Source organism: Pelmatolapia mariae, linkage group LG8, assembly GCF_036321145.2.
Source record: "Pelmatolapia mariae isolate MD_Pm_ZW linkage group LG8, Pm_UMD_F_2, whole genome shotgun sequence".
Lineage (NCBI taxonomy): Eukaryota > Metazoa > Chordata > Actinopteri > Cichliformes > Cichlidae > Pelmatolapia > Pelmatolapia mariae.
Window position 1 is genome coordinate 16,132,518 of NC_086234.1, and position 562,483 is coordinate 16,695,000.

General features: G+C 41.2%; 37 protein-coding genes and 2 long non-coding RNA genes across 57 annotated transcripts in view; 14 read left to right on the forward strand and 25 right to left on the reverse strand.

Moving 5' to 3' along the window:
* Window positions 1-1,627: 1,627 nt before the first annotated feature.
* LOC134632588 (uncharacterized) lies at window positions 1,628-2,075 on the reverse strand. Its single transcript, XR_010094543.1, has 2 exons — window positions 1,880-2,075; window positions 1,628-1,796 (listed from the first exon to the last, which is right to left on the reverse strand). It is a non-coding gene; the product is annotated as an uncharacterized LOC134632588 (long non-coding RNA).
* Window positions 2,076-19,750: 17,675 nt separating this feature from the next.
* Window positions 19,751-65,785, reverse strand: LOC134633516 (alpha-tectorin-like). Its single transcript, XM_065471578.1, has 27 exons — window positions 65,743-65,785; window positions 62,184-62,422; window positions 61,667-61,739; window positions 60,782-60,805; window positions 60,476-60,591; window positions 57,872-58,150; window positions 57,484-57,579; window positions 57,218-57,383; window positions 46,242-46,642; window positions 45,580-46,156; window positions 44,902-45,485; window positions 44,230-44,782; window positions 43,537-44,135; window positions 43,208-43,365; window positions 42,702-43,057; window positions 42,349-42,545; window positions 40,790-41,185; window positions 40,409-40,692; window positions 40,059-40,333; window positions 39,852-39,971; window positions 37,779-37,963; window positions 37,515-37,690; window positions 36,926-37,076; window positions 34,255-34,355; window positions 33,970-34,129; window positions 19,964-20,057; window positions 19,751-19,782 (listed from the first exon to the last, which is right to left on the reverse strand). Exons 1-27 carry the CDS (start codon window positions 65,783-65,785, stop codon window positions 19,751-19,753), a joined length of 6,435 nt encoding a protein of 2,144 aa, XP_065327650.1.
* Window positions 65,786-89,639: 23,854 nt separating this feature from the next.
* LOC134633517 (IgGFc-binding protein) lies at window positions 89,640-129,522 on the reverse strand. Its single transcript, XM_065471579.1, has 45 exons — window positions 129,429-129,522; window positions 122,893-123,008; window positions 121,400-121,678; window positions 121,198-121,293; window positions 120,721-120,886; window positions 120,091-120,491; window positions 119,425-120,001; window positions 118,748-119,331; window positions 117,329-117,881; window positions 116,636-117,234; window positions 116,032-116,189; window positions 115,410-115,810; window positions 115,056-115,252; window positions 114,453-114,848; window positions 114,074-114,357; window positions 113,637-113,911; window positions 113,396-113,515; window positions 113,073-113,257; window positions 112,809-112,969; window positions 111,415-111,666; window positions 111,092-111,251; window positions 110,869-110,989; window positions 102,327-102,350; window positions 102,021-102,136; window positions 101,447-101,725; window positions 100,921-101,016; window positions 100,656-100,821; window positions 98,291-98,691; window positions 97,629-98,205; window positions 96,953-97,536; window positions 96,282-96,834; window positions 95,590-96,188; window positions 95,261-95,418; window positions 94,708-95,108; window positions 94,355-94,551; window positions 92,651-93,046; window positions 92,270-92,553; window positions 91,920-92,194; window positions 91,713-91,832; window positions 91,356-91,540; window positions 91,107-91,267; window positions 90,332-90,583; window positions 90,047-90,206; window positions 89,825-89,946; window positions 89,640-89,724 (listed from the first exon to the last, which is right to left on the reverse strand). The coding sequence occupies exons 1-45, from the start codon at window positions 129,520-129,522 to the stop codon at window positions 89,640-89,642; spliced, it is 12,366 nt and encodes a 4,121-aa protein (XP_065327651.1).
* A 10,976-nt stretch (window positions 129,523-140,498) lies between these two features.
* Window positions 140,499-142,661, forward strand: LOC134633154 (neurexophilin-1-like). The gene is made up of 2 exons (XM_063482018.1): window positions 140,499-141,224; window positions 141,603-142,661. The coding sequence occupies exons 1-2, from the start codon at window positions 141,165-141,167 to the stop codon at window positions 142,347-142,349; spliced, it is 807 nt and encodes a 268-aa protein (XP_063338088.1). The 5' UTR covers window positions 140,499-141,164; the 3' UTR covers window positions 142,350-142,661.
* A 2,782-nt stretch (window positions 142,662-145,443) lies between these two features.
* LOC134632579 (speckle-type POZ protein) lies at window positions 145,444-163,458 on the reverse strand. The gene is made up of 10 exons (XM_063481260.1): window positions 163,353-163,458; window positions 153,983-154,183; window positions 153,770-153,891; window positions 153,113-153,264; window positions 152,845-152,972; window positions 152,582-152,759; window positions 152,430-152,485; window positions 150,371-150,493; window positions 149,006-149,148; window positions 145,444-147,173 (listed from the first exon to the last, which is right to left on the reverse strand). The coding sequence occupies exons 2-10, from the start codon at window positions 154,058-154,060 to the stop codon at window positions 147,029-147,031; spliced, it is 1,125 nt and encodes a 374-aa protein (XP_063337330.1). The 5' UTR covers window positions 154,061-154,183; window positions 163,353-163,458; the 3' UTR covers window positions 145,444-147,028.
* Window positions 163,459-166,201: 2,743 nt separating this feature from the next.
* On the reverse strand, window positions 166,202-172,201 carry cenpt (centromere protein T). Its single transcript, XM_063482019.1, has 13 exons — window positions 171,905-172,201; window positions 171,621-171,741; window positions 171,402-171,546; window positions 171,231-171,324; window positions 170,972-171,108; window positions 170,793-170,850; window positions 170,528-170,664; window positions 168,488-169,552; window positions 168,079-168,396; window positions 167,894-167,999; window positions 167,468-167,641; window positions 167,258-167,362; window positions 166,202-166,562 (listed from the first exon to the last, which is right to left on the reverse strand). Exons 1-13 carry the CDS (start codon window positions 171,988-171,990, stop codon window positions 166,433-166,435), a joined length of 2,676 nt encoding a protein of 891 aa, XP_063338089.1. The 5' UTR covers window positions 171,991-172,201; the 3' UTR covers window positions 166,202-166,432.
* A 1,753-nt stretch (window positions 172,202-173,954) lies between these two features.
* LOC134633296 (cytochrome c oxidase subunit NDUFA4-like) lies at window positions 173,955-176,403 on the reverse strand. The gene is made up of 4 exons (XM_063482175.1): window positions 176,211-176,403; window positions 174,528-174,616; window positions 174,361-174,421; window positions 173,955-174,202 (listed from the first exon to the last, which is right to left on the reverse strand). Exons 1-4 carry the CDS (start codon window positions 176,259-176,261, stop codon window positions 174,146-174,148), a joined length of 258 nt encoding a protein of 85 aa, XP_063338245.1. The 5' UTR covers window positions 176,262-176,403; the 3' UTR covers window positions 173,955-174,145.
* Window positions 176,404-179,657: 3,254 nt separating this feature from the next.
* Window positions 179,658-190,569, reverse strand: LOC134633156 (protein FAM117A-like). The gene is made up of 8 exons (XM_063482020.1): window positions 189,876-190,569; window positions 188,805-188,950; window positions 186,845-186,940; window positions 186,389-186,505; window positions 185,577-185,705; window positions 185,192-185,378; window positions 183,108-183,267; window positions 179,658-182,193 (listed from the first exon to the last, which is right to left on the reverse strand). Exons 1-8 carry the CDS (start codon window positions 190,192-190,194, stop codon window positions 181,905-181,907), a joined length of 1,443 nt encoding a protein of 480 aa, XP_063338090.1. The 5' UTR covers window positions 190,195-190,569; the 3' UTR covers window positions 179,658-181,904.
* A 5,313-nt stretch (window positions 190,570-195,882) lies between these two features.
* Window positions 195,883-210,098, reverse strand: rundc3ab (RUN domain containing 3Ab). Its single transcript, XM_063481261.1, has 11 exons — window positions 209,717-210,098; window positions 202,546-202,661; window positions 202,209-202,336; window positions 201,996-202,081; window positions 201,822-201,911; window positions 201,644-201,724; window positions 201,368-201,533; window positions 200,967-201,124; window positions 198,562-198,681; window positions 197,112-197,212; window positions 195,883-197,027 (listed from the first exon to the last, which is right to left on the reverse strand). Exons 1-11 carry the CDS (start codon window positions 209,809-209,811, stop codon window positions 196,885-196,887), a joined length of 1,284 nt encoding a protein of 427 aa, XP_063337331.1. The 5' UTR covers window positions 209,812-210,098; the 3' UTR covers window positions 195,883-196,884.
* Window positions 210,099-212,706: 2,608 nt separating this feature from the next.
* On the reverse strand, window positions 212,707-222,359 carry pth3r (parathyroid hormone 3 receptor). Of its 2 annotated transcripts, none has more exons than XM_063482022.1 (13): window positions 222,270-222,359; window positions 219,005-219,110; window positions 217,434-217,544; window positions 217,136-217,260; window positions 216,785-216,876; window positions 216,538-216,691; window positions 214,676-214,829; window positions 214,542-214,602; window positions 214,390-214,456; window positions 214,204-214,298; window positions 213,961-214,102; window positions 213,810-213,851; window positions 212,707-213,713 (listed from the first exon to the last, which is right to left on the reverse strand). In XM_063482022.1, the coding sequence occupies exons 1-13, from the start codon at window positions 222,333-222,335 to the stop codon at window positions 213,243-213,245; spliced, it is 1,686 nt and encodes a 561-aa protein (XP_063338092.1). In that variant the 5' UTR covers window positions 222,336-222,359; the 3' UTR covers window positions 212,707-213,242. The 2 variants fall into 2 exon arrangements, with proteins under 2 accessions (XP_063338092.1, XP_063338091.1); XM_063482021.1 differs by having other exon boundaries at window positions 216,785-216,879.
* Window positions 222,360-225,492: 3,133 nt separating this feature from the next.
* Window positions 225,493-228,721, forward strand: LOC134633158 (translational activator of cytochrome c oxidase 1). Its single transcript, XM_063482023.1, has 6 exons — window positions 225,493-225,561; window positions 225,729-226,008; window positions 226,120-226,226; window positions 226,986-227,119; window positions 227,740-227,902; window positions 228,217-228,721. Exons 2-6 carry the CDS (start codon window positions 225,732-225,734, stop codon window positions 228,424-228,426), a joined length of 891 nt encoding a protein of 296 aa, XP_063338093.1. The 5' UTR covers window positions 225,493-225,561; window positions 225,729-225,731; the 3' UTR covers window positions 228,427-228,721.
* A 3,009-nt stretch (window positions 228,722-231,730) lies between these two features.
* Window positions 231,731-241,955, forward strand: kcnh6b (potassium voltage-gated channel, subfamily H (eag-related), member 6b). Of its 4 annotated transcripts, none has more exons than XM_063481262.1 (12): window positions 231,731-231,923; window positions 232,341-232,498; window positions 233,599-234,024; window positions 234,187-234,580; window positions 234,708-234,907; window positions 234,993-235,245; window positions 235,335-235,528; window positions 235,633-235,741; window positions 236,047-236,310; window positions 236,467-236,626; window positions 238,353-238,557; window positions 238,660-241,955. In XM_063481262.1, exons 2-12 carry the CDS (start codon window positions 232,355-232,357, stop codon window positions 238,954-238,956), a joined length of 2,646 nt encoding a protein of 881 aa, XP_063337332.1. In that variant the 5' UTR covers window positions 231,731-231,923; window positions 232,341-232,354; the 3' UTR covers window positions 238,957-241,955. The 4 variants fall into 4 exon arrangements, with proteins under 4 accessions (XP_063337332.1, XP_063337333.1, XP_063337336.1 ...); XM_063481263.1 differs by having other exon boundaries at window positions 232,341-232,456; XM_063481266.1 differs by having other exon boundaries at window positions 238,396-238,557; window positions 238,660-238,766.
* Window positions 241,956-242,270: 315 nt separating this feature from the next.
* On the reverse strand, window positions 242,271-248,059 carry LOC134633273 (DDB1- and CUL4-associated factor 7-like). Its single transcript, XM_063482150.1, has 7 exons — window positions 247,646-248,059; window positions 246,062-246,220; window positions 244,671-244,782; window positions 244,438-244,556; window positions 244,124-244,333; window positions 243,857-243,974; window positions 242,271-242,580 (listed from the first exon to the last, which is right to left on the reverse strand). Exons 1-7 carry the CDS (start codon window positions 247,781-247,783, stop codon window positions 242,408-242,410), a joined length of 1,029 nt encoding a protein of 342 aa, XP_063338220.1. The 5' UTR covers window positions 247,784-248,059; the 3' UTR covers window positions 242,271-242,407.
* A 9,942-nt stretch (window positions 248,060-258,001) lies between these two features.
* Window positions 258,002-258,853, reverse strand: LOC134633518 (proteinase-activated receptor 3-like). The gene has a single exon (XM_063482347.1). The coding sequence runs from the start codon at window positions 258,851-258,853 to the stop codon at window positions 258,002-258,004; it is 852 nt and encodes a 283-aa protein (XP_063338417.1).
* A 2,615-nt stretch (window positions 258,854-261,468) lies between these two features.
* On the reverse strand, window positions 261,469-290,384 carry erbb2 (erb-b2 receptor tyrosine kinase 2). 2 transcript variants are annotated; one of them, XM_063481268.1, is made up of 27 exons: window positions 290,166-290,384; window positions 279,623-279,774; window positions 279,339-279,519; window positions 278,999-279,139; window positions 278,144-278,209; window positions 277,911-278,026; window positions 277,668-277,809; window positions 277,421-277,549; window positions 275,976-276,123; window positions 275,178-275,251; window positions 274,963-275,053; window positions 272,958-273,160; window positions 272,704-272,833; window positions 271,321-271,411; window positions 270,667-270,821; window positions 270,530-270,577; window positions 270,283-270,421; window positions 270,077-270,199; window positions 269,885-269,983; window positions 269,608-269,793; window positions 269,244-269,399; window positions 269,076-269,151; window positions 267,458-267,604; window positions 267,162-267,259; window positions 266,735-266,908; window positions 265,053-265,434; window positions 261,469-264,970 (listed from the first exon to the last, which is right to left on the reverse strand). In XM_063481268.1, exons 1-27 carry the CDS (start codon window positions 290,299-290,301, stop codon window positions 264,621-264,623), a joined length of 3,933 nt encoding a protein of 1,310 aa, XP_063337338.1. In that variant the 5' UTR covers window positions 290,302-290,384; the 3' UTR covers window positions 261,469-264,620. The 2 variants fall into 2 exon arrangements, with proteins under 2 accessions (XP_063337338.1, XP_063337337.1); XM_063481267.1 differs by having other exon boundaries at window positions 265,053-265,437.
* Window positions 290,385-296,318: 5,934 nt separating this feature from the next.
* Window positions 296,319-303,141, reverse strand: pgap3 (post-GPI attachment to proteins phospholipase 3). The gene is made up of 8 exons (XM_063481269.1): window positions 302,718-303,141; window positions 301,271-301,368; window positions 300,979-301,131; window positions 300,150-300,212; window positions 299,653-299,714; window positions 299,341-299,477; window positions 298,647-298,851; window positions 296,319-298,513 (listed from the first exon to the last, which is right to left on the reverse strand). The coding sequence occupies exons 1-8, from the start codon at window positions 303,007-303,009 to the stop codon at window positions 298,450-298,452; spliced, it is 1,074 nt and encodes a 357-aa protein (XP_063337339.1). The 5' UTR covers window positions 303,010-303,141; the 3' UTR covers window positions 296,319-298,449.
* A 3,513-nt stretch (window positions 303,142-306,654) lies between these two features.
* mylpfb (myosin light chain, phosphorylatable, fast skeletal muscle b) lies at window positions 306,655-308,430 on the reverse strand. Its single transcript, XM_063482024.1, has 5 exons — window positions 308,329-308,430; window positions 307,231-307,411; window positions 307,001-307,079; window positions 306,855-306,903; window positions 306,655-306,756 (listed from the first exon to the last, which is right to left on the reverse strand). The coding sequence occupies exons 1-5, from the start codon at window positions 308,362-308,364 to the stop codon at window positions 306,655-306,657; spliced, it is 447 nt and encodes a 148-aa protein (XP_063338094.1). The 5' UTR covers window positions 308,365-308,430.
* Window positions 308,431-311,097: 2,667 nt separating this feature from the next.
* On the reverse strand, window positions 311,098-316,192 carry LOC134633161 (sesquipedalian-1-like). Of its 2 annotated transcripts, none has more exons than XM_063482026.1 (4): window positions 316,135-316,192; window positions 315,583-315,693; window positions 315,016-315,319; window positions 311,098-311,923 (listed from the first exon to the last, which is right to left on the reverse strand). In XM_063482026.1, the coding sequence occupies exons 2-4, from the start codon at window positions 315,661-315,663 to the stop codon at window positions 311,541-311,543; spliced, it is 768 nt and encodes a 255-aa protein (XP_063338096.1). In that variant the 5' UTR covers window positions 315,664-315,693; window positions 316,135-316,192; the 3' UTR covers window positions 311,098-311,540. The 2 variants fall into 2 exon arrangements, with proteins under 2 accessions (XP_063338096.1, XP_063338095.1); XM_063482025.1 differs by lacking the exon at window positions 316,135-316,192 and adding an exon at window positions 316,043-316,128.
* A 1,566-nt stretch (window positions 316,193-317,758) lies between these two features.
* LOC134632585 (zinc finger and SCAN domain-containing protein 2-like) lies at window positions 317,759-322,979 on the reverse strand. Its single transcript, XM_063481270.1, has 3 exons — window positions 322,790-322,979; window positions 321,958-322,169; window positions 317,759-321,878 (listed from the first exon to the last, which is right to left on the reverse strand). The coding sequence occupies exons 2-3, from the start codon at window positions 322,166-322,168 to the stop codon at window positions 320,983-320,985; spliced, it is 1,107 nt and encodes a 368-aa protein (XP_063337340.1). The 5' UTR covers window position 322,169; window positions 322,790-322,979; the 3' UTR covers window positions 317,759-320,982.
* A 734-nt stretch (window positions 322,980-323,713) lies between these two features.
* LOC134632586 (zinc finger and SCAN domain-containing protein 21-like) lies at window positions 323,714-325,398 on the reverse strand. The gene is made up of 3 exons (XM_063481271.1): window positions 325,138-325,398; window positions 324,719-324,917; window positions 323,714-324,620 (listed from the first exon to the last, which is right to left on the reverse strand). The coding sequence occupies exons 2-3, from the start codon at window positions 324,906-324,908 to the stop codon at window positions 323,899-323,901; spliced, it is 912 nt and encodes a 303-aa protein (XP_063337341.1). The 5' UTR covers window positions 324,909-324,917; window positions 325,138-325,398; the 3' UTR covers window positions 323,714-323,898.
* A 1,969-nt stretch (window positions 325,399-327,367) lies between these two features.
* pkmyt1 (protein kinase, membrane associated tyrosine/threonine 1) lies at window positions 327,368-332,555 on the reverse strand. The gene is made up of 8 exons (XM_063482151.1): window positions 332,453-332,555; window positions 330,729-331,137; window positions 330,325-330,562; window positions 329,959-330,232; window positions 329,767-329,873; window positions 329,509-329,681; window positions 328,151-328,368; window positions 327,368-328,048 (listed from the first exon to the last, which is right to left on the reverse strand). The coding sequence occupies exons 2-8, from the start codon at window positions 331,095-331,097 to the stop codon at window positions 327,676-327,678; spliced, it is 1,752 nt and encodes a 583-aa protein (XP_063338221.1). The 5' UTR covers window positions 331,098-331,137; window positions 332,453-332,555; the 3' UTR covers window positions 327,368-327,675.
* Window positions 332,556-332,627: 72 nt separating this feature from the next.
* Window positions 332,628-339,410, forward strand: LOC134633162 (elongin-B). Its single transcript, XM_063482027.1, has 4 exons — window positions 332,628-332,716; window positions 333,493-333,627; window positions 335,018-335,126; window positions 338,369-339,410. The coding sequence occupies exons 1-4, from the start codon at window positions 332,714-332,716 to the stop codon at window positions 338,479-338,481; spliced, it is 360 nt and encodes a 119-aa protein (XP_063338097.1). The 5' UTR covers window positions 332,628-332,713; the 3' UTR covers window positions 338,482-339,410.
* A 2,517-nt stretch (window positions 339,411-341,927) lies between these two features.
* On the forward strand, window positions 341,928-352,855 carry LOC134632587 (transforming growth factor beta-1-induced transcript 1 protein-like). 2 transcript variants are annotated; one of them, XM_063481272.1, is made up of 12 exons: window positions 341,928-342,177; window positions 345,442-345,492; window positions 345,739-345,887; window positions 345,988-346,043; window positions 347,194-347,330; window positions 347,407-347,488; window positions 347,763-347,847; window positions 348,523-348,717; window positions 348,794-348,967; window positions 349,081-349,162; window positions 350,867-351,015; window positions 352,037-352,855. In XM_063481272.1, the coding sequence occupies exons 1-12, from the start codon at window positions 342,165-342,167 to the stop codon at window positions 352,301-352,303; spliced, it is 1,440 nt and encodes a 479-aa protein (XP_063337342.1). In that variant the 5' UTR covers window positions 341,928-342,164; the 3' UTR covers window positions 352,304-352,855. The 2 variants fall into 2 exon arrangements, with proteins under 2 accessions (XP_063337342.1, XP_063337344.1); XM_063481274.1 differs by lacking the exon at window positions 345,442-345,492 and having other exon boundaries at window positions 341,930-342,177.
* A 1,421-nt stretch (window positions 352,856-354,276) lies between these two features.
* patl2 (PAT1 homolog 2) lies at window positions 354,277-360,804 on the forward strand. Of its 4 annotated transcripts, none has more exons than XM_063482028.1 (19): window positions 354,277-354,544; window positions 354,746-354,899; window positions 355,577-355,866; window positions 355,963-356,025; window positions 356,116-356,169; window positions 356,244-356,408; window positions 356,556-356,630; window positions 356,714-356,859; window positions 357,356-357,433; window positions 357,510-357,633; window positions 357,733-357,850; window positions 358,176-358,282; window positions 358,369-358,422; window positions 358,525-358,667; window positions 358,748-358,904; window positions 359,258-359,398; window positions 359,714-359,811; window positions 359,891-360,031; window positions 360,127-360,804. In XM_063482028.1, the coding sequence occupies exons 1-19, from the start codon at window positions 354,521-354,523 to the stop codon at window positions 360,158-360,160; spliced, it is 2,166 nt and encodes a 721-aa protein (XP_063338098.1). In that variant the 5' UTR covers window positions 354,277-354,520; the 3' UTR covers window positions 360,161-360,804. The 4 variants fall into 4 exon arrangements, with proteins under 4 accessions (XP_063338098.1, XP_063338100.1, XP_063338099.1 ...); XM_063482030.1 differs by having other exon boundaries at window positions 357,359-357,433; XM_063482029.1 differs by having other exon boundaries at window positions 356,717-356,859.
* Window positions 360,805-381,496: 20,692 nt separating this feature from the next.
* LOC134633121 (uncharacterized) lies at window positions 381,497-382,084 on the forward strand. The gene is made up of 3 exons (XR_010094673.1): window positions 381,497-381,603; window positions 381,860-381,916; window positions 382,009-382,084. It is a non-coding gene; the product is annotated as an uncharacterized LOC134633121 (long non-coding RNA).
* Window positions 382,085-382,685: 601 nt separating this feature from the next.
* LOC134632590 (progestin and adipoQ receptor family member 4-like) lies at window positions 382,686-387,483 on the forward strand. The gene is made up of 3 exons (XM_063481276.1): window positions 382,686-383,005; window positions 383,959-384,177; window positions 385,314-387,483. The coding sequence occupies exons 1-3, from the start codon at window positions 382,837-382,839 to the stop codon at window positions 385,745-385,747; spliced, it is 822 nt and encodes a 273-aa protein (XP_063337346.1). The 5' UTR covers window positions 382,686-382,836; the 3' UTR covers window positions 385,748-387,483.
* Window positions 386,356-394,339, reverse strand: pelo (pelota mRNA surveillance and ribosome rescue factor). Its single transcript, XM_063481275.1, has 13 exons — window positions 394,131-394,339; window positions 393,606-393,698; window positions 392,626-392,776; window positions 391,818-391,908; window positions 390,659-390,822; window positions 390,136-390,196; window positions 389,606-389,767; window positions 389,478-389,524; window positions 389,207-389,280; window positions 389,049-389,120; window positions 388,595-388,669; window positions 388,385-388,416; window positions 386,356-387,326 (listed from the first exon to the last, which is right to left on the reverse strand). The coding sequence occupies exons 1-13, from the start codon at window positions 394,169-394,171 to the stop codon at window positions 387,232-387,234; spliced, it is 1,158 nt and encodes a 385-aa protein (XP_063337345.1). The 5' UTR covers window positions 394,172-394,339; the 3' UTR covers window positions 386,356-387,231.
* Window positions 394,340-394,693: 354 nt separating this feature from the next.
* Window positions 394,694-402,662, forward strand: ppp1cab (protein phosphatase 1, catalytic subunit, alpha isozyme b). The gene is made up of 7 exons (XM_063481277.1): window positions 394,694-395,106; window positions 396,085-396,216; window positions 396,860-397,090; window positions 397,940-398,044; window positions 400,131-400,354; window positions 401,129-401,263; window positions 401,363-402,662. The coding sequence occupies exons 1-7, from the start codon at window positions 395,052-395,054 to the stop codon at window positions 401,456-401,458; spliced, it is 978 nt and encodes a 325-aa protein (XP_063337347.1). The 5' UTR covers window positions 394,694-395,051; the 3' UTR covers window positions 401,459-402,662.
* A 12,335-nt stretch (window positions 402,663-414,997) lies between these two features.
* On the forward strand, window positions 414,998-426,585 carry atp2a1l (ATPase sarcoplasmic/endoplasmic reticulum Ca2+ transporting 1, like). Its single transcript, XM_063482032.1, has 23 exons — window positions 414,998-415,115; window positions 416,057-416,074; window positions 416,396-416,478; window positions 417,660-417,764; window positions 418,612-418,750; window positions 419,600-419,680; window positions 419,770-419,855; window positions 419,953-420,250; window positions 420,338-420,504; window positions 420,599-420,687; window positions 420,785-420,887; window positions 420,982-421,113; window positions 421,254-421,370; window positions 421,992-422,210; window positions 422,299-422,410; window positions 422,525-422,748; window positions 422,865-423,085; window positions 423,180-423,382; window positions 423,472-423,557; window positions 423,640-423,773; window positions 423,886-424,003; window positions 424,114-424,224; window positions 426,473-426,585. The coding sequence occupies exons 1-23, from the start codon at window positions 414,998-415,000 to the stop codon at window positions 426,518-426,520; spliced, it is 3,012 nt and encodes a 1,003-aa protein (XP_063338102.1). The 3' UTR covers window positions 426,521-426,585.
* A 552-nt stretch (window positions 426,586-427,137) lies between these two features.
* On the reverse strand, window positions 427,138-442,146 carry sult1st6 (sulfotransferase family 1, cytosolic sulfotransferase 6). Its single transcript, XM_063481278.1, has 7 exons — window positions 441,398-442,146; window positions 440,632-440,760; window positions 435,028-435,125; window positions 434,683-434,809; window positions 430,042-430,136; window positions 428,537-428,717; window positions 427,138-427,500 (listed from the first exon to the last, which is right to left on the reverse strand). Exons 1-7 carry the CDS (start codon window positions 441,582-441,584, stop codon window positions 427,388-427,390), a joined length of 930 nt encoding a protein of 309 aa, XP_063337348.1. The 5' UTR covers window positions 441,585-442,146; the 3' UTR covers window positions 427,138-427,387.
* Window positions 442,147-449,000: 6,854 nt separating this feature from the next.
* On the forward strand, window positions 449,001-453,949 carry LOC134632595 (tectonic-3-like). 2 transcript variants are annotated; one of them, XM_063481280.1, is made up of 14 exons: window positions 449,001-449,497; window positions 449,667-449,781; window positions 449,859-449,956; window positions 450,042-450,154; window positions 450,232-450,343; window positions 451,561-451,673; window positions 451,769-451,807; window positions 451,988-452,062; window positions 452,156-452,275; window positions 452,351-452,446; window positions 452,531-452,634; window positions 452,777-452,924; window positions 453,362-453,496; window positions 453,600-453,949. In XM_063481280.1, exons 1-14 carry the CDS (start codon window positions 449,182-449,184, stop codon window positions 453,843-453,845), a joined length of 1,830 nt encoding a protein of 609 aa, XP_063337350.1. In that variant the 5' UTR covers window positions 449,001-449,181; the 3' UTR covers window positions 453,846-453,949. The 2 variants fall into 2 exon arrangements, with proteins under 2 accessions (XP_063337350.1, XP_063337351.1); XM_063481281.1 differs by having other exon boundaries at window positions 453,635-453,756.
* Window positions 453,883-458,660, reverse strand: mto1 (mitochondrial tRNA translation optimization 1). Its single transcript, XM_063481279.1, has 13 exons — window positions 458,523-458,660; window positions 457,306-457,508; window positions 457,023-457,222; window positions 456,795-456,912; window positions 456,293-456,591; window positions 456,091-456,203; window positions 455,536-455,726; window positions 455,252-455,382; window positions 454,935-455,139; window positions 454,670-454,841; window positions 454,472-454,581; window positions 454,234-454,391; window positions 453,883-454,142 (listed from the first exon to the last, which is right to left on the reverse strand). Exons 2-13 carry the CDS (start codon window positions 457,493-457,495, stop codon window positions 453,975-453,977), a joined length of 2,055 nt encoding a protein of 684 aa, XP_063337349.1. The 5' UTR covers window positions 457,496-457,508; window positions 458,523-458,660; the 3' UTR covers window positions 453,883-453,974.
* A 411-nt stretch (window positions 458,661-459,071) lies between these two features.
* On the forward strand, window positions 459,072-470,005 carry LOC134632596 (ataxin-2-like protein). 2 transcript variants are annotated; one of them, XM_063481283.1, is made up of 24 exons: window positions 459,072-459,279; window positions 459,680-459,789; window positions 461,124-461,163; window positions 462,284-462,340; window positions 462,626-462,697; window positions 462,841-463,000; window positions 463,176-463,297; window positions 463,415-463,506; window positions 463,662-463,910; window positions 464,075-464,520; window positions 464,606-464,692; window positions 464,771-464,884; window positions 465,019-465,099; window positions 465,207-465,268; window positions 466,004-466,359; window positions 466,473-466,542; window positions 466,661-466,801; window positions 467,018-467,081; window positions 467,370-467,548; window positions 467,652-467,793; window positions 467,898-468,007; window positions 468,813-468,992; window positions 469,088-469,247; window positions 469,356-470,005. In XM_063481283.1, exons 2-24 carry the CDS (start codon window positions 459,737-459,739, stop codon window positions 469,403-469,405), a joined length of 3,087 nt encoding a protein of 1,028 aa, XP_063337353.1. In that variant the 5' UTR covers window positions 459,072-459,279; window positions 459,680-459,736; the 3' UTR covers window positions 469,406-470,005. The 2 variants fall into 2 exon arrangements, with proteins under 2 accessions (XP_063337353.1, XP_063337352.1); XM_063481282.1 differs by having other exon boundaries at window positions 459,072-459,789.
* A 24-nt stretch (window positions 470,006-470,029) lies between these two features.
* On the reverse strand, window positions 470,030-478,876 carry adprh (ADP-ribosylarginine hydrolase). Of its 3 annotated transcripts, none has more exons than XM_063481286.1 (8): window positions 478,569-478,876; window positions 477,091-477,214; window positions 476,806-476,914; window positions 476,390-476,488; window positions 476,211-476,316; window positions 473,638-473,904; window positions 472,143-472,357; window positions 470,030-470,763 (listed from the first exon to the last, which is right to left on the reverse strand). In XM_063481286.1, the coding sequence occupies exons 1-8, from the start codon at window positions 478,574-478,576 to the stop codon at window positions 470,615-470,617; spliced, it is 1,077 nt and encodes a 358-aa protein (XP_063337356.1). In that variant the 5' UTR covers window positions 478,577-478,876; the 3' UTR covers window positions 470,030-470,614. The 3 variants fall into 3 exon arrangements, with proteins under 3 accessions (XP_063337356.1, XP_063337358.1, XP_063337357.1); XM_063481288.1 differs by having other exon boundaries at window positions 478,514-478,876; XM_063481287.1 differs by having other exon boundaries at window positions 478,506-478,876.
* A 20,976-nt stretch (window positions 478,877-499,852) lies between these two features.
* LOC134632599 (double C2-like domain-containing protein alpha) lies at window positions 499,853-528,938 on the forward strand. The gene is made up of 11 exons (XM_063481289.1): window positions 499,853-500,093; window positions 504,770-505,122; window positions 506,311-506,390; window positions 506,594-506,668; window positions 506,953-507,062; window positions 513,018-513,144; window positions 515,885-515,944; window positions 520,035-520,234; window positions 523,093-523,174; window positions 523,318-523,414; window positions 525,044-528,938. Exons 1-11 carry the CDS (start codon window positions 500,062-500,064, stop codon window positions 525,178-525,180), a joined length of 1,353 nt encoding a protein of 450 aa, XP_063337359.1. The 5' UTR covers window positions 499,853-500,061; the 3' UTR covers window positions 525,181-528,938.
* Window positions 528,939-536,949: 8,011 nt separating this feature from the next.
* On the reverse strand, window positions 536,950-542,387 carry prrt2 (proline-rich transmembrane protein 2). Of its 2 annotated transcripts, XM_063481291.1 has the most exons (5): window positions 542,051-542,386; window positions 540,667-540,955; window positions 540,182-540,480; window positions 539,962-540,091; window positions 536,950-538,919 (listed from the first exon to the last, which is right to left on the reverse strand). In XM_063481291.1, the coding sequence occupies exons 2-5, from the start codon at window positions 540,896-540,898 to the stop codon at window positions 538,903-538,905; spliced, it is 678 nt and encodes a 225-aa protein (XP_063337361.1). In that variant the 5' UTR covers window positions 540,899-540,955; window positions 542,051-542,386; the 3' UTR covers window positions 536,950-538,902. The 2 variants fall into 2 exon arrangements, with proteins under 2 accessions (XP_063337361.1, XP_063337360.1); XM_063481290.1 differs by lacking the exon at window positions 536,950-538,919 and having other exon boundaries at window positions 538,999-540,091; window positions 542,051-542,387.
* A 312-nt stretch (window positions 542,388-542,699) lies between these two features.
* Window positions 542,700-550,413, reverse strand: kif22 (kinesin family member 22). 2 transcript variants are annotated; one of them, XM_063482034.1, is made up of 13 exons: window positions 550,148-550,413; window positions 549,640-549,834; window positions 549,402-549,529; window positions 549,066-549,217; window positions 547,710-547,919; window positions 546,933-547,329; window positions 546,356-546,476; window positions 546,039-546,138; window positions 545,385-545,565; window positions 544,804-544,886; window positions 544,322-544,522; window positions 544,185-544,244; window positions 542,700-542,898 (listed from the first exon to the last, which is right to left on the reverse strand). In XM_063482034.1, the coding sequence occupies exons 2-13, from the start codon at window positions 549,825-549,827 to the stop codon at window positions 542,869-542,871; spliced, it is 1,851 nt and encodes a 616-aa protein (XP_063338104.1). In that variant the 5' UTR covers window positions 549,828-549,834; window positions 550,148-550,413; the 3' UTR covers window positions 542,700-542,868. The 2 variants fall into 2 exon arrangements, with proteins under 2 accessions (XP_063338104.1, XP_063338103.1); XM_063482033.1 differs by having other exon boundaries at window positions 550,113-550,413.
* Window positions 550,414-550,652: 239 nt separating this feature from the next.
* pagr1 (PAXIP1 associated glutamate-rich protein 1) lies at window positions 550,653-553,890 on the forward strand. Its single transcript, XM_063482035.1, has 5 exons — window positions 550,653-550,817; window positions 551,063-551,266; window positions 552,893-553,229; window positions 553,328-553,416; window positions 553,507-553,890. Exons 2-5 carry the CDS (start codon window positions 551,095-551,097, stop codon window positions 553,740-553,742), a joined length of 834 nt encoding a protein of 277 aa, XP_063338105.1. The 5' UTR covers window positions 550,653-550,817; window positions 551,063-551,094; the 3' UTR covers window positions 553,743-553,890.
* A 2,601-nt stretch (window positions 553,891-556,491) lies between these two features.
* tlcd3bb (TLC domain containing 3Bb) overlaps window positions 556,492-562,483 on the reverse strand; it is a 7,639-nt gene continuing 1,647 nt past the window's right edge. For all 3 annotated transcript variants that reach the window (XM_063481293.1, XM_063481292.1, XM_063481295.1), the window contains exons 2-7: window positions 562,303-562,483; window positions 561,886-561,969; window positions 560,370-560,595; window positions 559,653-559,748; window positions 558,624-558,733; window positions 556,492-558,482 (exon numbers count right to left, since the gene is read on the reverse strand). The exon at window positions 562,303-562,483 is cut by the window's right edge and continues 22 nt beyond it. In XM_063481293.1, the coding sequence (XP_063337363.1) occupies window positions 558,215-558,482; window positions 558,624-558,733; window positions 559,653-559,748; window positions 560,370-560,595; window positions 561,886-561,969; window positions 562,303-562,427 (909 nt within the window). In that variant the 5' untranslated portion in view covers window positions 562,428-562,483 and the 3' untranslated portion in view covers window positions 556,492-558,214. The remainder of the gene's footprint in view (window positions 558,483-558,623; window positions 558,734-559,652; window positions 559,749-560,369; window positions 560,596-561,885; window positions 561,970-562,302) is intronic.

Consider the following 562,483-nt stretch of genomic DNA (forward strand, 5'->3'; position numbering starts at 1 on the left):
GGGTTTTTTCACAGCTGACATAGTGGCAGATCAATTCATATTTGGCCAGTCAGGTAGCCAGTGGTTAGATGGGAAACACACACTCAAAATCTCCTTCAGTTATGACGTTATCCATGTACAGTGTTGGGAAGGTTACTTTTAAAATGTATTCCACTACAGATTACAGAATACATGCCCCAAAATGTATTTTGTAACGTATTCCGTTACGTTACTCAATGAGAGTAACGTATTCTGAATACTTTGGATTACTTAATATATTATCATGCTTTTTACAACTACATGAATGTACTATTGCTGTGATTTATTGCTGTTACTGAAGGTTATTTACCATACCAATACCAACTAGATTTTAAATCTTAATATAAAATGAGTAACAGTAGGTTGGCATTAGGCAAGGCTGCACTTTTTGCAGCGATCTCCCGTAGAAAACTATTCCGCACCTGTAAAACAGGTTCGCGGCTCCGAACCATAAAGGCGTGAAACTGTAAAGGGACCTCTGGCTAATACTTCGGGGTTCATGTCGGGCTCGTAGCTGAAAACTAGCTTTATTTTGCTGTCTTGGTCAACTTTGCTAGCGAGAGACAGAGAGAGGCGTTGAAAGGCTGCTCCAACGGAACTTAATGTTTCGGAGGAAAACACGAACACAGCGTACAGTTGAGTCTTAATAGCTTACTTACAACTTGGCTCGTCAGGCACTCTTTTTGGCTGCAGTGGTTATTATTATATTTACATGCTTCCATCTCCCGTTTCTGCTCGGTGACAGTTCGTACTTTTCTACTCTTTTTCTCCCTCCCTGGTGCTCACAGACGCATAACGGGTATGGCAGTCCATTCTCCCTGCAGCATGGACTACACTGCCCATGAGGCTACATTATTTAAGGCAATGCCTGTAACACTCTGCCTATTGCCTTCATATTAAATAATTTTTGTGAATAATTTTTAAAAATATTTCTTCACGTCATTATGCCGCAAGTAGAGGTGACGTGGGCCGCGAGATTGAGACACAGACATTAGAGCCTCTTAATGCATGTTTTGTTTGGGTTTCCACCGGCATGGAAACTAAAAATAGAGAGGGCATTGTCAAGTGTTTTCTGTCTGTGAGGTGCCCACACTTGAAAAAGACCAGACTTTGAATTTCACTCAAATTTATTTCTGACCAATTTCAGGATCATGCAGTCAATAAGGTAGTTAGATAGCTAGGTAGATAGTTAAATAGGTGAAAAACCTTTGAACACAAAGATAAAGAACATTTCATTAATCATCCAGTTAAATTAAATGCATTATACAGAATACAAATAAAATAACATAAATATATACACTTCAGTAAAGCCATTTAACATTGGTTTTTTAATCACAGAACTGAGTAATTTCAAACAACGAAGATGAAATAAACTGTGGTTTTCAAATATACAAAGTGTGTCTACCTTGCAATGTACACTTTACATAAACAATTACATTTTTAAAGTATACATTTTAGAGTTTGCAAATATTTTTAATAGAAACTTTTAACTAAGGATTTTCTTTTACAAAGAATTATTTTCCTTAAATTAAACCAAACATATTTACTGTCAGGGTCTGTGTAGGCAGACCGTGGGGAGATGGGGAAATAGGACCCAAACGCCGGACTCTACAGTGCAGCAGTGTTTATTTACAAGGTGGTGAAGTAAACAACAGTAAATCCCCAGTTTCCCAGACTCCCGTGTAGTGTCTTCTTCCCAAAAGTCTCCGTGTAGTGCTCTCTGCCCCAGTGTCCCTGCACTCCTCGTGCTCACTGCTCCTTCTCGTCCCACACTCCTCCTGAGGGGACAACAATAGAGACAGCCATTACACACTTATTCCAGCAGGCATACACTCACACTTGACTGTGCTTGAAGACTGACGTGTAGTCAAACGCAATAATCCAGCGTCGGTGGAAGCTCCATCGCTCATCTAAATAGCTTCCCCGACGAGCCCAGATGAGGAGCAGGTGTGCGGCAAGGACCTCGGGTGTGGCCAGCCCTCAAGTCAGGCCACGCCCCCAGGGCTGAAGGTGCCTGTAACTTGGCCACAGAAGAAAGGCAACACACACACACATACCTGCCTACACACAGATGCGCACAGGGGCAGTGCAGAGAACACACCAAATAATAATAGTAATGACAAAAATAATAACAATAATAATAATAATAATAATAATAATGATAATACTAATAACAAAAATAGTCATAGTCCCCACTGCCCACGGACCCCGAGTCCCCAGAGCCGGATCCGTGACATTTACACTAGTTTTAAGATTTAACCAAGGATTTGGGATAGCTATTTTTAGTATTAATTAACATAAATATGTGGGAAACACTATCGACATAAACAATTTGTTCAAACTTAAACATTCCTTAATATCAATATAATTTTTTAAACTTAAATGCAGTAACTATTTCCCAATGCATAAATACACACAATTGAGCTTCCATAGGTCCCAAACATATAAGCAGAAAATATGAGTCCAAGAGCTTACCGATAGCCCGTCTAGCTCAAAGTCTTCCTCACAGTGCAAAGTGAATTGTGCCTTGTTTGCTGTCCTCTCAGTATGTCGCACACGGGTCAAATGACTGCTGCATGCATTTTAAGGCTTACTAGGCACGCCCGCCCTTGATTGCTCTAATTCAGCTCACCTGGCGGAGCGGTGCACACCAGGCCGTGCTTAGTTGTAGATTGCACACAAGGTCCAATCAGCAGCAGCACAGAGCAGGTAGTGGGCAGGAGGAGGAAGAGAAGAGCAACAGCCACACCTACTAGGTCAGCGCAACACCTCCCACTCGATCTTTGCTCAGCACTGCCTGGAAAGATCGCACTTAGGTGGGCTGGTCCCTGGCTTGTTCTTCCACCGGTAAAAGGACCACAAGACCCCGGATGTCCCGATGCAAAATGGTACTCAGCTCAGGACTTCTGGTAGCGGATTTTGGACTCTGGACTGCAATGCTGGAACTTGGAGAGACCCTCACATGCACATCTCGAACGATCCCTCTGGAATCAGGATTCACGCTGATGACTTTTGAGAGTCTGAACTGCCCTCTCAGGGCATTTTGGTCGCAGAGCCAAACTATGTCTCCAACAGCAATGTTTCTCTCTGCAGTATGCCACTTACTGCGGATGAACAGGTTTGGTCCAGCGAGTTGGCTCCAAGACTTCCAGAAGTTGCTGACTATGGTTTGTACTTCTTTAAGCCTTTTGAAAGGATAATTTGTGAAGTCAATGGTTTTGAAGTCACCACTTTGTGAGGCTCGACCAAGCAACAGATTATTCGGCGTGATGTAGTCAATGCGATCTTCTTGGCTCTGAATTCTGGCATCAATGGGTCTCTCATTTGCAAGGTTGGCAGCTAGCTGGAGTGCTGTCAGAAACTCACTGAAGGTAAGAGCCTCCACATTGCCAAGTGTATGAAGAGCTCTCTTTGTAACTCTGACAGCGGCTTCGGCGGCCCCGTTTCGGTGAGGCGAGTCAGCGGGAAGAATCTTCCATGCCCAGGTGGTCTCATTTTTGGCAGAGTATTCTTCAAGCGACTCCTTGTTTTGTTGTCTCAGGTAAGCATACATTTCTTTTAATACAGGTTTGGCGCCGACAAAGTTTGTGCCAGGATCTGACCAGATTTTTCGGGGATGGCCTCGGACAGAAGTGAACCTCTGGTAGGCAAGCAGAAAGCTCTCTGTTGATAGTGTGCTTGCTAGTTCGACATGAATGGCTCGGCTTGCCATACAGCAAAACACAACTCCCCAAACTTTCATGGTCACTCTTCTCTTGACATCATCCCTCACGTGATAGGGTCCAAACAGGTCGACAGATGTGAATTCGAATGGTGCAGCAGGATTTGACCTCTCTTCAGGTAAGTCTCCCATTACTTGCTTACAGGTTCTTGCCTTTGCCTTCTTGCAGATGATGCACTGGTCCACGACCTTTTGGGCAATAATTCTTCCTCTGACAACCCAAGCCTTCTTTCTCATCCGCAGTAAGGTTCCTGCCACTCCGTCATGTCCCTCGCTGTGTGCTTCTCTGGCAAGGAGGGTGGATAACCAGGCTTGGAATGGTAGAAGGGGAACGGCTTTGCGGTCTTCTTTGAAGGTCTGGATTCTGCCACCACAAACTATAAGTCCACTTGTTTGGTCTCTGTAAACGACTAGTCTGTCTGTTGTGGTGCTTGGGAAGCTGACGCCCTCTTGTGCTGCTAGGCAAAGGTCTCGAAAAGCATCTCGTCTCTCGTTGACTGTGAGGATACCCGAAGATGGTACTACCTCCCACTTTTCTTGGTCTCTGGTCTTTGATCTCATGAACTTTTTGGCAACCCTCCAGACCCACGCCACGGTCCCAATCAGCCTTCTCAGGTTGCTGAATCGCCTTTCGTCGATTAGCTGTTGGGTTGCTACTCCTGCCAGTGGTCTTCTCGACTCTACGTGTACTGAGTCCTGAGCTGCATTGGTGTGGATTCTGGTAAGGGCCGCAACAAAAGCCTTTTTCTGCAGCTTTGTGACCTTTTCTCGAGCTTGTGCAGCGACTTCTCCGGCAGATTTCTTCAGCCACTCATCTTCAGGAAGTTGGGGAAACTTTGGACCCGACTGCCACTCGGAGTCCTCGGTTAGGGCATTTGGACTGGCCCCTCTGGTGAGAATGTCTGCAATGTTTGCTGACCCGGGAATCCACCACCAATCTTGGACATCAGTGCTACTCTGGATTTCACCAACACGGTTTGCAAAGAAGGTCTGGAAACCGTAGCTCTCACGCTGGATTGCACCCAGGACAGTCTGGCTGTCGACGAGGTGGTACCATTTTTTGACCTGGATTCTGCAGTGCCTCTGGAAGTAGGTCTTCAGACGGGCAGCAAAGACGGCGCCACACATCTCTGCTTTAACAGGATCGCCTTTATGGTTGAGAGGCGTCAGTTTGGCTTTAGACTCTACTAGTCTCACGATGACACTATGGCTGCAACTCCAGCGAAGGTACATCACTGCGCCATATGCGTGTTCACTGCCATCAGAGAACGTGATGGCACTGGGCTCTGTACAGGGATCTGGTGGAGTCAGGGCTCTAGTGAAATGCAGTTTCTTCAGGTCAGCATACTCTTCCAGAAGCTTTATGGCGTCTTCTCGGAGACCTTCAGACAAGGCTGCGTCCCATGTGTCTTCGAAGCAGTATTTTACTTTTGCTTCTTGGAAAGCTCTCCTTACCAGGATGGCACCCTTCTGTTTGACAGGAGTCACAAGCCCAAGTGGGTCATATAGGCCGGAGACTTGGCTTAGCAGTTCTCGCCTGGTGAGTGGATCAGGTGTTTGCTCTCTGACTTCTTCCCTGAGCAGGTCTTGACCAAGGCTCATTTTCCTCCTTTTCTTTGAAAAGTTAACTGCAACCATGACATGAAGTTTGTCATCATTGATGGTGTAGCCAAGGCCAAGGGCTTTGTTGTCATCTTCCGTCAGCTGGTTTGGCAGGATCATAGTCTTTGGCTCTGATCGAGGCAACTCTTCCTTTGACTCCTCCCTCCCACTTTGACTGGAGTAGACCCAAGGCTTCATGTAGAATCCTCCAGCTCTCAGGATGTGCTCGATGTTGGCTGTTAGGTGTCTCAGATGGTCGAGGTCATTGTGTGATGTCAGGATGTCGTCGACATAAGCATCTTCTTCCAGCACACGTTTCTCTTCTGTGAAGCGACTGAATGAAGGTAGGTTTGCAGTTTCTCTCATGGCGACTTGGGCTATGCAACCAGCAGGTTTGTCTCCAATGTTGACTCTTGTTATGGCATAGTCTTCTATGTCTGCATCTTCTGTGTCACGCCACAAGAATCTGTGTAAGTGGACCTCTCGATCTTCCAGCCAGACAGAGTTGTACATCTTGCGGATGTCACCAAGGGCAGCGTAGACACCAGCTCGGAACCTCAGCAGGACAACTCTTATCGGGTTCAGGACATCAGGACCTTTGATGAGGATGTCATTCAGGCTGAGGCCTCTGTACTTTTGGCTGCTGTTCCACACCAACCTCACTGGGGTAGAGACTGAGTGTGGATTTGGCGCGATGAGGTGGCTTATATACCATACTGGCCCAGTCCAACTCTGCAGGACTTCTCTGGACAGCTTCACTGCAGCTCTGCGGTTTACCATCTCATGGACTTGTGCAGCATAGGCCGTCTTCCATTCAGGTTCTTTAGATAGCTTCATCTCGGTTCTGATGAATGTTGCTTCTACTGCTTTCCTGTTATTTGGCAAGGTTGCTGGATCTTCTACCCATGGGTACTTGGCATGCCAATGCGGTTCACTGCTGTGGTCATCTCCAGTTGAATAAGTCAGGCCATTCCTCACGATCTCCATCTCCCTCTCTTCAGCGAGCGTCATTTCTTTACCTCCTGGCTGGCAGTTCCCACAACGACACCCTCCACATCTCGGCTGGCAAGCGGCTCCGATGCTTTCCCACCTCCACCACTTCAGAAAGTCTCTGCTGCTGGTAGCTGTGGTGGATAGAGTCTCAGGGTAATCAGGATGCTGACAGGAAGCTAGGTCTTTAGTGAACTCTTGGTACTTGAATGCAGCAGCTCTCATTGATCTTGCGAAGTGAGTCTTGGAGGTGTGGGCCATCAAGGTGACTTCCTCAAAGAGGTCTGGATGCGTGCCCCCGATTGTCTTGCCAAGTGGACCGTCCCAGAGCACCAGGTCACCGATGGAGCGGATCCTTTGGGGCGCCAGCTGGCCTTCTTTATGGCTGATTAGAAGCTGGATCTCTCTGGGTCTGATGAGGTCTTGGAGAGGGACGTCAGGGAAGATCTTCTGTAGCTTCTGAGGTGGAACATGTCTTTCCACTTCAGCAATCTTGTCAAGACCATAGCAGACTAACTGGTGAGGCTTTAAAGTTCCTCTTGAGGTGTTGACACGGATCTTGAGAAGGTAGCGCTTGGTTGCCACAGACACCTTCATACCTCCGACACCCTGGATGACAAGCATGACGTCTTCACTGCGAAGGTTGAGCTTACTTGCAGCTTTATGGGTTATGTAGTTTGTGTCAGATGCTAGATCAATTAGTGTCCCAATTCTCTGCCCATCATTGGCGATGACGTCAAGGAGCATCAGAATCACAGGGTACTCTTTTAGACCAGTCTCCTCCAGTAGACCTCTCTCTGCTGCCATGGAGTTGAAGGCTCGTGATGAGACGTTGCAGAAAGCTTTCCGACACTGCTGTGCTAGCTCTGGCGATAGTTTAGAGATGAACTCTTCTTGAACCTCTGTGTACCTCCTCCCCTCAGCTCTCACCGACCAGACTTGGGCGTTTGTGATAAGGGTCGTGGCAAGGGACAAAGAAGGTAATGATGCTTGTCTTTGCACTCTGGATTTCCACACAGGTAAGTCGTCTTTCTGCAGGGTCCGTCGTGGATCTCGAGACACCTCTTGCAGGCTCCAAGTTGCTGCACTGCATCCTTTTTCTCCTGTAACTTTGTGTTGGTTCTAAACCGTCTGCAGATGTAGAGCTTTCTCTTGTGTTTCGGGTCCCCACAGATGATGCAGCCTGCTGGATCAGTACTGGATTTAACTGTCTTGGTACGGGCGTACTTTATTGGGAACTTTGTTCTCTCCTTGGCAGGGTCGATGTCTCTCAGCTGGTCTAACTGCTCGTAGATGGACTCTTGAGATTGGAGGTATGCGAGCAGCTTGTCAAACCGGTTCTGATGAGTCACAGCATTCTTTGGATCAGCAGCGTGGGTAAGCCAGTCTTTCTTTAGGGACTCAGGCAGCTTGCTCTCAATAGACTTTATTACTAATAGGTTCTTTATGGCGTTTGCTTTATCCAGCTCATTTAAATCATAGAGGGCCTTTTCAACTGCGTGGATAAGCTCTATTATTCTCCTAGGCTGGTTGCTACGGACAGGAGGGATAGCTTGAAGCTCCTCAATGATTTCAATGGCGATGGTGGCTTGATTTCCATAGCGGTTCTCAAGGACTCTGAAGATCTCATCTGCCGAGGTGTATGTGGACAGGCGCAGATCTTTGGCCACTTTATCATCGAGGCTATCAAGAAGTTGGAATTTCTTTACTTCCATGGACCCGGTTGGTTCACCTTGCTTTTGCAGAGCCTCCCATTCCTTCCGCCATCTGTAAAACTCACGCTGGCTGCCGGTGAACTTTGGTAAAGCTGTGGCTTTCAGTTTTATGGCTGCGACCGGGGCTGCGTTGCGGACTGTGACAACTGCTTGGTCGGAATCTCTTTTAATTCTCTCTGCTTTGATCAGGGCTGCCTTCCCTGACACCAGCTTTGGAAGGCAGGTTTCGAGCTCCACTAGTCGACGATCACAATCTCGCCTCTCAGCAAGTGGAGCCCAGCGGTTCCATGTCCGGTGTGCCTGCTTAGCTTTCTTCACCAGTTCTTCTAGATGGTGGAGCATAAAATCATATGCCTCCAAGGGTGTATCAGGCTGAGTAGATGAGACGTTCTCACACTCCATTTCTGCTGATTTTAGAGCAAGGGTCAGTTCTCTTTCACCATATGATGTCCACAGTGTCTCTCTGATCAGGTGCTTCGCCTCCTTCAACTTCTGCTCACATTCTTTCTCCGTTTTCTCGATGTCTGCTCTCTGTTGGCCCATCAACTCCGGTGTGCCCTCTGCTTCACACTGCGTGATGTAGGCGGCCTGAAGCTCCTCATTCACATCAATCACTTTGGAGCCCTCTGCTGTGAGTCTCTTGAAGGAATCCTGCAGCTCCTCTACAGACATATCCATGTGGGTCCTTCTTATATGGTTGGTGAGTCTGGAAAACAGTCTTTTTGCAGTGGTTCGCTCTATTTTCAGCTCTTCGATTGACTTGGACTCAGCCATGCTGCTTTCTTGATTATTGGTTGGACAAGCAAACGGCAAGTTGCGATTTCCTCCAGGCCCCCAGGTGGAGTCTTCTCCGTCTTTGTGGTGAGCTTTTGTGGAGTCTTCACTGGTCAAGGCCGGTTTCTTTACTGGCCAGGCCGGTTTTTCACTGTCAAGTGTTTTCTGTCTGTGAGGTGCCCACACTTGAAAAAGACCAGACTTTGAATTTCACTCAAATTTATTTCTGACCAATTTCAGGATCATGCAGTCAATAAGGTAGTTAGATAGCTAGGTAGATAGTTAAATAGGTGAAAAACCTTTGAACACAAAGATAAAGAACATTTCATTAATCATTCAGTTAAATTAAATGCATTATACAGAATACAAATAAAATAACATAAATATATACACTTCAGTAAAGCCATTTAACATTGGTTTTTTAATCACAGAACTGAGTAATTTCAAACAACGAAGATGAAATAAACTGTGGTTTTCAAATATACAAAGTGTGTCTACCTTGCAATGTACACTTTACATAAACAATTACATTTTTAAAGTATACATTTTAGAGTTTGCAAATATTTTTAATAGAAACTTTTAACTAAGGATTTTCTTTTACAAAGAATTATTTTCCTTAAATTAAACCAAACATATTTACACTAGTTTTAAGATTTAACCAAGGATTTGGGATAGCTATTTTTAGTATTAATTAACATAAATATGTGGGAAACACTATCGACATAAACAATTTGTTCAAACTTAAACATTCCTTAATATCAATATAATTTTTTAAACTTAAATGCAGTAACTATTTCCCAATGCATAAATACACACAATTGAGCTTCCATAGGTCCCAAACATATAAGCAGAAAATATGAGTCCAAGAGCTTACCGATAGCCCGTCTAGCTCAAAGTCTTCCTCACAGTGCAAAGTGAATTGTGCCTTGTTTGCTGTCCTCTCAGTATGTCGCACACGGGTCAAATGACTGCTGCATGCATTTTAAGGCTTACTAGGCACGCCCGCCCTTGATTGCTCTAATTCAGCTCACCTGGCGGAGCGGTGCACATCAGGCCGTGCTTAGTTGTAGATTGCACACAAGGTCCAATCAGCAGCAGCACAGAGCAGGTAGTGGGCAGGAGGAGGAAGAGAAGAGCAACAGCCACACCTACTAGGTCAGCGCGACAGGCATAGCCTAACATATGAAACAGGAAAATACTGCCGTGTAATCCATTCATTTCAACAAAGTAACTGTATTCTGAATACCACCTTTTTAAACGGTAACTGTAACGGAATACAGTTACTCATATTTTGTATTTTAAATACGTAACGGCGGTACATGTATTCCGTTACTCCCCAACACTGTCCACGTATGGCTCTGCGACACTTTCTAGAATTTATCAACGGTACACAATTTATTTGGGCTGATTGGGACCTGATGAATGTAAAAAAAAAAATTATATTTTTACCTGATTTTGCTCCACATATGAGGACATTCGTTTTAAATTTGGATAGAACAGTGGCAGTATAATGTCGTTGTAAGTGGATAGCAGGCCCATGTAGACTAAAATTTAGTATTGTGGTCTAGACAACCCAAAATGTGATGTCCACATATGTGGACGAAGAATTAACCACACATTCACAGGCAACGGGCCCTTTCAGAACAGAAAAATAAAGTGTTAAATGCTGAAAGTCCTGATTTAACACATGGACGGCCTGAGGATAGAAGCTCCCGTTGAGCCTCTCTGTTTTCGCCCGCATGGTGCGGAACTTTCTGCCTGATTGCAGAAGTTGGAACAGTTTATTGCTGGGATGGGTCCTTCAATATCTGAGCTGCTCTGGACCAGCATCTCCTGGTGTAAATGTCCTGTAGGGAGGGGAGATCAGTCCTGCAGCAGCGTTCTGCTGTATGGATCACTCTCTGAAGAGCGTTTTGGTCCTTAACATAGCTGTTCCCATACCGGGATGCGATGTTCTGTGAGGATGCTCTCCACAGCACCTGTATAGAAAGTCCTGAGGATCACTGGAGAGACCCCGAACTTCCTCAGTTGTCAGAGATGATACAGGCGCTGCCTAGCCTTTTTGGACTGGATGTGGACACCGAGATACTTGAAGGACTGCACCCTCTCCACTGGAGCTCCATTAATGACAATGGGCTTGTAGTCTCTGTGCTTACTCCTTCTGAAGTCCACCACCAGCTCCTTGGTCTTGCCGACGTTCAGCTGGAGGTGGTTATCCTGGCACCACGATGCCAGATTCTTCACTTCATCCACGTAGGCCGCCTCATCATGGTTGGAGATGGCGTCCAACAACACTGTGTCATCAGCAAACTTCACAATGGTATTGGAGCCATGCGTGGTCACGCAGTCTGAAGTATAGAAGCTGTAGAGCAGCGATGAGAGTACACACCCCTGTGACGCTCCCGTGTTGATGGTGATGCTGTCGGAGACGCACCTACCCACCCTCCCAACCTGAGTTCTGCCAGTGAGGAAGTCCAGCACCCATGCACACAGACTGCTGTTGAGTCCTAGATCCCTCAGCTTTGTGAACAGTCAGCCGGGCAGTATTGTGTTGAACTCTGAACTGTAATCAACAAACAGCAATCTCACATAGTTAGCCTGTTTCTTGTCCACATGGCTAAGGGTGGTGTGCAGGACATGGGCCATGGGGTCATCAGTGGATCTGTGGTGTTTGGGATGGAGGAGGTGATGATGTTTTTCAACAGCCTCTTGAACACCTTCATTACCACCGAAGTCAGTGCAACTGGTAATCATTCAGGCATGAGGACTTGTTGTTCTTGGGCACTGTGACGACCTACTGCACCCTGCCTTCCTTTTGGCTTATGTGTATCTTGTTTGCAGACGTTGGAGAGGCGGAGTTCCCATTTACAATCAGTGACACTGGTAACACCTGGGCCAGCGTGCCAGGGCTCCATAAAAAAGTCTTTAGGGCATAGTTGTTTTTTGGCTCATTTCCCTGAGACACCATGTTAGACTCTGGCTGCGTTTGGTTTGGCTTTTGCTTTTAACACGATTACATGCACCATTTTTCCACCCATGCACTCCCTCACACCACTGATGGTACTGACTACTTTTTTAACAGTAGGTTTTCTTTTTCTGTTTTATTTATTAAAAAATAAAGTAGCTTGGAAGACATTCCTATTCATGTCTGGGTTTTTTGAATTGTGTCTCAGGCAGGGCTGGACTGGGACAAAAAAATCAGCCCGGGCATTTTGACTAGTGACCGGCCCATCATGGTATTATAGGAAAAGCCATAAAGCTTTTATAATAAACTTAAACCTACACCATCCTCCCTATTCTGGTATTCTAAACAGTACTTAGCAAAAATATGAAACAACCTAATTAATAATTACATATACCTAACTAATAGGGTTGCCAACTCCCAGCAAAAAAAGAAAAGAAAAAAAAAAAGGGAACCACTCCCGTACCCTCTGCCTCAAGATGCTTAATTGACAAAACCGATTTTAATTTAATGCACGTATAAAACAAATGCACAGAAATCTATTATTTTTCTCCAGTAATTAAATAGATTCAACATCTTTCTTCAACAGAATTGCAGACTGCACAGATGGTAGCTTCGCAAAGGAAAGAATACTATAACTATATACTAGACTTAATCTTTACTGAATACATGGACTTCTATACATTTTACATCAGATGAAAACTTTGGTTGGAAGATTCAGATAATTATTTATTAAAAGCTAGACATTTTAAATAAGAATAAGAAAGAAAAGTATTTTTTTGTGCCCCCTTTCCCTGTTAATGCCCTACCTGCCCCCCTGGCAAAACTTTGCAAGACCTGCCCCTGCAGACGTAACCGTCAGCTACGTAGAAAAGGATCCTGGTGTTATTTGTCTCTCAGAAACAGTTCATAACTTCCCTTCAACTCATTCATGTCACCTAAAAGGTAAACCTGTTTCCCCATGACCTGTTCAGCTCTGAGTCAGTAAGGACATCTCCTGGTTTCATCTTCATGTTTCCCTCTCACCACACATCCAAACGGAAATCATGACCAGCAGCTTTTACAGCTGTGGCTCCAGCAAACATCAGCTGATACTAGAAAGTAATATTAAATAAATTCTAACAACAGCTGATCAAGCTTAAACGTGCTGCTGTTGTTTAGCGCGACATCGGCCTGTTTCCTCTTTCTGGCGCAGAGAGAAAAGCCGATCAGCTGATCATTGATCAGTTTCATGATTGAATTAGCAACTTTCTAGCTGAAGTAGTACAGGACAAATTGCGTTCCTTTTCACCTCAACTTTAACGTTCGACCTCCTCGGCTGTAATTGGTCCAGCCCAGAGTCGATCATGACCAACTGGCCAATCCACCACCATTCATTTACACCGTTAAAAAAAGAAAAGAAATAAAACCCCATCGGCCCATAAAAACTAAAAATCATGAGCGGCCCGATGACCAGTCCAGCCCTGGTCTCAGGTTAGTGTGACATCAAGCAGGTGTGACCTCTTAGCAGTGACTGCAAGTTTCTCTACTGTGGTAAGTGTTTGGTGGAGTCTCCCTTTGTAGGTATAGCAGCGTGTTCCATTTGGACTCGTTGGTTTGTTTTTTTAGTTTTTAGTTTAGTTTACACCCCTCCCCCGAAATCCCCTCTCTCCATCTCAGCACTTCAAGTGAGGAATGAGCTTTGCAAGATCAAGGTGTGGAAGGCTGCAGGTCCAGATGGCATCAGCTCCAGGCTCCTGAGGTGCTGCGCAGATGACCTGTGTGGCATTCTAGGATATCTGTTCAACCTGAGCCTGTCACTGGGGAAAGTTCCACAGCTGTGGAAGACCTCCTGTGTGGTACCAGTACCAAAGACCTCCCATCCCAAGGACCTCAGCAGCTACAGGCCAGTAGCCCTGACATCACATCTGATGAAGACCCTCGAGAGGTTGGTTCTAAACCATCTGCGCCCCCTGGTGAGGTCTTCATTGGATCTGCTGCAGTTTGCTTACCAGCCTGGCATCGGGGTGGAGGACGCCATCATCTACCTCCTGCAGCGAGCTCTGACTCACCTGGAGAAGCCTGGAAGCACTGTGAGGATCATGTTCTTTGATTTCTCCAGTGCTTTCAACACCATCCAGCCACGACTTCTGAGGGACAAGCTGGAGCTATCGGGAGTGGACCACCACATGTCCCAGTGGATACTGGACTACCTCACAGGATGCCCACAGTATGTGAGGACACAGGGCTGTGTCACTGATACGCTGGTCTGTAGTACGGGGGCCCCACAGGGAACTGTGCTGGAATCGTTCCTCTTCACCCTCTACACTGCAAACTTCTCCATCAACTCCCCACGCTGCCACCTACAGAAGTTCTCCGATGACTCTGCCATAGTCTGTGTCATCACAGGTGAGGACAACTCAGAGTACAGACAGTGGACTCTGGACTTTGTGGACTGGTGCCAGCAGAACCACCTGCTGATCAACGCCGGGAAAACCAAGGAGTTGGTGGTGGACTTCTGGAGACGCAGACCCACACTGACACCGGTGAACATCCAGGGAGTGGACATTGAGATAGGTGTTCACCTAAATAATAAACTGGACTGGAGCCACAACACTGATGCTCTTTACAGGAAGGATCAGAGCAGACTCCACCTGCTGAGGTGGTTGAGGTCATTTGGAGTTCAGAGAGCACTTTTAAAGACCTTCTATGACTCTGTGGTGGCATCTGTCATTTTTTACAGTGTTGTATGTTGGAGCAGCAGTTTATCAGTAGCTGAGAGGAAGAAGTTGGATAAACTCATCAGGAAGGCCAGCTCTGTTCTGGGATGCACCCTGGACCCAGTGCAGGTGGTGGGAGACAGAAGGACTCTGGCCTAAATAACATCTCTGATGGACAGAGTCTCCCACCCCATGCATGTAAATGCTGCTGAAATTCAGAGCTCCTTCAGTGACAGACTGCTGCATCCTAGATGCATGAAGGAGCATTTCCGCAAGTCTTTCCTCCGTGCAGCTATCAGACTGTACAATCAAAACTGCTCCCAACAAACCTAGATGCTCACATCAGCGCTGTAACTGCACTATTTTATCAACCGATTCACACTATAACCTGGGTTTGCCTCTTATCTGTATTTAATTGTATTTAATTTAATAACTGTACCATACTCTGTTTTTGGTAACCATTGTCCTTGATGTAAATATGTAAAAAATTGTGTATGTTTCTGTTCTGTCTCCTGTGTACTGTTTGTTTTTATATGTGTCGTTCTGGCTGCTGTTACAACCAAATTTCCCCTTGTGGGACAATTAAAGGATTATTCTATTCTATTCTATTCTATTCTATTCTAGTTTTTTGTGTTTTGTGTGGTGTGCAGTCAGAGCATTTGTCTCGGGGACACTTCCAGGGCTGTCAGGTGAGTACCCAGCTTGCTGGGGGCCTAACCAGGTTACTGGGTTGAGTGTTTAAAGAGCCCGCCACAAACCTGCATGAAGACTAGGGTTATAGTGTAGGTAAGCTGGGGTAGGCAGGTAAGTACTCGGAGATTTCCACTTTAGTGAGGAATATTTGTCTTGAAGGACACTATTTGACCTGGGGCAACACTGTTTTATTGACTGATTTTTTTCCTTTTCTCCCTGAATGAGCCTTGAAGAGTCATGGCAGGTATAGAGGAGTTTGTTGCTGCACCATGTGAAGATTTCCTGGATCACTGCACTAAGGACTGTTGCAAAATCAGTTTTTACCCCGGTTCTTTTATTCGTCGAGGCATCCAGAAACGGCACCGAAACTCAGTAGTCATTTTCACAAAACCTTTATTCATCTTTATTCATCTTCATTTAAGCATGCACTTCTAGAAGGGAAGACGAGGCCGGTGTCCCTCTACAAAGATCTTCACCCCTTTGTTAGTTACAGCCAGCTTTATAGAGGCGACCCCATCATAAATCCCCCATGGTGTGCTGTAAACTCTGTGTGTCTGTGTGTATGCATGAGCACGTGAGTGCCTGTGTGTGCGCGTTCCCGCGTGTATGCGTGAGTGCACGTGAGTGAGTGTGCATATAGGTGTGGGAGTATATCAGTTAAAACACTGTGGGTGTGTGTCTCTTCCTAGGGGTCATAAAAACCCATCTCCCTTCCAGACCACAGTTATCAAGTTACAAATGTTGAGACCCCCACCTAGGTATGCCCTGAGGAATTTCCACTTAACATTAACTCCTTTCTGTCTTAGTTTCACAGTTCAAACTGGGGGAGGGTCTCCTAAGATCTACTCCTAAGTTCATGACACAATCAGGCCTTTATTTATATCCAGGGCAGTGTCAGTGTCTCTACAATAATTCTACATTCTATCTAACACATTTCTAAACTCTAAAACAAGCTAAACATTTCTACAGGACCAGCTGTTGAAAGTTGCAGATGAGTACGATCTTGATTTAAGTGGGCTTGGGGATAACTGTGAAATTTGTGGTTAAGTTACAGTTAATTGAAAAGGGAATCTTGGTGGCTGGGCAACAGGGAAGTTGGTCCCTGAAGCTTATCATCAACGGTTTAGGACATGGGAGAAGTTTGCTCAGTTACATTTAGAGTTTTCGAGGGAGATAACAAACCATTTTAACTGCTGGTGTGTGGCTTCTGAGGTTAATGATTTTGAGGGGTTGTGTAATTTAATCATTCTGGAACAGTTTAAGAACACTCTGCCTGGGCAGGTGGCCACATATCTGGCTGAACGTAGGGTTAAAACTGTTTTGGAGGCTGCCTGTTTGGCTGATGAACATGTTCTTGTTCATAAGAACCATTTTGAGTGCTTTGGGAAGCCTGGGGGCTATAGAAGTGATGCTAAGTCACATGATGTTTCTGCTAGGTTTACAGTTCAGGGACCCAGAGCAGTTTCAAGCTCGGGCAGGGATGTGTGTAATTATTGTCAGGAGTCTGGTCATTGGAAGGTGAATTGTCCAGTACTCCTGGCGAGAGACCGCTCCGGTAAGGGTAAACGGGTGAATCCTGTTGTACTAGCTGCAAGCCTTCCTGTTCCCTTGGGTTTGGACATTGGGTGTGATGAGTACGTGGAATGTGGCATGGTTGACGGGCTTAAGAAGTCTTTGTTGCCTTTTGTCAGGGGTGGGTTCGTTACCCTGCCTGGGGGGAACGCAAAAGTCTCAGTCAGGATCTTGAGAGACACTGGTGCTGTCAACTCTTATGCTGTGGGGTCCATTCTCCCGTTTTCAGATGAGGGATGCCACTGGGGATAAGATCCTTATGCAAGGAATGGGGATGATGGTGGTTCCGGTTCCGGTGCATAGGTCGAATATTGAGTGCATGGTGAGGTTCTGGTGGGGGTTAGGCCTGCATTGCCAGTGGAAGGTGTGGATATCATTTTAGGTAATGATTTGGCCAGTGGTCGTGTTTGGGGAAAGGTGTAATCAGCCCCAGTAGTCACGGATTCGCCTTCCAGGTTAGATCAGTTGGATATTGCCAGCAGTTGTCATTTCTCTTACCCAGCCTGTGCTGTTACACGGGCAATGAGTAAAGGTGAGTCTAAATAAGCTGATGTTGAGGATGAACCTGTTTTACTGACTTTACCTGATTTGCCTTTGGATGTGTCCCGCAGTGAAATGATAAGTGCGCAGAGAGCTGATCCATCCTTGAAACAGCAGTTGGAGTCTGTGTTGTTAGCTCCAGAGGTGAACAGCGCAGCTAATGGCTATTTTTTGCCGGATGGTGTTTTGGTGAGGAAGTGGGTGCCCCATGGGGAGGACTTTGTGGCAGGATCCAGTGTTTCAGGTAGTAATTCCATCAAAGTATCGTAGTTAGCTGTTGAAGCTGGCTCATGATAGGTCAGGGCACTTAGGTGTGCGTAAAACATATGATAGAGTTTTGCGTCATTTTTTTTGGCCACGTTTGAGGAAGGATGTACAATTACAGCTAAGTCGGTGGTGAAGGCCTTGACACAGTTTATTTCTGTATTTGGCATCCCTAGGGTTATCCAGAGCAACCAGGGATCCAATTTCTCTTCCCGTTTGATGGCCCAAGTGTTGAAAATGTTGGGGGTCAGACATAATCAGTCGTTGGCCCATCATGCCCAGAGTCAAGGTGCTCTTGAGCGTTTTCACCAGACACTCAAGTCCCTTCTGCGTGCATATTGTGTTGAGCTGGGGGGTGACTGGGAAGAGGGGTTTGGCCCAAATGATTTAGTGTTTGGCCACACTGTAAGGGGCCCATTGTCTGTGTTTAGGGATGGGTGGATGAAAACTGACCCACCCACAAATTTGATTGACTATGTGAATGGCTTTAGACACAGGTTATATGTTGCAGGTGAGCTGGCAAGAGGCATATTGGAGGTGTTACAGGCGAAAATGAAAGAGAGGTACGATCGTTGCGCTAAAGTGCGTGAGTTCAGCCCTGGTGACAAAGTTTTGGCTCTCTATCCGTTGGTGAATTCTCCTTTTCAGGCTATGTTTTCCGGTCCTTTTACAATTGTCAACTGTGTTTAGGACCAGAACTATTTGATTTCAGCTCCTGGTCACCGGAAGTCAGTGAAGCTATTCCATGTTTTTTTTTTTTTTTATTTCTTATTATTTTCTTTTTTGCTTTTAAATTAAACACAACATGCTTATACAGATTCAACTGAGGACAATTACTACATTTAGCATTTGTGAACTTATAAGTATGAAAAAAAGGAGAAAAAAGAGGAAGAAAAAATTATAACAATATTAACTAAATTGTAAATATCTACAGCTAGCACAGCATTTGCAGCTAAATGTAAACACACTACATTGTAAGCTCGTAGTTTACATATGTAAAAATGGAAGTGAACTGGATTCACTGTTTAAAATGTAAAATTTTTATTTTTGGGAAGCTCTTGAGATAAAATTATAGATAAAACATATTTACAATCATTTGGTAATCAACTCATTTTTAGCATTATTATGTTTTTTATAGCATCATGGCCTCCATGGCCTTCTTCCTGACATCACAGCCCCCATAACTTACCCGCGCTACGTATCAATCCGCGCTGCAGCGAACACCAGGACCGCCACCTACAATGCCGGTCTCGCCACTGGCGATGTGAGCACCTACAAAGTGGCCTCATAAGGGTGCGGCGCGGTGAGGGATGCCAGATGCCGGTATCAGGAGCGCGTGGAGTCTTGCTTCCGCCAAGGCAACACACGGAGCATGTGGCATGGACTACACACAATCACGGATTATAAAGCCAGGGACACTGCGACGATCAACGCCGACTCTGCTTTCACCAACGAGCTGTACAAGTTCTATGCCCGCTTTGAGGTTAGCCAAGTGGCTAATGCTAACAACCACCTGACAACTGAGGACAGTGATGTCATCAGAGAGGGACCGGTGATCAGCATTGCAGAGCACGATGTCCGAGCGGCACTGAGAAGAGTGAGCACAAGGAAAGTGGCAGGACCAGACAGCATCACCGGCCGTCTGCTGCATTGCTGTGCTGACCAGCTAGCAGGTGTTTTCACTTTCATTTTCAACGAGTCCCTGGCTAAGTCTGTGGTCCCCACATGCTTCAAGAGATCCACCATCATCCCTGTGCCTTCACGAACCGGGCCACACGGCCATGAGAAAAAACCCAGACATGAATAGGAATGTCTTCCAAACTACTTTATTTTTAAATAAATAAAACAGAAAAAGAAAACCTACTGTCAAAAAACAAAATAAATCATGATGTAAACATTTTAAAATGAACCTGAATGACCTGAAGATAAAACTCATGAACTGGAAACAGAAGCATACAAGATAGGTTTTGTTGCAAAGAAAAAACTGGAAAGACAGCAAACAGGAGCACTCAGAGCAAATAAGAAGCATTTTCACAGATGTCAAATATTCAGCAACATCCACTTTTCAGACCATCAGTATTCCTCTATGTATATAAAAAAATCTTCTGATTCTACTTTTAGTTCTTTTACTTATTAAATTTATACTCAGTGATTATATGACTGCTGAGTTTGCTGTAATTTGTGCATTAACTTGATTTCTCTAGATCAGAATATTTGCAGTCAGCAAACAGACTATCAGGGTCACCAGAGATGTCAAGAGGTCTGGAGAGCTGTTTGCTTTCATTCTTCTTTCTGTTAGAAAACAACCAAAATCTACAGTAAATTCAAACTTGGCTCATGAATCCAGTTATCACGATCCGCTGATTATGAAGCTGTATCATCTACAAGATTGCCTATGTTGTACAAATGTTACCTGTGTTCAATACTAGCGGTTCCAATGAAATGCCTTCACTGTCATGGTAGGAAATATCCCTCACCACTCTTGCATGGTAAACTGGGTAGCAATGCTGTGGAAAGCAGAGTGATTTCAGCAGATGAAGAAATCCAATAAGTGGTATTGTAACACTTCTGGAGTCGTTACATTATACTAGGACCAGTTAGGTTCGACTACTGGAGTAGTAATGAGTGTAGCATGTAATAAAGACCACAGACCAGAAAATACGTTTAAATTGCCGGCTTGTTATTTTGTGAAGACAGAGAATACACAGTTAACATACATTACATAAAACATTCAAATTCACACATTTAAGGAAAACAAGATATTTTCTTTCCCTTTTTAGTTCAGTAATTTCTGTTAATTTATCCTATTTATTTCAAAACCTTTTATTGGGCTTTAGAAGGATGCTATTTTCAACCTAGGTTATTGTTTATTCATTTCAAGTTCTAAGTTCAAGTTTATCCTTTGATCTATTTGCGTTAACACGGTGTTATTTTAAATCAAGTTCAGTTCTTTTAGGCCCAAGATTTAATTTAATCTTGGTCTAGGTTCACCTTTACATTTCAACCATTCCTTATTTTGTTTTAACCAACAAAATTATTTACATTTCCATTAACACCATTACAGCATTAAAATGTAAGGTTGACCAAAATAAATTAGCAAAAGGCTGAACAAATCCCTTAAACAAACAAATAAACAAAAGAAACTTGTCTCTGTGTCCTTTAACTATAAATCCTGGAATTGCTCTGAATGATTATCCAGTGCTTTGAAAGTCCACTGTTCTTTTGCAGAGGTGTATGGATTAATCCTACCAGTTTTTTAGTGAAAGAGTTCAGCGTCCAGCAGGGGGCGGTTTCCTTTTTCCTGCTCGGTACAGTTCAATGGGTCCCTGGGTGGCTCGCCATCTTGTTTCTCGCTCAGCGGATCAAACTCCAATTCTAGCTCGGCATTTCCCGATCCAAACCTTAATGGCCTACCATAACAACAAAGCAATATACATAAACATTTGAAAATATCACACGGGTAGCCCTTAAATAACAGTAAAAGTCCGTTTTTCCCAGCTTATTTAGCCGTAAATGAGGTGACGCCAATATGGCGCGCTGAAACACCATCAAAGGCCTTTGAACTGCAGCCTGTGTGTCGGTTAAACACCAATCCACCGTTTTTTAACATAAAACAACATAAATCTGCTACCTTGGCTTTCCATTTGCATGAAATAAACAATATAATACAACAAAACATTTCTTGCATGAAATAAAATACAATTTCTAAACTCACCAAGTCCCGTTCAGTTACGTTCACAACGTCACTAAGGCAAAGACAGGTCGGAAAAACAAAAATATGTTCTCCAGAGTACAAAAATGGTTTTATGTAGACTTCTGGCTTGTTTTTACTATTTTTTCACTCGTTTAGCAGCAGCTCCGCAAGGACTGTCTGCATTTCTCCCTCTCCAGCATCAAAAAGAAGGAACAACCCGATTGGGTGTGGCTGATCACAGGAGTCACGCTGCAGCGTACCCTTTCACAATAAGAGTCTGAACACATATTTTAGTCATTTTACCTCAATTAACATAAAAACACCATGAATTTGCAAGTTTTTTAACCTTTTAACATGTTTTTAAACACAAATGAAATCTTATACCATGAATTATATCATTGCTGATGTTTTTAATGAATTTTCTTAACCATTATGATCTATTTATTGACCATTTATCACCTGTAATATATTTCTTATGACTGTTTTTACTAACAGGCTTTTATTTATTGACAGCTATGTTAACCAGGGTTACACCCTCCCCTCTTAAATGTATGCAAGTCCCTTTGCATAATGCATAGATCAGACTACCTGGATATCATGGATTTCAATAGAGCCTGTGACAGCTTCACTTAAGCTTTGGAACAAAGATTGAACTATGCCGACAAGAGGGTTGCCTAATTGAGGGTAAGTTAAGTGCTTGGGCTTTGTTCTCTCTCGGGATGATCTTCTGAGCGATTGCTCTGCTTCAGGGTCATTTCTTTCAGTTTCATTGTTTACAGGTTCAGTTCCATTCACCTGAGTTTGCGTTGCTTCCTCATCATTAGTTTTCGTTGTATCCGATGCATTGTCCATTTCATTTTGTGGAGTTATTTGAGCTCCTTCCTTTGCAGGTTCAGGCAAGTTTTCCATTTCAGGTGGTTTCTCCATTTCAGGTATTTTGTCATTTTCAGGTAAGTTTTCCATATCCAGTAGGTTTCCACAATCAGGTAAGTTTACAGTTTCCGTCATGTCCATGTGCTCTTGAGCAATATCAGGCACTGCCACATGTTCTGAGACTTGAGAATTGTCTGATTTGGGTTGCTCATTAGCATGGTTTGACTTAGCCTTGGGAGGAAAGACTACTTTGTATTCCTCAATCGACCTTGAGATCTCCTTGGGAGGAGGTGGAGGGTAATACAGAGGGTAGTTATCCTCCTCAGAGTGGTATTCAAGTTCAGGTTCATCAGGATCAGTTGTTGGGTGTTGACGTGTGCTTGGCCGATGAGGCTTTACTTGGACTGCTGGAGGATTTTCAGGGGCACTTGGCAAAAACCCACAAGGTAACAAAAGGTCTCTGTGGAGAGTTCTAGTGGGACCATGGTGATGCTCAGGTTTGACTGTGTATACTGGGAGGTTGTCTTTTTGACTTACAACCACGTGGACGATGGACTCCCACTTATCAGCCAATTTGTTTTTTCCCCTAATCCGAACATTCCTTACAAGCACGCGATCTCCAACACCTAGGACAGATTCGGTTACATGTTTGTCATATCTAGCTTTGTTACGTTCAGCAACTTTGCTAACATTTTTGGTAGCCAGTTGGTAGCTCTCCCGAAGGTGAGATTTGAGGGCTTTAACATACTGTGAGTGAGATTGCTGCTGGCGATGGCTCAGGGGGACATTGAAGGCAAGATCAATGGGTAACCTAGGCTGCCTGCCAAACATTAACTCGTACGGCGTAAACCCTGTACTTTCATGTTTGGTGCAGTTATACGCTAGGGCTGGGCGATATGGCCTAAAATTCATATCGCGATATAATTTGAAGCATGTGCGATAACGATATATATCACGATATATTCTTTTCTTCTGTATAACGTATTTTCCACACTATAAGGTAGTGCTGGGCGATATGACGATATATATCGTGTGGACGATAGAAAAGTGTCTATCGTGCCATTTGTCTTCTATCGTTTATATCGTACTAACTCAAATTTTATAAATTATTACATGAAATATATAATTAACCCTTTACAACCGGTCGGAGCAGGTACACTCCGTTTTACCTAACTATTTTTAAATCCCTGTAGAACTGGAACCACATAAGGTAGTGCAATAATTTTTTTTTGCATGTGAAACCGGAGTTGTACTTACATCTTATGCCATTAGCTTGTCCAAAGTCACGGTTTCCTTCCACATATAACTTTGCAAAAATTGCATAAGAAGCACTTGCAGCAACAAAAACACAATATTCCAAACTTGCAGCAACAAAAACACAATATTCCAGAAACAGGCTTTGCCGACGTTCATAAGACTTCCTACGTTGGCATATACGTCAGCGCGAACTATCGCACGTCCGGCATTACCTGCCCGAAACCGGAAGTGACGTCATTTTCGCGAAAGGGCCTTATAAGCCTATGTTGGTGTTTTTAAAAGACATGTTTGACTTTATGTTTTTCTGTATCGTTTCTGGGATGCTTAGAACTCAAATTACACTGTTGGAAATAGTTTATTTTGATGCATTATAATATTTATTTTCATTTTTCCTGTAGTATATAAAAATTAGTGTATCTCAAAAATAAAACTATGAAGACACTCAAAATAAATTTCTCGTGGTTGGAAACTTTTGTATTTACAGTTTTGAGGGATACACCGCTTAAATTTTTTTTAACTAGAAATATATGTAAAAAACAAAAAAACGATTTTCAATTTTTTTGTAGTTTATTGCACTACAAGTTTTTGCAATTTATGTAGTTACTATGGACTTAATGCATACATATTATTAAAATTTGGGCTATAACGGTTGTATTGATATATGGAAACTTGAAATACTCCCACAAATGGCACTACAGCATGTAAAAACATAAAGATAAGCTCTGGCGGACTTGGTTCTATGGTAGGTCTTAAAGGGTTAAATAGCCTGTGGCAAATATATTAGTGTTGTCTTCTCACTATACATGCTCTTAACTTTATGCAAGTAAATAATATGGTATAAAAAAATGATATTTTTCGCAAAGAAACTCCGTCTCGTGGTTTGCTGCTGTACGTGCACCCGGATTTGCAACATACTTTACGGTAACTCAAAACAAAGACTGCACCCTCGGCACTCGCTGTTTACAGACTGCGTACTTTCCAGATGACCACAGGTCAGGTCGTATATCGTGATATATATCGTTATCGTGATATAAAATAATTCATATCGTGATAAATATTTTTTCCATATCGCCCAGCACTACTATAAGGCACACTTAAAATCCTTTAATTTTCTCAAAAATCTAGAGTGTGCCTTATGTATGAATTCTGGTTGTGCTTACTGACCTTGAACCGATTTTGGCGTGTAGAAATCTGTTAAAAAATGTTTTAGTACAACTTTGGTAAGCCTGCTGATGGACTGCTTGATGGATTGTCAGAGCATTACGGCTGCCGTAGTGAGGAGTAATCTGGGTCCAAAACTCCGTCCCCTTCAGGTCCCAAAGTCAAACGAACACAGAGTTAAAAACAGTCTAAATTCTTTCATCTTTAATTAAATCATCAGCGTTGCTGCTTTATCGGGTGTAACAATTAAGTTTAACATCCATGCATCCGTGAAAACAGAATTTATTAAATTTAACGGAGTTAGAAGTTAACAGGAAGTTAGCTCGCTAGTTTATACCTAAACATTTCATACCATGTTCTGACTGAGAGATTTTTGAAACTAATTAAAACGTACAGCTCTGCTATCACTCCCAACATAAATGAAGACAGGAAACTAAACAGCAGTGGCGTTTGCAGGGTTACCGAAGTTAGACTACCTGGTATATAATGTTGTGCTACGCGATTGCTAGCGACACAGCTATGTTAGCATAACATTAGCACAGTGAAGCTGGAGGATGAACGGCAACTTTTTTTCCACTCAATAAAAGTTAACGTGAGGGATTCTGGTGGTTAGGGACAAATGCAATCGCATAGCAGGATGCTATACACGGGCCAAACTTCAGTCAGGAGAACATAATTTACTGATGATAATGGTTGTAGCCGCTGTGATACTTTCTACCAAAACAGGCGCAGCTTGATGACATCATCAACATGCGCTATCGCGATAGAGCGATATAGTCAAAATCTCTATCGTTGGCCAAATCTATATCGTTTCTATCGTATATCGTTTATATCGCCCACCCCTATTATACGCGTGAACGAGTGGCTTAACAAAGTCACGCCAATGTTTCTTGTCTTCATCTTTGAGTGTACCCAGCATGTTTAGCAGGGTTCTATTAAACCTCTCCACAGGGTTTCCCCTGGGATGGTAGGGTGAAGTTCTGACTTTTTGAATCCCAGCTAGGTCGCATAACTCTTTGATAGTTTTTGACTCAAAGTATGCTCCCTGATCGCTATGCAACTTCTCGGGAAAACCGTAGTGGATTATAAAGTTTTCCCACAGGGCCTTGGCTACAGTTTTAGCCTTTTGGTTGGGAGTTGTCATTGCTACAGCATACTTCGTAAAGAAATCTGTGATAACTAAGACATCTTTAGTGTTGCTGCGATCTGGTTCAATTGTCAAGAAATCAATACACACCAACTCTAGAGGTCTGGTGACTTGAATGTTTACTAGGGGCGCCGCCCTCTCTGCCAGGGTCTTTCTGCAAACACACCTGCTGCAGCTTTTGATCTTTTGCTCTATGTCTGAGGCCATTTTTGGCCAGAAAAATCTGGTTCTGGCTAAATCAAGGGTCCGGTCAAGACCAAAATGACCCATGTCATCGTGAAGGCTTTTGAACACCATAGGTCTTAGACTTTCAGGAAGGACCAGCTGGTACTGGGCCTCTTCATCTACTTTCCTTTTTCTGTACAAAATCCCATTCTGCAACTCAAGTTTGTTTAGCTCACGCAGAAGGATGCTAAGTTGTGGGATCTCGTTGCGTACAGTAGGAGGAGATGTTTCACCTGTTTTAAGCTGGTGTATGATTTCATTGATAGCAGGATCGTTTCTTTGACTTTGTCTTAACTCTTCTTCTGACAAGCTTGGAATGACAGGAAAAGCATCACACTGGTCGAAACTGTTGGGAACAGCATCAACGGACATAGACAGAGATGTCACAAGTGGGCAGGCGAGAGCATGGTCTGTGTCAAGAGACTGGAGGACTAGATGTTTCTCACAGATTGCACTGACAGCTTGAGTGGGAACGTGAGTGAAAGGATCGGTGCCAGGCAAGTGGTGTTGCACAAACTGACGGATCCGCTCCTGTTCCTTCAGGGAGACAAGGTCATTTAATGGCTCGAGATGCGGACGACGAGATAGGCCATCTGCGTCCATGTTTTGTTTGCCTGCTCTGTATCTAAGCTGGAACTCGAAAGAGGACAGGGCGGACAACCAGCGATAACTCGTCGCGTCTAACTTAGCGGTGGTCAAAATGTAAGTTAGAGGGTTACTGTCAGTTATTACTGTGAAAGGACTGCCATATAAGTAATCGCAAAACTTTTCCGTTACAGCCCATTTGAGGGCAAGAAACTCAAGCTTATGAGCAGGATAACGGCTTTCGCTTTTTGATAGTCCTCTACTTGTGTATGCAGTTGCTCGCAACTCTCCCTCCTGCTCTTGATAAAGCGCTGCCCCTAACCCAGTTGTGCTTGCATCTGTGTGTAATACGTAAGGCAACTTTGGGTTTGCAAAGCCTAAAATTGGGGCAGAAGTTAGTTTGTCTATAATCGCCTCAAACGCTTTCTGACAACTCTCTGTCCATCTCTCCCCAAAAGGAGCTTTTGGCTGAAAGTATTGGATGTAGTTGGACTTAGAGCTATTGCTTTTCCGCAGTGGGGGGTATCCGGCAGTTAGGTTGGTAAGGGGTTTTACGATCTTAGAAAAGTCCTTAATAAACCGCCTATAATACCCTGCAAACCCTAAGAAGGAGCGGAGTTCTTTCAAGTTCTTGGGACTTGGCCATGTTTTTAATGCTGCTACTTTTTCAGGGTCTGTTTCTACACCGTTTTGGGAGACAATGTGCCCTAAGTACCGAACTGACGTCTGGAAAAACATACATTTTTCAGGCGATAGCTTCAGACCGTATTCTTTGAGACGATTAAGCACATGGAGAAGGCGGGTCTCATGTTGTTCGAGGGTTTCGGAATAAACTATAAGGTCGTCTAGGTAGACCAGGACTTCCTTAAGGTTGATGTCGCCCATACATTTCTCCATCAGCCTTTGAAATGTGCTGGGAGCGTTTGTTATGCCTTGGGGCATCCGGTTGAACTCGAAGAACCCCATCGGAGAATACGAAGGCTGTTTTGTGCTTATCTGCCTCATCGACCTCGATCTGGTAGTACCCGCTTTTGAGGTCAAGGACCGAGAACCACTTCGATCCTGTCAAGGCGGAGAACGCTTCTTCCAAATTAGGAAGCGCGTAGGCGTCTTTGATGGTGTTCAGATTCAACTTGCGGTAATCTACACAAAGTCTTACGTCTCCGTTTTTCTTCCTTACCACCACTATCGGTGAGGAAAATGGCGACTCGGATTCGCGAATGACACCTGCATCGCTTAGCTCCTGCAAATGCCTCCGTACGGCGTCAAGATCTTGTGGTCGTACGGGACGGGCTCGGTGTTTAAAGGGGGTTTCATCGCTCAGTTTGATTTGGTGCTTTACTTTGTTAGTGCAACCAAAGTCTGTATCATGTAGTGCGAAAACCTCCGACATAGTACTTAACTTTTGTGTGATTCGTTCTTTCCATTCAGCAGGGACTGGAGAATCAGCAAAGTTAAGATGAAGCTCAGCAGGGTTTGAGCTGGGAGTCTGTTTGGACTGTTCTGTGATCTGACTGTTTGGTATGATCTCTTGAATAGCATGCATTTCAGCAATGACACTTTTCGCAGGGATAACTATGTCATGCTTACTTTCATTTCGCAGGACCACTGGAAGCTTTTGTGAGGGTTTCTCAGCAAGGGTAAGTAGACAGTTGGTGACCAAGACACCACCTGACAAGGAGGATGTAGAGGGGGTCGCGACTACTACCCACCTGCCTGAGTGTTCAGTTTTTCCCTCTAAGACTCGACTTTGGCCTGCAGGAATGACTTCAGGCTCTTTCCCTGACAGAGTGACAAGACCAAGGCTGTCGTCCTCTTTTTGCTTGTGTCTTTGTTGTAACACGCTCAGCACTACTCTATAACCATAGGGCAGGATACTGAGGTTTGTATCAGCCAAGGAGAGGCTTTCAAAGACAAGGTCAAGAGTGTTAGTGCCAATTAAGAGACAAGACTGAACACTAGAGCGTGTGTCTGGAACAACTAATGCAAGAGAAGACACAGTAAGTTCAGTACCAAAACAGTTCTTTGGAAAGGTAATGTCGACACAAATATAGCCCGAATATGGGACATTCTGACCATTTGCAGCTTCGACTTCTAGCAGGTCCTGTATTGGATGGATTTCAAGGTCTGCAAGATTATTTTCATAGAACGACCGGGACACTGTGGTCACTTGCGATCCGGTATCAAGAAGGCAGTTGCAAGCTTGATCATTGATTTTTACTTGAGCAGTGTACTTAGCTCCAATTAGACCTTTGGGTAGTTTCACAGTGGCTGATTTACTGTTTGACAATCGTTTTTTGGGTTTATGTGAAGGTTCGGTGGGACTGGTCTTATCCGTAGCACCCATTTGTCCCGCAATGAGGGCTCCCTTTAGTTTAAAGGCTGTGTTTGCTTGTTTTGTCTATCCCACAGTAACTGTTTTTCTTTCAACTGTTTCCTTTTGTCAGTGACTAAAGACAGGTTTGGGTCATTTGGGCACACAGAGGCAATATGGCCGTCTTCGCCGCACTGGAAACAGTATCCAGGCTTGGGCCTACTCTTTGCAGCTTGGGGTGTCAAGGGGGTTTGTTCTGGTACTTTAGAGTTGGTCTTGGCATTAACTTTTGGAGGGTTAGACTTTTTCTTAGGAGGATATGGGGTTAATGTTGCGAGATGGCTTTGGAGCTGACTGATTTGTGCCTTTAGTTCTGTGACCAGATCTTTTTGAGCATCTACTGGTGGGTCTACTTTCTGTTGATCATAATATCCTATTAGAGCGATTAGAACATGCTGTAGGTATTACAGGTACTGTGCTGCAGTGGTTTGTATCATATCTATTTAATAGACTCCAATTTGTTCAAGTAAATGGAGAGTCCTCTTCACACACTAAGGTCAATTATGGTGTTCCACAGGGTTCAGTGCTAGGACCAATTCTATTTACATTATACATGCTTCCCCTAGGCAGCATCATTAGAAGACATAGCATAAATTTTCACTGCTATGCAGATGACACGCAGCTCTATCTATCCATGAAGCCAGGTAACACACACCAATTAGTTAAACTGCAGGAATGTCTTAAAGACATAAAGACCTGGATGGCCGCTAACTTTCTGCTTCTTAATTCAGATAAAACTGAGGTTATTGTACTTGGCCCTGAAAATCTTAGAAATATGGTATCTAACCAGATTCTTACTCTGGATGGCATTACCTTGGCCTCCAGTAATGCTGTGAGGAACCTTGGAGTCATTTTTGACCAGGACATGTCCTTCAACGCACATATTAAACAAATATGTAAGACTGCTTTCTTCCATTTGCACAACATCTCTAAAATTAGAAATATCCTGTCTCAGAGTGACGCTGAAAAACTAGTTCATGCCTTCATTACTTCCAGGCTGGACTACTGTAATTCCTTATTATCAGGATGTCCTAAAAACTTGCTGAAAAGCCTTCAGCTGATCCAAAATGCTGCAGCAAGGGTACTGACAGGGACTAGAAAGAGAGAGCAGATTTCTCCTGTTTTGGCTTCCCTTCATTGGCTTCCTGTTAAATCCAGAATTGAATTCAAAATCCTGCTCCTCACATACAAGGTCTTAAATAATCAGGCCCCATCTTATCTTAATGACCTTGTAGTGCCATATCACCCTATTAGAGCACTTCGCTCTCGCTCTGCAGGCCTACTTGCTGTCCCTAGAGTATTTAAAAGTAGAATGGGAGGGAGAGCCTTCAGTTTTCAGGCCCCTCTTCTGTGGAACCAGCTTCCAGTTTGGATTCGGGAGACAGACACTATCTCTACTTTCAAGATTAGGCTTAAAACTTTCCTTTTTGCTAAAGCATATAGTTAGGGCTGGACCAGGTGACCCTGGATCCTCCCTTAGTTATGCTGCAATAGACGTAGGCTGCCAGGGATTCCCATGATGCATTGAGTTTTTCCTTTCCAGTCACCTTTCTCACTCAGTATGTGTTAATAGACCTCTCTGCATCGAATCATATCTGTTATTAATCTCTGTCTCTCTTCCACAGCATGTCTTTCATCCTGTTTTCCTTCTCTCACCCCAACCGGTCGCAGCAGATGGCCGCCCCTCCCTGATCCTGGTTCTGCCGGAGGGTTCTTCCTGTTAAAAGGGAGTTTTTCCTTCCCACTGTCGCCAAAGTGCTTGCTCATAGGGGGTCATATGATTGTTGGGTTTTTCTCTGTATTTATTATTGTGCTATCTACTGTACAATATAAAGCGCCTTGAGGCGACTTTTGTTGTGATTTGGCGCTATATAAATAAAATTGAATTGAATTGAATTGGGGTTTCAATCTTGTCAGTTCACTCTGCAGCTTGGTTATTTGTGTTCGCATTTCAGTGAGATCGTTTTGCATGGTGAGCGCAGGAAAGTCAGCATTTGCAGCAATAGAGTGAGAGGCTACTTTTGGTCTGGTGGCAGCAAAATGTTTCTTCATTCGGCTTTCTTTTGCAGTATGCTTGTCCTCTTCTACTCTTAACTGTAGCAGCAGCTCGGTGAATGAGGGGGGTTTATCTTTTTTCCTTTCGAGCTGAAGATCTGTTAACAAGGCATTATCCCAACACCCCCGACAGAATTGACGCAGAAGGTGTCGGTCTGCTTCACCAGCTACGACACCACCTCTTTTCAGAGCTTTTGAGAGAGCTGTTTGCAAGCGATGGAGGTAGTGTGAAGGCTTTTCACCTGCATCTTGCAATGTGTTGAGAAATTTGGCGAAAAGCTCATCGCCATCCTCCACAGTGCCAAAAGCTGAATGGAGTAGTTCAAGATAAGCTGAAGGCAAGGCTTCAGGCCCCAGAGGTTTCACCACGTTGGCAGCAGGCGGTACAAGACTGTCTAAGATTTTCCGCGAGCGTTGCAAGTCAGACAGATTGGGATCTTGAAGTAGGAGCTCTACGCTGTGGCGCCATGTATCAAAGTCCACCTCATGACTAGGACAGGGCAGTTTGCCTGAAAAATTTCTGAGGCGGAAGGAGGCGCTCACTGGTGAGACAAGAGCTTCACTTCGCACAATGTGCTCTACTACAACCTTTTGCACCTCAGGATGTGTTATAAAGCTCTGCGGAATGGTAGTTTGTAGATCTGGTTGTGTCTGGTCGACAGACTCGGAGTCGCTGATGCATTCGTTAGCTTGCATCAGCGACGGTTCTGTAGTTTCACTTTGGATAGGTTGATCATTTGCTTGTACTTGGGTTGTTGGTTCACTTTGTGTGTCTGGGGTAGGAGCCTCTATGCTGTGTGTGACTGACTGAGCACATTGGGAAAGGTGTTCATGCAGAACAGCTTCAAAAGATTTGCCACGAAGTCTAGCAATGTTTTGCAGTTCATTGAAAAAACTGTTGGTGGCGACGTTGGTAACAGCTGCGATGTACTCAGGTGACAGGGCTCGTATCTGATAAGTGACTTCATTCGGACATTCAAGTGTGTAAGGTAGTAAGGGTTCAAGTGTTGACAGAGCAGCTCCACTCTCGAACTCCACAATAACATTTTTGTGGTAAGAAGACTTGGGATCATCTATCTTAAGGGTTCTCGCTGTTCGACCATATCTGCTTAAAAAGTCTTTTAAAGCTTCATCAGCGTCTGTGCCTGTAATCCCACTAACAATAACTGAGTTTGGGATTTTAACATTCTCTCTGTCAACTATTTCCATTTTGCCGGACTTGGCCTATTTTTGAGGTCTGGGTCAGGAAAACAACCTTGAGGAATCAATTACTACTCCTGGCTGGCTCGCCACTTCTGTAACACTTCTGGAGTCGTTACAGTATACTAGGACCAGTTAGGTTCGACTACTGGAGTAGTAATGAGTGTAGCATGTAATAAAGACCACAGACCAGAAAATACGTTTAAATTGCCGGCTTGTTATTTTGTGAAGACAGAGAATACACAGTTAACACACATTACATAAAACATTCAAATTCACACATTTAAGGAAAACAAGATATTTTCTTTCCCTTTTTAGTTCAGTAATTTCTGTTAATTTATCCTATTTATTTCAAAACCTTTTATTGGGCTTTAAAAGGATGCTATTTTCAACCTAGGTTATTGTTTATTCATTTCAAGTTCTAAGTTCAAGTTTATCCTTTGATCTATTTGCGTTAACACGGTGTTATTTTAAATCAAGTTCAGTTCTTTTAGGCCCAAGATTTAATTTAATCTTGGTCCAGGTTCACCTTTACATTTCAACCATTCCTTATTTTGTTTTAACCAACAAAATTATTTACATTTCCATTAACACCATTACAGCATTAAAATGTAAGGTTGACCAAAATAAATTACAAAAAACATGTAAAAACTGAAAACAATTCAGCAAAAGGCTGAACAAATCCCTTAAACAAACAAATAAACAAAAGAAAATTGTCTCTGTGTCCTTTAACTATAAATCCTGGAATTGCTCTGAATGATTATCCAGTGCTTTGAAAGTCCACTGTTCTTTTGCAGAGGTGTATGGATTAATCCTACCAGTTTTTCAGTGAAAGAGTTCAGCGTCCAGCAGGGGGCGGTTTCCTTTTTCCTGCTCGGTACAGTTCAATGGGTCCCTGGGTGGCTCGCCATCTTGTTTCTCGCTCAGCGGATCAAACTCCGATTCTAGCTCGGCATTTCCCGATCCAAACCTTAATGGCCTACCATAACAACAAAGCAATATACATAAACATTTGAAAATATCACACGGGTAGCCCTTAAATAACAGTAAAAGTCCGTTTTTCCCAGCTTATTTAGCCGTAAATGAGGTGACGCCAATATGGCGCGCTGAAACACCATCAAAGGCCTTTGAACTGCAGCCTGTGTGTCGGTTAAACACCAATCCACCGTTTTTTAACATAAAACAACATAAATCTGCTACCTTGGCTTTCCATTTGCATGAAATAAACAATATAATACAACAAAACATTTCTTGCATGAAATAAAATACAATTTCTAAACTCACCAAGTCCCGTTCAGTTACGTTCACAACGTCACTAAGGCAAAGACAGGTCGGAAAAACAAAAATATGTTCTCCAGAGTACAAAAATGGTTTTATGTAGACTTCTGGCTTGTTTTTACTATTTTTTCACTCGTTTAGCAGCAGCTCCGCAAGGACTGTCTGCATTTCTCCCTCTCCAGCATCAAAAAGAAGGAACAACCCGATTGGGTGTGGCTGATCACAGGAGTCACGCTGCAGCGTACCCTTTCACAATAAGAGTCTGAACACATATTTTAGCCATTTTACCTCAATTAACATAAAAACACCATGAATTTGCAGTTTCTTAACCTTTTAACATGTTTTTAAACACAAATGAAATCTTATACCATGAATTATATCATTGCTGATGTTTTTAATGAATTTTCTTAACCATTATGATCTATTTATTGACCATTTATCACCTGTAATATATTTCTTATGACTGTTTTTACTAACAGGCTTTTATTTATTGACAGCTATGTTAACCAGGGTTACAGTATGAAAGATTTTTACCCAGTGTTAATACAAATAGTTATAAGTAGTACGTACAGCTGTGCAGTAATTGTGTCTCAAAAGACACAGGTGGACCTGGCAGTGCAGGTAGATACATGAAACGTTGGTAAAGGTGAACATCCTGAATGAGAAACGGGCTACGGTGGAGACGCCGTTCTGAAGCAGCTCTACTGTGCCATCTGCTGGATTAGGACACCTAGTTAACAGCATAATGTGAAAGTTACAGTGTTAATGTGCAAACAACTTAGTTATGATAAGAAGATTATTAAAGTTCACCCATCACAAAAGACAAGAAAAGAAAAGTTAAGGCAATTTCTTTACTGTGTGGTGATCAGATCCCAGCGCACAGGGTAGCTGGCATCATTAACAGGCGTTGCCCAGCAAGAGTCCAGAATAGTGGAGCTCTGCCGCTCATCGATTCCCTGCGTCTGAACTAGAGCAGGGGGATATGGCCAAAAATATATATCACGATATATATTTGAAAATTTGCGATAACGATATAACTGACGATATAATTTCTGCGAGACAAAATACAACTCCACAACTTTACTAGCGCAAAAAAACCCCATCTATTTATTTTCACTTAAACAAGCAGCTGTTTTTATGTGCATTAAAGCTATATAAACATTTAACAATGCAAATGCAAATTCCTTGCTGAAAGTGTAACCAAAAGGCATTTCCAGTAGAAATGGGCTGACATATCCTGAGCATAACCATGTATAATATCCACTGAAGTTAAAAAGAGGAGCTTTGCAACAGTAAACTGCAGTGTGCCAAATAAAAAGGTCAAATACGTATTTTTCGGACTATAAAGTGCACGGGATTATAAGGCACATTAAGTGAAACAAAGCAGTCAGATAAATCAAACTTTATTTAACTCATTCTTCTTGCTTCCTCCACTTCTGTACCATTGATTCATTAATGCTGTATTCTATCACAGCTGCTCTATTCCCATGTTGTTGCAGTATATTAATGACTAACTTCGTATTGTGGATGGATTATCTCAGTTGTTCTCCTGGCTGAAGTTTGGTCCGTTTACAGCATCCTACCATGCAACTGCATTTGTCTCTAACCATCAGGAACCTTCACGTTAACTTTTATCGAGTGGAAAAGTGTTAGCGTTAATCCTGTAGCTTCACTGTTTATGTTATGCTAACATAGCTGTGTCGCTAGCGATCACGTAGCACATCATTATATACAACCTAGCACAACTTCAGTAACCCTACAAACGTCACTGCTGTTTAGTTTCCTGTCTTCATTTATGTTGGAAGTGATAGCAGAGCTGTACGTTTGAATTTTTTCAGAAATCTCTCAGTCAGAACATGCTATATCATGCTTAGGTAACTAGCGAAACTAGCAAGCTAACTTCCGCTAACTTCCTGCTAACTTCTAACTCTGTTAAATGTAATAAATTCTGTTTTCATGGATGCCTGGATGTTAAACTTCATAGTTACACCTGATAAAGCAGCAATGATGATCGTTTTATTAAAGATTAAAGAACTCTCTGATGCTTAGGGTTGCCAACTCCCTGAAAAATAAGGGACACCTCATGGCCAGGGCCGGGCAACCCAGTTGTCTTCACCCTTCCCAGTGTGGTGAATTTTGTAGCTCTTTTTTGTGTGTGTGAAATTATTTTTTTTAACCATTTGACTTGAATTTGATTTAAGTAGGGGAAATAAATGATAATTTAGCCATTTATTTTTAGCTCAAAATGACAACATTAACACAATAAAACAGGTCTCTTTCTTAAACAGAAGCCTGTCATGCTTAACTTTTGAGAATATAAGTAAATCTTTCTTTAAAAGAACTCTGTCCTCTTAACTTAAAATTATATAAGTTAATAGAAAACAATAGAATGAAAAACATTCTTGTAACAGTGCACATATAGTGCATTTAGTACAATTGGCTTCAGTTGAGGTATTATTTCAGCTTTTCTAATGCTAATCAGCTGCTCCTGTTTGTAAACCCACTTGTTCCCATGATTACGCATCATAACTCATCATCATTATTCATCTATGTATTACTTTTATGTATTAGTCATCTATTTGTTGTAATCATCTATCCTTGCAGTTGTTTATTACACAAAATAAATTATATTATCACACTTCTGGCCACATAGCGCTGATATTCATTGCACATGCCCATATTAACCTTAACCAGAGGTTTTAAAAAAAAACAAACCAGTGTTTACATACCATATCTGCTTTTGCCGTGGCCTTTTTGTCACGGCGTTTGTTTCCCTGTTTCCCTGTTGGCCATGCTTCTTGATGTGGTCATCTGTTGTCTTCTGGTATTTTCTACGCAAGCGACCTTTCCTCAATGAGATAAGCGGTAATCTGAATTGTCATACTCGAATTGTCATAAGTGTGCTGTCAGCTCATTGGTCACAAAGAAGGAGAGGGGCTGGGAATTATGTTTTCAAACAAAGCGTTAATTCCATTAACATTTATAGACTACTTTTGATTCTCACTGTATCACGGGACAAAGTGCGTCCCTTATTAGCTCAATACGAGACGTGTACTTTTGTTTCTAAATACGGGACGATTCCGTTTTTTAAGGGACGGTTGGCAACCCTAGTGATGCTGCAGTGTTTGTTTGACTTTCGGACCTGAAGGGGACCTGAAGAGGACGGAGTTTAGGACCCAGATTACTCCCAGATTTACGAGCACCTTAGTCCGACAAATACGGCAATAACGACGGCCCCCTTGCATGTTCTACAAAAAATGTGCTTTGTTGTGTATCTGACGGACAAACACCAAACCAGTGAAGCTGCACCATTTTTAAAAACCATTTCTGGTTCATCCATTTCACTCAACAATACGCTTTTCCCCTTCTCATTCTCCGTTGTGGCCGTGCTTTTTCGGCCATGTGCGTATGAAAACAAAGGCACTGCGCATGCGCATTTTACCCATATTCTACTGCGATATTTCATTTCCTTCTCGTTGCCTAACATTGTACCGCTATTACCGTGAAAGGTATGATATGGCCCAGCCCTAGTCTGAACCTCAATGTATAACCTCTCATCTATTTCCATTTCTAAATTTCTGTTTCTGGTCAAAGGGAAGTGGAAGCCAGGGTCCCGGTAGGGTATCATCCTTAAATGATAATGGCCCAGACCAGATGGAAGTCTCTTCTTCACAATGCTATAGGAAAACATGATAAAACAAGATGTTTTCAGGATTTGGAATTCATAAAGTGGTCAGGTGTGTGTGCAGTCTGTAGCAAAATATATACAAAAATATGTAACACAAATGAGGGGAATACACAATTAATGCATTAATAGAAAAGCACTGTAACTCTTAAGTAAATTTATTATAAACAGCAGTACAAAGATAGGGTGATACAGCCTAGAAGAAATTACATATAAAAGGGTTCAACCACCAATTAGAACATATTGCAGATAGCAATTGGAAATGATCAAAACAAATTGAGGTGACAGAGTCGGTGTACAAAAAATGAGCACATTAGAACAATGTATTTATTAAACAAAGACAGGGTAAAATGATGATGATTCACATGGTCATTTAGTCATGAAGACAATCAAACACTGAGATTTCTATAAAGTTCAGCGAGTTATGTACCTTTGGAAAAGTAGCAACCACAATGTCATATAACCAACATCCATAGACAGTGCCTGGGTCAAAGGATAGTCACAGGAGAAGTGCAGGTGGATGCTCTTCTCACGACTTATGAGGCCATCATGAGAGTACACATCCCCGCTGATGGTGTTCTCATAACTGAAGTGGGTCCCGTTGCTCTTAAGAGTAAGAAGACAAAACATTTTAGGCATATTTTCAAAAATTAAAAATGCTGCCCAGAAGATTCCTTCAATGTACTAATTTTACCCTCAGCATTGTCCCACAAAGCTGGTCATCATTGTTGAAGTGGAAAACCAGTCGACCATCCTCAAGAGTCCCATTGCAGGATTCATCTTGAAGATGGAGGGCATCAGAGTGGAAGCCGGCCTCAAACAGCTGACAGCGGGACAGAGATATGGTGCCAGAACTACTGACACAAGTGATGGATGAGTCTAAGAAGGAGAGAGAAACACAATCTGACTCGTTATGGCCAGTGTTGGGACTAACGCGTTATTAAGTAACGCGTTACAGTAACTACGTTATTATTGTGGTAACGAGCACGGTAACTAGTTATTATGCCAAAACCAGGAACGCGTTACTCGTTACTGGGATTTAGATAGGCTCGTTATTCGTTACTTCGTGTGGTGGATATCGCGGAGCTTCCACAGATTCAGTAACATTAGCAAGTGGTGGAAGCCAGCAGGTGGATGAAGGAAAAGGGAGGCAAGAGCAGAGACCCGAAGCGGCCGCCGGTCCGCATGTCAGGTGAACTGAACTTCAGGTAAGAAGTTATGACCTGCAGTCTATCGGAGTCAGATATAAACCAAGTTTAGGTGCAGTTTATTTTCGTTATGCTGACATTTTCGTACTGCGTGCTAGCTAGCATGATGGAGTTTCTATACAGCTGGGTGGGTGCTTTGATGTTACTGATGTTGAACTTTATTTTGTTCATACGGTTAATTATTAGAGTTGCCAACCGTCCCCTAAAAGACAGAATCGTCTGGTATTCAGAGAAAATATTACGCGTTTCGTACTGAGGTGAAAAGAAACACGATTTGTCCCGGACTTCAGCTACAATGAAAAAGACACAAAGCTGGAGCTGCACAGCTGCCTCTTCTTCTCTCATTCTCTCCCGTTTCTACTTCAATCACGAAAATGATCAATGATCAGCTGATCGGCTTTTCTCTCTTGTTTATTTATCGCCCACTTTGCGCCAGAAAGAGGAAACCAGCGGATGTTGTGCTAAACAACAGCAGCACGTTTAAGCTTGATCAGCTGTTGTTAGAATTTATTTAATATTAATTTCTAGTATCAGCTGATGTTTGCTGGAGCCACAGCTGTAAAGCTGCTGGTCATGATATCAGTTTGGTTATCTGGTGAGAGGGGAACATGAAGATGAAACCAGGAGATGTCCTTACTGAGTCATCAGAGCTGAACAGGTGATGGAGAAACAGGTTTACCTTTTAGGTGACATGAATGAGTTGAAGGGAAGTTATGAGCTGTTTCTGAGAGACAAATAACACCAGGATCCTTTTCTAAGTAGCTGACAGCTGGTAACTGTGCAGGGGCGGGTCTAGCAAAGTTTTGCCAGGGGGCCAGGTAGGGCATTACATACATATATACCATCAGAACAGTGTACATCACTGTCACAACAGTGTTTGTTTTCATTCAAAGGCTTTATGATTTTTCCTATAATGGCGGGCCGGTCTCTAGTCAAAATGCCCGGGACAATTTTTTTGTCCCAGTCCAGCTCTGTATGCAGCTCATCTGCAGTCTGGTGTTTCCTACATCTTCCTATTCAGAAGGCAGAATTTCCAAGTTCTGAGTACAATCAAAAGCACCACGACTGCAGTTTTTGTGTTGGATGTAAAAAGCAGGCTAGAATCATGGCGGCGGTCAACGACGGTCCAGGCGTGGGATTTCTCTTGTGGAAATCTGCACATTATTTTTTCCTTTCTATTGGTAGGTGGCACAGTGCACTTGTGGCAAGTAAGCAAGTTAGAAGACTGGCAAACTTGCTGGGTATCCAGTTACGGAAGCAACACATTAACAAGAGAATTCTGAGTAAAACCAAAGTTACTTTCCCTAGTAACTAGTTACTTTGAAAGTAACGAGTAACTTGAAGTAACTGAGTTACTTTTTTAGAGAAGTAACTAGTAATGTAACTAAGTTACTAATTTAAAGTAACTTACCCAACACTGGTTATGGCATGATATTTTTTAAAGCTGAGTCATCAATACTGATTTGAAAGACATTTGTTGACTTGACTGCTTAATATAAAGGCTGACTAATGCAGTAAATGCACTGCAGTTATTACTGAAGGTTTTAGTTAGCCCGCACCGTAGCTCTCATTGTTTGGCCGATGGTGGTGCTCATTACATAAGCAGCCATAGACACCGTCCTTCTCACCACACCATTCGTGCTCTGTGCAGTCCAGCTTTTCACAGGGGTCTGACTCATCTGCAGACACAGAGAAAGGATCGTCAGTGATGAATGGCAATGATTTAAATTTGTATTAAATGTCTTGTTTGAGCAGTACAAACATACCACAATGCAAAGCAGAGCGCCAGTCAGGGATGTCTAGCCCCAGAACAGAGCAGGTTTTCTCATAGGCTGAGACAGCAGAACACAGCATGCCATTGGCTGGAGTGTAGAGGCAGAGGTCGTAGACACAGGAAGAGAAAAATGGCTCGGGGTCAGAGTGCAGGTGACAGGCTCTGAATGGACCGGTGGTGTTGGTGATGACACTGCAGAGTTGGGAGTATTTTTCTCTAAAGGTACAGTCATTCAGTCCATCATCATCTTCATCAGTGGAGCCACATCTGGAAAAGACAAATCATACTGCCATCAGCTACTGCCTTGTTGAAGCATCAATAGTGATTTCCACTGCAACTCACCCTGGTTGGCTGGTGGGTGACTTCCAGCTGTGTCCAAAATAATTATCGTTTTGTGCCAGTGTGCCATTGGGTAAGACTTTGTCATCTGAAGGATCATTGTTAGAGTTTCCACACATCCCTGTGACTCTGTCATGACGGTTTTGGCCCAGTCTGACCAGTAAAGTGCTCTGACCATCAAACTGGACTAGCAAGTCAGAGGCATCAACCACTATGTAGCTTCCCTGCCTTACCACCTGAGCTAAGATTCCCACTGTGGTGGGAAGAGACACATCATTTCCATTTACCTGAGAGGACAAGAGATGCAATAAGTGTGTGTTGTTACTTTTGTGCAGATTAGACTAAGTAGAATGCTGTTCATCTTAAAAGTGATAGATAGTTTACCGTTACTCTTTTATTGGGTCCGATCCTGATGTACACACTTTCTGGATGATTTAAGAGGTATATGTCCACTGCAGACACAAATGACACACGGTTGTTTCCACGGTGATTGTTGGTGGCTATCACCTGAAACTGTGTTTCATTGGTGCCATGGTTCGTGCTCTCAGCGATGATGTAGGAGCAAGTTCCCTGGAAATGAGCCACTGCTCCATCAAAGGTGATGTAGTGTGGATCCCCCCACACAGTGCAGGTGGACATGGCATCGTAACAGCCCAGCTGGCCGTCTCTGATGGAGCACTGTTGTGCAGGAGTGCAAGATGCAGCAGAACATCGCATGTCATTTGGAGCATGACATTCACATCTCTGGGAGCAACCGTCTGTCCAGAAGGACTCGCCAGCCTGTGAACCACACCACACCAAATCATAGCCAAATTGATACAACAAATATAGTTCTTAAAATACCATTTTGAAGTTTTTTTTTTCATTAATTGTAGGTGATTTAGTGCAATAATTGCTAGATCACTACAAAGTGCAACTAATAATATAATGAATATTTTGACAGAGCAACTAGTTGTAACTTCTGATCTTTCTCCCACAGAAAGGACAGATGCTAAATGCCACAATTTCAAGAAATATGTGGAACAGAGATGCATGAAAAAGGTATTTAATCACGCTGATGTAGGTGTATAATCTTCAACTGATTGTTTAATGCATTCATTTATTTAGCGATAGCATTTTATCTTATTTTTTTTAAAACTGCAGTTTAAAGAGTTAGAGCAGGGGTGCCCAATCCCAGTCCTCGAGAGCTACCGTCCTGCAGCTTTTAGATGGATCCTTGTTCCGACACACCTGAATCAAATGAATGGCTTGTTATCAGGCATTTGCCAAACTTGATGGCATGCTGAAGAGGCAATCAAACCATTTGATTCAGCTGTGTTGGAGTAGGGATGCATCTAAAAGCTGCAGGACAGTAGCTCTCGAGGACTGGGATTGGGCACCCCTGAGTTAGAGCATCATTCTGCCTGTATAGCTAAATATTAATTATTTTCTTTCTATCATTTTTTCGGCTTGACTCTTAATTATTGAACAGAAACCAACATTAATTCCAGGATAGATATCAGATTTAAACATAATATTTACGGTGAAACTGTTGTCAAACAAAGAAGAAGAATGCTGGTGGGTGAGGCAGGATTAATTCCAGCATTATGGCAATATGGTCATGGTATTCTAATACTTTAAAAACTAAAATCATATTAGTGGGTTATTACCCTATTATTATCAGGTTAGTATATATGAAATGTACTCAGTAGATCACAATTATTTGCTATGTCTCTATTTTTATCTTCTTATCTCCACCTTGTTACCTCAATATTACCACATTATTACTGAGCTATAATAGACTCTGTTGTTTGTTTAAAATATATTTCTGAATTTTAAGCTTTGTCACATTCCAAAACACTTCACGAAACTTTCTAAATGTAAGAGGGGCAAGTCTGCTGATTCTGCTGATTTGAAGGGAATTACTTCAAAGAGTATTTACTATTGACTTTAATATGTCTTACATCATAGTAGAATCCATCATATTGGCAGCCACAGCTTTCCACTGGGACACACCTGGTCCCACTCTTGATGAAGCCTTCATCACAGAAACATCCCTCAGAGCAGAACTGCTCACAGGTTTCATCAATGCTACTGGCACAGGTGTGGCCACAGTCAGTACCGCACAGCTCATAATGGCCGTTGGCGGGACAGTCCAATGCTTAATAATGAGAAAAGCGAAAAATGGCAATAGTCAGACATACCACTTTTAATGTAATACAATCTGGATATAATGAGTGTTCTCAAATTAGTTAAGTGGTTAGCAGATTTCTTATAAATTTAGATATAAATAAAATATAATGACATGTTGACTCACTGCAGGTGGTGTTCTCTCTCCAGGGATAGATACGAACATTAGCAGACTGACAGGCACTGACATATGATTCAATGGCACTGCACAAGAGATCGTGGCCTTGTATTCCTGACAAACATACATCAAACACACAGTCGTTGAAATATGGTGCCGGGTCCACCTCCTCGTGGCAGAAACTGAAGGGCCCATCAGCTGCTTGTATCAAATCACACTGATCTCTAGCAGGCTGTTCATTGGTACACTGTGGACAGGAGGAGCCACAGCCGTCATCTGGAGATGTGACTATCGTTCCAGATGGTGTGTGAAAGTCATCATTTGGATTTCCATTGAAATTTCCACAAAGTCCGCATATTTTTTCTCTGTTGATGACAACAGTTAACAATAGTCCTTGTGTTAGTTTCATAAGGATAAATTATTAGTAAATAAATTATTTATATAGCTGGGATTATCCTGTTTTTTAAGGCATGTCAAACAATAATTACTGCAGCTTTGATGGGTGGGAATTGTACCTGTAATTTGGTGGTATGGAGATAAACACTGCACTATATCCATTATAGGTGACACTCAAGCCGAAATTAGTGCTGGCAACTACACGAGGTCCTGTTGCATAGATAGACACATTACCTTCATTCAAGATAATAGGTAAATTTCTAGTTACTCCATTCACCTAGAAGAGATATGCAAAGAAAATCAGTGGGTAGTTTTTCTCCTTTTTATTGTTATTTTTTTCTTTCACAGTAGCAAAAATATCCCTAAAATATATGTAGCTGCCATTTACTTCATGAATCTGAAATTACTTATAACAATCAGCTAATGAGAACTATCATTAACTACTTACTTGTACCAAACCTCTTCTGTCCCTTGACATATGCACGTCGTAGCCCCACACATTCACAAAAACTTCAGCTACTATTGAAAGTGGACGCCCATTCAATGCCTCATTCTTAGCTTCCACGGAAAACTGATTGAGCTCATCAGTGGCATTACAGAGGGTCACCAGAACATAGCGACAGGTTCCTTGGAAGTCATAGGCCTTACGATCAAAGGTGATGTAGTGAGGGTCTCCAGAGGCAGAGCAGGTGCCATGGGGGTTGGGATGGCAGCCCAACTCACCCTCCACCACACGGCAGGACTCCTGGGGCCCACAGGAGTTGGGAGTACAGTGGACGTTCCCGGTATTTCCGTTACACGTACACAAGCTCTGACATTCTTCACCATCCCAGAACTGCTCACCACCTTGGTGATAGCGTCCTTGGTGATAACATCCACAAGATGTTGGTGAAACGCACTGGTCACCATTGAGAATGAAACCATTATTACACTGACAACCCTCCTGGCACACAGTATCACAGGTGAAGGGGAAAGAGAGGCTGGGGCAAGCAGAAGGACAAGAGGTTCCACAGAGTTCATAATGGCTGTTTGACGGGCAGGTTAGTGCTGGAGAAAAACAAACAGTTTAATATTAAAAAAAGAATTTTTTAATATTTGGAAATCATGGCTAGAATTAATTCAAAAACAGTTGAATGCTTACCACAGCCAGTTGCATTTCTCCATTGTCCTAAGGCAACACCCTTCTGTTGACACATTAGTGCATAATCTCGTAGGACGCCACACAGAGTTGATGCTGGATCGCTAGAACCCCTCATGATCTCCACACATACATCCACCTGCTGCCTTGGGTCAATCTCAGACCAACAGGGTACAAATGGCCCATCTGGTGAGCTGAGAATGCCACAGTACTCACTAGAATTGTAATTAGCTGTAGAATTTTGGTTCATGCTTTCGACACACTGAGCAGCCAGAGAGCCATCTCGCCAACTTTCTCCAAAGTCCTGAGAGCTGTTGACCAGAACACCATTGGGTGTGCGGAAGTCATCGTGTGGATGACCATTGTAGTCACCACAGAGTCCACCCAGTGAACCATTGTAGACACCAGGAGCAGTGACATGGACAAAGTGAGGCCAGACTGTCTGCACAGTTACACCAAAGGAGGTGCGAATGATAACACTGTAAATGCTGCTGTGGAAGATCTGGATGCGGTTGGATGGAGTGCTGAATGGCAGCCTGATCAGCTGACCATTAACCTGCAGGGTCATCCAGTTTTTTGCAGTTAACAAGACTTAAACAGTATTGTGTCTATGTACACATAAATAAAGAATTAAAGGAAGAACATATTTTTTAACCAAGTGTTCCATTAACTTACCTTCACTTTACTGTTCCTTGCCATCTCAATAGATATGTGTATCCCCTCTGCTTCAAAATGCAGAATTCGTGCAAAACCTTGCTGGCCTCTTGGCACTTTTTCTGCTGTCACCATGAAGTGTGGGTGACTGGACAGTCCCATAACTTTGGCAAGTGTCAGTCGACACGCTCCAGGATATTGGTATATCAGTCCATCAAATGTCTGATATGACCCTGGGCCTCTGATCCAGCATGCTGCATAGCTATTTGGTCTGCATCCTCTTTCTCCATCTTCCACTTTGCATGATTCAAGTGGGCCACAACCATAAGAGTGGCAAGTCATGGTGCCATAACTGCAGCTACAACGTCTCCCACAGTCTTCATCTAGTATTACAGTTTGTCCAGAGCGGTAGTAGCGGCCCTCAAAGCTGCAGCCACACTCAGCATGAGGTACGCAGACCCCACCACTGAGGATGTAGCCTGAATCACAGATGCAGCTTTCCTGGAGAGGTAGAGGGCAGTTATGGGTAGAGTTGGGATTAACACAGGTAGGTGGACATCCTGTGCCTTCAGACTCAAAGTGGCTGTTGGCTGGACATGGCATTTCTAGGAATAAGAGAAGAACATCGATCTTTACATCAGTGGAATTTTAATACAATAATATTTTGAAATAATGTAAAAAATAAAGTGATTAACATACCACAAAAGCCAGGTCTCCTCCAACTTGGTAGCTGAATACCACTTTGTTGACACTGACTTGCATACACACTTAGGGATTGACAGAGAATAGGTTGGTACCCTCCTCCTACACACAGATCATACAGACAACTGTCCACAAAGGACTGTGGAGGAAGTTGTTGATGGCAAGTAGCGAAAGGTCCAGAACTACTGCTGAGGATACCACAGTGGTCAGTGTTGCTGTACAATGCTGTCTCTTCTACAGTGCAAACAGCACAGTCCAGACCTCCGCACTGTGGCCCACAGCCAGGCTCATCATCCCCAGATGCTTGCCAGCTGTTAGCAAAAACCACATCAGAGCTCACAACTTCACCGTCACGAGTTTGAAAGTCATCTCTACGAATGCCATTGAAGTTTCCACAAAGACCGCATGTTGCATTCTGGTAATTGTAGGGCAAGCTGATCTGGACATAATGATTTGTGTCATAAGACACCACTAAACCAAAGTCAGTGCTGACAAAGACAGAAAAACCTGACTCATAAACCTGCACGGTGCCATTGCTAAGGAAGAATGGAGTGGATGCAAAGTTCCCGTTAACCTGTAAAAAACCAGCAAATATATCAAGTGAGAAAACTATATCTGGTCATAAAGTGAAGAATTTATCCAGAATCAAAATGACCAACCTTTGCCTGACCACGTCGTCCTTTGACAAGCTCAATTGTGTCATTGTAGACATGCACTTTCACCAGTCGTGTCAAAGAGACTCGAGTACTTCCTCTGTGCTCATTTTTGCCCTCTACTCTGTAGTAGGGCCGTCCACTATTACATTGCTCAGAGAGAACATACGTGCAAGTGCCTTGAAAGTGAAACACTGTGTTATCAAAGGTGTAGTAATGGGGATCACCGCTTACGGTGCAGGTTCCTCTTGGCACTGTCTGACAGGAGAACTGGAAGGAAGCTGGCTTGCAGATCTGTGAAAAGGAGCATGGCTCATTGCGACACTGCAGGCCTGTTGAGGTACACGTGCACTTCTGTGCACAGGTACTGTCACTCCAGAATGAAGCACCCAGCTGCACTAATTCACCTTAAAAAGAGTAAAAGGAAATGTCCCTTATGCCTTGTGTAAAATTTCCAGACATTTACATTCATAAAACCTTAGGAAAAAACTTTCACACCTTACATTTTTTTCATATTGTGTCAGATAACAACAGTAATTGCCTCAAGGCACTTTATATGAGTAAAGTTCCCAAAATAACAGAGATAAAATCCCAACTGTTTCACAACCACTACCAGCATTAAGAAAAGATGGGCCCTGATTATACACTAGGAGAAGGATTTTAAGTTTGATTCTGAGAATTCTGAGAGTTATGCTCTGTCTCTTTAGTCCCTGTCAGTACAGCAGCATTTTGGATCAACTTAAGGCATTTCAGTGAGTTTTGGGGACAACCTGATAATAACAAATCACAGTAGTCCATTCTTCAAGTAACAAATGCATGAACCAATTTTTTAGCATCACTCTGAAATAGAATGTTTCTAATTTTAGAGATACTGCATAAATGCAAAAAAAGCAATCCTGAATATGTGTTAAATATTAACAGTGAAGGACATAACCTGGTCAAAAACAACTTCAAAATTTCTGTTAGTGTTAAGGCCAAGGTAATCCCATCCAGAATATGCATCTGGTTAGACATCATGTTTGTAAGATTTTCATGGCTGAGTGCAATCAACTTAGTTTGATCTGAATTTAGAAGCAGGAAGTTGAAGGTTACTCGTGTCTTTATGTCTTTAAGACGTTCCCACAGTTTTGTCTTTTGGCTTCATTGACAGAGCTGGAGATCATCTGCATAGCAGGGAAAATATACGCAATGCCTTTGAAAGATACTGCCTAGGAGAACCATGTATAATGTACACAGAACTGGTCCTAGCACAGAACCCTGTGGAACTCCATAATTAACCTTAGTGTGAAGACAACTCCCCATTTACATGAGCCAACTGGAGTCTATTAGATAGACATGATTCAAACAAGAGCTTAATTGCTATGGCGTGCTCTAATCTCTGCAATAAAATACTGTTGTTATTAATCGCTCCGCTGAGGTCTAGCAGGACAAGTACAGAGATGAGTCCACTGTCAGAGGCCATCTGCAACTTTCACTAAAGCTGTTTCCATACTGTGATCAGCTGTAAATCCTCAATGAAATATATGACAATGCATTGTGATTAAGCAGACTAAACACATGCAATAACAGAGCCCGTTCTCACTCCCGAGGCGTAACATACCGACGTTTTGTCACGTCCTGCGGCGTTCCTGAGGAACGCGAAAGGTGACCTTCCACGTTGTTATGGTACGCGGCGGTTTCCAGCCCTGTACTGCAGCCCTAAACTTAACCTTATCACTAAGCCTAACCATAACCTTATGCCTAACCTTAACCATAACCTTATGCTTAACCATAACCTTATTCCTAACCTTAACCATAACCGTATCCCTACGCCTAAACCTAACCTTATCCCTAAACCTAACCATAACCTTATGCCTAAACCTAACCATAACCGTATACCTAAGCCTAAACCTAACCTTATCGCTAAACCTAACCATAACCTTATTCCTAACCTTAACCAGCACTTTAATGAGGTGAAATAGTGTTTTCTAAAGCGATTTTAAGGGAAAAAGCGAAGATGTGTAGATTGAGTCCAAACGGTTCTCATGTGTCCGCAGTTTTCCGATGTCGTGACGTAGGAACGCCTTGGGTGCCCGAAAACGTAATATGTTGACGATTTGTCACCTAGCGTAAAATGTTACGATTTAGGAGTGAGAACGGGTTGAATAACAATAATATGTGTAAAATGGGGATGGGCAATAAAAGTGTAAATTATTATTCTGTGAAATAACTATTCAAAAAATGTTCCAGGAGCAGTGGTGTGTGATGTGCATCACAATTGTGTCTCTTCTGTATATAGGTCAGCTCTCATTGCACAACATCAACCTACTTAGATAAAGAACAGGTATGTAGTTTACTGGTGTAGTGCCAAGGCACTCTTTATTACTTCAACAACATATTGACTTTCACCTAACTCAATGATTCCTGGCCACCAAAGTACAACTGGTGTAGGATTCATATTTACATATTCAAGGCTCCAGCTGTAATGTACTGAGAAACATCATCCACTTCATTTTTCATTGTCTGCTTTGCATACAATGCTTGTGTTGAAATATGGAACTTTTCAAACACCAGTGCAGACGCCACTAAATCAGATCTGTTATCAGTGGACATATCCTGAGCGAGGGAGATAGTTAATTATGTCATGGAACGGACATACTATAGTTGTTTAAGAAGAGTTACTACCACCTAGTGGTAAGTAAGCAGAATGTCTGTTTTGTAGAGGAAGTGGTCTACAGGAAGTAGTGTGCTCTTTAGCTGCTGCAGTGAAAAAATTTGTAATCTGATGGCAATCTCTGCAATCCTGGTGTTAAAGTCCACAATATCACCTTCATCCGTAAGTTCCTATATATTTAATGTGTATTAGTAAGTTTTGACACTATTTTGAGTTAAATCATATGGAAGCAGGTAGATGCTTGTATTTTTTCAGCAGATGCTTCATTTGTGGTCATGTATCTTTCATTAGAGCAATGTTATTCTCCCAGTGTAATAGAACATGTCTTCATTGTGTATTTTGCATTCCTTTTCTTTGTACAGTCTTACAAAAAAGAGAGAGAGAATTTATTTTCATCATTAAATCCTGCCAAACACAACAAGCGGCCTGTTTCTTGGAGGATGAAGTGCTGGGAATAAAGAATGTTAAGCTAGCCGTATAGCTGAAATTCCGTTGCCTGCAACAAACCTTAGTGAGGACAGCATAGTAAAAGGATGACCATTCAACGTGGAATTTAAGAAGAGTGAAGGATTGTCAGTCTGCATCACACTGCAATGGAGGCCACAAGTGCCTCAACACAAGCTTCAAAGGAAGACAGAGCTGAAGGCTCACGAGATGAAGTTGAATCGGGGTCTATTTATTCTCGCCACAGCTCAAAGAGGTCACACTCTTCACGCTCATCAACAAGCTCCAGAGTAAGCTATGAAGCAGCCAGGGCGCAAGCCAAAGCAGAGGCAGCGAAAACCAGACTAGCATTCACGGAAAAGGAAAGTGAACTGAGAGTCGAAAAGGCCAGACTAGAAGCCAAGATAGATTATATTAATCTACAGAAAGAAGCTGAGGTTGCCCAAGCTGAAGCTGAGGTGTTGGAGGCAGCTGCAGGAGATGTGAACGAATCCAACAACAAAGAATTTGACTTTCTGCCCTTGCCAGAGTGTGCATTGAAAAGGACTGATCACTATGTTACACAGCACACACAAGAACAATTCCCACAAGAACCCAAAGTAGAGAATGATTCAACTTTACCGCCAACATCCACTCCGTTTCCAAGCTACAATCAGAATGCACAGCCCCAGCTCGTCGACAACGGAGCCAGCTTCTCTCAAAATAATGCTCAGCCACTCCATATGAACTTTCCACAGCAAGAAGATGAGCGCTACCAGCGCAGGGTACTGACCGACAACCGACCACATCCAAACAGCTCCCACAATAATGACTCATCTACAGATCTTGCCAAGTACCTTGCTAAATCCCAGCTGGTTTCTTCACGCCTAACGAAGTTTGATGACTTACCCGAACATTATGAAGCCTGGAGAGAAGCGTTCATCAACACAATCAAAAGTCTGAGTCTATCAGCGAGTGAAGAAATGGATCTGCTTATCAAATGGCTGGGTAAAGAATCTGGTGAGCATGCAATCAGAATACGGTCTGTGAATATCAGACAGCCTAAGGTGGGACTTAGAATGATCTGGGAAAGACTAAATAAAAAATATGGTGCTCCAGAGGTGATAGAAAGAGCTCTCTTTTGTAAACTTGAGAGTTTTCCCAAGATCCACAACAGAGAGTGTCAAAAACTACAAGAACTGGCTGACTTGCTTACTGAACTTGACGTTGCTAAACGAGAGGGCTACCTGCCAGGTTTAGCCTATCTTGATACATCAAGAGGTGTGCAGCCAATTGTGGAAAAGCTCCCTTTATATCTCCAAGACAAGTGGCTGTCACACGGGTGCAAATACAAAAGAGATCATCATGTTGCCTTTCCTCCTTTCTGCTACTTCAAAAAATTCATCTGCAGAGAGGCTGAAGAGAAAAATGATCCCAGTTTTAACTATTCAGATCTTTTCACAAATTCTTACAGAAAAGAAAAGTCAAATCAAGTGAGATCTGTCTCCGTGCACAAGACGAACATATCTATGGCTTTGGAGCCCAAAATAGGAAATCCAGAGAAGCAATGCCCCATGCACCACAAGCCTCATTCTCTTCAAAAATGCAGAGGTTTTCGAAAAATGCTCCTGGAAGAGAGGAAAAGGTTCTTAAAGGAAAACAACATATGTTTTTGCTGCTGCGCCTCTACAACTCATCAAGCCAAATCTTGTGAGGCTACCGTTAAATGCGGAGAATGTGACAGTGATAAACACATTTCCACTCTGCACCCCAGACCAGCTTCACGCTCAGACAGAGTCCCTACTTCCTCGACAGAGAATGGCGGGGAGAGGTCGGACACAGAGGCACAGAGTGTCACATCCAGATGTACCCAGGTATGTGGGGATGGGTTTCAAGCCAAATCCTGCTCAAAGATCTGTCTGGTGAATGTGTACCCAAATGGCCACCAAGAGCAATGGCAGAAGATGTATGTCATTTTAGATGACCAAAGTAATGTTTCACTGGCAAGATCTGAGTTTTTTGAGATGTTTGGTCTCAAGGGAGCAGCCATGCCATACACACTGAAAACCTGTGCAGGCATCACAGAAGCATCTGGGAGAAGAGCCCACAGTTTTATGATAGAATCATTGGATGAGAAAGTTACCATTCCCTTGCCTGCACTTACAGAGTGTAATGATATCCCAAACAACAGGTCAGAGATACCCACACCCGAAGCTGCATGTCACCACCATCATCTTAAAAGAGTGGCAAATAAGATTCCAGCGCTTGACCCAGATGTAGACATTCTTCTTCTATTGGGAAGAGACATTATCAGAGCACATAAGGTTCGAGACCAGCATAATGGTCCACTAAATGCCCCATATGCCCAACGCTTAGACCTTGGGTGGGTCATTGTTGGAGAAGTGTGCATAGAAGGTGCTCACAACACGCCTACACAGGGCTCGCAAAATTTCAAAATCCCTGGTAGCCCTTCGGGCAGGCACTCGTCAGTTTTTGCTAGCCCAAAATAAATTTAAGTAGCCCGAATAAACAAAAGAGGACAATTTTTTGATTGATGTTTTGTTTCCTTTACAATATTATACTTTAATGTATAATATTGTAAAGGAAACAAAACATCAGTCTAAAAATATTTAAAACACAAATTACAACAACAAATTACAATCATCAACTCAAATATTTGGTTCTAATTGAACAGAAATTTCTATGAACTTGCAAGAACTGTGTAGAACATGAATCAGTCTGTGTCAGATCCTGAATTTGAAATTTCCACTGAAATCACGGGTAAGAGGCAAGTGGAACCAAGATCTAGGACATTTGCTTTTTGAAGTTTGCAAAGACTGCTAAATTTTGCCAATGGTAGTTCACTCTTTGCAACATAGCACGCTGTTCTAAACAGCTTTTTCAGGACTTCTTGTTATGCTTGGTTTATTTTTAGTATGTTTTTTGCAATTGGTGTTTGTTCTGGGAAAGATACTGCAGACTGAGCAATAATGCATTTCTTGCATTTCTCATGGGTTTTGATGGGGTCTTTCTTAAAATGACTGGTCCCAGTAACAAAGGCGCTTGTCGACTCAGAAATCGAGGGAAACTCACAACACACCCGGCAGAACATTATGTTATTTAGCTCGTCATATTCCAGCCACATAAATTCTTTTGTCCATGAAACCAAAAAAGCTGCGCTTTCCTTTTCCCTCATAGTCTGATTTGTCATAACTTTTCCGTTTTGTGGTAGGCTTTTCTTTAGCTGCCCCTTCTTCATCCTGACCTGTCTTATTTGGTTCTGCAGAATTAAAATACCTGCGTAAATCCATCTGCTTTTACACACGTACTTACATAATGATCAGCAATTCTCTGCGCAATCAACCTCTATCACATGTTTAAGCTTGCTGCAGGAGATTTCACTTGTCATGTTTGATAGTAAGCTAATGATTGATAAGACGATGCCAGAGGAATTGGTGCGCAATTAATCTGTGACTTACCAATCAGTGCTGCTGCTCTCTATACACAGTTCGCGCGATCGCAAAGTGAAAGTGAAAGCAAAAAACAAGTGCAAGTTCAAACGCGATTTCACTGTGTCACATATTGACAGTGGCTCATCGATGCCGATGACATAATTGCTCAGCTACATTTGCGAAAGAATGCAAAAGCATTGACATATCTTTCCTTCCTATGATAGCCCGACGGGCAGGGCTGAAATGGATTTTGGTAGCCCGACTGGAAAAATCGCTAGCCCCGGGACGTCGGGCTAGCGATTTTGTGAGCCCTGCTACAGTAAGTGCTATGAAAACCTGCATCCTGGAAAATGGCAGACCAAGTCACTTTGCCACGTGTGAGAATAAGATAAAGGTGAAAGAAAATCCTAATGGCAAAGATGAGGGAAAGAGAACCCCATTCAATAGAGACATCCAAAATGGATCGACAGTGACTAAACTTGGAGAAACAGTTTTCAATGCCACAGAAAATGACAACCAGCTAGCACACTCCATTGAGGATACAGTCTTCCTACAGATCATAGAAGATGAAGTCTTCCAGGATGAGACAAAAAGCTGGGTTGCCCCTCTTCCCTTTCGGCACCCACGTAAACGTCTACCAAATAACAGATGCTATGCTCATCACCGTCTGATGTCACTGCAGAAGACTTTAGATAAGAAGCCTGAAATGAAAATGCATTTCACAGACTTCATGCAAAATATTTTAGACAAGGGACATGCTGAACTTGCTCCACCACTCCAGGAGGGGGCAGAATGCTGGTATTTGCCCACGTTTGGCGTTTACCATCCCAAAAGATCAACCAAGATTCGTGTGGTATTTGATTCCAGTGCTCAGCATGATGGAATCTCGCTAAATGAGGTGCTGCTGTCTGGACCAGATCTTAACAACAGTCTCGTCGGTGTCCTCCTCAGATTCAGAAAAGAGCCTGTGGCCATAACTGCAGATATTCAGCAGATGTTTTACTGTTTCATTGTTCGTGAGGACTGCAGGGATTTCCTTAGATTCCTGTGGTACCAGGATAACGATCTGAGTAAGGATGTGGTGGATTATCGCATGCGTGTTCATGTTTTCGGAAAAAGCCCATCACCTGCAGTGGCAATCTTTGGTCTGAGGAAAGCAGCAGAGCACCAAGAAGTTGAATATGGCAGTGATGCGAGGCGCTGCGTAGAAAGAGACTTTTATGTAGATGACGGCCTCCGGTCTATTGCTACAGCAGCAGAGGCCATTGATGTTCTGCAATGAACACAGCAGATGTTGGCAGCATCTAACATCACTCTGCACAAAATAGCTTCAAATCGAGCAGAAGTAATGAACGCATTTCCTGCAGATCAAAGAGCAGACAATGTAAAAGACCTTAACCTCTTCGTGGATGACTTACCAGTCCAACGCAGTCTTGGAGTCAGCTGGAACATAATGACTGACACTTTCGGATTCAATATTCCTGAGAATCAAAAGCCATTTACATGCCGTGGTGTCCTGTCAACAGTAAACAGTCTGTTCGATCCTTTGGGGTATAGCAATATCTGCAGTTGCTTATCTTAAGACAACAAATGAACAAGGTCTTCAAGAGGTGGGCTTTGTTTATGGGAAATCCAAGCTCGCTCCCAACCCAGGCCTTACAATCCCAAGACTGGAGTTCTGTGCTGCTGTCATGGCCGTTGAGATAGCCGATCTTGTAATCAGGGAGCTTGATCTGGATCTCAAGACAGTGAAATTCTACACTGACAGCAGAGTTGTATTGGGATACATACACAACGAGACTAGGAGGTTCTATGTGTATGTAAACAATAGAGTGCAGCGCATCCGGCAGTCAACACGACCAGAGCAGTGGAACTACATTCCTTCAGAACTAAATCCAGCTGATCATGGGTCATGTTCTGTTCCAGCCGCCGAGCTTGCCGACACCACGTGGCTAACAGGACCAGCATTCCTAATGAAACAACCAAAGGTAGCTGCCAGTGGCGATAATGGATCAACATTTGACCTTGTGAACCCTGATGCTGATGCTGATGTACGTCCTGAGGTAACCTCGCTCGCCACACAAGTTAGTAGAGACAAGCTTGGTTCAAAACGCTTCCAGCGTTTTTCTAGCTGGACCACACTCAGTAAGACTGTGGCACGTCTGTGTCATATTGCTCACTCCTTAAAGAATCAAAGGTGTGTTGGATGGCATATGTGCAAAAGTGGCCTGTCAGTCGTTGACATTGTCAGAGCAGAACAGATCATCATAAAATGCGTGCAAGAAGAAATGTATTCAGAAGAACTGAAATGCATCAAAATGAAACATGACCTTCTGAAAACCAGCACTCTGTACAAACTCCGACCCAATCTTGACAACGAAGGTATGTTAAGAATAGGTGGACACATTGGCCGAGGACACCTTGAAAGTGGTGTTGAAAGGAAGAACCGAGCAGGAACAAATGTCAGACCTACCCACAGAGCGCCTTCAGGTTGACCCTCCATTTTCCTACGTTGGCTTTGATGTTTTTGGACCATGGGAAGTGGTGATAAGCCGTACCAGAGGCGGTCAAGCACAAGACAAAAAGTGGGCTGTCCTTTTCACATGTATGTCCACTCGAGCCATACATATTGAGGTTATTGAAACAATGACGTCCTCAAGCTTTATAAATGCGCTCTGAAGATTTTTCTACATCAGGGGTCATGCCAAACAGCTTCGCTCGGATTGTGGGACCAATTTCACTGGAGCGTTCAAAGAGCTGAAGATGGATCCTGGCAATAAGGGCGTAGAGGATTATCTTCTTCAACAAAAATGCACTTGGGTTTTCAACCCACCTCACTCCTCTCATATGGGCGGCGCTTGGGAGTGCATGATTGGAGTGGCAAGACGGATTTTAGATTCTATGCTTCTTCAGGTTGGACATGTAAAACTCACTCATGAGGTCTTAACCACTTTCATGGCTGAGGTGAGTGCCATTGTCAATGCAAGGCGGTTAATACCAGTTTCTACTGATCCTGAGGCGGTTTTCATTCTAACACCTTCCATATTGCTGACCCAGAAGGGGGGTGTTCCCTCTCCTACTGTAAGTGAGTTTTCAAAAGGGGATCTGCTCAAGAATCAGTGAAAAAGAGTTCAGGCCTTGGCAGATACCTTCTGGGCTAGGTGGCGCCGTGAATATTTGAGCACATTACAGAGTCGGCACAAATGGCAATCTCAGAAACCTAATCTCAAAGAAGGAGATATTGTTCTGCTCAAGGACGATCAAACCAAGAGGAATCAGTGGCCTATGGGAATTATTGTCAATGTTGTTCCCAGCAGAGATGGACTTGTCAGGAAAGTCGACGTTAAGGTGATGAACCAAACAGCGAAGGTCTTCTCTAGACCAGTTTCTCAAGTAATCTTGTTGTTTTCACCACAGGACAATGACTCATCAGCAAGCTAGGGGATTGAGACTGGCATAAAGTGGCATATCTTTAATATGCCAGGCAGGGAGTGTCATGGAACGGACATACTATAGTTGTTTAAGAAGTGTTACCACCACCTAGTGGTAACTAAGTAGAATGTCTTTTTTGTAGAGGAAGTGGTCTACAGGAAGTAGTGTGCTCTTTAGCTGCTGCAGTGAAAAAATTTGTAATCTGATGGCAATCTCTGCAATCCTGGTGTTAAAGTCCACAATATCGGCTTCATCTGTAAGTTCCTATATATTTAATGTGTATTAGTAAGTTTTGACACTATTTTGAGTTAAATCATATGGAAGCAGGAAGATGCTTGTATTTTTTCAGCAGATGCTTCATTTGTGGTCATGTATCTTTCATTAGAGCAATGTTATTCTCCCAGTGTAATGGAACGTGTCTTCATTGTGTATTTTGTATTCCTTTTCTTTGTACAGTTTTACAAAAGAGAGAGAGAGAGAATTTATTTTCATCATTAAATCCTGCCAAACACAACAAGCGGCCTGTTTCTTGGAGGATGAAGTGCTGGGAATAAAGAATGTTAAGCTAGCTGTATAGCTGAAATTCCGTTGCCTGCAACAAACTTTAGTGAGGACAGCATACCTTATGCAGTTAAGGACCAAAATGAAGAAGTGAATCCTGCCTTAGGATAAGTCACTTTGTTGGGAACAGCTTCTCTCTCTAGCATTTTTTATTCTTTGCATGCCATATGTTGCCATTCAAAATCATTCAAAACCTCTGAATTCATGGCTAAACATCCTTTAAGCAGGTAGGAAGAATGTTTTTAAGCCTCCAACTAATCATTTGAAATTCCTTCATTAGTTCTTGATTCCAACAACAGTCAGAGACTTTAACGTTAATAACCTCAACCTCATTGCTTTACTGTACTCTTAATGCACTGTGGTTAGAATTCTTGCCTTGCCTTTCACAGATGCACATCACTATAATGATATATAACATAAAGGTATCAGAAGCAGTTGCCTTCTGTATCCTGCAGTCTTACCATTAAAAGTGCAGCCTGTTGATCCATGGTCTGTCCAGAAGGCCCAGCGACCTGGTTCATTGACGTTGCTGCCAAGGCGAAAATTTGAGTTACTCCCTGATGCAGCACTGGTGAATGATCCAGGGAGGACATAATAGTGAGTGGAGTCGATTGTATCATAACCAGCCTGCAAATGTGAGTCACAAAAATATGATTATTGCATTTAGAAATAATGAATGTTTTTTTCATTAGTAAATATGCAGAGTATTGACTATAGTAGGTGTGACCTGAATGCTCAGTGTTGTTGAGGCTATTATACCGTAGTTCATCAGCACAAATGAATATTGGCCTCCAGAGATCAGCACAGCTTGGACAGTAGTGCGCTGGAAAATATGAATTCAGTTATTATATGTTCTGTTTGATCAGTGTTCTGCTGGATTTACACCTAATTTTGTTATGATACACTTTTCATGTATCACTTTTTTTTTAAAGCTCAATATTTAAAAATAATCTTTGTATGAAATATATCACAGGAATTTATGTCTTTATGTCTGGAAGGTGACACTAGATTATACTAATCTACTGTTCCTGAATTAGTAAAGTAGGCAACAGACTTTCACGTATACATCACACATAAGCACATAATTTGATTCCAAATTTTGGAAGCTGACTTACTGTTCCACTTGTGGGATAATAGGCCACCTCAAACCAAGTTGCAACAAAGACCCAGTTGGCATTAAAGTTCAGTCCTGGAAAGTATTGATTGATGTCTTGTGTAGCTTGCTGGAGAACACTGCCACTGGTGTATTGGTTGTAGTAGATCTGACCATTTCCTCTGTTGTCTAAATCTGTCCAGAATGGAGCGATGATGTCTCTGGATCCATACATTGGAAACAGTTGGGGGGTGTAGCTAGACCATGGTGCATCAAAGGTCAGATGCCCATTGTGGTTTACCTAGCAAATAAAAACATTCTTGTAAGCAAAAATCAGTATAAATCAGGTATCAGCGGAACCTCTGACTTGTATATTCACTTAGTGGACCAGTAAATGTTAGGTGTCCATTATGATTGACCTGAAAAAAATAGAAAAGAAAAATTTCCTCTCACAACATCTAGATGAACAGATTTGGATTTTGTTTTGCAAACCACGTTATCAAATTCCGGTTCTTTTTATTCTTTTAGCGAGAGAGAAAGACATCCGACTCAGAGTGGTCAAGCTCAAAAAATCATCTTTATTGTACATTTCCGGAAACGGAGACCTGTAGACACGAACATGCACCTCCAGGTCTAAAGCATTGCAAGCCAAAATGGGTATATATACAGGGTGGGCCATTTATAAGGATAAACCGTAATAACATGGGAATGGTTGGTGATATTAAAGTCCTGTTTGTGGCACATTAGTATATATGAGGGGGCAAACTCCTCAAGATGGGTGGTGACCGTGATGACCATTTAGAAGTCGGCCATCTTGGATACAACTTTTGTTTTTTCAATAGGAAGAGAGCCATGTGACACATCAAACTTATTGGTAATGTCACAAGAAAAACAATGGTGTGCTTGGTTTCAACGTAACTTTATTCTTTCATGAGTTATTTACAAGTTTCTCTTTGTTCACAGCCATTGACATGTCGAAGAGGTTAACATGTGAGGAGCGGATCGAAATCGTGCTGATATCTGGTGAACGAAGTAACCGAGTCATTGCAGCAGATTTCAATCCAAGACACCCTACGAGACCACCCATCTCCCATGCTACAGTCAGCAAACTGCTTGCTAAGTTTCATGAAACTGGTTCAGTGTTGGATTTGCCAAAATGTGGACGCAAGAAAATTGTCACTAATGAAGAAACATCAGTGGCTGTCCTAGCTTCATTCAGCAAGAGCCCACAGCGTAGCACTCGCCGTATGTCACTGGAGAGTGGCATTAGTTGGACATCCCTTCGGCGGATATTAGCTACTCACCCTTACAAACTCCAGCTACTGCAGCATCTCAACGAGGATGACCCAGATCGGCGCACAGAATTTGCAGAATGGGCAAAACAAAAATTGGAACAGGACCCGCAGTTCACGCAGAAGATTTTGTTCAGTGATGAGGCAAACTTTTATGTGAATGGTGAAGTTAACAAACAAAACCACCGCTATTGGTCTGACACTAACCCACATTGGACGGATCCCTCCAAGACTGTTGGAACAACAAAAGTGATGGTTTGGTGTGGTATATGGGGTACAACGATAGTGGGTCCATTCTTCATCAATGGAAACCTCAAGGCCACTGGATATTTGAAATTGCTACATGATGATGTGTTTCCCTCTTTATGCACTGAAGCTGGCACGTTCCCTGAGTTTTTCCAGCAAGATGGTGCACCACCACATTATGGTTACCAGGTCCGAGCATTCCTAGATGAACAGTTTCCTGGAAAGTGGATTGGTCGTCGTGGGTCAGTTGAATGGCCCCCAAGGTCTCCCGATCTGCCCCCTTAGACTTTTATCTTTGGGGTCATCTGAAGGCAATTGTCTATGGTGTGAAGATACGAGATGTGCAGCACCTGAAACTACGGATACTGGATGCCTGTGCTGGCATTTCTCCTGCGGTGTTGCTATCAGTGTGTGAAGAGTGGGAGAAGAGCGTTGCATTGACAATCCAACACAATGGGCAGCACAATGAACACGTGTTATAAGTGGTCAGAAACTTGTAAATAACTCATGAAAGAATAAAGTTATGTTGAAACCAAGGACACCATTGTTTTTCTTGTGACATTACCAATAAGTTTGATGTGTCACATGGCCCTCTTCCTATTGAAAAAACAAAAGTTGTATCCAAGATGGCTGACTTCTAATTGGTCACCATGGTCACCACCCATCTTGAGGAGTTTGCCCCCTCACATATACTAATGTGCCACAATCAGGACTTTAATATCACCAACCATTCCCATTTTATTATGGTGTATCCATATAAATGGCCCACCCTGTAGTTCTGCTATAAGTCACACACACAGTTCCGATCAAAAAAACTCTGCTTAGTTTCACTTTCTGTCTGCCACGCTTCCTGTTCTCTGCAAAGGCATGCAGTTTCCTGTAAGTACTCTGTGACATTGTACTCAAACTGGCGTTCTCCTACTCTGGCCTCTATAAAACAAAAAAAAACTGAAAATAAGCACTAAGAATATATATTTATCTTGTAACAACATTTTATATTGTAATTAGTGGCAGTAAGTTTAATTAGACAGCAAAATATTTTTATGGTACAAATGTCCAAATGAATTGTTAATGTTAATTTTACGTACATAAATGCTGTTATATGTCCTCCCAAAATAGAAAAAAGGTCTTAGCAGGGTAATCTGTGGAGAACTTCCATCATCGATCGCAGAGCTTACAGTTCCAGATGTTGGGTAAAGAGGTCCTAAGAAGCAATTAGGCAGATCATGAAAAAAGATAGAAAAGGCCTATATGGTTAATATTCTGCAAACATAAATATAAAACATATTTCTCACAGGCTTTCAGTCTTTACTCCTCTGTGAAATGTGAGGCTGATATAAACCAAGGATAAAGCAATAAAAGTCAAATCTTTAGAGTTTTGAAAAGATACTTACTGACAGCCTGAGCAGTCACTACACCTGTACATGAAACAAAACACGGATAAATAAAATTATGACAAGTTTTCTAAGATTGTAAGATTTTATTTCTGATCCAAAAAAATTGAGTCATCACTTGGGCAAAAATAAACACACCATAAAATGGATTAAAGGAACATAAGTACAATTACTAACCTGTCATTCCCAAAAGCAGCGCAAAAAACATGATTTGACCCACCATTCTGTCAAATCGGTTCTCTAGCATATCGAAACTATCTCTCACCGTTACATATTCCATACTTACGGGGAACGACCCCCCTTGGTCGTGGCGTGTGGATATTTCTTTAAGACACTCCGGAACGCCCGGCTACGCCCCACAGCTTACGTATAAAACAGTTGTGCGGACGTGACACCGGTGATCGTTTGATCTCCACTTCTGTTGTGTGTGTGCGCGAGTGCCTTGAGAGTGCAGTATGCATGTACGTCTGTCAGGAGCGTGCTGCCCCTCCCCTGGTATTCCCCCAATATGCCCTGGTGTTCCCCGGTATCCCCCTGGTATGCCCTGGTATCCCTTAGCTTGTTGCTTCTCCTTTGTTGGTTTCCCTTCCCCGGCTTATCGCCTCGAAAAATAGGCTTATGCGCCGGTCGGATCACGCCGTGCGGCTGCCGGCTAGCGAGTAGCTCGGCTACAGTGAGGAAACACAGCAGGGACACGGCTTCAAGGTTAGGCACACGCTATCGCCTGGGCACTGTGCAGCTCGGCTGCTATGTGTGTTCACACAGCGGGGATACGGCTTCAGCGTTCCAAGCGTTCGCTGTTGGCTTAACACGGTGGGGAATAAACATAATAAACACGCTACGGTTCGTGCCGGCTAATCGTTAGCCGGCTCGTAGCATTCCAACCGGTTAGCCTGTCTTGCGTGTCGCCCGCAGCTCGCGGGTTAACGCGACCAGCAGGACTCAGCTCGTAGCTCGGCTACATTGGGGAGATGTGTCAGAGTTCCAAGCATATGCTTTTACCTGTTAGCACTGTGACGCGGGAGCTTAAAAACAGTGAAGGGGGAATTCAGGTTGCGGCTAGTGCCAGCTACCTGTTAGCACTTCCTGGTTAGCGTGTGGCCCCGCCCCCTTGCTTGGTAGCAGAAGTATGGCAGCCCACACGTCCCAAACATGTCTGTGTATGGCATTTTTGCCTTTTTACGATAGGCACGAGCAGTGTGGCTGTGCCTGGGCGAAAAAGGAAAAATAAATAACTAAATGAAAGAAGCCTAGAGCATGCTGTGCTGGCTAAAGTAGCTGACGCTTTCATGCACTGTTTTGTTGCCAGCACGAACTAGCCAGATCGTGCTTGATTTCTGAAAGCATTAAATGGCCCGCCCCTCCCCCTTCTCCTGTTTCCAAAAATTAGAGAGCAGGCTACTATGGGGAACATGGCTGCCACTGCTATGACACCAGTTAGGCAGGCCATGGGCGGGGTCCCATCCCACACCTGTTCTGATTTACTGATGCCCATGGCTCTGCCCCTGTGAGGCCTGGGCTGGTGGGGGTTGACAATCAGGTGGCGGATGTCGAAGAAGCTTCCATTCTCTCCTCCGGTGTTGCCCACCTGTCCCTGGGCTGCCCCCTGCTGGTCCCCGGGCGAGATGGGTCCCTTCAGCTCTTGATTGGAGCATGCCGGGTGTGGGAATTAGCCCTTCCTGAGGTCCCATCTAGTAGAGTGGACCTCAAGGTTGTTGCTATCACGTGGCCTCAGCGCCTAAGGTGCCGCTGCTGCCTGGTTGGCAGTGAGTAAATGAGCCCTGCCTCCCAGCATTTATGATCCCCCTGCCCGCAGTTGGATGCTGCTGTGCATGGCGGGAGTAGTTGCCTTTGGCCCCTCCCTCGTTAGCTCCCCCCCCTCCCCGGTCCCTAGGTGCCCCTTCGGGCCTTCCCTGGGCAGGGCAGCGTGCCCTACAGGGCTGTGTGGGTTACTCATGCTCTGCTGGTGGCCATTTTGTCGCTCACTCTATGGGATGGAGCTTGACACGACAGCTGCAGGCGGGCTGGGCATGGAGAGCCCGCCCCAATCCTGTGCCTCTCAAGCTACATGAGGATGATGGCTGCACATCAGCTTCTGTTCTATGGTAAGCAGGGAAAGCTGTGATGAGAAGTAAAATAATTTCTTTCTCATCACAAAAAAAGAAAGAAGAAAACAAAAATATTCAGGAACTAGAAAAAACCATCAAAGCCTTCGCGTCCGACCAAGATCAAGAAATAATGAACAAAATACGCAAAACAAAACTAGAATTAAATGAAATTATTAATAAAAAAAAACACAATTCCTAGTACAAAGACTTCGCTTGCAGAATTTTGAACACAGTAAAAAATCCGGTCGATTTCTAGCTAACCAGTTAAAAATAAATAAAGAAAAAACAACTATATGTGCTGTTAAAGATTTATCTGGGAACACAATATATGACCCTGGAAGAATAAACAACATTTTTAGGGATTTCTATGAAATTTTATATTCACCACAAATAAACCTGTCTAAAAATGAAATTGATCAGTTTCTTGACAACGTAACTCTTCCAAAATTACTAGACAGTCAAGCAATGGCACTGGATTTGCCACTGACACCAGGTGAACTCCAGGAAGCGCTGATAAGTATGCCCAATAATAAGGCTCCAGGTCCAGACGGCTACCCTGCAGAATTCTACAAAGAATTCTGGACAATTTTGGCATCAGTATTCCACGGAATGTTGCAGGAAATCAAGGAAAATGGCAGACTACCACCAAATATGAATTCTGCCAACATTAGTCTCCTGCTAAAACCAGACAAAGACCCTTTATTTCCCTCAAGCTATCATCCAATATCCCTTATAAATGTAGACCTCAAAATAATCTGCAAAGCTCTCTCAAAAAGATTAGAGAAGATAACCCCCCTTTTAATTCATCCTGACCAAACGGGTTTCATAAAAGGCAAGCACTCATCAACGAACACATATAGATTACTTAATTTAATAGACTACTCATGCAGTAAAAACATTGAAACCACAATATTATCTCTAGATGCAGAAAAAGCGTTTGACAGAGTTAACTGGGAATTTTTCTTTGCAACTTTACACAAATTTGGTTTTGGAAACTCTTTCATAAACTGGCTAAGAATATTATATAACTCCCCAACAGCTTGTATCAGAACAAATGACCGGACATCCTCCAGCTTCTGTCTCCTGAGGGGCACCAGACAGGGATGCCCACTCTCCCCTTCACTTTTTGCAATTTTTATCGAACCACTAGCAGCAGCATTTAGACAGGCTACAACAATTAAGGGCATTAAGTGTAAGAACGTAGAACATAAAATCAGTCTCTATGCGGATGATGTGTTGCTTTTTCTCCAAAACTCACAAACCAACCTTTCTGAGGTAATTAATAAACTGGTTTTCAAGAGTTTCTGATTATTCAATTAACTGGTCAAAATCTACAGTTCAATTAACTGCTCCTTCCATAATTCCTCTTCTGCCCCACTACAATCTGGAAATATTAAATATTTAGGTATTAATGTCTCTCCTAAGCTTTCAGACTTAACTAAATTAAATCACGTCCCACTTCTAAAGAAAGTAGAAGGTGATCTGACTAGATGGAAATCTCTACCCATATAACTCATGGGAAGGGTCACCACTATAAAAATGATGATCTTGCCAAAAAAAAATTACTTATTTTCAATGATCCCTAACAAACCATCACAAGATTGGTTCAGATCTCTGGATTCATATATTTCTAAATTCCTTTGGAAAGATAAACCCCCGCGTATCAGCTTAAAAACGCTACAAAGAACCAAGGATAAAGGAGGATTAGATCTGCCTAATTTTCAACAATACTTCTTAGCCAACAGGCTTCAGTTCATCTCAGGATGGTTAAAACATACCTTCTTAGATGAGCCCTGGTTAGATGTTTAACAGGCACTATGCAATAATCTAGAGACCTACCATTTATCAGCTCAAACATCAAAAGACATGAATGCTTTAAAAGCATCAACATCCGCTCTTCTCTGACAGCATGGTGGGAGTTTCTGAAAATAACGGAGTCTTCATTAAACCCATGCAAACGTACACCTATCTGGAATAACCGTGACATATTACAAAACAATAATATGATTAATTTTCCAGATTGGAGTTGTAAAGGAATTAAATACTTAGAACATATATTAGAGGGAACAGACTTTATTCCATTTGACAGACTAGTTATACAATATGGGATCAACAAGAAAAGATTTTTAGAATATCAACAAATTAAATCCATAGTAAAAAAGAAATTTAACCTCAGTCAAGTTGAATTACAAACACCACCAAGTGCGGTACATTTTTTTACTCTTAAATCCCCCAAATTATTGTCTAAAATATACAGAACACTTTCTAAAACAGATGAATCAATATCCCTTCCTATTGCAAAGTGGGAAGCAGATTTATCAGTCAGCTTACACCAAAACTTCTGGTCTCAGATATGCTTAAAAACCTTTAAATTGATTAGAAATCCCAGTCTGCAATTAATACAATACAAAATACTACATAGAGTGCACTATACAGGTCATCGGATGTTCCAGATGGGCTTTACATCTTCCAACAACTGCTCACACTGTCAAGGCAATACACCAGACAATTACATCCATGCTCTTTGGTTCTGTCCACCAGTGCAGAAGTTTTGGAGCAGGATATGTGAAGACTTATCAAAGTGTCTGAAATGTAAAATTCCAACCTCCCCTTTAGGGTGGTTGTTGGGCAAATTGGATGATGTCACTACAGAAACTAATACAGTCCACGTGGTTTTTACTGCCCTATGCATTGCCAAGAAAACGGTCCTCATGAACTGGAAAAATAAAAATAATCTTAATTCTAGCCAATATAGAAACCATCTAATAGATCACATTAGTCTCGATACAGCCTTTGCCACCACATTAGATCATTAGATCAATCCCTCTGGGCTCCTTTAATCGGCTCTATCACCTAGCGGGGGTGGGGGGTCGTGGTTTGGTCCCGCCTTCGCCATTGTGGTTGATGTGGAGGTTGGGACGGGCTTAGGGCGTCTGGAGAATCCCTAGGGACGTTATCCCTGGAGGGCTTAATCCGGGGGTTGTGGTCATAACCTGGTTAGTGGCCCTGGTTGCTCTTAGAGGGTGTTTTCCTCATGGCTCCGTGCAGCAGGGCTGGGGGAGGGTCTGTGCTGGCGGACGTAGGTTACTGGCCTGGTAGCCTGGCTGCCCCTGAGTGGATCTGGGGCAGGCGTGGGGGCTTAGGGTTCGGGGTGCTTCGCCTCCGTGCTAGGGCTCTGGCTGGGCCTTGGGGGCTTCGGTCCTTGTTGGTGTGTCACCGAGGTTGTGGGCTGGTGGGTGCACGGGGGCTCAGCCCTGGCGCAGGGGGCCTCTGGTGCATCGGCCTAACTGGGGGGCTCTTCAACTGGCAGGGAGGTTGTTCCACCCTTGCAGGAGTCCACTCTGCAGGTGGGGGAGAGACATAGGAGAGGTGGAGAATAAACTCAACCTGGGAGTCTATTGTCTTGTGTAGTCTGGGAGATGATTGAATGTTGGGGTGGGTACAGTTTCCTCTGCGGTGGGGTCGGGTGGGCTGCCCCGGGTCCTGTGGGGCTTGGCAGTGGTGCTGCTGCTGTAGGCCCCGTCTCTGCTGGCCATCGGGGCGGGGGCCTGGGAGGAGGTGTTGGCCGTCCAATTGGGATCTGGTATGCGGGGCCTCCCTGCTGCTGCGGAGCCTGGGGCGGTCTGCTTGCCTCCACCCCGGGGGAAAGGGTAACCGCTCCTGGGTCTAGGTGCCGTTTCCCCCTCTGGGGGCGGGTGTACCTGGACCCGGGGTATAGAGTATGTTTGGGGAGTGTGATTGTGTGTACATGTCCATTTATGTCTATCCTATCCTTGTTGGGTGAGTGCTGAGTATTTGTATATGTGTGCATGAGGGTGGGAATGCATGTTTATGTCTGTGTGTGCCTGTTTGTCTGTGTCTATATGTCAGGTCGGGTCTTAGACTCCACCTCTCTGGGAACTCCCAGGCCCTCACCACTATCTCCCCTCACCACACTCCCTGCCGGTGTGAGGCAGGGAGTGGAGGCCTGCAAGAGGCCTGACCAAGCAACAGGTTCCAGGCCCCGCCAAGTAGCCACTGAGAGTGAGCTAGTACATACCTCAGCGCCCAGCCCCGCACACCAAGAACCACTAACGCACTGATGCCCTCAGGGGGCTGGGCGCTGAGGTATGTACCAGCTCACTCCCGGTGGCTACTTGGCGGGGCCTGGCACCTGTTGCTCGGTCAGGCCTCTTCCGGGGAATAAGGGGCCCTCGGGCCTCCAACCTCTGGGCCTGCGGCTCGGTTCACTCTGGCACAGCTGGCTGCCGGCAGAGCCAGTGGGCACGCCTGTCCAGCCCCCTCTGGCTTCTGCTCCGTGGCTACTGGGTGACCCCTCATCTGGGGCTCTCCTCAGCTCTTCTTGAGCATTCTCCAGCCTTTTTAGCTGGATTCTCTCTGGCATATCAGCTGCTGCAGCTCCTGGCAGTGTTCCCCTGGCAGTGTTCCCCTGGCATATTGCCCGCGCTTCGCCGGTTTACACGCCAGCCGGGCCTCGTTGCGGCTCCGTGGTTGGAGCTGTACATCTTGCAGCTGTACATCTTGCAGCTGTACTGCTGCTGCGGGCTGTGTTCCCCTGGCATACTGCCCATGCTTCGCCGGCTCACACGCCAGTCGGACCTCACTGTGTCTGATACGTCAGCCGGTGGGTGAGTGTTCTCCAGTGCGCAGCGCTGGCTCTCTGTCTAGTGTGTTGCCCCTGTGTCACAGGTCACATGGCCAGCAGGTGCCTGCAGGCCAGGCTCCCTGCAGGCGGTTCGCCCGTTGCATGTTAGCCGGGCCTCGCTGTGTCTGATCAGCCAGCCATCGGTTGTGTTGTGTTCCAGCCTGCGGTGCCGGCTGTACCCGAGCAGCGGCCGCTTGGCCCTGGGGCGTCCCTGGCTTGGAGCTCCTCTCCAGCGGCTGCACTGCAGCTGCTGACTGTGTTCCCTGGCGTGTTGCCCGCATTGCCCGGCCTACACGCCAGTCGGGCCTCGCTGTGTCTGCTACGTCAGCCAGCGAATGTGTGTTCTCCAGCCTCCTTAGCCAGTGTCTGTCTGGCGTATAGGTTGCTGCGCCTGCAGGCTGTGTTCCCTGGCCTGTTGCCCGCATTCTCCGACTTGCCCGCCAGTCTGTCCTCGCTGTGTTTGATGCCTCAGCCCGCGAGTGAGTGTTCCCCAGTCTACGGCGCTGGCTGACTGTCTGGCGTTGCCCGCTTCTTGCAGGCACCCAGCAGGGTCCCTCTCTTCTGTTGAACATATGATATGTTCAACAGAAGGGAATATTTTTTTATTCACAGAAGGTGATATTTTTTGTGTCTTTGTAAGTGGCTGCATACTAACTTTTCCTTGTCTTTTGTTTTGTTTTGTTTTATTTTGTTGTAAAGAACTTCAGGGTCTCTAGGATGGGAAACAAGTCACAAGATATCTGCTTCAGTTACTGCACTCATGCAGATGGATAACAATTTAAGGTAAAATAGCACAAAATCCTGATCCTGTTTCAAAACATAACCCATGAAACGTCCTGATGCATGCTCAATCATCCAGGTAAGTAAATGCCCAAAAGCTGATTCTGTTCATCTGGACGTAGTGTCTTCAGTGGGAGAAACGTTTTGACACTCATCCAAGTATTCAAGATACCATAAGTAAAAAACAAAAATGTGGGTGTTGTACAGGCTGCGCTGCTCCTTTTGGGTACATTCCTCCTTTCATTCTTTCATTTTAATTTACTGAGAAATGAAACTAATATTAATCACATAGTAATTATAATCATCACATAATCTTTGCAATTTATCAGAATAAACAATAGCTTTGATAGGAATAACATGAAATGTCCTGGCAGCAATGATGACAATGGGATGTGGATAATAATTGTTTCTCTTATGCATTTAGGTCAGCAATTATTGCACAGCATTAGCCTACTTAGAGTAAGAACAGGTTTAAAGCTGTGTGCAGGCTCAACCTATTCATTACTCCACCATCAAGTTGGCTTTCACCCAACACAATCATTCCTGGCTTCCGGTCAAAGTACACCCAGTGCAGTATTTACACATCTACAGTTCCAGCACTCATATAATTAAGATAAGATAAGATAAGATAAGATAAGATACCTTTACTGCCGACCTACTGCACGCAATGGCGGCGCCATCTTACCCTCCAACCATAAATACATTACACAAAAACATCACATGGGGAAGACAATTAGAAACTGAACGTGACATTGGTTGCTTCACTTGCAGTGCTTGTGTTGAAATCCTGAGAAAAGTTCAACTTTTCAAACACCAGTGCATGTGCTAGCCAGCCACGTGATCTTATCAGTGGAAATATCATGAGAGAGCGAGACAGATAACTGTTAAACGTAATCACCATGTTCTAAATGAACAAAGTAAGTAAAAGGAAATTTGTCAGGCACACACACTGCCCAATATTCACATGGATCCGTGGATTCACATAAATCATTGTGAATCTTGCTTTCCAATCACTGCCACTTTTCTGTTAAAGTGTTATGAATGCGACAATCAAAACCTCTTCATGAGCAAAGCATCATTTAAGCAGGTGGGTCTAATGTTTTTACTCCTGTAACTGTAATCCAAGCTGATTTTCCGAATATTTCCCTTTCCTTCATGAGTTCTTGATTCTAATAATTAAGCATAGTAAGAATTTGTGTCCTGAATTTGTGGTGACAAAACAATTTTTGTTGAGCAGGGAAGGAGGAAAAATGTCTTGTAATAAATGCTATCAAGCCAAGCCTCGTCTTGTTCTTAAATAGGTCATTATGTCAAACAAGCGCAGATGTGCTTAACAATCAATGAGCAACAATTAAAACTATGTTATTTGGGAGATCATTTCTATTCTCAGTTTAGAATCATAAGCACAAATGTTTTAACAGATGAGTCACTGATTTTTGGAATTGTGACAGCAAAGATTGCATATTGTGTACCAATAGCTTTACTCTAAAAATAAACATGCTTATCATAAAAATCCATAAAAGTATTGCGGGTTGCAGCTGGGTGCTAAAGATCAACTTGGCCTTCTACTTCAATAACAGAATGACTAAGTGAGACTTTATTTAACAACACATTTTACTGTATGATTTTACTGGAGATAAGAAATAGACATTGTTCATAATCAGATTTTTATTACATATTATGAATTACATTGATGATTTGTGATACATTTAGGCGATCATTCATTAACTTTTATTTCAACTGATAAAACGAAGCAAAAATAGTAATCATGTAATGATATTAAATTGTAACTCAAACAGTAGGTACTCAGTTTATTGTACTTCACTTTGTACTATCACTTTATTTTGTAAATCCAAAGTAGTGTTGGTTGAGTTTCTGAGAGACAAGTATATGTGCACTAAATACTTTATTTAATCCTTGATTTACCCTCGATTATACATCATTATTTTAATTATGACGTAGATTTAATTATAAAAATCTCACACAGAAACCAAGAACAAGTTAATCTTATCAACAAACAGTGAATGCAACAAGAAGGTTAAAACTTTAATATCCCACATATTTTATCCCATTTAGATTTAAAGCAAACTTACTGCACACCTTACCACAACTACAGAAACACTCCTCAAGAAAAGAAAAGAGAACACTCAGATGAAAAATACCATTGAGAAGTAACTGAATAATGAATGATTTTCAAAATATGGATCAATTTTGATCTCCAGAGTTTTGGCGGTTTCTAGACTGGAGTTTTGGGAGCAAACCGTTTGACCAGCAGGGTTACCAGCATGCTAGCTAGGATCAAACTGGCTAGCAGGGCCAGCAGAGGTGTCACCTGGCTTTGGCCACTGTTTAATTGCATCACTGGGTCTGCAAGAGAAGAACCAAAGTTTACATTTACTTTATCCGTAAACTTTATGTGATCTATAAGAGTACAAGGTGAAGAGACATGAGAGCTTCAATGTACCTCTGCTACCTGGCCTTGAAACAAGCGGTCCAAGTGAGATGGATGACGTGTCATGGAAGGATGCATCCCTCCGAACTCGCCTGTGGTAACCCGGGTAACAGCGCTGAGGGGAAAAAAATGTTTATAGGCTTCTGCAGATTTAACAGTTTTTAAATTTATAAGGTAAGAATGAAAACCAATAAGAATTTAAAACAGTGGTACGTACAGCTGTGCAATTGTTGTGTCTCAAAAGACACAGGTGGGTCCGTCAGTCAAGGTAAATGGATGAATAGTTGGTAAAAGTGAACATCCTGAAGGAAAATCAGGCCTCAGTGGAGATGCCGTTCTGAATCAGCTCTACTGTTCCATCAGCTTCACTGGGACACCTAGAAGACGTTTAAATATCCCAGATTATAAAGCAAAGCAGCAGAATTCATTATGAGGAAGAATTGGTGGAAAACCGAGGAGAGGTCTGTCTGGGTCTGATTCTTTCAAGTTTTTAATAAAGTATGCTAAGACAAGGTGAAGTTGCAAAAGTTATCTTACTCTGTAGTAATAAGATGGGCAGACGGGTAATTTGGCATGTTGACTGGCGTGGCCCAGCAGGAGTCCAGAGCAGTGGAGATCAGATGCTGATCCACTCTTCCTGTTCGCACCTTGACATATAACCTCTGATCTATTTCCATTTCTATGTTTGTGTCACTGCTGAAGGGGAAACAGAAGCCGGGGTCATGGAAGGGGATCATTCAAATGTGCTACTGCCCATGGCAGTTGCAAACTTCTTCCTAATGATGCTACAAAAAACAACAATAATAATAATACTACAAGTGAGTTGATTACCAAATGATTGTAAATAAGTTTCATCTCAAGAGCTTCTCAATAATAAAAATTTAACATTTTAACACTGAATCCAGTTCACTTCCGTTTCTACAGGTGTAAACTACGAGCTTACAATGTAGTGCGTTATCTCAGACGGAGCATGGCAAGTTGTACTTTTATCGAGGATGAGAACAGCAGCATTTAGCTGTGAATGCTGTGCTAGCTGCAGATATTTACAATTTAACATGCATGAACATCAAAATATGTAACACTGATGTCTGACAACCCCCAGTCCTCTCAGAAAACTGCAGCTTTGACAAATAGTAAATGGACTGGTAGTTATATTGCATCTTTTACTCAGTTAAGCACTCAAATCTGTTTCTGCCTCATTCACCCAATCACCCACATATTAATTCGTTCATACAGCACATTTTATCAATGCCTATGTGCTTTCAAACGTTCACAAGTTCACACAACAGTGGATGCATGAGGGGTAACTTGGGATTTAGTATCTTGCCCAAGGATACTTTGGGATGTGGAGTGGAGGAATCTGGGATTCAATAGCCTTCCAACTGTTGGAAAACCCATGCTAGAGCCACACCCTCCCCATAAATGTAAACTCCTTGCTGGTGGTCTCTACCCTTCTGCTATGTAGTCTAGACAGCAACCATACAGTGTTCCACACATTTTACCCACTTTGAGTTAACTACTCCCGTACTCATATAGTACTCCATGACACATTGACATTGTAAACAAAAATGTGCATTCAAACTAGAAAGAGCTAACCCTAAACAGTCTTTCAAAATAATGTATGTTTGAAGTAGTGTATGTGTAAGTCTAAAGAGATTCAAAGTGATGTGTCACTGTAATAATAAATGCAATTTTTAGTAATGCACTAATGTAAAGCGTTACTGTACAGTTACAATTATGCCACTGCTTGTGTTGCAGAGGTTTTGCAAATACAGTTCAATCAAAAGCTGAAGACCACTTGAAAATGGCAAAAAAAAAAAAAAAAAAATCATATTTGGCATGTTTGGATCTTAACAAGTCTTAACAAATGTTTTGTCTCATTCCCATTTCTTCTTGTTGCATGTTGAAGCTCAACCTGGAACCTTGTTAAGATCCAACCATGCAAAGTATGATTTTTGTTTTGTGCCATTTTTCAAGTGGTCTTAAGCTTTTGATTGGGACTGTATCTTCAAGCCAGACGGATAGAAACAAACAATTAAATCGTTGCTTTGTTTCTTGTTTTGTTTCTTTGTTTCTTTGCTCCAGTTTGATGATTTGTGTTTGTGTAGCAGAGGAAGAACATGTTGAAGTTATTTATGAAATTTCAAAAGACAATTAGTTTTATTTTTACTTTGTTTTTTTAGTTTTTTTGTAACAACCCCAACACTGGTACTAAAAAAGCCAACTTGACAAAATATTTTATATAATACACAGGAGATGTATTGTTACCTTTCTACAGAGTTGATGCCCACAGCCATAGACAGGGCCAGATTCAGGGGGTATTCACAGCTGAAACGCAGATTGATGCTCCTCTAGCGGCTGATTGTGAATATCCATAATATTTTTGTCTGAATGCTGTCCCACAAAGATAGTTGTCATTTTCAAAGTGGAACACCAGTCGTCCATCCTCAGGAGTAGTACACCACTCATACTCTGTACAGTCCAGCTGTTAACAGGGGTCGGACTCCTCTGCAGAAGCAGAGGAACAAGGATCAAATAAAAGAAAGCCAATCTTTCAAAGAAAACTGACAAGCTCTATGAAGACATCACTTAGTTGTCCAGCACTAATTTACCACACAGCAAACCAGAGCGCCATTCAGGGATGTCTAGTTCAAAAACAGAGCAGGTTCTCTCATAGGCTGAGACAGCAGAACACAACATGCCATTGGCTGGAGTGTAAAGGCAGAGGTCATAGATACAGGAAGTGAAAAATGGCTGGGGGTCAGAGTGCAGGTGGCAGGCACCAAATAGTGTAAGTGTTAGTGCTTGGTGTTTACCGTTACTCTTTTTTTTTTTTTTTTTTTTTTTGTCTGTCCCATTTGGTTCTTTAGCCGTCAGAATTATTGTCTGAAGACCAACAAGGATACCAAATGGATTTATTTTGCCAAATGGATCACCATGGCATTGCCGTATTGGTCCATTTGATCAACTTTTGTTGTTATTATTCATTTTATTTTCAGTAGTTACAGATGAGACAGACATGATTGGGGGATAGGAAAGGGAGAAAGAAAGAGAGGAAGGAAAAGAAAAACAGAAGGGAAAAGGGACAGTGAGAAAGGGCACTTACAAAGACAAAGAGAAAAAAAAAATCTCCTGGATCACCTGTTGAGAGAAAAAGAATAGAAAACAAGCAAAAAAAAAAACAAAGCAACATACTAAACACAACACCATCATGTTAATCTAGCTAAGTGTAAACAGCAATAAATACTAAATATTGAATGTTGTTGTGCAGCACAGACAGCGCACAATGTGCTTTGAAGTAGCAGCTAAGAAAGGTGTAGTTTATGTCTACGAACAGTGAACACCCGTGTGCACACCCGTGTGGATCAGCGCGCTTGTATACAGAAGGTTTCCCCATGTAACGGTCTGCTAGAGGGTGTGGAGGGCCATAGCCCCGTCCCCCAGGGCATGAAGCAGGCATGGAGGAGATCCAGGCTCCAGACATCCAGAGGCCCCAGAGTGCGAGAGCCCAAGGAGTACCACCGGAGGGGCATCCGTGCCACCCTCCTGGGAAGGGCTGAGGAGATCCCCAGACGAGGGGTCACCCAGTAGCCACGGAGCAGAAGCCAGAGGGGGCTGCACTGGCGCGCCCGCCGGCTCTGCCGGCAGCCAGCTGTGCCAGAGTGAACCGAGCTGCAGGCCCCGAGGCCGGAGGTTCGAGGGCCCCCTTTGCCCCGGAAGAGGCCTGACCGAGCGACAGGCACCAGGCCCCGCCAAGTAGCCACCGGGAGTGAGCTGGTGTATACCTGAGCGCCCAGCCCCGGACACCAAGAACCACCAATGCACCGACCCCTGAGTGCATCAGTTACCGGCAGGGAGTGTGGTGAGGGGAGATAGGCCTCCACACTTTGGAGGGCCTGGGTGTTCCCAGGGAGGTGGAGTCTAAGACCTGACCTGACATATAAACACAGACAAACAGGCACACACAGACACAAACATGCATTCCCACCCTCATGCACACATATACAAACACTCAGCACTCATCCAACGTAGGAATAGACATATATGCACATGTACACACAATCGCACTCCCCAAACATACTCTATACCCCGGGTCCAGGTACCCTCGCCCCCAGAGGGGGAAACGGCACCCAGACCCAAGAGATGTGACCCTTTCCCCCCGGGGTGGAGGCAAGCAGACCGCCCCAGGCCTCGCGGAAGCAGGGAGGCCAATCTGTCAGCCAACACCTCCTCCCAGCCCCCCGCCCCGATGGCTGGCAGAGAACGGGGGTGTGTGAAGACCCCATACCTCCCTCCTCCCGCTCATGTGTAGTGTTGCTGCGTGTTGTTCTAAAGTGCATTTAAAACAGGGGAGGGCATGGTGCTGCTGCCGGAGAGCAGCAGGTGTTAGCACGGCCCCTCCCGAGAACCCTCAATGTCTACATGGATTTAAAATTGAGAGGTGGGCACCGGCGCCAGAGGTAGGGTTGAATACTCAGACCATTCACTGGACGCCGTTGGCGTGGTCACCCTCAAGGCCCTATATATATGTGTGTGTTATGACAGTGTGAATAATGTGGATGTCTAAGTTGTGGAATAAAATTGAGGCACAGGTGGCCAGAAGGGGACAGAGGGGGGGGATGTCTCCCCTGCACCCTGGTGACACACCCACACCCCAAGGCCCTACCTGTGTGGGTGGGTGTGGTGGAGCGGGAAGAGGGAGGCAGCCGGGGATGGGGAGGAAAAGAAAGGAGGGGCAAGATGCTCCTCCCTAGGGCCAGCTCCCCCGCTGACCCCAGTAGGCACCCCCGTCCTCTGGCACCCACCAAGGCAAGGGAGTCCAGGCCCATCCAGACCGGGGCCTACGGCAGCAGCACCGCCAAGCCCCACAGGACCCAGGGAAGCCCACCCTACCCCACCGCAGAGGAAACTGTACCCACCCTAACATTCAATCATCTCCCAGACTACACAAGACAACAGACACCCAGGTTAGGTTTGTTCTCCACCTCTCCTATGTCTCTCCCCCACCTGCAGAGTGGACTTCTGCAAGGATGGAACAACCTCCCCGCCAGTTAAAGAGCCCCCCAGTTAGGCCGATGCACCAGAGGCCCCCTGCGCCAGGGCTGAGCCCCCGTGCACCCACCCGCCCACAACCTCGGTGACACACCGACTAGGACCGAAGCCGCAAGGCCCAGCCAGAGCCCCATCACGGAGACGAAGCACCCCCAAGCCCCCCCGCCTGCCCCGGATCCACTCAGGGGCAGCCAGGCCACCAGGCCAGTAACCTACGTCCGCCAGCACAGACCATCCCCCAACCCCCGCTGCACGCAGCCACGAGGAGAACACCCTCTAAGAGCGACCAGAGCCACTGACCAGGTTATGACCACAGCCCCCCCGGGTTGAGCCCTCCCGGGATAACGTCTCTAGGGGTCCTCCAGGCGCCCTAAGCCCGTCCCAACCTCCACATCAACCACAATAGCTAAGACGGGACCAAACCACGACCCCCCACCCCCGCTAGGTGATGGAGCCGATCAAAGGAGCCCAGAGGTAGAGGTCTGCGCGGGAATGTTTTTTTAGTCCCGCTCCCGCAAGGTTTTGTACCGCACCCGACCGCTCCCGCTGTATATTCAGTCTTTGTTCACCCGCTGCCCGCTTAGAATAATTTTCTACCCGACCCGACCGTTCCCGCTAAATTTAGATCTGGTTTCCAAAATCTCACATTTAAATGGGGTACCACCAAAAAATAGAGATAACAGATAAAACTGCAGGTTGTGCAATGATTGTATTTATTTTTCTTAAACAAGATGCATTTATCTGTCAAGATGCAACATTTATCTTTTAACATGGAAAACGTGTTGCAAAAATAAAATAAATAAAAACGAATACAGCATTGTGGCCTATTTGTTATTTTTATGTAAAATACAAACGTAACATTTTTCTGTCAACAAAGTAGGGAAAGTGTCGCGAAAAAAAAAAAAGTCACTTAAAATTGTAAACAAAAGAACAAAATAGTTGGCCACTGCGAAATTAAATGATTGTTTAAACTATCAGTTTAACGAAAAAATGTCCCAATGTCGAATTCAAGGTCTCTCCTACAAAAGAAAATATGCATATATAAATACAACAATAAACGACATCTCAAAATTATAAACTATTAATCAAATGAACGAAACTTACTTAAAAAATCCAAATTATTTTAAATTTCCATGCAGGAAAAGAATGTCACTGACTGATGAGGGTTTCCTTAAAGTAAACTGACCGTTGTCTAATCCCAGCTGAACGTCCTTCAAGGAAATTGCATCTTCAGTTTGCTCTGCCATGTTGGTAAAGCGCGCTCTGATGCAGGTGATGCGCGCACAGAGTCACAGACTGTGCAAGTAAAATGCACGTGCAAAAAGCACTGATCCATGCGCTCAGTGCGTGTAACAGGCGTGAGCACTGGCTGTACCAGTGCTCAATTAGAATGAGGAAATCACAGATATGCTGTTCCGAAAAAATGTCGGGCACGCTATATTTTCAGACCGCCCGCTCCCGTTCAAATTACACCAGAGTTACCAACCGCTACCGCATTTTATTTGGAAATTTATTCCCGCGCCGCAAGAAATCTGGTCGGGTCCCGCGGCTCCCGCGGGACAGCCGCGGGAATGCAGACCTCTACCCAGAGGGATTGATCTAATGTGGTGGCAGAGGCTGTATAAAGACTAATGTGATCTATTAGATGGTTTCTATATTGGCTAGAATTAAGATTATTTTTATTTTTCCAGTTCATGAGGATCGTTTTCTTGGCGATGCATAGGGCAGTAAAAACCATGTGGACTGTATTAGTTTCTGTAGTGACATCATCCAATTTTCCCAACAAGCACACTAAAGGGGAGGCTGGAGTTTTACATTTCAGACACTTTGATAAGTCTTCACATATCTCACGCCAAAACTTCTGAACTGGTGAACAGAACCAAAGAGCGTGGATGTAATTGTCTGGTGTATTGCCTTGACAGTGTGAGCAGTTGTTGGAAGATGTAAAGCCCATCTTGAACATCCGATGACCAGTATAGTGCACTCTATGTAGTATTTTGTATTGTATTAATTGCAGACTGGGATTTTTAATCAATTTAAAGGTTTTTAAGCATACCTGAGACCAGAAGTTTTGGTCTAAGCTTACTGATAAATCTGCTTCCCACTTTGCAATAGGAAGGGATACTGATTCATCTATTTTAGAAAGTGTTCTGTATATTTTAGATAATAAATTGGGGGATTTAAGAGTAAGAAAATGTACCACACTTGGTGGTGTTTGTAATTCAGCTTGACTGGGGTAAAATTTCTTTTTTACTATGGATTTAATTTGTTGATATTCTAAAAACCTTTTCTTGTTGATCCCATATTGTGCAACTAGTCTGTCAAATGGAATAAAGTCTGTTCCCTCTAATATATGTTCTAAGTATTTAATTCCTTTACAACTCCAATCTGGAAAATTAATCATATTATTGTTTTGTAATATGTCATGGTTATTCCAGATAGGTGTACGTTTGCATGGGATTAATGAAGACTCCGTTATTTTTAGAAACTCCCACCATGCTGTCAGAGAAGAGCGGATGTTGACACTTTTGAAGCATTCATATCTTTTGATGTTTGAGCTGATAAATGGTAGGTCTGAAATCTCTAGATCATTGCATAGTGCCTGTTCAACATCTAGCCAGGGCTCATCTAAGAGGGTATGTTTTAACCATTCTGAAATGAACTGAAGCCTGTTGGCTAAAAAGTATTGTTGAAAATTAGGCAGATCTAATCCTCCTTTATCCTTAGTTCTTTGTAGCGTTTTTAAGCTGATACGCGGGGGTTTATCTTTCCAAAGGAATTTAGAAATATATGAATCCAGAGATCTGAACCAATCTTGTGATGGTTTGTTAGGGATCATTAAAAATAAGTAATTTATTTTTGGCAAGATCATCATTTTTATAGTGGCGACCCTTCCCATGAGTGATATGGGTAAAGATTTCCATCTAGTCAGATCACCTTCTACTTTCTTAAGAAGTGGGATGTGGTTTAATTTAGTTAAGTCTGAAAGCTTAGGAGAAACATTAATACCCAAATATTTAATGTTTCCAGATTGTAGTGGGGCAGAAGAAGAGTTATGGAAGGAGCAGTTAATGGGAAGAACTGTAGATTTTGACCAGTTAATTGAATAATCTGAAACTCTTGAAAACCAGTTTATTAGAGTAATTACCTCAGAAAGGTTGGTTTGTGAGTTTTGCAGAAAAAGCAACACATCATCTGCATAGAGACTGATTTTATGTTCTACGTTCTTACATTTTATGCCCTTAATTGTTGTGGCCTGTCTAAATGCTGCCGCTAGTGGTTCGATAAAAATTGCAAAAAGTGAAGGGGAGAGTGGGCATCCCTGCCTGGTGCCCCTCAGGAGACAGAAGCTGGAGGATGTCTGGTCATTTGTCCTGATACAAGCTGTTGGAGAATTGTATAATATTCTTATCCAGTTTATGAAAGAGGTTCCAAAACCAAATTTGTGTAAAGTTGCAAATAGAAATTTCCAGTTTACTCTGTCAAATGCTTTTTCTGCATCTAGAGATAATATTATGGTTTCAATGTTTTTACTGCATGAGTAGTCTATTAAATTAAGTAATCTACGAGTGTTTGTTGATGAGTGTCTACCTTTTATGAAACCAGTTTGGTCAGGATGAATTAAAAGGGGGGTTATTTTCTCTAGTCTCTTTGAGAGAGCTTTGCAGATTATTTTGAGGTCTACATTTATAAGAGATATTGGACGATAGCTTGAGGGAAATAAAGGGTCCTTGCCTGGTTTTAGTAGGAGACTAATGTTGGCAGAATTCATATTTGATGGAAGTCTGCCATTTTCCTTGATTTCCTGCAACATTCCGCGGAATACTGGTGCCAAAATTGTCCAGAATTCTTTGTAGAATTCTGCAGGAAAGCCGTCGGGACCTGGAGCCTTATTATTGGGCATACTTATCAGGGCTTCCTGGAGTTCACCTGGCGTCAGTGGCGAATCCAGTGCCATTGCTTGACTGTCTAGTAATTTCGGAAGATTTACGTTGTCAAGAAACTGATCAATTTCATTATTAGATGGGTTTATTTGTGGTGAATATAAAGTTTCATAGAAATCCCTAAAAATGTTGTTTATTCTTCCAGGGTCATATATTGTGTTCCCCGATAGATCTTTAACAGCACATATAGTTGTTTTTTCTTTATTTATTTTTAACTGGTTAGCTAGAAATCGACCGGATTTGTTACTGTGTTCAAAATTCTGCAAGCGAAGTCTTTGTACTAGGAATTCTGTTTTTTTATTAATAATTTCATTTAATTCTAGTTTTGTTTTGCATATTTTGTTCATTATTTCTTGATCTTGGTGGGACGCGTAGGCTTCTTCTAAGGATTTGATGTTTTTTTCTAATTCCTGAATATTTTTGTTTTCTTCTTTCTTTTTATGTGATGAGAAAGAAATTATTTTACCTCTCATCACAGCTTTCCCTGCTTCCCATAGAACAGAAGCAGATGTTCCGGGAGTGTCGTTAAAGTCTAAATATGAAGTCCATTCTTTTTTAAAATATTTAATAAAGTCTTCATCTTTGAGCAGTGATGTGTTAAATCTCCAGTTTTTACTTGGTGTAGTATTATTCTTGTGCATCAATGTTAAAGATACAGGAGCATGATCGCTGACAGCTATAGAGTGAATCTCAGTGTCTGAAATGTCACTCAGCAGTGAGCTGCTGACCAAAAAATAATCCAGACGAGAATAGGAGTGATGAACATGTGAGAAGAAAGAATATTCCTTACTGTTGGGGTGGAGGGAGCGCCATGCATCGCAAAGGCCATAGTCGCTCATATACTGTTTGATTATATTTGTGGACTGCCAATTACCGTTACTCTTTTATTGGGTCCGATCCTGATGTACACGCTTTCTGGATGATTTGAGAGGTATATGTCCACTGCAGACACAAATGACACACGGTTGTTTCCACGGTGATTGTTGGCGGCTATCACCTGAAACTGTGTTTCATTGGTGCCATGGTTCGTGCTCTCAGCGATGATGTAGGAGCAAGTTCCCTGGAAATGAGCCACTGCTCCATCAAAGGTGATGTAGTGTGGATCCCCCCACACAGTGCAGGTGGACATGGCATTGTAACAACCCAGCTGGCCGTCTCTGATGGAGCACTGTTGTGCAGGAGTGCAAGATGCAGCAGAACATCGCAGAAGATTGGGAGCGTGACATTTACATCTCTGGGAGCAACCGTCTGTCTAGAAGGACTCGCCAGCCTGTGAACCACACCACACCAATTCATAGCCAAATTGATACAACAAATATAGATCTTAAAATACCATTTTGAAGGATTTTTTTTTCATTAATTGTAGGTGATTTAGTGCAGTAATTGCTAGATCACCACATACTGCAACTATTAGGACTCGCCAGCGTGTGTGAGAAAATGTAACAAAAGGAGAAAGAATGATCACAAAGTTAATAATAAAGTACACCATGTATTTACTGTTGCCAAGGTGTCATTGTTAATTCTCTGCTCAAATCCTTGAAATGAAGAAACATGTCCTTCTTTTATCCACCTCTATGGTCCTTTGTAGAACTTACATTATAGTAGAATTCAGCATATTGGCAGCCACAGCTTTCCACTGGGGCACACCTGGTTCCAGATGACATTAAATGATATTAAAGCCTTTTCACCTTATCAATCAATCAATCTTTATTTATAAAGCACTTTTCATACAAACTGTAGCACAAAGTGCTTTACATGGTTAAAAGCAGCCCACCTCACCCTCCCACTCATTCCCCGCACTGTCATTAACAGAAGCGGTCATGATACACACATCCCCCCACCCCCCCACCCCCACACACACACATACACACACACACACCTAAAGAGTAAAATTGGGCTGGGTACGTATTAGCCAAGTGAGGAAACACTATCACAGGGAGCTGTCTGCACCGGGAGCCGGTCACAGACCGCAGCCTCCAGGCTGGGCACACAGCAGGAGGGAGGCTAAGAAGCCCCCCAGCCAGGCTCAGAGGACCCACAGGGCCCCAGCAGCCACGGTCGATCACAGCCCCGGTGCAGAGAACCCCCTCCGAGGAGACACTGGAGATTTGACCTAATAAGAATATAAACAGGATAAAAAGATAAAATAAATAAGAGTGGGATATAATATAAATATAAGTATAAACAGAGTAAGAAGATAAAAAATGAATAAGAATAAAATCAGTAAATATTAGGTAAAACTAAATGAATAATATAAATAGAATAACAGGATAGAATAAATAAGCATTAAATAAATAAGCGTTAGTTAAAAGCTAAATTAAAAAGGTGGGTCTTGAGCCTGTTTTTAAAAACATGAACGTTCTCTGCGGCCCTGAGCTCCTCCGGCAGGCTGTTCCACAGTCGAGGACCATACGACTGAAAAGCTGCCTCTCCGTGAGTATGTGTCCTGACTTTAGGGACAATCTAAAGGCCAGTACCAGAGGACCTCAGGGTCCGCGAGGGTTCGTATGGTAAAAGCAGATCTGAAAGATAAGAAGGCCCAAGACCATTAAGACATTTAAAAACCAATAAAAGAACTTTAAAATCGATCCTGAAACACACGGGGAGCCAATGCAGCGATTGTAAAACCGGTGTAATGTGGGCCCGCCCTCTGGTCTTCGTCAGCACACGAGCTGCAGAGTTTTGCAAAAGTTGCAAAGGTGAAATATTCTTTTTGGGGAGACCAGAGAGCAGCGCATTACAATAATCAATGCGACTGGTAATAAAAGCATGCATCAGCATCTCCGTGTTGGCCCGAGAGAGAATAGGGCGGACTCTGGCTATATTTTTTAGATGATAAAATCCAATTTTGGGTACATGTTTAATATGTGGGATAAAACCAAGCTCAGAGTCAAAAATAACACCCAGGTTTTTCACTTGTAGTGAAGGGCATAGTGAAAATGCCTGTAATTTAGACAAGGGTTTCTCTCTCTGAGCCTCAGGACCGATGATTAAAACTTCAGTTTTGTCCTGGTTAAGCTGTAAAAAGTTTTCTGCCATCCAAGATTTTATATCTACAATACAGTTAAAAAGGGCATCCATTGGTCTGGTGTCATCAGGAGACACGGAGATATACAGCTGAGTATCATCAGCGTAACTGTGGAAGTTCACTCCATGCCTCCTGATGACGCCGCCAAGAGGGAGCATATATAAATTAAAAAGTACAGGGCCTAAAACCGACCCTTGAGGCACACCACATGTCATTTTATGGATCTTAGAGGAGCATGTATCCATACTCACCATAAAAGTTCTGTCTGAGAGATAGGAAGTGAACCAGTTGTGTACAGTACCAGAGAGGCCCACCATGTGTTTCAGTCTGTTTAAAAGTATAGCGTGGTCTACTGTATCAAAGGCTGCGCTTAGATCCAGTAGCACCAGGACTGAGAGCTTTTGGGAGTCCCAGTTACATCTAATATCATTTAAAACCTTTAGGAGAGCCGTCTCTTTGCTGTGGTTCACCCGAAATCCAGACTGAAATATTTCTAGGATCTGTTTATCATTCAGAAAATCATTAATCTGAATAAAAACAAGTTTTTCTAAAATTTTACTTAAAAATGGTAAGTTGGATACAGGTCTGTAGTTATTAAAATCATTACAATCCAAATTGCTCTTCTTCAGAAGGGGCCTCACCACCGCCGTTTTAAAGGCAGCAGGGAAGACACCCAACTGAAGAGAGCAATTCATCATGTATAAAAGCTCAGCTTCAAAAAATCCATAAAGTGTTTTAAAAAGTGGAGAGGGGATTGGATCTAAAAGACATGTGGTGGGTCTCACTGTGGAGAAAACTTTCTTAAGGTTCTCAGCATTAACCAGGACAAAGCTGTCCAGTGTCTCCTCAGGTACAGTCGAGCCCTCAGATGTGTTTAAAATCATATCACGAGAAGATAAAATATCACATCTGATGGTGTTGATTTTTCCCCTGAAGTGGTCTGCAAACTGCTCACAGAGTGAGTCTGTGGGGGTTCTTTGGGAGCTGTTAAAATCAGGGTTAAATAAGTGATCTATGGTGGAGAAGAGGACCTTGGGATTATTTTTGTTATTACTGATTATTTTGGCGAAGTATGAATTTCTTGAATTCCTTAGTGTATTATTGTAAATTTTAAGTTGCTCGCAAAGTATTTGATAGTTGATTTCATTTTTATTTTTCCTCCATCTCCTTTCTGCTGCCCTGCAATTTCTTTTGAGTTTTTTGACTTCTTCGTTTCTCCAGGGTGATACACGTTTTACGTTAATCTTTTTGGTGGTGAGTGGAGCAACGGAGTCAAGGCTTTTCTTCAGTTTTAGGTTAAAATGATTAAAAATAAAATCACAGGGTGCAGGTAAAATCACAGAGGGGCATTCATCTAAAACCCTGGTAAAATTTGCAGCCACTTCAGGGGTTAGATAGCGCCTCCTCACAGTTCGCACCGAGGTCTCCCGCTGAATAAAACCGGTGATGTTAAAAAACACACAGTAGTGGTCAGAGACAGCTAAGTCAACAACAGAGGACACACTGGTGGACAGCCCATGGGTGATGACCAGGTCCAGAGTGTGTCCTCTGTTGTGAGTCGGCTGCGTGACGTGCTGGGTAAAATCCATACAGTGAAGAATGTTTAAGAATTCTTTTGATGTAGGGTCAGAAGGATTATCTATGTGCAGATTAAAATCACCGGTTAGAATTATCATTTTATATTTTGAATGTATGTTTGTTAAAAATTCTGAGAATTCCTTGATAAAAGCAGCACTGTCTTTAGGTGGTCTATAAATTGTGACAGATAAAACTGGAGGGCTGCTGAAAACAATAGCGTGGAATTCGAAAGTGGTAAAATGATCAAATAAAATTTGTTTGGTGGTGAGTGTGTTATTGGTTAAAGATGCAGTCCCACCACCTCTCTTACCACTTCTAAAGGAAAAAGAGAAATTAAAATTTGGTGGGGAGGCCTCAGTGAGAACAACTGGTGCATCCGAACCCAGCCATGTTTCAGTTAAAAATAAACAATCAAGTTTATTATCTAAAATTAAATCATTAATAATAAAAGACTTGTTCAACAGAGAGCGGACATTTAAAAGTGCCATACTGATTGAGACTGGTGGATTTTTGACAGTAGAGTTCAATGAATGTTGACATTTTTGAAGAGGCCGGAGGTTATTAATGTTTTTGGAGTTACTGGATTTATGATAATTGTGTTGCTCTCTGTTTGTGATTATTACGGGTATTGTGTTGACTGTGGGAGAGAGAGGTCCGAGTCCAGAGTTTTGTGTATTACTGTTAAAAGTGGAACAAATATAGGAGCTGGGACCAGGGGGACATCAGTCAGTGGAGGACAGATCAGCGGGTAGTGTCGGTTTGGGGTAATGACAGGGCCGTGTGCGGGAGTGCTGTACGCCAAATACCAAATTGGCAAACGGCATCCCCAGGTGTTGAGGTGGAGTCCGTCTGCCCCAAAAAGATGTCTCCTCTCCCAGAAGGCATCAAAATTGTTAATAAAACCCACGCCGTGGGAGACACAGGTGGAGGAAAGCCAGGTGTTAAGGCTGAGCAGCCGGCTGAAACGGCCTATCCCTCTGCCGCAGGTGGGGGTGGGCCCGGAGATAAAAGCACTCACCTGCAACTGACCAAGGAGGCTGAAAAGTTGGAGGAAGTCCAGCTTCAGCAGCTCAGATTGCCGTTTGGGGATGTCATTGGTGCCGATGTGGATGATGAGCCGGTTGGCCTGTGGGTGGGACGCCAGGATGTTGGGAATTCTGTCCACTATGTCGACAACGGTGGCTCCCGGGAACGACAGCGTGAGCGCCCCCCTCATCCGCACGTTCCTGACGATGGAATCTCCGAGGACCAGCGTGGAGAGAGGAGATGCCACCGGGGACTGCTGGCCATCTGAGACGCCTGCGCCACGGCACCGGGGTTGTTCAGATGGAGATGCACCAGCCGGACCGCGTGCGTGACTCCCAGGTAGCTGCGCCGTGGGTCCTCTTCTCCGAGGAGCCGGGGTGAAGAACAGTTCTCCACGGCGAGTTTGCGCCACAGCGCCGGGCTGCCCGCCACGGCTCCGGGGACGTAGTGGTGGAGATGGTGCAGACTTCAGCGACACAGCGGGGTGGCGAGGGCTAGCGGCCAGAGGAGGAAAGTCCACAGGATCCAGGATACTGAATTTATTCTTCAGCACTACCGCACCGGAGGGGTGAGGGTGCGAGAGACGGATCCTCCTGGCCCCTCTGCAGCCACCGCGCGTCCCAATCATGGTCCATGGCGCTGGTTGGAGTGGAGTGGAGCTGACCAGAGCCTTGGGTCTGGCCCCTAGTTGAAACCAGCAGTTCTCGTCCGTGGCAGAAACACCAGCGACACAAGTTTGGAGCCTGGGTTCACCGTTGGCGGGATCTTGGGACACAACAGCTGAGTGGTGCACTGTGTCGGCTAGCTCAGCGCTAGTAGCGGTGGTTTGAGCTTTGCCAAGGAGGATCGTGTCAAGATCGCGTTCTGCCCCCTGGATTTGGTATAGCGTGGATATCCTTTGCTCCAGCTCGATCACTTTTTGGCTCAGGTTGACGCAGCTTTCACAACTGGATGTTGAGGTAAGTGGTGCCATTCCGAAATCTCGTAGCGGTGACAGCGTCAACAACGAAAAACTGCCACTTTAGCTTACGTTTAGCTAGTTGTGGCAGTTGCTAGTGATTAGCTAGTTTTTCTGCAGCTTTGTAATGTAAACTGTTGGCTAACCAGTGTCAAAAATATCGATATCAGGAAAAACACCCTTTTTTCCACTTTTTTCCACTTACTCGGTTCAGCGCGACTCGCAACAGTCACAAACAAAATCACAGCGTCAGACATTTTTATGACTACTAAAAAAATGTTTTTGTTTCTCTGTTATTGCTAAAAGGAGACAAAATCAATGCTTCTAATTGTTGTCACATTATTTTTATTATCATTATTATCATTATTATTATTATAGCTAGAAATGACAAAAATGAATATTTTCCTCTTATTGCTAAAAGATGTAACATTAATATTTTAAAGTTTGTAAATAAATAGACATTCCTCAATGAAATTAGGTTCTCATATTGTTTTTATTATAATTGTTATATAACATCAGCATCCACATTAGTATCCACAGTAGTAGTCCAAGAGTACTTGTCTCGCGTTTGAAATTTCAGTAACTGCATCAAAAACAAAGTAACATATGAGGTAGAGGATTTCTGAAATGGCTTTCCAGTCTTACATTTCCAGTTTTAAATAATGAGGCATTCCCTGAATACCCCACATCGGCTTCCAGATTGAAGCAGAATAACATGTACCGTGCACCATATATCAAGATGTATCTTTACAAAACGAACCCATGTTGAACTGTGTGTCCAGCATATTCTTGCTATAGTTTATCAAGCATTCATTTATTCCTCTGAAAACAATGCCCTTCTCTGAACACTTGTATCACAAGATAAGATAAGATAAGATAAGATAAGATAAGACAACCTTTATTCATCCCACACGTGGGAAACTTGTTTGGTTACAGCAGAAAGTGGACAGTGCAAAGTTACATACCAAAAATTAGAAAAACACAGGAATAGGATAAGAAAAAGAGACTCTACACAACTGTACACAATAGAATAGAATCAAATCAAATACTATATACAACAGAATAAAATAGAATGCAAGTACCATATACCACTGAGTACGATACAACGTAGTCAGAAAAATAGTATTGCACTTAGTGTTATTGCTATTGCACATGTGTGGATGTGTGTGTTTGGTCAGTTGCAAAGTCTTTGTTGTGGAGTCTGACAGCAATGGGGAGGAAAGACCTGCGAGATCTCTCCATCCCACACCTTGGGTGCCGCAGCCTGCCACTGAAGGAGCTGCTCAGTGCTGTCAGAGTCTCCTGCATGGGGTGGGAGATATTGTCCAAAAGGAATGACAGATTAGCCACCATTCTCCTGTCACTCACCACCTCCACTGGGTCCAGAGGGCATCCTAGAACAGAGCTGGCTCTCTGGATCAGCCTGTTCAGTCTCTTCCTGTCCCCAGCAGAGATGTTGCCACCCCAGCAGACCACACCGTAAAAGGCTGAGGCCACCACAGAGTCATATAAGGTCTTCAGGAGTGGGCCCTTCACTCCAAAAGACCTGAGTCTCCGCAGCAGGTACAGCCTGATCTGCCCTTTTCTGTAGAGGGCATCTGAATTATGAGTCCAGTCCAGTTTATTGTTCAGATAAACACCAAGGTACCTCCATACCACAGCCTCCATACCTGTCCATACCTTGAATGTTTAGAGGTTGCAGTGGAGGATGTTTGTGTCTGCGGAAGTCTACCACCAGCTCCTTGGTTTCACTAGTGTTGATCTGCAGGTAATTCTGCTGGCACCAGTCTGCAAAGTCATGGGTCAGTTCTCGATACTCCCTGTTGTCCCAATCAGTAATGAGGCCGACTATTACAGAGTCACCAGAGAACTTCTGCAGGAAGCACTGGGTGGAGTTGTGGGAGAAGTCTGCAGTGTAGATGGTGAAGAGGAACAGAGCCACAACAGTTCCCTGCATGCCCCCGTACTGCAGACGATCCTGTCCGACACACAGCCCTGAGTTCTCACATACTGTGGTCGGTCAGTGAGGTAGTCTAATATCCATGTAGTGAGGTGATGATCCACTCCTGCGTTCTCCAGCTTGTCCTTTAGGACTGTGGGAAGAACATGATTCTCACAGTACTCCCAGTGGTCCAATGCCAGGTTGATAGGCAAACTGAAGTGGGTCCAGTGATGAGCTCACCAGACGCCAAAGCTGAGCCAGGACCAGCCGCTCCAGGGTCTTCATCAGGTGGGATGTCAGAGCCACTGGCCTGTAGCTGTTGAGGTCCTTGGAGCGTGAAGTCTTCGGCACTGATACAACACAGGAAGTTTCCCAGAGCTGTGGGACTCTCCCCAGCCTCATGCTCAGGTTGAAGATGTGCTCCATCACCCCACACAGTTGGTCTGCGCAGGACCTGACAGCCCTTGAGCTGATGCCATCTGGACCCGCTGCCTTCTTGGCTTTAATCCTCCTCAGTTCCCTCCTAACCTTGGTGGCTGAGAGAGACAGGCTGGAGCCTTGTGCTGAGTGTGTATTGCATGTTTTTGTTGGGGGTGGGGAGTAGTGAGCATGGTGAGTAGAGGAGGTGTGAAGTGTCTGAGGTGTCAGAGGTGGAACAGCAGCAGTGGGAGTGGGTGAGTCTGCAGCCGATGTTGGAGACTGCCTCATGAATGAATCAAATCTAGAAATAGAAATGATTCAGTTTATTTATGTATTGTGATTCTAAAATGGAGTTTTCCTCCTTTGTTACAGTTACATGAAGAGCCCTCTTTGTAAATTGAAAAAGTGACTCAAAAGCAATGTAGTAACATTTTTATTTAAAAAAAGAAACAAAAAAAGAAAGCAAGACCATCAATCAACGCAGACTGTATTTTGACACAGTTTACAAGGCATTCATATTTCAAACATACATTTATTCTTCATTATTTTTATATTTGCTAATGAATGAATGAATACCACAAAATAAATCATGATGTAACGATGTTAAAACAATCCTGAATGACCTGAAGGTAAAACTCATGAACTGGAAACAGAAGCATACAAAATATGTTTTTGATCAGGTGCTGCCCTCCAGTGTTGCAAAGAAAAATGGCAGCAATTACAAGTAGGAGCGCTCAGAGCAAATAAGAAGTATTTTAATAGATGTCAAATATTCAGTAACATCCATTTTTCAGACCATCACTATTCCTCTGTGCATATAAAAAAGTCTTCTGATACTATTTTCAGTGCTTTTATTTATCAAATCTATACTAAGTTATTATATGATTGCTGAGTTTGCTGTAATTTGTGCATTAACTTGATTTCTCTAGATCAGAATATTTGCAGTCAGCAAGCAGACTATCAGGGTCACCAGAGATGTCAAGAGGCCTGGAGAGCTGCTTGCTTTCATTCTTCTTTCTGTTAGAAAACAAGCAAAATCTACAGTGAATTCAAACTTGGCTCATGAATCCAGTTATCACAATCCACTGATTATGAAGCTGTATTATCTACAAGACTGCCAATGTTGTACAAATGTTACCTGTGTTCAATACAAGCGGTCCCAATGAGATGCCTTCACTGTCATGGTAGGAAATATCCCTCGCCACTCTTGCATGGTAACCTGGGTAGCAATGCTGTGGAAAGCAGAGTGATTTCAGCAGATGAAGGAATCCAATAAGTGGTATGAAAGATTTTTACCCAGTGTTAATACAAATAGTTATAAGTAGTACTTACAGCTGTGCAGTTATTGTGCCTCAAAAGACACAGGTGGACCTGGCAGTGCAGGTAAATAGATGAAAAGTTGGTAAAGGTGAACATCCTGAATGAGAAACGGGCTACGGTGGAGACGCCATTCTGAAGCAGCTCTACTGTGCCATCTGCTGGATTAGGACACCTAGGTAACAGCATAATGTGAAAGTTGCAGTGTTAATGTGCAAACAACTTAGTTCTGATAAGAAGATGATTAAAGTTCACCCATCACAAAAGACAAGAAAAGAAAAGTTAAGGCAATGTCTTTACTGTGTGGTGATCAGATCCCAGCGCACAGGGTAGCTGGCATCATTAACAGGCGTTGCCCAGCAAGAGTCCAGAATAGTGGAGATCTGCCGCTCATCGATTCCCTGCGTCTGAACCTCAATGTATAACCTCTCATCTATTTCCATTTCTAAATTTCTGTTTCTGGTCAAAGGGAAGTGGAAGCCAGGGTCCCGGTAGGGTATCATCCTCAAATGATAATGGCCCAGACCAGATGGAAGTCTCTTGTTCACAATGCTATAGGAAAACATGATAAAACAAGATGTTTTCAGGATTTGGAATTCATAAAGTGGTCAGGTGTGTGTGAAGTCTGTAGCAAAATATATACAAAAATATGTAACATAAATGAGGGGAATACACAATTAATGCATTAATAGAAAAGCACTGTAACTCTTAAGTAAATTTATTATAAACAGCAGTACAAAGATAGGATCATACAGCCTAGAAGAAATTACATATAAAAGTGTTCAACCACCAGTTAGAACATATTGCAGATAGTAATTTGAAATGATCAAAAACAAATTAAGGTGACAGAGTCGGTGTACAAAAATTGAGCACATTAGAACAATGTTTTTATTAAACAAAAACAGGGTAAAATGATGGTGATTCACATGGTCATTTAGTCATGAAGACAATCAAACACTGAGATTTCTATAAAGCTCAGCGAGCTATGTACCTTTGAAAAAGTAGCAACTACAATGTCATATAACCAAAAAGAAAAAAACAAAAAATGTAAGCCAGATGGTGTTGTGGTTATCACCTCTCTACAGGGTTGATGCCAACATCCATAGACAGTGCCTGGGTCAAAGGATAGTCACAGGAGAAGTGCAGGTGGATGCTCTTCTCACGACTTATGAGGCCATCATGAGGGTCCACATTCCCACTGATGGTGTTCTCATAACTGAAATGGGTCCCGTTGCTCTTAAGAGTAAGAAGACATAAGATTTTAAGCATATTTTCAAAAATTAAAAATATTGCCCAGAAGATTCCTTCAATGTACTAATTTTACCCTCAGCATTGTCCCACAAAGCTGGTCATCATTGTTGAAGTGGAAAACCAGTCGACCATCCTCAAGGGTCCCATTGCAGGATTCATCTCGAAGATGTAGGGCATCAGAGTGGAAGCCGGCCTCAAACAGCTGACAGCGGGACAGAGATATGGTGCCAGAACTACTGACACAAGTGATGGACGAGTCTAAGAAGGAGAGAGAAACACAATCTGACTCGTTATGGCATGATATTTTTTTTAAAGCTGAGTCATCAATACTGATTTGAAAGACATTTGTTGACTTGGCTGCTTAATATAAAGGCTGACTAATGCAATAAATACACTACAGATAATGCTGAAGGTTTTAGTTAGCCCGCACCGTAGCTCTCATTGTTTGGCCGATGGTGGTGCTCATTACAGAAGCAGCCATAGACACCGTCCTTCTCACCACACCACTCGTGCTCTGTGCAGTCCAGCTTTTCACAGGGGTCTGACTCATCTGCAGACACAGAGAAAGGATCGTCAGTGATGAATGGCAATGATTTAAATTTGTATTAAATGTCTTATTTGAGCAGTACAAACATACCACAATGCAAAGCAGAGCGCCAGTCAGGGATGTCTAGCCCCAGAACAGAGCAGGTTTTCTCATAGGCGGAGACAGCAGAACACAGCATGCCATTGGCTGGAGTGTAGAGGCAGAGGTCGTAGACACAGGAAGAGAAAAATGGCTGGGGGTCAGAGTGCAGGTGACAGGCTCTGAATGGACCGGTGGTGTTGGTGATGACACTGCAGAGTTGGGAGTATTCTTCTCTAAAGGTACAGTCATTCAGTCCATCATCATCTTCATCAGTGGAGCCACATCTGGAAAAGACAAATCATACTGCCATCAGCTACTGCCTTGTTGAAGCATCAATAGTGATTTCCATTGCAACTCACCCTGGTTGGCTGGTGGGTGACTTCCAGCTGTGTCCAAAATAATTATCGTTTTGTGCCAGTGTGCCATTGGGTAAGACTTTGTCATCTGAAGGATCATTGTTAGAGTTTCCACACATCCCCGTGACTCTGTCATGACGGTTTTGGCCCAGTCTGACCAGTAAAGTGCTCTGACCATCAAACTGGATTAGCAAGTCAGAGACATCAACCACTATGTAGCTTCCCTGCCTTACCACCTGAGCTAAGATTCCCACTGTGGTGGGAAGAGACACATCATTTCCATTTACCTGAGAGGACAAGAGATGCAATAAGTGTGTGTTGTTACTTTTGTGCAGATTAGACAAAGTAGAATGCTGTTCATCTTAAAAGTGATAGATAGTTTACCGTTACTCTTTTATTGGGTCCGATCCTGATGTACACACTTTCTGGATGATTTGAGAGGTATATGTCCACTGCAGACACAAATGACACACGGTTGTTGCCACGGTGATTGTTGGTGGCTATCACCTGAAACTGGGTTTCATTGGTGCCATGGTTCGTGCTCTCAGCGATAATGTAGGAGCAAGTTCCCTGGAAATGAGCCACTGCTCCATCAAAGGTGATGTAGTGTGGATCCCCCCACACAGTGCAGGTGGACATGGCATCGTAACAGCCCAGCTGGCCGTCTCTGATGGAGCACTGTTGTGCAGGAGTGCAAGATGCAGCAGAACATCGCAGGTCATTTGGAGCATGACATTCACATCTCTGGGAGCAACCGTCTGTCCAGAAGGACTCGCCAGCCTGTGAACCACACCACACCAATTCATAGCCAAATTGATACAACAAATATAGTTCTTAAAATACCATTTTGAAGTTTTTTTTTCATTAATTGTAGGTGATTTAGTGCAGTAATTGCTAGATCACTACAAACTGCAACTATTAATATACTAAATATTGCGACAGAGCAACCAGTCGTATCTGTTGATCTTTCTCCCACAGAAAGGACAGATGCTAAATGCCACAATTTCAATAACTGTGTGGAACAGAGATGCATGAAAAAGGTATTTAATTATGCTGATGTAGCTGTATAATCTTCAACTAAATGTTTAATGCATTCATTTATTTAGCGACAGATTTTTATTTTATTGTTTATTTTTAATCTTCAGTTTAAAGAGTTACCACACCATATAAAGACATTGTGGTCCTAAGATTTCAGTTATATGAAACTATAAACTGTAGTTTTACATTTTGCAACCCCTATTATTTGCTATTTCACAGAAACTACGACAGTATTCATCTTCCTTCCTGAATTTTTTTATATGGTTTGGATTTTTTTGGTCATTAACATGGAACTAACATGTTTTACATTTTGCAACCCTGATTTCTGGTAATTAGACCTAAACTACCACGTGTTTCCAAGTAATCATTAATTTTCTTGAAGATTATTCATATGGAATTAAAAAGAAACAGACAGTTTGCATTTTTCAGCTTGATTCTTAATTATTGAACAGAAACCAACATTGATTCCAGGATAGATATCAGATTTAAACATAATATTTACGGTGAAACTGTTGTCAAACAAAGAAGAAGAATGCTGGTGGCTGAGGCAGGATTAATTCCAGCATTATGGCAATATGGTAATGGTATCCTAATACATTAAAACCTAAAATCATATTAGTATCTTGTTACCCTATTATTATGAGGTTAGTATATATGAAATGTGTTTTATTGCTAGTGATTGTGACTATACTATTACTAATTGTTTTTTAAGCTCATGTACATACATTTGTATCCATATTATCACTTATCATTTATTGTCTGTTATTAATTAGATTTAAACGTAATAATACTCAGTAGATCACAATTATTTGCTATGTCTCTATTTTTATCTTCCTGTTTCCACCTTGTTACCTCAATATTACCACATTATTACTGAGCTATAATAGACTCTGTTGTTTGTTTAAAATATATTTATGAATTTTAAGCTTTGTCACATTCCAAAACACTTCACGAAGCTTTCTAAATGTAAGAGGGGCAAGTCTGCTGATTCTGCTGATTTGAAGGGAATTACTTCAAAGAGTATTTACTATTGACTTTAATATGTCTTACATCATAGTAGAATCCATCATATTGGCAGCCACAGCTTTCCACTGGAACACACCTGGTCCCACTCTTGATGAAGCCTTCATCACAGAAACATCCCTCAGAGCAGAACTGCTCACAGGTTTCATCAATGCTACTGGCACAGGTGTGGCCACAGTCAGTACCGCACAGCTCATAATGGCTGTTGGCGGGACAGTCCAATGCTTAATAATGAGAAAAGCGAAAAATGGCAATAGTCAGACATACCACTTTTAATGTAATACAATCTGGATATAATGAGTGTTGTCAACTTAGTTAAGTGGTTAGCAAATTTCTTGTAAATTTAGATATAAATATAATAAAACGACATGTTGACTCACTGCAGGTGGTGTTCTCCCTCCACGGATAGATTCGAACATTAGCAGACTGACAGGCACTGACATATGATTCAGTGGCACTGCACAAGAGATCGTGGCCTTGATTTCCTGACAAACATACATCAAACACGCAGTCGTTGAAATATGGTGCCGGGTCCACCTCCTCGTGGCAGAAACTGAAGGGCCCATCAGATGCCTGTATCACCTCACACTGATCTCTAGCAGGCTGTTCATTGGTACACTGTGGACAGGAGGAGCCACAGCCGTCATTGCACGTGTAGTTGCCTGGCACCTTCCAGGCTCTCCCAAACTCATCTGGAGATGTGACTATCGTTCCAAATGGTGTGTGAAAGTCATCATTTGGATTTCCATTGAAATTTCCACAAAGTCCGCATATTTTTTCTCTGTGTTGATGACAACAGTTAACAATAGTCCTTGTGTTAGTTTCATAAGGATAAATTATTAGTAAATAAATTATTTATATAGCTGGGATTATCCTGTTTTTTAAAGCATGTCAAACAATAATTACTGCAGCTTTGATGGGTGGGAATTGTACCTGTAATTTGGTGGTACGGAGATAAACACTGCACTATATCCATTATAGGTAACACTCAAGCCGAAATTAGTGCTGACAAGTATACGAGGTCCTGTTGCATAGATAGACACATTACCTTCATTCAAGATAATAGGTAAATTTCTAGTTACTCCATTCACCTAGAAGAGATATGCAAAGAAAATCAGTGGTTATTTTTTCTACTTTTTAATTGTTATTTTTTCTTTCACAGTAGTAAAAATATCCCTAAAATATATGTAGCTGCCATTTACTTCATACACCTGAAATTGTTCATAACAATCATCGAATGAGAACTATCATTAACTACTTACTTGTACCAAGCCTCTTCTGTCCCTTGACATATGCACGTCGTAGCCCCAGACATTCACAAAAACTTCAGCTACTATTGAAAGTGGACGCCCATTCAATGCCTCATTCTTAGCTTCCACGGAAAACTGATTGAGCTCATCAGTGGCATTACAGAGGGTCACCAGAACATAGCGACAGGTTCCTTGGAAGTCATAGGCCTTGCGATCAAAGGTGATGTAGTGAGGGTCTCCAGAGGCAGAGCAGGTGCCATGAGGGTTGGGATGGCAGCCAAACTCACCCTCCACCACACGGCAGGACTCCTGGGGCCCACAGGAGTTGGGAGTACAGTGGACATTCCCTGTATTTCCGTTGCAGGTACACAAGCTCTGACATTCTTCACCATCCCAGAACTGCTCACCACCTTGGTGATAGCGTCCTTGGTGATAGCATCCACAAGATGTTGGTGGAACACACTGGTCACCATTGAGAATAAAACCATTATTACACTGACAGCCCTCCTGGCACAAAGTATCACAGGTGAAGGGGAAAGAGAGGCTGGGGCAAGCAGAAGGACAAGAGGTTCCACAGAGTTCATAATGGCTGTTTGACGGGCAGGTTAGTGCTGGAGAAAAACAAACAGGTTAACATAAAAAAGCATTTTTAAACATTTGGAGATCATGGCTAGAATTAATTCAAAAACAAGTTGAGTGCTTACCACAGCCAGTTGCATTTCTCCATTGTCCTAAGGCAACACCCTTCTGTTGACACATTAGTGCATAATCTCGTAGGACGCCACACAGAGTTGATGCTGGATTGTTAGAGCCCCTCATGATCTCCACACATACATCCACCTGCTGCCTTGGGTCAATCTCAGACCAACAGGGTACAAATGGCCCATCTGGTGAGCTGAGAATGCCACAGTACTCACTAGAATTGTAATTTGCTGTAGAATTTTGGTTCATGCTTTCCACACAGTGAGCAGCCAGAGAGCCATCTCGCCAACTGTCTCCAAAGTCCTGAGAGCTGTTGACCAGAACACCATTGGGTGTATTGAAGTCATCATGTGGATGACCATTGTAGTTACCACAGAGTCCACCCAGTGAACCATTGTAGACACCAGGAGCAGTGACACGGACAAAGTGAGGCCAGACTGTCTGCACAGTTACACCAAAGGAGGTGCGAATGATGACACTGTAAATGCTGCTGTGGAAGATCTGGATGCGGTTGGATGGAGTGCTGAATGGCAGCCTGATCAGCTGACCATTAACCTGCAGGATCATCCAGTTTTTTGCAGTTAACAAGACTTAAACAGTATTGTGTCTATGTACACATAAATAAATAATTAAAGGAAGAACATAATTTTAAGTAAGTGTTCCATTCACTTACCTTCACTTTACTGTTCCTTGCCATCTCAATAGATACGTGTATCCCCTCTGCTTCAAAATGCAGAATTCGTGCAAAACCTTGCTGGCCTCTTGGCAATTTTTCTCCTGTCACCATGAAGTGTGGGTGACTGGACAGTCCCATAACTTTGGCAAGTGTCAGTCGACACGCCCCAGGATATTGGTATGTCAGTCCATCAAATGTCTGATATGACCCTGGGCCTCTGATCCAGCATGTTTCATAGCTATTTGGTCTGCATCCTCTTTCTCCATCCTCCACTTTGCATGATTCAAATGGGCCACAACCATGAGAGTGGCAAGTCATGGTGCCATAACTGCAGCTACAACGTCTCCCACAGTCTTCATCTAGTATTACAGTTTGTCCAGAGCGGTAGTAACGGCCCTCAAAGCTGCAGCCACACTCAGCATGAGGTACGCAGACCCCACCACTGAGGATGTAGCCTGAATCACAGATGCAGCTTTCCTGGGGAGGTAGAGGGCAGTTATGGGTAGAGTTGGGATTAACACAGGTAGGTGGACATCCTGTGCCTTCAGACTCAAAGTGGCTGTTGGCTGGACATGGCATTTCTAGGCATAAGAGAAGAACATCGATCTTTACATCAGTGGAATTTTAATACAATGATATTTTGAAATAATTTGAAATAAAGTGATTAACACACCACAAAAGCCAGGTCTCCTCCAACTTGGTAGCTGAATACCATTTTGTTGACACTGACTTGCGTACACGGTTAAGGCTTGACAGAGAATAGGTTGGTACCCTCCTCCTACACACAGATCATACACACAACTGTCCACAAAGGACTGTGGAGGAAGTTGCTGATGGCAAGCAGCGAAAGGTCCAGAACTACTGCTGAGGATACCACAGTGGTCAGTGTTGCTGTACAATGCTGTCTCTTCTACAGTGCAAACAGCACAGTCCAGACCTCCGCACTGTGGCCCACAGCCAGGCTCATCATCCCCAGATGCTTGCCAGCTGTTAGCAAAAACCACATCAGAGCTCACAACTTCACCGTCACGAGTTTGAAAGTCATCTCTACGAATGCCATTGAAGTTTCCACAAAGACCGCATGTTGCATTCTGGTAAGTGTAGGGCAAGCTGATCTGGACATAATGATTTGTGTCATAAGACACCACTAAACCAAAGTCAGTGCTGACAAAGACAGAAAAACCTGACTCATAAACCTGCACGGTGCCATTGCTAAGGAAGAATGGAGTGGATGCAAAGTTCCCGTTAACCTGTAAAAAACCAGCAAATATATCAAGTGAGAAAACTATATCTGGTCATAAAGTGTAGAATTTATCCAGAATCAAAATGACCAACCTTTGCCTGACCACGTCGTCCTTTGACAAGCTCAATTGTGTCATTGTAGACATGCACTTTCACCAGTCGTGTCCAAGAGACTCGAGTACTGCCTCTGTGCTCATTTTTGCCCTCTACTCTGTAGTAGGGCAGTCCACTATTACATTGCTCAGAGAGAACATACGTGCAAGTGCCTTGAAAGTGAAACACTGTGTCATCAAAGGTGTAGTAATGGGGATCACCGCTTATGGTGCAGGTTCCTCTTGGCACTGTCTGACAGGAGAACTGGAAGGAAGCTGGCTTGCAGATCTGTGAAAAGGAGCATGGCTCATTGTGGCACTGCAGGCCTGTTGAGGTACACGTGCACTTCTGTGCACAGGTCCTGTCACTCCAGAATGAAGCACCCAGCTGCACTAATTCACCTTAAAAAGAGTAAAAGGAAATGTCCCTTATGCCTTGTGTTAAATGTTCAGACATTTACATTCATAAAACCTTAGGAAAAAAATTTCACACCTTACATTTTTTTTCATATTGTGTCAAATAACAACAGTAATTGCCTCAAGGCACTTTATATGAGTAAAGTTCCCAAAATAACAGAGAGAAAATCCCAACTGTTTTACAACCGCTACCAGCATTAAGAAAAGATGGGCCCTGATTATACACTAGGAGAAGGATTTTAAGTTTGATTCTGATAATAACAAATCACAGTAGTCCATTCTTCAAGTAACAAATGCATGAACTAATTTTTTAGCATCACTCTGAAATAGAATGTTTCTAATTTTAGAGATACTGCATAAATGCAAAAAAAGCAATCCTGAATATGTGTTAAATATAAGCAGTGAAGGACATAACCTGGTCAAAAACAACTTCAAAATTTCTGTTAGTGTTAAGGCCAAGGTAATCCCATCCAGAATATGCATCTGGTTAGACATCATGTTTGTAAGATTTTCATGGCTGAGTGCAATCAACTTAGTTTGATCTGAATTTAGAAGCAGGAAGTTGAAGGTTACTCGTGTCTTTATGTCTTTAAGACGTTCCCACAGTTTAGTCTTATGGCTTCATTGACAGAGCTGGAGATCATCTGCATAGCAGGGAAAATATACGCAATGCCTTTGAAAGATACTGCCTAGGAGAACCATGTATAATGTACACAGAACTGGTCCTAGCACAGAACCCTGTGGAACTCCATAATTACTCTTAGTGTGAAGACAACTCCCCATTTACATGAGCCAACTGGAGTCTATTAGATAGACATGATTCAAACAAGAGCTTAATTGCTATGGCGTGCGCTAATCTCTGCAATAAAATACTGTTGTTATTAATCGCTCCGCTGAGGTCTAGCAGGACAAGTACAGAGATGAGTCCACTGTCAGAGGCCATCTGCAACTTTCACTAAAGCTGTTTCCATACTGTGATCAGCTGTAAATCCTCAATGAAATATATGACAACGCATTGTGATTTAGCAGACTGAACACTTGCAATAACAATAATAAGTGTAAAATGGGGATGGGCAATAAAAGTGTAAATTATTATTCTGTGAAATAATTATTCAAAAAATGTTCCAGGAGCAGTGGTGTGTGATGTGCATCACAATTGTGTCTCTTCTGTATATAGGTCAGCTCTCATTGCACAACATCAACCTACTTAGATAAAGAACAGGTATGTAGCTTACTGGTGTAGTGCCAAGGCACTCTTTATTGCTTCAACAACAAGTTGACTTTCACCTAACTCAATGATTCCTGGCCACCAAAGTACAACTGGTGCAGGATTCATATTTACATATTTAAGGCTCCAGCTGTAATGTACTGAGAAACCTCATCCACTTCATTTTCCGTTGTCTGCTTTGCATGCAATGCTTGTGTTGAAATATGGAACTTTTCAAACACCAGTGCAGACGCCACTAAATCAGATCCGTTATCAGTGGACATATCCTGAGCGAGGGAGATAGTTCCTTATGCAGTTTAGTACCAAAATGAAGAAGTTAATAACTGTGATAAGTAATCTGTGTGTCCATGTGAATCTTGCCTTAGCATAAGTCACTTTGTTGGAAACAGCTTCTCTCTCTAGCATTTTTTATTCTTTGCATGCTATATGTTACCATTCAAAATCTTTCAAAACCTCTGAATTCATGGCTAAACATCCTTTAAGCAGGTAAGAAGAATGTATTTTAAGCCTCCAACTAATAATTTGAAATTCCTGCAATTGTTCTTGATTCCAACAACAGTCAGAGACTTTAACGTTAATAACCTCAACCTCATTGCTTTACTGTACTCTTAATGCATTGTGGTTAGAATTCTTGCCTTGCCTATTACAGTTGCACATGACTGTAATGATATATAACATAAAGGTAGCAGAAGCAGTTGCCTTCTGTATCCTGCAGTCTTACCATTAAAAGTGCAGCCTGTTGATCCATGGTCTGTCCGGAAGGCCCAGCGACCAGGTTCATTGACGTTGCTGCCAAGGCGAAAATTTGAGTTACTCCCTGATGCAGCACTGGTGAGTGATCCAGGGAGGACATAATAGTGAGTGGAGCCAATTGTATCATAACCAGCCTGCAAATGTGAGTCACAAAAATATGATTATTGCATTTAGAAATAATGAATGTTTTTTCATTAGTAAATATGCAGAGTATTGACTATAGTAGGTCTGACCTGAATGCTCAGTGTTGTTGAGGCTATTATACCGTAGTTCATCAGCACAAATGAATATTGGCCTCCAGAGATCAGCACAGCTTGGACAGTAGTGCGCTGGAAAATATGAATTCAGTTTACTATATGTTCTGTTTGATCAGTGTTCTGCTGGATTTACACCTAATTTTGTTATGATACACTTTTCATGTATTACTGTATCAAATGTATAAATTCATAAGACATTAAGTTGTGCTTCAGTTTGAATGGTCTAGATTTCAGATAAATACTATTAACCACCTTAGTTTGTTAGTATGAAATGCTTTATGTAATCTTCTGGTATCACTTTTTTTTTTTTTAAAAACAGCTCAATATTCAAAAAGAATCTTTGTATGAAATATATCACAGGAATTTATGTCTTTATGTCTGGAAGGTGACACTAGATTATACTAATCTACTGTTCCTGAATTAGTAAAGTAGGCAACAGACTTTCACGTATACATCACACATAAGCACATAATTTGATTCCAAATTTTGGAAGCTGACTTACTGTTCCACTTGTGGGATAATAGGCCACCTCAAACCAAGTTGCAACAAAGACCCAGTTGGCATTAAAGTTCAGTCCTGGAAAGTATTGATTGATGTCTTGTGTAGCTTGCTGGAGAACACTGCCACTGGTGTATTGGTTGTAGTAGATCTGACCATTTCCTCTGTTGTCTAAATCTGTCCAGAATGGAGCGATGATGTCTCTGGATCCATACATTGGAAACAGTTGGGGGGTGTAGCTAGACCATGGTGCAGCAAAGGTCAGATGCCCATTGTGGTTTACCTAGCAAATACAAACATTCTTGTAAGCAAATATCAGTATAAATCAGGTATCAGCGGAACCTCTGACTTCTAAATTCACTTAGTGGACCAGTAAATGTTAGGTGCCCACTATGATTGACCTGAAAAAAATAGAAAAGAAAAATATTTCCTGTCACAAAATCTAGATAAACAGATTCAGATCTTGTTTTGCAAACTATGTTTTATATTGTAATTAGTGGCATTAAGTTTAATTAAACAGCAAAATATTTTTATGGTACAAATGTAGTACATGAATTGTTAATGTTAATTTTACATACATAAATGCTGTTATATGTCCTCCCAAAATAGAAAAAAGGTCTTAGCAGGGTAATCTGTGGAGAACTTCCATCATCGATCGCAGAGCTTACAGTTCCAGATGTTGGGTAAAGAGGTCCTAAGAAGCAATTAGGCAGATCATGAAAAAAGATAGAAAAGGCTTATATGGTTAATATTCTGCAAACATAAATATAAAACATATTCATCACAGGCTTTCAGTCTTTACTCCTCTGTGAAATGTGAGGCTGATATAAATTGAGGATAAAGCAATAAAAGTCAAATCTTTAGAGTTTTGAAAAGATACTTACTGACAGCCTGAGCAGTCACTACACCTGTACATGAAACAAAACACGGATAAATAAAATTATGACAAGTTTTCTAAAATTGTAAGATTTTATTTCTGATCCAAAAAATTTGAGTCATCATCACTTAGGCAAAAATAAACACACCATAAAATGGATTAAAGGAACATAAATACAATTACTAACCTGTCATTCCCAAAAGCAGCACAAAAAACATGATTTGACCCACCATTCTGTCAAATCGGTTCTCTTCATTAAAGAAAGAAAATTCTGTTTTTTATGTAAAACCTAAGTGCAGAGCTAAATTTAGATGAATCTGTTGAATCTTTGTGTAATATTAGTTGTGAGTCTCTCACGCTCCTTTGAGACTGCAGGGGACACACAAGGCTTTATATAGTTGGGGATATTTACCTAGGAAATGTAATCTAATACTCCATCAAAGGATATTCAGAGAAGAATGACGTCAGTTACCGTTACCATGGTTAATAGTCAAGCAGTAACTTTAACAACCATAGATACAGATCTCAGACAAAGGGTTTACTGCTGACACAGTAAATCATTCTCAAAATACTAGTGATGGTAAACACTGTACTTACAGTCAGGAAGAGGGAGTGAAGGAAGATAAATTGTTTTTTCCTCATTAAATTTGGTGCATGAAGAAAATCGAGAAGCTCTGGCTTCTTCTTGTCCATGATGACTATACAAAACAGAAACTCCAGCTGTAGTGTTTGTAACTGCAGCTATTCTGTAATGTCAGATATTTCTCATTTTACTTGAGGAAAGCTTCATCCAAATAACAGCAGAGGCAAAAGCTGCTGCACCCAGGCAGTCAACACTTGCGGGTTACAAAAAATGAATGTTAACACTTATTAAATTCTTAGAATCAATTGAGGGTGGACTGATGTCTGATATCACCTCACATTTCTTCTTCTGCACCTCGCTGGACATCTCCTTATATAGAGATGACCCTTTGGCAGGCAAGACTCCCATTGCCATGACCTGCCCTGTCAAGGATCTGGTTCATCAACCCAGCATTTTATATTATTCTGTATTTGTTTCTTTCTTTGGTTTATTGTTATGTTTAATAACTTTATACAGTTTAGTCTTGAGTTTAGTTCTTTTTCATGTCTCTGAGGTCATTTGTATTTCTGGTTCATGTTTTCTTGTCTTTGTCTCCTATTTATGTGTCCATCATGTCCTCTGTGTATGTTTTCCGGTTTGTGTCTCTCGCCCTTCGTGTCATAGTGGTCCGTCTGTGTTTCATTTCCCTCTCTGTCGCTCTCCATGTCTTAGTCATGTCTTTGTGTTTTGTCTCTATCTGTTCCCATCTTCCCCTCCTTATGTTTTTTGTCTCTGCAGTCTGGCGTGCATTCTCGTTCTCCTTTCCTCGTGTAAAGTTCCTACGTCTTAGTCATGTTATCAGTGTTACTTCCTGTTTTGGTTTTTTTGACAGTCTCGTCCTGCGTTCAGTGTGTTCAGTTTTGCTTCCCCTGTCTCATCATGTCTAATTCATTCCTGCTGTGTTCCTCATGTGTTTCCACTGACCATGTGTTTCCCCCTTTTCCCTTGTCTATATGTCTCCATGTCTTAAGTGTTTGGGGATTTCCAGGTGTTCCAAGTTTAATGAATTTACTTTTCCCAGTTGAGGTTTTTTGTGTTTACTTTTTCTTTTGTTGGTTTTCTTGTTTATTTAATGTTTTTAAAAATCTAGTTTTGCCTCTTCTCATCTGCATTTTGGGTCCTCAGACACCGCAGATCGTGACATGCCCATGTTTTGGACTGCATTTGAGGGCCACATCCACATCAACATAATAGGTTTAGGTCCAGAGAGCATTGTTTAAACACCAGTGCTGATCATGTTCATCCCTGTATAACTACAGAATGATGCTTTCAGAAGGATAATGTGTTTTCATAATGGGGGTTTCCAGTGGTTTAATGTTTACATGACAGGGGTCAGAAACACAATGTACTTGGAGCAGAAAACATTTTTTATTGTCCAGGAAGGAGAATGAAAATACCCAGGATTGGTGGAAGCTGAACATTCGATCAAAATCCAAGTGTTATCAAGCCAAGCCTTTTTTTGTTCCTAGTAAACTTGTCATGTCTTAAACGTGCCACTGGATCCTCAGACAAAAGAGCACAGGCCTGGTTTATGATCAGTATGAATCAATATTTTACCAGATGAGTCACTGACATGTTCACTAATTGTGAAACGTGACAGCAGAGATGGCACACTGTGTGCAAAATTCCAACAGTGAAAATGCTTTCCTTATGAATTAATGCATGTGTAAAATAAATTTATATGTCATTTGATAAACAAAGAGATGTTTAGGAGGGTTATAGAGTTAGTTATCTACCCATTTGGTGATTACATGTTTTGATATTTGCATGTTTGCACATTTGAATGTTCACACCTGCACTTTCAAACCAGTAATAAGTATGTGTTGAATCTACCTCGTTTTTTTCCCTGCATTTATCCGAATATAGGATTTCCTGGCTTCTGAGTGGCCAGTGAAGTCTCATGAGAGCCGGATACAGGAAGCGTTTTTGTTGTTGAGGTGTGCGGTTTGGCCTGTCAGGTAGCCGGTGGTTGGATGGGAAACACACTCAAATCAAAACACTCTTGTTGTTTTGATTTGCTACATAAATAAATTTGAATTGAATTACATTAAATTACAAACTCTAACTCCTGGAAAACTGAAATTGCTATTTTAAAGGCTTTTGACATTTAAAGTATTTTATAATACAAAGAATGGTGGATTTTCCCTTCTGTTGAACAAGATGACATTTTTAGTGTCTTTGTAAGCTTTGTAAGTGGCTGCATACTAACTTTTACTTGTCTTTTGATTTGTTTGTTTTTTTCTTTTATTTTGTTGTAAAGAACGTCAGGGTCTCTAGGATGGGAAACAAGTCACAAGATATCTGCTTCAGTTACTGCACTCATGCAGATGGATAACAATTTAAGGTAAAATAGCACAAAATCCTGATCCTGTTTCAAAACATAACCCATGAAACGTCCTGATGCATGCTCAATCATCCAGGTAAGTAAATGCCCAAAAGCTGATTCTGTTCATCTGGACGTAGCGTTTTCAGTGGGAGAAACGTTTTGACACTCATCCAAGTATTCAAGACACCATAAGTAAAAAACAAAAATGTGGGCTTTGTGCAGGTTGCGCTGCTCCTTTTGGGTACATTCCTCCTTTCATTTTTTCATTTTCATTTACTGAGAAATGAAACTAATATTAATCACATAGTAATTATAATCATCACATAATCTTTGCAATTTATCAGAATAAACAATAGCTTTGATAGGAATAACATGAAATGTCCTGGCAGCAATGATGACAATGGGATGTGGATAATAATTGTTTCTCTTATGCATTTAGGTCAGCAATTATTGCACAGCATTAGCCTACTTAGAGTAAGAACAGGTTTAAAGCTGTGTGCAGGCTCAACCTATTCATTACTCCACCATCAAGTTGACTTTCACCCAACACAATCATTCCTGGCTTCTGGTCAAAGTACACCCAGTTCAGGATTTATACATCTACAGTTCCAGCACTCATATAATTAGAAACTGAACGTGACATTGGTTGCTTCACTTGCAGTGCTTGTGTTGAAATCCTGAGAAAAGTTCAACTTTTCAAACACCAGTGCATGTGCTAGCCAGCCACGTGATCTTATCAGTGGAAATATCATGAGAGAGCGAGACAGATAACTGTTAAACGTAATCACCATGTTCTAAATGAACAAAGTAAGTAAAAGGAAATTTGTCAGGCACACACACTGCCCAATATTCACATGGATCTGTGGATTCACATAAATCATTGTGAATCTTGCCTTCCAATCACTGCCACTTTGCTGTTAAAGTGTTATGAATGCCACAATCAAAACCTCTTCATGGGCAAAGCATCATTTAAGCAGGTGGGTCTAATGTTTTTACTCCTGTAACTGTAATCCAAGTTGATTTTCCCGATATTTTTCTTTCCTTCATGAGTTCTTGATTCTAATAATTAAGCATAGTAAGAATTTGTGGCCTGAATTTGTGGTGACAACCCAATTTTTGTTGAGCAGGGAAGGAGGAAAAATGTTATCAAGCCAAGCCTCGTCTTGTTCTTAAATAGGTCATTATGTCTTAAAGGTAACACTTGCAACAAACAAGCACAGATGCGCTTAACAATCAATGAGCAACAATTAAAACTATGTTATTTGGGAGATCATTTCTATTCTCAGTTTAGAATCATAAGCACAAATGTTTTAACAGATGAGTCACTGATTTTTGGAATTGTGACAGCAAAGATTGCATATTGTGTACCAATAGCTTTACTCCAAAAACAAACATGCTTATCATAAAAATCCATAAAAGTATTGCGGGTTGCAGCTGGGTGCTAAAGATCAACTTGGCCTTCTACTTCAATAACAGAATGACTAAGTGAGACTTTATTTAACAACACATTTTACTGTATGATCTTACTGGAGATAAGAAATAGACATTGTTCATAATCAGATTTTTATTCAATATTATGAATCGCTACCTTATCGTGGTGGAGGGGTTTGTGTGTCCCAGGGATCCCAGGGGCTATGTTGTCTGGGGGCTTTTGTCCCCTGGTAGGGTCTCCCATGGCAAATTGGTCCTGGGTGAGGGACCAGACAAAGAGCAATTCAGAAGACCCTTATGAAGAGAACATCGAGGGAACAGTTTACCCTGCCCGGGATAGGGTTACCGGGGCTCCGCCCTGGAGCCAGGCCCGGGGAGGGTGCCTGAGGGCGAGCGTCTGGTGGCCGGGCCTTAGTCCATGGGGCCCGGCCGGGCACAGCCCGAAGAGGAGACATGGGCCCATCCTCCCGCAGGCCCACCACCCGCAGGAGGCGCCATAGGGGTCGGGTGCATTGTGTGCCGGGCAGCGGCCAGGAGCGGAGGCCCTGGCGGAGGCCCTGGCGGACTGATCCCCGGCTGCCAAGACTGGCAATAGGGACATGGAATGTCACCTCTCTGGTGGGGAAGGAGCCTGAGTTAGTGCGTGAGGTTGAGAGGTACCGGCTAGATATAGTCGGGCTAACCTCTACGCATGGCCTGGGCTCTGGAACCAGTCTCCTGGAGAGGGGCTGGACTCTGTCTCAGTCTGGAGTTGCCCCTGGTGAGAGGCGGCGGGCTGGGGTGGGTATTTTAATATCCCCTCGGCTTGCTGCCAGTACGTTGGGGTTTTTCCCGGTGGATGAGAGGGTTTGTTCCCTGCGCCTCAGGGTCGGGGAACGGGTCCTGACTGTCATCTGCGCTTATGCACCGAGTGGCAGTTCAGAGTACCCAGCCTTCTTAGAGTCTCTGGGGGGGGGGTGCTGGAAGGTGCCCCACCTGGAGACTCTGTTGTCCTGCTGGGAGACTTCAATGCTCACGTGGGTAACGACAGCGAGACCTGGAGGGGCGTGATTGGGAGGAACGGCCTCCCTGATCTGAACCCGAGCGGTGTTTTGTTATTGGACTTCTGTGCAAATCACAGTTTGGCCATAACGAACACCTTGTTCGAACATAAGAGTGTCCATAAGTGCACGTGGCACCAGGACGCTCTAGGCCGCAGGTCAATGATCGATTTTGTAATCGTATCACCAGACCTGCGACCATATGTTCTGGACACTCGGGTAAAGAGAGGGGCTGAGCTGTCTGCTGATCACCACCTGGTGGTGAGTTGGATCAGGTGGCGGGGGAGGATGCTGGACAGACCCGGTGCACCTAAACGCGTAGTAAGGGTGTGCTGGGAACGTCTAGCAGAGGCCCCAGTCCGCGAGATCTTCAACGCACACCTCCGGCAGAGCTTCAACAGCATTCCGAGGGAGACTGGGGACATTGAGTCCGAATGGACCATGTTCAGCGTCTCCATCGCCGAAGCTGCTGCATTGAGCTGCGGCTGCAAGGTGGTTGGTGCCTGTCGTGGTGGTAATCCCCGAACCAAATGGTGGACACCAGAGGTGAAGGGAGCCACCAGGCTGAAGAAGGAGTCCTATAGGGCTTGGTTAGCCTGTGGGACTCCGGAGGCAGCCGACAGGTATCGACAGGCCAAGCGGGATGCGGCTCGGGCAGTGGCTGAAGCAAAAACTCGGGTGTGGGAGGAGTTCGGAGAGGCCATGGAAAAAGACTTTCGGACTGCCTCGAAGAGATTCTGGCAAACCGTCAGGCGTCTCAGGATGGGAAAGCGGTGCTCTACCTGCACTGTGTATAGTGCTGGCGGAGCGCTGCTGACGTCGACTGAGAAAATTGTCAGGCGGTGGAAGGGATACTTCGAGGACCTCCTTAATCCCACTGACACGTCTTCCGAGAGGGAAGCAGAGTCTGGGGATGAGGGGAATGACCCGCCAATTTCCGGGGGCGAGGTCACTGAGGCAGTTAAACAACTCCTTGGTGGCAGAGCCCCTGGTGTTGATGAGGTCCGCCCCGAGTTCCTGAAGGCTCTGGACGTTGTAGGGCTGTCCTGGTTGACACGCCTCTGCAATGTTGCGTGGAGATCAGGGGCAGTACCCCTGGACTGGCAGACCGGGGTGGTGGTCCCCATCTTTAAGAAGGGAGACCGGAGGGTGTGTTCCAACTACAGGGGGATCACACTCCTCAGACTCCCTGGGAAAGTCTATGCCAGGGTGCTGGAAAGGAGAGTTCGTCCGTTAGTCGAACCTCGGATACAGGAGGAACAATGCGGTTTTCGTCCTGGTCGAGGAACACTGGACCAGCTCTTTATCCTCTCAAGGATACTTGAGGGTGCATGGGAGTTTGCCCAAACAGTCTACATGTGTTTTGTGGACTTGGAGAAGGCATTCGACCGTGTCCCTCGGGGTGTCCTGTGGGAGGTGTTGCGGGAGTATGGGGTGTCTGGCCCATTGCTACGGGCCATTCGATCCCTATACAACCGTTGCAAGAGTTTGGTTCGCATTGCCGGCAATAAGTCGGACTCGTTTCCGGTGGGTGATGGGCTCCGCCAGGGCTGCCCTTTGTCACCGGTTCTGTTCATAATTTTTATGGACAGGATTTCTAGGCGCAGCCAAGTGGCGGAGGGCTTTCACTTCGGTGGCCTCAGAATCTCATCTCTGCTTTTTGCGGATGATGTGGTTCTGTTGGCTTCATCGGGTGAAGGCCTCCAGATCGCACTGGAACGGTTCGCAGCCGAGTGTGAAGCAGCGGGAATGAGGATCAGCACCTCCAAATCTGAGGCCATGGTTCTCAGCCGGAAAAGGGTGGAGTGCCCACTCCGGGTCGGGGATGAGTTCCTGCCCCAAGTGGAGGAGTTCAAGTATCTCGGGGTCTTGTTCGCGAGAGATGGGAGAAGGGAGCCGGAGATCGACAGACGGATTGGTGCTGCGGCTGCAGTGATGCGGACGCTGCACCGGTCCGTCGTGGTGAAGAGGGAGCTGAGTGTAAAAGCGAAGCTCTCAATTTACCGGTCAATCTACGTCCCTACCCTCACCTATGGCCACGAGCTGTGGGTAGTGACCGAAAGAACGAGATCGCGGATACAAGCGGCAGAAATGAGCTTCCTCCGAAGGGTGGCTGGCCTCTCCCTTAGAGATAGGGTGAGAAGTTCGGCCATCCGAGAGGGGCTCAGAGTAGAGCCGCTGCTCCTCCACATCGAAAGGAGCCAGTTGAGGTGGTTCGGGCATCTGACAAGGATGCCTCCTGGGCGCCTCCTGGGTGAGGTGTTCCGGGCATGTCCCACCGGGAGGAGGCCCCGGGGCAGACCCAGGACACGCTGGAGAGATTATATCTCCCGGCTGGCCTGGGAATGCCTTGGTGTTCCCCCGGATAAGCTGGAGGAGGTGGCTGGGGAGAGGGAGGTCTGGGCTTCTCTGCTTAGGCTGCTGCCCCCGCGACCCGGCCTCGGATAAGCGGATGAAGATGGATGGATGGATGGATGGATGGATTATGAATATGAATATTGTACTTCACTTTGTACTATCACTTTATTTTGTAAATCCAAAGTAGTGTTGGTTGAGTTTCTGAGAGACAAGTATATGTGTACTAAATACTTTATTTAGTCCTTGATTTACCCTCGATTATACATCATTATTTTAATTATGATGTAGATTTAATTATAAAAATCTCACACAGAAACCAAGAACAAGTTAATCTTATCAACAAACAGTGAATGCAACAAGAAGGTTAAAACTTTAATATCCCACATATTTTATCCCATTTAGATTTAAAGCAAACTTACTGCACACCTTACCACAACTACAGAAACACTCCTCAAGAAAAGAAAAGAGAACACTCAGATGAAAAATACCATTGAGAAGTAACTGAATAATGAATGATTTTCAAAATATGGATCAATTTTGATCTCCAGAGTTTTGGCGGTTTCTAGACTGGAGTTTTGGGAGCAAACCGTTTGACCAGCAGGGTTACCAGCATGCTAGCTAGCATCAAACTGGCTAGCAGGGCCAGCAGAGGTGTCACCTGGCTTTGGCCACTATTTAATTGCATCACTGGGTCTGCAAGAGAAGAACCAAAGTTTACATTTACTGTATCCATAAACTTTATATCATCTATAAGAGTGCAAGGTGAAGAGACATGAGAGCTTCAATGTACCTCTGCTACCTGGCCTTGAAACAAGCGGTCCAAGTGAGATGGATGACGTGTCATGGAAGGATGCATCCCTCCGAACTCGCCTGTGGTAACCCGGGTAACAGCGCTGAGGGGAAAAAAATATTTATAGGCTTCTGCAGATTTAACAGTTTTTAAATTTATAAGGTAAGAATGAAAACCAATAAGAATTTAAAACAGTGGTACGTACAGCTGTGCAATTGTTGTGTCTCAAAAGACACAGGTGGACCTGGCAGTGAAGGTAAATGGATGAATAGTTGGTAAAAGTGAACATCCTGAAGGAGAATCGGGCCTCAGTGGAGATGCCGTTCTGAATCAGCTCTACTGTTCCATCAGCTTCATTGGCACACCTGGAAGACATTTAAATATCCCAGATTATAAAGCAAAGCAGCAGAATTCATTATGAGGAAGAATTGGTGGAGAAAAACCGAGGAGAGGTCTGTCTCGGGCTAATTCTTTCAAGTTTTTAATAAAGTATGCTAAGACAAGGTGACACTGCTAACGTGCTCTTACTCTGCAGTAATAAGATCCCAGCGGACAGGGTAATTTGGCATGTTGACTGGTGTGGCCCAGCAGGAGTCCAGAACGGTGGAGATCTGGCTTTGATCCACTCCTTCTGTTCTCACCGCCACATATAACCTCTGATCTATTTCCATTTGTATGTTTGTGTCAGTCCTGAAGGGGAAGCGGAAGCCAGGGTCCTGGAAGGGGATCATTCTCATGCTGTACTGTCCTTGACCAGTTGCAATCTTCTTCCTAATGATGCTATAAAAAACATAATAATACTACAAATGAGTTCATTATTAAATGATGAACATCATTACCATGCATGAACATCAAAAAGTGTAATGTTAATGTGCAACAAAAATGACGTTCTCATTTTCATGTTTTTATTTGTCTCATTGTCAGTATCCGGTTTTTAAGTCTGACGTCACTAGTCGTGTCTGGGCCTAAACTCCGCTGCAGGTCCATATATTAAATGATCACTGTGGCATTACTGAGAGTTGAAAAACTGTCTAAAGTCTTTCATCTTTAATAAAAATGATCAGCGTTCTGCTCTACCAGGTGTAACAATTGAGTTTAACATCCAGGCATCCATGAAAACAGAATTTATGACATTTAACGGAGTTAGAAGTTAGCAGGAAGTTAGCTCGCTAGCTTCCATCTAAATACAATATAGCATGTCCTGACTGCGGGGTTTTGGAAACAAATTAAAACGTACAGCTCTGCTATCACTTCCAACATAAATGAAGACAGAAAACTAAACAGCAGTGAACTAAACAGCACCGTTTGTAGGGTTACTGAAGTTTGGCTAGCTGGTATATAATGATGTGCTACGTGACCGCTAGCGACACAGCTATGTTAGCATAATATAAACAAGCTAACTTTTTTTTCCACTCGATAAAAGTTAACGTGAGGGTTCTCAGTGGTCAGGAACAAATGTAATCGCATGGCAGGATGCTGTAAACGGACCAAACTTCAGCCAGGAGAACAACTGAGATAATCCATCCACAATACAAGGTTAGTCATTCATACACTGCTGCATGGGCTGTGCTGTAGTTACATCGTAAGGTTTTAAAAACTGAGCTTAAATAAATGATTAGCGGTAATAAAAGCCGAGGGAGGTCAACAGTGATCACTGACTGTTTTTAGGAGCTTTTTGAGATTAAATAGAAGAAAATACAAAACATTAAACATGTTAACAACACAAAAGCCATATTAAACGCAGACTACTTTAGGCCCGGAAGTAGGATTCGTCACGTCATCACTTAACGACCGGATTGTGATCGTAAAGCACTATCTTTCAAAATAAGTGCCTGAAGTGCACATTTAACTACATCTAATGCTGGAATATGTAAAAATCTGATCTAAGTATTGTATATAATGCATAGGACATGTTTTGTTACCTTTCTACAGGGTTGATGCCCACAGCCATAGACAGGGCCTGATTCAGGGGGTATTCACAGCTGAAACGCAGATTGATGCTCCTCTGGCGGCTGATTAGACCTTTATTAGGATTCACATTACCCTGGACGAAGTTCTCATACATGAAATGTGTTCCGTTGCTCTGAAATTAAAAAACCAAAACAGTACAGATTCAATATAATGTAATTTATAAACCCTTTATAATAACAATGACTATCCATAATATTTTGTTTTTGTAACTGTACCCTGAGTGCTGTCCCACACAGATGGTTGTCATTGTCAAAGTGGAACACCAGTCGACCATACTCAAGAGTCCCATTGCAAGATTCATCTTGGAGATGGAGGGCATCAGGGTAGAAGCCAGCCTCAAATAGCTGACAACGGGACACGGACATGGTGCCTGAACTACTGGCACAAGTGATGGTTGAGTCTGTTAATACAAGTTTAAAAGAAGAACAAGAAAACAAATAACCAACAAATCCCATTTTTCTTGTACAAACTCTACTGCTGTACCATTGTCAATGACCTTAAAATAAAACAATATAGCTTATATAGGAGCTTCCTTCACCATAGCTTTCATTGTTGCCTCGGTCATGGTGTTCATCACAGGAGCAGCCATAGACACCGTCCTTCTTACCACACCACTCGTACTCTGTGCAGTCCAGCTGTTCACATGGGTCTGACTCCTCTGTAGAAGTAGGGGGACAAGGATGAGATAACCAAATGTGATCAAATTAAAAGAGAACAAAGCATTCAAAGACAAATGACAAACCCTAAAAGATGTCACTTAATATCCAGCGCAAACTTACCACACAGCAAACCGGAGCGCCAGTCAGGGATGTCTAGCCCAAGAACAGAGCAGGTTCTCTCATAGGCTGAGACAGCAGAACACAACATGCCATTGGCTGGAGTGTAAAGGCAGAGGTCGTAAATACAGGAAGTGAAAAATGGCTGGGGGTCAGAGTGCAGGTGACAAGCTCTGAATGGGCCGGTGGTGTTGGTGATGACACTGCAGAGTTGGGAGTATTCTTCTCTAAAGGTACAGTCATTCAGTCCATTGTTATCTTCATCGGTCGAGCCACATCTGGAAAAGATATCCTATCTGTAATACTTTGGGAAAATGTGCTGTACATCTGAACCCCCAATTCACACAACAGTGCATTTATTATCGTCTAATACAAACAGGACATTTATGTTCAAATGTATGTGGTTTTGGAATATTCTAGGCAAGTTCCGAACAGCTCACCCTGGTTGGCTTGTTGGTGACTTCCAGCTGCGTCCAAAGTCATTGTCATTTCGTGCCAGTGTGCCATTAGGTGAGACTTTGTCATCGCTAGAGTCACGATTGAAGTTTCCACACATTCCAGTGACGGCGTTTCGATGTTTTTGGGCAATTCTTACCAACAAACTACTCTTGCCATCAAACTGGACTGTCAGGTCAAATGCATCAACGACTATGTAGCTGCCTTCCCTTAGCACTTCAGCTAAAGTTCCTGCAGTGGTGGGAAGAGACACGTCTCCTCCATTTACCTGGGAGAACAAGAGTTATGAAAGACACGTGAAGTGAGGAAGTGCCTGCTGTGAAGGTGTTCATATGAGAGAAACGTAGAAAGCTTAGTGCTTACCGTTACTCTTTTATTGGGTCCGATCCTGATGTGCACACTTTGTGGATGATTTGAGAGGTATATGTCCACTGCAGACACAAATGACACACGGTTGTTGCCACGGTGATTGTTGGTGGCTATCACCTGAAACTGTGTTTCATTGGTGCCATGGTTCGTGCTCTCAGCGATGATGTAGGAGCAAGTTCCCTGGAAATGAGCCACTGCTCCATCAAAGGTGATGTAGTGTGGATCCCCCCACACAGTGCAGGTGGACATGGCATCGTAACAGCCCAGCTGGCCGTCTCTGATGGAGCACTGCTGTGCAGGAGTGCAAGACTCAGCAGAACATCGCAGGAGATTGGGAGCGTGACATTCACATCTCTGGGAACAACCGTTTGTCCAGAAGGACTCGCCAGCCTGTGGGAGAAAAGGCATCCAAAAGAGGGAGAATGATCAGATTAAGTTATCTTACTTTACCAGAGTTACTGACAGGGAATGGGAATGAGATAATGAAACTGTTGCCAAGCTACCACTGTTAACTATCTACCCAAATCCTTTATGAAATTAAAACCTAAAAGCTAGGTCCTTCTTTTGTAGCCCATCATGGTTCTTTGTAAAACTTACATTATAGTAGAATCCATCATACTGGCAGCCACAGCTTTCCACTGGGACACAACTGGTTCCACTTCTGCGGTAGCCTTCATTGCAGAAGCATCCCTCAGAGCAAGCCTGCTCACAGGTGGCATTATTGCTGCTGACACAGGTGTGGCCACAGTCAGTACCACACAGCTCATAATGGCTGTTGGCTGGACAGTCCAATGCTGAACAAGCAAGAAGACAAAAGGTGGATTCCAGGTGGTTAAAAACAAATTCAGTCATGAAACTTAGACGCCGTATTTCAAGACACTTACAAAAACACATTTTATTGTTTGTCTATTCTTGATACTATATCAGCAACACAATGACAGGTTTACTCACTGCAGCTGGTATTTTGTCTCCAAGGGTAGATTCGAACATTAGCAGAATGACAGGCTCTAACATAAGTTTCAAGAGCCCTGCACAGAAGGTCATGGCCTCGATTTCCTGCCACACACATGTCAAACACACAGTCGTTGAAATATGGTGCTGGGTCCACCACCTCATGGCAGAAACTGAAGGGGCCATCAGCTGCCTGGATCACCTCACATTGATCTCTAGCGGGCTGTTCATTGGCGCATCTTGGACATGATGAGCCACAGCCATTACTGCAAGTGTAGTTGCCTGGCACCTTCCAGGCTTGCCCAAACTCATCTGGAGATGCGACTGTTACTCCAGATGGGGTGTAGAAGTCATCGTTTGAATTTCCATTGAAGTTTCCACAAAGTCCACATGTTTTTCCCCTTTTGATGAGAACAGTAAGATAAAATAGAGTCACTGGTTTTTTGTAAGGGGTGTTATCAATGTTATGGTACACCCCAAAAGACCCTTCTGAGCGAAGAAAAACCCTGTACACTGGAACCATGTCATAAATGTGTGGTGGTACACAACTCCTTTAAAGACGTGTGAGTGCGAGAGTCATTACAACACCAGTTGATTTTGAGCAGTGATAAATGGCAAATACCTGTAATTTGGAGGCACAGTGATAGAGACTGTACTCCATCCATCGTACATGACGCTTAAGCCAAAATCAGTGTTGACAACTGTTTGAAATCCACTGGCAAAGATAGATACTTGACTTCCATTCAAGAGAATTGGTAAATTTTGCGTTATTCCATTTACCTGGGACATTGGGAGAACAAATTAGGAAAAACAAGAACACTTAATTTTATTTATATAGCCTTTATCAATAATCATATGTAAACCAATGTGATAGCAACACAATAACCAATAACAAATTAACAATTATTTACCAAGAATCTCTCACATTTGGTTATTTGTTATTAGTCTCCCATAAAAGTATAAGTGATAGCTCATTGTTAAAATTAAACTCAGTGATGTTCTCTATTGAAGAAATTGTGTAATGGCATCACTGTTTTCAGGTACTTTGGAAATATCTTTAACATTCCCCACAGCCAATGGGCCAAAGTATTGTTGGCCCATTGGCCCATTGTAATTAAGGAGAGGTCTGTTTCATTTGGTAGGTACATCTGCAACTGTCTTTGGCTTTAAATGTTGCTTTTTAATATGTAAAGTATAAGCAATTGTTCAGAAACACTTCATCTCACCTCTACAATACCCCTGTTGTCTCTTGACATGTGCACATCGTAGCCCCACACATTCACGAAAACTTCAGCTGTGACTGAAACTGTCAACCCATTCCATGGCTCATTCTTAGCTTCCACAGAAAACTGATTGAGCTCACCAGTGGCATTACAAAGGGTCACCAGAACATAGCGGCAGGTCCCCTGGAAGTCAAAGGCCTTATGATCAAAGGTGAAATAGTGAGGGTCTCCAGAGGCATAGCAGGTGCCAGGAGGGTTGAGATGGCAGCCAAACTCGCCCTCCACCACACGGCAGGACTGCTGGGAGCCACAGGAGTTGGGAGTACACTGGACATTCCCTGTAGTGCCGTTACAGGTACACAAGCTCTGACATCCTTCACCATCCCAGAACTGCTCGCCACTTTCACGATAGCGTCCTTGGTGATAGCATCCACAAGATGTTGGTGGAACACACTGGTCACCATTGAGAATAAAACCATTGTTACACTGACAGCCCTCCTGGCACACAGTATCACAGGTGAAGGGGAAAGAGAGGCTGGGGCAAGCAGAAGGACAAGAGGTTCCACAGAGTTCATAATGGCTGTTTGACGGGCAGGTTAGTGCTGGAGAAAAACAAACAGTTTAATATAAAAAAGGCATTTTTAAACTTTTGGAAATCATGGCTAGAACTACTTCAAAAAACAAGTGAATGCTTACCACAGCCAGTTGCATTTCTCCATTGTCCTAAGGCAACACCCTTCTGTTGACACATTAGTGCATAATCTCGTAGGACATCACACAGAGTTGATGCTGGATCGTTAGAGCGCCTCATGATCTCTACACATGCATCCACCTGCTGCCTTGGGTCAACCTCAGACCAACAGGGTACAAATGGCCCATCTGGTGATCTGAGAATGCCACAGTACTGGCTAGAATTAAAATCGGTTCTAGAATCATGACTTTGGCTTTCCACACAGTGAGCAGCCAGAGAGCCATCTCGCCAGCTGTCTCCAAAGTCCTGAGAACTGTTGACCAGGACACCGCTGGGTGTGCGGAAGTCGTCATGTGGATGACCATTGTAGTCACCACAGAGTCCACCCAGTGAACCACTGTAGACACCAGGAGCAGTGACACGGACAAAGTGAGGCCAGACTGTCTGCACAGTTACACCAAAGGAGGTGCGAATGATGACACTGTAAATGCTGCTGTGGAAGATTTGCATTCCATTGGATCCAGTGCTGAAAGGTAGCCTGATCAGCTGACCGTTAACCTAAAAAGCATTTAAACAGTCATAATAATAATAATAATGATAGTAAGAGGAAGAACAACAATAATAATAATATTAATAACACTTTCAAGTAAGGACCATGTTAGGTACTACATAACAAATAAAGAATGCATCATGAGCTTCCTGATTGTTAATGAAGTGCTCATCTGTATTTCCCAGGTAAGTCCTGATCTTGGTATTTATTATAGATAATGGTTATTTACCAAAGAACCAGCTGGCAGCTACCATATTGATCTTTTTTATTACTTACAATATCCATATTGACTCTTAGAGCTAACTGGTCTTCCTTAATGGAGTTTCAAAACTGTAAATGCCTCCCTGTTCTCTTCTGTTTATCTTAGATATTGAGTGTTTTAATTTATTATGCTTTAAAGTACTATTTGTTCCAACTGCTTCATAATAAATTGAATTTAAAAGTAAAATAAAATTCCACTGATATTAATTTTAGTCCACTCTAAAACAAGGAATTCATCCTGAGAGGAAAAAACACAACTCAAAGCTAAATAAGAGTATTGAAAGGTAGCCTTTCATAGTTTATATTTTCTTGTGTAACATTCCAGTTACAATGAAAATGACGATGTAGAATAATGTTCAGAAAATTACAGACTGATCTCTACTTAATAATTCAGTGTTAAGGCACCCTATCTTCTAAATATTTTTAAGTAGATCATTATTGTCTACTTTACAGTCCATAAACCAGAGTTCTTAATGGTACTTAAATACGACTTTATCTTATCAGGTGACTCCTGATTTGTTTCCCACTAATTCTTTCTCTAAGCAAGTCTTTATGTTTTTCATTATGACACATTTATCTACAATGATTTTTCAGTTGTATTTCAGTCATTTACCTTAACTTTGCCATTTATTTCCATCTCAATGGCGACCTGTGTTTCCTCTACCTCAAACTTTAGCACATTGGAAAAGTCTTGCTGGCCTCTTGGCACTTTTTCTGCTGTCACCGTGAAGTTTGGATGACTGGACAGTCCCATAACTTTGGCAAGTATCAATCGACACGCTCCAGGATATTGGTATGTCAGTCCATCAAATGTCTGATATGACCCTGGGCCTCTGATCCAGCATGTTTCATAGCTATTTGGTCTGCATCCTCTTTCTCCATTCTCCACCCTGCATGATTCAAATGGCCCACAACCATGAGAGTGGCAAGTCATGGAGCCATAACTGCAGCTACAACGTCTCCCACAGTTTTCATCTAGTATTACAGTTTGTCCAGAGCGGTAGTAACGGCCCTCAAAGCTGCAGCCACACTCAGCATGAGGGACGCAGACCCCACCGCTGAGGATGTAGCCTGAATCACAGATGCAGCTTTCCTGGGGAGGTAGAGGGCAGTTGTAGGTAGAGTTGGGATTAACACAGGTAGGTGGACATCCTGTGCCTTGGGATTCAAAGTGGCTGTTGGCAGGACATGGGATTTCTAGACAGCAGAGAACATAATTAATCTGACATCAGTGGAATTTTAATAAAATGATATTTTGAAACAATGTAAAAAATAAAGTGATTAATATACCACAAAAGCCGGTTCTCCTCCAGCTTTGCAGCTGAATACCATTTTGTTGACACTGACTTGCGTACACGGTTAAGGCTTGACAGAGAATAGGTTGGTACCCTCCTCCTAGACACAGATCATACAGACAGCTGTCCACAAAGGATTGTGGAGGAAGTTGTTGATGGCAAGCAGCGAAAGGTCCAGAAGTGCTGCTGAGGATACCACAGTGGTCAGTGTTTCTGTACAATGCTGTCTGTTCTGCAGTGCAAACAGCACAGGCCAGACCACTACACTGTGGCCCACAGCCAGGGTCATCATCCCCAGATGCTTGCCAGCTGTTAGCAAAAATCACATCAGAGCTCACAAGCTCGCCCTGGCGTGTGCGAAAGTCATCTTGAGGTTGATTGTTGAAGTTTCCACAAAGACCACATGTTGCATTTTGGTAAGTGTAGGGCACACTGATTTGGACATAACTATATGCATCGTAAGACACCATTAAGCCAAAGTCAGTGCTGACGACCACAGAAAAACCTGACTGATAAACTTGCACGGTGCCATTGCTAAGGGAGAATGGAACAGCTGCAAAGTTCCCATTAACCTGCAAAAATACCAGCAAATAAAGGAAGTAAAACATACACGTCACAAACACATGTCACCGTAAGTAAAAACTTGGTCCTTGTTGCATACCTTCGCTTCACCATTATGTCCTTTGACAAGCTCAATTGTGTCATTATAGACATACACTTTCACCAGTCGTGTCCAAGCAACTCGAGTACTGCCTCTGTGCTCATTCTTGCCCTCTACTCTGTAGTAGGGCAGTCCACTATTACATTGCTCAGAGAGAACATAAGTGCAGGTACCCTGAAAGTGGAACAATGTGTTATCAAAGGTGTAGTAATGTGGATCACCACTTATGGTGCAGGTGCGCCTCTGCACTGTCTGGCATGAAAACTGAAAGGAGGTTGGCTGGCAGATCTGTGAAAAGGAGCACGGTTGTCTCTGGCACTGCAGGCCTGATGAGGTACAGGTGCACTTCTGGGCACAGGTACTGTCACTCCAGAAGGAATCACCAAGCTGCACAGGTAGACCTTTGAAAAAATAGAAAAACAAGTACTTTAAATGTTTTTACTTCAACTTGAAAATATTCCTACTACTCCAAGATTTTTATATTTTCTGTTATTATTTTCACAGAGTGGAGACCAAAAATAATCGGATAGAGAGGGTGATTGTCATTCACTATAATAATACTCTTCTCATAGAATTCTCATAAAATTTTAATCAGCTGGCTATGTGATTATGCTCTAGTTCAGGACTTGCCATTGAAAGTACAGCCTGTTGATCCATGGTCTGTCCTGAAGGCCCAGCGACCGGGCACACGGACATTGCTGCTGAGACGGAAATTTGAGAACTGTCCTGTTGCGTTCTCTGAGAATGATCCAGGGATGGAAAAATGGTGAGTAGAACGGATTGTATCATATCCAGCCTGAAAATGACATGTCACACGGTAAAAATAATTGTATGGTTATTTTTGCATTTATATATTTATATGCATGCATTTCACTTAAAGTAAGAAATGGCCACAAAAAATCTATTGTAAAAAAATATGTTTTTATTATATTATATTTTGAATTCAATTCAATTCAATTTTATTCAATTCAATTGTATTTATATAGCGCCAAATCACAACAAAAGTCGCCTCAAGGTGCTTTATATTGTACAGTATATCCTTTAATAATAGATACAGAGAAATAATAGATACAGAGAAAAACCCAACAAACAATAAATGGTGCCAACCTGTATAGAACGTGTTGTGTAGGCTATTTCCCCATAGTTCATCAGCACAAATGAGTACTGGCCACCAGATATCAGGACAGCTTGGACTGTTGTTTGCTGAAAAAAATGCAACTTCTTGTTTTTAAATAGTATATATAGTATATATAGGCATAATACTCATATACTTCATATTGATTGCCTAATTTAGTAAGAGTTGACTTACTGTTCCAGTCATTGGAAAATAGGCAACCTCAAACCAAGTTGCAACAAAGACCCAGTTTGCATTAAAGTTCAGTCCTGGAAAGTATTGATTGATGTCTCGTGTAGCTTGCTGGAGAACACTGCCGCTGGTGTATTGGTTGTAGTAGACCTGACCATTTCCTCTGTTGTCTAAATCTGTCCAGAATGGAGCGATAATGTCTCTGAATCCATACATTGGAAACGGTTGGGGGGTGTAGCTATACCATGGTCCATCAAAGGTCAGGTCTCCATTGGTGTTTACCTAGAAAATAAAAACATTATAAAAACAGCAAAAATCACATATCAACTTTAGGCAGGAATACACTTCAGACACAGGCGTTGATCTGTCTCCGGGTAAGGAAATCCTAAAAAGTTGATTCTGTTCATCTCAACCAATATTTTCAATAGGAGAAATGTTTGATCACTCATCCAAATGTCCACTGGCCTGTAGGTATAGATAGACTGCTGAATCCTAGCCTGGCGAGGTAGCTCTTCTGATGTTGTGCCATCCGCTTCGACAGAGGTTGTTTGGTTTCCCCAATGTATAAATCATGGCAATCCTCCTGGCACTTACCAGCATACACTACATTACTCTGTTTGTGCCAGGGGACCTAATTGTTGGGGTGGACCAATTTTTGACGCAGCGTGTTCTGGGGTTTAAAAGCCACAGAGACACAGTGTTTAGAGAAAATAAGTCTCAGCTGTCCCGATACTCCTGACACATGCTCAAGAGCGATCGTGGCTCAAGAGTTGGTAGTTCGCCTTGTAATCGGAAGATTGCCGGTTCGAGCCCCGGCTTGGACAGTCTCGGTTGTTGTGTCCTTGGGCAAGACACTTCACCCATTGCCTACTGGTGGTGGTCAGAGGGCCCGGTGGCGCCAGTGTCCGGCAGCCTCGCCTCTGTCAGTGCGCCCCAGGGCGGCTGTGGCTACAATGTAGCTTGCCATCACCAGTGTGTGAATGTGAGTGTGAATGGGTGGATGACTGGATATGTAAAGCGCTTTGGGGTCCTTAGGGACTAGTAAAGCGCTATATAAATACAGGCCATTTACCAGGCCATTTCACATGCAAGATCACTATGGGTTTTCGCTTAGGCAGCGGTTGTCCTCTCCTGGATCGGCTGGAGCTTTCTTTGGGTGTCTTCCCAGCTTTGACAAATGTCCAACTGGGATAACCACATTTACTCTTCTATTTATTTTGGTATTGGATGGAAGTCACAAGTAGGCAGCCTTAGTGTGTGGGACTTAAATGCACTCTACCTCATATCAGTATTTATCTTTTTTTTAATAGTAAACATATATTTAAGTAAAGTAGAAATTGAAGATAAATTGTTATTTTCATGACAGCAGATTTTTGTATTTTCTTTTTTACACATGTACAATTCAGTTCTGTTGTTGTAACTGGTTTGCCAACCAGAGAATGAACATTTTATACTTCTGCATTTTGTTTAAGTTTCCCCAAAAAAATTTTACTCACATAAATCTGATTATACGTCTGTCCAAAATACAGAAAGGGATGCTGTAGGACAATAAGAGGAGAACTTCCATCGTCTGACGGAGGGCTTGTTGTTCCAGATATTGGGTAGAGGGTACCTTAAAGAGTATAAAAGGATTTGCCTCATTATTTTGCAGTTTTAAAATTAAACACTGTATCCAAAACTCCCTTTCTTAATAAATACCGCCCTAATTCCCAAAAAGTTGGGACACTGTAAAAAATGTAAATAAAAAAACAATGAAGTTATTTGCAAATCTTAGAAACCCATAGCATATTTGAAATAAGACATAGATAACAGTTTCAACTTAGAACCATATCACTTTAAGAAAAATATTGGTTCGTTCCAAATTTGATGGTAGCAACACATCTCAGAGAAGTTGTGATATTGGTAACACAACACTTTGCAAATCATTACACATTTAGTTTTTGTTTAGATTTAATAGATTTTACACTTTTTGAAATTTTGGTTGCACAGCATGAACAACCAGAATAAACCCTTTTGAAAGTATTTTGGTCTGTCATAGCAGGAATAGTAAATCAAAACACCAAAACAGAACACGGTAGAGCTAAAAACTACAGCAAACAAGGAGGTGGTGGCCTCAAACTGAACTCAGATCAGATTATTCTAAAAAGCTACCTGATGAGGTAAGTCTTATATTAAAATGATCTGGAGTTAAAACAAGGTGGAAAAGTTTGCATTACTGTTAGTAAAGAAAGCTCTTACTGTTTTCTGTCTATGGAAAAGTGACTTTATTTCTCTCAGTACCAAGCATTGCTGTAGATTACTATAATTCTTGTATAATATTATGGTTGCTTGGTTTATAAGAACCGCACTTTTTTTTACATGCTTGTCTACTGGCAGCTGTAGAATATAAATATAATGTAATATAGTTGATACTAATGATAAATAAAGACACTATATGTGTCTAATACACAATATTGTCTTCAAAGTAATTCATTGTTGAGGCTTAAACTTAAGCTATAATTTTAAAAAGTATATTAACTCACCTGATGCCACAGGATCTGTGTCAACACACAGAATTAAATACAGAATTAAGTACATACATACATTTATACATACAAAAAAAGTTTAAAGCTACTCATTATTATTTTTATTATAGAGTTATAGGTTATAGAGAGGTAATCAAAACTTTCACTTACTTGTTGTCTGAAGACTCACATGGCCTATCACAATAAACATAAAACATATGTTTGAATACAAATCTGAGAATCCTCACATCATTAAACAGCAATCAGCTAATCAATACAACAACAATAAGTCATTAGGCTGATTTTAATTAATACTCACCTATAATCACCAAAAGCAGCAAAAACAATAGGGTTTGACCCGCCATAGCTCAAAAGTCAAACCTGCTGAATAATCACACAGAAATTACAATAAATAATAAAAAAAAAATTTTTAAAGCATTAAGTGGGCATACACCATGTATATTTACACAATTTGTTAAGCAGCTTGTAGAGCAGAATATGTTTTAAAGTTTAAATGTTGATAAGCACTTAAATACTCCCAGCTAGTAATATAGGCATCACTTTACAATATCAGTGAAATCCAAACATGACTTTATTAATTTAACTCTAGACATAATATTAAAAAAAAACCATATAATAATATAAAACACTCCCAGAAAAGTCTGAAAATGTTTTTTAGTTTAAACAAAATAACTTAATTACCTTGTCACGTCTTCTTTGGCACATATACATCTCATGTGAAGTTGCAGGATTCCCTGCAACAATGCTTTTGTACTGCCAGCACTGGCATAGTTCCAAATGCTCTTTGTTTTACCTCTAAGGTGCATTATATTCTCGCAAAGCACATTGTTTCCTCATAACAATGAATCATACTTTTGTGCATTCAGAATAATAATCTTGCCTGTGTTCATGTGCTCATTAATAGAAAAGGAGATGTAATGTAACAAAGGTCTGAGTAAGGAATTGTGGGATAGTATTTGTTTCAGATTAATCTTTGACAATTAAAATCTATATCGTCTAATTTGTCTAGTAACAAAAAAAAAAAAAAAAAAAAAAAACTGAAGGGTTTTTTTACTTTTTATTACTTTTTTATTGGTGTCAGCAACAAGTTGTGTTTCTAATCCCATCTGGATGTCTCAAAACTATTGCAGAGACTGGTCTACATAGTTTTGGTTTTGTTTTGCTGGGTTTTATCTTCTACGGGAAATCTGCTTTCAATACAATGTGTGAGAACAAAACAAACAAACAAAAAAAAGATCAGAACAGAAAACAAAACAGAAAGGTGTGTCTAAACATAACAAACTTGACCTATGTCTATGCCAAGGATGTTATTGTTAACTAAAACTAAACTAAAACTCCATATGAGCAAACATTATTTAACTAAAATGAAAACAAAAACTGGACTTAGAAAAAAAAATCTTTAAATAACTGAAATGATATGTGAACTTGAAAATGAACTAAAACAACTATAGATATAGGTATGTATATATATATATATATATATATAGAGAGAGAGAGAGAGAGAGAGAGAGAGAGAGAGAGAGAGAGAGAGATAGTTTTATTATTTGTGACTTTTGTGAAAATATTATCAAATCTTGCCTTATGAGGCTTTCATTGACATATTTATCAAGCCTCTGGATGTGTATGAGCTCTATAAGACCCTGTTATCAAAAGGTTCTGTATTTGAACTGTAACACTTTCCTAAATCTTGCCTCTGACATATGCCATACAGTAATCATTTGAAAGAATAAAACTAATGCTGAAAGTAATAAAAACTAAACTAAAACTCAACATTTTCATACACTAAAAACTAAACTAAAAACTAAGACCCCCATCCCCCCACCCCCATATGAAATACAGGGGAAAAAAATAAATTACTGAGTTTGTTTACAATCCTAAAGTGAGCTGTAACTCGACTTAATGCACGGAACCCTAATTTCTTGATACCACCCTACTGTATAATTGCCTTCATTGCACTTAAAGAACAGGGTGGGCAAGTAGTTACTTAGAAGTTTTTAACATTTGTTTCAAATGCTGTTCTGGCTTTGTGGATTGCAAAGAGCAGGTATTTACTAAGAGCCTCAAATGTGTGCATAACTACTTATGTCTGCATCAGGTCACTGAGGTGCCACTTTCAGGTTTTGCCGGTTGTAGAGACCAAACACTGCATTGTATCTCTGTTTTGCTAATCTGTGTTTTCTGGGTCACCTATTCACATCCAGCTGACAAAGCTGTGTGAGGTAGCAAGTTAATGCAGGGTGTGACTCATTTTCAGTAAAAGCTTACTTTATGAATCACAATGACTTACCATGTTGTTAGCGATCTTAGTCAATATTAAAGACGTGCTTTCAGATTTTGTCGTTGCTTACAGTTCATTGTACATGACTGCAGTCTCAGTCATTTTAGGCAAAATGATAGAGTTATGTATTTAAGCTTTTGCCTTGCTTACTTGCACTTCACTTTAAATATTATGTGCCTAAAAAAGAAAAAAAAAATCAGATGTGGATTTTTTCTTAACATAGTCAGCTGTCATGCTGAAAATATTTTAAGGACACATTGGAATTTCTGACTTGAACTGTGGTTTACTGGAAAAACAAAGGGTATTAAATGTAATGAGTTCAACAGTGCTTCAGTAAATAATATCTCTTAAAAGAAAATGTGACCTGACTACATCAAGTCGTGTGACAGATGAACAAGTGGTACAGCAATGTGACTTCTTTGTGTGATGGTTGCTTCTACGTGCACATAGTTCCTGTACTGACACAGAGTGCTCTCCTAAGTCTTTAATGAAGCTATTATGCAGGCAAACCAGTAATCATCATGGTGCCATCTTTGTTACATACCCCAATAAGGATTTTAGTAATGATAAACTCCTTCCTCACAAGCCAGACTTCGGGATACAGACATGTATCGTTATCTTCCAACATAAAAGACTGAATGGTAGAGTTTGTGTGATATATATATATATATACATACATATATATATTTATATATATATGTATGTATATATATATATATATATATATATACATACATATATATATTTATATATATATATATATATATATATATATATATATATATATATATATATATATATATATATATATATATATATATATGTATATATATATATATATATATATATATATGTATATATATATATATATATATATACATGTTTATATAAAAAAAAACACCCATCTCACCCCTGCGGGCGGTTTATCCTTCAAGCTCGGGTCCTCTACCAGAGGCCTGGGAGCTTGAGGGTCCTGCGCAGTATCTTAGCTGTTCCCAGGACTGCGCTCTTCTGGACAGAGATCTCCGATGTTGTTCCCGGGATCTGCTGGAGCCACTCGCCTAGCTTGGGAGTCACCGCACCAAGTGCTCCGATTACCACGGGGACCACCGTTACCTTCACCCTCCACATCCTCTCGAGCTCTTGTCTGAGCCCTTGGTATTTCTCCAGCTTCTCGTGTTCCTTCTTCCTGATGTTGCTGTCATTCGGAACCGCTACATCGATCACTACGGCCGTCTTCTTCTGTTTGTCTACCACCACTATGTCCGGTTGGTTAGCCACCACCATTTTGTCCGTCTGTATATGGAAGTCCCACAGGATCTTAGCTCGGTCATTCTCCATCACCCTTGGGGGCATCTCCCATTTTGACCTCGGGACTTCCAGGTTATACTCGGCACAGATGTTCCTGTACACTATGCCGGCCACTTGGTTATGGCGTTCCATGTATGCCTTGCCTGCTAGCATCTTGCACCCTGCTGTTATGTGCTGGATTGTCTCTGGGGCATCTTTACACAGCCTGCACCTGGGGTCTTGCCTGGTGTGATAGACCCCAGCCTCTATGGATCTTGTACTCAGAGCTTGTTCTTGTGCTGCCATGATTAGTGCCTCTGTGCTGTCTTTCAGTCCAGCTTTGTCCAGCCACTGGTAGGATTTCTGGATATCAGCCACCTCCTCTATCTGCCGGTGGTACATACCGTGCAGGGGCCTGTCCTTCCATGATGGTTCCTCCTCTTTCTTGGGCTTCTGCTGCCTGAGGTATTCACTGATATATATATATATATATATATATATATATATATATATATATATATATATATATATATATATATATATATATATATGTATGTATGTATGTATGTATGTGTATGTGTGTGTGTGTGTGTGTGTGTGTATGTGTGTGTGTGTGTGTGTGTGTGTGTGTGTGTGCAAATGCCCAAAACCCAACAAATTTAACTTTTGTACCACCAGATTTTTATATACCGTATTTTTCAGACCATAAGGCGTACTGTCGATGAACAGGTCTGTTTTCATACATGAGGTGCATTAAGCGAAACAAAACAGTGAGATAAGTCAAACTTTACTCAACTCATTCGTCTTGCATCCTCCACTTCCATACCATTGATTCATTAATGTTGAATTTTCTCGCAGCTGCTTTATTCCCGTGTTGTTGCCGTATATTTATGACCAACCTCGTATTGTGGATAGATTATCTCAGTTGTTCTTGACTGCATGCTGTGGTGGCAACCCCTAACCCTGCTCAAGTAAATTTAAATAAAAGTAGGTAAATGTAAGTGTTTGGAAAAGTGTGCTTCTAAAAAGTACTTTTATTGCACCATGTTCATTTATTCATGAGCTGCTGTAACACGAATCAAATAGCTGAATTGCCACCTCAGCATGCAGTCAAGTGCTATAGAGTCTTGCTAATGTCCTACTGATTGCATTCAGGTGTGTTGCAGCTGCGACAAATGGAAAAGTTTCTGGACACCGGCCCTCAAGTACTGGAGTTTGACACCTGTGATATAAATAAAAAGGAGTTGAATTGAAGTGTCAGTGTCAATGATTTATTTCAATAAAGATGTTTTGTGTAGTCCAAAAGCAGTTGTATACATGTAAGTGGTCCTTATGTGATATTATTTGTAATAGAAAAATTATAAGTAACATGTGAAGTAAACAATGCTAAGGAATGCTTCTGAATGATAATTCAGAATCAGAATCAAAATCAGAATCGCGTTTATTGGCCATATATGGCCATATACGTATATGTGCAGACAAATACAAGGAATTTGGTTCCGGGAGATGGCGAGGGGAAAGAAACTGTTCCTGTGTCGGGTGGTCCTGGTCTGCAGGCTTCTGTACCGTCTGCCAGAGGGCAGCAGATCAAAAAGTCTGTGTCCAGGGTGTGAGGGGTCTGTGATGATTTTCCCTGCCCGTTTCCTGGTTCTTGAGAGGTACAGATCCTGGATGAAGGGCAGCGGGGCGCCGATGATCCTTTCTGCTGCCCGTACAGTCCGCTGCAGTCTGCTCCTGTCCTGTTTAGTGGCTGCACCAAACCAGACTGTGATGGAGGAGCACAGGACAGACTCAATGACCGCAGTGTAGAACTGGATCAGCAGCTCCTGTGGAAGACTGTACTTCCCCAGTTGTCTCAGGAAGTACATCCTCTGCTGGGTCTTTTTGAGGATGGAGTTGATGTTGGTCTCCCACTTCAGGTCCTGGGAGATGGTGGTACCCAGGAACTTGAAGATCTTTACAGTCGACACAGGGCTGTCTGATATGGTGAGGGGGAGCAGTGTTGAGGGATGTCTCCTGAAGTCCACTGTCATCTCTACAGTTTTAAGAGTGTTCAGCTCCAGATTGTGCTGACTGCACCAGAGTACCAGCCGCTCAACTTCCTGCTGGTATGCAGACTCATCACTATCCTGAATGAGGCCAATGACAGTGGTGTCATCTGCAAACTTTAGGAGTTTAACAGCTGAGTTCTTGGAGGTGCAGTCATTAGTGTAGAGGGAGAACAGTAGTGCTGAGAGGACACATCCTTGAGGGGCACCAATACTGAAGGACCGAGTTTCAGAGGTGATCTCCCCCAGCCTCACTTGTTGCTTTCTGTCTGTCAGGAAGCTGGCGATCCACTGACAGGTAGCTGGTGACACGCTGAGCTGGGAGAGTTTGGAAGAGAGAAGTTCAGGCACGATGGTGTTAAAAGCCGAACTAAAGTCCACAAACAGGATCCTGGCATAAGTTCCCGGGCGGTCGAGGTGTTGCAGGATGTAGTGCAGCCCCATATTCACTGCATCATCCACTGACCTGTTTGCCCGGTAGGCAAACTGCAGCGGGTCCAGCTGGTGGCCTGTAATGTCCTTAATAAAATGAAGTGTTTAACTAAAAGTATTGCTCCACCTTCCATGTATGACATAAACTTGGCTTTGTAATTGACTTGCTAAAATTAAACATTGAAGATTGGATTAATAGATTTTGCTTTATGATTGCAAGGACACCTTATTTATGGAAAACTATATTTAATATTTGTCAATTCTAGATGGAATGCATTGTTTAAAAGGATAATCTCAGTAAAGACAACCAATAGTGAAAGTAAGATGATACATGAAAGAAGCTCAAAACCAAACACATGCCATGGTGTCAGCATGTTGGCATTTTTATTCATTGACTGTAAAGAGAGAAGTCAAACCTGTGTGGGGGGTTGTTGCTGGGTTTCCAGTCAACACTTTCTGCCAGTGGAAAAAAAATTGATATCAGTGAAGTTACAGGAAATCAAAAGGTCGACATAAAGTCATTCAAAAATTTCCATTATAAACTATTATTTAGATCTTCTGTCAAAACACAATCTTTGTAACAAAACACAAGCAGGTTATGTGTTGTAGTTGACCATACAATCATGGTAAAAAGAAAATACAATCTCTTTCTAAAATTTTATGCATGATCACATAATAATAATAATAAAGAAATCTAGGCCTTAACGTGTCTTAAATTTAAGTAAATACAGCCTGAACAACAACATATGACATATTATACTGTCTCATTATTCAATTTAAAAAACAAAAACAAATGCAAAATATCTAATAAAATGCACTTTTCCATGATTGATTAACAGCAAGTCTATGAAAATGTTTTCTGTGGCATGTTACAACAAACATAGTGATAAAATAGCAAGAGCTGCACTTCAGTTTGGGAAGAGTAATATGGCCATTAAAAAAAGATAAAAAATCTTAAGTCCAGTAGTCTGCCAGTGAAAGAAAAGAAATATTATTCACAGCTTAAAGACAGCTGCCAAACGTTGGCAGCTGTCTTTAAGCTTTAGTGTTCTGTGAAAATGCAAAAAGCTCAAGAGCAACATCTCAGACTCTACATTGCTGAAGATTTAGCATGTTCAATGTTAATGTTCATGACAGCAGACTTAGAAAAAGACTGAACGAGAATGGTTTATTTGGAAGGGTTGTCAGGAAATGCCCTCTTCTCTCTAAAAAGAACATGGCAACATGTACATTAAATTTGCAGTTGAATCTCAATAAACCACAAGACATGTGGATGTTAGAGACATGAGACCAAGATGAAGATATTTAGCTTTAATTCACAATGACACATGTGACTAAAACCAAACACAGCACGCTTCATATCAACTGTCAAGTATGGTGGCAGAGGAAAGATGATGTGGGTAGCTTGCAGTCACTGATTTAACCATAAAATCCTCTGTCTGTCAAAACAGTTCTAGAGTAGAGCTTATTTGTTTTCATGGATCAAGGTGATTTAACAACTGCCATGTGACAAGGTGTTGCATCTTACCTAAGTAGGCAGAATCTTTTTAAATTCTTAAAATTTAGTTTTACCTTAGTGTTTAGTACTTAAATGTTGTACCACAGCATGTTTAACCTGACACCACACACAGGAAAGAAGTGGCTTACCAAACTGGCACCTTCAGTTTTATACCACTACACACGCAGTCTCATAAATTCATTTTGCACAATTATGATTCCTTCATGTTGGCACAATTCTTCAATAGACAGAAACAATGGCTTGCCAGACACTGAAAACCACACCTTTTGTTGTTCCTGCTCCTGCTGCTGGTAAAAATCACTCCCTTCCAACCAGTCACACCAGATGGCTGCTCCTCTGCTAGTGTTGTTCTGAAAGAAGTTTCTTCCTGCTAAATATCTGTTTTTTCTTACCAGTATCATGAACTGTTTGTTGCCGAAATACTGTAGAGTCTTTACAATAAAGAGCTCGTTGAGGCAGCTGTTGTAGTGATTTGGTGCCATATACATAAACCTGAACTGAAATGAACATTGATAAGTCAATTAAACACATGTGTGGGATTTTTCTTCTGTTTGGGATTTTATTAAACTAAATGGACTTTCAGTCAACATTTGTAACACCACAAACTTTGTGATGTAAGTGTGTGTTTTGTTCAACATCAGTACTGCCTGCCAGAATTCAAGTACTCACTTTTTTCCCCATGCAGCTGGTTGGGGAATGCTGTCACTGATGTACTGGTTGCAGTAAACTGGACAAATCTGTGTTGTCTGTATTCATGGAGAAAAGAGGTCTCTGTATTCATGCAGGAGAAATAGATGAGAAAGACATGCTTTTTTTCCCAAAACTATACAAAATAGAATAAACAAACATCAAGAACAACTTTATCATCATAGGGTTCATAAAAAGAAATTTAAATAATGTGAGTATGATGCAAAGCGGATTCACATAAAAAATGTACAAAATCATCAAAATATTAAAACTAATCAGAGGGAGACATATTAGCCCAAAATAGATGGGCTGGAGTTATAAATATAGTATTTATTGTATTTTTTAGACGTAGATAAAAACATGTTTGATGTAAGAGCAGGAAATACATGAGTACATGCATTTTTAAAAAAAGTTTCTGTGGCTATATTTCAGGTGTGGGTTTTCTGTCTACAGCAGACATCAGATTTTTCCAGGAAATAATCTTGAAACATCATCTCTCAATTAAATGAATATGTGTTTACTCACTCTTCAAGAAGCAAATTCTGGCATTGTGCTGCATTTGATTCTGTGTAATGAAAACTTAGAGGTCATCCAGGTCTTTATGTCTTTAAGCCATCCCTGCAGTCTCAACAAGAAGGCACAAGTACATAAGGGATGAGAATATGGAACTGTTGGAATGTAAACACAGTGAAAGGGTCTCCATGTCTGGATTCTTCAACAAATAACATTTATACTAACATCAAGTGAACCAGTAGTTCCGTGTTCAATAATAAACTGCTATCAAAGCTGGAGATTAATGAGGTATAACACAAATGCTAGGGCAAGGGAGAGCAAGGACATCAGATCAGTGGGGAGCAGAGACTGTAATCCGATTACTTTTTTCAAGTAACGAGTAAGGTAAGGGATTACTATTGCAAAAAAGGTAATGTGATTACTGTTACTTTCCCGTAAGCACGCTGCGTTACTGCGTTACTAAAACTGTGATTTTTTTGTGAGTGTCTCATGACAATGACGTAAGCAAGTGCGACGTTCGTGGCAACAGCTGTGTGCAGATCAACAATGGATAATATATGGAGTGCGGGAGAGAGTATGACCGTGCAGCGTTTAAAGCGTGGAAGTACTGACCTTACTTTGAGTTTGATTCCGTAAAAAGTGACAAAAACATTAGCGTCCGCTGTTCACTGCGTGGGAAGAAAACTTCTTTTTACAGCGAAAAACCCCCTTAACATCCGAGCAAGCACCGAGTGCGCTACCACGGAATGGGAAATTCACAGACAAACTCGCAGATTCTTCCACTGACCGCTGCGGCTTACCTGCACCAGGGCAAACCTCCGCCTGCTATACAGGTGAAAATAGAGCAACAGGACCGCTGAGTCTTTGATTTTATTTATTTTCTGCTGTGTTTTACTTGCATCTATTTGAAAGAGTGAGTGTAAACACAAAAAATATTTTATTTTATGTGCTGGAATGTGCAGAAAATAGGTTTAAATATTAAACAAATTTCTTCCAGTCAGAGAATGTTGCATATAATTAAATTTTTTAAAAGATTAAAATGAAACAAGTTTTAAAAAGAGACTTTTCCATTTGATTACATTTTGTATGATGGATTATGCAGAAAAAGTAGAACTGGGCTGAAAGATCTTTTGCTTTATCACCTATTCAGGTTGTAAATCGTGTTTTTAAAAAGTAACTAAGTAAGTAATTAATTACTTTTGAAAATAAGTAATCAGTAAAGTAACGGGATTACTTTTTGGGGGAAGTAATCAGTAATTAGTTACTGATGACTTTTTTCAAATAACTTAACCAACACTGGTGGGGAGTTAATCATCCTCACACTCCAAGACTGAGATTCTAGAACAACTGGTGTGTTGCAGGCGTTGAATGCCAGAGCAGCTGACATGAAAGAGAAAATTGTGGCTAGACTGAAAACCTGCACTCCCTGTGGCCGATTACTAATAGTACACGAAGTATCCTCCAAAAGTCAATGCAACAAAGAAGATGTCAATGCAACACTGCAGACGATCTCTACTGCGATCATCAATGAAACCAACCAGCTGATCTACAGCACAATTACGGTGATCCTGGAGATGAACCAGGCATCTGGTGGCTCTCAAGATTACCTACTGGCTAAAGATTTCATCATCATGACAAAGATTTCATCTTTGCAATTAGTCTTGGATCTTTACTTTTGTTGTTGAATGTGAGCTGGAGCTTACAAAAATGTAATTAACTTTGTCAAGCAAAGGACTGGTTGTCGATGTCTTTTGTCAATAACAGGAATCAGTTTCTGCAGGAAATAATCTTGAAATGTCAGTAGTCTGTTTCCAAGGAGCAAACTCTGGCATTGTGCTGCATTTGATTCTGTGTAATTAAAAAATAACTTTTACACCACTTTCTGTTTACACACTAGTAGTGGATAAAGAAGTTTAAACCTAATGGGTGCCAGCTAATTATTGTCAAATAAAAAGTTGTGCAACATTTGAACAATGATAGCCCCTGCAGAAAGTACACCAACTGTTTGTAGTCTAATGTCTTAGTTAATAACACAAAGGTATTTCTCAAGCGTCTTTTGTTCCTTCTTCCTGATGTTGCTGTCACTTGGTATAGCTACATCTATCACTACGGTCTTCTTCCTCTGTTTGTCCATCACTACTATGTCCAGCTAGTTAGTGTCACTAGTTTCTCCATCTGTATTTAGAGATACCACAGGATCTTATTTTGGTCAAATATCAAATTAGACCACTGACAGTTGGTGTTTATGTTCTCTTTGGCTCTTGGCGAAGGCGGTCGCACTTTTCTCCTCTCCTCTCTCCCTTATCTTCCCTGCTTAGCTTCTTGTGTCCTTGTCTAGTCTCGTGTATTTTTGTATTACTTTTCCCTGGTACACTCTCTCACAGTCTGTTCTCTAAAACCTAAAAGAGGAATTATGGATTTGATCAACTGGTCCCTGAATGCAATTGACTTTCTCAACGAGAAGCCTGGGCTCGGGTGAGCCTGAGTGTCCTGGAGGTACTTTCCCTGCCGGATACACGATGGACGGGTGGCATAACTGGAGGGTCGTGTGCCTGGCGGGACTGTCGATCGAAGACGCTGAAGATATCTACCTATTCGGAACCATGATAACAGGGTTCTTGCTGATCGGAGCTGGCTTGGCCCTGGCGTATCGAAGATTAAAGAAAGCAGAATCGGCTGTTCAAAATCCCACAAGGCTGCCCGCTGGGATTGAAACGATGGGACGAGTCGTGAGTTCTCAAAATGGGCTCATTGAGTGCAGCACAGATAAGCTCTTGGAGAAGCTTGCGGCTGCTGTGAACACTCAGAATAAGACCTCTGAGCACAAATTGGATTGCATCTTGGAGAAGCACACTGCGGTCGTGAGTTCTCAGAATCTGCTCTTTGAGCACAAGAATGACAACATCACGGAGTGTAAGTTTGATAACATCATGGAGAAGCTCACGGCTCTCCAACGGGAGATTGAGAGACCAGTGTCGGACTGTTAGAACAGCTCTGAAATTCACATGAGTTGTTCGCACTAAAGTAAAAACCACCATCACTTCATGCGGCTACCACTTCGGCGCCAGCGGTGGTCTCAAGGCTGGAGCCGAACAAAAACACCCTGATAACAGACTGTACTTAGAGTGTTCTTCCTATTCTATGCAAGGTCTCCTGGGTTGGCTGGAAGACTGTTTACTTAGCCTGGCAGGGCGAAGGACACTGTCTCAGCTGAACTCTGGACACACACACACATACACATACACTGATACACACTCATCCCCCCTCCCTTTCCAAATGCCTTCGATGCTCATTAATCTCTAGTTATGATAGCAGTTGATTCTTAAACACTGAGATAGTGGTTCACTTGATGTTAGTATAAATGTTATTTGTTGAAGAATCCACACATGGAGACCTTTTCACTGTTTACATTCCAACAGTTCCATATTCTCATCCCTTATGTACCTGTGCCTTCTTGTTGAGACTGCAGGGATGGCTTAAAGACAAATTCCTGGACTATCTCTAAATTTTCTATTTCTATATTCCAATAAAACTGAAATTATTGTACTCAGCCCAAAAAATCTTAGAAATTTGGTATTTAGACAGATCTTTATTCTTGATGGTATTACCTTGGCATCCAGTAATGATGTGAGGAATTTTGGAGTTTCCGGCCAGGATATGTCCTTCAATACACATGTTAAACAAATATGTAGGATGACTGCTTTATTCCATTTGCATAGTATCTCCAAAATTAGATACTTCATGTCCCGGTCTGATGCTGAAAAACTAATTTATGCATTCATACTTTCTGTGCTATTTTATAAGATAGACTAAACAATATTGGTCTATCTAAATGGTGTAAGTTGGTTTTCAAATTACTTGTCAACAAGAAAACAGTGTGCCCATGCTGCTGGGTCTTCTTCCTCTTTTCTCCCAGTGTCCAAAGGAGTTCCACAGGGCTCCATATTAAGGCCATTGTTCTTTTCTCTTTACAGAAACAATGCCGCATTCCATCTTTATGCAGACGATACAATTATTTATTGTTCATCTCCTTCAGTAGCACAAACCCTGCAATTTCTGCAGTCTGCCTTTGATGTCGTTCAGTCCCATTTAACTCAACTTAAGTTGGTGTTAAATCCAGAGAAATCCAAGTTCATGTTATTCTCAAATGGCAAAGAGTTGTTAGCTACGTCTCCCAAGATTAAAACAATTCAAGGAACTGAAACTGAAATGGTCACACCATACAAGTATCTAGGGATCATTATAGATCAGAATTTGTCATTTAAAACTCACAGTCAAAGGCTTGTGTCGAAGTTAAATCTAAAACTAAGTTTTTAGAAATCTTTTTTTACCTTTATTGGATTATGGTGACCTGCTTTTTATGAATGCACCTGCCCACTACCTAAAGAGGTTGGATACTGTGTACCATTGTGCTTTACGTTTTATTACTGGTTATGGAAATCGTGAACATCATTGTTCTTTGTATGCTGCTGCTAAATGTCCATCTTTGCATATTCGCAGACTCTCCCATTGGTTGATCTTTATCTATAAATCTCTCCTTATTTATCCTCCATCTTATTTATGTGTTTATATGTGTAAAAACCACAACCAATACAGCCTTCGTTCTCACAATATCATACTATTGATTGTCTAAAAATCAGAACAGAATTGGGGAAAAAGGTTTTTAAATACGCTGCCCCTGCTTCCTGGATTAATCTGCAGAAGGAACTGAAATTATCAGAATTGGTTACTCTTTTACTCAGTGTGATTGTTTTTAATGTCACTCTTAATTTGATCTGTTATTGTATATTTTTCAAATGTTTGAACGGGATATTGTATTTGTTTTAAATGTTATATACTTATGTGGTACTTGTATTTTGACTTTTGTTGCCATGATGCCAGGTCTCTCTTCGAAATGAGATTTTTAATCTCAATGAGATTTTTTACCTGGATAAATAAAGGACTAATAATACTTCTAGGCTGGACTACTGTAATTCATTGTCATCAAGATGTCCTAAAACTCCCTTAAACCCCTAGTCGATCAAAAATTTTGCAGCAAATGCTCCAACACACATCATCCAAAATGCTTCAGTTCTTTTCAATTAGCCTACATACACATTGAGATGTTTTTGTTCTAACCATTTTAAAATAAAATATTTTTAAAAATCGCATAAATAATTAAAATTAAATGTTGTCTTCTGTGCAAACTAGACTAATATGATGACATTGATACATTTGACACACTTATTTTATACTGTGACTCGAGTGTGGTTCTCAATTCCTTTTTATTTGTTAACATGCTATCTGTATCAGTCTGAATATGTAGCATGCAGATTTAATGAAACAACCAGATAACCAGGTTTGGAAAGACAGATTCTTCTCATGGTTGAAATGCATATTTAAAAAGCAATAGATCTAATCTGTGTTGCATTCTAATGATTGTGCTGACAGACATCACACTTCCTTGTTGGCTCACTGCGATGTAACAATATGAATATGTTTAAACCTACGTACCTACACAAACAGTACAAACACTACTCAGTCAGTGACTGGCAGGAATGTAAAACAAACCGAAAGTACGTTCCATTACATTGGCCCCATTCCCACATTCATATTTTCATTTTCATTTTGTGAAAACCCACGTAGCGTGTGTAATGATGATTAGTATATTAATGTCTTTCAGACAAAATCCCTTAAAAAGACCGAAAACCTGCGACAAGGCAACACACTGTGTAGGCAGTATATACTTTTAAGGCAGTATTATTTTATTCTGTTAAATATTCATTTTCTTTTTTTTATTATTCTTTTGTAAAATATGTTTAAATGTTTAAGTGCAGTAAAAATTGGATAAGAGTATGTTTACTTTGACGACACAAACAGGACTAGATCTTTTGATTTCTAACTAACCGAACATGAATCACTTGAGCTTATTATTTGATATTTTTACTGACCGGTCAGCTGATTCATGATTTTGCCCATTTATTACTGGACTTGATTTTAAAGTTTCAGTATTTGGGCAAAGAATTATTCACAAACTCCTACTTCAGTCCATAATGAGTGGGGCCCTATAAGGAGACAACCCAAAAAAGATTTTGTTTTTTAGCAAAAATAATAATATGGTTCAATGAGATTCAAGTAAGACATTTTTCTGTAAGTATTAGGGACATCACAACAGCACACTCTGCCACCTCCTCGTGATGTCAGTTTTTATTATGATTTATCAAAGGTTCTACCATATGTTAAGCTACTGATTGGAAACGTGCCATAAAAGGAGTACAACATTTTGCATCTTTACTCCAGTTCAAACACAAGATCAATAAGGATACCTCTAAGGATCTAATTCTAGGATCTGATTTTATTGCCCACAGTCTGCGATCTCAACAGCGAGTGTTTAGACTCCAGGAGTCCTGTCTTGCTCCACTCTGCTTCCTCAGAGTCTAATTGCTAATAGTTTATTACTCAAACTACGTGCTTAATGAAATTATATCCAGTTTTTTCAGTGATGTCTCTACTAAAATTAAAATGTGAGGGTTTCTTTAGACTCTCCAGTCCCTCTTATTTACTGAGAACTATGTCAGAGGTGCGCACACTGCTACACACTTGCCTGAATTTCAGCCAGTTTCTGCACATTGTATAGGGAAGTGGCTCCAGTGGTTTGACTCTGGTTAGGGTTCTTTCTGCCACCATGTTGGATTTTTGGAGCCAGAAGTAGCTAAATTTGCACAAGAGAGATGAGTGCTAACATAAGGAAGCTTGATTAGCAAATCTCATTTATAAACTGTACATATGCAGCCCACAGATATATCTGCAGAAAGCTCAATGTGTGCTGCAGTCAAATTTAGATACCCATTAAAATTCTTTGGAAGGCACCGACATCATGATTAAGGTGGAGCGGCCACGGCCCACTGAATCCAAGTCAACTTAAGCTGTCAGAGGTGACGCCCAGCAATCATCTCTTGGCTACAGTTGCCGGTCTTGGCATTCACTTGTCAATCAAAGCAGCCGCTCCTTTACTGTGAAACCTTATAAGTATAAACAATTAAGAAAATAAAAAAAAATCATTAAAAATGTAAATGCTCTTTTTTATGCTGTAAAATTGGTCATTGTCACATGGGATTCAGTAGGAACTTGCCGCCAGCTCAAGGGAACAGCAGGAACTGCAGTTTTTGGCCCTTGTTTGACTGAAATCTATGCATTCACTTGTGCAGTTATTATGCACTTATTATGACCACTGGATTAAAACAAATGCTTATTATGTTTAAGTAAGTAACTTCAAATTAACTATTTCAAAAACTTTTCTCTTTTTTTTTTTACATTTCCTGATGATTTTAGGTTTAAGCATAGAAAAACAAAACAACTGGTGACAACTCAATGTTGCCTTCTGGTGGCATCTGGAGGCCACAGCAGGAAGTGCCCACTGATGAAGACGAGTATGGCAGAAATGGAGCAGATGGCTGTTCGCCTGCTGTTCACAGCTTGGGGCTATGAGCTTAAAGGCTTTTTTGACAAGCAGCAGATGGCTTTCAATATAGTGTAAATATATTAATAATATAATAAAAACCAAAATGAGCAGAAAAAATGTGTGGATGAGTTCCAGACAAATCCAGTTATATTTAAATGCTTCTAGTAGCACTTGAACAGTAGACTTAGGCTCTGATTATATTTATCTCATGGACATCTGCACTTTTCTTTCTTCTCTTAATTTTTATAACAGGCTGTACAAAGTTAAAGTTATTTTCTGGTTTTATTTTAAATTGAATTAAGATCTACAAGAGACAAACAGCAAACACTTTAAGTTTACTTTCCCAACAAAAATAGCACAAATTCAACTTTCACTCCATAGTTCTCCACCTGCAGCGTCTTCCTTTATGTTTAACTTGAAGGCCATGAAATTGCTGACGTGACTAATAGGATTGTGTGAACACGTGAGCTGATTTTGGTTATTCTACATGAGAGATTTCTGTGTTTAGATTTAGTTACAGAGCATGTTCCTGCACAAAGAAATAAATATGAATTTGTGGTTATTAACGTAGTTCTACTGCAAAGCATCATCCTTGCACTTTATCACACAGCCACAAGATGCCAGTATCACATTGTCTTGGATTAGGTTAGTACAAAAAATACATTTTATCAAAGTGTTGATTAATTATATTATTATTCCTCGCAACAAGATGCAAGAAGATTTTCAGTCAGAGAAAGAAGTGGAGGGGACCAGGGGCTGGCAGAAACAGTGTGATGCTGCACACAGTGCATATTCTCAAGCAAAAGGGTGTGTGTTTATGTGTGTGAAAGGGGGAGTGAGTGAGGGAGAGAGAGAGAGCAAAACTGGGTGTCAAAATCTTGAGCTCTGGGAAAGCCTCCCAGTCTGTGCGCTGTGAGGGGAAGCAGCATCACAGTGAAGGTTTCCAGTTGGGAGAGTGTTTAAGGAAAGAATTTCCAAAAGTTCACTTTGCCTGAATGAAACGCAGCAGTGGATGGCTCTGGAAGCTTATGCACAATGGAGATGTTCGCCTGTCAGTGCTTTGCTTGGATACTTTTGAAAGGAACCATATGTCTGGTGAGTGAAATGAATGGTAGCATTAAACACATTATACGGTTCACATTAAAAGTTGAGTTATGCTCCATTTTAAGAGGGTTTTGCCAATAGTTCTAGTTCTACATATTTTAGATTTAATACACTATCCTTAATGATGACTTTCTTTGCAGACTTAAGTTGCTTCAAACACACTGATGCATGAGGTTTAACAATATTTATGGAGTTAAGATTTTTACAATATTAAAAAAACTTCTTAAAAAGTTCTTTCGAATAAGATTCTCTTTAATTTTGAGACCATATTTCCAAAGTATTTGGGAGGGTTTTTGGTTGGTTTGTTGTCTTATTAGCTTGATATTTGTTAGTAAGTGTGTAACTTTCCCCTGTGCTTAATGTTTCTAGTTGGTTCTTGGACCACACCAGACAGACAGCAACTTTACCTTCACCAAGAAAGCACCGCCTCATGCCCGCAGAGCCCACGAGGTTTCTTCACAGCAGAAGAACTCTGTGTTTCAGTCCAGGAGTCTAACTCAGCACACCAAGCTGCCCCGTAACCCCTTCATCCCTCTTTCAAAGCAGGGATTTTGGGAAATACTTGGAGGAAACTCGCAGCCGCACTCCAACCCATCATTAAAGATAAAGCTTCAGCCCATCATGAAAGTTCATGGAACATCTAAATGGTCCGGGACCTTCATCTGGGGGGACTTTTATTCAAATATAAAGACAGTCAAACTGAATTTGCTGATATTGGGGAAGATTGTGGATCATGGGAACGGGTCTCTCGGCGTCTTCTTCCGCCACAACTCCACGGGGGTAGGCAACGTGTCCGTCAGCCTCGTGCCACCGACAAAAGAGGTGGAGTTCGACTTGGAGCGCCAAAGCGTGATCCACCCCAAGGATTCAAAGACGTTCAACTGCAGAGTGGACTCCGAGAAAACCGAACGCAACAAGAAGGTGATGCTGTGCAACTACGACCCATCAAAGACATGTGATCAGGAGCACACCCAGAGCCACGTCACCTGGATGTGCTCCAGACCTTTCCAGGTCATCTGCATCTACGTGTCTTTCTACAGCACAGACTACAGACTGGTTCAGAAAGTCTGCCCGGACTATAGCCTGCAGAGTCCAGCCTACCTGCCTGCAGGTTAAAGGACACTGGAGAGTGATGTCTCAGCAAGCCTCTATAGAGAAATCCAGTTAGTGCAGCTATGAGCCAGTCTGATGGATCATTTTGGAGGTTCTTGAAGAGATTCGGTTAAAAAGTGTTTTTAAGTTCACTTTAGTTTCTATGTTTTTAGTGCAAAAAATGTGCCTGCTTTAAGATTAAATTGTTTTAGATCATGTAACAAAAAAAAGGTTAGGGTGCAACTAAAAGTGAGTGATTTACCTGGCAATTGCTTTCTTAATTATTCCTTTGAATATATGGTTTTATGAAACCACAGGGTTATGAAAATACTCACAAAAATCTTTTTCTGAACTGTAGTTACCAACACAAAAGACAGTGGTAGTACTCAGCAGATTAATCAGCTATTCCCTTCATGTTTCTTTGTTTTTTCATGTTTCTTTGGTTAAAGCAGACAATGGTAAGTTTTTGGTTTAATAAAAGCCAAGATATAGTCATCCTCTAATGTTCTTGTATGCTGAAGCTGCAGGACCATAAATACTTGTGGTCCTGCAAATCAGTCCTTCAAAATTATTTTCATGCCACTGTAATTTTTTTGAAATAAAAAATTTCATTTCTTTTCGTGTAATAATTTGAATTTATCCGTCCTCACACTGTACTTACAAATGCATGGCGTCTATGATGGTTAACACTTACTTTGCTTTTCCCTTTTCATGTTTTTCTTGATATCTGCACTGTATTTTGCACAGTAAAATAAAAACAGCATTAAAAATAAGAGAGAACTCCAACGAGTGGAAGTAATGATCTTTGGGGAAACTGCTGAGTTCAGGCAGCACAGAGTGACCTGTGAAACCACCTGGGGCCGCTTTATAAGAAAGCTCGCAGCCTGATTTCTTGGTAGAAGGCTGAAGGGAGATGTTTATTCATGATTTTTGATATGAATTCACCCACTCAGAAGAGCTGCAGGCTATAAAAGACAAAGCACACAGGATTAAGCTTTGTGTTATTCTAATACATCTTGCTTTCCATTGTTAACAAAGTATGCTTGTCGTTGCCCACACGTTCAGGCTCACATTATCTTTGAATAGCTGGCGGGTTAAACAGGCATGTCAGACAGTCTTTGAATAAACCTCAGTATTGTATCCTTGTTAAACTGTGTCTGCAGTTTAAACCCAGAGTGGCTCCGAGTGAAACTAAGGTGCACGCGAGAGTGCAGGGGTATGGGTCAGGAAACGGTTCAGGAGGCGCAATTAAACACATCTGCTCGATCACTGCACTCGACGCACTGGCAAGTAACCTTTTCTGCCGGGTGGATGGATGTTTAATGACCCAGACACAGGCCACTAACTCGATTACGTAGGTGACACAGGTTAAAGACACCCCTCACCATCCACCGCTGTTTCCAGCTGCTCCTGGAGTGGCTGGAAACAGCAGGGAGAACGCTTCTGTCAACAGCTGCAAGTACAGTCAACCATATTACTGAGTCTCAGCATCCTATGCAGCATATTGCTTTTTCTAAATTAGCAAGGACAGAGTGGTGGAAGGACCATCCACTAATAAAAACACATTAAAGTTCTATGCAGACATTTGATTTCAGCTTCTCTGCAGGCCGGCACCAGGAAGTTTTCAGTTAAGTGAAAACAATATGTGGAAAAAATGTCCAATGTGAGTGTCGTGCTATTTGTACCATTGTTATAACTGATGTGCTAATGAAGGTACTATTGAAGGTACTTATAAGCAGTGCCTTATATTTCATTAGTAAATCATGCAAACTCTTCCTCTGCAGAGCATGCAGTAATCAAAGTTCTATATATTAGAGTAAAAAGTACTTTTGGGGGGTCAGAAATATAAAGGAAATGGTCACCCAAGCCTCGAGCTGAGTGTTTTTGTTCACGCCATCTGAGTAATTTGAAATCGCAAACTAACCCAGGTAATTCTCCTTGCTGACAATTACAGTGAACAACACTTCAAAAAAAATTTGACTAAATGTTCTTTATGCAATCACAACTACTGTCCCCTGTTGGTTTAAGGTATCTCCTGTTGGTTTCTCAGTTTTTTGAGATTTTCAGGAATTTGCTTATACACAGTTCTCTTAAGGTCCTGCAACAGCATTCCAGCACTTTTGAAAAAAAAAATTAAGTCATTCTGCTGTAGATTTGTTGCTGGGTTCAATATTATTGTGTTGTAGATGGTTTACTCAGAGACTGCAAGGTCCTTAAATTCTGTGGCTGCAAAAAACCCCCAAAGCATCACCCCTCAACCACTGTACTTGACAGTTTTTTGAGGTATTTTTGCTTATATGCTGTTATTTTCACCAAAAGTGGCGCTGTGCATTATGGCCAATCTACACCACTGTGGTCTCGTTCAAAAGACTTTTTGCCAAAGTCTCGTGGTTTAGTTAGATGAGATTGGCTGTGCTTCCATGTTCTTTTTAGAGAGAAGAGGTGTTCTCCTGCAAATTCTTTAAAACAAGCCACACTTTCTAATTGTAATGTCATGAAATTTGGGTGACACCTAACTCTTGGGTTTGTTTTTGAATTTTTATTTTTCCTTTCCACAGTTTCTCTGTGTTGCACGGTCTTCACATTCAATACATTTGCCAAATTGCCAGCACCTGGTTGCCTCTTACCCTGTAAATTCTTATGGAAGCAAGAGGTATACTTAGTTTTTGATTTTAAAAAATGACACGGTGTAATACGTCATGTGTTACGGTTCATCCAATCACAAGACCTATGGATCAGATTATTATTGTTACACAACATCTGTTATGTAAAACCTTAACACTTTTTTACCTTGACTGTACATATCTTTTATGCCGTCTATTGTTATGAACAATATCTATGATTTATTGTTATTCTCCTATGCTGCTATACAGTGAGTAATAATAGACTGCAACAACATCTGCCAGAATTTGGGTATTGGAGACAGAATATAGTCTATATATAATAATTAATAGCTAACGCTCTAAGACTTCAGGATAAAGTCTGTGCTCACGTCAAAATATTTTTCTGTTGCAAAACTCCATAAATTCTCTTTTCTTTGGAGATTTATGTGCTTTTATGCAAACGTTTGACTCCAACATACATAACTCAGAGAAAAATACCCAGACAAAGCTTGCACTGCATTCAATACAAAATAGTTGTGGTTTATTCTTTTGGGAACAAAAAATGGCAACAACTAAGTGTCACTTCTCATATTCAGCGATATCTACAGGAAAGAAACAACAATGGTTCCTTCTATCAATTACCATTTTTCACCAGGTTAAAATGATAACTTCAAAAATGTATTTCATATGGTTTTACCTTGGTGTGCATGTGTTTCACATTATGTCTATTCTGAACATTAAAACGTGTTCATTTCAATTTCATTTCCCTTCAGTCTTCATGCCTGCAAAGAATTTCTCTGTTGAAAATGCTTTTGTTTAAACACAGCTTCAAAAGCACTGGTGTCTGTACAAATTCCTATGGAAAAAAAATAGAAATAACATTTTTGAGGGAAAAAAAATACCTCTCATAAAATAACATCGACACGCCTTATCGGACTCTAATGTAACCATTTCTTAACAACCCTTTGTTGTCTTCTAGTAGGTTTGTCTGTCTACACCTTGGACATCATTTTCTCTCAAGGGCTACAAAGAGATCCAGACACAAAACAAATTTCCCCAAGAATGACATCCAGTTGTGCGTTGCTATTTTCTATATCCTTTTTAAATTGGTTTTCTCCACTAATTAAAAAAAGAAAAAAAAAGAAAACAGATGCAGATGAAGCCTGAAGAGTTCTACATGGGAGATCATGTGTTGTTGTTTTTTTGTCACTTGCTGATAAATCTTCTTAAAGGGTACTTGTTCTTGGTGGTCCAGCTGGGTCTCTAGTCCAAGAAGCTTGCGTCAATGTGTGCTTGCCTACAGTATTTCTACTTTACTGCTGGTAAGGGTTGACAAGAGGGTGACCTGTGAATTTAGTGCAATGTTTTCCCCACTTTCTTTGGGAAAATTTGATGATTTTAGTCCCATATCTGCTGTTGCTGCTTCTTTTTTGTTTTTTTGGCTAGCCCTTGGTTGTCTTTCTTGGGGTCTTCTAGTTTGAAAGGCCCATTTCATCTTCTTTAGTCCCTCACAGGCCCATGTGTCCTTTAGTTTTTGGGCTTCTCTCACGGCTCTACTCCAAACACTAAGAACAGAGCAAAAAAAGAAGCCATGTGATAAAATAGACACTTAAAAGACCTTATCTGCAATAGTCCTTCAAGCCTCCAAGTTTCAAAAACGGTTGGCTCTTGTTGGGTTCATGTGTCCAGTTCTTCCTCATGAACAGATTCCAAAGTAGGAACTACCAAGGATTTTGGATTTATTCACGGAAAAGAGACCTCACTAAACCAGAGCCGAGGAGAAAGGAGAGGGTGCTGTGGGGGTTTTTTTCCTTTGTAAACAACAAAACATCCACTTAACAATCCCACTTCTCCCTCTTGTCCATCTCTTCCTCCTCCTTCCCTCCATTTTTAGAAGAGACTAAATACAGCAGGTTCTGGATGGGGCAGAAGGGGGAGATTTGGGGAGAGGCTGTAGGTAGTGTAGTAGGTAACAGCGAGGGGGAAAGGTTGTCCCTGTGTGTTTGAGGGTTGGGGGGGATCTGTGTGTTTTTGTGAGTGCATGTATGTGCAAAGGTGTGCGTTTGTATGAGTGTGTGTGGACGCCTTCCTGTGGGACTGTTAGGACTGTTTGAGGCGTTTGCGTGGGGGTCCGAGGAAAGGGCACTGAGCAGAAGCCAGGGAGCGATACGCTTCAGCCACCAGGTGCGGATGAGACGCCACCATGGACTTCCAGCCTGCTGTCTCCATCACCTCTGCAGCATGGCTGGTGGATGAGATGAGAAAGGAAGAAAATAAAAAAAGATTACAAATCAAGTTTTCCTTAAGTAAACACATGCATAACAAATGTACAGACAGGCAATCTGGAAATCCTAAATAATGGCAGATTGTTTGGATCCAATTTTCCTGTGAATAGTACAGACTGCGTGAAACCATTTTACAGGTGTTATACTTCTGCTAAGGTCCGCTTGAGGCTGATTGACTGAAATTTCCCTGTCAAATGGTGAGCGTGTGGCTTTGCCAATTTTTAGTTATCATGCAGACTTTGTGGAAACTTTACACAACAATGCTCCAATTACTCCAATTACTGTGCCTTCAGACTTCAAAGAACGATAACAGGAATGACTGCTGGGCTGTGGTAACTCCAGCTGCTGGTTACAATAGTGCTCAAAAGATACAAAATCTCCATTTCCAGTTAAAAGTTTATCCTTAAAGTAGGAGCCAGAATCAGGAGTTCAACTAAAGCTTAAAGGAGAGTTGGAAGCCTAAACCGGTGTAATCCCACATCATGACTGAGATTATAGTGACAATTCTTTTTTTCTAATATACTTTTTATTCATTATTACCTGAAAGTAGTGAGAGCACAAAGTCATCAGTGAAGTGTTCACAGAGGTCACAGATCAAGGGAAGCGATGGGCATTTTCCCAACAGACTGTTACACTTTCAGTTTAAGGTAAACATAGTGTAAACATAATGGTAATTTTATGATTTTTAATGATTTCGTTCTCATCTTTTATGCCTAAAAAACAAAAGCTGGGTGCACAAATTTTAATTTTGGATTTTTCTAATCCACACAGGGTGAAAATAACACATACAGCCTCAAATATATACATACCTTGTACTAATATTTGGTTAAATGTCCCTTAGCAAGTTGCACCTTTTGGTAACCATCAACAAACGTCTGACATAATTCAGACTGAATCTTCTTGGCAGAGTAGTTTCATGGCATAAACCCAGCTCTTACGCTTAGCTCACAAATTTTCAACAGGGTTGAGGTCGGAGCTTTGGGAACACCATTACACAGGCTTGTGGAAACTTCTGACCACACCTGTACATACAGACTATAGCCCTGACTGTCACAGAACTAGCCGTTTGCTTCCATACACTTCATTCTGTTGTCTCCTATTCAAAAGCAGACTCAGTTTTTCTTTTGTACCACAAACTGAAACTCTTTCATTCTCCCATTTTGCCTGATAAATAAGAATTAAATGGACACATAGTAGCAGTTAAGCGGAATCACATGCTAATGCAGTTCCTCAATCATACAACATCCTCCCTTCATTTATGCTTCTATGGATACACAGCGAGTTCGAATCCTTCTGATGGAAATATGTTTTGGGGAAAAGATATAATTATATTATATTAGCAAAAAAATTTTTAAATCATGTTTTGTCGAGCCACATCGCCCGGCCCTACATTAACAAAAAAAAGAAAAATAATAGTAATATCTGAGCCCACCATCAGCACAGACGTGTGTTAATATCACACTTTCAGTCAACAGAGGAGGTGGCAACAGACTAGTGAGGAGTCAGGTTGCCCCGATCCCTCTGAAAGCCATGGCAGGGTTTAATAATATCAGGCAGACCACTCCATGGGGGCATATGTGAAATTAAAATCACTAACTGGCACAGAGCCATCAAGAGACGAGGCGAGTTCAGGTACTACCTGTAATGATGCCAAGATAAAGAAGAACGACAAGAACCAAACTGACATGACAGAGACAGGACGTACAGTGGATGTGGAGGACCTGCGAGTGCGTGAAAAAGGTGTTGGAAACCCTATTGCATGTGACGATGAGCTCTTTTATCTTCAACTTACTAGTTAATGAAGTCGACGGCCTGCGTTTTGAGCTGGTCGGCGCTGTGCAGGTCAGCGAGGATCAGGATCTCAGCAGCGTTTTCCACAGACAGGCTAGTGCACAGCGCGTCCTCACACATGACCTTCAGTCTCTCCAGAGCATACTGTAAGAGAGTGGATACAAGAAGATTGGCAGTTTCCTCTTCTCCATCAGTATCTATGTGGTCTCTGCTGTCACAGTTAACCATTTCAGTGTTCAAACACAAAGCTTTGTTTAGTCTTGTTGTCAGTGGGGTCTGATCTCGAAAATATATTATGTTTCAAAGAGATAAATAGGAGAGTAGGATATAAACATTTCAATGCTGGACCTCTGAGGGAAACTGTCTCAAAGCCAGCTCCACATTTGGTGTCACGGAGGAGTGAGATCAGCGTTAAATCATCCAACTGTTCATTGAAATCATAAAGTCTTACTGGGAAAAGGTTTACTGGGTACACTTGTATCATGCCATGCATTAATGCAACTCATTATCTTTACCTCAAGGGATTTCTGAAAGCTCGCTCTGCAAAATATACTTAGGACTAATTACAGTCTATAAGCTCTGTAGTTGTATATGGTTTTGTCTGCACTAGATTATCAAGAGGAGAAAGGAGGGGAAAAAAAACATGATGTTAGATGAAACATTTCATGTGTAGTTGTTCATTCTTGTCCAGAAAACTGAATTTAAAAAAATAAATAAATACACGGAGCCCTCAGAAACAGTGCTGAGCTGTGTGGTAGCATCCAAACCTCATTGCAGTAACTTCTGCACTGGTCATGTGACGCACACTGTGTAAAAAAGCCCTTTTGTTTTATAGCCACAGTCACTGCAGAAGCAGGTGGGGTGAATCGTTGAATGCAGTTTTTCTGAGGGTCACAACCCCCCCGAATGATTTTTTTTTTCTTAACAGAATTCGATCCAAGCTCTCTGTGGGCTTGATTGAAAAGGTCTCTCATACATGTGCTCAGTGGGCTCAAATTCCTCCATTGTCCACTAATTGCACCGGTTGACAGTTCAATCCCCACATGTTAAGGTGCCCTTGGGAAAGACACTGAACACCAGGTTACTCCCCAATGCCAGGTAAATTAAAAATTTTTCCAAGCCTTAAAAACCCCAGAAAATGACTCTTTGTGTTTGAGTTTTATCAATTCAGTCATTTGTCATTTTAATTTATCCCATTCATGTTCACAGAAAGCCAACAGCAACACTAGTCACACATCAGCTCTGTGGCCTCAACGTGCAGGTGCCTCAAACTGTAGAAATCCTGACTATGCGGCCATGTTACAAATAGGCAACAGGCTTCCCCACATCCACAGTGTCAGGTAGCAGCTTCCCACTCTTATATTACCTTATCAGCTGCTGCAAGCAAGTCATCGGCCATTTTGTCCAGGTTTGGAGCCTTGTCTGTGTAAATGAAGCACATCATCTCTTTGAAAACCTCGGGCTCCACATCGTTGATCTCCACACGATTCTGACAAGACACAAGGGATGGATACTGAATGAAGCATCGATGACATCAGCTTTAACTGCACTTCAACAGCACATTTGTGTCACACCAGAAAATTTTAAATCCAACCTGATTTTATTTATAAAGCACTTTTTAAAGACCAAAAGTTACACAAAGTGCTGTACAAAGCATGAAAGCACCACAGAACAATAAAACAATAAATGAGGGTAAGAACACACTTTCTCATTTTTTATTCCTTGAGTTAAAAGCCAAGGAATAAAAATGAGTTTTACGATGCGTTTTTAAAAAACAGGCAAAGATGTACAGGGAAATAATTCCATAATTTGGGGACGACAGCTGATAAAGCTCGACCCCTGGTTTTCAGACGGGTTTCTGGGACTTTCAACTGGTCCTCAGCGACCTCAAGACGTAAGGCGAAAGCTCAGACAGGACCACTCGAGCTACAACCCGAGGAGACTTGTTTATACCCCACAGACGGACAGCATTTGGGCAGAACGTCTGTCCAGGGTGGCCATCTGTGGAACAGTCTTCCTCAATCCATTAGAAAATGCTCTACATTCAACTTGTTTAAGGCACAGGTTAAAAACTGGTTATGGACAAATCAAGTGTGTGATCACGTATAAGTTGTATAGTTTTAATGTTTTATTTGGGAATAGAATGGTGTGTATGTGTGAGTTTGGTGATGGAGTTTTTATTATGAATGAATTATGAATTTTTTATGAATTATTATGTCTATTTTTTTATGTTTTATGGACAACAGATGGAAATTAGCCCTTGGCTATAATCTGGTATGTTTACATTCATGTAATTTTTTTACATTTATGTTCATTAACATGCACTGTCCTAAATAAAATTAAATTACATGTAGTTCAGCAGGTCACGTGTAAAAATATATATAGTGGTGCTGATCCATTAAAGAGGTTTTAAAAAGAAATAATAAAATCTTAAAATGAATCTTAAAAATGAACGTAGAGCCAGTGGAGGGAAACCAAGACGGGAAATGAGCCCGTGGTATTTTGAACTAACTGTGATCACAGGAAGCGTTGCTAAGGCCAACATAAAGCCCATTACAGTTCTCCAGACACATTATGTTAAGGGATGCTCAAAAACATTTAAAAATAAAGCAGATTTGATCTCATATAAAAGCCTCAAGTGGTAAAAAAACAAAACAAAACAAAAAAAGCATTTAATGGCATAATTTATCTGCTTATCTAGTTTAAACACAGTCACAGTCCACTGTGCGTCTAACATTTAGCTGCTCAGAGGGGCTAAGGTCCAGGAGAAGATCAGCACACTGGGTCAAAAACAATGACCTCATTCTTAATAAAAAAATTTATACTGCTGAAATGCAGAAATCAGTAATTAAGCAGCTTTACACGAGCAAGAGAACATTTTTTTATTGATATAGTTGGAGTGCACTTGCATATTCATCAAGTAAGTGTGAGACTGTCTTGTGTGTCAGCTTAGTGTGATCAAGATAGCCATTATTTATACCTACATTTGCAGTCACTTAATAATACCCATAGGTATTTGTGGTTAAATTACTGAAAGAGTTCAGTTTGGCTGAATTCAGTATTATCTGTAAATTAATAAATTCGTAAAGGCCATTTTATCCCAACCACTCCTGCAATTTCATTTCTTACAGTCACCTGTGCAAAAATGAAAAAAAAAAAAAAAAAAAGCAATTCTGTGCGTCTGCAGCTTTGTCAGTGAAGGATGAATCCTGACCCCCAAGATCGGCAGGACAATTGCATTTCAGCTGTGCTATCATTCAGTTTCACCAAACGGCTCTGTGCTGCAGCCATTTGACAGCATGCAATCCTTCACTCGTTTTAACCTCGCATCACGGCAGTGAAAATCTGAGCAGTCGGGCCACTGGGGAACAAAACAAATTTATTTGAGAGGATTTTTAAAAAAAGCTTTGGGACCTTGGGCTTACCTTTTTGCTCTCTTCCATCTCGTGCTCAAACATGGCGCTGAATACTGGGGAACGTGCTAGGAAACAGGAAGAGAACAACTTGCAGTCATGGCGCTAATTACCAAAAACTTGAATAAATTTCAATATTACAAACATGAAGAAGACGCTTGTACCTGCTAGGATGGCTTTATGTGCTTGAAACTCCTGGCCAGCCACACACAGGGAGCAGTCTGTGAAACGTGAGTTCTCCCACAGGCCGCCCAGCTCGTCTGCTAGCCGGCAGTCGGGTACCTTTACCATGTTCATGGTGTTCTGACCAGAAATGTTGACCGAGTCCTGCACCACACTCACCTGAGGGGGACAAATGTAATGAAATGCAATGCGCCAAAAATGCAAGGTCAGAAAGAAAAGGCAACAGCAAAATGTAGCCACGTACCTCACAGAAGAGCGTCAGCTTGTCATCAGGTAGAAGGCCGTTGGCCTCATCTAGGAGGAAATCTCTCCGGATGAACTTTTTAAAACCCCAATCCTTCCCCTGGACAAAACGATACGCCCTCTGGCTTTCTGCAGACAGAGACGACACAGAGAAGAAACGATGAGGAAAGTCTAAGAAGAAACTATTTTACAAAAGCTTGACGCAGAAATATTATTAACTCCAACAAAAACTGAAAATGTGTCTCTTTCACTGAATATTCTGTACTCACCCATGGCTTTGGTCTCCTCTCCCTTGGCGTTGAGGATAGAGAACTTGAACTTGGCACGCACCTCAGCTTTTGGACAGCTGACCAGCAGCAGGTAGAGGGACAGGTAATCTTTGCTCTCCTCATCCAGGCCCTTGGGATTCACCCGCAAACACCTGATGGGGACAGAAGATTCAATAACAAGGTTGATGTAAAAATGTATTATCCCCTTATTAGTGTATGTCATTCCTAACTAGACTATTATGCTGTGCAAGGAAAGTGCAGAAGTTGAACACCAGGAAAGCTTAATGATTTCTTTGTTTTGGTGTGTAAGGCTCTTTCATTGAAGTTGTACTAGAGGTCATTCATTAAGGCCAAATCAGGCTAAACTTGTGTTATAAACCTAATATGTTACATTTGTACAGATTTTGAGGGATTTTGACAGGAAAACTAGGATGCTACATAAGGAAATGTTGTCCACGCTTTTTTGGTTTTCCATGAGATCCACAGCCAGAGATTTCTGGGGTATGGCTCTAACTGAAATTATATTTGAGCAGTTTGCTTGACTGTTTGTAAACAGCTTAAAAGGACTTCCATCAGACAGATTATTACAGCTGCGTGTGTCAGTCTGAGCAGGATTATCCAAATGTTTGCAACAAAGCAGCCCTCATTCTGACGCACCATTTCAGCTTGTCATTGGCCCCAGAAGAGAAGGTGGAGCTCTTGATGACCTCCCCCATCTCCTCACGACAGAAGCTGAAGTTATTGATGGTCCACATGTAAGAGAACTTCACCACTTTGATCTGTTAAAAGGAAGAATACATTCAGAAAAGGCTTAGATTCATTAATCCGAGGTTCAATCAGACAGCGAGCCTGAAACCAGAGTCATTTCACCTGAGTGTAGCACCAGCTCTCGGCCACAGGCCCGCTGGACATTTCCGCAGGGGGAGGGGGACTCGGGACTCTTGACATTGCCAGTGTGACAGATGTTTGGGGCAAGAGGGTGAGGAAGAGGAATCTGTCACTTCCACTTGTCAGTGTTCAGCCCAGACGTCCATCTGCATCGGTGCGCGTCACATGGAAGCTGTTTGCCCCCTACAGACAGAGAATGTGATGAATTAGTCTGAATCATATCAATGTTTAAGTTTCAATCGCACACTGTACAAAAAAACCATTTTACTGTGATGCCTCCATCAGCCACTCGAGCTGCAGTTTATATCCAGACTGTAGAGACGAGTGCATGAATTCATGAGTTGTGGATAAAAAATGGGAGGTTGCAGGGACCTTGAATTTCTGCTCAATCCATCCTTGAGTTTAAGTAAAAGTTAGCAAGTGAGAAAAAAGGTGACCTCGACCTTAGCCTGAACATTTGAGCCAAATTTGAAGTTATTCCCTGGAACAGTTTAAGCCATACAGTGTTCACAGCGACAGGACACTGGCGCTGGATCTTTCATTAATCTAGGTGAGACCGAATATCATTTCATTCGTGTGGCCCCTGCTGCACAATACTGAGGTTTGTTGGCTTGGAGTTAGATGAATTGTCCCTGACCCACTGGAGGACAGCAGGAGATCGATGGCACCATGCCTGTTCTAAGATCAATAACTGCTGCAGCTGCAATTAAGTCTCAAAAATGAACTGTAAATAAACAAGCCGTCTCCTAGGACTGTGCTAGGAGTTTGGACCCACCGGCCACGCTCCCTAATTAACTTAAAGTCACACAGAAGCGCCATGCAGATCAGTACATGCACGCACACACACAGAGAACAGACTTCATTCCTTACACACAAATAAGCCACAACATTAAAACAGTTCATAAGTGTTTATATTGATTATCTTGTTTTAAACCAAGATCCTCCTGAGAGGCCTTTCTGTCCTGACATTCACACACTCCCAAAGCTGCCCGGGAACAGCTTGAGGAAGTTTGGAAAACAACAAAGAGTCCAAAGCTTAACTCCAAACTCCCCATTTCTCCTAGTAAAAAGGTGGTGTCAACCATAAGGCACAGAGGCCAGAACCAGCCCAAAGACTTCAATCTGCCCACTAGAAGGCTTTGGAAAATGTGACTTTTAACTGTATTTTCATTAACTAAACAGTTTTTTCTGCTGATAGAAATCTCTCCCATGAGCATTCCTGCTACACTAAAGTAATTAAGTAATAGGAAAACAGTTAAATACAGAAAAATGTTTTTTCACCATCTACTCTAAAATTTCTAGGTGGTTTTTAGGTTTGTATTTTTTGTTTGTTTTGTTTTATATTTCACTGTTCACAGTAAAAAATTAAAAAAAAATTTTTTTAATGTAATAAAATTTGTGAACAATAATGTTCTGTTTCATAATTACAGGACAGTCTGGGCAATCAGCTTCTAAAAATGTTTCTGTAATTTTACAGATTTATTTCTTACAATTTCAGTTCCTTTCATTTATTACAGCAGCACAGGTTTTAGCATACACAAAAAATGAGACATAATATGGAAATTGCACTTTTTTCTCCCTTGTCTAAAGGTATCACAGGCATCAATGTGTCGTTAAGATTCTTTATACTGACAAAAAGGAAAGTTTAATTGTTCTGGCCCACCTAAGACCAAAGTGGGCTGCATGTGGCCCGATGTAAAATGAGTGTGACATCCCTGCGTAGAGCCGCTGCCAGGCGAGCTGAAACAAGCACAGTTCAGTGAGGGCCCATCCCAAAACCCACCGGACCCACAGAGTCCACACACAGGACACAAATATAACTGACATCGCCTACAAATGTGGAATTCATACACAGGCAATGTGGTTACTGTGACCAAACTCAATGACTACACTATAACAAGATATGTGTAGCCAAAGACTATTACGACTGACTGCTTCATGTCTCTATTGTAATCTAAACATCAATAAAAACCTACAAGTAAAATATCAATCCACAACTGAAAAGACAAAGAACAAGTGCAATATTTTCCCTCTTTAAGGAAAGTTTAATACAGCCGTTCACCTCTTTTGTAGGTGCCCTTTAAAAGATTTAAATAAATATCTGTTTATTTTTTTTATTTTGTGGGAAATTAAGACAAACAGGGCTTTAAAAAGCTTGGAAATTTGATCTAACAATCTAGTTTTGTTGATGTTATATGGTATATAACACAAAAAAATAGTTCCCTACATCTAAATACAGAATTGTATAGTGGGTTTTCACGGTGCATCATCAAACCGGAAGTCGCCATATTGGAGATACTGGAGGTAAACAAAGCGCGCGCAATCAAACAGATTCTAAACGTCAAACGAAACGAAATGGTGAATTATTGCCGTGCTTTTGGCTGTACCAATCGGTCAGACCGTGAAAAACATTTGCAGTTTTATAGACTGCCAAAAGTTATTACAAATCAGGGAGAACAATGCCGAAAGTTATTAGAGGAAAGGAGGTGGTTGTGGTTAGTGAAGCTAAACCAGGATCTACAAGGCAAAAATCTGGACAACATCCGAATTTGTTCTGCTCATTTCTTTTCTTTAAGCATACTTAATAAAATATACTCGAAGTATGCTACTTTTTGGTAAGGGATGATATAATACAGTTAAGGTTTGGTTGATTAAAGATGTTATTGCATTACTTACTTTGGCATTCACAACACGTCTGTCGCTGATGACTTGATACTGCATCTCCGTCACCCATCCACACACCATCTGGTTATAGGCCTCCAAACCTTTATAAGATTTAAGGTCTTTTGTTGTGTATGGGCTTGGCGAGAAAACCAGGTAGTTGACGATATCAGGATACGCAATAGACGGAAGACTCTCCGGGTCGTCATTGATCCAAGATGAAGGAGCCAACTCGTTTGGATCTGCACCACCAATAAACCTTAACTTTTCCAAATATCGTGCCCTTTCCTGCGGACCAAGTCTTTCCCTGTATGCCTTTGCATCTATAACGCATTTTGATGAGATTTTTGTGGTTTCGGACATTGATCCATTGCAGTGTTTACCTCTGAGTGCCTCCAATATGGCGGCACATGCAGGTTACCGCCCAGAACGTGACGTAAGTGAAAACTCTCTATAATAGTTTCAGTTACAATACCTAGTGTGTGCTGGGGATACACAGAGAAATGACATGCCGAAAAAAAAAGGCACACATGTACTCTTACTCTATTTGTATTCTTTAGTAGCAGAAACCAAGTTCTAGTGCTGGTTTATTGGTGTTGTGTTAAACACAACACCAATCTCTGTTCTATCTATTACAAAACAATTACTATCAGAAGAAGAGTCCAGCAGCTAGACTTTTTTTCCCCCCCCTTTAAATCAAATAAATTTAGAAACAATCAAACTACTTCATATGTTTTTGACGGTGGCAACTGGCAAGATGGAGACACAGAAGAAAGTATAGAAAAAGAAAATTAAACTTAAAGTGATAGAGAGACCAAATAGAAAAAACAGGCAGCGAATGAAAGATGGAACACCCTCCAAGGAACTATTCACCAAGATAAATTGCCATGAAAACAGGCTGGATGGAGACAAAAGAAAATCAAACTGAGGTGTGAGAGAGCAATCAAATATAGATTTGTGGACTGAGGTGAAGATGCACACTGTATGGAAACTTTAGGTTCTGCACATTTCAAGAGCTGCAGGACCTCCTAATCAAGACACACAGATTTAGGGTAGTGCACTCATAGCGAAACAGCAGAACTCATCATCAGCCTATCAGGTCTTAGAGTTTATTTTCTTTAAAAACAATTATTGCTCAACCCAAAAACTGACATTCCTCATTTCTTCAGTCTACAGCGAGTCTATAAAGCTATATGTGCATGTAATTTATTTTTTTATTGGCCAACGTGGCAACAGAGTTACTGCTAATTTAAACAGGACGTTATCTGCTGCTGTAGCTTTGCACTAAAGCCACACAGCAGGTGAAACAGACAGTGCCTTTTACTATCACGAAGGCTATAGAAGCACACTATATGACAACATTTACTGCAGGAATTGTTCATCCAACACACCTAACAGTTAAGACATTTTTATAGATTTGTCACTGACAAGTAATAGAAGGAGGACCAGCAACAGTACGCTGCAACCCTATTTCAAAAAGGTTTGTTGGTTTGTTGCTCAAAACCACCATAACATTTTAAACAAGTCAAAAATGTATGAGTTTGGTTCAATTTGTTCTCTTTAGATGTGAAAGTTTGATCTAGGGTTTAAATTATTTACATCCACACTTGTGTGGAAACAGGGTGGTAAATGAGCTAAACTAACTTTACTAACTGATGGGTGCCAGGAAAGAGGAAAGGTAAGCTCCCCATGTCCCTGATATTGTTTGGAAAATTAAAATCAAGACACACTACATGAACAACTATAATATATATAATTATAACTGACTCTTTGTCTTATTTTAAATTGGCAGGTTTTCGTGTTGTTTTGGTGTACACTGCAAGTCGCATGCAGCAGCTGGTTTGCTGTATTTCAGATGAAGCTGTTTTATTAGGACTTGGTGGCAGTGTTAAAAAGCTCTTGATACCAACTTGCATCAGTCTCTTTGGTCTTTGTCAGTGTCCTGTCAAATATTTTTTGTGGTGTGTTCCCGTCTCTGAATGGAGGGCCTATGAACAGAGGGTGACATGTGCTGTGCAGATTGTAAAGTCCTTTGTTACAAATTTGTGATGTGTGATATTGCACTATATAAATGGAAATGATTCAGTAACTTTAAAATGTCATTCACAGAGGTCAAAGGGTTTGTGATAAATTCATACAGCTTAACTTACACCTGATAATCTAAACACTTATCACCAGTTAGGGGGAAGTACTAAAACTCATTCTGGCAGTCCACTGAGCGTGTGCAATTAATGTTTAAAGACAAATGCTACAACTGCTAACCTGGCTAATGTATGTTATTCCCTAATAACCATGTTAACATTTTTGACATATTTAAAAAAGTACAGCAGAGCTTTTAGATGTAAGGGCAGGGACAAAAACAATGTGTTAAACGCCTACTGGAGGAATGCAGTTTCCTTTAGCTTGCTGTAGCTTATCGTTCACATCGCTTTGGCTCAAGCATGCTGTTGTGCTTGACTGCAGCTTAGAGTCCACACATGGAGTTATCTTAACCATTTGCCTTCTGGTTGTTTAGTTATGGGTTCATAAATTCAAAGTGTTCATAAATTTCAAGTAAACTGTTGGAAAAGTTTTATTTTATGATGTTCCACCCATCTATCTTAACCGCTTATCCAACTCAGGTAGCCTCTCTCAGCTGTTACTGGGCATGAGGCAAGGTGCACCCTGGACAGCTTTCAAGGCTATCACAGGGCCCACACATAGAGATAGACAACCAGTCACACTCACATTTACACCTGGTTTTAGAATAAATTGAAAGACCTAACATGTATGTCTTTGTACTGTAGAAGGAGGCCGTTGCACCTGGAGAAAACCCATGCAGGTAAAGTGGGAACACGCAAAATCCATACAGACAAGCTACAGCTATCAAGCGGGTTCAAACCAGGAGCTCTCTTGCTGTGAGGAGACCATGCTAAGCACTCCATCACCATATTGTCCATTTATAATGGGGCATAAGCAAATTAAAAAGTATTATTCATGTCTTTTCTGAAACAAAAAAAAAGGTAAGCAGAAAAAGAGCAGTATTGTGTAAGACATAGCAACTATATTGATATTGGCAATACACAGTCCAATCATTTTAGCAAAAGCTAGGGCAAGGCTCTTACAATAATAACACCTGGAATCAAAACACAGCAGATTGCAAAAGTACATTCAAAGCCTGGGAGGTGTTACAGGAAATAAAACTCCATTAACCTGTCAATTGTCAAGCCTTTTCAATTTTCAACAACAAAAAAGGCCAAACTTCACAGAACTGCTGACATCATCCAACGTGACAGCTTTGGCTACAAAAACCCACCGAGTAACTACACAACATAAAAAAAATAATAGGAAAACAGAAATCTTGGCAAAGGGTGACATAGACTATAAAGTGGACCTGAGTTCAACACAAAACTCCGCGATTACTTTGCGAACACAAAAACCGATCCTGGTATATATGGGAGGACAGCTGAGACTGCGGTAAATTTGCTCAGCTCAGATGGGGTCCAGTATGTTTGGTTTGCGCCTGACCAGAATTATCACAATCAAAGCAAACCCCCAACACTGGGAGCTCTGGATGTGGGATTGTGAGGATGTGTGACTGCATGAGAGCAAAGGGTGCTAGAGAGACGGTGTTTATAGACGGCACAATGAATGACTCCTAGTCTGCAGAAGCCTGTCAGAAGAGGAACTACCCAAAGCGTAGTGCCAAAAATCACAGGTGTGGTGGGGGGCAAAAACTAAGACAAAAAGTATGTTGTCTAACTTGAATCCAAAAGAGCACCTTCAGGATATTTTACAGACAAAGGAAGAGCAACGCAACGAGTCAAGCAGAAACAAGCTCTCCGTATATCTGTGCAGCGCTATGCAAAGGAGGACTGAGTCCATCACCAAAAAATGAAGGTGGATATGCAATAAAAATAAATAAATGATTAAAATCATGGTAAGAAAAGTGTAACTGTTGCTGCATTTTCAATGGTAAGTAAACACTATTAGTAATATTTTGGCAAGTATTTTTCCTATTCAAGTAAGACCAAATGCAGTTAATGCAAGATGTGATAAACTCTGACATTTAAATGATCCTGCTGTATACTGGACATTTCTTATTTGTAGGTGATAAAAATAATAAATAAAAACCTGTGGAGATGCGGAATACACACTGTGGCAGTTATAAACGCAATGTGTTTCCTGACATTTTACTCACATGACTTTTAAAAAAAAAAAAGAAGATGAAAAAAAAAAAAAAAAGGACAAATCAATCTCTACTCTAAATTAAAGACTGGAGGTTTGGAGGCATTTCAGACAGCAATTTTCAACGGGGGGTGAAAAAAAATTGCAAGCCTTGTCGAAGTGTCAGTGAACACAATGTCTGTTTCCAAAGCTTTGGTCTTTGAGGACTGCAGTAAGCCACAGAAAACCTTAAAACTATAATTGGTACAGGGACCGGGGATCGATTGCAGGGCGCGTGTTCGGCCTCTGTGGGAGCGATTTCATATTCTGCCCTCGGTCACGGTGCTCCTCCTTTCGTAAAAACTCAATCTCGGAGAGGTATGAACTATTGATTTTGCTACAGCGATCAGCTTGCCTCGTTCTCATCCTCAACTTTGCGCAGACCCGCAATTACACTGAAGGGGATTTGACAGGGCGAAAAAGCATTAGCAGCCGGGCTTCAGCTCCTGTCTGTACTTCCCGAGCAAAACCCCGCTCGCTTCACCACGTACGTGAGGTTAAAGGGAGGACAGGCCTCAATGCATAGCTAATATCACTGGTCACCTGGTTCATATTGTTACCAACAGATACACTTGCTGTCTTGACCTCCAAACACACATGGGAGTATCAGAGTAGTATTACTGTTTTCAATTTGCTTAATTTTGTATCAAACATTGGTTTAGTTTTGGGGGGCTTTTGAAGCTCAAAAACTAAATGATCCTTTGGGGACATTTATCTATCCACCACAGAGATCGTACTCAACTGAAATGAAAGAAGTTGACATAGACCTGCATTTAGGTTCAGTGTGCTCATTATAATACATAATCCCCTATATCTTAATGAGCTAATAAACCCGGAGTGCATCCCTTTAGCGCAAATCCTGCAAGACATGTCAAACATGTCTATTATGTAAGAAGGGAAAATTAGGTAGCACAGATGCCATTCATTAACACAAAACAGTCAGTGGTCTGATTGAGTGGTCTGAATTTTCTAAATAAAAATCGCCCAAATATTAATTAAAATATTATTTTGATTGTAGTAATTTAAACCTATCACTGAGCCCCTCCTAGGGATGAAGCCAATGCTTGTGACTCAGAAATCGCAATCATATGCATTAAATTGAAAACCTATTTGAGATTTCAGCTGCAGCAGTCACTCTGCAACCTATGCGTTTTTAACAAAATAGCAATGAAAGCTCACAGGCAGTGGACTTTTCTTAGTGGGTCATCCCACTAAAGGTGAACTCAGCTCAACTGAGTTAAGTATGGGGGGGGGGGGGGGGGGGGGGGGGGGGGGTGAAAAAAAAAGATGAGCTCAGGGAAAAAACAGATTAAAGGCCACTTCAAGTCTGCTGCACGGCAGGTTTTTGATTTGGCAAAAGAAACGCATTGCTGTTATCAGTGCAACTGCTGCAAGACAGCCCTGCACTGCAAGTCATACTCAACATCACCAAAATATAGAGCTGCAAGTCTATGTTCTGATAAATTATTTGATTGGCGGGGGGAAAGGCTTCTTAAAAACAAAGTTTCTCAAAGCCACAGTTTAATAAAGAAAAAAAAAAAACCAAAAAAACCCACACAACTCAGTTTACCTGCCAGAAATACATGTAAGCTGCATCAGACATGTAGACGTCCTCCTTTAGATTTGAGATAAACACATAAATAAAATGTCTGGTTTAAGACTTTGTTTGTTTACACTGACCTGACTCACTCATTACTCTGTGCCTGAACCGAGAAGGTAATCAGTGTTCACAATGAACTTTGACTCACAATTTCCACCCAAACAATAATCCCTGACAGCTGGTCACCTCACCACTTTGTGAGCAGCATGGTTTATACACTTTATAGGAATACAAGTCATAACCGCATGAGCACTTCCACGGATAAACCTTCCGAGTTAAAACAGCCTGCACCGACTGAGCAGTGAGTGAATGACTCCAATAAAAAGTATGATGGAGGCCCAGCATATAAACCCTCTTGTTCCTGACATCAATTGTGAATTCCAAATCTAATTTAATGCAATACCACAAAGTTTAAACATGGCATTTTTCTGAGTATTTCTTTGAAGTTGAAGAGCCTGTACTTTAATTTTTAGTAGTTCATGCCGGGAAGTTAAACTCACTTAATGTAGGCGGTGACAGTAGCAGGTAGTTAACCTGCTAACAATGTGCACTAATCGACACTGGTATTTCATTTTGAAATGGCACCCCATTTTAAATACGAGTGCAGACCATTGTGGTCATAAAAAAGAAACGTGACAGTCTCTGGCACAGCTATTAATACATAAATCCTGCCGGTAATCCAGACAATGCACCAATAGCACCACAGCTAAGTGGGGCGAGCTAGTTAGCCCTTTGCCTTTAGCAGCTAACCTAAGCCAAACAAAAAGGTCGGGGAAATAACTGCGCAAACTGCAGCTAAAAATGCTACACGACTACCTTTGTCGTGTTTCTTTCATCCCTTAATCCCTATCTCACAGCTTTCTTTTTATTTTCCGCTAGACTCACCTTAATGTTGGATTTAATTACAACGCTAGTTGGCCGGAGTCTTGTGTTGTTGTTAGCTAGCTGTCTGTTGAACTGGACCGCTATAGCAGTGTCTCACAAATAGCACACCCTGCTGTCTGGGAGTAATTTCACAAACCACTGCTATATACCCATCTATAAATGTGGTCTGAAGTTCATAAACACTTATCATCATGTCCTGGTGATTTTCAGCTTTGAATTATTTGTTTGAACTATTTTTTTCCAGAGTGTAATGACTGTACAACAACAAAAGTATTCTGGGTGCACAAGTTTAATTCCATTTTCAAATTCAAATTTTATTTGAATTAACACACACAACCATACACAGTACAACATGTGGTGAAATGCTTATTGCTGTGCAATGCCCGACCATTAAATGACAGTAAGAATTGACAGTAAGGTTTACAGATTACTACAAAATTTATAGATTTTTACTTAGAAATTTACAGTAAAAATGTGCAAATAACAGTTTATGAAATAAATTATGAATAAAAAAGAAAGAAGAAAGAAAGAAGAAATTATTAATTATAAGAAGTGTGCAAAAAAACAGAGTGCGTGTGGTGATGTGATGTGTGGCAGAGTCCAGTCCTACGTGGGGGGGAAGACGCTCATCCTCATTCACTCTGTTTTGGCCTTAAGGGAGCGGAAGCGCTTCCCAGACCTCAACAGTGAGAAGAGTCCATTGTTGGGATGGGAGAGGTCCATCATAATCTTCCTGGCTTTAGTCTTTCACCGCTTGGTGTAAATGGACAGCAGGTCAGGAAGTTCTGATCGAATGATGCGTTCGGCTGAGCGCACTACTCTTTGCAGATCTCGTCTGTCCTGCTTGGTGCTGTTCCCAAAACAGGTGCAGATGTTTCCCATCAGAAAGCTCTCAATGGTGCAGGAGTAAAAGTTCTTCAGCACCCTCAGTGGCAGATGGAAGTCTCTAAGTCTTTTGAGTTTTCTCTAATCGACACAGGGTCAACATTGTACATACAGGCTCAAATATAAACATACACTCACTTAAATCTTTTTGTGTTGCTTAAGGTTTTACAGTGTCCAACACTCAGAGCAATAGGAAAGTCCAAGTAGCTCACTGAAGATTTAAGAATATGAATTGTAGATTTACACAAGCTAGCAAGGTATTCTGGAGCCATTTCTAAACAACGGCACTATCCAAGCTAATCAGTTCAAACTCTATTTAAGTACAACTTATTTTGATGTATCACTTTGCCAAGGTCTGGAAGAAGACCCTTGGATAAGAGAGGAAATTGGTTAGGATGTTCAGGAACAACAGCTCCGGCCAAGAATGCACATCTATTCCAAATCTGACACCTTCAAGCTCAATTTAGAAATAGATTTGCTATATGGACAAGCCAAATCCATTCTAGGGAAGAGTATTATGGTCAAATGAGAAAAAGATGAGCTATTTGGCCACAACAACAGAGGGATGTTTCAAGAAGTAAAGGTTAGGCTTTCAAACCTAAGAACACTGTACCAGCTGTCAAGCGTGGTGGTGGTAGCATCATGCTCTGGGACTGCTCCCAGTGGTGCTGGTACATTGCACACCTTAAATCAACAGTTAGATGTTTGAAACATAGACACAACTGAGTGTTTCAATAGGGAAATGATCCCAAACACATGTTACATTGGTTTTGGAATCAATAAAGCAGGCTAACATTAAGCTTCTAGAATGGCTGTCCCAAAACTCCAATGTCAACATTATTGAGAATTCTATCAATTCCTCCAAAAAGTGTGATTAAATATCCAGCTAGAATTGTGACAAAGGCATCTGTGACACAAGCAAGTTGTGTCTCAACCATAACCCTTTGGTTATGGTTGAGACACAACTTGCTAAGGGGCATTTAACCAAATATTAGTGGGGGAGTATGCATATTTCCAATGGTCACCAATGTGTTGCAAGAAAGACCAATAACCATGGGAAATTTTGAATCACCAGTTAAAATAACTCCACTAACTGCATGTCTTTGGACTGTGGGAGCAAGCGAGAACATGCAGACTCCACACAGAAAACCCCCTACCAGATGATGGATGCAAACCCGGGACCTTCTTGCTGTGAAGCAACAGTGCTAAACCCCATACGACCATGCTGCCCACTTGTATCCACTTAAAGTCTTTAAACATGTATGCTGTACAATCATTCCACCCTGGAAAAACAAGTTAAAAAAACCCATTAAAAGTCCCAAATCACCATGACATTCACATGTACATAATGTATGTATCCAAACAAAACTAATTGAGCCCATTTTAAAGAGAATAGTAAATAGCCCTGTAATCTCAAGCAGAGATAAATAGACATCAGCTGTTCAATGTAAAAATGAATTAAGAAGCATCACATGCTATTAGTGCCTGTTTGAGTGTGTATATAACAAAAGCTTAAGCTTTTATGGAAAACATTATTAGCAGCAGAGGAAGTCTACCACTACAGCATGTTTCTTGCTTATTATGTCCTCCTTATTAACCAGTCATTTGTGATGAAATATATCGATTGCCTCATTTAGTGAGCAAGGCTGAATCACTCTGGACCAGGCGGTGCTGTCCTCACATTCTTTCCATTTTTCAAGTACTCTCATAAAAACACAATTTTTAGGCCATCTAGTCTTTCTGAGCCTTTTAAAAGCAGTGTATATCTGCATAACTTTCTTACTAAGCAGCACAAAGCACAGCATGATGGGCTGAAATCCTAATTTATCAAGAAAAAACAAATAATTCAAATGCCCCTCACGATCCACAAACATAAGATATTTCTGAGTATTTCCTTAATAATACATGTGTGAAGCACAGATATATGAAACTTTATTTCAGCTTTCTTTATTATTATAAGTTTAGACACTGCTTTGTTTCATATTGTAGAGAATACAGTTGGCACGCATATTTGCACCCATGAAAACATACCTAACAGCAACAAAGTACAGTTGTCCACAGACTCGCAGTAAAATAAAGATAAGAGACATGTATATAATTTACACATTTACAGAAGCTTTTATGCTCCAATCAATAAAGGCATTGTTCGAACGCAGTGTACAGAAAAACAAGTAGCAGTCCAGGAGATGAAAGATTCACCTCCGCTTTGCAGGGATAACAACATTTCCACTGGTTGCGATGGGGATTAGAAGCCTTCGCTGGTCCAAGCGAAGATATTTTTCAATAAGCACTTCCACTGGCACCTTGTCATTCACATAACCCTGCCTGCAAGTTACAAACACATACTGGTTAAGGTCCATGTTAGAAAATTAATGTGAAATGTCAGAAAAATAGATCATGAATGAGGTGTGCTACCTACAGGCGGCATTCAAGATATTCTACAGGCTTATGCTCTTATTACAGTCGGATATAGCCTTCAAACTACACAGAGCTCAACATTGCCATCTAGAGGTCAGAATAATCCAAGCGTTGCAGAGTGGGTTCCCCGCCCCCCCCTACTGTAGTGTCAGTGCCTTACCTGTACAGACGGGTACTTCTGGCTTAAAATACATATTATTTTGGGGCCTTTTGCCTTTATTAGATAGTGGAGAGTGGACAGGAAAGACAGGCCTACACTCAATATGGGTTTCTTGATTTGCTTTGTTTTTTGGTTCATTTTATTCATTTATTGATAACACACAGCAGACAAACTAAACAGCTAGCTAGTTGACATGTACACTGAGCTGTGCAGAACAAGGTATTTAAATAAATCTGTACGTTTGCTCCATAAAGTTATATAGCAGTGTTGTATTGAGCCTCCTCAAACCCTCCTAAGAATACATAATGCAGTTGTGTATAATTTAGTTCGCTACATTTTTAAGTGGTATTTAAGTTTTGCTTTTTCCTCCTTAATTAAACAAAGGGGCTTTATGACATTAAAAACGTCTGATTGCAAAAAGTCTTGAATTCTGCCCTCATACCTTTTCAGCAGAAGTTCAACATCCTCGACCTCTATGGTTTTTCTCTTTGCATGGGCAGCATACGTCTCCAGGTCCTCAGCTAGCCGGTCAAAGAATTTATCCATTCTGTTAAAATTACAACAAATCTGTTATATTAAAGCGACACACAGTTCTAACAAAGACAAAGAGACACTGCATGTGATTAATGGCGAAACACAGTGTGTTACTTACATTTCATTTAGGACAGGGTGGACGTCTGCAGAGACTTTTGTTTTGGCAAAGTGCTTAAAGACGCCCATAAGATAGCTCTTAGGAAGGACTGTTTCCTTTTTAGAGATCCTCGTCTTCCTCACTCTCCTCTGCTTAGGTTTAGCTGCAGGTAAAGGTTCTCTTGTACCGCTGGTACTGGTAGAGATAAGAAGAGGGTGTCAGTTATAGGCATTGCCGAATAAAAACTTGATTCTGTACCTGTGCTACAATAGCAGTTTTTCTATTTAAAGTAGAGAGGCTTTTAGGGAGTTAAAAGAGCACTGTGTCAGCTGAAAGGTACATATCCCCAGCTGAGTAGGTACTTCTTTCTCCCTAAAAACAGTCCTGACTGAAACCCACAGGACACACAAACACACACACTTAAGTGTAATAGGACATGCAGCTTACCTGGCCTGATTGTTCTTTAGAACAGAAGGTGATGCTGAAGGATCAGGACGATTAAAGTTAATTTTCTCTCTGACAAACGCTGGAGTCTTGCAGGGGAAGTCTGAAGCTATCAGAAAACAGATTTCTTAGTCATTCTGAATGCTTAAATAGATATTTTACCAGTGCATGTTAAAAGAGAAACTAACCTTCATCCTCTTCATCATCATCTTCTTCTTCTTCCAGTTCTTCTTCTGGTTCAGCAGCATCCTCAGCTGGAGCTTCATCAGGCACAGTTTCACTCCTACCATCTTCAATGTCATATGTTCCCTCTGGCAGAGGAAATGAGTTCTCTTTGTCAGCCTCAGGCTCATTCGTTGTCCCAGTGGCCTCTGCCTGTCCTTGGGTTGAGGATTCGGCCACATCAGGGTCTCCGGTGTGAGTCTGACCACTCTCATGGCTTCCCATTTCAAAGCTGGTGCGCAAATCAAGAGTGCCATGTCCTTTGAATTTGGCATCAGGCCATCCTACAAACAAAACCACAAACAATATTTAATCTCAACCATACAGATTTTTAAATGCTAAATGACTGATTGATTAATTGATTTTTTTTTTTACCTGCAAACGTAGCATTAGGGAAATCCTCTGCTGCCTCTGTAACCGGCACAATGAGACCGCCCTCAGAGCGATAAGCCCTCCGGCTGATGTGTTCTGAGTCATGTTTCAGTTGAGCTGTTGCCTCCTCTTCATTTTCACTGCTGAAGATCTCAAAGTCATTTTCGTTCTCAGACTTGGTCACGTGCTCATTTCTCTCAGACTGACCACTAACATCCTCTTCAGGCAGGGCTGCTACAACTTCATCAGTGTGATATTCAGTGCCACCGTCCTCTTCATCCTTTTCAGTTTCAGAGTCTGGTACAACGTCCTCTTCCTCAGACTGAGTAGATGCTTCAGCTCCCTCTTCGGACTGGGAACCAGTTTGAGATTCTTCTACGCCTCTCTTGTCTTCTTCCTCTTCTTCGGTCTGATCCTCAGCCAAATTCTCGTCTTCAGACTGAGAACCTGCGTCATCACCCTTTTCAGTCTGCGAGTCGGCTGTACCTCCATCAATGTTAGAGTCAACTACATCTTCCTCATCTTCCTCCTCCTCCTCTTCAGTTTTAGAATCTGCTTCAGCTTCCTCTTCAGCCTGTGACCCTGCTTCAACACCCTGTTCAAGCTCGGAATTGAGAGCAACTTCTGCTCTGTCCTCAGCTTCTTCAAACTGAGCTGCATCATCGCTTACACCGGTCCGAGATTTAACTACATCTTCATCTCCGTCAGATTTTGCCAAGACATCTTCAGGTTTACTGTAAACTGTTCTCCTTGCTTCCTTCTTTTCAGATTCATCTTCAGTTGGAAACACATACACAAGTTGGTCAGTTTCCAGCTTGCTCTGCTCCTCCGGCTCCATCTCCCTCATGTCTTTCTGCAGCTGAGACGCCATGACTGTAGGTTTGTCCTGAGTAGCAATGATAGAAAAGTTGGAGGTCATGGCATCAGCCTGGGCGTAGAGAGCTGTGTTACAGTTCACGATATCGGCAGTGATATCTGGTTCGCTGAGTTTGCTTAGACCTAAAGTGAAGCCCTCAGAGTGAGTAGATTCACCAAGGCCCTGCTCCACAGGTCCAAAGCTGCTCATACCTGGATGACAGGAAGAAGGAAAATGTAAGGTGGAGGTAAAGAGCAGGTACAAATAACCTACAATTCTTTTCATGCTGTACTTCTATTCTTACTTCACTGGGCTGAAGTGTTAAATTTATACTCAGTCGTAGGTTTGCACTGAACCGCTGCAGAATTTAACTAAAACTTTCACCAGCAGGGGGCAGCACCTTACTTGTAGGTGGGTTGAATAGTTGTTGGAAGTGTGCTGGCAACTTAACCAAAGGTTACATGGCCTTGTTACACCATCTTGTGATAAAAACTGGCATTAAACAAAATTACAATCCAATCTAGTTCCACTTTTTTTTTTAATCTCCCTTCAGCACAATTCTTTTTGAGACACAGTCACTCATCTACAAAATGTATGAGAGGTGAAGAAGACGGTGGAGATATGCATCAGGGGTGGTTTGTGACAGAAAACCAAAATGTCTGAATAAAAGACCAGAGGCCAAGCTGGAGCTGAAGATGTTAAGATTTTCCATTTGGAGTGACAAGGAAGGACAGGATTAGAAATGAGTATAACTGAGTATAACTCAGGTTTAGTCAAAGTCTGGACTCGAAGTTAGAGAGGCAAAGCTAAGAGGGTTTGGACATGTGCAGAGGAGGGATAAAGGGATTAAGGATAAAGATGGATGCAAATCATTGACAAATTCACTGTGGTGACCCCCAAAGTGAGCAGCCAAAAGAAGGTGATATTTAAAGTGACTCAATAGCAGGTCAAAATACAGTGACAGTTCTCAAGGTGAAAAATCCTGATAGTGAGATTATTTAGCAATGAATCATTTATCAAATTGATTAGTTGGTAACAACAGTGTGTGAGATTATATTACATTTCTGGTTGATTTTCTGTGTTTTACACCATATGGTTGTATGGCTGCTGTGCCTCAGAAAGAAATCTTTGAAAAAAAACTGTCCCATTAGAAGAATGTAATAAAGGATTTTGATCGCAGTGTTCACCTCCCATCTGTCGTTTATCTACAGCAGCACCAAATTCTTCCTCAGAGATTTTCCGACGATTTGAAACTCTTCTCTGCAGACCTCTTTTCTCAGTCTTAGCGTCAACAAACGGGGTTTTTAAATTCAAGGAAGCGGAGCTGAAAAACAGATTGGACATAAACTAAAAAACATGGTGTGCATTCACACGCTGATCATTAATTCTAAATCTAATCATGGGTTCGATCCCTGATTAGAATTAATATTTTGCATTCTTTGTACACTTTACCTCAACACAGACAGTGATGAATTGTCATCTATTGATAGTTCAGTTTCCTCTTCAGCTTCTGGAAGCACAAACATCCAGCATACACGGTAAGTGTTCACATTGCTGCAGAAGCACAAAAAAAAAACCCCACAACCTCATTTTTGATCGCTGTACCTCCTCAATAGTCGTTTCAATCTTACCATCTCCATCTTTAAGTCGTTTTTCAAAAGCCGTCGTGTTAAAACTCCTGCGCGGTCTCTTTCGGCTCAGTCCCTTTGCAATGCTGGCTCCTGGGCCAATCGTTACATCAGGCAGGTCCAGCCCTGACAGCTCCATACTGAAAGTCAATTCAGCCCAAAAGTTTATTTTCCTTCGCAACCAGCACTAATTCAGTCACTTGAAAATACAGCTGTATTTACTTCCAAAATGCCATGAATCACCCTGTAACGCACAGCTCACCTGGGATGCGTTTTGGAGATGGTTGAATTGGCTGAAGGTGGCTCCGGCTCTTCGGATGTTTCTGTCTCATGAACCACGGGGGATTTCACCGGCTCTGAAAACCAAAACATATAAGCAAAAGCAAAACCAACCGAAACCAACCAGAAATAAAAAGAAGGCTAGTTCACGCACCTGTCCGCAGGATGTTCATGAGTATGTGTCTGGGAGTGTCTCCGTCATTAATCAGTACTGAAGATGTTGCAGGCATGTTTACCTTTTTGAACACAACTGAGGCAGTCCTCCTTTTAGTGGCGGGGAGGGATTTTCTGGTTATGCTCTAGAAAAAAGGGACAAAGTTAATAATTTTACCATGCCCACGAATAACAACTACCCTGCTCACCTCTATCTTACCTCATGGAGCTTATGTCTCATGCTGCGCCTAAGGATTTCCTGCGGGGTTTGGGGACCAGCATCTTTCTTGCTGAGCCTGCTACTCCGCCGGGTCCCGCTGCTACTCGGCTCCTGTGAATTACTGGAGACAAGTCATCTTACGATTAATAATACTGGATACAAAGCCGCTGAGACTAACGTGCGACAACCACAAGTTTGTCGTTAGCAATAGCTTAGCTAGCATTAATGCTGAAAACGCCAGTGAATATGACTTTCGTGGTTCTCTCCCAGAAAATGAACCGTACCTGCGTGTGACAGGGGTCCTGGGTGGCTCGGTGGTGAGAATATGTTTCAGCAGGACCCGAGCGGACAAATCCTCCGTGGGATCCATTTAGCCACCGAGGAGCAAAGCCAGCTGGTTAGCTGAACTCAGCTAGCAGACAATTGCGGGCAGTTAAACGTCAAAAATGTCAAACAAATGACTTTTTCCACAACGACGCTGTCCAAACAAGCGGTGCTGAGCTGAAGTTAGTGTCGTATAGCTCAGCTTTCACCTGAACGTCATTTATGCTCCGATCCTAGCCTTGTGTTTTCTGTTTCAACGGACTCAATTCTCATACGGTCCCGCGTTATTTTTAAGTGAAATCTCGCGAGAAGAGAGATTTGGCTTTGAACCTCGAGATCCCACCACTGACCAAACGCGACACAATTAAGATGTATTACATGGCAATAATTTATCAATTATTTTATCTAAAATTTGAATGAAATAAATTAATTTAATTAAAAATGAAATTTTAATATTGTTTTCAGAAAAAGCAATAATATAAATGAATAATTTACAAAATCAGAGGTATGGAATTTTTTTCAATACTGAAATTTTATTTTATTGTATTTTAGTTTAGTTTAGTTGTCATCCATACTTCAAAATTGTGGGTCATTATGCATTATTATTATCTTAATGCAAACTTTTGTGAAAATAACTTAAAACAAAACATAGGAAATAACTTGAAATTTCTGAAAATGAAGTCAAAAATTTGAGCTAATGACTCGACATTTTGAGATAATAATCTAAGGCAAAAAATTAAAAAAACAAAAAACAAAAACAAAAACAATACAGATATGGTACACACTTATAATCAGTCAACATGAAATTAACCATAATTTTTGTCCTTAGAAGATACAATAACAAGACCGAAGAAGAGGGAGTAAAAAGTGTTTCTTCTGCATTATGGTCCAGATATATTACAAGTCATACATTCCATACATACATTTTTTTTAGATAAATCTGTGTTATTACTAAAAACCTCACATCGAAAAGTAAATCACATAACCCTATACACATTTGTGAGTTGTCAGCTGCAGTGAGGTGTTTTGAATTTCTGTCAGGTGTGCACTAAGTTTTGACCAGTGGAGTGCACTGCGATAAACTGGAAAATAAACGTGAGAGCAACACAGTTCTCAAGAGAATTTATAATATCATAATTCCCTGCAAGACAACATGTTAGTTACCACAAGGGGTGAAAATGATAAAAATGTTAAAATATTGATCTAAAGAAAACAAATACAGATATTTCATTTTGAGAAACTTATCCTAGTTATCTCCCTTCATCATAAGGTTGGACACCACTACCACCACCAATTTCAAATTTGGATTCATTTGGCATACCTCAGGCTTTTCTCCCCATTTCCATTCCTGAAGAACGTCCTCTTGAAAGCAACCCTACCTGCACATCATGCCAAGATTTCAACTAATAGCTCTTTGAGAATCACTATGTTGGTGCAAAAATAAGATTTTATGTCTCTCACGCTCTGTTATCTTTGGCATTTTTCATAGATTCAGTTAAGGAAATTGGGGCAAAAGCTTTGAACCTTTCAAGAATTGCTCAAGACCACATTAAAAAGTTACAAGGAAGTCTGACTAGCTGGAAGCAAAATATAAAAATAAGCAACAAAAAAAACAAAAAACAAACAAACAAGGGATGGCTCAACAATGGATTTTAAAAATTCAAACTTACTTTAGACATTAAAATGTAAAATCTGTGTCAACAGAATAAGAAGAATTTCTTCTTTTGGGTTCAAATCTAAGACCAGGTGCAGATGATGTTTAAACCATTTAGAATTTGAGATATATGCATTAAATATAAGGCTATATATATATATATATATATATATAATATAAACAAACATCAGGTGGCACTTGTTCTCATTGCCTCAAATTCTAATATAGTTTCTTTGTGAACCACTAAAAGAGCACATTCTTGTTTCTCATATTTTCTGATGTGTTGTAATCTTTCCCCTCAGCTCGTGCCTGTAATAAGCATGCAAGGGAGGCGTTAAAGATTTAAATAGTCTTTAATAATTTATGGCACAGCAAACTGATAATTATATTCAACAATCAGTAAAACAGGTGGTTGTCTGTTTCATTCATAGTCATTTATAGATGAATGATCCCTTTGCCCAGCACACTGGAAATAAACTTTCATTTGCTGTCATCGGCTTGTTTGTATTTTAAAAAAAATAGTGCAAAGGCTCCTCGCACGGACGGCTTAGAAGTCTGGCCTGTCCTTCTTCAGTTTGGAGTAATCCATGTTCACTGCAAGAAGCTGGACACACACACACACATAAAAACAAATATGCATTATCATATGACTGCAGAGATATGGACTTTGACGCAAGATAACAGAAAAGATATGGCCTGTCCTTTGTAAAAACATGCCTGCTCTATAACTTGACGTAAAGGATTAAGAAAAACGGCTCGTACTTTGTACTGCTGATTGGGCTCCATTTTGTTCCAGGGTTCAGGGTTGTTGTTGTGATCCCATCTGAAGACAAGAGGAAAAGCCGTGATCGAAACAACACATCCCTGAGTAACCGAGGAAAGTGAAAACGCCGGCTTTTCTATAAGTTTAAATCGTCTCAGATACTTACGACACGTCTGGGTTTTTCAGAGCCGCCCTGGTCAGGGCCAACACACTCATGGTTGCCCCTCCACTTATGAAGATGAACAGGGGGATCAGCTTTGGAGACAGGACATCAATCAGTCAATAAATCTATTGCTTTATCAATGCCAGTGGAGCAAAACAAGAAGAGAACAATATACAGAGTTTAAGAAATGTTAGGCACATTTTCGTTCTTGAGTTTAGGATGGAGGAGAAGCTGCTATAAATCTGTGTAAATCTGCTGCTCTCTGACTGGAAGTGGTAGTCCTAGATTAGGTTACCAGATGTCAGAAACTAAAACTGAGGACATAAAAGATGGGAACAGACAAGACGGACTCTGCTTTCCTCTGCAGCTGCAGATCTTGCAGGATTTCCAGTGTGGAGCCTTAAAGAGTATGTTTCTATGTTTGATCTATAAAACGTTGATAAATCTTTGTTATCTGCGTCCTTTTGGATCTTATTCAGCATTTCATCTGTTACAAACCATGTGTAGGAGTCCAGTTTTTCCTACTGTGCATTGCCAAGACATAATGTGTCTTATTAAGTTTTAAGATAAGGGCAAATAGTTGTTGTCCCTGCTTATATCACCACACTTTGACCCCGTGGCCAGTTGCATGTGTCTAATAGCTATTAATACAACCAGGGTCACTTTCTCACCTTGCTGCTGTGGGTAAAAATGTGCAGTTGTCCTCAAAAAGCCTTGCTGAGGCGGTGCTACTTTTATAGTAACAGTCTATGATGTATAAAATGCACAGAATTTCCATGTTGGTATTGTTATTGTTATCTCATGACATAAGAGGATTGTTTAAACAATGAAGAGTTTTCACCAGCAGGGAGCTGACAGGCTGCACAGTCACAGAGCAGGAGGGGGACAAAGCATTTCCATCCAGAGGTCTATTAATATGAAGGCTGCCACAAACCAAACCCTTTCACACCATCATCCTTGGAGAAATAAACCCTCACATGCATTTCTCTGGCCTTCACTCAAGCTAATATGGAAACTACTCCACTGCTATACGTGCTGCCACCACCCTTTCACATGGCTGCAGACGCACGGTGAAGTGAAACAAGCGATCCCCCCGCGCGCACACATACACACAGATTTGAACCTTTAGATTATCATCATTATAACATTTCAGTAACAACAGTATCAGTGTATCACGCTCAGTCGGAGCAGGTGATGCGGTTGTCTGATTCTGCGGATGCCAGAGCGCAAAAACGAACTCTGTCATGAGGAGGTTGCGGGTGAAAAACCCAAGAAAAGCTTTCACGAGATTACACGAATATAGTGATTAAAACAATAAGAATGTAGTGACGTGAAAATGTTTCTACCATTTGTTTTTGGCTTTTTTTAACCGAAACCTGTGCGTCTGTCCAGGAATTTGAGATTTCCGCACTCAAGGCTGTATATGAAATTATTTTTGCTTTTATAAATAGTAAAATACTCTACGAATGCGTACTTTAGGGTGTCAGTGTGTGGATAAGTCACAAAAACTGTTTTCCTGAGCCTTCACAGCTGATCCCACATCAGGTAATTAAGGAGAGATCTTGGGGAAAAAACGGGAGCGCACGCAGCTTCAAGCTTCTGATAGGCACGTTTCAATGTCACCGTCTCCTTGGTTACAGGCTGGTAATAACGACCGTAAAAATAAAACGAGTGGCTGAGACTTACAGCTGGGTGGCTCTTAACCTGCTTGGCGACGACCCCAAAGAATGAAGACATGGTGGACAGTCCTCCCGCTGACCGACTCCGTTAACGTGAATATCTGCGGGCTGAAGGCGCGCCTCTGCGGAGCATCTCCTGCAGTTTCCTGCAGGCCTGAACGTACAATTGAACTGCACCACACCTCCACGCGCTACTGTCAGCCAATCCCACAATGCAACGACAACAGCTGTGCGAACCCCCTACCTGGGCTCATATCTCTGAGCGCTACTGGGGGTTTGCTCAAGTGGATTTTAAACCCTCCACCTCCATTTTTATTTATTTTGACCAGCTAAAGTTGGACCGTTCAGATCAATCTAAAGGCTCAAAACAGCACGCGCGAATATAAGAAAACGGAAATGACTAAGAGAAGTATCAGCACGTGATGCTGTTTTATCTAGCTGCGATGGGATTTGGAGGTGTTTACAGTTTGTCTGAGGTTATCTGGTTCAGATTAGATTTACAGTTACATTAAACATCCTTAAAAAGTTAAAATAAAAAGGTCCCAAACTGCTGAGAATGGTTTCACTTTCAGTTCTGTGACAGATGCAGAAACATCTGCAGCTTCTTCGTCAGTTTGCCTTTTGATTAGATTTTTGATTCCAAAGGCATGAAGAGCTGTTTAAAGTGAGTCACTCAGGCAAACTCTACACAGCTTCAAAGTTCATGAAAAGATCGGTTTACAAAGTGTATATTATCAGTGACTTCTTTAGGCACACCTGTTCAATTGTTTACTAATCAAATATGTAATGAGGAAATTACATGACAGCAACTCGGTGCATGTAGACATTCAGATACAGTGCTCAGCATAAATGAGTACACTCCCTTCAAAAAGTACAAATTAAATCAGTAGCTCAATGAACAAAAGAACAATTTCCAAAATTTTCACAAGGCAGAGTTTTATTGAACACTTGTTTAACTCCATAACATGAAATTAAGGTTAATAATATAAATTAGATCACAAAATCTTCACTTTTACTAAAATTGGTTGAAACAAAACTGAATACACCCCGCAACAAAAACTACTACATCTAGTATTTTGTATGATCACCGTGATTTTTAAGGACAGCACCAAGTCTTCTAGGCATGGAATGAACAAGTTGCGACATATTGCAACATCTATCTTTTTCCATTCTTCAAGAATAACCTCTTTTAGAGCCTGGATGCTAGATGGAGAGTGATGCTCAACTTGTCGCTTCAGAATTCCCCACAGGTGTTCAATTGGGTTCAGATCAGGAGAAATACTTGGCCATTCAATCACCTTCACCCTGTCCTTCCTCAGAAATGCAACAGTAGCTTTAGATGTGTGTTTTGGATCATTGTCGTGTTGGAAAAGTGCATGACGACCAAGTGCACGGAGTGATGGCAGCATCTTCTTCTTCAGCATAGAGCAGTACATTGTTGAGTTCATGATACCATCAATGAAATGCAGCTCCCCAACACCAGCAGCACTCATGCCGCCCCACATAAGGACACTGCCACCACCATGTTTCACTGTAGGCACCATGCATTTGTCTTTGAAATCCTCACCTTTATGACGCCATACAGTTTTGAAACCATTAGTTCCAAAAACAGTGATCTTTGTCTCATCACTCCAGAGTATAGAGTCCCAGTAGTCTTCATCTTTTTTAGCATGGGCCCTAGCAAATTCTAGGCGTGCTTTTTTGTACATGGGCTTTAGGAGCGGCTTCCTTCATGGACGTTACCTATGCATGCCATTCCTCTGCAGTGTACGCCGTATGGTGTCACGGGAAACGGTCACTCCAGTTTGGCTTTCTACTGCTTTAGCTAACTGCAGTGAACTTGCATGGTGATTTCTTCAACCCTTCTCATCAGGAGACGCTCCCATTGAGATGTTAACTTCCGTGGACGGCCTGGACGTCTCTGTAAGATGGTTGCGCTTCCATCTTTCTTACATTTTTGGATCACTTTTGCTACAGTATTTTGACTGATATGTAAAACTTTGCTGATCACGTAGCCCTCACCTTTTTTGTGTAAAGAAATGATTTCCTTTCTCAGATTTTGTGACATTTCTCTTCCATGTGGAGCCATTGCTGGCAGCATGAAATGGGAAGGGCTTTTCTTTGTTAAGTAATGCCCTTTTATCGTCACCTGTCTGCTGGACACCTCATAAATGAATCATTAGACTCACCTGTGGTTGAATGCCTGTTAATTCAAATTTTGTAGTCTTAAGTGTGGCTTTTCTATAATTAATAGAAAAGGTTTTCTATAATTAATCTACTATAATTGGGGTGTACTCATTTTTGCAACATGGGTTTGAATGAGTTTGCACACACAAAAAAAATGATTTTCCTAACAAATTAACAAATCTTGTTTGCAATCAATGGCCCACATCTGTGGGAGTATTTTGTATTATAGTATCTCATAGAAAATGTTGATTCTGAAAGGAAACTAAAGGTTTTCTGACAAATGTAGAGGGGTGTACTCATTTATGATGAGCACTGTATCTTGAGACAGTGAACCAAACTGCTGAGCCCCACCCCACACACACTCTAGGATTTACAGAGGATGGTCCGATAAAAACAAAATATGCAGTAAGCGTTAGTTTTTGGCGGGGGTGAAAATGCCCCGTTGATGTCAGAGGAGAATGGCCAGGCTACTTCGCGTTGACAGGAAGTCAACAATAACTCAAGCAACCAAAGTATGCAGAAGAGCATCTCTGAACACAAATGGGCTTCAGCAGCAGAAGATCACACTGGGTATGACTTCTGTCAGCTAAGAACAGGAAACCAAGGCTATGATTCACACAGGCTGACAAAAAAACTGAGCGATAGATCGGAAAAATGTCAGACGATTTTCCATTTCTGCTCCAGCATTCAGATGGTAATGTCAGGAATTCATCCTGCCTTGTATCAGCAGTATTTTCTTGATCTCTTCAGTATCAACTGAGAAATCCATCCATCCATCCATCCATACTTATTTATTTAAAAACCTTTATTACCACAGTGTACCGTTTTTCCTATGGTTGCTTGTAGTAGGATGAAGCGCCATGTTATTAAGCTCAAATCATGTGAAAACTGGTTTCTTCAACCTATCAGTGAGTTACTAATCTTACTCCAATAGAGTACTTTTGGTACATAGGGGAACTGAAGACTCACATAATGGATGCAGTCAAAAAATCTGCAGCAATTGCGATGGCCCATATCGAAGTACGGGTCAAAATCTTATGTTTCTGAATGTGTGCCATGAAAAATCCGCAGCTCTGAAGACAAAGCAGTTAGTGGTTACTAGCAAGGTGTCCCTAATGAGGTGGCCAGTGGCCTGTACATGTTCTATCAGGCCAAAAATGAAACTTTAATGTTTGTGCCATCAATAATCAGCTTTCTGGAAAACAAAACAAAAAACTGAGAAGCATTGTAGTGAGTCAAAGGTAACGACTGAAGAAATCAATGTGACTCAAGACAAGAGGAAATTACACATCTTAGTCAGGCAGTTCTCAATTCCCCTGCCCCAGAAAATAGTGAAGATTCCAGTGTATGGTGACATAATGACACACGGTACCATTATAAGATTTTCTAGTGTTTTCTTTTACCCAATTTAGAAACAAATATTCCAGTATGACTAGATGAATGCACAAGGTTTGAAAGTAGCTTCTTAACTGTAGGATAAATGAAAACTTGGCAGTATACGCACGGGACTTCACACCAATAGGTCTGCTCTTTAACACCATGGCTGCATAGATTGTGGGGTGAATTCAAAGCGAAGCACTAAGAGCTACAATGCTAAAATGAATGTAATAAACACAGAAGACATGCTAGCATCATGTATTTATGTAGACAAAACACAGAACCTGAGATAACACATTCCCAGTATCCACAACCGGGGAAAGAAAAAAAAATCTTTGAGGATTATTCGGAATAAGAAGATTTCAGTCCATCAGCATTTCATCAAGATGCTAAAACTAGGAGATGTTAGTCAAAAGATCAAAATAGTCAACTTTCAGTTCACATGCAAACAGAACTATCAGAGGCTAAATTATGGAGGAAACCTCTCCTCTGTAACACCCTCTGCTGGAAGTGCATAAAAATCCACCCGATACAATATCACATGTGACATCTGCCTGATAGAACAAAACTAAAAATGACAAAGGTCTTTTTTTTCTTTTTAGCTTATGTAGCAGGTATTTGGGAAAAAAGGGTAAAAAACAGACATCACTACACATACATATACAACGAAGTACAAAAGTGAGTATAAAAATAAGAATTGCGACTCAAAAGTAGTAGTTCAACTTGTGCAAACATGTCTGCGAGAAAATAAAACTATATGATCATTAACTTGTCAGCTTGGCAGAACAAAATGAACATCAGGGAAACTGAGGACGACAAGTCTATACCACTAAAATTGGTTAGGTAGTCAACTAGGCTGTGAAACCTCAAAACTAAAACGTACCATCGGGCACAGATCTAGAACGTCAATAAACAACATGCAACCCTTTTTTGCAAGTAAACAAGACATTTAAAAAAAGAAAGAAAGCACTACTCGTAAAGCAAGAATGCATGTGCTGAAGCCATTAGGTGCTGACGCTACCCGAACTTCTACATCTACAAAATTCCCTTTACAACAATCAAAATGTCATTTCATGTTGTCCTTTAAATCAGGTAAAAACAAAGTACCCACTGATTTGTCACGCTTCGTACACTAGTGACTGGTGCAAGGAAATAAGTGAACAGCAGATAAATATCTTTGATAAGATGAAAAAAAAAAATTAAACAGATGCAGTTTAAAAATAAGGAACAGTATCAACAAAGTTACTGTTGTGGCGTCTTTGAGGAAATAACTGTGCAGGAAGTGAGCAGTCAGTCAAACAAATCAAGTGAAAGTTTAGAGAAAAATAAGTGAGCAGTGCTGCTTTAAGACAGCACCGTGTCTCAATTATTTTTGGCTAAGACAAATGTAAATATCTTTGGGTAATAACAGAACTAAATTTGTTTAGTTTAGAAGTGTTGCAATTAAGGAAACTCAGAGAGCACTCTCCTTTGCATTGTGACTCATTTTCTCAATAACCTTCAACATCAAGCCCTTTTCAGACATCCAGTGGTTTCCTTTAATCTCGCTGCATCTGAAAGTCTCAGATTTGCTAACATTTATCCATCACTTTCAACATGACGAGTGAATACCTGATTACAATGGCTCGCATGCCTTTTTTTTTTTGCTGATCAGCTCACTACAGAGCATCCTAGATAACAACAAGCAGCACATAAACAGCACTTTATCTGTTACTAGTTTGTATAAACACTAAATTATTCCTCCCATAAGCATTTTTTGCTATGCCTAATTCAAAAGCAGCTCTCTGTAGCAGTGTTGTGTTGTAGGGGAAGCTCCAGCAGCACAAACAGATGACCCATTTGTGGTTGTGCAAGATTTAAGCCTTTAAAACTATGATTGCTCTCAACTAGAGTCGATGCTGGAAATATAAATTCAAGTCTTTTGCAGCGGTGCACAAGTCTCAATGAAGCTTTAATGAACATTAGTGATGCCATCGCATGGCTGAAAAGGGCAACAATGTTATTTGTTTGTACCTGTGTGGCAAAAGAATGAGCTAAGATTTAAAAAAAGAAAAAAGAAAAAAAAAAGAAAGAAATCATCTACACATCTGTCCCAGACCACTCTGTTCATTTCCAAATAAACGACCTGGAGCCGTTTTTATAAAGCTAGCCCCTCTCCAGAACTTTCTCCCATCACAGTGGTGGCTGCAGGAGGATCTGGACGAACAGCCCAGTTGTTAGAGGAGACCGTCTGACAGGAGCTTGTTCCCTGGTTCAAGCAGTTGCTTGCTGGAGAGCCAAAGCTTCTGAAAAACATGTCCATGGAGGGGAGCAGGGGCTTAGGGAGGCTGACTGGGCAAAAGGCTGAACCCCCATAGGGGGTGAAGTTTACCTTGTTGGGGTCGGGGCAGGAGGAGATGAGGGCCATCGTAGGTTTCTGTGGAGAGCTAAAGAAGAAAATGAGAAGAAAAACTTATGTCCATAAAAGTGATGCAAAAAGTTTGGTTACACTCAGTGCACACAGTCAGATTTCTTTCATTTAAGTTCAGCAGCATTTCTTTATCATGTGGAAAAACTGAGACATAATGTTGACTCTGCACTTCTTTTTTTAATGTTAAGATATCTCTGGGATTAAATGTGGTTAAACTTCTTTTCACTGACAGAAAGGGAAGTTTCACTGGTCCAGCAAACTTAAGATCAGAGTGACTTGTATGCAGCTCACAATGTAAAATGAGTTTGACATCCCTGATCTATGTAGTCGCTGCTTGTGCTTACATGTCAACATGCACGAGGCTTTACTCAAGCCAAAATTTTCCCCTAGAAGTCACGGACCCACTAGAAAAGAAAAACTAAAATACCAAGCAACAGAGTTTTGTAATTGTTGCTTCCTTTTAATGAGTAACGACTAGTAATTTCACACTGTAAGATTCAGACCAAGTTAAAAACAAGGAGGACTTTGAATGCTTTAGTGCTGACAACATGAAGTGTTGCAACATCATCAACTTGTCGGTTTGGCAGAACAAAACTCCCAAGCTGAACAAACAAACTGCTTTGAGGGGGGACTGTTCGTACATCTACAGTTAATGCCACTAACTCACTCTAACAGAGTACAAGGTAAACTCTGACTCAACTAAAAACTATCACATTCAACTCTGGGTAAAGACACTGAATTAGTTTGTTTTTCTAGTGTTTATTTGTTTATTTATTTTTTTAAATGTGACCACCAGAGGGCATCTACATGCTGACAGTGTTAAATGACAGGGAGTATACAGTATTTGTCTAATTATATTTCATTATCCAGAGGTGATTCATCTGTCTCCCTCTAGCATGCAAACACAAAACAAAATGAATAAAAACCTACCTGATCTCCTCCCACACTCTCACTCTTTCACAGCCCTCTGGAGGTTTTCTCTGGAAGCAGCAGCTTTTGTTGGGCCCTGGAGATGAGGCGTTCAGGAGAGGAGAAAGGTCAGCCTCATTCTGGGAGGAGAACGGAGACAGGAGCCCACTGTGTGTTGAGCCTGAAAAGAGGAGAGAAAACGTATATTAACACTATCTATTTTTTTATCTCTATCTCTCTCTCTCTCTCTCAACAGTTTACTCACTTCTTATCAACCTCGCCCCCTTAACATCGTCTTATCATTTTCTCTCAAACTCTGTTTCAAACCGTCTTAATTTTCTGAGAGCTTGGTTTCTGGCTATGACTGATCGACATTATGAAGTTTTCAGCTAGAGCCCATCCTTTCCAAGCCTAGATACACTGTGTTATGTCTGAAGTCATTTCTGGACTCAAAGGCTCGTGCAGACAATGTGGTGATGATCATCAAGTAATAATTTGCCGGCACGCAGTACATCAAAAAACAAATCCTGTGTTTGTATTTTTTTTTGGGGGGGGGGGGGGGGGGGGAATGGGACGGACTCCCTAATAATCACTTACGCATTTATTCATAGGGTTTCACTTCACCCATGTTCCCCAAATTGAAATTCAATTTGAAGAATAAACAAAGGAGTGAAAAGAAATTAAAACCTTAATAGCAGTTTGCATTCTTTTGACATTTAGAAATCAATTTCTAATCTTCCTGATGTACAACTAAAGGAAGTCAAATTTCAAGGTCTCAGCTAGAGATGCCACCTCATTCATACGTCCTTGCCAAGTCCATGATTAATGTCAGAAAGAACCTATAAAGAAATTATGAGTGAGAGGGAAACTGTTACTATAAACTAAGACAACTACGACTCTTCAGTCCAAGCCAACACCCAAAAAAACAAAACAAGAACTTCCATGGTGAATATAAAGAACACATGTCATGCCATATTTGCATTTTGCAGACATCATATTTTTGGCAGAGCTGAATTGCGTTACTGAAACCACCACAAAGTTATACATCAGTGCTGTAATTTTATGTCTACATGTGTCTGCTAGAAATACACTTACCAGACACTTTTTAAAAACACACAGTTTAACTGCTCATCAATGCAGTTATCTAATCAGCAAATCTCAAGGCAGCAGCTCAGTGCATTTAGGCAAGATGACCTGCTGACGTTCAAACAGAGCATCAGAATGAGAAACAAAGTTGAGTTTAAGTGACTTTAATGTGGCAGGGTTGTTCTAGCTGGACGGGTTGGTCTGAGTAATTTGAAAACTGCTGATTTATTGAAAAATTTCCTACAGAACCATCTGTAGAGTTTACAAAGAATGGTCTGAAAATGAGAAAACAACCAGTGATTAGAAGTTCTCTGGGGTAAAACACCTCAATATCAGGAGAACGGTCAAGACTGGTTTGAGAACATAGCAAGGCAAAAGTAACTCAAGCAACCAAGGTATGCAGAAGAACATTTCTGAATGCACAACATGTTAGAGTGGAGCTACAACAGCAGAAGACCACACCGGGTGCCACTCCTGGCAGCTAAGAACAGTAAAACTGAGGCTACACCTCACACAGCCTCACCAGAAATGGACAATAAATGATTTTTAAATTTTTTTTAAAAACCCAACAAAACCTTGCCAGGTCTGAAGAGTCTCGATTCAGATGGCAGGGTGTGGATCCATTGCATGTATGATGTAACAACATGCCAGTTGGTGTAGGGGGAATATTTCTGTGGCACACTTTGGACCCATGGTATCAACTGAGCATTGTTTAAATACCACAGACTACCCAAGTACTGCTCATGACCATTTTCAGCTCTTAAATACCAGTGTACCATCCCCTGATGTGTTTAACACGTCACGTCAATGTGGACCGAAATGTGAGGAATGTTTCCAGCACCTCACTGAATTTATGCCATGAACAATTAAGGTAATTAAGGTACTTCTGAAGGTAAAAGGGGCCCATCCCAGGACTAGCAAGGTGTACCTAATAAAGTGGTCAGCAAATCAAGACTTTCATGTTTGTTCTCACCATTTTAAAAATTAAAATTCTTATATAAAAAGTCTGACAAACTAACCTTGGTGCAGGTCTGGAGGAGCATCTGAGTTGGGCTGAGAGGTGCAGATGTAGTTGGGAGAGGAGCAGGGTGAGGAGGAGGTGGAGGATGACGATGGCGGGGGCGTGGTGGGGGGGTCGCTCTGAGATCCACTGCTGCAGCTCTGCAGAGGCACCGGAGCCCGATGACCATCTGGAACCTCGAGCAGCTGTCGAGACAGGAAACTGCACTTTTTAGAACGTTTAATTAAACGAAAATCGGCCAACGCAGAAGTTTTACTTCAGCAGAAAACTACATGTGCCACCTCTGAAACCCGCCTTTCTTTGCAAATAAAACAATGCCTAAACATCTTCACATGTGCATGTTGTGTAAACAAGCATGTGTGGGCTCTGTAGGTGATAATTACCCTCTGTAATGGATGTAGTGACTGGCTGATGAACATGCCTTCCAGCTCCTGGTTGAGGCCCTCCACGCTGCAGCGCAGGGGAGGGACCAGTGTAGACAGGGGAGCAGGGGGGATGGGAATAGGCTGAGTCTGAGCACATAAACAAGTGAACACAATTTTATTGCACTACTCCTAAGAGCCAAACAACAGGACATTTTTTTTTTTTTTTTTAAGAGTTCCCTTCAGCTTCTTTTATTTCCATATTTTCCAAAAACATCAGGCTAAATTTACTTTTTTTTTTATTGTTACCATTAAAAATACAACAACAAAAAAGGAACAAAGAAAACTGAAACTTTCTTACACACAGGCATCCAAAGAGCACACAGGCATCCAAAAAGTCATTTGCTTCATACATCTCTAAAATTCAGCAAGCTCAATGCTGATAATCAAACTAACAAGTGTTCTCATAAACTGCATGGGACTGTCTCATCACCACTTTGGTTTATTTGAGAGAAAAAAAAATCACCACAGCCCAGTGGAGTGTGGGACCACACACCAGCTGTGCTGAAAAGCAGAACCGTGCATTACAATCTGAAAAGCAGAAGCGAGCATGATGTAGTGATCTTCCTGTTTCCTCAGTGTTTTATTTCATTCACTTCCTGCAGAGACCTGCATAGCTTAGTAATGCGCTCTTGTGAATGTAAATCAGTGACAGGTGTCCATACATGGTACAGAAGAAAAAACAAAAACACCTAAATTTACTTCTAGAGACATCTGCACTAAAACCTCAAGTAACTCATTCAGTGTGCTTGTGTCTGCTGATGCTAAGGTACCTGAGCAGCTCCAAGGCTACGGCCCCCCTGAGGATAGCCCCGCTGACGATCTTTGTCATGTGCCCCCGAGACTGCAGTTTTGCTGCACTGCTGCAGTTGTTGTTTTAGTTTAGCGATCTGAAACAAACAAATGTTAATCAGCCTCTACGTGCAAACACACAAAGGAAGTCCTTTAATCCCACATGTCGAACCGCTTAGTATCAACAAACAAGGATTTTATTATTATGTTTTTTTTATGTTGGCTCAATGTTCAGTGAGATCATGAGAAGTGAGGCTTTGTTAAAAAGTATAAAAAGGGGAACGTTGCAGATGACCTCAGTCTCCTGTTGCTCAACAATGTCAATTAAAGTCAAGACTTTTTCAAGAACTTGCCCTTTTTAATTTATAAAAAAAGCATCAAGTTTAGCAAATCCGGGCATTACAAATGCATGTTGAGCAATCAAAAGTTGAACTGACCTCTCGCAGATGCTCAGCGCTGCCCCATGATGCTGATCGCTTGTGGCTGCTGCTCCCTCGCCGGCTGTGGGATCTATCGGACCATGAGTCTGGGGTCTGTGGTGGGAAGAAAGCAGCCATGAGAACTGATGTTCTTCATATGCAATCACATGTCTTTAATAAGTATTTTATTAAGTATTTTTAGGGTTTGATCTAAAGCTGTCATATGATCATATATGCAAAACGAAGGGAAAGCTATAGAGCCTTGTGTGTAGTTTCTTTATGTACTTAAAGCAATGATGACTCAATCTTTAATTACAGATTGAGGCCACTTTCAAAATTCGCATTTTTTTTATAATACTTCGTGGTTTCTTTGCCTTCAGTGCAAGCCAGACACAATTAGAGACCATTACATATGCCATTTGTTTCCAGATGCACGTCACAAGTGTGATAAAACATCTCATGAGAAAATATTTCACACAGTATTCACAGCACAAGATAATAAATTCCAGCAACCCAGAACTGTAAAAGCAGGCAGCGCAGACATCACACAGCTTCTGCTTCTTCAGTGGTAATTCGCTGTTATTTTTCCATCATTGCACAATGCATTTTAAATGGCATAGTGCTAGAGGGCGGACCAACTACGATCTGTGATACTGTGTACTTAGCTGGATGATAAGTTGCACCTCAAGCTGCAGACGTGCTTTCATGTTGTAACTGTGTGCTGACACCAGGGGGCAGTGTCAGAATTATACGGAATAACTTGTGGGAGTGGGGGGTGGGGGGGCTACTCTTCTGGGTTCTGCTGTTATTTAGCTTAGCCCCTGCGGCGGGGTAGATCGAAGTCGTAACACAGGAAGAAATGTTTTGTATTGAAGTGAAAACTGTCCACTGCAGCCACAGTTGGCTTTTTTGGTCACTGGTTAGTTTTTTTTTTCTCGACTCCTTCCCATCTGATAAACTTCACCGTCTGTCCCTTTCTGTCTAAGCTCACTTCTTAGGCAATTTACAGCATCATTCCTGGCAGTCTACAGGAGATTGCTTTTTTGTAGGACTGCAAGAGCACATCTGCATCAAGTGCATACCCATAATCCTTCTCTCTGTGTAGCAAATGACCTAAAACGCAGCAGATTCTGCTTTAAACAGCAGCCATGGTTGCACAATGGAAGTGCGCAGCTTCGCCAACCCAAGTCCACATATGGTCTGCTGTCACTTGAAGGCACCATCAAAAACATGTGGAATGGCTAGTAATGTGGAGCTCTCTTTCATGATTTTACTTCTCACATCTCCTCAGTAGAGCCAAAGCACCACACAAGCCAACCGCAATTGCATAAATCATGCTGTAATATTTCACGTTAAACGTGACCTGTTTAACGTGAAATATTACAGCAACACTTCACATATTTTAATCACTGGTTTCACACTTAGTACACATCAGCGTCTCATGCTTAAAAGGCCGACGTGCAGCCACATCGCACCATCCACACCCACAGACTTGTCAAACTTGCAGACGAGCTAAAGAGCAGGAGAAACTGAAAAACAAAGACGGAGGGAGGGAGGGAGGATGTGGGCAACCAAAGTGCAGTGGCGAGTGCCTGCACGGAGCAGAGAGGATGGGTGCAGCCAAAAAGGCCTCGTCAGCTGACTTCGGGGACTGTTGTCGCGGCTGTAGTTCTCACTCTGTAATCGCTGTGCAAGCACCGGACACCCCCCTACCCCCACCCTCCCTCAACCTCGGAGCAACTTAATTCTCTGCAAAAAGTGCAAGCTAATCTTGTGATGTGACCTAACCTCTATCCCCCCCACCCAAAAAAAACAAAAACAAAACTGAGAAACAAAAAAAAGAAAGAAAAAAAAGAAAAAAAAAAAGAAAAGAAGGAAAGCTCTAAATTGAGGATGCATCATTGATAAATGCATTCCATTCATTTTTCTGACACTCATAATTCCCACACTTGAAAGCATTATTCCCTGTGGCGCTGACCTGGGTGGATTTGTCCTGGCGGGGCACACAGCTCGGGCCTTCTGGTTCTTTGGGCCAGTGTCCTTGCAGGTAAGGCCCGATGATGGCGTCCAGAGACATCGTCCGCCTCATGCCCGGGCTCAGCTGGTGGGATCTGGCCTTTCTAGCTGTCAGTTTCGCAGAGATATTTTCTTATTATTTATAAAAAGCTTAAAAATAATCTACACTAATCGGTTTTTCCTCAGGAAACTTGCAGCATTATAGTGGCAGACACTTTTAAACGCATTGCATCATTTTCACCTTCACATCAGAAAGCCACACACGTAATGCTACTTTTCACACACACTAGCCTTTAAATCTATTTTAAAGGTTTTAATGTACTGACAGTAAGCATCAAGAGACTTCATGTCACAGCCAAATACACATGATACAAAAAAAACACTAGTGTCTCTTAACCCTGGAGAACCCATGGGGTCAAATTTGATCCCATGGTTTCCCTAGAAAACCAATGGGGTCGGCTCTGACCCCATGGGTTCTCCAGGGTTAAAAATGGACAAAAATGCTCTTTAAGACGCTAAAAATACTTGAAAATAGTTTTATATTTGGGGCTACCAATCTCTGGATACTATCCTATCCTATCAACACCAAATAGTCAGTTTGATTGACAAGGAGAAATTATAAAATATATTTTATCATTTTTTTAATTTCGGAATTATAACTACAGATTTTGAATACTTTAATATAGAAGTAGCAAAGTTTCCCTTAAAAAAAACAAAAAAAAACACACACACACAGATACACATTAACAATAAAAACATATTTTATAGCTCATGTTACAAATTAAGATGGTACAGTTTATTTTATGCTTGGATCCGGCTACCAACTTGCCCTCTTTTACTGAGAATTTGCTATCTCAAGTTTGAACTTATTATCTAAAGTCTGCAAATGCCCTACTGGGAAACTAACAGATAAAGCTGCTGTGCAACTGCGCAGGACTGCAGAAACTCGTACCCAGCTTTCTACACCTATCGTGACACTACGTGAGGTCTTAAACTTGGATGGATAAGGTGGAAAAAGGTGTTAAGCTCATACCTGGCTTCCCATCTATCCTGTTGGGTCTCGGTTTGCTGGCCAGCTGATAAGGGACAGTTGCCTTCAGCGGCTGTGGACCCAAAGCAGCACCCCTCGTGTGTCCAGCTCCACTTCGACCGGACATCTTTACAGTGTCAAATCTGGGTCCACTTAACTCTAAATGACTGTTATTAGCTGTGGCTGTCCTGCCTGGTAGAGATGTGGGGGCGCTCTGGTGATGGTGGTGGCTGGCTAAAGTTAACCAGCTGCGGCTCTTTCTCCTCTGGTGCTGGTGATGACTACTCGAAGAAAAACCGTTACAAAACTCAAGTCGAGTCATTCAGAGGCCATGTCCGAGCACATACCACTATAACTCGACAAGTAAAACGTCAATACGAGCTTGTGTTCTCGTTTTCGCCGCTGAGCATACTTTTTTTAGTCTCCTTGCTGCTGGCTTGTGTGGCGAGTTAGCAGCCTAGCAAGCAAAGTTTCTTTGTGAGGATGTTGAGATATTTCACCCCGTTGTCGAAGGAGGAAGCAGCTCCAGTTTCAAAAAGTCACTTTTACGTCAACTCCCACGGCTTCCGAGCAAACTTTAAAGTGTGTTTCATGACAACTTGTCGGGTCGGAGCGTGTTTGTTTTCTCTCTGTTTTTTAAAGGTGGCCGTGAAGGATGCGAGGCTGAGCACAGCTCCCTAGCCCTCCGCGTTCTTGTTTCAACGCAAACTCCAAACAGTTCCAGCACCACGCTGGTGTGGATTTAATTACGTGTGTGGGCGGACCCTGGTCCCAGATCTCACTTTTTGATTGGTCGGGAAGCCTCAGATTTCAATCCTATTTGTCAGTGCGCCATCAATCCCTTACATTTAGGCCCATGAAGTTTGGTGTCCCCGCCCCCAAATTCATATCTCAGGTTAGCTTATTTTTTAATGTTAAATTCGTGTTTTAAATACAAATTTAAACCTTTTTAAAGGAGAAAAACGACTATTGTAGCTATACGTTGACACATGAATCAGCATACTTTAAAGCTGCTGCAGTAGTTTACATGCATTAAAGGGCCATGCTAGTGACTTTTCTGGCCTAGCAAGTAAACACTACTTGTGTAGAAAGATCTACAGAGCACTCTCTTAATTAAGAGCAACATTCGTTTGTTATTACACCTGCTGTTGTAAAAATAAGGCCATTGATTCAAGTGGCCGGCATAAAAGCTGAAAAGAAAATGCATTGAAGTACTTAGAGTCATTGCAGCACTAATATATCTACAGCTCCCAAAAAATAAAAGTAGCTCATTAATGAAAGAAAATAATTGGCTCCAAGTGAAGCAGAAGTATAAAATAACACAAAATGGAAATAATCATGTAAAGTACGCCTATGGGAGGGCCACTGAAATGTACATGGTTGCTTCTCACTTCTCCAAATTATGTAAATTTTATTGTAGTTTTCATTATACCTTGAATAATGTCACTGCAGAGCAGCTCCACCTTCAGATGCAAAGAGAAATGAAGCGCAAACATGTAGTCATTTACACTGTAAATATAAAAAAGTAATATATATTAAAACTACTAAAGACAGAGCTGTAAGTGCTATTGGGTGGTAAGCACTGAGACAGTCAGTGGCTGATTTGTTTGGGTACAGGAAAGACTGTTGCAGACTTCACACAGGTTGGGATGAGGGGATGATGGCTGATCTGCACATGCTTGTTTGCACCTTCCCAGGAATCCAGTCAGGATCAGAGGCCTTCCTTGTGTTCACTGACCTGTGCACCAGCCTCACTTGATGTTGCTGTAAGGTGACTGCCTGGGTTCTGGAGTCTGGGGAGACTGAGAGGCTGACACTGAGTGCTGTGTGAGGCCCCTGTAGCTAGTGGATGAGGTGATCTTCCATCTTCCTCTTTTATCCCGCTCTCCAGCTCAGCTCTAGCAGGATTGTACAGAGCTCTGTAACCTGATCTAACAGTCAGAGCCGCGGTCTCTGAAGACCGTCCCGAGCTTCCCTGTCATCCAGGTTTTCTGGCAGTGGTATTATCAGCACAGTACTTGATGCAGAACAGAACCGTGTGTCTGTGTGTTCAGCTGATGTTCAAATATGTCCCAAACAGTGTGTTCAAAACAGTCCAGTAGTTATGAGAGGGCTTTCTGAGGTCAGGCTTGATAGTCTTCAATAGTCTTCAGTTGTGGCTTTGTTTTTTTTGGTTTTTTTGGGGGGGGAGGGGGGGGGGGGGGTTGTCTCCTGAGAGGGGTGCAAGCAGGAGTGAGGAGACGAGGGACGTGGTCTGACTGGTCTGACTGGGGGAGGGGTATGGCTTTATATGAATGCTTGATATTTGAGTAAACATGATCAAATGTATTTTCTGCCCTAATCAGGCAGTACACATGTAAATGAATCCAAGAAGTACTGAGTTGAGGTTTGTCTGATGCCATCAGGGTGAAGCTGCTGTCTGTTTCGCAGGAATTCCTGCTAAACCCTGGGATCAGGTGGAATGCAGACAGCAGCAACAATCACCACCGTTCGCTCTACTGGAAGAAAAAATGGCCGGTATTTAGCTGAGAGAAACTGTAGGTCAGGAGAGCTGAGGCTGTCTAAGATCATGCTGTTATTTGATCGGTCATTATGCACATACATTGTTTCTGTTCCCTGCAGCTCTGATTTTCATGTTATTTTGACATACCGGTATTTGTGTTCTCCTCCACTGGTTTGCTTCATTGCAGTACAACAATAAAATAATATTGCTGTAACATCCTTGATTTCCTTAATTTATCATACGTAAACATCATAAACCTCATGCGAATTTGCTAGTTTCTTTCTTACAGCAGCACTTCTGTGGGGTCTACGCTGCATTAGCCTTTACCAATAATGTTATTTGACAAGAAAAGCAAGACTTGGCTAATTAAAGAAAACTTTCAAGAGATTGTTTTTAAATACACACAGTGTAAAAAAAGAAATGCACCAACACCAATGGATGAATAAACGTAGGAGAAATATAAACAAATTCCAACAGTGTGACATGGTTTGCAGAGCTCTCTCTGGTATAAAGTCCATGTTATCTACACTAAATGAGCTAGAACATGCAAACTCCCCCCGGAGCGGTCATCTAAATATTTCATCATCAGCTTCATACATTTGTTTATTTGTAGACTAATTTCCCCTTCATGCAATCCTGAGGCCCAGCTGGGTGTGTGTGCACCATCTGGGTGGACTGTGAAGTGGTTATGGGTGGTGTGCGTGCGTATATGAGACAGTGTGCATTGTGGAAGATAAATATCCTGACTGTGTAAAAAGGGAGTGCCGATGGTGGGACAGAAGAAGAGGGCTGAGATAACAAAATGCCACTTTTAGAAGCCAGAGCAGTGTAAGACTCACCATCCGGCGCCCTCTGCAAAAGCTAACTGTCCTGAAACATGCGCGTCTTACACGGGACCCTGTCCCCGTGCTTAGATAACACATTTGCTTGCCGGGACACCAGAATGGGACTAAGAGGGCTTTATCACAGAAAGATGAAGCGTTAAACCATGTGTTTACAGCGTGCTCATCTGTCTAGTATAAATTGCAGCCAGCAATTAATGTCACTCTCACAAAACCACCAAAGACAAAGACAAATAACTAAACACAGCTTAGCACCACCCCACAGGCATCCATTCATTTACAGCCTGGGAGTTAATTGGACAGTATGTCGACCTGGAATGCATCTTCCACGTAATGCTTTTCCAACATTTACCAAAGGACTTCCAGCTCCTGTTTGCTCAGCTCTGTGTATTTGTCTGTGTTAATGAATAAATGAGCCTAACCTCTGACCTCATGTGAGCTATCTCAAACTCATTTAAAGAGAGGCGATGTCATGCTTCACAAAGTTAGGTCTCAAGGGGAAGACACGAGAACAAAGCATGACCCAGGCCAAAGGGGGATGAGGGTGATGGTAGGGAGGCTTCTTGGACCTATAGTAAAATAATCAGCTGTGATATCAGCTTATCATATGGAGGGAGTGTGAAAAAGAAAGTACACCAATTTTTCAAATTTTAAATCAAAACAAGCCCAAATCATCACCCTTCCACCCCTGTGTTTAACAGTTGGTATAAGGTGTTTGTCCTGATATGCTGTGTTTGGTTTTCACTAAACGTGCCAGTGTGCATTATGGCCAAACATCTCCACTTTGGTCTCATCTGTTAAAAGGAAATTGTTCTAGAGGCCTTGTGGTTTGTTCAACTCTGCAAACCAGGAGAAAATGACTATTCTCTGTCCTTTATAGAAAAAAGAAGCTTTCTCCCGGAAACCCTTCCAAACAAGCCATATTTGTTTAGTCCTTTTCTAATTTTACTGTCATGAACTTTAACATTTCTCATGCAAACTGAGGACAGTAGAGTGTATGTAGCTCTGTGGTTTTTTGCAGTTTCTCTGACCAAGAGGTGAATTTGTCGGCACGTCCACAGCCTGAAAGCTCGTGACCAGCAAACTGCAGTAGAGGTGCTCACACTTGCTGCTGATGAGTTAGTGAAGTGCAATTAATTAGCAGCCACCTACCCTCTTAATTCCTGTGGAAAGCAGGTAACTCATGAGGGTGTATTCAGTTTTTCACATTGCTTTTGCATTTCTGTTGTTTACCTGTATGTGACAGTTGGTATTGAAGGAAAACAGTGGAGCTGCCTTAATTAGAAGTTTTGTGCATATATACAAGCAACTACAGGGAGTTACAGGTGTGTTTTGTGAGTCGGGATCAGGTGTGCAGGTGGAGGAACACTAACCTGTGCACCTTTGGAAGTGAAGGTGCCAAGGGCGTAGATTGATTTACCAGAGCAGCAGTGATCCACTAGCTGTTCCAGCCATGGGGTATTGTTTTGATTTGTTGGGGGTTTATTCATGTGTGTGGTCCATCCTTAAGTAAGCCTGTATGGGTAATGGTTGCTTCCTTTGGGATGGACTGGGCATTTTTTGTTCTTTTTCTCTTTTTTGTCTGTCCATTTATTGAATATATGCTTGCTTCCCCGTTACAAATCCTACTGATTTTATTCAGCCTGGTCTCTGTTTTTGATGGGCTACAATAAAACTAATTAGGTGTGGAACTCATTAATGGTGTCTGATCACTTAGTGTGCTTTTGATTGGTTGCAGTGAAATGGTTATTGGTCTGTTGTTGAGATTGGGGAGTGACTGACTGTGAAATAAAGATTTGTTTTCCTTAATTTTCATTGAAAAAAGTTTTTTGTCATTGCTAGTAACCTGCTGTGGGTTTAACATGAGGTTGTATATACCCAATTTTAAGACCTGCTAAGGACCAGACTCTTTTTTTATGACCTGATATGTACTTTCTTTTTCCCCATTTGTGTCTGAGTATTAAAACAACCCATCCATCCATCTTCTTCCGCTTTATCCGGGGCCGGGTCACAGGGGCAGCAGCCTAAGCAGAGAAGCCCAGACCTCCCTCTCCCCAGCCACCTCCTCCAGCTTATCCAGGGGAACACCAAGGTGCTCCCAGGCCAGCTGAGAGATATAATCTCTCCAGCGTGTCCTGGGTCTGCCCCGGGGTCTCCTCCCGATTAAAACAACCCATTATGCCAAAATCATCATGTCACTGGATAGGTGTAGTCTAAATGTGGTCAGATCACGGAGAATATGTGCAGGAAAGTCTAGGTAACACGATATCATGATGTCCAAATTTTATCAGAGATCAGATTTGTCAACCTTATGTTGCTACAAAATATTTGGGAGAACTCAGAAGCTAAAAGAACAATTCATGCAAAAGTACTTAGTAATTATTTAAATATCAGGGGCTAATGTACAACAGTGTGGTAGATAATCCCAGTACGTTGATTAATGTCTGTACAAAATGCTATGACAGTCCATCTAATAGATTGTAGGATTCTTCACTCGACATTTAAAAATCTGACCTGCTGGTGGCGCAACAGAAAGGATCCCTGAGGATTACCTGTAGTCCTTAGAGGAACTATTCTCATAGGATAGGAACTGAGTGATTTCAGCCTGGATTGAAGCAGTAGATAGGCTGATGGTATATCCATTAAATACATAAGCACATTTAATGTTTCAAAAAAAGGCAGTTTTATTGCAGTTTTAAACGTTTCCCAACTCTCAAAAACGCCGCATTAAAAAGCAATTTACACATGTGTGACTGACACAGGTGAGTAGGTCATGGACGTAACTCTAACAGAAAAGGAAAGCTCACAGAAAGAAAAAAATGGCATACGCATGTTGCACATTCACTATTTCTCTCCTGCTCAAACTATTCTATCAAGCTAGGTTTGTAGAAAAAGACAAGGACAACACTCATTCTGCATAGTCACAATAAACTCTGCGTTTGTATGCAACAGATTTCTGTTTTATTTTTTAAATGTTCACACTGTGGCATCTCCACAATCCTCTGTAGCCTGTGTGTCTAACCTAGCGTATGATTGAATAAGGTCTAAACTGTCATTGATTTTAATATCATAAAGTAGCTTCTGTTATTTATTTTTTTAAATAATCTTCATCATAAACCATCTGACTCGCCACATTAAAAGCTTCTGTTCTAAAATCTTTTCATGCTCCTGTAACAGTATATAATAGGGCTGTTTCTCCATAAGGTTATAGCAGCTCACCCATCCTGTGAGTGTTATTCAACAGGCAGAGTAAGATAGGCTGACAGATCGATAAGACGCAGACAAAAGGACAGCGACACACAGAACGATCCTACAGCGAGCTTCGATGAAGGTGACCGGTTCAGATGGGTGACTGTAAGTGAAGGAGGGTCAGACCTAAACCGGCTGCTTTACAGTGCAGGAGGCTTAATGATGTCACGACAATGAAAGGCAATGACACTGTAGGAGGCCATGAGGCAGTGCGGCAGCTTGCTCCTGCATCTTTGCTGCACAGGCCCAGAGAGCGTGCAGGCTGCTCTTCCACAACAGGTGTAAGCTGAGAGAGTGCTGGGTTTTAAAAGTAAAGGGACTCAAGTCTGTCAAGCATCTGTCTGCCCACCGTGAACAGTCATTTTATTTTCACGCCGCAGCGTCTTAATGTTTCTTGGCAGTGTTTCTTTGGTGCCCCCTAGCTGGGAGAGAGGGCAGGACTGTTCTCTGTGCTGATGTTGACCAGGCACTCGCTGGACTTCAGGCTAGTCAGAGATTTGCAGCTTGGGAAGGACGCCAAGGACCCACACAGGCCCATCATGGAGGGGGTGTAGTCCTTTTCTGGGAGGGTGGGACAAACATAGAACGGGAGGGTCAGTTTAACTGTACACACATGTTTAATCGCTTGTGTGTTTGAGCTGTCACCTGTGCACCAGGCCCTCCCATTCTGTTTCTCATGAGTCCTCTGAGAGTCAGAATCCAGGCTGACCTCCACTGACAGCAGCTCTGTGCTCGGAAAGCTCCTCCTGAAAGAGAAAACAAGGCAAATGTTTATATATGGCTCAAATGTAGGTGCAAATTTTGAATTAAAAAATTAAAATGTTTTCTATACAGGTTTACATGGACATAACTACGCCATCTGATTTTTGCTTGTGATTTACACAAACTGCTAAGTGCTGTCTGATCTTTGATGGAATAATATTATACACCCACCAGCCACTTCATTAGGTGCACCTGTTCAACTGCTAATCAACACAATTATTTTATAAACCAGTCAAATGGCAGCAAGTGAGTGCAATTAAGCATGTACACATGATCAAAACAATGTGCTGAAGTTCAAACTGAGAACAAGAATGAGGAAGAAAGGTGATTTAAATTACTTTGATTCTGTTCATCTGGACGTAGCGTTTTCAGTGGGAGAAACGTTTCGTCACTCATCCAAGTGACTTCTTCAGTCTCAGCTGACTGCAGGTTTCCCCAGTCTTATAAACAGCACATTTGCATAATGACTAAAACCAGCCCACTATGGTAACAATGGACTGGGAGGTCAAACTTTGAACGTAGCACACCTGATGCCAGAGTATTTCATAAACTGCTGATCTGCTGGGATTTTCCCACACAACTGATGATATATACCACAAAATAGTGCATTTTCTGTAAATTTAGTGAATAGTTTATATAATCTGTCCATCAAAAGTACTATTTCTTTTTCACATTTAAATCAAATAATTAAAAATGAAATAAATATGGGCCTTACGCAGTGTTATCCAATAGCGATACTAACTAGATGACCTCACAGTAACGCAAGAGCTTCCCTGAGGCCACCGGGTATCACTCCTGTTCCTGTATGGAAACCAGCCTGTCTGCAAACATCTACTGCAGAGTGTCCAGTCTCGGAGGAAGCGCACCGTTAAGTGCATACAGGAATGTTGTTCGGCTCGTCCACATATCTGTTGTTGCAGCTACAGAAGTAGCTGCCTGTTTAGGAATGAGCTTCTCGATTTGTTTTGGTTAGTCCTTCTGTGTTGTCATGGTGACTATTGCAAACCGTCAATAAAACAAATAAACGATAGCCTATAACATGGAACGATAGACGTTTGAATATCGTCCTCTGATGTATTTCCTCATCTGTAGAGTTTAAGGAGAATGGTCTGAAAAAGAGAACAACATGTCTAACCTTGAAGCAGATGGACTTTTCGATTCCATGCTGTGAAGAACTGAAGCAGTTCTGAAGACAAAAGGGAGTCCCAGCCAGTACTAGCAAGGTGTAACTTAAAAATGCGACTGGCTGGTGTATATTATTGTTATTACAGAGTTTGTGTATATTGTCAAATTGCAACAACGAGACAAAGTAACCATGCTGCCTGTAGCAAACCTGCGAAACAGCTTCACGTCCTCTTGGCTGTCGAACAGCTCGAGTGTTGGCCACTGGTTGACGAGTGGGATTGAGAGGTTTTTCGCCAAGTGGTTGGAGTCACACGGAATCAAGCTTGTCCTGAGACATGTGAGGGTAAAGCATAAGTCCCAACAACAGAACCACTGAAAAGCACACACAGTCCACGGTACTCTGCAGTGAAGAGTGCTCATCAGTTAAGCTGGCATTGTGTTAAAGCTATTTGCTTAACCCTCTACAGCATAGCGTTGCCTTGAGGCAACAAACCACATTTTCATGCCTTACACTGGTCCTTCAAAAAAAACCAACTTTTTTTTTTCAAATAATGCTACCAGACACATCTCTTTCCAAAAAAATGATGAGTTGAAGGTGGTGTGACTTTCATTTTGGGGGGGGAGGACCCCTTTCTGCAAGTTGCACTACATGAGAGACATCTCGATTAGGAGGCAAGATAAAGATCACTATTTTACATGTTTATAGTGAAATAAACTTATTTAAAAAAATACTTGTATGTGCATGAATATGTTAAGAAGCATATTTGATTGTTTGTTCTACTTTTTTAAATTTATTTATACAGTAAAACTGTTAATTTTCATTCGTTGCCTCAAGGCAACACTGCGCAGTTAGCCCAATTTTTTTCAGGCAATATAATGCATTTGCATATGTATGTAGAGATGTGTTTGTGTGCATTTATATGATCATAGTCAATGTTTTTTTACTTTACAATCTACTCATAATTACAGGACATGGATGTAAATACCTTTTATGGAAGGAAACCAAGGGAATGTGCACTTTCTGTCCTCAGAAAGTGAGGACAGTGAGCTTTCAGGGAGTGACATTGAAGTAGAGGAGTGGATCCCTGAATGAGGTTTGGGGAATACTTAGGAGCTCAGGGGTCAGGGGTCAGTTAGTAAAGTAACTTTGTCTGTGTGTGTTAGTGCCCACATAGCAAGCAGGTCTGGCCAGGATCTGGTATCAAGTCGACACTGCTGGCTGACTTCTGGCATGATAAGACGTATGTCATCCAGATGTGGGCCAGGCCTGGCATAGATGGCACTGTCTATGTGATGGCATGCCATATCTGGCTTGATTGTGGCTTGGTTTATGTGGCCCAGGCCTACAGAAAACAGGTCCGGCCCAGACCTGGCATCAAGCTGGCACTTCTGACTGACTGATGTTTTGGCAGAATGTATGTCAACCAGATGTGTGCCAGGTCTGTCAATGACCCCACTGTTTATGCGATGGCATGCCATATCTCAGGTGGTAGAGCAGGTTACAAACTGATCGGAAGGCTAGTGGTTCGATCCCTGGCCCCTCCAGTCTGCATGTCAAGAGTGTGAGTGTGTATGAATGTAGTTAGGAAGCACTCAGTTTGGCGAAAGTGGGTGAATGTGGCATGTTATATAGAGCACTTTGAGTGATCTGGGAGAGTAGAAAAGCATTATATAAGAATCAGTCTGTTCACTGTCTGAACAGAGTTTCGGCATGTTACTTTTGCACTGTTTTGCATGTTCTGGCACATGTTGTTATTACATGGCTTGATTAAGGTACACATTAGGCTGACATCTGGGGCCAGAACTGAAACTGTTCTGGGCCAGCACAGGGCCAGCAGTGTGCCTATAACTGGCCTTGTGCTGGCCCATGTGTGGGCCACCTCTGGCAAACCAGGTCTAGGCCACTAAAGGGCCGTCATTCTTTGCGGTATGTGGGCCATGTGTAAGCACATTGTGTGGGCCAGATCCGGGCCATACCAATTTTGCTGTGTGGGTGTGTGGTCGTGTATTACTTATTGTTGTAGGGACACAAATGTTTTTACACACTCACATTGTGAGGTCTCGCCTACTTTATGGGGACAAATTGCAAGGTAAATCATTCAATTTTAGGGTGAAGGCTTGAGTCAGGGTTAGGGTAAGGTTCAGGCAGGGAATAGTGATGGGTAGAGTCAGGATAAGTCTCCAGGAAATGAATGTAAGTTAATGTAATGTCCCCAAAAGTGATGGAAACACAACGTGTGTGTGTGGGTGTCTGTGTGTGTGTGTGTGCACGCGCGTGCATGGGGTTAGGGTCAAATGTTTGATATTTTGGTGTTTTATTGTTCTGTGAAATGTTTACATTGTTTTTTGTTGTGTATTTATTTGTTCATCCTTGTACTAATACAACTTATTATAGAATAACTTGGCATTTTACTACCCTTGTCGCACAGTGTTACCTTGAAGCAACAAACCAATATCTGTTTGGGGGGGGGCAGGGTGTCAAATTTTTTGATTGATATATTATTAGGGACCCTAAAGCTCCCCCAAAATAGGTAGAAATATTTTTTTCCCCCAAAATTGAAAAGTCATGCAGTAGAGGGTTAAACATCCTAACCATCTATCTATTTCACTCACAGTTGCTCCTGAAGCTCCAAGACAATGGCCTCCAGTTCCCTTTTCTCCTGTTGGCTCTGGGTCTGCAGCTCCTCCAGCCGGGCCTTTAGCCTCTTGTTCTCTATCTCTGTGTTCTTCAGCTGCGACTCACGCAGACGCACAAGCTCCTCCAGGTAACCCTGACAACACACATTCAGACTGAGCGAAAATTTAAAAAACACATCCACCCTCGGATACTCATATTAGACATCAACCATCTGTGAACGGTCATAGTATTGTAGAAATGATTCCGCAGTATAATCTTTGTTATTAACTGACAGATTAATAGAGTCATGAAACGATGAACGCGTTTATCTGCATTTATTAACCTTAGATTTAGATCAAACAACAGCGATAGAAACACATCATGTTTGTCCGCCCACCTTTTGTGCATTGACAATCTTGAACCTCTGCTCCATCTTGCGACACTTTGTGCTCCAGCTCTCCTCGTCTGTGACCAGGGGGATGTAAGGATGTTCAGGGACGCTGTCGTCACTCGCGCTGCTGTCAACACTCTGCCGATCATCGTCATCGCTCAGGTAATCATAGCTGTGACACAAGCAGTCAGTATCAGTATCTTATTGACTTTGAATGGGGTGTGTGAAGTGGGGTTTCTGTAACTTTCAAAGTGTCTCCGAAATACGTTAAGGTTGGTGTACCTTTGTGTAAATTTCAAGTATGGAGTATAGTCAATCACTGCAGGAGATTTCCCATCCAGGGCCTCCCCTTTTAAACAGAAGCTGAGGGAGACAAACCATTCAGAAATTAGAAACTTTATACATGCATAAAGGATTTTAAAAGTATCAGTCTGATACCTAAAAAGTCAGGACGCCCCACCTAAAGTCTATAGCTCCAAGACCTATTAGCATCCCTGTTAGCACTGTAGCTTCTTCTCTTAACATGATGGCTCCCTCTGCATAGAACCTCCTAAAGCACAATGACAAGTGCAGTTAGGTGGGAGCATGTTTGTACGAGGATTGAGTGATTTTTATTATATAGAGAGGTGCTGACTTGGTTGTCCTGCTGTCCCTCAGAGCAGTGGCAATGTATTCAGATAGCCTCTTCTCCATCAGAGCTACTCTCATCCAGGCTCGGCCCTGAAAGGAACACCAAAGCTAAAGAAATTAGTTTGGAGAGTCACAAAAATGACTTCTAAATTAGTCCCAATGAAACTACATATTCTTATTTATTTGTAATTTTTTTGTCATCGTATGCTGGTCTTGCCTTGGCTCGTGAGGTGCTGATGTTTTCCATGCTCTCAATGCTGCTAATGCAGCTGTTGGGGACTTTAGCACACGCCAGGCGGATGTAGTCCCAGTAACTCCTCTGACCATCGAACCAGCTACTAGAGCCTGACACAACAAGCATGTGAAGTGCATTAGTTTTAGTAAGCACTGAAAAACACATTGTTGCACTACACATATATTACTGCGAATAATAAAACAACATGGTTCTGCTTGCCGAAGCTGCTAAACAGGACAGAAAAGTTTCAGTAAACACTGTAAGAGCCTTGATTCAACAGGACGTTAAGCCCCGGTATGTTATCTCCTCAGTTTAGTACCTTTGAAACGGTGGCTGAGGATGTGTTCAAGGATGGCGGCGAAATTGACGAACTCTTCTGATGAATCATCGATGGGCTCGGCCGTGTATTTCTCCAGCAGGGTCTTAACTGAAAACCTGTGTGTGGTGGAGAGGAGCGAGGAGAGCACTTATTCAAGCACTTATTCGAGCACTTATTCGAGCACTTCATGTGCTTTCCAGCACATGAAGTCATAGTGGGAAAAGATTAGTCAGGAAAAACGTTGATGGGTTACCGCTGTCTTTGTTTCAGTTTACAGTAGGCAGAACATGTCGTACATCAAACTATTGCTAAACGTTTGTGAATCACATTTGATAAACCACACAAGTCTGTTTAAGGATGCAGTCACGAAAGAACACAATGTTCTGCCACTGTTATACATTTAGTTAACTCTTAGGTTTAACCCTAAAAAACAGACTGAACATTTTTTAATGAGTACAATTAGAATGACTATTCATTTTCTTACATGATTTCTAATATCATAAAAACACAAATTACAGGGATATGCACAGATTTAAAGAATGTACATTAGCAGATTATGTATAGTATTGTGCTCTACGTTTATTTTTCTGTGTTAAAATATTAGTGATGGCTGTTCCAGATGACACGGGATCGATCCTTGGATCAGTGTAGAGAAAACAGGAGATGATAAGACTGTGGAATCGCTCTATCTTCTGCCAAATTGCTTGCTTAATTTGGCAAAATATAGAGTAAATAGTAAGCACTGAAAAATCACACAATTCTCCCCAGACTACAGAGCTCTGTGCTGTTTTTATAGGAAGCTGAACTCTTGTCTCTGTATGATAACAATTTAATATGTAAGAAAGTTGCTTTCTATATTTGAAGAAAAATATATATGTTGTTATGTGAATTTTTGGGTCCGGTGTCATAAATGTGATGTACTTGTGTGATCAGTGAATGGTAAAATGGGAACAATGGGAACATTTTAAGACTCTGATCTCGGTGTCAGACTGACCTTACTGAACAAAATACTCCACGTTGTCCTATTCTGTCAACACGTAATCTTTCAGATATACCACATGTTAATGTAAAAGTTCGGTTTTGTACACAAGGGTCTAAATGTATTCTGTGACCATGGCAGATAAGAGAGATAACTTGTCTCCATAAATATCCTAGGTTTCCTTGTTCAAAATTCATGCTGTAATCTGTACTGTACAATTAACAAAGGTCAATGAAATTCATAAAAGCAACCTAAAAATATCCGGGTGGTGTTAGCTTGTTAGGGCAGGGCATAAAGTAATTATGTATGATACAGTTTAATAATAGTTTATTTTTACAGCACTTATCAAAACTAGAGTTACAGAGTACTTCCCAGAAACACAGAATAACAGAACAAACAAGGAGGAGATTATACAAAACAATGAACATATCAGTGGACACTGTACTGGTCCGTAGTGGTGAAAAGAGAGCTGAGCGTAAAAAAGAAGCTCTTGATTTACTGGTCGACTTACGTCCCCACCCTCACCTGGTCATGACCTCTGGGTAGTGACCGAAAGAATGAGATCACAGATAAAAGTTGTGGAAATGAGCTTTCACTGAAGGGTGGTTGCCCTCTTCCTTAGAGATAGGGTGAGAAGTTTAGTCATCCGGGAGGGGTAAAGCTGCTCCTCTTCCACATTAAAAGGAGCCAGTGTAGGTGTAGGCATCTGACAAGGATGCTTCCTGGGTGCCTCCAAGGTGAGGTGTTCTGGGCATGTCCCACCAGGAGGAGACCCTGGGGTAGACCCAGGATATGCTAGAGAGATTACATCTCTTGACTGGCCTGGGAACGCCTTGGTGTTCTCCTGGACAAGCTAGAGGAGGTGGCCGGAAAGAGGGAGGTCCAGGCTTCTCTGCTTAGTTTGCTGCCCCTGCGACCCGGCCCCGGATAAGTGGAAGAAAATGGATAGATCGATGGATGGAATTTACATATCAATTAAAACACAAGACTTAAATGTAACATCAAAATAAAATAAGGTGAATCTTAAAAGAAGACACTGATGAGGTGAGCTGAATTTTCTCAGGCAGGTCATTCCACAATCGAGGAGCCCCAACAGCAAACATTCAAACACTCAATCGATTCAAACACTCAATTGTGTCTTTACATGTGAGGTGGGAACTGTTAATGGGTTTCAGACCAAGGATCTCAGCTCAGCACTGGTTGGTAGAAGAACTGCAGTTTGAGTGTATATTTTGATGCCGGGCAATGAAGGACTTTAAATGTAATAAGTAAAATCTTAAAATCAATTACTAGAGAAATGCACAGCCAGTGTAGAGTCATTAACACTGGGGTAAGATGTGTTCAGTTTTCAAGGTTCTGGTAACAATCTGGCAGCTGATTTTGCATAGTCTGAAGTCTATTTCATGCTTTCTGATTGATATCTGTTAAAAGACCATTACAGCAAAGAGGAAATAAAAGCATGAAAAACAAAATAGTCTGAGTGTCACTAAAATATTATATATTTTATAAAATATTATAGTATCAGGACTGCGTCATCAATCAATCAATCAAGCATTACTAATCTGATTGCCCGGAATTATAATCAGGGTTAGAGCTCAGAGGGTTAAACTATTTGAAATTGTACAAGCGTATCTCTATCCCATTTAAGTGTGGATGTAATTATGTGATCTCTGACAATGTACCTTCCATTTCCTGAGTCTCATTTCTACACTTCACTCTGATGTCATCCTTTTACTGTGAGGATTATGTTCATCGAGCACTTTCAGGAAACTCCAACAACTTCCTTTGTACTAGATAATTTGAGCTGATGACATAAGTCTCCCATAATACATTCCTGACTTCCAGGATCTTCCTGTGAAAATCCTTTAACTTTTGTGTGTGTTAAAGATTTGGAACAAATAAAATTAGTTCAGAGAGACATAACTCAATAATGATAATAATCATAACTCAACTGGCAAGATTTTATCCATAATTTCATAAATATCCTACTTGCATGTAAATTTTGGCTGTAAATCTTGATAACTGTGGTGATGGATAGGGAAAACTTTTAGCTGAGTCACTGGTCACTTATCCGCGTCATCTAGTCTCCATGGCATGCAACTACTTTAATCCACTTTACCCTATTATCCTGTTTTAATTTTGATTCTTGTACATTGAGCCTGTTTCTTATTTCATTAAACTGTAAAAAGAAAGACTTTGGCGAAAATAGAGGGTTATTAAAACTCAAGGGAACAAGATATTGGAGATATTAGCTAGCTGCTTTTTGTTGCTAATGCTAATTAGCATTAACAATATTAACGTCAACTAGCATTAGCATAACAGTAGCTGTGTCCCAATTCCTAGGCCACATGGTCATCATGGTCTACGTGGGCTGGGTCCTTCGAAGTCCGAGAAGGCTGGAACTGCAAGGCTGTGAAATGGGACGGTCTAGCCTTCAGATTTGCGTCACCAGCTGTCTCGGTGGAGTTGAATAAACTCAGCTGTCTGCTCCTTGCTCCCTCAAAAATAACAGGACATTGGAGTAAACTCTCGACCATCTCACGTTTCTGTTTAATCAGTTTTCTGTTTGACGTTCATTCAGCTGCATGAAAAGTATAACTTTAATCTCAGCCAAACCGATTTAATAAGGAACAAGTAAAACACTGAAAAAAGCCAAACAATAGTATTTTTACATTATCTAAGTGACTTATATGTTTAACCTGAGTAGCGAAAGACCACGCGGGGTCTGAAAATGTGGCGGGAGTTTGGTGTTCTCGACGGCTCTAGTGGGTAACTGACATCTGTGAAAACGTCAGAGCCCTTTTGCAAATATGTGATGTCTTGATAAACCGAGCAGATATTTGAAGTTTACACAGCTACATTCTTGCCTGAAAATATCTTAAAAGTTTATTTTGTGACCCAGAAAGAGTAATATTAAAACCAACCCGCCATTGTTGGAAACTGGAATTGGCTGGGCTGCGCTATGAATTCTGGGATAGGTTGGGCCACGAAGGATACACCTGACCCATCCTTGATATCCAGGAAAATGAAGGACGCATTTGGGGGCCTCATTTGGAGCAGCCTTTGAATTGGGACAGCCCTCATCGCCTGGCTGTGATGTAATCGGCCTTCAAATGCGGCCTCTGAAGGATGCGGCCTAGGAACTGGGACACAGCTAGTGACATAACAAGCTAATGCTTTGTAGCTGTAACGTTTACAGTTCAACGTTTCAATAATGTGGTGTAGCCTTCTAAACCTAATAACTGGTTGTTCCACACTTGGTAGCAAAAACTGCAAACTGTCACAGCTAGCGGGGAAAGCCGTGTTGACCTAAATGCTGGCAGCTGAGATGCAGGTGAGTTTTATTGAGAAGGTGGTGACAAACCTGAAACCTTAACTGGAGACCCGGGGAGATACACAGACAATCCAGCAACGCACACGAGAAAACATGGGGCTTAAATACACACAGGGCAATCAGGGAATGGGAGACAGGAGGGAGACATGGCTGGGATTAATTGGACATAACAAGACAAGGGGAAGCGAAACTAGAAACACTGACAAGAGACATGGACCTTCACAATAAAACAGGAAACACACCGATAAATCTCTAAACAGGCAAACTTAACAGACTGGGAGACAGAACACAGGAACTTGAAACGTGGAACTGGAGAGCACAGAGGACACACAACACTAGGGATAATCACAGACAACCCAAGATAAACAAAACCACAGAATATTAATACATTTAAACATAAACAAGGAGTCCACAGACTCCGGACCATGACACAAACAGCATAAGTTTGTGATATCGGGAAATGAGTATTTCACATCGCTGTGGACGGATTTCCAGCATCAAAGGTCTGTTTAAGGTCATGCCAAAGCATCTCAAATTTAAGTCTGGATTATTTTAAGCCACTCCAAAACCTCCTTTTTTTTCTTCTTTTTTTGTTTTGTTTTGTTTTTGAGCCATTCAGACATTCTCCTTCAAGATTTTCTGGTAAAAAGCAGAATTCATGGTTCCATTAATTACAGCAAGTCGTCCAAGTCCTGAAGCAGCAAAGCAGCCCCAGACCATCACGCTACCACCACCATGCTTAGCTCTTGTTACGATGTACTCTTTTCATGAAATGCTATGTTAGTTTTACAGCAGATGTAACAGGACCCAAACCTTCCAAAAAGTTAAACTTTTATCTCACAGAATATTTCCACAGAAGTCTTGGGGATCATCAAGATGTTTTGTGAGACGGGCCTTAGTTTTGGTCAACTCTCCCATGGATGCCATGTCTGCCCTGTCGCTCTTTTATTGTTGAATTATAAACTCTGACCTAAACTGGAGCAAGTGAGACCTGAAGTTCTTTAGCTGTTGTTCTGGGTTCTTTTGTGACCTGACATTGACTTTGTTTCTGATCTGTTCATGAGTTTCTTTAGATTGTGGCAAGATGTTTTGCTTTTTGAGGTCTTTTGGCCTGCTTCCATTTGTCAGATAGGTTTATGTTTATATTTAGGTTATTTCTTGATTCACCATGTCATGCAGTAATCAGACCTGGCAATGGTGAGCGAAACTGAACTCAGCTTTCCAAAAAATGTGGATAATCACAGTAAATGCATGATTTAACCAGGTTCACAATTACACTTTCACATAGGGCTAAGCTATGTCCTGAAAACTGACAGCATTTTTTCCTTTAATAAAAGGAAATCATCATTCAGAATTTCAATTTGTATTTTTTAAGTTATCTTTGTCTAATATGCAAAAAATAAGAAATCAGGAAGTAGTGAAATATTTTTCCCAGTAATGTGCATTTGTGGGTGTATATTTTCAGCAATATACACCCACAAATGATATAAAAGTTCACAGGCAAAGAATTTTCCGTTTATTTTAAGCACCATTATTTCTTCAGCAGTGACCACTAAATGTTTTCCTGGACACTAAATAATTCAGCGGGACTATTTTCTACAAGAACACCTGTAAATGCTATTTGTCCAGTGGCGGTAAGATATGCAGTGAGCTGTGAGAAGGAAATTAACCATCTCCTGTAAACAGAGAGAAAATATTATGGCTAAATACTGGTCATGTTTTGCAGAGTCACCATCTTTATGTTTTACTGGCCACGTTCACATCTATAAACAATGCTTATCTTATCACAAGCCACTGAGGCAAGTGATTTCACTCCCCATTGTTCCAAAGGCAACAATGCCTCATTCAGCTGCTTCAACTGGATAATAAATGGCTGACTATCCTCAAAACGAGCACAATCCCTGCATTTCCTGTGTATTACAAACAGCAGGGCGGGGACCTGACCTAGATCCACCTGTCATTGGCTCACAGAGGTCCTGCTTACTTTTTTTTTTTTTTTTAAGCATTTTTACTGACTTTAATGCTCTCAATTTACATATAAGAAGCTACAATATGCAGTGGAGCTGAAGTGAGCTAACACTCCTATGTCCACCTTGGCAACTGACCCCTTTTAGATTATATAAAATATTTTAAGCATTGGGAAAATCCAAATTTAAGTCACAGCAGCTTTAAATGTGCTGTGGGCTATGGATGTCTATCTGCGTTGAAGCTGATGCATGACTGAGCTGAATGATAACACAACTACTGCTGGATGAAGTGGAAGCATGCCTGCTGACTTACAGGCTAAATGCTCTGTCCCTTTACATAACCATAATCGTTAGAGATCATTATGTGCCTGCACTGTCAGGTCAGTGTTTGTGTGTTTAAGCCTACTGAAGAACAAATCTCTATCCAAAATCACAAAATCCAAGCAGGACTTTATGTAAAGATCTTATACTGCCATCCTGCCTTAAGTCCCTAGGGTGCCAGCTAGTCCTTGCTCCAGGAAGGGTGTCGTCATAGCGACCACACCATCAGCACTGGGATAAAAATTGCACTGACAAAGATAAAAGTCACACAGAGAGGCCACTGTCTGTGTGATCTCTGATTGTATTTAAATATATATGTGTGATACAAGGTCGTAGGTCACAGAGGCACACGATCAGTACACAGGCTGGAGAAGCTAACCTAAATGTGCACGTGAAAATAAGGACATTTATTATCTATGGCAAGGATGGAAACATCTCCACCAATCTGCTGCCGTAAAACAGACCAGCTACAAACCACATGACCACTTAGATGCACTTAATGCAGCATTGAGGGCATTAAAAATGTCCATTACCATATACAACATAAGGCGTGTTGGATAATGCGCTCACCTGCAGACCGTGAGGAGGTTTTTCCTCTCCACCGCCAGGTTCCGAGTCGATGCTTTTTTCGAGACATCTCCCATGGCCATCGCTGCCTGCTCCATCCAGGAGGAGGCAGCCCTGGAAGCAAACGACCCCTCCCTGTGGGCCACCGGCCCTCCTCATTCACTTGTGGATGCCGGAGAGGATGCTGGCGGCCCGCGTCAAAGCCGCTGACAGACAGCGGCGGCACTTTGTGAGACGACGGAGGAAACGGCTCGACACATTAGACACACCAGAGCGCGTGGAGCGTGGGCTTTGTTTTTATGTTTACTTCTGTGACCTGCTCACGGGACTGAATTGTGTCTGCTCGAGCCCCCTCTTTCTGTCTCCGCCCACTTTTCTGACTTCATCATGCCGTCATTGGATCGTATCGTGTCGTGCGGACCGAATTACGTCACCGGCTCCAGCAACACGCACGGTTTCTTTGCGAGCTTAATATGCTATATAAAGACTAACCACCACTAACCAGGGATTATTTATTTATTTGTTTGTTTGGTTTTGTGCTTACAAATTTATATTTTACAAAAAAACCCTAAAATAGATATTTAATATTTATATTTGCAATATGTATTTATTGTTCAAAAACCTCATCATTTTATCTCTTTAAGATAGCAAACGCTCTATTATCTCAATTTTGGAATTTTCATTTGCTATAGTGATTGAAATGCACATTTTTGTTATTATTAATAATATTATAATTATTTGTTAAGACTGTGTATGGAAAGTAATACAATCATTAAATTTATTTATTTTTATTTTGAACATATAACACATTTTGAACATATAACACATTGAAGGTTTATTTCGTTTTTTCTGTATGTTTAATTCATGCATCAATAATAAATGATAATTTTTTATATTATTATAAATAGATATAGAATAAGAGATGTGCTAGGACCTTTTATATATTGCATTATTTAAAGATTCTGTTGGATGTATTTGAGACTGAAATTTCTTTCTTTTCTTGTTTAATAACTGTTCCTGGTAAAAGCTTTGTAGCACAATAAACCTGATATCATCACCACCACTGCAGTCACCATGCTGGCTCACTTCCTCCTCTCGTAATTTCCAATCAACATCCTCCCGTCATTTCCCTGCTCTTGCTATTCGAGGAAAGTGCTCTTGTTTTCAGCTGATTTAGTGTCAGCACAGCAGTGGTGCAGACACGCTGGCCCCAAACCTTTTCTGCTCGAATGAAACGACAGCTGGTAGCAACCACAGGTTGGTGGGTGGGGGTTGGGAGGTTTTGGTCCTGGACTAAGACACAGATCTGTGTCTGCTCCACATGTCTGACAACACAAAATGTGTGATAAGTTCATTTAAAATTCATTAGTTATGAATAAAACCATAAGCATAGCCTAAATGAATGATCCAGCATGTATATAATGATTCTAAAAATGCCGTTCTACATCATGAGAAAATTTTCTCTTACTCTGAATATATTTTTGATTATACAACTTGTGCAGAATAAATCTATGTGACTTTATAACTTTTACTGAAGTAAAAAGTCTAAATACATAAAATTGTATGGCTGAGGGATAAAAATCTTGGACATGCCACTGACTGGGATTATATATATTTATGACACAATAGAGCTTTATAATATTGGAAATAATGTAGTTGAAGGCTATGGCAGACTATGTTTCACTGTAAACAATAAGCACATTTCTTATGTCTTAAATGAGTCGGATGTTCTTTTCATGCTATCCACTCCCCCGACCTTTGTGCTTATAGAGTTTGGATGGTATTAAAGTAAACAATGGACACACACAAATCCTTGTAAGATAATACCTCAGTGTCCCAAAATCACCTTTTCAGCAGAGACTTTATTCTAGTATCCTCCATAATTGCTTTATTATCATATCAGATATTTCAACCACAGCTTGTCTTTTGTCTTGTCTCCCTCCCCTCAACCCCAATTGCTCGTGGCAGATAGCTTCCTCTCCCTCAGCATTTTTGTGCTGGAAGTTTCTTCCTGTTAAAAGGGAGCTTTTCCTTCCCTCTGTTGCCAAGTGCTTGGTGAAACTGAGTTATCTCATTGTAGGGGGTCTTAACCCTACAATGTAAAGCATCTTGAGGCAACATTTGTGATTTGGCATTATGTAAATGAACTAGACCATGTTTCAACTATTTATTTCTTGAATTCAATTAAATATTTCTTGTTTTTCTCTGTGTTTGGTCATTTTTTTCTTTATGCAGCTATTCCTTAGCTTCCAGTTGTGTTTCACTGCCACTGCCAGATAATTAAAATCCATAAGTCACTTCCATTACTGCTGTACAGTTTATTTAAAATACTCCCCAAAACATTTCTTAAAATACAAGTGTTAAATTTACACATCATAAACACAGAACATGATTCTCTTTTAATGGGCATCTAAAATATGTACAGGTATAGTTTTCTGTTTGTTTCTCTGCGAATGCCGGTGGATTGTGGCTTAGAGGTTTGTCACTCCCGCTCCAGGTCTCCAAACGGCTCAGGTGCCTCTGTCTCTGAGTCAAAGCTTGAGGGGAGTGTGTGAAATTCTGGACAGTGTTGTGAGGGCGTTCAGGGCAGAGGTTACACGAAAGAAGGAGTTGGAGTTTTGCCTGCATGGGGCGAGAGGTTCACGCATCAGCCTTCAGGGTCCTGTCAGACTGATAAATAGGTCTGCAAACCTGGACAGCAACAAACATGAAAATAAGTCCAGACAAGCTGTCTAGGTGCCCTTAAATCTAATCTCATTGTGACATTTGGATTGTTAAATGCGTTCACACCCTCATTAATGTGTGGCTGATACGTGGAGGTGTACATTTAGGCGGGGAAGGGTTGTAGGAAGTGCAGTTTGAACAAGGAGGTCAGTGTGGCCAGAAAAATGCAACACAGGAAAGACGAGAAGAGGGAGAAAAAATTCTCCCTATTTATACATCCAGGTCTGTCCTTTGACTTCACTGAATTCTTTAGCTTAGGATCTCTCCATTCACATCAGCTTGAAAAATCCATGACACATCCACACACAAAAAACATCTGTCTTTATGACATGAGAATTTAGATTTAGAGTTCTTAAATTGTGGTCCAGTTACTAATGGTAGCCTATGAAAGGATGTTGGACTGTACTATGACAGCTTATGTCATACTATGATGTTGCAACCCTGAAATCGAGACCAGTATTGTATTATTATCATTATTTTTATCACACAACCATGACACTTACCACTATAAATATAACAGGCAAACTCTGATTAGCCATATTACAAGCCAGAATTGGATTGGAAGCATGCATTTCTTTTCTATGTAGCTCTGAGCCATTAAAACATTGGGAAATCCCCCAGCCTTAGTCCCCAGATTTGCTTTTCTATAGTAACTAAAGTCTTTCAGAACCCTTTCACCAAATTAAGATGCCTTTGGATTCCCTTATTTCTCAAAATCCTCATCTAAACACACACAAAAAAACATAGAGCAGTACTCTTAATGAGAAAACATCTAGCTTGCCGTGATATTTCAAAGTAGCAGCAATCACAAGATGGTCTCCAGCTCTTTGGGAGATAAGGAGCTGATTAGATCTTCTTCTCTGTGGCTTTTGCGGTCATCATCTCCTTTGTTGGCTTTGGCTTCTCTGGCAAAACCTCCTGACTCAGCACCTTCTGGTTTCCACACACCCAGCTCCTGCTGGAGGCCTGAGGCCTCGCTGTCAGTCGAAGTGTAAATACGTAGGTTGGTATGATGGTGGGGGGGAGTCGTGGAAACTTGACGTGGCAGCGGGGGTCTGACCCCAGAACCAGAGGCTCCACCTGAGCCAACCACCCCTCCAGCAAAGGACAGAGCTCTGGGATTGGCAGCAGACAGGCACACGCTGTGGGTGGTGGTATGTGACATCATGCCGCCGTAGTAACAGCTGCCTCCGCCGCTGCTAGTGATCCTCGCTTTCTGCTTGAGGTCCAGCACCAGGCTACGTCTTAACCAAGCCTTCTTTACCTCGGCTTGCACCTGGGAAGAAGATTTATTTAATTTTAGTTCCTTTTTTTTGTTTACCAAATAAAAAAATATATAAATATGAGTCGATTTGTATTGTAGCTTTATTACCTCACCATTGCAGAAACAGTAGATAAACGCCACAAAAAACCCCTGCAAAGATATGAGATTTTATTCAAAAGAATCAGCTTTCATTATCATTGCAGTAGAGCTTACAGCACATAATTGCATGCAGTGCTTGTTTTTATAAGTGTGTCCTGACCTGGGAAGAGTTGAAGAACATCTCGTAATGCATCTGCACCTGCCACAGCAGCCCAGTGACCTCAGTGTAGGGAAGAGCCATGAACACCATGTAGTGAACTCCAAACAAAGGCATGAGGACTAATGTGGACTTGAGTAGCTTCCTGCAGAACAAAGAGTTTATTTCATTAATATTTCTTGTTAAACAGATGGCAGCTTATAGTCCAGAGATTAAAAACATCCACCATTTTCCTTGGAGGGTTACCTGTACTGCTGTCGGGGGTCCAGTTTGCCCGTGTTGGTTTCCCACAGTTTAGAGGCCAGTACACGAATGATGTTAATGAACAAGAGAAAATTCACCTGCAGGGAAAGAAAAAGATATCCATATTTAAAATAATCTCTCAGAATATCAGTCTTTAATGCTCTTCTGATTTAAATCCCCTTTTCTTACAACAATCGCAGCCAGAATAGGGACTTGATAGATCCATTTCAAGTTTCCGGCACTGAGATCCCAGCATCTGGAAAGACCAATGAATCTATTACTGGGAGCACTTGTTGTAGGAGTGTAACGTAAACATAAGATAAATGGATCACATGACTCACTGAGTGTCTGCCAGTGAAGCTCGTGCGCTGACCCAAATGGACACAAACACAGCTGGAACACCTACGATGAGCACATGGGACTATTAGACAAACTGGCATTAGTCCAAAGTGTCACCTGCCCCAGTGTCACTTACCCCAGCCAGTGATGGTGAGGGCCCACAGGTAGTTCTTGTCAGACAGGAAGGCCATGAAGATGAGACTATGGAGGTACAACCCCTCCACCAGGATCCAGTAATGATTAGTTGCCAGGAAGTACAGGAAGAGAGTAACAGCTGCTTTACAGCCAGCCTAATGACAAAAACAGAAAATATGAGTAAAACTCATGATCATACATTCACTGATCACTTTGTTAGGTATACCTGTTCACCTGCTTGTTAATGCGAAAATCTAATCAGACAATCTCACGAGAGAACTCAGTGCACTATGCAGACATGGTCAAGGCGACCTGCTGAAGTTCAAATTGAGCAGCTGAATGTGGCATGGTTGTTGGTCCCAGACAGGCTGGTTTGAGTTTTTCAGAAACTGCTGTTCTACTGGGAATTTCCCACACTACCATCTCTGAGTTTCTACTGAGGGCCAGTTCTCTGGGAACTAAAGTATGCAGAAGAGCATCTTTTAAGGCACGTGTTGAACCTTGGGCTACGGCACCAGAAAAGATCACCGCACTTCTGTCAGCTAAGAACATGAAACTGAGGCTGAAACGTTGTGTGGTCTGATTAGTCTCGGTTTCTGCTGCTACAAAAGTAGGGCAGGTGATGGTAGGGTCAGAATTTGGCACAAATCACCAGATCTCAGTCCATTACAGCAGGTGTGGGTGGTGGATTCCTGTTGTGGATGAACAAATGAGAAATGTGCTGTAACTGTCATGTAATGAGTGTGTGGCGAACAGGGAGTGGACCCAGATGCAGGACTGATCAGATGGATTTAAACTCAAAATGTCAACTTTATTAAGGTGGAGGAAACAAAAGATAAACAATGACTAGGCAGAGTAGAAACTGATAAAAATGACTGATTGAGATCACACATAAAGTGAAGGAGAACATGATGAAGAACAGAAGAAGATGCAGACAAAAAATACACAGGAGCGTGATTAAGGGATGTGGAGACGCATGGGAACAGAATCATAACTAACAAGACAAGGAAGTCAACATAACACATATGAGACAGAGGACTATCAAAATAAAACAGGAAGTAACACACACACACACACACACACACACACACACACACACACACACACACACACACACACACACACACACACACACGCACACTGAGACTCAGACTAAGGCCTGTGAACTTGACACTGGGACTCGGGATAAACTCAAAAGGAGACATGACAGGCTGGGGAGACAAATGGAGAGCACACAGGGACAGGAATACAAAGTTATTAAATAGACAAGACAAAAACTGTAGACAGCCATGAAGACAAAACACAGAGAGACCAGACGAACATGGTGACATAACCGGAAAGAAAGAGTAAGAGTAAGAAAACATAGAGATCAGACTGGGACAGACTGGACACGAAAGAGGCATTCACATGATAAAAACAAGAAACTGGAAGTATAAATACTAAAAACTCAGAGGCACTAGGAAAACTGAGCTCAAAAGTAACTAATGCAGAAAACTAATGAAAATCTCTTCATTCCAAAAGAAAGAATCCCCAAACCAAAACAAACTCAAAACACTCTGTCAGAGACCCAGTATCCTTAGGCAAGATACTAAGCCCATGTTGCTCTCTCATGCATCCATCAGAGTATGAATGTTAGCTAGAAAGCACTTAAGTGTAGAAAAAAAGTTCTTATATGAATGAGGTGTTTTGAGTGCTTATATGCAAATATGGTTTGCTTAGCTTTGCAAACAGGCCATGCCATTATGAACTACCGTTACTGTGCTGACTGCCATACAGCCGATAGTCTTGATCACAATGAAGTATTTAAAAAACGAACAAAACTGAATAACTGGTGATAAGAAATAATGCGACGTTACAATTTACCATATGGGGCTTCTGTCCTGTAAAGTTGGGCTCAGCTTCACTGCCATCAGATATGGAGTAAAGCACAGCGTCCTTCACAAAGATGCTGACCGCTCGACAGATGAAGGAGGCGAAGAGGTGAACGTGGATGTAATTGCGTGTGCAGTGGAGACGCCTGAAAGAGAGGAAGGCATCTTTGGATGAAGTCCGGAGATGCTGTTTGGTTACAGGTTTATGGATCAAAGCTCGTAAGCTGTTTTCTTCTTACTTGAAGTAGCAGAGAATGAAGACTGCCACCAGCAGGGATGTGAGAGAAATGGAGTAGCCGATGGTGTACATGAGATGGAGTCGCTCAAACACCTTCTGAAACACAGCAAAGCATCTTTTCATATCTGGAAACAGAAGTGACTGAACAGATTTGAACACATTGGTAATTTTGTATCTTCAGCACAATTAGCACACTGGAGGGAAAAGGTCTTTTGAAGACAGGCCCCGAGTATTTTGTAAGAATATGGCCGTTGTTGTACTGTCTTCTAAAGAAGTTCTGTCTCTTTTCTGCTGTTAGATAAACATGCACAAACAGATTCATTCAACCCAGCACTGGATCAAATGCACACACCTCCTCGTGACTTCTGTGGTTGAAGGTCAGGTATCTGGTGCACTCGCTGTAGTTTGCCCAAGTGCGGTTGATGCTTGCCACCTGCTCCCAGTTGCCTGACACATCACACTGACGGTAGGCTCGCCCTGTCCACGGGAGGGCAGGACATAATGATTAATTTTTTGAATAAGGAAATCTTTGATTTTATACTTTTCAGTTGCATTTTTCTCAAAACTACTGCTTCCTGGTTATTGAGGTTGAAGGATGCTTTTTATATTGTGTAGATGATCAGATGCTAGTATCTCTGGAGCTCTGCTACCTCTGTGGTTGAAGTCATAGATGTACTCCGGGCACTGAACTGAGACCAGCTGACCTGCTGTGCTCTGCGGCCAGCAGATGATCCCATCCCACTCTGGGGTGCAGTCGCCATCTTCAACAATGGTGTGAAAAAAGTGTTAGCAAGCTGATAGATCTGTGTATAGCTCAGGCATTGTGCCACCTAACGCTGTACTTTTATTCGTAGACTGCTCTTGAGTAGCTTTGCATGATTCAAAACTTAAAATAATCCTCAGTGATCTAAACTTCAGTTCATATTTTATCTGAAACAGGCCCCTCCTTGACTCACAAGGATAACTTATACATAAGCTGCCCTCATTATCTAAAACCTCTCCATGTTTAATATCAGAGGTGAAAATCACAGAACAGCCCACAACATGAGTGTATTGCAATTTGTAACTTTTTGCAATATACTGAGTACTGCAATATATTATATTCCAATTCATCACCTTTTTTTTTAAAAAACTGTGAATTATTTCCTCAAAGTTAGTCACCTCAAGGTGCTTTATATTGTAAGGTAAAGCCCCCCCCCCCCCCCCCCCAAACAAACAGAGAAAACCCCAACAATCACATGACTTCTACAAGCAAGCACTTGGCGACAGTGGGAAGGAAAGCTCCCTTTTATGTGAAACAATTCAATACAGTTCTGCAGTATTGCCACACAACAGATTACAATACTATACTGTGTCGATTTTTCACCCCACCCCTATTTAATACCACTGTAAGGGTATATATGTGATACACAGTTAAGGGGAATATAACTGGTGCATTTGAAATAAACATAAACAGAAAAAATACATATAAACACAAAAGAGTACCCATATGCCTATTAATCTTTTTTACATGACCATAATGTTACATCATTAAGTTACCGAAATACTAAATAGGATTTTAATGCTGCTACCAGGCAAAGTTTAGCTAATTTAAACTTCTTTAAATCACATTTGGCTGGTTTTACCTGTAATAATACATCATATAAGACCATTATTGTCTTTTTATGGCAATTTTAGCACTCCATATATAGATTTCCTTCAGTATTGGAGGTAAAATTGTAAATGAGCTGATGCATAAACATATTTGCTTCCAATGCTTCCTCCAGATTGGTAAATCAATAAAAAATGTAACACTTAAAGCTTGAGTCACATTTCATGAGAAGATTTGTAATATTTAATAATACCGCATTGAATCAGCTTATCAAACATCAGCTTCTCCATCGCGTTTCCAAATTAAAAATGCCTTGCTGTCTAATAAAAGAGATATTGGAAAGCAGGATATTGGACTGGGTGTTGCATCTGATCCTAAATAAACAAGTGATGCAATAAATAGTTGATCTAATTGTGTGTTTGGACGTGCACTCACTGACCGCCTGTTAAAAAAAGGCTCTTATTTGACAGGACCTTCTTTGAAATATTAAAAGTCAGACATACTTCCAGTGTTGACTGCTTTTTATTTCTAACTATAGGCTCACAAAGTCGTAGAAAGTATTCAAAACCGGGGGGGAAGCAGTTCCATAAAGAGGCACTCTGTATAGTGTTTAAAAAGAAGTCCCCAAACCTTTAATGAGGGGCATTTGTGCCTTGATGCTCCTTTCACACCTGGCATGAGCACCAATCAGAAGGTAGATCTGCTCATCCCGTGTGATGACATCATCAGAGTCAATCTGTAAAAAAAGGAACAAAAAAGCAACAGATGAATTATGAAGACACGCCCACCAAGTTGTCAGTAATACTACGTATAGATACATTATTGCATATACGTCATTTCAATGGTAAACGATAGAAAACAAGATTAATACATAATGATCAGCATAAATCATGTCATTTATTTATACTGAAAGGCCATATAACCCATCTATGCATCATTTTGAGATGATCCTCATGAAACTCTCTCTGAAGTGATTCATCAACCACAACCTCTCCCAAAGATCTGATGTGCTGCCTCCAGGTGTTGTGAAATAGTTGTGTGAGAGTGCGGTATGTGATGATGGCCCGCCAGGCCCTTTATTCACAGCAGCTGGGCTGCTGCTGGCCACACGGGGATCTCATCCTCAGGGGCCATGCTGGTGTGAGCCGGTCAGCACAAGCAGCTTTGTGTTCCCGGGTGCATTTCACGACTGAGCATCAAAACTAGCAGAGCATGAGAACGGTTTGGCAGAGGGGAGCAGCGGAGCAGATGGAAGATTTGCAAAGGAAGAGAAACAAACAAAGCAAACTGCCACCTCTTCAAATTTATGGAAAGTCCTTTTTCCCCCTTTAAAATTCAGTTTTTTAAATTGATGCTTTAAGGGCCTTGTAGTGAATCAAATGGCCTGGAAGTCATATAGACGGACAGACTGTATTAATCCCGTAGTTACAGCAGCACAGGGGTCAGCAAGAAGTACAAAATAATAAAATAAAACATTGAAAAACAAAATAAATAAGAAAAAAAATCTAGTATAGAAATTAAAAAACAAAAAACAAAAAAAACTATATAAGTAATTTCTACTGTGATTCGGTGGACTTTGGCTTGAATAAAAGAGGTGAGTACTGACTCTCACATGCTAAAGAAAATGATTTAGTTGATTTATTAATTTCCATGTAGGTAAATGAATACAACGTTACAGTGAAATAAACTGCAGCTGGCTAAATGTTTGTTTCTAGTAACGGTGGACGCTGAGCAGCGATCATTCGCTGTAGAGGTTTGATTAATGTTTACTGTCAAGCAACCCTTTGAGTAAATATAGAAAATCAGCGGTTTATTTATTCAGATAAAGAATCATTTAAACATTGTGCTTATGTAACAAGATTAATTACTTAAAGTTACCATTTTGGGCATAAATATTTTTTGAGTGTATAAAGATGCAAAACATATGTCTGCTTTATAATAAAGGTGAGAAATCCTGTTATCAACATTGCTAATAGATAATAATTGGTAAATAGAAGTAATACTAATGGTAAATAATTAAAATCTTTAACAATGTGTAACTCTGTTGTGGGCTTTTATGAGGATTTGATACTTTAACTTGTTTTTTTTTATTTTATTTTATTGCATTTAGGAAATGATAGATCTGAAAAAAAGAAAAATTGATTTATAAAACTTTATTAGATGTTACTTTTGCTATATAATAACTAAGCAGAACAATGTAAAGTGGAGGAAAAATGGTCTATCATATCATGCATGGACCAACTTTGAAACACAGACTATAAAGTTGTGCAAATGAATTTCAAAGGTTCAGCTACACAAGTCAATCAACCCTCAGACCTGTAAATGCAACAACATCCGGCTTCTTCTAGAAATATCTTTCCACAATTTCACTTTCATTTCTTGCCTTTTTGCTCCTGATCGAGCGCACAGGTGAGCCGGTAGCACTGACATGCTGTGAATCGCTCTATTTTCAAGATTATGTTTAATTTTTTGCATTGGAGAACTCAAGACTAGCTGCTTATGTGTCTTCATCAGTGCTTGGTTCTGAACCACATAACTGAAATTAAGAAACAGCAACATTAAGAAGCTAAGGCACCAGGTGGCAACACAGAATATAGGGGGCTTTTAAAATGTGTTAATCTTATAAGCAACACATTTTTAAAACTGGGAATGGGAAGAAACTTGATAAATAAATAATTAAAATGTTTAAAATACACATTATATGTTTAAATATTCATATTCATTTAGTTTTTATGTCACAGGGAGCCACTGGAGATTGATAAAAGGGCCACGTGTGGCTCTGGGAGCTGTAGGTTTGAGACCCCTGGTTTAGCATATCCAGGCATCCTGTGTAGTTCAAACCCTTCACTGTTGAGTGGATTGGATCTCACAGAGAAGTTATCTGGGCCTCTTAATACAGAAGGGGAGCTTTTTTGTTTTTCTCCCGACACAAACTGTTTTTTAGCCTTAGCCTCCCACCTCCATGATCCTGTTATCCTGTCCGAGATCAACACTCAGGATGGACACGGGGGAGATCCAGAGATGAAGAAGCGCACTTACGGTCACTGTTAGCATGCTTCAGTCAGCGAAAGGTTAAAAGGGTCAAAGCTGATTATGGTTTGTGAGGTAAAGCAGACCACAGGTGACTTCTGATAAAGGAGAGGGGTGGTTCTTGTGCTGCTGTGATGTGAAGTTTTTTTCTCAGCCTCAAGAACAACTATATTAATAGATCCACTTTTTATATGAAAAGAAGCATTTTTCTACTCAATGAAATTTTTTATAAGCTTTTTTATAATTTGTCTCAGTTGTCTCATGGTTTGACGCGAGATTCACTCAAAATAGAGGAAAGGAGGTGGGTTAGAATACTTTTTATTTTCCTCAGCAGGACTGCTGGAAAACTTATTCCTTATCACCTCATCAGTTAACTAAGAAGACACTGTCATCTCAGTCTTGCTGCTGAATGTCTGGCATGTTTCCTGAAGCATTAGATAAATCTAATTCAAAGCATCAAAGTGGGTCACAGATACATGAAATTTTCTATCTTTGGCCCAAACTGCAGCAGTGTGGATGTGTCATGTCTGACTCAGGGTCATAATAAAGTGTAAGATATGCTGCTGCTGTGTGAAAAGTTTAAATTTAGGACACAAGATGCAAGTGAGACTAAGAATTTATCTACTGCTCCAATCCATTTAAGATCATTATTAGCCCTTTTAAGTAAAGTCTGCTTTGAAAAAGCTTACATTAGTAGAAATCATCAAGAAAATTCAATATCCGGGTTTAAATTGCACTTATTTGACCTCATTTATGTTAACAGTAAAGCAAACCAGGAGTAAAATATTTTCCCCTAACAAACCCCATCAGTGAATAACTGTTCAATAATTAAATAATTTAAATATTATGAATGTAGTCAACTTACCAGCGCTGAGGCTGTTATTACACCATGGAAAAAGTAAAAAACAATAATTCCTTGTGCAGACAACATGACGTCTCTCCAGCTGAAACAGAACAGCACACCTTTCACTCTCAGATCATTTTATCCTCTTCAGGTTGTGCTGAAGGAACTTTGTCCTAAAGTTAATGTTCTTCTCTCGTGTCCCATCTGTGCTCCTTTATTAGTCAACAGGAACTGTGTTTTGGAGTCTTTTGAGGTCCAGAGTTTTCTGCATGAAGCTCAGCTGACATTTGAGGGGCTGTCTGTGGTTGGATGATCTCTCTTTGGGGAAGAGAGGAGCACTGAGGAGGAAACCTCCTCCTTTCACGGCTCTTAGGACTGTTGGGATGAGATGGGTTGGCCTTGATATGCTGTGGCTTCCATTCACTTAACTCTTTGCTCTCCTCTGCTGTCATTATCTCTCTGTGCTTCACATTTGGCTTGTTTGTCTGCCTTAACCTGCTCTTTTCTATTCCCACTAATAGGACTCTTAGTTTTTACTAGTAACACGATTTAATTTAATACTTGGTCTAGAGCATGAGTATCCCGCACTGGGAGACTTTAGAGAGCAGTGATACAGACCAGATTCATAGAACTACTTACCACACCAGTTAAAGTAATATATATTACATAATATATATTCTGATATGCATGAATGACAAATGCACAAATTATATGACAAACATTGTTTTGACAGGCATTTTGAAGAACTTTGAATGCATGCTGATAGTCTGCTGTACTCAGTGGTCCTCAGCCACAATCAGAAAACCCAGAGGCACTTGAGATTCCCATGGTTTTACTATATGACACGTTTTCCTGGTTCCATGCATTTAAAAAGCAATAAAGCAACAGATAAATAAATAAATAGGAGAGTGAAGATGAGTCTGCATTAGATAAACAATACCTCTGAGTTATCAATAAAGGTGTCTCTGTCATCTTTTATTTTCTACTTTTTTTACTGGTTTGAAGTTGTTCTAGTGAGGTAGTGCCATCTTGTTTTGGGGGTGCTACTGGTTTGTGACCTCCTGATGATGTCAGATGTTCACTTTGTGATGTCAGACTTTACCATATGTGCTGCACTTGAGTTGTTTATGTGATGAGAAGCTCGCCCACATTTTCCAACTGTCTGAACTAGTGAATGATGAAGTTTGTTCAGTTTATTTCTTATTTTTATTTCTTATTTATTCTCATCCCAAACCAGTTGCTGCAGGTGCCTGCTCCTCCCTGAGCCTAGTTCTACCAGAGGTTTCTTCCTGTTGCCAACTTCTTGCTTAAAGTGCGTCATGTTATTCTAGGATCTTAACTCCATAATATAAAGTACTTTGAGACAACATTTGTGATTGGCATTATATAAATAAAACTGAATGGAAATGAATATTTCCTGTGTTTGTTGTGTGTGTTGTGTAATCCTTTCTTTTTGTTTTCCTGACTATTGTTGATTGTTCGGGTTTTTCTTTGTATTATTGTAGGATCTTTACCTTAAAACATAAAGCGCCTTGAGACGACTGTTGTTGTCATCTGGCGCTTAATAAATAAAAATCTTTTTTTAATTCATTTTACAACTACTAAAGACAAAATTGGTAAGTCGGAATGTAGTTATTAATTCATTAAATGGTCTATTAACATTTCCGTAACTCCTGTGGTCAGTTATTTAAAAATATATGTATAGTAATCAGTGATGGGAATAACGGCATTACAAGTAACGGCGTTACTTTTTTCAGTAACGAGTAATCTAACTAATTACTATTCCTATCGTTACAACGCCGTTACAGTTACTAACAAGGAAACGCGGTCCGTTACTATTTTTCAACAAACAGACGGTTGAAGCTGTGTTCAGCTTACCGCATCTTATATCAGTAGCATGGAAGTAGCTGTAAGTAATCTGGACGCTACAGCTTTAAGCAGCTGCGCGTGCTCCTGCGGACGCGAAAATCACGATCACTTTTTGCACAACACCTGGAGCTAAGGGGGCAAAACAATCGCATGAGTGCTGCTGTTTGACTGAGGAAGAATAAAGTAGTCGTGGTAAGCTAATCACATGACCACTTAAAGACAAAGCAACAAGGTGACATATACCAGTTTATAAATTATGTTGATAGGCCACGTAAAACCAGAGTCATGATAAACAATATATACCCGGCGTTTTTTCATCAATAGTTTCGCCACGTTTACTGAAGGACAGCACTAGCAAGCACTCTCTGCTTATGACCAAAACAAACAAAAAAAACAAACAGCGGAAGTTTTAGGAGTGACGGCGAGAGAGAGAGAGAGAGAGAGAGAGCAGAAAAAGAGAGAGAGCGAGTTTTGAGATGTGAGAGATTTGTGACGTTTAGCGAGTTTGGAGTGTGTAGTTAATGTGTTGTCTTGTGTAGTTAGTGTGTAGTGTTGTGGATAGTTTTGTGTTGTGTGTCAGAACAATGAGGTGACTGCTGTCTCCAGGTAGAAAAAGGAGTGATACACCTGCTGCTGTCAGACCTGCAGGTATCAGGCTGTGATGTTCTCCTTTATAGTGGACAGAAATTATGTTTTTGGAGTGGCACAAATAATTTGTGTGGCATCTTATTGAATGCAGAACAGCTGATTGTTCTGTAAATAGTTTGAAATGGTTATTTAAAAAAAGGGTAAAAGTAAACTTGTGCATAGGATTTTAAAATTGACAATTTATAGTTGCATTTAAAGTTATGAAATATGATTCATTAAAGATGTTTGTGGTTGTTACAGTAAAAAATATAACTTTTTCTACTCTGATTTTATGGTTTTTGTCTGATTTTAGATCAATTGTGTTAATACAGTATATCAAAATGAAAACATGACTGTAAATTCAGACACGTGAGGTTGTGCTGAAAAGGATGATACCAAACAAGGCAAAGTAAATAGTTTTTAAAGGTAAAATGTGGAGGGAAAATCAAAAGTAGTTTATATGGCCAATTATACCCTGGACCCCAGAGGGTTAAACTTTTTTTTTTTAAAGTAACGCAATAGTTACTTTTCAAGTAATTAATTACTTTTAGGATATTGTAACTCAGTTACTAACTCAGTTACTTTTTTGAAGAAGTAACTAGTAACTATAATTGAATTACTTTTTCAAAGTAACTTGCCCAACACTGATAGTAATGCACACTATTACGAATTTACCGTATCACAAATGTCATGATTTAAAATACATTTTATACGGCCTTTATTTTGACAGGTCCGATTCCGACGTCATCTCAACCCGGAAGTACCCGTCTGACAACAAGGGCAGAAGCAGCTGCGTGCTATCCTGACTTGTCAGCTCGTAAGTTGGAAAACTTCAGACAGCTTTTATTATTTACTGTGGTTACAGCAAAGTTTGGAGCTCTGTCCCTCAGACGGAGACTTTCAGCTCACTCATTAAACGTAGTCTTTGCTCCACATGTGCAGCAGGAGCATTCATTGTAGTTGTGTGTCTGTGTGTGTGTGAAGGGCATGGCGGCTCCGGTGCTGCTGCTGTTGAGGGCTCTCCGCCCCCCTGTGTACGCGGCTTCCAGCAGGTTCCCGTCTCTGGAGCCAGTTCTCCCGCCGTCTTCATGTGTGGTGTCCTCGGGGTGGAGGACTCCTCCTGCCCGGACATTGCAGCTGTGTCCCGCTTTGTGTGCCGGACATAACAAGTGGTCAAAGGTGAAGCACGTCAAGGGACCAAAAGATGAGGCGAGGGGGAGAATGTTTATGAAGTTTGGTATGATGATAAGAATAGCTGTCAAAGGTACGTGACACAAAGTTGTTGTTTTTTTGTTTTGTTTTTTTGTTTAATTGGAGTTTCACTGCTTTACGGTTTCTGATTGGATAAAATTTCACTTCTGGTTTTCATCCTCAGAAGGTGGATCTAACCCAGAGCTGAATCTAAATTTGGCCCACATACTGGAGCAGTGCAGGAGCAAGAACATGCCCAAAGCATCCATAGATGTTGCAATCAAGAGTGCGGTAGGTTGATAACCTTACTGGCACAGAGATACAGAAAGCATCTGTGGTGCCACTTCCAACAGATCCTCCCCAGTGTGAGCACAGAGCATGTTTGCAGGTTACCTGCATCCAATAGTTTTTATGCATTGTTTAGCTGGGTAGCAGTCTTAGGTGAGGGTCATTAAAAATCTATAAATATATCAGTAAAATGTGACACAGTTAAAAACAAGTCAGTGGAGAGCACACGGTCCCCGTTTTAGCCACTCTTTTAGATTTAATTTTTAAGATTTTATTGCTTGTTTTTAAGTGTTTGAATTGGCCTGCCCCCTTATTTATCTAAGGTTTTAACCATCCACACTCCATTACAGCACTAAGGTCTTCTAATCAGATGATTCTGGATGCTCCTATCACAGGGCTAAAAAATAGAGGGCATCTGACATTTTCAGTTTTAGGCTCTGTCCTGTGGAACCACCTACCCCAGAATATCATTAGAGACCTTTGAATTCTTACTCAAAACTCACCTGTTTTCCCTGGTTTTTAGTTTGATTCCAGTAACAGTTGTTTTAAATGTGCTGTACTATTAATTCGCAGTTTGCCCAGCACAGAAATCTTAAAGCCTGCTGTAAATACAAGAGTCAGTGAAAATCTAATGTGGTGGTGTACAAAGTCAAAAATATCAAAAAGTGTAATTGCCCAAATACTTAAGAACATAACTGTATATGTTAGTTTTTGTGATACTGTGCTGCAGTCATCTTCTCGTCTTGTGTCCTGTCTCTGCAGGAAAAGGCCAAACCAGCATCTCAGCACATGTTTGAGGCTCGGGGACCCGGCGGGTGTCTGCTGCTTGTCGAAGTCCTAACCGACAACAACTCGCGCACCCACCAGGAAATCAAACGCCTGCTTAACAAGAATGGGTCAGGCCCGGCTTCCTGTAGTCTCACCTTTCTGTAACTGTGTCAGGTTTACGAGCGTTTTCACACCATCGCCGATGGTTTTAGTGTTAACCTGCTCGACATGTACTTAAGGTTAACAGATGCATCAGTTTTCTCTCACACAAAACAAATCCCAGCTGCATGCAAAAATCTTAAGAGATTACCTGAGAATACCTTGATAAAATATTCAAAACTTGCCAGAGGAGCAGTGTTTTAATTTTTAATAATTAGAAAAAAAACAAAACAAAGAACATGGACAGAGAATATCAGATTGTTATAGGAAATTTCAGGTTTCTACACACACTATACAAAAGATTTGTTGTAAAGTAGCCAGTAGATGTCCCTCTAGTTGCAGGAAACAGCAGTAATGAAAGCTTAATAGTATGTTGTAATGTATGTCTTTATTAAAGATTGTATTGCTGGTATAAGTGATGAAAAAACAGCAGGGAGATGTATTTAAGCTTGCTTGTTTACTAGACAAGGCACATGTTCTTACTGTTTTTATTCTTTTATTGATGAAGTAAACTTATCTGTTTGTAAGCCTTCAGAATAAAAATAATAACCTTAGAAGTGAAAAATTGTAATTCTGCTTCCATCCTCAGGGGGATGCTGTCAGACGGAGCCCGGCATAACTTCCAGAGGAGGGGAGTGGTGGTCGTGCCAGGTCAGAACATCACCACGGAGAGAGCACTGGAGCTGGCAATCGAGGCCGGAGCCGAAGACGTCCAAGAGACGGAGGATGAGGAGGAGAAGCCCCTGCTGCAGGTCGGACATCAACCTCCAGGAAAATGATTTAAGTTTTGATATGTGGCTTTAAATAACTGAATGGAATGATTTAATTCTTCGAGATACCGACAAACAGATGTTTTTTCAGTTTTCCATACAGTACAGTAGAACACACAACCTTCAGCTCTGTTCTCAGGTTAAATACAGTTCAGTTTGTGCATTCAATACAAAATGAAAAAAGAAATACTCAAGGTCTCTGAAATGTAGAAATCTAAAAAAATAATAATAATTACAATATTAAAATAATAGGTACAAATTTAATTTAACAGCTTGATCTACCTCTTTGTCTTTAGTTTCTCTGTGATGTGGCTGACCTGAATAAGGTGAGGGCCTCGTTAAAGGAGCTAGGAATGGAGGTTTTATCCGCTGGGTTGGAATTTGTTCCCCGCACACACGCACCCCTGGACGAGGATCACCTCGATGCTGCTTCGATTCTAATAGAAGCCCTCAATGACTGCCCAGATGTAGTCAGAGTGTGGGACAACATCCAGGCTCACAGCTGAGGACAGTCTCTGGACACTAGGTGGACACTAACTGTGGAATATTGGAGACAAAGGATTTACCAGCTGATACCTCATGGATTAGTGGGTGCCGATACTGCATGTTAGTAAGAACAGAGTCTTGAAATTAAAATTGAGAGTCTGAAAGTGTGACTGTATTAGCCTTATGGATGTGGTCTCTATGTGGGGGGAAAGCCATCCTGAAATACACTCTGCTGTGGGAAGTGAACTGCATCTCCATACTGACGAAAGAATTCATCATGTAAGTTTGTAAAAGTTATTAAAAGAGGTGTTTTAATGAGTCCTTTTTTATTGAAAACGGATATGAACATGACCTCGAAGTGAACCTTTGAACTCATAGAAGGAACAAGTGTTTGTGGATTACCAGGGATCAGTTTAAAATAAAACTTCAGCCCTCATCCAGACATGAGAGACAGTTTTGAGTAATGCTGTTGCCTAATATGTTTTCTATAATAGTCACAGTAGAAGCATGCACAATAGACATGCTGAAAAAAGTGAAAAAAATGCAAACAACAGGACATAACATGTTTTTATCCTCTGGGCCTCCAGGTCAGAAGGTCACACTTTAACTGGCCCACAAAAAAATCTAATTGATTGGCTTCCTATAGTCCCTGCTTCATCCATAATACCTCGTCATTAAGAGAAATGTGTTTGTAAAGCACCTTTCAAGGACAAAGTCAGAAAGTGCCTGGCAACAAATGAAAAAAATTAAATACAGTATATCAGATACATGAACAACACAAAGTCTTACATATAATTACTCAAATGCCTGTCTGAGTAGGAATGTCTAGCCTTTTTTAAAAGCCTCTTCTGGATCAGTAAAACAAAGAGATGAGTGTAACTTATGCCACCCCACCCCAAAGGCCCAGTTTCCACTCATTTTAAAATGAGACACCACCAGCAGTCTGTTCCAAAGTCCTAAGGGTTGAAAGAGTGGGTCAGTAAAAGTTTTAACATGTGCCGGGGTGCATTACCATTTAAATTTGAGAACTGACTCGAAAGTCAACAGGGAGTCAATGAAGAGATATGCGATCTCTTTCTGGAAATATTAAAAGACATGCAGCTGCATTTAGGACAGATCACAACCAATTATTAGTCCAAATCTGCAAAATAACTAGTAACTAAAGATTTAAAATAAATTTAGACTCAGCTCAGCTCTAGGTATCACTGCGAAAAACAAAGGCTGTGTTGAACATAACAGCAGGGCTGGTAATGACGGCGTCTCTTTCCTTTAAAGTGTCCAAAACAGGCAGTTGGATAAAGAGCGTTCAGCCGTATGATATAGAGTATGTTTATTTTTTTTAAGACTTAACGTGTGAGGATGTAAAAACGCATTAATTCCTTAGCAGGTACTAAAATAACCTCAGATGAACAACTAATATTGATATTACATCATTTGATAGTTTTTTGTTGTTTTTGTTTTAAACCCAGAATTCAGGAGCAGTGTGTGAAAAACTAAGTACACTCATAATGCCATAGGACGTATCAGCGAGATGCTGCTAATCAAATGCAATTAAGTAAAGTGTGGCAAAATGTTTGGCAGTTTGCTGGCACTGCCAAGGAAAAAAGACATGCATTGATCTTAGAGAAGCAAAACCATTTGGAAACTATCTGATTCTATCAATGTACAGGGAGAAAGATTATTCACAAGTTGAAAACATTCAGGGGAGTTGGCAGTCTTCCCATTAGTGGACGTCCCACCCAGCAAAATAACCCTGAGGTCAGATTTAGCAACACTCAGAGAAACTGCAAAAGATCTCAAGATCTACATCCCAGACTCTACCATCCTCACCATAAAATGTTAAAGTTTATGACAATACAATCAGATAAAGACTGAACAAGTATGTCTTGTTTCGAAGGGTTTCCAGGAAAAAACCTCTTTCTTCAAAAGTACAGGGCAGCACGGCTTAGGTTTATGAAGTTTAATTTGAACAAACTACAAGACGTCAGGAACAATGATCGTTAGACATACAAGACCAAAGTGGAGATGTTTGGCCAAAGTGCCACATGTGGGGAAAACTAAACAGCACAAACACCTCATGCCAACTGTGGTGGAGAGGTGATGATTTGGGCTTGTTTTGTGGCTACAGGTCACTGAGTTGACCATGAACACCTCTGTATACCAAAGAATTCTAGAGTCAAATGTAAGGCTATCTACTTGACAGCTAAAGTAGGTCAATGATCTAAAGCACATCAGCAAATCTACAACAGAATGGTTGAAAAATAAAAGAATGAAGGTGCTGCAATGGTCCAGTCAAAGCCCAGACCTCAATCTAAGTGAAATGTTGTGGAGGATCTTTAAGAGAGCTGTGCAAAACAAGTACTTGCAAAACTCAATGAACTGAAGCAATTTTGTAAAGAAGAGTTGGACAAAATTTCTCAAAAATGATGTGACAGACTGATAAAGTCAAAAAAGAAAATGAATAACTAGTATTTCTGCTAAAGTTGGTTCTGCAAGCTATTGTATCTGGGGGTGTCTGGTCAGGACCAGATGTTTTTAATTTTGTTGTGAAAGAAGGCGTACTTTCATTTTCACATTGTGAATATGCTGAGTAAAAACCTCATCAGTGAGGTTCATTTCATCTGTTTGCATCATAAGGGACCTCAAAGGACAGAAACCCCACCACTGGCCAAAACAGACCCTCATCTGACCAATGAACTTTCCTGATGTACTTTTTTCTTGGCCCTGGGCCATCGGGTCATCGATTAGGTTGACCTCTGAAAACATTTGGCAGTTTTTCAGTTAGGGCATGTAAAGTATAGGCGTGATACATCGCTTGTCTACTGTTAAATATTTTCCTTTGTCATCAAAAATGTTTTAAAAGAGGAAAATATTATATAAGAACCAAATAAAAGAAATACAGATGTTAAAGGTTACAGCTGAAGGACATTTAGAGGCAATGTCATGATGGGTCATTACTCCCTCGTATTAACTGTAGTGTCAACATTTTAATCAATAAGCTTGCACTTCAGCAGTTTGCATGGAACATATGGAGTGGACACCATTCCCAACTTTGTTTTGAATTTTTCAACTTGACATCATGCAGCCTGAACTATACTCAAAATATAATCTAATTTTAATTTAAACCAAATTAGAAAGCTGAAATGATAATTTGAAGTCAACAGGGAGGTCTAGTGTAATGGCTCTGAGCCCATTTGTTCTGTTATCAATGCTCATCATCGATTTTCCGGTCGGTTCTTCTCAGCTATAGCGTGGCATTGATTGGTTTCCAGTGTCGGGGAAAGTTGCACAGTCGCATGCGAGCAGCAGGACAGTCCTCCGCTGCGTGCCAGAGTGAAGGCTTCAATACTGACATCTGCAGCCACAACAGAAACACCAAGTACTTTTGTTTTACTCAAATATGAAAGAGGAGACTGAATGTTTTTGAAGACACTTGTCCAAAAAGTGTTCGAAATGATGGATATTTTGGATGCGTATATGTGGTAAAGGAACATCTTACTTTGGAGTTTCAAATCAGGTATGTCCTGTTCACTTTTAGTGATGTTTGACTGAAGATTTGATCGACTATTGAAAGATTGTTCAGCTATGTAAATCCTGCCTTTGCCATGCAGGGATTAAAGTATTGACTCCTTGCACTATGTGAGGGCATAGTATTTTGGGAGGGGCACAGCTAGACTTGCAGTACAGAGGAGTTTGTATTAGGAAACAGAGGTGTATCAAGACGTTTTCAATAAGTGTCTTCATATAAACAAAAGCAAAATAAAGTAAATTACATCAGGTTTACAATAATGGTAATCTTAATACACTAACTATTGTAATATTATGAAAAAGTCAAAATTCTTTATAGAAAATGATCAAAAAAATATTTTGAAACCAGCTTGGATGTGATCTCTTTATTCTAAATATAAAGGAGTGTTTCTCTAATCATATACAGGACAGCAAAGCTCAATGTCTGACTCAGACCTCATGAAGGGTGGGGGACCGGCCATCAGGAGCCCCGAATGCCGTTCGTCTCCGACTCCTCGAATGGAGTTCCACGGCTCCTTCAAGGTGGGGGAGCGCTCGCCCAATGTCACAGAGAAGGTCACACAGGTATGGCAGCTGAGAGCCTCACATGGGCTCTGCAGGTCCCATTTATGAGATCCAAATGACTGAAATGTATTGCCATTAATGATCACATTCACTGCTGACCTGGTTCAGTCCATCACTGGATCTGAAAGTAATCATGTTTTTAAATACTAAGAACAAGACGGGCTCTAGAAAGTTTCCACGCTGGAAGACTTCTGTTAATTAACCTTTTAGTGGAAACATCAGTTGGTGATCAGGTGACTGGTTGTATTCATCATTGGGTGTGAAGTAGAACCTAAAACTGAGCCACAGTTAAATTAACACCTACTGTTAATACTGCTGGACCCCTAAAGCTCAGTGACCTGCATCACTGCTCTGTGGGATCATGTGAGATGGATTCAAAACAAATGAAAGGGGCATGTGAACTTGCATGGGGGTACCAGGGGTTCCCTGTTTCTCTGACTGTCAATAATCTAATTTATCTGTCTTTTTCATAGAGTTATTTGCAAAGTTGGTGAGATTAAATAATACGATATTGAGGGTATAGGCAGAACTCAGTGACAGTGAAAGCACATGACCAACTCATCATTATTGCCTTCCAGCAAACCAACATCCTGCGTTCAGTCAGTTCTTACACTGTTGATAACAGGATGTTGTTATTTTATCTATCTTTAAGGTTTTGTGAAATTTTGGATATGGTTCCCTTATCTGGATCTAACTTTTCTGCAAGTCTTGTGTCTGCTGAAAGTCACTAATGACAGGATGGTCAAGGATTTGTTAGACCTACAAGGTTGCAAAACTAAAGCACGCAGCCTCCAACGAGAAACTGGTCAAAACAGTACATGCTCTAACAAGGTCTGTTAGTTAGTTTATGAGAGAGATTTAATAGAAACACTAATATTTGTTTTGTAGAAATCTAGGTTTACTGTTTTCCTTTGCATGCAAAAGATTAGGTGTTCTTTTCATCAAAGAAAGAAGGGATTTGGGTACATGATGGATATTTATTCACCTTCTGGGAGAAGAAGTATATTCCTCAAAATCAATTAAAACAGCACTCGTTAAATATTTTGATTTCCCTGTGAAATAGGTAAAGAAGCATACTGATGAATTCTTTATATGCTTAGGTTCTCTCTTTGGAGTCTGATGTGCTGCCTGAATACAAACTCCAGGTACCAGAAACGACATGGTGGATCATGCTTCACTACAGCCCCTTTAAGGCATTTTGGGACTGGATTATTCTCCTTCTGGTCCTCTACACAGCTGTTATTACTCCTTACTCAGCTGCCTTCCTGTTGGATGAACATGGGGATTTACGCCAAAGGAGTTGTGGCTACACATGTAACCCTCTAAATGTGGCAGATCTTATGGTGGACGTGCTGTTTATTGTGGATATAATCATCAACCTTCGGACGACCTATGTGGACCAAAATGACGAGGTAGTCACGCAGCCGAGCCAGATAGCAAAGCATTACATCAAAGGCTGGTTCCCTATTGATTTGTTTGCAGCAATCCCGTTTGACCTTCTCATTTTCAGATCAAGCTCGGACGAGGTAAGAATTTTGGTTCTTTGTAAAGCTTCAAAGGTTTTTATCCTTAAGTGTCTAAACTTTAAAAGTTGTTCCCTATTGAGATTCAAAAGTTATTGAAGCTGTTTGACCTTTTATCTGCCCATCCCTGTCTTACATGTTCCCTCTTGTTCATGGATACCAAAGATGGCAACCTTAACAAGCCTCCTGAAAACAGCTCGGCTATTGCGATTGGTCCGTGTGGCAAGAAAGCTTGACCGATATTCTGAATATGGTGCTGCTGTCCTCTTCTTGCTCATGTGCACCTTTGTACTCATCGCCCACTGGCTAGCGTGCATGTGGTATGCCATTGGCTTTGTGGAGAGGCCGTACACTGAGACTGGTTGGCTGGACAACCTGGCTGAGCAACTTGGAAAGGCGTACAATGAAACCGACTCCAGCTCTGGTCCTTCAGTCAAAGACAAGTACGTCACAGCTCTGTACTTCACCCTGAGCAGTTTGACGAGTGTGGGGTTCGGTAATGTGTCTCCAAACACGAACTCAGAGAAGATCTTCTCCATCTGTGTCATGGTCATTGGATGTAAGTTGAATAACCCATGGTCATTGTATGTAAGTCTTTAGTTGGGTACTGGTACAACTTTACCATTATTACATCTGAAATGACCCAATCCTGTTTGTCTTCTTGTCCTCTTTCTCTTCTGTATCAGCTCTCATGTACGCCAGCATATTTGGCAATGTATCTGCCATAATCCAGCGGCTGTACACTGGTACAACCCGGTACCACACCCAGATGCTGAGAGTCAAAGAGTTTATCCGCTTCCATCAGATTCCAGGTAGTCTGCGCCAACGACTAGAGGAGTATTTCCAGCATGCATGGAGATACACAAACGGAATAGACATGAATGCTGTAAGTAAACAAAATGGTAACGCTCCTTTGATGTTCTTTATCTCTCTTATTGTTACGTATCTTCTGACCTTATTTCTTTGTTCAGGTGTTAAAGGGATTTCCAGAGTCTCTGCAGGCAGACATCTGTTTGCACTTGCACCGCTCTCTGCTACAGAACTGCAAGGCTTTCCGAGGAGGCAGCCAAGCATGTCTCCGTGTCTTATCTGTGAGATTCAAGACAGTCCATGCACCTCCTGGAGATACTCTGATTCACTATGGAGACATCCTCGACTCTCTCTTTTTCATCTCACATGGTTCCATCCAGGTCACCAGAGATGATGTAGTGGTGGCCATATTAGGTAAAGCTATGTAACCATACATTATTTTACTCCTTAAGTCCTCTCAAAAATGACCTTCTCAAATCAAATAAATCTTTGTCCTCTTACAGAGAAGAATGACATCTTTGGTGAGCATATCCACCTTTATGATGAGCCAGGGAAATCAAGTTCAGACCTACACACCATCACCTACTGTGAACTGCACCGCATCCTTAGGGATGACCTTCTTGAGGTCCTGGATATGTACCCAAGCTTTGCAGACAACTTCTGGAGGAACCTGGAGATAACCTTTGACCTGAGAGATGTACATTGACAGTTTATTGTAACACACTTCGCCTAATGCTAAAAACAGATATTTTATACTGTCACTTTGGTGAGATAATAAATATTTTTTTCCGTCGTCTTTAGGCTGATCAAGAGCCACCAGTAATAATAGCTGATGATTCTGGTGATGACTGTGAATACCACCACAAACCAAGATGCAAAATACACTCACTGGACTGCAGAAATAGGCCAGGTGAGATATGAAATGCATAGAAAGTCGTGCAAACAAAGCAAACAATGTGAAAAGCCATTTCAAATCCTGACTTAAATGGATGGACATGGAATCATACTGAGATTGTCCATGCAATCCAAAGATGCTTTAGACATGCCTGTAAAACAGGCCTTACAGATTTGAAAAGTATTACACCACCACCATCACCACCTGTGTTTCAACTTGACTTGTAATTGAGCCATCTCTGGCTGCCTGACACCCCAAACCCTGGGTGTCATGCGTGGGAAAACTGTAACTGAAGGACTGAAATGCTTTTCTTTGAACAGATGGAATTGATCACGAAGACTCGTATCCCCTTCAGGCCTGCCATCAGTCATTTTCTCATGCCTGCTGGGAAGACCGTTGTAGCTGTGGATCGCCATGTTCGCAGGCAAGTGAGGACTTTGAAAAACCTCTTGCCCATGGTGCCAAAACAGAGCATTACTCTGCAGAAGCTGTCAGGCAGGATTACTCTTCGTCTGCACTACAACTGCACCCCCAAAGTGGCACCTCAGTGGGGAAGGATGCAGTGTTTGACCGGGGTCCCCAAGGTAGATGGCAGTCTTGATTTTGTCATGCAATTGCAAGATATAAATTTAATTGCAGTCTTGATTGTTACCCTGTTTGAAAGGGTTTGGTTGTTTTAAACGTGTCACTTTGAAGCACTGTCTTGATATTTACCTCAGTCTCATCTCTGAATGTGCCAGGGATGTATCAATACTGGTCAGACAGACAATCACAGCAGTTTTCCAGTCATGCCTGGCGATCATCTTCTGTCCGCAACTCATGCCACCCACCACCATTCACAGAAGAAAGGCCCAGTGAACTTGAGACACGCCTTGAAATTTTGCATTCACAGCTCAACAGGTGCATTTGCTACCATTCACCTTTTGATCTTTGCTACTTCTGAGAAAAAGACACGAGGAGTGACAGTGACTTTGGCTCAAATGTTGCATTGCCTAAATTCCCTCAGTCAATGAATTTTCTGTCTTATCTTAAAATAAGTGATGAGTTAACATTTACATCACCCAAGAATCTTGAAAATTTGTAAAAATTCATTTTGCATGTATACATCAGCAACGTGACGAGCCTTGCTGTAAGTAATAGAACCAATGGCTTAGCGAAGGAATCCTGACGTAACCCTGAGCATTACATTTCTACACCTGAACAATTAACATATCTGTAGAGGGTTTCTTTAACAAGCAAAAAATTCAAAAACTATCTATACTATATTTATTTCCATATGAGCATCACTCCAAGCCATACCTTTTTTAGTTCCATCTAAGACTTTGAGCACTTTTTGAATTTTTCTTTGTCAAAATCTGACTTTATGCAAAAAGTTAAATTAAATTACAGTTTTCATGTCTTGGGTTCAGCACAGAACTCAATTGAAATCAACAGCAGAGGGGAAAATATTCATGGCTCTCCAATGACTTCGTATTATGTAGAAGTCCCTTCTTACTCTTTGTTTGTTACCCCCAAAAATCAAACAACTGGTTAATGGGTATACATTTTACCCTTGTGACAGGTGGTTACCAGATGGTTGTGGACTGGTCTGTGAGCCCATATGACTAGGCCATTAGCAATCGATTTCCCAGCAACTGCTACCAGCCTCCAGCAACCAATTGCCAACCAGTGGAGGATTACATATTTTCTCTCACAACTGGTGGTTACTAAATGGTTGCAGACCAGTTTCTAGTCCTAGGTGTAATTGAAATCTTAATCACTTGATTCTACTCTATTATCATGACCACTGGACGTCCAAAATGGTAAAAAGTTAATGTCACATGTTTAGTGGTTACATGTCTCCAAAACCTCAGTACTAGCTTGCTATATGTAGTTAACTTTTCTACAGCTAACTGAAAATAAGATGCTAAAATCTTCCTGAAACATAGCCAGCATAGCATAGCAACATAGCATTTCGGACAGATAACATCATTTTGTTAGCTTTTCTGTTACATATTGCACAGGCAATAATTTTTCCCTGCAGTGAGGGTAGTTTTCATAGTACGATAAGTTACATTACATTACGTTGGAGTCAAAATTGATCATATTTGGACAAACATTTTCAGCCCTAAGTTATCAGTTTATGCTAGCAAGCTCTACTAAATTGCAGTTTTGAGACTATATGTTAAATTAATGCTAAGTAAAATATAGAGAAAATAATCAAATTGAACTCACCAAAACTAGAATCAGACATCATGGATCTGTTAAGTTATTAATTACATTAACTATCTACACAGCTAGCCATATTACATGCTCCAAAAGGCATCAGCCCTACGAACACATTCAACGGGGGCAGATTGTAACTTGGGTATATTCATATTTTAAGAATAGCCAGCAGGCTATTGCAGCCTGCATTGGCAACCACCTGTCAGTCTATGGCATGCCTCTAATTATGCAAACTTTCGCTTGGAATAAAATTTAAAACCAACACGTCAAAAAGCAAAATCAGCAGGACGTAAACATGACATTATTTCTGGTGTAAATTTAAGCATGTAACATTTGGGTCTGGACATGCAATTTATTATCACTTTGCTTCATTCTTCTCATACTTCCACCATCTTTTAATTAGTACCTCTTATTTCCTCAGACTGGAGACTCGCATGACAACTGACATCAGTGTTATTCTGCAGCTTCTCCAGAGGCAGATGGCCCCTGTACCTCCAGCTTACAGCACTGTATCATCTAGTACTCTCCATGCTGATTCCCCTGGTCTGTATGGGGCTGGAACTCCAGTGCTGCATAACATGTATCCCATTTCCCCCATACAAATGGACAGCCTAGCACCAACACAGGTATGGTATCAAACCAAATAAAAGATACATATATAACACTGTTATATATCTGAAACGCATTTCATCTTCTTTCATCTCAACATTTTGTGCTTATTTACTAAGACCTCGGCTGAGACAGACCTTAAGCAGACCAGCAAATCCCAGGATTCACTGTCCAGTGGGATCCACGTGACTGCGGCATCTGATGACACCATGTTCATGGCTATCACCCCTGAAACTGACACACATACTGGGCTAACTCCTCAGCTACCCCAGCCATCAGTCAAATCCTCCCTCATGGACAGTTCCAGGCTGTGTGGTAACCTCCGCTACCCCTCACTACCAGAGAGCCTGGACATACAATCACGATTGGCAGAGATCCAGAAACACCTCTCGGATCCTGTCCTCCCCATCGTCTGACAGTCAGTGTCACCTACTTCTTAAAGACATTTAGAAGGAGCTCTGTGACCAGTCCATCCATTTGTCATTGAAGAATTATTTATAATTACACTTTTTACTTTACTATTACTTTGGACATTGGACAGTGTTGAACACAGACAGTGCTTGCAAACAAGGATTTTACACACTGCCCAGCCAAAAAACAGCAGTCACCATGTGGATTTACCTAATCAAATATGAAAGACCCTCCCACTGGATTCGGGGTCTAGGTTCACCAATGTTATGTGCCCAAAAAACGAGGTCAGCTGACTACCTGAATATACAGAATGATTTTTTTTCTCTGATGATGGCACGGGAATATACCAAGATGACAATGCCAGGATTCACCAGGCTCAAAATGAGCGGTTCAGGGAACATGGAGGATAGATTGGCTACCACAGAGGCAAGACCTTAACCCCAGTGGGAATCTTTGGGTGTGCTGGAGAAGACTTTAGCAGTCTGACTCCCCCATTGCCCATCATCAATACAATTTGTTGGTGAAAGATTAATGCAATTCTGGATGGAAATAAATAATAATTATCACTTCTTAAAACCATGGGGAAAGTGTGCCATCATCAAAGCTAAAGCCAGCCCAATGAAATATTAGCATGTGACTTGTTCTTTGGCTGGGCGGTGTACTTCACACTTGCCTAAAGAAATAAACTTGAAAACACTTAATTCTTTTGAATGAACAACTAACAGAAAAGTTGTTATATTTTATATAGATAACTGCTAATCCAGAAATGTCACCTCAGCAACCTTAGTGAGTGGCGTCCCTGTTCATGTAAAGATCCTGATCTTTTTAAATTCTAAAGAATTCCCCTGCAGACCCATTTACTCTAGCCTGACCCAATACTGACACTTTGAGTCCACTATGTTTAGTGTAAACATTTAGAGAATTATGTTGGCCAAAATTAATCAGGTTAGGCTTGGTTTTATACACCTGTAGCAATCAGACTAAAAAAAATATCCAAATTCAAAGATCAAGAGGTGTGGCTGATAATTTAGTTCACATAAAGTATCTCTAATATAATGCACTGCATTGCATAAACCCACAAAGTTATGTTAAGTAATTTTAATTTTATGTCAGAAACAATAGAAAATAATGAAGAGGGAATAGAGATAAGCTGAATTAAACAGTAGTTACTGACATAGCTAGCATCTTTGATCTTGTACCAGTAACTTCCCTGTAAGAAAGACTAGGTGTTGTCTCTGTGTCCAGACTTTGCGCTAAGCTTATTTCCTGCCAGTTGTACAGACATGAGAACAGTATAAATCTTTTACAAAATTACATTTTTAAATTTTGGTTATTGCAGAACTATTATGAAGACATGTGCTGTGGCACTTGGGAATTGCGTTCTCGTGGATATTCTGGTGGAGTAGTGCAGGCATTAAAGTAACCATTTATAATCCCAATTTCAAAACAGTTGGGACGATATGTAAAATGTAAATAAAAACAGAATATGAAGGTTTGCAAATCCCATAAAATCTTATTTTACTCACAATGGACTTAGAAAACACAAAACTGAGAACTTTTTATGGACAAAAATGAGGTCATTTGGACTTTGATGGCAGCAACACATCTTAAAAAAAAAAAAAAGGAAAGGAATATGGTTACCACTGTGGAGCATCCCCTCGCCCAATGCTTTCAGGTTTTGAAAGGTCTGGACTGAAAGCAGGTCAGTTCAGTGCCCAGTATGCAGTTTAGTATTGATTTTGCTGAAATATGCTAGGGCTTCCTTTGAAAATGATATCTTGATGGGAGCGCATGTTGCTGTAAAACCTGCATATATGCAGTGATGATGCCTTTCCAGATGTCCTAGCTCCCAGCTTCTTAGGCACTGATGCACCCCCATACCATCGGGATACAGACTTCTGAACTTAGTGTTGAAAACAAGCCACATATTTTAATTTGATCTGACCATCTATTATTAGTCTCTGGCTCTCTTCCCCTCAACCAATTGCAGCAAATGGCTGCCTCTCCCTGACCCTGGTTCTGCCAGAGGGTTCTTCCTGTTAAAGGGGGGTTTATCCTTCCCACTGTTGTCAAGTCCTTTCTCAAAAGTGGTTATGTGATTGTTGAGATTTTCTCGGTATTATTGTAGGGTCTTGGATGGCACCAGCGGTGATTACTGGAAGTGTTCCTGAGCCCTGTTTTTACCCGTTTTTAATGCAGTGTCTTTTAGAGATATATTGTACTGTAGATGATGTGATTTGAAAGTGGGAATTTTACATAGAGGAAACTGTTCCAAAATGTATACAGTTTTTGCAGATTGCTGAAACTCTGCCTCTCCATTTTCCTCTTGTTACCTGTTGCCAAAAGCAAACGGGATTACACACAGTAGTAAACATGGCCTTGTCCCAGCTGTTTTCAGATGTGTTGCTGGCACTTAATTCAAAATTAACTAATATTTTTCACTAACTAGTAAAATATCTGGTTAAAAATGTGATATATTTTCTATGTTCTACTGTGAAGAAATTTTGGTCATATGGGATTTGTAAATCCTTGCATTCTATATTTGTTCACATATTGTGGAACTGAGGTAGTATTTTCTCTATTTGTGATGCCTTCCCAAGCCGAAACAGTTGCACCAAGACTGACTTCCATTAATCTTTGAGTGCTGTATTTTTTGTCCCTATCACAACATGACGGCTTTCATGAGCTTCATCCAGAGATCCTGGATGGTGTTCTTCAGGCAGGGTTTTCTCTGTATGTTACAGTAACCTATCATTTCTAACCACGGATCTGCACGGCAGATTTCTTATCAAGGTTTTAACAAGTCACTTCTTGCTGAAATATTTTTTTAAACTGTTGTCTCAACATGAAACATCTGTATCGTACTTTAAACTGTGAGGGACTATTTATTTCTGTATAAAATCAATGAATATTGCCATGAATAAAATTACTGGTGCAATCTGTATTACGGTCAGTTAATACTGCGCACTTATTGTTACTGCACAGACTTGTATCACAACAGAGGTTTTCAGTTCACAAATAATTAAATAATATATAAGTTAAAGAAAAACAGTTTGAGCACATTAACCACATTCAGTCCACTTTTCAATATGGTTAAAAATAGTTTGCGTCATCAGAAAAAAGTTATTAGAAAATTACATAACGGACTTAAGTGCAAAACGAAATGCACTATTAAGCATTTTAAAACAAGGATTTAACTGACTAGCTTATTAGTTCAACAGCAACCTAATAGTTTGAGGCTTTTTGAGCCTTTGTAACAGTCTTTCCAAACTTCAGACTTATAAAAAAATCCCCCCACATTTAAAAAAAAAATGCCAGTGTTATCCTGTATGTTGTCACTAAAAGCTTTACAAACATAAGCAAAAAAAAATGCAAAAGAATCATTTAACAAAGTCCCGTCAGCTCATAGATACGCTGAGAATGTTTTTGAGTTGTTTTACGTCTGCCCACTACAGCTCAGACTCTGAGGATTTCCAGGCAGTTGTTGTAGCAGATAGCGATCCAGTCAGGCTGGGTGGAAGCCCACTGGACATTATTGATCTCTCCCTCGGCTGTGTAGGCCAGTATGGGGTCCTCAATGGCACGCGGCATCTGCTGGATGTCCCAGATTAGCGCTTGGTGGTCATCCGCTACACAGAGGACGAGGAGATGAGATTTCAATCAATTTATCTTATTTAGTCTGGGAGAAAATAATGTGAGTAAACACAACATATTCCTGTTGGTAATATCTGCAACCAGGCTTTCCTTTTTGGCAGGAGGAAAGATGGTTCTTCCCAAAGTATCACACACTCTGCAAATCCATTATCTCAAATCCAACCTCTGATTGAGAAGATGTTTTCGCATAAAATACAAAATCTGAGACTTTTGCTGCTCAGCTCGCTCTTAAAGGGCTCCCTCTTGTGTTGAATCTCAGTTACTGCAGTGACGTTCACATTTCAGATCAGGGGCAGGCAATTAATTTTTTCAAGGGGCCAAGGGGAAACTAGGGCCATTGTGGAGGGGCGCGCCAATAAGCTGAACTACTGGTCAAAGTAAATGAAAATGTGAAACGGGCCAACACAGTATCACTATTTAATCAATATGTCTGTGTAGGTTCTCAGTCATCTGGGTCATGGAAAGCTTGAAAAGAAGACAACTGGACATCTTTAAGTTTTCTGAAGACAAAGGATAGTGGACTGTTTGAAAGAAGAAAAAAAATCCAGCAGTGATACTGACTGAAGTGCTCTGCAAGTCGAAGTCCAACAAACTCTGATTCAGTGCTCTTGCCCTGATGAAGTTAACTATTTTAGTTACAACATCAGCAACATTGTTAATTTTTAGCACTCACTTACACAACACCTGAGTTGTAATACAATGCAAAAGTACCAATTTCAGAGTTCATTTTAGTCATTTTATCTTGCTTTCATTTCAAAAGTCAGACATTTTCCCGTCAGATCTGAACAGTGCAGTTACTCTAGTCCCTTTCACTGAGTGCATTGTTGCCAGCTCCTCTGTAATCTCGAACTCTTTTGTTACCCCCCTACAAAGGTGAGTAACTGGGCTGTGTTGCAGATATTAAAACGCATTTACAGTGAAGCTGCATAATAAATAACACAAGTTTAACAATTACATTTTTATAAAAGAAGAACCCCCTTCAAAATAAAAAGCAACACAGTTGTATTGTGGTTTTCAAAAAACTGTAAAGCATTAGAGTGTTTGGTGGCTAAAGTAGGACAAACTGCATGTTTTATAATTATTTACATCTAAATCTTAATTTCCCATTGACCTTAGGAGGGCCAATCAAATGTACCAGAGGCCTAGGTCTGCTTTAAATAACGCCTTCCCCTACAAGGCTACAACAGCTGCCTTATTTTTTTTATGCAGTGCTCTCAAACTACAATCAAGCTTTTTGCTACAGCTGCCTACCTGCAGTACAGATGTGACAGGAGGAATGTGGCGCCCAGGCGATTCCGTTCACACAGGCCCTGTGGTTGTTGAGTCTGGCTACTGGAGTACAGGGTACACGCACGTCTAAAATCACCACCTGAGGATACACAGCGACGCTTTACATTTTAAAGCTTCTCTTAAATTGACTTTTCAATACAAAAGAAAAGGAAAAAATGGTTAGATTGACATTTCCACTGTGCAGTTTCATGATCTGAGCATGAGCCCTTTAGATGGAGCAGCACTAACCTCCAAGCTGTCCATCGCCATGGTAGCTAAGTAGTTGGGGTCCTGCTTGTTCCAGCAGAGTCGGAGCAATGGGTGATGCTGTGGATCCTCGTAGATGATTGTGCTGTGTTCAAGGTGTCGGAGGTCAAACATGCGGACCGAGCCATCCGCACCCACAGAGGCAAACATATCCCTGCCCCCGCCTGCTCGGCTAAACGAGATGTCATACACCTGCGATTCAAGCAGACAGTGGCCCATGAGTCCGTCACTCCAACATGTTTGTTTTAAAGGACAGCGGTTCAATAAAGTTTGATGGATCATCTCATAACTTTTACCTCTTTGTCATGTGCTATGAGCTGTGTCTTGACGTGACCCGTCACCAAGTTGACCCTCCCCAGCACCTGTCCAGTCTCCAGCCCCCAGATTGTACAGGTGGTGTCTATACTGGAAGTACCTGCACAGAAAAAAAACAACAACATACATTCACAACATTTTTTATTTTCAGTTTCAAACATTGTAATTCGGGTTTATCGATTAAATGTGACAATTTCTGCCCTGAGGTTTTTACCTAACAAGTTTGGGTCAGCCTCGTTCCAGTCAAAGGATGTGAGCGGTGCACAGAAATCTGAATTCTTGTTGTTGTTGAGCAAACACTCCAGACGGGTCTCTGTATCACTCACCTGCAAATCGACAAAACATCATTGTCTGAATTTAACTTCATCATGTGACCTAATACCATAGACAGTATAAAAGATGAACGTAGCTTCCGGGTCTGAAAAGTCTAGCCAAAGCGAAAGGGCTTAAACTTGCATTGCTTTTTTATGGCCAGCAGGGGGCAATACCTGTGGGTGTGCAAACAAACTTCTGGTCGTATTCAGATCTGTCATTTTGGATGTGTGACAATGTATGGTCAAGTGAATAAGGGTCACAATAAGTCACACACCCCTAGAGACTGGTCTAGAACTAACTTGCAACCATTGGTTGTGAGTAAAAATATCTATTTCCCAACCAGTTGGCAAGTGGTTGTTGGCAGTCAATGGAAAATCAATCCCTAGGTAAAATGTGTATTTCCCAACTGGTTGATAAAAACCTCCTTGCAGTTGCTTTTGTCACAGCAGACTGCCATGGTAATTTGCATGTAAGATGCTGACTTCTCTGCAAACACTCGCCAACTACTTTCCTAGTAGTCTCAAGAGCTTGATAAAAAGGCAACTGGACTTCTTCTTAAGCACTTAAGACTAGGTGTAGGTTCTCAAGTCATCCTATAACCTGGATGACTGAAAACCTACACACTCTCCCAGCTGTAGTGGAAAGTGCGACACAAATCGGAAACCTACAAAGTAACAACTATGCCTTTTAAACCAAGTTGGCCGCAGCGCCAAGGAATAACTTTCCTCGGCTTCATGTTAGCGTTGCAGTTTTTCCAGCTTTACTATCGCTAGGTTAGTAGCTTGTAGACAAGTTAGCATCTTCCATGCAGACTGTTAATACCACAACAATCTGCTAGTGACTAAAGCAATTGGAAGGAGGTTCATGGTGCAGCACCTTCTTTCCAATCAGTTTCATTTAAAAACAGCCAACAACCTCAAGAACAACTCAGCAAGGTGGGGAATACACACTGATTAGATCACATCCAATATGGCTGGCAAGACTTGAGCAACGTCCATATGACGTCTCACAAGACACCTCAGTAGAAGTGTATGGGAAAACAAGTCCACTGCCAGGACCTCTGTAAACCCTTTCCTGACAAGTTTATGGTCTCAGTGTCTCATTTCAGGTCATGCTGAATAAAATAATAGATTGAGTTTTTAAATACACTTATACACTAATACACTAAATACAATAATAATGAAATAACACTAATAATCATTCGCTGGAATTTCTTAGTTATGATTACTGAATAGATTATAAGATACATAATGCCTCTGTAGTAGTTCAGCCACCGAGCACTGATCTCACCCTCCAGAGTCTCAGGTAGTCTCTAGTGGTGGCCATCAGGTCTGGGTAGGCTCCTTTGGTGTCAGGTATCCACATGATCTTCGTGGTTGGGTATGGGTGGTCAAATGTGTTTCGGCACACAAATTCTGAGTTGTCCTCCTCCAGACCAACTATTTGAACCTGAGGAGACACAATAACAACTCACCTTGAGTGAGCCAGTGTAGTGTTACTCATCTGAACCAGAAACCTTACAGTACAATAAGTCAGTCAGTGATGTGACGGGTGGTGATGATTCCAGGGTGCAGAGCTGGGGGAAACTCAGTCCGGGATACATTTTTTAGTTTTTTTCTCTTTATTCAGTTAAACGATATTTAAATATTTTTAAACTTTACCATTTGATCATTTTCATTAGCACTGATTACAACTGAATCGGGAACAGTTCTACAGAATTCTTAAGGGACACTCTTTTGATGTTTCCTGCCTTTTTTTCCATTCTCAAGATGATCCCACACTGCTTTAACAATGTTGATAGGTCTCGGGAGGCCAATCCATGACTGATAGTTCTCCACTCTATGTTTTTTTTCTATTCAGGTATGCTTCATAAGACCTGTTACACTTATTTTCAGTCCAGTTCTTGTGTAATCTGTCATATCTCAGCCTGTTTCCCTGTTTCCTTTACTTCTTGACAGCCACCCTTCCATTGAAGTATCATCAGAAATGATCTCAAACAATAGACCGAACAGCTGAAAGGCCAGATGCTTCTCTCCGGTCCTGTGGCAGGTCTTTGCTGATTTTTTTTTTGCTGTATTTCTTAGGCACATTACTTTCAGACACTCTTCATCTGCTCTAGATAGTTTTTTCTTAGTAATACCACTTCTTTTTTTGTTACCCACTTGTCCGGTGTCCTCACATTTTTTAAGGAAACACTGCAAACAATGCTAAATTATGCCAGGCTTTTAGCTAACAGCTCTTTAGGAATCACCTTGTTGGTGCAGAAATGCCATTTAATGCCTGTCAAACTGTTTCTTTGGAATTTTACAGAAATTCAAATTCAGAAAAGGGAACAAAAGTGATAATAACGGTCTAAAGATACCATTTAAAATTGGTTCTTTGCTAAGTTACCTGTTATGTGCTGACAGAACTCTGGTTCATCCCATGAGTCGTGCGTTAGGCGTTTTTTATTGCTTAATTTATTTAGAGTTCAGTGCTAATTGGTTTAAACTAAAACATAAATAAATAAAACATGGAGGAGGAAACACAGGAGTGGAAAAAGCAGCCAATTCCCAAAGAAACACTTTAAATGGCCTCAAGAGAGCTATCGCTAAAGATCAATTAAAAGATTCCCCCCCCAAAGCAAAATATAAAGAAATAAACGTGGATAAAGTTTTTGTTTTTTTTTACTCAGCACTAAATAATAAAAATAAACAATCGATGCGAACTTGTTTGCGATCGATTTCTATATTAAGCTGGGCTATTATAACAATTATGATATAAACAGCTAGTTTCAGGTGATAAATGCCTGAAAAACCTACAAATGATTGAGTGTAAGAACAACATCACCATCACTGCCAGCATCATGGGACAGGACGTCTTCCTTGAAGTTACCTTGTTATTGTACTCCTCCACAAAGCTACCAAGCGCCAGGCGGAAGCGTTTATCCGGCCGGACAGTCCAGTTCATAGCGTAAACCGTCCACGGCGCCTCGTATTTGTAGATTTCTTTACGCTTTCCATGTAGCGACATATTTTTAAATCTACTTCAATAACCTCCGCTTAAGAAAACTAATTACCAACAGGAAAAGAGGACCTTGAACGCGTCGCACCAACCGCCTACTTTAGAAATCTAACTTGCTGTTTCTGCTAATATTAGCTGATTTCTACAGAAGTAAAGCAACTATTGAGTCCGTATTATCGGACTATTGTCCCGGCGGTAGAAACTACACGTTATGTACAAAAAAATCGGTTAAATGTGTCAAATTTAAAGTGCAGGTCTCCTGGAAGATGTTCATAATATGACAGCAATGGCGGCAACCGGAGGACAAAAATAGTATAATGATGAGCGTCCTGAAGGCTGCTAGTGCTGCTTTCAAGGACCAACAAGAGTATTTGCAATTACTATAGGAAAGAACAAAACGACTCAAGAGTAGAAAAAAAAATAAATAAGATAAACAAAAGTGGCACCTAAACACAAACACCGAGAAAAAACAAAGCAAGGAAGTGAGATTGACGTCATTTACATTTTATTACCAACTCGAACACGACTATATTTTAATGTGATCAACTTGCTTATTTTTCAGTAATGTAAGAGTACAAAAAATGAAAAGACAACATATAGTTAACAGCACTATCTGCTTGCCCCCTTAAATGGCCCGAAAATCAAAGCTCTCTTTTCTCCTTTCTAACTTACTGCGTGTTGTATAGAAGGCGTTTATTTGACGCTAGAGTGGTAAGTTTACGAGAGGCAATGGAAGGCAGCACTGCAGAGGGAGTGCTGCACACCTGAGCAGCTGCATTATTAAGCTCAAATAAAAGAACTTCCTTAACAGAGCAGTTCCTTGAATGAACCTGGGGAAGCTATCTCCCATTTGCTGTTGTGATACCGACTCTACTAAAAGATCCAGATGTTTCTACGCCTCCACGAACACATTAGTAATTTGAAAGTGAACTTGGAGGACCCTTAAAAGTATCCGTAGGATTATTTGTCAGCACTGACAGCATTGCTATTTTTTCCACCTGCTAACACCTGAAACATTTGTTTGCCCAGTCCTCATGCATGCTTCTGTGAGAGTTTACAAAACACTGTGTGCAAATTCGTATTATATTTGCATCACTTCCAAATACATTTGACATTTAGTATTTACTCAGCTCGTGGCTGGGATTTGTGATAGATCTGTGGTAGACCTATAGTTTTGATTAAAACCTTCAGTCGGCATCTGTTATAGAAAATGGCTTTTAAAAAATTGTTATTAGCCATGTCATTAGATGGGTTGCAATGAAAGAGAACATACAGTTCTATGACTTTTCACATTCACTACACAACAGAAACTAGTATATTAAATACACATTTGTACTACTCGAAAAACTCAGTGTGATTTGGACAAGGGAGCTGCATGAAAAAAGGTATTCTTACAATGTAAATATAAATATAAATATCAGGATTAGGGGTTGTGTTATAGGTTATCCTAACCTACGCTTCTTCCATTGTAATTATACATTATTTGGAGTTAATACAATTATTTGTATTATGTGTTTTACATAGTAAAAACAGGAAGTGTTGTTCTCCCTTTATTACACGGGGACATAATTACAGTATAAAGAACACAATACAAACATTACAGTACATGCCATTTTACTTATAGGTTACCACATTTGTTTTGGTTACTTAAAAAAACATAACATGCTAAATCAACTTTTAATAAATTAAATGCTAATCAGATCATTCAGTCATTCATTAATTTTCTCAACCACTTTACCAATTCAGGCATGTGGGGAAAGGTTTGGGCACATTCTAGTTATTACTGGACAAATTAAATGAAGAATTATATTAGTGATTAGTCTGTCACAGGCCATGCCTTGAGGGTTATTCATACAAAGTGAGAAGCCAGACCAAGCCTCCTCCCTTTTGGGCATTTACCTGTAAACACAAAAAACAAGCATATTACACCCTATACACCAAAGTAATATGTAATTATGACGTAGAAGGGGAAGGTAGAATGCTCCACAATATGGCAACAGCCCTCCTATAATACTCTGTAAATACAGTATAATATGAGAATATTAAGATACTCTGCAAAAAACCCAAATCCTCTTATGTGTGTAATTACAATGTAGGAAATATAGATTATGCTGCTCTATAATATAGCTAGTGCCCCCAAAATAATGTGTGGTTACAATGTAAGAAAGGGACTTTAAGACGCTCCATAATATAGCCAAACCCTTTATAATACTTAAAATATTCTTTAATTATCCGATCCGGCCATCCATTTCCATAACTGCTTATCCAGCTCAGGGTAAAGGTTGTGTTGGAATCATTGGCTGTCAGAGGGTGAAAAGTGAGGTAAGCTCTTTATAGGTCACCAGTTCCTCACAGTCTAAATCAGGGGTGGGAAACTCCAGGCCTCAAGGGCCAGTGCCCTGCAGGTTTTAGATGTGCCCTTGCTCCAACACAGCTGATTTAAATAGCTAAATTACCTACTTAACATGTATTGAAGTTGTCCAGAGGCCTGGTAATGAACTAATCATTTGATTCAGGTGTGTTGACCCAGGGTGATATCTAAAACCTTTAGGACACCGGCCCTTGAGGCCTGGAGTTGCCCACCCTGGTCTAAATGTACTCACTAGTTAAAAACACTTGTATATTGTTCTTCATATCCTTTAAGACAACCAATTACAACATTACTCAGCTGTTCTGGTATGTATTTTAAGATCCTGAAAATCTGATTTTGAATTCAAAAGAACAACATAGTGAATATATATAAAATCAACAAAAAACACCATAAATCACTGTATCATGAATTTCTACCAGGAAGGTATAATATGTTAGCATGCTGTACTAAACGAACATGGTGAACTTTGGTGCCAAAGAGGCCAACAAATTCACAAAACCACAAGCAATTATTCACTTTATTGTTGTTATTCTTTTTAAATCATTATGCCAGTCCAACTATGTCTTTTGTCTTTCTGCCTATATCACCTGGGTGGTGTAGCTTTGCTTTTTTTCCCAAGATGATTTGCAAAACCTCCACTAACACCACATCATTAATTTGATGGATGCTTGGCCACATTTATGTGCAGGAGTTCCAAAACGTTTGATGCATTTGTCCAGGCAGCACATAACACTAGAACCTCAGTGCAAGTACTTCTCAGAGCTCTATCTCACTGATCTTTTGTCCACTGCTCTGCTCAGTAATGTTGCTAGAGATATATCCTCGATACAAGCGTGTGTCCAACAGCTCTGCTCCATCTGAATTTGGGTGGGAAAAGTTAGACTTTTCCCGGTGTGATGGTGTTGAATCAAACGTGTATGCTTGGGCTGTTTGTTCAATGCTGTGCTTTCTTTCTGGTTTTCCTGCCACTGTTGCCATCCTCTGGGAGATGTTTAAAATATGCAGGAGAAGTACATCGTTATCACCTAATGACTTTTTCATACTTAACCTCTCGACCATGGATGGTGTCTTCTTGGTTTTCATTCCACCTGGAATAATGAATCATTTCATTTGGATGTATCGGGACTTTGAAGCAGTTTGGAACAGTGTTTATGCCTTAAATTCATCTGGAAGACCGCTCCTGATGGCTTGTACCTGTCTCGACTGTTACCTGGCTGTGGTTCATCCAGTCGTTTACCATAGGAGGAAAGGTCTGGCTCCCAGGGTTGCGATGGCTGGCATGGTTTGGACTCTCACAATCGCATCTGGGATTGCATACTTTCTTGTCTACAAGTTGTACTACAGCATGTTTCCAATTGTGGTATTTTTAATTGCCTTTGTAATAATTGTTATCTGCGATGGTTTCATCATCCATACACTGAAAAAGTCTGGCCCTGGCAGAAACAACATCCACCCCCAGAAGCAAAGAGCCATTCAAACTGTCATCTTCAGCCTAGTCATGGTAGTCATCTCTTACCTTCCTCCAATACTTCTTTTTTTAATCGGGGGACCTCTGATGCCCAGTGACAAGATGTTCATATGTACTATTGGTATTCCTATTACAGTTACCTCCACTTTGGGATCTGTTGTTATGCCCCTACTCTACCTTTATAATGCTGGAAAATTGGATTTTTTAAAAGTTGGATGCTGCAAGTTGTAATTTAAGCATCGGTATTTATTTCCACCCGTTCCTTTTGAAATTAGTCACACAGAAGAAGAAAAAACAGTCAAAACTACTAGCTGTATTTCTGTATATCTGTCTCCTGTTGTCGAATGTTTATAAGATTCTCTAACTTCATATTTACAGATCTTCTCTTTTATATAATTCTCTACGTGTGTTACATGTTTGATCTAATATTTTATTTGGGCCTATGGGAAAAAAAGTTGGAATAACAAAACCATGGGAAAACAAACGTATACATTTAAATATGTACAGTTAAGACCCGTGTTTGGCACCTGTGTGTTTTATCAGATGTTAATAATAAAATGAGAATGGTTGTATTATGAATTTAAACTTAGAATAAAGTTGTAGAAGTGAGCTGATATATTCTTGATGACTGAGTTCCTCCACAGTAGAGAATAGGTGGGCAATAATGACTCTGATTGAGCAATTCAGGAGGTTTTTCTCTCATTAGACCAACAAGATAGAATAACAAGGCATGTTCTTCTGTTATTATGCAGAGGGAAGGTGTTTTGAAATTTAATTTTGGTTATTATTTCTTTGCAAACAGCAGTTTTTAAATCAAGTGTGTCTGTCTATGCTGCTGTGTGTTTTAATATCTTGCTCAGCCACAGAGAATAAGAAAGCATACGTTTCTTTAACTGACAAATATTAGCATGCTAATGTAATAATAATAATAATAATAATAATAATAATAATAATAATAATAATTATTATTATTATTATTATTATTATTATTATTATTATTATTATTATTATTATTACTACAGCTCTTGCTCCAGCACTGATCTGCTGGGCACACTGTGTCTCTCTCTGTGGTCTTTAAAGCTCATGACCTCTGTCGTCACGCTTTTTTTTAATATGATTTGCAAAATTTCCACTGTCAGGAAATCATGACCCATGTTTAGACAGCAGTTTAAAGATGAGTTTGACACGTCCAGGCAGCCCATTACAGTAAGTCTTCAGCACAAACACCTTCATAAAACCTCAAAACAAGGTACAGTACTCATTTGTTTGCGTTTTTGTTTAATAATGATTATTTTCATGTATATTTTCCGTTGTTTGCCAACCAAAGCGTAACCAAAGATGCTGAGTCTCAGCATCTTTTGCACATTTGTTTGATTATACAAAGACTTCACATCACATTTTAGTTTTTTAGAATCCAAGTTGCTTGCTTACAGCATTTTTATGTGTTTTTGAGATTATCTAAGTATAAACTTGAAAAGAGATGCAGTGGTTTATTGAAATGCGCAAACATAAATGGAAATACAGTAGATAACGCATAAACAGAGTTTGTACATTTCAAACAAGCTTGAAAGTCCATATTTGGTATCACCAGCATTATCTTCAACACAGCATGTACTCTATTAGGCAAACTTTCTTGTCATTTCTTGAAGTAGTCTCCAGGAATAGTTCTCCAGGCTTCTTGGAGGACATCCAGAGCTCTTCTTTGGATGTTGGTCAAAGAAGGGCAACATCTGTTCTCTGTCAAGATGATCCCACACTACTTCAAAAATGTGGAGTTGGGGGCTCTGTGGAGGCCAGTCCATGACTGATAGTGGTGCCCTGTCTTTTACTATCCAGCTATGCTTTTACTGCATTAGCAGTGTGTTTGGGATCCTTGTTTATGCTGACAAATGAAGCTGCTGCCAAGCATATGATTCCCAGACGACACTGCATAGTGAATCTAAGTCTGATGGCACTTTTCTGTGATCATAATCCCATACTGATGATGATTTGAACCACAAATGTCAAATTTTATAGACCTATTGCCACTGATCTTCAGTACAGTTCTTGTGTAATTTGGCAGACCTCAGGGTTTTCTCCCTCTTTCCCTTCGTGAAGAAAGGCTTCATGACAGCCACCTGAGACCATTTCTTGGACAAAGAGTAGATTGATTAACTGAAGGGCCTGACAACTTTGGGGCATGCTCCTAATCAAACAACAGATGGTGCCCTGGGGGATCTCCTCCCGGAACAACTTGCAATATCGAACGACCCGAAACATGTTCCAGAAGTGTTGTGTTGGATTTAGATCAGGTGTGGGGCAGTCAATGGTATCAGTTCCTTTATCCTTTAGGAACTGCATGCATACTCTCACACCATGAGGCCAAGCATTGTTGTGCCACTGCACCAGTATAGGATCTGACAGTAGGTCCAAGGATTTCATCCATCCATACCCAGTGGCTATCAGGGTCTGCGTGTCCCTCCATGAGTATGACTTCCCAGACTGTCACTGACTCACCAGTAGACCGGTCATGCTGAACGATGTTACTGGCAAGTATAATGTTGTCACATGCGCTCAGGGAGAACCTCCTCTCATCTGTGAAAAGCACAAGGAACCAGTGGTGGACCAACCAATTCTGGTATTCTTGGGCAAATGCCAATTGGGCTCCACAGTGCTGGGCAGTGAGAATAGGATCCACAAGAGGATGTTGGGCCCTCAGACCAACCTCATGAAATCTGTTTCTGATTGTTTGGTCAGAGACATTGACACCAGTGGCCTGCTGGAGGTTATTTTGTGGGGCTCTGGCAGTGCTCCGTACAAAGCAGCTCTGTACCCGGTCCTGCTGATGGGTTAAGGACCGTCTACATCCCTGTTCAGCTTTCCTAGGGTAACTGTCTGTCTCCTGGAATCTCCTCCATGCTCTTGAGACTATGCTGGGAGACACAGAAAACCTTCTGCAGGGAGGGGTTGGACTACCTGAGCAACCTCTGTAGGGTCCATGTATCTCCTCACACTACTAGTAGTGACACCGACACTAACACTCTGCTACTTATCTGAGGTCAATAAACGAGAAGTTTAACTTTAAGCTATACCCTGATTAAAAAGTGTTCCTTTATTTTATTTATTTATTTATTTGAACTGTGTCTATATAGTAAATAATTGCTGTACTGTATATTTCAGGTCTTTTAGCCACTGTTCAGTAATGCTGCTTGGACTTCATCTTCGATACAAGCCTCCCTCCAACAGCTCTGCCCTGGCTGGAGTTGAAACGTCTAACTTATCCTGTGATGGCACTGAACCGGCCTTTTATGCTTGGGATGTTGTTTCAGCACTGTGCTTTGTTTTTGGTTTTCCTTCCACTGTTGCCATCCTCTGGGAGATGTTTAAAATACACAGGAGAAAAATTCCATTCTCACCAAATGAGTTGTTCATACTTAACCTCTCGATCATGGATGTTATCTTCTTTGTCTTCCTTCCACCTGGAATACTAAATAACTTCATTTGGCTGGGGCGGGACTTCATGTCAGTTTGGCTCTGTGTTTATGCCTTAAATATGTGTGGGAGACCTCTCCTGATGGCTTGTACCTGTCTCGACTGTTACCTGGCTGTGGTTCATCCAGTTGCTTACCACAAGAGGAAAGGTCTGGCTCCCAGGGTTGTGATGGCTGGCATTGCTTGGACTCTCACAATTGCCTCTGGGATTGCATACTCGCTTTATTCAGATTTATATAACAGCTTGCTTCCTGTTGTGACATATCTAATTGCTATTATCATAATTGTTATCTGTGATGGTTTTATTTTCTATACATTAATAAAGTCTGACTTTGGCAGAAACAGCATCAATCCCCAGAAAAAAAGGGCCATTCAAACTGTCATCTTCAGCCTGACCATGGTCATCATCTCTTACCTCCCTCCAGTAGTTCTTATTTCAGTTGAGGGGTACCTGATCAACAAGCTGTCGATTCGTCAATGTATCTTAGACTATCTAGTTACCCTTTCGTCCTCTTGGGGATCTGCTGTCATGCCTCTGCTTTACCTGTATAATATTGGGAAATTCGATTTTTTAAGGCTTGGATGGTGCAAATTCTAATTGAAGCCACTTTTAATCATTTCTGCACTTTTCTCTTGTCAAATAAGTCCTGTAGAACAAAAGGTTTTCAAACAGTCAAAACAGCTCAGTTTACTGACAAGCCCTATTTTAGACTGGGGGTTTTTTTTGTTTTGTTTTTTTGTCATGTGGACATTTAGATTATTGAAAGTGTCCAAGCCACCTCTATTGGGTGGGTTTCTGTGATTCTCCGTACTTTTCTTCTCTTCTATGTGGAAAAAAATGAAATAAAACAACAATGGAAACCAAATGAAGAAAGCTTTCATCTTCTTATACAACCCATTTTTGGAAAAGTTGGTACACTGTGTAAAATGTAAATAAGAACGATTTGCAAAGCTTACAAACCCACACTTAATTCACAGTAGAACACAGAAACCATATCAAACCATATTAAACTTAGAAAATTAAGTCTTTTTAGGACAGGAGGCATCATTTTTAGCATCAACTCATGTAACACATGGCCCTGTCATGTAAAAATGAAAGGTTTGCTTTTAAATCTTTTGATTCATTGAAAGCACTAAAAGCAAGACAGACACTCTTCGTGTGAGCACAGAAGAGTTTTCCACTTTGTGTCAATCCATTTTAAACGAGCTTTGTCTCAGAGACGACAGCTGGGTTTTTGGATCGAGTTCACATGTGGCTTCTGCTTTGCATGACAGAGCTTCATCTTCCATTTGCTGATAACACAGTGAACTGTATTCACAGCCAATGATTTCTGGAAGTGTTGCTGAGCCCATGCTGTGATTTCAATGACAGAATCAAGCCTGTTTTTAATGCAGCTGCAGTGGTCAAAGATCTAATATAGAATTTTGGCTTTGTCCCTTGCGCACAGAGATTTCTCCAGATTCTCAGATTCTTTTGATGATATTACCTAATGTCACTAATAAGACATTAAAGTTTCATAATTTTACATTCAGTAACATTATTCCAAATTTGTTCCACAATGTGTAGAGATAGTTTTAAGTAGACTAGCAAACCACTACTCATGTTTGCTTTAAGAAGCTCTGCCTCGCTAAGATGCTCTTTTTTAAACCCAGTCATGTTACCAACCTGTTACCAGTTAACCAAATAATTTCAAAAATGTTTCTCCAGCTTTTTTAAAAAGATATTTTAACAATTTATTTTCTCAGTTAAACATTTGAAATGTTTCATATGTTCCATTGTGGATACAATTGAGTTTAATGAGATTTGCAAATGATTGCATTCTGATCTTAAACAACATTTTACATAGTGACATTTCGGGAACCTGAACTTTTAACTGAATGTCGTTTTCATTAATACACTGCACATATACTCTATTCATTGTTAATTAGAATAATAATAATAACAACAACCCAAGACTTTAGAACAAAGTTGTAGATGGTAAAACGGCAGAGAATCTAGGTAAAAACGGTCTGTAGTCTCTGCAGTCTTTGGTGACATAAAACCTTTATTAGCTTTTAGATACAGATACTATCAGAGAAAAACAAACTCTAGAATCTCAGACTGAGATTTTAATCTGATAAACTGAATGAAAAAGTCCAATAAAGAGGTATGAAAAAAGGTCCTGCTGCCACTTACAAGCCTATAGACCGGAAAACTTTGGGAAATCAAGAACTTATTTTCCATGATTGATTTACATGGGCTTCATTGGGTGAATGATCACGTTACAAATGTAAATGTTGAAGGCAGGCAGGTCATCTTTCATGACACTCATCTTCACACAGGTGTGCAGGTATAAGCAAACATCGTTTTCATAACTCAGTGCAAAAGTCGTAGGAAACAATAACATGTTAAGTAATGTGAAAATTGTGGGGAAAATTGTATATATTTGCATTATTCAAATATACGAGCGAAAACAAAGGTGCATTTCTCCAGTTCACAACAAAGTACATCCATAGATATATATTTAAAAAATGGAATATAGTTGTAACAATGTGAAAAGTAATAATGTAAAATTAACAAGAGGCATCAAAAGCCATATGTGATATATGTGTTTTACGTCTGTGAGCAGTGGAGAGGAGTAACTTTTCTCGTTCTTTGAAACAGTCTGGATGATACATGCATTGAGTGCACTAAGATGGAACAACTCAAGTTATTTTTTCTGTCTGTGCAATCAACTACAAATGCATAAAATGATATTTTATATTATATATTATCTGCTGAATTACTACTTCATTCTTCTGCCATTTTTGCAGCAACTTCTATTTTTAATCCATTATTTTCTGCTTTAATAATTTTAAAATGATTAAATATAAAATAAATCTGTTCTGCTTTTATCGCGCCAGACCTGTACTACACCTTTATATATGCAAATCCTTCCTAACAGCAAAGATTATTCAACCTCCCCAGATTGCCCAAATACAGCAAAGGCATGATAGCACTTCCTGCTGTCGGGATGATCAAGATAGGTAATGCTAAGACGCACTCGTATTCATTGTCATCTCTGACTATTAGATGCCCAAAGACGTACAGCAGCACTGGGGGGAAATATGAGGTGATGGTCATGACCATGCTGTTGGTGATGATCTGGAGAGCCTTCTTCTTCCTGGGGTGGAGGTGTCCCCCCCTGCGGTAGGACTTCTTCAGGGTCCAGAGGACAGAAGCATCACAGATTACAATTATGGGGAGCGCAATGACGTACACAAACGTGGCCCATGCACTGTGGTTTAGATCTTTATCAACTATGGACATGGACCCTTGAACCATGGTAGCAGTCCACGCAGCAGCAGCCATAAGGACCCGGGGAGTCAGACTCTTCTTTGTGCTGTAGGCGATGGGATGGAACACAGCCATGTAGCAGTCCAGACAGATGCATGCTGTTAGAAGAGGTCGTCCAGCCAGGTTTAGAGCATAGAGAAAACTGATGAAGCTCTGGAAAGACATGATGCGCCAGAGGAGGAAGTTAGTCAGGCCAAGTGGGACAAAAAATAGGAAGACCAGGTCCATGACGGTGAGGTTGATCATGAAAACATCATTGGGGGTGATCGAGGTTCCAGCTCTGTGTCTCTGAAACAGCTCCCAGAGAACAGCAGCACATGCAGGAAATCCAACCAGAGAGAAGAGAGCGCTGAAAAACACCCAGACTATAATACCTGGTGTTACGTGTCCGCAGTGTCCCCACTTGTTCTCCAAAGGCTCGCTGGAGTCGAAGGTTAGATTCTGAGAGAGCATTTTGAAGCAGTAAGAGGGCTCACTGATCGTCTGCGCCTGAAATGAAACAGAAATGAATGAGATTCTCCCGAGGAAACAAAAGTCTGAAGACGCTTGCTTTTCCAGTTTCAAAGTCATCTTACCTTCACGATGCGTTCTTATTTTTGGGAATGATTTTGTGTGGATGCACACAATTTGTTTCTCCTATGAAAATGCTTATTTGAATATGCAAGTGACAGCAAGGATCATTTTTCAAGCTTGGCATGGACTGATTTATTATTTTTTTAATTGACTAATCATCTGATCTTAGGTCCTGCAGATTTAACAGTTATTAGAGGAACTAGTTTTCTATTTATTAACCAACAACAAGAGTAAATGCTCTGGCTACCTTTAAAAAAAAAAGCTTTCTTTCACATGGTATAGTTAAAGGTCAGAAGTCAGGGGGTGTGACCTACCTAGGAGACTACTTTAAATAACTATTCTTCATTATTCGTCCATGGATACAGTGGCTTTTGCCAGTGTCACAGCTCATGTCGGTCAAACTTAATCAACTTTTCTCGAGTGATCAAAGTTGGATAAGATGTAGCAGATTAAAACATAATTTTGTGAACGAGTCAAAGCTGATGCACAATAAAAGCATTAAAAGCATTTTCACAAAGAACAAATGTACAACTTAAGCAGGCAATCTAACAAGAAATAATATATTATTTTTAAAAAGCAGTAAAGCGGGCCTACCTGAAGCTACAGTGAGGTTTTTATATGTTTACATCTCTCTTTAAAAGACTGTACTTTCTCCATGTTTAATGATTCCTGTTGGTAGAAGACCTGCAGAAAGTGGTTGGACCATGAAGCCGTTTAACTTTCTACCTCAATGGTACATTTTAGGTAGAACTTCCTGATTATACTTATAAGGTTAAATTATTTTTATGTATTTAACAATGAGAATAAAACTACTGCCATTAAACCCTTTTATCTTTGAGCCAAAGAAATGCTTCTAGCATGTTTTCTCTTAAGGGTTTATATATTACTTGACCGTCTTCCCAGTTTCTTTGTGCTGAGAAATGATTAACTTCTTGGATTATGTTCACAGGTAATATAGTACTGTATTAATATAACAGTACAGAGTAGAAGCAAAGTTACAAGAGGGTAAATTATAGACTGAATTATAACAACAACTAAAGATTGCTCAAGAAATTTGAAGATCAACAAAAAACTATGAATGTCAAGTCCAAAAAAAATATAGTCAGATCTGGGATTAGGACACGCCTGATCCACACCTAACTATAGGTGTATGAAAAAGGACAAATTTTAAGCCTAATCTTAAAAGTAGAGAAGGTGTCTGTCTCCTGAATCCAAAATGGGAGCTGGAGAATAAACTAAAGAAAACGGGTGATCCGATCTATTACTATGGAGCAGAAAGATCTGGAACAAAACAGCTGAGAAAGAAGGTTAGGGTTAGGAAACACTGATGCTACTCGAGTCCAGAAGACATGAGAAATTGAACATATTATGAGGAAAAGATGGTAGCTGAGAAAACAATGGAAGAAATCTTAAGTGGAGAAGAGAGAAGCCATTGTCCTCCTCTATGCAGATCTTAAGGGTTCCCTAGTAGCAAGTCAGAGGACTAGAGGACTTGCTACTAGGGAACCCTCAGAACCTAATGCAAGAGGAAGGAGAAGGCAAGAATCTCCATCTACAGTGCCCACTCGGGTTTGCCTTTTCACAAAAGAAAAGAGCAGTGAGGTACCTTCTGACATACCACCGATAACATCTGATGGATGATAGTCCCCCGTGGTGCAGCAAGGTTAAGAGGGCTGTAAGCTTCAGCTCCATCAAAGAATCGATCCATCTCCAGGTCAAAGGTCAAACCCTACTTAGCACACTGTGATGCACGAGAACCAAAAACTAGCTTACAGTCAGTATCATCAGTGTGCCAAATGAGCTTCCACCAATTTCCCAGATTGCTGATTTATTTATTTAAAAAGTTTCTTGATACTAATAAAAATGGAAGAATTACATATGTATAAACCAGACAGTCAGGGTAAACTTTAGTGTGTAACAGCCTTGTTTTTTCTTTGCCACAACATATGCAAAGTTTCCTGAAGGCCATAAAGTGTGAACAAAATGCTTCCATTTCCTCAACATAACCAAGAAAAAGGAAAGTCACTAAAGAAACATTTAATATAAATGTTTTTGCATTTTGCCAGGTGATGGTCATCAGCTCATAAGTAACCTCACTATATCTCATGCATAAACATCTTAACTTACCATCGTGTTTTAGTTTTGGTCGTAAGCTCACCAGTAAAAGTCCAAAATGCAGACCTCAGGTCCAGTACGCCACTTTTGCTTTACACAGCTCAAATTTACATTAATTATTCAGTTTTTAATGCTCTGATTTGTCAAAATTAAACCCTCAAAAGCAGGTCCACTCCCCACCACCAGGTGGCAGGAACAGCTTGTGTGAATAACATTCAGTATTTCTAGAGCTGACAGACAAATTTAATGCATTCAGTGTTTCAACAAAAGGGTTTGAATGACATTTTTCACCCTTATTATTAACTCTTGATCCCCTGACATGTTGGTTCAGATTGCACAGTTCAATGTGGGTCCATAAATAAACTGGATACAGAGGAGACTCGTTTTTCACTCTACATGTTTTATTGTTTCGCCTTACGCAAACATTTCCATATAAAAAATGACCATTTCTTCTTGAAATAACTTTGCTCTGCTCCCTGCCCACAGCAGAGCATCAATGTATTCAAATTAGCTACCACTGATTTACTGACCAACAGAAAGATAAATCTGCTTAAATGCAAAGTACAAAAGATATATTTCTCTCTAAATGTATATTGATACAGATATTTAATTTTACAAAACCTTCAGCACACTCTGGTTAGTTAGCTGTTCCTTCCTTTCTGGTTAACCTGTCAATGAAACATGCAGGTTCTTGCTTCAGCTGCACTGGACACTTATCAACAGGCTTTAAGTTGATGTTTAACACGACTATAAAAAACAGGCAGAGGCCTAAATTTTCTTTTGTGCCTTTTCTTCCTGTTAAAAAGGGAGTTTTTCCTCCCCACTGTCACCAAATACTTGCTCATAGGGGTTTGTCTGATTTTTATGGTTTTCTCTGTATTGTTGTCGAGTCTTTACCAAAGTTTGAGGCAACTGCTGTTGCCATTTGGTGCTGTACGTTTAGCTTTTTCCAATCAGAAAAGCAACTATGACTAAAAGCTTTGAGGCACGAGTTTCGACATTCACCTCGCCATCTGAGAGAGTCTGCAGTCGGAGTCATCCAGATACAGTTCATTATTTATGAGTGCCATCATTGTGGTTTAACGGCAACCAGATAAATAATACATTTATAAACAAGGAAGGAACATCTGTGAGCGGTGCTATCACATCGTTACGGCTTGGTAAAAAACAAACAAACAAAAACATATTCTCCTGCTTTTATAGGATTTTTGTTTTAATATCTAAAATAAACACAAACTCTTTCCAAATCTTCCAGAAAGTCCATTAATTTTCTTCTGGTTATGGAATTCTGGTTGTGGTGGGGCCTGCAGCCTATCCTGACTGTTGTAGCGGGGTACACCCTGGACCGGTCACCAGTCTTATCACAGGCAGTGGATCTGAACCAGTTCAATCCACGGGTTACAATCCCATCTCCACAGCAGCTGGGGTAGACTCCAGCCCTCCTTTAAAATCTGAACTGTATACAAATGTATACATCAGTGTTTAGGTTTACAAAAATACAACAGGATCAATGCTCCTAATAAACCTTAATCAGCTCTTTTAGTGGAGATATGAGGTTTCCACATGACCGCAATGACACCTATGAAGGTTTTCATTCCAAAACACCACACTGTATATCCACAAAAAAATAAAAAACCTCACTCAAAACTTTAATTCTAAATCAGGTTAGTGTAATATGATAGCTAAGGGTTTTAAAACAAATCCAGTATATACATTTTTATGTGTGTGTAAGAAACTGTAGTTTAAAAATCAGGCATAATATTTAATAGAGATCTTATTCTGGACCAAAACTCTTCACAACCCGTATGAGAACGTCAAAATAAAAGACAAAAAACAAGAACCGCAAAGACTTTCAGAGTAAAACTGACATGAATGAGGGGGCAGTGCTCATTTCAGAACAAAGTCTCACTGATGTCGTGCTCCAGCCATTATGTGGACAATTTATACATCTGAAAAGAGCCTCAAACTCAGTAGCAGTTGTAAGGTGGATGCGGTTTGGTTTAGTATGCTAGGCAGAGAAGGATAAAAAAAAAGAAAAAAAAAAAAGAGAGAGACCTCGCCTGCTTGTTTCAAGACCGCTCCAGGATTACAAGCCTCAGTGAACCACTACAACTCCTTTCCTTTCAAACGTTGCCGCTCTGGGTGCGCGAGTTCGGAGAGCGATGACTTTCCGACGAAGACACGAGGGTCAGACAATGACTCCATTGACTCAGTTTGACACCCCACTCCACCCCCGCCTCCTCAACCCAACACCAGTTAACATGAAGAAAAAAAAAAAAAATCTTGCTTATTATTAACTGGGATGTCAGTGAGTTCTCAGTGAGTGGAATTTGAGCCATGCATTGATTATTCAAAAGCAACGCCTCCTCAGAATCCACTCCAGTGTCTAGTGGATTGCTTGTACACACACACACACACACACACACACACACACACACACACACACACACACACACACACACACACACAGGCTATGTCTATATCTTATGCAGATTCTTCACTTCTTGTGGGATATACTTACTGATAGCTTTCTTGCACAGTGAAAAGCCACTAAAATCTCTAAAGGCTTACTGCGCTTGGCGGGTGCACACAGAGTTGTCTGACATGTACACAGTGTGTTCTTTTTATGACTTCAAAGTCAGTAGTTCTCCATATTTCTCAGAAAAACTAAAATCCCTGAACAGTTAACCACTTATTCCCATTGTTTTAGACATTTCTGCAGCTTAAAAATGTCTCCTCGTACCTCAATAGCTGATGACTCGTACCACAAAGTAGCTACAGCCACGGTCACCAACAACCACATACATCAGTGCAGCACAATGCCTCTGTCTTCTCCATACAGGATGCCTTTCTTTCAGGGAGCATGTCTACAGGCCAGATGGGCTGCAGGGCCTTCTCTGTCCAAAACAAAATGGCTTTGAGAGTGCTGGAGACCCCCGTCAGGTCTGCGAGAAACTGACCAGAATACTAAGCATCATCTTCAACGCACATCATGGCTCACTTTGTCAAAAGTGTTATACATCTTTCTTCACTGTTCAGCTGCACTGAGTAGCATATCCACAGGGAACTGAAGGAAATGCACAAAAATAAAAAAGCTTCACATATAGTGGAAAATCTACAGACATTAAACAACTTAAAAGAAGATGACCATAAAAAATAATCATGATAACCTTCTTGAACTCTTTTGTTTATGGTGTTATTTACAAAAGAAGAGAAAACTTCTTTTTGGCAGTTAACAGTCACAGATTGTTTAGAGGAAGACATGAATACAAATGGTGCCACAGGCACCACTTGAATGCTACACTGTGTTGAGTCCATGCGTGTTACAACTGGGTACTAGTAACGTGGCATTTAGGGACAACCTCGATCAGTTCGGATGCCGCTGCTTCTCCAGACAGAGTGAGAAGATTCCAGTTGCACGTTCGCACACATCCCGCTTATTTTTGCTATGTAAATGTTAATCTTCCCACTCTCCAATTTCCCTCACAGAGACTCAGTCTGCGTCTCCTTTATAGTCTCACCGTCCCTGTCCTCAAGTATGCCCACTCCAAGTGTCTGCTAATCCTAAGTATTCTGGATTTTCTGCAGTCGGTGTCACAAAACCGTTCATATGTCTGGTTACTCCTCCGTTGCTTCCCAGTCCTGCGGGGCCGTCCCCCGCCACAGCCCCGGGAATCGCTTTGGGCCCGAGGTCCAGATAGTATGGGTTGTCAAAGGCTGGAGAGGTGGAGTTCACTGGGATCAAATACCCTGGGTTTTCCACACTGTGACCTGAACTTAGGCCGTTAGGAAGGCGGCGGTCTATTCTGGATTTTCGAGGCAGTGTGCTGGGCCGCTCAGGGAACCCTGGCCTGAGATCCTGAATTTCCTGGTTGACGTACTCTGAGAAGGTGAATAGAAGAAGAAAAGTCAGAACACAATCAGAGTTATGGACATTTTCTTCTTTATGAAGACCACGACTCACCTGGCAGGGGATGATTTTGAATGGCGTGACTCCGCCGGGGTAGTGAGTGGTGAAGATAAGGATGGGGAAAACCATTACACCCATCAGTTTCTAGGTCATCCTTGCTTCCGTTGGGGAAGGTGGGGTCTTTGCTGTAGCGTCCGGGGCTGGCTGGTGCCAAGGAGTGGCCGTCTGTAGGTGCATCCAGGAAGACAGAGTCAGACTGACCTCCAGCTGAGGTGCTGCGAGCCAGCATTGGATACTGAGGCCACACACTGTTAGAGGCGCTCGCTCCCATCGTTAAGGTTGGGTACTGGGTGTGGCTGATTCCAGTCAGGGAGGAGTGAAGGTTCCGAGGCCCAGCAGTGTTGGAAGGGTCCATATCTAAGCTATGATCTCTGCTCTGCTGGAAAGAAAAACAACCACCTTTTAAGATATTGGGAATGTACGACATGACAGCATGTTAGCAGAAAGAGTCGACTCTCACACAGTATCAGGTACCTGCTGCTCATGCAAGCACCGGAACAGCAGAAAGTTAATATAAATCCTCAAATATATGTTCATATCGGTTTAATAATTTATTAAACAGATAATTCATGAGTTCTTTCAAACACACAGACATTAAAGCAGGACTCTTAATTCTTATGTCACACATGCTGAATGATGGACACTCTCTTAAAAACTCAACTTCTCATCTGTCACTCCAGAATAAATTAGGAAAATTATCTTAGACTGATCTGATCTGGGGGTGGGGATTTCCCACCCTCTAGTCTGCGTGTCCCTGCCTCTGCTAAATTATTTTTATCCCCAGTGGGGATAATAATGTATCCTTCTCCAGCTAAGAAAGCCAGTGGTAGTGCATGTCCATTTATTATTTTCCAAATTTTCATTAAGTCAAAAACCAAATGCTGTTTTAAAGTGAAAACTACCACTAACGAAATAAAACAGAAATCAATCAGATAAAGAGAGCTTTTACAGGAGACTCACAGAAAAGCAATCCTAGAAATATTTCGACTTTGCATCGGCCGCTTGATCTCACGATTACTGACAGAGGCGAGTTACAGTTTCTAATTTTAATAGCTAGAAACCGTAGCTATAAAGGGCATCTTTGTATAATGTTACAAGCAACAGAGAAGCAGCCACAATGCTGCATGAATACAGGACACCTAGCCTTAAAGTCGTTCACTACATTAATCACAATTTGAAACCTGCGGTACACTTTGCTGCAGAACACATAATCGAGCCGAGTCAATTTCAGATATTTATTAACTCGATTAACTCGAAAGTCTGCGACTGACACACTGCAGATGGAGCTTTGCCAGAAAGCAGAAAAAGTCATCAACGCGGATAGTTTTCTCATTCTGACATGCAAAAAATTTACTGTAACAAGATATAGCGCTGGTGAAATTTGAGATTTAATAGAAATTTAATGCCACAGCTGGCCAAATAGTGCTAAGTGGAAGGGGATCTATCAAGTAAACTTGAGATGTAAAACTGACATATGCTTGAAGGTATTCACACAAAGGGCCAACATGTACAACTGTCATCACATAACAGGTAAATTCTGTCTGTCTGTGATTAAAGCCAGCAAATGGACCAATCAAAAAGAACATCTATCTATCTATCTATGATAGATATAGATACATATAGTTATATAAGATAGACGAAGACAAAATTACCCACCCCCCTCCCACCCCACTGACCCTGTATGACTGGTGTCTGGATAGTCCATTGGCCTGGGGCTCGTCCCCTTTCCTTGTATTTGGCACCAGGTACTCCTCAGGATCCATCATTTCCCCCATATTTTCATCTTCCCTCAGAAGCATCCTGTAAAACTCACTGTCCACTGGGCTGCACTTGCTCATCTCTTCATCATTCTGAAAGGCGATGAAAGAACAACAGGATAAAAAACCCAAAACATTCTAGGAATGTACATCTTTATTTATTTGGATGGCATTAAAAGTGTCACTCTTTAAAAGGTAACCACATCTAAAAAGTAGCAGTTTTAGATAAATAATTTTATAGTATTGACACAATAACTATCAGTCCCTCTCTCTCTCTCTCTCTCTCTCACACACGCACACACACACACAGTAAAACATTAACAGCATGAGTCACACATTTACATACCTGAATAACTACATAGCGAGTAGGATCTCTAGCCATGGCACTAAAATCATTGACCAGGCCTTTGAATCTCGGCCTGCTCTCAGGATCAATCATCCAACCTGCCAACCAAACAATGGTTAACTGAACACTTCAACAACATTAAATCCTTTGACAGACAGGGAAATAAACTACAACATGTATAAAAGTCAGATTCATTTGCAGTTTTTTAACCTGGAAATACATGAAACGCTTAAATCTTGGCAACATCACAACATAGACAAAATGCGAAAATCACTGCTGGAGTGAGAGGTACTGACATTTGACCATGATCATGTAGACATCAATGGTGCAGATAAGGGGTTGGGGAAGCCGCTCGCCCCCCTCTAAAACCTCTGGGATATCTCTTGCTGGAATTGTGTCGTAGGGCTTAGAGCCAAATGTCATCAGCTCCCAAACAGTTACCCCTGCAATTAAATAACAAAACTGCAACATTTACTCTAAAATACAAAAAAGAAAAAAAATCCCATCACCTATAAGGATTTAAACCAAGTTATCTGTGCATGAAGTTAGTTTTAAAACCATTATGCATTCAAGAAAAACAGAAAAACTATGGAAACACTGAACTCTAAATGTTTTAAGAAATATATTTATGGTTAAAATTTAAGTTAAACAGTTTGGATCGCTGTTAAGCTTAGTCTATGGGTGAGACCATCACTCAATCATACAAGAACCTCTCTTGGCCAGTCTCAACTGGATGTATGCATAAAAGATACTGTGACATCATGCGCTGGTACCCTTTGATGAGAATTTCTGGGTAGATCTAACTGTTGTGATTGACACCTTGTTAGCCAACGAGTGTACCTTTCACACCACCGACAAGCCGCCATAAAGCATGACAAAGATCAATTCAATTCAATTTTATTTATATAGAGCCGAATCATAACATCAGTTATGTCAAGGTGCTTAAGACAAGTGTTTTTATTTTTATTTAATGTAGCATGTAGCAAAATGCTACTCTACAAATTTCCTACTCCTTTATGCTAACGTAACTAGCTCAATTTAAAATGGAAGTTAGGCTATTTAGCGCTACTTATAATTAGACTGTAATAACTAGCTGTATGTAAATATGAGACGAGTTTATTGTTTGATGCTAGTGTTGTTAGATTCTTTTTTCGTGTTTCATGTAGCAAAATGCTACTTTACAACACACATGGCTAAGCTAACTAGTTTGATACAGAAATTAGGACAGATAACTCTAGGCTGTGCTAACTAGCCATTTGAAAACTTTGAAGACAGTAAGATTTTTGTGGAACGCCCCCTCAACTCAGATTTCCAAAGGTCAGAGCAGACCAACATATCCTGAGTAAGCAATCTAAGATGGTCATTTTCGAATTGCTAAATAAGCCATACGCAGAGCACCGATTAGGCCCTATTCATGATTGTGTTTTTATTTACAAGAAAACAGTATTATGTTGCATTACTAGTGATACCTGAACAGCTCTCTCTTTGCTAAGAACCAAAAAAGTCCTGTTTTTCCTCTCTTTTCCTGGAATGTACAAACTCGAGAGTGATGTCATTCTCAAAGTTCCGACATTTGAGTACTGAGGTATCTGGATCATGGCGGAAGATCTTATGGCAGAGATGCTTACAAAACCACAGATTGTTAAACAAAAGCCATGTACATGAACCAGTGCTGAGACTGGCCAATGGAGACGCTTCTTACATCTCTCAGCATACGCAAGTCCCACCCATATGATTCAGCTCAAACAGCAAACAACATTTCTGGATTCACATTTTAATCAAAATCCTACTTTACTTGCTTGCAAATCTATTTTGGTTCACATTTAAACTTAAATGTATTTGATAAGATTTTTCTGATGATTTATTCATAAGAAAAGGATCAATTTAAAATTCCTAGCCCTGGTTGATGCCTACCGTAGCTCCATACATCACTCTGGTGAGTAAACTTCCTGTGCAGGATAGACTCCAAGGCCATCCATTTGATTGGCACCTAGAAACACAGATTTCCAGAGCATTTTTAAATAAACAAAATCCTTAACGCCCGCAGAGAACATGCTCTGCAAGCCACAGCTTCCATCTCACCTTCCCTCCATCGGCGTGATACTCCGTCTCGTCTATATCGAGCAAACGGGCCAGACCAAAGTCAGTGATCTTCACATGATTCGGGTTCTTCACCAGGACATTGCGGGCTGCCAAATCTCTGTGGACCAAACGGACCTCCTCCAGGTAACTCATCCCCTACACCAACACACACATACATACACACACAGATCCATCACCCTACATGTGTCCACAAATAAACAAACTGGAACCACATCAAATATGAAAAGACAAGCAAGATAAGAGAGAAATGAACAAAATATACTTCCGCTTATATCACTGCAAGCGGTCACACATGTACAAGCATGAAAACAGAAATTCAACACCTTGTTTCCCGTTTTTGTACCTTGGCAATCTGGACACACCAGTTGAGTAGGAACTGCGAACCAATGCGGTCCTTGTTCTCTCTGACGTAGTCGAGGAGGCAGCCATACGGCATCAGCTGAGTGACCAGCTGCACAGTGGAGGTGAGACAAATCCCCAGGAGACGACACACGTACGGGCTGGCAACGCCCGCCATCACATATGCCTCCTGGAAGCAGAGAGAGCAGATGTACTGAGCGTGTGAACTTCATTTCCGTCCACTGTAACTCCTCAAGGTTTTCTGCCTGGCTTGTACTCACATCGAGGATTTCTTTGTTGGCTTTTGGTGAGGTGTTCTCACGCAAAACCTTAATGGCCACTGGGATTTTCACATTTTCCCCATCAGGAGCCCAAATTCCCTGAAACAGTGATCAAAATCATCTCGAACAAAGCTCACCACCCTCTGAGCAAACAGCACATAACGTGGTTATGGATGTGCGTGATGACCATACCTTGTAAACAGTGCCAAAGGCCCCCGAACCCAGCACCCTGAGTTTTTTCAGCTCGGTCTCTTTCAATATACGCATCTGAGCTTGATTGGGTGAAGCACCACTTGGCGTCAAAGGCTCCACCAGCTGCACGTGAAGGAGGAAAATAGCAGATAAAGACTGCACGCTAGAGTGAAACACACATTTTAATTTGGCACGTCGTCCCTCACCTCGTGCTCCTGCAGGATCCTCCTCATTGTCTCCTTCCTCTTTAGCTTCTTCTGTCTCCTCAAGTAAAAGACCAGCAGAGCCAGCAGGATAATGAAGAGCACCACCCCACCCACTGCAGCCGCGATGGACGTGCCAGGTCTACACAGACACAGAAAGTTTAATGCTGCGCCCATCCATAAAAATCGAAGCTCAATTTGTAACAGCTCCCAGAAAAGCTAACTGAAATAAGTTGTTTAGTGCGCTCACCCTGTCCTGGTATCAATGGGGCAGCCTCGTTCATCCTTCACAGTGCAGCTGGAAGAGAAAAGCACCGTCTGTGAAGTCAGTCTCACTGCGTGCTTGTGTATGTGTGTGAGTTTGGGCTTAAATGTGGCGTCACTCACGGTGGCGTGCAGTTGGTCTTGCATGGCAGACAGTGTCCCGTGGCGTTGCTGTATTTCCACACAGTATGCAGATCGCCCTTCACGCCACTGGGACACCGATCCACGCAATACTCGCCGTCCTGGAAATTCCGACACTCCGTGCAATGTTGAGCACCCTGAGACGCAAACAGAGCGATATTTAACAATGTTTAGTTTTTTTATTTAACATAAAAAAATAACAAAGAGTTTCTACAGCCCAGTGTGACGTCTACATCCTACTTACAGCACCACAGCAGCTAAAAGGATTCAATTTAAGCTAAAATCAGACCAATTTAAGAACTTTTGGAATTATAAATAGCTTAAAGTATAATTTATTTTAAAGGAAGGTATAAGCAACATTATCCCTGTGTAAAAATGCTTCAGTAATCTCAGCTCTGCAATGCACCATCAAAAACAAGCTATGCAATGAGAATATGCATCCTGCAGTGATGCCACATGTATCTTAAGAAAAGTGAAAAAGGAAACCGAACCTCATAAACTTGTATTTAATCATACAAACGACACATCTCCAGGTTAAATAAACTGTCATATACAAGTACTTTTGAGCTCCAAATGGGGGTTTAAGGAGTTAGAAATCCTATCTAGCAATATTACACTTTGGTCTATGTTTCTTACCGGCCCGTGGCAGGACTCTGAGCCATTGAGGGGTCGACACTGTGGATCACAGGCAACACACTTAGATCCATCTATATATTCACGTACGGGCCTGCAAAGCAAGCACAAGATCCACGTAAGGTAACATCCCAGGATTAAATTAAATGCATTTATCTGAAGCATCTGACACCATCCTGAGAAGACACAACTTCAGAAACAGGGAGCCAGCTGCAAGTAACCCGATGAGCTCAACGGCATTTCTTCTTCTATGGACAATCGTGAAGTATCGTATGAACTTTTACCAACTTTCTGCAAACATCACCCTCATGCTGGACCGTAAATTTCCAGTCCAGGATACAATTTCCATCACAGATTCAAAATAATTAAATTTTTACACTTTTGTTTTGCTTTACATTGAAGAAACAACATTAAACATGTTAATGTAACACCTAGATAGAAAGCAAAATTGCATATGTATGAATTTCCAAATAGTCCATGTATTACTGCTTTTATTTAATATAAGCATTTATATGTTATAGAGCAATATATAGGGCACACCACTCACTCCATACTACGGTGACCTCAGAGGTATTTACGGCTATGATGTCTTTAATCAGTTAGATTTGTTAATCTTTTTATTTAGAAACTCTATGAAACTAAACACATAACATTTCTACTTTCCTTGTTAGGTTATGGTTGCGATGACTAAATTCAAGCCATAGTGTGGTGATAATTTTTAAATCCGATCCGATTCAAGGCAAAATAGGCGAGAGAGCAGGGTATGATTTAGCATTTGGCTGCGTTGTAAATAACAAAATCACTAGCTTAATTTGGAGTGTATTATAATAATAATCTCTGTTGTTTGAGTCTTACTAAAAGACACTGTAATTAGATGTTTGAGCATTTTACTTTAAGCCTGTTTTTGCCAGGCACTTAGCAGACGTAAATTCCTAACTAAGCAAATGTACCATCTAATGGTCGTACTGGGTTCATTTTGTGCACATGTATACAGCGCACCTTTGAAAAGTGTGTTTTCTCATTTGCTCTGCCATCTTGCATTTGCTTTTGTATGTACATGTATGCACGTCATATCAAACTCAAACACACCGTTATCGCTTGTATTTGTCAATGATCCTAAATTGCTTCAAGGCACACATTAAATTAAACGCTTTTAATCTGATTTACTGCGATGACACATTCACAGAGACGACCACATAACCGACATAATCACGCATATTTTTGACTTAAGCAGAACACATCATTAGTTTTTCTGATATATTTACTGAGGAACTAGTTCTGGGAATTATTACAAATAGTACACTGAACAATTAAAGAACATTATCAGTTGTTTTCGCATTGATTTCGTGTTGCCACACCTCTACAAACACACGCAAACCTTCTTACCCCTGATAGAGATCACACTGCTCTACACACTCGGTGCCACGTTGGAAAGTTTGGCAGGACACGCACTGGCTGGGCCCCGGACCCCAACAGCCCGCCTTACAAAGCGGGTGACAAACATTCCCTTCTTTCTCTGAAAACATAGAGACAATGCAGCATGATTCACCCTGTAGTTTTTTTTTTACTGCATTAGACCACAAAAAAAAAGAAAGAAAAAAAGACAGCTGCACGACTAAAAGGTCTGTGGCTTTACTTACCACAGACTGCAGGGTCCTGGTTGTGGCTGACGATGCGGTGCGGACCCTGGGTGGGATGGAGGAGATTCTGCCATGGCAGTGAGTTGGTGTAGCACAGCTGTGAGTTGTTGTAAATCAAGACCAAACCTCCACTGACGCTGCGCAGCGACCGCAACCCGAGAGACTTGATGTGCAGATTCTGGATGGCCAGTGAAAACACACCCCTGAATGGAGAGGGAGAAGATGAAGAATTTGAGTGGTAAACAAAGCTTTAAATAAAGAAGAGTGTAAGAAGCAAACAGCAAAAGAGACACAGCTATATCCCGGTATCTTTCTCTGAAAACAAGCTTCCTACAAATAGCGTTTGGGCTCTTCGGAGCAGAGTAAGGATCTTGGTCATTTTGGAGGGACTCAAAGCAGAGCATCATATCAATGTGGCTCCAGCACCGTCACTACAACTGCCCTACAGTGTAAAATCTGAGAAATCCAAGTGCAAAATTCTCCCACATGGAGAATATATAAGGAATTATTCAGTTGTTCACTGATGAGTACAAGTCTGGAAAAAATACAAAGGTTATTGAGAAATTTATGATGCCACACCGTGCCCACATATTCTGATCCTGCCCTTCGATTCAGAGGTTTTGGATGTAAAAGTGGATACTACATTTCTGTCCCGGGATCCAGAAAACATTCCTTAAAACATCTGTAGACTTCGAGACTGCTGGTAAAAAAGGAAAAAAAATGCTGGCTTCAGAAGACACCACCAAACATCGACCTTTTCCTAGAACAATCAATGGATAAGATGGCTTTGACACTTCAAACTAAGAGTCAAGGAGATAAACAGTGGGGGAAAATGGGTTTGTTATAACAAGATTCAGAACAGTTTATAATCCAAGTGTAAAAGCTCTGATAGAAATATTTTCCTGCAGTGTATTCGATGGCCTTGGATGATGTTATTAATCTGTTTAAGTCCCTGATGTCATGTTCCATGTTGTAAAACTGTGTAAAAGGAAAAAAAAGACTTCCAAGTGGGAGGAAAAAAGTACTCAAGCATGACTTGTCCTGTCCTGTCAGCGAAATGCTGAGTGACAAAGTCCACATGAAGTCGCGCTTGTTGTGGATGAAGGGATCAAACGGAGGCCATGGAGACCAAGAGCTGTGTCAGCGTGAAACCAAAAGTGAATGTGGAGCAAAACATTTTCAGACATTCGTTTCAATCGAAAATAATAAAACTGTTGTCAGTTGGAGTTTTTTTAGCTTTAGCTAAAAGCTGCATTAAAACCGACTCTTTCTCAACATCAACCGTGTGTTATACAGCCTGTCTTGCTCATACTCCCTCCACAAAAATGTGATTGGTCACTTCCACCGATGGACCTGGAGAATATTGATCGTAACGTTGCACACGTCACCAGCACGGTGATCAGATGGTGCTAACTGTGACCTAGTTTAAGACACTGGCCAGCAGGGCAGCAGTGCTAGCTAATAATTAGCATTTATTACCCTGAAAATGAACAGACTGCCTTAACTGAAGCAGAAGCAGTCGAAAAAAACTGAACACAAACAAAGACACAGTGTTGGGTGGACACATTGGCATGTAGTGACGCACCGCATGGAAAGAAAATTAAACATGTGCTGCATCTATATAACGATCTTGATACTACAGGAGAGCTGTTCAAGGCACATATAGACGACCCGGATGATGAAGTGGTGCTTATTGATATTTTAAATTACTTATACTTACTATTATTCTTCATTTAGTTGACTTTTTTTTATTCACGTTTCCATCGTGCTCACTTGCATGAGAAGAAAAATACGCTTAGCAGGCACACCTAATGTTTGTTTCCAGCTCGTTGGTAAGTTTATTGATAATAAAGCTGATAATAAAACCACCACAGAAGGAAAAAAAAACACTGCAGTAAAGTGGATTGAGTATGGTTACACAACAGGCATATTGTGCAAACAGGATGACAAGGGAAATAGTGGAGAGCATGCAGAACAACAGACGAGCAGTTTTAAAAAGTCTTACTTGTAGAGCATCGTGCCTCTGATCACCTTCAGGTTCTCAAACACACTGAGGTTGGTCCACTGCTCTGGCCAGGCATCAATGTAGAGATAACCTGCAAGTTTAAAGATCACACAGAGGTGATGAAAACATTCCAACTGAGGAGACTTCGGTGTGAGAAACAGATAAAATGTTACTTAATAAAAAGCTCACATAGGGTTTAACAAACACTGTGGTACCTGTAATCTCCTCCAGAGTCCTGAAGGCACTCAGCTGCTCCAAAGTCAGGCCTGAGGTGTTCTTCGCAGGATCCCTGGACGGCGTAAGATTTAAGTAAGACTTAAAAGCCACTTTCATTATTGGGAACAATTTTATTTTCTGTTGGCTTGTCCTCAATATTAATATCTTCTCCAGGTTAAGCTTGGATTTTGTAAGAAATGCCTTCGCCAGTCCACACAACTCATGGAGACGATGTGTCTGGGTGATCTTGAGTCAGAGATACAGATTCAATCCACAGGAGGAAATAGGAGGAATATGCTGAATGCAAGCCTGTTTGTGCAGGTTCAGATCACACTAACCCATTATTGATCCCCCTCCATTACCTCAACAATACATCAGAAACCACACACGCGTTCACTTAAATCAGCTGTCGGGGAATTTTATCAACATGTAGTATCTCAACCTCAGCAAGTTACAAGTCATGTAAGCAAACCTAAAAGCTTTGTATTAACTGTTGGTATTTCGCTACATTATTTGAAATGCTCTTGAATGACACTGGTGTAGAAACAAATTGGAGCAGTTTTGTCCTCTGTTGACACAACGTCAAAAACACTTGAGTTTAAAGCCGGTCTGGTTACATGTGCAGGGATAGGCTCGGGCGGCAAAAGGATTGTGTACAAGTTGTTGCTGCAAACTCAAATATTTGAAGTGCTGAATGGGAGGGATGTGGCGCTGTGGCGGAATAAAGTCTCTGGTGTCAAGCTGCTTGTTGTATTTGCTGAATTTTACACGTTTCTAAAAATGTAAAAGTCTCTCACCATGAGAAGCTCTCAGAGCGGAAGGCCAGGCTACCGAAAATCTTCGTGCACTTGTTGAACTCCTCCACATTGGAAGACGTTACCACGGCGATGCTGCTGCTGCTGCTGTCGGTAACACCATTGTTGTCTGTACTCGGGCCGAAACACACTATGATACCAACCAGGAAGGGGAAAAAAAACAAAACAACAACAGACGTTAAACCAAACCAGAGTTTTTCTGGAAGGACTATTTCTAATTAGACTAAAGTTTAACAACAACAGTGACTAATAATCACCCAGCAACATGAACTAGGACATGATCATTGCTGAATGAAACAGATTTGCATTGCATTAAAGCCACCCCTCATTTACTTATATTTTGCTATGAAAACTGGAAATAGCAGCAGTGATTTATTGACAATGTGCAAAAAGTAACAGAAGTACTCCCCCTTTTGCATTTTTGTAGATTCAACTAAAGAAATGAAAACAAATGATGTGTTTTGCAACAGGCTGCTAGTACCTAAAGACAAAATTTTAAAATGTGTTGCTAAGTTGTTTGTTATGTGTTGACACAACAATGCCTCATCCTTTGAGTTAGGAGCCTTTATGTGCTTGAATGATTCACAGGTCAGTTAAGTGGCTTAGCAAACAAAACAATGTTCCTCTGAAAATGGTCCGGTACAAAGACGAGTGAAAATGAGTGAAAAAAGCAGCCAATGTCTAAAGAAACACTTAAAAGACCTTCAGAAAGCCCCAAGAAAGTGCTCTTTTTATTTCTTAAAGAGCACTTCAAGAAATACCACAAATTCTGACTCCTTGCTTGAAGTTTTTTGAGCAGTACTGTATACAATAACATTCAACCAGCTCTGAACACTTAGTTTTTCTGCTCTTGGCTTGGTATGATGTCAATAAGAGTGGATATTGTCGTCACCTGCACACAGACCGGACCGACCTGCTGTTCAAATCTTTAAATCTGTTTACGATGGGCAGTGAATCAGAAAAAAAGGAGCCATAACAACTTGTTTTCAGACAGTGGGTGAGCTGAACGGTTGCACCAAGGTCCATTATAACATAACTAAAAATTATTGTGAGCATTGAATCATGCAAAGCTGCTCCAGGAGAACCCAAGAATAAAAATATGAAGATGAAAATGAGCACCATAGATCGCGGAGGCTTGGTATGAGGAAGCAGAGACAGGAGAAGTATGCTAGCATGATTTGAACAAGGTTATAAAGGTGACTGAGAAACTAACAAGCTAAACTAACGACATGAACAGTCAGGCGGACCAGATTACTGAACCTCATTCCGATTTGTCGAGTTAACTCAAATCTAGAACCATCTTCCGCTTCCAAGTTGATGTTTTCATTCACACTAATTAGCAGGTAAATCTAATAAAGCTGCCACTGTGTGCGTGTGTTTGTAAACAACATGATATTTCCCAGGAGAAAACAGAATTACTACCTCACCTTTGGGACAGTCTCCTTCACACTTATCACATTTCTGCGTCTCCGTCCCGTCAGGTTGGGTGACGACAACTTCCTGGTTGTTTGGGGGGCAAGATAAAGTACAGGCCACTTCCAACGCCAGATAGTTATCTACAGGGCAGGAGACAAAGTGTCCAAGGTGGGTGGCAGGGATTTAAAAAAAATCATTGAGCATGTGATAGCTTTCTTGGTTAAGAAGAATTTTTTTTTTTTTAAGGCAAACTCTTACAAGGACACGTCTTGACACAGGTCGCTCCAAAGTTAAACTTCCCGTGTGGGTTGGATTGGGACTGAAACGTGACGGGGTCATAGGTGGTGGGCAGTGGACAGTTCTCTTTACATACACCGCTGTCGTTGAAGTGACGGCAAGCCTGCAGAGAGGAGGAAGGAGGAAACATGTTTCTCCAGTAAGGAAAAGGAAAAAAGGAGATTACATTGCAGATAAGAAAACAAAAACAACAGGACTGTTTACCAGACAGTCTGAGTCTTTGGGTCCAGTGCATCCAGCTGCACACTGCAGGTGACAGCAGTCGTTGGGTAGAGGACCTTTACATCGCTGGCAGCCAGACGCACATTTAGCTCGGGTCACTTTAAACATACACACACACAAAAAAAACAAAGTCAAAATTTCAGCAAAACATCATTTGCTCTGCTTTTGTCTACATAAAACTACATAACATGACTGTGTGTGTGATTTTAACTCACGAGTTTGGCAATCCTGAGGAGTCTCTCCCCAGCATCTTTTCCCACATGCAGGCGAACAACTTGGACCTGCACCAGAAGAAAGCCAGGAATAAAAACCAGGGAAAGCTGAGCCACAATTTTACAAGAAAGACAAAGATTCAAGAGCGTGCAGACATGCTGGCTGATCCGTGGTTATGTAAGGCACCAGTACGGTTCATGAGAGCCGTTTGCTGGAAGGTCAAACCCTAGAAAAAAAATCTATGTAAAGTATCCAAAACCAACATAAACGATTTATGCCCACATTAGGATTTATAAACCCACTTCCAATATTATTGGGACACAGCTTTAGAATGTAAAATAAAAACAGAATGCAATTATCTCACAAACCCACATTTTATCCCCAGTGGGACAAAGAAAACACATCAAATGTTTAAACTGAGGCATTTTACTATTTGATGAAAAATATTTTGAAGCTGGTGGCAACAACATGTCTCGAAAAATTGGGACAGGGCAACAAAAAGCTGGAAAAGCAAGCGGTTACTTAAAAAAAAAAAAAAAAAACAGCTGGAGGAACATTTTGCAACTAATGAGGTTAACTGGCAACAGATCACTAACATGACTGGGTATAAAAAGAGAGGAGAGGAGTTTCTCAGGAATAAAGACAGGCCGAGGTTCACTAATCTGCAAAAAACTGTGTCTTCAAAATGTGGAAAGATTTTGGAATAATGCTCCTCAACGTAATGATGGTGCCTTTACACATATGGAAAGGCACCATCAGTGCTGAAAGCAACTGACATGTAAAATGACTTTATGACATCGACAAATCACTGCATGATGTTTCTCTTTGTTTACTATTAGAGTCAGTCAGCTGCTCACAGTTAGGAGGCCGAGGCTGCAGTCGGTGTTCCTTGGCACGGCCATTCTGCTCATCCAAGATGTCCGTCAAATTGATGTTCTGGGGGTCTGGGAAGCACAGCTGGGGGTTCCCCCAAATATACACTGCACCCAGCAGGATCTCTGCAGGACAGATAATACATAAAAGTGACTCCACAACTTATAGAAGATAACAGATGCTGAGAGAAACGGGCCTCTGTTCTGACCAATCTTCCAGTGAAACACTTCAGTGTTTTAAAGCTGGCAGCTGAAGATAATAAAATGAGTCTGAGCTCCAGACTTGTCACATCAAATTACGCCGGATTTGAGGAAAACCTCTGACCTGTGAGGCTACGAAGCCGGAGCGTCCTCAGCCCCTGACCGGCGTGAGTGTTATCCAGCACAGCCAGCGCGTAGCTGGAGTTATACAACTGGCTGCCTCTTATGATCCGAAGGCTGTCTAAGGGCAACAGGCTCACAGAAACATGAGCAACGAGTACATAACCCTGTACCTCCACAATCCCCTGGTGAAGAAGAGATGAAGAGAGAAAAAGGTGAGGAACACTGGAGCTAACCAAGCTTATTAACTGCATTAACATTTTCTTTGCGTTTCCATTCAAACTATACCTGCAGGAAGGAGAGGTCAGGGTTTCCATGGAGGTGTGTAATCTCCAAGTTTCCATGAACAACCTGGCAACCGGTGTAGAGCAGCCTCAGAGTCTCATAGTGGTTTTCCAGGCTGGAGGGCAGGGCCAGCTTCATGTCTGTACCCCGACAGACTGCAAGGCAAAGAAACGAAGTGGCAATTTACATGACCTGCCAAGAACTACAAACTACAGTATATAGAAACAAAAACCCACTTTTCTTCAATGCAACATTTTGTTTCTTTAATGAATGAAGCCATTTAAACTTTTCATTCGGCAGACTTCTTGCATTTTATGGGTTTAAATATCATCCCTACAAAAAACTAAATGACATACAGTAGTCTGCAAAAGCTGTGAGCCAACCTTCATTTATTTTTATTTCACTTGGAAAATTGGAACATGGGCAAACATATGCAGTGCAGTATAATAAGGTAAAACAGAGTTTGTACAATTCTAACAAGCTCGAAAGTCAACGCAAGTCAACATAGCCTGAACTCTCTAGGTCAAGCTTTCTTATCATTTCTTTAAGTAATCTACAGGAATAGTTCTCCTGGCTTCTTGAGGGACATTCAAAGCTCTTTTATGGATGTTGGCTTCTTTTGTTCTGCTCTCTCTCAAGATGATCCCACACTGCTTTAATAATGTTGAGGCCTGGGCTCTAGAGGAGGCCAATCCATGACCATGATAGTGTTTCATAGTGTGTGTCTATCCATGTACAATTTTACTGCACTGACGCTGTGTCGAGTTAAAAAAATGAAGCTGCTGCCAATCAGACACTTTCCAGATGGTATTACATAGGGGATCAAAACCTGACAGTACTTCTCTGCATACATCATTTCATCAATTTTGACAAGATATCCAACACCACTGGCAGAAATGGCTACCTCAGCCTTTTCTCACCATTTCCCTGCCTTAATAACAGCTTCTTGTCAGCCACCCTTCCAGTGAGATTGAAGAGTCAGATTTAGCTCTCGTCCTTAAATCCTATTCATCTGCTGTAGACAGTGTTAGCTTGCTACTACTCCAACTTTTTAGGGACACAATGTCCACCATGCTGAAATATGCCAACTTTCCAGTTCTTTGGGATTCACTTTGGTGGTGCAAAAATACTATTTTATGCCTGCCAAACTCATTTTTCATAGATTCCTACTAAAGACAATGGAACAAATTATGTTTATTGCAACAAGCTGCTAGAGCCTGAAGATATAATTTAAAATGTGCTCTTTGCTAAGTTGTCTGTTATGTGTAGCTACAACACTGTTTCATGCCTTTTTTTAAGCTTTAACGATTCATAGGTCAACATTAAGACCTTTGAAAGACCTCCAAAACCCTGGAGGACTATTGCTCAAGACCACTACAACATTTCCAAGAAAGTCTGGCTCCTTGGAAGCAAAATATAAAGAAATGAAATACTTTTGCACAGTACTCTAAGTGTTGTTTTAAATATTGACATGTAATTAGCAAAAACTACAATAATATGTAGACTTTTTTTATCCAGAAAAAAGTGCAACAACCTCTCCTGCGCTGGCAGCTCTTGCAGAGCGCTTGTCTTGTCTTGCAGAGGGTTGTGAGATGACGGGGCAGTTTTTTTGGGGTTTTTTGGGACATCCTAATGTAAACGTTTACAACAGTCCTTTCTTTTTTGGTCCCTTTTTTCATGTGTACACACACCTAAGTGGTAATGAATGTAAGGCTTGGACTCCACATAACTTGACTCCATCTATTCACAAGCAGCCTAAATAGAAATACAAGCCGCACGCACAGCCTCCGTCTGCGTCTTAGTATATATATATATATGATATATTTTCCCCTGGCAGCAGATTCCCCTCAGTGGGTCACACACAGAATTGAATTCGGGGGTCATACAGCATTATAATTCACAGGGGCTTTTGCAGACACATAGCTCTCATGCCTTAACAAGCAGTCACACGGTGAACAGTCCCTCCTCTCTCGAAGTTATAAATGACTTCCCTTGGCTCCTTTCCAGCAGCCCCTCAACAGTCAACCCACTTTTCCTCATTGAAGCCCCTCAACCTCACTACTGAGCCACCTCTCTCCCTGCCATTTTGGAAAACACAGAAGCATGCACATCACAGGAAGAACGGGAAGTCCTGGCAGCCGGGACAAGGCCGATTTTCATGACACAGTGAGGTTGCCGGCAGACTTCGGGAGATACGTCTTATCATGTGTGTGCGTCTGCCACGTGTAAAGTTTCCTGGAGATGGCGGAGCGCACAGACCCATATTACCCCTCCTGCAACTCAGCTAAAGAAGTACCGAAGCATTAATAAAGGCCGCAATAATCCGACAGCGAGCTACTGCAGTAAATGTGTCTATGATTAACCGTGCGGCTGCCAAAAATACACACCCAGCTTCTGCCACTTGTGTCAAATAACAAATCAAATGACTAATCGCCGACTCCTTCGATTATGTCATCATGGAAAATAGTTTTGGAAGTGAAGCCAAGAGTGGAGATGTACTCTCATCCTCTGGCATTTTAATCATTTTCAATAAGACAGAACTTCTAAAACACAAATAGCTTTCCCCGAGTGTGACAAAAAACTCAGAGAAGCTGGACGTCTCCGGCTTTGGGGATTAGGGAAATGTGCTGTAACAGAGAGCTCAACAGAGCACATTATCCGTTTCTGAAAAGTGTGCGTAAAGCCCGTCCTCAGTTTCCTCTCCCTTTATTCCCTCATTGTTTACTCTCCAAAAGTCTCTCAGCAACGCCTGTGTGTGCGTGGACTTGTGAGGAGCTCCCGGCCTAAAATACTTTCCCTTTTATCGCTCACGTTACTCAGCCTGCCCGCGGTCAAGACGCTACCCCTTACTTTCCCCATTCGAAATTCACTTCCTGCCTCTTCAAAGGTTTATCTAAGCAGTTATCAAAGAAATTGTCCTCACATCCTCTCTGATCACTTGTGTCTTTTAAATTCTCTCAGAGTCTGAGCTGTTGCTCAACTGCAATCATCCTCTGGGTAAGTGCAATTCAATAGAAAGGTGTGTGGTTGCATATCTAGAAGATGACACACACAGTTTTGGATTTTCCCAGTAAAAGGGGGGATGGTGTGGTGATCGGCACCGAGTTTTGATCAAAGCTACATCGGTGACCTGTGACCTTCCAGTTCACAAGGTGATTGCACGCCGTGTCACGTGTACACGCATTAATGCTGCCTGCTGCACAGCATGCAATGCCAATTTGCCACTGGAAACTTCCACTGCTCAGGTGTTTTGATAGAGAGCAACAACAGCGAGGGAAGTATTTTTCCTACATTCCCGTCTGTTTCTCTGAGTTCTGACCCTACTCACGCTCTCTCCAGTCTAAATTAATTACTGTCACAAATCACAGAGGCTAAAAGGATCCCGATTATCTGAGACCGTGCCTGTGCTCCCACTGCCCACTTGTTCACGCGCTCACTCAGTAGTGACGTGCTGCAGACAGCTGTTGATGCATTTTGGACATCATTTAAATGAAGCCCTGCGATGTAATTACCCGCCGGATATTTCTAATTAGTTCTGTTGTTAAAACAGCTGCAGCTGCACTACAGTTGAAGCCATGGAAACATCAGCAGTGCTATTTCTGGATAAGTACACAGTGTAACTGACATATCCCTCTGTAACATTTAAAAAAGAATTTATAAGTCAAATCTGTGCACACAGAGATTTATTTGAAACACAGTTTGTCTGAACTACACCCTGTTACGTAAGCATGATGGAAACCATAGATTCAACTGTGCTATTGTGTTATAATCTTCAATACATTCACCTGAATAATGCCACCCCTTAAAGTTACTTCACACTGAATGAGCATGGATACACAGATATATACACATACACAGCAGGAGCAATTCAATGCATTTAGGCATGTAGTTCAAACTGAGCATCACAATGGGCAAGAAAGATGATTTAAGTGAGCCTGGTTGTTGGTTTGAGTACTTCAGAAACTGCTGATCTACTATCAGTGGGATTTACACAGAGTGGTTCAAAATCAAGACTATATCTAGTGGAGGAAGTGTTTTGTCAGTGCCAGAAGTCAAACTGTTTTGTTTTTTTATAGGAAGGCAACAGTAACTCAAATAACCACTCGTTACAACCAAGGTACGCAGAAGAGCGTCTCTGAATGCATAAAACATCCAACCTGAAGCAGAAGCCCGCACTGTGTGCCCTTTTTGTCAGCTAAGAACTGGCAACTGAGGCTACAGCTCTCACAGGCACACCAGAACTGGACAAGAGTGGAGACAGGCTTGTACCACCAGTTCAGGCGGTGTGGGGATATTTTCTTTGGGTCACCATGTGAGCATCGCTTACACTCCACAGCCTGTCTGAGTATTGTTGCCATCCCTTTATGACCACATCTTCTGATGGCTTCTTGCAGCAGGATAAAACACCATGTCACAAAGCTCAAATCATCTCAAACTGGTTTCTTGACCATGACCAATTAGATCGCTGTATTTAAATGGCCTCCAGAGCCACCAGATCCCTAAACATTCAGGACATGGTGGTGAAAGAGGTTCACATCATTAGTTAGCCGTGTAGCCAAAATATCTCCAGCAGCTGCGTGATGCTATCATGTCGATATGGAACAAAATCTCTGAGGAACATTTCCGGCACCTTGTTGAATCTATGCCACAAAGAATTACAGCAGTGCTGAAAGCAAAAGGAAGTCCAGCTGGTAATAGCAAGATGTAATGAAGTGTCCAGTGTATATACATTTCTAATAGGAGAGGAGCTCAGCAACTATTCTCAAAAGGGTAAGATAAATCACATTAGCTCCATATCTGCTCACAGCTCAGTCATTAGCCATGATTACAAGGACACAAATAACTGGAATAAAAGTCTGAACGATATAAAAATGCTTCATGTGAACACAATGATCTGATAACGCTCCTTTGGACCAAAATTTCCTTTCAATTGATATAGGTGGGTTATACCGACCTCAATCGGATCAGTGTGTATGGACAGGCGCCTTATCCTTACTGCGAATGCCTGCTATATGTCAACACAACGACAACACAGTGTGGGTCCATTTGAAAAAGAAAAATGACGCAAAAGGCAAACACACGAGAGAGGAGAGAAACTGATGACTTCCTCTCTTCAAACCGTCGATGCATGTAAATGCACAACATGATCGGATTGAAATTGTGCACAGGTAAACATGAATACTGACAGGAAAATGGAAAACAACGCTCTACGTGCCAGTGACTCTACCTTTGCTTGTTTAAATTCATCCAACTACTTTTAGGTTTGTTACACGTTGTTTACTTCATGGTTAACCGTCACTAGCAGTTTAAGCACAGCAGCTTGTTTACCAGTTCTGACTTTACAAAACTAGTATTACCACCTTGAGCTCTGTGGTATGCCAAACATTAGTTAAGTCCACCTCTATCGAGACTTAACACAAATGTAGTGATGAAAGGAAGGGAAGCCAGCAGATGGGCAAGTCTGGACAGTATGATGTCACTGTGCACAGTAGTTTTGGAGTTACAACCAAAACAAAAGAAAGAAAAAAAAGATGTTTTGTTGGATCGCAGTGACCTTTGACTGCCATATTCTAATCAGTGCATCCTTGAGTCCAAGTGAACTTTGCGCCCAGTTTATAGAAACTTCCTCAAACAGTTATCAGCTTCTCGGGAATGCCGGAGAGTGACGTGCGTACGGATGGGCAGTCAGAAAACACAGCGAACCCCGGCCAAGGCTGTCGTTAGCACATAAAAAGATAACACTGCTGAGCAGCGGTGAGCTAGTGAATCAGCTGGTGAAGATTGATTGAACAGAAAGTTGATCATCCAGTCCCTGTAACAACACACAGTACGTGGCATTCCTGCTAAGCACAAAGTCACGCTCTATCTGGAAAAGAGAGCTGACGCAGTGACTAAATGAATTCATGAGTGAATGCAGTTAGTACTGCAGGACTTTTAAGTGCATGTGGCCAAGCAATCCAAACACTTTTTACATAGTCAGAGGAGGTTTTAATAACTTGAAGTGCAAGATATTTAAAATGTCAGCACTTGTTGTTTCAGCTCTAAGGAAAGTGAGAGAACACGAAGTACTGCCGGTGTGTAAGAAATCACTCCTGATCTGATCTGAATCAGGCTTCCTGAGAGGCTGCGGTGTGTGTTTGTACAAACGGGCTGCTTGAGACTGAAAACTGAAAGCCAGCTTGAAGCCACACCTGTGTGGCTGCATGCCAGTTAGCACAGGGAGTGTGTGGAGGTGCGTGTGTGTTTACCAATGCGTGTGTGTGTGCGGCAACAGGAACGCGATGCTGCCGCCGGTGTTGCGGGAACAGGGCTGAATCACAGCGGAAAAGCCTGCTCCTCGTGCTCTCGTCTAATGGATTAGATCCTCCAAAGCTCCGCAAACAGAGCGAGCTGATCCAGCGGGACTTTCGCTCTGCGTTTATTAACCCTCAGATTTTTCACACGGCAGCCCTGATTGCACCGCAGCCCTAATCCTTAGCAACGCGTCTTGCATAAACTTCACATTTCTCCCAGCCTCCCCACAGCGCATTCTTTCTACTGCTTCACTCTGCGGTCGAGAAAGAAAAAACAGGTATTGCTCAACAGACAAGCAGAACAGGCTCTGTGCTGCGCTGGAGCCACGAACTCCTCGTTCACTCACGCCGCCACAGACTAAAACCACCAAAACACGAACGCACTGCCAGAGTGTCCCGACCTCTTTCTACACATTAACCACATAAAGGAAGGAGTCTGGATTAGAGCGCTGGAATAGGGTGATGGGAAAATAAGGACATCTTCCATTCAAAACTGGCCTAAATAAATATCAAGAAGTCGATTTCTGCTATTATTTTCAAATAAAAGGCTAAAAGATAAGTGCTGTTAATGAAGGAGTTCCACAGAAAGATAACTGATCGATAAATTGAATGGAATACATTTCATTATTAACATAGTGTACACAGTGCTATGTAGAAATCAGTTCCTTCTTAATTCTAACAAAGAGTATTTTGTGACAAATTAAAGGAAAGGTCACTGACAGTTTCTCCCAGGTCTCCGGAAATCTGCTGGAGCGTTCGAGCATCATTATTCCTGATGGTGGTCCAACACGTCTGTCCTAAATCTTCTACAGGTTCAAGTGTAACAAAATCCAGCTGAGCTGCTTTCAGCTGCTCCTGTATTTACAAGCAGTCACCACAGATGGTAGCTCTACATGCAGGATCTGACTTTCCTTTTTTTTTTTTTTTTTTAAATGCCCGATGTCCTTTCTGACACATCCCCAAAGGGCTCAGTGTCCCCTCCCGGGATCAAACTGGGATCTTTTGTTCATTAGTCGGGTAAATCACTTCACTATAGAGCCACCAGTGTAACCCCATAAAATCCAGCATTTTAAAAAAATACTTAAATTACTTTCAAAACGTTTAGATATTCAGAAGTGTCTAATTCTTAGTATGTTAATAACTCTTAATGGGTCACTTCATAGATTAAGTTCCCACGTCACTCCCTTAGAGGAGAATTTGAAAGATTTGCAAATAAACACTTAGAAAAAAAAAATTAATCGCAAATTATTTCGAACCAATGATTCACAGCCAGAGGATGAACCCAATATCAAAATGTAGGTACTATAATTCGCTTTGACCGGCCACCCATCACCAAGAAATGCAATTTGTCTCTAGATGGACGCACTCTAAAATGAACTTGGCTGCAGTTTTTAACAGAGCTTAAATGAATGTGTCTACTTGCTGAAGTCATGAGGGCTTGAAAATGCAGGCAAACTTCAACCCACCCCTATGTACTTCAAGGGCTTGTAACTCAGGTTTCATAGCTTGAAGATAACATTGTGCATAGGTTCATTAATCATCCTAAAGTTACTTCACAAAAACATTCAGCTGGTCCCGAGAGGCTCGTGTGGAAGTGACATTTAAAGCACACGCGTGCTGCAAACGGTCAATATTAAGCATACGGTGCACCTCTGTGGCAGCATTTGAATTAGTCTTTCCTCCCAATGCACATTCGGGTTTTGCCTTTGATCGGTCACCCACCTGCACACACCACTCCAAAATATAATTACTTCTCCATTAAGGATGAATGTGCTAGCTTCACAGTTAGCAATTTTGTGCTAGTTTTCATTTGAATGATCTCTCTCATCAACTCCTTATTTTATGATGGACAGAAATTACCCTGGAAAACATGTTATGGTTTTTCTTTATATTGTACTGAAAATACAACACGGTTCTTTGTTTCTAAGTTTGGAATCGAGGGTTTGAAACGGGCATTTTTACCCATACCTCCTTAGTTCCAACGTCCTGCAGACATGGGATACGTTACATGCTTTACCTGGAGGGCGCGTTTACAAACAACACATCAAACTAAAGGTCGTTTAATAGACAGAATTTTTTAAATATTTATAATATTTATCAGATTGAATGAATGGGCAGAAAAAAGAGCCAACTCCTTTCTTTTAAATCATTTCTTTTCAAATGAATGGCCTTGTTGGAAGGGCTTTTTGGCCCTTGTGATGCATAATAATTTCACCGCGCTCACGGGATGCCACTGCATTTTAGTTATGGATGCTTTGAAAGTTTACACTGCATTAAAAATAACTGCAACCTCTTTAGTTTTATAGAGAGCTGGCCAGCACCCTATGCCGAGCCTGATTTGGCCTGTGAGCCGCAAGTTGAGTATCACTGTTACAGACCTCTTATGAATTACAGGGAAGTTAATAAATAGTGAAAATAACAGGTTTGGTTTTTTTGTTTTTGTTTTTAAACTATTTCCCCATGATTTCATTCTGCTAACACAAACAAGGTAGCTGAGGCAATCGTTTAAATACTGAGAGTTTAGAAGATGTCAGCAGTATTTCTGAGTGTCACACTGATGTAAGATGTGCAGATTCACAGATCTAACACTTTATTTCCTCAGAGGTTTTTCCCACTAAAAGCCGGGTGAAGAGAAGATAAACAGAAGAAGAGGCTGAAAGTCTCCTCGGAGGACGGCAACGATGCCTCTCCGGTGGTCCCACTCTCATCTCCGGGTGAGTTAGATCACTAACACGCAGTCTAGACTGGTGAGTCAAAGCAGGCTGAGTTAGCCTATCACTGAGGCCAGTTCAGTAAGACTTAATCACCGCACAGTGAGCTTCACTAGAGTGTGACAAGGGCACGAACTCTATGGGTAGAAAGGCCACTGAACACAGACACACACACAGGCACGGGGACGGGGAGGTGAAAGAGTGTGTGTGTGATATAACACTTTTACAATACTTCATAACTGAAAATAAGACTGCTGAGATTCACTCTGGAGCCAGTCGGAGCGCTCACCCTGAACTGATGCTTCACAGATTGAGTAAAGTGCACCAACCAGTTCCCACCAACAATGCAGTCATAGTTGAAAATCACTTCACCTGTGACTATAGGCTTTGTTTGTGTGTGTGTGTGTGTGTGTGTGAGTGTGTGTGTGTGTGAGTGAGAGAGAGAGAGCAGCTAATAAAACAGACAGTTGTTTGTACTTACATTAGTCATTTTTGTTGTGAGGCTGACATGAATGAAAAACCCCAAAGGGGGCTCTTTCTTTATTTTGTGCACATCAATGAAAGCCAACAGCTGTATGTCAATAAAGTGAGCACTGCAGAATAAATTGTTATTGAGTTCAGATTCTTTTTTTGCCATTAGCATGTGCCAATAAAACTGCTTTTAAAAGCAGCTGGCCGGGGGTTATTGATCTCCCCAAATACACCTAAAATCGATCTATAAAGGGTCATATGCACCCATTAATCTGCACTATCAATCATTTTCTCAGTTAACAAACTAAATACCTCAAGTCCAAGTACTGACTGACCATCAGATCAAGCATTAAATATATATATATATTATTTATTATTATAAATTATTATTATCCCCCAAAACCTATAATAAAATGAAAAACAAGCAAAAATATGATTTGCAGCTCGTTTGCACCTTCCAGTTAGCTCTTGTTTTACTGGCATGTACTCAAGCTCCAAGTGTGACAAGTGGCCCCTCTATCGCACAATGTCTCCCTTTTAGAGCCAGGAGTGAATAATTGACATCGTCATGATCCTTGGCCCACAATGCACTGCCTGTTTAGTGTCTTGTTTTTGTTTGTGTTTACAGCAAAGCCACGAACCGTCCGCCTGCAGTGCACAAGTCAGTTGTGTCGCAAAGCTGCAAAGCAGGTTCTCATATTTCTTACCTGAGTCTCTGCTCTGTGTTTATTTGAGCAAGTCAACGTGTTGCAAGATTGGAGATATTTGTTTATTTAGTTTTTGAATCTTTTTAAAAATTATTTTGGTCCAAACTGTAAATCTAAAGCGAGGCTGTTTTGTGACAGGTGTGATTTTTCCTCATAAGCAGCCCTTCATAAATCCCAGGAGGGCTGAGAGGACCCGGCTGAGGAGTCACGGAGGAATGTAGTCCTCCGGACCAGAAAAAAACCTCCAGCATTTCCTGAAATTACAGCCAGCACACTCCAGTGCCATCTCCCCGACGCTCCGTGGGTCTATTTTGCCGACGGCCGAGGTATTAGAGACAGGGGAAAAGCGCTGAAAGTTACCCACCTTCTCTGCCTGAAGCGCCCGTCACTCCGAGCAGCACGGCCCCGACAAACAGCAAACTTCTCGCCGCCTCCATCTGCGCAGACCCGGCGCTTCTAGTCCATCTGGGGGGAACAGAGATGAAGTTTTTGCATCTCATTTAGAGCTAACAGTCGTTTCTGGCACCGTGTGGAGTTGTTGTTCGTGTCCGAATCTCAGTTACTTCCTCCCATGAATTCCCTGCCTGTTGGTAGTAAGCGCGTAACAGGAGCGGAGGCGCGCTCCCGTGGCGTGAAGGCCTGAACGGGGAGTGGCAGGTTCAGTCAACCCGCCCTCACTCCGGTCTGACTTATTTAACCTATAACACGTTTCATTCTAATTATGCCTAAAAATTACCTTCAAACTTTAATTGCGCTTATTTCTCCTCAGAGGGCTCAAGTGGATCAAAGTGTAAAATATGGAGAACAATTAAAGCAATTAAACCATTTACCCCGCTCATGCATAATCTGTGAATATGCTACCACCTTTTTTAAAATTTCAGTATCCCTTCTATCGTTTGCAAGTAAAGGGGAAAAGTTAAATTGGCTATATGCAGGGGCGTTTCCGGGATTTTTTACAGTAGGGTGCCACAGAGGGGTGGGGGTCCGCATACAGGGTGTATCCAAAAAAGAATAACAAAAAAAAAAATCATCTGATTTCAAAGTGCTTTAATTCCACAGCCCTTCACTGGAAACAGTCGAAACCTGTACTGTTAGAAGAAGCGGATTTGTGAGTTTTGCACGGTTGTCGGTGGGTAGCAAAACAACAGCAGTGACTCCAGACATGCCCGCAAAAGTATGGGACAAGTTTGACTTTCGTGTGAACATGTGCCGTGCATCCAGAAGAGGACACATTAAACACTTGTGAACATTATAAGTTTGGTTATGTTAAACTTTATTTTCAGCAATGTATTTTTAAAAAAAATTACCACAAACTTCTGTGTCCATTGCTTAAAAAAATACCTAGCCTTTTGGAATCGGATGATTTCTTTAGATACACCCTGTGTTTATGAGAAGCAAATCTGGGCTCTCAAAAAGTACTCTTCACCCTCAAATATGAAGCGTTAATTTTGAATAAAATGCACTTGAAATATGTAAACTCAAAGGTTTATTTATTCAAATAATTAACCATTAAGGGAAGTATGCTTGATATAAGCTGACCACATACCAATCAAATAAATTTCATTCACCAGATTACATTAAATGTTTTACATTGTACATCTACATGTAATCAAATTACTCAAAGTTAGCATTTTGGGGGTAAATATTTTTTGAATAGAGCATTGACTTTGAAAAGCCTGGCTGTGATTTTCAGTCCCTGAACCCTGTTACAACTGTTTAACATGAAAAGTGGTGCTTTACAAGAGTTTAAACATAATTTTCTGTTGGTCGATTATTTTGGAAAGTTAAAAAAATTAATTTGATTATGTAATTGAACAGCTTGTTATGATTAGCAGGTTGTGGATGGAGGCAGGACTCTGAGGCAGGCAGATGTAAAACAGAAAATTACCTTTATTAAAGGTAAAGAAAAGTCCAAAACACATTCCAGAAGTCCACAAGGAGAACGTAAATAACAGAGGAATAACAGGAGAAACTAAATCTGACTGGAAACAGGCTGGAAACACAAGGGGACAACAAACAGACAATTTAACAATGAACAAAGGAAACACAGGACTATAAATACTCTAATCAAGGGAAGTGAACACTACTGGAAGAAATCTAGGCACAAGTAAACAGAATCTAGAGAATGAAACTAAGAAAATAGCAATTACAGACTAGACACACATTTACACAGCAAATTAACATAAATGAACACCGGACGAAATAAACTAAGACACAAGGAATGAGATATAAAAAAATTAATTAATAAAAGAAACTAGATCTCAAAGAAACAATGACTAACACCAGATTATACTATAATTACAAGAAAAATAAAGAAACTCCTGAACTGAAAACATAATCTGATAACTTAAAATACTGGGTCCAAAACCCAGGACCATGGCAGATCTACAATAATGCAATTTATCTACAAAACAGTAAGAAACTTAAGATTTAAAATGAATGGTATGGTGTAGAAATTATAATATTTAACATTTACATATAAGTGCATTAGAACTTTATCTGAGTAAAGTACTAAGTTACACAGTTAAAAAAAAAAACATTAAGAAAGCAGACAATGTCCTGGTAATTTTTAAAATTCAGTGGATGTAATGTAACTCATTTTAAAATGCTACATTGTACTCTATAGAGTCCTACAGGTCCATGCTCTCATCCAATGCTGGGCATTATACAGTTGTCATGGAGTCTTAGACACGTGGTTTTTGTGTCTTATTGTGTCTTTTTGTTGGCTGTTCTGACACTTACTTTTTAAAATGTATTTTAGTCTTTTCTCTTGTACATCCCCTTTTTCTACTTTTTTGTGATGAGCACTTAAATAAAGTCACTTTCTTACACCACATCCATGATGTAATACTGATCCCCAAACATCTATGAAACCCTACAATGTGAATACATTTCAGATTAAAAGGGGATGTCCGGATATTTAAAAAATGTTAAAGTTAAATTGCCTGGTTTTTTTTAAATTACATAAAATTTGCATTATCATATAAGGAAAGACCTACATCAAGAGTTTATTTAGAAACATTACATAACAATTATCCCACTAACACGATATTTCACCAAATTGACGTGTAGTATTAAATGCCTGTTTAAAAGAACAACGCATTTTACAATAACTGTGTCAAAACGCATAATTGCCAAATTCAAACATATTTAATTTGAATTTCACTGAGTTTTGTAGATGTTGTAAAACTCCCTGTCTGAATTATTAAATGTGAAAAGGCAACGATTACACTCTTAGCAAACTGGCAAATTTTTAGATGTAAGTCTTGCTTTGTATATCAATATGTTTGACTATTAAAACTTTATTAATATTTAAGGAATGAATCAAATCAACATTTTAGATCAGGGGACTGTTGAATTTATTTAAAAAAAGTGAATTCTTTGCGTGATACAAGCTTGGAGTGTCTTCATATTTCTTCTGCTTTTCTCATGCTCTTCATTCACGGTCACAAATCAGGAGTTGAAGAAGGAAGAATAAACTCTATTCATCCCAATCTATCGTCTCTCCCCACCCACAGAAGCCCGGGTCAGAGTCCAGCCTCCTGCACAGAGCTATCAGAAAACAACAATAAGCTACACACTGAGCCACACAGACCACAAGTTGCAGACCGTTCGCGAAGCTGAGTGTTGCTAGTGAGGCTGAAATATTTAGTTCCCACAGAAAAAAGTCATCTGCCACTGAGGGATGTAGTCAGTTCAGTGTTCTGGTTGGAAGATTTTCCCAGCAGTGAACTTTAAGTCTTAAACTTTAAGTGTTTGTTGGCTCTGTATGCGACTCCTCGTTTTAGCTGCATTTGAAAGCAAGCTGTGCTACAATAAAACCTGATCCAGTGGTCAGCAATTTTCATCACACTTGATGGTGGAAATCGCTTCAGAAAACATGGCTGTAATTCTCAGGGACACATAAAACATGCGTTAAAAAAAGAGGTCTGCATGGGTTAAAAGGTGAGGAGGCCAGGAAGTGGGTGAGAGATAATGTGTTCAAGTGAGAGAGTCCAAGGACAACTGCAGTAAAACACAGGGAAAATATACAGAAAAGAAGTCATTACCAAAGAACATCATAAATTCACTCATAGTTCAGTTCCCCTGACTGGCCAGGTTTTAAATTTGGCATGAGAGAAGAAATAAGAAATACAGTGTGGGACTCTTCAAGGACAAGAAAACCATATTGTTTCCCACTGCTGCTCATAAATCCAAATACAAGTCTAAAGGAATCTGTCTTGATTATATCGGAGACACAATGAAGGTATCTGTGCATATATCACTGGCACAAATAGTACAAGGTCAGCAAGCCCTTTAGACTGCAGTGTAATAGGGGAGGGACAAACCACAGACTATACATGTCACTTCTCTACTCACTCTACCTCTAGCTCTGAACATTTTAACACAGGTTTAGCGTAACATTTCACTCCCACAAAACCTCCACCTAAATACAAGAAAAAATAAGGATTACACGGGAGGAAATGGAAATACATCAGTGCTTTGTAAGAGACTCTCACAGGCCTGTGAAGTGAATAAACAGCTCAGTGCATTTAGACATGGTCAAAACAACCTGCTGAAGTGAGCAAACTGAGCATCAGAATGAGGAAGAAAGATTATTTCAGTCAGTTGTGGCATGTTTGTTTGTGTCAGAAGAGCTTGTCTGAAAATTTCTGAAACTACTGATCTGCTGGGAGCTTCCCAAACAACGATCTGCAGAATGGTTTGAAAACGAGAAGATAACCGGTGAGCTGCAGCTCGTGTCAGAGGTCAGAGGAGAACAACCAGACTGCTTTGAGCTGATAGGAAGGCAACAGTAACTAAAATAATCTCTAGTTACAGGATCTCTGGAAGCACATTGTCTACAGCAACAGAAGACCACACCGGGTGCCATTCCTGTCAGCTAAGGACAGGAAACTGAAGACAAGCAAACCAAAACTGAACAACAGAGGCACAAAAAGGGCTGCTGGATCTGATGAGTCTAAATTTCTATTTTGACAATCAGATGGTAGGGTCAGAATGTGGTGCAAACAACATGAAACCATGATTTCACCATGTCTTGTATCAACAGTTCAGGCTGCTGGTGGTGTTAAGAGATATATTTGGGCTCCTCCTTACTAATTCAGCTTACCTCCTTGTTGTTTCCACCCATATCCATCCCTTTATGACCACAGTGTGTGATCTTCTGGTGGCTGCTTCCAGCAGGATAACATGCCTAAGGTGTCAAAGTTCAGTCATCTCAAACTGGTCTCTGGAACATCACAATGAGTTCACTGTTCTCAAATGGCCTCTACAATCACCAGATTCCAATCCAATAGACTTTTTGGATGTGGATGGATGTGAGATGCTCATCATTGATGTGGCAAATCTGCAGCAACTGTGCGATGCCGTCATGTCAATATGAACCAAAATCTCTATGGAATTTTTCCAGCACCTTTTTCAGTCAATGGCATGAAGAATTAAGGGAAAAGAGTGTATACTAGGAAGGTGTGTCTGACAGCTGGATTTGCCACCATTTAAAAAAAATGATTATTCCAAATGAAACTTACAAAAACTTACTGTAAAAAATGACTGCACTGTGCTGTATTAAAAAACTTTAGGTTTGTTTGCCATTAAAACAGCTACTTTAGAGTTCCCATAAACATCATATGCTTTCCAGAGACTTTACATCACATCTTTTCTGAACTATAAAAGGATATCAGCTTTGTTGTAATTTCCCCTCTGTCCCTGCACTTCACAGTCACTGAAACACTGCTCTATTCAACATTTAAAAAAAAACAAAACCTGAAGGCGAGTGCAGAGCAGAGGTTATTTATCGGTACAAAGACTTAGGTCAGGTTGTGGGTCATTGCTATCTAAACCACACCACAGTTCACAGGAACACATCACAAAAAGTCCAAACACTATCATAACACTTCATGATTTTAACCAACGAGACTTTGGGCTCAGCAAAGAATCAAATACTATATTATATAATTAACATTTGCAGTAGTTCTCAGTTATTTTTCCTGCCTTCATGGACATAAACATTTGCAGCATTCAGCTGTATTCACTAAGGACAAAGCTTGTAACGTGATCCACCAGAGTGCGTTTACCTGATAGCACTTGTAGTACTTTGAATGTTTTCTGCTTGTGCATTTTTACCATTCATGCATCCACTTTAGAAACATTTACACCAGCGCAACGCAGAGAAATCCCAGTGGAAGGGTTAAAAATGGTGTCTTTACAATCCTCTGCAGCTGAAACGTTTTCAGTCTACAGATGGAGAGATGGTTTCTGTAAGACAGCTATGAAGTGGCAGCTCTTGGACAACAGCTGGTGAATGGCGTTTGCCACATCGCAGAGCAGCGAGACACTAGAGAGCAAATACCGTTGGCATATTTTACTGCATTCCTCAATGCACACATACCACATACTCTGTTTGTTAGCATTTTGAATACTATTCTTTTTTTCATATTTAATTGACATGGGGTAAAGCTGAATTTGTGCAATATAAAGACAGGATAAATCCTAGGCGCAGAAAAAAACAAACCCCTGCTTAATTTCTTCTCAACAAAGAACAATTTTATTTACTCCATTACTGAAGATTTTATTTAATTTTTTTTGGTCAAACATTAGATGTGAGGTGGAGGAAAGTACACTTGGTTAGAGAGGTGACAGTGCACAGGGCAGCAGGCAGGGGGCAGCAGACGAATGAGAGAAGGGATGCGGTTACTGGCAAGAAAGAAACAGAACAATGGGATGAAATCACAGCAAAAACTGGAGTGTGTTTTCTGCCAGGAAATATTTAAGCTATTGAAACAGATTTTAATTACAGTGAAAACACAATTTTCTCATCTGTGGACAAAGGGACTTTGGTAGAAAAGCAAAGATTTTGTGTTAAATGGACAGTTTTCTCTTTAAAAGTGCTCAAGGGGCTGACAGATCTCGCATTACTCTGAGAATATAAACCATTTTGCTGCAATGATAAACACTGTATGAATTATATATAGTTTGTTCTATTCATAACTGTTCAGTGTCTCTGTCGTGATTTCAGGAATCTTTTTCCCACCCAAACCTCTCTGTGCATTTTGTCCTCTTGTCTTCCCCCACCCCCATCGCAGGCTGTCAGCGAAGCTAAATATACCCGTCTTCTCACACGCATTCATGCAGCAATCCTTCAACATATATGCGCTCACACAGCAGCATGATCTAGCTCACACTCGGTGATCCAGTTTATGATGCTAAAAAATGACAACAACAACAAAAAAAACACAATACAATGTCCTGTCAAGGCAACATGTACACACATACTGGTCATTGTTCACATTCTCACACAGCAGTACAAAGGCATGGGCGCAGTTTCACACACAAGCACAGTAAGTGCACGCACACCCCCGTGTAAAGTGCACGCATGGAAGGGAAGCTCTGAAGGACGAAGATGTACATGGAATGAATTCAAAGCTTAACATGCTCAGTGATACCCAAGTTACAATGCAGTGTGTAAGGCTGATTTGTGGATGGAGGAGGTTTAAAATACTGCAGAAAGAAATGCAACCAAGTCAAAATTAATGGGTGTACAACAACTCATTCACTCAAACACACTCGCACATCAACTAAGCCCTGAATAAGACACTTTATGCTGGAAAAAAAATGACAACAAAAAACAGAAAAAGCAAAAACATACAGCTTCCTGTTGCATTGCTCATTTTTCCTAACTCAATCATTCCTCACACTAAAAGGCAATCCAGGTGAATAAAACTAAAAACACTTACGATACTTCAAAAAAAAAATCACCAAAATGTAAAAGAAAAAAAGAAAAATCAAGCAACCAAAAGTGAGCAAAACTGCCAATAAACTGAAGCACAAATTGGTCAACATCAGAATTTTTAAAAAAAGAAGTAAAGGCAGGTGATTAAAACAAAAATAAAAATCTGAGTGACAATGAAGGACACGGCAACAAACAAAAGCACAGTGGAAACAAGAGAGGCACAAAAATAAAGGTGTGAGGGGGGAGGGAGAAAAACACAGTCAGCTAGAATGGCCTCCAACATCCCCCCCCCCCACCCACTTCTCTCGCTCTGGAACAATCAGCTGCCGGCCCCCCTTCACCGGGGGGCACCTCGCTTGTGTCTGCCAGTCCACTTTTGGCACACACAGAACCCAACACATGTTGCTCCGCCACGCCGAGAGGCCCGACCAATGATAGGGTGCCATCTATTGTCAGCGCATCGAACTGCTGTTTGGATGTCCAAAGACGCTGGTGAGTGTCAAAACTATGGGATTGGGAACTCGCACAACTACACAAAAACCCGAGGAGCGCTTGGAGTGAAGAGTTGGGTCTGCTCTAGGTCGAAATAAATACTTTTTTCCTTCATCCTGTCGTGCGCGTACGAATGACGGTGAAAGAAAGGTAGCACGCATCATCATTACAAGGCAAAGTGGAGTGAGCGTCACACATCGTGTGGTTGGTTTTTTTGTTTTGTTTTGTTTTTTAAATGAGAATTTACCTCAAATAAATACAATAAAATAAAATAAAAACAATGTAAACAAAGTCTGCTTCGATGAAAGTTGTGGAGATATCATGCATGTCATCTGGGAGGCTGAGCTACTTCAGTGTTCGGGTGTCCCGCTGCCCTGACTGGAAAGGTGCGAAGGTGTAGGCAAGGTGAAGAGGCGAAGAGCTCCTCCTACTCGACTTTAACACCCAACTTCTCTGTGTTTAGTAAGTAGAGGCTGTCGTCTATGAGGAAACTGGAGGAAGAACAAAGTATCGATCATTCACCATAAGGTAGTTGCATCTGATTCCCCTAACATTTCTCTCAGTATTAGTGCCAAAACACTTATTTTCTCTGCAATTCCATCTCTCACATATTTTTTTACAAACCTGTAGAAAAGGAAATGCACTGGGATGGTGCTGAGGTGCCAAACAGCGTGGGCGTCTAAGACCCAAAGCAGTGGGGGAAAGTCCAGAAGCTCCAGCAGGGCCAGACCGTGGAGCAGCACCACCACCAGGCCGCACTTCCACCAGTACGGCAGGGTCCGCCGGTTCTGCCAGCACCAACAGAGCCACCACAAGAGGTTTACCATGCCTTTAAAAGCCCAAAAAAGATGAGCAGAGAGCATTAAATCACAGATATCTGAAAGAGCTGATGCTTGAAGGACAGCAGTGAATGAGACGATCATATAAAGGGGTTTAAAGCATAATTAGGAATTTTTAATGAGGAAGCACAGGTTGGTTTAGTTGCTATAAAAAGAAATATATACTAAAATAGATTACTGCAGGGCTTTAAATGTAAGAACAGCATAGCGATGCTCGCTTGCAAGAAAAAAAAACAAAACAAAAAAAACAAGCCTTCCAGTCTGTCCTTGAAAGTTTGGATTTATTAAGCAGACTGATTCAGTTCACCTCTGGCTGATCGTCAGTATAGTCCACTGTAGCTGCGTACATCACAAACTATTGTACAGTTGAGAGAATAAAAGCTGAACCACATGGAAAAGTTAAAAAAAAAAAAAAAAAAAGATTCCTCACATAGCAACCATTTACAGGCTTATATGTTACTTGTGGACATGGACTGTACCGATTGTGGCGTTTGCAGCCATGTTGTAGCCGTAGTCAAAACTGACAAAGGTCAAGTAGGACACGTGTGAGGTAAAGACCAAAATGAGCAGGACTCCCACCATGCTGGACACACCGGGTCGCTTTAGGCCCAACGTTCTGGCAAAGAGAGGAAGGAAGGGAAGTAAGACATAGAGTTACAACGTCTACACTTGACAAATATTCTCTCTCGTTTTTAATCCAACTTTATCCTAGAAGATATTTGAACCAGGATTAATGATTACCATCTAGAATGTGGTTTCGGATGCCAGTTGGGTGTGGAAGGTTTGCTTACCTGACGCAGCACAGGTAGATTGAGTAAAGAATGACTGCTGTTGCACAGAAATAGTCCATTTTCTATAAGAAAAACATACAAAATCTTAACTTAAGATCAACCAGTGCTTGTTTACAGAAACTACACTGCGCACAGCTCGAAGGTTGATCAGTAATGGCATTAGGATGTTGCTCATTTGCTAAGCTCATTAACCAATCAAAGAGCAGAATGCTCATCTCAACAGGTGGTCTGGCAAGTCGAAATGTACATTAGCAGTTTTTCTCACTCTGTGTACATTAAAGTAAAGCTTTTTTTATTATTATTAAAACTAGATCATGTGACTGCACGTAAAACTGTAAAACACTGTTTAAACAGTGTTTCTGGCAGAAAACAAGCTGACTGAACACAAGTAAATGGAACAAAACGGGACTCAAAGGTGGGAGATCCCCAGTAGGATACACACAAATCAACTCTTTTTTTTTAGGGTAATAAGTTACTAGAGGTTTAAAAGCCCTTACCTCAGTGAGATAGGTGTCCCGGGTGTGAAACACTGTGGACCAGAACCAGGCATTGAGAGATACCTGAAAAACCCCCACAAAGATTTAAATATTAAAGTCTGAATAACTCATTGTTTGGATAATTTCTGCATCAGACATACAAGTTTTTGATAGAAAACATTTTTTGTTTATCATTTTAAAAGACAACCTATTGGCCAAGTAATCTAGAAGTGCTTTCTATTAAGTTAGTATCTATTTCTTGAGGTATAATGCTGGGCAGTTAATAAATAACGGGTCATGCAGATGGGCTACAGTAGCACAAGACCACACCGGCTGCCACTCCTGTCAGCTGAAAACAGGAAACTGAGGCTACGATTTATAGAAGAAGATTTAATATAAGATTGAAAACTTTTGTCCTTTCTGATGAGTCTCCACTTCTGCTTCAACATTCAGATGGTAGGGTCAAAATTTGGCATAAACAACATGTCCATGTCCATCCCTTTATGGCTACAGTGTACCATCATCTCATAGCTGCTTCCAGCAAGATAGTGCAACATATCTCAAAGGTCAAATCCTCTCAAATGGCCTTCACAGTTACTACATTTCAATCCAGTAGAGCACCGTTGTGATGTACTGTGATGGGAGACTCAGATCATGGATTTCCAGCCACAAAATAAAGTCAGTCTATCCAATCTCAGTGTACAGACACAGCCAGCATATAGACAACTTTGTCCTTTAGGTGATCAAGCATAACAAAGATAACTGACTTTTTGCCCTTTTGAAGTACAATAAACACAAACACACACTTTTTAATGTTCTCCATCACATCCGGATACAGAAATCAACTCACCAGGGAGAAGGCGTTGATGGTGTGGTACATGGGGCTCTGTCGTGGCACCGTGCTCCGATAGCGCAGTAGCATGAGAAGGCAAGCCAGGCCGTTCAGCAGAGAGGCCAACGCGGATGCCGGCTCCTCAAAACACAAGAAGCGTGCAAACGGCCACTGTAGGGGAAAAAAATAATTCGTCCACAATTTCAGATTTGACTGAAATCAATGAAATCTCACAGAATACATAAAAGCGGACAGCATATTCTTTATTGATCAACCTTGGGTAGGAGTGTGTGATATTTGAGTAACAAACCTTGCCGTGGAACTGTGGGACCCTGTACCCCTCAGCCTGGTAAAGGCCGACTGTGGTCCACATGCACTGATAGCGGCAGTCGTCACGGCACGTCCAACCTGAACAAAGAGAGGAGCTGAGTGCAAGCACATCAGAGCTGCAAATTTTGGTATTGATCGGATACAACTAAATACAGGGCCAGCATTGTTGACACCGATAACAATATCTGAATCATTATTAATTTGCAAACTCTGAACACAGTTTAATGACCATTAAATCACTGTAATTTTTTTAAGTTCTACAAAAATTAGTTAACACAATTCAAATCAACTCAATTTTACTTGTAGCACCCAGTCACGACAACAGTTGAATTAAGGTGCTTTATATTGTAAGATAAACGCCCTACAATAATACAGAGAAAACCCCAACAATCAACCTTATGAGCAAGCACTTTGGTGACATTGGGAAGGAAAAACTCCCTTTTAACACGAAGAAACCTCCAGCAGACACAACAAAAGACATCTTTCAGATTTTCATGTAATTTGAAACCAGGTGTTTTGGAAACCTGGAATGCAAATGTGCCTGTCTCTACAGCACGTTGGGTCAGCGTCTGTTGTTTAAATGTGCTATAGGCTATAAATCAAATAGACGTGCCAGTCAACACAACAAGATTCACACGTTTTTTGTTTGGTTTTTTTATAGCCCATACTTAAGGTGTATTTTGTCATTTTCATAAAAATTATTAAACACAATTCAGTGGGCTACATACTGAACTTAGAGGATAGCAACAAAGAATCGATCCTATTGCACTAAGATCGATCTGATACCAATACCAGCGTTGGTCGATATTTGGATGATCCCATCACTTCTCCATTCACAAAGCAGGGGATCACGCTGAATTCCCCTTACACTAAATAAGCTTGAGTGATCATCAATATAATAAGCATGGAAGCTGTTTCAATTCTTGTATAGCAGTGAATAAACTTAAATACACAAGCAACTACAAAAGGCATTTCCTGGATATTTTATACAACTTTAAGCATAGAGGTAAAAGAAAACAATTTATTAAATATTTAAAGGGGTTGCCTTTTGGCTAACTAGTTGTGTAGACACAGCACAGAAAAGTTAATAATGGCAGAAGGGTGGGGTGACAATAGAGCTGTTGGGAGAGCTTGACCAGCCTGAAAATCTGGTTTTTAGTCTTGAAGGCCATGAAACAAGGTCACAATTTTCTTTTTAAAGACATGTGAAGACTAAAAGTCACACATGTAGGCATCAGTACAAAGCACCTGCATGCACGAGTGAATATAATGAACGTAAACAGCAAATTAATGGGGGTCAGTTAGCAAATGTTGCTATACACATATATGCATGTACAAGTTGCCACAATATTAATAAGCACTGATGGAAAAATCTATTGCTAGCAAGGTAAGTTAGCTTAACTTACCTGCCAACAAGAGCAACTCACCTGTCAGCGCCATGTACTGCGGCTGGGCAGACAGGAAGCCGTTTAGCCGAGCTCCGGTGCAGTTTGTGCGGATACACTGCTTCACACAGTCTCGGTAAACCGGCTCCTTGTCGCCTTGAGAGGATTGCACAGTGGTCACCGACATCAGGAGCAAGAGGACGGTGACCACAGCGGGGAGTGTGACAGATGTGCCGCGGAGTGAAACCACAGAGGCCATGGCGGTTCTTCTGGGCCCGTCAGGATTCACGAAGGCACGACCGGACGACAGCGGCGTGAAGCCTACAACGCGCATCACCACGGGGCCATCCCCAGTTTGTGCGGACAAACCAGGCCTGAAATGTGTTACAGTACCGCTGATGGACCGGGAAATGCCCACTCTTCCTCTGCTCCCCTGAGCTCAGCCAAGTTTCAAACTCGAACAGCGTTTCCTGTCGACATTTCAAAATTAAAACAACATTCCCGGAAGCGTAGTTGCTCAAGTTGTAGTAACCTATATCATACAGGTCTCAGCTAGTATAACTTAACAAATTCTTCTCATAAACATAATTTCTACGTCGTAATACGGCTTATTTGATAAATTCTGGCTAATATCTTAAGATTGGTTGCTTTTATTTTGAAGGCGGAAAGTTTTGTCGCAAAAACCTTTACATCCTGATTCAGTCGGCAACGTCACCAGGTCACGTGACCCATTGATCTTTTGATTTTTAAATAATAATAATAATAATAATATATAAAATTGTTATGATAATAATAATAATATGTTTATTTTATTGTATATAATACTAACCATTTGTTACCATTTTCTTTCAATTTTTATTTTTATAATTTCTCTAATTCATTTTTTCTTCCTGTCCTTTGTACTGCTGCTGTAACAAATGAATTCCTCCAATGATGGATTAAATAACGTTTATGTATAATAGTTTATTATTATTATTATTATTATTATTATTATTATTATTATTATTATTATTATTATCATCATCATCATCATCATCATCATCATCATAACAACAACAATAATAATATCAGAAACTGCACCAGATTTGTCTGGGATTCATTCATGACAGAAATTCATTAATATATTTAGATTTTATTTTTTTGCAAAAGTTTTTTTCCTTTCCTGGAAACGAAAATGGGAATTCCATTTTTTAGTCTAAATGAGGTATTACACTGCAGGCTGGCCAGTTTAGCATCCAGACGCTTTCCCTTCAGAGGTGTGTTGTTGGAATCATTGCAGAGTGTTTTGCTGACAGTAAAAAGAAATCATCTTAATGGTTTTATATAGCTTTCCAAAACATATGTATCATTCAGCTTTAATGGTGCCTTCACAGATATATAGCTTGTCTGTTGGACGTGCACTGATCCAGCTGTGCGCCAATAACAAACCAGCTTGGTGAGATCCACTTTTTCCACTTTTCACTGACTCTGTCGTAAAGAGCTCATGGCTGAGAAGATGACGCCATTTCTCAACAATGTTTAAATACTTCCTTTTCTTTTTTTTCATGATTGAGTTTTATTTTACATTGCAGTGTCAAACTGTGCTCACTGACAGTGACAGCAGATTTTCTTTTTCACAACCGGTTGCCATGGTTTTCACTAGGAAATCACGTCTGCTGCTTGCCACAGCATTTTGTTTTGTATTTTGGTCTTATCTCCAAATATTTTGAATCTTCTGATAATATAAATAACTGTAGATGGTGTCTTCATGCATGCTCAATCAACCAGATTAGTGAATCCCAAAAGGTTGATTCTGTTCATCTGGACGTATCGTTGTCAGTGGGAGAAACGTTTCGTAACTCATTCAAGTGACTTCTTCAATCTCAGCTGACTCAGCTGACTCAGCTGAGACTGCAACTGACTGAAGAAGTCACTTGTTCTTTCTTGTTCGTAACTCATCGAAACATTTCGATGAGTTACGAAACGTTTCTCCCACTGACAACGCTACGTCCAGATGAACAGAATCAACCTTTTGGGAACTGTAGATGGTCTTTTTCTTCCATCATTTTTCCCTTTAGGTGTCTCCATGGATCATCTGCTGCCATCTCACCCTAAAGCTAGCATCCTCTTAAGACACCCCAACCCTCTATATGTCTTTTTATTGGAACCTTCTCAATAGATCTACCTTTTTTCCTCCTGGCTGGCAGCGTCATATTCACTATCCTTTATCCAATATATGACACACAATATGTCTGCCTTTATTCTCTCTATCATATCAGCCAGCTCTCTCCCTTTCTCCTAATTCCTACATTTAAAGTCCCTACTCACCACCTCCACACTCCTGCCTCTCCTTCTCCCCCTGCTGCCTCCTAACACCTTCACTCTCTTGTCTTCCTTTGTCTTTGGCCATCAGTGGCTCCATTTCCACTGGCACCCCACTGGCCAACAGCACCAGAGGCAGTTGTTAATAACCTGGACCCCAACCGATCCGGCATCTAAATCTTGTTCTTTTTGATCCACATGTTTGATTTGGCAAAGATTTTAACCCAGATGCTCTTCCTTATTCAACCCTCCCCATTTATCCAGGCTATGGACCGGCACTGGGAGTATAATGGCTTTCAGTCGCATCTGGTTGGGGGTGGGGGTTCAAAATTCCCAAATTCTTTGCAATTCTGTCTCAAGAAAAATGATTCCAAATTCTGGAACTTTCTGTATAATATTTTAAATTTAATATGTGAGTTTAAATCATTTGAAAATCTGATTTTGTCGCTATTTTATCCAACAACTTTTGGTTTTACTACTCACAGGGTGTCACATTTATTGGAATCAAGGATTGAAGTAGATCCAAAGGTAGACTACAGTTCTTCTGCTTACTATGTTGGTTTTATTGCTATAATGTTTTTTTTTTCTTTTTATCCTTTTGTACCTTTACCCTGAAAATGTGGTACCCACCCCTGATTTGGGATCATAGATTTATATTGAGAAATGGGATGATGGATAAAGTTCACACTGATAATGCTTCACCATATGCATAATACAGTCAGTCGGTGCTCTATGGGGCTGTCCACAGTCACCCAGCAGTTCTTTCACCCGCGCCCCCACTTAAACCAAGAGACACAGTGTGGTACGAAAGATAGTGTATTTTATTTGTACTTCTTATTTGTTACAGTGGAGACATAGACACAGTCACAGCAGCAGGAGTGGAAACAGCAGTGAGGGTGAGGTGGGGGGAAAGAAAAATAAAAAACAAAGCTGTTTTGCTTTTGTTTAGCTTTTTTATGCCGCCCACCCAATCACCGTCTTTCACCATCTCTTTCTCTATTTACAAGACTTTTAAAATCGTGCTTTCCTCTTATTACTGTAACCTTTCCTTTCGTACCTGTGTTTAAGAGAGTGACAAAATAAAAGAGAGGGGTAGGCAAACTATTATAGCGCAGTACTCCCACTCTTTTACTGTGCACTCCTGGCCGGTACAAACAGAAGGAGGGATCCATTAAACACTCTGTGCCCGGTTGAGACTAACAGACCGCCGGGGCCAGACTGCTCGCCTGTTTCAAGCAAGTGACTGTGCATGCACCACAGCACCCAAGAGACGTTTTGACCAACCACACTGAACTGCATATGCATATATATGTAGGTATGATGCATGCACTGTTGGCCTCAACATAGGAGGACAGAATGAGTCATGGGTGAGGAGGGGAGGGAAAAGATGGAGGAAGAAGAGGCAGGGACAGAGATAGAGAGAGCGTTTCGGTGTCACAAGATTATTTTTTATTGAAAATAATCCCATGTTCCCCTGTTGGTACTCACACACAAACACCCCCACAGCCTCCCGTCCTCTCACTGAACATCTCGATAGAGGAGACAAGTCTATTCGTAAGAAGAAAGAGCCGACCCGGGCGCGAGTGTGTGCAAGGAGGATGTTTCATTGGTGGAGAGGAGGAAGAATTAAGGGTATGAACAAGTGTGGGTTTCAACAGAGGTAAGAGATGTCGAGGATTTATTCCTCCTTGTCCTCTCCGTGTGTGATGACGTAGCAGATGTTCTTGTAGTCAACGTTGCCAGCCACATCAGGGGGGAAGGCAGCCCAGAGGTTCTTCATCTGCAGATGAAGAGGAAATGAAGAAATGAGTTACAGCCTGGCAAAAAACAAGGGCCAAATCGCGCTGCGAGTCAACGAGCAAAGTCCGATCAGCTCACCTCCTCAGCGGTGAACCTGTCGCACTGGGTGGTCAAGAGCTCCTCGAGGCTGGAGAGGGAAAACGCAGGAAATTTAAGATTAAGATGAAAGATTACAGTAGGAAGAGATCAGTGTAGTGATGGAAGATAAACGCGAATAAGCTTACAATTCCTTCTTGATGGTGCCAGTGGCCTCGGGGTCCAGGACCTTGAAAGCGCTCAGGATGACGTCCTCAGGATCAGCACCTATGAAAACAAAAACATAGAAAAAAATAATAATTCAGAACTATGTTAAGCACATAACATTAACTGTTTAGATAAATAACAACCATCACCTTACAGCGCCAAGTATTTTATGAAATAGAATACAAAGGACAACTGATATGTGCCAACACACCCTTCAGCTTCTCGCCGAACATTGTCAGGAACACGGTGAAGTTGATGGGGCCGCTGGCCTCCTTCACCATGGCCTCCAGCTCCTCATTCTTCACATTCAGCTGACCCATGGTGGCCAGCACGTCCCTGAGGTCGTCCTTGCTGATGATGCCATCTCTGTTCTGGTCGATGATTGTGAAAGCCTGGCGCAGACCGTGAGATTAGTCAGAGATTAGATCAGAGTTCAGGCAAACTTCAGCTAAAATAACACTTAATTAAAACCAGTGAAAACTGAGATTCTCACATTTCTCACAAGTCCTTATTATCCAGCTTGTTTTTCATGATTATTTGTGCAAGGCACTCTGCCAATGTAAATGTGTAAATGTGGAGCAGTTAGCTCCTTCTCCTTCCACATAGGAGGGCGTATCACCCAATGAAACCAAAGATGGCATTGCAAACCTTTTGGGACTTGGCAGCTGGTCAGCCACTTGTCTTTCTAAGGTGTTAAAATGGCTTGGGAATGTGAGACAAGCCCCTTGCGACATTTAAGGAGAAGGTATTGATTGCAGCTGTCATCCTTTTGCCTTGTGACTAAATCTTATGACCATGTTACCAATGTTCTCTTTGCTTCTGAGGCCTCTTAAGGGCCTGCCAAGCTACTGTTGACATTGTATTGTCTTTCATTTAGATCTGTGTACTGAAGAAAACCCCTACAAATGAATCCTGATTTCTATAATCTACTGATAACGACACTATTTACCTTGTTGATCACAGTGCTAAAACCCCCAAATTCCTTCAGTTTCAACCCTGAGCTCCCCTTCCCCTGTGCACCAGCTGTTGGGCCACATTCCAGTGAGGTCACGGAGCGAGTGTCTCCGAGGAGAATTTTTAAGCTAGCATAGAGCAGAGGTAACTGCTGTCAACAGGAGAGCTCAAATTTACTGTCCTGCCGTGCTGATGAAGGCATTTCTTTTGCTGTTGTGCAGCTAAAGTGACGAGATCTATATCTTCTGATAGCTCTCTCACGTTACATTCAAGGTCATATGATAGAGTGCTCGGTTACATCACCACCTTAGAAGTTACTGATAGAAAGCTTGAGGTGTGATGAGGAAAAGGTTACCTCCTTGTACTCCTGAATCTGGCTCTGCTCGAACATGGAGAACACGTTGGAGGATCCACCCTCACCCTGCTGCTGCCTCCTCTTGGCTTTCTTGGGTGCCTGTGATATGATGTGAGGTGTAAGAAAATCCATACATGACATGACATGAACTAAAGAAGCAGATCCTGGTTAACTCTCAAAATCATCATATGAAGAAAAATAAATAAATCAAATCAAATTTATTCCTGAATAAATTAAGCTTGGATTGGCAGTTTTGCCAGTTGAATCTATCTTTGGGGTAATGACTGAATTTATCCCCCTCTTAAAAAAATCATAAACTTTGAAACAATCACCCAATTTATAAAACACTATGTAATGTGTTGAGGACTACAATAATAAGGAATAGGTCCTGCCGAACTTTAGCTCAAGGCAGCAGATAACACTAACACTGGGTCCAAATCCAAAAAACTGGCACTCCTTCAAGTTCACTTCATGGGATGTTGGTAGTCCAGATAGCAAATATCTTAAAGATACGCCCATCTCATCATTTTAATGTAGAGAACATCCTAAAGACTTTTTTTTAAACCCACTGAAGTGGCCACACTCACCATCTCTCAAGTTTGTGAGGTTGTTGTTGGTCAAGAAGAGAAGCCTACGCCAAGCCGATGTGACTGACATGTAGGTATTGAATGCCTGGGGTCTTATATACTAGCCCATAGGGGGCTAACTTTAGCCACACCATCAGGTTTGGCAGGAAAATAGAGCTGGGGTATAGTAAGAGAAAGAGGGAGGAGCGAGGAGGTGGCTGGGGGGATCGGTTTACTGATGATCCAAAATAGGCCGCAGAAGTCTTGGAATGAGGTGAATTCAATGCCAACAGTGACTTTGGTGTCATGTGTGGACTAATATGGACAGACGGGACACGCAGAGGGACAACTGAAACGTCCCCATTTTACTTACTGAGTCTTTGTCGTGGCTATTTCTGTCAACTTTATATATCTGTTGTGAGACTTCAAAGCCAAGTGTGTGATGGCAAAGCGTCGCTGCTTTACTGCCTTAATACAGACACAGATGGGACAGTTACCCCGCAGTCAGCACGGCCCGCTGCCTTCTATTAATTAATACTCCAGTGCTGCTCAATATCTCAGCAAACATTTCCTGAAGTCATCACCTGTCTAAATGATAGGTTTGATCTGAGGTTTGTGGCCATGGCCAGATCATTAGTGGCCATCAGGGTGTATAAACAGTTGTGAAACCTGAAAACAGTTGGCTGATGGACATTGGTCCAGGTCCAGCAATGACACACGACCACTGGGTCTCTGGAAAAAGTGACCGTGCATCAGTGAGAAATCCAAACAGTCCTTTTAATACTGCCTCAAGTAGCTGGAAATGCTCAGTGGAAAGAATAACATTGAAAGTGTTACTGGGAGGGGAACAAAATAGATCACAGAGGCCACCTTTACAGGGACTAAAGACAAAACAGGTGCTCATACCCAGGATAGTGAATCATTTTCTCTGTTTTACTGATTCAAGTGTAAGAAAGAAAAAAAGAAACAGGCAAAATGATGATTGGACTAAATGACCAGCTTTACCGCCATGGGTGCACTAATTTGGGTTCCTCCTCGAGGTTCCCAGTATAGTTGCTTTAGGATAGGAGGACAGTGACCCACCCACTAAACCCCATATATGAGCTTCATTGGCTGGCCATCAATCACACAACTGTACAGCTTAGGTATGTATGTATTGGTATCCCGCGCTGGCGTGAAGCGATCCTGAGTCTTAGCTGGCTCGTGGGTGTAGCGTTTCACGTGGCAAAATATGACCTAAATTATCTGCAATGTTTTGTAATGATGGAAAACGAAGCGCCCGATTGGCAAGGAGGAGGCAAAAAATGTGTTGTATGTGAAGCCGATAAGCAGCCAGCTCAGTTGTAGGCTCGAAGGTTGAAAAAAGAAGCGATGCAGACACAGAAGGACCGAGCAAAGACTATGAAGACAAGACAGCTGTACAGACTGAAATAGCCCTGCTGCCCTCCTGCCATTCTGTTTCTCAGCCATTTCGACCCCCTTCTAAAATTTAGCAGACTTCACCCTTCTTGGTCTGCGTTGACCCCCAGCCAACTGTCAGTCCTTTTTTACCCTGTCACTGGTCAAATTGTTTAAATCTGTGAGGCAAAATGGACTCATTAGGTCATCAATAATAATAGAGCCCAAAAGGAAATGTTTCCTCGATCTGACAATTCCTGATTTAAAATGGAAATGTGGCCAACTTTCAGCTACAGATTAACTCAGACCTTTTTAATGGCTGGCAGATTTATTCCTTATAAACACGCCAGGTATTATCAGCTCTGAAGTAATGAAGCTGTTATTAATGAGCAAATTTTATATCACCGTTTGACAGTTTCTTTCCTTCTCTGTCCTCGGTGAAATTTGTTCGGGCATGTTAAGACAGGGGTGTCAAACATAAGGCCTGGGGGATGAAATCGGCCTGCCAAAGACTCAAATCCAGCCCACTGGAAAGCTTTGTGCGAAGGAAAAACTCTGTTTTTACAATGTGTCCACAGTAAAAAAAAATCAACCAAAGAAATTTACATTTTCTGCGAATTAACAGAAGATTTCAGTCTAGTTTTAAGCTACCAGGATCCTTTCTGTAATTTAACACATTTATTTCTTACAGTTTAATCCCAAAGAGTCGTGCGGACACATTTCTTTCATTTGCCACAGCAGCATTTCTTTAGTAAATGTGTAGTTAAACGTTAAAGGACAGAAAGGACAGTTTTACTGATCCAGCCTCCTTAAAATCAAAATGTGGTGTATGTGGCCCACAGTGTAACACAGACTTGACATCCCTGTCTTAAGAGAAAGGTTTTCACCTGAACTGGTTAGCCATAGTATGTCCAGTATAGAGACAGTAGACTAGCTGGAGCAGATGGAGGTCATATTTCAGGTGTGTGACTTTATAAAAATGCCAACTTAGGAAATAACATCATTGCAGTGACAAACAAAGGTTAATAAAACAGATGATCATAGATCATTTATTGACTAATCTATGAAAATGTAAGTAAAAGAGAAACAGCATGTTTCTGGAAGAAAACAAATATAACGATGCAGACACAGAGGGAGAAAATATAACTATACAACAACTATATATTACCGACACATTTCTGATCCAGTGCACGTATGCGTGATAAAGCTTCTCTATAAGTTAAGGGTTAGAAACAAAGGAAACTTTTATCATCCAAAATCTATCAAGTTTTCTTCCTGAACATTTGCACCGCCGTGTCCTTTCTTTGACCACATGGCAATCAGTTCCTTTACTTCCTTTCCATAATCTTCATGCAGCTGGTTAAAGTCGTACTCCCCAATCGTCTGAAATGGATCAAACATTGGCACGTTGGCATTCTTCTTCGGTCGCAGTTTGGGTGATTTCTTACTAGCCGTCTTGGATGAAATGGTAAGAGCTTGTAGGTTTGGACAGGAATTCGGGCTGGGTGCTGTTCCCAGCGCAGATGAGGTGCAGGTGTTTGAGGTCACAAAGACGGCAGCAGGCTGGACGGTGTTGAAATTTGGCATGACAAAAGGTTTGCTTGGTTGACTGGAGAGCGCACCCAATGCATCTGAAGAAAAAAAGCAGTGAAATATAGAAATTAAGGAGGTGAATGCACATGAACAGAAAGACAAAATCTGCTCATGCTGCATGTGTACGGCAGAAGTCCATCCACTTGCTCAATGACGCTTTGATCTAACCTTTAACTCTACAATCAGTGGGTGATCTCTTCAGGCTGTGGGCTCTGGAATACTGAGAATCTCTTACTGATCACTACATGCTCAGAAAATGTACACAAATAAAGCACTGTGTCATACATAAGATAAGATAAGATAACCTTTATTAGTCCCACATGTGGGAAATTTGTTTTGTCACAGCAGGAAGTGGACAGTGCAAAAGTTATGAAGCAAAAATTAGAATAAAATAAAATAAGAATAAATACAGTATACAACTGTACAGAATAGAATAAAATAAAATACTATATACAGTAGAATAAAATAGAATAAAATATGCAATAAGATAAAAATAGAATACAAGTGCTATATACAACTCAGTAAAAATACAACGATACCAGAAAAGATTATTGCACATGTGTGAATGTGTGTGTTGATCAGTTGGAGTCTTTGTTGTGCAGTCTGACAGCAGTGGGGAGGAAAGACCTGCGAAATCTCTCCGTCCCACACCGTGGGTGCCGCAGTCTCCCACTGAAGGAGCTGCTCAGTGCTGTCACAGTCTCATGCATGGGGTGGGAGATGTTGTCCAACAGGGATGACAGCTTAGCCACCATTCTCCTGTCACTCACAACCTCCACTGGGTCCAGAGGGCATCCTAGAACAGAGCTGGCCCTGCAGATCAGCCTGTTCAGTCTCTTCCTGTCCCCAGAAGAGATGCTGCCGCCCCAGCAGACCACACCATAAAAGATGGCTGAGGTTTACATGCTAAGCAAACAGGTGCTAATCCAAGTTTTTTCTGTCAGTTTTTCTACATGATAAAAGAAATGCTGCTTTAGGCTCAAACTGTAAGAAATAAATATGTAAAATTAGCTCTGACTGTGTTGTAATTATAAAATGGAAATTTGGGGAAAATAACATAATGTCTTTTTTTTTCTTTTTACTGTAAACCTGCTGTAAAAATCATTAATGTCTATAGTATACTGTGAAAAAACAGGAAATCCATGTTGTTTAATTGTTTATCTGTTTCTTTATTGACATTGGTGTTATAGGAATGACCATGGGGGAGGTATTTATCACTCAGAAAAGCTGTAAACCTTAAAAAAATAGAGTTAAAAGTTTCAATTTTAAAGTTGTCCTTCACATTTTCCAAAGCTCTCCAGTGGGCCAGATAGGAGTCTTTGGCAGGCCCATTCTGGCCCTCAAGCCTTATGTTTGACACCCCTGAACTAAAGTTTTAGTTTATTTGTTTTTGTAAAACCTCTTTAACATGATCTTTGTGCCTCTCTGCACCGCTTAATGTGCTCCTAACTTACATAATCTGACCTGACTTTTATATGGAGGCTCAGATTTGACCTTTTAAAACTCGGGAGTTGTCTGTGAGCAGCCAAAATGAAATTTCAATATAAGGATTGTTGTTTTTTTGACACAATAAGACTCAGACACAGGCCACTCTTTGAAAGGACGAGACTCGCAAGAAACAAAGGTAAAAGAATATGTCGATCCTTTTCTACGCTAACCCTTGTATCCTTACTGCATGCCTCAAAGTTAATCTAGCTTTGAATCTTCTAATTAGTTTTATTTATTTATTTTTTTTTTAAATTCAGTTTACTTTAAGTTAGTTTCCAGAGTGGATTTTCCCATTTCAGTTTAGTTTCTGTTGCATTAAAATGTCTAGATTTAGTTTAGTTTTTATTAGTTTCAGTTTTAGTTTTAGTCTTTTTTTTTTTGATTATAGCTGTAAGAAGGGCGCGTGTCAGAGGTGGTGGTTGACTCAAAGTGTGTCACAGAATTCTATCACATAGAAACTCTGGATATTTCCTCTATATTTTCATTTTTATTCACAAAATCATTTCAGTTACTTATATTTCTTTTCAAAAATCTAGTTTTTATTTTTATTTTAGTCCTGTACCTCTCTCTCTCTCTCTCTCTCTCTCTCACACACACACACACACACACATGTCTGGTTTGCTATCCTCGTGGGGACATCCCATTGACATAATGCTTTCCCTAGCCCCTAACCCTAACCATTAAAAATGAATGCCTAACCCTAACCCTTACCCTAAACCTAACCATAACCTAATTGTAACCCTGACAGTAAAACCACATTTTGAGTGTGAAAATTGCTTTCAACCCCGAGGGGACCTGGATTTTGGTCCCCACGGTGCAGAAAGTCCCCACCAGGATAGTAAAAGTCAGATTTTGGTCCCCACCAGGATAGTACGAACCCGTACACACACACACACACACACACACACACACACACACACACACACACACACACACACACACTCTGATAAATGTATTTTGCCCAAGGATTCTTCAGTGTACAGACTAAAGGAGCTGGAGATCGAACCATCAACCTCCCAGTTGGATGGCCCGCTCTAGCACCAAACATAAATCTAGTACGCTTTCTGCTTTACGTGAGCTTTATGCTCACACCTCATGGTCAGGACATCAGGTCCATAAACGGATTCAATGACTGATATTAACTTAATTACCACTTAAGTCAATTACTACTTAACAGGTGAAACTAATTGTCATTTTAACCAGTTTTTAAGCAAAATGCCACCAAATCTGTGAGAGCGTGTCAACTTTGTTTTAATGAGACGTGTCTGTATATGATATGAGATCGATTTTGTGGTGGCTATGAGAAATTTATGACCGACATTTGAAAAAAAGCAGAATGATCAATAACAAATATTAACAATAAAAACTTGGTTGAAATAAACGGTGCTCTGGTTACTACTCTGTTAATAGATAAAACATCAGTAGTGATTATAATGATGCGACTGATGCTGCGAGATCATAATATGTGCGTGTGCGTGTGTGTCTATACAGCATGTACCACAGTGTACCAGGTGTCTGATGTAGAGGCAGGAAAACAGTGATGCAACGCCTCTCGCAGCTGCCCTCCAGAACAAAGGCTGCTCTCTTTAGCCCCCCTCTCCCCAACAAAGATAAACACGCTCCATCTTTCTGCCTCCCTCACCTCTGTACTTCGACTCCATGTCCACTACAAGCAGGGCCAGGTAGCTGTGGCTGGCTGACAGCAAGGCTTTGATCCAGCTCTCCTGACTGGCCTGGTTCTCCGCGGCAAACTTGTACGTCCGCAGCCCCGGCTCCCTCCACACCAGCGAGAAGGCGAAGTTCTCCTCGGACTCGCACAGCTGGACGGTGCAGCCCTCCAGAACAATCACTCCGATCAGATCCCGGTCGGTCTGCCGGTCTTTGTAGAAGAGGAGGTTCCCCTTCAGCACGAACCAGCGCTTCTGATAGGAAGTCTTGATCTCACCCTGTGTGTGTGTGACAGTTGTGTTTTACTGACTGCTGTACAAACGCCTTGTGTACTCAATTTCTTACATAACTGATTTGAGGAAACAGGCAACCCAGTGGGAGGTGAAATGTCACAGAGATTTTGAAAGCTGAACTTAAAAACAGTTTTTAAAAAATCCCCTCTCAGTTTATTTACTTTAGATGACCTCACTACCCTTTCTGTTTGTTTTTCAAAATAATACGTTAATCAGGTTCCCTGTAAACCTGAGCCAGGGCGTCTTACCTTCTTGTACAGGTACCCTTCCTTATCCACAGGTGAGTTGCAAGATTCAAAATAGGAGAGGACTTTTTCATCAATCTTCATTTCAACATCTCAGTGTGCCCGGAGCAAAATCTGCCACGCACACACCACAGATCGACAGAAAGAAAAAAAAAGACTTTATGTACTTCCTCATGTTATTGCTGTGACTATTTATAATTATGGAGAAGTTATGTTAACAATATTTTAATGACCCATTGTCGCCCAGCGGCCAAATAAACGCCCCTTTTCCGCGTTTTAAACAAGGAAATGCATATTTCGGCGTTCATACTCAAGAATAAGAATGACTGCTTTCTTTTCTACAACGGAAACTTAAATACAGTCGTGTTTCGCTCGTATTCAGCCGAAAACACGGCGATCGCCATGAATAAGACGAGTTTTTTAAGTAAGGCGTTTACGCGCGCCTGAAGTAACACAAACTTACTCAACACCAGTCTCTGTTGGCAATACGCCTAAAAGTTGAGAAACGGAGAGGCCGGTGAGTTTCTCATATCCACATGGTTCTTGTTTACTCACCTCTGTGAAATGGGAAAATGAAGCCGTTCCTCTGTGAGCGTCTGAGTCAATCAATCGCTTCCTGGTAAGGTGAGCGCAGCTACACGTAAACACTTTAAATAAATGGGCTGGTCCCCGGGTTTTATCACTTAGGCTAGAAACCCTGTCAGTTTACCCAAATTAGTTGTAAATGTGTCATACTTGTAAAATCGGCTCCTTTGATGCAGTTAAAAGCAATTCGAATGCAGAAGTTTGGCACTGCTGTTGTGTAATTCAGCGGTTTCGTCTTGCAGAGGGGCCCTCTTACAAAACCTGCATTGGTTCATGCTGTTTTTATTTAAAAGTACTTTAAAATTTCATACAAATGAGGATCAAAAATCGACCTTCTTGATTAATGAAAATGGTCTTTTTGATTGGTGAAAACTTGATAACATAAATGCACACAATGGACAACGATAAACAAAATTATAGTGTTGTGCAAAAGTCTTGAGCCACCCCTGATTAACAGTCAAAGCTCTTTTATGGATGTTGAATGTTACATTCTCTGTGAAGGTGACCCCACACTGCTCCAGTAATATTGAGATCCAGGCTCTGGGGAGGCCAATCCACTGTGTGTTTTTCCATCCAGGTGCTTTTACTGCGTTGGCAGTGTTTTTGGATCATTTTCATGCTTAAAAATTAAGCTGTTGCCAAGCTGATATTTCCCACATGGAATTTTATGGTGGATCAAACCTGATGGTACTTTTCTGCTTCCATAATTCCATCATATGATTGTTGGGGGTTTTGTAAGTCTGCTACTTCCTAATTTCTCTTCCACTTGTCCAGTTTCCTCAGATTTTTTAAGGACACACTGCACACCACACTGTTACGTCAGGGTTTTGGCTAATAGCTCTTTGGGAATGACCCGGTTGGTACAAAAATGCAATTTTATGCCTGTTAAACTTTTAGCTTTGGTAACATTTTTATAGATTACACTCAAAAAATAGGAAAAAATGATGTTTTTAGGCCACTAATAACGACAGACACAATTTAAAACTGATTTTTTGCTAAGTTGTCTGCTATGTGTGGTTCACCCCTTGAATTATGCACATTTTTACACTTTATAGGTCAGTGTTAAGTGGCTTAACAAACAAAGAAAAACATTCCTGTGAAAATGTCCAAATACAAAGACTGGACTGGAGTGAAAAAGCAGCTAATGCCAAAATAGAATCCTCCAGAAAGCCTGGAGAACTATTACTCAAGACCGTTTAAAAAATGACAATAAGTCTGGCTGCTTGGAAGCAAAACATAAAGAAACGAGAGGTGGCTCAAGATTTTTTTGCAGTACTGTTAACATACTGCATATTCTCTCATTGCCTGGCATTTGAATCTGACTTGTGCCAGCACCTGTGGTTTCTCAAACGCTTCTGAGTGAACCACCGCTTTGGAAAACAATGTTGATGTGCAGATTGCTTTAGGTTATGTGGTCACTGTTGTTTTTAGCAGAAAAAAACCTGCTGACACATGCTGTGCAAAAACTCAAGTGGGTACATGTGATAATTACTTACACAATATACCCGTGGCTGCTGACCAGTCTGCTGAAGAACAGTTTGCTTAAAATGTCACTCACTGAGACATCTGTAATGGTAATAAATTAGTTTATTGCCTCTGCTTCACAAACCAAGTTTAACTTGCAATACATATGTCTAACCATCAGAAAGCCTTTAATCAGTCTGGAAAGTCGGGTAGCTTTAATGACAATCATGCAATTCAGATTTTTAAAAGGTTTCTCTGACATTTACTGAAATGACGACACATTCTGCAGGTGACCGAAAGAGGTCAACTCGTCGAGTTAACTCCTTTTCAAACCAACGTTTCACAGGAAACTGTTATAACGGAATCAGACCTAGGAGACACACATCAATATATCAATATAGCATTTGTAATGCTGGTACCAAAGGAGACAAAGAGACTCCTGCACACCATCTAACTTGCAAGAACATATTTATTTCCTTTTTGTATAGCCAAAAGTCTGTGTTTTAAACACTTTGCTGCTTCATTTCTTATTTAGATTATTTCTTACATGTTTCCATGGGTTACAGTGGGATTTGGCAGGCTGCAAACCCCTAAGATCCACTGAGCAGTGCAGCATGAGCTAATGAATCACTTACTAATAAGTTACAAATTAATTTTCATTGTGAGTGCCATTAGATTTTCTCTCTCTTTGTGGGTACAGGCTGTCAGCTGATAGAGTAACTGTTTTTTGTGATTTTAACATGACCTATGAAGCGGTTATTTCAACACCTGGCCGGTATAAGGGCAATATGAAAGGTAGACTTTAAGCTAAACAGCTTAAATTCTTCTGACTAATTTCTAGCATCATCAGTCTGAAGTTAAACTGACGGCTGCTAGCCTCGATCCACCTTGGTGGTTTTTAAACTTCAGAATTACATTTTTTTTTCTTTTAAATCAAACCGTGTTAAATTTCACTTAAATAAAGGTGAATTTCATCAGCAAAGTAAATTTACCTGAGTTTTACATCATATATTTCACCTGGTTATCCATCTCCACCACTGCTTAACCTAACTTAAGTGGCCACGAATACCACAGCCTGCTCTACAGCAGCACAACACAGCACAGTACTGTACACTGGATGTAAACACTGCTAACATAGCAGTTTAGCCTGCACTGAACTGTGTAGTATTTTCATACCATTTACATAACACAAAATGATTCCAATTCAACTTTCACAACTTGAAATAACAATTCAGCTACAGCAAAACATCCTGCACAGATCTAGCTTCTGATAAAAAAAAACAAAAACAGAACAAGGACCATTTAAATCACATTACATGTAGCTTTAAATTTCTAGCTTGTCAACTATCACTCTCTGAGTTCATAGCTTTTGAAAATAACCTCGTCATCCTTTTATTATTTTTCTCCATCTCTGAGAGTGATTTTTATCACAGATTCACTTTTTTCTCTCTCTGAAAAATAGCAGCTGTATCTTTAGCTTGCATAACCAAGCTGCGCAGACAGTTTGTGTGTTTATTGCTGAGCTCTTTGAAATTACCTGCCACTTTAAACACAGTTACTCCATTTATGCTACAGTACTCTTCCTAAGTAAGTATCTCCATGGCATCAGCTGGAAGGACCGCCAGACTGCAGCACATTCATTACTCATTAACTGAAGATTTGGGAATGAAACTTTAACCCCTGCATGTTTCCCTGGCACAGAAGCACAATCACAAGCATTTCATCATCTTCTTCATAACTTCTGCAATTCTTTGTGGCATGCAGGATATCAGCTTTTGAGATCTGCATGATCAGAGCTCTCAAGCCGATCACAGCTTTTGGGCTTCTGCTTGTCCACTCACGGACAAGTCTCAGTCGTTGTGTCCTTGGGCAAGACACTTCACCTACCGCCTACTGGTGATGGCTAGAGGGGCCAATGGCGCGATATGGCAGCCTCGCTTCTGTCAGTCTGCCCCAGGGCAGCTGTGGCTACAACTGTAGCTTGCCTCCACCAGTGTGTGAATGTAAGACTGAATGAATAGTGGAATTGTAAAGCGCTTTGAGGGTCTCGAAAAGCGCTATATAAATGCAATCCATTATTATTATTATTATTATTATTATTATTACTTTTCATGAATTGACTATCCTACAAACGTCCTCCAAGCCCAACTTCTTCCCGTGATCCAAGAGCAATCTGGTGGCAATTTTCCAGCATGATGGAGCAAAGTCCATCAATAACAATCCCCTATGAGCAAGCACTTGGTGAGAGGAAAGACTCCCTTTTAGCAGGAAGAAACCTCCAGCAGAACCAGGTTCAGGGAGGGGTCATCTATTTGAATCTTATAAAATGCTTATTATTGTTCTTCATAATATCATAGAAACATGTAAAAGAAATGCTAATAATCTAATTTTTTTTAAATGAAGCCGCAGTGTTTATGAAACATTTGGGCACGACCCAACTTTTAGAAGTCACATTCCCTCGGAGCTTCACAAGAAATACATATAAACATATTTTTAGCATACATAAGTTCGATTAGATTTCACAGGCCATACAAATGTATCGCTGAAGATTTACAGACTCTTGTTTCTTTATAAGCTGTTTCAAATGTAGCTCCAATAAAATCTTAACATCTTTCAACCTAAATGAAAAGCTCACATTTATATATAAATCTGCATGTTTTTGTGCCTTTCTTTTTACATTTCTAGCTTTATTCATTACACAGGGTGTATCAAAAGGAATAATCTGTTGTCAAAGTGCTTTAACTGTTCAGTCGTTCACCTGTAATGACTGAAACACTGTTTCTTTAAAAAATACAGCTTTTCCAAATTGGATGACTCTTTTGATACACCCTGTGTAAACCACACTGATGCCTGGTGTTTATTTATATGTCCTGTGTAACACCTTGAGAATGCAATTAGCTGAAAAGTGACAGAAGCTTCCTGTTTAAGATGCTTCTCTTGAGTACTGACATATATTCCTGCAAGATACAACAATGCATGGAAGCCCATCTGCTGCTGTCTGTTATTACAATTTCAACACTCGGTTGAGTTGTGTCACCAAAGTAACACTGCACGGATATGATATATCAGATATATCAGATATATCAGATATATCAGATATAGAGAGTATGCTTTTTTTTAAGACTTCCCCTCTTTGGTTAAGAGGGTGAAAAACAGATGCCTGGCTTTTCCATGCTTAGAGTGACAAACAGAGGAGCCTTCCAACAGCTCCAGTGAGTTAGCAACAATTTAAATACACTGCAACTGTTTCTAAAACTAGGATCACAGGTCAAAAATCAACCTTTAAAAATCTCTAAAAAAGAAACAAAAAACTGTGCTGATTTTACTGTTGTGCACTCGACAGTGCTGTAATCACTACCGCTGCTCCTGACACGCTTGCTGCAACTGCAGCGTCTCTCCGATGTGGATCCTCTGGTGTCTTTTGAGGTTCTCCCCTCGACTGAAGCTCTTTCCACACTGGCTGCAGTAGTACGGCTTCTCCCCCGTGTGGACCCTTTTGTGTTTTTTCAGGTCTCCCGCCTGACTGAAGCGCCTCCCACACTGGACGCAGCCGTACGGCTTTTCTCCTGTATGGCAGCGCTGGTGGATTCTCAGGTTCCCAACCCTGCTGAATGTCTTTCCACAGACCACGCACAAGTGGAAGCCGTCTCTCCTGAGGTGCTCCATCCTGATCTGTCTGCCGTCCAAACCGGCCCTGGTGTTCTTTGCTAATCCATGCCTCCTGTGTGCCATGTGATTTGAACGAACGAAAACGAGTCCGTAAGGCTCAGCGCTAGCTTGCGGCCTGAGGGTCTCGGCAGAGGTGTGACGAGACGAGTTGCAGCTTAAATCCATGCAGCCGGTGTACTGGGATTGAAGACATGGTTGTTGTGATGACATGCAGTCTGTGGGCTCTGATTCACTTTTGATGGCAGCCATGTTTAACCCAAACAGTGCGCTGGAGTAAGGGTCTGCGCCGGCATCCCTGGTTTCAGACGGCATACGCTGCCCCTCTAAGTTGTGCGTTGCATCTGCCAGCTGTACTTTGTGGTGGTCTGTGGACGTTTGCGCCAACTTGGACTCAGCTTGTGTCTGAATACCGCTGTGGCTCTCTTTTTCTTTAGTCTCCTGTTTCAAGACATAGTTGAGCTGGTTGCTGTTTTGCTCTGTGAGAGCAACAACATCCGAGTCATGCTTCTGAATGATGCTCCGATCCTGCTTCACTGTTGTGTCGCTCTCCTCTGCTGATGGCCCACTTGTAGTCAGGACAGCTGTGAAATTTGCAATCATGAATAAGAGACCTTAAGCAGAACAAAAATGTTACATTATCTGTAATAATAAATTCCTCACAAAAATTATATGTGTTCTCATGGGTGCTTTCTTTTGGTATCTTGTCCTGGAGCTCCTGCAGTCTCCTCTTCAGACTCTCGTTCTCTCTCTGTGTCCTGGCTGTTTTCTCCTGGTACTCTGACACCGTCTCCTTCACCACCTCCAGAACCTCCTGCACGGCTTCGGTCAGGAGTCTGGCCACCCGGGCGTTCAAACGCTCAAGTTTAGACATCCTGAAATGAAACACCACTTATGAGAACACATCTGTTTTTATATATTAATTAAGGGGAAATGTATGATAAGCAATACCGTTGATGCTACCGCTAGGTGATTACACTCATCAACCACCTAGTTAGGTACACCTGCTTAACTGCTCATTGTGGGGAATATTTTCTTGACCTCCTTAATACCAACCAATCATAATTTAAACACCACAGCCTACCTGGTAATAAAATCTATGCTATGAAGAATTAAGGCAGTTCTGAAGGCAAAAGGGGGTCCAACCCGGTACAAACAAGGTGTACCTAATAAAGTGCCCAGTGATTGTATATGACAGCACTGATGGGTGCAGTTACCGGTTACTTCAAACCACAAATTAGAGCCACCTGTTTTTTCATAAACCAGTGATTACCTGTCCTGTTATTAAACCGTCATGCAACGCAATCAAATGATTTCCTACTACACTTCCATTCAGCTACATTCACCTTATTTTGGTCCGAGATTTAAAACATTGTAAACAGATAAATTGATGGTTACTCATCTTCTAGAACCTGAAATACGTGGCAGTGTTTTCTTGTAACTGTTACTATTATCAGTTTTAAATACGAGAATATTTTTAAATCTCCAGGAGTACCTGTAAGCTAGTCCCGAAGTTAGCTTCGTATGTCAATGTTTTCCGTTTAAACATCCCAGAGGTCCAAACACTTGGTCATAAGGTTAACGTGTTAGCAAAAAAATATATAAATAAAGCGATTTTAATGACAAGTAATTTATCCTATCAAACTTGTAAAGACAATTTATAAAAAAAAAACTGACAACATGTAACAAAGCAGAACCACGAACAGCAAAAACAATCTTTAACATCCGGAAGCAGAACTGTGATCACGTGTGCAGAGGGGTTGTTTTCAAAATAAAAGTCAGAGTGAAACGCTTCTGTCTTCTTCTTCTTATCATACAATAAATTGTGATATTGTGAATTATTTTTGTTATATTAGGCCATCCTGAACCCTTAATTGTTTTGTGACATGACAGAGCCAATAAATAAAATATCACATATCTATATCTGAAGTCACAACAAAAGCATGAATACTGTCTCTGCGCCTCAAGCCGGTGGGCGATTAATTATTACAAGAAGCCAAAATTAGGACCCTAATTGTAATCTACTCCTAACAGTGGCACATTATAAAGAGATCAAATTATTTTTGAAGAGAACTGAGTTCATCCTATTGCTGAGGTCCTCCAAAACAGTCTCAGTTTCCCATGTGGGTCTTGGTAACATTAATAACCCATACCTGCTAAAGAAATATGTTACAACATCACAGAGTAATCAAATTAAATAAGTGACCCTGAATTGAATAAGTAGAAGAGATCCCCATTGGTGGATATATTTTAGAAATGAGCTGTGGTTTCCAGTAGGTGCCTTTAAGTCTGATGATTCAGAACAATACAATTTTGGTTTTGAGACTGATTCAAAACAAATTGTGCATCAGTCTCAAATATTGCAATGGACCACACAGAAGGACCAAAAGAATTTGATCAGCTAATTATTTTATTTGGAGATCACAATACAGAAACACACTACAGACTCCACGCTTCAAAATCTAGTAATGGAACAAACAAAATCTGACCAACAACAGCAGCTCAGTAAAACACAAGTGCTCCCTAAGAGGCTGTCTATTCTGTAAAGAAGGCACAATAACCTCTTTCTATGTTTTTAGCTGACCTCCAAAAACCCACCAGCCTTCACAGATGAGTCTGCTGGTGCTTCTTTAAGTTACTTGAGTGACTGAAGCTTTTCCCGCACTGGCTGCAGGCAAACGGCTTCTCTCCTGTGTGGTAGCGCAGGTGTACTGTGAGGTACCCCGACTGGCTGAAGCGCTTGCCGCACACCGAGCAACAGTACGGCCTCTCCCCTGTGTGCACCCGGTTGTGTTTCTTATAGTCACCTGCATGCCTGAAGGTGCGACCGCAGAGGGAGCAGCTGTAGTGTTTTCGGACGTTTCTCTGCAGTTTCTCTGCTGAGGACGAGCAGCTCACTTCTGTATTGGTTTGGTTTTCTTCTCCAGCATCGTTTGCACTGATGTGTCTTGCTGGCTCCTGTACGCCGCGTTCTGAATCAATGTAGAAAACTGCAGACTCACCTCCGAGTCCTGCAGTGCTTGTTGATGGATTGCTATAAAAATAATTCACAATACGCAAGCCATCGTTGTCTGACGCAGGCTCTACTTTCGTTTTCTGGTCATTTTCAGAATGCAGAGGTGCAATGAAGGGTTTTTCGTGGTTTAATAGTGAGGCTGACTGTCCATCATGTGTCTTTGTTTTCAGATTTCCCAGGCTTTCTGTTGCACGGTCAGGGGAAAGGCAGGAAGCACCTAATGACTCAGTGTCTTTATCAACAGGGATGACCACCTCTTCTTTCTTTTTCATGTCTGCTGGGATGGATGCAAACATTTCTGGCACCAATCCTGCAGGAAGACACACATTAAACTACTTTTTTTAAAAAAAAGTTTAAATCCAGCTATTTCACCACTTGGACTCACAGCTGGATCCTTTGTTTTCTTACCATTGCTCTCCAGGTAAATTCTGTCTTGCAGCTCCTGCAGTCTCCTCTTCAGACTCTGATTCTCTCTCTGGGTTCTGGCAGTTTTCTCCTGATACTCGCACACAGTTTCTTTCACCACATCCAGAACCTCCTGTACTACTTTAGACAGGAGCTTTTCCACTCGAACATTAAGGCGCTCAATTTTGGCCATCTTTAAGGACTAAGAAGACAAAAAAATAAGGAGCATATTTAACAGACTTTTGCAGGATGCAACATGTGTTCTGCACATTTCCACTTAGATAAATGAAAGAAATAATGGCGATTGGATATTTATGCAACAAAGAACAAAAAAATAGCAGAATGTATCATTTAAGAGGAAAGCAGAAAAAACGGGAGTGCATTTTTACTACCAGTTATTAACAAGCCGAATGCTCACATACCTTGAGTTTAATGTGATCCCATGAAGCATGCGCAGTCTCAACAGCCGCTCAAACTGCAGTCGTGAATTGTTTAAAAATATTAACACTCATGCAGGTAATCGTTTCCCTTTAAAATGATTCCTGCAGGTAGATTAAAAATGGCAGCCAGTGCGTCCGCCGAACATCTTTGTGTGAAGCTTTTCCTGCTGTAAACCGGGTCAGGTGTTAAAACGGTTTAATAAACAGCGCGATAGCAATAAAGCGGCAGCGTCCCCTTCATGGGTTTGAAGCGTTCCTGAGGCCCGTTGCTGCCACCTACTGGTAAGGGCTCAAAACATAACACCACAAAGCTGTACTGCGTTTACTAAAATTCAAATATACTGTACCTCAAACATGCACTATGAAAAATGTGTTTCTGTTGACTGTCTATGGGCTCAAATTGTGGTCATAAATATTTTGTACTTGTAAATCAGTTTTGTATTTGTAAATCAGAATGCGTATATTTGTGCATCTGTAGATAAGAATTTGTGTGTGCGTAAGAAAAAGATTTGTGTGTGTAAAAATATTTACACAAGTTACAAATTGTTTTTGTTAAGGTCTGGTTACAGATACAAAGCAAAAAAAAATACCTGTGAAACTCTGCACTCAAATTTCAACTTACAAGTGCGAATTTTGACTCTTCCTTTCAGCTGATTGGTCAATGTCATGTCAATCACAAATTTAACTATCCAATCAGAGAACAGATGGGTTTGGCTGTCGGAGGGGCGCTCTTTTGAGCTGCAGGTCATGGAAGAATAAAGGCCCTTTCACTATGCTCAACCATGAAGAAAAACACCTGTGTGTCCAAGTAAACTTTTTCTCACAGTTAGACGTGCTTACACAGGGACTTCCAGAGCGTTTTCAAAGGCGCTGTTGACCTCGGAGGGAAAGCAGTGTTGTGGAAATGACACACTCTTCACTAGTCGGGACAGTTACAAAGCTTTCCTCATTATGAATGAGCGATACGTTTTTATTAAACATTTGAACATAATACAACACAAACTCTCCTAGAGGAGATAAAGTCAGAGAGATACATGTTTTGAAACGACAAGGATCAGGCGCATCTAGTACACCTAGAGCGACCGCAAAAAAACTATATACAAGCAGAGCGCAACAGGCAGCGCAACTAATTCTGGATTCTTCGCTCTTAGTTAGCGGTGAGCACAGCGCATGCCTCGTCCGATGTGAAACGGCCTTTATGCTGCATAGTGTGACTCATAGCAGTGGTTAAAGTAATACTAAAGTAATAATGGTATTTCTGACCACTGGTATACCACAACTTCATCCTTTCAATAGCTACCAAAAGTTAAAGGACCTAGCTTGTATGAGCCTTATGGGATATTTATATAAAGATCCTCCGGCTTCAAACTGTATTACCCTTCAAGGACCTGCAACTCAGTAAAGCCTCCCTGCTCCGACAGCCAAACCCATCTGTTCTCTGATTGGATAGTTAAATTTGTGATTGACATGACATTGACCAACCAGCTGAAAGGAAGAAAAATCGGGTCAAAATTCGCACTTGTAAGTTGAAACTTGAGTGCAGTTTCACACGTATTTGTTTTTGCTTTGTATCTGTAACCAGACCTTAACAAAAACAATTTGTAACTTGTGTAAATATTTTTACACACACAAATCTTTTTCTTACGCACACACAAATTCTTATCTACAGATGCACAAATATACGCATTCTGATTTACAAGTACAAAATATTTATGACCACAATTTGAGCCCATAACTGTCTTGTCTATTAGCCATCAGCCTGTAGAGCATTTAAACAACAGAAACTTACCCAAAGTGCTTTAGAGACAGAAACATTTATATTACAGGTCTTCAAAAAACAAAAACCCATGAAAAGCTGAAAAATGTGTTTTGTGAAAATTAAAAATCAGTGATTTAGTGGTCATCAAAATGTGTTTTGTTATGTGAATTTGCAAATTGATGACCTCTCATTTCATTAGTCACACTGACAAACTGCTAATCCCTACAGTTTTCTTAGGGGTTAAAAGTATCAATATTGGTATTTGCAATAAAGCCCCGCATTTACTTGGTATTGGAACAATACCAAATTTTGCAGTATCGCACAGCACTACTCTCAAAGGATAGCCTGTTATATCAAACTGTAATGTGCACAAGTCTAGAGAACAAAGAAACACCAGTCATGTCGTATTTTGAGGTGCTTTATAGTCACAACATGCTCCACAAGTTCAAACTCTGCTAGCTTTGTTTTGTATCTCACGAGGTAAACCACGCAGAGTCACAGTCACGAGTCGTTTCAGCAACTGATTACACTGGCACAAACCAAAAAGGAAAGAAAAGTGCTTTAAGGTCTGAGGACACATCCAACCCTTTTCCCCTAAATTCATTTTTTGTTTCAAATGCACATTAAAAGAAGCTGTTACAAAATGGCAAAAAAATATTTACAAGCTAGTAAACTTATTACATTAATACATTAGGTCTTTGTCACATTACATTTTTCACACAAAAACTCTGTCCATGAATGAGATAAAGGCAGTGTTGTGTTCATGGTTCTCCCTCCAGAGCCGTTTCTTCGAACAAGCTGAGCAGGTTCTTTGGTTCCAAGCTGGGTCGAGGAGGTACGGCCTCCTCCACTTGGACCCAGTTGCGCCCACGCCGCTGTGAGGACTTGGTGGATGGAGAGTGCAAGCTCTGGAAGGGGTCTGCGTCCAGCTCGGCATGTATTGGACTCACTTTGGGTGTCAGTGTGCGGCAGGAGCCATTAGTGTGGATGCTGGAAGGGGTCTGAGCAAGTTTACATGAGAACCAGCCACTAAGGTTTGAGTGAGTGGGAGTGTGGGCAGGACTCTGGTGATAGCGCATTGGCGAGCCCGGGAGAGGCGTGGATGTGCTCTCTACAGACAATCTGGATTTTACCCTGTGACATGAAAACAAAGGAAGACAAAAGAGGAGAGTTAAACAGAACAAATATACTCACTTAATTTTTTTCTTCCATCCTATTGATGTGATAATTCTCTACCTTTGTGAGAAGGTGGGGGACAGTTCTGGGTCTGTGGGATGAAAAAACACTGCATCCTCTTCTGGGGTCCCGGAGTCAGTATGCATGGCACTGAGAGGCAGGGTTAAATCCCTGTCCCAACTGTCTTTAGGAGGAGTGCAGGGAGCTGGATTGTTCCAATGAGGGAGGAAGGGCAAGCAAAAGAAGGAGAGGAATCTACACCCAAAGGAGACCGCGATCTATGAAGAAAAGAAAACATAGAAAAATGTATTTGTCAAGGTTGAGGAAAGTAAACTTTAAAGGCTAAAGTTTGGAATTGGCCAGGCTAAATTAACTTCAGGACTGATTCACTGGATTAGAGATTTTCTAACTGATCATCTGAAAAGCTTTGTATTAATCATGTTTTATTTGGTGAAACCATTGTTAGTATGGGGGATTCTCAATGGTGTGTTCAATCACTATTGTTATTTTCTGTTTAAATGACATGCAGGGAATGTGAAAATGTTAAAATATGCTGATGATGGTCTTTTGTTTTTATAGGAACTCTAACTATTTTGTTCAGGTTCATAGGCTGAAAGAGAGGTTTAAATCTTGCTATTTGTTGATTAATGTCAACAACACGTGTTTGTCCTGAATGACACAGACCCGATAAACAGGTTTTCCACTTTATATATATATATATATATATATATTGATATATTGATGGCAAGAACAATTTTATGATTAATGCTTTATCCATTTACAAGGAAGCTAATCAGAGATTTATTGTTATCAGGACGTCAAGAGGTTTCGGAGTTAGGCACAACATTTTGGAAAGAGTTTGTCAGCTTGATTTTATGTTCAGTATCTCAGTAACCTGACTGTGGCAAACAGGAACACAATAACAAAATAAACAGGATTGTCAGAATTTCTGGAAAAATGATTGGTTGACAACAAACTTCACTGGCTAAGCTGTGTCATCAGACTCTTCAGGAAAGCTCGGTCTATTGTTGCTGACCGTGAACACCCTCATTATTCTGACTTTGAATTAATGCCCTCAGGACAACTTTATAGGATCCCCCTAGCTAGCCAAAAGGGGTATAAGGGATCATTTGTGCCAAATGCAATCAATATACTGAATAATAAGATGCTGTGATGTATTTCTATAGTTATATTGAATTTTTAGATATGCATATGTATGAATGTGGGCCGATAACTACCAGGATTCATGAACTAATTGATTGATTTGTGGCTTGGTGAACCGAAAACAGTTGCCCATTATGTGGACAATAAAGTTATTCTATTTTTAATGCTGTGGCATCCTTTCAAGGACATTTTACTAAACTGTTAATCAAAATAATCAATCCTAAAATATTTAAAGGATTTATTGGTTCTGTTACCTGACACAGGGAGGCCAGTGTCAGCATCGTCTCAGCAGCCATAAGATACATGCGTCTCCTCCACCTGCGTTTCCTAACAGAGGGGAGGGCGAGAAGCTCAGAGACTGTGGGTCTCTCAGACGGCTCTGGGGCCAGCATCATCTGTAGGACTGTCTGAAGCTCCTCTGACAGGCCTGCAATCACACATGGAAGTTTAAAAGAAAAATCATTTTAGCAGACAATGAGGAAATTGATGAGGCCTCCTAGAGCAGATCTCACCGTTGGTAAACTCTGTGGGGAGACAGCCTCGCCTGAGCTGCTGCCACCCCTCGCCACCATTTGGAACCTCGATATTACAGGCAAGCTCCAGGATAGAAACCCCCAAACTAAATAAAAAAGGATGTGATAATATTAAGACCCCTATTTCAAATCAGATCAGTCACATCTGTACATAATGAATCACATATGTACCTGAAAACATCTGCAGCAGGTCCATACTCCCCACGCAGCAGCTCGGGGGCCATGTATCTGGGATCACCCTCCTGAACATCGTCCTTTGCTTTCTCCCCTGCAGCTCCCATCTGTTTGAGCTCAAGCAGCAGCCCGAAGTCGCCCAGCTTCAGACGACCAGAGGCGGTGATGAGCACGTTGGCGGGCTTGAGGTCCAGATGCACGAAGCCATGAGAGTGTAAGTGCTGCAGTGCTGAGAGGAGATCGCACAGGTAGGCCCAAGCAGCAGGCTCGTCTGTTTACAAGCAAAAAACACAAGTCAGCATGAACGAGGATGTAGAAGTTTTATACAAAATCACAGCTGATACAAACTGTTTTTGGGCAGACCTGGGCCAGGAGGCTGGTTCTCAGCGTGATGCAGCAAGCTGGTGCTGCACAGCTCTGTCTGGATGTAGAGTCGGCCGCACTCCTCCCAGGCAGCCACGAAGTTCAAAATATGAGGGTGAGGACACAGGCGCTCGTGATTCCTGGCTTCCCTGACGCTCCGATTCCTCTCACTGTTACCCCTGAAGCGCTGAGCAGAGCGTTTGACTGCGTACTGACGACCATCTCTGTTGCTTTGCACCTGGAGAGAGAAAAGAAAATATCCAGAAATTACAACTTTTGGAAAAATAAACAAACAAATACTTAAAATCCTGAATTTTCCAGTTTCCTCGATGTGAAGAAACAGCAACATCAAATACATTATGTTATTATATAACTCTCTTTATTTAAATCTGTGTTTTGCTCACCTTGTAAACTTCTCCAAATGATCCCCTCCCCAGCAGGCCCAAGTTAGTAAAGCACTGACTGAAGTAGGACTGCTGTTTGCTGGGATCATACCCAGAATTTGGAGATTTACTGAGGGAATTAGACAGGGGTGTCCAGGGGGATTGATGCTGAGGGAACATTCTGCTCAGCGGGGGGCATCCTTTAGACGGTGGCAGCGGAGGCAAAGAATTTGAGAGACGAGCAGGGGAATAGTAGGATGAGTTTGACGTAGACGACGAGGACAAAGGCAGCCGGCGCTTTTTGAGAGAGAAGGACTGCTCCGCGTGGGAGAAGTGGGTTGGAAGAGGGAGAGCCACCCTCGGCACTGTAGTTTCCACCGCCACAGACATTGTGTAGACCTTTTCTGTTATTTACTATAAAGACAGCAAGCTGTAACAGTCAAGAGTAAAAATTGTAAACATAAGCAATACATACAGCTACATATATGTAGATGTGGTCAGAATTTTACATACACTCTCTTTTCATAGTTGAATGATTTTACAGCATACATCTTAAGTGGCTGTAAAAAAGAAGAATTGGGTAAACGAGTTTGGATTTATTTTAGATTTTCTCTAATACACACAAGGTCAAGAGTATATTCCGCGACTTATATTTGGTTAAATGTCCCTGAGCAAGTTGCACCTCGATTAGACCCCCTTGGTACCCATCAACAAGCATCTGGCATAATTGTGGTTGGATATCTGACCACTCGTCCTGACAGAATTGACGGAATTCATTTAAATTAGTTGGTTTCCTGGCACAGACTCTGCTTTTAAGCCTAATCAGTACATTTCCTACAGGGTTGATATCAGACCTTTGGGAAGGCCATTCCAGACATTCTGGGTTAGCCTGCTTTATCAATTCCTAAACCAGTTTTGATATGTATTTTGGATCATTGACAACACAAGTGAACACAGGATTACAGAAAATCCCAAATAAATTCAAACTTGTGCACCCAGTTCTTGTTTTGTTTTTTTGAGGGGTAATTAAAGATGTTTGCTGCACAATCCTTCCACCCTGGAAAAACAACAGTTCAAATAAATCATTAAAAGCTCCAAATCAACATGGTATTCATACCCACGGTGGGTATTTATAAATTTCTCACCACAACTGGAAGTTGATTTTTTTCACAATTAGTGCTCAGTTATAATGGTTTCTTTTCATCTAGTTCTCCACAGGGCAAAGACGTATTATTCATGAAGACTAAAAAAAAACAAAAAAACAAAAACAAAAAAAAAAATGGGTCTTTCTAGATTGATCCCCACCCATTTAGCACTACTCCTGGTACATCTGGTTTGACAGGTTGTAGAGCTTTTGTCTGATATCGGTATCAGCACAGTCCTCTCGATCCATTGATACTAAACCCATTAGTAGGAAGACAGGTATTCCTTGCCCAGCCCAGCCCAGCCCCTGGCGTCAGGGGGAAAGTAAAGACCCGCTGATAAAACACAGCTGATTAATTTTTCCAACATAACTTTTCGCTTTGTTAACGTAACATTACTCGAAGCACAAATACTGTCCATTAGTTTATAGCAATGACAACTGTCACCTCAGCTAAACACTTGTGGCTAACGTTAACCCCGGGCGGAACAAAACAAACATGACAACACAGCCTGCTTAGCTGGCTAACCCGCGTGAAGATAACTTACTCTAACTGACATTTTATATTTAATTATTTAATTAAATTGGAATTAAAAAACGTTACCTCGCAGACCATAGTCCACTTTTGACGACAGATTTCAAAACAGCGGTCTTCTATCCAAACCCTGCGCGTACACCCTTCAAGCGTCAACCTACCTCGCGCCAAATTCTGAAACTCTCACGTAGCGCTGCGTAGCTGCTCTCCGTGAATACGGAATGTACGAGTTGCGCATGTACATTGCGCAATATCCGAGAGCAATGCAGTCTGGGCTTTTGCTGCAAAACACAGAGCTGGCGTAACTGGCTAGCTAGCTGACCACTTGAAATGGTAACTTTAATATTATTGCCGATTAGTTCGGGAGAGTCGTACGTAGATTTGGACACTCTATTAACGTTCGGCGATGTGTTCAAACGTATTAACGTGATAATAACAGCGGATACTGTTGGCTATAGAAATGTTAATTTCACTTTTGCTCTGCTAGCTTAGCTTTGCAATCCATAACCGAGGGGGTGTAGCTAGCGAGGGAACTTAGCTCGGCTAACCTTGGAAATGCTGTAACGCTAGCTAGCTAATTAACCCAGGCAGTATCATGTGGTTAGCTGAGTGTGTACTGTATTTGTCAGACCTATTCCGTGTGTTAGCTAGGGCTGTTTTCCACCGAACTATCAAAACAGTTGACGTGTCGGCTAATATCGCGCTAGCCCAGAGCTACGTCTGCTTCACACTGTTCACTGTTATTTGCTAGCATATGAATAAATGAAGTGACACTTATCAGAATATCTATTACAGAATCCGCTATTAAAGATTCATGTAATATAACCCTTTAAATACCTTCGCGTTTACTGTACAGTCAGGTTAGGTGTTTAAGCAGTTTCCGGATAGGCATGCAATATTAACGAGTTTCGTGGCCTAATGAGATGTTTTGTCTAGTAAAACGGGGTTATTGTTGGTCATAATATATATTTACCCAAGAACGGCAATCTTTGTGGATAGACGTTCTTAATGTGGAGTAACGTTTCATAGAACCCAATCCTCAACTTCTTGGTAAATGAGCAAATGTAGCTGGTTTTTACATTGTGTGCCCCCCTGTTTTTTCCTTTCAGGACGTGTTCTTAATGATCCGGCGTCACAAGACCACAATCTTCACAGATGCCAAGGAGTCCACCACTGTCTATGAGCTGAAGCGTATTGTCGAGGGAATACTTAAAAGACCACCCGAGGATCAACGACTCTACAAAGTGAGCTTACAGCATCAGAAAGACTAAATGTGCACTTTAATTTTGCCAGAATGTAGCCAGTGTTAATGTTAACATTCACAGTAGTTGAATATTACCCCAACAAACTTCAACCTCATGGTAAATATTGGTAATTATTGACCTATTTCAAAATTACCATTGAATAGGAAATTATTAGAAAAATTTGTGGTTGTAGATAATCTATTTAGATCCTTTTACCTATGACAGATTTTTGATCCCTTTCAGTCAGGTTTTTAAAAGCTGGCATCTGATGCGGGACATTGTTCTGTGCTCATATTGCTTGATCTGAAATAGCTTTTCTAACCTGTGGAGTTCCACAAGGCTCAAACCTGGGTCTATTACATCCTTCCTTTAGCTGGGATCATTCAAATCTTTCGGGGCCATTACTTGTCATTTCCATGCTGAAATGTCTTTTAAGCCTCACCAGCTGGATAGACTGTCCACCCTAGCTAATTGTTTATAATGATTTAATGTCTGGCTTTCCAGCAGTTACCTTGTTTTAAACTTCAGTGAGACTGAGACCAGGATTATAACTCCTACTAAAATATACTCAAGAACCTATCAAGCGATTGCCTCCTTTTGTTCATCTTTGAAGTCTAGTGTTTGTAATCGCTCTGTAATATTTTATGTCATTTTCTGGTTTCTTTCATTAAAGGAAGATTTCCAAATTGTAAGCTATGGTCTTCCATGCTGGACTGGAGAAAATTGTTCATACATTTGTGTCTTCGTGCCTATATTACTGGAACACCCTATTTACCCGCTTAGATTAATCATCTCTTTCATACCTCCAAATGATACAAAATGCTGCATCCAGACTCCTAATACAGACGTGCTCACATTGTCTTTGTTTTATGCTCTTTACGTCGGCTCCCAGTTGATTTTAGAATTCGTTTTAAAATTCTCATATTTACATACAGAGCACTAAATCAAGCTCAGACTACTAATCTCAGTTTCTCATTAAACACACTGCTTCTCGCTTGCTCAAAATATATTAGTTGTTCCTCATACAAGATTGTAGACTGGGGTATAGAGCCTTTCAGTCTGTGGCAGCCAAGACTATGGATCAGTCTGCCACTCCAGCTATATTTAGCTCGCTCTTTAGACTTCTTGAAAAAGTCGTTGAAACCTATTTGGTTTAAGTATTTAGATTGTGTTGTAATATTTATGGTTTTGCATTGCTATTGAACTATGTTTTAAGTATCTAATATATTTTATTGTGATTATTCCCAGTTTTTACTTATTTTCCTGTGCAGTAATTTGTAACTCTGTAAATAAACATTGCTTACTTAAATATTTTCTATCAGAAACACGCTCTGCATATTAGTTGGACTATCTTCTTATATTCTGAGGTCATGATATTTTTGTATTACAGGATGATCAGCTGCTAGAGGACAGCAAAACTCTGGGTGACTGTGGATTCACCAACCAGACTGCCAGACCTCAAGCCCCAGCTACAGTCGGTCTGGCCTTTCGTATTAATGGTATGTTGTGGTTATGCTGTTTGTTTGCTTTTAAAGATCAGAGGTACACTACACAACAAAAATGAGTACATTCCTATGAACCATTGCTTAAATATCTTAATATAAAAATCGTTCTCAGAGTTGAACTGTCATGTATTTACTCTTTATTTAAAATTAGAACAGTTTAGAGTTACAGTGTTAAAGTAGCGGTGTAGTGGTTAAGACATGTGAATGACCTTCTGAGGAGACACAAACCCTGCCTCAGGGGCTTGCAAGCTTGTGTACTGCCAGTGCAAGCCCAGATAAATAGGAGGGTAACGTCAGGGAGGGCATTTGGTGTAAAATCTGTTCCAAATCAAACATGTGGCTCCCTCTGCTATGGTGGCTTCTTGGGAAATAAGGGAGCAGCTAAAAATACCTCAGTTTACTTTATTAAAATACGGGCTTCACTATAGGAACTCACCTATAGGAAACACACCTTTTATTACTGAGATAATTTGAGATGTCCACCTTTACATTTGGTGGATGATGTTGTTCCGTATTTTTATATAGAGATGTTCTTCCTTTCTTTAGAGACAGTTTCTTTAACATGGAGGGCCTGTGTTGTTCTCCTTTTGTCTTAAAAATACCTCAGTAGTGTTTTCTTGGATTTGAGTCAGGCAACATACTTGGCCAGCTTATAGTTTCACTGTTTTCTCCTTAAGGAACTAATGTGTCATGTTGGCAGTCTGCTTTGTTCATGTCCGACGCGCTGGTGTTTTTATGTGAACCTAACAGATTTATTTCCATTTGAGCAAAGAAAGGACTCAAAATATTCGCAAGCAAGCTCTCTTTTTATTTCTTTAGGAAGGGTGAATCTTGAAGTTTTGTTCTGAAGCGCAAGTAAGGGTTTTTATTTATTCCCCAGGTTTTGATGCTTGGAAGTTGGCATTGTGTAATCTCCTTCAAACTGTCACAGAAACTCTGCTTTCCTCTGATAAGTCCTGTGCCAAATTAAAGGCATTTTTCCTTTTCTTTTGCACAGTTACATTATATAAGTAGTGCACTGGCCCTAGCATCATTCTGGGAAGACAGACACTCAAGCACTGTTGCTTGTTCTGTACCATCTCCTTATGGTCACGTGTCTTTAGACTGATTTTTCTGCAGTTCCTTTGTTGATTCTTTTCCTTAAGGAGGAATGAAGCAGACACAGCACAAACATCCATAGCTGAGAAAATCTCATTGTTCACAGGTTACTTTTTAACACTGTTACGCACCTACGTAAAGAGTTTAGTTTCACTCATCACTGATTTTTTAACTTCTGTGTTATCGGTTGCAGGTGGATTCACTTTTCTTGCAATGAGTTTCTACTTTGGGGTGTGTTTTTTCAATCTAGTCTGTCTAAAGCAGGGGTGGGGGAACTCCAGGCCTCAAGGGCCGGTGTCCTGCAGGTTTTAGATGTATCCTTGATCCAACACAGCTGATTTAAATGGTTACATTACTTCCTCAACGGCCGTTTATCAATGCGCGAGTACGTGCTCGCGTTCTCGGTGAGTACGTACCCGCCGAGAACGCGAGCACGGACTCGTGGGCCGTCTCTCAATTCTCAAGTACGCGAGCACGGACTCGTGATTTGTACCAGCGTACGTGATGATGTCACAGGTCCGGAGTTTTTACTGCCGTCCCCTCCTAATTTAACTGTGAGTAACATGTTATGAAGCTTAACTTTAATCACAGCCAAACCGGTTTACTCAGGAACAAATAAAACACTGAAATAAACCAAACATTAACATTTAGAAGTGATCTAAGCGACTTATATATCATTTTTAACCTCAGTAGTGAAACCTCTATTAATAAAAATAGTGTACATGTACATACCTGTACATACCTTAATAAAAACAAGCAGGTGAGATGTCAGAACGCTTTTATTTCTATTCTAGTGGACACTCAATACTATAGACAGCTGCTGGGGTTTCTTTAACCTGAGTAGTGAGAAGACCGCGAGCGGGCGGGGAGGGGAGGTGGGGGGACGATGTGCCGGGAGTCCGCTGTTGAGTTTTGGACGAAATGCATTCTGGGATATATAGCTGTCCCAAGTCTACACCGATGCATGCTCGATAAAACGGGCGGATCGAGAACACATCCGGGACTTTTTCGCGTTCTCGGCTTGATGCGTACTTCGAATTGGAACAGTACTTGGTCTCCGACTGATGACGTATCACAAGTACACGAGAACGCAAGTACGCACAAGTACGCATATTGAGAAACGCCCAACATGTCTTGAAGTTCTCCAGAGCCCTGATAATGAACTGATCATTTGATTCAGGTGTGTTGACCCAGGGTGATACCTAAAGCCTGCAGGACACTGGCCCCTGAGGCCCGGAGTTCCCCACCCCTGTTCTAAAGTATTTGAGTTGATGATTCATAAAAGGTTATATGCTACATGTAATCTTGGAAACAGTGTAATTACTGAGAAGGAATACAATTTGAGAATCAAGTGATGTACTCAGTTCTGATGTGTACTATATTTTCCTCTGTCATAAAGAGTAGTTTTCCGTTTTACCAAGAAGTATGACTTTTTTTATGTTTGTAGCACGACTGGTGGAAAACGATTGTGTTTTTCTCTTAATAAACCATCACTGATCTCATTTAGCAACAGTGTTTTTCAGTAGACAACCACGATGAATCCATTCTTTTGCACCGTTAAATATTAATCTGTGGTCTTCAGCACAACAACATGTCTACTTTTCTAATTTTTTTTAAAATATATTTTTATTTATTTTTTTAGTGTTTTTGCCTCTCATACTGTATTCATTTAAGAAATGAGAGGTGGCTCAAGACTTTTGCACAGTACTGTAAATCGCGTCACTGAATGAGTGTATTCAAGCTAACTTCTCCTTCAAAACTCATTCCTTAAAAATTAAGGTGTGATTTTATTCTGTAACTAACTCAAGAAGACTTATTGTAGATTTTCAGCCTGGATTTACCAGCAGTTATATTTAAGAGCATACACAAAGGGCCCTCAGCGGCATTAAAATGTGTTGCGTGTAACCCGAGTCCCCGTGCCTTAAAGCTGTGGCTCAAATTATGCACTTCCACCTTTAAGTGCATTGCGCAAAGCATGTCCTTAGTTTACACGAGCATGAATCTGTTTTGAAGGATTTTCCCCTGGATACACTTGCTCTACAGTAAAGATTCATTTCAGCAACCTTTTATTATGTGCAGCCACATTAAACTCTGCTGTCACAATGGAGCTCATGCTTCCTTGTCTATGTGCCCTGCAGATGAGATGTTTGAGCAGCTGCACATCGAGGCCTTTTCCAGCCCCCCGGAACTCCCTGATGTGATGAAGCCTCAGGACTCTGGTAGCACTGCTAATGAACAGGCAGTGCAGTGATGGCAGAGGCAGGAAGCGAGCATCGGCGGGAAGGATGGAAGTGGCAGTGTCGGAATTAACTGCGGTGAAGAAGTAGCGGGGTGGAGGATGTGTAAAATAGTTTCATTTGATTGGATGGGGACGTTTTAGGTAACCAAGCCTATCCATGTTACCTTCATGTTGTCATCTCGACATCCCCCCACACGTTTTTGTTGTTTTTTTGTTTGTTTGTTTTTTTAACTCTATTGATTTCCACATCACATGCAGTTCAGCTCCTTGAATTTGCTCCTAAGCACCGAGTGAAGAAGTTGGTTTGGAAAGTGTGATTGTGTGTATGCGTGCGCGTGTGTGTATGTGTTGAGTTATTCTAATTATTATCATTAATATTTTGGAAAGGGTGGAGGCGTAGTTGTGTGTCACAGTGCTCTAGAATTAACATGCATGGGTAAGAGTCCAGTGTGTGAATCAGCAAATGCATGAACAAACTCAAAACAAAGGCTTTACATTCACAGAAGCAGATAGACCTACCACTGATTCGTTTCTCTGGTCTGATTCCCAGTTTTCGTTGTACATTTCTGATTCGATCGTAAACCAGGAAGAATGTCTGTAAGATAGTTGCGTTCATTTTTGTTTTCGTCATCATTTTGTTTCTTCGGTTTGTTTCACGCGTTAGTCCCTTGTTGTGTTTCACGCACTGAGACCAAAGGCAGGTACCTCTTGGACAGCAGAGGGATTATTTTTCTTCTTCTTTAGTTGTTTGGTCAAAGGATATTCTGTCTGTGACATACAGTATATACACAGGAGGAGCGTTTCTTGTGTTAAACTTTTCATTTTGTAAATGCACACATCACAAGTCACCAACACTTACGTGGCATCTTCCCCTTATTATACATGCATAGCCTGTAACTGTGATCTTGCTTAATTAAAAGTTTTTCCTGTTTGGTTTTTTACACTGACTGCTTTTTGTTTGTTTTTTTATGTTTTTTAAGTTTGTGTCAGTATTTAATGAATAAATCAGTAATTCAGTGTATTGATCTGTGTTGGAGGCACTGGGCAGGGCTGTAGCAGTGATTCTTACAACCATGTAAAGCCTGAACCATGAAATAATTTCCAGAAAATTTTAACTTTTTGACAAAGGAGTGTTTATTGATCCTTGACAAATTGAAAAAAAGAGAACTTAAATATTAAATTGCATATGTGAGTTCTAATTTGTATCATATTTGCTTTATCATTTGATTTATGTATCGCTTAAAAAATGTGTATCTTTGTGTTTTGGGGGTAAAATAGAAATCACTGATGATGTAGAAGTCACAAAACTCATATACAGGTGTGATAGTGACATTAACAATGCCTCTGTCCAGCCCATATGTGAGCCGGCATGCACAGTAAGCAGGTATAACAAATTGTCATATTTAAATTTTATTATTTATACTTGTGCTTTTTATTCTGTGATATGTTAAAAACTGTGAAACTGCTATTTTCTTTCTGGGATTTGTAGAACAGGATGGACAGTTTTTCTTTTATAATATAGATTCACCGTAAAATTAAAGCTGTGCTCAAATCAACAAAAACGCCCCCCTTCAAACCTCCAGGGGGTATCCAAAAAGCACCAGGTTCCTTTTAAGCTGTTGATATTTGGTCCTAACTTCTACACTAATTAAAATTCTCCAAAAGGCATTGCCAGCAAAAATGTAGTGGAGAGGTCCAGTTAAGTGACTGGAATGAGTCACTTAATGAGTTATTGTTTTTCACCATATCACTGTCATGTTAAAACACAAAGTTGCTAACCTGAAGCTGCAAGAGTGAAGAAGCTTACCTGGAACCAGAGGAATGCAGCAGGGATTAGGGCTTTGGACTTTTCGTAGCAGAAAACACTACAAGTAGAAATTATGGCATTAAAGATGATTTTAGTTCTATTTAGGGTCCACGAGAGTGAAACACAGCTGATGCACAGCTGCCAGACGACCTCCACCTGTAATATGACCATGGATTACTACACCCTGCAGTGGCACATCTAAACATTAACCGTGAAAGAAGTTTCTGCATCACCACCAACATCTGAGTAACATTACATCACTAACCTTAACATAATTTAACAGTGTCGTGCTCCTTTAAAAGTCTGACACATTCACTCTTAGCCTTTATTTTTCTAAATAAAGCTTTTTTCATAAAACAATCATAAAAATGGTGTCAGGGAGCACTCTCATACAGGGTCCAGGTTTTGATCTGTGGTGATTTTAGGAAGGTTTGTTGGTTTGGGCCTCTGTACCTTGGTCCCGTTCTGCCACCTTCTTTGTCCTGCTAGGTGAGACCAGTGCTGTCAGGGAGCGCTGGAGAATGGATTTGGTCTACAGCGATATTAAGGTGAGTGATACATGTCAAAGTGGGAGTACAGCAACAAGATGATCATAAGCGGTGCAGTTTTAGTGTGAAAACCATATAACCAGTAAGATGGGAGGTTGTTTTTTTTGTTTTTGTTTTTTAAAAATCTAAATTATTTCCAAGTTAGTTTCACTGTAAACAGGTTGCTGTCAATTCTACAACTTACGCTTTGTAAAAAAAAAAAAGGCACCCCCCCCCAACCCTGCAATTGCATTTACTGTAAAGTTACTGCAGCTGGAATTTACGCTAATTTTCTGTCATTTTGACTAACCCTGCATCCAGTTGCCAAAATATAAAATAAATTAGTTAATAAATAAAGTTTTTATTGTTTGAAAATGTTTTAGTATTAGTTTTACTTTCAGAGTAATATAGACATACTAACATCTCCAATAAATAAAAAGCCTCACCAGGCTGGTTGTGCTGACAAAGGCTACAACGAAAGTCATTTCCTGCACATTGTTATTTTATTTTATTGCTTTGTACGCATCACTTAAGCTAGTTCTTTTATTTCAATTTAAATTTTTAGTGTGTATTAATTCGAATAAGTCTGACTTAAGAATTGAAATAAAATTCAATAAAATAATTTTAAAAAATGGATATATCCTAATCCTGACACTGAGCGGAGAAAACTGGCTTAGAGATACGTATTTTTGAGCCTAATCGTTTCTGTTCTTTTTCTATAGCCTTATAAAAAAAATTCCCCACCCACCTAAAAGGAAAAGAAAAAAAACGCTTTCAAAGTGTGAATCACTAATATCTCACTAATATTTTCTTGGATTTTTAGTCCTATGCACGCACACGGAAATGAAACAAGTACGTAAAGAAACCAAAAATGGGAAGGTCTTGTTATTAAAACCCTGAAAACGAAAACAAAACCGGGAAAATAAGCGTCATTTCCAATATTCTCTGTGTTCATAACTACACGCTTGCAGCAGAAGCAGCGGCGGGTCCACTCTTAGAGCCACTAAATCCTTAATTTTCGATCCCTAATATGGACTAGGAATGTCCAGGGTGACGTCTCGTGTCCGGGGAATGCGAGTTTGTAACCGCATTTATTTAACTACGCCTTCCCCGCTCTGAGGTCCTGGTAGGCATTACACAGGAAGAGAGCCGTGTTGGAAAAAAAAGAGACGGGACGCCCTCCTCCTCCTCTTCCTCCTCCTCCTTCTGTTGGCGGATAACGGTGCCCAAGAAGTTATTCAGGACCGACGCAGACAATAGCGCCGAGACCTTCTATCCAGCTGTGATCCACGGCCATCACTACTGATTAATGGTGTCTGCGCTGTGTCACAAAGAGGGAAACAGTCGGCTGAGATCCTATCATGGAGGATTTGGGTGAGTATTACAGCTGCTCTTCGTTTCATGCCTTGTAACTACATGTTGAGATATCTTGAAGGGATCTGTGGGGAAGGGGTGGTGTGTGCCCAAACAGAGGAAATAAGGTCTCTGTTGATTCTGGCAGTCATAGAGTACAGATCCCTGGCTTACAAGGACATGTAGAAAAGGGGGGCTGTAACATAAGGAGCAATGGAAAGCAGTAGGAAATACTTTTTTAAAAAAATGAGTGGTACAAGTTCCCAGTCAGCAACAGTGAGGAATTTTCTTATAATAACTCATGCATGCCAATATTTTAGATGTTTGTAGAGCTGTGTGTTACCTTCATCGTGCAGGGGCACATACCCACAAATACATGCAGTCAGGTAACACTTGAACCGGTGCCCTGCTCTACATGTGCCCGACCTTCACTCGGGTCTTCCTGCACGGCCTGCAAATGCAATAAAAAGCTCTGAAAATTAGATTTAAAGGGGTCCAGAGCAGGCATGTCCGTCCATTAACATTAACAAGTATGGGATGGATGGAGTGCCACATAATGTTGAAGAGAGTGTTTTCCATTTTGAAGGAATTGAAGACATGAGAGAAGACAGCATCAGAGAGCATCCCCCCCATTTCTGAATGATACTGGAAGCAAATGTCTTCTTTTCTCTAAAACAACATGATGGGAAGCTGACTCTTTGTGTCAGAAAATAGCTGTGTGTTGGAAAGGCCCTGAAATAGCCCGGGGCAATGCTGCTATTTGTAAAAGCCACAGAGTTCAAGGAAAATAGACATGGCTTTTGCCTCAGCTGCCCATTCGCGCTCTCTGGGAGTTTCTTCTGTTTTTTCACTAAGTACACTTCAGGAGTGGAGCATTTGTGCTTCTCAAGCAACACGAGGAGGGGAAAAAATGGCATGGTGTACACATCTGGGCACATCTGGATCGGATTGCACACGGTGACACGGAGGTGCTGGGGTTGAGCGCCATGTTTGAGAGTCTCGGCTTGCGCTGTCGTCCAACAGTGTTGTAAGTTTATGCATCGGATTTGGCGAGGCTTTCGACGAGAGAGAGACCACTTGTTAGAGAGGCCTATGGCCAAGACAAACAAGTCTGCAGGCCGCTCTAAATATGGTCATAATTCCCATTGAGAGAAGCTCAGCTCCTTATATGTGCTGCTCAGCCTCTTGGAGTGTGTGTGTGTGTGTGTCTGTGTGTGTGTGAGAGACACACAGCACAGCAGGGAGGTGGAGGGCCAGTAGTATATGCACACAGTTCTCACCGCATGGTCGTACCAGAAGTGTGAATCATCCGGGGTAGAAATGACCACAGCGGTGTGCTCAGGCCGGGCAAACTTGAGTTTTGTGACACATGGCCGAGCAGCGTAGGTTTAGAACATAGCACTTCACCAGATTCTGAATTAGAAATTCATGATTCATAATGTGACAAGCCTTGCGTAGCTGCTTTAGATGGGAAGTCACCCTGTGACGGTTTCTCCAAAGCCACGAATGAACTCTGACCTGCAGCTCGTAAATCAGCATGCAGCTTGGTAGAAAATGGACACGTCAAATTTCATCCATTAAATAGGCCGGAATTATCTGGCAATGTGACTAAATGCTGTTCTTTTTCTACATCAATAACTAAGAAAACCAGTTGTGCAATGCTCGTCTGTCACACTGAGTCACAGCTGCAATACAAGAAAGAGTGTGATAATACTAGATGAAGCAGTTACTCCACATCTGAGGAGTGCCTGAGATGTGTCATCCGTGGCTTTGGGAGGAGGTTTCATGGAAAGACCATTCACCTGCTTCCAAGTAGTAATCAAGACTGGAAAACCTTATTGTTTTCTACAAAGCTCTGACTTGCATGACTCGTAATAATACAGAAGTACCAGAACCCCCCCAAGAAAGTATATATTTTTTTCTTTTAACCAAAATGTAATAGATATTGCATCACTGTAAACCGTTTACTGAAAACATTTGAAGGTCTTTTAAAGAAATTTGGAATTCTTAGATCTCCGTTTTTTAAATATCCGCCATCTGTTATCAGGATCCTCAGACCTAATTTACAAGCTTCCAAAGTTTTTTTTAGATAAAGTGCTTTCGAACACTTTGTACGCTCTCACGTCATACACCTGCACATTTCTAGCATCTGCTGATGATGTCACAATGATGTTGTTATGGTTACGTTAGCTTGGGCTTTACAAATTGAGGACATTAAGTTTGAGTTCTCAGGCATCCAGGTCCAGATAATAAAGCAAGTGGACTTTTTACCATCCATCCATTCTTTTCCGATTATCCAGTTCAGAGTCTCGGGGCCCTTTAGCCTATCCCAGCTGCCACAGGGTGAATGTTTTGCCTCCCCTGTAGCTGTTAAATACCTGGGACTCTCCGTCAGCTCTTGGATGAGAGGCAAAACATCTTCACAAACTAAGTCCAGCTGCCTTTCTTCAAGCACTCGAGACAGGATGTTTGTCAGCCACATGATTGGATCTGTTTGTACATGGGATCAAAAGTCGGGATATTTTGTTGTCTGGCTTTGGCTAGGGAATTCTATCGATAAGCCTGTTTTCCATTCCTATCATGTTAAAGTGTTAAAATACAGTACAAAAAGCCTCTGTCTGGTAAAAAGTGTCACTTTTGTGTGCTTGACTTCAGTAACCCTGAGGTAACACAAGTCTTCTGCATCAGTCTGGAACCAGCTTACAACTGGGCTGACCTTTCTTATTTATTTTAACTTCTTGGAAAGGAAAGCCAAAATTTTCATTTTGATAATATAAAAGTTAAAAAAGGGACTGGTACCCTTTCAGGACTCACAATAAATGGTTGCTATGTCATTATACATACATGGTAAACCACTGTTACTCATATGAAGTCCTTTTTCATCTTCAGTCTGCTTCGGTCTTCGGTTGCTTGTCAGGATAAGTGATGTCATACAGCTGTAGATGCTAACACTTGAGTGAGTTTAGTTTCTGTGCAGCTTCTACTTCAGTGTGAGTGTGTGAGTGTGTGTGGGCGGAGGAGTGGACTCAGATATCAGCTGCCAAACACTCTTCCTCCTCTGCTTCCTTTCCACACTGGCATGTTTAGAATATGAATGCAGGAACGTTTGAGCGTCTGAGTGACCTCACCGTCAGTGGACTATCTCTGAGCTGCGCTGGTTCTGACTGTCCTGTCCTCTGAGTGATGAGCGTCCACGGGGCTCGCTGTCCTCCGTGTTGTGTCTCGGTGTGTGGGCTGAGTTGCTGCTGCTGTATTGGTCACAAAAGGCTGTCTGTGTCTCCTCAGGAGTGCCTGAGCCGCTTAACTACCCTCTCAGTCCTCGTATTGTTGTGTTTGGTACGTAGCTGCCTGTGCATGCGTTTGTATGTGTTTCGTCTCATCTGTCGTTTAACTCAACTTAATACCTTCTTGTCATGCAGCGTAATACTTTGCATGCTTTTTAAATTACTTTCTTAACTTGAATCTCTTGATTGACTTTTAATACTTGGTAAATAAACTTAGCACCATCAGGGACAACCATGAATGTTTGTGACATGAAATGTGGCTTCTGTGGTGCTACAGAATCTTCTCTCTCCCTTCCAGATGCCCTCCTTGCTGATCTGGAGAACACCAGCTCTCCTTTACCTCGGTGTCCCGTCCTGCTCACCTCTGACCCGCCCCAAAATCCCGATCCCACCACCCAGGACCCAGCCCAGACCCGGCCGCCGCCACCTGCATACACCCCGCAGCAGGTGGTCAATCCAGGCCACGTTCATACCAGTTTTCTTTCTTCCTGATTATGCAGAGGCTTTGATAAAGTTTGTTTGATCACTCGTCTGTTTTGTCTCTTAGACCGTTTCTTCAGCAATGAAGACCACACAGAACTCCACCCCAGACAAATTATACAGGTAACTCCTTCCTAGATGTCTTTTTCCATTGCTCACAGGATCACCAGCAAATTCATTACTTGTTCTGCTGTTCGTAAACACAAATATCTAAACAGCCAATCACACGGCAGCAACTCAGTGTATTTTGGCATGTAGACATGTTTCCAGCACTTTAAATCTACGCCTCACAGAATTAAAGCAGTTCTGAAGGACCAGAACTAGCGTGGAGTGCCTAATAAAAGAAGAATTAACTGTATGACATGTATTTCTGAGCCAGGTTTAAGGCATCTAAATTTCCTGCTGCTTTTAGCCTTGTTCAAAATACCACAAGCCAACACATCATCATTGTTGTTTTGGCTCTTTCCTCTAAATTGCCCAGCTGAAGGTGATCAGACCTCAGCTTGTGTCCAGATGGCTTGCTATCTGTTTGTTCCATGGTTTTCCTCTCTTGCCACAGCCATCTCGAGGCTCTCTCTACCACATGTGTGGTGTTGCAGATTCCTCTGTTTTCCTTCGATGCCCAGTGTAATGAAATCTAAGGACAGCAGCTTCCCTGCTTTCAGCTATCTGCTTGTACTTAGAGAGCTTCTTCTTAAAGACCCACCAAAGCAATAATCCTGGGCGGGTGTTAGCCCCCAGCATAATGAAATACCCCAAGGACTCGAACACAACAGCAACTGGTTTCCGCCAGTTGGGTGTGATGATCTGATGAAAATGTGTTTGTTCTAATCCACCAGCAGCTGCCGGTCCCAGATGTGCTAGCTGATGGTAATGGCTTCTTTCCCATTGGGTGACCCTCAGGACTTAATCAGTGTGCCTAAAGTGTCCCTCTGTCTCAGGGAAGCAGATCAGGATGTGCTGCAGAGTTGCACATTTTGAGCACAGCTGGCACGGAGACATTTGGCCATTGTGTGAAGTTTTGATGGGCTGGGATAGAGTGTTTTACACAGAGAGAAAAGTGGGAGTGCTTCAGTGGGTCAGCATGTTGATGTATGAACCCAAACCCTGTTAGGAATCTCATTCATTTTCTTTACATCACTCTTTGCAAAGCAATGTGTGGTTTTTAAACAAGCAAGAGAATTCTCCTCCTCACTTAACGAGTCCAACAAGATTGTTTATACTTTGTTTTTTTTAATGCCTTTCATTTTTAACATTATCTGTCTCCCTGCAGCACCGTGTGTAAACCGCGCTCTCCCCGAAGCGCAGATCCTCCTCTGGCCTTCTCTTCCTCCTCGCTGCTGGGGGGAGGTCTGAGTGAACTGGACCATCTGCTACAGGAACTCAACGCCACTCAGTTTAACATCACAGGTTAGCATGTGTGCGTGTGTTTTAAATCCTCGTGTTTAAATCAGATTTCTTATCTATGATCCTGTTTTGCTGTCAGATGAGATCCTGGCTCAGTTCCCTTCTTCTAAGAAAGATGAGAGGGATAATATCAAGGATAAAGCACCAACCTCCTCCTCCAGGTACCAAATCCACAGGGAAATAAGAGAGTTTTAAGCTATTAACAATAAATATCTCAGCAAGAGTATAATCTTTCTGAGTATCACTGTATATGACTGAGGAAGTAGGTCTGTTTTATGCAGACACACCCCTTTAAAATCTGCTTATATTTAAAAAGCTGTAGTATTATTTTTTTATTGCAAGTAAAAATCTATATTTGCACATGTGCGAGTGTGCAGCATTTTAGCATGTTTCTGATCATGTGTGTAATCTGTGGGTTTGATTTTGGTGTTTTAGCTCTGCGAAGCCTTCTGCAACATCGGCCACACTGGAACTGGACAAGCTGATGGCTTCGCTGTCTGACTTCAGAGTCCAGAGCACCGTAAGAGTCACCCACAGCTGCATGAAAATGCTAACCTGTCAACTTTTTACTTGTAAATTCACAGCGGTGCTCACTATATGACTTTTACAGAATGCTAATATTAGTGTTGGATCCCGGTAGAGGTTGAGTTGACTTCATAATGGCTACACTGTTACTGTGCAGCCTGCTGGCCACAGCACATGCCTGCTGGTACAGATCAGTCACCAGATATGGCTTGTGGATGAAAATTAGTCTTGGTCTTAATTTTTCCAGAGTCTAAAATAGCTTCAGATTGTCTGTAGTCATCTTAAAGATCAGCGTTTGGAACAGCGTATAATCTAGTTCTCTCCTTTTTGGTGAGTCGGCTTGCGAGCAGAGTAGGCAGTTCTGTCATTATAAGGCTGTTTAGTTTCAGTATGCAGTCCAGCTGTGAGCGATAAACAAGACTGTTGTGGGAACAGAGTCTTAAAAGGGAAACTTCTCCACTGCATATCCTTGACTAACCAGGCTAAAGTCTCCAGGCAGAGCAGAGAGACATCTGTAGAGCCTCGGCTCAAACTATATGCAGTATTGTTATGATTTGACTTTTCCTCACATTGGTTTCTTCCAAACAAATTCATTTCCAACATCTGTGGAGTGATGATAAACTCCCAAAGAATTAACATCATAAGTACTCTGTGCTTTGTCTTCTCTCAGCCAGCTGCGCCTGTCACTCCAGCGCCCGTTACAGCATCACCGCAGCAGCCGGCCGCTGCCCCTCCTCAGCCTCCTTCATCAGGAGGCTCACTGGACAGCATGCTGGGACTCCTCCAATCAGACCTGACCCGACAAGGAGTGCAAACATCCTCTAAGGGAAACTGCTCAGCCTGCCAAAAGCCAGTTGTCGGACAGGTGAGCAGTCAGAATACATCTGTCAGACATGTGATGAGGAAGACCCTCACTTGAGTTGACCTGGCTGTTTGTGCAGGTGGTGACAGCTCTGGGGAAGGTGTGGCATCCCGAGCACTTTGTGTGCACCGAGTGTGAGACGGAGCTGGGCAGTCGAAACTTCTTCGAGAAGGACGGGCGGCCGTACTGCGAGCCGGACTACTTCACGCTGTTCTCCCCTCACTGCGCGCACTGCAACAAACCCATACTGAACGTGAGCCGCTAAGATGGGAACATGTTGAGCTTATTTAAAGAGCTCAGATCGATATCCCAGCCCACCTAAAGCTCTGTAACTTTCTTTTTTTTTTCACTTTAATCGTTGTGTAGAAAATGGTCACGGCTCTGGACAAGAACTGGCACCCAGAGTGTTTCTGCTGTGTGAAGTGCAGCCGCGCCTTTGGAGAGGAAGGTAATGGGTGGCACTGTTAATTCCTGTCAGGGGTAACAATACACTGCAGTCAGGCCACACTTACATGAAGCCCTTTATACCATACATCCATAAGCATTCAGCATTCAGACAGCATTTTATAATGTTATTGAAAGTTTTATAGTATATGTACTTCAGGAATTTCCTACCTTTTGCGGTAAATAAAGCACATCTTATCTTATTTGTTAAATTATTCGATTATTTTAAACATTACAACCAGTTTCAGAGTTTATAATAACTTACAGTTTGCACTTCATTGGTGCTTTTTCTCCCATAAGAGACCCTAAAACATTTGATTTTAACCTACACATTAAAAAAGGCTACATCCTTTCTGAATGTTTCATGACTAGTGGGGTCTTGACAGATATTCAGATATTCACACTAATTTACTAATTTTTTGAAAAGATAACAAAGTTGCAGTGTCCGTGACTGTAGGCGGCCATGTTTTTGTATCTACGTTATATATATATATATATATATATATATATATATATATATATATATATATATATATATATATATATATATATATATATATGTATATATATATATATATATATATATATATATATATATGTATATATATATATATATATATAACTGAAGGGTTCTAGGCCGCATCTCTTAATCTTTGAATGCTGGTGTATAACCATGCAGTCTGTCGTTGCAACATTTGTAAAGGAATGCGTCGTTCTAAAGAACTCGTCGAATTCAAGAGGTCAGATTGTGAAATTTCCTCCCTCCTCAGATATTCCACCATCAAGTTTACATGGTACTTTTTTAAAAGTGAAAGTATTTAGGAACCACAGCAGCTCAGCCATGAACTGGCAGATCAGGCAAAGTTGCTGAGGAGCAACAAGATCGGCGACGTTCTGTTGTCTCAGTAACTGCAGATTGGAATTAACATCAGCACTGAACCTGTGTGCTGGGAGCTTCATGGCATGGTAGAGTTTTAAAATATATTTGCAGAGACAGGGATGGACTGATAGTATTTTTCAGAAGTATTCCTGAAGCCAAGCAGCAATCTTGTCTGTTTTTTAAACTACTTAAGGGACAGAAGATAATGGCGCTTTGTTTTTGAGGTTGTACATTGCGCACAGAGATTTCTTCTGTGAATTTTTTTATTGACATTGTGCGCGTTAACTGATTAAAACCTTACATTCCTTTTAATTTTTAAAAACTTGGGATACATTATCCCTAAATTGTCTGTGTAGGTTCTCAGTGATTTGGTTCATGGTAGTGTTAAGAGCTTGAAAATTGGTTTAAATGACCACTTTCAACATCTGATAATTTGTCTTTGTGCTGTTTTCAAATATGAGGTTGAAAACATTAGCAAATCTTTGCACTCCGCTTTTATTTCCAGTTTACACGGTGTCCTAACGTTTTTTGGGATCGGGGTTGTATCGGCAGTTTCACTCTGCCGTGAATTTCGAGGCAAAACACTGAGTCTCTGTATTTCCTTGGCAAGAAAATGGCCAAATTTAAAGCAGCGCGAGCTCTGAGATGGAAAAATACAGCCAGCCGTTGTTAGATCAGATCAGTAAAATGTAATGTTGCACAAACCGCAGTCACATAGAGAAGGTTCGGACTGATTTTCCTTTTTAAATCTGTGATATTATACAGTAAATCTGACATTTATCAAAGGAGCTCTTGAGCTGAGTCAAACTGTGGCGATGTCCTCTGCAGGTTTCCATGACCGTGAGGGCCAGCAGTACTGCCAGCAGTGCTTCTTGACTCTGTTTGCTTCCCGCTGTCAAGGCTGCAGCCAGCCCATCCTGGAAAACTACATCTCAGCTCTAAACTCTCTCTGGCACCCACAGTGCTTTGTATGTCGGGTAAGTGTTGCATTTTACTTGATCAAGAGTTGCAGCATTAATTGATGCGTTAGGCTTACGGGTCGTTTCAGTTTAATCTGCTCTGAAAAAGGTCAGAAAGGTTGGAGAACGCCACGGGAGTTTATGAGAAGATTAAGAGGAGTTTACATCCTTTAATACCAAGGAAGTCCCTTTTCAAAATAAAGTTAAAATACCTTTATTTTCACAGCCAGGTTATGTCTAACCTAGACAATAAAAAGACTATTTATTGGTGATAGAATAGCAGAACACAAATATGCCACATGCACAGGTAAGATATTACCAGGACTTTTATATTAACACTGGCCACATCTGTCTTTTACTACAAAGATGTGGCAGACAAAGGCGTCTTAAATAAAGGGAAGCTTTTCTGGATTTAAACAGGACCTCAATTTTACTTATTTCTTCTAACCTTTATTTGCCTTTATAGATGCATTTATGTCGTCTATGTTTGCTGCTGCTCTCTGTTCTCCTTTTTGTCTGATTTCAGCTGAATTTGGATGAATGCTTGGAGACTGCTCCTGTTGGTGGAGCATCACTAGAAAAGATTCAGTGTGACTGAGGCTCGCTGTGTCGAAACAGGGTTTTGTTTTTTTTAGCTTAAACACAACCTTGCTGTGAAAATAAATGCATTTTAATGATATATTTCCCGTCCTAGGAGCACCTCAAATAGAAGTGAGTTTATTCATTGATTGATTTTTTTCTTTGTAAGGCCGATTCTAAATTTCCCAGATTGAGCATTTATGAGACCAGTGAGCTCATATTTATCCTTTGAGGAGTCTCCTAACCCACAGCTGCCACACTGAATCTGCTCCGTGGCAAATAGATCACGATGGCTATGTAAGGAAACTTCAATGAGGAAGTTCATGCAAAAAAACAAAACAAAAATAAGCTGGAATTATGTCATGGGAAAGTTGTCATTTCACATGAAAACGCTGTAATTAGAGTTGCATGAGTCAGCGCTGTGACTGAGGCTCGCTGTGTCGCTTCCTCTCGTTTCCAGGAGTGCTACAGCCCCTTCGTCAATGGCAGCTTTTTCGAGCACGAGGGCAAGCCGCTGTGCGAGGCCCACTACCACCAGTCCCGCGGCAGCGTGTGTCAGGCCTGCCAGCAGCCCATCCTGGGGCGCTGCGTCACTGCCATGGGGGCCAAATTCCACCCGCATCACCTCGTGTGTCACTTCTGCCTGAAGCCGCTGAGCAAAGGCTGCTTCAAGGAGCAGGAGAACAAACCCTACTGCCACCCCTGCTTCATCAAGCTCTTTGGTTGAGGGCCCAGCAGGTCTTCGCCGGCCTGCCCTGAGAAGAAGCCCTGATGTGACTCTCAGTTCTCTCTTTTTTTTTTCTTTTTTTTTTTGTTACTGTGGGAGTGAGGGCGGAGCTGGACTCTTTGTAAATTTTGAAGAATATCTGAGTCAGCAGAAAGATGAGGAGGAAGACAGAATCATCCAACCCAAACCAGCCCCATTTTATTTTAACCATGGACTTTCAGTGCGAGGTTACAAACTTTATCACGGCTCAGAAACAAAAACACAGTGTGTTTAAATCAAATGAAAATTACCTTTTGCTACCAGATGTAAAAAGAAAATAGAAAAAGAAGCATAAATTTATACATCATTTGAGAATTTTTCCTGTTGTGCAAGGAAATCCCCCTTTAATATATTTGCTTTGTATTGCAGAAATTATCCATGTCACTGCAACTGCATTTTTATACTGTATCCTGACTGCTACATTTGTTTGTTTGTTTTTTCATTATTCATTCACTATTGCGCTATGCAAAATGCCAAAAATGATTCCAAAGAATAAAATTAAAGCAAACACGACTTGTTTTTGAGTGTTGATGTTTCTTTAAATTCACATGAGTCCGCTTTAAAAATAAAAAGCTCCTCTGGAGAAAGAAATATTTGATCTACTCCCTACTGGCAAGAACCTGGTGACAGTGGGAAGGAAAAACTGCCTCTTAACAGGAAGAAACCTCCAGCAGAACCAGGCTCAGGGAGGGGCAGGCATCTGCTGTGACCGGTTGGTTGTGATAAAAGTCTGGTGAGAAAATTTACAAGCAGCAGGCATAAGAAGATATAGATTATTGATAGGTTATAAGATTGGATGTTGAAAGGGCAGTTTGATAATATTATTTTTATTTTTCAGTCATAAGTTTGTGTATGATAAGCAGCTGATTTATACAGCATTACTGTAAGTCATTTGCTGTGCAGGGTGAGACGGTAAATACTTTAGTTTTTGACTTCTTTACAATAAATAGAGGAGAAATATACACTCACCAGCTATTTTATTAAGTACACCTAGCTTTGTGAGATGGCATGCTAACCAGCTGGAAGCAGAATACAGAAGATGGTACACTGTGGTGATAAAAGGATGGAGATAGTCAGGAATGATACTCAGGTGGGCTGTGATGTTTAAACGATGCTCAATTTCTACTGAGACCTAACATGTTCCAAGATATCCACCACAACGTTACACCACCAATAGCCTGCATCACTTATGGAAGGCAGGAAGGATCCATGCCTTCATGGTAGTTACACCAAATTCTGATCCTACCATCTGAATGTCACAGCAGAAACTGAAGCTTCCTGTTCTTAGCTGACCAGAGTGGGACCCAGTGTGGTCTTCTGCTGCTATAGCCCATCTGCTTCACGAATGGATGTGTTCACCTGCATACCTTAGTTGCAACAGCTGAACTCTGACATCAAAATAGGCATAAAGTTATTTTCACACAACAAGCGGCTCCTCACTGGAAATTTTCTCTTTTTCAAACTGTTCTCTGTGAGACCTAGAGGTAGTTTTGTGGGAAAAACCCAGTAGATCATCAGTTTCTGAAACACTCAGACAAACCCATTATGTTCAAAGTCACTTAAATCACCATTCTGATGCTCAGTTTGAGGGTTGAATGTGTCTACATTCACAAAAGCAATGAGATGTTGCCACATGATTGGCTGGATATTTACGTTAATGAGCAGCTGTACAGCTGTGCCTAATAAAATGGACACGGAGTAAATAAACGTTGCAGTCCTTTAAAATGTCTGCTGTGTGTGAGAAACTGTGCAAGGATTTTTTCCCCCCCTCTTTTTCTGGACCATTAAGAGAAGCGAAGGGCGAATAAACGCTCCATGTGTGAGGAAAATACTGACTTTGGCCACCAGAGGTCACTATTCGCTCACTGAGGATCGTGTGTAATTAATTGGAAAGTGGTTACAGGCAGGGTTTGAACACAAACGCAGAAAGAAACGAAGAAAAGACGAGTTTAAATCACCCAGACGACATGTGAGCGGCACGTGGGCGGAGGCGACGTGACAGCTGCTGGGAGCTGCGTGTGACGTGTCCACGCCTCCGCGTCACCTCACAGGTGAGCTCGCTTAAAAGTTAATGAGCGTCACGCGCTGTCAAACGAGAGAACGCGGGTAACGCTGCGAAGGAGGTCATCGCGTCCCGTCGGCTTCATCAGGAGAGGAAAAGAAGTTGTGAAATGCATTATGAGTGACTCAGAGCAGCAACACGTAAGTCTGCTTCAACCTGCTGCTCTTTAGTGTGTGTGCTTTAATCAGACAGCCATCGCATGCCCGGAATGAACAGATGGTGAAAGTGGGATTGAAAACTCCACACGTGTTGTTGCGTGATTTATTTGTTGGCCTATTTGCTGTTTAGAAACACTCTCTTCATTAATAAATGTTAAAAAGCACTCTGTCTCCACGCACCAGGATGTGGTGCAGGTGTACGAGCCGCAGTGGCCTGAGAATGGAGAGGACTGGAGTGATGGAGAAGGTGGGACGGATATGGACTCGGGGCTTCTGCAGGCCATGGCCGAGGAAGATGAGGAGATAAACGTCCACAATGAGGAGACGTTTGGGATGGGTGTGTAACTTGTGCTTACAGGTGTTCTTCTTTTTTCCCCAACGTGTCTGTGTGTTAAACGTGAGCTTTTAGACTATCAAAAAAAAAAAGTAAGCATCCAGCATGATAATTTGGCTTTCTAACTTGAAACTGAGGCTTAATAACACTAGAAATGTTTGTCTTACAGGTCAAATTAAGGTTAAGTGGAAAGAAATTAGTAGTCTTCTTTCAGCTGCTCCTTTAGGTGTCACAACAGGCTCCATCTCAACCTCTCTCACACCAAACTCCTTCACTACATCCAAAAACCTCTTCTGTTGTTTCTTCCTCTCTCCCTCTTACCTGGCAGCTCCATCTTCAACATCCAAACCATCTCAGCGCAGGGGCCTGAATCGACTCCGGTCCAATAAAAGTTGGGGAGCTTTACCTGTTTGCAAACCCTGCCATTGTTACTCATACAACACCAGAGTAATAGGCAAGGTTATTATAGTTAAACTGAAAAACTAAATGTGAAAAAAACCACTTGGTTGATTAAAAGGAAAAAAAGGAAAAACTTGACTTCTCTGACCACTCAAAAGAAATATGTGAAGTTGCATTTTGCATCGTTTTTACAGAGTTACTAGGAGTCTAACCTGTTAACCTATCAGAAAGCAGTGTGCTTCAACATCTATGTTTGTCTTTTTCCCTTCCTGCACGTCTAGATTTGGATGCAAACGGGACCACAGAAGAGTCCAGCAGCAGCCTTCAGTTTGGAGAGCCGCCTCCGCCGCCGCCGCCACCACCACCACCTGCAACACCCCCTCCCCCACAGCCCAAACCTCGGTCTCCCCGCAGAGCCCCGTCGCCTCCCCGACAGAAGCTGCAGTATTTTCCGCGGGCTTTCTCGAGGCAGCGTGGCAGAAGTAGGGGACAGAGAGGAGCTCTGGGCAGGGGGCAGATGTTTGAAGACCCAGCTGTGATGAGAATAATCGAGGGCCGACCGAGCCTTAAGGTGACAAAGATGAATCTGTGTGTTGTCAGAAAATTGCACTAAAACAGTTCAAATCCTCAGTTTGACCTTGTTTTTTTTTTTTTTTGCTCTTTTAAGAGTCTTGACAGTGCCATAGTGGACTGCGGGACCACCATGTACCAGCGTCCCTTTGAGGATGATGTAAGTGCCAACTTTGAAAATCCTTTTACTACACTTTGTTTTTCTTCTGTGGTGCTAATGCTTCCCTTCCATGTATGTTTTCCATCCTAGATGATGATGCCCTCTTACAGAAAAACCAGAAGAACCTCAGGATCCATACTTGAGGTTATGATCACTTAAGAATGTGTTATACATATAATGACAAGTTCATTGTATTTTTATCTTCCTGTGTTCTGTAGGACAGTGCTATAGTGTGTGTAATTGGGCACAGAGGTAGAGGTCAGCACCTGAACTCCAACTTTGTTGACTTGCCGTACTCCGCCGGGCCTCTTTATGGGGTCAGGCGAGGGGAATCCAGAGGATTGTACTCCAGAAGACAGTTTGGCCATCGAGGACCCACTCAGGTGGGCAACCAGCTTTTTACCACCTGGATATTTGTGTAACTGGATAGATGCTGTTGATGTGTGTTACTGCTTCTAAACAATCAGCTGGCTCACTGTATATTTTGGACTTCTTCCCTTTTTTAAGTTCTACTTTTTTTTTTCATGCAGGTGTACCCACCCATAGTACCAAGATCCCCCCTCTTCCCACGTCAGCCACTGACCCCACGCCAGCATTACAATCAGGTTGATTCCAGTATTGCTCACCCCTTCATTTCTGTGTTTTTATGCAGATCTGATTTGATCTTGACTTTTATTTTGTACTAAAGCAGACCAGGGCATTCATGTTTCCTCCAACCCACCCCTGCCCCTCGACGCCTCAGACTCCCAAAATGATGCAACTTCGCTTCGGAGCCAACTCACCAAGGCCGTCCCCCTTTTACAGCCCCTCCTCTAATCCAGTACGGCCTTTCAGGTGCTTGACGTTAATTCTGCTGCAACGGGTTTGGTCCACAAAATGTATAGTCTGTTAAACTCTGACTATAAATTTTGAGTTCATGAAGTTTGAGATGCAAAAGGTCCAAGACGAGCATCACGGTGGCTCACAGGTGTTGGGTGTGAACCTGGGCGGGGCCCTTCCTGTGTGAGGTTTGCACCAGAGAACATGTTAGTTTAAAGCTGCCTCTCATAGTTTAGGACACTTTAAAAAAGAGACTTTTAAGCTGTTTAACCCTGGAGAACCCATGGGGTCAAATTTGACCCCATGGGTTCCCTAGAAAACCAATGGGGTCGGCTCTGGCCCCATGGGTTCTCCAGGGTTAAATAAAAGTTTGAGTATTGTGTGGTCATGCATAAATATCAGTGAGTGGTGCTAATGTTTATCTGCAAAGTACAGGCTTTTCTCTTTATGTGCTCATAACCAAGCACAGTCTGAGATTTCATGCATACTGATGAGACCGTTCTCTAACCAGTAGGTACCCTGGTCCAGCCACACAGCTCCATCCCCAACACAAACGACTGCTTAGTCAAAAACAGCGGTTATTCCAAAGGTTGGTGCATGGAGTGAAGAATTTGATCATGTTTGGTCATTCACTTTACTTACGGCCAAATCTGACTTGCTTATAGAAAGCCAGACGGCTGGGATCCGTACTGTAACCTCATGACGGCCAAAGAGAAGGAGTGGATCACCCGGCTGCAGATGATCCAGCTGCAAAGTGAGAATCCTTACCTTGAAGACTACTACTATCAGGTAGGAAATAAAAGCTTTGCTCTTTAATTTTTTGATGGGAGAGGGGAGGCGAAGAAGCATTTCATTTTTGATTGCCGGTGAACCTTTAAACTGTTACAGGAGTACTATCGTCGAATAGAATCAAAGATGGCCGAAGAGGAGTTGGGCATCAGGAGCAAGAGGGAGCCACCTAAGCTCACCACGCCTTACGTCAAAAAAACAGACTCCTACACACCGGGTTAGTGAGGCACAGGCCGTGTTTCTCATTGACTGTTGAGATGCTTGTACCAGAATTTGCCCGTGGGAGTAGGAGAAACATGATCTCCACGCTGCTTTGATTTAACAAACATTTTTCCCTCCAGCTGCTGTTGGACTCATTTGAGTCGGTAAATAGTGCATGCAGGTAGTCCTGCCTTTTTGAATGTTTTTGGAGGTGCACGAGGCCTAAAATGCTTCCATCCTAAAACATTTGTCTTATAGATGCCTTATTTTTGATCCTTCTGAAAGCATCTGTTTCTACAGGAGTTGCTCTGCTTATGTGTAAGCGTCTCTTGTTCTTGCAGTGGTGCACATTGAAGGCTCTTTGGGTCAAGTTGCAGTTTCCACGTGTTACTCTCCTCGCCGAGCCATCAGTGCTGTTCATGCAGTCCAGCCTCAGGGTCTGCTTGAGGTGATTGTGTATTTTGGAGGCTCCCTGTGTTTGAGTGTTTTCGGTCTGCCTTTCCTGCTACTGACCTTTATTTCCCCTCATTTAAGGATCAGAAAGACACCAGACTACAGCGATTAGACATCCTTAACAAAATAGAAAAGGTACCTGATTATGACTTAACACAACAGTGAGGGTGTGTTTTTTTTTTTTTTATTTTATTTTTTTTTTATTTGCCTTCTTGTAAAATGGCTTCTGTCCTGCAGTTGTTCATGGTTCTGTTAGAGGTGGAGGAAACGGAGAGGATGAAAACTCCATTGTTGTCTGAAGCAGAAGAAAGGAGGTTGGTGGAGAAGATTCAGAGGAAAGTGGAGCACATCTACTCCCAGCTGCAGCACCACAATCCCCTGTGAGTCATGCAGTTTGTCATTTAATGCATCCTAACATGTGACTTCATCATTTTAAACACTTAAAAAAATTTTTTTGCAGGGAATCGGAAGGGGACTTCCTTCCTTTTCTGCTCGTCTCCAAAGGCAAAAAGCTCGTCGCCCGTCTGCTGCCGTTCTTGAAACACGATTCTGCACTAAAAATCTTGCGTGTTGTCACCACTAACCTACCAACACTGATGAGCAGAGACACAGACGAGGTAGGGCAGCTTTATAGCTGTGCAAAAGGAAATGTAAGCTGAATGGTCTGCTTAGCAACACCGCTTGATGTACTTGGTGATATATTTATTTTTGGTTCCTGTTTGGTTTCCTGATGTTACCAGTTACAGCTGGTTTTACAGTCTACACAGACGGGGCGAGATTGAGGAATACATTGTGCCTTGATATATTCCAGTTACAGGAGAGATTTGCAAATGGAAAATAAACTCGGTGTCTTCTACAGGCCTACTTGGCACAGCTCCACCTATAAACACACAAGGCTGGAGTTATGCACATAAATGACGAGCATCAAGTGTCTTTATAAAAATGACTGGGCTTAATCTTGTCTTTTCAGACCCTTCCAGTGCTTTACCCACCTCTTCGAAATGTGATCGGTGGGCTGGTGTTCAGTCAGCTCATTGGCGTCCTTAAAGATCTGACCTCTTTGGAGTCTCTAACGACATACGAGTCTCTTGAGCTGGCATGTCAGAACAAGGTCTGTGCTTTTGTTTTTGTGTTCTGACCTACAAGGCCCTGAAAGTTCAACTTACCCAGGATGACATTCTATTTTCTGGCTTCACTTATCCTGACACGGTGGCTATCAACTAGTGAAGTTAAGCCAGGGTTCATCAGTGGCTATGAGCACATTTACATGAAGCATGGTGTTGTAGCATCTGACCAATCACAATATCGTTGGTGTATATTTGAGTAAGCGAGGCTAACAGTAGTGAATCCAGGGTTAACCCTGAAGTTGCCTGGATAGTGGTACAGGTCTTTGTTCTTATTGGTGGATTTCTCTTCTCCCTTTCAGTTCGGACTGTCCTTGCTGTACGCTCTGCTCTCCCAAGGAGAGAAGCTGCTGTCCTCGGGTGTTCCTCTGGAGCCCAGCATCGGGGACTTTGAGACCTGGTGGGAGTCTTTTAGGTTTTAATATTAAATGAAGTGACGGGTTTAAGCTTACTCCTGAGACTGATGTTTTCTCTTTTAGGACTGACATCATATTCCAGGTGGCAGGACAACTATCCCAGTGTTCGCTGGTGGAGCCGCTCCTTCTGCCCTCAAACCTGCTCACTCTCTTCTGCCGTTACCTGGACAAGCGTACGGTGCATCAGCTGAAAAGCAACATGGAGTAGGTTCTTTTTGCTTTAGAGGATGATAATTTAAATTGCTTTAATAGAACTATTGTGGACGTGGATGCAAACATCACCAAATATCTTCATTCAGGTCTGTTACTGGATGCCTGGCTCTTCCATCTTAAGGTGGACAGCGGTGGCTGGTGTTCTATTGATGACCAGGATGCTGTGAGCACTAGAGTGAAAGGAGGCGAGGCACAAACCCCCCCCTCGGTGCTCATTGAAACGGACGCTATATATGTGTATATTTAATCTCCTTTGACCTTTTTGATTCTTATTCCCTCCCCTCACCCGTTCCCTCACATTTTTTTGCACTTGAACTGTTTCCCTCTTCTTCTTTTTTTTCTTTCTTGTTGTTTTTGTTTTCCTTTTTATCTGATCATCTTACTTTCCTCACTTTGGTTTCCAGTAGGTTACATCAGCGTTACAATGAAATCACAACCCTCCCATTTTCCCGATTTAGACCTTAAACCTCTACATTTAGATTCAGTCACTTCTAAATGTGCTGTTTCACACTTGGGGACCAGGGTGTGGATTGTATAGTAGTGTATGATTGTACAGCTGAACCAATATGTTGACCATTTGAAAACCATTTAAGGACGTTGTCGTGGCCCATCAATGTGCCGTGCAGTTTGGGGTTTTGTTGAAGGGCTTGCATTGTTTATACTAGTAATGAACATAATAGGATACATTTGTAAATTTCTATCTGAGAAGTTTATGTTATGAAGAGGGATTTTATTTATTCATTTGGAAACAGGAATAATTTAAACTGCACCTTTGTACAGCACTTGCAATATAAATAAAAAAACTTTGAAATTGCTCAAGTCTGTAGAAATGAAGTGAAATGTTTTTTTGTTTTGTTTTGGGGTTTGTTTGTTTGTTTGTTTTTTTTGTCCCCCCCCTCCCAGTGCCACAGTATTCAAACCATACATGGCGGCAGGTTTCGTTACAATCTTGTAAAGCTTCTCTTTCGCTCTTGCTGCGATCATTGTCAGAAATCGCCCCTGGCACGCCTCTTTACCCACTCCACCCTGCCTGCACTCTTTTTCACATTTCTTGTGCACTGCCTGTTGCTTTGGATGGTTTGTTCCAGGTATTGAATGTCACCCACATTTGCTCCTTCTGCTTCCTGCAGCTTTACTGTTACATACTCACACTGGAGATCAGTGTTTGCAAATATCAGCCCAGAGGGATTCCCACCTGACCTCCTGTGTCAGCCTGTCCATCACCATGCATACACGAAGGGGCTCGGAGCAGATTCCTGATGTAATCCAGCCTCATCTGTCACTCCTACCACTGTCTTCATACATGTCCTGCACAACGCTCTCTTCTGCCACTCCTGACTTCCTCATACCACACAGTTCCTCGCTTAGCAGCCTGTCATGTCTTTTACATCAACACATTCAAAGTAATTGTAACATCTGCATGTTTTATCAAAGACACTTTTAAAGAATCTGTTTTGTAGCAGCCTGGTATGGAATTCAAATATCACCTAAGGAGAAGTTTTAATAAATTAACAGCAGTGGGAGGAGATTCCCAGGCACAGTGGTTGGCTGATTGATGCTGACACCACATCTCAAACTAAGTGATTATAATGTGCATTACACGTTTTGCTGTTATTCCTGGTAATACCATTTGCAAGTGGTTGCACTAGCTAAGTCCTAGACACAGTTTCCTGGAGGCGGAGGCCTGTTGACCGAGCACAGGTTTTCTCTAATTTAACTAGGATGAATGGGGGCAGGAAACATGAACGATGACTCACACTACAGCATTTATAGGCTAAGCTAATTTATCTTGCCTTTAGACATTTCTGCTGGCTCTGCATACCGTCGGTGATCTCACTGCACCGTCCATCTCTACAGTCTTGAGTATGCAGATCACAGAGAAAGCTAAACTATTAAGACTGGCCCTAAAATTATACCTGAAGTGGACTGTTGCATATATTTTTGTTTTTAAGAGCGCATTTTATTTTACTTGATATCTATCGATCTAATTGAAGCCTTCTAAAACTTTTTAAAAACTGGTTTTCTTTTTTTAAGTGCTTGAGTGTATTTAAAGTATTTCACATTTGATCTTTCCCTTAAACTCCTGCTCAGACCTCTCACAGCTGTTGCCAGTGATGTAAGGTGAGGCTGGATTACCAGCACCAACTCCTGTAAGATGCTCGTGTTCAAAGATTCCTCCTCCCTGGCTGTTAACCAAACGCTGACATTGATCCTCGCTGGCCAGGCTGCCTCTACCAGCTGCAGGATCAACATCTGGACAGGAATGCATATGGCAGACATGGGTGTGTGCAGTCAGAGAATCCCTGCTGAACAAAAGCTGCTCTGTGGTCCCAATCACAGTTGTTGTTTTTTTTAATGGCACACAGAGCAAGACGCCAACATCCTGACCACCGTGTCAAACCAAAGTCCACCGCGGAAGTGCAGTAAAGGCAGTTTAGGAATGAACTAGAGGTCGGCATCTGTGTTTAGAGGGATTTGTTTGCTGTGATTGTACAAGTACTGAAACAGCAATCAATCAGGAGACTGAAGAAACTACAAAAAGAGTCTCTGACAGTTTTTTTTTTTCTCCCCAAGTTTGTTGCTCTGTACGTTATCAGTGTGCGAGGGATCTCCTTAATTTGGTCATTTTATGCACACAGATCTGGTTGTCTTCTGTTTAAACCTTCTCTTTATGAGGGGCAGCCAATGAGAAGAAAGTTAGCGTTAATATGGAGAGGAGCGAAACCGTTTCCAACAGTGGATGAACTGCGGCTCTGTATAAGGTGAATAAGGGTGATTCTGAGCTGTGAATAAGCTTTAGAAAACGTTAGGTCAAATAATCTAAAAAGCCTTCAGTTGATCCAAAATGATGCAGCTTTGATACTGCCAGGGAAGAGAGAGAGAGAGAGAGAGAGAGATCGTATTTCCCCTATACTGGCTTCTCTTCACTGGGTCCCAGTTAAATCTAGAACTGATTTAAAAACCTTTCTCCTTACATCTAAAGTCTTGAATAATCAGTGAAAATAATGTCTTAAACATTAGTTTGTAAAAGTAAAATGGGAGGCAGGGCCTTCAGCTTTCAGGTCTCACTCCTGTCGAACCAGCTCCCAGTTTGGGATTCAGGAAACAGGCAGCTAAAAACATTCTGGCTGGATCGGTGGCCCTGAACTATCCCGTAGTTATACCACTATAGGCTCAGACTGCTGCAGGACATCCCATCATCCACTGAGCATTTCTTCTGCATCATTCACCTTTAGTCACTTCTCAGCTGTTCATGTAGCTCTGCAGCATATCATTAACGTTTCTCTTCACTCTCACATGGTGTGTCTTTTATCCTGTGTCTCTATAATCTCTAAAATGATCTCTGGTAATCCCTGTTTCCCCAACAATACTGGGGAAACAGGGATTGATTCAGAAGACCCGATTTACTGCTGAACTCAAACAAGGAGTAAAAAAAACTGGAGCAAGGAATCAGAATACAAGGAGTCATCAGGGAAACCGATAATTAACGAGACAACAACTCCAGATGGCTGCCGGTCCCTGACCCTGATTCCACTGGATGCTTCTTCCTGTTAAAAGGGAGTTCTTCCTGCTCACTGTCACCCAGGGCTTTATCATACAGAATCACTTAACCTGAAGTGACTGTTTTTTTGTGAATCGGCACTATATGAATGAAATTGAATTAATTATGAACATCTTATGGTGGATAAAATAAATAAATGTAAAAAAAAATAAATTAAGTTGTCGATTAGCTGATAACTATAACAGTTATAAATTGTCTTAATACATAATATGTAAATAGGTATCATATAAAAACATATAAGGGCCTTGCTATTACTAATACTTATCACAAGAACCTACATGTGAAGCTTTGGTAGCTGAGTGATCAGTGATGAACTGAAAGACACATTCATTACCAGGTGGTGAAAAGCTGGCTCAGTTTGTCCAGAAGCCAAGTATGTGAGAGGTCTGGGTGGGCTGGGAAGTGAGACATTAACCTCTTCTTGACCCCACAGGAAGAGGATTTGGACTTTAGGTGAGGAATCTGTGCGAAAGGTGAGAGATCTTTCTCTTTTTATTCACTTTAAACACACACGAAGCCGCTCTGTGTGGAGGCCGGGACCGTGAAGACGTTCTAGGCTGAAAGAGATGTGAAAAAAGCACCAAGCTCACTTCACTCAAGTTTCCATCATCATTATCTCTGCCAGCTGCCTACTCTGCATAAGTGATGTCATTATTGTCCATTCAAAAATAAGGCTTCGTTCAGAGGGGCTGCATGTTGAGCTTTCTGTTTGTGACTTATAGAAGTTTTGGTCTGTGGAAATATTTACCAAAGTAACCGTATTTTCTTTCTTTAATCTAAATACAGAGCTATAATGCTGCCTATTCATGTCATTGCATGCATAGCTTTAGTTTGGCTGTGTTCTGTCACTGTGGTGCAGCAATTTGAATGATGGATTATATTTACATTAATCAGTCCTTCCATAGTTAGCTGCACGGATGAGGCTCAGTTCCTGTTCATGGTTGTTTTTATGCTGTACGGTGCTTTTGTAATCCAAGAGTGACTGGTGTCGTCGTCTACCTGCTATTTTGACAAACCTTCAGGGAAACATTATTCATGCTATAGACACATAAGTAACTGCACTGACGACTGTGCACCCGTTTCCATCGCAAAACTGCAGGCACTGTGGAAATAGAGCGACTTAAAGCCTACAGCTGAATGTTTGTCACTATTAAAGGATTAGATGTGGTTGAGAGTAGTTTTGGAAATATCACTGATTAAATTTCTTTAAGAAATTTTGTATGTTATTAGAAAAAAAGTTTTTAATTCTAATAAATTTATAATTCATAAAAACATCCATCCATATAATCGTGGAAAAAAAAGAAAGTGCACCTCTGTAAGTTCTAATATTTCACATATTAGGACATTAAATATCATGATGTCCTAAGCAGGTCTTAACTCTTTAGATGAACACTGTGTTATTATTTAAATACATCCTCTCTGCTTCTATAGAAATTAAAAGAGCATGTTGCAGGTAGGTGCTGATAATCAAATGCATTTGATTAACTGATCATCAGTTTGTGTGGGCACCTCTATGAAAGCAGAGGTTTTGACATTTTGCTCGTCTGGAGCATTCAGGTGTGTGTTAACACAGTGGGAAGGTGGAAAGACATTAGCAGCGATTGTTGGTGAAGTCCATCATTTAATAGTTAGAACAATTAGTTTCAAGACAGCTGCCAATCTTTACAGGAGTGGACATCCCGAAACATTCACCTCAAGGTCAGACATGCAATACTCAGGGAAACTGGAAAAAACCAATAGCTACAGCTCACATGCCTCAAGAAGCATGTTGATTGTTAAAGTTCCTGATAGTACAATTATAATAATTAAGTATGGCTTGTTTGGAAAGGTTGCCAGGAGAAAGTGGAGGCCATAATGCACAGTGACATGTTTGGCAAAGAAAAAAACACAAACAGCACATATTGACTGTCAGACACGGTGATGGCGGGGTGATGGTTTGGGCACCTTGTTGTCACTGAGTCAACCATGAACTCCACTATGTATACCAAAGAGTTAAATGTGTCCATTAGCCTGACAGCTTGGCTCATATTGGATCAGCAACAGGACAATAATCCAAACTACAGCAGCAAATCTACAACAGAATAACTGAAAAAGAACCAAATGAAGGCAAAAACGTTTCCCAGTGTACTTTTTTCAGTGTTTTTCACACACTGCTTCTCCATTTTGGTTTAGTTTGTATTAAATAAATGACACTGTGTCCTGAAACTGAGGGTTTCTTTACCTAAATTTCCTGCTTATATCAATATCATTTCTGATTCTTTTCTTTCACTTCATACTTTTAAAAATGGTGTATAGTTTTCAAACTATAAGAAATCATTCCAGAACAGCTGGCCCAGCCTGTATGTGTAATGCACCCTCCACAGGTCATCAGTCAATGTCCAATCTGGTAATCTCCCTCTCTTTGCTTCTCTCTGTTAAGTGTTAATGTACTTTAAGAGGCCAATTATTCAGTTAGTGTGTGCACACCTCGGGTGCATCTGCCAGTAAGTGGGGGAGGGTCCGGCACAAACAGAGCTGGTGAGAGGAGGGACGCCTCAGAGCTGAGTGTATATTAGGCCCTCGTAATCAGGTTAGGTTCCCCACTTCGGAACATCTGCTTCACCATCTTCATCCTCCCGCTGGGTCTCAAAAACACTGTCTTTTAGGTCCAGCATGATGGGACAACTTCTTCTTCACAGTGCAGTGATCCTTTGGCTGGTGCAGGCAGCACACACAGGGGGTGAGTGTGCTGAAGCGCAGATTATCTGATAACCCCGGTCTCGTTTGGATGTTTACCGTTTGATTTACATTTATTTGTGTGTGTCTGTTTTTGCCATGTGTTAGTTTTAACAATTCAAAATACAGTCACCAAATTGTTTTACAGGTAAACCATGTTAGGATAAATGTAAATGAATATAGGCTGCAGGAAATAACCAGAATAAGTGTAGTTGCTGGAAAATTTCCAGGGGTGTAGTTTAGTGTGAGGAAAACTGGGATTGAGTTATGAGCTGGTATATGGCCAAGGATGATGTAACTGGCACAGAGGAGCCGCTCTGTGTCTGTACATCAGACATGTCTCAATTTGTATTCCATCATTTCCTTTCCTGCACCTGACGTCCATATTTCCTGATACCAAAGAAAGAAATTTTGTTTGAAAGTAAAAACCAGACAATCAGAATATTTATTCCTAATTTTGGTTTAATTAAATTACTTCTTCCTAAATCTAGAATTTGGCTTTGCAGTCAATGCCATGGCAGTAAAGCTTTAAGACAAGTCTCCTTTCACCAACAGGAAACTGCAGCACTTAGAACAATACTGGAAAATGCACTCGCTCTGTTGTTACAGCTGAACCGTACCTGTAACTGTATCTGTTCCTTAACTGCCGTGTCTCTACATGAGTAAAACATAGACTGCTAAAAAAAATCCTGAACACCTAAAAGAAACATCGGATCTTAATGAATGAAACATCCATGTTAAAAGTCTTTATTGACATACACTGTGTAGTTTGCGTCCATGGTCAGTGGAAACCATATTCTTTGTACTCTGCAATTGTACCTATATGTAATTTTAACTTATATTATTGTATTACCGGAATAATCTTCCAGTTGATATTTGCATGTCTGAATTTATTCAATCCTTTAAATTACGTTTATTAACTTATTTATTTAACTTAGCATTGCCGATTAAAGTGCTCTGTTTTATCTGGTAGTGTATTTTGCACTTTGCCATCGCATCCTTATTTAATTTCAATTTTATTTCATATTATTGTATTATTCAGAAGCACTTTGGTGTACCTCTGGTCTTTAAATGAGCTATATAAATAAAGTTGTATTGTATTGTATAAACATCAACCCTTTGAGGGCTGGATTCAAAATGACAGTGAAACCATGCCATGTGTTTCAATTTAATGCAAAATCAGTTAGAGAATTTAAGATTTCCTTTAACGATGTGAGAAGGAAATGCAGGAAAGACATTTTTTCAATTCTTTCAGAATAAATAAAAGTGTACATGTGGTTATGTTTTCTGCAAGACTCTCAAAATATCCTGGCTGCACTCCCAAAAACCTCAGGAATCAAGTTATCCGGACTCCAAGGAGTCCTGAAATAACATAAAGTCGGTTATGTTAGTCGGGCTTGCCTGCCAAATTTCTAACAATCGTGTTAAACCAAAATCTGAGAAAGATGAGCCGTAAATCTCTTTCGTCTGGTCGACCCTCTACCAAGTATCCTTGTGATGATGCGAGGGAGCTGTGTATTTAGTTTTGTCTTTACTCGCAGACTCTGTTTGTGAAATCAAAGCTGCTGTGGCAGCGGCGGTCTAAATTTAACATCCCTCTGTGAGAAAGTAAGAGAATAGTTTTACCTCTGACACAGTCGCTCCATTCTCCGTTCTTTTGGAGAGGGGGATAAACTGCAACTCAAATAAAAGTGAAGAAGGGAAGACACCTAAACATTTTTGTTGTTATTTTGAATCCTTATATGCAAATTAAAGGAGGACGCTAATTTAATATGTGAACAAAAGCAACTAAAAGCATAAAAACACTTTTAACTAACAACATCTAAGTGGAATTACACATTTTTATTATAAACACTAAAACATCTAATGTAGCTGAATAATGTGAACTTTTCTGAAGCACACCCAAATGAAAAATGATCTGATTAAAAATATAAATCTGCAGCAAAGATTTCTGGCACAACTTCACCTACTTCCAAGGTGCATGGGGAGGATGAGAAACTTACAACACAGGAACTCCAGCAACACTTAGCTGAAACGCGCTGGTCAGTTAATAAAGAGGAACAACTTTATTAACTGACCAACGCGTTTGGGCTTGTGGCCTTCATCAGGGTCATAAAAATTCAAATCTGTCATGCTGTGGAAAAACAACCCGCTCTTTAAAAACATGGAAAAATACAAATTTCTTAATGTTGCTTACATTGCATAGACTCCAAGATGATTTTACCGATCATATAACAGGGTGAAAATTTATTGTCTGATCGCTTCACTTGTCAGAGTTATGTTTGTTTTATATGACACCATTGCCAGATATCTTCTGTGATGTTTTCGATTCCTTTCTTTAAGTTATCACCAATGCGGCGACCATGATAGTGATGAAAGATGGAAACTTTCTTAGTTTTATTTGGTTTTAATTGGAGTGTACTTCATCTGAATTTGTAGTCTTAACTTTATCTGAAACACTTTAAGGATGCAAAATAAATGGCTGAGACCAATGCTTTGTATTAGTGGGTTAAAAATTGGTGTGTTCAGAGGATATTTTTGCTAATCCAAATGTTTTTCTTACTATTAGTAATTTTAAACTGATAGTCTTACACTCAGCGTCTTGTGTTTAAGGTTACGGTGCTGTGGCTGGAGTACACAATGGACAACTTCCACAGCCTAACGGTGAGTCCATCACATCCTGTCCACTTTGTGTCACCTTTGTTGCATTATGTCCACGTAAGTCACAAGCTTTTGTTCACCGGCTCACACTTTTTATTTCTAGGAAGGATACCACAGAATGGTGGAGGTGTAGGAGCAGTGCTGATGCCATCAAAAGGTAAATTATCTTCACAGATTCAAAAACCATGAAGTGAACTGTTTGCCTGATTTTGAGGTCCTCTTTACTCTTTTTGTAAGGTGTGGGCCGGGCAATGGGGCCACGAACTGGATATGCTGGCTATCCTACAAAAGGAGTCGGTCAGTGATAACACAGTTTCATTGCTGTTACTGAGGTTACAGATGCAAACAGTAAACCTGTGTCCATACACCTACTGTGTACATTTACCAAATCTTTCTGCTGATGCTTACTCATATTCCTACAGCAGATTTTTCTCTGATGCCGGTACTGAAGCACATTTAGTGGTTATGTTACATCTCAGAGTCAGTCATTTGTTCTAACATCGGATCTCTGTTGGCACTGTGTTTCTAATTCAGGGGGATATCCTGCAGTTTTATCCCACCAAAATGGAGATAACACCAATGATAGACATTTCTCCACTTTTAAAATCCACTTAATGATCAATGGCACAATAACAACCACTGTGTGAATTTTTTTGTTGCAGGATATCCTGTTAAAGCCAGTCCCACCAATGGACAACAAACTAAAGGTGCTATAACACATGTTTTATAACTAAGGCCTCACACATCTACACTAAATCACATTCGATTTTAACTTTGTTCTTTTTGCAGGCTATGGCGCTCAGGATGGCAGATATGGATGGCAAGGACCTAAAGGCAATGGTAACGAACATGTAAAACAATACAACAGAATTGCTCTACTTCAATAAAACTAGCATAGTTTCCATTTATGCTATTGTCTTGATTATTAAAGCCTTCTTGTGGTGGCTATGTGGCGGAATAATGAGCAAGATGATGATACTGGGACTAAAAAGGTTTCTGATCATTAATGAATCTGTTGTGTTGCTTATTTGTAGGTAATGCAGCTGCTGCACATGGAACAAAAGGCAATGGTAAGACAGGTATATGAAAAAGGACTCTCACTTCACAGTCCTCAAAACTCAGAACACCCCATGATTCAGTAGTTTGTAGAACTGCCTCTAGCAGCTATAAACTCTATGAAGTCTCTCACATCTTTGTGGAGGAATTTTGGTCCACCTTATGTCACTTTTGTTCTTTGAGATTTGAGTGTATTTGTGTTTATTCAAAGCTCTCTTAAGATCTTATGAGAGCATTTCAATCGGGTTGGGGTATGGACCATGCTGTTGCAGATTGGTTGGTGTCCTGGGGATCAAAATCTAAATCATCATCACGTCATGAACTTCAAAATTGAACATGCTAACTGAGAGATGCAGAGTCTGAGAAGCAGCTCTTGGGTTTTCTGCAGATTCTCTGAGCATTGCATGATCTCATCTTGGGGTGAATTTGGTGGAACAGGAAGATGTTGAGTTGTGTCTACACACACATGAATGCTCCAGAGCAACAAACTGTCAAAATTTTTTAGAGTGCTGCTCACATTTGCTGCAGAACCTGCAGAAAGGGTGTATTTAGTTTTTCAGGACTGTACAGAATCATGTGAACTTTTCTTTTTTAACATAACTATATTTTCTTTATGTTTTTATCGATTTGGTGTTAATGAAGAACCTGGTTGCGAATTATAAAAACATAACAATGTTTTAAAACTGGGAGGGGTCATGATTAAGGTGTTGATTAAATTAAGAACCTCACATCTGTTGCAGGTTATGGTGCTGGTTCTACTGGAAATGTGCCTAACACCAAAGGTATTGTTTGCAAAACATGAAGTTCAATGCATGAAGATTAAAAAAAGGAAATTAAATAGTTTTACAATTTTGTATATTATCATCACTCTTTAGGTCAAGGAGCTGTAGCTGGTCCATCGATTGGCTATGGGACACAACCAAATGGTAAGAAAGTAAATGGGTCATTTGGGAGCAGGCAGCTGGACTCTTTGACTTTTAAAAGCACACATATATGTTAAATACTCAAAATATTTAACAGGCCAAGGAGGAGCTGGAAGTAAACCTATGAAAGGATATGGCCGACCACCTTATGGGGCAGGTAATGCAACTTCAGTTGCTTTGTTGTCCACAAAGGTGAAAATGGTGATGTAACATTGGTATATCTACATGAATAAAGGACCGGGTAAGGGAGCCTTCAGAGGTCTGGGAATGCCTCAGTTTGCTGGAAGTTATAAAGGTTATGGAGCTCAGCCCATGGCAGGTGAGTCATATAGATGTCACACGCTCAGTCCTACAGGTGTGTTTGGCTAATGTACTGGTTATCTCTGTTTTTAGGTTACAATGTTGGTTATGGCAGTGCTGGTTTGGGTCTGGGGCATCGGTATGGAAATGGGTGGATGAAGGGACCGAAGCCAGGTAGGTCAATAACAACATGCTTCTCTGATTTTCAACTTTATGTCTTCATCTATACACTCAACATAAATGAACTCATGTTGCAATGTTGAAACTGTAGGCTATGGTGCAGCAGCTGGCGCTTCCAATGGACAAGGAGCAAAACCCAATGGTAAAGATCACAGAGTGATTATTGGTGTATAAATCAAAAGCTATAAAATAAAATTCATTATTCATTATTCATCATTGTTATTCATCATTGTAAAGGTTATGCTGGGGCCAGAGCACCTTTCAGCAATGGAGCCATGTCAAATGGTAGGTTAACATGCACAAATAAATATTATTGCCACATGAAGTTAAATATTGAATTTCTGCTTGTGAAACTATTAAGGTTATGGATCCCAGAATGGTGGAGCTCCCAAGTCTGCAAAGCCAGGTAACTGTGCATCCACAATAAAATGTTATATTTCAACCTAAGTCAGTGTCAAGATAAATATCAAGCTTTATTCTTAAAGGTGACTTATGCTAAACAACAACAGGATTTTCAAACAGGGTAGAAAACTTTTCCATGCCATTAGCATCAAGCTATCAATTGCCAACAATGCTATTCTCCCTCAAATATTATGGGTTTTTTTACACTCATGTGTGCATAGGCTGGCATTGTGTAGTGGTTTACACATTCGTCTAACAAAAAAAGGCCCCTGGTTTGGCAGGGAGTACAAATCTCTTTTTCTGCCAAATCAAAAATGTGAAATTACCCACCCCATATTTCCCAACTTCTTTATAGAGAGGGGGATTGGTTTCTGACTATTTTGATCCAGGTGCAAAAAAAAAATCTTTAGCTTTAACTTGAATGAAAGGATCTATGGGTGACACATGGATAGCGTTTCAGAACAACTGTCATTTTTCTCCTGTGTATTTCTTTAGGCTTCGGAAATGTTCCAAACGGGTATGGTGCCAAACCCAACGGTGAGACCATTCCTTCTTTTTCAGATTTCAATTTACGATTCAAAACGCTGATGCACATCTTAAATCTCGATTTGAATATTACTAATATTCCTTTTATGAACATTTGACAGGATATGCAGGCTACAGAGGAGGTGCAGTAAGACCACAACCAGGTAATACTTGTGTTGTAAGCACATCACAAAATAAATGTGGTTAACTCTGTAAGGCTAAGTATATCATACCTTACACATGGGTTTTTGTTGCTTCTAAAAAATCTGTGATTATTTTACCCTGAAAAACCTGAATAAATTACACAAAAATGTCAGATTTACTTAAAATCATAAAGATTAAAACTCATATAGTTTCTTTTCTTTACTTTCAACTTGTCAGAATGTTCAGTAAACATCCCAGTTTCAAAAACGTTTAATTGCCTGGCAGTCATTTCCTGTTTCAGGCTTTACAGGGTTAAATTAAGTTTGGAAGTTTCTTTAATGAGTTTTTTGATCTCAAGGTTATGGGAAAGGACCTGCTGCCAATGGATATGGACCCAAACCCAGTGGTAATCAATTACTATTTTCTGTTCTGGTGCTCTATAGTAAATGTTTCTGGTTTAATGCCATTGGTGTATTTATATAACCTCATGTTTGACTAAGGTTATGGAGCTGCGGCAGGGCCTGGAGCTAATGCACTCAAAGGATACACAGCCAAACCCAATGGTGACAATCTACTCTTTATTGTTTATCATTTGCTAATTTCTATTCACGTCAAAATTGTCATTTTTAAACATAAAAATCAGCCTCGAGACATTATTATTCAATTCTCTCACTAGGTCACGGAGTTAGAAATGGTGCACTGGGTGGATACGGAGGAAACCCTTACGGTAAGTTTGAGTTATGAGATGGCAAATTTATACTTGAAACTCCAGCAGCTAGGCCCAAGCTTCAATGCTGTTCTGATTCTGATGCTGTCTGCAGGGTACGGAGGGTCAAAACCTCAGAAAACTACTAAAGGACTTGGAACACCAAGTGAAGGCGTAAAAACACTCGACAGTGGTACGAATTCTGCAGAACACATACAGCATTTGGGAACCAAACAACTGAGTTGTGGACAATCAATTGTTTTTTTCTTTTTGCATCTGTTGATGGCCCCTCATGTGTTTCTAATGTCTGCACTGTTTAAACAGGATATGGTGGTCCTGCTGGTGTAACTAAAGGGCAGTTGCCTAAAGCAGCCAATGCAGGTAAATGCTCCTGTGCATGTGTTTGGTGCAAGGTTGAGATCCCATATCATTAGATAGCACTACAAAAATGCTTCTGTAAACTTAAGCAGACAAATGCTGGGTGTGTAAATTTGAACATTTGTACATTTTAATTTATGGTCTTGGAGGTTTCTTCCTGTTAAAAGGGAGTTTTTCCTTCCCACTGTCGCCAAGTGTTTGATCACTGGGGCTCATCTGACTGTTAGGGTTTTAATTTTTTTTGTTTTTTTTACAGGTTACAACATGCTGCCGAATACAAAAGGCCAAGATGGAAAGGCTGCAGGTGAATTCAGTGGAAAGAGCCTCAAAGGTGGAGTTCTTTCTCCTGAGCAGCCAAGTGTAGCACCGCTGGAGGGCCTTTCCCTCCGACAAGCAATAACTCGTGGCGCAGTGCCTTTTTCCCCGACAGGTGGTGTCCATGCTGAGGTGTCAAAAGAGAAATACCAAAAGCTTGTTTCCCCTTTGCCACAAGAAAAAAGCTACAAGCAGACACCGCTGGTCCTTCAGGTTACACCAGAACCAGCCCCAGCACTTCCTGCCAAACACCCAAAGTCTTCAACCACAGGTCCACAGATCAAGGGAGAGAAGGTCCCCATAGCCAGACCTGCACAGGGGGTTTCCCAGAGTAAACCAGCACCAGGCCCAGCAGCTGTCTATCCAGAAGGCAAGTACCATTACCAGGGTTAATACTAGCACCAATATGTCATATTACATATCGCTGTGGTGACCCTAATGAGAGAGAGAAAAGAAGATGTATAAATGTAGTACTTCAGGGGAAATCTTATCAAAGTTATCGCTGTTATTACTGGAACTGCAAGTAACCTTTTTCATGGAACTGGAAGTTTCATTCTCGTTAACAAAACTGGGTAACAAAAAGTTCTTATAATTTAGTTTGGTTTGCATTAGTTTACACACACTGTGGATGCACAAAAACATAGATTTTTGACATTTTCTACACTACAAACGATAAGCTCATTGTCGCAGGTTTGGTCAAATAATCTGCATAAATGCTGATGACATTTATGACCTCTAGGTTATATGACTGGGAGAGCTGTGCCTGAGCAAAAAGCTGCAGAGGTTATTTTGGTGGTAGACAGCACCGGTGAGGGGAACGCTGCCCCTGAAAGCACCAAAGCTGTTCCCGAAACAGAGGCAGCTCAAATTACAGAAACCACCGCCGCTGTTCAGGAAACAGCGACTGTCGTTGTGCCTGAAGTCGCACCAGAAGAAGCCAACATCAAACATGAGGCTGAGGCAGAGATTGATAACCCCGGGGTCAATGGTCACCCTGCAGGGGAAACTGGGGCAACGGGTAAACTAAGTCTCAAACTAAGTGGGTGTGATTACTAGACGTGGCATGCATGCGTAGATGTTTAATGAATGCTGTGTTTTTGTCCTAACTCTCAGTATTCTGATGATATCATAGCTGTTATGATCTCACAGGGTTGATCGCACTGTTCACTCTGTACCATGTTAGTAGTTGAATTCAAACTAGGCTCAATGAACATTTTCAGGCCATCCAGACCCCTCAAGGTGACAAACACACAAATGCCAGTCGTTTGTTTGAGAGTGAATCGTTGCTGCTGGTCCTGGTTCTGTTTTAAAATGATTGTAATTGTGTTGCATGTTTTCTTAAGTGCTGACTTAAAATGTGAAATTACCAACCTTTTTGTTTGGACTTTTTCTCTTTTTAATGCCAAACCCCACACCTAAAAATTGATATCTAATGGTTTTAAAGTAATGTTTTGACAAATTTGTTTATTTGCTTTATTGATATTATCACTGCTCCCAAAGGTGAATTGAAAGACAGGCGGTGCGCCTAACTCAACCTTTTAAAAAAACTGTTTTGCTACAACTGGAAGCTTTCTGCTGAGGTGTGACATGCTGGTGAGGATTAGTGGGTTTTAGTTCTTTTGATTAGCTGTTAGGCTATATTTCTGGACTTTATGCTAAGCTAAGCTAACTAGCTATACAGCTACAGGAGCAAATATGCATATTTCCTAAATTTTAAACTGCTTTTATTGTTTGGAAGTACATGACTGAAAAGTTCACCAATTTAAAATATGTCATTTAGATTGAAGGGTGTTTTGTGACATTTTAACTTTTGTTCCGAATTTAATTACAGCGTATTCACTGCATGAGTTGAATTGCAAGTTTAACCCACTAATCTGATTTTTTTTTCACTGCTAACTGTTGATGCCGCAACACCTGAAAGAGCAACTGTAGATGGATCAATGCCAATCACACTCTGACCTTTCAGTTTCTGTTTTTCAGAGAGTGGAAGAGGAGCTTCAGTCTCCAAGGGTCAAGGAGCTAAACCAACCAAACATGGTAAACATTTCTCTCTTTTCTTTGAGTAACAAAAAGAAAGCTTCCAACTCTGTCAGAACTGCCTTAATTCCTCATGTCAGAGGTTCAATGAGGCACTGAAAGACATCAGTGTTTAATAATCAGTAAACTGTAATAATAATAATAATAATATAATCAGTTACTGATCAATAATAATAATCACCAACGTGATTACATTTAGCAGTCATTTAAGCTGCTGGTGTTACTACTGATCCTCTTTTACGAACACAAAGTCTGCCTGTTTGGTAGATTCCTCAAGTCTAAAGTTCATATATGTGTGGTGGTTGTTGTGCTTGTGATACTACATGCTGTCTGTTACAGACTGTGGATCATCAGGAGTACCAAATGGGCAATGGATGAAAATCCCTAGACCTGGTAAACTGAGAGTCTCTTACTATAGTACCAGTGTGTCTTAATATGATTATCATGCACTATATTTAAAGCTCTAAAGCTCTCTGTTTGCTAAAATTTCCACTGTTTCTCCATGTGAAACGTATGGCAAAAGGAAATTAAATTGTTACAGCAACCTCTTCACTCATAAATAAAAAAGTCAAAATATTAAAGGGAGTGAAAACAAGTCTTAACTTTGGTTTCTGATGTCATTTCAGATTATAACGCAGGTGCTGGAGCGTCTATGGGCACAAACACCAAAGGTATATCTAATAATAAGACCATTTTGCACAGGTATAGCATTATTTTTGCTTGTTGTTCATATTGTTTGTTAGTGATTCTTGAAGTTGCTTTGAGGTTATGAAGCAGGAGCAGATGCTCAAAAAGGAAATGGTGTTAAACGCAGGGAGAAATACACTGTCCTCATGTTTAAATGTCTGTGTAATACTTACAAAGGAGCTGTGTGCTTATTGCTGATTTAATGGTTTAAAACATAACATTAGATCAGGCAGGCCACAAAGTCAAGGTGAGTCCCAGGTATGAGATGAAGGCTCAGGTGATCTCGTACATTACACTGCAATTACACTTTATTTCATTTGCCTACTTACTTGCATCCAGGACTGTTATTCAAAATAGCAATCTTCTTTGACTCAACAGTTAATCATTTAAAGTCAAACTTATCATATTTGACATATAGTCAAATCTTTGATTCCTTGAGAGTTTTACATCATAAGTGTGATTTTTCTCCCTAAAACATGATAATGTATATATGCAAATAATTATTTAACCTCTTAAGCCCCAACGCCCCCAGATACGGGGGAAAAGGCAGGAGATCGGTTAGGCGTTGGGGCTTAAGTGGTGAATCTCTTTCTTTTTTTTTTAAACTGTCAACATTTTTTGACAATTATTGCATGGGTCAGGCTTTAACAGGTAAAATCTGTTAACAGTGATCTTAGTTTTTAGTTTCACAAAACAATGTCAGGATTCGTAGCTTTATTTTCAAGGCGTTTATTTTGTAATTCCTCATTTACATGAATGTGCTTTCTTCCTTGGTGTACACACACACACACAGAGAGAATTTGAATTTTTTTTTTCCAAAAGGTTTTATTGCAGGAAGCCAAATGTTCCCTGGACTCGGCAATGGATACGGAGCAGGTAATATTTGCTGGCAGTAAATGTCTTGATCACAAACAGAAAAAGTTTGATGTAATTTTTAAAGTACAATCTGATTTGTGTAGGATTTGGGGTATTTGTTTGGGGGGTTTTTTGTTCTCAGCTGAAGTGAGGATATTTTTCCTGTATTCACTCAGGTTTTGGACGAGGAGGCTACCTTGGAGGTGAATATAGGAACGGACATACTTTTGGAGGTGAACTTTTAAATGGAAACGCTTTAGATTTAGTGCGTTGTATCAGTGTGTAAGATGATGAGTAGTTAGGCGTAAGGAAGTTTGCATCTTTAAAAATCTGCCATTGTAATTTTACTGAAATATTGTTGTTTCTCTCTGGAAATGTTGGGCCATATTTTGACTGCCATTGTTGGATATTAAGAGCTAACATAGTTTGTGTTTTGCTGCAGGTTATGCAAATGGCTACGGTGCAGGTGTACAGCCTGACTATGCAAGTAAGAGCATTTTATGACATTTAGTTGAGAAATGTTGTTTTGCAGCAGTTAATTTTTGTGTAAACGGCAACATTTCTCTGTGTTTCCAGGCCTTGGACAAGGTGTGCCTGTTCCTGATGGCAAATCAGGTATGGTAATGAGTAATAGATGAGGGTGGGTAGTTAGTTATAGCTAAATATAAGATAATCGTGAAGTATATTAGGTAAATATGACACAAAAGGTAAAAATATTCCACTGATGCTGATTGGACAGGTGGCACAGGACAGATTCCATACAATGGAGCTCCAGTGGTTGCTGCTGGAGTAGATGGTAAGACCATGTCACCATGGGAAAAACTGATCTAAGCACGTGTGAGCAGAATATCAGACAGAGAAGAAATCTCCTTTCTCCCGTGGAGTAAAACTTTGATTGAAATTGAAATATTTTTCATGCATTTGTGCAGGGATGAGTCAGTTTGAGCCTCAGTCAGCAGGTCTTGGTCCAAATGGAAAATTAGGCAATACCTATGGTGCCTAGTAAAACTTAACATGTTCACATGTATTTTATTTTAACAAAATACAACTAACCTTTGTTTAAAATCCACAAAAAAAAATTAATTTTAGAGACCTTTAAACACCAGAGTTTTTCCCATTGTTATAGGAATGAGTGAATTTGCCCTTGGTGGACAGAAACTGGGTGCTGGGAAAGGGGAAAAAAAGAAAGCACACATCTTTGAGTTTATATCTAATAACATTGTGCCTCTCTGCAATGCACAACCTTCAACCTTCAACAGTATTTGTCTCTCATTACTTATGTCCCATCTGATCACATGTTCTGCTTAATCTGGTTCAGGTATTGGCATCGGTGGGCTGCAGTTTTCTGGGCAGCCTGTTGGTACGGGAATTAATCGTGCAGGAAAATATGGCACGTCTGTCACCGTGGCTTGGCTGAAATTGTGCTCAACAAAGAGGAAGTATAACCACATTTGTCCCATTTTTTTTCCAGGTTATGGATTGAGTCCCTATGGTGCTGCAGGTGACGGAAAGCCGTTTGGAAAATATGGTGAGAATATATTTGTTTTAAGCAGTCTTTAAAACATACACTCACCAGATTTTAGGATTTGATTTACGTAAGTATTCGGACCTTCTGCAAAAACACTTGAAATTTAGCTCAGGCTCCAGTTTCTCTTCATAATTCCTGCGATTCAGAACATCCTCTGAATTATATAAATTCAACACACTTACTGTTAGTGCCAACTTAGACATGGATCCTATACCTGGAAACTAGCTAATCATTCTTCTAATCCAACAGGAAACGCTCACTAGTCTATCCAGAAATGAACCAGGAACCCAAGGGGAGAGGAAAATAAATTCAAAACTTACACTTAGCTGTGACAAGGCTTCCCGTAAAAAGGTTGTGGTCGTTTTAAACAGTTTTCTCTCCATCTATGCCAGGATATGGAGGGTTCCCCAATGGTGGACAACTACTTGGCCTTGGCAACGCTGGAAATACAGCTGGTAAATATGGTGAGTAATGACAGTCACTAAGTTCTCTTCAGTTTGAATTACCTGGTAAACATCTAAACCTCAGTCACGATCCTCTAACCATTTTTGTTTTTCTGTTTCTTGTGTTCCTCTGAAGGTTATGGAAGGCAGCCTTATGAAGCTCAACCAGCTGGACTGGGCCCAGAAACAAAATCTACTGGTAAATATGATTAAAATAAATAAAATAAATTTAAAAAAAGCCTTTTAAAAATGCTGATTGGCTTGTCGTTATTTATATTTTATATAATTTAGTTGCCACAAACAGATGGCTAACTAAAAGCTAACTTAACGGCATAATGTGTTCATTTGCATATGATACTAATGATTCATTTTCCTCTACTTTTGAAATGACCTCGTATCACCTCATCACTTTTCTTACCGCAGTCATCTCTTATACATGCGGCATGCCAACATCATAGAGCTCGTGCAGCTTACAAACACTGGGTGGTGCCCCTCAGCAAGCTTGCAGAAGTCAGCGAATCAGAAGAAAGTTTTTGTTGTTTTAGGGAATGGGGTCTTAAAGAGAGAGGAGGTAAATGGCTTCTCTCAAACACAAGTGCAAACCTATGAAAACTTCCTGTAAAACACACCCAGAAAAATACAGGAATGAAAAGGATTATAATATTTAATACAGTATTTTTAACGTAGGTGTTCCCCCTGTTTGAAATCTTTATGCTAAGCTGGGCTGAAGTTTGACTGTAGCTTAGACATGAAAGCAGCAGTGGTCTTCTAAATGTAGCTCTCAATGATGAGTCCACAAAAATGCAGACTACAATAAAGAATAAATAAACCAGAGCTGTGAAAACCACAGGGTGACAGGCTGTGCACAGAGAGAAACCACTGTACACAGCATCCATGCATTTGTTCTTTTATTGTATTTCACTTTTTTATGATTTTTCTTTTCAGGCCTGGCTGTGTCACAATATCAACCTGACCCACTCGGGCTTGGACATAATGTGAAAGGAAAACATGGTGAGACTGAGCAAACATGGTGCCACCATGTACCTGTCAGCTCTTATCTGGTTTAATTATCACCTTCATGTTTTCATCTTTGTTTAAGGTGGCGCTGAGGTTCCCTATCTACCGCAGGCTGTTGGTTTTGATGGTGAAGCTAAATTTTCTGGGAAATATGGTACATAATATCTGTTTTATGTGTTTTTTTCTTTTTCTTTCTGTTTTAACTGTTTAAAATAAGATCAACTTGATGATTTGGTGATAATTTCTTAACAGATAATCAGGGAGCTTACCTGTCACAGCCTCTTGACACTGCAGCTGAAGGTAAAACTGGTCATAACTTGTCATTAATTACCCGACCAGTCAGGCTTGAAATGTACAAATAATTTGCATATTTATCTTCATTTTGGCTTAAACAGGTGCAGCAGGTTTAACTTATGACCCCCAGCCCCTTGAGTCCAATTCAGCTAGAAAATCCTACGGTGCGTCTGAAAAAAAATTTGCTTTCTGAGAGATTCACAGAACATATGGACCCCAACATCACCTGCTTCATTCATCTACTCTTTGTTTTCTTTTTTACTCACAGTGAAAGGAGAGCTGCCCACTCCAGGGCCTGCAGCTGAAGGTGTGGGGAGGTTCATTAATGGATATGGTGGGTATAAAAGCTTATTCTGCATTGGTATCTGTTGTGGCTCCACTGTGCTCACGTCACTGTTCATCTGACAATTTCAGAAAACCTGGGCTACATAAATGGCCGAGTGCAACCACAAGGTAATAAAAATAAATAAATAAATAATAATACTGATATCTAGGTTTACATTTATATATTTTTTTCATGCATCTTTTCTGCCCCTCCCCCCCCTTTTGTGGCACTGTCTCATAGTTGCTGTGTTTCCTGCAGCCCCCACCCCCAGCCCCAACCTGGCCTATCCGTCTGTCCCCTCCCGTCTCCCTGCAGAGTCTTCATTCACAGCTGACGCGATGCCCGGTGATGTTCGGCACTTCCCCGATCTAGAAGGGACAGCCGGCCTCACCCTCGACTCAGCACCCACTACAGAAACAGAGGGTATGACTCAGGTGTCCGAGCAACCCGACGACCTGCCGCGTCAGATACACATCCAGCAGCATCTCAAACTGCATTTTCAGCCACAAGGTAAGACCTGAAGGCTTTAAACACTTCTGCACAAACCATCCAGTCTATATTTCTGCTCTTGTTTTCCTCCCAAGTGTTGACATTTTGTCACACTGTCATCAAAAACGGGGAGTGTGGAAGCTAATTGTAAAAGTACATTTCATCATAGTTGTAGTCCTTCTGCATTAGATGTATTTAGTTCAGTCTGTGTACCAGCTGCATGGCTGTTGAATTACTACATATTAAATAATAAATCTGAATATTTCTGTCTGTTTAGGAGCAAAGGACAGGAAATACGATCTGAATGGCTTCTTTGGGGATAGTGGGCATCAAGGTGAGAACAGACCTGACTGTTTTTTCCTATGTGCTGTATTTATCTTAACCAGCCTGCTCACCTTTCTCCTGTATTCTTGCCCCCTCTCACAGGTTAACTCTACTGAGAACAACAAATTGAATCTCTCTTAATTGTTGTTGTTGTTGTATCTGATATAATATGATAGTGATAATTTGGTGTCTTGTTTGTTTAGCATTTTTAATAACATCTCTCAGATTAGTTGAAATATTTCTAAAAACAATAACTCCATCTAATTTATTTTACATGAGAAATTCTTTTTTACTACTTGTGGCAATCATGTGTTTGTTATTGTACAGTATTTGAGTAATTAAAACTACCAAAAGAACCTCAAAGTGGAAGTTGTTTCTTTACTACCTGTGCATGTTTTACACACATTGCTGGTTCTGTAATTTGCAAACCTGTTTTCAAATAATAAGTAGACACAATAAGGAATCGTCAGTGCTGGTTAAGTAAGAGTCACCAAGAAAACAACCGCCCCGTAAGGATTTGTAATCCTTGAGCCTGGTGCAGTTGTAGGCAGACGTGAGTGACAGAAGCACACATGCATTACTGTACATAAGGGAAGTACTTCTGTTTTGTTAAAGTGCGTTACGTAAACCATGAAGCTGGTTAGGTGTGAGTCAGTTACAAGGGAGGAGCAGCTGCAGAAGTGCACATGGCTTTTTCTGGGGGATTACCCAGCTTAGGAATAAAGGCCGTGCGCTGATTGGTCCAAAATCATGCCACTTAGCCAGCTCAACAGGTTGCTTGCATGGACTTATACCTGTCCAATGATGGGTTTTGAGGACCAGAGTTTCCGGCTGGTCGTGGTCAAGACCAGCCTGGGAGTCCCGAGTGCGCCCTTTTTATGATCTAAATGGTGAGGAAGCTAAATGTGAGGGCACTGGCTGCAGGAAGTCATGATGGTGCTTTACGAAGGACCGCGGCTCTTGGACTTTGCAAAGGCTCCTGCTCACCTTCAGTTCAACAAATATGTCCTGACGGGTTACCGGCCGGTGTCCACAGCCGAAGAGTGCGTCAGGAGCCTCTTCTACATGCACAATGAGCTGGGAAACATCTACACACACGGTAAGTCCAGCAATTAACTATGGTTCTTTCAACTGGTGCATGCATGCCTATAAACTTTATTCTGGACTTAATAAGAAAATGCCATTGCAGCCATTCTTACTATACCTGAATCATCATTGAAATATATTTTTACACTTTATACGCAAAGCAAGTTTCTCTCACCTTGAATCGTATTAACCCGCAAACTAAACAGGTCACGCATGTCAACTCTCACTTATGGCCAGATACAAACACACCTGACAAGGATGGGTAATGAGGATATGGGGTATTAGCTGTAATCTGCCCTGGGAATCAGAGCCCTGACAGTGTCCACTGGTTAACTGGGCCGTTGAAGGTGACCGACACCTCTCATCTGTAAATGCCCATACGGATCTTGAGTGAAGCATCCAAAGACAGCTTTGCATAGATTTTGAGCTGCTGTAGAATAAGATATGTGTTAAGAAACCTTTAAAACTTCTGGTTTTAATGTGAAACTTTTCAAGGCTGGCTTAGTCATGGAAAAAACAGCAAACAAAGGGAAATTGATCCGTGCACAAACTAGAAACTTCACAGCCTTGAACTTCAGTAGGCCTTGTCGTCTTCTTGCCCCATTTTCACCATGGCTATCCCATAAGTTCATTAAGCCTAACACTCTTACTAAGGGGAAGTGAAGCGTATTAGCATTAGAGTGCTGCTCGGGCTTCTCTATGTATGTCACCAACTACTCATTTCTAGTAAAAAATACAATTAAACAGAGGAACCGTTTCGGTCCATTGAATTCCTCATATTGTTCTGCAACAGACGGTACTTCTGTGTGTTGCACTAAGGTACTGTGTTTAAAATGCCACTATAAATTAAGCTGACATTAACCTACAGCAGTGGCACATACCTCAAAATACTCAACAAATTCTTTTTAAATTCTGCAGATTTCAGAAAAATAATGATGTTCTTTTTCCATCTTCCTGTCATTTCAGGAATTCCTTTCTTCCTTTTCTTGGTGCTGCTACCTTTTAGTATCCCCTGGAAGGAGGTGGACAGCATCTGGATATGTGTTGTCCACTATCTGGCCTGCCTCTGTCCCACCATGGGATCAGTGGTCTACCATTTGTTCATGAACCACGTGGGAGGAGAACACGTGTACGACACGCTGCTCTCCCTGGACATGGTCGGCGTCTGCCTAGTTAACACCCTCGGTAGGTTGATGAAAGAAAGTAAATGTAACCGCAGAGATTGCTCCTGATGCTAAGACTGGGACCAGAGGGGCTTACCGATCATAACTAAGATGTTTTCAAGTTTTAGGTTTCTGGAATTCAAGCCATTAACAAGATTCAGTTTTTTATTAAAAACAACAAAAAAGACAGCATTGATAAGTTACAACAAAAATTTTAGAAATGCTGAATACTATGGTCTTGATACAGTTCAAGGGTGCCCCTGCATCCACATTTCTTTCTTTTAAAATCCATCCATATATCTTGTAATTCTTATCCGGGTCCAGGTTGCAGGGGTACGAGTGTTAGTAGATACCCACATCCTCCAGTTCTTCTTGGGAGACACCAGGGCATTCCCTAAGCCAACTAAGAGATAATCTTTCCTGGTCAGCCTCAGAGCTTCCTCACAGTGGGACATACCTGAATCACTTCACCAAGGAGGTCCCCAGGAGGCATGCTAGTCAGATACCTGAACCAAATCAACTGGCCTCTTTTGATGTGGAGAAGTAGCAACTCTCTCTAGCAGTAGTCCCACCAACGACCGAGTTTTTAACCCTTTAGTCTAGATGTCGGAGTATTGAGGATTGTCTGATTAGCAGACCTCAATGCTCTGACAGGAGTGTGAACGTGAATAAGAATGGACAAAATACTGTGGTGGTCTTAAAAACAACCAATTAAGTCTTCAGGCAGATTAAAGATATTAAACATTAAAAAATTCCTCCCGGAATCACTTAAGTCGGTCAATAAGCTTAAAAGTCTCATGTAAAGTCTTTTGCAAAGATAGTTCAAGCCTACCAAAAGTCAAAGTCAAGCCTCAAGCCCTCATTTAACAGTGCATTGGATTATCCACAACTTTATGGCTAGACCTCAATAAATATCAGACTGATTGCCATAAAGTTTGTGTTTTTCAGAGGAACCCTGGATCACTCTTGATTTTTTCCTTTAGTTCGACCTAATGGTTAACATTTGTGGTATTCAATATTGGATGGTTTACTCTGGAATTTGCTTCTGAAAAACAGCACCAAAAATAACAAGATACCAAACAATTTTTAGTGTTGACTTCTAAAAATAACCATGCTGACAACAATGCCAGTAACAGCAACCTTGCATTATCTCTCCAGGGGCAATTCCTATCATTTATATCACCCTCCTCTGCTACCCAATCGTGCAACAGACTGCCTTGCTGGTCTATATCCTCCTGTCAGCCCACGGGATCTACTGTGCCACCACTGCCCGCACTAACGTCCGGCGCCTGCGATCGTTTGTCTGGCAGGCCTTGTTCCGTTTCAGCCTCTTCCTGTTTCGGGTTTATGGCAGCGGGGTAGGAAGCCCAAATTCCCTGCGTCTCTTTGTCATCATGGACTGTCTAGCTTTACTGGGAGGGCTTGTCAACATTGTCCAGATCCCTGAGCGCTTCAAGCCAGGATTGTTTGACAACTGGGGCAACAGCCACCAGATAATGCATGTCATGGTTATCTGTTCAATTATCTACCTACACTGGGGCACACTGGAGGATTTAGCCTGGATTAAGAGCTACCAGTGTCCTGCTGAGTGATGCCAAGTGCAGCTAGTTCACGCATGCTTGCAGTCAAGGCTACACTTGAATTTAGCATTCAGTGAGGGCGGAGCATATGGAGGGCCGAAACTGCCAAAATCAATACTCTATAGATATATATTAAAATATTAAAGAAATATGCTATTAACTGCCCAAAAACAACTACTATAAATTAATATAGCCATTAATACGTTTATAAAATCTGATATAAAAATAAATGATTTGATTTATTTCCATATTTACATTTGTATTCCCCCATTTATTTACCTTCCCATTTAATTTTCAATGTATAATTTTTCTAATTACCTAACTTGTCGATTTATTTTTATTTTCTGGCTAGCTACTTTACCTAGCTTTAGCTAACCCCACCCTAGCTAACGTAACTACCCTAGCTAACTTAGCTAGCCTATCTAAAGTAGTTAGCTTTAGTTAGAAGTTACCTTCACACTTTTTTTAATCACAGCCCCTTATTCAGATAATGAAGCAGAAGTGCTTTACTACTTTACCTAGGTTTAGCTAACCCCACCCTAGCTAACGTTAGCTAACCCTAGCTAAATAATTAAATACTAATGTGTATAAAATAATAAGGTTGACAAATGCAAAGGGGGAAAAAAGTGCCCACAAAAAAACAAACAAACTATTCTTTCTTAAATGTAACATTTACATAAGAAGCTAAATTAAATGGGAAAGTCAATAAATATGAAGTTAATATACAGAAGCAAATTGTGTTTTTTTTCTTAAAAAGTTACATTTAAAAATGCACTTTAGTCCTAGCTGCTGAAATTCTTCACAGGGGAAGTTCATAATTTGACATTTTGCCAAAGAAGAATAAGAGGAACCTACAGTGTTCTAACTGTAAATCACATCATTGCATCTAATTGAAAATCCTGAACATACTTGATTTATAGAAGTCGATATGCAGTAGTTTGGGGTGTAATGCCCTTAAATAGTTTTTTAAATGAAAGAAAAAAATAACTGTGAGAAAGAAAATATCTATTTTTATATCTTGGTCCAATCTGTATTTAACCCATGAATGGTGATAACAGAGAGAAATAACAGGAGTAGTTGCATGCTTCTGCTGTTTAATTGCAAGAAAGATATATTGTATGTACACTTGACTCAAGAAGTCACTGATTTTGCTATCATTTAAAATGAATGTTTTTTTTGTGACTTGGCAAAAAAATGTTAGATTCATCTTACTGCCCTTCTTGTGAATTGAGGATTTTCTGTCTTTAGCTTAATGTGAACCTTTCAGATAAACTGTCACCTTCAAACCAAAACCATCAAAACTGCATCAAAATAAAGTGAATTTATGGCCACTTTAGAAAATCAGGCATGTTAATTTGATTTGTAAAAGATGTGGCTGTTACAGAGGTGGAATTTCTCACGACTCATTGTTTTATAACACACTGAACATTCCCATGTTTATCTGCAAAACTGGAGGGGGGGGGTGTATCGGAAGAAGTCTGGGGTGTTTGTGTGGATCAGTCTTCATCTGAGCTACTGTTGTCCTCGGCGTCTGAAAGGTCGGCGATGGGAAACCGCAATATGGCAGCCACCCCGCTCAGCTGAGTCAGTTCTGGTGAGACAGTCCAGAATAAATCAAAAGGTGACACATCCTGTACTGCAGACTGGCTTTATATTTAATTATAAAAATGCAATCGGTGCAGTTGTAGCACAAATTTTTGACTTCTTATTTGAGTAAGACATCAATAAAGAGTGAGATTATCACTTTATGTGTGTGGCGTCATCAATTCACTGAGTCCAACTGACAGCGGTAAATTAATCCTACGCATTATTTTTCATTATTTTACTCTTATTAGTGATTTCATGTTAAGTAACAAAACCCCGCAGGAAAAAAAGTGCAGAGGGATGCTCCCATTTGTTTCAGTGGTGCTCCGACAGGGATGACCATACAGGCCAGATAGTTTCTTTGAGGCTTAAGTGATGTAGCTATACATCAACAAAACCAGTGCAGAAGAGGAGAACAAATTAGCAGACATGGATTTTAACCATGATGGTATCAGATTAAAAAAAAAAATCCTATGCAATCCATTGCAAATATTCATGAGAAATTAAATCCAGAAGAAAATGCTAAAAAAAATTAAGAGGCATTTTTTAGAAGTTGCCTGATGTAGTTCAAAAACTGTATATTAACATCAACTGTAAGGTTCACATATGAAAAACAAGAGCATTTTTAGGTTGTGACCCAACCCTCCAATATATCCAGATCTGGGACCAGCAATAGAAGAAGACCAGATTGTCACCCCTAGGCTCAAGTAACTGCTAACAGTTAACCGACTAATATTAATGTAATGACAGCAGTTCAATACTTTAGTGCTGTTGAACGATGTCCTCTCAGTTTTCCTAAAGTCTTGTTCAGGTTCATGAACTTCAACTACTTCAGCTTTTAGCGAGGGACAGGACTGTGGGAAGTTACTTGTCAAATTGAGGAAGTAAGGATGGCGCTGTTGGTATCAGTACTGTGGCTGTAGTGATAGTAATGGGAATCTATGGGGGATTTTTTTACGCATTGAAAACAACGTTACAGGACATCAAGTTGAAAAACGAGAGCTCCTTAGAGCCTGAGAGAGCTAAAGAGTTAACTTCAACTACATGAAGGGAGTAATAACTTACGTTCACCCGAAACATGAAGGCTTGAGAATATTCTGCATGGAAAAGAGAGAAAAAGTCATTAGCCTGATGTTTTCCAAAGTACTTTAAACATGTTCTAGCCAGCATGTAAATCTACAGGAGCCTGAATTTCTACTTTTAACAAAATGACACATATAGTACATAACAAAAATTCAGTTTTTAAGTCTACAAACACAGTATTTACAAAGTTACCTGACAGTGCCACCATTGTCTCTCACATTGTCCACCAAGCGAACGTAGCGACTTCTGGTGGGGATATCCTGATGCCTGACAAAACAAATTAAGCATTGAAACAGGCAGAACTGTGGGCCCGCAATGACGATTTTAAGGATATCTTCTTTTTTTAATATCATAGACGTCCCAGAAAGCTGTCATAAATCAAGTGTTTAAAGAAGAGCAGCCTAAACACTGACTGCTCGGAGCGTATACATGTACATATGCTGACGTCATTATTTGATCCTGGCTGTGGTCAGTATGTGCGTCCACCCTAGTAACGTTATATTGATATGACAAAAATAAAAACACGGAAAGGAAAAGTTCTTTGAACTTACTCATCAGTATGTTAGTGAGCATGTTATACATAAAAAAGAGCAGCAATGAGGCAGAATAACACTGCCTGTCAAAAGCATCCCTCATGCACACCTACCTGAACAACTTGTCGCTTATCAACAAGGTGTCGACAGCGAGGGCCTCAGCAGCTTTCTCCACATGAGCGAGGCTGTGAGGATGCAAAGATATGCAGGTTGTTTATAATCAGTGTTAACAATATAAGTTAACTGTTACATTCCATCATCAAGCACGCACCCGTAGAAGGCTCGGTCAGGCTCATGCTGCAGCATTTTATAGAAGTCTTCCAGAGCTTTCACCTCTCCGGCTGCCTGAGGAGCACGATACAAAACAACAGGTCAAAAATATTTATGTCTCCAGTGAAAAAAATTCATAATTCCACACAGATTAATACAATTTATAATGAAAAATTAGTTTTTTTGCTCAGAGTTTAAAAAGCTGTGTGCACAGTTTAGCAATCATATACACAAATATGCACAAACTCTTAAATCACAGGATGCATAGTCACCTTCGTATCAGACAGCCTATTTGTCACAGTGGGGTCAGAAAGGACTTCTGCAAAACAACAGTTGTCTCAGTGAGTCTGCACCTTATCAGATCAATTTAATTTTGCTGTCAAGTGGCAGCAGCTCCTACCTTTGAGTGAGTACTTATGACCTGACGATGAGTGGACCAGCATGAATTTGGGCCGATTCTCCTGCAGGATCTTGTTGTCCTGCCGTACCGCCTCATTAAAGAGGTAGGTCGTAAACTGGTCCTTCACATAGCCTGGGCTGGCCACCAGGATGCACTTCACAACTGGCAGAAAGTAAGAAAGAAAAAAAAACTCAACTCTTTTTAAATGATATCTTCTGTAAAGAGAAACTACCTGAACCAGCAGTTTACATCCACATCTGTCTAGATTTATATATGTAGTAAAACAGAAGCAATTTAATAAAAGGTATTATGTTTACAGGAAAATAGAGGTTACTACTCTAAAACATGTATGATCCCAGCGAAAAATATCCAGTGAGAGTGAAAAGTCTTTTTAAGTTATAGCATTAATAAACAGTATCAGGAACAAAACACAATGAATGAAAGCTTCACAGCAAACATTAAACTGGAACTGTTACAATAAGTTTAAGAAAAGGCAGAAGTGTATGTCTACGCACACACAACAGCCTTACCATCAAAATTGATGTGACGGAGAATGGCTTGCATCACAGCTTCATAAAACTTCTCCAGTCCCTGCAAACAGACACTTTGACAGTAAGCACACAGGGTGAAAAACTCTCTTAGTGTTACATCCCCAAAGAAAGGGGACAACCAAATTTTTTGTTACAATATCACAGAAATATCACAGAAAACAAACAAAAAAAACAGAGGTTGACTTCCTGAGGCTAAAGAGAAATGTAATCCACTTGAACTCCACTCAATCCCATTTAAAAACATTTAAATATATTTGAATATGTATATCTGCCTACTTTGTTTTAGTCAGTAAGATCCTAACCCCCATGACATCTGCACCAAAACACTCACGCAATATGAAAATTATAATTGGGTTGGCACACTGTGTACATTTTAGCTGTCTATCTTCATATTCAGATTTGGCACTGTGCGCTTTTCAAAACGTCACTCCATTCCCGTTTGCTTGCTTTTAGAGCTCCCGATTCGCTAACAGCTGATCAGTCGCCTATAAATCACTTTTACCTTGTCGTGCTGTGTGCAGCTTCCTTTTCTCTTACGGGGAATGGTGACTTCCACTTTTGCACGAAGCAGCGTCATGGCAGGTGTCACGAGCACCAGGTTGGCCAGGCCTTCCTGCATTACCACAGCAGCCACATCTGCCCTCTGGGTCGGGTCACATGCCTGATCTAAAACGTAGACAATGATATAATGGAAACAAAAAGAAGAAGTTATATTTAAAACGTAATTGACAAAATTTCCAACATCTTCTACGGTGGTTTTCCTAATAAAGCGTTCAGTGATTTTATTCACTCGGCTTACAATTTTTGCCATCTAGAAAAACCTTTCACTGCTTGACCAGAATTTTAAAAAGAAAAGGTCTTTGTTTTGTTTATGACTGTTTATTTCAAGAATAAAAAAGGTTGATATAAAAAATAGTAAAAGCTACTTTGAGCTGATCTTTTATTCGCGTTAGGTCAACAAAGCAGATTTATCAGATTCTAACCCAACCCACACGGGACTTATATGTCCTGCTGAGATCGAACTGTGGACCCTTGTTGCGTGAATGTGTAAATCCCTACACTATGGAGTAAAATTTGTAATGGACGATTAACTCAAAGTATATCTTATAAGAGAACTGTTGACAGCCTGTTGAATTTGAAGAAATCTGAATAAAATAAGAAAACTAGCCAAACAGCTGCAGAAATTTTGAGAACAGTTACCAAAGCCAAGAAATTTCTATCTGCTATAATCAGTTCAATTTTATTTATTTAGTGTCAAATCACAACAACTGTCACCTTTATGTTGTAGGGTTAAGACCCTTCAATATTAGAGAGAAAACCCCCAAAAATCAGATAAACCCCTATGAGCAAGGACTTGGTGACAGTTGGAAGGGAAAACTCCCTTTTAACAGGAAGAAATCTCCAGCAGAACCAGGCTCAATGAGGGGCAGCCATCTTTATCAGAAAACAAGATTTTGAGAGATTTTAAGAACGGTAAGTAAGATCTTACTTTATATATATATATATATATATTACTTATATGTATGTATGTATTTATATACAGAGTCTTTGTGATTAGTTGTAGTAGGAAGTACATGCTTTAAAATAACTGACAGTCAGACATAGCAGTAAACAGTTTATAGTTTTTTTGTGGTCGGAGTACTGAGGTAGCATCTGCTTACCAATTCTATCCAGCACGACGCTGTCCCAGTTCTTTTTAGCCAGAGTGAACTTCCTGTTGAGCTCAAGCTCAATAGTGTGATAAGCCCCCATCTGAAGAGCAAATAAATACAACACAATCACAACTACTTTTCATTTCAAACACAAGTTAGCCTGCATCCCAGGGTTGGGTGGTACATCAGATTAAATCAGTTAATTTCTGCTTTTGTGCAACATGAAAAAGTCATAAAATCAGAGACCGTAAAAGACAGAAACATTGGTTCTTGAGACAGCTGTTGATGGGGTAGCTTTCTTGGTGAAAAGTAAACAGACAAACCTACGAAGCTCTATAAAAGTTTAAAAAAAAACCCCAAAAAACCAATGTTCAACCTAAAAATCAGATAACGGATCTGGTGTCAAGAAGAAAACCACAGCAGAAAAGCAGCTGACATTAGTTGCTTAGTTTTGGTGTCACTTATATTAAAAGAGAGACGATGCTTTTTATGTCAGTCCTGACATAACCCCACTGACACAGTGGAACAACCAGTCTTCACTCAGATGCTGGAAAATAAGTATGGAGTCTGGTCTAAACCATTTTCCAAAGGCTGCATTGACTCCTGCTATTGCTAGCCAGCTGATCCTACTGTTCTTCTCTACAATGTGCAGAATATGTAAAAGGTGCCAATGATGTCGTTGTATTGTCCACAGACGGAGGGCAAGTGCCTTTTTTTTTTTTAATTTAAGACGGGTTCATATAGGAAACAGAAAATAAAAATAAAATAGTAAATATTTCACCCAGCCCATTTACCAGAGCGTTTATAAATCTCAGACCTTGACATATTGGTTCTCCTCTATGTTAGTTCCCTTTACTCTCAGCTGGCAGGCCTGGGTGTCGAAGTCGATAGTCTCCACACACAACGTCAGAGTAGTCCGGACTCTCGAGCTGCCCACGCTTCCTGTAGGGGACTCGGTCTGCACCTTTCTGTGGGAACAGGACAGAAGCCCAAGCTTTAGTTGCTGCACTGATGATGAGCTGTGTATTTTTCAGAACAAAACACTAAGATAGAAGCGTAATGCTGAAAGCTATAACAATCCTTGAATAACACAGAATGACTATAATAAACACAACTTCACACCTGTGTCAGAGCATCGCTCCACACACTGAGTCACAAAGAGGCATAAACTTGAGTTACAGCTACATCAATGCTGCCCGAGGGATGTGGGTGTTTATTTGTTTGTTTGTTTGCTTGAACATTGTGGTATATCAACTACAATGATCCCACCAACACTGAATGGAATACCGATACAAATACTCAAAAATGGAAACTTGCACCACAGATATAACTAGAACTTTTATTAAAGATTATAGGTGGGGGAAAAAAATTGACGTGGTGATATTGTATTGTTACACGAAGACTAAATATGATATTTTATTGAATAAATTACGATACTCTAGGAATACTACAAACAAGAGGCCTGATCCCATGCACCACCATCCTGAGACAATGTTAGCTTAGTCTGACCGAGTGAATTACTATCATAATGGAGGACGTGTGGTCTAATTAATATCTACCTCAATTAGATAATATCAAAATTCATACAATAATCAGGATACATGAATACCATATATTTCTAAAGTATTTCTACAAAGCAGTCTTGCACACACAACCTTTCTTTTGCAACTTAATTGTTACAGTGAGTGTCTAATCTTTAACTTCTTTTGCCAGCATATTTTACAAACCCATGAAATGAAGAAACCTGCATTATTACATGGCTTCACCTGTGTCTTTGTGTAATATATTGATTATTACCTGATAGTCGAGGCTCTTAAGCTGTCCCGCACTTGGAGCAGGTTGTAGGTATGCCACATATCCTCCGCCTCCTCGGGCACCAGAGTCACCTGACTGAATTAAGCGTTGGTGATCAATAAGCCAGGATCTGCACTCGTGTGGTTTTGGTATACAAATTCTTTTTAAATAGAAATGCTCCCAATTTAAGATGCGAAGGTGGTAAAATGGCACAGGAATTCCCAAAGTACATAGTGTGTATTACTATATTTATTAACACAAGTTTGTTTGGTTTACTCCCTAAGGTGTGGTTTGTCAATTCAGTCTGTAAAGCTAAAGCTAAACCAGAAGTTGTAACATGTTAGTAAAGGTTCTGTTTTAACACATATTAAGACAAAATGGTCGGTTTGCTTATTAATACAAAACCCACACCTCTCCCCTTCTCTGAGTGTACACGGGAATGTAACTCACTACACTGACACATGTACAGTCAGCTACAACACAGCAAGCTGGTTAGCCTACTAGCATTAGCCATCAGCGCTCACTCACCCGGCATTATCTTTCTCAATATCTTTATGGAGCAACTTCATGGTTGGATGATTGTATGATACAAACCGAATTATTAGTGTAAAATATATAGGTTAGCAGCTGTCCGGCTAAGCGACATGTTTATCTCTTAGTGAAATAACAAATTAGCCAAGCCATCTCCCAACTTTACAATGAATCACTCGCTGCGTGTTGCCAGGCGCTGGGACATTGCGTCAGCGCCCAAATACGTCGCCTGTTCTTCCAATCATGGTCACTTCCGTGGGAGTAGCTTTTGCTGCGCAACAAATACGAAACGAATACAAACACGACTGTTTGAGTAAATGCGAAAAATGTGCTTTTTTCTTGTCTTCACTCATAAAGTCTTTAATTTACAGTAGCCTAAACGTAACGTAATCAAGAAACAGTGCCCTTTTTTTTACAAATTAGTTTGAGATAAGTAAATGCTGATAGACACGGAAAACAACCAATCAAGGAGTAGATAGGATGTCACAAACACCGCCTATTTTTAAAGCTAACCAATGGGGGCACGACAGCGGTCAGCCCACTTCCGTTCAACACCGCTTTGAGCTAACGCTCGTCCAGCAGCTTTTTTTTTGTCGATGGCATGGTGCTAGTAGCTGCCGCACAATAACGTAGTCGAGAAAATACGAATAGACTAAACGAAATTCGGATGCCTAAATGGAATTAGTCGATTAATGTGGTTTCCGAAGTACATGACAGCCATCACATCGTTAACATTTCAAAATCTCGCCTCAAATTTTGAGGTAGCCGATTCTTCCCCAAGGTTAGCTAGCTAGCGGGCTAACGATAGCCGATTAACACTAAACTAGTTCAGGTAACTATAATTCGGCAACCAGTTAATACCCAGTACCTCTTGAATTCGTAGAAGTTATTAGAAGTCGGCCGGAACAGGGGCAGAACATGGCAGAAGCCGACAAGTTGAACATCGACTCCATTATACAGCGTCTTCTCGAAGGTAAGACCAAGTATTTCGCTCGATATTTATTCAAAGAGGTAGCCATTTTAGCCAACTGCGGCTAGGGAACGGTAGCCGCCAACGCCGTAAAAACAAGTTCAGTTCATCCGGCGCTTCTTGCAAAGGAAGCATAGCACTTAAATGCTCAGTAAATTTAATTTGTTTGAATGTTGTCTCCGGAAATTGAATACAAAAGAGAGACGGGTTGAATATATATTTTTGAACACAGTTATATATTCGCACCACTTGTATTGTGAGAGTTGGTCTCGTTAAACTTGCATTGAAACATAATATGATGCAGAAATATGCATCATTTTAAACGTTTATACTTGTGCAGACATCGTTTGGGTACACACTGAAGTGGTTATACGGTTAAATTTAAAAGGTCACTCCTGTATGCTAGCAGGGTGAGGTCATTTTATTTTGTTACTTGTAATCACATTTTTATTTTTATTATTTTGTAGGACAGAGAAAAAATGCTCCATAACACCAGTAAAATCATCCAGGGTGCTACTGAGTCTTGATTTGTTAACTATCACTGTTCACTATATATAGGTCGACCTCTGGATGCCTCTGAAAATGTCTTTGTCTTTGTTTGGTTTGGCTGTATTTGGAGCCATACAAGATTCTTCACGAAAAAGTGTGTGACATTTGCAGATTATGATTATAAATGAGTGCTCTGATTACCACTGTAAAATGTGTAATCCACAGATTTGTTCTCCTTTATTTTGAGATATCTTTTTCTAATTATGTTGCTTCTAATCAAGAACATAGCAGATTCACTGCTACAGTGTGCACAAAATGAAATGAGCCAACTGTCCATGGCAGTATGCCCTACAAATTACACTTTAAGCTGCATTTATGCAGAGAGAAATGAGAATAATCACCCAATAGCCACTTGTAATGATTTACCCCTTTCTTATTAAAAACAGTGTAAGAATCTGCTGTTGTTTTCTGACTCATTTTTTCCCCTTACAGTGAAAGGCTCCAGACCTGGCAAAAATGTTCAGCTGACAGAGAATGAAATCCGTGGTCTTTGCCTCAAATCCCGGGAGATCTTCCTCAGCCAGCCAATCCTGCTTGAACTTGAGGCGCCCCTCAAGATTTGTGGTGAGGCTTAAGTGGCGTTCTTTGGAGTCGAGGGAATTCTCGAGGGTGGTCAAACAACATAGCAAGCTGTTGAAGCTTAGAGTGCTGGACCATTATGAGTCAGCTTATGTGCATACTATGCTCTAGTATTCACATGACCAAATGCTAAGTTATTATAGTTAATTAAAAACAGACTGGCTCTAAAAAAAAAAAAGAAGTGTTTAATTCTTCATGGCTGTAATCTTGCCACATAAACAACTCACGGGATAAAGTGGTACTGACTTGCTGGTTCAGTTCTGTTTTGTACTTCAAGTTTCCCTGGAGTTTTCCTGCCGTACCTTAACGTTGACTGACTGCGTTGAATGTTAGTTTAAGGAACAGGTTTCAGGAACTGGAACAGTCTGTACTGCAGTAGAAATCATAAGCATCCTCGTACTAAATGCAACCTCATAACACAACACACACATAAGGTAACTCTGTAATAAGTGTTTATTTAAAATAACACTTTGTCAGTCATGGTATAAAGTGCTAATCCTCAAGGTCTCTAGTCATGTTGTACCTCCATCCAACTCCCTTAGCCTTTGTTGTGCACATATACTGAGCATGATAATCACACCTTTGAACAACATTGCTGTTTCCACTCTAACACTGCTTGTTTCTCTAGGTGATGTTCACGGGCAGTACTATGATCTGCTGAGGCTGTTTGAATATGGAGGCTTTCCACCAGAGAGCAACTACCTGTTCCTGGGGGACTACGTAGACAGAGGCAAGCAGTCCCTGGAGACCATCTGTCTGTTGCTGGCTTACAAGATCAAATACCCAGAAAACTTCTTTCTGCTGAGAGGAAACCATGAGTGCGCCTCTATTAACAGAATATACGGCTTCTACGACGAGTGTAAGTCATGATACATGCACACAGATACAGACAGTAATTTGGAAAGTTGTGCGACTGCTCTCTGTGGTTACCAGTTGAATAGAAAAGTGTAGGCCAAAACACAGCAGACCTCGGTGTGGTCAAGAGGACACCTTGGTTTTTCTTTTCTTTTCTTTTTTTGTTGATACCGAAACTGTAAAAAGAGGAAACACGTGTACACAACATTAAACTTATCATATATAGAAATATATAAAATATAGATAAATAGATGTAGGGGGAGAGAAATGGATGTATATGTGTCTATATCTTAATACATCAAAAGCTAAATAGAAGAGAAATGGGAAAGTGTTTCAGCAGCAAAGTGACAGGCAGATGGAGGATGTAGATTTACACATTAAAAACAAGAAGTAAGAGACTGTACAGGGCAGATTTACACATAAGGAGGAAAAAACAAAAGAAACAAGTAATTAGTGAAGTAATGTTTATCAGCACTTGCAACAGGTGTGGTGGTTACAGTTTATTTTTATTTATTTTTTAATTGCGATTAAGAAAATCTGCCTGACACTTTGAAATCTGTATGTAGATTATTAACTAATTAAGTATTCTTAGATTCGCAGTGTACACAAGATATCTATTTCCTTGTGAGTTCCTTTAAAATTGATGGTGAAACATGGACAACACTCAGTACTCCGGGCTTCAGGCTAAGGAGCATGATCGGGCAGTAGGAACAGTGATTCAGTCACATGCTTTTTGTTCTATTTAGAGCTCAGCTTATGTAAAATGTGTTTCCAGCTTGAAACAAGTGGCGCTGCTGATTTTATAGCTCTTATGATGAGATTGTGACCGAGTAATTGTAATTTCCTCCCACAGGTAAAAGGCGATACAACATAAAACTGTGGAAGACCTTCACTGACTGCTTCAACTGTTTGCCTGTAGCAGCCATTGTTGATGAGAAGATCTTCTGTTGCCATGGAGGTATCCTCTTCAAACAGTTAATTTGGTTTCTATCCATAGCGAACACACAAAGACTAGACTCCGCTCTGTTGTATCTGTCAACATACTGGTCACGGACTAGCAGTACTGCGGGATCTTAATTTGTTAGACTAATTCAATTAAATTTTATTTATATAGCGCCAAATCACAACACCAGTCGCCTCAAGGTGCTTTATATTGCACAGTAGATCGTACAATAATAGACAGAGAAAAACCCAACAATCATATGACCCCCTATGAGCAAGCACTTTGGCAACAGTGGGAAGGAAAAACTCCCTTTTAACAGGAAGAAACCTCCGGCAGAGGTTGCTGCGACCGGTTGGGGTGTGTTTGTAATTCCTTCTCCTGGATCAGTAGACACAGATATAGCTGAAAACGGGTACAGCTTTAACAGACTGTCATTTAATACATCAATCCCTTTTGTAATAAGCGTGTACTGTGCAAAGGTCTTGAGCCACCCTTGATTTCTTTGTATTTTGCATTAAAGGAGCCAGGATGTCCTGTGCTTTATAAAGTGGTCTTCAGTTCTCCAGGCTTTGACAGTCTTTCAAAGTTTTTCTTTGGACACTTGCTGCTTCTTCACTCATTTTCAGTCCAGTCATTGTACCTGATCAATATCAGAATTATTATTATTTATTAACACTATTATTTATTTAACAAACCTATTTATCATTCAAGCATTAAAAAAAAAAAAAAAAAAAACTAACTCAAGGGATTAAGCAAAGTATTTTTGCACCAAAAAGATGATTCCCAAAGAGCTTTTGGATAAAAACTTTGTGCATCTTGGGATGGTGTGCAGTGTCTTTTAAAACTTTATTTCTACCACTCTCTGTGGTAGATGTTATTTTTTTTATTTAATCATTTACCAAATGTTATTGATTAATTCAAGCACTTCTTTGTAATATGTTTGCTGTCATATTTATGTTCAAAATGTTAAAAAAAAAAAAAAAAAAAAAAAAAAAGTTAAACACATTCTGACACTGGACATTTTCTTAAAACTTCGTATGAAACATTTTCTTATGGGTGATTATCATGATATAATACAGTTGTTAGTTATTACTGCAGTTTATTTTCTTAAACATCCAGACATCTTGACCAAAGACACTAAATAATTCTTAATCTGTCAGGACCTGTCAACAGGTCCTCAAAGTCAGTGTTAAGGAAGCGCTGTGTGCTGCGCTAACACCCAAGTTGAGCAGCCAGCGAAAAACCGCTGCAGTCTGCTTGTACTGCGTAATCTTTTGTGGCCACTCAAGGTCTTCATACGTTCTGCATTTCCCCGCTCCCTGCCATTCTGCATTTCTGTATCCCCAATGTACGTTTCATCGTGGCACATGCAAGCTCTCCCCAGTTAGTACTCTTAGTTGACACAGCAGCAAACCATTTTTTGCACCGCAAAAGCCATAGAAAAGAATGGCTTTCAGAGCGTATGCTTCTCTGTAAGGGCCTGTAGGGAGACACTGATGTGCCAGCTGTGCTCTATTCACAAGAGAAATTAGGCTAATTATTGCAGCAGAGGCAGTCATGTCCTGTTGGCACTCTGTCAGATATCCACGGTTACATTCATTAAAAACATCCTACATTATTCAATAGAAAGTACTCATTTAAAAATTTCTTCTTCAGAAACCCAAGTTCTTTATCTTGTGAGGATGTTTCAGATGATGTTTTTTATGCGTTGAAAGAGTCGGTGTGAGCAAAACTAGCATGGAGTGTCGTGGCTTTGGGTTGTAATTCCAGTGATGGGCTTTTGTTAAAAGTAAGGAATCCAGTCTACTTGCATGATGGCGCTATCTTGTTAGCTGGGATATGGCTGAAGTTAACATTGGATGACCGGCCTCTTTGTTTTCTGTACCTCCTGATTTCAAAGTTGAGCACTAATTTACCTTTAAACATCGCCAGGAATATCACAGGGTTTTTGCAGCATGTGTTATTAATTTTCTTTTTATGGTTGCTCTTTGAAGCTTGTCAGGATGCAAACATTTTTTACAAAAAAAATTCTAAAATCAGATGCTGAATTTTTCTTTTTTTCACTACTGAAGTTTAATTTTTGGACATTTATATTTTCCAGGCCTGTCTCCAGACCTCCAGTCCATGGAGCAGGTGAGAAGGGTCATGCGTCCCACTGATGTTCCTGACCAGGGCCTCCTGTGCGACTTGCTGTGGGCAGACCCCGATAAAGATGTGCTGGGCTGGGGTGAGAATGACCGCGGTGTCTCCTTCACTTTTGGTGCAGATGTGGTGACAAAGTTCCTCCACAAACATGACATGGACCTCATTTGTCGAGCCCATCAGGTCAGTACCAAAAAATGTAATTGAATGGTTCACGGTTTCATGGTAGTAAAAATGAGTAACACAAGTGAAAGGGTTTGATAACTAACAGGATTTGGTTGGGCCTCATAGTTAAGTGTTTCACTGCTTGGACTTGATTGGGGATTTTTTTTTTTCACCCTTGGTTGCCTTTAAAGATGCTGGAGGGTTGTCTGGTCTTTATTAGAAGTTGCAGCAGGGTACCAGGTATTGTTTTGATCTGGCGAGGTGCATGTGGCGTGTGTGTCATGTGGGTAAAGGAGCTATTAGCATTGAAGCGGCTCTTCCTTGAAGCTACAGGAAGGCTGCAACATTTATCAAAAAATAATTTTACAGATGCTGTTGTGTATTTTAAGAAATGTCATGTGGAAGTGCTGCAGGGGGAAGTGTTTAGATAGTGGCAGTGACACAGCAGCTAAAAACCTTTTAACCATTTAAGCACAATTGGATTTCAGGCCAGCTTCAGCAGCTAAATTTTGATTTTAGTCTTCAAATGTCTTTAATGTGTTGATATTTAGAGTAGTTTCCATCAGTACTGATGCTGGCCTTACATGGCTGCAGTTATCGCTTAGTTTTGATCAGAGCTCAAGCTATAGTTTGTGTTCAGCAGTTAGATGTGTTAGCGTAATTTTCTTATTTGTCAAGCTGTGCTAGTAACAGGGCATTTATAATGTCATGTGTTATCATCCGTAGCAGAGTCTATTGTTCTGCTGTGTGCTTGATCCTGTGTGAGAGTTTGCTAACCTGTTTGTTTTTCAGGTGGTTGAGGACGGATATGAATTCTTTGCAAAGAGGCAGCTCGTGACTCTGTTCTCTGCCCCAAACTACTGCGGGGAGTTCGACAATGCCGGCGCTATGATGAGTGTAGATGAGACCCTCATGTGTTCATTCCAGGTAAACTAGAAACTGATCACTGATTGAACTTGCAAATCTTAAAGATTGTTGTCATTTTTCACTCATGGTTTTTTCTTCTTCTTTATTTTCCTTGTGCAGATCCTCAAACCTGCAGATAAGAAGCTGTTCTATGGTGGGGGCGGGGGCATGGGCTCCGGTCGCCCAGTCACTCCACCTAGGAAAGCTAAGAAATGACACCAGTAGTTTGCCCTTGACCCTTGTCCTGCCCTCTCTACCTCTTCTTCTCCTTTCTTTCACCAAACAGCCAGAAATCAAACCTATACCCAGGGCTTTTATTTCCTTTTTTATCTGTACTTCTTAAAACGTTTAATGTTACAGATGGTCTGAGTGAGTGTGCGCGTGTGCAGGCTTACAAACGTCTGCAGGTGAGCATTAAAATCATGTGTGCACGTGTATATTCTGTGTGAGAATATTAGAGATTTATACTCCCTGCTCCCCCCCTTTCTCTGACCACTCTTCCCACTGAAAGGCTGAAACCACATTGTCTGTACAGTAACTTGACTGAAATGACAGGGTTTGGGAGAAGGTGGGAGATTGCTGATGTAATGAATTTGGCAACAAGCTCCTGTTAGCAGATGGTGTGTACGTACATACTTGTGGAAGGGGGATTTATTTTTTTTAAATATATATTATTATTTTTTCCCCTGTCCTCTGTACTGTAAAATCGAAAACACAGGTGTGTGCGTGTGTGTGCATGCTGTGTCTTGCCTGTTGGAGTATGATCACAATATGCTTGAACAGGGAGGAGTTTGTCACCTTATCAAAGCGAGCGCACATTTGCACACATGCCCACACACGTGCATATGACTCGTCAGATTCATATGAGCCAGAGCTGTTTAAAAAAAAAAAACAAAAAAAAAAAAACACAAAAAAAACGACAAACAAATAAAAAAACAGTCCAGTTTAGGTTTGTACAGATTTGATTACTTGAAAGATTTTTTGTGAATTCGTTTTGTAGTCTTTCATCAAGTTGACCAATAAAGCGAGAATCTGAGCTGTACTGTCTCTCAGTCGTTTTTCCGTATCTGCTTCGGTATACAATAGTACTCTTAGTTGCTTGGGCGGTTATTTTAAAGGCTCTAAATGAATGGGGAGGTGACTTTTAATTTCAAACATGATAAATGCATGTATAAACAAATCTTATTAGAATTTTCCTTTTATTAAGAATGAACAGATTATAAACTCATCTGTCAGTCTCATTTCTTTCTGGTCATATTCTATTTATTCTCTGGTGTAATGGGCTAACTGGTTGGCAGAGGGAGATACTTGTACCCGGAGATTATCTTAGACAATGCATTTCATCACAGAAAAGTTGCAAGTTTTGTTTTTTAAACATGTTCCTGTAAATGTTTCACAATAAAAGTCTTTTCCAAAAAGAGGTTTCTGTGCACTGAAATTCTAGAGGGCTTTTAATTTGAAACAGATATGTGAAGTGTTGTTAAAGAGTAAAGGCAGCAGAGGGTGAAAGTATTTAAATATTACCAGCTATAGCTATCAAACTGGGAATAAGAGAGGGCACAAGGTAATAGGGTAAAGGACATGAGATACAAAAGACAAGATAAACAATTTCCATTTACCTGTTCCAAAAGTTGATTCTTTATTAAGTCTTTATTATACTTCATCTACACCAGGGGAATATATCTTTTTTTTTATATTTTATTTACGAACAAAACAAGACAGCAACTTAGAGACAGATCCAGGACAAGGACATGGTCAACTTACAAACACAGACGATACAATAATCGAAAGACGGGGGATATAGGAGCTAGTGGAGTGCGCATAATGTGCAAGGAACCTCCATGTGGGAAGTATTTCTAACCAAATCCCTCATGGGTCGGGTGAAAGATAAAATAGGTGACAACAGATGCACATAAGAAAAGGAGGAAAATGACTATATAATATATATATACACACACACACACACACATCTAGAAATTGATAAATGAAAGGGGGGAAGAGTAATCAAGCATATCTAATGAGAGCATGGATGATTCTTGGTAGAGCAGGTTATTATTTTGACTTCTCAGGTTCTGAATTGCTCCCTGACCTGATCGGAGAGAGCTCTCCAGAACATAGCATCGCCAAACAACACAAAATATCCCCCAGACCCTAAAGAGAGAGCATATTTATCAGGTGGCCATTGGTTAATGAATGTTTAATCTGTATTAATTTACTAAGTGTGGTTTATAATGAAGACCTGCCAAAGGTGTGTATCCTACCCATTCTCCTCCAACACATTTATTAACCTGATTTCCAAGTTGTCTGTTAGAACAGCAGCTTATCTACAGCAGTTTAGAAGCGTTTGGTCGTCAGGAAGAACAGCTCTGTTCTAGGTTGCCCCCTCGACCCAGTGCAGGTGGTAGGAAACAGAAGAACTTTGGCAAAAATAACACAGTTTTTGGACAATGTCTCCCACCAAATGCATGAAGCTGTTGCAGAACTGCAGAGCTCCTTTAATGACAGACTGTTGCGTCCTAGGTGCACAAAGGAGTGTTATCGCAGGTCCTTCCTCCCAGCAGCTGTTACACTTTAGACTTTAACCTTCACTGCTCCACAATAAATTGTTTAAATCCCTGCTGTTATTGGTACACTTTTTTCATTTTCTGTAAATAGTCTGTGGTTGTTTTTAAAGCATAAGTATGCAGCACTTTTGGTACATTTAAAAAAAAAAAAAAATCAACCTACTCAGTTGCACATTTCTTTGAATCTTAGTAGGCTATTTTTATCAACTGTACAATACTTTTTTTTTCTTATGTTGTACATTTGCCAGGTACAGTCTCTTATTTCTTGTTTAGAGTTTTGCTTATAATCTTAATGTCCGTATTTATGAGCACAGCATTAAAGTCACCTCCTATTATGTGTTCTGAGCCAGGTAGGTTATTAAGTATAGAGAAGAATTTATGTGAAATTCACTATTGTCAGGGGGGAATAAGTATTGACATTACAAAACATCCATCTGTGTCTGCGATTGTACTGTTGTGAGTGACTGTAATTGTATTATTAATGAGGATAGCAGTTCTTGTTTTCCTGGAGTTATAGTTGACAAAGATACATGGGAAACCTGAGGTGACTTCAGTGTTGTGATTTTCACACCAGTTAAATGGGTTTCTTGTCATAAACACATGTCTGCTTGAAGTCTGCTGAGGTAGTCCATTATTTGAATGCTTTTTGCCTGATTTCCCATACCACAAATATTATATTCCAGCTGACTAGTTTAAGTGATACCATTACTTAAAGGGGAGTGAGTATATAGCATAGATATGTTTGTGTGAGAGGCACTATTACATTATTTAAAGTTAGTTGCGTATACTTAAAAGTGGCTCAATGTGGTGCAGAAAAAGTAGGGACAAACAAAAGTGAACAGGTAACAAAAAACAGAACAACACATAAAGATAAAGAATACATACATCTATATGAACATCTTTTAGGGTAGAAATTTCAGCATTTTTAAACATAAGTAAACATAGTGAAGCAGTAAACCCTCCTTAATCATTTCTTTGCCAAATCAAATAGCTCCCAGACCAAATGTAATCTATATGTGGATTACTATTAACGTATCACCGTTGTGCGCATGCTCTACTCTGTGACGGTCATCTCGTCCATCCTTACAAATACTTCCAATTTAGTTAATTTAGAGGGTTTGTGTCGCTTTTTTCCCCAACTTGGTTTTAACTGTAAATAATTTTAATGTGTAAATAACTGTTAAGTGTTGTAAAGAAGTTACTCACAGCTTTTTCTATTAAGTAATCAATCAGGTGAGCGAGGTAAGTACTAGCTAGTGGGCTGGTTTCAGTTATTGTGCAAAGGTACTGTTTATAAGATTAGGGAAACCTGCAGTCAGCTGAAGAAGTCACATGGATGAGTGACGAAACGTTTCTCCCACTGAAAACACGTCGAGATGAACAGAATCAACTTTTTGGGGTGAGTACTACCTAGCTTAAAGTTAACACAATTTGTTTTGCTTTGATGAACTCAGCAGCAGACAGTCAGCATCATTTTACCACAGAAAATAGAAATACTGTTAAAGAAAAGAACACAAATAAGACAAAATAAGCTAAATGCAGATTAAATTACACGTCAGTGTCTCTTTGTCAGATGCTGTGTCACTGTGTAATCTCTTATGTTGCTATTCTGAGATCAACTACTGTCAATATGAGTGCAATATTGCATTATTCACTTTAATTTTAACATTTCCTAGAGCTAAAAAACGAAAAAACTTAGAAAAAAGGGGGGAAAGTATATCATCTCTGTTGATCAATGCCATTTTGATCAACAAATATTACTTGTGTTGGCAAGTAATATTTAATAAAATCAATTTCTTTAAGTGCTTTAGTTAAAAAAAACCCCACAAACATACACCACTATTCCTGTTTTTGTTTTTTGTTTTTTCTGGTCATGAAAAAGTCTGGCCACTAATCTGCCATCTGGATGGAAAACCCACACCACTCTTAACACCTCAGAAAACTGTTTTACTGCAAAGTTTTCTAGTGCTTGATGTGTGATTTTGTTTCTTAGGGATATCTGGTCTCTGAAAAATAAAAGAGAAACCAAGTGGACTACATGAAATTACCAGGCTTTAAACTGATATTCACTCAGTGGTCATAGTATGGGATTATCTTAAAGTATCTAAATCTGAATAGTAGAGAGCTCTTTTTTAAAATCCTGTGATAATTTTACAAAAGCTGCAGGTGTTTTAACATTAACAGGCTAAACTCTAGTTTCTTTTTGAAAATCTTGGTAGCGCCTTTGTCGTCTGAAGTGAGGGCAGAAACTGACAAAAACTGTATTATTCATTGAAAATTATTGAAGATCAGACACCTTTTTTGTCCTATTTTTTGTAATTACTGATGAAGTTACAGTGACTAAACACTGCCCGATTAAACAATGAGCATTAAACATTGAAAGGTACAAGAAAACTGTGAGTTTCCAGGATTTCTGCATTAATCCCTCATAGAATTAAAGACAAACACGATCTCACCAAACTAATAAGGCTCCACAGTTGTCTGCCCGTTTCTTTACTGAATATGCTCAATAATCACTCACAGTGTAGGCTGGAAAACATAAGGGAACCCTCTGCTATTTACTTCTCTAAAAACTACTTGTATTAAGGAGATGAGATTAGAGGCGTGGGTCATAAAGGTCACTCTTTATGTATATAAAGGTGTACAAAGTCTCGTGGTCTTCTAGTATTGCATGAGAGGTTGTTTGTCTGTATTACAAATGTTTTTACATGAGCTTACAACTAATCATGACAGAGGTGTGTAAAGCTAGAAGATGCTGCAGAAATGTTTTAAACACCCATGTGACAAAAGTAAGTAAAATTGTATTTGTATGATACCTTTCAAAATAAATATCACAAAGTGCTTCACAAAAAATTATAGAACCTAAAAAAAAGACTAAAAAGATTTGTTTTATGTCTACAAAATCAGCAATTATCTCTCTGGGAGAAGGCATCATGTAAAAATAATACGAGGCAGATACCAGCGTGTAATCCTGAACCAAAATAACAAAACACCTGCAGCAAAAGGCCACTTGGATGTGGCAAAACAAATATGGGAAAATGTTCTGTGGATAAATATCACAAAAGTTCGACTTCCTGGTAAAGATCTGTGATTACCGGGAAAAAAAATGATAACCTCGTGCTTTGGTGCCGGTTTGCTACCTCAGGACAAGATGCCTTCTCTCACTGAGGGAGCAGTGAATTCAAACTTCTATCAAGAAATTTACTTACAAATCTTAACCCAGTTTGAATTAGTCTTAAAAGTGTTAAATTTAGCTTGCTTATACACGTAGTCACAATGCAGAAATATTAAGCTAGGTTGCAAAAATGTATCTATCCATTTTTTTACATTTATATAAGCTGTGATAGACAGAAATCCAGAGAGAGAAAAAGAAGAAAAAAGCTAGTTATTCCATCTCTGTTCGAATCCTCTCCCATCAGACAAGAATAGAATGTACCTTAGACAAAAATCAAAAGGCTTCAAACGTCACTCTCCTAGGTCAAAATCCTCTGCTTAGACATTGCATTCTACATTGATTCTTAACCGTCTTTATCCTATTCACCTAATCTGCTTTAAAAGGACCTGTGAAAGTCTCCTGCCACTTGTTGGATTCTTTTTTTTAAGGCCTGAAAAGATCCCAGGGGAGCTTTAGGAGTCTAGGTTTTTCTCCAATCACTTGACTTTCAATATTCTGACAGGTTAGTATGAATTTGTTTGTTCAACTGTGCTGAAAACATTGTGCCCAGCTTTAATCCCAAAGAATTGGTGATAACTTTAAGAAATAGTAAAAAAATATTGCCCAGCTTCCTAAAAAAAATCATGCAGTAGTTGTATAACTGTAGCTTATAGTTCTGCGTTAGTTTATAATTTCATGGTAATATTTTTTATTTATATTGGGAAAGTAACTTATTACAACAAAAAACTAAGTCATACACAAAGGATAGTAGTATAGTGGCCCAATTTTCCCACTTTTACTTTCAAAAATAATGCGATGTCATGTTCTGGTGCACAAATTGCTGCTATCACTCATTTTCCTGTGCATTTGTCTGGACATATCAGCTGTTACCCACAGGGAGGCAGTGTTAAGTTCCTCTGACAGCAGACACAGCCGCGCAGGCACACAAAGACATATTACTGAGTGGTTAAAAAAATGCTTTACATTTCATCAAAGGGAAGTTTAGCAGCTCATTCCTGGTTTATTTCAGTGCTCCACATAGAAGGAAGCTGTGGTGGTTTGCAGTTTCTGTAGTAGGGGTATTGTGTTCTAAATGTGGTAACCATTAAATCATTTTTAAATAACAGTAATATGTACCCTGTGTTTCAGGACAGAGGCTGTGTTAAACCGTATCTCCGTTGTCAGACCTCATTCTATATTTATCAAAAAAGGATCTTGTTTCTTACTTGGGCATTTCTCAGGATCTTTTTGCATTCATTCGTCTTCCTGTCATCAGCACCCTTCTCCAAGACGCTCTGTCCATTTTGCCTTCTTTGTACATCACAAGTGAGCTTAGGGGCGAGGGGCAAGTCTCAGGTCTGGACTTCAAAGAAAGAGAACCTTTTTAGTTTCAATTGACATCCTGTTATTTTGTTACATACTTATTCTTTTTTGTAATGCAATGAGAACAATTCAGTGAATGATTTCCAAACATTGCTTAAGAATTTAGACTATAAAAGGAATACATTTATATATTTTTTGTATTCAAAGAGAGTTGAACATTTTAAGATTGAGACTAAAGGATGTGCATGGGGCTGAAATATATATATTAAGTTTATCAAGTTCTCCGCCTGTAGAAATTCTTCAGGACAATCCTCCGTACATTTATAGCAGGATGATGGAGATTTAAGGTCACCCCTGGTCGTCCTAATCTGTCAGTAGCTGTGTGGTCTCAGATTCTAACTACTTTGCTTGTGTAGGATTATGTTTCCGAGTTCTCTGTTGGTCAATGAGCCTTGAGAACAGAATGTGACCTTGTTCCTGATGCGTGTTGGTTAAAAAAAATAAAAAATAAAAAAGCTAAAAAATACTCGCACATCATAGGTAAGGACCCTTTTTCTTTTTGGCTGCAGCAGTCAACTCAAAAATAGTGTCTTGGTGAGATAAGAGTCCCCTCCTCAAAATAGATGAGATGTTGAAGGTGTTATGGATTTTAAGAGTTCAGCTTTCAGATGATATCAAATACTGTACATACTCATTCATGCAACTATGCTAGCCTGGAATACTAACCTGTTTAATTTATGGGTCCTACTATAAAACTCCAGAAGGATTTTGTTTACGAGACAGCAGTAAAACTCTGTTTAAACTGTTATGAAAATGCAAAGGAACTGCCATTTATAAAAGTATGCCTGTATAACTTAAAAATTATGCTTCCTTAAATTGATAGTGGTCTTCACTGACATTGAAAAAGTGCCACTGTTTTACACCCCCAAAATAATATTTTTTAAAGGGGACGTTACCGTTTTTTTCCCTCTTAGTTGTTGTTATACTGTGCTTAACAACACAAAAATCTGTGAATAAAGAATTTTACTGAATTCACGTTTTTTTAACCCAAATTTAAGTCAGGAATTATACAAGGATTGCAGTTAACATGACATGCTTTTCTATTTTCTTCTTCTTCCTTTTTATTGGTAAAACAGTAAATCTGAAAATTGATGAATAACGACATTAATTATATTTTAGCAATAAAAATGTTATTTTGATTAATGAGTTGGCATATATGCAAGTGAGCCAGAAACTCAGTGCTCATTATGAGGACAGAGAGAGAGGGGACATATGCATAGTATGAACATCTCAAGCGCAAAGCTCTGGCTGGTAGAACAGAAGCTCCACCCACCTGCAGCTCAAACTTGTTTGCCTGGGGCAGCCAATCAGAAGCAATCTGGCTAAAAGGAAAGGAAGCTGAAGCAGCTTCTTTCAGACAGTGGGCCAATTGAAACGCTGCACCGAGATTGAGTACGAGTTACATATGATTACTTTGAAATGTGAATCAGTAATAGTAGTTGTAGAAGTGTCCAGAAATAAAAATTAGGAACGGGAATTGAGTACAGTAGGTTGTGTTAAAAACAATAACTGGAACGTGATCATTAATTCTAAAATACAGCAGAGAGAAATGAGCTAACTCCCTCCTGATTAGAAATAATTTTACATTAATACAGGATAAAAATTAATCTTTGAAATCTTCTCACTATAATTGTAATACATGCATTTATATACTGTATGTCTGTATCTCCTCCTTAACGGGTGGGCAAATCTCAACAAAACTTTGCACGTTGCACTTTTTCAAAAACATATAGATATTTTGAAAAGATTTATTATAAATACATTTTTTTGAATTTCATATTCATCTTCCCCTCTGCGAACTTGATGTTATGCATTTGTTTCACATCTCACATGTACGTCACTCATATGTAACTTGAACATTCAACAGATTTTCTATCTGCAGCTCAGTTTTTTTTGAGTCACCACTAAAAACAGAATGAAGAGCTTGAAAAAGTATTGAAAGCTGTACAGCGGATTTTGGCTAGTATAAAATTAACATTAACTTGTTTTCTCCTCTATTGTATCAAATTAAGAGGAAATGAGGTATTCTCTTATAAATCAATTACCCTGCAACATTGCCTCTATGTAACATTAAACCAGTGTAGTTTAAAGCTTTGCATTCATGCTATATATGATCTAACACAGAAAAGCGTGACAAGATTCTTACCCGAGGATAAACAGTGGATCACCCTTAAACCCATTCTATATCATTATCAAGTTAAATCTGCAAAACTAATGGGGTCATGTGCTGGGTACTCCTAAATGTCCCAGTAAAATTGGGCCATTTGGCTTCTAAAAATGCATCACCAGCCGTGTAAGTGACTCCAGTAAAATGAAAGCCACTTTTGATCAACAGGCTCACTTTCCTGTCAGCTCCCCTGTGGCTTATATAGTACAGCCTTAAGTGTGTGGAATGGTGCGAACAACCGGGAACTCTTTGGCCCAGTTTACCTCATAGATACTGATCACACTGCAGAGTCGAAGTGTGTCCTGACACTCCCATTTTTCATGTTTTTCTCCTGCCAAAAATTTGATTAACAAGCCCAAATCGAAGATCCGGTGTTCTGAAATGAAAAAGCAGCAAAGCTGTAGTGGTGCCATGCTCAGCAGCACAGTGTCACCTGCTCTATTTATATCCCAAGAGGAATTCCGGATTCAGAGACTCAGCTGCCACTTCTATTATTACTATTAGCTAATGCTGTAACAAGTATCCACCTAACACCCACGCTGTAGCTCCTTTATCAAGAGTCTTATTGCTCAGCACTAATTATGTCCATGCTGTCAATACCACACATGCCCCGTACTATTACATTTTAAGTTGTCCAAAGAACTTCAGGGTACACTAATTTAGTTTGCATAAAAATAAATCCACAGTTTATGAATGACTGTGAAGTAATGTTGATGCTGCTTCATTAGTTGTTGATTGATGTCTAAGTTTTCAGAAAAAAAAAGTTATATAAAAAAAAATCTCATTGATATTACCCTGCCTTTCCAGTCAGTCATTAAAGGATTGTTATGACGTCTGTGAAAATGTTTGATTCACTTCATTATGTCTCCCAGATGCATGATATTTATCAGCATACAGTGTGCACTCCACAGAATGTCGTGTTAATGGCAGTAACCTTCTTTAGGAAGCATGTCGGTGTCTCCTGGCTCCATATCTTTAGGTGACAAACATCACCTTGTCCCTTTCCCTTTGCTTGTGGCGTGCAAGTCAGCAGAGACAGACTTAGTTGCATAAGATGGCCAGCTGCACCACCCCGGTGCTTAACACTACAGATCTGGGAACATGTATAGAGTTCACAAGTGGAGGAGGTCAGAGGCGGGGGCTTGATGGTTTAAGCCTAGCACATGGTGATCCCTTAGCCTGGCACATGGGCGTGGCGTGCGAGCGCCACAGTGGGAGTCTGAGGTGATGGGTGTCCCAGCTTTCAGGGTTTACGCTCTAGTAGTCCCTGCACACGCAGTCGTGGACAGAGGCGGAAGATGGAAGGGAGCAAAGGAGAAACCTTATCCTTCTGGGATATTGAGTTAAATGTCACTGCTCTGCCTGAGGGAGACACTGACAGGCCGACCCCATCGCAACCCCGAAATCTCAGAGGTCACGATGGGAATATGACAGCTGAGGCCCAGTGAACGACTTGCTGAAGCAGATATAAGACGCTGGCAGATCCGAGCAAATACAATGTCTTTGAATATGTCCAGAAACAAAAAAAAAATGTAATATGACATGAAAATAATCCCTCTGTTAGTTAGTTTAACTTCATTGGTAAGACTTTCCTTCTTTTCATTGGATTTTTGTACATGTCTAAACATAAGTTCTTTAGAAAATAAATATTATTATAGTTTTAATTATGTGCACTCTGGGCAGCATATAAGAAGTCCACGTGGCAGGTGGCCACCAGAAGCTGATGGGAAACATGGATTCCAATTTCACAGGTTGTCTGTGAAGCAGCAACAGAAGCTAATGTTGTCCAATAAAAGGGGTTAATGCTGAAGACATTGTGATTATGTCATACACAAACAGGAAGTTTTACTGACATTTAATTATAAAATGTATATACCTGTATTATATTTATATAAAGGGATTTATATATAATCCCAACTCCAGAAACTTGGGACACTGTGTGATCTGGAAATAAAAATAGAATCCAATAATTTGCAGATATCTTAAACGCACATTTAATTCACAGTAGAACATAGAAAACATATGAAACTTTAAACTGAGACATTTTATTATTTCATGAATTTTGAAATTGTTGGCAGCAACATGTCTCCTAAAAGTCGGGACGGGGGCAGCAAACTTACTGGAAAAGTTCAGCAATCTGCAAAACACTGTCTAAAAACGGTGGAATAATTTCAGAATAATGTTCATCAAAGTAAAATAGCCTTGAAAGCTTGAATATTTTATCATCTACAGTACATAATATCACTGTGGAAGAAATGTCTGTGTGCAACAAAGATGGCAGAAGATCAAATTTGGATGCCCGTGATTTCCAGGCCTTTCCAGCTTATAATCAGCACTCAGTTCAAAACCTCTGATGGTATGAGGTATGAGGGTGCATTGGTGTCTATGGAACGTGCAGCTAGCACATCTGGAAAGACCCAGGGAAACGGAGTTAATGATAAAAACCCTGAAAACCATAAATTTCACACCCTAGCCTCAACTCTCACAGCCCGCTACCAAACGGCTTACGGACGGGTACCGCGGTTGGGGACAGCTACACTATCGGACACGAATGAGACAACACTTCTCTCCCAAAAGTCCACCAACTTCTCTCCTCAGTTCCCAGATGTTTACAGACTGTTGTTAAAACGGCTGGGACGCTATGCAGTGGTAAACATGGCTGTGTCCCAACTTTTTTGAGATGTGTTGAGCTAATATTTTTCATGAAATAATACATCGTCTCAGTTTAAACATTTGAAATCTTTTCTATGTTTTAGTGTGAATGAAATGTGGGTTTATAAGATTTGCAAATAATTGGATTCTGTTTTATTTAAATGTAAATCAGCTAGGGTGTTTTGTGTTTTTTTGTAACTGAGGTAGCAAAATGCATGCACAAATACAGGAGTCAATTTGTGTCTTTGCATAGCAATAAGAAATCATATGCACAACTCATGAACATCTTTTAAAATATCAAACAAAACAAAATCTTTTGGTTATTTTTGTTTACTCTAAAGCAGTTCTGCAGTAGCTGTTAAACATGTTGAGCAATGATTACTGCTGCTCGCACTCCAGCACCTGTCATTTTATTGATTATGAATAGCAGCACAGATTCCTGTCCACAGAGGACTCCACACCGCCCCGCGACGTCTTTACTGCTGTTATAACAAACAGTAAATCAATAGATCCGTGCTCAGCATTGTAACACTCAGATTTATGGAAAAGGTTTTCATTATATAAAGACGTAGTGACGTGTTGTTTTCAGAGGCAGGCAAGCAAATAATAAAAGAAATATATACACATCCTCAGTTAACCTCCAGATTTATGGCTTAAAAATGTATGAGCTGATCTCCCTCAACCATGAGGCGGGAAAAAAGGAGCATATTATTTGTAATAAACTCGATTCTCTGCTTCCACCACAAGAGGCCATTGTGACTCACTGAATAACAGTTGTGGTGGGATCATCAGCCACACATCTACTTAAGCTGTGCCATATCAACCTGCTGCCAACCATTGCTCATAAAAAAAGAGAAAATAAAACTCGATCCTCCTGTATCTGCAGCCGGGGCTTCTCCTCTGTGGCGGGATAGTATGACACGCTGGCCGTCCTCTTGGCATTCAGCGCCCATTCCTCTACTACACGCTCAATTTCTTCATTCCACTATCGTTCCCATGTCTTACTCAACCAGGTTGATCATCAGGCTTGGTGTCTGTGTTATTTCACATGCTTGTACACATGTTGGTGGCAGCAGATGATGCAGCTCTGGTGTACGGAGCTCACCCGGTGGAACTGTGAAGCGTAGATGTGCCAACTTGTCGGACTTTCATTCTGTTGGTAGAAATGCCAGATAATTCTTGTACTAAATTATTTGTCTACCATCTCCCTTCTTCAATGTCTCAGCCTGTGTGTCTCTGGCTCGTCCACCTTCCTCAGCAAAAACCAGTTGAGCCGTCACTCAATGTGCACCCCCCTCCCCTGCACCCCTCTGGATGATCTGCTGTCTCGCTCTCTCACCTTCTCCCTTCGTCTTATTCCACTGACCATGCATGTTCCAAAAACAGATCTCATTTTCATCCATGGTACAAATCGCCTCCACCCTCACCCCCACTCCCCCGCAAGCCCCTGCACCGTCTCTCTCTCTCTCTCTTGCACTGCCTCCTTTCCAGATCCAAGCCTTTTCCTGAGTTCCTGTCCAAGTCCACCATCTCACCTCCCCGTTGCTCCACCCCGAGCTCCACCCTCACACCCCTTACCATGAGCACACACGCTGGAATTTGGAGGCGTGTAATAACTGGGTCCCCACCAATCACAGGCCCTGTAGTCATATAAATCCCTGAGCATGCATGCACTTATTCGCTCTTTCTGTCAGTCCAGCACTCCTGAATTGGAGGGTGCCACACGTCTAGGTGAGGGTGGTGGACCAAGGGTGAAAACAGCAGAGAACAACAAAGAAGTCAAAGAGCGCGGATAGGCACGGTTAGTCGGCCAATCCCTTGTCTATCCAGAGAGGATGGAGAACGCACACGCGAAGAACCCGGCAGAATGCCTGGCCTACTTCTCGGTGAACGAGAACACTGGTCTCACTCCTGACCAGTTCAAGAAGAACCTGGACAAATACGGTTTCAATGGTGAGAGTTTGGGCATTGGGGATGGGTGGGAAGCCTACTGAAAGAAGAAAACCCCACGTAGTAACTGTCAGTGAAACATCTCAGTGTTTGCATTCAGAATATTCCACAAAGCACCACAGCTTTTGCTAAGATACGTTCCGGAAGTCTTCCTTAGTCAACACCAGTGGAGTTTCTTGCCTTGCTTGTAGTTAGCCGGGCTGGGTTAAAGCGTTTTTAGAGTGCAGTCGCAGCAGCTGATAAAAATGCAGAGACATTGAGAAGCAGAGACTTTGAGGGCTTTAAGGAGCTATTTAAAGATAGCCAAAGAAGATGACTGGAGAGCGAGAGAGACAGGTGATGGCTCAGGAAGCTTCCTGGGTGATATATGGTGTGGGCAATAGCAAGAGGTGTGGATAATTTTAGGCCGGATCAAATGGGGAGGTCCTCAGACGGCTTACGACTAAGTGATCGGGAATATGATTGCTAATCAATAACTACAAGGAAGGCAAATTACATGGCAAGAGTTGCTTAATAATGTATTACAGTTATTTTAGCAGTCATATTCCTGCACTCACTGTGATGTTGCTTTACAACACTTAGTAAGTGGTCATTACATTTTTATTAATTGAATTTTTTTGTGAAAACAGTCAAGCACTTTCACAGAGGTTTTACAGGCTTTGACTGGAAATCAAAGTAGGCTGGGTCATCCTGAAATAATTAAGCAACACAATGTGTTTTTAATTAAGCCACTGAGTTGTAGAGCTTAAGTTATTAAGTGTGAAGCACACAGAGGATTTTGAAAAGGTGGATGTTTTTATAAACTAGGGGGCACATTTATTGTATAATTCCATCATAATGTTGCTGATAATGTTTAATAATGATCGTGAGACACTTTAACTGACTGTCTTTTCACCCCGCTCTCTTTCTGTCTCCACCTCCTTCACTTTGGTGTCCAACTCCAGAGCTGCCCGCTGAGGAGGGTAAGTGTTCCTTCAACACATTTACTGCATGTTTAAATGTGAACAAGAGCTTCCAGACACCTGATATCACCCAGAGAGGATGACTGACGTTACTTAACTGAAGTCACGCTCATCCTCAAAAGGTCTTCAGTCAAAACAAGCAGGCAGCATTTTGATTGTGTAATTTAATCACCACATGATAATTGCATCACACTTGCCACTGAAGATTGTTGGTCAATCACAAATCCATACCATAGTGTGCAAACTTGTACCACACAAATACACTCTAATGCACGCTTAATGAGGTGATTATTATCCACTGATTGTGTCCTTGTCCTGCAGGTAAGAGCATCTGGGAGCTGGTCATTGAGCAGTTTGAGGACTTGCTTGTCAGGATCCTGCTTCTGGCTGCCTGCATCTCCTTTGTAAGTAAACAAGTGTCCGCGTTACGTTTAAATCACGACAGATCATGGCTATTCATATCATGTGCATTTTAATCTTAAGTGACAGGAGTAGTATTTGTAGTAGACATAATAGCAGCAGCAACAAATGAAGCAAGGCACTGACACGTGTGGACAGGTTCCAAGTTTAATAGCACTACTAACAAGAATACACTCTTCAGGTTTAAGATCACATCCAGCTAATCATTTCACATGTTTAGATGTAATCTCTGGCCCCTCACACATTCTTAAGAGTCAACTTAAAAGGTGATTGCATTTAGTTTAGTCCATCACACAAACCAGTCCACTAACCAAGCATGCTGCAGTTACTTGCATTACTTTATGGCCACTTTGTCAAGACAGCTTCCCATCCCCTCCGCCCCTCTATGTATTTTTGAGGACGACAACTTGAGAAGAGGGAGACCAATTGCGAAGTCTACTAGGAGGTGTATTAATTGCTATGGCCAGTTTCACCCTTTCGGGCAGCTGTCATGATGGCCTTAGAAGGCGAATATTGAGGAGCCAGTGAGAGATGGGGGGCTCGGGGAAGTATAGGGGGGCAGAGGGGTAAGGGTTTATTTTAAGAAAGCCCCAAGCTGAGGAGAGAAACTGAATCCTTCGGGGAAAGGTCAGGCCTGAAGAAGGAACGAAGGGCCTCCTTAGAAAGACACTTTTAAGTCAGAAGGAGTGAAGAGCTATTAGGACACTGAGATTAATTAAGATATTTACACAGCTATTATCAAAATAAAAGCGTTAGTACAGGAAAAGAAAAGACCAAAATATGACTAAATGTAAATGATGAAAAGGTCTAAAAAATGTCTGTGTAGGTATATATTTAAAATTATTGTGCATTTCTTTTCTTTCTTTCTTTTTTAAATTGTTTACATGTTTTTTTTTTTAAATCATGCAGCTTATATATATAAAAACACTGAATTCATACAAATATAAAAAGTCCCATAAGTACCTACCCCCCTTTATGGCAATCTCTACAACCACTAACACATTTATACAAGCTTATATACTTGTTAGAGGTTTTTAGTTCAGCATAAAAGAAAAATAAATGAAAAGCATTTTGTTGTTAAGAGATATTGGCCCGCTGGTTCTCAGGAGCAGGATAGCCCACTGTCACTGTTGTCTCCACCGCACTGACCGTGCTCTCACCACAGGTGCTGGCCTGGTTCGAGGAAGGTGAGGAGACCGTTACTGCCTTCGTGGAGCCCTTTGTCATCCTTCTTATCCTCATCGCTAACGCCGTTGTTGGCGTGTGGCAGGTCAGTAATGAGGCCCAGATCGTTGAGCAATAAGCTGTATCCATTACACTGATGACAGAAAGTACACAGGTTCCAGTTACTGCAAGAGTTGGTTTCTCAATTCTCATTTTCAAGCTCTTAAATCTGAAATATACATCAGCGCTCACTCGATCTTATGTGCAAGTATGAAAACATTTATATAATATTATTACTGTATGACTTTTTAAAACATTTAACACGTTATATCTGGCGTTGTTTTGACTGCAGACATTTAGTCATGCTCTTCTTCATACATGCCAATAAGTGTGTGGCACTGCTGTCAGGCATCACTCAGTGAGGGAACATTGCTGTCATCACGTTCATGCCAAGTGTTGAAATCAGCTGCTTCCCTTCCCTTCTGTTTTCCTCATCTAAAGAACTGGCATTAGCAACCCGCTAATCAAAGATCATCCCAGATCACATTTCCCTAAATTAGTTTATTTTCTTGCACTACTTTCCACACTGAATTTAAAAAAAGAAAAAAAAAACATCTCTAAAAAGAAAACCGACCATAAAAATTCTACTGAAACCTAATATGGACCAGAGCACATCAGATAACAGATGTGACCTACTCATGTGACATCAGTAACGGGTGTAATTGCTGTGGGTAATGACTCAAAGCCTCTTAGAGGACATGCCCAGTGCCAGACCAAGGACAAAATTAGTATAGTTTACATTCAAACGAGGATGAACAGACATGTGGACATCCGTGTGGTGTCTCTGTATCCTTTGATACAAAGATTTTACTTTTATTTGTCTGCAGTTTTTAAGCAGATCCCGTTTTCTTCTTTCAACTCTTAATGAGAGTTTGTGTCTGTGTTTGCTGCAGGAGCGTAATGCTGAAAGCGCCATCGAGGCTCTCAAGGAGTACGAGCCCGAGATGGGCAAAGTTTACCGCTCTGACAGAAAGAGTGTGCAGAGGATCAAGGCCAGGGAAATCGTCCCTGGAGACATTGTGGAGGTGTCTGGTAAGAGATGTCGAGGTTCCACATGGGGAGTCTGTGTTAATAATTTTTTTAAACGGTCTGTCGGGGGGCTCTGTATATATTTTCACCCGGGGAATACTCACAACCTGTTGCATCAAATACTCTTCGACGTCTAATTACAGTGAAGCTGTGAAGATGCTTCCACTGAGTTCCTTGCATTTCTATTCAGGGAGTGAAAGGCAGACACAAGTTCAGGATAGATGTGCCCGAAGAAGGCTGATGTCAGAGCCTTGTGTCTTTTTAAGGCAGCGTGAATGAGGCACGACAGAGTAACACCGCAGCGAAAACATGCTGACTGTAGGAAAACCAAATTATGAGTATAAATACCCCCACGAGCACCTGCCGCACCGCCTCTTCCCTCGCTGCCGTTGCCACTCCTGTTCATTTCTCAGTGCACACCTGTTGCCTCTCTAGCTGGCTGCCCTGCACCCCCTCACCACGTGTGCTTCACTCTGATTGGTCAAAGCATGTGTCATTTAGAGTTCTGCACTATTATGAAATCCGTGGATTAAGTATAGAAATTTAGCAAGTTGTCTGAGCATTTGGTGCCTATTTTAGGAGCTATTCATAGTATTAGCGGTGGTAGTATTATATTTCACTTTGATTTAATTCAGTTTTAATAAATGAGTGACATGAATTGAACTATTTGGCACTATTGCAGCCATTTGGATGTTATGGAGGTTCCAACATAATTAAGTAGAAAACGTTTTTCACACTTATACACAGTCCCCATGCTTGTTTTTAACTTCTTTCTAATGTCAGTAAGAAAGTTATTTATGTGTTCTCTAACAGTTCACTAAATGTTAATGATAACTTCTCCTCTTTGCACAGTTGGTGACAAAGTCCCCGCTGACATCAGGATTGTTTCTATCAAGTCCACCACCCTGCGTGTTGACCAGTCCATCCTTACTGGTAAGCTTCTTAAGAAAATCAGCCGCTACATCCTGTTCTGTCCTTTCTCCGTTGGCAGTTTTGAGTTAATTCTCTGATTTCACTCTCAGGTGAGTCTGTCAGTGTGATCAAGCACACTGAACCTGTTCCTGACCTCAGAGCTGTCAACCAGGACAAGAAGAACATGCTTTTCTCTGTCAGTATATCCTGTCACTATGAATGATTATTTCTCTCACCTGTCCTTTCATTTCCCTAGCCTTACCTGGTTTCTCTTCCTCGCTTTTCCTCTGTAGGGTACCAACATTGCTGCCGGCAAAGCCATTGGTGTGGCTGTCGCCACTGGAGTCTCCACTGAGATTGGCAAGATCCGTGACCAGATGGCTGCCACCGAGCAGGAGAAGACTCCTCTGCAGGCCAAGCTGGACGAGTTCGGCGAGCAGCTGTCCAAGGTCATCTCCCTGATCTGCGTTGCTGTCTGGGCCATCAACATTGGCCACTTCAATGACCCCGTCCACGGAGGCTCATGGATCCGTGGTGCTGTCTACTACTTCAAGATCGCTGTTGCTCTGGCTGTCGCTGCCATCCCTGAGGGTGAGGACAGAAAAGACAGTGAAAGAACAACATGTTCCCACTCCACTGCTTGTTTGTCACACTCAGTTTTTCACTAATGTCCCTCAGGTCTGCCTGCTGTCATTACCACCTGTCTGGCCCTTGGTACTCGCCGTATGGCCAAGAAGAATGCCATTGTCAGAAGCCTGCCCTCTGTGGAGACCCTGGGCTGCACCTCCGTCATTTGCTCCGACAAGACTGGCACCCTCACCACCAACCAGATGTGTGTGACCAAGGTGGGTTTTTAACCAATGAAGAAAAGTGTACTTTAGACAGCTTTCATGAACTCTCTTTCATGTGCAAAAACTGTCTTTGTTTCCTCCCCTGCAGATGTTTATTGTCAAGACTGTTGATGGGGACCACGTTGACCTCGATGCCTTTGATATCTCTGGCTCCAAGTATACCCCAGAGGGCGAGGTGTAAGTTGGCTTTTATTGCCATGTATCGTCGTTCAGTGTAGCCAATCAAATTTTTAAAAAAAACAACTCTAATTTGTTTGCAATTTCCTCCTATCAGTACCCAGGGTGGTGCCAAGGTCAACTGCAGCTCATACGACGGTCTTGTTGAGCTGGCTACCATCTGCGCCCTGTGCAACGACTCCTCTCTGGACTACAACGAGGTAAAATCGGAAAGCCACACTTTTTATTTGCCACAATTCGACTTTACTACCTGCAGAGAAAGAAATTCTCTCCTTCATTTCTTGTTTTATGTAGTCCAAGAAGATCTATGAGAAGGTCGGTGAGGCTACTGAGACCGCCCTGTGCTGCCTGGTTGAGAAGATGAACGTGTTCAACTCAAACGTGAAGAACCTGTCCAGAATTGAGAGAGCCAACGCATGCTGCACAGTAAGTCAGCTCGTTTCATTTGTGGAGCAATGAAGGCGATTTACGTTTGCTGTTCGCTGCTGAAAACCATTGTAGTAAGCTGAAGTTACGTTTGAGAGTTTTTATTGCTTTATAGTAAAAACATATATATCGTTCAATAGGTGATCAAGCAGCTCATGAAGAAGAACTTCACTCTGGAGTTCTCCCGTGACAGGAAGTCCATGTCTGTTTACTGCACTCCTGCTAAAGGTGATGGTAGTCCCAAGATGTTTGTTAAGGTCAGTTCACTCTTACCTGCTGTCACAGTGTTTGGGATAAAAGATGGACTTGGGTTCTGAAAACTGCAGTCTTTCTAATGGCCAGCAGGGGGTGACTCATCTGATACAGTTGTGTAAAGGTCTATGAGAAAGCACATCATCCATCACCGTTAATCGCTTTTCTCATGACGTTATGGTCTCAAACCGTTAGTTTCTGATCTTATTGTATGCAACATAGCAATCCTCTAATTATCTTCGTGTCCCCCGGTTTGTTAGTAGATTCACTCCCTGCTTGCGATGTCTGTTTTTACAACAAAGCTAAGCTGGCCTGTCAACACGCAACATACAACTAAAGATGATAAATGTAATAAAATTCTGGATTTAAATTCACTCATATCTTTCATAAGTCATTTTTGTTCTACTACAAGTTGCACTCTGTTAAAATGATTTAGTTGAAATGTAGTAGCTTAAAGCTGACATCTTCAGCTTTTTGGTGTAGAAGTTCATAAAAAATTAATTCTGTTGGTATTTGCATTTTTCCTTTAAAAATTTTTTTTTGTAGCAGACTGAATAAATATTAAAGAACAGGCCGAAGTTGTTTGTCTCTGTGCCGCCTTTACAATCTTCCTGCTTCATACCTAGGGTGCTCCTGAGGGTGTGATTGACAGGTGCGCCTATGTGCGTGTCGGCACCACCCGTGTGCCTCTGACCAACGCCATCAAGGAGAAGATTCTGGCTGTCATCAGGGACTGGGGTACTGGCCGTGACACCCTGCGTTGCCTGGCCCTGGCCACTCGTGACAGCCCACTGAAGGTGGAGGAGATGAACCTTGAGGACTCTACCAAGTTTGCCGATTATGAGGTTAGACATCCTGACTGAACTGAAACCTGGGGATACAGCCATGACAACATGTAAAAACTTGGATTGATTTGTTTCCTTCTCCCCTCAGATGGACCTGACCTTCGTTGGCTGTGTGGGTATGCTGGATCCCCCTCGTAAGGAGGTCACTGGCTCAATTGAGCTGTGCAGAGCTGCTGGAATCCGTGTCATTATGATCACTGGTTAGTGTCATGGAGAGCTTTTTTTATTATACCATTCGTATCATTAGAAAATCTGATCTTTCTGTTCTGCTAATACACAATCATACACTCATTTTCTCCTTCTCCATGTGTCAGGTGACAACAAGGGAACTGCTATCGCTATCTGCCGTCGCATTGGCATCTTCGGCGAGGACGAGGATGTCTCCGGCAGGGCCTACACTGGACGTGAGTTTGATGATCTGCCCCTCCACGAGCAGTCCGAGGCTGTGCGCAGAGCTTGCTGCTTTGCCCGTGTGGAGCCGTCCCACAAGTCCAAGATCGTTGAGTTCCTCCAGGGTTATGATGACATTACTGCCATGGTAAGAGCCCAGCAGTGCAGGATGCAAACTAAACCTGTTACCGACACAGAGGTTGTGTTGAAGTGTTGTGTGGTGGTTGGTTTGTCTAATGCATACTTCATCTCCTCCAACCGCAGACTGGTGATGGTGTGAACGATGCCCCTGCCCTGAAGAAGGCCGAGATCGGCATCGCCATGGGCTCTGGCACTGCCGTTGCCAAGTCTGCCTCTGAGATGGTCCTGGCTGACGACAACTTCTCTTCCATTGTGGCTGCTGTTGAGGAGGGCAGAGCTATCTACAACAACATGAAGCAGTTCATCCGCTACCTCATCTCCTCCAACGTCGGTGAGGTCGTCTGGTGAGTGACCTGTGTGACACACACTCTGAAGACAGCTACACATCTTTCTTTTTGTCTCCGGCTTAACTTCAGCTGTCCCATTACCCTCCCTCAGTATCTTCCTTACCGCTGCTCTGGGTCTGCCCGAAGCTCTGATCCCCGTCCAGCTGCTCTGGGTCAACTTGGTGACTGATGGTCTGCCCGCCACTGCTCTGGGCTTCAACCCACCTGATCTGGACATCATGGGCAAGCCCCCACGCTCCCCCAAGGAGCCTCTGATCTCTGGCTGGCTGTTCTTCAGATACATGGCCATTGGTGGTAAGTGGAACTGGGTGAGTTTGGATGGATTTTGATTGAAAGTAAGTATAACAGTTGTCTACACTGACACGATCCACCTACACTAACAGGATATGTCGGTGCTGCCACTGTTGCTGGCGCTGCCTGGTGGTTCCTCTACGACCCCACTGGCCCCGGGGTCACCTACTATCAGCTGGTGAGTGTTTTTCTCTGTTTCCTGTTGCTTTCCACTAAACAAAGATGTAGACATTTACTGATCCTACTTCCTATCCGTGCAGTCACACTTCATGCAGTGCCACGACGAGAACGAGGACTTTGAAGGCCTGGACTGTGAAATCTTTGAGGCTGCTCCTCCCATGACCATGGCCCTGTCTGTACTGGTCACCATTGAGATGTGCAATGCTCTCAACAGGTACTTCTTTGAATGTGATAGAGGAGGATGTAGCTTGTAAAAAAAAAAAGAGGTTTCTTCATGCAACAGATATATTCTGCTCTCACGTCTCTTCTTCTTCCTCCTCTTCAAGCTTGTCTGAGAATCAGTCTCTGGTGCGCATGCCCCCATGGAGCAACTTCTGGCTGCTCTCTGCCATGACCCTGTCCATGTCCCTGCACTTCATGATCATCTATGTTGACCCTCTTCCTGTGAGTCAGACATTCAGTTTGAAAATATTTTTTGTTTTAGAAGCTCTGGTTTATGTGGCTTTCCTCCATGGGGTTCAGCTTCATCTGACTTCCATTCTTTTCCTCTCCAGATGATCTTCAAGCTGACCCATCTGTCCACAGAGCAGTGGATGGTGGTCCTGAAACTTTCCTTCCCCGTCATTGCCATTGATGAGGTGCTGAAGTTCGTCGCCCGCAACTACGTTGAAGGTAAGGAGTCCTGCACTTTTATAAATCCACAAGAACAAAAATAAACAGAGATCTGTCCCAGTTCCTAAGATAACAGATAATAGTTTTACTTAATCATTCATGTATTACTACCATCATCTTTTCAGATTATTTATTAATATCTTAACTTATTAAAATTAACCTAGCCTTTATTTAATTTCATTTTAATTCCATCAGGTTTGATTCTGAGTTTTTAATCTGCCTGTTTTCACTTCTCTCCATTCATCATTAACTCACGTAACCCTTTTGTTTTTGTCCATTTCCAGTTTAAATTCAGCCAACCCATCACCATTAACCTGTAACTAAACCAAGGTATTCCAAAGCTCACACTGCAGTGTGTAGCTAGCGCTGTGTAGAGACTGTTTGTCTGTTTGTGTATTTGTTGTTATTTCACATACGTTGCTACCCTAATGCAGATTTTTCAAGCTGTTATCAAACTCACTGTGACCTCCGGGGTCTCCTCACTACTCATTCATTGAAAATCAAATCGGGTATCATGACTTCTGTATGGGGAGACCCCTGAGTGTGTTGATCTGTGTGAGGTTTCTGTTTATTGGTTTTTGTTTTTTTCTTCGTGAGATCACCATGAGTGGGTAAGTAGATCACTTTGTATCTCACCAAGGTTACCTTTTATAATCATTATATAAACATTAAACAAATGTTTTTTCTTAACACTTTATGATATTACTGTAAGCAGATAAAAGGTCTGTGTGAGTATTAATTGTTCCTTTTGTCAACAGATTTTACTCTTAACCTCTTTTACTGTTAGCATTACGTGTAGTTTTTTCCTATAGAACTGCAATAAATGCCAAAATAATTTATTACATGTTTATATGAAGCTTATAAATAATAACAGTGACTTTTTCATAAAGTAAGCCCCACTTTTAAAATGCTCTCCCTTGTAAATAAAGGCTTAAATTGTCTTAAACTTCTTAAACTAGCTTATATTTCTGAAGGAAAGTCATACTGTGAAACTGTTCTTTGTTCTCCTTATGAAGAAAAATTGGGGATGTAGCTTTTTTATGTTTAAACCCTCAAACTCTGGAACCTACCTTCAAATATTAAGTCTAACAATAATTTCAAGCAGTTCTTAAAATACACCTTTTTAATGAGACATTTAGCTCATGTTTCCACTAAATAATAGATTGCTATACAGCCCTGTGTACATGTGAGCTCAGCCACATTTAGTGGTCTGGTAAATATAGAGCATGTGCATTTTGTCTTTGTCAGTATCATGTTGGCCTCCTGCTTCTGTCGTGTCAAAGTTTGTTTGTTTTCATATTTCTCTGTTTATGTTCTACAGAATTTTGTGCAGAATTTAATTTTATGTATTGCTTACGGATAAAGTGCTTAAGAAATTTAAGAAAACAAATCAGATTTTACAAATCTGTAAAGTTTTTAAAGTAGAAATTATTACATTTCTTTGGGGGAGGGGGGGGGGGTTAACCAAGTTCATGTTCTAATTTGATCCAACACACCAGACCTGACTGAGAAGTCAAAAGTTAAGTGAGGGTAACAATCAAACACTGAAGCTAATTTTCTGTTCAGCAATGTAAAAAAAATAACTGTACTGGCAAAAAAAAGTAAGTAAAGTCCTAAGTAAGTAACTGGCATTTAAAATAATAATGTACTTTATTATTTTTTGTGAGTGAAACAGTAAATTTATAAATACACGAATGACAAGAATATTTATTTTTTAGCATCAAAAATATCATTTTGATTAAAGGGCTTGTGTATAAAGGCGGATTAACCAGAAAAATATAAAAGAATATTTTAGTAATTGCCAAAACTGTTAATTTAGGGCAGCTGACCACCCTTACCTTGGTGGTCTTATACATTTTTAAGCACTGTATATATGTGTGTGTGTGTGTGTGTGTGTGTGTGCGCGCGCGCGCAGGTGTCTGTTTATATGTATGCATTTCTGATGCATTGCTTGTATTTTGTAGTTTTAACCCTGGAGAACCCATGGGGTCAGAGCCGACCCCATTGGTTTTCTAGGGAAACCATGGGGTCAAATTTGACCCCATGGTTTCTCCAGGGTTAATATGTTTTTATGCTTGTGAAGACCTTTGATCCTCTACATGCCATATTGAGCTGTACACAAACTGAATTTTGTGAAGCCCTGTCACTTTAAATTTGAGAGATGTAATTCTTCTTATCACATGAGAAATCACGTAGTTTTTCTTTGTTTACCAAATCACGTGTCTCTGGTCTCTGCAGCAGGTACAGAAGTTAAATAGAGATGTAGAAGAAGAGGATCTTCAGGGCTGAAGCGAAAGAAGCGGAGAAGAGAGGGAGAGAGAAAGATCACAGCCAAAGAGGGGAGCCATAGAGAAGAAAAAGACTGAAAAAAAACCTTGTGAAAAAAAACCAATAAAATTTGTTTAAAATCTGCAATAAAAATAGTCTCTGTATAAGGAAGGAGTTTGAATTAAAATGAGGGGAAGTATCCTGATTAACCAGATAAAGCAGTAATATTTAAGATTTTATTCTAAGAAGTAAAGTATGTATTAAAGGTGATTATTTTTTTTGTTAACCTTGGATATTCTCAGCTGTTGTGTTTTTGCGTCCTCTGTCCATTTTCATATGACTGACTTTCCAGCTCATTACTTTGATTCTAGTCTTCGTTGCTCGTGTCTTGTGCAGCCTCCCTGCTTTAGCTGGGCTCTGTACAGTGTGGTGTAGGGTTGTTAAAAATGACTTCATATGGGCAGAAAAACCACTTGCCTTCAGCCTCCAGCGCTCTCTATAGGCACCATGCGGTCAGCGGACTCAGTTGGAGGTCTCGTGACATAAAATGGGCATGTCTACTCAGTCACAACACTTTTGGTCTTATATATTGTTTACTTGATAAGCTGCAATAAAGTGATGATTAAAAACTTGTGAACTTATTGTGGAGCATGTTTTTATTGGGAGTACATTTAGATGACCTCCTCTGGAAACGCCACGAGGATGAGTGATTACAGTGTTCAACATCCATACATATTAAACGTGAGTCAAACCATTTTAATTTTATAGCTACTATTTTGGTTTTTTAGCCCATGACGGGGGTTTTTTCGCTTCTGCTGTTTAAGCGTGGCTCAGCGACGGTCATCAGTCTTTGGTTTGCACAGCGAATTCCAGAAACCCCCCGATCCATTAGATGAGGGTCCTGAATGGTATGTCGACGTCCTTCATCTGCTTTTCATAGTCTTCATCAAACAGCTTTGATTGCTCGGGTGTGAAATGGTTTTTCCAGTCACCCACTTCACCTGCATATGAAAAGGAAGACAATGTTGTTAAGTTTGAAAATTTATTCTAAAGCCTCTATCAATGTTTTTGTTTTTGTTTGTTTTTTTGCACTAATGAATAACTGACAGGTGCTTAAAAAATGTTTTCCAAAACAGTTATATGTAATGCCCACACAGTGTCTCATTTACCGCTAATACATTTATTAAATTATAACATGTAACATACAACATGCGTGTAAACACTGTTTACATTTTGTATCACTGTGGATTTTAAATCAAAAAACTGCAAAGTGCAGAATTCCAGCTTGAACTGTTCTGGATGTTTTTCAGCCATTTTTATATGTAGTCATTAGATGATTGATTGACAAGCAGTTTCTTGAGGCCATGAAATTTCAGAACTTTTCAAACAATCCTTTTATTTAAAATTATGTAAGTTTGTTAAACTAATTTTAAGCCTGTGAAAATGTGAGGTTATCTGTATGACTAGCTGTAATATTTAGCGCCGTACTTTTGTAAAAACCTGGACGTCTGCATTTCAGTCACATCTTGACTGTTTGAGTTAAGATCCGCTGTGATGTGTACAGAGGTAAAACTCCCAAAACTGTATCTTTGTTTATATATGTAATTATATTGTGCTGATTAAATACTTAATGACTGGTTTGTTAAAAGTGAGGGGAAAAAATTGACCATATAATTGTTGCAGAAGCCCAGGCTAACAGCTTCAAATGGCTTGTTTGAACTAAAAATCCTCCAAAACTTTAAATCGACTCTAGTTAATATCTGCTAACAGACTTATTCATTTGAGTGTTAATTGTTGTAATCTATAAATAAAATAGAAGCGAGAGCTCAAAATCCAGGGACCTCTAGGGGGTGCCCCTGCACTGAAGTACAGGTAGCAGAGCAGTAATTGCTGCCTTTGAGGAGCTCAGACTGTTCACAAGTTGATTTAACCTTGTGACATTATTACATGAAGATATTTGTGTGTCTGAGACAAATATAGGTGTTCATCATGACATTTTAACTGGCTTTCCTGCATATCTTTAATTTAATAGTGCACCTTTTCTCATGAAAGGAGAGATGGACTGATCAAACACCGGAGATGGAACGCAGGAGTAGTTGGCCATCGGGTTCTCCTTCATGTTTTTAAAGGAGGTGAGCTCCACGATTTGGCTGATGACCTCATCGGAGACCGACAAGTCCAGGTACCTCATGATGCGCTCCACTTCACGACGAGGATTCTGGGAAAATAAATGTGACAGAGTATGTGCGGAGATTATTAATTTTTAAAATTTATTACAGATGTTCAAACAGATAAAATAAGACATGATGTCACCACATTACGAATGAAAACAGCAAATACCTGAAGGTAATGGAAAAAGTGAAATCATAAGAAGTGATAAACAAAACACTGCAAACCGGTGAGGAGAGATTACATAACGGAAATCATATTGGGAGGAGCTGTTAAATGGGAGTTCTTCCTCCTCACTGTGGACAACTGCTCACAGCAGATCATTGCCCTGTTGGGTTTCTCTCTCTAACACTTCAGGGTATTTAGCATACAATATAAAGTACGCTGATGTTTATGAATTGACTGGTCATGTGAAAAAGGATGTTTTTCATGGGATTCTGTGCAGTCCTGTGAAAAACTAAGTACACCTTTACTGCTTCAGTTGGTAGCAGCCAGCTAATCAAATGCACTTGATTAACTGATCTTCAGGAAGTGTGAGCACGTCTATAAAAGGTTTGCAAATACAGCATATCAACAGAAAACACCTCATACCAACTGTTAAGTAATCTACAGTTAAATGTGAAGCCATCTGTCCAATAGGTAAAGTTTCACTGAAATTAGATCATGCAAAAGGACAATGGTCACAAGCACAGCAGCAAATCTACAACAAAAGGGCTGGGAAAGAAAAGAATAAAGGTAAGCAATGGCCCAATCAAAGTCCACACCTCAACCTAACTGAAATCCTGTGGCAAGACCTGGGTTTAAATAAAGGTCTGCAAACATTAATGAACTAAAGCAACGCTGTAAGAAGGGTCCAAAAGTCCTCCATAACAATGTGAGAGACTGATAAAGTCATACAGAAAACCTTCACTTCAGGTTATTGATGCTAAAGGTGCTTCTACAAGCAACTGAATCACTGGGTGTACTGGGTGTTTTCCACAGGACTGTGCAGTCCAACTTTCTCTGTCATGCAACTAATACATATATACAGTTCTTTGGACAATATCTCAAAGTATTTATATTGAATGTCTTAATTACTTTTAAGAGTATGGTACATTTGTTTTTGAATCTTCAGAAACATGAGATTTGCCGGTAGTCACATTGTTTACAAAAAATCCACTCTTCCTTTTCAGCTGTATATCTGACAGTTGCCATTACTTTTCTTTCTTTCTTTTTTACATGAAGCTGGTCTAAATCTGCATCTATAAAAAGGCTTCCTAATCATTCAATCTCAGCTTTACATTTTAGATCAAAGGAATGTGCTGCGTTTATTACGTTTGCTTTGAAGAAGGTTGCGCAACATGCTTTGGTAATAATCCCCGTGTTCTCCTCACCTCTTTCATGTCCTCGTAGAAGAGGTACAGAATATTCCTCTTTTCTCGCTCCAGCCAGTAACCTTTCACATGATCATACCAGGAGCCCCATGACACTGCAGAAGCAGAGCAAAGGCCATTCATTCAAGCAGCTTTGATGAAAACATTTCTCCTACTTCAGTCCAGGTTTATGCTGACTGTAACTGCTGAGTGTGGAAAAATAATTTTTCCAATAATGACAAACTGAACCACACAGGGAAATCAGAGACACCCTGTTTATATTTACGGCTATCGTAAAGCCTCATTAACAACTTAACATCAACATTTATGACAGTAGGTATTTTAGTAACTGTCAGCTGATAAGAGACTGATAAAATTGGCCACCTTTAATGACTTTACAGCTGTGTAACTCCAGAGCTGATGAATTATTGCAAAGTGATGACATTATGATTACATAATTCATCATTTCTTTATTTTATACTAGGAAAATTAGAAATACGTACAGTGACTTATTGACAGATGTGTCATTCTGACTAGCTTTAATATCAATATTTGGTATGACCACCTTTATTCTTCAATACGGGCAGCTTAATTTCTTTCAGTAGTTTTCAAAGATAGTTCTCTTGCTTTTTGAAGGACATTTAAAGATGTCGGCTTCCTTTTGTTTGGTTCTCTGTTAAAATGATCCCACACTGCTCCAGTAATGTTAAGGTCCAGACTCTGGGGAGGCCAATCCATGACTTATAGTGTCCCATTGTGTGTTTTTTCTATCCTGGTATGCTTTTACTGCGTTGGCAATGTTTTTAAGATCATTGTCATGCTGAAAAACGGAGCTGTCATCATGGTCTGTCTACCACTTCTTTTGTCCTCCAATTCTTTAAAACATTTTATGCCAAGGTTTCAGCTAATAGCTCTTTGGGAATCATCGCAGATTCAGCTAAAGAAATTGGAACAAATTAGTGGTTTTTTTGTGACAGGCTGCTAGTAACAAAGTGTCTAAAAACACAATTTACAGCCATTGCATGCCCGAAAGATAAGAGAGGTGTGCTCAGAGTGATGGGAATGATAAACTTTGTTGGAAAATTCATACCTAACTTGTCAGTGAGAACATCAGCACTAAGGGAGTTACTTCGTGATTCCATGGAATTTAAATGGACAGTGAGGCATGAACAAGAATGGAATGATTTAAAGACCACACTGACAACGCGCCCAGTGCTTGCATATTATGATCCAACTAAGAGTCTGAAAATCTCATCAGATGCCTCAAAGGATGGGCTTGGAGCTGTTTTACTTCAAGCTGAAGACGGGAGCTGGAAACCAATTGCTTATGCTTCTAGATCCATGACTAAGGCTGAAACCAAATATGCTCAGATTGAGAAAGAATGTCTTGGGCTGGCATATGGACTTGATATTTTTCACTGTTATGTTTATGGTCTTCCTACCTTTACAGTTGAGACAGATCATCGTCCTCTTGTGTCAATCATTAAGAAAAATCTGAATGAGATGTCGCCGAGGATTCAGCGTCTCATGATGAAACTGCAGAGGTACAGCTTTGTCTTGATATATACATCAGGCAAGTATTTAGCTTTAGCAGATGCACTGTCACGAGCATCACAGGTGTGTCACGCAAGCTCCACTGAGAAAGAAGTAGATGATCATGTTAATATGATAGTGGAGTCTCTGTCAGTGTCTGACGCAAAGATAAAACAAGTATGTGAGGAGATGGCTGTAGACAAGGAGCTGCAAACAGTGATGGAAAATATCCAAGGAGACTGGCCCAAAGGGTCCTGTTCAAAGTATTATCATGTTAGATCAGAGCTTAGTGTGGTAAATGGATTGCTGTTGAGAGGCAGTAGGATTGTGATACCACATAGTCTGAGACAAGTGATACTTCAAAGAATACAGGAGGGACACCTGGGAATAGAAAAGTGTAAAGGGAGGGCTAGAGACACTGTGTACTGGCCTGGTATTAATAAAGACATTGAGAACATGATCGGAAAGTGTGAAACATGTAAGAAGTTTCAGAGCAGATTTCTAGAAACTGTCATTAGTGACAATGGTCCTTGCTATAATTGCAAAGAATGGCAGAATTTCGCAAGAGAATATGGCTTTAAACATGTCACATCAAGTCCTCAACATCCACAGGCAAATGGCAAGGCTGAAAAAGGAGTGCATAACATCAAGCAGCGTCTGGAGAAGGCTACAGACAGTCAATCAGATCCTTATTTAGCTCTGCTGAGCTACAAGACTGCTCCTCTTGACTGTGGTTTATCCCCTGCAGAACTGCTGATGAGTCGTAAGCTACACACAACTTTGCCCTGCTATGCAGAGAGCAAGCAGAGTGAAGAAATTATAAAAAAGCAAGAGCATCTGAAATGGAAACAAAAATAGCAATACGACAAGGGAACAAGAGCACTTGGATTGCTTGCAAAGGATGATGTAGTGAGAACCCAAGATCAGAATCCATGGAGCAGGAAAGCCATTGTTCTTCAGGAAGCAGGTCCGAGATCATATGACGTAAGAACTGAAGACGGTCGTGTGCTCAGAAGGAACCGTCGCAACTTACTGAAGACTAAAGAGACATTTCAGGAGGAACAATGTGGTGAGGAAGATGAAAATGTTAATGTGTCACATGCAGAGACAGTGTCTGACTTGAAACTGCTAGATGGACATGAGAATGTGGAAAAAGTTTTTTCAGAACCTGTATTGGGGAGGTCAGAGCGTAAGGTCAAAAGACCAGTTAGGCTTAATCTGTAAAACTAGTGAACTGGATTTGTTTTTAGCTTATATTCTGATGGTGTTTAAAAAAAATATTAATGAAAAAAATTAGTTTAGTTTATAAGACCTATGTTGTATATAATTCAGAGAAAAGGGGATGTGTTGATATGTAGGTGTAATAATAAGGTTTACCAGCAGGGGGCACTGTATTTAAGAAAGCTCATGAATGCCTCCAGGGGGAGCACATAAAAGAAGACTGGTCTGTGGTGTGGCATAAGGATGTTAATAAAATGTTTGGAGCGGTAGCTCGCAAAGCATAAATGGATGCTGTGTTATTTTTAACAAACGCTACGAATATTTTATAAATAAATAAATATTTTAACGATATTCTTTTAAAAAATAGTGAGGTACAGTGACTTAAAATGACTGAAAAAGCAGACAGTGGAAAACTTTGAAAGACCTTCAGAAAATCTGAATAACTATTGCTCAAGACCACTTAAAGTTAAAGGAATCCCTGAAAGCAAAGCATAAAGAAATAAGGGTTGGGTCAAAAGTTGTTAGCTGTGTATTTACACATCAGTATACATTTGCATGAACGGTACATGTTTGCAGTTCCTGGCAAACTGACAAGCCTCTGATTCTTATGAACAAGTTTCATGTTTGTGCCTTGAGCAGTCAAGCGCAACCAGTGAGCCAAGGTGGAATATGGGTTTATGAACGTAATGTTTGAACTTTGCCAGATTTTAGATCTGATTTTACCTGATGAACCTGCACACCCACTCCATGCCCTGGAGGTTATCAAAAGTAGCAAATCAGTCAAAGACTGACTGAACCAAAGTGCAGTCTGAGCTCCTCAGGAGGTCCTTTATATCAGCTGCTGTAAGCCCATTTAATGCAAAGTACTAATAATATGAGTTTTCCCAAATATTTGCATATTTGCATGTTAGTTATTGGGTGTTTTATTTATTTATAAATTATTAACTTTATTAGGAATTAATGTTGTTTATGTCAGTGTTTAAGCTGCCATGGCAATGTAATTTCCTGCAAACAATTAACAAAGGATCTACCTTTGAATCTGATTAACTGACGGACCATTAAATTTGTTAAATAAATCAAGCCCAACGAAACCTATTATGTACATTTCCACCATATTGTGTTTCTTGAAAGGCCACCGTTTTGTTCCCTAATCTTCACCAAACTGGCACAGATGCTTTAATATGTTCCAGTTGAATCAGCAGCAAAGCAGCCAAACTGGTTATATGTCACCAAGATCTTGATTTCTATCAGAACTAAACACTCTCCTCTCAACAAGCTGAGAGGAGTAATAATTCACTTTGCATTACCCAACCCAGTGACTTCATTTATAGGTAGTTAACATATATCCAATTGTTAATATAAAGACATTTCCAAAAGATATCATTTAATGGCCCTACAGCAACCGTTAAAGTCTTTCTCTAAGGAAATCTTTTTTTTTCACCCTGGAATGAATGCATTGAGATTTATTAAAGTTGTGTGATTGGTTTCATACTTACTTACAAAGCAAACTATGTTCCTAACAAGGCAAATATGGTGGGAAAAAAACACAAAAGAAATCAAGAAATCTGCAGAAAGCTAATAAAAATGCATTTACTGCAGTAAAGAAGCAGCTTTTTTATGGCTGTCATGATAAAGAAATATTCCATTTATTTCTTTTAAAAAAAGGTTAAATTTTCATCCAGATCCTCACAAGATATGCGCGCTACAGCCACTTAGGGTGCAACTAATCTTATCATGACCACTCAAGCATAAAAGGCAGTTACACAAGTTGTCATAGTTTCCATCCACCATCACATATTTTGTTCACAAAAGCCTCCAGGCAACCAAAGACGCTGCTTTGGTGGGTAAACATATAGGGCTATTGATGGCTTAGAACGGGTATGAGGACACAGAGGGAAATATACTTACGCTCTCCTTGCATAAACTTGTGGATGTAGCCATCAAAGGGCCCTGGCTCAGGCTGGGTCTGATTCATAAGATCAAAGTAGTAGTAGCTCACCAGGTTGTCTTTGGCATTGCGTGCCACGTAGATAGCCTTCCCACATGATCAGAAAAGATCAACACAAAAAGATATTCACAGTACAGAGAACATGTTATTTGATGAGATTGTGTCTAGCATGGCATTCGTAACCTCCCACCTCATTTACGTGCCATATCATGAACCTTTTACCTTCAAGCTGCATGAGTTTTCTGTCTAGTAAGAAGCAATAAAATTTCTACTCTCACTGAAGTCTAATAGACAAGAAGTCTCACCTTGCATTTGTTTTCCCAGAATCCAGGAGGCACCAGCTGAAAAGGAAGATGTGTCTTGATAACTCTCGGGGGATCCATTTTTTCCAGAAGATCAAGACCTGAGACATAAATCCAGGGAATTGGACATAGGAAAAACTTAACATATGTATTCCATGATTTCTCATATACTCCAACCAATGGAAACTGCTTATCACCATTGTTGAATTTACTTTTTTTTAACATGGTTAAAATAACATTAAACAGGACAAAAAGTTGAGACAGCCATTTAACTTTAGGCAAATTTCCCAAAAAATGTGACAGCAGTATTCATTTAACCCTCTACAGCATAGCGTTGCCCTGAGGCAACAAACCACATTTTCATGCCTTACACTGGCCCTTCAAAAAAAAAAACACTTTTTTTTTCAAATAATGCTACCAGACACATCTCTTTCCAATAAAATGATGAGTTGAAGGTAGTGTGACTTTCATTTTAGGGGGGAAGGACCCCTTTCTGCAAGTTGCACTACATGAGAGACATCTCGATTAGGAGGCAAGATAAAGATCACTATTTTACATGTTTATAGTGAAATAAACTTATTTTAAAAAATACTTGTATGTGCATGAATATGTTAAGAAGCATATTTGATTGTTTGTTCTACTTTTTAAAATTTATTTATACAGTAAAACTGTTAATTTTCATTCGTTGCCTCAAGGCAACACTGCGCAGTTAGCCCAATTTTTTTCAGGCAATATAATGCATTTGCATATGTGTGTACAGATGTGTTTGTGTGCATTTATATGATCATAGACAATGTTTTTTACTTTACAATCTACTCATAATTACAGGACATGGATGTAAATACCTTTTATGGAAGGAAACCAAGGGAATGTGCACTTTCTGTTCTCAGAAAGTGAGGACAGTGAGCTTTCAGGGAGTGACATTGAAGTAGAGGAGTGGATCCCTGAATGAGGTTTGGGGAATACTTAGGAGCTCAGGGGTCAGGGGTCAGTTAGTAAAGTAACTGTGTCTGTGTGTGTGTGTTAGTGCCCACATAGCAAGCAGGTCTGGCCAGGATCTGGTATCAAGTCGGCACTGCTGGCTGACTTCTGGCATGATAAGATGTATGTCATCCAGATAAGGGCCAGGCCTGGCATAGATGGCACTGTCTATGTGATGGCATGCCATATCTGGCTTGATTGTGGCTTAGTTTATGTGGCCCAGGCCTACAGAAAACAGGTCTGGCCCAGATCTGGCATCAAGCTGGCACTTCTGACTGACTGATGTTTTGGCAGAATGTATGTCAACCAGATGTGTGCCAGGTCTGGCAATGACCCCACTGTTTATGCGATGGCATGCCATATCTCAGGTGGTAGAGCAGGTTACAAACTGATCGGAAGGCTAGTGGTTCGATCCCTGGCTCCTCCAGTCTGCATGTCAAGAGTGTGAATGTGTATGAATGTAGTTAGAAGGCACTCAGTTTGGCGAAAGTGGGTGAATGTGGCATGTTGTATAGAGCACTTTGAGTAATCTGGGAGAGTAGAAAAGCATTATATAAGAATCAGTCTGTTCACTGTCTGAACAGAGTTTCGGCATGTTACTTTTGCACTGTTTTGCATGTTCTGGCACATGTTGTTATTACATGGCTTGATTAAGGTACACATTAGGCTGACATCTGGGGCCAGAACTGAAACTGTTCTGGGCCAGCACAGGGCCAGCAGTGTGTCTACAACTGGCCTTGTGCTGGCCCATGTGTGGGCCACCTCTGGTAAACCAGGTCTGGGCCACCAAAGGGCCGTCATTCTTTGCGGTATGTGGGCCATGTGTAAGCACATTGTGTGGGCCTGATCCGGGCCATACCAATTTTGCTGTGTGTGTGTGTGTGTGTGTGTGTGTGTGTGTGTGTGTGTGTGTGTATTACTTATTGTTGTAGGGACACAAATTTGTTTACACACTCACATTGTGAGGTCTCGCCTACTTTATGGGGACAAATTGCAAGGTAAATCATTCAATTTTAGGGTGAAGGCTTTAGTCAGGGTTAGGGTAAGGTTCAGGCAGGGAATAGTGATGGGTAGAGTCAGGATAAGTCTCCAGAAAATGAATGTAAGTTAATGAAATGTCCCCAAAAGTGATGGAAACACAACGTGTGTGTGTGTGTGTGTGTGTGTGTGTGTGTGTGTGTGTGTGTGTGTGCGCGCGCGCGCGCGCGCGTGCATGGGGTTAGGGTCAAATGTTGGATATTTTGGTGTTTTATTGTTCTGTGGAATGTTTACATTGTTTATTTTTTGTGTATTTATTTGTTCATCCTTGTTGTACTAATACAACTTATTATAGAATAACTTGGCATTTTACTACCCTTGTCGCACAGTGTTGCCTTGAAGCAACAAACCAATATCTGTTTGGGGGGGGGCAGGGTGTCAAATTTTTTGATTGATATATTATTAGGGACCCTAAAGCTCCCCCAAAATAGGTAGAAATATTTTTTTCCCCAAAAATTAAAAAGTCATGCAGTAGAGGGTTAATTCAATTCAATTTTACTTAGCACCAAACCAGTCACCTCAGAGCAACTGTTGTTGTGATTTCTACTAAAATGACCGAATGACTCAGCATATTGTGAACTAATAGGATTTCGCCTTATTCTGAGGTATTTGCAAGATCATTTGTAGTAGCCTACAAGAGAATTATATCATCCAGCTATTTTGATGTAATGTCATTCAGCTCAGTGTTTTGTTATACAACCTTTTGCATTAACATGTAGCCTTCCAGGTATCTGTTCTTTGAATAACCAACCTGAATTAGAAGAAGCCCTTCTAAAGTTTAATAAACTCTATATCTGTGGTGCTATATCTATGCAAATGACTATGTAAATATTTTCTACACTCGCGATCTCAACCTTTAATATAAAAATATTTCCTGTAAAAAAAAGGGAAGTTGTTTTGTTTTGTACACTAAAGTTTTTGCACAGATTAAACTACATACAGTGGCTTGCAAAAGTATTCGGCCCCCTTGAACTTTTCCACATTTTGTCACATTACAGCCACAAACATGAATCAATTTTATTAGAATTCCACGTGAAAGACCAATACAAAGTGGTGTACACGTTAGTAGTGGAACAAAAATCATACATGATTCCAAACATTTTTTACAAATAAATAACTGAAAAGTGGGGTGTGCGTAATTATTCAGCCCCCTTTGGTCTGAGTGCAGTCAGTTGCCCATAGACATTGCCTGATGAGTGCTAATGACTAAATAGAGTGCACCTGTGTGTAATCTAATGTCAGTACAAATACAGCTGCTCTGTGACGGCCTCAGAGGTTGTCTAAGAGAATATTGGGAGCAACAACACCATGAAGTCCAAAGAACACACCAGACAGGTCAAGGATAAAGTTATTGAGAAATTTAAAGCAGGCTTAGGCTACAAAAAGATTTCCCAAGCCTTGAACATCCCACGGAGCACTGTTCAAGCGATCATTCAGAAATGGAAGGAGTATGGCACAACTGTAAACCTACCAAGACAAGGCCGTCCACCTAAACTCACAGGCTGAACAAGGAGAGCGCTGATCAGAAATGCAGCCAAGAGGCCCATGGTGACTCTGGATGAGCTGCAGAGATCTACAGCTCAGGTGGGGGAATCTGTCCGTAGGACAACTATTAGTCGTGCACTGCCATTGTTAACAGAAAACCATAAGAAGTCCCGTTTGCAGTTTGCCACAAGCCATGTGGGGGACACAGCAAACATGTGGAAGAAGGTGCTCTGGTCAGATGAGACAAAAATGGAACTTTTTGACCAAAATGCAAAACGCTATGTGTGGGGGAAAACTAACACTGCACATCACTCTGAACACACCATCCCCACTGTCAAATATGGTGGTGGCAGCATCATGCTCTGGGGGTGCTTCTCTTCAGCAGGGACAGGGAAGCTGGTCAGAGTTGATGGGAAGATGGATGGAGCCAAATACAGGGCAATCTTGGAAGAAAACCTCTTGGAGTCTGCAAAAGACTTGAGACTGGGGCAGAGGTTCACCTTCCAGCAGGACAACGACCTTAAACATAAAGCCAGGGCAACAATGGAATGGTTTAAAACAAAACATATCCATGTGTTAGAATGGCCCAGTCAAAGTCCAGATCTAAATCCAATCGAGAATCTGTGGCAAGATCTGAAAACTGCTGTTCACAAACGCTGTCCATCTAATCTGACTGAGCTGGAGCTGTTTTGCAAAGAAGAACGGGCAAGGATTTCAGTTTCTAGATGTGCAAAGCTGGTAGAGACATACCCTAAAAGACTGGCAGCTGTAATTGCAGCAAAAGGTGGTTCTACAAAGTATTGACTCAGGGGGCTGAATAATTACGCACACCCCACTTTTCAGTTATTTGTTTGTAAAATATGTTTGGAATCATGTATGATTTTCGTTCCACTTCTCACGTGTACACCACTTTGTATTGGTCTTTCACGTGGAATTCTAATAAAATTGATTCATGTTTGTGGCTGTAATGTGACAAAATGTGGAAAAGTTCAAGGGGGCTGAATACTTTTGCAAGCCACTGTACTTACATTCATATTTTGTCTTCAAAGGTCATGGGCCAATTTTGTGCCTTTTGAACTGAGCCAAAATGCTAAAAGCTAAGTTGGTGGTGACGCTAAACAACTTCAAGCTGTACATATTTAGGCAACATATTTCAGAGATGTTATAAAAATACTACAGGACTTATACACAACGTAATAAGAAAAGGGAACAAACTAGTACCTAACTATAGCTAAAGTTAGTAACACGCTAATCAGCAGCCGTTTGTTAGCTTAGTTAGCAACAAGCTAAGAAATAGGACTGAAGGACCGCGTAAGTGCAGCATGAATTCAAAGAAGAAGAAAAAACTATAGTAAATATTTAAGTCCTGTTTTTACTTTTTCCCAGATGGCTGAAAATGGATAAATACAATATAAAAATGTACCTGACAAAAATAACAAACATAGTAGGGGACCAAGTCTGGATAATCAAGGTAAGAACACCTGAAGTGATTAGAGACTGATGAAACATAGGCATGTTTTCTTGAGTCAACAGTCCAGGGGAGAGAAAGGGTGGCAGGGTAAAGTTCATTATTTTATTTCTTGTATCTAATGGTTTGGATATAGTGGTAAGTCTAGCACCCCAGTACATTTAAGATTTCCTTAGACAGTAGTAGCACTGACTGTTGTGCCACACCCCTGCAGCAAAGCACTACAGCTACTTTTTTATAGATCTATCTGTGACTGATTGTTATAAACCTGCCTGTTAGGTCACCGTGACATGCTTGACAGTTGGCTTCATTGTAAAACTTCAACTGGCTGGTATTAAAGTTTAGTCAAACACAAATATGGCTAATCTGTGTTGGAAAAGCACAGCTGCGTTCACTGAAATGACCCAACTACAGTAACTTTTGTTGATCCCCTGCAGAACTCCAGTTCAAGTCTTTTCTTTAGAGGGATATGCTTATGGGTTGAGAACTCATTGACTCTGATTGGGGCGGGAAAAAAATGAGCCGTTACAAAAACATTCCTCCTTGACTTGTATTTGTGAGTTCTGACATACTACAATTACATGTTAAACCTGCTGAGTCACAGTAGAGAATATAAACATAGACAAAACACACACCTGAAGGGATGGGAGGTGGGGAGAAGATCTCTAGGAATGGACTGCGGACAGGTGTGGGGGCTCGTTTGCAGGCCTCAGCATCTCCATTGTGAAGGAGCAGGTCAACAATTTCCTGGGTCCATGTAGTCCCTATGAGACAGAGACATCAAACGGTGTAGTGCTAAATCTCACCACATTGAGTAAAACACATTAACAACAGTCCAACAAACATGTCTTTTTTGACACCGGCTACTTAGTGGTGCCACATTACAGCAGATTCCACAGTCTAAAAAATTAGTCCAGAGACTGAAGGGCAGGAAAAGTAGTCTGTCTTTGTTGTTTGTTTGTTTAAATTATAACTCTCACGCTTCATGAAGGCGTAATTACAGGATTAGTCTAGAGTTACTGGTGTTTTCCTTTATTGCCTGCTTGTTTAAGCAGTTACACACACACAATGTTTTGGTAGACTTAGTGAAAAACCACTTAACAATCAAGTAATGGAAGAAGAAAAAAGCATTAACGCCACAATGGAAAAATATTTCCTCACAAGTTAAAGTCCTGCATTAAAGAGAAAAGGGAAAGTGTGCTTCATTTTCTATGCTGTTTTGGCAGTGCAGTCCTGCATACGATCATATTTTCATGTAACATCTGAATTTGCAACAGATAAGGAAAAAGCACAGTATTTTTCTCCATACCCATGAGTGGAAGTGTAAAGTGTTAGAAATGTAAGCACGCAAATAAAGCTGCTTGAGATCAGTACTTTGTGTCTAACACTGTTTCTGAGTACCTGCTTTGGGGTAGGTGGCGATGAGGAGGTCCGATGGATCGGGACGAAAAGCCCAGATGTTGTCCCAGTTGTTGGCGATGTAGTTCATGAGAGGCACTCCTCTGACTGGGATGAGAGGGAAGCGTGTGATGGAGGAGCTGGCCTTCTGAATGGCCTCGCTATAGGTCATGTCTTTCTCCTCTGACATTTTTTACACTGCCAAAAGCTGCCTCAAGGAAATCAAGAACCAAGAGCTAAAATCTGCCTTTTTTAAATTGAAGAAAAAAAAAAAAACTTCAACAAACTCCCGAGGTCCTGCCTTCAGCTGTCTGTGTCAAACACTCACTGCTGATTTGCCGGTGAGCCACATAAATCCCAGCTTCTAATGGTCCTGTTCTTCCTGATTGTCAGTCCCACAGTCAGCGTGTTTATTTCCTTGTTAAACTGTCATTATCTCCTCCTTGCATGATCCCGGCCAAGAGCAGCGCTGCTTTTTCCTCTTGATTTCTCGTGGTCTGCAGTGTAAGTCGCCTCCAAGATCTGAATGCGGGAACGGGGGTCTCTCAGCGGGCTCTCAGAAACAATGAACTCCCAGCTGAAGTCTGAGTGCCTCAGTCACTTTAAAACGTGTTTCTTTTTCCCCCTCTTTCTATCTTTGTAAGCTGGCTCCCTGAGTGCTTGTACCCAGGTTCTTATCAGTCTGCGATCACTGGAACTTGCACCAGCAGACCTACACTAAAGTGCCCTTATGTAACGTTCCTAGTTACGTATGAATTCCACTTTTCCTCACAATACTGTCTTAACTGCTTCCTCTGTAATCTGAGGAAGGAAAAAGGGAGGGTCTCGAAAAATCCTGCAACCCACAGAGAGGTAGACTTACATGTGGAGAGTACAAATGAAATGGATTTAAACATTTAACTTCACAGTAAAATGTGCAACTCTGTGTAAAAGACTCTGACCGCTTGCGTTTCTTGGTCTTTTAACATAGTTGTGTTGATTGATTCACACTTTTTAATCACAATTTAAAAAAAACAACCATTTTTAATCACGATCAGAAAATTAGTGGCCAATCTTTACAAAAGCACATTTGGACTTTGATCCTTCAAAGTAAACAAAATGTTGACCTAATTCCAGTAAAAGAGTGCATGGCAGGGGTCTCGTTTCATATTGTATTGTCTTGCAAGAAGAAAAATGTTCTCGTCTAGACACGCTGCTGGAGATTTATATGGACTTCATAAGTTATCTATTCAGCCAGATGAACGTGTTTAGACTTTACATTCCAGGATTTCCAGAGTTAATATCCTGCCAGCGATAGAAACAATATTTTCACTGTAAATAAGTTGAGCTGTCTCAGTGGAGTTCAAGAATGTTTTTATAAAAACTGTCTGAGAAAGTTGAGAAATTTGTAACTTTAAAGCACCCTGAAGTGCACGGCTTCCTAACAATTCCTTTCCATCATATTTATATTACAAGTTGTAGTGTCTGTCTATACATGGAGGAAACATCAGATAAGTTACAGTTCCTGTATACCATGCATCAGTACTATTGCACAAACTTACAGTACTTTGCAAAAGTCTTGAGTTAGTCTTCATTTTCACTTGTATTTTTAAGAAAATTGAAAATAGGTGCAGCAGTTAGTTATTAAAAAAGTTTGCAAACATTCATTAAAATAAAGTATATAAGACAAAAACAGAGCCTGGAAGCTAATATTGGGTGTGACCACCTTTATTTCTCAACAAAGCCTGAACTCTCTCAGGCAGCTTTCTTTTCATTTCTTAAAGTGGTCTTTAGGAATAGTTCTCCAGGCTTCTTGAAGAACATTAAAAGCTCTTCTTTGGATGTTGGCTGACTTCTGTTCTCTGTCAAGATGATCCCACACTGCTTCAATAATGTCGAGGTCCAGGCTCTGGAGGAATAAGGAATCATTTTGTTCTATCCCTGTCAAACTGTCATCATTGGCATTTTTCATAAATTCAGCAAAGAAATGTGTTTTTTAACCGAAAATTGATGGAACACTGTTATATCTTCATTAATAGTACCGTTCCTGACTTGAATACAACTAGCTTTTCTGCTTTACCACAACCAGTTATGCCTGAGGTGGATCTGAATCCTCCTTTGGACACAGTACAACGATCTTTGCCCACCTCTAGTGTGCACATAAATTTGTCTTTAGACAGAAACATACTGATAAGAGCAGAAATGCTCATTAGCAGTGTAGTGGTACTAGTAGTATAAAATAATTTTATTATTATTCATTATTTGAAGTTTTGATGCAAGGATAAAAAACTAAACAGGAAATAACCACGTTTATGATTAAGAAATGTTATGTGCTCATTCTTGTTCTCACAGTGTGCAATTTCTATATCAAAATGTTCATTTTCAAATAGGATTTTCAGTTTCCTGATCTTTCAATCTGCACAATATAACAAAATTATATTATTTAACAAACTGTTATAAGTGGTGGTCGTTAATTATAATCAGCAGTACCCACCACGAAAGAAGGATATCGTTCCCATGTCTTAAAGAAGAAGCCAATGCTGAAGTGCATTAACCCTGGATTCTGTGTAATAACCAGAAGGCGGTGTCTGCTCTGGTTCTAACAGAGGTGTCAAACATAAGGCCTGGCGGCCAGAATCGGTCCAACCAAGACTCTAATTCAGCCCCACTGCAGCTTTAGAAAATGTGAAGGAGTTAAGAGATTTTGGAACTTTTAACTAAATTTTCATAAGTTTTACACCTTTTCCTGATGATAAAAAAGTTTAACCCTCAGTGCCATTCATACTACGCCAAAGTAATTAAATAATAGATAAACAATTAAGTTACAGGAAAGTTCCTGTTTATGTGCTATTATTGAGTTCACAATAAATTAATAAACACTTTATTTGTTATAATCAGAGGAGAGTCAGTGCAGTGAACTTTGTAACGATGTAGCTTCACTGGTCTTAACATCCCTAGTTTAGATTAAGTTGCATGCATGTTTGTTGTGGCGGAGCAGCCGGAGTGTTTGAGGCGTGGACCCAAAAGCAGACAAGGGAAAACAAAACTTAATCTTAACAGAAAGCGAGCCATTTATTGAGGCTGCTATCCAAAGCAAAAACAAGACAAGGCGAGTTGCGGAAAAAAGGAAACTAAAAACTTAAACTGGGCTAAACTAAAACTAAATATGAAAACTGTGACATGGAACGTGACACGAAAAATAATACTGAGATAAGCAGACAACCCAACACTAAACAGAGGGAAGCAGAGAACGTAAATACACAGAAGGATAATGAGGAAAGTGCAAACACCTGGGGAACACAGCTGACACAAATTAACATGACGCCACAGGGGAAGCAAATCTAAACACACTGAACATGGAAACAAGACTTTCAAAATAAAACAGGAAACATGGACAGACATGAACTGGGACACGCAAGCTTGAAACAAGAGACAGAGAGAACGAGCGAGAGTGATAGAGCAACACCGAGGAGAAAGACATGTGGGGAAAGTACACAGACAAGGAGATAGAAGAATAGAATAGATAGAATAGAATAATCCTTTCATTGTCCCACAAGGGGAAATTTGGTTGTATCAGCAGCAAAAACACACATATACAAACAGAACAGGACACAGAACAGAAACACAATTTTTACATATTTATATCATAGACAATAGTTACCAAAGCAGAGTACTGTACAGTTATTAAAAATAGAGTGGATATAAGTGGCAAACCCAGGTTGTAGTGTGCAAACAGAGCAGGATACTGAAATAATTAGAAAAGTGCAGATTGTGTATTGTACCTGCGCATTAAAAAATTGACATGTAACTTCCAATAAGTTAGTGTATATATAAACTGAGAAAAGTAATGTGCAAGTTATAACACATGACAAACAGAAAAAGACACATATACAAGGAGACATGGACGATAACATGAACTAGACTAAACCTAAACTAAGACAAACTAATAATAACCCTAGAACTTAACATTATCTCATAAGTAATCAAAAAATGCAAAATAACTCAAAATGCTGGGTCACAGACCCAGCCCCCTGACAATGTTGTTGTTATTGCTCTGTTTCTTTTTTAGTTGGGAGGCTGATTGTCCCCTTGCCTTGATAACTGTCTGATCAGTTAAATTCTAAGTCCTTTTACCAGGTAAGGTAAGCAGGTTTTGTCCTTTGACTGCTCAGTAGCCCAGATTCTGCCTAAATTATTAACAGCCACAAGTCTTAATAAGCTGACTCAGATCTGACAGATGCAGCACACTAAATTTGGTTGTGTTTCTGGCTTCTGGAGATAGTGGATGCTCTAGTCATGAAAAATAAAGAGAACTTGTTTCTAGTTTTAAGAATTTCTTCAGTCAATCGTACTAAATATTTTCACTTAACATGAAAAATAGAGCCAAGCACAAACAGGTTTTATACAAAGACTTTATAGCTGGCATGAACTCAGTGCTGTGACCGTGGAGCATGCTTTTAGCACCTTATCTGAAGCATTTATTCCTGTTCTGCCTGGAAAACATGTTGGGATGTGTTTACTGATATTTCTATTCCATTTCTAAGGGATATCCTTTTGTGATTTTTAGCTTTAGGAAATATTTCATAAAAATATCCCTATATATACAGATACAGCCTGTAACATACATGCTTTAAGCATTCCAACATGCAGTTCTGCAGATAAAGGTCAAAATGTTTTTCTCGTGTTAGATCCAGATGTAGGCTGAATAAGTAGAACAACAGCTGTGTTAAATCTGTGCAACTCCCCACATTCACATCTGGGGAATCGCTCGTGTTTGCTTCTCTTGGCTGTCTGCTGCGCAGCTCCATCAGAGCAGGTATGTATTTCTGGAAAGGAAACAGCAGTCAAATGAGATTTCATTAATAAATCAACAGCCCGAAACCATTAAAGATTAAAACAGAGGGTAATAGTGAATAAACTTGAGATTGGGTCCATGCTTTTTAGAAGCTCTGCATTTCAGATCTGCACAGTAGCTGAAGTGTGCTGTGGTGCAGGTGAGCACGCCACTGGCCTTCTCCTCTGCTAATCCCACGTACGGTAGACCTCACTGACAGGCAATAATAAGTCAGGGCTAAGTGATTGCTCATTTTCTGCTGAGATTTTCATGGTAGTTTTCAGTTGACCTGCCTAAAATCAAACTAATCACTAAAAGAAGTGATTTTAATTTTGCATCTTTCCATAAAAGCTGGGGGGCAGATGGGGGGCATTTTGACTGAAAAAGGACTCCCTGCATAAATGAATAGTAGCAAAACACATGGTGATTCACAAGGAGATGCATTATTAACAAAAGGTTCTTTGTGTTCTTGATGTCTCAGAGAAAAATGACAGCACAGCAAGAGACGACTGAGTAAAGAAGGAGTTCAGAGCAGAGTCGAGTTTTCAAAATATTACTATTCAATACCTAAAGTAGTAGAAGACAGCAGTGCAGATATGTCATTTTGTTCTACTCTATTTTGCAGTGAGGAAAGTCCAACATGGAGTTAAATGTTTACATTTTATGCACTTTTGCATAGTTTTAATTATCTGAGCTTATCTGAGCGAGGCTAATGTCCCATAAGCTGATTATTTTTTATCTTGTGCACACAAATATTTCCTTGAACAACTTATCTTGTATGTGGTAATTATTTATCATGTGCACAATCGATAATTTATTACACATGAGATCACCAGGGTTGGTTTCATGGTAATTGTGGGCTTGTAATGATTTCTTTGAACTGATTGCACAGCATGCATCAATGACTTTAAAAAACTAGAATTGATTGCACATGTTTGAATTTATTTAGGATTTTATTTAATCCAAGGGTCAGAATTGTACATACAGGCTCAAATATATACTTACACAGTATATATTTGTTTAATGTCCTTTATCAAGTTACACCTTGACCAGACCCTGTTTGTAGCTATCAGCTGGCATCTGGTATAATTCAGGCTGAATATTTGACCGCTCTTCTTGGCAGAATCAATAGTTTATTTAGATCAGTGGCCCTCCTGGCACGGACTTCTAAGTTTTCTAAGTGTAGTCCACAAATTTTCAACAGGGTGTAAGTTGGGGCTTTCCAGAAGCTTAATGTTAGCCTGCTTTATCCTTTGCTAAAACCAGTTTTGACGTGTTTGGCATCATTGACCTTTTGGAACACCCAGCTGTATCCAAGATTTACCTTTTTGGCCGTTGATTTGAGGTGAAGTTGAAGAGTTTGACGGTCATCCTCCTTCATTATTTCATCCAGTTTGTGCAATGCAGCAGTATCACTGGCAGCAAAACATCTCAAGAGCATGAATCTACTAGCACATAAATACAAGAATGGTCTCTGTTGTAGACTAATCCATTAAGGGATAGTTTATTGGAAGGTCTGTGTTTATGGGTCTTATATACAAGAAGATGTGGCATGCACCAAGCTGACAAAACAGCTATCTTTGTGTGGTCATGCAGTGAAAAAAGTGCATAACCACACAGATGTCTTCAGTTGATGATGAAGGACCACTGACCACTTTTGCTCATATAAAACACAGGAAGATGTGAACTCTGAAGCAGTTCTTGCTTTTAGTGATCCAATGCAGATTTTACACTCCAAAAGATTAATTTAACATAAAGAGGGGAAAAAACAACTTATGTGTGACCCATGAGGTTGTCCTGTTGGTTCTCTTCTGTTTGGCTTGTGCCATTTTATTTCTTTAAGTGAAATTGGTGGGTGGAGCTGACCCGGCTCACATTTCACTACACCTGTGCAGGCTCGGCTTGGCTTGGAGGGACAAGAGCAGTTTATCAGATCCTCCAACACCGTCTTTTCCAGTGGCTGACAGATCTTTCGTTTCATATGCACACACTCATACATTTACCATCCACTCTGACACACTGACTGTCACATAGTTTGTTTCTTTATTTAGCTGAAATACAATCTGAAGACTATGTGTGGTCTCACCTCATATTTTTTGCAGGTTTAAAACTAAAATCATCTCCAGCTGCAATAATAAAGTGGTATAAAAATTAATCCCCCAAAATTGATTCTGTTCACTCAAGAAGGCTAGCATTCTTAGAGAGATCTGAGAGATTTCCATCAGTAATGGGGGACATTTAAAAGTTGATATGTACCGTAAACCTACGCATACGGATCAGTTTTTAAGCGGCCACAGCGGCCAGGGAAGCAGAGGACCATCACATCAAGAAGGCCCTGAGTAAATGTGGTTATCTTAGTTTCAGTATTAGTTTTAGTTTCTTTAATGGGAGGTATTTGAGAGACAGGTGACATTGAAGAACTCCAAACCAGCTATTATAATATAAAAACTTTGCTCAGATACACATACACCCCAATGTCTCTTCATGCTGCATGTGTCAGTCATTACACTATTATGCGTGTATTCTGTGTTGGTTACATTATTAAAAACAGTTATTAACAAATATTCTAAGTCTAGTTTTAAATAATATCTCAATCAAAAATTATTATTTTTTCAGATTTAGTTATAGTTTTTAGTTTGATTTTAGTTAACTATGTTAACCTTGCTTGTTTACTGATTGTGGTGAATTCATTAACCTGAAATGACCGCGTCTTCTCTTTTACGTGCTTTACGGTAATTCTCTCTTAGAAACGGAAGTCTCAATGAGAACTTCCTTAGTTACAAGACGCTTGCACTCCGATTGTGTGTTGATTTTTAGCTTGTAGCCTTCTTGCTACGTTTTCCAACGTGTTTAAGTCATAAAGACAAAATTTATTTTACCTTTAATTTAATTTTACTGTGACGCGAGACAGCGGAGAAACTCTTCGGGTAAAGTGCCCATATTCCCGCTCGTTTTTCATGGCTCTTTAGAGGAAATGACTTCCATCCAGTGGTGTTTTTTACCCCTTATATTGACGGTCATATGTGGACGTCTGGCACACGGAGCTACAGACCCAGTGGGGAGTTCCTCTATCAGTGCCACCCCCGCTAATGGGGAGCCGATCAGCTCTGCCACCCCTGCACCGAGCGGTACGGAGGCCGTGAACTCCACTGGTGTCAACACCACGGAGGTCCCTGCGCTTGCCACCGTGAACTCCACGGTGAACACGACACTGTCCGCGACCGAAGCGCCCACTGCGTCCGCCGAGAGTCCAACTGCAACCACCGTCCAGCGCGCGGTGTCTCCACAGGGTAAATTACACCTCCAGCTACATCGTTTGTTGGGGCGATGAAGTCTTTTTGTTGCTTCGATCAGGCTTCCCGCTCATTACTCAAGCTAGACTTTGTTGATCTGACGGTGATACCATACCTAGCATAAGTACTCCCAAGCATGTCCAACCCTTTTCCTAATGTTTTCCAGCGTGTCTCTGTGATTTAACCCCTGGTTTCTGTGACATCGGCTGCTGCTGTGACACAGCTGACTGTGGGCTCCCTAGCTTGAGCGCTGTCTTCACTGGATGTCCGCAGAGAGCCATGTGAGTGTTGGTCGTTGGCTCTATAACACGTGTAGTACACAGCTTCAACATTTAAAAGACCATTTTTAACTTTACAGATCAGGTGTTTGCATTGAGAAATGGCTGATGTTCAGAGCCAATGTGGATTCATCTCTTATCACAGTGACCGACTCTCTGTTTTGTGTCCAGCCTTCAGGTAAATGGCATAACTTTTTTTTTAAAATTACACGTAAGGACGTAAGGTCAACATATATCATTATCGTTTTCCAACCTCCAAACAGATAACACGCCCCAGTCTTTCCCAGCCCAACCTCAGCATCCAGTTTTAGGGGACTCGTACCACTTCTCTCCACAGAAGAGTCCAACTGTAGGCCCCAGCAGAGGTTTTTACATGGTAAGTGCTCACAGACTTAAATAATTAAAACAAAAAAACTTAAAATATTTGGAATCATCACAACTTTATTTCTGTAGGTTGATGATGTCATCCAGACATATTTCCCCAACTCCTCCGTGCGGGGTCTCCTCCGTCAGCCATCTCCAGGACCGGCAGCGTCAGCTTTTTGCATCGACCGCAACCCTGCAAGTAAGATCACATAAAAAGTTGAACTGTTGAGTGGCAAAGTGCTGTTACACCATTTTAAGTGCAGCCCTGCCATCTAGAGTTGCTTCTTCATATTTACTTTGGACAGTTTTGGGAGAATTAGTTTAGGATATTTTCTACAGATGTCTTAGACACAGCAGCCCAACCCAGACGTGTGGGTTTGTGGCAGTATACATGACACCCTTTTATACTGGGGAATGCAGGAGATATTTTTACCCATCATAGTGCTGTGAAAAAGTCATGAGCTGCCCCTCATTTCAATATATTTTGCGAGGAAAATGGGGGAAAAAGGAGAAGGGATTTATTGAACCATGTGCAAACCATATATAACAGAGTTTGTACAATATTGACCACTTTTATTCTTCAGCACAGTCTGAACTTTCTTAGGCAAACTTCTTTAAGTAGTATTCAGGAATAGTTCTCCATGCTTCCTGAAGGACATCCAACAGTCCCTGAGTAGAGTAGCCTTTCCAGAAAAGTTAACACTCTGTAAAATGTGAATGAAAACAGAATGCAACAGTCCAGCTAAAGGAAAGTTAGAGAAAAGACTAAAAAAAGTTGTGTAATGCTTCAGTTTCTCACTGCTAATGAGATTAATTGGCAACAGTTCAGTTACAGTTAACATCCCAGAGAAGCTCTAATATGTCCTTCGTCTGCGCTGGGGTTTCTTCTCGGTAGCACGTACCCAGAATACCTGACCAGGGAGGAGGCCAGCAAGTATCCTATAACTGACTCATCTCTTAGCCCCTCCTGATCAAGGACCAATCTCCTCATTGTGTCCCAGGCTGAGCCCAAACACTGTTCAGAGGAAACGCCACAATATCATTCTTTCTGCTTGTTGCCATAGGTGACGGTAGGAATGTAGACTGATTTCACACTCAGCTCTCTTGTCACGACAACAGTCCGTACAGAGACACCGCACCAATTTGTGTGCATGTGGGGGTGCTCAGAGGAAAACTTGCACATGTTTTAAGGCTCCATCACTACTGAACAGGTGTTTACAGGTGTTAGAGTGATGTGTGCTGCCATCCAGGTGACGATTTTGTCAGGGAAAAGGCTTGCACACAACCACATTCTGCTCATATTGTACTGTAAACAATGTCTTATTTATCAAAAGTTTGTACGCACATGCAGAATTATTACAACACACTGTTTTCTATGCCACATTTTATCCACCTTAATTCCTCCCCTTCTTGTAGAGTTCTTGAGGTCTGTGTCTCTGTCTTGTGCACGGATGGTGACTCCTCAGTCATGCATCACAGATCCAAGCCTCAGCGCCAACTCCTACTTCTCCGACCTGCATCTCATCAAGGTCAGCGAGTCCATTTGCACTAAATCCTTTTAAGTGCATGATTAGCTGTGAGACTCTCACCGCAGATGGACTAATATTGTGTTTTTCTGTGACAGATCCCAAAAGCTGAGTTGGCACCAGTGTCAGATTTTCTGGTAAGTCGTACATTACTGTTGTAAATGCGCTTTGACACTCCACTTAAAATCTCTAATACTTTGTCTAAAGTACATGTACTACACTGGAAAGGCAAAAATAGGACTTAATAGTTGTTGCCGGGCTAATATTTCACAGTTATTGATTATTCTTACAGGCTAATGTTTTCCTGACTGTTTTAGATCCCAGTGACCAACCTGTCAGTTTGGCCTTCACCAACGCTGCAGAACAGCTCCTGTATTAATGCAGTGCAGAAGGTGAACGAGTGCACAACTGTGTGGTGAACCACGAGTGCTCAAGTGTGTGACGAAACAGTGACGTTGACTCTGCTGTTTCTGCCTTTCCTGCAGGTGAAGTTTGTCATATTTTACACCGGCAGAGGGGAACTCACAAACGCAACGGTTGACGTAACCCTAGCCGACGTGAATCAGAGTCAGCTATTGCTCCAGACGCACTCTGTAGAGTTCCAGGTAGAGCCAAAAGAATTTAAAAAACTCATTTTAAACACTTTAATGTGCCAAGTAATGTCGTTTTTTTTCTTTCAGCTGACCAAACCGATTCCCACTGCAATACTGAACCCTGCAGTCGGACTTAAAGTTGGATCTCCTCTCATCGGTCGCTTTTTAAAGGAAGCGATGCCTGTATCCTAACTACAATTTTAAGATTGTATCTTTTAATTTATCTGCCAAGCTTCGAGGAAGTTTAGCTCCTTGACAGTGAGCCAGCTGACCTCACTGGGGGTGTCACAAAGTGGGACCTGTTCCCCTGATACAACCACGCGAGCGCCCATCCTCTTCACGCACAACATCATCACTGGCTGCACATTCAGGTGAGTCTGCATTATTTCTTTTTGCCTCTGTTGTCTGTGGTTCTAGTTAGCTTACATTAGGACAAGTGGAGATGTCGCTAAAATAATGAGCAATATCCTCCGCTTTTTTTTTTTTTTTTTAAATTTCTCTCCGTGCTACAAGCTCTCCAGCCAACGACTGCTCAGAGCTGCGCTCGCAGATTTATGGGATCTTGCAGGGACTCGCTACTCCTGATGAGATCGCCATGAGCTCGGGCTCCCAGCCAGACTGGGCGAGAGTCATCACACAGGAGTGTCCCTTCAGCCTGAAGGTATAACCGAAATCTGACCCCCATACACCGTTACAGCTGTTCTGGTGTCTGCAGCAGCACCTAGTGTCGGTGCTTTGTATCTCCCCCCAGCCAGTCTCAGCAATTCAATTCAGTTTTATTTATATAGCACCAAATCACAACAACAGCTGCCTCAGGCGCTTTATACTGTAACCCAACAATCAAACCCCCTATGAGCAAGTGCTTAGGTTTCTTCCTGTTAAATGGGAGTTTTTCCTTCCCACTGTCGCCAAAGTGCTAGCTCATACAAGATCATCTGATTGTTGGGGGTTTCTCTGTATTATTGTACAGTCTTTACCTTACAATATAAAGTGCCCTGGGGCAGCTGTTGTTGTGATTTGGTGCTATATAAATAAAACTGACCTGAGTATCTGTACACAGACACGTTTCACAGAGACATTTATGTTGTTCCTTCTCAGGAAACGTGTGAATCAGGCTGCGTCCTCCCTCACTCTCTCTCCATCGAAGTACTGTGGGCTCGCCTGGGTCCCCTCGACCTTCCCCAAAACTACATCCTAGGGGCCAGATACCTTTTCCAGTGTCAAAATTTCAAGGTGTGCTCTCTACATCTCACTTTTTTCTCTTTTTTTTTTGACAGATTTACCTTTAACATTCCTCTCCTCCTGTCTTTATTTTTTGTTATATTTTTCCCCTCAGTGTCCTCTGTCATCCTCTCTCGCTCTGACCACCAGAGTTACGTTCGCTGACGGCACAGTCTACCCAGAACCCCCCAGAGGTTTGCCTCAGCCTTTCTGGAAGTTTCCTTTTGGCTTCTTCACGAGAGGCTCCGCTGAGCTGGACGGCCACATTATTATGAACAGCAGCAGCACAGAGAAGGTCACATGGAGTTTAATGCTGCTCACAGTCATGTCACTAACAGGATTAGAATTCCTCTGCAGGTAACTTGAGGGGTAACTGGAGCAGCACTGGGACTCGAGGAAAAGTTTTCTAAAATACCTAATTTATTGTTTCAATTATTTCTCAGAAATAAATACATTTTCACAAGACAGTTTGAGTCATTTTTAGACTGCATCACTGAGGTAAAGAGGCACTGTTTGCACACAGCCCCTCTTCTCTCTGCGCCTCCTGGTGTCGCTGGTTTCTGCTCGTTTCCTTCTTTTTCTCTGTGACGCGCACATAGTTGAGGAGATTGACGACTGCAGCGGGAGTTATACCTTCCAAGCGAGTAGCAGCGCCCAGCTGGAGGACAGAGCAGAAGAGTCAGGGCATATTTGTTCCCTTTTATTAAAATAAATATTTCACACTATTATTTTGAAAGGAGCGGGCTCACTGTGCTCGGTCGAATTCTGTCCAAGATCTCTCGAACTTCGCCGGAAAGCGACACCGGCAGAGAGAAATAGTCAATGTCCTGCGGCAGGGACATGTTCTCCTCCCTCTGAATTCTCTCGATCTCTTTCTTGTTTAAGTCGCAGTGAGGCTTGTACACAGCTGTGTGACAGACCAGAGAAACATTTTAGTGTGAGTTTTATTGTAGATTAACATTTCAGGCGGGGTTATTTTTTTCTTACCTTCTATCTTAAGTCTCTGTGCGAATTCCATATAAGACGAAAGGCTCTCGGGGAAGGCAGATGCCAACATTTCAAAGGTCACGTCATTGTACTGAAGAAGATCTAAGCCACTGAAAAACAAACATTAACCGGAAAAATTTTTAAACTGTTGTGACATGAAAAATCAAATTATTAGCTTGGCAGATATCTATCACTCACGTCAGTAAGGTGCTTTTGGTCTCACTGATGGGAACACTGGGAAGCTTCTTCTTCCAGCTCGACGTAGACAGAAAGAGAGCCTGAAGGGCTGTCAGTGCATCCTGGAGGCTGTTCCTCACTCTTAAAGACTCCTGGTAGCGCACGGAAGACACACATCCCACCTCCTCAAAGCCTGATGGGAAACAAAAGGTAATGAGAGGAGGAACAGAAGGGAAAAAACAAAACAAACGCAAGCACAATGACACGTTGGAGATGCTACACCTACCCTTCGGGGTCAGGCGGAGGTCGGCGTTGTCCGGCCTTAGAGAAGTTCGAAACTCGGCCCGGCTGGTGAACATGCGGTAAGGCTCTGTCACGCCTCGACTCACCAGGTCATCAATGAGAACTCCGATATAGCTCTCTGTTCGAGACAGCGTCACTGTGGGCATGGAGAGCGCCGAGCGGGCAGCGTTTGCTCCCGCCCACAAACCCTGCTCAGATAGAAGAAGAAAAATCAGTTCCTCCTAAGCTGCTTCCAGCTGTGTGTGTGTGTGTGTGTGTGTGTGTGTGTGTGTGTGTGGCTTTAAGGAAAGAAGCGGCTACCTGTGCGGCAGCCTCCTCGTACCCCGTGGTTCCATTGATCTGACCGGCCAGAAACAGACCTTGAGTGCTCTTCACCTGCAGCGCCGGGCTCAGCTGAGTGGGACACACAAAGTCGTACTGCACGCCATAACCTGGAAATCCCAGAAAACAAACATTAGACTTTCAGTTCTGGAAACCAGCTTACTTCTGTCAATCCATTTTTTTTAGAATTAGGGAAGAATTGAGGGAACTGCCACTGCTCTCACTTGTTACTAGGCAGATCAAACAGGATCTAAGGAGGGTACCTGGCGTGTGGATCTCAGCTCTGCACATGGGAGGGATTTCTCTGATGAGGCGTAGCTGTATGTCAGGGGGCATTGTCATGGACAGACCCTGTGGGTACAGGAGGTCAGAGGTCACGCCCTCGGGCTCCAGCCACACCTGGTGGCTTCGGCCTGGAAAGCGCAGCACTCTCGACTCGATGGAGGGGCAGTACCTGTTAGAGACGAAGACTGCACGTCATTCCAATTCAGCTCGATTGTTTCATTTTTGCATAAAAATTTTATGATACACAGCTATACTGATGTTTTTGTTTTTGTGGCATTTTCTTCACAAAAACTTTCATGTTAAAATGAATCTACATGCTTAATTTTGCATTAATGAGCAAAAAATGATGGAATAACTGAAGTGATTCCTTCTGAGTTTCAAACCATTGAGTCCAAAGTGTAGCTTCTGCCTACTGTGTGCTTTGTGTGTGTGTGCGTGTGTGTGTGTGTGTGTGTGTGTGTGTGTGTGTGTGTGTGTGTGTGTGTGTGTGTGTGTGTGTGTGTGTGTGTGCGTGTGTGTGTGTGCGTGTGTACCTGGGACCTTTGGTGTCTTGCTGTATGTGACAGTTTAGTTGAAGACTCTCCCTCACCACTCTCTCCACACCCGGTGTAGTAAAGGTGAGGTAGCAAGGCAGCTGCTCTTCTGGCTACAGAGGGTTACGTTTCAAAATAAAGCAGCAGGAACAATAAACTAGACAGCAAGTTAAACAATAAAAGTCCTTTCATTCAGCTGTACCTTGCAGTGGGTGTGGGTATTGAGGAAGCTGAAAGGAATTGGGTGACTGTCGGGGAGGTGAAGCTTAGCCAAAGACAGGTCTACTGAGTCCTTCACAATCCTGGGAGGGGTACCAGTCCTCAGTCTGCCTGTCCTTAGCCCCAGCCTCTCCCTCAGTGTATGGGACAGCCCAGCGCTTGATGGAGCGTCTCCAATCCGACCCCCGGGGGAGGTAGTTTGACCCACAAAGAGGGAGCCAGACAGGAATGTACCAGTGGTAAGAACCACTGATCTGGCTGAGATCGCATGGCTGCCATTAGCTGGTTGTTCAGGAAGTGCAAAAAACATGAGAAAGTAAAGCCAGTGAATAATATGCACAGTTTGCCATTTGGGTCCTTGTGTTAGGGAACTATAATCTGCCACAGGTTGGTTTCCTTCTAAACAGTCTATACAATAAGTAAAGACATAGTTCTCTTTATTTAAAAGCCCTAAACCTCGAAGAGAGAGGTAATCTGCTGTGTACCCAAACGTATCCCGGTGACTCTGTGGTTCCCGGGTTCCTCTGGGTTTGATTCTGTTACCAACAGCTCCTCCACTGAGCCCTCCAGCACGGTCAGCCTGGGAGTGGACAGCAGCTCAGACTGAAGAAAAAATATGTAGCGGACAAACATGTTAATTCACTCGCAGACAAATATTTTACTTTAATGAATGAGTAATTCAAGTTTTTTTTTTTGGGGGGGGGGGGGTTAACCTGAATGAAGTCTCTGTAGCGCTGACGGTCCAGCTGGGCTCTCGGACCCCACACGGCAGGCCCTTTTCTACGATTCAGGATGGAAAAATGAATCCCAGCCCAGTCCCCTGCCCGACCACACAGCCCATCCAGAGCATCAACCTCCTTCACGAGCTGGCCCTTCCCTACTCCTCCCAGAGAGGGGTTACAGGACAGAGCACCTGTGGGAATATCATTAGAGAAGTCTAGTTTTCCCTGTTGGAGGAAAAAGAGCTTCTTTGTTTATGTGTCCCTTTATCCTCACCGATGGTGTGAATTTTCTGCGTGATGAGGAGCGTTTCAGCCCCAACTCTGGCTGCTGCCGCCGCTGCCTCGGTCCCTGCGTGACCCCCGCCCACCACGATGACGTCATACTGATGTCCGGCGAGGTGACCGACATGTCTGGAAACCGGTGAGAGGAGACTGTGCAGGAAGGGAAGCTTCTTTCTCAACATGTGAGACGCACACCTGTCAGAGTAAAAGTTAAATGATGGTGTATCCCTGTTAGATACTCCATTACTTTCATGACCCATCAGCTTTATTTCAACTCTCAACTTGGAAAAATAACTTTGTTGTTTACAGTGGGTAAAATAAGCAATGAACATGTCACCAACTTTCTAAGTAAATATATTTCTAAAGGTGCTTTTGACATAAAAAATTCTCACCAGATTTCAGTAACAACCCATCCAATCCACACATCCAAAGAAATCAAAACATAGATGCCATGATGACAACGGCTCAAATCTGTCAGTAACTGGTAAATAACCCTGCCATTTATTGCAAATTAATATCAGCTGGTTCATTCCAAACTGATGGCCTATAACAAGGTGTGTTATTACCAAAATGGCACACAAGAAACATCTAATAATAGGTAAAAACAACGAGCTCGCTCAAGACCTTTAAAACAGTTGATACAAAGGGTCCCAAACTACCAAGAGAATATCTTCGACATCATTACACCACCCAGATGAACTCTTGGTACAGGGCAGGATGGATCCATGCTTCCATGTTTATGAACCTACCATCTGAATATCGCATCATCAGGCCAGACAACATTTATCCAATCTTCTAATTTTGGTGAACTTGACCTCAGTTTCCTGTTCCTGACTAAAGTAACACCAGGTGTGGTTTTGTGCTGCTACAGTGAATCTGCTTTAAGGGTCCACGTTATACCCACTGAGAGATGCTCTTCTGTGTACTTTTACTGTAACGAGTAGTTGTTTGAGTTACTGTTGCCTTCCTGCCAGCTGGAAACAGTACGCCTTTCTCTGACCTCTGGCATCAACAAAGCATTTTGGCCCGAATTCTAATTTAATTTAAAAAATTGTTATATTGAACATGTACAGCTTTGAATCAAACCCTATCCTCGCTCTCTGTTAGTAAGAGCACAACGTACGAATACGTAAACAGTTTAAATACGGCTTCGTTTACTCAGCGCACGTGTGGATCCACAACAAACTCTCCCCTCAGGTTTGTACTTACGGTTTATTTGGGAGAAGGCGTATTGTTGTTTTTATTTCAGACTCTCTGTAGCAGAAACTGAGACTAACAGAAAGGCAAAGATCATTTAGGAAAATTACCAAACTCCTGCTACATAAGTCAAAGTATCCCTATGGAGGCCGCCATGATGTCTGTAGCTCACAACCGTAATAACTGGTTTACAGACGCACTGAAAAAAACGATGCTCGGCTTGTTTCAGCCTTTCGCCTGTGCTGTTGGTGTCCTCGTTTAGTTAATGTTACAATCATGAATCAAATATAATAAATTAATACATAAATACATGCAATCAATACAGATATGGAAAAAATAATGGGAGATGATTAAATTAACAGAAACCAAGGTGGTGATTTGTAAACAAAACATTAAGTGTTCTGTATGGTGACTGCCACGTTTACAGCAGGACCACCCATCCTTGATTATATCAGCGATACAGTGGTATCGATCAAGTCCTGATTTAATCAATGCACACATTCTTCCACGTAAGCGCGCTCACGTCAACGCCCCCTCCCCCTTTGAGCCGGTTTGCAGTCAGCCGCGCGCGGATTCAGTCAAGCTGTCCTACCGAGAGGAGGTGTTGACCGACCGCAGCAGGTTTTCCGAAGGAAACCTGAAAATCTAAGTTCCACGGCAGAGGACAGTAACGTCGAGCAGTAATTTTTTAACCGACGGTTCAGCGGTGTTGGATTTAAGGCGACGCGGCCGAGGATATAAAGTAAACCCCGGAGGGAGAGCGCCTGAAGTGAGCCCGAGGATCACAGCTAATGCTAACCTAGCCAGCCTTGGCTAAATAATTACACGGAAGCTGGTGTAATTTTTAATTGTCGCTTGCTTTGGCGTAGCCTGTGTGGTTGTAGAGTAGATAGCGTGGGGTAATTTGTTAAGTTATGTGTTCGATTTAATTTTATTATCGAGGTGTTTTTGCTTTTACATGTTAGGCCACACGCGACTGGTGTTCACCTAGCAAGATTAGCCACAATAGCCGGGGAGGTTACGCCGGCTCTGCGCTTCTTAGGGCAGCTGATAACTGCTAAAGATAGTTCGCTTTCAAAGCTACTTCACATCAGGAGGTATCGGTGTTTTTAAGTGAGTTTACACTTGATACTGTCTAAGCCTTGTGCTTCGCAATGCTGAAACAACAGCAGCAACCCGGATCCGGCGGGAGAAAGGCGTCTAACGGGACATCGGGCCCTGCCGGTATGTCTTCTCCAGTCAGCGGGATCAACAACGCCAACAGGGCACCGGCTGGAAGGTAAGGGGGCTGGGATTTTTCTTTCAGGACAGTCCGGGGATTGTCCCGTGACTCAAAGGCCTACCGGTTAAAGCGCTGTTTCCCAGTGGGCGTAACCCCAAAAATAGAGCTTACCTAGAAGCCAATGGGATTCACTCTTCTTAGATTGGCATCATATATGGACCAATCAGCACGCTCGAATCGAACCTCAACCGAATCAGCGAAGTGGCGAAAGCTAGGAGTAGCAAATCAGCATAGAGGTGATACAAAGTTTATTTGGCCTGTTTTTGGTTTGAGAAGGGGCGAAAGAGAGGGGAGGGAGAAACTGTTTACATGTATAACCTCACGTCCCAAATGCTTAATAAAAACGCCTGATACAGTGGCTGTGTTAACATTACACAGTTGTTATGACCAGTACGAGGTCGCGTGTGCTGCTAAATTTGTGAGATGAGCGCGTTTACTGAAGTCTCGTTAGCTCCGTCTTTGTTTTGTAACCGAGCATGTAGCAAGCATTGATACGAGCCACAGTGGCCATTCATGATGGAGTTACGTTTAGCATGCAGATTGGTCTACATCACCCTTTCATGGCTTTTCCAGTCGTATATCAAACGTCTTTGGGCAGAAATGTGTTTTTATTTTTCGATTTCGACTTCCTGTTTTCTATCTTAAGGACGCATATTAAAAAAAAGAATTCAAACTAAACTGACATACGTTATTTATGTCTAATTATATTTTATTTATATCTACAGTTATTATAGGGCAAATTGGATTACAAATATTACAGAGAAACCAATCAATACCCTTTCAGCAAGCAGGCAGTGAGAGTTGGGAGAAACATCCCTTTAAACAGAAGGAAACCTACAGAAACTTGCATAGCCAGGCCCCGGGGAGGGTCGACCATCTGCCTCAACTGGTTGGGGTGAGGGGAAAAGGGAGAGGGCAGGGAAATCAACAAACAGTGTGGTAATAAACACTGGGGAGAAACTTGAAGCTCTAGAGCCAGACATACCTGCAGTGAGGTGAAGGGGGATGGGACAGATGGGGGGGGGGGGGGGGGGGGGGAGCTTAATCTGTAAACAAATATTATTTCTTTAAAAAATTTCTATGTTCGGATGCCAGTGTTTTTCCTTTAAGTCACAAAGTTAGAGTGCGTGGATTGAGAATAAATTAACTGTGGAGCTTTTCTGGTGAGCAGGAGTGACATAAGAACTTGTCCTGCCACTCTGAGTAACTTTGTCTGCTTCTCGAATAACCAAATTTTTCTAGTGTGTGATGTGGACTGTGACACTGACTCCTCAGACTTTGAAAACAAGTTCTTCTCCTGAATAGTGAAACTTTTCTGTTTTGTCTTTCAGGAATCGATCTTCTGCAAAACCATCATTCCAGTCATCTCCTGTAAGTATCCCGATCCACAAAACTGCAAACACACACAACATTTTTAAAATATTCTTGGGAGGGAAAATTTATGGTGATACTGGGTAAATTTTTATAAATTATTAAATTTTACTCAGCATCGCTGGTGTAAAACCCATTTTATAGGGCAACATATTAAGCCCTTTGCCTGTGGAGTCAGATATGAGTATGACCTGTATTTGGTAAAGTCCTCCTCTGTAAAAGGGCCATTGAAAGGTTTATCTACAGCTGCTCTTCACTCACCTGTGGCTGATTGCATTAGCTGGTCTTTACTATGCCTAATCCTATCCACAAAGTTACTCTGTTATGACCAGTCATCAGATTGGGGTTAAAACTGCGTGTGCGGTTATGTGATTGTACACAAGACTGTGGAGGTTGGTTAATTTCTGATATGGCAGATGTAAAGGATCAAAAGTGAAAGTAAAGGCAGTTGAGTAAGAGTGAAATTAAAGAGTCAAGCTGTCCAGTCAGCGCAAGAACACACCAAGGACAGATTTCATTTTTTGAAAAACGCAACCAGGAAATAAGTCATTGTTTAGACACTGGCACCTTCTAAAAGTGGAAAGATATTGAAATCAATATAAACGGTGTTTTTGAGGCATTTGAAAAGAGGTTTTACCCTCGCCTAGTTGATTGTTCGTCGTGTAAAGTAGCCGAGGTGGCCAGATGTTGAGTCGCGGTTCGACACGAACTTTAAATCCAGTGACAAGTCTGGAGTAATTTATGATTTCTTCTCTCCATCACGTGTAAAAACAAAAGAAAGTCTGTTATATGGCACGGGACGTCACCTTTAGCATAACCTGTGCAGAAAGAAGATTTTTACCTTACCTGCTCTGGACTAATTGCAGGATTTACACGCGGTCATAGTCAGAAGACGGTTAAAGCTGATGATGTAACAGGCATAGCTGCCGGGTCGGACTTAAAAAGCCAAGTTATGACGGATTAACTTAAGACCAGGAATAAACACTTCTTGGTGCAAAGGGCCTCTGAGAGTTAATGGTTAACTCTGTTCTAGTTTGTCAGCGTCAGCCCGCGTTAATTTAAATATATTGCGTCTTTATAAAGCTTTGTTTTGAAAATCCTTATGTTTCCCCATGTGTAGGTGTTTGAGGGTGTCTATAACAATGCCAGAATGCTTCATTTCCTCACAGCTGTTGTGGTGAGTCATTTGGCTGGTTGTTGTCTTCTTCAGACCATGTTATTATTATCATTATTATTATTTATTTTGTAAACAATAGTCTTAGAGGTAAACTTACCTACTGTAAAGGCACTCTTTATTTCATGGTGGGATCTGTACACTGGTTAAATTTGTTTCACCTTTTTTTTTTTTTTTTTAATGGGAATATGCAGTTTTTCCACAAATAATATAGCAGTTATTGATTTAATACTGATATAAACACTTCTGATTAGCTATAGTTTTTAAAGACTGTCTTGTCTCTATCAGGGTTCCACATGTGACATAAGAGTGAAGAATGGCAGTGCATTTGAGGGCATATTTAAGACTCTCAGTTCTAAGGTAAGAAGCTCAGGTCACACAGGCATGCACATCAGTTTGCCGCCTTATTCGGGCAGTGCAAATAATCCTGTCAGAGTGATGGTCAACTTTTCTGTGCTTGTTTAATACTTGCTGAGCGCTGAGTGCTTTCTCAATGTCCTTAGTGCGAGTTGGCTGTGGATGCTGTACACAAACGCAATGAGGAGGAGGGCTCAACATCAGCTCCGCCACGGAGGGAGGACATCACCGACACCATGATCTTCAGCCCCTCAGACCTGGTCACTATGATCTGCAGAGACGTCGACCTCAATTACGCCACCAGAGGTATGAAAACGCACGCGTGCCGAGGGTCAGGGCAGGCTCTGGGTTTCTGCGATCTGGTTAAAAGAATGTAAACGTGGTGCTTCTTTATTCAGTGTGAATGGCTGCACATGTGATGGGGAAACTATTTCAGATTTATCCACCTTTTTTTGACGTCTTCTTGCATTTGATTTTTCAGACACCTTCACGGACACAGCCATCAGCTCCAGCCGCATCAATGGAGAACATAAAGAGAAGGTTTTGCAGAGATGGGACGGAGGCGATAGCAACGGAGAGAGTTACGATTTGGAAACTGATACAGTAAGTTTCCCACACTCTGTGAAGTTTCTGTGTATATAGACTGTTACTTATTATTAACTCTTGCGCTGATTCCTTTACTACCCCATTAATCTCCCTTCTTTCTTTTTGTCTCTTCAGTCTAACGGCTGGGATGCCAACGAGATGTTCCGTTACAATGAAGTCAAATATGGTGTCACATCAACGTATGATTCCAGCCTCTCAATGTACACGTAAGTTACCACAGCAGTTGGTAAAATACTAAAATACACCAAAAACATTCCCTTAACTAGTCAGTAAGGTTATAAGTATCAGTATTTTTACTGTAGGACACACATCTGACACAAACATGCACATTAAGTCAGTTTTTATTTCTCCCACCACCCAGTGTACCGCTGGAGAGGGGCAACTCTGAGAACTATCGGCAGAGGGAGGCACGCGCCGCCCGCCTGGCCCAAGAGATTGAGTCAAGCCCCCAGTACCGCAGTCGGGTCAACCTGGAAAACGATGAGGGCAGAACTGAGGAGGATAAGTTCAGCGCCGTGGCGCGGGACGGCAACGATCGAGAGAGGGGCCGTGAGAGCCCACGTGACAAAGAGCGGGAAAGGGGACGAGACAGTCCAGGAGCCAGCAACAGGTGAGAGGAGGTTTATTCTGAAATGCTTGTCAGGAACATAGATATAAGGGTTGTACTTATTTTAGGTGTTCACCCACTTTTTTCCCCTTTTTTTGTGGGGGGTTCCAACTTAAAGCTAAAGAGTAAAGTTTGAAACACGTTTGCTCCCCTCTTTTCTCCACCAGGGAGGGCAAGTACATTCCATTACCTCAGCGTCAAAGAGAGATGAACCGGGAACGAGCCGAGAGAGGCTCTGGTGGGCCTCCATCTCACAATCGCCTGAGTGGAGGTTACCGATCCACCCCTCCATCCTCCTCGTCCCCAAAACCCCCTCTGCCCTCTGCAGCTGGGCCCCAGCCCGGTGTCACCCCCTCGGAGAGAAGCAGCCCTCTGTCAGGTCGTGTCGGTGCCTACGCCCCTCACCACCCACAGGGAAACGCCAGCCCGAGTCCAGGCTCCGGCCCAGCCAGCCCCTACACGCCTGCCTCACCTGGCGGCCCATCATCCAGTTCAGCCTCCGCTTCAACTGCCCCGTCCCCAGCCAGCCCGCCCGCTCCACACGGACACACAGTTCCTCATTCCCACTCACTCCCGCACTCGCTGTCCGATGCTAGCAGACCGGTTAATGGAGGTGAGTGTGTGAATGTTTATCAGGATCGACTTCACAGCTGTAGCATCTGTGCCTGTCGCTAAAGAAGATGTTTCTGTGCTTTCAGTTGCTGCCAGGACATCTCCTAAAGCCCAAAGACCTCCACAGTCAAGCCGGACAAGCCGCACTCAGAACTCTCACGCTCAGTCCACAGGTACAGTGACGTTCTGGTCACCTCCCTGGTTAATTATGAAATTCAATCAAACTAACTTCACTTTCAATTTTCTTACAGCTACTCGTTCCCCTAAATCAGGCTCTTCCCAGGACACACCTTACTTGGACACATCTTCTGTCTCGCTGCCTGCTCAGAAGACATCAGGCCCCGCCCCTCTCTTCCCTGTAGATGGTACAGTCTCACCTAATGTTTATGTTCATAGAACAGTTTTAAAACGAAAGTTAAAGCACGAGGCTCTTAACAGTATGCATCAGCTTGGAATTAGAAATTCTGCAACTAACTGGATTATTGTGCCGTTTTCACAGTGAATGAGATCCTCGGTGCAGCTGCAAAGGAACGCTCCGGCGAGAGCCCGAGCACAACAGAGGAAAGCAAGACAAGTAAAGGTATTTAAGTTTGGTGCTGGCTAAATGCTGGAAATGAGCTTTTTGCCTAGTTGCGCACCCTTTGTGTTGTTGTTTGAAGTTCTCAAAACTCTTTTCTCTTCCACCAGCGCCGTCGGTTCAGCAGAGGTCGCACATTGAGGAGCTGCGGAAATTTGGCAAAGAGTTCAGGGTAAGAGTGTTTCAGCGACGTGTGAAATGAGAAAATGCGTCACCAGTCACAAGGCTGCGTCCTGACATCAGTGATGTCAGACCTCCCTCCAACATCACTCCCATCTTAATCATGTTGTGATGATCAACTTTAGCAGATGACGCTCAATGCTAGTCATCCATCTCAGTCTTTACAGTGTCACTGACCAGTAAAAGCTTTTATTCACATTGAACTACCACAGTAACAAAGTAAAAAGGAAACACTGATCAGTATCAAATTATTTTACAACATTGGTGTCAGCCCAGCACTTCACAGGCAGTACATGTCTAAAATGAAGGGCACATAAGATTACAATACTCGATTGTTATTAAACGTGACTGAGCTGAAAATTGCTGAAATTATGACATCAGGCTGCTGCAAAGCCTCAGATTAATCTGTTATGACTCTGTTTCTGTGCACAATGTTGGATTGGACTCAAGATTCTTGTGTTTCACGGTCTCATCTTCCACCTTTTCTTAGCAAAAGTACTCCTCATTTGGATACTATTATGACCTATTATAGCGGGATTGACGTTTTATATCCTTGTTTTTCTGTGAACCTACATTAAACCTCAGTAGTTATAACAGGCTCCTCAGTTGTGAGGCTTTGCTGTCATATCTGATAGTAAATGAATTATTTTGTGATATGTAGGATGAAACAAACAATTTTGCTTTTACAGACCAACTGCTTATCCCTCAACTGCTTTTTATCTTCCAGCTCCCACCCAGCGGAGCTAACTCCAGCTCTCCCAGTTCTCCTGCAGCAGGGACGACCCCTCCTGCTGTAAGCGAGGTCAGCCAGCCCAGCGCAGCCAACCCCGCGCCATCAGACGCTCATCCTCCATCAGAGTCCAAACCTCAGCCTGCAGCTCCCAGTCCTTCCCAGACCCAGCCTTCGCCGGCCGTCTCCGAGGACCCCTCCAAGGACACTGCAGCTACACTGGGCACCACAACAGCTGCCGCCACGGCGCCCCTCTCAGACAGGCAGTCACCAGCCACCCCTCAGCCTGCCAGGACCCCAGGAAGTGAGGAGGTCAGGTCTGAGGCAGCGGAGAGGACAGAAGGCGTAGCAGAGTGAGTTTAAATAAAAGGACTAAAGATTTCTGACTGTGAACTTGGTGATTTTTTTTTTAAACTCAGTTTATTGCAGTCATAATAATTTATAACAACTATTTTCTCTTTTGCAGCCAAGTAAAGAAATCAACCTTAAACCCAAATGCTAAAGAGTTCAATCCTATCAAACCTCAGATGCCTATGGTAAGACACTTGAATCTGTTAAGTCATTAAAGCTTAAAAAAAACTACACACACAGAAATTAAGATATTGTTTCATATATTGAATCTATATTTATTTACCCGTGATGTGTTTCTTACAGACGAAGCCCAACACTGCGCCCACCCCACCTCGGCCAACTCCTCAGAGCCCCGTGGTGCTGCAGCATCCAGGAGGACAGGGGCCGCTCTACAACCCCCAACCCTACCTCTCCTCCTACATCTCACAGATCCACTCTGTGCCGGTGCGCAAGACAAAAATAAATAAACATGGTCACCTAAGGAGTCTTTCTCTAAATGTCGTGCTTAACACCTTCTACAAATATCTTGCTGGCATTTGAAACATGCCAATAAAATGCTAAATATTCACGTGGAACTGTAGTCAGATACTGTTTGCAGTTTTTCTTTTCACATTAAAGCCACAGTTCTTGTGCTCACCTGTTGATCTTTTTGTCTTTCAGCCCCCACAAATGTACCAGTACACCATGTCTACAGTGGGTCAGGGAAAATACCCCAGAGCAAAAGGTAAATGCAGCGTGTGCTTTTTATATTGTTTCCCACATATTTAAAATGAATTTCCTGTCAGCTCTTGTCACAGGCTTGACTTTCGGCTCCAGAGAAAGTGCTGACTGTTACCTCAGTGTTAACCTTGAGTTATGATGTGCTGTGTAACACAGAGCCGTCATGCTTTAAACTTGCAGAAACGCTTAAATCAGAGACGACTGAACTCTGGAATCTGCAGTGAGGAAGGGGAAAGATGGTGTTTTTGTCCTCTATGTTTCTGTTCTCTTGATGATTGGCTCCTCTCATTAGGCTCAGTTGTGGCGCAGCGCTCTGACCATGGTTCTTCAGCACCCCCCATGCTGCAAGCTGCATCAGCTGCTGGGGCCCCGCTGGTAGCGTCCCCTTACCCTCAGTCCTACCTTCAGTACAACCCTCAGCAGTATGGCCAGCAGCAGGTCATCCAGGCCATGACACCCTACCCTGGACAGGTAGCACGTCTGCCCTCCAAACACATTCTGTAGTCGGGGTTTTACATTATTTCTCATTCAGCAGAATAACACCTTTTCCCTTTCTTTTCTCCATCCTCAAAAGCCCATGTACTCAATGCTGCAAGGTGGAGCCAGGATGATAGGTCAAGGTGGGGGTCCCCACCCACAAGCCCTCGGTCCACCAGGAGGGCCCCAGTTCTCTGCACAGGGAGATGGACCTCAAGGCCCACAGCAGGGCATCTATGGTGAGTGGAGATGGATGTGAACGAGAAAAAATCCAAGTGATGCGAATCGATTGATTTGTAGATACAGAGTCGACCCTGACGTGAATTCTCTCCTTCCTCTGTAGCTCCACAGTCATTCTCCCATCACACAGGCGCAGTTCATCAGCCTCAGCCCTCCAGTACACCAACAGGCAATCAGCCCCCACCCCAGCACACTGCACCTAGCCCTGGACAGGTAAGACGCCCCCGAAAAGGAGAAGGGATCGTCCACCTGGTCTGTGCAGTGTGGGCTGCTCATTGCTGCTTTATGTCAACAGCTTCGACACACCTTACATTTTCAGACTGGATTGTGTGAAATATGTTCAGAATTCATTCCAATTATATCTGTGAAGGTTCTCAATCATCCAGGTTATCGTAGTCCAAGGCGCTTGGAAAGAAAAGCGTCTGGACTTCTTTAAGTTGCCGTGAACAACCATCTTTGAACATCGGCGGTGGCTTACGACACCAACCGTCTGCCATCTATAATCCAGTTTTGGATTATAGATGGCAGACGCCTTAGCGCCCACTCACATCCTGGGCCATTTGACCTCAGGAAACCACATGATAGGCTGGGGCTAGGTTTCACAGTGAGCTCATCCAAAACCTTGGCTGATTGTGACCTACACCCTTTTTCACACCTTGGCTCGGGGGGACACTCCCACAGGGGTTAAATCTGGGACTCACCATCATTTGACCCTAAAACTGCAGAAGCTTCTCAGATGAGAGGTAAACGTCTTCAAGCAACCTAAAGAAGTCCAGATGCTTTTTCTTTTCAAGCTCCTTAGACAATGAATTCTGAAATTAAGCAGCTTGCACTATCAGGTTGATTTTTGGTGATCTATTTAGATTTGTTGACTTAATAATAATAATAATAATAAGCTGAAAAGCATAGAACTTGTTCTAATCTCACTTTTGGAGAAGGCACATGTGCACCTTTTCCTTCTCTACAGCTTTATTTTTATGGCCCTTGATGAATTTTTACACCTTGATGTGCTTTTCAGAACGCCCAGTCGGGCCCACAGCCCCAGTCCTTGTACCACTCAGGACCCTTGTCGGCACCCACCCCACCCAACATGCCGCCAGGCCACACGTCTCCACAGGGTTCTTACTCCATTCCGGGGTACAGCATCCATGGCCACCAGGGCATCCCACCCACCTACCCCCTTGGACAGATAGCACAGGTATGGGCTCCATTTTTCTGTTCTGCCCCTTCTCTCAGCAGGTGGTGTTTTAACTTCTGATCTAAACTGTGTCCACTGATCTTGTTGTCCCCCAGGCTCACGTTCAAGGAGCCATTTCGGGTCCCCACCACTCGGGGAGCCATGGTCAGCCCCAAATAGTAATGTTGCAGCCTCAGCAGGGCCCTGGCGCAGTGCCCCAGCACCCCCAACACGGACCTCAGCAGGGAGCACACCAACACTTCTACATCCAGCAAGGTATCAGACACAACCCCTCCCCCAGATTTCCCTTTACGGGTCAAACAAAGGTTTCGTTTGAAGCGTGGGCTTTACAGGCTCTGTTTTATTTTTGTTTACCTCCCACAGCGATGCAGGTCCAGACACACCCCGCTTCCTTCCATCCGCCTGGAAACTAAAACCTCTCTGCAACCTCCCAGATTGTTCTCCTCCTCTCCCAATCCCCGTCTGCTGGATGAGAGGCCCAGAGTGAACGCGACTCATTTAAAACAAAGAAACTGACAGGATCACACGGAGCAGAGAAGAAATCAGAAACCTCGCAGCACCTTACGCTTCTTCAGTACAAACCTCGGTGTCCGTGCGGCACTAGGAGGAGCTTTTTAATGCTAACGATGAAGGTGACAGAGGACGGCAGCAGCGCCTGACCCCTGGTGCTGTCCCGCTCTTCTCCCCGACTTTTTTTTATTTACCCTATTCAGAGACACGAGGCACCTTACTGGGAGGACCAGCCGTGGAGGGAAAGACAGCAGCAGACTCCTTATCTTCCAGAATTATTTTTTAGCCTTGTACTACGACACAAATGAGAAACGGACTGTCGCAGGATTCTCATGAATACAGGAAAGGAGGGATTTGAAGACGAGATGAGGACTTTTAGCAATTTTTTTTTTTTTTTAAACTCTATCCAGTAGTTACAAACCATCCCCTTTCCCCTTCTTTTCCCCTTGTAGGAAAATCTAATTAAAAAACAAAAAAATGGACAAGACAAAAAAAATTTAAAAATAAACAATGACCAAAAAATAAAGTTTTCAACTCAACTACAAAGCGTTTAATTTATTGTATTGTTAATTATGTTTTCGTCTGGAGCATTACAGTTTGCCTTCTCACTTCAGGAGTTAATGACCATAATGAGGCACACCAATTTATTTTTCATTATCCTTTAGCAAAAGCACATTTAATTTGAGGCTGGAGCGTCTGCCATTACGTCAGGTTGAACAAAAAGCAAATTACCTCCCGGAGGATGCTGCTCATTCATTTCACATTCTCATTAGCTTGGATTCGTTCTGCTCACAGGAGCACATATGTTGATTTAAAATGGTCACTAGGGGGACCCCTGCTTATACGCTAGCCTCTGTGCCAACGTCACGAGGCACCCTGTCCTTGTTCTGGCAGAGAGGACTCTTTAGGTTAGTAGGACACTCTGCTTCTGCTTCCCCTTCAGGCGACTATGACAACATACTGTGGCTCAGTGACAGCTCTCTAAATCAATGTACTACTGAACGCACCAGCTAGCTCTACGTCAGTGTGTCAGTGCGCGTGGCCCAGTTGCCCCCTCGCCGCAGCGGGCCGCGACACGCTCTGTCAGCGCGGCGGGGTCACAGCAACCTTCCTCAGTGTGACAGCACGTAGAGCTGCTCGGCGCTGCGCTCCAGTCGCTCCCGGTACTCCAGGTTGGCGTAGTTGCCTTCGGGGACCCCCTGCAATCCGTAGAGGAGACCCCAACAGCAGCACGCAATCACCGCGGTGCTGTCGCTGTCACCTGGACAAGAGAGATGAGAGCAGAGTGAGCAGTTAGTGTGCGTGATAATGCATCACTGACATTTATCATTTATCTCTGTGGCCATCTTAAAAGTGACTAATGATTTTTTTAAAATATTATTATTATTATAAATAATGACCATCCATCTATCACTAGACTGGCTTCTTTGGTGGGGATTAATATTGTTGCCTCACAGACAGAAGGTCCCAAGTTCAAACCCACCTTTTGGCCTAGGCCTTTCTGTGGGGTTTACAGGTTCTCTCCCACAATCCAAAGAAAACAGAGTGAGGTAGGGTTAATTGGTGATCCTGTCCAGGGTGTACTTCTGGTTTGTTTTTTCTCTTTTCTTTTTTTTAAACAAAGACACTCCAGATTTTTTCACTCACACACAGTTTGTCTCACACCTTGTTGCATAATTATTGAGAAGTCAAACAACTGGCAGCTTAATCTTTATGCCTTACTTTATCAGCTGACATCAAGCTGTCCATTTAATGTCTGATTTACTTCTTAAGTCTTGTTCCATGTTCACAAAGTTGCTACTTTCCTTAAAACAGGGACCAGTATTGGGTGCAATTTCAGTACAATTGTCTCTAATGTGACACATTTGCATTCCTGATTTCAGAAATCACATTAGTTTCTAATTATCTGCACTTTGAGACAGAAACTGTTTTTAAGCAACAACCAGTCGAACTCAGTTTACATGGGAGCGAAATATCCAGGGAATTTAAAAGATTTCTTTGAAGTTGTCTGAAAGGTTACATTGTTCATCAGCTGCTCTCTTTAGGGGTCACCACAGCTGATCAGCACCCTTCTCTGTTACACCAACCCTCTGCAGGTCCTCCTCCACTACATCCATGAACCCTGAGGTCTGCCTCCTTTCCTCTGCTTGGCAGCTACAAATACAACATCTTTTATCCACTGTCCCTCATGTCAGCCATAATTCCCTCAATTTGTCTCTGTCTCCTCGTCTTCTCCCTCTGTCAGAGGATACACCAAATACCTTCTTGGTAGTTCCCTGTAGTTACATTATTTAGCAATTAGGTGAAAGTGCGTCTCAAGTGATGCTGTTAGTTTGATAACTTACTTTGTACAGGGATTTAATAATCCATTGCTTTAAAAAAAACAAACAAACACCTTTTTCTGAGTGACTGTGTGTAAATGTTTGAAATGAGAGGAATGCTGGCTAATATATAAACATGATGGTTACCGGAGTCACTATCAATCTAAACCAAAGATTGAAGTCTGCTTTCTCTTTTTGCCAAACTAAAGCCGAGTTTGTGTTAATATAATTAAATGCAGATATTTTAGGTAAAGGTTTTACATTTAGTGCAAGACTTCACTCACAGCTTATACTACATTACACCAGTGAGACCTCTGACCTCCATGAAAGGCGGCCCTGCTCATCAGCTCTTCCCAGTCTGAACCTGCGCCCAGCAAGGCGTCCAGCGCTATCATTGGAGCATCATGGCCGCTGCGTCCGGCCCAACCTGACAAACTGAAGCTCTTATAGGCTTCGTCTCTTTCAGCAGGGCCGTAAGAGGCAGGCCAAATCACAGGGCCCACACCGTGAGCGAGGCCCCTCAGATCCAGGTACCTGCAGACAGAGGAAAGGGGGGTTCACAGCATCTACAGGGTCTACCTGTGTCATTCTCTCTCTGTTAAAATGAAAAAAATAAAACAATGCAGTCATGTCATATGACTGTTACTACAAAAAGGTCTGTTTTTTATTACCTTTGGACAAAATCAAAATATATTTCTGTGTCCAGTCTGAAATAGACTTTTTTTAGCTACTCCTACCATTTAATCACTAGCTTACTTTTAGGGTCATTCCATCTCAAATCATCAGAATGTCTCAATCAATCATTTTTGATTTGCCAGATTTAAAATGTGAACATACGTAATAATAATAGCAGTGATTTTTTTTTAGCTTCATATATGTAATATAAAAATAAAATATCAAAACGTCTGATAATTGGCTAGTTTAAATATTCAAAAAATAACGCCGTCCTCTAAACTCCCATAATTGAGCACACTTATAAAATAACATTGCAAAATACAACTAGCAATAATTTCTTAATATATAAATATATATATTAAAGAATACTTTAATATGAAAATGTTTGTCATAAAATGTGTTAGTCATTAAAAAAATGATTTTTAGACAGCTAATCCAAATATTGTGGCGTTTCCAGATGGTACTCTGAACATCAGTGTAGGATTTTCATATATATTGCAATAATTGCAGGATTCACTCTGGGGTTTCTCAGTTATAATTAGACCATCTGGAAACATTTTGCTTTTGTTGTACAACTTATCAGTTTTTCTGTTCGGTACGAAAGTTGAAGGAAAATTGAGTTTTCTTACTTTTTGTGATTAAGAATTTCATGTTAAAAAGTATTCTGCATTTGTCAATAGTTTTCTTTTGCAATGTGATTTTCTTTATTAGTGTATGCTCAAATATTGGACTTTACAGGATGGCTGTACCTCCAATGTAATCACTATTTAGCCAACCAAGTCCGTAAGTTTATTTCCCAAAATAACAAACTCTTCCTTTATATCACATTATCTCATTCAAGCATATATTACATCAAGTTACCGGAAATATAAAAGGCACTTAAATGTTTTTCTCCCAATTTCGTATATTTACCTGAATATAGTGTTTTGCACTTACATTGATCTTTGTCAGAGGATGTAGTACTTTGGGATAGATTTGTTCTGCTTAAGTAAACCTGACCGGTGACATTTTAGTACAATTTCATGTCACCGTCTGTTAACCTTGATGCTGAAATAGGTTAATAGAACTTGCTCATGCTGGAAACTTTAATCTGAATTCAACATGACAGCCTAACAAGGCTCAATTTCAGCAGCCCATACCATTGCCACTTGTCACAGAAGTAGCCCCAGTCTCTCTCGGTCTCCTCCACGGCATAGCCTCGACCTTCAACGAAGTTCTTTGCTATTGGGCAGGCCTCGTTTATCAGGCCAAGACCCCAAGTTGTGATTGGCCTGCGCTGGATGGCGTATGAAGTGAAAAGGGCTGACGCGACGGCTCCCAGGAAGCCCGTGGGGTGAGGATGGGTCATTCTGCCTGTCTCGACAGCAACCGCCACCAATGACAACAGCTGGTCGGGCTTTGGATACCTGATGGGGATGAAATATTAAAGACCTTATCAGTATTTATTAAGGAAGATAATATCTATCACTTGGGAATTTTAATCTGAAATATTCAGGTTTTCTCATTGACATGCACAGAACTTCTGAGCATCATCATTCTGAGTTAGTATGGTGCAGATAAATACTTCCGGAAAAAACATGTTTTTTCCATAAAGAAGCTGTTATTCTTCCAATAATTGAATTATCAGTATTTGTTGAGAGCTAAAAGAACTAGTAAATTATTTGTTGTTAAAATGCTAATAGTAGATATTTTTCACTTTTTCTGTGTTTTTATATATAATTAAAAAGAAAAACTCAGCATATCTGGCACTGTATTACTATCAGACACTGTCAAAGAGTCAAAATCAGCATTATAGTCATAAGCTCGTTTTTTTTTTTTTTTTAATGCAGTCTACCTTAACAGATGAACTTGAATCACTCATTTTAGACACTAAGAACTATTTCTATGGAGTGAACTGCAGATCACCTTCCTAATATTAAATAACAGTTTTATTTTAGTAGATTTGTCTCAACTGCATTAACTCTCATGACTGATTTTTGTTTCTTGCCCCCGGGCGTATCCTGAAAGAGAGATCTTAAACTTAAAATAAGTAAAGTATACATATATTAAATATTGCTCCTTGTTTCTGCTACATGTAGATGAGCAGAATAGCGTGAGATCACCTATGTGACCTCCTCTTCTATGCAGGAGACAAAAACCCCACAAAGAAGTCAAAAACTCCACAGGAAACCTTCACCTTTGAAAGTCATGTGAGTTGCATAAGAAGGGCAACACTTTGTACCTCAAAAACAGATAAACAGAGTCCAAGAGAAAAATATTACTCTCAGCCAATGTGGACTATTATAACTGATGACTTGGATCTGGACCTGGGATCATTATTGTCTTTGGGTGGTTGTAACGTTGAGGATATTAAACTTATTTCTTGTATAATGTGAAACACAAATAAAAATGGATTTACCTTTTACATTATAATACTAGACTTTTGTGCTCTGTAAAATAATTTAAGGATCAAAAATAAAACTAGTAACACAGAAATAATTCTGTCGTCATCTGTATTGCATTTAGCACAAAGATGGTTCTCAGTTTAGATGTTGGTTAGTTTGCTGATTGTCTTTCTAACAGAATTAAAATAGTCTCCAAAAGACTTCAGGTCAAGTCCTTTTGCCATTTGTACAGGTGTTCCACAAGGATCTACTCTCTGCCACCCAAAACTGTAATGTCAATTTTTATGCAGATGACACTACTATATATGCCACAGTCTCTTCCTTTGCATTAAAAATCTACAGTTCGCTATTGATACATTTCAAAAGTCTCTTATTAAACATAAGCTTGTTTTAGAATTAGATAAAAACAAGGGTATGGGATGGTACAGCCCATATTCAAACTCTTCTTAGTCTTTAAACTGTTAATTACTTTGCATACTTAGGACCCTGGTTGGATGCTAGACTCGCTTTTAAGACCCATGTGGAACACCTGTTAAGAAAATTAAAGACAAAGATGAGCTTTTTATAGAGAAACAAATCTTGTTTCTCATTCACTAGTGAGAAAAATTACTGTATACTTAACTATTTTATCTGCATTTATACAATTATGTATTAATTATACACAATTATGATGATATTGTGGTGATATTGTTAATATATACACTCATATATGTTATCATGGGTCATTCTTTTCTTAGTCAAAATTGTATCTTTTATAATAAAAGTGGCATGGACCTTTGCTATACCTCTTGTTCACACAAAACTTGGAAAAACTGGATTTAAATATGCTGCTGTTGATAAATAGAACAAGTTTCAAAAAAAAGAAAAAGAATACAATTTCTGCTTTGGTTGGAATATTTTAATGGTTTTATAAATGATCTCCAACTACACTGCATGAGCTTTGCTTCATTTATGAGCATGCACAATGTATCCTTGTCTTATGTTTCTGTGCATTTTTTTTATGTGGGTTTTGTACACAACTCTCACTCGAATAAGAGTTCTAAATAGGACTACCTAATTAACCTAATTTAATAAAATTTTAAAAAAAAATAATAATAATTTGGAATGCATTTCATTCACTTTTTTATTAAAAAACTGCTCTGAGAACACAGCAAAACACTCTCTCAGAAAAAGCACGACTCAGACTCAGTTCATGATTAAGATGTGCTGCATCTGCTCAAGAAAGCCATATTTCAGAATTATTGCCAATTAAAAAGTAATAACCAAACCCACTGTGGACTCAGGGAAAGAACAAACAACATGAAGATTGAAAAGTAAGAGCTTTTTACCTCAGGCCAATGCACATGGACCTCATGGCTGCTCCACAGCCTGTCCCGTCAGGGTTATATGCCACTCTGTATCCCCCTTCCTCCCCAGGCTTTAGCTGGGAAACCCCTAAAAGAATAAAGAGTTAGCTCTATATCGCCTCAATAAACAGATGTTAAATGACTTCAAAATGATGTTTTACCCAGAATGCTCGAAGGCCCTGGTTTCCTGCCCTCCATGTCCTTCATGGCTTCCACATAACGAGCAGCCACCTCATGCATGAGCTCCTCCCCAGTCTTTCCTGTTAGGATGACACACGTTGTTCAAACTGCAGACTTTAAAGAGGTAACTGCTCTGTTAACAGGACTGCCTGGTTTGCCGTATCCCACTAAAGGTCAAGTTGAATTTCTGCCTCTTTTTTCCCACTTGTGTAGCACCTAATAGAGCGTTAAATCAAGGCAAGGCTGGAAATTAGATTTGACCTTTTTTTGTGGAGCTCTTGAAGAGGTGTGAACAGCGGCTGTAAGGTCAATCCAATCAGCTCCTCGATTCCAACAAGATGTGCAACAGAGGAAAAACCAAGTAGAACAAAATGTTTTAATGTGGCTTTGGACTCGCCTGTTGCTAGTCCTTCAGCTGTAGCCAGATGCAGAACTGTGTCGTCACTCACAGGCCAGTCAGGGAGCTCAGCCTTGATGTTCTTTAGGCCACCGAGTTCCTGAAGCTCCTGCATGGACAGAGAGGATGAAGATGAACGTTTTGCACTCCTTTCTTAAGAACTCCCTTCTAAGTCATTATCAATAAAAACTACATGTAACCCATAAATTAGATGACACCTTCATCTTTATGCATAAGAAAAAATAGAAACCCTGGATGGAATTGCTTTGCTGGTCCAGTACTGACCTGGTGAATAGCTGGTCCTGATTCATTGTACTCCCACAGCTGGTTCCTGTAGCCCAAAGCATCACCAACTCCACTCAGCAACATGGCTGCCTTGTAGAGCTCAAGTGTAGCAGATCTGCTGGGGCTGAAAAGATCACAGTTACCCTGTTGAACTTTGCAAAGATCACTTAAAATGCACTGAAGGCCACAGACGGACAACCCAATCAGCTCATAATGCTTTTAACTTTACGTTAAATAAAGAAAACTCATTGGCGAAGTCAATGAGCTAAAGTCTTGAGCTACTCCTCATTTCTTTGTGTTTTTCTTCTAAGGAGCCTGACTGCCAGTTTTTAAGTTGTCTCATGCAGTAGTTTTCAGACTTTCTGAAGTCTTCCACAGTTTTGCTTTGAACACTGGAGGCTTTTCACTCAGTTTTTTGTTTTTTTGCTTGTTGTTAAAATCCTTAGGCTAATTTTTACTAGCATCCTGCTGGAACAAACAAATAATATGATTTTTTTTTCTTTAGTTAATTTTATGAAAAATGCCAGTGATAACACAGTTTTATAGGCTTAAAATGATATTTTTGCACAAATGAGTTGATTTCCAGTTAACTATCAGCTGAAAACCTGGCATCTCTCAGCCCAGAGTACAGTGTGTCCTTAAAAAAATATCTACAACATATGAACAGCACCTGGGGAAAAAAGGGAAAAGAAAAAAGCAGCTTCATTTTTCAGCATCCCAAAGACACACTATCAGTCATAGATTGGCCTCCCCAGCAGCTAGATCTCAACATTACTTTAGAGGGATCATCTTGACAGAGAACAAAAACAAACAGCAGCTAACGTCATTAAAAAAAACAAACAAAAAAACAAACAAACAAAAAAACCAGAGCTTCAAATGTCCTTTAAGAAGCCCGGAGAACTATTCCTAAAGGTCTGCTTGCCTAAGAGAGTTCAGGCTGTGTTGAAGTATGAATGTGGTCATAGCAAATATGAAAACTCTATGGAAGTTTGCACATTTTTAAACAAATCTCCCATTTTTCTAGCAAAATATAAAGAAATGAGTGGTGACTCAAGACCTTTGCACAGTAATTTACATTTACTTTTTTAAAAACAATAATCATTGATAACATTTAACCCTTAAATAATAGCTCTGAATTAAAAATGTGCTTTATAGGAGAAATGCGCTGTTGTGTCAAAGCAGTCATTCTTCTAAGTTACTATGAGGCTAATTTACAGTTACTTGACATAAGTATAGTACTAGCCTATGTAGTGCTGTTAGTAAACATACACTGTAACTATAAATATCCAAATATGTTAACGTGCGTTGTACATTCAGCATAAATCGCAAAAACTGTGTCTCTAGAAGTCATGATATGTAACATATAAACAGTATCACGTGTGAAGAGAGTTGATCTAACAGGGCAGGTCAATTACAGAGAAACCTGATTCAAACTAAGGAACACAGGACGTCCTCCCTCCGTGCAGCTGCAGCCTCACCGCTCCATTGCAGCGTGTCGTTCCCACAAACGATCCTCAGGAGGCGGTTACACGCGTCCAGTTAACACCGCGGCTGCACACGGGCCCTGCTTGGTTGTTGCAAGCAGTAGCTCAGACTCCTAGCTCAAAAAATTGCGTTCATTCAGAAAAGTTATGGTAACAACTACTTTTCAAACCACAGCCAACAGCCGGACTCGCGTGAAAACGTGCGGGCTAAAAAAAGACACTGAGGCGAACCAAGTTTAGCTCTCCAGCTGGCAAGATGGGGACAAATGTTTAACAGCACGATCTCTGACGAGTTCCCAAGCACCGACCACACACACACACACATACACATCATTTCTGTGTGTGGAAATCTGAAGGTGATTGATTTTTATGGTCAGTAAATGTCAGGGGGATTTTTTCTGGACAAAACCTGACTGTTTGGTATTTTCTTCATACAGACATTTCTCCTTGATCAAGTTTCTTCCTTGTCCATTCTTCACATTTGCACCAAAGTGGTGCTTGCATAACCTTACTGACAACCAGACACCACCATCAGCTCCACCTAAGCATAGGAATAAGTGTAATATGTAGAAGTGGATTGATCCAAATACTGAGAGTATTTATACCAGTGCTGGTATAGGAATTAGATCAATACTAGCCCAATAGGATCGATACTTAGCTTCTATATAGTGCTTTTCTACTCTCCTGGAGCACTTAAAGCGCTTTATACAACATACCCCATCACCCATTGCTTTCTACCCATCATTCACACACATTCGTACCCTGATGGATGCATTAGAGAGCAACTTGGAGTTAGTATCTTGCCCAAGGACATTTGGGATGGCATGATCGAACCACCGACCTTTTGATCAGTAGGTGATCCACTCCACCTCCTGACTGCCACCCCAATGTCTGAACCATTTCATGTTGACTGTCTCGTCTATTTTATTTATAGCATATACAGCACATTTAATCTACAGAAGCTGACCCAAGGTGCTTTAGAGAGAGGCACATTTACATTTTAAACTGCTTTTAAAACAAAACGCTTCAAGACACTTCATCACTTCACTGAAGATAAACAGCACACATAAACTGTGGAAACAAAGAAAAGAGTTCCTGAATATCCATTACAAGAACAATAAAAGTTTGGGGAGCAGAGCATGCCAGATGATGACTATCTTGGCAGTTCAGATGAAGGATCACACACATATATATATAATATATGAAAACCTTTAAACGATAAGCATTTCACATCTTAAACTACACAGGTCTGAAGGATTTTTTTCTTTCAATTATAAAGTCCCATTAAAGGAACTTGAAACTCACGAAGCAGTCCTAAGAAACAAGACAGGCAGTGTCTGTAAGTGCTCGTCACCAGACAAAAGACTCATTTATCAATGAAAGGCTGAATATTTAATGTCATTTTTTATATTCAAGTATATTTGGGACGAGAAGGTAATGAAGATGAGGGAGAGGAACACAGCTCCCTGAAATATCACGTCAAACCATAAGCCTGTGCAACATATGTACACACAGATTCCAGGTCAATGCCAAAAGATATACTGTAATCCGATGGGAATTGTAAAATCTGACGTATTACACAAAACACTAAAAATCAAGGGAATCAGTCCCAGACACAGTACATGATGCATAAAAGTTAAGGGGGAAAACAGTCCTGCGTTGGACTCGCAGAAGGGACAACACACACAGTTACAGGCCAGCTACACTGCAGTGATGACCTTATAGCATCTTAAGCAAATCAGAATCAATTTTAAGAAATAGAAAAAAAAAATCCAGCAAAGACTTGACACCAAACCTCCATGGCAACAGGTCTGATGGAAATTGCTGGTTCGCATCATCGTCAGTATGTACAGAGGATATTAGGAGATAGAAATAACAGCAAGTGACTACAGCCATCTGCAAAACACATTTAAGGCTCTGTCAGGATTTTTCTCTTCAAAGAAATAACTCCACAGTTCTCCTTCGGGGTTCAGAAAAGCATTACATCATATTATAATCAATTCTATGCTCTTAAAGTCCACTTTAGATGAAGCCAAAGTTTCCACTGCCAATGATCTGCCCATCAATCGGATGTGTTCTGAAGCTCTTCCTGCCACAGGGTGGCATGGTTTCACTGCAACAAATGAACAGTTGCTTTTAAAGAGACCCGGTGATTGATGCTGCCAGCTGGTGGATCCTGATGCCAGACAGTGATTCCCCATGGCTGATGCACATGGTCACTCCTCACTATACCGCGCGATTATCGTCAAAGGGGAAGTGCAAATTGAGGAGCTGAGGTATCAGGAGGGAGAAGGCCTGGAGGCTATTTGTCACATGAATTGTCAGGCCCGAGGGCCATAAAGGACTATGGCGAGTACAGAGAGCCACAGAGAGAAAGAGTGGTGAAATAAAAACGAATGGTACATGTGCAGATATGTTTGGATGGATTGTGGAGGTGCCTGCAGCTTAGGACTGTGTCAGCAGTGTTGTAGCTGAGAGACCATGCTGCATTGCTGTGCTGATAAGATATTTTAAAGAGATAAGAAATGTCTGCAGCAGTGATGTCAAAAACATGTCATACCAAGGCAGCTGGCTGCACAACAAATGTCCCTCAGTCCAGGTTACAAACTGATTTGGTATACACAGCGCTCTTATTTAAGCAACCACAGAGAACATTGATTACTTCCATGTCTATCCAGCAGACAGGATAAAGAATGGCTCGGTGCAAAGTAAACAAAGAAAAGAAAAGAAAAAAGGAAAAATCAGCCATCAACGCTATTTAATAAAGTGGCAATAGACAGCTTCCCCTTCTTTCCCCACTGCCATGTGCCTCTGTCACAAAGACTGCAAACCATTATTTGTTTAGTTATAAAAAAAAAAACGTGGTTGTAGCAGGATAAAGCAGGCAGGTTCTGCTTCCTCCTCGCTGTAGAATTAATGCAGACTGATTCAGCTCTGCATCCATTTGTTCTCAGGTTCTTGTACTTTTAATTTCTATCCCTTTCCCTCCTCTTCTTCTTCTCTTCCTTCGACAGCAGGACTTTTGCCTGGCAGAATTTCCACAGTTTTTCTTAGTGTGCCATTTCCGCCATCTGCAGAAAGCACCTGGGAAAACTAAAGCACCACCCCGGTCATGTTTTGGTTGTGCCAAAAACTTGTCTATTTCCAGTTTTTAAGCTCCTTAACAAACATGTTTTTACCCATTTTGCTGTATCCAACACTGTGACATGTACCACCACACCGGTACGAGTTGCTTTATTTAAAATTGGAGGTATAGCCATGTGTAATTTTGCACAGCTAATCCACACACTGAGAAAAGACCATTACCCTCTCTGGACTCATTCATTCATTCCCTTTACACTGAAAACAAGATAATAAAGCAGCCCCGTTATCCTGTTGCACTGTGGCCAAACCAAATACCATCAAGTTTATTCCCCACTTGCCATTTCTAATTATGAAACCAGAGAATTTTCTCCTCATGTGATTATAATGTTTTTTAAATTGCCCCCGCTGGCACGGTCGAGCTTCAGTAAGCAGTGCTGCTTCTCTGCTGGGGTGGTTGGTTAAAGGCAGAAGGTACAGTCTGCTTGACTAAGCCTGACAAACTCGCCCCCAGGTTGCCTCTTAGGGACACGGGCTGGAGTGTGGTTTTGCAACCAAATCATATTCTCTTCTTAATGCTTCCTCTCCCTCCTTTTCCACACGTCGGTCTCTGGTGGACTTCTAAACACATCACAATTAGCCATTTTTATTATCGCCTAGCAATTGCTCTTAAATACACTGTGTACTCTTCAGAGTTATTTCAATATTAAGCTGTCTGCCAACTTCAGCATCTGGAGGCAACAGGCAACTGCGGTCATTGTTTATGACCGGGGGTCATAAAAACTATGTTGTGACTTGCTTTGAGATCACATTTCAGCAAATGCAATCTGTCGTTGCTCTCTCCGCGCAGACTGATTAGCTCCATACAACCAAAGTGTCCTCGAAGGTTTGTGATCTAACTACTCAGACTACAGACAGTAAAGCTTCCAGTAACAAAGAGCATGTTCCCCATGTTTGTTTAACACTGGCTAGATTTGAAACAATTAGCCTGAAAATGTACTGGCAACCAAATAATTAAAAAAATCTCTACACTCTGCTTTCAGCTGCTCCAAAGTGAATCTTTGATGCTTTTCTTAGTCATGTTTGGGTCTTTTTGGTTATTGATTACAATTATCTAGACATTTAAAGACTTAGTATACCTTAACAATCTAGGTGTTTTGGGGTTTTTTTTACTACTACTGTCCAGTTTCCCTCCCCTCATCCCTGGTCATGGCAGATAGCTCCTAATGAGAAAACAAATGTGGATGATGTCCTGGGGGATGTCTTCCCAGACCTGGATTAGGGCATCACTAAGCTTCCCGAACAGTCTGAGGTGTCCCAGAGGTGTTGGATTTAGGCTGGAGGAGTGGGGTGATGAGTTAAAGACTTTCTAGGGCCCTGTCCAGCTCTCCTAGACTAACTGTCTGTCTCCTGGAATCTCCTCCATACTCTCAAGACTGCCAGGAGGTTTGTGTCTCCCACCTCAATGACACGTATTGATGTACCATCTTGGAGCAGTTTGACTACCTGTGCAACCTAATTGGGTCCAGGTATTACCTCACGCTACCATTAGTGACACTGATGAGGTAGGGAAACAATGTCAGAGGCCTCCACCTGTAAAACCATTCCTGTTTTGAGGGGCTTGTCTCATTGTTACCCCTTTAGCACACCTGCTTTTAATTTCATTAACATCAAAGCAGCTGAAACAGATTGACAACCCGCTCTGATATTTAACTGGCCAGATCAATATCTCCAAAGTTTGAAATTGATGCTGCACTCCACTTTGAAGTTATCCTTTCATTCCTTTTTGAGACGTGTATGACGTTCCATTTATTTTATTTCATTGTCAGTGCTCGAGGCTCTGACTAAAGCTTTGCAGAGATGAAGATAATAATCTAAAGATCCCAGGGTTGGTAAAAGCGAAATAACCACCTGCTTCCATCCCTAGTCTTAATATTTCTCCTGTGAGAAGATGCTGTAAAAAAAATGACTGAAAGAACATCTTATCTATCGCTGCACTTCAGATCCTCACCTGACAGCATGACCATCCTTTTTGACGTGCCATGTCAGAAACTACATTAACATAGACCTCTGGGTCCCAGAGCAGTTAGAGATGGTTCAGCCCAACCAGTCTCCACCATGGCATCTCACTCCAGTTCAGAGGCTTCCTCTCAAAAAACAAAAATAAAACACCCCTTGCATCCTCCTCACCCGACACCCCTGTCAACACACGCACCCCCAACCCCACCCGTGGCGGGCCGTGAGACCCGAGTGCTATTACAGGTTCCAGTGTTGCCTAGCAACTGGCTGGCGGAATACAATTGGGGCTGAATGTGGTGGAGATTTAACACCGTTTATGGGGGTGTCAGCGTGTTTATACAGTACGTGAATGTGTCTGCATGCATTGGTGTGTCTGTTGGGGCAAAGGGAACTGGTGTCAGAGGGATGTGTGGATATGTATGAACCGTATGTAAATGTGTCACCAGTGCCCTGTTCTTCCTGTAACTTCCAGGAAATATACCACTACTAAACTTCCTCGCAGGAGTGATCATAAGAAAGTAGATGACCAGGTGTCTGTCATCTTGATCTCTGGATATGTTCAGCTTTAACTGAGGCAGAGCACCACGTGTTATACTCTGAAAACCCTGCCCACCCAAAGAGAAAACAACTGTTGGTGTTTCAACATTAAAATTGTAATTAAAGAAGACTTTAGCTGGATAAAAACATTAGATTTTACCACGTCAGTCATTATTTTTCCTAAATCTAATGAGGTGCTTTACTATATTGTCAAAATTGGTTAGCAAAATGGCTTTAACCAAAAGACATTATCAGAAAAGAACTTTTTCTTGAAGTAATTTTTAAACATTTGACTTATAAGTGACCTATTGTTTGCTGGACACATCAGGATATGACAGTTTGTCCAAATCTACCTGCTGACATCTTCAAACCTGCATCTACTTGTATCTGTAAGGCTCTTTGCTTTCTTTGTATAGTACCTCACCACACAGCAGACAAAACTGGAAGGAGGTACCTACTTGCAAACTAGTGAAGAGTGATTGCAATGCTTGGGATATCAGTGTATGCCGGACTTAACTGTTCCCGATCTTGAAAGCCTGGTTTCTGATATTTTGGACCCACTCTTTACAATGTTTCTTAAATTTATCAAGTTTTGTGGTCATTCGCTTTCTGATGAACACAGAGTTTTAATCAAGTTGAGCATTGCACAACCTGACCTTGGGGCGAGCCTGCTGGGATGAGCGCTCCTTGGAAAATTGCAGCACTGTGTTAATGTAAACCTGAATGCTCCAGACCATCAAACTGCTAAAACATCTACATTTATAGAGGTGCTTGAGGTGCTTACACTTGCTGGTTATAAACAGCACCTAGAAGATACTGAGACTCTTAATTATTATGGAAGCCTTGAGGGTATATTTAGTTTTCCAAAGACTGCACAGACTTCAGTGAAAACTTTATTTTTCATACGATAACACATACAATTCTCATGAAGTCATGAGCAGAAAGCAGTCAGCTCAACATAACAAAAAAAAATCAACATGCTATATTTCAGATGTTCAGTATGCACAAAATTTAAACAGGACATAACGAGACTAGCTATGTAATCATTGTGGCAGTGTTATGCTAGGCTAAGCTAATTGGGAGCGAGGCTATGGACTTCATAAACAAACACCATCTCAGTTAATCAAAGAAGCAAAACGACTGCTTTAAATAACATTTCCTGTTTTAACTTTTGTTTCAACTTTCTTCCAATTCTCACATAAAACATAATTTGAACCCTTTACATCAGTTTGCCTCGGAGAGTTGTCCCGTGAGCTTTGCTGTGAAAGCACGAGTGCCCTGCTGCATAATGAAAGCTCACTCTTGAAGTTAATGTTCCTGCCATCGCTTGATGTGGTTTTCATCTAACAGAGCTAATTCAGGTATTTTTTAAGGGGCCACACTCCTGGTATGGAAAATTCAAATTGCAAAGGGCGGCTCTTCCAGATAATGTTTCCTCTTATTCTCTCATTTGTGTTGTTGCCTCAGCTGCAAATTAGGTTTATATTGTGAAATAACATTTCGGCGCCATGAAGGCTGAGGTGTAAATGGAAAGGAGCACTGCTTGTGTAATTTATAAGGTCATCTGTAAACAGAGGGGTTTCAAATGTTTTTACTGAGAATATGTTTTTATATATTTATATATTTTCACTTTATTGTATTTTTGTGACGATACACATTTGTCATTCCTCAACAAAAGAATATTTTTTCAATAAATCCTGTGTCCCGGAGGCATTCTCAAACAGGTAGATGGCGTCCCTGATGAAATCAATATCTGCACGGAGCTGGAAAAACTTCACTTTTCTGATTTGATTAGTCGGATGTTTCTGGTGTGAAGGCTTCCTTATATTTGCAATCCTTATTTTGGCTATTTAGATGAAATAAAACTGTTTACATTCTCTTCAGCGTTGTAAGCAGTTCATCTGATTCCCACCCCTACATTACTTTTGTCGTCCTGTCTTTTTGCTCCATTTCTTTTCTTCCCTCACTCTTTTTTTTGTATTCTGCTTGTATCCATCATTCAAATTCAGAAATCACTGACACTGCGCTCTTGCTGATTAGATCCTAAGCTTGCCCTGTAGTTTTTAAAAAAAAAGCTAATTATTTAAAAAATTAATATGACAAAATGCGGCTTCAAAAAAACATTTTTAATTTATATTTGTCAGATTTTAAATAATTAGGACCATGTGTCATGTATGTTAGACAGCACCCTGTCAGTTCCTCAGTTTAAAATTACAGCATGTCTGAGATTCCCATATGAAATTCATCTCATCATTTGCCACTATCTAATTAAACCGTCAAATCATCTCAGCTGAGAGCCATAAAATCTGCATTAAAAAGAAAAAAAACTACATAAAACTGTCTTTAATGTTTTTTTCCCAGATAAAAACTGAAGTTGGACAGATATCACAGTGTAATCTACACTGCTGTCATTGTAAATTGTTAGATCTTACTATTTTTTAATTGTCAAGTTTAAAGATTTTAGTCCTTTTAAATTTTATGACATAATTCTATTTGTGCTAAATAGATAATAAAACTGTTTTACCTTTAGCATTTCTACTGTCCGGCGACAGCAAACCAACATCTGACTAAAAATGTTAATTTTCCAAATGCCCTTTCAAGCCTTTCTGCATATGAATGTCCAGTTTTATAGCAACTGGCTGCACATTACCTGAGGCTGCATGTATGTACTTATGAGAGAAGAAAATAAACCAAGAGAACATGTTAAACTTTACCTTAGGCACTGCTGACACAGCAGCTTGTCAGCTTGCATTTTGTAAACAACTGTATGGAAAGTTGTGCAACTTAAACGATGTAAGGCTTTCAAAACTCAACATACTATATAGTAAGCAACATTTAATTAGAAATTATATTTAAAGGCCTTCTTTCACTGACTGAAGTACTGCACAAAGTATGCCTACCTAAATATATGAATACCATATATGCTGTAAATATCAATTTTATTGCTTCAATGGAGTTTTGAATAGAGCACGGCTCCTTACTTTACTTTCTACTCATAGCTGAAGGTGCTCTGTGTAAATTTCAGAAAACTATTGTTATTAATGACACCTGTTGGCATAAAGTATATGACATCATCTTCATCTTGTTTGCATGACCCAAAACAGCGAAATCAGCATTCACACTAGTTTTATTTGTTCCTATTTGGAGTTTGTGTTGGAGTCTCCTGGCAGCCTCTTGTTTGTTGGCATTAGTGAATAGTGGACTCCATTTATAAGCTACTGTTAGCTAGTGTTGCTCACTGTTGACGGTAGGTGCCAAATAGAAGCACCGAGGCAAGACACTTGGGAGCATAAGCGTCACATCCTTTGGATTTTCACAGAAAATCCCACAATGTCCCACATGTTTCACACAGAAAACAGTCTACAGGCTGTTAGAGGCAACCAAGGGAGTCAAGGAAGGGATTTTATAGATGGCAAAGCTGCACAATGCATGTAATCCATACTACTTTTTAAATGAATTGGCTTTAAAAAAAAAAAAAAAAAAAAAAAAAAAAAAAAAAAAAAAAAAATATATATATATATATATATATATATATATATATATATATATATATATATATACATGTTTAATATTTTTTAAGGGCTTGGAAGTCATTTCCTGCATTCACAGAAAAAAGGTGCAGTAGTATATTTATTCCCTCCCATCTTGTTCAGTTTAAGCTGCTGCAAGTCTCTTGTTTGAAAATCATAACTGACCTCATGGAGTAGAGATTGTTAACAGTGACTAAATGCAGAATAAGCACAACACTAAATGTGTGAAAACTGCTGATGACTTGGCAGGCCTTGAATTAATATAAAAGAAAATTAGCTTTGAACTAACTTCCACCTCCTAAAATAAAGCTAAAAAAAGTTTTTTAAACTTAAAAAGTAAGGCCAACAATGAAGACAAGGTGAGACTGCATCCAAAAAAGTCAGTGGAGGTCCAAGTTTAAATGCTGAAGATTAGAGCAGATTTAGACACATATAGCAAACACATATTGCCAACAAAGTTGTCCAGCCAGCGTTAAAGTGCGATGATAATGCCCTTTCTCATCCAAGATTTGAAGAATTCAAGATCATGATCGTTCTTGATTTTGCAAGCTAGCTTTAGCCGGGGTACGCTCGCTAGCTAACAAATTGCGATTGAGAAGTTGTTAGCCAGTGAGCATGTGGTTTCACATTCAGTTTAAAAACACCAAGATTGTAGCAGCAGAAAAGTTCAATTTGAGGCTTCAAAATGGGACTTCATTGGCAGTGGGTGGCGTCATGGTAGCTACGATGATTTCATGCCTTTATGATCGCTAACAGCTGATAGCTAACTGTAGGTGTTGATGTTGTAAGAGCGGGAGCTAATGAATGTTCTATCAACATTCATTAGCTGCAGACTTATGATGGGTTCTGGTCTGTTGTGCACCACACAAGTTGACAGCATGTCTCCTGGCCTTTGAATGTCACTCAGCTGCTACCATGCGCAGCACCCACCTAGAGGCTCGAAGCTTAGACAGTGCTTTCACATATATACAAGAAAATATACAAGAAAAAAAGACTGAAAATATATGCACAGCAGATACAGTATTTTTACAGTTAATGCATTTCCTTTCAGAAAGAGTGTGACCTTTTGGCAGCTAGAGAAGCAGCGCAGGAGGCATTGTGTGTTTACCTCACAAACAGTTAGCAGACAAAAATAGATAAACATGGTTCTGATGGAAAATGCTTTGGCCTGCAGGCTAAATGTGCTGCTGACAAAAGCACTTTACAGAAATTGGCCAACCTAACCTGTAAATCACAAGTTAATATATGTTTCTGCACAGTGCCAAAACAGTGCCAGAAGTTGAGTTGATGGCAAATTTCAGAAACACACAGATGATGACTGTGAGCTACAATTAAAGCGGTCTAATAAGGTTGTCAGCTGAGCCGTGGGTGGATCATTAGGGGCAGATTCAGTTATCTGTACCACATTAGGTCAGTTTAACTTCTATAAAACCATTAATATTGATGACAGAAGCATAGCAGTTACGCAAGCAGGAGTCAAAATTGTGTTTTGATACAGCATCAGCACATGACTGATGCATTAAACAATGAGGAGATATGCACGAGACTCTCCTGCACTATGAGGTACTGTTGTGTTTGCTGCATTTTACATATCTGGCATAGAGTTTTCTGTCATTCACCATCAGGCAGAAATTGTTTGAGTTGTCGTCTGCCTTGCTGGATGGGATGCGACCACCAGTTGAGAAAACATGTATTCACCGACCAGTTAGCGAGCGGTCAGGGAATAAACATTTTTCCTTAGCAACCAGTGGTTGCCAGATGATCACGGACCAGTCTCCATCTGTGTGACTGGGAACTTACTCCTACATTGGTAAACGTTCTAAAGAGCAGACAAATTCACATCAAATCATAAGTGATCACATGATCGACCTGTATGCTAGCCACTACTTGCAGATGAGCTAAAAATGCTATTTAGTCATAAATGAGTAGATGCCAAAAGGGCAAACTGGCAGCTTTAGTCAAATCTGTCATGTAGTCACAGTCAGGGGTCGTGATCTTGCTGCTCTTTTGCCCACCTCCACTGGTTTCCTTTGGCTTTGACAAAAAACATTAATGAATATGAAAATGGAAATAAACACTGGGTATGTTTTTTTGATTCTCCACTTCTAAAAATGTCTGGCCTCGTCTGGATACATTGAGTTTTGTTTTTGTTTTTTGTTTGTTTTTTAATGCTTGAATATGTGTATTACAGCCTGTGCCTGTCACCATGCAATTTATCTTTATAATTTTGCTTAACCTCAATAGTGGCCAGCAGGGACATATACACAAACAGATATTCTTACATCACCTGAGCTATGGATTCCAAATCCAAAAGAGTAAAGGTTGCAGGGGAAAATAGACAGTTTAACAGTCCATAAAAAACTCATCAACACTCCTGGCCTAATGCGATAATAATCATTGAACTGTGTGTGGACTGCATGTAGTCAAAATTGCATTAAAACTGGCCATAACTTTTAAAAGCTTCAAGGCTGCTATCTGTAGAGAAAGGCATTATCTACTTCAAAGGCTTAAACCTTTAAAAGCTTATAATGTGGGCTGGATCTGGTGACCCTAAACCCACCCTTAGTTACGCTGCAATAAGCCTAGACTGCAAGTGGGACTTCCCATGATGCACTGAGCTTTTCTTCTTCATTCACCTCTTTAAACTCCCTGTGTGTTTATACGCCAATACTGCATTTAATCATTAGTAATTATTCATCTCGGGACCTCTCCACAGTGTCTGTCCTGTCCTGTCTCAACAGATAGCTGCACTTCCTGAGCCCAGTTCTGTCAGAGGTATCTTCCTGTTAAAAGGAAGTTTTTCCTTCCCACTTTTGGCAAGTGCTTGCTCACAGGGCTCTTGTGATTGGTGGGATTTTCTTTGTAATATTAAATGGCATTTTCCTTACAATACAAATTGCCTTGAAGCGACGGATACTGTAGATCAGTGCTATATGAAAAAAATTGAATTTAATTGTTACATTTATTATAAGTAGGCTGCTTTATAGCTACTATGTTTAAACGTAGTGCCTAAAATACTAATATGTTTCATGGATTGGTGAATTAAACAAAAACCTGGTCATCGTGGCAAACTATCACAAGACCTTTCAATTTAAGCGCAGCCACAGTTACACATTTTCATCATTACTATACGTAAAAAGGAAAATATTAATATCTTATCTAATGCATCTCAGCTACATACCACAGTGATACCACAATGCAAATCTATGTGATGCCCTTAATATTAATTAGGAGGATCTGTCTTTCAATTAATTTTGACTCCTTCATGCTGGCACTTGTGAAATCAGGTTTCCAAGTAGTGTTTTACACCAAAAAAACAAAGTAATGGTGACAGATACCAATTTGAATGTAAGTGTCTGACTAAGTAACGATTCAAACTCCAGTCGAGTGGTAAAAAGCCATTACTGTCCACAAAGGCTGGCTAATGGCGATAATCTTTAATAGCTGCCTCTGCTCAGTAGTTTCCTCGATTCAATAAGAAAATTAGTGAGCTGAAACAGTTATGCTCATTCAAGTCATCTTTCCCAGCCCGCAGGCTTGTGTATAATACAGATCTCAGCGATAAAGATTTTTGCAGTATCAGTTTGGATCTAATAAGTCTTAAAATTGTGTGAGCTGCTCATTTCTGGCACATAAAAGTCTCCTCTGTGCCCGTCAAAGAGATTCAGGTACGTGCTCTAATTATATCAACATAGGTGTTTGTAAACATAAATATGCACACACACTCATACAAAACACTCATCCCTTTTTCATAAGCAAATTTTGAGTACCCAGACAAACAAACATGTCTCTGTGTGGATGCCGCGGGGCTCATAAGCACACTCATCTGCACACGTCACAGTCAGTCAGGCGCTCATGTAAACTTGTTTTCTGCCCTCCATGAGTGTTACGGCAGCTCATCTGCCAACTGAGGCTGCTCGCTGAATGATTCCACGGTCGAGCATCTCTCCACTGACTGTTACTGAACAAGATGTTTTTAACCAGAGAAAAGCCCTTTCAACAAGAAAGATTCAAGATGTGTTTTATGTTTTACTTCCAAATTGTACCTGCACGAGTGGAGGTCTAACATTTATGCAGAGGCTCTCTCATCTCTGGATTTAAAGCTCCATAGGGGACGAGATGGAAAAATAGAGAGGGTAACTGGGACAGCACCCAGGATAATATGCAGAGTAAAGGCACATCCTATATGCAGTAATATAGAGAGAAGCTCATTAGCATGCTCAATTCAGAGAAGCACCTGTGAGAAAACTGTAGGTTTTTTTTCATTAATTGTTTCACCATCGCTTGAGTGGACTCATGAAGTAAGTCTTTGGAAACCAAACTGAATATTCAACTATTAACTGAAAGGAACTAGGCCTGTAAATATATCTTTAGGCAGACACTTCAATTTTGCTGGAGACCAATCAATAAAGCAGCATGGGCATTTTTAATGATTCTGCCTTTTTAATGTGCATCTTTTATCTTAGCCTTGATCCGCCTGCTAATAGGTTGTGAAATTTGGCAGAATGAGTCATGTCTGCACCTGAAGCACTCTAGCGCCACCACCAGGTCGTAGTTAAGTGCACCGTTATTTGCAATACCGCTGCACTGCATTAATCTGCTAGCAATCTGCCACTAGTTTCAGTGGTAGCAACCAGTCTGGGAATACTCACTTTGCCTTAGCAACTGGTGGTTCCCAGGCGGTCGCCAACTGGGCTCTAGGCCTGTGTGATTGAGACCTAAGCTGACAAAGTGATTGTGATGGCGTATCACAGTAACGTTATGATCTACCTAAAAAATTAAAAATTTAAGAAAAAAAAAACTTGCCAAAGAGACTTTTAAGGAAGATGTGAAATTGCACCTCTAGAGGGCATCTCAACAAAAAAATAATTGTTTTGGCTAATAACGGTTAATGTTCCCTGAAATAGAAACCACAACTAAAGATATGTGTAGTTTATTATATTACCATTAATATCTATAATGTAATTCCATTTTGAAAAAAGTGTATTTATTGTAACATTTTTATAAAATTTGAAAAAACTCTTGTAGGCTGCCATTTTTGACATCAGATTATTGCGATGGTCTTGATTCCTAAAGCCAGACAAACATGTTTGCTGTTAAACTTTTCGATTTGAACCCCAGCGTAAAATAATAGAGGAGGGAAACACACCAAACTGAAACTGTCCATCAATAAAAGATCACAGAGGTGAGGCGGCAGGAGCAGAGGTGGCGGCTTTGTGGCAATTACTCGTCTATGCATCCACTGTTTTAATATAGCTCCCTTCTACTTTTTTTTTAGTTTTTTTTACCATCACACACAGAGAAACATGGCCTACAAATAACTGTCTCCCACGTATCTGCTGACCAATGCACTTTTTCTTTATTTTCCACTGAGATCAGAATCGTGACCGCTGGTTTGCTATCATCCTGGATGTTTTTCATGTTTCGTAAAGCAAATTTCTGCCCGACATCCGAAGACATTTAGAGTCCATGTGGGAGAAAATTGTGGCATTTCGTTTGGTTTTAGCAGTCGCTTTTAACAAGCAGCATTTGTGAGCTCTTGTAGTCGATTACATGCATCAAATCCATGAAGAAAAGTGCTGACAACAAAGCTTAAACACTGCTTGCATCTGTATTTTGAGAGGTGTTCATTTTAATCCTGTTACATACCGACTACGTGATAAAGTGGGAGGAAAAAATCAAATCAAATTGTGTGACGTGTTTGGCTGAATGGTATTAAATCACTCTTATTAAAACATGATCTGCTGACATTTAATTCCTGGATATTTTTTTTTAAGTAAATGTCAGCACCTCACTTTTATGAGGATTATTAATCAATTCAGCAGTTGTTGGCTCTTCAAACACAGTAATCAATAAACCCTATACTGTACATCTGAATAGAGTAAAACTTCTCCTCACCTCCCTTTGCAGACACCTTCAGTCTTCTACAAATGTGTTACTTTAATGTAATTCAAGTTTCCTGCCTGGGATCAGTTACTGCGTTTCTTTATTCAATTCACACTCATCCCTTTCAACAGGAACACAGAGGTACATTTAAGTCCCAGTGTTTTTTTCCTTTTGCACATTTATGGGACAGTGGAACACATACTTCATCCCAGTAAGTGATGAAGAAGCAATGTAGAAGAGCGCTGTGAGAAGCTTGAGACATTTTACTTTCCAATCAGTACACAACGACCTTGCAGTCACATGTCGAAGAGCTGGATGAAAGACGACCTTGGAGAGCTCGGATTGTTTCATTTTGCTTGCCAATGCCTGTTGTCATTAATAGAAGTATGCATTTGGTAGTTAATCCCCCTTTAATACACCGTAGGAGTCATGTTCTGTATGTCTCATGTTAAATATATGCTTTGTAAAAATAAATAAATGTGTGCAGTCTTGTCTATCATTCTTAGCTGTAATATGGAGGAGGCCTTCACACAAACAGAAACAGAATCTTCTCTGATTATTCCTGATGCTTAAAAATTGCAATATTCCTGCAATTCATTTTACAGTTAAATCTTTTTAGTTGGTAAATACAGTTGGTATTCCTTTTACTTAGTATATTACCAAATTCACTCACCCACCCAAATCATTAAATTCAGATGTTCCAATAAAGTCTGTGGCCACAGGTGTATAAAATCAAGCACCCAGGCATGCAGACTGCTTCTACAAACATTTGAGCAAGAATGGGTTGCTCTCAGGAGCACAGTGAATTTCAGCATGTTACCTCGATAGGATGCCACATGTTCAACAATGCCAATTGTGAAATTTTCACACTACTTCAACACTACACTCAGCTGTTAAAGTGGAAACAATTGGGACTGACAGCAACTCAGCCACAAAGTGGTAGGCCACATAAAATCACACAGCAGGGTCGGCGGATGCTGAGGACCATAGTGAGCAGAGTTCGACAACTTTCTGCAGAATCAATCACTACAAACCTTCAAACTTCATGTGGCCTGCGTAGAGAGCTTCATGGAATGAGTTTCCATGGCGAGCAGCTGAGGCCAAGCCTTGCATCACCTAGTGCAACGCAAAAGTGTTGGATGAAGTAGTGTGAAGCACGACACCACTGGACTCTAGAGCAGTGGAGACGTGTTCTCTGGAATGATGAATCATACTTCTCCATCTGGCTATCTAATGGATTTGGAGTCTAATGGATTTTGAAGTCTGACTGCATTGTACCAAGTATAAAGTTTGGTGGACGGGAGTATGGTGTGGGGTTGTTTTTCAGGAGTTAGTTCCAGTGAAAGGAACTTTTAATGCCTCAGCATACCAAGACAATTTGGACAATTTCATGCTCCGAACTTTCTGGGAACAGTTCCTTCCAGTTCCAACATGACTGCACAAAAAGCAAGGTCTATAAAAACGTGGAGGACCGAATTTGGTGTGGAAGAACTTGACTTGACCTCAACCTGAAAGAATACCTTAGGGATGAATTAGAGCAGAGACTGCGAGCCAGGCCTTCTCATCCAACATCAGTGTCCGACCTCGCAAATATGCTTCTGGAAGAATTGTCAAAAATTCCCATAAACACTCCTAAACCTTGTGGAAAGCCTTCCCAAAAGAGTTGGAGCTGTTATAGCTGCAAACGGTGGGCCAACATCATACTAAACCCTGCGGATTAAGAATGACATCCCACTCAAGTTTATAAGAGTGTGAAAGCAGACGAGCAATATAGTGTAGGTGTTATTGATTAGTGCTGTATTGCTGCCATAACAAACCAAAACCCTAAAATACAACACAAGAATCTTTTTGCTATTAAATGTTGTCAGAATTTATTTGAAATGGTGCCCTGCTCAGTTTAGTAGCCATGGGCAGGTTTCCCTCTCTCTGTTCCAATACCTATATATAAAAAATAGATGAAGCCACCATGCGCTGATCTGTGAAATCCTTTGGCAGGATATATTTGAGAATTCTGGGATTTGCCATGTTATTGTTTCGAAACCAAATGTGGCAAACAAGGGGATGATCGGACTAAAAATGAGAAACACTGCATGCTCAAAACTAATATCATGCAAATAAGCCTTGAAACTAGTGACTGGGTTTATAAATTCAGTAGCACCGTTTTTTTAAATAAAGGAAATAAATCATGTGATATGTTAATTTTAATAGAAGTTTATGGGAGAGATGACCTGACTTCCTTTTTCTTAATCAGAGGAGTTTCTCGCTGGTGGCCATTACAAGTTCGGTTAGCTTCAGACTCAATCTCATTTGACTTTACTTTTATCCGCCTTAGAAAAAAAAAACATAAAAAAGTAAACTAAAGTTTCTTGAGTTTATTTCCTGGATTATTCTACAAATAGATATCCTGGAATATTTCTAGTAAAAAAAACTGGAACATTTTTCATTTTAGCACAGATAAATCAGTTATTCATCCTCCTATGAAATGTGGGTCTCAATAAGCATAATTAGCATTTTAAATTAGCACTGATCTGCTGTTTGTAGATTATCGAGGATGCACAGAAAACATAGCAAGTATGTGCCACTATAAGAAACCAAATCAAAGTATTAACTAGCACTTTTAAAACCAGGATAGGTATTTTTGCAAAGAGCGGTTACGTATGGAGTTTTTTAATCCTTTCCCACATTAAGAAGAATTTGATGACCTCCCCTGTAAACATAATTCACCTATATAAGTGAAGACATGCATTAGAATAGTTTCCAGCTTTTTTCAAGGGTACTCTGCACAAGTAGAGACCACCCTCGCTAACATCTGATGCACACACCAGCATTTTGTTATGTAAGAAGCCAGAAATATGAGAGAAACCACAAAGTTCAGAAAACAGCTTCAAGGCTAGTTGGCTTTTAAGGGGTAAAGAGATAAAAGAAGTGTCTTGTAGTACTCCATATCAATTTTCTTTTTTAATAATCACCGTGTACTGTATCGGGAACTTTATAATTGGTTAGAGAAACTATTCCTGTCAGTGTTTGTCATCAATGTGCAACAAGACCAACTGGTTTGCTGATGTCATTTGTTCTTGTCAGAGCCATTGTGGACTCTGTTGCGGTCAGCTGTTTTCACTGAAGCACTAGCACCCGTCCCTGCCATAACTGGTGTGGAGAAAGCATGTAACGACTATGCATTTCTAATGAGGAGATTTTCTGTTCTCATAAACAGCAGGCAGGAGAGTGGAGATAAGGAAGGAGAGGAGAAAGAGGGGAGGGAAGTGGAATAAATCCCAAATTTAAGGATTGAAGGGTCTTTTCACAACATCAGTAGAGTGTTGGCTCGAAATGTGTGTGCTGTGTGTGCGATTGCGTAAATGTGTGTTGCATGAAGGAGTGGGAGTCATCCTTTCTAGAGGCTGCTGTGCCAATTTTTGGCGTGCGTTCACGCGTTCACGCATGTCTGTTGCATGGCATCAATTTTATGGTGCGACCATATACGAGAGTGGGTGTGTTTGTTTGCATGACAGAAAGCAAGAGAGAGAGATAACTTAAGGGGGAGATGAAGTAAGAAAGAAGACATGATGAACACCACTGAACAAAGACATCAAGCAGTTTCTGAAGATTGCAACAACAACAACAACAAAAAAAGCACCAGTACGTCTATTCATCATCCCGTGCTGTGTGACAGTTTTCTGGCTCCCCTTTTTGATAGACAATGAGTTTCAGAGAGTGGACTTAAATCTGAAAGGAAGAGACAAAGAAAGAGGGGGGCAAGTCAGATAAAAAGAGACAGAGAGAACACCAATTTTGCCCTCTCAGCTGACGCAAGGGGGAAATAGCATGTTTCCCCTTGTCCATCACAGACTCAAGAGCTACTAGCTTAATTATACGGAGCAACAGAGACTGAACAGACTGTGTGTGTGTGTGTGTGGTTGTGTGTGTGTATGAGAGAGCGACAGTTGGATTCGGATGCAGTGTATTGGCTTGGAATTAACACGAGCAGAAAGATGGAAAGGTTTAATTAGATGTATTCCCCCTTAAAACTAACACAGTTTGTGTATCTGTGCGGCTGACATTATGAGGACATAATAACCAATCTCATACGCGCATAGGGAGACAAACAATTTCCTCACAAGGAAAAATTCTCAGTCTTGGGGTTAAGTTAGGGTGAAGTTAGGTGGATAACATGTTAAAAGAATATTTAAACTTTGCAGGAAAGGCAAGATGGGTTTTTCTTTTTTTCTTTACAGGACTAAAAAGATGAAAAGCACTCTCATGCTTGTGCGTCAAATACAGGGTCGGGGCATTAGCTTAAAGACTAAAAGCAGAGGGAGGACTGTTCAGTTGATTAATTTTTCCATCATGACTAATTCCTCATGTTTTTTCAAACATTAGTTTGAAAAGGCTGATGCGGTCGGTGAGCACAGCTTTCACTTTTGGTCAATTTTACCAGATTTAGCTAGAAGCTACTGACCTCTCCAGCTCCGGTACATTACTTCACCTCAGTGGCATGTGGTGAATTTTGTAGAAAGGCAAGCAGAGATGATGACAGGTGAATTAAACCTCGTGTGACACAGTTAAGCATTAATATCTTTTTAAAAAAAATATTCAGGAAAATTTAAGGTGGTGACTTAATACAACTGGATAACCTTTATACATTTGGTCAACCAAGTTATTCTTTAGATATGCTATTGTGAAAGTGCTGCTAACTTTACTGTTTTTAAAACCCAGACATCCCCCTTGAGGAGTTATCAAGACCTTTTTCACATCACACCGCACCACACTAACTCCTCTATACATATCGCACATTTTGGGCAAGGTGGTAAGTAAGAGAAAACTTATTGGTTTAAATGAACAGTTAAGAGGGCTTGTTTACTTGCTAATGCTAGCTCTACAAACAGCAGATAATAATTGATCTCAGAGCAGTGAAAGTAAAGCCAGGCACAGCTTGGTGACACTAGTCTAGCCCACTGGATTATCCACAAAGCACATGTGCAAGCAACTAGAAAAAGCTGCTGGCGCGCTAAAGTCATTGTTAACAGGCATCCCCATTAAATCGCTTGCCCACAGAGATTTCAATGAGATCCCAGTCAAGCAGAGTCAACCTGCTTCCAGAGACAATACCCAACTGCCACAAGGTGGAAGTAATTTAAAAGAAAGATGCAAACAGGCAAGAAGCTTTATGACAGAATGCTGTGTTAGATGACAGAAACTGTTTTAATTGATGTCTCTTTTTAGTTTTTAAAGGGCAAGCACTGCTTGTCTTGCTTGCCCTGATGGAACGACACTGCTCCACCTATAGCAATAAAACGTTTTTCTTCTTTTAAAATTTGAATAATGACATTAATTGTGGTTTTAAATCGTGCAAAGAAATTATTTTATTTTGGTTTTACAAAAATTCTTTCAATAATTCTAGAACAAAAACAAATTTTAAACTTAAGCCATGCTACAGCAAAATTTGCGAGTATCATTTTAACACCAAAATGTAGATAAATGGCTAACAGTTTAAGTTAACTAAGATGAAATCATGTTAGTCACAACGAGGCTGTTTTTCAATCTTTTAATTTCATGCTTCTGTTTAAAAAAAATCTAACAAACATCTCATTTTTAGATGTTCAATATTCAATATTAGATGTATTGCGATTACTGAAGAACCTAAAAGCAACCCCTCAAGAGGAAAGGAGAAGGTGAAATGTCTAATTACGGTATAATTAATAACAAATCAAATCAATGTCGATCTCCTGGCTTAAGCTCACACAACTTTCCAGTATCTTCAATCCATCAAATCCTATATAACATAAATATAAACAGCTGTGCTCATAAATGATGCTGCTGTTTCAGTTAAAGGGTTAAGAACAAATTGAAAAACTGTTTTTTGCTGCTAAAGTGATTCTGTTTCTTTGTTTTTATTCCACATTAGTAAATATCCATCAGGATAATCCAATGTTGGTTTTGCTCATTGCATTAAAGAAAAGGATAATCAGCCTCACTCTTAAAGGTTGGTTTAATTCTGAAGGGGAATGTGTAGATTTCAAAGCAGTGTCCTCCTAAATGGCAAAAACAAGTGTGTGTGTGTGTGTGTGTGTGTGTGTGTGTGTGTGTGTGTGTGTGTGTGTGTGTGTGTGTGTGTGACAGTGGGGGGATGCAGGAGGGAGTGAGGCGAAATGGTCACATGCGTAGCAGACTGTCAAGGAATAACTCGCCCCCTGCCTCTCTCTCTTTTTCTCTCATCCTCTTGACTCCTTCCATCCTCCTCCTCTGCCTCCTCCAGCATGCCGCTCTCCTCTCTCCCCTCAGCTCCTCATTTTCATCTTAATCTGCGCTCGCTCCGTCCCCGCTCTCCCTCTCTCTCTTCAGCTCTCTCCCTACTCTCTGCTCCCCACACCGCCACCTGTTAGTCTCCTTCTCCTCTTCACACCAGAATCCCCTCTTCTTCCTCTTTTTCTTTTATGAGGAGTTTCACACTTACGCTATCACTGAGGTAAGACACCATTTTTATTCTTTTATTCTGAAATACAGATAGTTTGATTCTAAAGCCAAGGCTGGAAATGTTAATTTTTCCTCTTAAATTGCACCTGCACTTCTTCTCAGATGTTTGGTTTTAGGTTTTGTTGGCCACCTTCCACTGCCGTCATTGCATGCTCACTTTGTCTGTAAGGTTCATGTGCACGTCTGCTTCTTTTTAAGGTAAAAAACTAATGCATCACAAACCAGACAGATCATTCTGCATACAGCAGTGAGGTGCAACATGTGGCATGTGTCTGCTCTTTCACTTTTCTTTCACACCTTCCTGTCACACTCTCACTCAAGTTTTCCCGTTCCTGACTGCCTGAAAATAACTTGGCTCTTAATTTATAAGTGCCGACTGTCACGATGGTTAGCTGTAGATGATGCTGAGTACCGAGCTCTAATGAGCAGCTACACTCTGAAAGCACAGTACTATACCATCTGCCTGTCAGCCAGCAGCATGTTATTTAAAGGTGAACGGAGCCTGCTGCAGGGGCCCCATTGTATGTAGGACACGGGGGAAAGTAGACGAAAACCAGCCGGGAGACAGAGAAATCCTCACGCACCTACAGGTGGAATAAAGGTGTCTGTGAAAGACTAATGGAGAGATAATGAGAGCTAAAGAGTGCAGGAGAAGAAAGGGGAGGTGAGAAGACAGAGGCTGAAGAAGAGAGCTCCCGTGCCTGTGATATGACTCTAATTTAAAGTGAAGGAGCTAAAAGGGGAGGAGGGGAGATTGCATGTTGCGCAAAAATATTTCTGACCGCCAGACTGTGGCAGCGTCGCTCCTCCCTCTTGAAGCTGGAAACCTATGTAACCTCATGAACATAAGTACAAGGGGGCCGTGCATAAAATACTCTACTGTATGTGGTTGCATAACTAATAGATGTAGGGATAGTGTGTGTAGCTGCAGGGAACCAGTGGCACATTATCCTGCAGCATATAGGAATTATGCAAAGTAGTGCTTCAGCACATAAAAACCTGTAAAGTGTGACGCTGAAACTGGCACCTTATTATCTTGCGCGCGTGCAGCCAGACTTCTCAGCAACAAGATGACGAGGAAACGAGAAGATGAGAGAGATTCCAGCTGGCAGCGTGAGAGCGATCAGTCCTGAGCTCCCTGAGAGCTTCTGCTTCCCAGAGAGCTGCGAGCCACCGGGCCTCTAGGGTGTACGTGTGCTGCTGTTGATGCCTGTGGTGCTGGTGGTGCTGGTGGTGCTCAGGCTGCTCCAGCTTACGGCCACATCTGCCAAAACAGGGGGTGGGGGGGGACTGACTGCACACATTATATCAGCCAATACCCTGCTGGGTGTGTGTGTTTGTGTGTAATTTTAGGGGAATTAATTACTCATAGAAGTGTATTTACATGTGTGATTGCAGATGTGCATGCTGTTATGGGACAGTGTGTGTGTGTGTGTGTGTGTGTGTGTGTGTGTGTGTGTGTGTGTGTGTGTGTGTGTGTGTGTGTGCGCGCAGGTTTTCCTGGCTTATTTTTTCTTATAAGAACTTCTGAATTAATCCATCAATAAATTTTAGTCAATCAACATCTCAGAGCTCACTGACTTGTTTTCACCTTCATCTTAATATCAAGCAATCCACCGCTTAAGTTCATTTTCACCCGTGGGCGGCTTCTGTTTTGTTTATTTTATTGTCAGGCAGAAGTGATTTATTGCTTTGTTTTCTCTCTAAATGATTTAACTCTGACTCTGCGTGCAACAAGTCTGAGGATATCTCTGCTCTGCTTAATTGAGCAGTAAAACAGAGCAGCGCTTTTTCGTGTTTTTCAGGATTTCAGATGTCATTAAATGTGCTCTTGTGGCACCAAAAACATGACAGCTGCTGGTTTATAAAAGGCAAGATGTCCATCATTTCCCATCCCAGAGCCAGAAGTCTGTCAAAGTCCTTTCAGTCAAATGAGTCAGGGAAGTTTGCAGCGTGGCACACTGCGGCGTGCTTTAACAGTTTGTTTCAACGCCGGCCAAGAAAGAGCTGGATTATCTGTGGTGTATATTACCCGCTGTTGCGCTCACAGCGGTGAGACCAGATCGTGTATGACGAGTGACCCTCGGTGCCCGCAATTCTACTCAAGGTCAACGGTCAGAGGCAACAAATTTAGAGCCACTGACAGCCAGGGGAGTTGTTGGTCATAATGATGGAGTCCTGATGAGAGAAGTCTCGGAAATGAATCTGTTTACTAGCTTTGACCCCAAAAACAGCCTGCAGCCATTAACCTAGCATGAAGAGTGGTAGCTGGAAAACGACTAGTCTGATTCTGTTCAAGTGTAAAGCAGGGTGTGGTTTTACCGGAAGGGTACAAAAATGTTCTCACTTTGTGGGGTTTTGGTGGCTACTTTCACACTGATTTCGACCTTTGGTTTTGTCGGCTAACCTTTTACTACAGTTCAAGTGTAACCGCCTGCTTGCTGTAGTTACATTTTTGCTCTGCCATGAGTGTCTTTTTCAAAATCTTGTCAACAGTAAATACATGGTTAGTGACTCCTGTAATATGGACACAACAGGCTCATCTAAAATTCAGCATCCCCACTTCTCCACCATGTTTGTTGGTGGCATGTGACGTGACCCGGTGGAGCGTTTCTTTCGCCGCCGTCCTTGTGATTTAAAACCAGATGTCACGAGCAAGGAGCAGATCTGGCTGTGAACCCACACGTTCATCGGCTAACTACTTATCAAAAACATGTTTCAATGAGTACACTGTAGGTTGACTGTATTATCGATGCTATTGTGAGCTGCAGCTGGAGCCCCCTGGTGGGCCGTGGAGGTACTGCAGGTGCGGGTGGGCCACAATAATAGGAGAAATTCTGTTCGAAATTGTGCATGTTTGAAGTGTGTATGGCAACATATTTATAGAAATGCATTTCTTTATATAAAATGTGAATTAAAACTGTTAATAGGTGGTAGTCAGTTTGTGATATTACTCATTACACTGACCTAAATTTACTAGACTGGATTGAAGTTTGTCTCCGAGTGGCATGTGGGTCGTACACAGACCTTAACACTAAGGTAACATTAGCAATTTATAACCAACTGCCTGTGCTGTCTATGTCTTTTGCATAAAATTTTCAATACATCACTTTCTTTTGCATTTTTTTTAGTAAAAAAATATAAGATTGGGTGAGGCCCCCGAGATTTTCACTAAAATGTACAAACTGACTTAATGTTTCATTCAGAATAACCCCAAATAATCAACTGAGCCCATAAACTTTACAGCAAAGGGTTTACACAGGTTAAGCGTGAGGGCTGTGTCCACAAAGATTTCTATACAACTAGATATCATTTTGCAACCACAGCTCCACTTTTCTGACCCAGAAGCTGCGTCCAATTTTTCATACTGTCTGCAGTTCGTGACATGTAATTTCAGACCCTTTTAATAGTTCTCTGGTGAAACCATTTAAAGCAGTAAGCTTATTGAATATACTGACCTTATCCAAGTAGTTTTCTATGTTACATAACTAGTAATTTCACAGAGAAAGAGGGGCTTCGTGGCAATGTGTCTATATTCAGTCGGGTCCTTTGAATTTTGATACAAAATCTGATGCAAGACCTTCACTAAAAAATTTGTGTTATAGAAGACTGGCATCTGCTCTTTAGAAGGGATAAATGTAAAGAAAATAGAGAAAATTTAAAGGTATACTCTCTGAATTAATAATTAAAATGCCTCTATTCTCATGTTTAACCTTAAAGAAACTCTGATGTTTTTATAGGCTATTAGAGGTAACCGGGAGAGATGAAGACAGTCTCACTTTTTACTTTTCATCCAATAAAACGTTGAAAATGAGCTTAAAAATAAGAATATATTACATGAAAAATACTTAAACAGAACCCCGAGCTTTCCCTGTCTGAAATCTAATTTTTATGTTTCTAAACCTCGCTGAACTCGACGTGCACGGCAAACACGGAGTAAGTGCAAATATTAACTTCTCAGTTCCAATCGATTAATGCAGAGAAAGCAGCGACGGTAGTCCAGGGGGGGATTTTCAGTTCACTGCAGAGGACAGAATGGCCCCTCAAGCCCTGCTGAGAAAACAAAAGCTATGAGATATTTGTCCACCCCCTCTTTTTTTTATTTTGGGAAAAGAGCAGACACATCAGCCTCGTGGTCAGCTCCACTCCTTGGAACCACAACACTATATAATCATCAGGAATCTTCTCTCCATCTCAGCCTGTAAAGATTTATGTAATTACCTTTGTGTCTGCAGAGCATTCTGAAAAGATTTTTATAGGTAAGATGCATGCTCAGACACTCTCACACACACAGCTGTTTCATCGAGGATGATTAGGATATGGAGGAGACCCCGTTGTCCATTATCTTTCATCCTTTCTGATAGGCTTGGGTTCATTCAGATCTGCTTAATTGAAATGCAAATGTATGCACATCTTAAATGTAATGTCATCTTTTAAAACTGTTCCAGTTACACTAGAAAGATTTTCACCAGGAAAGCACTGTGAGGCAAACACATCCTTAGATATGTTCTTGAAAATGAAAATCCTAGAGGAGCAGAGACTGTTTGTAATCAAACACCTCACTGAGCTCAGTGCTGAGGAAAAGAAAATGCCTCGTCTTCACTCTTGCTACACTGGTAAGCAATTCAAAATTGTGTGCATACACTAATGTAATATTCTCCTTTCCAGCCCTATGACTGTGCGAAAAGGAAAACGTTTGGGCATCACCATCCAGGAGCACATGGCCATCGATGTCTGCCCGGGCCCCATACGCCCCATTCGTCAAATCTCCGCCTACTTCCCTCGCCTCTCGCCCACTTCCTCCTTCTCCGAGCCACTCTCGCCCAATCAGGTGGCGGCGCCCACAACGCTCAGCCCTGGCAGCACAGGTCAAGCTGGAGGGCCCATCGGAGGAGGAGGGGGGAGCAGCGGCCTTTTGTCGCCACAGTTACCGGGAGCGGCGGGGGGAGGGGGCTCCCTGTCAGCCATGAGCAGCATGGACACCTCCATTGAGATCGACAGCTGTGACAGCGATGATAACAGTGAGTCACCTGGAAGTCTCATTGAAGCAACCTAATCTAAGAGCAAATAAAATTAAGTCAGCGCACATATGGTTTACTGCGGGCCATTTCACCGCTTGAAATATTGAAAGAACTTTGCACAGCGGCAAGTGCCGGACCAATACTGCTCCTTTTGTTATCAGCACATGTGCTGGCCACATGTGTCTGTCTGAGAACATAGTGTCACTGCATAGTCTGCAAAAGGGCTCAAATTATCAAATTACCTCAGAATATATCAAAGTTTATTAATCTGGCCTTCTAAAGCTACAGTTCTCCGGTGAATTCAGTGGTTTGAGACCACAACATGACCAAAATTATGCTGGACATCTGCAATGAACTTGCAATTTCATTGTCATGCAACCGCACACAGTCAGTTGCCATCTTCAGGGCAACCTTTGTACATCAAGTTGGCAATAAAATAGCAATTTTGTTTGCAATTAACTGCAATAAATTGGCTAAATTGGTAAATTCACATAAACTACATGCATTTAGAGTCCAGCCAGAACCTCAAAGATCTGAAATTCACAAATTCCTGCATTAATATCGATGTACAGTCTGCAGGGCAATGATTTAACTTCTGAATGACATAGGCGCTTGACAACCTTGTTTTTATATAAGAAAATAACCAGAACACAACTATTTGGCAACTAGTTTAGCCAAGTTATAAACTAGTCCCAAGGTTTTTAATCACCACGTTGCCTGGTGGAAGGCAGCCTTGCAGGTTGAGGGTGTTGCACAATAAACCTCTCGCGAACCAGCTGGTCGCTGCAGCTACTTGTAGTGAGTCAGTAAATGTTAAAAAATTCAATTCCGTCACCAAGAAACCTCTCAGTTTTCTTAGCTTGTTTCCATGCTTTTATGCTGAGGTCAGCTACCCAGCTGCTGTCTGCAGTACATGCACTGCAGATTTGACAACAGTTTCAATCTTTTTCTATCAACTTCCAACAAGAAGGGCAATATTTTATGTATTCCTTTCAAACAAAGAAAAGATGTTTTCATAAAAGTCTGAGCGAATTCAATTTCTCCTTCTCATCTGCTGTTTGTGTTTCTCCCTGCCATCATTCTCCATCTGTTTTGCAGATAATAAAGTCATCAGCTCAAAAGCAATTACCAAAGTAAATGGCACAGATTTGTGTGTGTGTGTGTGACTTTTTATTAACTGCCTTCCAGCCTCTTTGGGGACACTAGAGTTTGACCTACTGTACGAGAAAGCCACCAGCTCCCTCCACTGCACAGTCCTCAGAGCAAAGGTAAATCCCGAACTCGGAAAACTCCATTAGAGCCACTGCAGCTGAACCGAGATACAACTCAACAGCATGTGTTTTTCGTTCTACTGATTAAAAAAAGAAGAAGAAGAAAGAACCCTTCAAGTCTTAGTCTGTTAGTCGTTTTAAATGTTGAACATTTGTACTGTGATCTTCTTTTTTACATGGCTTGTATCTTTTCTGAAAAGGGTCTAAAGCCGATGGATTTCAATGGTCTGGCTGATCCCTACGTCAAGCTGCATCTGCTGCCGGGCGCCTGCAAGGTCTGATTTTCTTATCAGAACAGAGTTTTTGTCCCTAAATGAAAGAGACCTTCAGTATCCTGTCACAAGGACTCTGAAGTGCAGATTTAATTCATGCTGCATTTTTTTAGTGTTATGCAATGAAAACTAAAGTGCAGACCAATAAATCGGCAATGAGGCAAAATGACCTTGTAGATTGTAGGAACTGAACTTGTTTTCCTCGCAGAGGTTGTTTTCCGTTTGTCTCCCCTCGACAAAGCCTGGCATTAAATTGATGTTTTCTTCTCTCTGCCCATCACTTACAGGCCAATAAACTGAAGACCAAGACTGTTCGCAACACGCTGAATCCCGTGTGGAACGAGACGCTCACCTACTGTGGAATCACTGAGGAAGACATGTACCGCAAAACACTCCGGTAAATGTTTGCTCTAGGAAAGGCTATTCCTGTCCTCTTCATGCCCTGCCTTTCTGTTTATCATTTCCCATCGCAAAGCTGACCCGTGCTTTACAAAGGATTTTCTTATCATCCGTCTCAATCACAGCTTCTGGTTTTATGGGCCTTTCTCCATTTTGCCATGTTGCCCCTCTCTGTTTCCATCTCCACTGATCCTGAGATCCTCTTCACCTTTGTTCCTCCCCATCCTCACACTCTCCTGTCCACCAGGAGCAGAAAAAGATCTCCCCTCACTCGTTCTTAAACACTCCTTTCTCTTTGTCTCTCATTCAATCTGGCTCCTTGCTTTCTCTCTTTCCAAGTTGCAGTGACAGATTGAGGTCAGACTGAGCTCCGCGGGGTGTTTTAATTTCATTGACCCCCCTCTAGAGGTGACGAAAGCTGCGAATTGTTTCTGCCTGTGACTAAAACTTTGCCGTGGCACACATGGGAGTGGGATTTAAATAGGATCGACGGATGATCTCTCCAGGGAAATTAGAGAATCTGGCAGTGTTAATTCAGCAGAGACATGTAAAGATCAGGAGATGGGAAGTTTAACTTGGGTAAACATGGAAACATGTCACCATCGATCTTTGAAATACAGTGTGTCTTTAAAATTGACAAACTTCTGAGAGCGCGAGATTCAAAGGATCATTTCAAGCAGTCACTGTGGACACATTTGGTGTCAGCTCCTAAGAATTTAAGAGTTTCTGATTTTTCCAAAACAAGCTAATGCTACAGTCACACTGGGGAAAACAGTGATTCAGGAAGATGGCACAACTAAAATTGCTGTAAGTCTGTGCAATGAACCTCTGGTCTTGTTGGATTAGAAATATTTGAGGACAAGGACCAGGTCTGCAATCACTCGCACTCAGCTGCCATCTTTAGAGCAACTTTAGTGGAGCAAGACAGCAATGAACTGGCAATGGGATGCCATTGGTTGGCAATTACATGCGATCTGTTTGTGTAACTATAGAAGGTAAATGGTATAAATCAGCAAAAAGCTGTTGCCTCTGATATTCAGAGTCAAGCCAAAACCCTCATAGGTCTGAAAGAGAAATTCCTCCACAAACAGTGACAAAGTTATTGCAGGGCAGCAACTTAAGTCTAAAAGCTAAAAAAAATTAAATACAATTAAAAATAAAAATTAAATAAAAATTTAATGCAGTCACTGGGCAACCACCAATTTTTCTCAGTTGCTAGGAGATTTTTTTAACTCTAGTGTGACTGACCCATAATGTGACAAATGAAAGCCTTTAAAAAGGGACAATAAGAAAATGCAAAATCATTGTGCAGAAGAAGAAATCATCAGTATTTTATAAATTACTTAGCTACATAAACAGGAAAAAAGTATCAATGTCATTACGGTAGTTACATGGATAGCTACCAGAGTTAGCGTGCTAAGTAGCTAGCGCCCATATCCTTGTGTAACACTTTGTACCTCATGAGGTGATTGTCAGTGATCGCCCTCAAAGAAACAAACTGTGCTGCCCAGATCAATGTTTTCTCTTTTCTACAGTCTGGAAAAAAAAATCATATATTTAGACCAACGATGAATTAAACAGTAAAATAATGATGGCTGACGCTCTTGGTGACTAGCAGCTGTCGCCATGCTGGAGAGCAGGATAGATACAATAGGCGGCTGAGAAGGGTTTGTTTTTAGTATAATACATATCACCCTCTTATTCGCCTCCACTTCCTCACACACCACTTACAATATTCTCTGTTATAGCCACCAGCATCAGGTGACACTAAGCTTTGGAGGTGTTGCCCTGCAACAAGCTGAGACTGCACAGCTTATCCTGCTATGATGATTTGAAATTGCAATAAAATTATCCATAATTGTTTCTTACTCTGTTCCAACACTGATTTAAGCAGCCTTTGACTAAGTATTAAAACAAGTATATGTAAGATCACGATAAAAGCAGAGTACTTCAGGCCATTTAACCAAACACTGACCTCCTCTAAAAAATACTATAAAACAATTTGCTCTTTTTTATCAATTATCATCATCTCTGTTCTATGGAGCATGGATAGATGGATGTAGCTACTGTGACGTCACCTGTTGGTTTGTTAAGTCCTGTTTTGAAGCCACATGAGAATCTTGGTGTTTTGAAACTAGATTAGACCAGCAAGGAGTCGATCTGACTGTGAAATCACACATCTCTCTGCACAATCTATCTTTCTGAAAGTTAGAGAAACAAAATTTACACCTTAGGCTTTTTTTCCCACTCAAAATGAGCGACTGAGTCCATAACTCATCAGGAAAGTGTGAAAGGAAAAGTCAAGGGCCGTTTGCCACAGATTTCTGCATGATCGTAACGTCACCTTATAGCAAAGTTGCCATCAAATAGACCCAAGCCGGGTTTCTGTCGGTCTTGTACCTCTCTTTTATAACTTGTGTTGCTGTCGCAGCCAGATTGAAGACATGTATTTAGGATCGTGTCAGTTTTTACCGCCATTTTAATGACATATCAGTAGGAAACTCAGATTCACAGATTACACAGAGCAGGATGTTGCAACAGTGTTAAAAAACTGACCACTTCTCCTGCTAACTAGTGCTGATGTGAAGGTATTGTCTGATTGGGGACACCAGGAGCATATTGTAGGGAGTACCAGCACCAAAACACTGAACTTGAAAGGATGTGACTATGATGACGCTACTAGCAGCATGCAAAGTGACCAACAGGGTGGGTTTATTGAGAGAATTATGCCTCAGCAGGAAATATCTAACTACGCAGAAATGGGAAACTCATTTTAACCCTACGCCGTAACCTTCCACATAACCTGATGTGATGTAACTACACATCCGGTCAACGCATACCACAACAACTTAAATGCCGTGGATGGTTGTGGTGTTTCCGGTTACGACATCAGTTAGGACGTAGATTTCCCGCAGAAGTCTAAATCAAGCTCAACTGTTTTTGTAACCACAGGTATCGCCCCCTTGTGGTCATTTCAAATGAATGCGCTATTACAGTCCGTGTGTAGGACCACAGCCCAAAAGCCACAAGTCAAAATTACGTTTTTTTTTTCTAAAGCTCAATTTGGTTTATAAAAAAAAAAAAAAAAATAGTATGTGGAACTAAAGAATCTAAATTTTGGTATTTTATCTTATTATTTATCAATGTTTGACTCAAAAAGTCACAAGTTTTGATGACATTTTCTACGTTTTAGCCAGAAATAGACAGAAGGCAGTCACAGTGAGACTTCATCTGTATATAAGGTGGTGCTGGTATGTGTAGATCAGATTCACCCCCCCTGCTTGGGTTCACATTATGGGTGATGGCTGATGCGTCAGTAATTATGAGCTGTCACAATGACACTTAAATGTTTTTATTACTTGATGTTCTGTAAGTGAAGCCTTACATCCAGCTGGTATTATAATGGCTCCATCTTTCTTCCCTCTTTGACCCATCATTTTCTCACTTACCACTTCACCCTCGAGCTGTTTTACACCATTTTTCTCCCCTTAGCGCCAGCTGCTGCTCTCATCTGCGCTCATCCCCCCCCTCCCCCCCCTTCATCATTAGTTTTGTCTTTTTCTTTTTGATACTCAATGTTTCAGATTAAGGAAACTTAAGTCACTAAACTAGATATTAACTCTCGGTATTTTAACAGATTATTGTCTTTTATTATCAGAAACTGAAGACAAACGTTACACCTGTGGTTATGAATTTAGTAAGAAGTCAAATGAAGCAGTAGATGGGGAGGCAGCATGTTTATATACCAATCTCTCCTGTGGCAGATCGCTTTCTTGATTTTCTTCCTCCCATTGTATGTCTTTCATTCACATTTACATAAATTAAAGAGAAAAAGTGCTGGGCTTCAGTTAGCTTGTAACATATCACTTCACGTGTTCATTTAAATAGACTGGCTTGTTTTCATCACGTCACTCAAATCCTCACATACACAGCATCCCTGTATCTCCTTCACTCCGCTCTCCCCACCCGCCCACTAGTTTATTTCAGGCACTATTATGGCAGGTGTAAAAGTTTGCCAGGCCCATAAATATGGATTGACTTAACCTAGCATGATGCACTTTCACATTATATAAATTCCTGCTGGAGGAAAATGGTAATTACTTCTAGTCTGAACACACACACTCACACACAGGCCTGATTTACATGTAGCGTCGGTCACTTTCTGACTGTGTTACTTTATTCAGGTCATGTTTATGTCAGTGATTTCCCTTCCCTAAAATGACTCATGATATTGTGTTTGACTACCACATTCCATCACACACAAAAAGCACTCTCCATCTGATTACTTTACATTTTCTGTCTACACTGTTAATCACTAATGGCATATCAGGGTCATTGTAGGTCTAAAAAATAAAAAGGGTGGTGGGGAGGCAGATCATGACTTAACAAAAAACTTTTATTTTTAGTAAAACTTTGAATTATCTCGGATATTATACAATACTATGCAAAACCCTTGACTCACCCCTCATTTCTTTATATTTTGCTCAGAAAATGAGAAATGGGTGCAGTGACTTGTTAAAACATGTGCAAGCATACATAGAAATTCAATCTTGTAATAAATGCTGTCAGTCAGTATTTGGTGTGACCACCTTTAAGGACATTCAAAGCTCTTCTTTGGATGTTTCTGCCTTCTGTTATGTTCTCTGTCAAGATGATCCCACACTGCTTCAACAATGTTGAGGTCCGGGCTCTAGGGAGGCCAATCCATGATTGATAGTGCGCTACTGTGTGGTTTCCTATCAAGGTATGCTTTTACCGTGCTGGCATTGTGTTCGGGAGCATTGTCATGCTGAAAAATGAAGCTGTTCATGCTTTTCAGATGGCATAAAAACCTGATGGTTCTTTTCTGCGTCCATCAATTTTGACAAGATCGCCAACACCACTGCCTGAAACGCAGTTTGAAATGCAGTCCAGCTTCCACATATTTTTTAAAGACACCCTGACAGCATGTAGAGATATGTAAAGTTTTGGTCCAACTGCTTTTTGGCAATCGGTACAAAGTTTTTTGTTCAAATATTTTCTTATCTGTCAAACAGCATTCTCTTTGTGTTTCATAGATTCGAATAAAGAAATGGGGACACATGATGCATTCGTGACAGGCTTTTAGTGTCAAAATCCCTGAAAGTGTTTTGTTACTAGCTTTGCTAAGTTGCCTGTTATGTGTAGACACAACACTGTTAAGTGGCTTAGCAAAAAAATAAACCCTCTCAAAATGGCCAGGTACAAAAAAAAGAAAAAAATACACTGGCTGCTTTTTCACACATTTTCAATGTCCAAAGAAAACCTTTGAAAGACCTTCAGAAATCGTGGAGAACTAATTCTCAAGACCACTTAAAGAATTTTCAAAACATCCCGTCTCCTTGGAAGCAAAATCTTAAGAAATGAGGTGTGGCTAAAGAATCTTTCACAGTGCTGTTCAGATCTGTAAAGATCCCTGCCATGTTGGTCCAAACACTGCCTATTGAAACAAGACTCTCCAATAAAGAAATCCTTTTGATTTTAGCCATTATCATCCAGACTTTGCAGAAATATTACTGTGAACTGATGCTCTTCAAAAGAAAACAATATACTCATTTATATGCTGAGCATCAGAAATAAAGAACAGCTGCAAAGGTATTATTTGCACCAACATGTGGATGCGGCATTCCCTTTTTTCTTGTTCTTTTACCAGCGTCTGTGGTGCGGTGATATTGATCCACCTGCAGAGTGATGCGATGTGTTTTCTTAAGCCTTTCCTTTAAAATGTGTAAAATTTCAGAATTATAGTTTTTCCCCTCATAAATAGATTGTTTCACCCAGCTCTGTAATTGAATTTCATACCTACAATGGCCCTAATATGCCACTGCAGTAACCAGCTACTCTTATTTTGATTCATGCTTTATGCTCTGCCCATCGTTCTCTCCTCATTTCTCATTCTTTACCTCCCCATCCCCTCCCTGTCTTTCACTCCCAGGGTGTCCGTGTGCGACGAAGACAAGCTGACACATAATGAGTTCATTGGGGAGTCTCGGGTGGCCCTGCGCCGTGTGAAGCCTGACCAGACCAAACACTTTAACATCTGTCTGGAGCATCCACCTCCTGTGAGAAGAACGGGGGGGAGGGGGAAAAAAAAAAGACAGAACCTATAAAACTAGGAAAAAGGAAAATATAAGTGTATAAGGGAGATGAATGATACAGTAGGGGGTACAGCAGTATTTATTGAGGCATCCTGTCTGACTCACAGCTGGGAGTAAAGATGGGGGGGGGGGTGCACAGAGAAAAAAGGGGATGAGGTGATGACAGAGGGTAACACACACCAGTCAGCCACAACATAAAACCATCTGTAATATTGTGTAGCAACCCTTCATGTGAGTCACAATGGCCTTGACCAGTTGGGTCTCGGACAGAGGACCTCTGGAGGCGTCCTGCGGTGTCTGGTACCGGCGGTGGCGTAGCATCCTGTGTGCTGCAGGATGTGAATCATGATTGTTCTGGCGCTGGATCAGATGGGAGTCTGTGGGTTGGGCTGTCACTTTGGGCATTTTATTGTGTTACCCCAACTCATTCCTGGGAAGATTTGCAAAGTGACAGGATGTCCTATTTGGGAGAGCAGCTGCCATCGGGGAGCGCCATTGTCAGGTGTGGATGGTGTGCAAGTTTAAAGTGAGTGATAGGTGTCAAAATAACTTCCATACGAATGCCAGGACCCAAGGTTTCCCAGCAGAAAACTGCACTGTACTGAGATAATAAACCGTATCAGTTCATCCGTCAGTGGTTTTAATGTTGTGCCTGATCGATGTATCAATTCACTTGGATGAATATCACACATCTGGGTCTCATCATATTTAAATTAAAAAAAACAAGCAACGTAGCTGTGAAACATCTGTGCCATCTTTTGATTTATAAATCAATAACTGCATTTATAGAAATAAACTGTATTGCCAGTTTGTGAAAAAATCCAATAACTTATTAAGCATTAATTCCATCCATTTTCTAAAAAGACCCATCTAGTTAAGGGTTGCAGAGCAGCTGGAGCCTATCCCAGCTGCCAGCGCATGGTGTGAAATGACCGAGCTCTATAAGGTATTGATTAGAGAGAAAGAAAAGAAAGATGCGCTGATGATTTAGAAAAATGACCTCGAAGTTTTCAAATGTTAATACTGAATGCTGATGGCAAATCTGCACCCATGTTTTTTGTGTTTATGAAAAAAAGTTACATTTAAAAATGTAAGACCCTAAACTCTTTCCACCTAGTTTTAAATCTGAATGACTGGGTTGGATAAAGCATGGCTCTCAGTGGCTGTTGAAATTCATCCAACAAGTGTGGGAGAAGGTGAAGGTCAGGGCTCGGTGCCAACCAGGCAACGTATTCCACAACAAACTGGGCAGCCCATTTATTTTAGAGCTCACTTTGTGCGTAGGAACACAGAAAAAAGGCCTCTCCCAAACAGTTCCTGCAAAGTAGATAACAACATCGTCTAAAGTATTATTGCGCAGCGTCATTCAGTATGATAGTATTACCAGCCTGCATGTAACTAGTAAAAACTTCAGCTTTAAGATGTGCTGAAGGTTCACACGGTCAATGTCACCGTGTTTCCTTTGGCTTAGTTTAACAGTGGCAGCATCACAATACTGATCCATACTGGCTGAAAATAAATCAATAAATCAGGTTGTGGCACAGCAGCTGCAAGTTCATCAATTATTTACATTTTCCGACTTGTCGTAATGATCTTATCTAGCAAACGTGAACGCTTTGTCTGCATACAGAACAGCATTAATGAGCTGCTGTGCTCGGAAAAATCATTGGAAATAAAACCACTGCGCTCGGGATTCATCCAGGACCATCAGAGCACTCGCTACATCGATCTGTTTTGCTGTTGTTGTTTTCAGATAATTTTCTCAAAATATTCTTATGCTTTGGCACATCAACCGTATTAGAGCGAATTTTCAGTTTTCCTGCTTAAATTGACAAATACTGTCAGACTGAACAGACATTAAAATTGTATCTTTTATTGTAATGAAATAAAAGACACAGCAGCAGTCAGCATAATAATAACTACTTATCTACAGCTTACTGTATAACTTATATTTTACTTCAATAACAAAATAATTCTTTAAAAACTCTGCCACTTAAGCATTTCTTAATGTATGACTAAGTTGGCAAATTTATTACTATTGTTATCATTAGTAATTTGAATGTTACTTATTACCAAAACCTCTGGAAATTGGTGATTTCGCTATGTGAAGTCTGAGATGATTTGTGCCTCCTTGGAATTACAAATACTTGATAAAGAAAGAAGTGGATTTGATTTCCACTCCCATGAGCCACAAATAGCTTTTCATGTAGGTTAAATGTCAACTGGGTCACATGTGGGGGAAAAGGAAAAAAAGCTGCAAACACCGGGAGAATAAAAGGTGAGGAGAAAGAGCAGGAGAAGAGGGGGGGAGGGGCGGAGAATTGTCAATAGACAGCAAGAGCAAGCCAGAGAGATGAGAAACAAATGGATTAAAAAATAAAAGCGGGGGGAGCGGGGGTGCACAGGGGTCGGGGGCAGAGGTGTTAAAAGGGGTTGCGAGGGCGCTGGGTTTTGTTCTTTCTGAGCTGGGGAAGGCTGCTGGTATTGGACTGGCCCTCTGAGGCCGGTGCCCACTCTGCGATCAAACGCTAAAGCCCCTCTGTCATCCCGCGAACAGACGCTGTGTCAGGAATGTAATTTTCAAAGTGGCTCCACTCTCCGCTCGATACAGCCGTCCCTTTCTCTTTGCTCCTCCAACCTGCCTGCTTTTCAGGCATCTCCACCTCAATATTTACCTCTCTTCTTTTTTCTGCTCCGACTCCAGCTGCCTTCACCCACTGCGATGAGCACAGCCCTGAGAGGAATCTCCTGCTACCTGCGAGAGGTGAAAACCCCGAGTCCTCTGTCTGTTCTGTTCAACATGACCCTCCTCCTGTCTGTCCCCTCAGTCCATTTTTCATCCTGTCTTAAAGAACAACACCCATTTTTTGTCCTCCACTTCCAAAACAGGGCTAAGTGACCTCCTGATACATTTGCATTTTTAGTGTAAGGTTAAACTAGAAACAGGGTAGTGATATATTTTTTAAAAAAACCTCTATAAAGTTAGTGATCTATATTTATCTAAAGTTAGCTAGAGCAGAAGTACAACGTGTGCTTAATACTTATTTACTTTTCTATCCAATTTATCAGTATAAAAAAATATTATCTTTGAAAATAATTACACAACAAAGCAAACAAAGCTGTCGGAGTGGAAACAATTTAGCAGAGTGATGTTATTTCAAATCCAATCAAAATTTCATTTGTAAGCTGAAGAATGATTCTTTTTTATTTGTTATTTTAAAAGCTGCATAAACTAAACTAACATGCACACACTGACTTTTACCCCTTAAGCCCTGAGCTGTTTTTTAAATGACCGGGAAAAAAAAAAGCATTATCCCTAAATTTAGTCAGTCAGTGACAGCTGCAACACCGAAAGGCCAAAATGAGCAGCTCCTGGCTAAATGGATTTGATTCACGTGGGGGAATTTTGAAATGCAGCATGCCTCCTTGTCCCCACCAGACAGAGGGGTGGGGGAGTGCAGGAAACGCTGGCAATTCTTCCTAATCAAGTCTGTAAATTAGAGAGGAACACAACCGTGTAACAAGCCGTTAAATGTCGAGTTTACCGAATCCGTCCGGAAAATTCTCACTTAAACTCTTACAGCAGCAGAAATGAAGCAGAACAAATGCTTCCTCCGAGCGGCCTCTTCATCGGATCTGTTTGTGTGTTTGACAACCCTCAAAAAGTGAAAACAGTTACATCGCAGGTATGAGACGCAGAATCCCAGCTGTGCGGGAAAAGAGCCGAGCTATGACGCAATCGAGAGCAGCCAAACTTTATGTTTCCAGTATTTCTTATCCTCACTTCACTGTCTGCAAATAGCTCTCAATTATAGGTGTGTGGACATTTGGACAGTTGCTGGTGTTACAGTTTCCTGTGAGTCAGGAAGAACAAGGTTTAGGGTAGTCTTCTGAGCAGACGTGAAAAAAGTGCTACAGGAATGACGTTTCTGTAAATGAAAGTCTACTGTAGCTCTGTCTGAAGGGCGCATGCATAACTAGTGCACTGTACAGTATTTCGTGTGCATCATAATGAAAAATTACCACCATCATCACCATGATGATGCTCATGTTAACTATAACATTTCTTTAAAGAGCCAAGAAGACAGCTTGTCAACTAGAGAGGTATACTACCAACGACGTTCAACACAGTCAGGATTTATGTTTGATAAGATCCAAAACCCCAGGTGGAGATAACAGGCATCACAATGGTGGTTATCAGCTTTCTCTGTTAAGCTGGGTTCTCTGCAGAGGTCACATGACTCTTCTTGGGCACAAAATGATCCCTGTGAGTATCACCTACTCCGGAGATCTTATCAGTAAAATGGAACACTGTTACAAATAAAACGAGAGATTAATGCTGCAGAGAAGTGATTAATCTGGGGTTACATCACGCTGGGTGGTAAAATAGACACTTTAATTATTTTATCGATGAAAGTGCTCTCAGTGCTGCTGTTGATTTCTGACATGACAGCTGCACATTACAGCTCTGAAACTTTAAACTGGATACTTTCAACCGACAGAGAATAAATATTGCACTTAAAACATGCTGTAAACAGAAGAATCAGTAAAAACTTCCTGCTGATTGCTGAAAACTTGAAACCTAACCGGGTTATGTGTTCAGCACAGCTACCACAGTGGTCTAGCCAGGAAAAAGAGCCACCTAAACCCATTAACCTCGTTTGGTAGAACACCACTGCGGTTTCCCCCCCAAGTGGGATCTGTGTAACTTGTGTTTGTCGTCACTTGCTCTTTACCTTTGCTGCCACCGTTGGGTTAATTTAGATTCCAAAACTACTTGGTAAGAGTTTGAAAAGGACTTTGGTCTGGGTTAAAGCGGTTCTATTCGCAACACTCACCCCAAACACTGAAAAACTGCACTTAGGAGTATCAAGTGTACTTAAATCAAATGATAAAGGAGTCCTAAATAAACATCTTTGCGTGCTGCACTGTGTCTGCAACCTTTGCCCCTTCTTGCAAGTAAACTTAGGCCAATATCATGCACTGACTACACTCTGGCTAAAATACATTGTTTAATTGCTAAACACACGATAATGTGCTTAAGTAGACGCCACAGGCTACTGGTAATACAGTCCTGCTTTAAAGTGGACTTCATGCTCATCACTGTGATGTAGCTTTCCTATTTAACCAGGCACACCTAAAGAGCTCACTGACTTTCATCTAACACTTGAGCTCATCTAAAGAGCTTAGAGACAAACTTCAGGAGCGCTCTCAGTCCAACGGCAAAGACCCGTCGTGGACAAAGTGAAACATCAGCCTCTAAGTCAGTTTACTTGGTCGCTCCCGGCTTTTGTATTTTCTATGGACAACATCAAATAGTTACCAAAGCGTTTGACAAGAAGCGGAACAACAGAATAGATTCAAAGTGACAGATGAAAGAAAGAAAGCAAGCAACAACCGAGGGTGAAGAAGGGGAAGACGGCGCTCTCACGGGCCCGTGACTCACCCTCATGGCCAGCAGCAGCTGTATCTGTACGGTATTTATAGGAAAGAAGCATTTGCTATTTTGGATTTGCATCGCTGTAGGTGCATGATTTTCAAAAGCTGTCTTTCTTGTTGCACCGCAGATCTACCATTACTGTATCTCCACTAAACGTCTCCTGTAATATCTCTCCATCTCTCATTAAGTCTTATCTTCAGGCAAGAGGTGGACACAGCAAAGGAGATCAATATGTCACACATACTGATCTCCTTCGAGATCCACCCCTTCTTTTTTAAAATTGTCTCAACAGCTTCGCTCCTTCTTGTCATCACGCTGCCTTTCCTGTCTCCCATGTTTTGTGTCTCTCTCTGGGACTCATCTTTGCTGGCAACAACCAGTCTGCCATCTGTCGTCAGCAATCAGGGGACTTAAAAAAACTTGTAATTAGTGAGGATAATTTGCACCGGGTACCTGGTAAGAAAACAGCTCGGACCTTCACAGATCGATAGAGAGCAGCTCATTAGGGAGGTGGAAATAAACATGCATCAAGTGTGGAGCCAGCTTCTCGCAGGGCGACAGACAAATGGGAAGGAAATAAATTTGTGGGCGGGTTTGAAAGATGTGAGAACAGGCGGACTAATTGAACAGCCTTGAATGTGGTGAGAAACACAAGCTGGCCATTAAGCGAGAAGGAGAACTAGCTATACTATCCTCCACAACTGAGCCTGATTTTGTGATCATACATCAGTCATGGATATCAAATCAATACATGAGTGTTCATTTGAATCATGTTTCAGTGAGTCTGCATTGTTAGCTTTGCTTAGAACCAAGGCAGGAAACAGCTTCAAGGTAGGAAAAATCACTAATGAACCGTTACAGTCCACCACTCCAGTCCTAACACTCCTTAGAGCTTTGTTTAGCTCTCCACTCACTCCTGAGGGAAAATCTGGCTCCTTTGCTTCCAAACACACCACTCTGTTCACCAGTTTGCCGCTGACTATCTGTCTGTATGTCATTTAGTGCTGCAGGGAGCATGCATCGGGCTTATCGGGCCTGTTTCATTGTAAACAGCTGCTTTCTGTGTCTAGAAATAACGGTGACAAAAACAAAAGGGAGAAAGAAACCAATGAAGTCGTGGGGCCACTAAAACAATCAATAAGCCATAAGTTCGTGAAAGGCTCAGCAGGGCCAGAGTCAGCTGCTAATTCTCTTACACTGCACATTTAAAATCACACATAATGCAAAAAACAGAACAAAACAAAAAAAACCCTCATTGATTGTAGCAGATTTGAAGGTCGTGGAACAAAACCGCTGCCTCATTTTCATTATTGACCCTGAAGCTTAGGCCGAGTCACTAATGTGTGAACTACAAAGGCCGCTCGTTTGCCGTTTCTATGATTTTATTTGCTTCTGTCCGTCGTCTCTCTTTCAGTGGGAGACGGAGCAGCAGAGAAGTCTAGAGGAGAGAGGACGCTTGCTGCTCTGCCTCCAGTACCTCCCGCCATCCACCGATGGCGACTTGAAGGGCGAGGCCAAGGAGAGAGCTCGTGGCGGGCTGTGTGTGGGCGTCAAGCGCTGCGCCCATCTGGCAGCCATGGACGTCAATGGTTTCTCCGACCCCTACGTTAAAACGTAAGCACGCCATCAAGTCATCGCCTGAATTTCATGAAGAGCCGAAATACTTTAGACCAAACCTCCACGTCCTTGAACCACCCCTGACTGGGAGTACCCCAAACACTATTCCTATTTCTCGATGGGCCAACCTACAGCAGCGACAAAGCCTCAGCAGTTTGCTTAAGTAACCCCTTAGATTTTAAGAGATCTCCACACACAAGGAGAACAGCAGGGATGTGGCAACCAGAAACCAGAGAATGCCAGAAAAACTGAGCGCCTGTGATGTTGAGATCACTGAAATTAGAACTCGTCAAAGGTTTTTGGTAGATGCACCTATGGTATCAATTTGAAGCTCCTATGTTGCCTCATTCTCAGGTTATCGCATTCAAACTCCAATATTTCTTTGCTGATTTCTTGATAGCTTCAACTATTATACCAGTGAGGATGCAGAGGTTTAACAGCAGCAAGACTCGCTCTCAGACAGCAAACTCACAAATATTTTTAATGCAAAATACAAAGGTGGCCATAGCAACACATCTAATCTGCGTGAAACACCTGGTCAGACACAAAGGTTTTATTCTGTATGGTGTGTATAATGTATGAAATAAAAAAAAATGCTTAAGTATAGAAGCAGAAACTTATTTTTTAAGAGAAAAATTATATAATGAATTTGGCAATTTATTATTTCACCATGAGAAAGTATACACATACACACAAAAACTGTACAGTACAAATGTCCAGGTATCTGTTCGAATATGAAAAGGTACCCAATCCTAGCGACTATCAGTGGGAGCAAAAGATCCACTTGTGACATGGTATCTTTTATGATATTTGAATATTACTCGTGTTCACTAGCGACTTTCAGACAAACAAAACCTGAGGTATAAACCTTTGATGTTTACCTGGAATACTGTGATATTGGTACAGGAGGTGATAATCACCAAAACATAAACACCTCTAACCTATAATTTTAAAAGAGATATAGTAAGCGTATTGATTTCCTTGGTCAATAAGATCCCAGCCGTAATATGAATTGCACTCGACTGGATTCAAATCTTGGCTGTCGCTCTAAATTTACCTGCAGGCTGATCACTTAACCTCAGATCACTGCCCTCATAGTAATTCATATTATAAATACACACACACACACACACACACTTGGCTGTACTTACTGCAGGTGGTTGTGATGTCATACGTTATCAGCTTTACTAAAACGAATTGTCATCTGTTTAGCTACCTGTCTGTGATATTTAAGGACTTTATTTCTAATTATCAAGTCTTTAAAATTATTTTTAATAATGCAAACATTTAACTAAAAAATATGTATAAACGTACTATTATTATCACACAACAATGCTTTCACACACACATTCTGATACATGAACACATGACATAAATCAGACTGATGGACTCACATGTCACGATCCTCATTTCAGGACAATCTCCGTCTCCCTCCTCTCAACACCTTAATACCTCAGTTTGGTCTTAACTGGCCCTTGGCTCATACTGACCCTATAAATCACCTTTTGTTGCCACTCACAAGTGATCGATGGCTCGAGTTAACCTCACATCAGGTAACGATGAGAGATGAGAGCAGCTTTTCACACAAATAGAGGCCACTGGGAAATGTGTCACTCATTCATCACGATGACTATAAGACAACTATGAGACTGTATGGGTATTGACAGGCTTGAAACTGACTGAAAGGCAGTGACATGATCTAATGTTATGGGTGTGTTGGATCCAGGATTAGAAAAAAAACAGATCTGGGTGCTGTTGTTGTCAGAGAGGTCCTCTGGAGATTCATTACTCACTGATGAAGACTGCGTGTGTCACTGTGTGTGTGTTTGTGTCTGTATCAGAGAGGGGGGGTCTCTGTTTTGAATGATGCAAACTGACATAAAGTGGACAAATGAGCTTTAAAAATCGCCCCTCGTCTCGTGTCAGTGTTTTCCTGAGTGCTGGTTCTGGCTTTGAGGCTGTTTCTGCAATAAGTAAAACACTCCACAGCCTCCCATCTCACACGCTCACACACACACACGGACGCGCACAAACACAGAAATGCCAGCACGCTCGCCTCACCTCACCTCACGCACACACTAATCTCCCTTCTCTTTTCCCGTTATGCTTCAAACTCCGGTTTCCTCTCTCTCCCGCTTTACATGCACCAAACCTACGCATGCATCCCTCACACATCCACAGGAACACATCGCGCATCTTGTTTCATTTTGGATGCGTGCTCACATCTTTGCCCTTTGGCGGGAGCATCTTCCCAGATGCTTTGTTGTGTCTGAGAGTGTGTGGGAACATACGCTCGAGCCCGAGCTGTGGGTGGTGGGTGGAAAGCAAATGTGAATAGAGATTTTTGCCACGCTGCTTCCAGCTGGCTTAAAAATATCCTGAGAATTTAATGACAGCTCGCAAAGGGAGGCTGTGAATTTACAATCTGTGCTGTGCTGGTGAAGGACATACTGATCAGTCCCCACAGTGGGTTTAACAAATAATACATGAAACCTTCAGGGGATCGATGGGGGACTTGGATTAGAGAAGACTGATATCACTGCCTGTTCAATATGAAGCTACAGCTACCAGCTGGCTAGATTAGTGCAAAAATTAATACAGGGAATCAGCTGATCTAATGCTTATTAGCGCTTCAATATAGTGTATTCATTTAGAATAAAGAATGAAGTAAGAGTAACACAGCAATCACTGAGTCTTTGCTCTTCCTCAACAGTTATAGAAAAATCATGATTTCCTCCTCTGACCTTTACAGCCGTGCCCGGTATTTGCAGTGACTGTTATTCTTTCTTCCACTGCTTTGACATATGAACAGTAATGATTTGTATACACGACGGTAAAATATTCTTCTGTCACAGGTACCTGAAGCCAGACGTTCACAAGAAATCCAAGCACAAAACAGCGGTCATTAAAAAGACTCTCAACCCGGAGTTTAATGAGGTACGCATCATCCACTTCAGTAATGACTGAAAGCGAAGGCGCAGCTCATTTAGAAGCTTTAAATGTATCCTCCAACCAGTTAGCTGCATTAAAAGTTTTCTGAGACTCGAGATCTTCTGACTGTTCACTCTGTCTTTACTCAGGAGTTTTTCTATGAGATCTCCTTCTCAGAATTAGCAACCAAGACGCTGGAGGTCACCGTGTGGGACTATGATTTAGGAAAATCCAATGACTTCATAGGTAAGTTCATGGCACGAGTGACAGGTCATTTTTAGATGTTTAGCCTAAGATTCCTGCATTTGATTATATTTACTTCCATTTTTAATGCTCTTTTAAGGTAAATAGTTTGAATTCTTCATTGGCATTTTTCTACATTTTTATTTTGCAAATCACATGAAGAGGTCCATCCATCCACCCATCGATCCATGTTCTGCTGTTTTTCTGGGCAACAGTCTAAGCAGCAATGCCCAGACACTCTTCCCAGTTACGTCCACCAGCTCTATGGGGGACGGTGGGGCCAGCTGAGAGGTGTAATGTCCTGGGTCTACCCCGGGACATCCTTTCTGTAGGACATGCCCGAAACACCTCAACTGCCTCCTTTTAATGTGGAGGAGCAGCTACTCTGAGCTCCTTCCAAATAACCGAGATCCTCACCCTGTCCCTAAAGGAGAGTCCAGACACCTGTAGGAGGAAGCTAATTTCTGCCACTTGTATCTGCAATCTTATTCTTTCGGTCACTACACAAAGCCTGTGATCGCAGGTGAGGTTAGGAACGTGGATCGACCAGTTCACCGACAGCTTTGCTTTCACACTCAGCTCTCGCTGACCCAGAGTGGGCACTCCACCTATTTCCAGCTGAGGACCTTGACCTCAGACTCTGTTGTGCTGAATCTCATTCCAGCTGCTTCACATTTAGCTACCCCAGTGCAAGCTGGTAGTGAGACCAGCAGAACGACATCATATGCAAAAGCAGAGATGAGATCCTGACATGAGCAAACCAAACAACGTCTTTTGTACATAACAGTTATGAACAGAAAGGGTGACAAACATGCCCTAGTACTAGTACCAAACCTTCTTCTACTGAGGGTGCGAAAATGTTGCATAAAAATACAGTTTGTGGTATTTTTCTGAAGCAGATGGGCAGTCAGGTTGTGGGCATATGTTCCTCAAATTGGAAGAATGGCATTTGTTAAGGATTATTTTCATATGGAAATGGATACAGACTTTCAAAGCTCATGAGTCAAACTAACTACATCTCCCGACCTGAAATAATACGCACTCTAGGTGCTTCATCACATTTGAAAAACAAGATGGGAATTAGATCTAAAACTGGAGAGCCATTCACAATGGGCTGTTTGCCAGTGAATTTAAAGAGGGGAACTTGACTCAGCCGTGTTCATTTTTCCCCTTTTTTACTTAGAAACCAATCCGGCTTGAAGTCTTTCTGCTTTTTCGGTTATTGTTAGTTATGCAAATGTCTTTTATTACGGGTGTATTTTGGACAAAGCTGTTTTTTTCCAACCCATTACCTAAGCTTAAAAAAAAAAAGAAAAGAGAAAGAAAGAAAAAAGATTACTGACATTTTAATTTTTCAGCACAATTAATGGCCAATCTGAACACACTTCATTAGACAAAGTTAAAAAATATGTACAGGTCTAATTAGTACCTGATCAGAATTTTTTTAAAAAAAAAACATTAAAAGCCTGGAACATGAGGTTTCATTGTTGATCCTCTGTGTTTTAGACGTCTATTATAAATAAAATGGAATACAAAACAATACAACACATATTCAGAAGCTGTGTACTGGAGCTTGCTATGCCCACTCTTCTTGACTTCTCTGACTGTCTGCTCTGTCTCTGCTTTTGTAAGGGGGGGTATCCTTAGGGTGTCATTCACAGGGAGAGACTCTGCAGCACTGGATAGACTGTCTGAAGAACAAGGGCAAGAAAGTGGAGCGCTGGCACACACTGACCAACGAGCTGCCCGGATCCACGCTGCAGGAATGAACCCGAGCTTCCTCCCCTATAACTGACACCAGAGGGACCGTCTGAAGACCCGGGATGAAGGACGTCTAATCGCATGTTTTAAGGATTGTTCTGCATGACTGTGACGGATCCATATCCTCCTTTGTGTCATAATTCAAAACATCATGCCCAGATAGGTGGGATGGGGTGGGGGGAGGGTTGTCCACAATCACAGATCAATACTCTAATCTCGGATCTAAACAGTCCCAACACAAAGCTGAAACCATTTTCTTCACAGTACTGGCAAGCATTCACATCCTTTCAATGCTTTAAGATCGGTCTAAATGCTCCTCGTGGACAGAGCCCACTCACGAAGAATAATTACGCCGGGACGTTTGACGAGGGGAAAATGTTTAATTATTCTCTCGCGCAGTCCCGCGTGTCAGGTTTGCTTGCTCTTATTAAATTCAGGCAAGTCGATTTCATTAACCGCTGACATTAAAACTCCGCGGTTATGCCCATCTGTCTCAAAGCGCACATACCTCTCCGTGCAATAATGATTGCCTAATGCTTCCGAAGATATTTCCAAGTGGTCTTAATACTGGCGGATGTTTTTTTTTCTCTGATCGTCACTGGATTGACAGCATGAGCTGATAAGAAAACTGGTTCTTCCACGTCGATGGTTCGTGTGTGATCTACTTGCATGTTCGGTGTTGATGGAGCAAACTTTAAAAAAAGAAAAAAAAAAGGTTGGAAATGTTCATCAACGTGTTGTTCCCTAGAAGAAACTGTATTTTATTTAATGGTAATGGCTCTTTAATGTTGTTCGCAGTTGTTTGACGTGTCAGCTCTGATATCGGTGTCGGTCGGTTTTGCTTCACGTTCCCTACTTTGTAAGGCCAACGTCAGTAACAGAGGAGTTTCACAGCAGCAGAGCGTTTTACGGCGAACCATGCATGGCTGTACTCTGACACAGTAAATAAAGTCACATGCCTTTGTTTCATATACAAATTGTAAATATGAACCGGTGTAGAGCGCTGTGTTTTATGGTGACTCTCCATGGCTGCTGCTTTACTGTCGACTGCTTTCAGCTGCAGGTTTTCTCTGTGTGGTGAACAGGCATGCTCACAATGCCATTGGTGTTAATATGTAAATATATGTACGCTGTTTCACTTCTTTGGGATGTTTGTCTTTTGGAAAGCTTGCATGGTTGTTTTTATCTTTGTTTTTGGTCCACAGTGGACTCCTTCAATCACTGATCAGTGATTGAAGGAAGCCAGTAAAGCTAATACTGCCACCTGGTGTTCTTGAACTGTAAGTGCAGCCTCTTCTCTGACTACAGAGAGCAGAAGTGATCCATCAAATGTGTAAGGTGAAAGGAAACCAACACACACACACACACACACACACACACACACACACACACACACACACACACACCTAACTTTCTGCTCCAGTAAACAATAACTGCAGCAATTAAAACATAAATTGGATCTTTACAAAATGTAATAAATACAACTGCAATTAAAAAAATATTGGTGGGATGCTTTGTAAAATAAACACAATTCAATGATTTGCAAAGCTCATTTTATTCACAGTAGATCATAGAAAACGTGGCATGTTTAAACTGGGGCATTTTACTACTTAAAGAAAAATATTAGTAATTTTGAATTCAGTGGCAGCAACATGTCTAAAAAAAAAGTTGGAATGGAAGCAGCTATGAAAGCTATAAAAAAGAAGCCATATGTGGGCAGGAGTCAGAAACACTGCTGTGGTGAGAGAGTGTCGATGCAGCGTGGAAAACTCTTCTGTGGTCAGACAAATCTAAATTTGAAATTCTTTTTGGCAAATATGGACGCTGCATCGTCCAGACTAAGACTAGATCGATGATCTGACTTGCTTGCATATCTGATGGTTTGTGCATTAGTGCCTGTGAAACTGATAGCTTGCACTGGATATATGATCAGTATATGAGTATTTACAGGTTTTAGAGCAACATAAGCTCCAATCCAGATGACATGGATTGTCAGGCCTAGCAGATTTCAGCAAGCCGATGCTAAATAGTATACTGCATGTATTTCAGCAGCATGGCATCACAACAGAAGAGTCAGGGAGCTGAAGAAGCCTGCCCGCAATCCAGACCTTTCAACAACTCATGCATTGGCTCATGAGCCCAGGACTGTTCAGCGGCTAGATCCACGTCAGACTACAATGGGACAAAAATCCAGCAGCTGGTCTCCACTGTTCCCAGATGTCTATGAACTCTTGTTAAAGAGGAGGGGATGCTAAACAGCGGTAAACAAGACCCTCTCCCAACTTCTCTGAGACATGTTGCTGCCATAAAATTCAAAAATAACCTTTATTATTTCTTAATAATGGTACACTTTCTCTATTTAAACATTTGCTGTTTTCTATGTTCTATTGTGATTTACGAGATTCATTTATATTTGTAACATTTTGCACAGCTTTCCAACTTTTTTTTGTAAATTCAAATGCTGCTGAATTTATAGTGGGAAATATCTGCTGTAAAACGTATCTTTCTGGTTTTGATTCTTGTGATTTTTATTACGCTTTTTAAGAAATATTAGCACTTTTTTATAATAGTTTTAGATGACAATGAGAAAATGAAGCAATGAATCTACATTATTGCTTCAGTTTCAGTTCATTTCACTGTCAGCAGCTTTCAGTGAAAATCCTTACAAAAGCTCCAGGACCAGCAGCTCAGCACCGAACTGCACACAGACACACTTAACAGCTGGCTGGTGAGCAGAGTGGAGCTTTTAGCAGGAGAGCTATTTTGTCCATTTAGGATTTAGGAGGAGGAGGAGATGTAGTAATGCTATTTACCACCTTTTAGCTGAACTGATTGGCCACAAGCATGTATGAAATAAACTACTTTCTCTCTGTGATGACAGCGGAGGTGAGGATCTTCAGTTTATCCACACAAGAGCATCACCTTATTTTCTTTCCTTCCTTGGCTTCACGCAGATGCTCTGTGTGGAAGACTCTGGGCTCTAAAAAAAGAAAAAAAAATCCAAGTTGTGTTGCTTGTATCATTCTTTTGGGCAGATTATTTTAAAATTTATGACTCTTTCAACAGATTTGAGTTCACTGACACCACTGTAAGGGAGACTGCCGCACTTATGCGTTCCCACCGCCGTGCATTACAGTCCCCTTAGTGCAGTGTGGTTTTTCCTGCCATCACTGGCCTCAAAAAGCTTCTGCCTGTCTCTGCATGTTCTTTACAAAATTAATGAAAGGCATCTTATCCTTTAAACCTCTGAATTATTTCGATCTGTCTATCAGATCTGGGTGGACTTATTTTATTCACTTATCGGATGAAGAAAGATTATAAATAAGATTTTGAAGCATTTCTTCTGATCCAGATCAAATTAGTTTACAGTATCATCATGAGTTATTGAATGTTTCACTTGTTCCATTTGGCAGGCAGGTGAGAGCCTAGCATTGAGATTTCTTTTCATACTCTGTGTACCCGAGTTTGTGTGGGCAGGGCGCCCTGAGTGTTGACGTGAGCTAGCTGACTGACTCAGCATTACGGGCGGCGAGACAGAAGTTCATTCCAGATAATAACTGGGGAAAAAAAGGCTTCAGAGAAACACGTGAAGCTGCCAGCAGCTGTGCAGTTTGTGATTACTGTGCATTTTCTCCTGTAGCCTGAGTGAGAAAGAAGCTCTTTGTGGAATGAGATAAGGCTGCCACGGTTTCATCTTAGTCACTGTTTGTTCCTGGATCTGCTCGCACGTCAACACCATCACTGCTCTGTGATTACAGGAAATAAAATGGCTTTATTTTGGTGATTCTACTATTGCAAATACAGATAACACGGTAAAAAGTCTAATACACTTTGTATAATGTGATTTTAGATTTAAATGATTTTCACAAGTCAATTTCCTCTAACAGCAGGGACACAATCAGGAAGGATTTACACTAAACAGTGACCTACTAATTTCCATACTGTACTGAACAAGTCTTCTTCTTGTTTTTTTCACTTAAAGTCACTTAAAACTGACCCAAGAATCATTTAAGCATAAAAAAAGCACCCAACTCAAGAGATGAACCAGTGCTGTGCCTACTCATAACAGACAACCAATTTAAAATGATCTGTTACTAGCAGGCTAACGCAAATACACATTGTGTATTCTTGTCTCTTTAGTTGAGTCTATGAAAAATCTCAAACATAATACTGGTAACACAGATAACAGGCATAAAATAATACTTTTTGTGTTCTCCAAGAGCTATTAGACAAAATCCTAGCATGTCTCAGCATGGTGTGCAGCATGTCCTTAAAAAATGTGAGGAAAACTGACAAGTGGACGACAAACGGCAGGTCTAAGGCTGAAAGTCAGTGGCAACGGGTCTGATGGAGATGATGAAATCCTTGGTTCAAATCTTCATCAGTTTGTAGAGGTGGTAAGAAAAGATGTACAACAGTGACCGTCTACAGCCACATGTAAAACGTGGAGGAGGCTCTGTCGTGGTTCGGCCAGTAGTGTTGGAGATCATGTCAAAATTTGTGGAATTATGAATTCAGAAAAGTACCATCAGCTTTTGATCCAACATGTGATAACATCTGGAAAACATAGGCTTGGCAGCAGCTTAATTTTTCAGCATCATAATGATCCCAAACACACTGCCGAGACAGTGAAAGAATACCTGAATAGAAAAAACAGTGGAGCACTATCGGTGATGGATTGGTCTCCCCAGAGGCAGTGAGGTGCAGTGAGAACAGGACAAAAGTCAGCCAACATCCAAAGAAGAGCATCCAATGTCCTTCAGGAAGCCCGGGGCCCATTTTTCTAGCAAAATATACATTTAAATAGAGTGTGGCTCAAGATTTTCTCCACATTACCATATTCACAAGTTAATGTAACTCCATGTAAGTCTTAAAATAATCAAATTTTACCATCTATTCTCTACAAATGTAGCAAAGTAATTTTAAAGCTATCGTCACTCTGTTCTGGTGGCGTCAAGTTATTTCAAATAGTTTCTGTAAACAGGCATTTTCCAGCTGTAAGAAAAACATGAGCAAGTTTTTGCAGCTCATAAAAAAGAAAAGAAAAAAAATCCAATTTCCTATTTTTGCTGAAGCTGCAAGAAAGAAAATTGGACTGCTGGTTTTGAGATCAAAACTGAGATTACTGTAAGGACAAAACAAAAAACAAAAGTGGAGGGGCATTTGAGGACATTAAAGTTTTAAACATCTGTGAGGCGTCTGAAACGAAGCCTCTCCTGGTGATAAAGAGGTTTAATTAAAAGCAAATGATCAGCAGTTAGCAGAGGCTCCATAAATAACATCTAAATGAAGCAGCCACCAGGTGTAAAACACCCCAGTGGCATTTAGCGAGTCGATAGAAAGAGGAATTAAACTCAATTTAAAAAAACTGTACAAAAATGTGAAAAGAACAAATGTAAATTATGTTTGCATAAGGAAACTCCTTTAAAATTGAGCGTATTAGCCAAACCCAGATTGTGTCCTGTCTGTGGGGATTAGTGCCAGCAGAGCACACATAATGCAATATGAGAGCTGCTGTGTGGTCCTCTGAAAGGGCTGTGTGGTTGTATCATAACACTAATGCATTTTATTAGGAAACTGCAAAGAAGCTGGTGAAAATAAAAGCGGGTAAGGATGAAGAACATCTCGGACGGTGCAGGCAAACTAAGATTTGTTCAAGAATATATATTTTTGGTGATTTTCCTGCAAAGGAGGACAACACTCCTCATGCACTTTTCACAATGATGAGCAGTTTCCATTACAGAGCCATTATGGGTGCATTACTGCCATCTAGCTGGGATTGTGATGAAAATTCAAAGGGTGCAGTTACAGCAGGAGGATGCTGGATGTGTGGCAGCAGTGCCACGGTAATAATGGGCCACACAAGGGCCTGAAGCTCCCAGTTTCTATTAAGAAGCATTTGTGTGAATGTTATGAAAGTACTCAATGATAACCCAGTTCAAGAGTAGAACTGCACGGATTTAATCAATTCCAGCTCCTCTCATCTTCTGATGCTTGCTCATGGAAAACTTTGGAGATGATTTTTGCTTTAAAGATGATAAAACTGTCCATGCAAAATATAAACAAAGGGCTTCAAATGGGAATCAGTACAAATGACGTTTCAAAAAACTGCCTTTACACCAGGCTCAGAGCAGTGTCAAGGCAAGAAGTTAAATACAGTTTTTCATGCATGGGCCAGTTTTGAGATTTTTGACTATTTTGCTTCCATAAAATGTTTTATTTTGTTCAGAATGCACAAAAAAGCCTAAAATAACAGTTAAATGTGTTTATTTTGACTGCTCTTTATCTGCTGGATATAAGTGGATATTTCAAACACTATACAAAACATAACATCTTGATGATTTGGGAAGTTTCTTGGTGATATCTATTAGGCAGGCGAGCACTACACTCAGCATATCCAGGCTTTCTTTACATTAGCTGGCTCAGCAAAACCTAAAAGCTCTGTCAGAGATAACGGTCGACATGACAGTGGTTATCAACCTTTCTCGTTAATTCAGGGCTTCCAGCTTCAGGCTCAGTGCACGCTCACATAAAAACGGCACTTTGAATCTCTTGCTGCACAAACGGCAGGAAAGTGGACCAAACTGAGCGTCGCCTGCTTCAGTCGGAGAAACAGCTATAAAAGTAAAATGGCAAAAGGCAACAAAGTAAGAAAACTGTTGATGTTTCCCACTCGGGAAACAGTAATGTGACATGGAGCTGCACATTAGTGCTCTGAAACTTTATAAGTGACGTATTTAAACATCAGTCTGTTCAGATCTGACTGTCCAGTGATGGAAGTGTGGAAAAAGTCCGATTATTTGTACTGATTCAACGATCTTACTGATAGACATCCTACAAATGGACTGATTCATTTACTAATCTGTGTTCTACTCCTTTCAACTCCAGCAGTGAAAACGAGACTTGGCCGCGGGTCACGATCAAGCATAAAAACATTTGTTTTCCAAACGCGTGCTGTGATTTCCTGTGACCACGAGTCATATTTTACACTGCAGCATTAGTAACACATGCTCAGCAGGTTGCATGTTGTATTCCTTAAGCGGGAAAAACCTCCTTGGGCCTTTTGTAACACAGTAAGTAAAAGTGTGTCGCTTCCAGCTGATTCTAAACTGAAGCTGCAAACATTACCTGCTCTGGACCAGGCAGCATTAGTTGCTATGGTGACATAGTCAGGTTCAAAGATACTCTCCTCCACATGATCACAAGTGATGCAGACTGAAAGCAGGTTGTGCTGCCCTCTGTTGCACCGAGGACGTGTTATCTGAACATATGTGACACATGTTGACGAAAATATACAATCAATAATTCATGCATCTTATTGTGAAGGTCGGCGCCGCGCAGCACTTTCTGACAAATTATTCACTGTTAATGAGCTGAATTAATTATTAGTTTAGCCTTCAGGGAAATAACAAATATCTAAGCAAAGGAAACACGCTGTAACTCTCTCGATCTCTCTCCAAGTGTAAATAATAAAATTAGATTCTGACTGAGTGTCACAGGTTCTTGCTGTAACACCTCGGCTTTTTTCCACCCCAGCCGTGACAAGACAACATTCCTGCGGCGGAGCCGTCAACAGTTTCTCTAAAAAAAGATCCACAGCAATCCGTCTCCGAGCGTTAATTCCCACTCACAGTGGGTATTTTGCGGCCCCAGTTCTCTCTGCACATTAAGCGGGCACTAAGAGAACAGCGTCGCCACAGGTCAGTAGATCTCATTATGCTGCTTCTGCGATGCAGACTGACAGGACGATCACGATGCATCCAGCCGCTGCCAAACTGACTCACGGCCGCAGTGTTTGTGTGACCCAGCTGCATAATCCATGACCCACTTACTGCATCTGGATGCGACTATGTCTGGTACACTGATCCCCTTTTGAACTGTTACTGTACTGTAGACATACTAAAATTAGCTGAGTACACAGGAAAGTACCTTTAACTGTCAGAGAGATCACGCTGGTGGGTTTGAATTTGCTGTTGTCATATGTTGTGAAAGCTGTTTTTGTTAACGTTGGGGTTTTCTCCCCCTTTGGGGGCACAGTAAGACTATTTTTGAAAGTATGGCAGAAACTTTTGCCATGTTTACTTTATGTGCATAACATATTTTTTTTTTAAGTTTATTATTACAACAGAGCATTTTCTTCACTGGAAGCTTGCCCCATCATTTGTATGTAGATACTGTTGTGTCCTGCATTCACACCAAGGACAGAACAGGAAAACATGTTATCAATGCAGGACATGCTGGCACCTTTACATATTATCCTGCACACTTTTGCAAGTCGAAAAATACATTTTCCTGTCAAGGTCAATAGCTGGAATATCGCTTGCATGGGAAAGATAGCAGCAGGAGTGGGCTTATAATTTACAGAGATAAAAGAAGAAACTTGTTTCGAGACCAGAATGAAAGCAAATTTAAACAATGTTTCAAAATAATTACCCAAATTAGTGAGCAACCTGAAAAAGTAAATTTTACAACAGTTTTTTAATACATTTTGACAATTAAGTCAAAGATACTGAATCCTCAAGTTCAGACCTCGTTTCAGTGCATAATTACCCTCCTTGTAAATAGGTTGTTATTAAATAAAAAACTCAAAACATGAAAAGTACATTTACATTTTTTTTCTAATTGGCATAAAAGTTCAAATTCAAAAAGTAGAAAAATGCCAGAAGAGCGATTTTGTATTTTAAAATAATATTTTGAAACCACTTTTGCAACATCTGAGTTTATATTTTTATATATAATTTACACAACAAATGTAGGTTTTAGTATTTTGTGCGTGGATTACTTTCAAATTAGTGGGTGGGACACAAATCTTTGGAGATGTTGCACCAATCAAACTGTTAGGGTACTACATTCTGTACTACACTTGGATTTATTGGTTGATCCCGATGATTTTTTACAAAATTATAAAGGAATACTGCTGCAGTATATCAATGAAACACATCAGCATTTTTCTTTGGACTCTTTAAAGAGTTTAAAATGCAACACATAGACACACAGATCAGCTAACCGGTGCTAATTTAATTGGTGCTACAGTAAGTAACAGACTAACAAGATAAAATAATTTCACTCACCAGAACTGAAGCACACATTTGTTCAGTGACCTGTAGCACACAGCAGGACACTGTGGCTGTCAGAACTTTTTCTCTAACGCAGCTCATGTTCCAGATTAGAAGTAAGATGGGAAAATAAATGCAGGGAATTTTGGTTTAAACTGGTGACATCACCACTGGTTTCAGGTAAATGTTTAGTGCTAATTTATTTACCATTTGTTACCATGCTAGCACCTGCTACATTTCTAACCAGTATAAATGTACTCAGCAGCACTGAGAGCTTTGGGGGTGTTTTTCTGACTTTAAAGTCTCACTCCTTACCAAATGACTTAATGCAATTAAAATATTACAGTACTGTGCAAAAGTCTTGAGGCACCATCTTTAAACAAATTTTGCTTTCAAGGAACCAGGCTTCGTGTTATGGTTCTCCGGGCTTTCCGAAGATTTTTCAAAGATTTCTTTAAACATTGGCTGCCTTATTGCTCATTTTCAGTCCAGTCCTTGTACCTGACTATTTTCAGAGGAATGTTTTTCTTAGTTGTTAAAACACTTAATGCTGACCTATTAAGCAGTCAGGAATAATAAAGGAGGCTTACTCAAGGGATGAACCAGTGTTGTGTCTACACATAACAGACAACTTAGAAAAGAACCCGTTTTAAAAAGCTTGTCACAAAAACACATTGTTTGTTCCAACTTCATTGGCTGAATCTATGAAAAATGCCAAGGTTAACACGGTTTCACAAAAATAAAATTATACTTTTTCCCCCAACAAGGTGATTCCAAAGAGCTGTTGGCTGAAAACTTGGCAAACGTCAGCAGTGTGTACAGTGTGTCCTTAAAAAACTTGAGGAAACTGGACAAGTGGAGGACAAAAGAGGACAGCCCTGGCCTGTCTACAAAACTGTCTACAGTCGATGAACAGTATCTGAAAGTCATGTCCTTAAGGGAAAAATCCTAATCCTAATTCTCTTGTATGTTGTATGTAGGTCCCGTACCAAGAGCAAATACTTGATACGGGACCTGAGAGATGCATCTTGCCCTTTAGTTGATCCATATACTGTTTAATGAAGCTTCATCAGATCTCAGTGGAAGAGTGGCTGTCAATAAGCCATTCTTATGGAAGGGAAACAGGGAGAAAAGGTTGAAGTATACCCGAGTGTACAAGAATTGCACCGGAAATCACAGAGAACTAGTCAGTATTGCTTAGAGAGGTCAGGAAAGAGGTACAGCATGACGTGTCTACAGTCCTCCGTAAAACATGGTGGAGGTTCTGCCTTGGTTTGGAGCTACATTTCAGCCAGTGTTGTTGGTGAGCTTGCCTTGTATTTTGTATAATAAGATTGGCAAAAGCTTCATTTTTAAGCATAACAGTGATCATAAACACTTCCAATGCAGTAAAAGCATACCTGGGTAGATGAGCCTGGACTTCAACAGAACAAAAGACAGCCAACATCCAAAGAAGAGCTTTGAATGCCCTTCAAGAAGCCTGGAGAACTATTCCTGAAGATGACTTAAAGAAATGACAAAGCTTAGCTAAGAGAGTTCAGACTGTGTTGAAGAATAAAGGCTGTCATTACCAAATACTCACTTTCAAGCTTGTTAGAATCATAGACTGTTTGTTTTGTCTTACATACTGTATTTTCATTCATGTGTGCATGTTTCTATGAATTGCTCCGCCTAGTTCCCATTTTTCTAGTAACATATAAATAAATTAAGGGTGGCTCAAGACTTTTGAACTGCACTTCGCCCTAAAATTGGACTGCATCACAGAAGAGGAGCTATAAAGCATTTCCTTCTTTTGGATGCTCATATTAAATATGGCCAAAGTTTCACATAATGAGATCAGCGAATGCGTAAGCAATCCCTGCGAGCCAAAAGCTCAGACTTCAGGCTCCTCTAGACTCGATTTAGTCCGACAAGTCATTACCACCCTGCTACACAGAGAGCAGATATCCTCAATACATTCATCTCAGGCACACAACTCTGTCTCTGAGCACAGCAGCACCATCCAGCTGCCTCTGTTTGCACGGGGCAGTCCATCAGAAGAAACTTGACATGAAGGAAGGGTGGCCCTTAAAGTGAGAGCAGCTGAAAGCAGAGCAGTGCCTGAACTCTGAGTCATGCAAAGCTAATCCAGCAGAGTGAGAACCAAAAATCTGGAGCTAAAAAAGAGCAGCATACTGCTAGTAGATACAGACATTTAAACACAGTTCTCCGTCTTAATATTTCAAGACACTGGCCCAGTTGCTGTTCTTGTTCATGAATGATTTTTGAAGAAGAAAGCCAGTAACCACTTCTTAAAGAGTGTTAAAAAAAACAAACCTCAGGAGCAAATAATGAGGGAAATTTTTGCTTTGATTTCATTGAAGTCATCCAAGGCTTATGTTCGCTCTACTGGCGGTCATGCAGTGCAGTGTTTCCTTCTGGCTCGAGGCCTCTGCCTTCAGCATTTTGCTCTTCCTGCTGTCTTTGCACTCTGCTGCCTGACAACAGCAGGCGCTCTCCATCCCAGCAGCTTACACGCCATCACGGCACTGAGGACTAGACCAACGCTTCCCCCACCCTCCACCCCAGCTACACTCCTTTTCCCTTTTTTTTAACTCCACTAATGCAAAAACACAGTCTCTCCTTAACGGCTTAGCTCTCCTTCCACTCACTTTTGACGCCCCCTTTATTCTGCACAGCCGCCGATGCTATTTATCCCTCCAAAGCAACACTGAAAACAGGTCACATGCATTGTGTCTTTATTATAAATGTGCTGCAGAAGTATAATATTCCAAGTGTCAGCTTATCTTTGCAATTTGAAACTTCCATCATCATACATTACAAAAAATAAATAAATAAACAAAAAGAAAACAGAACATGCCAATAACCACAAAGATCATAAAAGCCTGGTGGGAATACAGTGACTGTCTGGAGGGTATCCAACAGCTTCAGCGCCTACATCAGATCTTAACTATTTAAAGGTAACTCATATCCACTGGAGGATTAGCACAATATCTGCAGAGTACATCAACTGTAGATTACAATCAGTAAATTTACATTATTAACAAAGGGGGGGGGGGGGGGGGGGGGATGGGGTGTATATATATGCCGCAGTTGTCTCGGCAGAAAACTATCTGCAGGGCCAGAACTCATGATGAGACCCTTGAAGTCGCGGCATTGGAAAATCTGGGACACAGCAAAATAGAGTTTTTAATCACTTTATCGATTAAATCACAGTGAAAACCACAAGTAGATAAAGATTAGAGGTTAGCGAAGGATACACAGGAGATATTAGAACAATGATAACAAACCCGGCTTTTAAAATGATGTTCTTTACACTAAAATGCTACCACACTGCTACTTCAGAGCCCCCACCCATGTCTGATCTAGTGTTTCACAAACACCTACAACGAAAAGGTGCTGACTCATCCAGGTGGGAATCAACTACTGAGGGGTTTTTTTCTTTTTTTTTAAGGATAGTATAAGAACAATCTGTCTGCTTTCAAAGCTCGGGCTACCTGAGGCTACAGCCGCATCTTTGACTAAACAATCACAAGCTATTTAATTTGTTAACCAAATAGTGATGCCCGCACTGCCTTACAGCTGCCACTCCACTGCGGCACAGCACTTCCAGAGTTTCAAAATCAATCCCTTACAAAGATTATCAAAAGACAGATGGTGCGGCATCACTGACTTCCCTGTAAAGTCTGTGTGTTTTGTTTTGTTTAAGCTTTAATCGCTACAGCGTGACTTTGTTTTTTCCTCCTTTCTCCAGCTCACAGTGGTTGCAGGTGTCAAGCAGATACACAGTATAGTTGCACAGAGCAAAAGCACATCTCGATGCTTCCCTCCACAGCAACTCTGGTGAGAAGTGAGGTCTTTGCAAAGCAAGAAACTTTTTTTTTATCCCCTTGCTCTAAATTCTTTTATTTGGCACATATTTCCTCCTCGCTGTGTCGACTGTGCCTCCGTAATCCCCTTTTCCGTTTTAGCACCCATGGCTTGGTAAGCCCCCCTTTCATCCTCCTTTAGTCGGCCCGTACGCTCAAACACAAGATATCATGGAGTCATTTTGAGCCACGGAAGAAGAGACAGTCTGAAACAAGAGGACATAACTGGGATTCAAAGGGTTTCCTCTCTGCTGCGCGTGTGAGTTCACGTGCGCAACACAAAATCCCGGAGCCTCTCCGTGCGTTTGAGGGGATTTAACCAGAGAGGTCATTTTTTGTTGGGAAGTTGAGAGGCGATCCCTCCGCTGCGCTCTAGTCCACCAGTTTGGAGGCTTGTGATGAGATCTCTTCAAGAGTTCGAGTGTCTCTGTGTTGGAAATCATTCCAAACGTGTTGGCTGGAATACGAAGGGACTGATTAAAGTCTGTCTGTTCCCTTCTCTCCAATCTAACGTCCCATGGACCCCTCCCCTCACACCCTCCCCAGATTTAGAGTAGCAGCATTTGCATATTTTATTCTCTTCCATTAGCAAAGAAGAAAAGAAAAGAAAACAGGGGGCAGGAGGGGGATTTATATCGATTACAGAAATATAAGTAAGCGCTATATATCGCGGGGAGGTGGGGGGCAAGGGGGTGTGGGGCACATTTGTCACACATCCAGGTAATGACTAGGCAGGTAAAGATGGTGGTGCAGGTGCGGGGCCAGACGGTCTGTTGCCTTATCCGGTTTCATCCTGGGATGAAACTCAGGGTTTCACATTTACTAAAAAAAGAAAAGGAAGCGTATTAGTCAGAGCTTTATATTCTGCAACTTCATATGGATGTATAAGCTTTCACAGACCACAGAGGACAGTTACATAATGAGAGAAGAAGAAAAAACAAGGATTGCCAAATCCCAGCGCTCTTCAACTCAAGTTGAAGTCTACAGTTGTTCTTCCAGTCATTGAGCTAATTAGCACATCTCTTGGCTTAATAAGACCCAACAGGCTGCAAATGGGCACGCTCAGAAATAAAGCAGAAATAAGTGTAATCTGAAGTGAAAAGGCATGATTGAGAAAGACTAAACTGCACGTGTCTAAATGTAGAAGAACAGCAAAACAAAAAATAAGACAGAGGCTAGTCCCTTTCTTTGCGAGTCACTGAAATAATCACTGATCTGTTATCAGAATCCTTTTTATTTGCAAACGTACAATAAAAAGCACATTTGTCCAGCTCCCGAGCCGGTCAGCAGCTCACGAGCTGGGCATACAGTGGTAATACATGTGGTACAGAATCAACAAGGCTTCACATTTTGTACAAGCAGAGAGGGCAAGGCGTGAAAACAAGACAGTGGACTACACACGTCACTCTACAGATACACACACGGCAAAACCGAGGCATGCGGTCGGTTACAGCTGTAGGCCACCCGTGCAAACATGGAGGAACACGTCAGAAAATGTAGATCTGCGTCTGCTTCGGGAGGGCTTAATATGTTCTGATCTCTGTGCAGCGGCGACAGGGTTTCTAAAGGCTAAAGTGCTGCAGTGTATAAAGCCACGTGCAGGCGTTGGGGCTAGCGCTCTACTGTGCAAACACAGATAGTAATAATATCAGTGATTAAGGTCAGACTGTGCCAACAGAGCTGAATATATTATGCTAGTATGATGGGATACACGGTGACAACAGCAGGTTGTGGAAGCTGCGACACATCCTTCAGTAATTCACGAGACGAGAGGAGAGTTCGCAGGAAAGAAGCGGCTCAGCAACACAGGAGGTTAAAAAGGAGAGGTTAGGGGGGGTTTAAAGGTCAGATTTGGGACACTCACTGGCCAGGTTGACAATGCAGGCGATGATAATGACCGTCCCTCCTACTAGTGAGACCATGGAGAGCATCTTGGCCACGCGTCCCAGACGCACGGCGCCGTCCAGATTTCCCTGCTCCAGACTGTTTTTGGACTGAGGGAGAAGATCAAAGCGTCTGTTAGCATCAGCGTGATTAAAAAGAATAAACTCCAAAAACCAAACACACACAAATCCTGCTCTCACCATGATGGAGTAGACAAATCCAACAATGTTGATGGGCCAGACTGGGCAGAAGCAGGCCAGCACGGAGAGGAGGAGGTAGTCTTTGACCTTGGAGCGGTCCAACGGTGGGTTGGTGGCGATGCTGGAGTGGCGAGAAAGCGACGGCCTGGGCGAGAAGGCGGTGTAGCCGATGGAGCTTGCCCTGCTCCCCTTCCTGGTCTTGCCGTGATGAGGGTAAGAGATGGAGTGCTGCCTTCTGGGAGGAGAGGAGACGACTGGAGAGGTGCTCGTCTCCTCGGACACTGAGTGGATCCCGTTACCTGCGTGTGAAGGATGAAGAGGACGAAGAGTAAAACGTGAGTGCTCGCACGCCTCCCGTGCTCTCCCGGGAGTTCATCCACGCGCAGGAATTTGACTTTCCCCCAGCGAGCTGACTAAGCAGCTGCCCGACCCTGCCTCTCTCCCCACCCGCTGCCTCGCTATGAGGTCAAACTCAAGTCACTCACCGTTCTTCAGCTTCTCGTTGATGACTATGACGAGCTCTCCTTTGGATTTGCTGCGGGCGAGCCTGGTGCCAGCCGGGCTGCTGCTGCTGCTGTGGATGAGCTCTTCGCCTCTGACTGGCGGGCACAGCTCAGAGACGGGGGCCTGGCTCGAAAGGGAGCCGTCCTGGTCCAGAAGCGATGGTTGTTCTTCCACAGGCCAAAGGCCGGGGGCGGGCATCATGTTCACAGCCATGCTGACAGAAAGAGAAGCACGTGTTCGTGGTCCGGTCCTGCACGTCTTTAGTTACACCTGGGGGCCAGAAAGTGGTTTTAAACACATTCATAAACAAAAGCTGTTCCTTCCCATCTGCTTAGGGATTGTGCAAAAATCACTGCAGTGGAGAAGAGGGCAGACAGAGGGGGCAAGAGTTAAATATTTTTCTTCTATTTAAACTATTTTTTAATCAAATATTTATACCAATTTTTGCCATTTGAGGACAATAAAATAATAGCAAGTCTATAGATGTTGAGTTCTTGGTCACAGTCTCAACCCAACAGAAAGCAGCTATAGGAAAGTAGGGCATAGTATTAAATGAGCCAAGAATGACCTAAAAGTGATTAAACGGTGCCTTTATGGTTGGGGTTTTTTTGCCTACAATTTATTTAGTAAAACTCTACTTGTTTAAATCAGTTTTCAGATGCTGGAGAGCAGTGCTGCCTCCCTGAAATGAAATATTTATATGGCTGGCAGGGGATTTCTAACTAGCAGTTTTCACACAACCCATAAACACATCCCGTTTCAGCAGATTTTAGAGTGGATGTGGGCTCAATATCACCCATAAGCCTCTTTATAATCCCCTTTTGAACGTCAGATGACATCTCACGTTTGATCACTGCTCACAGCTGCTGAAGGATGGATGAGCAAAACACAGTGAACTGTAAATAAGGCCTCCAAGACTCGCTTTCTCAGGTAACAAAAAGCAGGTCAACAAAAAGGAGGAGCGGAAAAAAACAGGTATGGCAGATGGAGACAGCTTTCCTGCCTCGGTCTCCGTGCAGGTGTGTACATAGCTTTATTTCACCGTGTGTACACAACCGCTCACCGACATATGGTGGCCGGTTTTGCCGGGCGCAGAACAAAAGCTAGAGGACACAGCGGTAAAAAGGCTGAGGACAAAGGGGGGGAGAAAACTCGGATAGAGGCCAACAGGGAGGGAGGGAGGCTGCTCGTTAATTAGCCTGCCGCTGATGGGTTGGATTCAGTGGATGTGCGCTGCTAAACTGCACCGATAAGCAGGAAAAACACATGCACTGGATTCACAGGAAATGAGTGGAATACACAAACAGCCATTTGTGTATCTCGCACCCATCAATCCATCAAAGGGAAAACTGAAATCAAACTGACCTTTGTTTCCTTCCCTTTTTTAATCCAGCGCTTGCCTCGTCGTCATCACATCGCTGGATTGTGCATCGTGGTAACCTCACTCCCAGGTGGGAAAAAACACAAAAACTGTCAGACGTGACCAAACATCTCCTCCAGAGCGCAGAGGGTTTCTAGACGTGCTCCGTTTAAAAGCCCGATCATATGATTTATGTCCAGTGAAAGCTGAGGCAGGGGAAAAAAAACAGAAAGCGGTGGGGCTGGTGTAGCCTTGCGCCAGCGCAGTGAGCTGGGATGGATGGAGTCTCCTGGATATCAGGGTGGTTCCGAGAGGAGGGGTGTGTGTGTGTGTGTGTGTGTGTGTGCGTGTAATGAAAAGTGAAATCAACCAGAGTACGTGCTGTGAGAGGAAGAGAAAAGGTGTGTGTGAGAGAGATGTGATGTAGGGGGCGGTGGTTTATAGCATCCACCTACCGCCGGTGTTAAACTGTGACCTGCTGTCTGTGCGATGCTAATTAGCCTAATTATGTGTTCACACAGAGAAACTGTCGACAAGGCGGTGGAGCGTCACCTCGCATAATTCAGGGTAGGAGACACTGGAGCTCAGGCAAAGGTGACCATAACATTTATTTACCGACGCCAAATAAATACACAAGCATCCAATAACGTGATATGGGAGGTTTATTAAAAAGGACACGCCACCAGCTGGGCACAGCAGACACTACATAAACACAGTGACACCAAGCATTAAAAAAAAAAAAGAAAAAAAAAAAAAGGGTGGCTTCAGATAAAAAAAATAAAGTATGTACATGACTTATATTAAAAAAAGAAGAAAAAAAAAATCATTTCCCCATGGCACTCACGATGTTCGCCTGCAAATAGAAGAAAAGAACAATGAATACAAAACAAGAGAAGCAGAATATCGATCAGATGCTCAGTTATGGAAGGATGATTATTTTGGTTAATATTAGGAGCAGAAAACTTGTTTTTGTAACCAAACCTGATTTTTATTTAATGTTTAACACATTAATAAAGTCTAATGAAGTTGGCATTGCCAGATGTAAACTGAACCTAGCTCGCCACAGGGAGTGTACAAAATTAAAGCAAAATCACTGAAACAGAATGCAGTACAATAATCTCCATCTCAATTATCCCATTTTAATAATTGATGAGGACAGAATTGTAAATCACTGTAAAACTCCATTAGCTGCACAGCCTTACTGTCAGTAATACTTTATTAGTAGGGCTGCACGATTTTGCATAAAATGAGAATCACGATTTTTTTGCTTAGAATTGAGATCACGATTCTCTCACGATTTTCTTTTCCAATATAAATATTTATTGCACTTATTAACTGCACATCAACTTCGTAACAGTTGAAACTGAACATAAAAACAATAAATGCCTCACATTTTGTGATTCCGTCTCCACCGTTGCTCGACACTGCGTGTATAGAGCAGGTAGTGCAACAATAGAAAAATAGTTGCGGGACGGCACTGTGTAGCGTTTGTCTAGGGTGTTGATCATTTTCCTAAATCCCTCGTTTTGCACAGTGTTGATATATCTTTGGTCAGGTGATAAGTAATAGCCTCCGTAATTTCTTTGTGCCTGCGGGAGTTCGACGTGTATAGGGAAGCGCTGTATAAGGTTCCCGTTATTGATGTTTGACCGGGACGGATTTTCTCCTGTCACTTTCTCGTCATCCCTGACGTTGTTTTTTCCCTGCCAATTTGAGCATCACGGCACAGCTTGTGTATCACGTGGTATAAGGCTCCGCCCTGGTCATTTGTTGAGCAGGAAGAGTGAGCGCTTGTTTTCATGCAGATTACGTCCCGGATCAAAATGCGGTACAATCGTCGTCGTCTTTTTTAATTATTTTTTTAAATCGTTGTCATTTGGAAATGAGATCGCACATAAGTATGAATCGAGATCGCGATTTTCTAACGATTAATCGTGCAGCCCTATTTATTAGTACGATTGAAAGTGTCTGCTGCTAAGCTAAAAGTGATGTTTTATAGGGTTTGTCAACCCCTGCTAGCTCAAAATCAGCTGATGGGAATGCTTTTATTTTGGAGGGTTTTAAGAAACTGAAGCAACCCACCAAAAAGCAGAGTGGCAGAAGATAACCACTTACAATGACAGCAAGAACCTAGCTTACCTTCATGAAGGAGGAAAATCTCTTTTCCGTCATCCCCTCAACTTGTATCAGGTCTTCCACCTGCAGAATAGCAATCATATAGTCTGTGCATGTATTTATATTATAGAAGCCACAGTAAATAAGGTTTGTTTTCCAACCTTTGTGAAGTGACCGTGGATCTCCCTCCAGCCCAGAATGAGCTTCGCCTTCTTGTCACCGATCTGCTGCAGACTTTTCAGCTCTTTGAGGCAGCCTGTGTTCAGAATTTGCAGGATTTTCTGCTTGGACTGATCCACCATCGACTGGTCAAGCTGGGACTCCCAAGCACTCTTTGTGTTGTTCTCTTTACCACCTGGTGACTAATAGGACAAGAAAAGAAAAATAAATGCACAGATATACACCAAGCTGTTACAACATTTTTGCTATCAGACAACACAAGCAAGCTACTTTAAATCTGAACATCTCTGCACTGGTTGGGAGAGGAAGGCAATTTTAACCAAACAAATTTGAGATCCTTTCTGCATCTGTCGAGTCAGACAAACACACTGAAGCTAATGCACGTTGTCAGCTTGTATCTGATGCTTGCAACTCTGCAGATGTGTCAAGTTAAGCACAGCACAGTCAAGGCTCGGTTGCTGACCTCAATCAGGTCTGAACACGTCTCCTCTTTCTTCTTGACGCACACCGACTGCTTTTTGACCACAAGAAGCTGGGGCTGGGACACTGAGGGGCAGGAAACAGCAAAACATTGCATTAGGACAGGATCTAAGACAAATATTCTTACTGCATTAAAAGAAAAACCCAAAAAACTGCATTTTAAAATGAAAGAGTCAAAATGTTATCACTTGAACCATTTTAAAGCGAAATGCATGCAGGAGGCACTAAGAAAAGTTCTCTGGCTCACTCTCAGTGTTGCTGAGAGTTGTAAAAATAATTCTCTCTCATCATCATTTGATACATTCTCTGGCTCCAGTATTGTAGATTGAGCTTTTGCATCACATTGCAGCCCATCAATAGCCGCAGTGAATCAACATGACAGAATTAGTGAGTCACTAATCTTTAGTGAAGCACTCAAAGAATTTAGTGAGTCCTCAGTCAAGGTCAGCAGTGTGTGATACCTCTATAGTCTTTAACACTGTAGTCACTTCTTCATGAGGTAAACAATCTATGGAAATTCACTTAGTTACAGTACGATCATCTGCTCTAGGATTTCTAACAGACCTCGCAGCGGTTGGACCACAGCCTGCTGTTTATTGGGTTTTGTGGCATCTGACTGTTTTCTCCGCAGGGCAGTTGTCTTGTTCTCGAAGTCGGGCTCTTGTCCTGTAATCGACTTTTCTCTAGCCAACTGACTGAATAGCATGGCCTTGCTCTCAAGCTCCCTCTGCTTCTCTTTGAGCTCCTGCACAAAACAACCAAAAAAAACCAAAGAAGCATAACAAAGGAGAGGAAGTACAGCAATCAAATATTGACTGATTAGTAAACATAAACAGATCATCAACTGCTGAAATGTATGCAAAGTAAAACTGTGACAGCAAGGGCAGAAAAGGGGGGCCAACGTTACAGCCTTTCCAACTTCATATTTCCATGTATGCATGCATGAAGATGTCAATTTATAAAAAGGGACAGCAGATGATGATTTGTATCTCTCCCATAGTAATCCCACAAAGCCCATGTGTTGCTAGTGGGACTGTTGCAAGAGAGAATTAGTTTCAGCACCAGCTACCAAATCCTGGCCTACTGCTCAGAGACCACGACCTGCTTAAGATGCTGTCTCACTGGCCTCTCGATACCAGTGCTTAGAGCAACTCTAAACTAAACAGAGCATTCTTCAAGTCAGCCATCCATGTGGACAAACTAGGTGTGCGTTTTCACCTTGATCTCTTTAAGCATGGCCAGTCTCTCTTTGTCCTGGGAGCTCATCGTTCTCTTCTCCAAAGCTATTAGTCTATCCATCAGTGACTGGTCTGATGAACTAAAGGGGCAGACAAACAAATCATATCAGACAAAGAGAGGCTGAAAAACAGGGCAGACAGTACGATTTGAAACAAGTCAGGTATCAAAAAGTCATGTTTACAGGGATTCCAGACAGACCTACACACAACAGCATCTTTCTCCGTCACAAAGCCTTTCACTTCAGTCAGACATCATAATACAAACCAAACAAATAATCAGTCTGTGTGGTCTATAACCTGTGGTTACGTGTAGAGGGCGAGGAACCATCGTGTTCGGATTTCTTCTCATCTTTATGCTTCTTCTTCTGTGGCTCAGTGCCAGACCCCCCTGTCTCTCGTTCCTCTCTGGACCGCTTCACTGGAGACGAAGGCAGATGGAAAATTAACAGTTTAGTATTCAGTGCACTGTAGCAACGGTGTCTGTGCGGGCTCTCTAGAGTGTAAAGCAACTCAGACAAAAATGGCACAGCATCAGTCAAAGCTGCATTGCAGTGCTTGAATTAAAAGCCAACAGCAGCAGGTAAACACGAGGAGCATCTTTGAGAGAGTGCAGTAGGAAAGACATCAGAACAGCAAAAATGCAAGTGGAGCACCAGTTTTACAAAAACAAAACAAAAAAACAAACATCCATCTGACCCAGAGCCAGCTGTTTACTGTTAGTCACCATCCTCTAGGATGTGACATGGGTGCCCCCTGTTGGCCTTTGGCTCAAATCGTGACAAGGCTCTTCCTCTTTCCCAATAAAATGCCTTTTTATACTCTAGTGTCCCCTGACTGAAAGAAGTGAGTGCTTTTCTCACCCAGTTTCACTCACCTGGCAGCACAGGCACAGCCACAGTTTCGCGGGTGAAGGGCTTGTTTACAATGAGCTTGGATTTGGCCGCAAAGTTGAGTGCACTGAAGGTGTCAAAATAATATTTGTACTCTGGTGCAATATTGGTGATCATGACGGAGTGTGCCGAGCCCCCCAGAGAGTCCTGCAGAAGCCGTGTTAGTTTACTGTCCCTGTACGGCACGCGCACCGAAGTGCCCGAATTTAGAGAGTCCACAACTTTGCTGAGTGTGAAGAGAGACAGGTTGATGGCACCGCTCTCCTTCAGACGGATGCCCTGGTTCCCGGTGCGGCGGTTGTCCTCTGAGCCAGCCAAATCGACCAAGTACAGTTTGCCTGTCTGTTGTCTGTGGGGAAGTTGCTGCTGAGTCCGTACAACCTGTATCATTGCAGAGATTAAGAATGGAAACGCAGCAGCGACACAGAAGTCAGGCAGGAAAAACAAGGAGGAGAAGGTGAAGAGTCATGGGGTGAAAGGAGGAAAAAAAATACGAGGATTACATTTTATGAAAAACATGACAACAAAGGGAAAAAACAAAGACTAAATGAAGAAAAAGGAGAGCAGATAATGGTTTGTGTTTCTCTCCCATAGTAATCCCAGGAAGCCCAGACGTTGCTAGTGGGACTGTTGCAAAAGAGAATTGATTTCAGCACCAGCTACCAAATCCTGGCCTACTGCTCAGAGACCACGACCTGCTTAAGATGCTGTCTGGCTGTCCATTTGACACTAATGAATAAACTACACCAAGATCATCAAACCTTAATGAGAAGGATAGCGTGGCTGCGGCTGGAACGCTGGTTTAGCTTAGTAGAAGCTGTAGTACGGTTGAGTGTCGCAGGGACAAAGTGTTTGTCAAAATCTGCGAAGTTGGTGATGTTCATGTGTGTCAGGCCAGGGATAAGGATGTTCTTGTCTTTGTCCTCTCTGATGGGCAAATCCTGGGAGTTTGGCGACAGAAGATCAAGCACCTGAGAGAATAAAAAAGGAAAGCGGTAACTGATGAATGATGCACACTAAAAGAAAAAAAAACAAAGGTACATTTAAAGGTTCAGAGGCCATGCAGCGGAAAATGTAGTTAGAAGGTTTTGCAGTAAATTCAAGAAGACTGGAAGACTGTGTGCGCCCCCCTTGTTTTATTAAATCATGCTGAGGGCCAGTGACCTGAAACTGAAAGGGTAGGCTGAAGATGTTTTCACACATGAAATTTTAGGTCAACCGATTCAAATATTTTCCACATTTGTTCATTTTGACATGTAGCGCAACAGGAAATAAGTCTGCTTCAAAAGGTTTCATACTACGACATGTAGTGGATGGTGTCTACAAAAGGGAACTGCATGAATACAGCAGGTAAGAGCTGTCCAATCTGACACTGCACTGAGTTTTTATTAGAGAGCTTGCAGGTTAAAGGCTGGCTAACATCCTATCCGACTGCATCAGATATCTGCATTCTCACATACAGCTCTGCTGGGTGGGGCCAAGGCTACCCTGCATGTGCCAAAACATCTTAGTTTGGACTACACCATCTGCATAATAATACTGTTGGCTTAAATTTGCAGAATTAAGGGAGTCAGCTTTTGGTCAATATAAAAATCTTCTATGGGTATTAATAGAATTTCTAGAGAAGTGTCCATTGGAAACGGAAATATTTCCACTTTTAAAATGAACATAAAGGCAATTTTATTTTCAATACAGGGTTTTAATCAGGGCTGAAAAAAGATTGACCACACTATAATGATTTTCTGTTTTATACAACAGAGTTTCACTTGCTAAAGTGACATGACAGGGAATTTCATAGAATTCTGTCAATTAAGGTAACCAAGATTCAATACCTCAGCTGTTTGGAGACATTTGAAACAATTTTACAACATTTGGAACAAGTACCAAAGGTTCATTTGATCCATTTAAATCTAGAAAAAGAAAAACAACCACCACAAATCCCCCCCCCCCCCAGCTCTCTATAATGCTACAAAACGCAGAAACACACTTCTTAAGAGTAAAGACAATGTTTTGTAACACCTCAACTTGAATGACCACCAGCTACATTACTTTGCTTAATCATGAACAGAAAGTCAGAAATAACTGTACGCTCTGTCTACTTAAACAACCATTCATACCTTCTCATTGTAAATTTCCAAATACGACATGCCAATGCTGTAGTCCCATCCATCACTCGCATCCTTGGCTTTCACCAGCTTGAAGACCTCACGAACAGCTCGAGGAATCACACCTGGCTGCTCTGAACTCCCCAGCATGGTGTGGGTCTTACCTGTGAAAGAGGATGCAAAAGCCTAGAGTTAGAAAAGGGTGTCTTTGGGGAGCCAAAATATCTATAAACAAAATGAGAAAAATCATTGTGACCTCTCTCAAGTCTTAACAGCTTAATTTATAAATGCATGTGAACAGCTAATATACACGTTTCTTGAAACCCTGTAGACTGTGCTTCAACATACCAGCTCCTGTTGGCCCATAAGCAAACACACTGGCATTCTGTCCGTTCAAGATGTGCGGCAGAATGGGCTTCACTGATGAGAGGAAAACTTCTTGCTGTGTCGTTTGTTCACCATGAAAAACGTCGAAGCTAAAAACAATAACAACAACCACAGCTCTCTTAATATTTACAGGTAGACAATCACTGAAATCTTTACCGATATACATATATACATAACAGATTATTAGGAAAGCACTGACTGGTATTTAACAGTTTCTGTGGCGTTCCTCCAGTTGATTATCTCCAGGTTTTGAGAGTCCAGGCCTCTTACACACGGTCCCTCGCTTTTCTCATCTTCTTTGTTCATATATGGTCGCAGACGAACAGCTACGCGGACCCTGGATGTCTTCTTGTTTCCTCCATCTGATACCGCCACACGCGTCGCCATTATTGCGCTTCCAAAAAGAAAGGCCCGAATAAAGTTTAATAATAAGCTAACTAGTTAGCCACGAACGTGCTTGAAAAAGACAGTTTGTTTATGACAGCACTGCATTAAAACGCATGGCATTCAAATGAAACCTCTCCTGATAAGCTGTGTTTTCCTTACTGACGAAAGCCTCTCTCGGCTAATAACAAGCTAAAGCTGGATAGCTCAATCATAACTTCCCTAGCGAACGGATGCTTCTCGCCTGGCTAATAATAGTCACAAAGCCAAAGCCTGCTATATGCTTACCGATATTATTTGAGAATGTCTGAGACAAGCCACACCTTTGTTATGCCCTAAATTTTCCTTCCAGCAACATTTCGGACGCTTGGTTTTAACAATGGCGACCGCGTCCCTTAAAAACTTGAGCAACTAACCGAACACTTTTTCAAATGCAGAGCGCAGAAACCGGAAACGTCCGTAAACCAATCAGAACTCGCACAAATACTGGCGCCTGTTTTACGTCATGCGTCCATATTAATGAGATTTGTGGCTTTTCTGATTACATTTGTCAGGTTTACGCTACACAAACGTACATATACGTACGTTTTAAAAACAACAAGAACAACATGAACAGAAAAGCAAAGGACGCTAATACAAATTTCGCCCTGTCAGCCCTAAGACCTGCTCGCGCGTGCGCAGTGTGCAGGAAGTCGCGTCGAGCGTAGATCTCCAAACCATTCCCCCCTACTGCTGGAGTGTCCGCTCGCAATGAGTGTGGATTATCCACATGACGTTGTATCAACGGTGAGGTGAAGCTCCCCCGCCCCAGCAGTGCAGAAGCTCAGGCAGATCCCTACAGCCAAAATGGCGCAATGTTTACGTCTGTGCATAAGCGTTTGTTATACTTAGTGACTCTCATGGGGAGTTTTTACTGGAAAAGTATTTGACTCAACGTTTTAATCGCTTTCACAGCAGCACTGATCCGGAAGAAGCCGTTAATGACGATTTAAGGCACGTATGTTATTAGCAGACTAACTACTGTTTAAGAAATAGCTGGCGGTTAGGCCTGACGTTAGCTAGCCGCTTGTTTTAGTTGACTATACGTTCACTTATCCTTTAGCAAAAGTAAACAGCTACGGCTAAAAGTTATAGCCTCTAAAAAATCCTCTTATCCCACACACTTGTGTATACCTTAAGTTAGTTTCAGCTGCACTAAAATGTTTTCTAGATCTAACTGGCAGGCTTCTGTTCAGCAGATCTGTTGCGGGAAACTTCACCAGCAGGAAGCATGCAAGCTGAGGCCACAGACACCTCACTGAAAGAGGGCATAGAGGTTCTGAACATGAAGGACTCAGAGGAAGCTGCAGAGGGCAAAGAGGACGAGGACAGCACGGAGCAACCGGATACGGAGATGGCAGGGAGCGCAGAGGAGGACGACGCAACAGCCAAGGAGGATACAGGTACAGTACACGCGTAAAGATAGATGCGCATGCATGGGCAGGTGTAGTGAAAGGACGCGCAGTAGACAGGAAGTTTCATTATCAGGGTAAAAGTCTTCAGTGTGGACAAGCATGTCCTGTACAGGTAACTAGTGTGAGTAGGAAGTATCAGCAAGGACAAATGCACAAGTGTCATGCAGGAGTGTGCAGGAAATGCAAGGAAACAAAGCACAGCTGAAACACGGTCAGTTGTCTACCGGTTTATTAGTAGGTACTTACCTTGTCGGCTTCCTAAGTCTTTACATTTTAACAAATTGGCACAAAAGGCAAAATGAGTGACTATATCCGCCCATTTTCTTAAATCCTTATTCACCCAGGGTCTGGTGTGGGTGTGGTGCTGGAGTTGGTATTGGTGTGGTACACCCTGAGCCAGTTCTTTGTATGAAAGTTAAAAAGAAAAAGCAAACAGACTGCTGGGACTAGATATAAGCTGTGGTCAGAGTAAACATGAGCACCAGTGTTGTGTCCAAAAGTGATTTCTGATGTTTCTGTTTTTAACTGTAATATATTTGCTTATATTGGTATGTAGACTGCAGTCAACTGGATTTATGATGGGGATGTATATTTAAAATACAGAAATTAAGTATCTTTTTGACTCTGCGTCATTATACCCAGATTATCCAATCTAGAGCACTTTAAAAAAAAACAACATAGTCGTCCAAACTGTTTTCCAGGGTTAAAAGACAGCAATAAAATGCAAAAACCATCTATTAAACAAAACAAAAACAAAAAAAACAATACAAAATATTAATATTAGAATCAATCCAATTGTGAACTTTAAGAAAGTTGGAGGTCTTTTAATTAAAAAAAAAAAAATATATATATATATATATATATAAGTAACTTATATATATATAAGTTAAAAAATGGTTTCTATGAAACTATTCAGTAAAGCCACTATTGCTCAGTATCTGATCCAGCCTTCATCAGAAAAGTCTGTGTTGTTCTGTGCCCTGATGTACTTGATCACTTCAAGTCTTTTGGCTTTTTTATCACTTGCTGCAGAGAATATATTACACACGAGAGAAATGTTGGCTCCTGCTATCAATAAATGTCACCACTGATTTTCAAATAGTTTTGCTATTTGCACCCCGATATTTGCACCTCAGTGGGTCTGATGTTGATGTTTTGTTGACATATCAGTCCGTCCCTACGTAGAGCTTGTCACAGAGAAGTCAAAGCAGTGTGTTTGAAAGATGTTTAAATTGGACCTATTATGTATTGCTTTCTGTCATACATACAGTACTTTTTGCAGTGCTGATTGTTCCTATTAAACATGGCTAAACTTTCACATATTGAGGTCAGTGTATGTAAAAGTAATCCCCTTCAAAAGTCCAGCCTACAATCTACACATGGATCTGTCAGTGGAAGCCAATATTCCTTATGTGGTTGCCTCACACATCAGCCACACGGACCTGCAGTTCAGACCCTCTGAGGGGCAGCCAATCAAAACAAAAGCATGTAGCTCTAAATTGAGGGGGAGGAGCTACATCAAAGCCCAGTATAGGGTTAATCCACAATAAAATGTCGCTTCATTATTGTTTTTAAAAGAGATTTTAAACTGACTGTGTACATTTTTTTTCTCAGATGGGAACACAGATGCAGTGGGAGGAGAGGCGCAGCAGGATGAATCTCAGGCAGACGCAGGGGTGGAGGCTGAAGATGGAAAACAGAAAGCCGAAGAGGCGGACGGTGATTGGGAGCTTCCGTACAGCGACGAGGAAATGGAGGACCCCAAAAACTGGATGCCTCCTCCCGCAGAGATCAAAAGACTCTATGAGCTCCTCGCTAAAGGAGATATGCTGGAATTGAACTTTGTGCCCCTTCCTAGAAGGCCCCCCACGCCTGAACAGACCTCCTCGCCCGAAAGAGATGAAGAGGAGGAGGCAGCCAAGGAACGGGAGAGGCAGGAGAGGGAACGCAAGTCAGTGTTGCTTTTCCTTTTGGTCATTTCAAGATTAAGGAGTTTGGTTCGAGTGCTTTTGGTTGTTAACACCCTCATGTTTGGTTTTGTTTTTTCAGGCCTCCAACTCCAACTGAGTTTGACTTTGATGAGGAGCAAATGCAAACCACTCCAAAAAATGCCTTCCTAAGCCGGCGCAGGACTCCAGGTATGTCACAATCAATTATTTGTGTTGTCTCTTTATAATCTGGACTTTTTTGTCTTTTATTAATAATGATTTTTGCCTGTTGTCTCCCAGGATCTTCTGCCCGCTCCTCTGTTAAAAGGGAAGCTCGGCTGGACAAAGTATTGTCAGACATGAAGCGCCACCGCAAGATTGAGGAGCACATCATGCGCACAGGAAGAGATCTCTTCAAGAGTGACAAGAAGCTGGAGGAAGCCCTTTCTCCAAACAGCCAGAGGGAGCGGGAGAAGGAGAGGGAACGGGACAGCAACCCCAACACCATCTTCTCACCACGACAGAGGAGATACTGATGGTTTCTTTTGAGACAAGGACTTGCCCAAAGGCATTTAAAGCCAAGCATTTCCCCGAGGCTTTCTAAAAAACTTGAATTTTTTTTAATGTAACAAGTTTTGTATGTTTTATGTGTTTTGTATGATGGCAATAAAAATTTTAACCCTGGAGGACGTCCCTCACCTGTTGTACTCTGAGCGTACTGACAGATTATTTCAATCTGTGGCTAAATGAATATGATGATATCGTTATGATTCTAAATTATATAATAAAGCTACTTTTGTCTGCTCCCTTGTCACAGGTGGTGGCCACAGTGAGTAGTTCTGCTTTGATTTGAGTTTTATGCAGGATATAATATAATGTACCTGAAAACACTATTTAATGTGGATTACATTACAAAGTAATTTAACTGATCGAGTCACTTTGATCTTATGAAACTTGTGTTTTTGGCCGTAATGCAAGAATTCATATACTAAATGAAACAACTGGTGACAAAGGTATTTCTCCCATATTGGTTTCTCTTCACTGGCTTCCTTTTTGAATCCAGAATCAAATTTTAAATTCTTCTCCTCACATACAAGCTCTTAAATAATCAGGCCCTTTAAAGACCTTATAGTACTGTGTCACCTTAATAGAGCCCTTTAATTTCAGATTGCTGGCTTACTGTGGTTTCCAGTAAAAAGTAGAATGGGAGGCAGAGTCTTCAGCTTTCAGGTCCCTCTTCTGTGGAAACCGGCTCCCAGTTTGGACTCAGGAGATAGACACCCACTCTACTTTTAAGATCAGACTTTAACCTTTCCTTTTTGATAAATATAAGGTGACATTGAATAATCCTGTAGTTACACTGCAATAAGCCTAGGCTGCTGGGGGATTGGGTGTGTCATGGGGCCCACTAAGTGTTCTTCTTCACCCTTTCTGTGGATACACCACTCTGCATTTAATCATTAGTTAATATTAATCTGGCTCTCTTCCACAGTGTGTCTTTGTCCTGTCTCTCTTCCCTCACCCTCAACCAGTTGGGGTGGATGGCTGCCCCTCCCAAGCCTGGTTGTGCCTGAGGTTTCTTCCTGTTTGATGGGAGTTTTTCCTTCCCACTGTCCCCAAGTGCTTAAAAGGGGGGTCATATTATTGTAGGGTCTTTACCCTACAATGTAAAGCACCTTAAGGTGATTGTTGTTGTGATTTGGCGCTAACAATAAACATGAGGTGCTAACTCGGCAGGCTAATATTGTAAGTACAAAGAAATTTAAAGCATTTCATTTCAATTAAGATATGACTGAAGTGCCGATTTTCAGCTTTAATTTTGAGGCTCTACAAATATTTTGCATTGACTGTTTAGGAATTAGAGCCATTTTTATACACAGCCCCCATTTTCAGAGACTCAAAAGTAATTGAACAAACTAATATAACTTTAAACATAAGGACTATTTTTAGTACTTGATGAAAATTGTTTGCAGTCAATGACGTCCTGAAGTCTACAACTCATGGACATCACCGAATGCTGCGTGTCCTCCCTTTAAGTCCTTTGCTGCAGCCGCCTTCAGTTGCTTGTTTGCTTGTCTCTTTGTCATCAGTTTTGTCTTACCAAACTCCAAAGCATGCTCTTTTGCGTTGAAATCAAACTCTTGGGTTGCTTTTGCAGTTTGCTTTGGGTCATTATCCATTAGCACCCATCAATTCTATTGTTTAGAGAGTATTTAGCTGAAACTGAGCAGAGCACAGCGCTGTACACTTCACAAATCATCCTTCTACTCCTATCAGCAGTCACATCATCAACACCAGAGACCAGGTTCAATTAGCAGACATGCTAAGCTATTCCTTATCTTCTTCATACTTTTCTCTTCCCATATTTTCATACACGTTCATTTTTGGAGCTCACACTGCCAGTTCCACTGAACAGTCTCCAATTTCAAGTTCAGCACTTGGTATCAGCTCCACATCTCTCGCTTGAAACATTTGTCATGAAATAACATGAGAACATGCCTCATCTGGCCATCAAAACTATGTCAGAGCCTCTGAAAATGAGGAAGTTTGTAGAAAAATGGTTGCAATTCCTAAACCTTTAATGCGAAATGTTTGCATTAAAGCTGCAAGTCTGCACTTCAATCACATCTGGACTGTTTGATTTAAATTACTATATGACTACTATATTGATTAAACTCTAACTTTGAGCATCTAATCCACTAAACTCACATTGCAACACATTTGTAATATTATAGATGTTATTAGGGCGTAGAATTTAAGGAAAAATGCATAAATCTGCTTCATGTGGTCTCATTAATAATTTTGGTTTGTTTTTAACTCTTTCCCCCATGATGATGACATTTGGTGGCCTCCCCTGTACTCTCAATCACGAGTTTTGATACCTCGGTATATTTGAGAAAATAAGACATTTGATTACAACAGTTTTGTTTTTTTCCAAGGGTAGCTGCACAGACAGAGACCACCCTCACTGACCCTCGCTAACTTCTGATGCAAACCCAGTCATTTTGTTTTATAAACAGGCCCCAGATATGAAAGAAAAGTCTCAGTTCAGAAAACAGCTTCAATGGTTACTCCGAGTAGGCCTTCAGGGGGTAAAGAAAGCTGTAACTACAGAGCTGCAGTGGTGACAATGAATAAACTTTTCAAAATCACACAACTTCACTGATTCTGGCACCCTCTACTGGCTCATTCCTACCTAGTGATGGAGCTACACAATCAGCCTGATTTTAAAAAGTACTAAAAGCTTAAAAATAAATAAATAAAGAGAGTCGAGACAGGTTCAGGACAGAGAAGTATATTTTAGCTAAGATTGAGTAACACTACAGCCTTCACATAAGGCTCAGAAGCATAGAGTATAATATGTATGCATAAATATGCATTCAAAACCACAAACCAAATAAATAAATAAATAATAAATACTTACAAATAAATAACAAGCATTTCGTGGAATATACAGTACATCAGTTGAAATGTTTTGAGTATTGTCAAGAAGCAGTACCTTATGAAGTCATGGAACAGGGGAATGGATATTCTGTGTTCAACATGCCCATGGCTCTCCAGATGCTTTGGCACACACTTCCCTGTCTTTGATGGTTTTTAAGCTGTCTGAGTTTTTTGTTTTTTCCCGTTTTGTTTCCTTGACCCATTTCCAGAAAAGTGTAGCTACTTAAAACAAACATGAAATCATACAAAACAAGCTTGTTTGTTCGAAGAAGGTTCATAGAACCAGTGGCTCAAATGATTGGAACATTTCATACAGGGCTGAAAGGCTTAACTCACAGACTTAACAGTAAAAAAAAAAAAAAAAGTAACAAATGTGCTTCCTTGTCTTTGTTGTTCCCCTTCAAACTTTGACATTACGAGACCCCCTAACAGAGCTAGAAACACTCAAACATCACAGATCCCTTTGTGAAATATTCCTGCAAAGTAATTGGTGCTGTTGTACAACACCAAACAATTAAAAGTAACCATCTTATATGTAAAAAAAAATATATAATAATAATAGTGATGAAAAGGAATCTACACAATCTTTATCTACACTGAAACGAGGACCACTGTGGAAATATCTGAGGGTAGTTTGCGTTCACTAAGCTGTAAGACTGTGAAATGTTTCCGTCTTAATGTCGAACTGTCAAAAATGTCGGATGCAGAAGTCGGACAAAGCCTAAGAAAATAAATAAACACTGACCTAATACTGACATGGAATGACTTTTTTTTTCTTCTTTTTTAAAACATCTGCTATGTACAACCATCACATTTTTCTGTCCGAGGGAAAGCCTCTTCCTTCTTTCTCGAGAGTAAAAAATAATAATATTTAAAAAAACATAAAGAAACAGCAAAGAATCAGGGGGAGGGGAGCAGGAGGGAGGGATAAGGCAGCAGAATACAGTCGTATGAGATTATCTCCGTTCTAAAGATGAGTCAGTCTGCAGGTCGGTTACATTTTTGTTAGAGTGACAGTGACTACATAGAGGATACAGATAATAAACACTAACAAGTCAAAATACTGTTTAGCTGGGATTTCTTTTTCTTTTTTGAAGGTCTTCTTCATTACTAAACTGAATTAGGCCTTCCATCTACAGCGAACATACTAACATACAATATAATACATTCCTATTTTCCTGCTCTTCCACGAGGCAGAGAGGACTGAATTTGATCTACGTGAGGGGAAACGGCCACCTATGCTTGCTGTACATCCAGGCAACTTCCTCTCTAGTCAGTGCATGTTCCTGTCTGTCACAGTGCCCGAAGACATCTTAAATACTGAGCGCGCCAACACTTCCTTTATGTTTCCTACAAACTAAGAGGCTGAAGTACTTGAAGGCTAGCTGCTGAAGCGTTTAACTGTTTTGCTGGCTACAAGCACTTCAGCACAATCTGAGGCCACCGTCTCAGCTCGTTTCAAGTCTCGCTTTCCCCCTTGCAGCGTTCCTTCCTTTACATACTCATTGGTACATTCGCCTTCTTTCCCTCCCCCGCCCCCGGCCTCCCCTCCACACCGCTCCTCTCAGTGCGTGGCCAGCTCGGGCTCTGTGGGGAGCGTGCTGTAGCCGTTGGCGGGCTGGGGCAGAGCGTTGCCATCCCTCTGGAGCTCCTTAGCGGCGGCGGCAGTCGGGTGTGGCCTCTGCGAGCGGGAGGTGCCCGTGAACAGTCGCAGGGCGCCCCTGCAAATGAGGGAGAACCAGTAGAGCTGGGGCGCCATAAGCAGAGCAGCGCCGAGGTTACAGTGCCAGGGCACCGTCAGCGGAACCATGTGGAAGGGAATGGATGCGTACCTGGACCCAAAACGGGGGGGAGACAAAAAAAAAAAATTGCAGGGTTGTAAAACGTGCGCTCACAAACCTTTCTAGTGGCTGTGCAAGTCACTGACCCGAGTTCAGCCAGACAGCGGAACAGAGATGGAAAGAAAGACATACCTTCCGTAGACGTAGTAGAGGTAAGGGAAGAGTAGGACTCGACAGATGAAAAAAGTGATCAGCATAAGAGCCCCATTCACTTTGTGCAGGAGAGTGTGCTGCTGTTTGTACTGAGAGCGGGAATAAAAAGAGAGAGGGAGAAAGAAAAGCAAGCGGTACAGTTTGGTGAAAGCCACCGATGTTAATCTTTGACTGTAATACTGTTAATTCTAATATTGTTATATTTGTTAATGCTATCTAAACAAGACGAGGTGGAAAGCACAGTGTAATGCTCCTGGCTGGACACTGGTTGGTTCCTACAGGAAGGGTGGGAGGGCAGGGAGATGCTGCAGCAGCCCCTTTTTACACCCTCATTAGCTTAAAGCTTTATCTTGAACCTGTTTTCGTGAGATAACACAGAGCACAAACACACATCTGCCTAAGAGGGTTTTCCTCGTGCCCATTCACTAATCTCACATGCTAGAATTACATGGCATCCCATCAATAAGAACCCTTTTGTATTACATAGGTTTTTTTTTTAGTTATTTCTTTAAGCAGGGAGGTCTAAGGACACAGCTTTTGCTGTTTATCAAACTGCCATGTGTACTGTGAATGGGAGAGCCAGGGTGCTAAGTGATAAAGGGTAGAAGGACATGCAGATAGTGTATCTGCTGAACATCCAGTGTAAATCTAGGGGCTATATTCAGAGACAAACAGCTGTGGGAGCCTCACTTTGGAGTACAAGCAGACACTGAAACACACAGACCTAAAAACAAATACAGGGGGGGACGTGCAACTCCAGCAGCGGACTGTGTTACCAATTAAAGACTGATGTTTCTGACAGAGCTGTTCATGTAAGACGCAGCTGACAGGAGCCGCTGGGCATGAACAAGCTGCATGCTGGGAATGGCTGGAAATATACTCTCCGATGAATTAAAAAAGGGAGAAGGAAAAAAAAAAAAACAGTAGAGAGTGCAGGAGAACTTTAGTGTGACACATGCACATGCAAAAAAAATCAAATCTTCCTACAGGCTGAACTCAGATGCTTACCTGGATGAGTATTTTTCCTAAGCAGACAGACGGAGTGCTGAGCTCAGCCATGAACATTATGCCCTGGAAATAATCGCCCTTTCCTTGTCGCCAAAACTAGGGAGAGAGGGAAAAGAAGGCTGATTATTTGTCTAGACTGTTTTGTTCCTTTGTGGACTTGTTAGTACATCTGCAATAAAAATACCCCTTCTCTGGAAGTGAACGTTTAGCTAGTCAACTGAAATAGTTTGAAGACTTAATTGCTACTCTGTCAGACAAATGTGGACAGCTTTTTAATGCCTCTAGAAGCTGAACAGTGAACATGCTGCAGAACAGTGAATAACTTTAAATCTATTAAAACAAGGGCATAGTTTTAAAACCTGGAAAAAAGGTACTGCTTAGTTTAGTTTGTTTATAAATGAGAGAAGAAGAATCAGAATTATCAGGTTCTTATTTGGCACTGGGCTATTTTTCCTTGACTTAACAGTACATTAAACACAATATACACCATATAAATTGCTTTATGAGACAATGATTATTAAATTGGACTTTTATGTCCTTTTTGTGCTACACAGTAAGTTTTGCTTTGGGAATAAAACGTGAAACACTTCTGCCACAAGTACACTGTACCTTTTCACAAGACTAAAATACCTGAGTGTGGGTAGATAATTCATTGCTATACTTTTCTTGCTTCGCTCAGATCTGTGCTCAACAGAAAGAGCAATGTATGACAGTTACCACAGAGACGGGGAAGCAGACGGTGACCATGACAACATGGTGCAGCACCATGAGGAACTCGCGACGCAAGTAGCTGGTCAGCGCCGAGCTCATGTGCTGGGGTGCCGCCGAGGCCTCCTCGTGCCCTTTGACCCGGAGCTTGTACCAGTAGCACATGAACATGGCGTAGATGTCGTACACAAAGTAGGGAACGGCGAACATGATGTAACTGCTCGTGAGCCAGTGCCTGGAAGTATAACAGGAGGGACACAGCTTCACTAACAGTCAGAACACAACTTCATTAATACTGCGCTTGCCTGCCACCTTGGAGCTAAGTGCAATTAGCTATACAAACTATGACAACCCTTAATAAAACAAAGCTTGCCCCCTCTGCAATGAAAAAAAAAATGGAAAAACCCACCTAAAACATACAGATGAGAACCAAATTATTAGGCTCTCCCCCCTGTGACATTTAAAGTTATTGTCAAAATTTTCAGCAAGGATTTGAGCTGTCACTTGAAAAAAAGTATTATGTCAAAAACAAAAGAAAAACAATTGCTGATTCTCACAAAGCATGAGATGGATTGTAGTCTCAAAGAAGACAATCGCTGGAACCCTGCACAGGACTGTGAGGTTCATATCAAGAAAAACTACATTTCTGCAGAAGAGAATCGTTCAAGCCAGACTGAAGTATGTTAATGATGACCTGGCACATCTTTGACTCAGATGAGACAAAACTAGAGCTCTTTGGCCACAGAAATGCTGCTTTTGTTTAGAGAAAGAAGGGAGGGGCATACACCCCAAAGAACACAATCCATACATTGAAACAGGGTGGAGGGAGTATTATGTTGTGGGGCTCCTTCAGTGCATCTGGAACTGAGGATGTCCTGGAGGTGGAAGGAATCATAAAGATGATATGTGATATCTGACAAATGATATGGGAAGATTTTGAAATAAAACTTCAAGCATGTCTTCCAACATGACAACGACCCAAAACATATATTGCCCTGGTAAAGAACTAAGTGAACGCTGCTGACTGGCTTGCACAGAGCCATTACTTTAATCCCACTAAAAATTTGTAGGGCAAACTGAACACCAAGGTCCATGCTATAAGAGCTTGCATCTGGAGGTGCTTGAGAGATTCGCCAAAGAACAACTGCCTGGGATTTGCACGAGACATGTACAAGAAGAAACAACGGCACGCTGTTATCCAGCAAAAAGGATACAGTATTGGCTTTTAGTAACAAAGTGAAAAGTTCAATAATTTAAGCATCCAAAGTAAAACTAGGATGTTTGGAAAAGCTTTGTTAAAAATTCCTTGTCCTGTTTGAGAACACTTGGAAAACACTTAAAAAATAATTTTTTTAAGGGGCATTTTGATAGAGGGATTAATAACTCTGTCCTCATCTTTATGTAGAACATGAAAACCAGAGAGCCTTTATATAGTCCAGACACAGACCTGGAAATGACCAATCACGATATTAAAGCCTGATCAAATGTGACAGAATATATTCCAGAAACGTATTCATAGACTTACTGGTCCTCAATGATGTCTTCACAGGAAGAGGCAATGATGTAGCCTGCTGAGGAAGCCATGACTGCCTGAATTGAGGACACCAACCTGAAATGACAAGCATTCACTGTCTAGTTAACACATGTTTAAAATGTGCTGCTTTACGTGCAAAATAACCAAGCTCAGAGTACCCATAAAAACATAATAGCTTCCACATTAATCTGACACACTTGTTATGCAAAAAATTAAAAAAAAATAAGAGGTTTAGTCTAAAACAACCTTGATCGCACTGCAGTAAAAGCACCACTTTGCTATAATTTTAGAGGGCATGCTGTTGGCATAAAAGGTAAACAGAGTGAGGGTCGAGTTTCTAGATGGAATTTCTACATCTACTGCGATCAAGACAACGCAGCAATTCAAAAGCATTTCAGAGTGGCTAACCTAGCTGATACAATCACTGCGTCCCCTTCGCTCCATCTCAGTCCTGGAATGGTCTTCAGGCATTGTTTGGACAGCAGGAAAAGGCCTGGAAAGAAAATAGAGCCAGCAGCTAGGATGGCCAGCATGGTCCCTGGCGATCTGTCGTTGAGGCAAAAAGTTCAGCAGGCAATCTGGTCCTTGA

Coding starts and splice junctions, on each gene's coding strand:
- LOC134632590 (XM_063481276.1), top strand. CDS start 382,837: ATGATGGTGCTTTACGAAGGACCGCGGCTCTTGGACTTTGCAAAGGCT. Junction 383,006..383,958: donor GGGAAACATCTACACACACG/GTAAGTCCAGCA, acceptor CTGTCATTTCAG/GAATTCCTTTCTTCCTTTTC. Junction 384,178..385,313: donor CTGCCTAGTTAACACCCTCG/GTAGGTTGATGA, acceptor TTATCTCTCCAG/GGGCAATTCCTATCATTTAT.
- LOC134632586 (XM_063481271.1), bottom strand. CDS start 324,908: ATGGCCAAAATTGAGCGCCTTAATGTTCGAGTGGAAAAGCTCCTGTCT. Junction 324,621..324,718: donor AATTTACCTGGAGAGCAATG/GTAAGAAAACAA, acceptor GTCTTCCTGCAG/GATTGGTGCCAGAAATGTTT.
- mylpfb (XM_063482024.1), bottom strand. CDS start 308,364: ATGTTCGAGCAGAGCCAGATTCAGGAGTACAAGGAG. Junction 307,080..307,230: donor GTTCGGCGAGAAGCTGAAGG/GTGTGTTGGCAC, acceptor TTGTTTTCATAG/GTGCTGATCCTGAGGACGTC. Junction 306,757..306,854: donor ACAGGTTCACCGCTGAGGAG/GTGAGCTGATCG, acceptor CTTCATCTGCAG/ATGAAGAACCTCTGGGCTGC.
- pkmyt1 (XM_063482151.1), bottom strand. CDS start 331,097: ATGTCTGTGGCGGTGGAAACTACAGTGCCGAGGGTGGCTCTCCCTCTT. Junction 330,563..330,728: donor CATTTGGAGAAGTTTACAAG/GTGAGCAAAACA, acceptor TTCTCTCTCCAG/GTGCAAAGCAACAGAGATGG. Junction 329,874..329,958: donor CCTGCTGCAGATGTTTTCAG/GTACATATGTGA, acceptor TTTTTTATTTAG/TTTGGGGGTTTCTATCCTGG.
- LOC134632579 (XM_063481260.1), bottom strand. CDS start 154,060: ATGTCAAGAGTCCCGAGTCCCCCTCCCCCTGCGGAAATGTCCAGCGGG. Junction 153,265..153,769: donor GCCAATGACAAGCTGAAATG/GTGCGTCAGAAT, acceptor TGTCCCCATCAG/GTGTTTGCGGGTGAATCCCA. Junction 149,149..150,370: donor TGCTTGCAGCAGCTGATAAG/GTAATATAAGAG, acceptor ACTCTCTTACAG/TATGCTCTGGAGAGACTGAA.
- LOC134633273 (XM_063482150.1), bottom strand. CDS start 247,783: ATGTCGCTACATGGAAAGCGTAAAGAAATCTACAAATACGAGGCGCCG. Junction 246,221..247,645: donor TGGAGGAGTACAATAACAAG/GTAACTTCAAGG, acceptor GTGTCTCCTCAG/GTTCAAATAGTTGGTCTGGA. Junction 243,975..244,123: donor TGGCGATGGACAGCTTGGAG/GTTAGTGCTGCT, acceptor GTGTATCCTCAG/GTGGTGATTTTAGACGTGCG.
- LOC134633516 (XM_065471578.1), bottom strand. CDS start 65,785: ATGGCGAAGGCGGGACCAAACCACGACCCCCCACCCCCGCTAG. Junction 57,384..57,483: donor CAACAACACTGAGCATTCAG/GTCACACCTACT, acceptor TCACATTTGCAG/GCTGGTTATGATACAATCGA. Junction 43,366..43,536: donor ACAGAAGAGGTTTGGTACAA/GTAAGTAGTTAA, acceptor TATCTCTTCTAG/GTGAATGGAGTAACTAGAAA.
- LOC134632595 (XM_063481280.1), top strand. CDS start 449,182: ATGACTTCCATCCAGTGGTGTTTTTTACCCCTTATATTGACGGTCATA. Junction 449,782..449,858: donor GGATGTCCGCAGAGAGCCAT/GTGAGTGTTGGT, acceptor TTAACTTTACAG/ATCAGGTGTTTGCATTGAGA. Junction 452,447..452,530: donor TTTTAAAGGAAGCGATGCCT/GTATCCTAACTA, acceptor ACAGTGAGCCAG/CTGACCTCACTGGGGGTGTC.
- ppp1cab (XM_063481277.1), top strand. CDS start 395,052: ATGGCAGAAGCCGACAAGTTGAACATCGACTCCATTATACAGCGTCTT. Junction 395,107..396,084: donor TATACAGCGTCTTCTCGAAG/GTAAGACCAAGT, acceptor TTCCCCTTACAG/TGAAAGGCTCCAGACCTGGC. Junction 396,217..396,859: donor GGCGCCCCTCAAGATTTGTG/GTGAGGCTTAAG, acceptor TTGTTTCTCTAG/GTGATGTTCACGGGCAGTAC.
- LOC134632596 (XM_063481282.1), top strand. CDS start 459,665: ATGCTGAAACAACAGCAGCAACCCGGATCCGGCGGGAGAAAGGCGTCT. Junction 465,269..466,003: donor AATTTGGCAAAGAGTTCAGG/GTAAGAGTGTTT, acceptor TTTATCTTCCAG/CTCCCACCCAGCGGAGCTAA. Junction 468,993..469,087: donor CCCTTGGACAGATAGCACAG/GTATGGGCTCCA, acceptor GTTGTCCCCCAG/GCTCACGTTCAAGGAGCCAT.
- pgap3 (XM_063481269.1), bottom strand. CDS start 303,009: ATGCGCGTTGTAGGCTTCACGCCGCTGTCGTCCGGTCGTGCCTTCGTG. Junction 300,213..300,978: donor CCATCAACGCCTTCTCCCTG/GTGAGTTGATTT, acceptor GGGGTTTTTCAG/GTATCTCTCAATGCCTGGTT. Junction 298,852..299,340: donor GGCTGCAAACGCCACAATCG/GTACAGTCCATG, acceptor GGGCTTTTAAAG/GCATGGTAAACCTCTTGTGG.
- adprh (XM_063481286.1), bottom strand. Junction 476,915..477,090: donor CAGGACCAGCTATTCACCAG/GTCAGTACTGGA, acceptor CTGTCCATGCAG/GAGCTTCAGGAACTCGGTGG. Junction 473,905..476,210: donor TCCATGTGCATTGGCCTGAG/GTAAAAAGCTCT, acceptor CATCCCCATCAG/GTATCCAAAGCCCGACCAGC.
- patl2 (XM_063482028.1), top strand. CDS start 354,521: ATGAGTGACTCAGAGCAGCAACAC. Junction 354,900..355,576: donor TGAGGAGACGTTTGGGATGG/GTGTGTAACTTG, acceptor CTGCACGTCTAG/ATTTGGATGCAAACGGGACC. Junction 357,634..357,732: donor TTGAAGACTACTACTATCAG/GTAGGAAATAAA, acceptor AAACTGTTACAG/GAGTACTATCGTCGAATAGA.
- kcnh6b (XM_063481262.1), top strand. CDS start 232,355: ATGTCTGACTCAGACCTCATGAAGGGTGGGGGACCGGCCATCAGGAGC. Junction 232,499..233,598: donor TCACAGAGAAGGTCACACAG/GTATGGCAGCTG, acceptor TTATATGCTTAG/GTTCTCTCTTTGGAGTCTGA. Junction 238,558..238,659: donor ACAGCCTAGCACCAACACAG/GTATGGTATCAA, acceptor TTATTTACTAAG/ACCTCGGCTGAGACAGACCT.
- LOC134632599 (XM_063481289.1), top strand. CDS start 500,062: ATGAGGAGTTTCACACTTACGCTATCACTGAG. Junction 513,145..515,884: donor GTCTGGAGCATCCACCTCCT/GTGAGAAGAACG, acceptor CTCCGACTCCAG/CTGCCTTCACCCACTGCGAT. Junction 523,175..523,317: donor TCAACCCGGAGTTTAATGAG/GTACGCATCATC, acceptor GTCTTTACTCAG/GAGTTTTTCTATGAGATCTC.
- prrt2 (XM_063481290.1), bottom strand. CDS start 540,898: ATGGCTGTGAACATGATGCCCGCCCCCGGCCTTTGGCCTGTGGAAGAA. Junction 540,481..540,666: donor CAACGAGAAGCTGAAGAACG/GTGAGTGACTTG, acceptor CTTCACACGCAG/GTAACGGGATCCACTCAGTG. Junction 540,092..540,181: donor GATTTGTCTACTCCATCATG/GTGAGAGCAGGA, acceptor CTTCTCCCTCAG/TCCAAAAACAGTCTGGAGCA.
- LOC134632587 (XM_063481272.1), top strand. Junction 345,888..345,987: donor CTGCATACACCCCGCAGCAG/GTGGTCAATCCA, acceptor TTTGTCTCTTAG/ACCGTTTCTTCAGCAATGAA. Junction 348,718..348,793: donor AAAAGCCAGTTGTCGGACAG/GTGAGCAGTCAG, acceptor CTGTTTGTGCAG/GTGGTGACAGCTCTGGGGAA.
- LOC134633296 (XM_063482175.1), bottom strand. CDS start 176,261: ATGTCTTCATTCTTTGGGGTCGTCGCCAAGCAGGTTAAGAGCCACCCA. Junction 174,617..176,210: donor AGGTTAAGAGCCACCCAGCT/GTAAGTCTCAGC, acceptor CTGTCTCCAAAG/CTGATCCCCCTGTTCATCTT. Junction 174,422..174,527: donor CTGAAAAACCCAGACGTGTC/GTAAGTATCTGA, acceptor TCTTGTCTTCAG/ATGGGATCACAACAACAACC.
- LOC134633161 (XM_063482026.1), bottom strand. CDS start 315,663: ATGAAGATTGATGAAAAAGTCCTCTCCTATTTTGAATCTTGCAACTCA. Junction 315,320..315,582: donor AAGGGTACCTGTACAAGAAG/GTAAGACGCCCT, acceptor ACACACACACAG/GGTGAGATCAAGACTTCCTA. Junction 311,924..315,015: donor CATGGAGTCGAAGTACAGAG/GTGAGGGAGGCA, acceptor TTTTTTCTTCAG/ATGCATTGGGTGCGCTCTCC.
- pth3r (XM_063482021.1), bottom strand. CDS start 222,335: ATGTTGTCTGCACAAGGAATTATTGTTTTTTACTTTTTCCATGGTGTA. Junction 213,852..213,960: donor TGTTCTTCAACTCTTCCCAG/GTCAGGACACAC, acceptor ATATCTTTGCAG/GGGTTTTTTGTGGCGTTTAT. Junction 213,714..213,809: donor ACTGTTTCTGCAATGGTGAG/GTAATAAAGCTA, acceptor TCTTCTTCCCAG/GTGCAAGCCGAGGTAAAGAA.
- LOC134633154 (XM_063482018.1), top strand. CDS start 141,165: ATGGAGATGTTCGCCTGTCAGTGCTTTGCTTGGATACTTTTGAAAGGA. Junction 141,225..141,602: donor TGAAAGGAACCATATGTCTG/GTGAGTGAAATG, acceptor TAATGTTTCTAG/TTGGTTCTTGGACCACACCA.
- LOC134633156 (XM_063482020.1), bottom strand. CDS start 190,194: ATGACTCGACTTGAGTTTTGTAACGGTTTTTCTTCGAGTAGTCATCAC. Junction 186,941..188,804: donor GCCAGGACAAATCCACCCAG/GTCAGCGCCACA, acceptor TTCCCACCACAG/ACCCCAGACTCATGGTCCGA. Junction 186,506..186,844: donor GCGCTGAGCATCTGCGAGAG/GTCAGTTCAACT, acceptor TGTTTGTTTCAG/ATCGCTAAACTAAAACAACA.
- pelo (XM_063481275.1), bottom strand. CDS start 394,171: ATGAAGTTGCTCCATAAAGATATTGAGAAAGATAATGCCGG. Junction 388,670..389,048: donor ATAAGCGACAAGTTGTTCAG/GTAGGTGTGCAT, acceptor TTGTTTTGTCAG/GCATCAGGATATCCCCACCA. Junction 388,417..388,594: donor GACAATGGTGGCACTGTCAG/GTAACTTTGTAA, acceptor TTTTCCATGCAG/AATATTCTCAAGCCTTCATG.
- mto1 (XM_063481279.1), bottom strand. CDS start 457,495: ATGTTGAGAAAGAAGCTTCCCTTCCTGCACAGTCTCCTCTCACCGGTT. Junction 456,592..456,794: donor AGTCACCGGGATACGTTTGG/GTACACAGCAGA, acceptor CTGAACAACCAG/CTAATGGCAGCCATGCGATC. Junction 454,143..454,233: donor ACAGAATTCGACCGAGCACA/GTGAGCCCGCTC, acceptor TCTGTCCTCCAG/CTGGGCGCTGCTACTCGCTT.
- sult1st6 (XM_063481278.1), bottom strand. CDS start 441,584: ATGTCAGAGGAGAAAGACATGACCTATAGCGAGGCCATTCAGAAGGCC. Junction 428,718..430,041: donor TCTACGAGGACATGAAAGAG/GTGAGGAGAACA, acceptor TTATTTTCCCAG/AATCCTCGTCGTGAAGTGGA. Junction 427,501..428,536: donor CTCTCCTTTCATGAGAAAAG/GTGCACTATTAA, acceptor TTTCATATGCAG/GTGAAGTGGGTGACTGGAAA.
- LOC134632585 (XM_063481270.1), bottom strand. CDS start 322,168: ATGTCTAAACTTGAGCGTTTGAACGCCCGGGTGGCCAGACTCCTGACC. Junction 321,879..321,957: donor TGAGAACACATATAATTTTT/GTGAGGAATTTA, acceptor CAAATTTCACAG/CTGTCCTGACTACAAGTGGG.
- LOC134633517 (XM_065471579.1), bottom strand. CDS start 129,522: ATGACAGTGGACTTCAGGAGACATCCCTCAACACTGCTCCCCCTCACC. Junction 95,109..95,260: donor TCCGTACCACCAAATTACAG/GTACAATTCCCA, acceptor TCATCAACACAG/AGAAAAAATATGCGGACTTT. Junction 94,552..94,707: donor GAGGGAGAACACCACCTGCA/GTGAGTCAACAT, acceptor CTCATTATTAAG/CATTGGACTGTCCCGCCAAC.
- LOC134633518 (XM_063482347.1), bottom strand. CDS start 258,853: ATGCTCTCTCAGAATCTAACCTTCGACTCCAGCGAGCCTTTGGAGAAC.
- kif22 (XM_063482034.1), bottom strand. CDS start 549,827: ATGGCGACGCGTGTGGCGGTATCAGATGGAGGAAACAAGAAGACATCC. Junction 545,566..546,038: donor CCATGCTTAAAGAGATCAAG/GTGAAAACGCAC, acceptor TGTTTTGTGCAG/GAGCTCAAAGAGAAGCAGAG. Junction 544,245..544,321: donor TCCACGGTCACTTCACAAAG/GTTGGAAAACAA, acceptor GCTATTCTGCAG/GTGGAAGACCTGATACAAGT.
- pagr1 (XM_063482035.1), top strand. CDS start 551,095: ATGCAAGCTGAGGCCACAGACACCTCACTGAAAGAGGGCATAGAGGTT. Junction 551,267..552,892: donor AACAGCCAAGGAGGATACAG/GTACAGTACACG, acceptor TTTTTTTCTCAG/ATGGGAACACAGATGCAGTG. Junction 553,417..553,506: donor AAGCCGGCGCAGGACTCCAG/GTATGTCACAAT, acceptor GTTGTCTCCCAG/GATCTTCTGCCCGCTCCTCT.
- rundc3ab (XM_063481261.1), bottom strand. CDS start 209,811: ATGGAGCAGGCAGCGATGGCCATGGGAGATGTCTCGAAAAAAGCATCG. Junction 201,912..201,995: donor AGGGACAGCAGGACAACCAA/GTCAGCACCTCT, acceptor ATTGTGCTTTAG/GAGGTTCTATGCAGAGGGAG. Junction 198,682..200,966: donor TTGGAGCTTCAGGAGCAACT/GTGAGTGAAATA, acceptor CACATGTCTCAG/GACAAGCTTGATTCCGTGTG.
- LOC134633162 (XM_063482027.1), top strand. Junction 333,628..335,017: donor AGGATCAACGACTCTACAAA/GTGAGCTTACAG, acceptor TTTGTATTACAG/GATGATCAGCTGCTAGAGGA. Junction 335,127..338,368: donor TCTGGCCTTTCGTATTAATG/GTATGTTGTGGT, acceptor TGTGCCCTGCAG/ATGAGATGTTTGAGCAGCTG.
- cenpt (XM_063482019.1), bottom strand. CDS start 171,990: ATGGATCCCACGGAGGATTTGTCCGCTCGGGTCCTGCTGAAACATATT. Junction 169,553..170,527: donor AGATAAACGACAGATGGGAG/GTGAACACTGCG, acceptor CCTGTCATCCAG/GTATGAGCAGCTTTGGACCT. Junction 168,000..168,078: donor TGATGATGAAGAGGATGAAG/GTTAGTTTCTCT, acceptor GTTTTCTGATAG/CTTCAGACTTCCCCTGCAAG.
- LOC134633158 (XM_063482023.1), top strand. CDS start 225,732: ATGGCGGCTCCGGTGCTGCTGCTGTTGAGGGCTCTCCGCCCCCCTGTG. Junction 226,227..226,985: donor ATGTTGCAATCAAGAGTGCG/GTAGGTTGATAA, acceptor CTGTCTCTGCAG/GAAAAGGCCAAACCAGCATC. Junction 227,903..228,216: donor AGGAGAAGCCCCTGCTGCAG/GTCGGACATCAA, acceptor CTTTGTCTTTAG/TTTCTCTGTGATGTGGCTGA.
- erbb2 (XM_063481267.1), bottom strand. CDS start 290,301: ATGAGATGCAAAAACTTCATCTCTGTTCCCCCCAGATGGACTAGAAGC. Junction 279,520..279,622: donor CTGACCTCTCCTTCCTGCAG/GTATAGTTTGAA, acceptor CTTCTTCACCAG/GGGATTGTGGAGGTACAGGG. Junction 270,822..271,320: donor CAGAGTCCTGCCACGGGCCG/GTAAGAAACATA, acceptor TTTGCGTCTCAG/GGTGCTCAACATTGCACGGA.
- atp2a1l (XM_063482032.1), top strand. CDS start 414,998: ATGGAGAACGCACACGCGAAGAACCCGGCAGAATGCCTGGCCTACTTC. Junction 422,749..422,864: donor ATGATGACATTACTGCCATG/GTAAGAGCCCAG, acceptor CTCCAACCGCAG/ACTGGTGATGGTGTGAACGA. Junction 424,004..424,113: donor TCTATGTTGACCCTCTTCCT/GTGAGTCAGACA, acceptor TTTCCTCTCCAG/ATGATCTTCAAGCTGACCCA.